The 489,017-nt window shown below is 36.7% G+C and overlaps 20 protein-coding genes, 1 long non-coding RNA gene and 1 other non-coding gene across 37 annotated transcripts; 15 read left to right on the top strand and 7 right to left on the bottom strand.

Moving 5' to 3' along the window:
- Positions 1–8,042: 8,042 nt before the first annotated feature.
- Positions 8,043–19,087, top strand: LOC117989816 (probable methylmalonate-semialdehyde/malonate-semialdehyde dehydrogenase [acylating], mitochondrial). The gene is made up of 10 exons (XM_034977228.2): positions 8,043–8,258; positions 9,013–9,149; positions 11,353–11,463; positions 12,143–12,249; positions 13,126–13,239; positions 13,587–13,753; positions 14,283–14,403; positions 15,032–15,181; positions 16,732–16,872; positions 17,038–19,087. The coding sequence occupies exons 1-10, from the start codon at positions 8,223–8,225 to the stop codon at positions 17,520–17,522; spliced, it is 1,569 nt and encodes a 522-aa protein (XP_034833119.1). The 5' UTR covers positions 8,043–8,222; the 3' UTR covers positions 17,523–19,087.
- A 1,731-nt stretch (positions 19,088–20,818) lies between these two features.
- On the top strand, positions 20,819–27,777 carry DNaseII (deoxyribonuclease II). The gene is made up of 8 exons (XM_034976738.2): positions 20,819–21,177; positions 22,733–22,907; positions 23,393–23,498; positions 24,108–24,323; positions 25,255–25,480; positions 25,816–25,998; positions 26,195–26,357; positions 26,726–27,777. Exons 1-8 carry the CDS (start codon positions 21,056–21,058, stop codon positions 26,825–26,827), a joined length of 1,293 nt encoding a protein of 430 aa, XP_034832629.1. The 5' UTR covers positions 20,819–21,055; the 3' UTR covers positions 26,828–27,777.
- Positions 27,778–29,341: 1,564 nt separating this feature from the next.
- LOC117989388 (dehydrogenase/reductase SDR family member 9) lies at positions 29,342–75,525 on the bottom strand. 3 transcript variants are annotated; one of them, XM_069503910.1, is made up of 7 exons: positions 75,319–75,525; positions 62,460–62,503; positions 34,514–34,718; positions 33,255–33,480; positions 32,223–32,396; positions 31,462–31,690; positions 29,342–30,671 (listed from the first exon to the last, which is right to left on the bottom strand). In XM_069503910.1, exons 3-7 carry the CDS (start codon positions 34,682–34,684, stop codon positions 30,449–30,451), a joined length of 1,023 nt encoding a protein of 340 aa, XP_069360011.1. In that variant the 5' UTR covers positions 34,685–34,718; positions 62,460–62,503; positions 75,319–75,525; the 3' UTR covers positions 29,342–30,448. The 3 variants fall into 3 exon arrangements, with proteins under 3 accessions (XP_069360011.1, XP_034832634.1, XP_034832635.1); XM_034976743.2 differs by lacking the exon at positions 62,460–62,503; XM_034976744.2 differs by lacking the exons at positions 62,460–62,503; positions 75,319–75,525 and adding an exon at positions 42,212–42,262.
- TRNAG-CCC (transfer RNA glycine (anticodon CCC)) lies at positions 33,099–33,169 on the top strand. The gene has a single exon. It is a non-coding gene; the product is annotated as a tRNA-Gly (tRNA).
- On the top strand, positions 55,638–66,109 carry LOC138403425 (uncharacterized). Its single transcript, XR_011237697.1, has 3 exons — positions 55,638–55,776; positions 56,953–57,058; positions 66,009–66,109. It is a non-coding gene; the product is annotated as an uncharacterized lncRNA (long non-coding RNA).
- Positions 75,526–85,104: 9,579 nt separating the features above from the next.
- Positions 85,105–315,659, top strand: Hers (Histone gene-specific Epigenetic Repressor in late S phase). 5 transcript variants are annotated; one of them, XM_034976730.2, is made up of 12 exons: positions 85,105–85,483; positions 132,977–135,742; positions 136,522–136,621; positions 145,183–145,266; positions 305,829–305,932; positions 306,338–306,442; positions 306,962–307,052; positions 307,496–307,689; positions 307,779–309,860; positions 310,171–310,342; positions 310,487–310,655; positions 311,737–315,659. In XM_034976730.2, exons 2-12 carry the CDS (start codon positions 133,034–133,036, stop codon positions 311,936–311,938), a joined length of 6,012 nt encoding a protein of 2,003 aa, XP_034832621.1. In that variant the 5' UTR covers positions 85,105–85,483; positions 132,977–133,033; the 3' UTR covers positions 311,939–315,659. The 5 variants fall into 5 exon arrangements, with proteins under 5 accessions (XP_034832621.1, XP_069359993.1, XP_069359996.1 ...); XM_069503892.1 differs by lacking the exon at positions 85,105–85,483 and adding an exon at positions 86,384–86,513; XM_069503895.1 differs by lacking the exons at positions 85,105–85,483; positions 132,977–135,742; positions 136,522–136,621; positions 145,183–145,266 and adding exons at positions 240,065–240,220; positions 248,528–248,999; positions 258,177–258,230.
- On the top strand, positions 299,047–302,028 carry LOC117989391 (uncharacterized). Its single transcript, XM_034976745.2, has 3 exons — positions 299,047–299,208; positions 299,956–300,128; positions 301,090–302,028. Exons 1-3 carry the CDS (start codon positions 299,047–299,049, stop codon positions 301,967–301,969), a joined length of 1,215 nt encoding a protein of 404 aa, XP_034832636.2. The 3' UTR covers positions 301,970–302,028.
- A 1,128-nt stretch (positions 315,660–316,787) lies between the features above and the next one.
- Ykt6 (YKT6 v-SNARE) lies at positions 316,788–320,547 on the bottom strand. Its single transcript, XM_034976750.2, has 2 exons — positions 320,314–320,547; positions 316,788–320,239 (listed from the first exon to the last, which is right to left on the bottom strand). The coding sequence occupies exon 2, from the start codon at positions 320,214–320,216 to the stop codon at positions 319,620–319,622; it is 597 nt and encodes a 198-aa protein (XP_034832641.1). The 5' UTR covers positions 320,217–320,239; positions 320,314–320,547; the 3' UTR covers positions 316,788–319,619.
- A 303-nt stretch (positions 320,548–320,850) lies between these two features.
- On the top strand, positions 320,851–324,712 carry Taf8 (TBP-associated factor 8). Of its 2 annotated transcripts, XM_034976747.2 has the most exons (6): positions 320,862–321,359; positions 321,767–321,865; positions 322,426–322,613; positions 323,805–323,955; positions 324,127–324,261; positions 324,537–324,709. In XM_034976747.2, the coding sequence occupies exons 1-6, from the start codon at positions 321,212–321,214 to the stop codon at positions 324,647–324,649; spliced, it is 834 nt and encodes a 277-aa protein (XP_034832638.1). In that variant the 5' UTR covers positions 320,862–321,211; the 3' UTR covers positions 324,650–324,709. The 2 variants fall into 2 exon arrangements, with proteins under 2 accessions (XP_069359820.1, XP_034832638.1); XM_069503719.1 differs by lacking the exon at positions 321,767–321,865 and having other exon boundaries at positions 320,851–321,359; positions 324,537–324,712.
- A 1,249-nt stretch (positions 324,713–325,961) lies between these two features.
- Positions 325,962–328,590, bottom strand: Prosbeta4 (Proteasome beta4 subunit). The gene is made up of 4 exons (XM_034976749.2): positions 328,376–328,590; positions 328,099–328,292; positions 326,844–327,006; positions 325,962–326,182 (listed from the first exon to the last, which is right to left on the bottom strand). Exons 1-4 carry the CDS (start codon positions 328,479–328,481, stop codon positions 326,028–326,030), a joined length of 618 nt encoding a protein of 205 aa, XP_034832640.1. The 5' UTR covers positions 328,482–328,590; the 3' UTR covers positions 325,962–326,027.
- Positions 328,591–328,910: 320 nt separating this feature from the next.
- On the top strand, positions 328,911–332,058 carry LOC117989386 (mitochondrial tRNA-specific 2-thiouridylase 1). Of its 6 annotated transcripts, XM_034976740.2 has the most exons (7): positions 328,918–329,056; positions 329,139–329,230; positions 330,029–330,209; positions 330,291–330,379; positions 330,483–330,709; positions 331,361–331,528; positions 331,740–332,058. In XM_034976740.2, the coding sequence occupies exons 1-7, from the start codon at positions 328,923–328,925 to the stop codon at positions 332,037–332,039; spliced, it is 1,191 nt and encodes a 396-aa protein (XP_034832631.2). In that variant the 5' UTR covers positions 328,918–328,922; the 3' UTR covers positions 332,040–332,058. The 6 variants fall into 6 exon arrangements, with proteins under 6 accessions (XP_069359837.1, XP_034832630.1, XP_069359838.1 ...); XM_069503735.1 differs by having other exon boundaries at positions 328,917–329,056; positions 330,029–330,379; XM_069503736.1 differs by lacking the exon at positions 329,139–329,230 and having other exon boundaries at positions 328,911–329,138; positions 330,029–330,379.
- A 1,972-nt stretch (positions 332,059–334,030) lies between these two features.
- On the top strand, positions 334,031–353,375 carry drosha (ribonuclease 3 drosha). The gene is made up of 19 exons (XM_034976733.2): positions 334,031–335,139; positions 335,256–335,337; positions 336,132–336,339; positions 336,647–336,785; positions 337,071–337,226; positions 338,192–338,412; positions 339,220–339,350; positions 340,503–340,632; positions 341,157–341,337; positions 341,911–342,118; positions 344,941–345,181; positions 346,833–347,053; positions 348,054–348,185; positions 348,602–348,773; positions 349,607–349,788; positions 350,374–350,538; positions 351,361–351,521; positions 352,039–352,184; positions 352,888–353,375. Exons 1-19 carry the CDS (start codon positions 334,235–334,237, stop codon positions 353,313–353,315), a joined length of 4,209 nt encoding a protein of 1,402 aa, XP_034832624.1. The 5' UTR covers positions 334,031–334,234; the 3' UTR covers positions 353,316–353,375.
- A 2,299-nt stretch (positions 353,376–355,674) lies between these two features.
- LOC117989779 (uncharacterized) lies at positions 355,675–370,551 on the bottom strand. Its single transcript, XM_034977190.2, has 18 exons — positions 369,155–370,551; positions 368,490–368,731; positions 367,561–367,693; positions 366,718–366,848; positions 365,902–366,146; positions 365,212–365,328; positions 363,876–364,005; positions 363,294–363,352; positions 362,441–362,531; positions 362,084–362,156; positions 361,593–361,740; positions 360,847–361,014; positions 360,068–360,153; positions 358,500–358,653; positions 358,261–358,378; positions 357,666–357,782; positions 356,496–356,593; positions 355,675–355,822 (listed from the first exon to the last, which is right to left on the bottom strand). Exons 1-18 carry the CDS (start codon positions 369,368–369,370, stop codon positions 355,689–355,691), a joined length of 2,460 nt encoding a protein of 819 aa, XP_034833081.1. The 5' UTR covers positions 369,371–370,551; the 3' UTR covers positions 355,675–355,688.
- Positions 370,552–370,681: 130 nt separating this feature from the next.
- LOC117989387 (transmembrane protein 185B) lies at positions 370,682–379,678 on the bottom strand. 2 transcript variants are annotated; one of them, XM_034976741.2, is made up of 7 exons: positions 379,495–379,678; positions 379,238–379,414; positions 378,623–378,830; positions 377,122–377,257; positions 375,855–375,985; positions 375,018–375,141; positions 370,682–374,339 (listed from the first exon to the last, which is right to left on the bottom strand). In XM_034976741.2, the coding sequence occupies exons 1-7, from the start codon at positions 379,542–379,544 to the stop codon at positions 374,086–374,088; spliced, it is 1,080 nt and encodes a 359-aa protein (XP_034832632.1). In that variant the 5' UTR covers positions 379,545–379,678; the 3' UTR covers positions 370,682–374,085. The 2 variants fall into 2 exon arrangements, with proteins under 2 accessions (XP_034832632.1, XP_034832633.1); XM_034976742.2 differs by having other exon boundaries at positions 377,128–377,257.
- Positions 379,679–380,596: 918 nt separating this feature from the next.
- On the top strand, positions 380,597–382,473 carry APP-BP1 (Nedd8-activating enzyme E1 regulatory subunit APP-BP1). The gene has a single exon (XM_034976737.2). The coding sequence runs from the start codon at positions 380,837–380,839 to the stop codon at positions 382,445–382,447; it is 1,611 nt and encodes a 536-aa protein (XP_034832628.1). The 5' UTR covers positions 380,597–380,836; the 3' UTR covers positions 382,448–382,473.
- Positions 382,474–382,569: 96 nt separating this feature from the next.
- LOC117989392 (uncharacterized) lies at positions 382,570–384,670 on the bottom strand. The gene is made up of 2 exons (XM_034976746.2): positions 383,609–384,670; positions 382,570–383,020 (listed from the first exon to the last, which is right to left on the bottom strand). The coding sequence occupies exons 1-2, from the start codon at positions 384,326–384,328 to the stop codon at positions 382,856–382,858; spliced, it is 885 nt and encodes a 294-aa protein (XP_034832637.1). The 5' UTR covers positions 384,329–384,670; the 3' UTR covers positions 382,570–382,855.
- Positions 384,671–386,256: 1,586 nt separating this feature from the next.
- LOC117989383 (serine/threonine-protein kinase SIK3-like) lies at positions 386,257–450,924 on the top strand. The gene is made up of 9 exons (XM_034976735.2): positions 386,257–386,933; positions 412,551–412,667; positions 420,970–421,033; positions 427,355–427,470; positions 428,941–429,111; positions 432,018–432,141; positions 444,268–444,497; positions 445,686–445,861; positions 447,536–450,924. The coding sequence occupies exons 1-9, from the start codon at positions 386,808–386,810 to the stop codon at positions 449,982–449,984; spliced, it is 3,573 nt and encodes a 1,190-aa protein (XP_034832626.1). The 5' UTR covers positions 386,257–386,807; the 3' UTR covers positions 449,985–450,924.
- Positions 450,925–456,960: 6,036 nt separating this feature from the next.
- Positions 456,961–459,511, top strand: LOC117989778 (methylenetetrahydrofolate reductase (NADPH)). The gene is made up of 2 exons (XM_034977189.2): positions 456,961–457,486; positions 458,223–459,511. The coding sequence occupies exons 1-2, from the start codon at positions 457,153–457,155 to the stop codon at positions 458,720–458,722; spliced, it is 834 nt and encodes a 277-aa protein (XP_034833080.1). The 5' UTR covers positions 456,961–457,152; the 3' UTR covers positions 458,723–459,511.
- Positions 459,512–460,848: 1,337 nt separating this feature from the next.
- LOC117989378 (cytochrome c oxidase assembly factor 6 homolog) lies at positions 460,849–461,503 on the top strand. Of its 2 annotated transcripts, none has more exons than XM_034976728.2 (2): positions 460,849–460,978; positions 461,161–461,503. In XM_034976728.2, the coding sequence occupies exon 2, from the start codon at positions 461,177–461,179 to the stop codon at positions 461,423–461,425; it is 249 nt and encodes an 82-aa protein (XP_034832619.1). In that variant the 5' UTR covers positions 460,849–460,978; positions 461,161–461,176; the 3' UTR covers positions 461,426–461,503. The 2 variants fall into 2 exon arrangements, with proteins under 2 accessions (XP_034832619.1, XP_069359896.1); XM_069503795.1 differs by having other exon boundaries at positions 460,855–460,989; positions 461,169–461,503.
- A 2,983-nt stretch (positions 461,504–464,486) lies between these two features.
- LOC117989376 (uncharacterized) lies at positions 464,487–466,872 on the top strand. The gene is made up of 4 exons (XM_034976726.2): positions 464,487–464,634; positions 464,706–464,908; positions 464,988–465,226; positions 465,328–466,872. Exons 2-4 carry the CDS (start codon positions 464,828–464,830, stop codon positions 466,853–466,855), a joined length of 1,848 nt encoding a protein of 615 aa, XP_034832617.2. The 5' UTR covers positions 464,487–464,634; positions 464,706–464,827; the 3' UTR covers positions 466,856–466,872.
- Sbat (LSMD1 domain-containing protein Sbat) lies at positions 466,210–470,023 on the bottom strand. 2 transcript variants are annotated; one of them, XR_011237678.1, is made up of 4 exons: positions 469,831–470,023; positions 469,342–469,474; positions 468,063–468,866; positions 466,210–467,059 (listed from the first exon to the last, which is right to left on the bottom strand). XR_011237678.1 is itself a non-coding variant. In XM_069503794.1 (3 exons), the coding sequence occupies exons 1-3, from the start codon at positions 469,867–469,869 to the stop codon at positions 468,721–468,723; spliced, it is 318 nt and encodes a 105-aa protein (XP_069359895.1). In that variant the 5' UTR covers positions 469,870–470,023; the 3' UTR covers positions 466,210–468,720. The 2 variants fall into 2 exon arrangements, 1 of the variants encoding a protein (XP_069359895.1); XM_069503794.1 differs by having other exon boundaries at positions 466,210–468,866.
- A 926-nt stretch (positions 470,024–470,949) lies between these two features.
- On the top strand, positions 470,950–474,184 carry AlkB (alpha-ketoglutarate-dependent dioxygenase AlkB). Its single transcript, XM_034976845.2, has 3 exons — positions 470,950–471,574; positions 472,805–472,998; positions 473,801–474,184. Exons 1-3 carry the CDS (start codon positions 471,092–471,094, stop codon positions 474,171–474,173), a joined length of 1,050 nt encoding a protein of 349 aa, XP_034832736.2. The 5' UTR covers positions 470,950–471,091; the 3' UTR covers positions 474,174–474,184.
- The last annotated feature ends 14,833 nt before the right edge of the window (positions 474,185–489,017 follow it).

Here is a 489,017-nt window from a genome sequence, read left to right as displayed (position 1 = left end):
AGTGTTCCTTTATTTGGTTTAGGTGCCTACCACCAAAAAATATGAAATGTGAACATAATTTAAAAACTTTTCACTCTTAGGCTCTACGTACATTACGATTTCGAAAATAGGTTTAGTGTTTACATTTCACAGTAGAATGCTTCCTACCTGAACAAAGCGAACATCGGCATCTTAGTCTCCTAGGTAAACTCTCCGAAATATATCCTGTAGAATTCCGATAGCTAGGCAACCTTCAGGCGATATTGTTAGCTTGGGAGCTTAGAAATGACCAGCGCTTATATGGCAGCCAATGAGCGCGCAGATAGAACTTGAGCTTTTTATAGAGTTGGTATATAATATAAGAAGCTTATGCCCGCGACTTCGTCCGCGTGGTCTATACAAATTTCAAACCCCTATTTTAGCCCTGTTGGAGATTGGAGTTGAAATTTCAAAAATATTTCCTAGTAGATGTCGACGCCATAATAGCTATCTACATGCCAAATTTCAACCACATCCGTCCAGTAGTTTGATCTGTGCGTTGATAGATCCGTCAGTCAGTCAGTCAGTCAGTCATTTCCTTTTATAGCTATTACCTACCTATATTTAGATTCTATGTACAAGGCAACAAGGATGCAAAGATGATTATAAATAAATTCTGTAAATCAACATCGCAATTTAGTCCTCGTGTCACAGTACTCGGAAATATTTGTAGCCGTTCCTCATTTACGTATAAAGCACTAATTGGCTTGCTTAAAATACTCTCTGTTCCTTATTTGCATCTCTACGGTTGTTTTGATGTACTGTTACCTACTATCTACATGCCAAATTTCAACCACATCCGTCCAGTAGTTTGATCTGTGCGTTGATAGATCCGTCAGTCAGTCAGTCAGTCAGTCATTTCCTTTTATAGCTATTACCTACCTATATTTAGATTCTATGTACAAGGCAACAAGGATGCAAAGATGATTATAAATAAATTCTGTAAATCAACATCGCAATTTAGTCCTCGTGTCACAGTACTCGGAAATATTTGTAGCCGTTCCTCATTTACGTATAAAGCACTAATTGGCTTGCTTAAAATACTCTCTGTTCCTTATTTGCATCTCTACGGTTGTTTTGATGTACTGTTACCTACTATTTTTGGTCTTTCCTTAATAAATTATGTACATCTTTTATCTTGTACTTTCAGGGTGTGGTAAATGATCTTTATAAAGTATTTATCACATGCAATAATAGTTTGTTGATTTTTCTTCGGTATACGTAGACAGCCAGCACAAAGTTGAAAAATATAAGTACTTAGTACACGTATTAAGTAGCTATGAAAGTGAAACTCAAATAATGACAAGGACTATACACTACACTGTATAAGTGCTTGACTTAGTAGGTACTTGGTTTAGTTTTTGAGGATCTTACCATAATCGTTTTGCTTGATTAGATCATACAGTCATACTCATAGTCATAGAGTCATAAGTTTTGGAAATTTTATTTATATTCCATAACATAGTCTGAAATCTAAATTTTACTATCTTGGTATTTTTATTAATTTTATTTGAGCCTGCAAACGCGAAACACCAAAGGCTTTATATGCATGGGGCATGGGTTTAATAAAAACTGCCTTATCCCTTCGAGGTTAGTCCGCTTCCATCTTAGACTGCATCATCACGTATACCACCAGGTGAGATTGCAGTCAAGGGTTAACTTGTATTTGAATAAAAAAATGCATCATATTTTATTTTACGTAAACATAATGTACTGAGAATGTGTTAAGAATTACACTTTTAACGCTCTGCAATGTTAATTTAGCTTATCTGTACGCCGCATTGTTCCCAAGTTATATTTTCATTTCCTAAGCAATAATGTGCGCAGGTCTTAGCGCGGAAAAATGCGTCGCGTTCACTATAGTCGGGGTTTATTGTCGTTATTCTATTGTATGTGCGTTCGATAAACTTTGTTTAGAGCTAAATGAGCGATACCGTGGTCGTTGAACCTGCCTGAAATAGCGTTGCGTTCAGATTGTGCGTTGATAGCCCCCACAAATTGAGATCTCCTTGGATAAATGTGCATTATTAGTAAAAATTGCCCCAAGAATTCGCATATTATGTACGTACCTACCTAATTACACACTACTTATTAAGTAGAACATGGTAAATACCACCGTGAAATGAAACAAATTTAAAGAAATCAATAAAAATAACAGTTACCTTTATTCAAAAACAATAGGCGGCACCAAGAAGTATACTTATGGCATCGACTCCTTTTTTGAACATCTCCCTTTATTTGGTAAATATTGTTCGTCAGCCTTTAGAAAGAGATAGCGGTTTCGTAGAGCGTTGTCTCTATCGTTGAGACTGACAAAACATCAAATAGGTATGAGTGACAGAGACTACGGTATACAAAGCCGAAATCTCGTTCTTAAAGGTCGATGTACAATATGTCTTGCCGGCTACTGTAAGTATAGGACGCGACAAGTCGAGATGGCAATCGGGAAGGGAACAACAAGCACACCCGCACAGCCCCCGCGTTAACCTGGTGCGGGTGAGCGCAGGTGACGTGCGGGTGTGCGGCGCGTCCTCCCACCTCATACCCCGATTGCCATCTCAACCTGTCGCGGACTATACCTACGTACTTACATATTATTTATGTTATGTAGTTCATTTTAAAACATTTAGGAAAAACACAGTCACTTCAATTTATCTTTATAGATAGGTAATCTATCAAGACTTAATAGGCACACACTATCGAAACTGCCCGATTAACTTTGAATTTGAGCTGTTTTATTGACTTATGTTTAAACGTTAACCTACCTAATCAAACCTATGTCTTAGTTTTATTAGCTGTAGCTAATGATGTATCTGCTCATTTGGTAATTGAAAAATATTAAACTAAGTACTTGAAATTCAAATAAAATGCATAGGTTAGGTAGTTACAATAGATTGCTTCAAAACTACTTTATGATATAAACCCTTGCAACATTGACATTTTATATAGAGCAAGACCCCACTGGCGTTAGGACCTTCTTTATTCTCAGAGAAACAAAATGTGTAGGATAGACTTGTGTTAGTGTGTACTGTGTAGTGTGTAGTACTTATACATACTTAGTAGGTACTGTAAAATAAAATAAAATGAAATAAAAAATCTTTTTTATTCAAGTAAACTTTCACAAGTCCTTTCGAATCGTCGGATGCATCTACCACTGGTTCGGAATGCCTTTCCTATCGAGAAGAACCAGCAAGAAACTCGGCGGTTGCTCTTTTCAAATATTTGATATAAGAACAAGATTATGTCATGTATAAAAAAGTATTTGCGGTCCTGTGCGTTGTAAACGTGCTTAGAGAAATTTCGATTTCTGTATCGGACATCTTCACGTTGGCTCTGACGGGACCGAAATCGACCAACGTTGGTACGAGCGTTGGCACCAGCGTGTGGAACCGGCCTTATCGTAGGAAGGCCTCGCGAATTGCTTGATACGCTCTCTGATATCAACACAATGACAAAACGAAAGTATCCACTTACATAATGTAAAACTATGTAGGTATAATAAAAGTGTATACTTAGATGTTGTCTGCGTGTTAGTAAATTAGTTAGAAAAGTTAATAAATAATAATCATATTAAAAAAATAATGTTTAATTAGCCATACCTACTCTCGTTCAACTCTCCCTTCGTCCTCCAACTAAAAGTACCTAAAATTTTATGCTAGAGTAGTTATCCATACTATTCATACCACTCTACTCTGTGATCCCATACTTACTAAACTAATATTATAAATGCGAAAGTGTGTCTGTCTGTCTGCTAGCTTTTCACGCCTCATCCTTTCAAATTGATTTTGACGAAATTTAGTACAGAGATAGCTTGCATCCCGAGGAAGGACATATTCTACTTTTATCCCAGAAAATCAATCAGTTTCCACGGGATTTCTAAAAATCGCGGGTTTCATCTAGTAACTTATAATGGTACCTAGGTAGTAAAAATTACGTACAATACTTGCAAAAACCATACGTATAAATACAGTACGCGGCCGAAAGTAATGTACATCGACATATAGATAGCAGATTTGTAGAGCGTTGTCCCTGTCGTCGAGACCGGCAAAACGTCATATAGGTATGAGTGACAGAGACAACGCTCTACAAAGCCGAAATGACATTCTAAAGGCCGATGTACATTACTTTCGGCCGCGTACTGTACCTATATACATATACATAAATAGGTACTCATCCAAGACAATAACATGTATTTTCTAAAGTTGCGTCCACTGCGACCATCAGTCGGTAGGTACCTATATCTACTGAATTTATGAGATACTGTAATTACAGTAATAAAGAATATACATACAATACATATATATATTCATATATACTGACGAAAAGGCTTCATTGACTCCACTAAACGCGCAATTGAAGAATAATAATTGTTGAACATATTGTAAGAAAGTAGCATAAACAAAATATGCGTTTGTAATAATAATATTGTTGTAACATCGCTTTTTTTATTGAAAATACTTATTATTTCATGATTGCGTATCTACGTATTGTGTAATCATTTTAACGTAATGCATATGTAATGTAATAAGTTATAAGTAACGCATACCCACATCTATGCAGTTAAGTAACAGAAGACTGTCAAGAGACGATTACCTTCTTTTTAATACTTAGGGCATACTTAGGGCCAGTTGCATATCAGCTGATGATTAAAATTACGTAATGCTTAACGTTTAGCCTATTAGGTATCTTCGTCGTTATAAGCGAAAAGGATTGTACAAGTCAGGGTATGTTCACTTAGGCCCATGCCTCATGAAGATATTATGAACACTCACTTGTGCAGTGTGCAACTCACTTTGCTTTTTTTTGGTGGTCTAAGTTTATATGGTACCTAAGTCTTAACGTACCTTTAACCTCATACTTTGCATCTGGGCAGGGCAAGGCTCAAACGGAGAATCCGATAAGTCAACATGCCTTCGGGCCATTGGGATTTGAGTACCATTCAAATCCTTAGTCCGCGAGTCAAAGAACGGTGCCTAGATGTAGTTCTAATAGATTTTCGGATGTTTCCTAGGCCTCAGAAATAAATTACCTAGGTATAAAAATGTGAAAACGAAGCTGTGATAACTAAGTGGTTAGGATGCCCGAATTCTAATCGGAGGACGGGGATTCGATCCCGGGCACGCACCTCTAACTTTTCGGAGCTATGTGCGTTTTAATTAATTAAATATCACTTGCTATAACGGTGAATACTACGGTTCTCCATAATGTTCTCAAAGGTGTGTGAAGTCTACCAATCCGCAGATGGCCAGCGTGGTAGACTATAGCCAAAACCCTTCTCACTCTGAGAGGAGACCCGTGCTCTGTAGTGAGCCTATGATGGGTTGATGATGATGATGATGATGATGATGATGATAAAAATGACCGTGGTCGGCCGCCGTTTATTAATTAAATACAATCACGACATCGGAAAACCACTCCAGCCATTTTTCGGAGAATTTCGCTAAAATTTAAATTCACCATACATACAGTGCAAGTTTGTGTTTGTTCGTCATTCACCGCAGGGGCGTGCTGTGCATGACCGATAGCTCGGCCAATGACCTCCTTATCACAGACCTATACAGTATACACATATTTAATTATACATAGGTATAGGCACCTATGTAATCTGTACTTGGTCTGTGATTTTTCAGTGTATAATTTTATACTACGAATTGCGATTCCTACGTGACTGACCTAAAATAAACTGCGTGATGTCTTAATATCATCATTGCTGTATCCTGCACCATGACTCTTTCGTTCACGTACCTATGAAAGGATAGGGTTTTTCTTTTTGCGATTGAGTCGATTCTGCTCAGTGACGGAGATAGCGGCGCTGATCAACGTCATGTGGGTCGATTGCGAAAAAACTGCATCAATGATTATTACAATCTCAATTGTTGTGATTGGCTGAATTTATGGTATTTTTATTGCTACAATGCATTGTAGCCAATAACGAGCGAGCGTCATTGTCATTCTCAGCCGTTGTTTTATTGTAATCGAGCCACTGATCCGTTTATCCAGTATGGCAAAGGAAAGTCGAGGTCGCGAACGGCTGGAGTGACCGGTGGCAGCGACCCTGGAACGACGGCAACTTGCTCTTATAGCCAAGGTGGTCTCTGCGCTCGTTTGTCTAGCGGTTAGCATATTCGACTGCAGCTCACCAGGTCCTGTAGTCGATTCCCGGGTCGGGTCAAAATTGTAAGGTATTTATTTGGTTATTCTTTCAAGAAATTCTTAGTAGGCACCTACTAAGTGAATAATTTTCTAATAGATACCTAGTAAAATAAGATAAAGTAAGGTAGTTGATGGAAATAATTAGCCCGACTACCTAATTATGAAAGCAATTTGACAATGACATTCAAAATTTTTCTACTTTCCGGCGCTAATATTACGACTCTCTCCTTCACTTCTCGTTTTTCAGAAGAAAATCAACGATATCAAGGGTGGTTTGGCATCACGAAAATTGAAAAATATGTGGACTACGCCATGCCATAGCGCGTTTTATACAGACAAGTGGGCAAATACGTGGTATGGACTCATTACTCAGTCATAAAATTCTTCGTTGACTGAGCTTCTTTGTATAACATTAACAATGCGGCGGTGTACGCGTCGCAAGTCGCAACCCGCAACTATAGTCATAATAAACAAAAAAGGTCGAATCTCGCGTCCCGTGATATGGAGAGAATGTTTTATATGGTTTATTGGAGAAGGTCTGTAGAGTAGGCAATACCGACGTATGTTATAACTGATGGCCACAGTGGCCACAGACAGCGTAACCGTCCGCGCCACGTCTTTCCCGCTCGCTACTTCTGTCAAAACTGCAAAACAAATAACTAGGTACCTACTTAGCCATGTATATTGTTTAGGTACTTTTAAAAATACTTATACCAATTTTATTATATTATAGGTAGTACAATTACAGGCTGTCTAGAATCTCGCCATATGTGTAGGTAAAGATTCCCAGTCTAGCCGTTGTAAGCCAAACAAAATAAATTATTATAATCAGTAGGTACCTTTTAAGTAGTTAAAACTGTTTGATCAAGTGTTAGCCTTATCAATAGAGCGCACTGTTTAGAGTATAAACCGCCCTTTGTTGCATAACCCTGGCAATGGCAACCCTATACCGGATGTGTGCCGTTTAATATAATATCTAACATCGCGATGTCACTTAACACTCTTTGAGGGCGTAATTTGTATGATAAAATAAAAAAAAATTGAGGTATTAAGTATTCCGTGCATAAACCCCTTGACTAAGTAACTACCTACCTACTTTGTTAAACATTTACGCGCGATACTACGCGATTTTCAAAAAGGAGTGATACAAAGAATGTTAACTAAACCATGATTAAATTATTGCTTGGTGGAACTAGGCATAAATCTATTTTAATTTAGTCCGATCCTTAGGCGAAAAGAAGGTGGGAAAAGCTGTACCTACCTACCTACCTACCTATTATACCTAATGTGCTCAACCCTCTGCTGCTGCTCCTCATTTCCGTTATTACAATCACAATGCACAGGTGATTACTGATTATGGTGACTGATGAGTTTGATTAAACATTTTTAAAAATGAGATTATTATTATTAGACATCTATCATCTCAATTATTAGTTATTTGTGTTATTATTATTTTTTTTCAAAGTAATGATATAATGATGGCTGTTTAAAAGCCCTGAACCTAGAGCCGTAAGGTAGTCAAATAAAATAAAAAAATTTATGACGTTGACGTTGACACTTGACAGTGATGTGACAATGACAATCTCACAAGTCACCTGATTTTGCGCTGCGTTACATTACACGACGAATTTTTGAGACATCGTCCTTAAAATGTTTTTTTTTAAATTAAAGGTCCACTGCCACTGGGACGTCTAACCACATTATATTTAACAATATAGTCATGGAATATGTTTAAATATGTTTGTGTAACATATTCACGTTAATTTATTATAATGCGCGTTCGTTGTTTTGATTTTGATTCCGATGACGTTCCGTACCACGTAGATTGAAATTGTGATTTGTAAACGTCAAAAAGTAGGTACGCCGCTGTGTGACAATTTTTGAATTCAATTAAGTGGAATAATTTAATTTTATCAATTCAAGGTTATACCTACCACATTTGTATTTTAATCAGTCAGATTTGCTTGCCCCTCGGCCCTCAACCCAGCTACTTACCTACCTACCAGCGCCTGTGTTCATTGTGCTCATTTAGATTTTAAATAAATTCGGCGATGGCGTCGGCGATGCTGAAACTTTTTAAGTCAGAAGTAAGTGGTTTTTCGATCAATACTCAAAATAGGCTGATTTAGCAGACTTATTTGAAGCTCAAATTCAGAAAACCGCGTGGTTATTAAGCTCTATGTAACAATTCTTTCGTATCATTCAATTACCTATTCATATTACCTACTTACTTCTAATATCAATAAGTACAAAGAGTGTTTTACAATAGAGTTACAACTTGTTTTTCCCTAAACATAGCACTGCTGGGAATGTAAGACAAACATATACATCACTCAGGCAATTTGGTATTTAAACTGGCTACATTATTCATAGCTCACTCCACTATTTTGTGCGCAGTGGAATATTTGAGATGAGGTTTCATCATGACTCTATCAATAATTCACATAAGAATTTTGCGCAACACTTTTAAAAGAGGCTTAAATGGGGACAATATAAGTTATTGTAAGTTGCAAAAACTCATTAACATGATGAAGTTTTATGACGAAATCCTTCTATCATGTTAGTTAGTCAGTCTTGTGGATTCTGTGGTCTAGTGGGGTTATTTGCTAACTCAGTGTTCAACGATGAATGACAGCCACCAAGCTCATTTGTCATTTATTTTTAATCCATTGAAGGTTATGTACAAAAAATTATTCTTATATCACTCAGTGAAGCAGCAATGTAGAACCAACCAATGTCAAATGAGCTAGATAGCTATCATTCAGTGTTAGACCCTAAGTTAACGAATCTAAAAAACTGTAAATCTTACTGTAAATATGAGATTGCTATATTTTTTTTCAGTCTCACTTACTACTCCGTAGACACTACAGCAGCTCAGCCCCAACAACAAAATTATTTATTGATGGACAATTTCTAGAATCAAAAACAAATAACTGGATTGAGCTAACCAATCCTGCCACAAATGAAGTTATTGGAAGGTATAGTACTTATTCTTATTTCTAACATCCTTACTTATAAATGCGAAAGTGTGTCTGTCTGTCTGTTTGTCTGCTAACTTTTCATGGCCCAGCCTTTTAACTGATTTTTACGAAACTTGGTACGGAGATAGCTTGCATGCCAGAAAGGTACATAGGCTACTATTTATCCTGGAAAATCAAAGGCTCATCCATTTAACCGATTTTGATGAAATTTTGACAAAGAGCTAGCTTGCATCCCAGAAACAATAGGTATATAGACTACTTTTTATCCTAGAAAATCGACAAGTTCACCCAGGGTTTCTTAAAAGTGTTTGTGAGTGAAATTTAGTATTTGAAATAAATGTAGATTTATTAACTTTGCTTACTTGGAAAATGAAGTCTTGTTGGATAAGAAAGGTGATTAAATATGTATTGGATTTATAAAAGCCATTCTTTGATAGCCCAAAATATTATACAAATTAAACTTGGGCCCACAGAACGCTAAGTAAGGTATTTAGTAGGTAAGATAAATTGATTGTCTTTAATATGGTACCAGTATGTTACCATACATATTTGTACAAAATTGTACATAAATAATTCAAAAGAAAATATCTGTAGCATCAAAAGTAATTTAAATTAAACTGTATGGTAATGTAAATAAGTCTACTTTTATAATAACACACAATGATGCGTCACAGCTCATCACTGATCTCAGTACCAAGCAAGATTTTTCCAATCAATTTGAGAAAGTGAATAGCAATTACATTAACTCAAAGTACTAAGTAATATCAGCTTATAATATGTATTTGTTATGCATATTCCCACTTGACTGTGGATGGGGCTTAAGGCAAAAGGAGTGTGTATTAAATTATACTTAAGCTTAACTACTTGTGTCTACCATCCAAAGATGGTGGTACCACAATTAGCTAACAAACCAGTGTGGAAATATCTCTTATCAGATAGTCAACTATTTATACAATTTTATTATTTGCCTTCTAATTATCAAATGAGATGTGAATGTTTCTAAGATAATTTTGATATAGTTGCAATAAAACCATCTTTAATAACTATGATTTTATACTCTCCAACTCATGGTATCCTAAGCTTTATACTTAGTTTGAGGGAAAAGTGGATTATTAGTCAATCGATAGAAGGTAACTAATCCATACTAGTATTATAAATGCAAAACTGTCTGTCTTTCTATTACTTTTTCACAGCCCATTTGTGTAACCGATTTTACGAAATTATGTACAGAAATAACTTGCATCCTTGGGACGAATAGACTATTTTTACTCCTGGAAAATTAAAAAGTTCTCAAATTAAAAAAAAACTAAAATCCACACAGACTGTTGCGACCGTCATTTAATATTTATAAGTAACATTACTGTTTAGAATTAGTACCATAATTTTGTTATGTTACCTTTAGTAATAAATGGTTACAAGTATTATTTTTGAATTGAATTATTAATGATCTAGTATTACAATGCAATTCAAATAAAAGTTGCAACTATACCATTGGTAAGGTCAAGTAAACTCAATTATTAGAAATTCAAATGACCTTTTTGTGATTAAAATAACATGTTATGTCATGGTTTTCTTGTGATAGTGAAGTTACACAAACAAAATATGTGATATTATAATAATCTCGATAAAAATACGATTTAGCTTCTCTTATCAATGTTTGTCATATCGTATGATATGTTTTTTAATCCTCACCACACTGAAACAATAACAAAACAAAAATGATAAACAAGTTTTACTTTTTATGAAACATTTTATTTGGGAGTAAATTGCTCTAAATTATTTTCAATGACATTGTGATAACAAATAGATTATCTGGATATGTTTGTGGTGTGCTTCTTCTCAGACCGGGGCGCTTATGAAACCGTAACCTTCATTAACTTAGCTAGTTAAGAAAAATTACCTATATATATCTATCATTTTCGTTGCCTTAATACAATAAAAAATATCTAGATATTAAATTTATCAAAAGAACTTGAAAGTATATATATATTTTTTAAATAAAAATGGCGAGCAAACGAGCAGGCGGGGGGGCATCTCTGATGTTAAGTGATTACTATTTGATTAAAAAGTCTTTCAATAATATTTTTTAATCCCTGATCACTTAGCATATTATTTAAAATTGTATATTTTTTTATGAAGTACATGAATTTTAATGTAAACATCGCTCATAGAATTAATATTCAATTATTTATTATTGCAGAGTACCAGAAACAACACAAGCGGAACTGAATTCAGCCCTAGAAGCAGCGAAGAAGGCATATAAATCATGGAGCCAGAGTACTATTATGACGCGCCAACAGCTTATGTTCAAGTAAAATAACTTAATTTAATTTTGCTCTAGTGTAGTGTCAGTTTTTTCTTGAAAAGTGCTCTCAAAATACACAGTTACAGTTGGCAGTTGGCAATAAGAAAACAACCAGCACAGTCTGTGATTTATCAATCTACTTGGTACTACGAATAAATATGTACGGCATGGATGTCTATGTAGCCAATAAATGGACTTTGGCTTCCTAAGCAGGATAAAAGAACAGCTAGTCGATTATGGAAAAGATCAATCATTGCTACAATCTAATTTATTCTGATTGGTTTAATTTACAGTATTTTAGCTGTGTTAATGCCTTTTAGCCAATAGCGAAAGAGTATCGCCCTGTCAGGAGTGATTACGATCGTAAACACTAGGTGTCATTTTACTGTAATCGAGTCTCAGTACCTATTTGCAGGCCGCAAACGTATACTATCCACTGTTCTTCAGACTTCAAAGATCAGAGCTCTTTTTACCTGAAACCAATTGTATGTAATGTACCATTGATTACTTACACTAAATTATAGTATGCGATAGGTCAAGATGGCAATCAGGGAGGGAACACCCCGTATACCCTCATAGCCGCAGCGCTAACCCGGTGCGGGCGAGTGCCGGTGACGTGAGGGCGTGCGGGGCGTCTGCCCTCCTCATATCCTGATTGCGACCTCGACGAAAATTTTCATTTTAGGTTCGCTCGCCTGTTACGAGAAAATCAAAGCAGATTGGCAGCTAAAATAACAGAAGAACAGGGCAAAACGATAGCTGATGCTGAGGGAGATGTATTAAGAGGCATTCGTAAGTAAAAATAATGTTACTAAATACTAATACTTAGATACTAAATATGATGTTCGCGACCTTATCCACATGGATTTGGGTTTTTGAATATCCTGTAGGAACTCTTTGATTTTCGGGGTAAATAGTAGCATATACGTGTCTCCAGCGTGCTAGCTATCTCTGTAGCAAACGTCAAAATCGGATGAACAGATCGGCCCTGATTAGAACACTTTCGCATTTATAATATTAGTATGGATAGATGGTACCAAATATCTAGTATGCGCTGAATACGAGGCAAGTGGCGTTACAATAGCGGATTTGTCTTTTAAATATTGTGCAGCTTCTCGTAACTCTCCTTCACAGCATTTAAGAGTTTTCCATTGGGTCACGATTTGTACAATTGATTAATTCTGTTGCAATAAGTGCTATATGTGTTACGAAACTTACGTAAAAATGTTGATGATGATGATGATGATGTTGGTTGTGTTGCGATATAAGCATTCCTTACATCGCACTTTAGCTAATACATACCTACTTCTATTATTACCAACAGTTTCTTGATTCAAGATAGTCATCATCATCACTAACTCATCGCCGGCGCATTTCTCAGCATTGGTCTCCTCTCAGAATGTTTAGGCCATAGTCCAAAACTGGCGAAGTGTGGATTGGAAGACTTTACTCTGAGAGCTTCATGGAGAACTCGCTGGCTGGCAGGTTTTCTCACGTTGTTTTTCTTTGCCAAAGCCAGTAATATTTAATTACTTAATAAGCACATAACTCCGAAAAGTTTAGGCCGAAACTAGGACTCCTAAAATCGAAATAGGAGGCCGACGACGTCTTAATGACTATGCTATCACCACTTAATTTGGGATAATATTCCTGTCTATTTTCTTTCAGAATTGGTAGAACATTGCTGCAGTATCACTACGCTACAACTAGGAGACTACATCCAGAACATCGCTAAGGACATGGACACCCACAGCTACAAAGTCCCACTCGGAGTCGTAGCTGGTAAGGCGCAGATTAACTCGTAAATTAATTAGGTATGGCAGAACTATGCTAGCACATCTTTCCCTGCAATTTATGTTTATGACTAGACTAGCTGAATGCTCCAATATCATGCGGATAAAATTTCTAAAAACGTTTTGTTAGCGTCAGTCAGAAGCTATAGAGAAAAACAAGCAAAATCAGAAGTTACTTAGTTCCAGTGATTTAGGCTGTATAATTCAGTCAGTTTATCATTTTATAATGTATATTTTATAGTTTCGGTATATCCTCACGGCCTAGGGCTAGGCAATCCTCAGGAATGCCGCGAGCTCTTAGTAACAAGAATTACTCAAACCCTGTTATCATTTTAGGTGTGGCGGCATTCAACTTTCCAGTAATGATCCCTCTATGGATGTTCCCCCCGGCGCTTGTGACTGGCAACACTTACCTCATCAAACCCTCGGAGCAGGACCCCGGTGCCACGCTGATGATGATGGAGCTGCTCCAGGAGGCTGGTGCTCCGCCTGGTGTTGTCAATGTTAGTTTTTCTATCATCATCATCATCTTCAACCCATCGCCAGCCCATTACCATCGTTCATGTCTACAGACTATAGGTACAATATCCATACTAATATTATACATGAGAAAGTGTGTCTGTCTGTCTGTCTGCTAGCGTGTCACGTAGCCCAACCGTTCGACCGATTTTGACGAAATTTGGTACAGAGATACCTTGCATCCCGGGGAAAGACATAGGCTACTTTTTATCCTCGAAAATCAAAAAGATCCCACGGGAATTTTCAAAAACCTAAATCCACGCGAACAAAGTCGCGGGCATCATCTAGTTATCTAAAAATGCTTTCACATCTAGCAAACGTTTGCATGGCATGGAAACTGCTCCGATAAAAATTGGAAAATGGGTATCTCGTGTACCGATTGCTTTCCGATACGCTTCTTAACCAATCAGTCACGTTCATAATGGCTCATAATGGTTGTATGCTTGCTAAGCATTTACACAGTCGTGTCAGAGGTTGTCAAACGCTAGTCTAACATTTTTTCATGTCTTGAAGGTCGTCCACGGAACACACGACACGGTGAACTTCATCTGCGACAACCCTGACATCAAAGCGGTGTCCTTCGTCGGCGGAGACGCGGCTGGGAAACACATCTACACCAGGGCTTCCGCTGCAGGTAACATGAATAAACATTGTAACAAAATACCACTTTATTAAAACGTTAACTTAAACGGTATCATGGTATTGATTCTGAGCACACCTAAAAGAGATGAACAAAAATTGTATGGAGGCGTGCCCCAGAACGTACAGAGATGATATATTTGCCATTTAACAGTAGATATTATATTATGTCCATATATATTTTGTCCATCTCGTTTTAGAGTATTCGCATCCTCTTCTTACTAACGAAATATAGTAGACACAGTTTGACAGGTTTAAATTTAATTTAGAGCTGTCAAACCTCGTGACTTTAGCTGCCAGTCGCGACCCTATGGTTTAAATTTGAAGCGTACAGTAACATTTATAGTCTTTAAATGTAATATTCATGTTCCATCCTTTTTTAGCAATATTATAAAGAAAAAGATGAAGATACTCTAAATTTAGTTTAGACAATGACAAGAGAATCGGCGCCATTATGTCACTTGCAACGCTGCAATGCTCGTAGCTTTAGTTTACGTAATTACTAATTAATTATAATATTTGCCAATCAAACAGTGTACAATGGTACCCAATTTGAACAAATAATTTTAGTTTGAGTTTGAATGTATGAAAAGATCAATCCGAATATTATAATTTTTATTTAGGCAAGCGAGTACAAAGTAACATGGGCGCTAAAAACCACGGCGTGATAATGCCAGATGCGAACAAAGAACACACTCTGAACCAGCTAGCAGGCGCGGCCTTCGGAGCGGCCGGACAGAGGTGCATGGCGCTCAGTACTGCTGTATTTGTGGGTGAGTATTCTACCTGAGTGGGATATGAAAGCAACAACGTTGGCAAAAATCCCTATACAGATATGCAACTAGCGTGGCCCCCTCATTCCCTCTCGCTAAAGCAGAGGTACTTGCTTGTGAAATGTTATTCCAGAAGGAATAACATTTCACAAGCAAGTAAGTAGTAAGTAGCCGAAGTGAACGTAAAATAGAAATTTTACGTTCACTTCGGCTATTGTAGCCTAGTACCTATTCTGCAACCAACCATTGCACAATAACTTCAAAAACAAAAAACAAATCAATTACCTATTTCTTTAAAATACTCGAGTCAACATAACCTCACTTCACGTCGTTTGTCAAAATCTCACGTTCAAATACATCTTGACAAACAAAAAAAAGTGGCCACGGTGATAAGGACAAAAATAATCTTTTTGTCACGTTCTAATAAGAACTTAAATGCATTTAGCTATCTTGCTTTAACAATAAGAGTCACATAGGGGTACAGGTATTTATTCTGAGCTAGCGTGTAATAATGCCAGTTGCGAACAAATGACACACTCTGAACAAGCTAACAGGCGCAGCCTTCGCAGCGGCCGGTCAGAGGTGCATGGCGCTCAGTACTGCTGTATAATTATGTGAATGAGTATTCTACATAGTGCAGGGGACTTGAATGCGAAAGGACATAGGCGAAAACCCCAGGGGGTGATAATGACAGATAGGAAAAAACCTGCCAAACAGTAAAAAAATGTCTCACTCACACTAAACAGAATACTGTGTAAGATAAATCGAATGATTAACTCCGCTCTTTTCGATTCGTTTCTTATACACGACAAGCTTATTTTTCGCAATGGTGATCACGATCCTTAGTTATGACTCATGAAGGGTCAATCATGAGTTTGGAGTGACAAATCTGTCTTTGACAGTTCAGAGTGCTGCTATTCTTTTCCGCCAGAAACGTTGTGGATGTGTGTGGATGGCATTACTTTTAGCATTAATTTCAAATTGTAAGACAAAATATTCTTAGTTACAAGAAAATTGGTGATCTACACAATAGGCTAACTAGAAACAGAGACAAACTTGCAGCTCCTGCCTTCCGCCTCAGGAAAGTCCAGAAGTCATTTGTGGGTATGGGTATTACCTTTTATAATAAAATCCCGCAAACTATTTTGGACTTACCTTTGCACAAGTTTAAAAAATCTATTAAAAATATGCTCCTGAAAAAAGCATATTACACAATTGAAGATTATCTAAATAATAAAAGAGCGAGGATTTGACCTGCAGCTCGTTCCAGCAACGCACAAGACTGCAAATACTATTTTATACATGGCATAATCTTGTACCTATATCAAATATTTGAAAAGAGCAACCGCCGAGTTTCTTGCTGGTTCTTCTCGGCAGGAAAGGCATTCCGAACCAGTGGTAGATGCATCCGACTATTCGTAAGCACTTGTAAAAGTTTATACGAATAAAAAAGATTTTCATTTTCATTTCCATTTTCATTAGTAACCAGTTATTGTAGTTCTAGGTATACAACCGAATTAACACCAAAATCGTCTCAACATTTTTTTCAGGAGAGGCTAAAGACTGGATCCCAGACTTAGTACAGCGTGCTCAAGCTCTCAAAGTCAATGCGGGTCATGTACCCGGAACCGATGTTGGTCCAGTCATCTCTGTTAGAGCCAAGGAGAGGATTCTTAGGCTAGTCGAATCTGGTAAGAATCTTTAAAAATAATACGCGTCCCGAAAATTGATCAGGGTAGTCGATATATATTTTAAACATATCAATATCGATTTCGATATATCAGACAAATAATATGTGTTTCTGCAAAATAAAGGAATTGAATTGAATTTACCTAATATTAACGTTTATTTAACAGGTATCAAAGACGGTGCCAAAATTGTTCTCGATGGCCGAAATGTTAAGGTCCAAGGTTTCGAAAACGGTAACTTCGTCGGCCCCACAATACTCACCGATGTCAAACCAAACATGGCATGCTACAAAGAAGAAATTTTCGGCCCGGTGCTAGTTTGCTTATTTGTAGACACCTTGGACGATGCCATACAACTAATCAACTCGAATCCTTACGGCAACGGTACTGCTGTGTTCACAACCAATGGAGCAACTGCTAGGAAATTCGCATCAGAAATTGACGTAGGCCAGGTTGGGATTAATGTTCCTATCCCTGTCCCACTATCTATGTTCTCTTTCACGGGTACCCGAGGCAGCTTTTTGGGTACAAACCATTTCTGCGGGAAACAGGGAATCGATTTCTATACCGAATTGAAGACTGTCGTATCTTTTTGGAGGCAAAGCGATGTATCTCACACTAAAGCTGCTGTTTCTATGCCCACTCAACATTAAATAATTTGATATAGCAAACAATGTATATAATACGTGTTTATTTATTATTTCCAGTGCCATAACATATAAGTGAAAGTGTAATAGAGCATTTATATTTTTGTAATGATTTTTAAGAGGAGTCCCTCTCGAGCGTGAACAAACACAGTTAGATTAGATTTCTTATTCAAAGAAATTAGAAAACAAACATTTTGAGTCAATGTAAGAAAACTGCATAATATTTTGTAGGGAAATTGAGAAACCATAGACACAAATATTTTTAAAAGCATGTGTACATCATTGACTTTGTTTGGTTAGTATATTCTATTCAAATAATAATCAGACTGCGTTTGTATGGCATATGAAAGATCTATATTCTATACGTGTAAGTAACTTTGAAAACTTTTCATCTAATATTACCGTATATAAAAAAAAACTATGTAGTTGCGATTTAAATATCGAAACATATCCACTATGATACAGTTTTAATGAACAGGGGTGCCATATAATATTTTCTTACGTTTTTTCTTTATTATGTATTTTCTAAAAGTTATTTATTAAATTATGCTGTTATAAAGTATTTAAATGTTTATTGATATGTTAAAAATGTGTAACATTTTGCAGCCTATATAACCTAATATTTTAATCTATATCACGATGCACACCCTTTTATGGCGCTTTGTCCCTAGACTCTATTTCTGATGACTGAAGATTGATTGATTGACTCATTGGTAGGCGGAAGTAGCGGCCAATAGGGCCTACGCATAGTATAGTCAATCCGTAACAACACAACACAAAACCCTATTAAACGGTGCGCATCGCGTTAAGATACTATATTTCGTACAAAATGACTTTCACGCGCCATTTTAATTCTATGGGTCAACTGTCAAGTCAAAAGTATGGTTCACCTTTAAATTAGGGACTAAAATCGTACTTTTGACATGACACACACAAAGTTAAAATGGCGCGTGAAAAGTCATTTTTAGGATTCCGTACCTCAAAAGGAAAAACGGAACCCTTATAGGATCACTTTGTTGCCTGTCTGTCTGTCTGTCTGTCTGTCCGTCTGTCTGTCAAGAAACCTACAGGGTACTTCCCGTTGACCTAGAATCATGAAATTTGGCAGGTAGGTAGATCTTATAGCTGACATTTGGGAAAAAATCTGAAAACCGTGAAATTAGGGTTAGATCACACAAAAAAAATTAATTTGTGGTCATGAACTAATAATTAGTATTTTCAACTTTCGAAGTAAGTGACTATATCAAGTGGGGTATCATATGAAAGGTCTTCACCTGTACATTCTAAAACAGATTTATTTATTTTTATGCATCATAGTTTTTGAATTATCGTGCAAAATGTCGAAAAATACGACTGTAGTACGGAACCCTCATTGCGCGAGCCTGACTCGCACTTGGCTGGTTTTTTTTGCGCATTATACCTACTCGTGTTACATTGATTTTTAGATACCTACTATAATAATACGTTTTTTAATATCAATATTAAATGTCTTCCCAAAATTGTGATTTTAAAAAGCTTCTATATTTTATTACTTACTATTTTGTTGTTTTACAATAAATATCTTTATTAGATTTTGTGTTTTGTTTAAGAGCGCAAAACCAGCTTCTATTAATTTAATATTCATATACCTAACCAAAATAAAAACAAATGAAAAAATTATTATACCTATCTATAGATTAAATATTATTATTAACAAAATGTACTTAAATACAATGTAATTGTTATGATTTATGAATATAATTCTCTATCTCACTGATTGAAGAATATACATCGAAAGATAATAATCGGTATCTAGGTCATATTTCATTTAATTTACCAATAGGTGTTGTATGCGACTTGCAAGGCGCAGGATGAGGGGTGCAGTGCGCCGTGGTGGTGAGCTTCTAAAATCGCAGGATCCTGCTAAACCTAGCCTAGTCACCCTGGATGAATCACAGAACATTATTACTCCTACCGGAGGGATGAATCCATTAATGATTAAGAATCACTTATGATATATGAATCGATTATTAATAATCGATAGGTAATCGATTCGCACTGTCATCTCTGCCAAAGACTATATTATATGATATATATCACCATAATCTCTTCTCTATGTTTCACTAATGAATGACAAAAAACGTATGACAAATTATCAGTTCACCAAAAACTTTTGAAAAACTAATCAAATCACAAACGTCGTATACCGGCCGCAAACATAATATCATTTTACAAAAGATCATTTGACAAATATTCTATTCACAAATGTTTTACTTTGCAAATTTGCTGAATGTTAAAATATCATTTAAAAATTTATTATTTCACCAAATAATTTGTTTTTCAAATTCGCGATTTTACAAAATAATAGATGATAAATTTATTATTTGATAAAATAACTAATTAACAAAAAACACACAAAAAGTCTGTTTTGCATACATATGCAAACCCCTATGCAACGCAGCAATAATATCATGGGGCTCCTTTTTTCTGGGTGCGAAAAAAAGAAATAACCCACGAAGGGGATGGCGGGGTCTCAGATCCCGCCATCCTCTTCTAACCTAACCGTTCCGAGTCGGAGTGCCCCAAGTCCCGAGCTCGCTTCGCTCGCTCTTGATGGTGGGAGCGGGGGGGATGAGAGAGACCCCCCACCATAGTGGTGGTCTCTTCTCGTCGACCGGGGCCCGTCGACGGAGTAAAAAAAGAAATAACCCACGAAGGGGATGGCGGGGTCTTACAGACCCCGCCATCCCCTTCTAACCTAACCGTTCCAAGTCGGAGTGCCTCAAGTCCCGAGCTCGCTTCGCTCGCTCTTAATGGTGGGAGCGGGAGGGAGGTAAGAGACCCCCCACCATAGTGGTGGTCTCTTCTCGTCGACCGGGGCTCGTCGACGGAGCCCCGCGAAGAGACCCCCCGTGGAAAGAGACCCCCCAATATAGTAAACGGTCTCTTCCGTCGGCCCGGTCGACATATAAAAGATTTGGTGAATTCTTAAAGTATTTATCAAACAGTTCATTTTATCAAACAATTCATTTTATCAAAAAAAAAGTGCGATATGTTGTTTTACTAATTAACACGATTAAAGAAATCAATTGTTTGTCAAATGATATTTTATGAAATAACAATTTGTCTGGTAATTTGTTTTATCAAGTGAATTATTTGTAGAAGGAAACATAAGTTTTATAACGATCATAAAACGATTCATAATTTTGCCAAAATTTGTTTGGGAAATGAAACTTTGTCATTTGTTTTTTGTCAATTGATCGGTCACCCTTCTCTATCTCTGTGACTTCACTCGAAAATATTTAGCAGTGTTTACACTTTACAAACAAAACAAAAGAAAAACTCAATATTCAAAACAAAATTCGGGCCATGTCCATTGCTCATAGTTTTTAACAATTGTGATTTAACATTGTATTTAAAGAAAACAAATGACAATGTTGTGTAAACTTTTATAATTGTTTTGGAGCTCCAAATGTTCGAATGAACTGCATGACATCATAATTTATAAACAAAAGCAATCTGAGTTTCCTGTGCAACCTTGTACTTGGCTGGCCATAAGGATGGAGCAAGCACGTTTGTTGGGGTACTGCACTACAAAGTTTATAATTTGCGTGTTATTTTTTTCCTTTTGTTCATGTTTAACACCACAGTGCAGGAATGAAAAAGGTGAAGCCGTTGACTGGTAAGTATTTTACCTACCTGCTTTTAATTTTTTTTAATAACTTTTTAAATAATTAATAAATAAGTACCTAACTATAAACTATTTATAGTTAGGTAGGTAGATATTTTTTTAACTCTCAAATAATAATAACCCAGATCACAGCAATTGGTTTTAAGTTTTTAACCGATTTCAAAACAAGTGTAAATTAATTTTTTTAATATTAATTAGATAACTGAGATCCCTAGTCCCTACAGCGGGTGAGATAACAACTGATTATCCTCAAACGGTTGACAGATTCTCAAATATAGCTAAGAACCATCTCGGTTATAGGCTTTCGAATACAGGAAACCACGTTGAAATGGGTTAATCTATTTTGAGAGCTACGATGCCACAGAGGTTCTCTGCAATTACACGCTAAACTTATAACACCTTTTTATTTAAATATCAATTAGTCTTCAACTGCAATCTCACTTTGTGCTTATGATGTAGTCTAAGATGGAAGTAAGCTAACCTGGAATAGGTATGGTATAGTTTGTGACAGGTCGAGATGGCAATCGGGGTATGAGGCGGGGAGGGGGACACCCGCACGCCCGCGCTCGCCTGCACTGGGTTACCGCGGGAGCTGTGGAGGGCATCCCTACCCCGATTGCCATCTCAACCTGTTGCATACTATAGTTTTAGGTATGGCTTTGCCAGTAGGGTGGTAGCAGGCTCTAACAGCTGACTTAGAAGGCCAGACAGTGCTCACCAACGCACCAGGGCCATCCAAAAGTATCAAAACTACCTAATTGTCTAGAAACTATATATCATCTTAGTGTATTGTAATGTATTGGGTCATTAATGATTCATCGTTCATTATTGAACAAAGGTTTGAACCTATGTGGTTTTCCTTATTACACTTAATCTTTCTTTTATTTATTTGCTCTTTTATATTAATAAACTCTGCAATCTGCATGATGATACTTTAATACTAATTACATGTAGCATAAGCAATGAAAGTTCACACAATTTCAATTATAATTTGTAAAAACTAGGCTTAGCTGTACATATTATATCACAATAAGTTCATATGCTACAGAATATGCTGCATAAGAATTGACAAATTACCACAAATAAACATACATATTCTGGTATTTAAGTACCCAAAGTATTTTTGTTATACAGTAGATGATGTCCGCAACTTCGTTCGTATGGATTTAGACAATCAAAAATCTTGTGGGAACTCATTGATTTTCTGGGATAAAAAGTAGCCTATATCACTCTCCAAGTCTCAAACTATACAATTTGTTGCTCCATTGAGACGTGATTGAAGGACAAACCAATAAACAAACACACTTATAATAAATCGGTTAAACGGATGCACTGCTAAAAGCTATGAGACAAACAGACATATTTTCGCATCTATAACATTAGTAGGTATGGATATAGTTTGGGTCTTAAATTTTATTAAAAAGTTATGTAGGTATTATGATTGATGTAGCTTATTTCTTTAGTTAGTAAATATAACTAATCCTAGAAATATGAAATTTTGTAGAACAAATATTATGTATTCTTTGAACTTATTAAAATATTTTAGGTTCTATGTGTACAAGTTGCCCAGAGAAAGGAATCATTTAAACCCCCTTGTGAGAAGAGGAGTGGCATACATGCACCTCACTCCATCCAAGTTGAGAGGGGGTTGGATAATGTCAGATCTGGCGATAAGTGATCCTCGTTCTATGGTCGGGAGAACATTGGCACCATTGTATCAGGTAAAAGTAATTAAAGAACTTTATTACTTAATAACTATAATTTTATTTAATCGTACTAAGAATTAAAATAATGTACATCTTGAGGGTACTTAGTATAAAATAAAACCCTCTATCAGATACTTTAAAATCTTAATCTGTGCACGGCTCTCACGCGTGTGGATCCACCTTTAAAGTTCAAATATTACATTTAGATAAAATAAACAATGGAACCATTTTAAAACATTCTTAGGTAGTATTGAATAAATAAATATTATTATCAACTAGCTGATGCCCGCGACTTCGTACGCGTGGATTTAGATTTTTAAAAATCCCGTGGGAATTCTTTGATTTCCCTGGATATAAAGTAGCCTATGCCATTCTTCAGATCTTTAACTATACCCATGCAAAAAATCATGTCGATTCAAAAATAAAAAATCCACACTTCACTTTAGAAATTTAAAGGTATGCAATATAGGTACATACTTAAGAAGTTATTTTATTTTCAGGATAAAAATACAATATCTCTAGTGTACAATGACCAGCCTCCAGCAGCCGAACATCAACCAGATTTATTGCAGTCTGTTGCTGAAATGTACTCAAAAAGTAAAAAAGGTATCTATGCCTACTTTTACAGCATAGCCTAGTGATTAAGACGTTCTCCTTCTATTCTGGTGGTTAGGGGTTTGATCCCGGGCATACAGCTCCTTTTCGAAGTTATGTGCATTTGGAGCAATTAAATATCACTTGCTCTAAGGTGAAGGAAAACATCGTGAGGAAACCTGTACACCTGAGACTTATCCATAATGTTCTTAAGGATGTGTGAAGTCTGCCAATTCACACTTGCCCAGCGTGGCAGACTAATTACATAAAACTTGGTCACCCCTTCGCTGCTTCAGTGAGTTGATGGATTTCCTAAAATTTTTCTTGAAATATGCATCATTGCTTGTATATACAATTTATAAAGTATGTTGAAGTCCCAAGGTCTAGCACCTTGTTGCACAATCGGAATCGGCGACCTCCATCGGAAAGCGCAACGTTGGCAGACCCCCACTAGGTGGACAGACAACATCAAACGAGTCGCAAGGTACCGCTGGATTCAGGCGGCGCAAAACTGTGGCGTGTAGAAGTTTCTGCAAAAGACCTATGTCCAGGAGTGGACGTCTATGTTGTCGATGACATGACGAAGAATTTTAATAGTATGATTTCCCAATTTGATTTCAGGTCAAATGAAACAGGCAAGCATGAGAAGATTCAAGAAGTTCAAGCTTGGCGATAAGTACTACGACGACTACGATCTGGCAGAAATGTGTAAGATGCACTCCAAGTTTATGAAGACGAGGGTCGAGAGTGGGCACACGAAGGGCGTTATACTGGGGGACAAGTTTACCTCCTTGTGGCTAGTGCATTCTGTGCCGAGGTTTCCCCCAATACCGGACAGTAAGTATTGTGGTGGTCGCCACATGTTGACAATAGATGTCGCCTTCTCAGTTCTCACACTCATACGAAAGAATCATAGGTACATAAATCACGCTAGGTTTGTATTGCGGAAAGCAACTTACAACGATCTCACTAGATGGCACCACAGATATCTTCAATCTGTAATTGTTGTAGTTGTGGTGTCTTCTTACAGGCTCTATCAAGCTCAAGTCTTTACGGGCCTTGATTTCTTTCATCCCTTTTACTTACAATGAGCTGAAACAATCTGATATGAATAAAGAAAATGATGCCTGGATCACGCTAAGATTTAACCCCAGAAGCCTATAGATACAATGCTCGGACCAGCTGGGCCCCGGGCGTAACACCCGCTCAGAGGAAGATCCTACTGTTACAGTCAAGCTGGTAGTATCTTATCTATGGTCGAGCCTTCAATGCACATCGCGCCTGTAAAGAATCGCTTAGATTTTAATAAACCCGGGTTCGATTCCTGGCAGGGGTTTGGAATTTTATAATTTCTAAATTTTTGGCCTGGTCTGGTGAGAGGCTTCGGCCGTGACTAGTTACCACCCTACCGCCAAAGCCGTGCTGCCAAGCGATTAACGTTCCGGTATGATGCCGTGTAGAAACCAAAGGGGCATGGGTTTAATAAAAATACTGCCAAACCCCTTCCAGGTTAGCCCGCTTTCATCTTATACTGCATCATCACTTACCACCGGATCAGATTGCAGTCAATGGCTAACTTGTATCTGAAAAAATAAAAAAAATAAAAAATGTACCTATAGCAAGCTACTGGACCAGAAGTTCGAACTTGGCGATAAGTGAACGCAGTTATATAGCTGTGATGCTGATTTGAAAAAACCATAGCTAACGCAAACTTAAGAACGTGGCAGTTACGAAGTTCTGTATCAGTAATTTTGTCAATACTTTCCAGTACACGGTTTGAACGTGAGTTCATACAACTACCCAACAACTGGCACTAAGTACGGGCAAACATTCCTCTGCGTGTCCGTACAAACGTCCACGTTGAACCAGATCGCTACACAGCTGAAGTATAACGAGCCTAGGATCGTATACCATCATATACCGCAGGAGTTCGACGGTGAACTGCCCAATTTGGTGGACGTAGTGAAGAATAAAACGATAGATGCAGCGCCTTGGTAAGTATCACTGCTCTTCTTTATTATTACCACTTTATTTGTACCGCAGTTGTTTTGAAGGAGGATACAAAAGCCGGCCTTATCGCTAATTAGCGATCTCTACTAGGCAACCTTAAGAATAGGAGAATATGAGCAAAAAAGATTGCAGGTGGTGTGTAATATAATTAATTATAATATACATACAGTCAAATAACTGCTACATACTAATACATAAACCACTAATAAATATATTAAATAATATGTATAATACCAATATATTTATAAAATAAACATGAGTATATGAATATATACTCTATAATTTAGATTTTAAGGTATATATTTGATTAATATTTCAGGTACCACATAGAAAGTTTCGAATCATTGGTCGGTCGCAAGTTCCTCTCGTTTGCCAAAAGCGCTATGTTTAACGACGATTTGTACAGCGGACTGGTGGCGGAAGTCCTACAATCAGATTTGCTCGTCGAATCCTGGACCAACGGACCAGGGACCTTAGACTCGGAATGTTCCAGAAACTTTCAGTGAGTGGAAGTTAATTACTATAATACGGGTTATGTAGTTTTAGTTGGCAAATCTTGAACTGAACTTCTTAGGGTTATTAAACCTTCGGCTGCGACCAAAGGTTGTGGCAATAGCCGATTAATCGGCTTCGGCCAGAAATGGACCTTCGGTCGGACACTGATAAGTCAATCATTCAAATATGAAATCGATTTTCAGAGTGCGCAACATAGAAAGGCTAAAATTTCCAATAGCCAAGATGTCGTTTACATCCCACCACGACCATTCGAAGTGGACCGTGGCCGTCGCGCACAAGATGCACAACAGCCAAGACACGAAGGTCGCTGACTACTGGGTGTGCGTTGGAGACATCAATAGAGCAGTGAGTTTTACCACAAACACCATAGATATTATCGTAGCAATGTCCCGAAATTAATACAGTTTTTTATTTTCATACTTGCAACGCCCGATTTTTGCCTAGGATTGTTAGTTTTAAAGATACAGAAATTATGTTGTCATGATGTGACGAAAGGCGACCATACTATATATACCGGCGATTTAACAATTGACTAAGACAGTGCAATAACTTCATTTTCCCCAGCAAGAAACAGGGTGCGAGTTACGGGCGGGAGGAATTTACTCTTGTTTGTGTATCGAACAGCCAACTAGCATTGGAATTATTCACGTCCTTGCGAGTTCCTTATCGTTTTCTCGGCACAATATTTAATATATATTTTATGTTTATTCTAGTTACCACAGGAATCCCGCGGTGGAGGCACGGTGTGTACGTCTGGCCCGATACTGTGGGGTAACTTCGCGCATCTCATAGAATCCGTTCAGTCGTGTAACTGATTCAGTGCTTAGAGACAATTTTGGACGAACAACACTGTGATTTTTAGTATTACTAACTACTACTTTAAAAATGTTCTATATTTTCTAGGGTTCCGTACACGAAGGGACGCCAATGGGACCCTATTATTAAGCCTCCACTGTCCCTCCGCCCGTCCATCCGTCGGTTGTCTGTCAGCGGGCAATATCTCATAACCCGTAATAGGTAGAGTTGAAATTTACACAAAATGTGGTATCATATATGGCCGCTGCTGTAACAACAAATAATAAATTTTTCAAATGGTCACCATGAAAATTAAAAAAATTAATAATTATTTTCTTTTGCGATGATACGGAACCTTTCGTGTCCGGCTCGCACTTGATCGATTTTTTCTTACATACTGTTTAATGAATGGAAAAATTATCAATTGAGTGTAAATATTTAAGTAATTATTAAGTAAGTGCATAATGTATAGTGTAAATAGACATAAATAGTATGATGTAAATAAAATTACTGTCGGATATTTATCTACGTTGCCTTACCTTGATAGGCTTGTGAATATTTAATTAAATAAGTAAATCATTGCAATTAATTTTGTCGATATTAAAGTCATCATCATCATCATCATTAATTTGCTCAAGAATATAATGAAATAAGTATAGTTACGGTCTGATTTAATACGGCCTTATAAATTCTAAATTCATTCAAAATAAATTATTCTTATTCTCATTTTTACCCGACTGCGGGGAAGCCCAAAGGAGGGTTATTAATATTATGCTAATATGTAAGTATTTCTTGTGTATTTGTATGTACAATTAAAAAGATTGAGTTAAATAAATTTTATTAGATACAATTTAGCTATTTATTTTTATTTGTACACTTATCTTTTCTTACAATTTAACTCTGTACGAGTACCTACGCTTTATATACTTATACATAAACCATTTTCCGCTAAGTAAATTTTTTACTACTACTAGTAAGTAATATAATTTCATTTTTAAACTGTCCCCTCTGTGGCTCTTCCATTCTACGTGACATTGGCGAAGTGCATTGTGCTCGGTGTGGCACTACTGAAAGCCATAAAGCAAATTAAGAAGAAGAAGAATATAATTTCATAACATTTCTTATCGAACATAAGTTTTTCTATATTATGAGTATTGCATGTAAGTCGTTTCCTGATTTCTTTGCTATTCGATGCCAACGTTAAAGTGCCTTTATTCATGATAAGTGTAAAAAGAAATATTTTATTCTTAGTCTGCTTAAATTTCCTTCTGTTTGTACTTGGAAACGCAAGGATGGGGCTATATCAACTTACATTGTAGAGACAATGACAATTCCCCTGTTGAGTGGTAACTAGATATAAATATTTGTGCCTCACATGATACAGAACTGTATCATGTGAGGCATATAAAGGCGTACTAAACTTTTATTCCGGCGATTTTTCTGCTTGAGGCATTTTGGCTTTAATGCTCAAGTGGAATAAGCGCCATGATAACCAACCCTGGTCAAGTGATGTGACACAATTTACAAAAGAAAATTTTACTTTCCTTTCTATTTTTCTTTTAAACAAAGTGGTTTCTTCTTTCATTTCAAAGTCAGTTGCTAATACGTAAATGCGTAAAACACATCCTGAAGTAAATGAACAACGGCACTAGCTAAGATACTAATTAGTGACATAATTGCAATTCTTTGAATTGGTTTAAATTTTTGGCAAAATAGCTCCGGGCCCGGTTTCCACCTAAGCGGAGCGGACCGGAGATTGTTCAGTAGACTAATCAGATTTTATGTGATAGGCAGGATATGTGATTACCTAATTTTTAAGACCCCATGTAAATAATATACATGTACCTACCATATCTAAGCAAAATAAATTAATGATTATGATTATTATGATAATTTTTGCAAGTTATCTATTTAGAAGTTTGATTGCAGCCAAGAGCTAGTCTATAAATCTGATTGGTCGATTGAACACATCTCCCCGCTCCGCTTAAGTGGAAACCGGGGTTTAGTTACAATGTGATCGCAATTTTAATCATGATTACTAATCTAAATCTAAAAAGAAACGATACACGTTTCTTTTCTTTAGAACAATTTATTAATTTTAAAAACTTGTAGATAAAATCACTTTTGAATAAAATTCATCGTCGATAATTTTTTAAAAAATCCACCCCGAAGTTCGTTGTTTTGTACAGCATTACTTCTTAATGGCTATAACACTGAATCTATTTTAAATAGACTATTGAAACAACTTAAATCTTCTCTATACAAAAATGAATCGCAAAATGTGTTGCTCATCGCAAATCTCGAAAACAGCTGAACCGATTTCGCTAATTCTTTTTTCATAATATTCCTTGAAGTATGGATGGTTCTTACTCTAAAATTTTAAAAAAATCCTGAAAAAGAATCAACTGTTAGGCGGTACGAAGTTCGCCAGGGCAGCTAGTATTTTATATTATGTTTTTAAATTTTGTGGAGGTACATCTCTGGTTAGTATTTTCCGCGTGGAATTGTATTAGTCATGAAATAAAAGAAGCCAATAATATGAGAAATGTTTTATTAACACAAACATTATTTACACGAGTGTTTATATGGTTGATCATTAACTGCTAACATTAATGCCACCAACCGTTACAAACGCACAAGTTAATGAAACCTATAAACATGACTGATAAAATATGTCACTGGTGAAGGCACCCAAGATTCAACGAAGAAATGAGACAAATACCTACCCAGTAATTTCGAGCTCAGTTACAATATTCTTTTTTCCTTAAATTGTTACAGTCACAACAGACTGAGCTAATTGTTGAAAAATACTTAGTCACTAGTCGTACCGATTACTTACTTGGATCATTAGATTAATCTTTCTGTCGTTCATCAATATCTATGTCTATCAATGATTGTGCGATGTCTCATCTCTTCGCCTTATATCCTTCACTAACTTCCTAATAAACCAATGTATATAATTGGCACTGTGATTCGAGAACATTAAATCGATAGCTTAAAGCAAAAGTTGCCTGAAATGAAATCGTAATGTGATCACTCCATCACAATCGCCAAGTCGAACAGTACTGACTTTACAAATGACTTTGATCTAAACAAGTCAGTACTTACACAGAATTTGGCACATACATCTACTATCCCGTGCCTTCGATGAGGGATCAGCAGGTCGCGATACTAACCTTAAATAATAGAATATAGTTTAAAATACATAAACATTTATAATATAGCAATAAAACTTTTAAGCAAATGAAAATGTGCATAACTTAGTTATTTCAGTTAGGTAAGTGTTTAGGTGTCTCTTTGGATAAATATATTTTATAAATAAAATTATATTAAGATTTTCATCAGTGTGGCAGTTACAAATAAAGCATTTTGTCCGCTATATAATGTTACTTTTTCTTTCAACAGTTAAAAATAGAGACTATAGTTAATATCATTAAGTTCCGATTACGTACACGTATAAAAAATCAATATTGTCTTAAAATTAATAATAAATGTATTTACAGGATCTTAATATACTTTTAAATACCCAATAATAATTTGACTTGTCTTGAACACGTTGAAAATGGTTTTATCTAAACTGTGATTCAGAAAAATTTTCAACTTTAGCGATAGAGAATATTAAAAAAGTACCTAACCGAAAATTAATGTGCTCTCAAAGAGGGCATTCTCGTAAACCAAGAATCTTGCTTAATCTTCAAATAGTAGGAGTCTCTCGGCGAAGGTGACGTAAGGGCTTCCTCTAAGACCTTCAAAGCGCTCGTGGGCAACACCTTTGCACTGTATTCAGCTGCTTCTCCGGGCATGGTCACTGCGCATGTGGCTGTCGATGACGAGCTCACTTCTGAACTTGGGGTTTCTGGCCGACTGTAAGGAGATGACAACAATTATTAAAAACGAGTATGTACAGTCGCAGTTTATTTGATGACAATTGGCAATAATTATATCTATTTCTCTGTCCAACAGCAGTATATTTTTTATTACTTACTACCTGGATGTACACCTAGGTATCTGATATGAAGTTAGTCTTAACTCTTAAGCAGAAGTATTCCTAATGGTACGATTGTCGATTACACCTAACGAGTACAGTGGCGAGTCAGTGTCCTCGGCCGAGTGCTCGGTTGGTATAAACACTTACCTAGGAGTGTTCGGCGCAATTTTGAAATACGTATAAACGGCCACCACATCACTGTCTCGGCCGAGTGACATTTTACTATCTCGCTTCACTACTCGGTAGGTGTAATCGTACCATAAATAGGCCACAGCTGTTCTTTTAGCCATTGCTTAACCACCTGTGATATATTATTGTATCTACATGGTATGGTAATGGACGTGCGCAGCAGCCGCACTGACTTCGCTCTTCTCGTGGTCTGACATCTCAAACCTCATCTCCTCATCAAAAAAGTTTCGTTTAGCTTGAAATACCTGGACGGCTGGCTACGGTGTGAATCGCACGGGCGCGGGCAGGTCGTATATCTCTGCAGCAGACAGGTCCGACGCATTCAGCCATACCTACTCCTTGCGTGGCGCGCTACGGTCACGCCGCTCCCCACCTAACCTTTAACCACAGCCGCGTCTGCACTATCTTCGCTGTCAGCGTATTTCCTGGTAGATTCTCCACACGATGTTTCGTTTAGCAATAGGATGTATGAAATACCTGGACGGTTGGCTAGGCGGTGTGAGTTGCACGGGCGGTGCGTATATCTCTGCAGCAGACAGGTCCGGTGCATGCAGCAATACTACATGAAGTCTTCGCGCCCGCAGCGAGGCGCGCAACGCTCGCGCCGCTCCCCATGTCCCCCACCTGACCGCGGCCGCGCCTGCACTGCCTTCGCACTCCGCGTCTGGCCGGCTGAGGCTGTCGCATGCGGTATCTGATGTGAGTCCTGCATAGAAAGGAAGGAAGTAGATGTGCTTGCGCTTTACTTTATAATTTGATGAAGTGACACGGAAACCTAGTAGGCATATCTGTCTACTTCCTTGTCTATACCTAGTATATCTGTCTGTATGTGAAGGTACTTATTAGCACAAAATAGATGAGTACAGACTACAGTTATACAACGTAGATTACTACGTTGTATAATTACTGTAGTCTGTATCATCTATTAGTAGGAAAGGAGATAAGTAGCGGGAAAGAAGAAGTAAATATCCTAATGGTTAAAATGTCTCGCCCTACAATAGTTCTTTAATTTACATTTTTTTTTAAGAAATACCTACATCACGTTTCCGTGGGAACTCTTTCATTTATTGGGACAAAAACCTATGTCCGCTATCTCTGAATATGTAGCACCTCATACCTGTCTGGTTAAGAAAATGGACCGTGAAAAGGTCAATAATTTGATTCAATAAGTGAGTGTGCATACGTGGTACGGCTCGGGTGTTTCATTACGTGGTCAGACTGCCGCAACAAAATCTCACCAATGTAAAATAGTCGTCCAGCATAAGGATGGTCGGAGGCAGCCGCGGCCAGCATCGGCGAGAAGGATCGAGCGACTCGCAGCGCTCCGAGCACGTTGCTCTTAAGCGCGCTCTCCCAACAAGTTGCACCGCCGCGCCCGCTGCTCCCCGCAGTGTTGATGACTGCCCATACACCTGGGTCAATTCAAAATAATTTATAACCACTTAGGATCCTATAATAATAATAATTAGGTAGCTAGGTGAAATCGTACAAAACGTCAAGCCCAGGACATATCCGCCACCTATAAAAGTTCCTACTTAGGTGGATAAGTAAGAATCTGTTAACTATCAACTAGGTACCTATCAACCTAATGCCTCTAGCCTAGTGGTTATGACGTCCGCCTCCTAATCGGAGGTCGAGGGTTCGATCCGCACCTCTGTATCAATATCTATAAATCTAATAACTGTAAAATCTTGGAATCAAAATTATTTACTAGACTTAACTAAACTAATAATATTTATTTTGTGCTCTAATAGTAGAAAAATATATTTTTGTTTAATCCTCGATTTATATAATATGCATGTTGGTCAAGAAGAGTGGCTTCTAGGTACATGAGTCACAATTTTGTTCGTCGAGATAACTTATCGTGGTCCTAAAGTAGTCCCTTCGTGTTTATAATAATATGTACTAACTTGTACAGGGTTCGATAGATGGCACTAGGCATCACATATTAGGTATTCATTTTAAACACTAAGTGATACTCAAATTACACATTCGTTGATTTCGTTATTTTAATCGATTTTGTTGGTATTATTTATTCTACCTATATTTTTATAGGTAATTTTTTTAATTTATAGTTCTACTTAGTGTAGTTAAATTTTAGCTGATATCAGCAAGCACTGCTGGTGTAGTGGTATCATGCAAGATTCCCATTCTTGCGACCCGGGTTCGATTCCCGGGCAGTGCACTCTCGTTTTGTTTTCCATTTTTTTACAATTAAGACGTTTTTGTGATGATAATCACGATGACAGGAAGGAGGGAATTTTGTGTACCGTGTTCGCCAGCCGGTAAATGCTGTGCCGTCGCCCGCGCCGCTTCCTCCAACAAGTCTTCTCTGGCCACATCCAGTTCTAAGGTCGCCAGCCTCGGCGGCGGCTGGTCCTCAGGCGTGGCCGCCACGTGAGCCTGCAGCCAGGACTCTGCCAAACGTGCCCCCAAGCCTCCGGGACGACAGCCGGCTATTACACGCCATCCTTTACCGCTTAGGTAGGTTGCGATCTGTGAAAGAATAGAATAGAATTTATTTTATTCAAGTAGACTTATTAAGTACAAGTGGCTTTGAATCGTTAACTAGTTAAATTTAGCACTGGTTCGGAATGCCGTTCCTACCGAGAAGAACCAGTAAGAAACTCGGCGGTTGCTCTTTTCAAGTCATCAATTTACAATATTATTATACCATACTGTACAAGAAATTGCAGCCCCGTGCATTGCTGGAGCGAGTCAAATCCAAGCTTTCTTATCATTTACATAGTCTTCCACTGTATATATAGGTAACATGCTTTTTTAAAAGATATTGAGACTCCTGCTTTAGACTCATGATAGTCAAAATCAGTAGGTACCCTTATTTTAAAATGCGAAAGTGTGTTTGTTTGTTGGTTTATTGGTTTGTCCTTCAATCACGTCGCAGCGGAACAACGGATTGACGTGATTTTTTGCATGGGTACCTATAGTAAAAGACCTAGAGAGTGACATAGGCTACCTTTTATCCCGGAAAATGAAAGAGCTCCCACGGGATTTTCAAAACCCTAAATCCACACGGACGAAGTCGCGGGCATCAGCTATTCAGCTAGATATAAGACAAAATGTCCTCCCGACTGAATTTTGGATTCAATCTCTATAGAGATTAGCCACCTGCGCGGGAGATCTTATGTGCACAAGTCTATGCCCTCATTCTCATAGTCGGATGAGACGGAAATTCGACACGATCGGAGAAAGATTGGGCGCAGGACCGATGGATTTACGTGCTCTCCGAGGCACGTACTCGTAAATATGTTATTACTTGTACCTACTGACATACATCATCATCATCATCATTGTCGACCCATCGTGGGTTTACAACAGAGCAAGGATTTCCTCACGATGTTTTCCAACGCACATCTTTCTCATTCTGAGAAGAGATTTTATTATATCTAGTGCACGAGTGTGAATACAACACATATGCACCCTTTTTCTCTCATTTCCATAGTCACGGGTCGGCAATCCGACACGACGGGAGAGAGATCAAAAAAAGCAAAATAAATCAACGAAGTACCTGCAATCCGAGTGCGGAATCAACAGAGGTGACGAGCACAGTCTTCGCGCTTTCAACGGGCAGCACTTCGGCCACGCGTACCTTCCTCAGCAGGTACAACAACAGTGCGCCGACGATGGAGCACAGCGCCGCCAGCTGCAGCCCCAGGGACAACCACGTGAGAGGATCCATTGTCTTATAGCGAGTGCATTATTTGAACTATTATCTGAAACAAAAGAATAATGTCTATTAGAAGAGGTTTTGGTGGTACCTCAAAAGTTAAGAGTACAGGCTGTTAAGATTGTTCCACACATTTCCTGCGAAGGAACTGGGGAAGTCCGTTCGGGGCTGTTTAGGTCCCTCCACGGCTTCCATTGCACACCTTTAAGACGGTGATTTCATTGGTTCCGTTCCTTGGTTATTTTGGCTCTAGCCGTCTTGGCAATCCGACTTGGGACGAGGGCGCGTGGTAGAGCCTTCCTGTCCGGAGGACGAGCGTGCCACGGGGCGATGTAGGTGGTCGTGTGACGAGTGGACCGCTCGTGCTAACAGATTTGTTGTTAGCCATTGGACTCGTCTTTGTCCTCTACAGGTCTCTATGAATGGTAGACTTCCTTACGTACCTATCGAGGGCGTTCAAGATTGTTGTGGCATAAGCCACCCTTCCCTTTCCATTCGGATTAAATTCTATAACTATTGTTTTATTTGTTTGTCAATAGCTATATCCGTCGTCTGCGTTTAGTAAACAAAGCGCACAATAGCCGGCATAAATTCATAACCCTCGAGTATTGTAGACATTAGACAATGTCGTTCTCATGATCCATGCAAATGTATTCGCATTTCGCACCTAGACTCTGGCTCGCTTTTGTTCACAATAATTTAATACGTCTTAACATTTAATTTACATTTTTAATACACTGTAAATTAAGTTTTCAAGAGGATCCTCTATCAGTTGTACATTTTCATACTTACAACTGACGTTTATATTCCCGTAAATGCAGTCCAATTTTCATAATTTTTAGAAATGCTGTAGTTATAATGATGCTCGTACGTTTTACTTTTTGCGTCGCGTTTTGTCACCAGACAATAGTCTTTTAAGGTTTACCATTGTTGCTTCAAGTATTTTGTTTAATATTTAATGCAAACTTTCATTTAGGTATTCATGCATGTTCATGGTTCCAACTTCCATTGTACCTACCTAGGACCTACCTATGTACCTACGTATATAATCAAATCATAATTCAAAACCATATCTGTCTCATTATTTTTCGAAAACACATTACCCGTTGAATACTTGTATAAGTGCGCGTTGTAATATATAATAAAATAAATCTCTTTCTGTACCTGTTGTCAATAAAAAAAATCATACTATATAAATAAATATTAGTAAAACGCTTTACGCTGTAATCAATTAAATATCAAAGTGGCTTCGTAGCTTTTTCCTGTGATTTTGTACACGTAATTTTCAGCATAGGTGTAGGTCATTTAAATCGGATCATTATTTCCGGTGACAACAAACCAACCCAAACCGATAACAAACCCCACCCAAACTTACAAAGTTATATTGTTGTAGACGAAGATGAGAGCACAATAATCGGCCTCAAGGCAACTTCCAATTACTAAAACGCTAGTCGCTATAAATAATCAGTTTATAACAAACGAAGATGAAAGCACAATAATCGGCATCAAGGCAACTTCCAATTACTAAAACGCTAGTCGCTATAAATAATCAGTTTATAACAAACGAATATGAAAGCACAATAATCGGCCTCAAGGGAACTTCCAACCTACTAAAACGCTTGTCGCTATAAAAAATCAGTTTATAACAAACGAAGATGAAAGCACAATAATCGGCCTCAAGGCAACTTCCAATTACTAAAACGCTAGTCGCTATAAATAATCAGTTTATAACAAACGAAGATGAAAGCAAAATTTAATCGGCATGAAGGCAACTTAAAATTTACCACTTACGCTTGTTTTCTACAATAAATAATTGCGGTTGTTTTTATGAAAGTCCTTTCAGTATAAAAGAAATCGAGAGTTTACTCTGACTGACTGTTAGTTTTTGTTACGCACCGCTACCTATTATTCAGCCAACAGCGTGTCTAAACTCTAAAATAGTTTTTTCCACTGTTAAGGCTGATCCACACCTGCGCACGCGCAAGAACCGTGCACAAAACGGTCATCATAACATTATAATATGGGCGTGTTCACGAGTGATTTGCGAGCGGTTCGCTTGCATATTGTACAAAATCACGCGCGATCGCGTGCACGTCATGTTCGTGAGTTTTCGGAAGTGAGTACAACTGCAAACATATACCTACGAGTAGGCACCTACGCGTTAGCGAAATGCACGTGTCATGAAGACAGACGGACGGGTCGCAAGTTTTCACAAACAAAGAAAGAGAAGAATTAGCCCGGTCTATTACTATGAAATTGTTAGTTATTAGTTAAAAGATACCAAGTTACCAACCCTGTTACATTAAATTTCAATTACATCACAAATCACAAAGTTGCAAATGTATAATGTGGGAGTGGTTATGGTTGGTATGTTCAAACTACATATAAATGAGATTAGAAATAAGCAAGAAAAACTTGCTATATTAGTAATAATAACGTAGCTACAGATAGCCAGCGGCGAGTTTAGTAAGAGCACCATTTCAAACAGCCTATACCTAGTCCTTTTGCTTTCATGACTTGTTAATGAATGTGATCTGAGAATTAATGTGGTTTTTATTTTAACAGCTACTAGCATGTGGGTGCAATGTAACTCATTTTTGGCAAAGTGAGTAGGTATAGGTAGGTATTTTTTAAACGTAGCACCTAGGTATGATATTGTACATGTCTCACACTCGGCTTTACTCATGTGTTTAGTCGACGTTAGCCCGACTAGTTTCGAACCCATCCGGTTCTTTTTCACAGGGACTCAGTACGCGCACTCGTCGCGGTTGACTGTGGTTGAGGTATGACATTGTTAATTAACTTGCTTTTAGCAGGGTGCAACTATAACTATTTTAAGACCTTCAAAAGAAGAATTAAAAGGCCTTTTTCTAGACAGGTACGCTCTATCTTAGGCTGCGTCATCATCTATTATTAATTTGTATGTTATAGATCTATCAGTCTAGTGTATGCCTATTTAATTTTAACCGACTTAAAAGGGGGAGTTATACAATTTTGTGCAAAATATAATTAGAATTTAAATAGGTACGTTTCTCTTTATGATGCGATTACGCTAGAGCGTGTCCGCGAAATAAGCTCTAGTGAATTTAAGTATTTAATTATCATAATCCAAGAATCAAGATGAAGCAAATAAAAGCATAACGATGTGTTCTCTCTGCAACACTGGATGAAAACAAAACGATACATCGTTTGCAAGCGTTCGAGTTGTTAAAAATAGTTTTTTTTTCTTACATTAGATCCTAATCTGATGGACACAAGAGTTTTAACACCGTGGATTGTGAAGACTGGGAAGCGGAGACTGTGTGTGTGTGGGCTTTAATACTTTTGTTATATTAAGTAAATGTTATAAGAAAACTGTTACAATGAACATTCTCTTTGATGAACTAGGTATACAGATTAGAGATAGATTACATACGCGTCTGAGTACATAATGGTAGGGGAGCCTAAACTTTGTACTTACGAGTACATGATTAAGTATCTAATCTGTCTTAAACTGCTATTTAATCTGTAAATTATATCTCTTTTCTCGCTCTCTTTTCACTGGAACTGAAATAAAATGGACGTGTTTTAAAGCTGCTGTGATTTTAATTCATAAATCCTGGATAATCCTAACGCTGGAACGCCGTAAACCAGGAAACCAAGGTCGGTGAGTGCCCCTGAACCCGCAGAAGCTGAAGGCAGCCTGAAACGCTTGCAATCCTAAACAGACCCCAAGCGGGGATTTTGGGATTTACTCGAGCCTTTTTACCTTTTTTCTTTTTAGCACCTAATCTTCACAACCCAATAGGTCCTCAGCCCACGACGCTCGAGTAAATTCCTATTTAGCCTCTCGGGCTCCCCCACTATAAGTAATTCGTGTTTATAGTTCGTGAAATTTTAAATTTCAAAATTCTGTGAAGTAGATACAAAATATAAATATTTAATTTCGAAGTTGATTGAGATTATTAGTAAGACCACATGAGTAAAAGCATCAAAGTGGGCATGATATTACCTATAGATAGTCAGAAAGCATGAAATAGAAAATGGATTATTTATAGTGTAGGTGCTTATTCAAGTACTTATATAATACAAAAAACTGAGTTAAAATAGGAACCTATAGTCAACTTATTAACATAGCACCATCAATAACACGGGCGGGGCGGGCGTGTTGAACACAAAGGAAGGCAAGAAACTAATGATCATGATCGTTATCATTACGAAGATCGTCCGATAAAAACGTGAGAACGCTTTTATTGTTTATTGTTTTCTTGTCACCAAGACGAGGAAGTTCATGGTCAAAGTTTTGCTAATGTTTGAAGCTGTTTTTAATTTTTAAAGATGTGACTCATTTGCTGCAAGAAATAATTTGCGCATAATGAATATGTACCGATAACTAACTTATGCTCGCGACTTCGTCCGCGTAGACTACACAAATTTCAGACCCCTGTTTCACCCCCTTAGGCCTTAGGGGTTGAATTTTCGAAAATCCTTTCTTAGCGGATACCTACGTCATAATAGCTGTGTGATCCGTCCAGTAGTTTGAGCTGTGCGTTGATAGATCAGTCACTCAGTCAGTCAGTTAGTCACCTTTTCCTTTCATATATTTAGATTTTGAAGGGATGCTAGATAAGGTAGGTAGTAGGTTGGGTCTGCTTCGGCGGACATCCGCGTTCGAAGTAACGAAGAGTTGCCGGTCCCTTGTTTGTACTCCGTCGTCCGCGGTGGGATGGAACTTCGTGAGGTTTTTAGTCGGTAGGAGTCCGACATATTTAACTGTGCTCCCCCGTGGCAGGTGGTATCCATGATGGATATTCCTCACGAAAAAAGGTAGGTAAGTACAAGGATAAAATAAAACTCAAGTCTCAACAAAAATTGACAGTTTAGATGATATTTTTAGAAGCGTAGAGGTTACTGACCTACTATTACAAGAGTCAAATAAAAATCAGTATGAGTTATGATCTAAGTTATTACTTATCTACTTACTACATACCTACACGAAGGCAGTTGTAAGGTATCATCAAAATTCTAGCGCACCTATTAAAATAACGATGTATTGCACTGGCCTTGATTCAACGGAAGAAAACAGTTAGAACTGATGCAATTAAAGTCCATCCATCCGATGTTATGATAACTAATATTGCACGTGATTTAGTGTTGTATGAAACTATAATTAGACGTCCTACATTGTACGTGACAGATTGAAATGGCAATCGGGGAGGAAACGCCCCGCAAAACCGCACAGCCCCCGCGCTAACCCGGTGCGGGCGAGTGTGCGGGGCGTCCCACCGCCTCATACCCAGATTGCTATCTCGACCTGTCGCGGACTATAGGTAGGTAGCATACTAAGGTATCTACTTACAGTCGAAGTTTTGAGATATCATAATATGGGTTTTGCTGCGATTAAAAAAAAAGATAATATTTTCAGTTTAAAACTCACTTTTTAAATAACTATGTAAAGCACACAAGCAAAAAATTAGGGATTTTGGGAACAACGAGGTCCTTGCATATGCCAGCATATTTGCTAATAATTATATCATGTCAGTAAGTAGGTACCACACCTAAGTATGAATTCCTCCAGCTCGATATAAAATGCATCACAGTTATTTGTAAAGACTTCGTTAGAGCTAAAAAGCCGTAGAAGGTGAGCTGTTACAAAGGAGGTTAGAAGTTAGAACCTTGTTAGGTACTCTACAGATAGCTGCACCTATGTTACTTATACCTACTGCTGTATTAACGATCAAGTAAATTATTGTTCATGCAAAAAGCTGCTCATACAATATGAAATAGACTAAGAGCAAGTTTTCGATAAAATGGACTCTCGAGATAATATTCTAAGTTCTAATAGGTACGTATAAACTTTTGATGATACCCAACATATTTATTTTAAAACCTGTTGGCGCAGTTTTATTCCAGACATAAGTAAGTAACATAATGTTAAATTGTCAACTCCTCAAGTGGTGAAATTTTTTAAAGTGGTTCTCCTGATTTCCACGGACTGAAGAGTTCCAACGAAGCTCTACAAAATTGATAGAAATATCGTTTTAAGTTTTGTTTAGATGGATCCACAAACTGACGTTTAGCAAAAATATTATGAGAAAGATAGAATAAAATAAAGGTTGATTTACTGTGTACCTACCGGGAAAGAGATTGCAAAGAAAGGGAGTAAAAAATACCTAGTTTTAAAAATAAGCTATGTTAATAAACAATAAAAGATTTCATGACATTTTAGAAAATTGTACTTATAATTTAAGAATTAAAAAAATTTGTTTGTGGTGGTAGGTATTTGGAGCGACTTTCGGATTGTTCTTTCGAAGTAATTAAATCAAACCGTTTTTCTATTTCAAAAATCGTTGTAGGTATTTGTACTTTTCAAATTATGGGCTTCCAAAAGTTGCGAAATTTCCAATAAGGAGCCATAAAATAGGGCGCGTTTGGAACCCTTGTTATTATACTTTAGTTTTAAGTCGACGTAGTTAGTGTCACCATTAATATTAACATCAAAAAGTAAACAGTTTACCCAATTTTGAAAATATATACTTAATTTGAATTTATGATCACCGGTTCTTCTCCTATAACAGAATGCTGCGAAATGCAATGAGATATGTTCATATCCAATCTCAGTTCTCGTATCATTTTAGCTGACTAGTATACCTATACGCAGTGCCATGTTTCACAATCCTAATAACTTGTATGTATAGGTAGTCGCTAAAACCCTTTGGTATCTTGATCAAAAGGATTTAATATGAACCGGTTTATAACTTTATCATTCGATTCAATCCGATGATCTGAGAAATAAGATTTTTATATCATTGGTATAAGGTGTAATAAAGCTGTTAGGGTTTAAACCAGAAATCATGTGCGAGATGCAAAGGGAATGACGTGCGTGAAACAATAAGACCGCTTCTCGCTCATTGCTGAGGTTCGTGACCCTTTCCACCCCCTTTCCTGTTATTCAAATAAAGGTAGGAGTTTTCTTGGAATAGTAATGCCGTGGGGCGTGGGTTCCCAGATAGTTTTGCATATAACTCAGCTAACATGTGTCTCCTTCAAGCTACTTGAGACTGGCTTAGTGCATTGTGCTGATATGGCACAAGAAGCGAAATTTTGACTCATTATCAGATAATAAGTAGCTACCCAAAACCGGGCATATCGTGCACTCTGAAGCACGGACGAAATGAGAAGGTCGCATTCGGAACTCCAAAGTCGTTCACCCATCCAATTACCGATTTGGGCAAACGTTGCTTAACAATCGCAATGGATAAAATATGCGATGTCACAATTAGGCCACGTATTTCTCCTTCGTTTTCATAGCTCAGATTTTTTATTAGAGCTGGTGTAAAAGCTATGAAGGGATTCTATCTCTCCTGAAAGGCAGCCTGGACCCGTACAGAATATTATTATAGTACAGAACTACAGACAAATCCTATCATTCGCCAGAATTAATATAATACTTGAAACACGTATGTAATGATTAATAATAAAAATATCATCCCTAAATTAATCTGAGAAAATTTCCTAAACATAAAAACCTTTAAAGTCAAATACGAGTAGGTAACTTACGTTTAACTGGACGTCTGGCCACTGCACTACGAACTTTAGCACTAAGCAACGAGTCGCTAGGCAATAAACTGAGCTTTCAGAGGAAGCTGCTGTTAAAATTAGCAAGACCTGACGCATCTAGCTTTAGCTCTCGATTTGTTCCATTAATCTTGTTTTATTTTATGCTTTCCTGGTACTTTGGTTCAATATGAGATTGTTCATTATTTTTCTTATCCTACATGATACCTAGTATAATTAGAACTCATTGTGATACAAGGGCGGGAAGTAGGTTATTGCAAACAAGTTGACGTGTATAAGCCCGAGCCGTAGGTGAGGATTTACCTACCATTGTCACCAGTTTTTCACGACTATTTCAATACATTTGTGAGAAAACACAATAAACCTTTTTTACAGTCCCAAATAAAGGGATTTGTGTTTGAGGCAGGAGATTGATGAAATCAAATAACTAATAGATATAGGTAGGTGAGTCTGACTCGCACTAAGCCAGTTTTTAAGGTTCCGAACCTCAAAAGGAAAAACGGAACCCTTATAGGATCACTTTGTTGTCTGTCTGTCTGTCTGTTTGATTAAATTAGGCTTTAAATTAATTCAAAAACTTCAAAACAATCGCACTAGGGTAGTAGTCAGTAGATGACTTTCAAGACATGATGTTTACTAGCATTTTAAATGCATTTTCTGATTTTTTGTACTGAAAAATGTTTCAAAATAATAGTCTTAGCCCATAGCACCAGTTTCAACGTTCATGACGGTTGAGTGTGTTGTATGCCATAGACTCATGTGATAGGAGACTAATAAATAACCTTCCTTAAAATCGTAGAAGGTAATTGAATAGAGTATTGACGATTACAAACAATAATTCGTCTTGAATGAGCTATTATTAGTGGGTGTTGTTCATTGTATTATTGTATGATGTATTGTTTGGTAAATAGGCACCTAACTAACATACCTACGTCAAGAATATTCATCACAATAGTTTAGTTACACCTATCAGCGCCTAAACCTGGCAATACATAAATAGTAGATAAAATCTGTGACCTAAACATTTTTTATCCTTGTATTAAAGATTTAACTGAGTATTGTAATTATTAGCATAGAAAGACGTGGCCTAGTTGTGACAACGCATGCCAATCGATTGCGATTGTTAAACAACGTTGAGCCAAGTCGGTAACTGCATGGGTGTGCGACTTTGGCCTTTTTGTTTTATCTGTGCCGCAGACGGAGAGTGCGTTAATCAGTATTATCACTAACATAATTACTTTGATAATAATATTGTAAAAATCTAAGAGTCGAAATCTCGTTATCTTAGCCGAGTTGTAAGTAAGTATGCGGATTGCGGAAGGATCTGGGAACCAAGCTCCGCATTATTGTCCCAAGATAACTCCTATCATTAGGAATGTGATTCATGGAAAGAGGTCACGAATCATGACCCTCAGCAATGGGGAATATGACGCAGAGTGCAGACGCAATAGAACGATTATTATTATTGAACAATCTGATCAACATAAAATCGGTTAATCGATTAAGTAGATACCGCTTTAGATAGAAAGTTCTCTACCAACTAGCTTAATCCCGAAGGCTGAGCATACCCGTACATTGAACGGCATAGATATTATGATTATGACTTATGAGCAATACGTATCTAATAATTACGAGCAGATCCGACAGGCCGTGTTGGAGCGTTGCGAACCATTTCGCTGTGGACAAATTACCGTTGCTTAACTCGGTGTCCGTATACCGATATTGGATGTGTGGTCTAAAAACATGTAAATATTCAGACAGAACCGATTTTAGTTTTGGGCAAATCACACGCCGCAGGAACGAAAGCGCACAAAAGCTAATATCTAAGGACTTCATTTCAGGAGAGTAGAGAGCAAAAGGAAGCACGAGGAAGAAATGCAGCTCGATGGCCAGATCGAGTTTAACCGCGGTGTTTAAAGTGTACGTAATACGTTGGGTAAAGTGTACGATGGAAGAAAAAGACAAGCTTGTCTTGATGGTGATCACGATCATCATCTACCTACATAAGCGATAGTAAATATACAAATTCCATAGTATCCGGCAAGCAATTTGGCAATACGGTATTTTTCACCAAGCGAGAAAAAATCTGAAAATGTATTTAAACAAGATAGTAGGTACATATTAGCAATAAGCAATCGATTTTTTTTAATTTCAGTTTATAAATTCATTAATTCAGTTTCAGTTTATAAAAATCATTAATTAAAAAGATGGCGGGTAGCATTTGCGCGGCGTAATTTAAAATGCAAAATTTAAATGCATTTTTATTGCACTTATCGATCGAATAAATTTTTTGGTAGTTTATTATCACTTTAAGGGTCAAATTAACACACTTTTCAAAAAAGGGTTAAATACTTTGGCAAAGGAGGCGTGAAGAGATTTCTACCGCGCAGGAGCACGCGATTGGTTGATGATCAATCGTCCTTGTTTTCTTGGATGCGTCAATCTTCGTCCACCATAAAGCATGTTTATGCTCAAATTGCTTGCCTGGGACTGTACTTAGTGCGATGACAAAAGCATGTCTAGGAACCAAATACGGTTAATATTCTTTTTCAGTCACAGCTAAAAATACAAAGTAAGGACAGTACGCAGCAGAAAGTAATGTACGTCGACATTCAGAAGGAGATAGCAGATTTGTAGAGCGTTTGTCCCTGTCATTGAGATCGACAAAACGTCAATAGGTATGAGTGACAGAGACAACGCTCTACACAGCCGAAATGTCATTCTAAAGGCCGGTACATTACTTTCAGCCACTGCATGTATGTCTGAAAAAAAGGTGCCGCTAAACTCTTTTAATATGGGCCACAATCAGAGTTCGCTACCTGTCAGATATTGATATGCGTGAAGCGTGTTTCAGTGCCTGCCTACACACTAAACTGATACGGGTGCGTATTTATATTACGACATCAGCTGTCGCAGTTTGATTGATGTTTCAGTGCCTTAGAGTTATTTTTAACAGCTCATTGAAATCAATTACCTATTTTCACATAATCTAATAGTATTGAAATGTAGCAGAATCATGCTTTCTATCACTTGCTTTATCGATAAAGGATTTTTTATTTATTTACTCAGATACAAGTTAGCCCTTGACTGCATTCTCACCTGGTGGTAAGTAATGATGCAGTCTAAGATGGAAGCGAGCTAACCTCGAAAGGAAACCTTTTATTACCTAAACCCATGCTCTTTGGTTTCTACACGGCATCGTACCGGAACGCTAAATCGCTTGGCGGTACGGCTTTGCTGGTAGGGTGGTTACTAGCCACAGCCGAAGCCTCCCACCAGACCAGAAATTTAGAAATTATAAAATTCTACACCCCTGCCAGGAATCTAACCTGGGACCTACCACTAATAAGACCACAACCCTTACCACTATGCCAGGGAGGTTGTCTACGAAAATATCGTCGAGGAAAATATCGTGACGAAACCTGCATGTCTCAGTGTGCATGCTTAGGTAATGATCTCAAAAGTGTGTGAATCTACCAATCCGCACTTGGACAGCTAGGTCACTATGACCCTAAGCCCTAAACGGGTCTTCTCTCTGAACCCCCTCTCGGGTCTCTCTCCTTCAGAGATAGGCATAAGTATAACGTGTGTTTAAAAAGTTTTTGTGGTAAGCCAGTAACTGAGTTTTTCAATTTTCAATTTATTATGTGACAAATTTTTGGTGTTGTAAGCAACAACTATAAACAGCTAGAAGTATAATATAGCTATGATGCAATGGGTCTTCACTACAATCTGCATTGTCTGTTTGTTTGCACGTCCGCGTCGCGACTAACGAGTGAAAGTCGCGAAAGTTGTATCGGCGGAACGGAATGGACATAGGAAATAATCATTCGATTGTACGCCCTATTGTTATTGGATATCATCGTACTGAAAAGGACAAAATGATATTACTAGCTTATGCTCGCGACTTCGTCCGCGTGGACTACATAAATTCCAACCCCCTATTTTACTCCCTTAGGGGTTGAATTTTCAAAAATCTCTTCTTAGCGGATGCCTATGTCATAATAGCTATCTGCAATCTACATGCCACATTTCAGCCAGTTCCGTCCAATAGTTTCAGCTGTGCGTTGATAGATCAGTCAGTCAATCAGTCACGTTTCCCTTTCATATAGGTATTTAGATTTTTTGGCCGGGGTGGATAGACGAACACAATAATGTTTCCGAGTATACACTCTAGGGTGGCTGTTTTAGGGTAGATAATACACTGTGCGAAAACCGGTTGTAGATATATAAGTACTCAGATTAATTATTCTAAGTATATGTAATTTTCACGGTTTTTATGTGCATCAAATAACGTTGAATGTATTGCACCATAACGAATAGGTAGTAGTTAAAGCGAAGAGCAGATCATCGACCTTGTAAGGTAATTGTCCTCCGTGTGGGTGTAGCTTAAAGAATGGGAGGAAATGAGGCCGGCTATTGAATAGCGGCCACGCGTCTTGGTGCTTTCAATGCGAGCTGAGGTACCAAAGAGTTCCATACATATTAATCCTACCTACCAACCTTTCTCCACTGTATAGTTTGAAAAGTTTGATTAAAATAAAGATGAATAACTCTTCATTCATCTTTATACGAGCAATCTGATTGAAATCTGAGTCAACAAAGGATCTGTTCATACCTAGACCTACCTATGTATATTTTCAATCAAATCTTTGTTTATCAAATTCAAAGATATAAAATAATTTATTTAGGGATGATTAAGTGGCGCAACTTTAATATATTTTTCTTGGTTTATATTATTACCTATAATTATTCAGAGTAAGAAAGTAGATGTTTCAATCGTTTAACGTGCGTTTAACACTAATCTATATATATATCTATGATGATTTAGGTTCGATTCGAATAGAATTTTAATCGCTCATTGTACTTACTTACTAATAATGGTTTTCAAAAGTCTTTATCCTTCAATGATAATTTCACGCACTGCCGGTAGCCTTATCCACATCCTATAGGCAGGTAGAGCCTTCTAAGCATTTAATTTTATAGTGAAAAAATTTTTGCCCACGACTTTATCTTAGAGGAATCAAGATCTTTAGAAATCCCGCGGGAACTCTTTACTTGCCCGTTATGACAATGTCTTTCCTTGTGGCTATTATGAATTTTAGCACAGCTTTACGATAAGTAAGCTGTAAAGAAGCAGCAAACAAAAATACATTTCTGATCAATAAGCAATACCTAAGGATTCCCGTACCTATTTATATCTGTTCATAGTCTATGTCTGTGGTTCATGCTTTTCATTCTTTAGCAAGGCCTTAAAGGACTGTTATCCAGGGCCGTAAAAAAAATTAAAAAAATAAATTCTTTAGCAGGTAGTTACTCTACTATTTATAGCCGTAAAATACGTGTCGTAAAGAAAACGCACTCGCATTTATAAAGGGTAATCAGAGGCACGCTTTCTGAGCGTCAATCGCTATGGAGTCAAATACCATGTAATCTTCCATCGAATGGTCGTAACGACACAAGCGACAAGGGTAACCATGTCCGAATTCCGATTGTACATTTAAGTTAAGCTTTTGTCGTGTAGGTAGGAAAACTTTCTAGTGAACTTTTCTAGTGAATAGACAACCTACCAAACATTACACAGACAGACAGACAGGTATTTCGACAGAGTCAGTTATTTTACCATGAACCTTATTTTCTCAAAAAAATTGCATCTTCAAAAGTTTTGTAATACACTATCAAGCCTTACAGTTTTTAATAAGTACGTAGTCAAAAAATTATCTGTTCCCTGAAAAATATATACCTACCTATTTGGCAAAGAAGATAGAAGTCGGTAAGCAGCTATCATATTATAAACTTTCAGCTTTCAGCAATGGATTCTTGGGCTATATTCTGCTGTTAAGTTAACCCTACCTTTAAATATTCTGAGAATTTTTTTAATCGCGTCAAATATTTACTAGAATGGATTATGGAGAAATTTAACAGTCAATTAAACGCAGCGATTAAAACATGATAATTATTATAGTGAAAAAAAGAGTAGAAATCAACGGATTAACGTTCCGTGCCAGCAATTGTTAAGTACCTATTGTTACAATTTTTTTAATTAGGGCCTCACCCAACTGAAATCCCAACCAAAAGATTATGAAAACAGTCTGTAACGGTTTAATGACACTCCCACTTAAAAAAGGATCGCGACATTAACCGTTCCCGAAATATCTTCTGCTTGTAACAAAGTCCTGCAGGAAACATTAAAGAAACATTCCAGCTTTATTACCAGTTATTTGTGGCACTGCCTTCTGACACTCCCGAGTCCTATTTTTCCTTAAAAGCATTTGTAATAATAACCATTTTAGTATAATCTCGACTGTTTAACTAAGCTGTTGTACATTCTTATCGTAGTTAAAAATGACAGTTTTTATGCATACCTATATTTTTGATACACTGAGAATAAATCAATAAACCAAGGGCATTATCGGCTTGAATAACGTAAGGCAAAGATCGAAAAAAACACCAGGGTTATAATAAAAGTAGGTACTTGTAATAAAAGTGTTGGTATCAATAAACAGCAAAAGCTCTTAAAGAAATAGAGAGCTTAATATAATACATGTGGGAGTTCGTTCTAAGACTTCTAACATTCTGAGAAAATTGATAAAAAATAGGTCAAGGTGAAATTAACTCTATTAAGTAATATTTTCAATGTTCATGTGCATAGGTACGCATGTATGCATGTGCGTTTTTGTATTTCGCCATAACTTCTAAATGGCTACATAAGCATTTAATTTTCGTTGATCTTTGACTCACACTTGACAGGCTACCCGTTTTTATCACATTGCGATTGCCATCTGACCTCGGCATCCGGGAAAACGAGTAGCACAAGTTTAGGTACAATAATTTACATATAGACAATAATAATAATAGCGTAAGTTCAGATGTTTGTGATAGTAACTGTAGTAGAGAGCTTGTCATTTTATAGAACTAAGTAGTAAGTACTCAGTACCCAAGGCGAAAGGCCTGATCCAAGGATGACTTGTATTGAAAACATAAAAATCGGGAAATGTGATGGTCCTGATCGGAAAATGGGATGAGGAATCAGTTTTTATAGGAGTTTCAAGAACGCTAGTTTCAATCAAAAAAATAAAACGTAGGTAGGTATTGATTGACACACTATTGATCACGACGACGACGTACCTATGTTTTATTTCCTAACAAAGTGGACCTATTCTGAAAAAAGATTGACCAAAACGGCCAGCAGTTGTAGTTATCTACTACAATAGGCAATAGGAATAGTTATGTTAACTCCTACAACAGAATTTTTCATTCCTAAACACAATAACTCGTGTTACTAAACGGAATTCGTGATCAAGTCAGCTAAGTGCCGCTCCCATACATTCCAACGGCTCTGGCATACATTTTAAACTGAATGGATGTGTTCGCGCGTATGTAAGAAACCGAATTATTATTGCTTTTGCTTTATTTGGTTGAGCATCTGCAGGGAATGTGGAGGGCGCGAATGATTGGCAATAAATTGAATTATTGCTATAAGTATTCATTGTTCGTACTTATTACTTGGGTGTTAATTTACCTCGTTTTTTTTCTTTTTTTCCATCCAGTGGCGTACAATGTGTATACCAACTCTAGATGCAAAAAGTCTATCTTTTTCAATTGATTTTATCGTCTAAATACTTTTTTACTATTGTTGTGTTATACGAAAATAAAATAATGTGTCTACTATCAACTATGTATGTTAATATACAGTATACTCTTGGGGTGACAGTATAAAAAAAATAAACACAGGTATACCTAGTGATATAATATTGCATGCACTATACCTAGGTACTTATATCTTCACTTGTGATACACACTTATTTTTTTTGTTCGTGAAAAATGAAAATCAATTTTTGCACCTACATCTATAACATAAATTGTTAAACATAAGAAATAAAAAAATGTATCTGAAGTTTACTTACTCAAAAATTTATCTAAAACGATGATGACCAGATAAAATGTCTCTTGCCGTTCAAGTTTCTCAAAATGTTGGCGAAACACGTAATCAGCAATAGGCTAGTTGACACTTTTTTTAAGTAGGTCTTAAATGGTTAATATTTGTCCTATTAGATCAAAAAAATTAACACTATATTTTTTTGCGCCCTAAAAACCGTAAATCTTTAATTTAAATATATATTTTTCTTAGACAGGTGAAAACACTGTCGGCCATGTTTGGCCGATAGATTATCTGTGCTCTGACGTCATGCATTTGTAAACAACAGCATAACCTCCCAAAGTTTAATAAACATGACTTCTATACTAGTTTACATGAAAAATATAGTAATTATCGTTATTGTATCATCCGAGAATGTAAAAACGCATCGATAAAGACCACAGGAAAGTTGTGGATTAGAGTGCCCAGTGAAATAAATATACGTAACACGCGAAGACTTGCTTAAAGGGATCCTATATGACTAACGACTGCAACCCAAATTTATTTTTGCAAAGATCACTTTGTTGTAAGTCTTACTTAATAACTTATTCAATTTATAAAGAGAAAACGATAATTTTTTACGTTTACTATGAGTTTTTAGAAATATATAAAAACTAGCTTATGCTCGTGACTTCGCCCGCGTGGACTTCATAAATTTCAAACCCCCATTTAACCCACTCAGGGGTGGAATTTCAAAAAATCCTTTTCTAGTGGATACCTTCTCTTTACCTACAAAGAACACACCCACCAAATTTCATGTATCTAGGACCAGCTGTTTAGATGTTTAGGCTGTGCGTTGATATAATAAGTAGATAATTTAAAGTCCTGACAAACTTTTACGGACTTTAAATTTTATATATATGGATACTACGTTAGTCCACGCGTGACATAGGGATGACATTTCTTTGTTTACATGTTTAATGACGTCACATCATGGCTGACAGCGTTTTCTGCGTTTCAAATAAAAATAAAAATTGTATTTTTTTAAATTGGATTTATAATATATCCATCCTGCGTTTTTAATAATTGTTATTGATATATTTCGGTGTCTTAAGCAAAATACTATAATAAATAATCATTTATTGGACGAAATTAGATATGAGTCAAGTAGCCTATTACGACATAATTTAAATAAAGTTATGTTCAAAATAAGTTATCGTTCGATTTGCATACTTGAATCAAGTTCATGATTGGAAATTAACATAGCTTAAACCGTTGGTAATTTAATTTAGTTTCAACGTGTATTCAATTTGTCTTTCGTAGGGCTGACTTAATATTACGAGTTTTAATTAAAATGTACTTTTTTGAGGATTATGTTAATTTAGAGCTTTTTAAATTTACTGGAAAATATTGAGTGCTTACTTAGTTTATCTACCAGTTTCACCTGTTGATTACCAGGTTTTGGCCAAGTCGACGTATTGGAGTTTAAAATCGTAAGTAACTAGGTACCTATAGGGCTGATCTTAGTATGTGTAGCATCAAGCTAATCAAAAAAGTAAACATTATCGAAAACTTGATAAGAGTTGAAGGAAATCGATTGACACAGACGGCACAATGCCGTGGAGTGTGAAATTCCCTATTCGTTTTTCTTAAACGATAGACGTCTCAGGAAGACGACAATCGTTTGTGAGGGCGAGTAGGCTAGGTACGACAGTTATTAAAAATTCCGATGCAAAATTGTATCGAATACAAACACAGCTAAAACACACCGAAGGCTTGTAGGTGTTTTGTAAACAGCCTCAGTTACGTGTTCGTGTGACGCTTAGTAATGGTTAGAAAGTTTTATTTTTGTCACTGTGAAAGCGTTTGTCCGCGACACCGCCGCCACCCGCGCCGTGACGTCTGAGATTGATGAAGGAAACATATTATGTATGTATACCTATAGTCGGCGACAGGTTGAGATGTGAATCGGGGTATGAGGCGGGGAGACGCCCCGTACACCCGCACGTCACCTGCCCTCGCTCGCACCACGCAGCGCAGGAGCTGTGCGCTTGTGCGTGGCGTTCACTCCTCGATTGCCATCTAGACCTATCATGTATACTATACATATTATGTTGCTTTAAATTTTATCGTTATTTACTGTTTTCATGGTAAGGCAGCCTAGGAGATAGCGCTCGCAAGATCCTCATGAGGTGAAAAGTTTAGTACTGAAAATGCGAGCGAAATCAACGCTGTAAAAGGTGTTATTTTTGTTGATGTTACATACAATATATATTTTGCTGCTTTGGCGACTCATGCACTTTTGCTTGTCGTGATTTACCTTAATGGGCCTTTGAATGGGGGCGTCTAGAACGCGTTTATCAAACATGCCGCTGAAAATAGTAACAATACAAGATTTTTGTGAAGATTAGCTATATCATTAATTAGATAAGGTGCCTACCCAATGGAAAGAAATCATCAGTTTAGAAGAAAGCTAGCTATGAAGGCACTATTATAACGTTTGATGAAAACCCAGTCGTACTACCTGTTATACGTACGTATTATACAAGTATTATATAAGTGGCGTCCTCTTTTCTAAGCTTGATAATAATTTGTAAAACAGACTACTTATTATAAATCAAAATATCAAAATCAAAAACAGACTCACATTAATCTGTTGATAAAATGCTAAAACTTATTAAAATTTAGTTTCTAAATGCGTGAAATAGTTTGCGTTTTCGACACATCTTGTGCCATCAACTTCTTTTACACAAACCATCCAAGGTTGTGAACTATGTAGGTTAGATAAACGAATCTGGACATTGATTTAGTGTAAATGGCGAAATCTATTTAGTTCTCGTCCGTAAAAACGTTTATCAAGACAAGTTTCAGCGATTTGTGAAACGTGGAAAGAATTTCAGATCTTTCAGGAAGATTTTTATTAAATGGGTACTTATCTAGTAGTAGATTCAATCTTTCGTTGCACTGAATCGTAAATTACGCAAAATTAGCGGGAAAATAATGTACCTATTTGGTTAGTTTGTAAGTTTGTTTTTCTTTTATTTTTGTTGGAACCACCAAAAGAATCAGTTTTTCAATAAATAAAAATAAATAAATAGATCTCCTGCAACTTGTTAAAATTCTTAAGCAAATTAGGACCTCCTTTAATTAACTCCTCGAGTGTTAAGTCGATTCCATGTTTACTTAAATAAGCAGCTAAGCAATTCAGCGCGGAAATGCAACTAGCATTCTTGGTTTCTATTTGCATTCTACATGGACTTGATTGGTATAATAAAAACCCTACTTATTGCACGTTTGATTAAAGGAAGAGATTCTATATTGCTAATGTTCATTCTCATTTAAAATTGGAATTAATCCATATCCATACCACGTATACTAATATTATAAATGCTAAATACGTATGTCTGTCTGTGTGCTACGTTTTCCCATCCGTTTAACTAATTTTGAAGTTACAGGGATGGCCATCCCAGGGACCGCAACACAAGCTACTTTTTGTGCCGGAAAATCAAAGAGTTCCCACGGGATAGTTAAAAATCTAAATCCACGTGGATGAACTCGCAGCTATCTGCTATCATCTATTTGGTACAGAGATACTCGTAGCTTGCATTCTGAAGACGGATATATAGGCTATTTTTATCCCGAAAAATCAAATATTCCGACGGAATTTTAAAATACCTAAAAGGAAAAGCAAATATATAATTGTCAGAAAATTAGAATGCCTGCAAATATGTACCTATAAAAGGATTTCGATGTTATCTACCCAAATGCCGTGAATGTTAAGAAGGGAAAGCATAATTATTGCCATTTATAGCCTGTGGCCATAACTAATAATAGTAACTTATAAGTTGTTTTGGTAATCGAATGTAGGTCCCAGCTGCGATTACTCGTGCGTGCGTGCGTGGGTCGAGCGGCAACATAAAAGTAATAATATAACGGTTCTGTATTATTAAGCAAAGCCACCGTTACCTTTTACGAGGTCTATTGACCAAATAGAAAACAATGCTTACAAGAGAATAACATTAGTAATTAAACCTTTAATAATTGGGAAGCTGACGAACAAAGCGGTATAATAGTTATACGTCTTAATACACTTCTGAACAAAATACCCCAACGTTTATCCCAACGTTTTACCTTTCTTTACCCAACGTTTTACCCAACTAAAAATATCTAAATCTGAACATTTCCAAGCAAAACGGTCTAAAAGTTATACTGGAATTTAGTCTAAAGTTCGTAATTTCGGTAATCTAAATACAAACTTGAACTCATTTTCAAGTAAAACGGGCTAAAACTAGCTATGCTATTTAGTCCAAATTTCTATCAAAACGGCACAGTTGCCCTAAAGTTTCAAGAGTTTTTTACTCCTTCTGTAAAATTTTATTTCGTGCAATTACTTGCATCATTTGTTCGCCAGCTCCTCAATTTATCTCCAGCACTATCCAACTGACAATCTAAAGAGGATGGCGGAATCTGTGGAAAGCAAAGAAAAGAAAAGAGAAATAAGATGAAGATGTCCGAGCTAAGGGATGGCTATGGTAAATACAATTAAATCTCATTGAGAAAAGTCTGTACCTAACAGTCAGATTTAGAGTCAGAACAACGTCCACAATCAGGTTGGGGTGACATAGGAATGTGAAGGGTTTGGCCATAGTCCACCTCACTGGCCAATTGCGGATCGGCAGACTTTGCGCACCTTTGAGAACGTTATGGAGACCTCTCAGGTGTGAAGGTTTCGTCACGATGTTTTCCATCACTGTTGAAGTAAGTGATAGGTTAATTTGCTTATTAAATTAAAACACACATGATACCGAAAAGTTAGAAGTGCATGCCTGGGATCTAACCCCGAATCCCCCCAGGCCCGACAAGCAAGTGACGTCTCAATAAGCTAAGCTAAGCACCTAATATAAACTGTTGAAAGATTAAGTACAACATGTTTAGCGAGTTTTGAAATCATGTAATAATAAGTACGTTTGTGGTTGAAATGAAGCAGATGTAAATGACAGTCATTATCGTGTATCTGATTTCGATTTGCAAATATTTCGTGAGTCTACTTAATCATTGAGGAGTTATTACTGTACGAAACAATGGTAGCATAATAACATCGGTATGAAATAAGCCCGTGGGACGATCTACGTGCCATTACAATTAAGCGGAGTCAAGGTTACGACGACGCGAGCATTCAATGATTAATGATTAGCTTGCCACATACATGCACACACACACACACATATAAGTGGTGATAGCTTAGTGGTTAAGAGTTAAGACTTAAGATGATGACTATTCGGGGCGTCTAACTTTTCAGAGTTAAATATTATTGTTTTCTTTAGTGGTGCAGGAAAACAGCGTGAGGAACCTGCATGCAGAAGAGTTCTCTATAAATTTCTCAAAGGTGTGTCAATGATGAATGAATGAATACGGACACATGACGACGTAAATATTCACGGCTTTAGGTAGGTACTTAAAAATAATAGTATTACTTACCTGCCTATTTAATGCGTTAATTGCTGCGCTAGAATCATTTTAACTGTGCAAAGCAGTTAGTTGGGTACATGTTGGGCAGGTCGCTGACATTTTCTCGTTTGTTTGCATATTTTTATACACACAACAAATTAATATTTTGTAGTGCAATGTGGTAGTTGTGGTACCTACTTAGGCAGGTTTACCAAGTTATTAAAAACTATGATAATTACGAGTAAGTATATTTTTAATAAATTTAAATTTAGAATCACCTCAATATTTTATTGAAACATTTTACTGTACCTACGTACATTAATAATAACCACTAGATGGCACTAGAATAGTAGTAAATAGGTCAGAGACGTGATGTCTCTGGTATAGGTACCTACCTTAATACATAGACAATTATTATTCTGATCGGAAATCTTGATACTAATTATGCATCATTATTAAATTCAGTAGTTATCGATACGAGTTCATATCCGAATCCTATTTATAATATTATGTATTTTATATTTACGGTAGGATCGTTTCATCTCGATTACTCAACCAGTAACCTTAGATGGTCAATTAAAGTTGTTTAATCTAAATTAATTACGGAGATCGGATATCAATCGCCCGATGTCGAAACTACAGCTGTTGATCCGACGATCAATTATTCATTTAGGTACTCGGGATTAGTTTAATTGACAGAATTGGATAACTGTTGCCTGTTGGCTGGATAGTGTTGGAAATGTTGGATAGGATTACGATTAGGAGCAGTGAAGTAAAACTATTTATCTATTACTTAAACAAGTTTATCGGAAAATCTTTAGTGGTAGAATTACTATTCTTGAGAGCATCAGTTAGCTACAGACACTGATTTAAAATGTTAGGTATCCTAATAACCACCTAAATTATTAACCATCTAAATATTTCATCACAGCTAGTATCTATCTTTCTTTTCATTGCACTTCGCAGTGCGCATTGCTTTGCATAAAAAAAGTGAATGAATATAAATAGCAGTTGTTATTTTTACATTTGGAATGGCGTCAGTGTATTATAATTCGGTCAAGATTTATCTTGAAAGATGTAAGGTAGAATAAGAAACTGCGAAAAACGAAAGCAGCATTGCTTATTGATACCTACAAGAAACAGTTTTCTTTTACATACCTACTTGTAAAATACGAATAGAATCTACCGAATACAATGTTGACAAATAATTCACTTTGCCGCGACTTGTCACGCTATAAGTATACCAATTTAGTCGAAGTCTTTCATTTTGCGGCTAGGAAATTATAGTGTACTGTGCAGGTGCAATATTGTCTAGTCTTCCTGCAGTGTTATGCCATTCACCTACATTATGCGTTTGCATCTTGGTATGTTTGTTATGACTTTTTTATACACTTGTTTTATAAAAGTAACTCTGAAGATTTCAGGTTGGTTACGTCATAGAATGAATGATACCTACATAAAGACCAGACAAGTGCGTGTTGAACTCGCACGGAGAGGGTTCCGCACAATATTGAGAGAAATAGGTAATTACCAAGGTGAAACAGATTTATGTAGGGATATAAATCTATCTAGTTTTAACTCAGTCTTAAGTCTAAGCAAAGTTATAGTGCGCTCTATGGATCTTATAATATGAGATCACTGTCTCGTATATTATTTCTACTTAGTTGTGACAAATGGCATGACAGTATATCAAATACAAGTCAACTTAGCAACAGCTAATCGTGTAAAGTACATAAAGACTTTGATTTTAAGCAATAATTTTTAAAATATTAAGAACGCTTTGAGCAATAAAGTTTAAAATGGTTTGCTCGATCGTATGAGGAGCTGCAAGGTAATTGAAATGTAGTCAGTCAGTAAGTGGGCCAGCTTCAATCGGCGGACGTACAATGTTTACTAACAAATTGTTTTTCTTGTTCCATTGTGTTGTAGGAAATGGTTTTTTTCTGTGTTGTGAAATTTTCAAGACGCCACAACCGGTTTTGCATTCCTCTCATAACTCATAAGTATACTACGTATTGTACGATAAGTTGCAGGTCACAAAAAATCAAAATTGTTTGAATTATTGAAGATTGTTTCTACGTAGGCATAGGTCACGCAAAATTTCTGCAACTATCAAAAAATAATACTAACGTGGATGACAGATTATGTTGTGTATATATGATAATTTAATTATCAATAGGTATACCTATCAGAAGTGGGATTAGGATTTCTGACTTACCCTAAACAACATACTTAAATTATTTTAAAATTGAATTCAATAGCATTCCGACCTTCTCGTCAATTTTGTGCTTATGTACCATAAAATATAACAACATACCTATAAGTTATAGGCTATAACTATAAACTATGTAGGTATATTTTGTGCTTCTATCATAGTATTTTGACATTCCTTGGCTTAGGTGCAACGTAAACACGTTTAAGTATGATTTACTATTCACAAGGAGGCCGATCGCATACCTGTGAATCAAGAAGGTCACTATATATCAATTCATGAGACGGGAAATTGCCGGTGATTTGTCTGCGATACAAAACTCAATTACATACCACAAAATGAATAAAAATAAACGCTATTTTATTTCAATAAGGTTCAGTTTTTGATGTATGATTATAACAAAAGAGAAGCAGTTAGTTCAGACGAGCCATATAATATTATAATAGTTAAAGTTACTTTGAATCTAATACTGCTTACATAAGTGGTATTTTTTTGACAAGAAATCTCTTTGATAGTTAAGATTATTAGAGCAGATTTTTTTAAAGAATTACAATAAATGGTTCTGATTGATATAACATATTTTTTTAAGTTAATAATACTTTTTTAAAAGCATACCATTATAAACTTAAATTAGATGCACGCGCTTTATGGATTACAAAATTGAACATGAATTTATTTTGTAACAAAGTGATTATGCCTCAAAAATTAGCATATCTATTCACCCGATCTCTGCTGCGATCGGCATATGTGATCTAATGGAATATGTTGGTTAATTATGTTAATTGTAACACATTGCGTAGTTTACACTTCTCCGTTTCGTAATGGCTTCGTAATAGCTTCACTTGTGATTTATGGACCGTGGCCGGAATCAGCCGAATTTTGCGAGCATGAATTTAGTTCAAATTGAATCGAAATACCCATATAATCTCGTGTTGTTGACTCAATGAAACATGAGCTTTAACTTGGATTATGCATCTAACAGTGTAATAAATAATAATTCTCTTTATGGGAAAGTATCTCTCATCAAACATCAAATGGCAGACTATGGCCTAAGCCCTTCTCATTTTGACAGGAGATCCGTTTTCAGTAGTAAGCCGGCGATTGGATGATGATCAGATGTTAGTGATAATAACCGAGGTCAGCCCCTTAACGTGCTCTCTAAGGTGCGGAGGAATAAAAAGGTCAAATTTGGACACCCAAAGTCGGTAAAAAGTCACAATAGCAATAGGGCTACTTCTACAGGTACCTATTTATTCCGAGAGAGACAACAAAAGAGTCTATGACACTAACTATTCCTCATTATATACAAACCTCATTTATTATTTTATCATGTCATATGATTTATCAAACACGCTGTATACCTACCTCAAGGCTGTATTTTCACTTTTAGATTTGTTACGTTGCCATATGTTACTATAGTTTTAACTTTTAACACATTTTCAGTATACTGCGGTATTTAATAATAAATTGTGAAATCCGTTGTTGTGTATAATATAGTCTTGTTACGTATACATATATGATTTTTGTGGCAATCAAACTAACTGCATCCGCTGTTTCGTTTATAAAATAATAATTGAATTAGTTAGATATTTTTTAGACAATTACAGTTGTTAGGGTTCCGTGCCCGAAGGATGCCTACGGGCAGTGGCGTGCACAGGATTTCAAGCCAGGGTATGCATTTAGGTATGACCTTATTTTCCGGCAGGTTTTATTGAAAAATAAGCATTGATTTATTACAACGAGGGTAAGCAGTGCATTTATGCCTCTATCAGCTGCACGCCACTGCCTACGGGACCCTATTCCTCCACTCCGTCCGTCCGTCCGTCTGTCTGTCCGTCAGCTGTATCTCGTGAACCGTAATAGCTAGAGAGTTGAAAAAAAAATCAAAATGGCCGCCATGAAAATTAATTTTATTGTAACTACTATAGTGGCTTAAATTTTACTTTTTGGTACTTATTATTTAAGATATCATAGTAAAATTTGTCGTTCTTTCTAATATTTTACGGTATATATCTATTATTATACTGTATATAAAAATTATTTTATATTTTATTTTCAGTAACAGTAATAAAATTAATTTTTTTGAATTCTAGGTACGTGCTTTAACTATTTTAATAGATATCACCATAATTAGAGCACGTAGAGCTCACATTGGCCTAATTTTGTTTTACCTACTTACGCAATCTTTAAACTAAACTAATTCATTAATGCTGCCTATGGAAAAACATAGCAATGGATTTAGACCTGCGAGTTTTGACTAGCCACACTGGCGTCGATTCCAATGTCTATCTCTAAACTAAATTTCGAGACTCCTGTTGGAGTTTTTTAATACTGTTAAAATAGGACGGAAAATGCATTTTAGATTAAAAACTCTAAATAATGGGGCCGATTCTCTAGTACACAATCTCTAAACTAAACTAAATTAACAGGTCTAAGTCTAGTGCTTTCTTTTTCCGCAAGCAACATTATGAAAGGGATAGCAATAGATTTAGACGTGATATTTTAGTTTAGTTTAGAGATTGTGTACAAAGGAATTAGCCACAGTGTTGCTCTACAAATTTGAACTGACACCTAAAGTCACGAGGTTTGACAGTTCTAAATTAAATTAAGTTTGTATGTCCTTTTCTTATTACATTGGTAAGAAAAAGACGCGAATATACGCTAAAATTTAGTTGCCATCAGAGTCATTATGGCTAATTCCGTTGTACACAATCTCTAAACTAAAATGACACGTCTAAACCTATTGATATTTTGCTTGCGGAAAAGGATAGCACTACTTAGATGTAGACCTGTTAATTTAGTTTAGTTTAGAGATTGTGTACAAGAGAATCGGCCCCACTACTTACCACTATCCAGTTATCACAGCCAAGCTATTAACTATGGCCTAACTTCAAATTAACTTTTTATAAATGTTCCGTAGGAAAGGAAGTCCGAATAAAAACAAGAAGATCAATAAGGAAGATCTAACCACATAATAGATCAGCAGGCAAATACCAGCTGCTATCTATTATAGCGGTTTTTTACACTTACAAATACTATCGTTGGTAATCGATTACCTCTCGATTATTCAATACTTACTTTTAACGGTTTCGCAATCGATGACTGAATTAGGAAAATACTACATCTTATCACAATTCACATTATAAGTTTATTATTATAATGATAATCAATCAATTAATTAATATAGATAAGTAGTACCTAATTTTAAGGGCTCGTACCCGAAGGGTGCCATAAGGACTCTATTACTAAGCCTCCGTCGTCTGTCCGTCTGTCTATCAGTACGGTATCTAATAGATAGAGAGTTGAAATTTTCTACAGTAGGTATGTGTACTTATTTCTATTGTCGCTATAAAACCAAATAGATAAAACAATTTCAAATTGGGTGCCATGAAAATTTAAAAAAAAATCCTTGTACGGTACAATACTACGGTATAAAGTTATGAATATTCTAAATCTGGCGTACAAGAGTGGTCCCGGAAAAGTGGGTGCACAATTTCAATATCTAATTTTCATTGTCACATTGTTTTGGGTATGATGAAAAAATCCTAGGTGTGATATTCAATCCTAAGCTATTTTTAACACATTTCACGACTTCCTATATTTTTAAATATACTTAATATACTGTAACATATACCTGCCTATCTACGTTAGATGTAAAAAACATACCAATACTTATGATCATCGAAGCGAAAAGGACGGTCAAGGTGAAGGCCGAGATGACGCCAGCGCCAGGATTGTCTCATAGATTAGCTAATTAAAACGATACGAATAGAGATTATTTAGCCACTCCTAGGTGGATACGAAGCATAGTTACATTTATATCTGACTAGATATCTTCTTCTTCTAAATATATATAAGGAAAAGGTGATTGATCTATCAACGCACAGACTGGATCTGCCTGGATACCTATTATGGCGTAGGCATCTGCTAAGAAAGGAGGAAGAAAGAAGTTAAATAGGGGCTTGAAATTTGTGTAGTCCAAGCGGACGAAGTCGCGGACATAAGCTAGTAAAAAATAAAACTATTTATACTGATGACTAAATAATGTTTTGGTAGCCTTTGTATGAGAAAATTAGTCAAGTTTAAGATAAACATGCGTGTTGGTAAGGCCGTATTTATGTTTAGAATAATAGCGTAATTATATTTAATTTTAATCACGTCTTGGTCTCAAAAATAAATGTTAAGATATTTATCTATGTATTAGTGTCAGTAATATATAGATAAATATCTTAACATTTATTTGAATGGCCAAAAGTGATGGACATCGCCTTTAGAAGGAGATAGCAGATTTGTAAAGCACTGTCTCGGTCGTCGAGACCGACAAAACGTCATATGTATATGAGTGCCGCCAAAAAATCATTTATATCAACCTATTAGAATCTTCTCAGACCTGGGCGTATTTGGAACCCTCGTAGCTTTAGTTTTAAGTTTACGTAATTAATTATCACGACTACAAATTCAGCAAGTGACAATCAGAAAGTGAACATCAGTACCCAATTTGAAATGATTTGATTCTTTCATAATATCACTATTTTGTGATATTACTATTTAATGAGATGACAAAAGTAATTTTTTTTATTTATCCTGACCTTTTGTATTGAGTAACGATATATTCTAATGGTCAGCACACACCTACTTATTGCAAGCAAAGTACTTATCTCGTAATTTTTTTACATGCACATAAACCTTGTGACTATAGGTACAATTTGTACCTGCTGTCGTAATAGTAATAGGTGTGTCCCTCCAAGTGCTTGAACTGGAACAATAAAAAAACACTTAGGTATATTTCTTTTATTGCGACACAAACTATGTTTTATGTATTATTTTCGAAATAAAATTATAGATAAAAATAATAGAAGTATTTTTAATTCAATTAGTTTTTACCTACAAACCTATTGCGTACGGCAAGTTGCATGCATCGATTAAACAATAAAAACTGGAAAGTGTTGTCACAATAAATTTAAAAATACTAGTTTTGCTTCGCACGTAATTGCTCCTTTTTATAAGGATTAAAAACTTGCAATGTCTGACCAGTTTTTGTATTAGGCGTTAATAGTGATTAATTTTAAACTTCGATTAGCTTGACTGGAATTTCATAAATGCAGTGGATTAGTGGAGTATTCATATTAGTATTTCAATGGTTTAAAATACATAGTATGTACTGACAGCCGCAATCAGAGTCGCTTAATCGTTACTTAAGGCATTCCTTATCCATACTAATTAATGCCTTAAGTAACGATTAAGCGACTCTGAGGCTGAGATCTATAGAGCGCACTTTGACTTTGCTCAGTTTTAAGATTGAGTTAAAACGAGGCAGATTTATGTGAGAGATATAGCTCTGTCTCGTTTTAACTCTGTCTTAAGTCTAAAAGCTAAGTCAGATTGCGCTCTATATATCTCACCCTGAGTGCGGCAGTTAGTCTTTATTATATTCAGAAGTCAATTATGAGTCAATCTCATCTCATCTGCCATTGTTTACATTCTATTTGTACTGGATTCTTGTAGGTGTATCCTGTATGTGCAATAAATGCAGTTATTTGTATGATTTCATTGACTAAACTAATATAATATTTTGTACGTAGGACGCACACGATGATTTATGTATCGCAAAATTTCTTGTCATACTTTCTTGTAATGTATGTTATGGCTGGATGAAATACATAACACTTGCATTGCCTATATCTGCGAGTCAAGTGACCTGCTTGGCTGCTGAAATCAGTTTTCAATAAAAGTTATAGAACGCAATAGAAACTATTTAGTAATTTGGCTCTAAATAAATATATGCTTTGTATTTCAAACCATGAACAAAGTTACGTCTAAATAACAGAATTGAAAGTGTTCGGAAAAAAATCTTATCAATAGATACCTAGGATAAGAAAGATTGGTTGAGTGTTTTTTTACAAAAAAATAGAAACGTTACAATAATTCTCATTTCAATAATATCACGTTCTTATGCGGTTTGCTAGTTGCTACCTACTACCGTTCGATTGCTTGCCTTTTCAAGTTAGAACTCCAATTTTATCATTATCATCATCATCATCATCATCATCATCATCAACCGATAGACGTTCACTGCTGGACATAGGGACTTCCACAAGCTACGGTCTTGCGCCGCCGTCATCTAGCTGCTCCCTGCGACTCGTCTGATGTCGTCCGTCCACCTAGTCCAATTTTATACTACCTACTGTTTTATTTATTCTTACGTAGGCAATAAGTAATAACTAACACTTCTATAATAACAATTCTAAAAAAAAAAAAGCAAGCCATGTCAGCTATAAAAGGTCTCCGATCATCATGTCGGAGGACAAAAAAGCGGACATACAAAAAAAAACTTCTATAATGAATTTTGATTTCATAAAGCCAAATAAATTTGGTAGATGGGCACGAAATTATTACTTACCTTATCTTCTTAAGTTGCCCAACGTCCTGGGAAATCAAGGTTTATGTTGGATTTTCACCTACTAAAACCCCCTCTGCGGCCACCCTCAGTACATATTGGGAGGGTCCGAGATCCCTTACCAACACATCGGTGTCACTACTTACTCGTCTTCGAATTTAAAATGTACCTAATATTCGTTTGCGTTTTCAAACTTAAATATAAACAAGTTTATACTTAATTGCATTGTATTGAAAAGTTAGTACTAGGTTATGAATAAATTGTCCGCAAATGGCAGTTCCGCTGGGCAGGGAGCAGTCTAAGGCACGGACTGAGCGCGGCGGTAGGTACCACGCTACTCATTCGGTGGTACTGGATTAGCATTTGAACCACACATTGTAGTCACGTACTACCGGTTGTCGTCACGCTGTTCTTGTACAGATAATATAAGCACATAACCTCCATTCGTATTGGAAATTATAAACATTATTTACCCTTGAAATTGTGTTTCAAAATACGTTTTTGTTTTTAGCATATTGTGTTTTACATAACAATACCATAATATTATGTACCTATTTACGGACACCTAGATATCGTATTTACTCGTAAAATAGAAGGACAAACCCTAAACCACTCAATTAATTTCCTTGACAGTGGTCAGTGGCTCTAACAGTGATCTCACGAGGCGTTTATTGATAAAATAGCACTATAATAAATATGGGGAAGGATCTGTGGGGATACTCAGTGTCCAACACTGAATGATAGCCACCGAGCTCAATTGACATTTATTTTTAATGCATTGAAGGCTTTCTACGAAAAAATAATTGTTTCCATATCAATGAATGAAGCAGCAATCATGCAGCAATATATAAAACCAATCAATGTCAAGTGAGCTCGGTGGCCAGTGTGACACTGAGTTAGCAAATCAGTAGCCTGCAGCTCGATTGCGGTAGAATGACAGCTTCAAAGTCTCGATCGCAATCGCCTTTGATTGGTTAATGCTCGCTAACTATTGGCTACAAAGCATTGTTGCAACAAGAATACCATCAATTCAGCCAATCGCAACGTGTCTGTATATATTATATCATAGATTGTAAAGAGTGTAAAGTCGATAGTTTAAAATTAATTAACTAACAAATTATCCTCGGTTCAATACCTATAATTATAATTTATTTGTAATTATTTTTGTAATAGTTACGTCTTGTATTACTCAATAGTATGTTAACGAACGTTGGCCTTACTATAACAAATGATTGCATTTTATAAGATTACGAATATATAACATATAAAGTTTAAACTATTAATATATAAAACTTCTTTATTAAATATATTACAAATATATTTTAAGCGATGTATGCTTTATAAATTATAAAATACGTGCTATAAAGGCATGGAAGAGATTTGATTTTCTCGAGGCGCGAATGATGTTTCGTGTAATAAATAATCAATTTCCAAGCCACGTTTCCCAAGTAGATTTCCTTGCGTATTTCCGCCGTGCAGCAATAAAGACGTCGAAAATGGGTAACGAAACTCATATTTTATACCACTATTAGTACTAATTTATTATTTTCGTTTAATGCGTATAGTACGCGATAGGTCGAGATGGCAATCGGGTAGGGAACGCCCCGCACACACCCGCACAGCCCCCGCGCTAACCCGGTGCGGTTAAATAGTAAATGCTACTTCCAAATCGATGTTCTTTGTTTAGTAATGAGTTATTTTGTCTCACAACATAAAGCTGTTATTTTAATATCAAAGGATATCCTGTCATTGTTTGCGTACACAGTTTATATTTAGATTTTCATGCAATTGATGGTAAGTCACCAACTAATACATCTACACATAACTTTTTTTAAACTATAGTGAAATGTCATGTCTGTTGTAGAGCCGATGGCCGCTGGGGCACACGTGTTTTGGAGTGGCGACCATGTACCAACAAGCGCAGTGTGGGGACGGCATCCGACCCGCTGGACTGATGATCTTAGGAAGGTAGCGGGAAGTGGGTGGATGAGAAAGGCGGAGGACCGCGTGTATGGTAGCGCGCTCTCGGGAAGGCCTACGTCCAGCTGTGGAGGCAAACAGGCTAATTGATAGAAACAGGTAGGTATAGATACTACCTGCTATTCCAAACGGAATCGTAAAAACATGTAGCCCGTTAAAAAGGTTTAATTTATCATAAGAAGACTCCGGTCAAAACTGAACGGAATATGCTAGGGAGAAGAAGTATCAACTACTTCAACAAAGAATCAAACCTGTGACCTGGTTAAGCAATCACGAAACGCTGCGCAAGAGTGGTCGCCATTAGACGTAGATCACGGCATGTGAAATGAGCAACCGCATCATCCGCGAGAAACTATTAAGATGCACACGATAACGAAATATTATCAGGGTCAATTATTCTTTCCACGGTGGCTACTGGTTTACAAACTAATATAAAACTACGGTAGTGGTTACGCTTAGAGCTCTACATAAAATATGTAAATTAATGTTTGTTTGTTTGCAGGTAGGTACCTACCTACCTGCAAACAAACAAATCGTCTGCATATCGTCGGCCTCCTAGTCGGGACGTCCGTGGTTCGATCCCGGGGCCTCTAACTTTTCGGAGTTATGTGCGTTTTAAGCAATAAAGTATCACTTCCTTTACCGATAAAGGAAAACATCGCGAGGAAACCTGCATGCTTGAAAGTTCTTCATAATGTTCTCAAAGGTGCGTGAAATCTGCCAAACCGCACTTGGCCAGCTTGACATGACCAAATCCTTCTTTATTCTGACTGGAGACCCGCGCACAGTAATGAACCAGCGATGGGTTGATGATGATGTCTATAGATAAGTATATCTGTTTGTTGCATCCGCGCATCGTTCTTCCGTTTGAGTTGAAACTTTGTATAGTTGTTGTTGGAACTTGCGGGAAAATGTCTGACCATCAATGTACGTAGGTGGTTAATAAAAAGAGAAAACGTAGAGAGAGAAACTCGTACTTTCGCATTTAAAATGATAATAATAAAACAGGTACCTACACTCTACAGCTAGAGCGTAAACTTGTTTGAAAAAATATCTCTGAAGATAGATAATCCACACCGACGTTATTGTCGGATAAAAATAAGCGTTAAATCATTTTTGCACGGTCACAGCGAGAGCGATCGAGTAGAAAGAAAATAAAACAAGCAACATTCAATTCGACGCCGAATGTAAGCAATATCTGCCGGTAGTCGGTACGTTCACCCTTCAGTATTATGTGATCTGCAGACGTTATTATGGCTAGCAGTATTTTGGATGGATCGAAAACCTGTAAATTTTTATGGAAATTCTTAAAAAAAAAAAATTATAGGTGGTGGTAGGATATCTGATTACTAGGGCCAACTAGAGTTGCCACTAGCCAGCACGTTTTTAGTGTGTTTTTACTTTTTGGGGATGATGTAAAGCGGTATGTAGTAGATTAACCTGTCAGCAAATAAAATAGAAAGCGTATTTTAAATTCAACCGTAGAGTAGGTAGAGACCTAACCATTTACTTCACCCTCATATTATTTTTTTGGCTCGTATATTGAAATAAAATATAAATATTTCTATGGGCAATATAAAAATTTAACAAAATGGAACTGAAACACGGGAAAGCGCAGCGCTAGCAGATGCTCTGCAGTCTACTAGGTGGTCAAATCATCAATCAGGCAGCGCAAGACCAATGGCATGGGGAAGTCGCTCCAAGAGAGATGTTCAACTGTGGACCTCTATTAAATATATGTTGACGACGATGTAAATATACAGAACCATTTCGAAAATATTCTCGCTTGACCAAACTGCAAAAACTATATATGAGTTGCATAAGCTATTATAAAAATCGGCTAACAAAATAGGAAAACGGAAAGATGACATTACGCAACGTGCAACTAATGTTCTCAACATATCATTACGAAATTGTATGCGCTTCTTTTATTTTGACATTCACTTTTGCGGTGTCGTGGATGCAGTGCAAATAGATATAGATATAGATAATTAGATAGGCTACTTCTTCTTCTTCTTCTTCGCTCTGGGGTGGTTTTCGCACTTAAACGTTTCCGTCTGTTGTGCGTTAGATATAGGCTACATAAATAGCTATAAAAAAGTTCGCGCTTTCCTTATATAATATACCTACAAGTATTTTAGAGTTCCAACTATTGTGAGCGCTACCTACTCATAAGTCATAATAAAATAATTTCATTTAATTTCATTATTACAATAAATCATTGTAATAATGAAATGGGTGCGACTATAACTCATCTTCGAGCTGAGGATAACAAGTTAAGTGCAACGAGTAAGTTACGTCAATTGGTCCCTCGTTTTCAAGAAAATCTCCAGCTCCAAGGATTAACGAGAAAAATAGATGGATGGAAAGCCGGCAAGTATCATCAGTCATCAGTCATCACGTTCCAATAACCTGGATATACAGGGCTTGTCTGGCTCATACAGTGCTAAATGCTAATGATAAATCACAAAACTCTACGTCATAATAGCTATCTGCATGCCAAATTTCAGCACGATCCGTTCAGTAGTTTGAGCTGTGCGTTGATAGATCAGTCAGTCAGTCAGTAACCTTTTACTTTTATTTATATAGATTAATCAAATCACTGAGATTAAAGATCATAAATCCAATGATCTCATAATTTTAATGACGTACCTACACCTGTTTTATATAGATCCATGGTGAGAAAAATCTTTTCATTTTCATCTTTTGAATTCTTCACTGGGTAGATCAGAAAAGTAGTAGGTATATAACTGCGTGTTGTTATACAAACCGTGGAAGATTTGTGTGATTTTAAGAACCAATAAAATCTTTCTAATCCGGTATTTAACTCTAAAACGTGATTTGGTATCTAGTAGGTATCATCCTAATATGTAAATGTGAAAGGCATTCTCTGATTGGTTCTTTCTTTCTTGTTTTTCCACTTCATGTATTAGCATTTAAGTTATCTTGAACATTGTATAATTTACCATACCTCCTTTGCAAAAAATATCTTCCTGTATTGTGCATATTAGAAGTTAGAAGTACCTACCTAGACCTACTCAATCTAAATCGGATTCATGTAAAAAAAAATTAATAATCAAATAATTAATCACTTTAACTTTAGATTTAGTATTGAACGAGTGCGCTATTATTATTTAAAGGAGGTAGATGTATTTTAACATAACAGTTTCAAGTATAGCAACTCTAATTACTCGCACAATCTCGTTATAGTTGGTATTTGCATTATATATTTTAACCGCGTCGCAGCAGAAGTAAGCACACTACAAGGATGACATCACGGCCGGCGGTCTAGTTAGATCATCTCAGCTAATGAACTCTAGTCTCTAACGGTATTGAGGTTGACATACTTCGACGGCCTTATACATAAAAGTGCTCCTTCGTGCTAATGTGAACACTGAGTAGTACACAATAGTAGCTATAGGATCCTACTTCATTATTTAGAAGGATGCATTTAACAAATGTGTGTTTCAGATGTAGGTACCTAGAATTCACCTAGATTAAGTAGAATCGAGGCACTATAAGTACGGCTTCTTTCTATGCAAGTGCACTCAAACCTAACCACATGTTCTTGACACTGTGGACTACAAATTTCAAACTCTTATGTTACCCTTTTTTATCTCCTTAGGGGTTGAATTTTCCAAAATCCTTTCTTGGCTACGTCTTGACTACGTCATAATAGCTATCTGCATACCAAATTTCAATTCGATCCGTCAGTCAAACAGTCAGTCAGACAGTCTTTTCCTTTTATGTATTTAGAAGATAGAATGTAATGTATCTTTAGATCCAGAGGGTACATCAATTGAAAATATATTTTTCCTGAGTAACCTAATCAGGAGAAAAGTTGAAAACCGCTATTCAGAAGCGGATTGGTTTCTTAAAAATTTGCATTTCGAAAAGAAATTACTTATTAGGTAGGTATGCAATATCAAGACATGTGATACCCCTTTCGTGATAGCTTACGACTACACTCGCTAGCAGTCGTTCCGCATAACTTAATTGGAAACTGTTCTCCACGCGTATAGAAAACTAAACAAAGTTGTTTTACAACATTCGAACTGCTATATGAACGTTGAAACGTAAATTTTACAATTTTCAACACGCGCTATTTGTTACTTTTGAAGCATACAACTTTGGATTTGAAAATAAACTATGTACCTACTTAGATTCCAAGCAAATTATTACGAGATTTATTCAACAAAAAACTGAAATAAAGATTAAGGCATACCGCCTTTTTAATTTTATACCAACTGAAATTATCACGCAATCCGTTGTAATACTTGTTATTAATTCTCAAACATAATCAGTTACAGTAACAACAAAATATTCTACTGTTATTACGCTAACGCTATATTTTTTTAATTTTATAAAAAAATTGCTATTTGATGATTGTACTAAATCGATTGAAAAATATAACAAGGCAGTTAAAAAATTACTATCACAAAATACAATAATATGATTGGGGTAAATTATTATGATAAAGACGACCTCCCTGGCGCAGTGGTTAGCGCTGTGATCTTGTTAGTGGGAGGTCCTGGGTTTGAAATGAGGGGTTTGAAATTTTATAATTTCTAAATTTCTGGTCTGGTCTGGTGGGAAGCTTCGGCCGTGGCTAGTTACTACTCTACCGACAAAGCCGTGACGCCAAGCGATTTAGCGTTCCGGCACATGTCATGTAGAAACCAAAAGGGGTATGGCTTTAATAAAAACTACTATACCCCTTCCACGTTATTAGCCCGGTTCCATCTTAGATTTCATCATCAGTTACCACCAGGTGAAATTGCAGTCAAGGGCTAACCTGTATCTGAATAAAAAAAATGTATCTCGTTAGTTAATCAAAGTGACATAATCGTCGACCCCTTAGAATAACACTTACGTGTTATTATAAGGGGTCGACGAACGGAGCCGCAAGCAAAATTATAAAGAGGAAAGATTTGTCTACTTATTAGCACGCACTTTATTTACTAGTGACAGTTAATTCCATTATTTTACGTGACAGATCTTATATACCATTGCGGAAGTAATAAATTATGCAAATACTGCGATTTTTATTACACGTGAGATTTTAGAGCAACAAAATATTATATGGTCCAACCCCATTCTTCTCGATTTCACATCGTATATTTTGAAAACATATTTAAGTATCTTCAGATTTTTACACAGGTGTTTAATTAATCAACGTACTTACTAAACTTGATCATAGTATAGAGTATTTTATATATTATATGTATTTATATTTTTCATATATTATGTATATAATTATTTATGATCAGTATTATTATTGTATATAAGTTGATTTGGGTATTTATTATAACATATTTATGTAGTTTATTAGATTCTAGTACTGTAGTACTACTTCTTGACACGCCTTACTCACAACCTTGAATGTTTATCTATGATAATAATCAAAAGCCTTGCGACTGTGTCTTTTTTATTGCCTAACCTAGTTAGATAACCTTTGGATTACCACCATCACATTGCATTGTTATTTCATACTTTGTCGTACGCTATTTGTCGCCATCTTGTCGCGTAATATCCATCCATTTTGATAATATAGAATATTTACAATGTCCATTGTAATTCTTTTCTTATTGGCCCTTGTATTTTGTACTAACAAGTCTATATATACAATACACGTAAAATAATATTGCAAAATATATAAGTCAATGATTGCAAGTTTAGCTTAGTCCACGACGCTCTTTCAATAGAATTTTATTAAGTGTTCTTCACTGTACTAAAGTCAAATTTAATTACATCTAAATATATAAAAGGAAAAGTTGACTGACTAACTGATTGACTGACAAACTGACTGACTGATCTATCAACGCACAACTCAAACTACTGGACGGATCGGACTGTTTGGCATGCAGATAGCTATTATGACGTTAGCATCAGCTAAGAATGGATTTTTGAAAATTCAACCCATAAGGGGGTGAAATAGGGGTTTGAAATTTTTGTAGTCCACGCGAATGAAGTTGCGAGCATAAGCTAGTTAACAATAAAATAATGTAAAAATTTAATAACTCCCATTTTCAGAAACCTAAAGACCAAGAATAGGTAGAAAAGCTTTGTATAAATAAAACAAATAAAGAACTCAATTCAGTCGTTGGTTTGGTGCTGAGATAATCCGAGACAAACAGACAAAAATAGAATTACAAAAAAAAAGATAAATAAATATTATGATATTGTGGGCTAGAAAAGCAACAGCTACATTGAAACAAAACTCGAATGAAAATATATCTAAGTTTATAATATGAAAACCAGTAGTTTAGTGGGAAGATATGAATAAAACTACAACAATATTAGCAGGCATAGCGTGTACCTACTTCTTTACGTAAGTTTATATATTACATCTTTACTGATTGTTTGATACGATTTTATTTTATACACTGACCTCTATTGTGATTTTTTAGAAGTACTGAATATCTGTAATTTTTATTATACTCAATATCAATATCCGTAAAATTAAACGAAAACCACTATCATTGCATTTAGTGTTATTTTATTAAATTGTCAATAAAAACGAATCGAACACCATTTGTAGTAATGACAACGGATAGTTGATTGGTTCTGGTAATGACTTTTGCCATTAAAGTTATGAATGTTAAATTAAAGAATAACCACATTAACTCATAAAGTATAATAATACCTTTAATTAAAATAAAAAATTGTGTTTGATACGTAATACGTATGTCTAACGAGGTACCTGACAGTTACAAAAATATATTTGTAATTAATAATTAGATACTAGATATAACAATTGAGCTTTTAGTTTTTTGTGGAAATATATACTGAATAAATCTACTTAAAAGTTAAAATGTTATCAAAGAAATTGACTGACTGACATAATATTATCAATCTACAACTCAAACCAATTAATCAAGAAACCTGCAATTTTTCGATTGTAGATTCTATTCTATAAGAAAGAATTTTGATAAATGCAACAGGATCTTTTACAAAATCTGAACTCACGCGTTTTAGTCATTAACTGATCAGTGAAACTTCTATTAAAACCATATTAATCAAATCGAGTGATAAGTTATATTGAATAATAAATCGTCAGTTTTTGCGTAATAGTTCAATTTCTTCGAAGATGTCATATATAGTCACTATAAATTATAATTTATATCCCGTTTGCATGTTTGGAGCACATCTAGGCCGATCGTAGAGAAATCTCTTCTGCAAACAGATTTAATGTCCATGCAAATCCACGCGCGGAATGTGAGTGAAATTGTACCCACATTTTGTTTACGAATAGAAAATGAGGAATGTTTATAAGTCATCAATCCGAATTGTATATGGTTCTTTCGGTTAACGGTGATAATGATGAATAGTAAGTAAGTATTATCTTTATTATTATTGACAGAATTAACCTAGGTTTCTAGATGTCTTAAGTTCTTACCTGAGACATCTTAGAGAGGTCATCAAATGTACCTTCTATATTACATAACTTTCGATGCAATCATACTGATCGTAGTCGAACCAGGTTGCTAATAGCTGATTTTAAAGTATTGTTGTTTTAATAGCTGTAGACAATGTGATAGTATCAGCTATTAGCAATGATTGCGACAATTACAATGATTGCATCAAAGTTAGGTAATCTAGGTAGGTAGGTAATAGTATTTCGGGTCTCTATCAAAATAATTTATTATGTAGTATATAGAGTTGTTATCATTAGCTATTGTAAATTAAATATAAACAATAGGTACTCAATATTCAAATAAAATAAAAGTAAAAAATAAAATTGATAAAACTAGAGCTATAATTTAGGTAGCATAGTTATATGAAAACCAGTGTTTTCAATATTGTATCCGAAAAGACCGTTAATACCAAACAAAACTGCAGATCGGCTTTCAGTTGTGAAAATATACGTTGAAAGGAGTGAAAATAAAACGAAAAGTAGGCCAGTGTTGCGAATTTACGGATAGTTTGTAAACTAGTGTTGGAAACTGGGAAAAAAGTTGGCGGCATTTCTGCAATGAAACAAATATGGTACCTACCAAATTTTTGTAAAGTCGCTTTAAATATCTTATTAGTTCGATAAACCGGACGAGATGAATCCAAGATATTTTATGTTGTGTTAAAGATAATAATATATCCAATTGGGGATTATAAAATTAAACATTTCTTTAGTCAGTTGAAACCACGAAAAATTCATATGCATCTTTATGTAAATTGGAATTAACATAAAGATGCAATATGAATTTTTGTAAGAGGTCGCAGCCAGATGTGGAAATGCATCTGCCTTCAAGTGATTGACTAACACGCAGCAGTAACTTATTCGTATGCTAATTAGCACCTGTGGTAGGACGTGACAAAATTTGTTAATTTAGGAAGCAGTGAGTAGGTATGCGAAGTTGTGGCATTTGACGAGCCAAAAAGAAAAGGTTGATTTTAGTGTTGCCCAAATGCAAGAACAAGATGAGACGACACTCAGTCCTAACTGCAAGACGCAAGAGTCTCGCAGGCTTAGTCTTGTTTTTGCTCAAACCTTGCACGGTCAGTCTTGGTCTTGGTCTTGCTAAAATTAGGCGGTCTTGGTCTTGGTCTTGGTCTTGCAAAAATGCAAGAACAAGACCAAGACTGCAAGACCAAGACCGATTTTGGGCAACACTAGTTGATTTATTGGTTCATTGATATGTGAAATTAAAAAATCGCAGTTTGGAAAAAAATATATAAGTTTGATGACCTGTTTGCAAAATGTACTTAGTTTAAATTGAAATTTATTTCACATCTATGGAAAATGACTGAAAAATTATAAACCGCGGTCAAGAGAAGATTTAAGCAACCAGGATGAGCTATTATCATAGTATTAGAAAAGGTTGCTCTACTATGATTCGAGTAGAGCATCCCGATTTGAATACAAGAATATAATGTATGGTTGTTATTAATTTTAGTTTAGTAAGTATTTAGAGGTTAGTCTTTCTTCCTAGATAGAAATTAAAAGTTAGAAAATACTTCTAATGCAGCCAAATCTAACTAAAAGTTCATATGTTACAGAAATCAAAACTCTTATGAATGAAAGGTCAAAATAATAGATCATAAATCTTGGAACATATAATTTTGAATTAATGACAGCTATTAACTGTCGTCGTCACTAAATTGATCACCCTAATCACCAATTTAGTATGAAAACCAAAATGTTACTTAAATTAAAATCTCTATCACTAAGTAATCACCATTAAACTAATACGTACTTAATCAACAATCCCAGTGTCCAAATTAGTATCCAATTCAACGAAGCACTCAAATGTTATAACACTGCACACTTTTTGATAAAGCAATTCAGTTTAAAATATATTTTTCAACTGTTCGAAGTTGGCACTACCGCGAGATTTCAACGCGCCGCGAAGGCGTCCTAGCGATGAAAAGTCTGCTTTCCAACTGCCGACGACGGCAACTTCTTAAGTCGACGGAGCAATGTACATCGACTACCTTGCCAGGAATGCCGTGTTACAACCTCAGCAGTATTTTTTCTACATGGAAACAGGTTTCGATTACAGGGCAGAAAAAGACAAAAAACGCTGCCTATCAATTTTGCCATCTCGATTCCACGGGATTTTCGGCGCCGTGATCTTCTTAAGAGGCAACGTTCTTGTGCGATTTAAATGTAGCGTTTTGACTTGATAAAATAATAATAACTTGATTAAAGAAAATATGCCAATTTCCTAAAAAATAGATCCTTTCGGGGCTGTCTAGTCAATTATTTTATTAATCTCTTACGTACAATGAGTTTTATATTAATAAGTAATAATAGTTATTTGAGTAAAATGAATGGTATTCTGTGAAATTTCAGATGAAAAGAGCTAAATTCAGAAAGTAATAATCTTACTTCATTTAAGTAAATTTTAAAGTAGCTTTAATATAGAAAATTCAGTAGAGTCATCTTAAGTAACATATTGTATTAATATTTAAGTACCATAATTTGTTTAAGTTATTCTCTGAAGGGCTCTAAAGTAGGTATTTAATTTTTACAACAAAAAAATAAAATTCTAAAAAGTATCTGACGAAAGAATCTGCTAAATCTAAAGTCTAAATTCCTCTGCTTGTTTCTTTTTCAATCAGGAACCAAGCGTTTTCCTGTTAAGTCTCGAAGACAGTATTGTCAAGTTAGTTCACGGTATCGCCAACGACAACTTACTGTTAGGTCTACTTGCGACAAAAAGCAAGACCGGCACGAGTCAATAGAGTCTACAAAGATAAACTGAATATTCAGGTACTTACCTACTATAAAAGTTATAAATTGCAGCCTGAAATATTCTGAAATAATGTCAAAATATTATGATAATAACTTCACCACTGCACTTTACCACCACCGCCAAGGGTGATTCTTGCAGCCAAGCGCTAGTATATAAAATAAAAAAAAATCACGTCATAAGTAGATGCTCTAGTATAGAGAGTTAATTTAGTCTCAGAAAAAAATAGTCAGTACTTTTGTGCTAAGTATATTCAAAAAGTACAACATGCAATATTGGTTGGACGTCCCTTTCTAGATTAGTGTAATAAATATGAACAATTTATTTGTATGCTGTTTTGTGTCCAAAGTCAAGTTCTCTACGTGGTTTCTTTGATCTATTTCACCCATAATTTAGTTTACGAGGTAGTCTGGCAATCACGTTCCAAATTCTATTTTTGCACTTCTTTCCAAAAATACGACATCTCAATTCTCGACCCATGGCCTGAGCAAGACACTTGTCATAAATGAGAAGGGCTAAAGCAATAATCCACTATGCTGGTCAAGTGCGGATTAGTAGACTTCACACACCTTCACAGGTTTTCTCACGATGTTTTCCAACTCTTTACAATCTTCTTTGTTCTTCTTACTAAAAAGCGTAAAATGCAGAAAAAGCGGCCGAGCTTTTTGCGAACGCAGAAAAACGGCGTTTTGTCTGAGAACTTTGGCCTAATTAAACTCAAAGAATATTGCAGAATTTCTAATGACTCATTAATATGATTAATGGATTTTTTTCATATAGAGCTCAGTTATAACCACATGTGATGAATGATATGGCCGTTGTGTTCAGCGTTTGGCAGTTTAACAGCCTCAGACATTCCATATTATGTTGTACGTATATTATCATCAGTTTAAAAAACGTCTATCAATCTACATGGATAGATATGTGAAATACTCGTGAAAACCGTAAAATTTGTTTATGAAGATCTATTGTATTTATGTCATGCAAGAAACCACAGTAAATGGTCTTATAGTTTTTGATAAAAATGGCGGTAGACATTCAAGAATCCATACTTACATATTATATTAATCATACTTGTAAATAAAAAGTGTGCAAACTCAGACATCTCTGTCGGTCTGTGTGATATTAAGTCTGTCCATACCTATGTCTGCTACCTTTACCGCTGAACTGATTTTGACCGGCAAAAGATAACTTGCATCCTGGAGATGACTAAATATAGGATACCTAATTAGAGTTCCCACAGGATGTTTGAAATACTAAATCTACGTGGACACCAGCTAGTCAGCTAGTATAATATAAATCCAACTCTTTACCAAGTGGTTGCCTTAATTGTTATACCGTCTCCGACTGATTTATCAATGTAGTTTCCTCTGAATCACATTATAACCAATAAGATATCGAGCTGGGATTTTGATTCTAGGTATTTCTGGCGATAAGGCAACTGCTAAATGAAGAAAAGTTTTGGAAAAGTACAGGTTGGAAAATACAGAAAAATGAAAGTCTACTCCGCGCGGACGAAGTTACGTAATACGTCTTTAAAGTTAAATTAAAACAAAACGAAAATACTATGAATAGACAACTAGAAAAGTTCGATTGCATTTTGCGTTACTGCGTTAATACTGTAATAAATTGTTCATTTACTAAGTACTTCTTATTTCCAAAATCTTGTTAATTTTGTAACATCGTTAGAAGTAGTAGGTACCTACTCGAATAAGTAATTACCAAAATTAATTTGAAGGTGATTTAAATTACAATTATCTATTCAATTAATTACAAAATAGAAACTTTTTTAGAAACATGAAAACTACATTGGATCTTATTCTACCAAATCGCTTCAAATTGATCAATTTTTTTAATGTAGAGACTAGTTTTTAACGACTGTAATAAGTAATAACCAAGTAAGGTTGTTTACACTCTACATGCAGGGTCAATGGTACCTAATAGTTTTATAACTGTTAAAATTGGTTTAATGATTGTGCAGTAGGTACTATGAGAACACGGACATGATAATATTATTTGTATGTACCTAATATTTTACTATAATAATTTACAATTGTTTCCTAATTTACATCGACACGTTACAGCAGGAGACCCAGGAGTATAATCTGCCCTGCGTCTAGTATTTGTGGTCTACGGGAAAGCCTTCGACTCCATCGACACCTGTGCTGTACTGGATTCACTGCAGTGTTGTCAAGTGTTGTCGATTGGCATTGGATCCAAGTGTTGAGCTCTTTGTATGATGCCTCCACGATGACCATTCAGACCAATCCAACATCACCAAACACAGCCGATTCCTATTCGAAGGGGAGTAGGACAGGGAGATGTTATATCCCCGCTACTCTAGAACGATCTGCTGAAACGGGTACACTGACAGTTGGCCACAAGTTCAACGTCGCTCAGCGTGCTGTGTATGGAACGGGCTATGTTGGCGTGTCTCTAGAGCTAAGTACAACATCCATAGAAGAACCCAAGTAACCGAAATAGCTCAACGAATTAACTAACTGGCAGTCGGCACGTCATGTCTATCGCAGAACCAATGGCCGCTGGACCAGCCATGTTCTGGAGTGGAGACCTCGTACCATTAAGCGTAGTGTGGGACGACCTCTAACCTGCTGGGTTGAGGATCTTAACAATGTAGCAGGAAGCAGGTGGATGAAGAAGGCGATATACGAATACAAGATATCTATGTTCAGCTGTGGACATCTATCAGTTAAGACAATGATGGTGATGATCAACTGATGTTAGTGATAATAACTAGGGCAAACGGCTTGCGTCCTCTCCGAGGCACGGTGGTGACGAAAAGGCCAAATTCGTAGCTTCAAAATCGGTCATCCATCCAGTTACTGACTTGGGTCAACGTCAACCGACTGATACATGCAATAACAAGACCACACATCTCTCAACGTTCCAAATGAGTGAAATTCATAACTAATTTGTTTATAAAGCATGCGTAGCCCGCAAAGCCTTGGCATAAATAACGAATTATTAAGGTTGTATATAAAGTTAATTATTTCCTTTCACATTGAGTTTTCATGGTTTGAATAAAATCAAAATATAACATTAGGTATGTTGTATTTTGATTTTATTACTTAAATGAAAATAAATTAAATATTATTGCATCTTGATTCAATTGAAATCCATACTTAATATTATAAATGTGAAAGTGTGTCTGTCTGTCTGTCTCGTAGCTTTTGACGGCCCATCCGCTTAACCGATTGCAATGAAATTTCATCCCGGGGAAGGTCACAGGCTACTTTTGATCCAGGGAAATCAAAGACGTGCGAGTGTGTGTGTGTGTGTGTGTGTGTGAGTGTGTCCCCCCCCCTCTCATACCCCGATTGCCTACTCGACTATAGGTATGTCTCGGCGACCAGTGCGAGTAATCGCCCGTCAAACTCGCACACTGGCTCACAGCCCAGCGACAAGACCATCCCAACTTCACACTCACTTTTCACTCATTTCTATTTTTTTACTCGTTTTTTGCTAATCGTTGACGGTAGGACAGGTGCCTAAATCCAGTGATTATAAAAATGCTGAGGCTAATTCCGTTGTACACAATCTCTCTCTCTCTCTCCGGTCGTTCTTTCATTGCTGAAGATCGTGGTCCTGGCAAACTGTCCTCGAATTGATTATCTGTTTCCATCGGCTTCTGTTGGTTTGGTGGCCATTTTCACAATGTGATAAAATCCACACCTGCTGGACTTCTTTAGCTGGTTTGACCACTTAGTTGGTGGGCGGCCTCTCGCTCTTTTACCCTCAGTGTTGCCCGTCACTATGAGCTTTTCTAGCGGTCGTCCCCCCGCCGTATGATGTGGCCGAAATATGAGAGCAATCGTTGGTAACATATGGAGGAGAGTCGATCAGTGATTCCGAGTTGTGAAAGGATAGATACGTTTGTGCGCTTGGCAGTCCACGGAATCCGTAGCATCCGCCTCCAGCACCAAATTTCGAACGCATCTATTCTTTGCCTTTCTCTTGCTTTGATAGTCCATGTCTCTACTCCATACATAAAAATTGGGAAGATTAAGGCACGAACGAGACGGGTCTTGGTTTTGAGTGATATGCCACTGTTCTTCCAAATCCCAATTAATCCTGTCATGGCATTTTTCGCCATCGCAATGCGTCTCTCTACACTAAACTCTAAACTGAAATCTCTAAAACACAATCTCTAAACTACTCGTAAACTAAAATGGCACGTCTAAATCTATTGGTATCGCTTTCATAATTTTGCTTGCGGAAAAGGATAGCACTAAATTTAGGCCTGTTACAATATCTACACAACACACAATCTCTAAACGAAACTAAATAGTTTGGTTTAGAGATTGTGTACAAGAGAATCGGCCCCATTATTTAGTTATCATGCAGAAAGTTACATTTGATTTTCTACGCTTAAAATAAGATAAATTCAAAGCCGATAAAGTTCCATACAAAAGACATTCTTTCTACATACTTATCTATGTATTTTTATTTCGTACTGAAAATGTTGTTGTACACTTTGGTCTTTGTCTTAGTACTCTGCCAGCGGAGTTATCAAAGTGTCCCATTTATTATATTGATATAATATTATGTAAACAATATCGAAATAACGTTATTTCAATACAGTTACCGTTATATCGAATGCAAATAGCTCGGGTAGCAGCTGGGTGATAATGCGGCAAACGAAGCAAAACCACGGCAATGCGTCTGTGTCATAAGCTGTAAGCGTTTTATACCATAGCTTTATAAGGGTTAGAGTACCCGTGACTTCATCCGTGTGGATTTAGGTTTTTAAACAATAGATGGTCTATTCCTTCCTTGGGATGCAAGCTATTTCTTAAAACTTTCATCAAAAATTAATCCATACTACTTAATATTATAAATGCGAAAGTGTGTCTGTCTCTGTCTGCTAGCTTTTCACGCCTCATCCGTTTAACCGATTTTGATGAAATGTGGTACAGAGATAGCTTGCCGGGAAAGGACATAGGCTACTTTTCATCCCGGAAAGTCAGAGTTCCCACGGGATTTTGGATTTTTAAAAACCTAATTCAACGTGGAGAAGTCGCGGGCATTATCTAGTAATTAATATTTGTTACACGTTGACATAATATTTTGGGTACGTGAGATGAGATGCTGGGTTCAATAAATTTTGCACGCCATGCTTGACTGGATATGTGATTACCTAATTTTCAAGACCCCATGTGAATAATATACAATGTACGGTGTACCATATTCGAGCAAAATAAATGATTATGATTATGATTACGGACGGATCGTGTAAAACTAGCAGACAGTCAGACATACTTTTGCTTTTATATATCGTATTGTCGTATCCTAGTATATAATGACAAAGTTGCGTGGACCAACTGAGTATTCAGTTGCCCACAACACAAGGTGGTGTTGTGTATTGTTACATATTATGGTAATTTTTTATGCCTAGAAAAGAACAACTAATGAGTTTCATGTCTCAATGAAAAAAAAGTATTCAAAACAATATCAGATCAGAGGAAAAGTTAATGCGAAAACCTTTTATGCTTGGACCACAAAAATATACAATCTTTCGGAGACAAAACAGAGGCTTTCCATACCTAATTTGTCTCACCTAGTTGGTTTAACATACTAACCATAGTACGCCCCTGGTTGACATGGCAATCGGGGTATGAGGAGGATGCCCCGCACACCCGCACGTCACCCGCGCTATCCCGCACGGGACTGTGCCGGTTATCCCCACCCCGATTGCCACCTCGACCTGTCGCGGAATATATGTATAACTTTATTTATTGACTTTTAGCTCACTGTAGTGCAAGATATCGGCCTCATATTTGGGGCCTCTACCATGGTTATGTAGGGACCTTTAAAGCAATAAACATCACTTGCTTCAACGGTGACGGAAAACATCGTGAAAACATCATTTTATTCTTATAGAGATAGCGAGCAAACGAGCAGCCGGGTCACCGGTGATGTTAAGTGATTACCGCCGCCCATGAACATTTGCAGCACCAGAGAAACTGCCGATGAGTCCGGCCTTTCAGGAATTTGTTGATCCGCCCCTTGAATATAACCCCATGTAATCTAATCTAGTGTTCTCAAAGGTGTGTAAAGTTTGGCAATCCATACTTGGCCATGTTGAGGGGAGAACCGAATTAAGTTTTCACGATGCACTAGGTAGGCAAATAATTCAAAATAGACAATTCTTTCTTCATCACGGGCCATTAAAATCTTTAGGGTAGGCAGTGCTTTTATGCATATATGAAGTGCGCACTTCTGTTAAAAACACATTTCACGGTATGTGTATGTAATATGTAGATAGCTCTGGTTGTTAATGAAACCAGTGTATCTAATTTGGACGCCGCATACGAAGGCGAGCCTGAGTAACTGCACTAAACAGTTTTATTGCCCTATCACACTAGCGCACGCGAACGCAAGCGGTTATTAATTTGATACTCAGAAATAGCAACACATAGACATAAAATTAATCATCCATACTAATATTATAAATGCGAAAGTGTGACTGTCTGTCTTTCTGCTAGCCTTTCACGGCCTATCTGTTCAACCGATTTTGACAAAATTTAGTACAGAGATAGCTTGCATACCGAGTAGGTACACCAATACACAGACTACTTTTTATCCCGGAAAATTAAAGGGTTCCCACGGGATTTACAAAACCTAAATCCTCGCGGACGAAATCGCGGGCTTACTACTTACACTACTTTGTAGTGTTGTTAGCTCATGTATCTGACTTGACTAAACTGAAAGTCAGCCTCACAGGATATAAACTATGTGTAAAATCTAAGAATACAGTAATCCTTTAGGACTGATTACCTTGCTACTGAAACAGTGTTCTCGTCCATTCCTATCAGTTTCACTGAAAATACGTAGTTGAAAATATGTAGTTACATCCATACGGAGGTTTCTTTGGAGTCCTAAATAACACATTTATAATGCCGACGTTTACAAACGCGAGTGTCAAATAACTTTGTAAACGTGCGTAACTCATTTTTAACCGACTTCAAAAAAAGGAGGAGGTTCTCAATTCGTCGGGATCTTTTTTTTTTATTTTTTATTTTATTTTTTATGTATGTTCCCCGATTACTCGAAGACGCCTGGACCGATTTTGAAAATTCTTTTTTTGTTTGAAAGGGTATACTTCAAAGTTGGTCCCATTTAAATTTGGTGAAGATCTGATGAACATCTTCGAAGATAGATACTGGAACTCCTCAACGGATAAGAGTAAATTGCTCGCGATCAGTGTAATAGCTTAGTAAACAGTGGATTTTAACCAGTCATAGCATAATTCGTCGGTTTTTATTTTTTTTGTAATTTTTTTTAATATATTATATATAGTATGCAAGTAGGAGGAGAACTAGAGTAACCGACATAGCTCAACGGATTGCGAAGCTGAAGTGGCAATGGGCGGGGCACATAAGTTCATAAAACCGATAGATGTTGGGGTCCCAAAGTGCTGGAATGGTAACCTCGCACCGGAAGACGCAGCGTTGGAAGACCCCCACTAGGTGGACGGATGACATCAGACGAGTCGCAGGGAGCCGCTGGATTTAGCAAGACCTTGGTGTGTGGAAGTCCCTACAAGAGACCTATGTCCAGCAGTGGACGTCTATCGGTTGATGATGATGATGATGATGCAAGTAGGTACTAGCCTAGATGAAAGTCCTGCGGTCGATCGTACCTATTCATTTTGTGGAAACCTGCGCCATTCAGAGGTTATTTGAGACGTTATGCCACTCGTTGCCTACTAACCCGCAGTTATTGTGACTTGTGGTTTATTAGAAAACACATTGCTAGCATCGAGGTAGTTATTTTATTGCTAACGTTTAAATAAAATAAAAATATTGGCAACGTAATGCTAATCACGTTCTTTGCATTCTAGTACGGTGCTGCGTAGAAAAGGACTGCCCATAGCGCGTCTTCAACATCCATCAAGCACTGATTAATATTATGCGACGGAATAAAATATGTTTAGCTGCAAATTACAATCACTACCCCTATTATAAATGCGAAAGTGTGTTTGTATGTTTTTGTAAGTATGTTTGTATGTAGCTCAGTAGGTATGAAAGATCTTTTGTCTCTGTCTGAGATAGATAATTAAAAACTGTTAATAAAGTTATTGAACGAACGGAACGAACTTCACAAATGCCGCCAAAAGCACGGTACCAAAAGCTTATGTCATCAGATGTCAAGTTTCTTGTAAAGATGGAAGGCTCAAGACTTTATTAATTGTGAATTTATAATTTCGTAGTACCTAGTAAAGATATTGTGATTTTCAAATTGAATAAATAAGTTATTTTCTATTAGAAGTTTAGATGAAACATAAACAGGCAATTATCTTTGTTCAGAGGGAAGTTATCGTAGCGTACACTGAATATAATAGCCATAAAACCCATAGATTGCGTTAAATTGATAAAAATCTATTAAATCGCGTGTTACTGACGCGGGAGCCGTGATAATCTTGATAATACAATAAACAAAAAATAAATGAACTCCAGATTTCTATATTATATTATATTCACTAACTTTAACAGCGCTCTCTAACGAAAACGGCCCATATCACATCGGGCCTTACAGAACAATCATGTTCTGTGCAATTTCAATTTAAACTTATCAAAAGATTTCTAAATAAAATGTACAGGTTTACTATTTATAAACTAGAAATGTGCGTTTGAAGAATGAAACAGACATAATATTAGCTGTAAGTTCTGAAATGGTAGGCAAGTAAAGAGGCATTGTTGATTTGGTTCTCATGTCCACCGGTAGATGGACGGCTGCGCACTCGTGAAGTGAGATTCAATATGGCGGCGCCATTCGCCTCTGGAACAGGGCGGGGAGAACAGTCGTTGATTTGCCACTACGACATCTACGCGTATTTTTGACGAGACATTCGTCTTCGTGAATTGAACGCGGGTGATGTTGTGAAATAATCGTGTGTTTCTGTGTTAATTCATGCTGTTTGTGTTATTGTTTGTGCGAAATGGTGATCTAGTGGTGTGTAACGTGCAAGGACTTTAGGGTAACAATGTCTAGCAGTTGACATGTTTATCTGTGTCGTGTGTGAAGATTTTCCCTTCGCGTGAGGAGGTGTGGTGCGTTAGTGTGCGCGGTGCGGCTAGTGTGCGTGCCGCGGCCGTGGTTACGCGAGGATCCAATGATGGATTGCATTTCCTCGGATGTATAGGTAAAAATCACTAGCTGTACTTCCAACGAGAGTAATCATAATCACCCGCCCTGCCATGCACACAATAAGAATGGTTTCGGTCTCGTTTCAATGTGCTTTGTTTTAAAACGTAGCGGAGACTTTTGAATCGTAGCGCATGTACCTACATATTCTGGTGTAAGATGTATCCTTGAATCGATAGGGATAATGGAGCTTAGTTTGCGAAATATTCAGTATCTTTATACTTTTTGTATTCTCTTAAGAGCTAAGGAGGTCGAAGAGACCTTGAATCTATTGTTCTCTTTACAAATTGTTTTTCTTCACAAATAACTGCGAAGACGTGTAAGACGTTTAGACGTTCATCTTATAATTTAGTTTTTTGTTCGTTATCTCTTCAAGATTCCTATTGGAACAACCTAAACGATAACTGCCAGTTAAGTTGATGCTTACATAATTGAATATTAGAAAATAAAACAATCGTACAGAGCTTCTTATTAAAAGTGATTCAAACGCCATAAAGTCTTGCTTTCACAAATGAATCTTAATTCATTACATTCATGCAGAGTCGCGCCAGAATATGGTTCCCCTCGCTCTGTTCACTGCCTCTGGTTATCAGCTTACAAAATGACTAAAGCTGTCCCTCTCCAACAAACAGCTAATCTGTATATAACCGTCTCTTTTTGGCGCATATTGCGCGTTTTTCTTCTTTTACCGCGTCATATGCCAGTGTTAAACCATGAGCATAGTTTCGAGTGTTCGAAAAGTAAAGTCGATTCAATACCCTTTCATCGTCGCAAGTAGAGGCTGTTATCCCCGATGCGGGAATTTGACCTTAATTGATTGGAAGTTCTTTGTTTAAGGGTTCGGGAGGTAATACTAATAAGGGGTATGTTAAAGGCACTGCGCATCTAGACGGCGCAGTCAGACACTCGGTACCCGCCCGTGTCGCACGTGGCTTCCTTGTGGACGACTCGCCGTGTCTCTATTGTGTTGACAAGTGCGACAAATTACTGTATTATATTATTAATAGAAGTGATAATAAACGGAGATCGTAAGTTCCCACTTGCTCCATTTAATTATCATATTAATTACATTATTTCTGGATAGCTTATGCTTGTAACAACTAAATTGTTGGCAAAAACACGCCAAGGTACAAAAGAAAAAATGGTCCTTCGAATCTTTATATTTGTGGATGATGAATGCAAACGATTTTATGCATGAAATTCCTTAAATGATGAATTGAATAAAAAACCACTTGTTTTGACAAAAGTATAGTAGATGACGTAGCAAATTGCTAAAGTTGTCAAAACAAACCTATTCAATAGATTTGTTAATTATGATGATCTTGATTTTAATGTCTAGACTAGAACTGTGACAGTAAGAGTTGTTACTATTTCACTACAGAAAAACAAAATATTTAATGATATTCATCACAAGCATCATCACAGACGGACTGTTTTAATGCAATTATTATGATGCATAAGTAGATATGATTCCGTGGGTAATAGCTAATAACTAGCAGCTTTACGTGGGGCACGGTGAACTGACGATATGAAGAGGGTGGCGGAAAGCGGTTAACGGTTGAAGGTGGAAGAGGAGTGAGGACTGGGTGTGACAGAAATCTCAACGGATGCCCACCGTTGAGATTTCTGTCACACCCAGTCCTCACTCCTCTTCCACCTTCAACCGTTAACCGCTTTCCGCCACCCTCTTCATATCGTCAGTTCACCGTGCCCCACGTAAAGCTGCTAGTTATTAGCTATTACCCACGGAATCATATCTACTTATGCATCATAATAATTGCATTAAAACATCAATAATAATATCACTCTTCTAGACACTTGACTAGACACGATGTGAACGTTTACTGAATTATTTGATGTACATAAATAATAAGTGCATATGGATATGTATCACAAAATAGTACGATATCCAAGATACATAGTAGTCAAGAAATAAATTCTAAGATTCATCTTATTTCATTATCATCCATATTTATTCAATTTGAAATAACCAGTTTGGTATCATCATAGAATTTAGAGTGAATAATTTACAAAAGAAATATATGTCTACTTAGCTGGGTCAGTGTTTAGTTTATTCAATCAGCGCACTAATATATGATGCTTTTGCGAATTTCATTTACCAAGCCAGCATTTTAATATGTGTGCTTTACGCAACAACTTTGCTTGTTCAACAGTCAAGGTCGCAAAATCCTCAGTAAGATCATTCTATGCCATATAATGATGAAATCTATGGTTACAAGTATTTTCATCGTTTACATACAAGTATTATACTATGTAATACCTACTTAACTTTTGAGTTCTGCTCTTTTATTGTCTTGATGTTTTTATCGTCCAAATGAATCCCTTTATCTAATAAGTATCTTACTATTGTTTTGCTTTTATTTCTCTAGTTCATCATCCACCTTCAACATATTAATGTCTAAAATGATGTCAAGGCACTTACCACAATATAAATGTTAAATTTTAATAACAGTCAAATCTATATACTTAATTACTTACATAAGTTTTAAAAGCGTAATATCTACATATACCTAAGCAGAAGAGCTTTCATATAAATGTTGCGCAGTAGGTACATTACTCAAAGGACAATATAGCCAAAGTTAACTTAAACTTAGGGTAACTTGCTATTTCTACCATTTCCTTCAACATTCCATTGTCTACGCTGAGCTCTCCACTGTTAATAAGACCAGATATTAACCCGATACCTACCTGTTTACTAAAGCATTTTTCATTCAATAATTTTTTTAACACCTTGACATTCTCTCGTTGCATTCTGAAACAATTGTTTCGTTCTTATGTGAAATATCTAAGAAACATATTGAATTTTTTTCGTAAATGTTTTTCTATAGTAAAATAATGAGTAGGTGTGTACCTAACGGAATTATCATGATTTATATTTTCATTTTAACACTACACAGTTAGATTAAACTAATTCTTTTAATAAACAAAATTAGCTTAACGGTAAAGTTTTGAACTGAGATGGTTTAAGGAATGACTTACTTAGCAGCCTTTATTTAGCTGCCTTCTCAGATATAACAATATAATTGAGGTTGAAGACCAGACATCGTGGAACAGTATCAGTGTAGGAATTTTATCAATGCTGTATACATTATGGACATTTACCACTGCATTATTTTTTAATTTTTTATGATTATTTGCTGCACCAAATGAATTGAATGAGACATTATTCTTCTGACAAGTACTTAATTTTGTTCTGTTTAAAGTTATTATCCATTTAATTAAAAGAAAACTATAATTCCAACATTGGGTTAATTTCACCAATGCAATTGCTTTATGCCAGTATGATTGAAATAAATTAAGAATTTGTTAGAGTAAGCTGCTCTAAGTTCGCACAAATGTCGGATAAGTTTATCTCAGTTTGCAGCAGAGCTCAGGAATCCTAAAGCAATTCAGACACAGACAAACAACGGGCAGGAGATGAGTGTTTGATTTCCAAACAAATACTTGACCCTTCTCGGACGCCGCAAACCGAGGATTGGCTTGCGAACTCGCAAAATTGACATCCTAGTATTGTCACCGAAATCCTTTATCGTGCTCCAGACGTAAAGAAACAAATATAGGGTTATAAAAGAAAAGCTATTCTCGCTACAAAAGTCGAGATTTATTTGTCCGTTGGCCAAGAACAGTTTAATTAATTTGCTCCAACGCGCGTCCAGTAAAGTTTTGCATTTATCAATACGTTCATGCGTTGTCTCGCTTCCTTCGCTAAAATTGATATAAGTAAGCAGTCTCTCAGTTTTTTCACTAAACGGATCTCACCGGACACAGGTCTTTTTAATTTTTATATACTTACTTAATATTTCATGTGAATTGTGGAACTAGCTCCCGTTTCTACTAAACTATAGGATAACAAATTCCAGAATGTCAGCAACATATTAGCGGTTTCTCTTGTGCTACAAATGGTTATGGGATGGCGGTAATCATTTAACACTGGTGACACTAATCCTCAATTGCTTGCTTATAAAAGTTAAAGTAATAACTATATGTAATGAAAATTTAAAAGTATTTGAGTAGTTTGCTACCTATGCCATGATAATAGAATTTGCTAAGTAAACGATTTTATCGACTATTCTCGATTGCTTTCGACATTTTCAGAGTTACAAATGAGATTATAATCTCTTACCCGATATCATTTTTAAGCCGTTCTCTAGCTCGAATTCAATTAGGTAAGCTACCAATATTGTATTGAATAAAACTATCTTTTTACGCTTCTGTTATAAGTGGTAAAGAGCTTTTCAAAAGATTTTCATTGAAAGAAAATTCTGGTGCATTACTTAATTAAAAGTTAACATAAAGGTTAAATTAGTAATACCCATCTGAAATGTGCTTTTACGTTACTTAATTTTACAACATGTTTTGTATTCAGAAACATGCGCCAATTTATTTTATAATATGCGCGATGCGAAACAACTTACATAATAATGTGAATGAATCCAATAACTCCTATTCGGAGGATATATTATAATTACTTAGTCGATGATGAGAAAAAATATATACACGAACTTCATCATCGTGTGTATTTACATTTTTTTCTCATTAAACTAGAGCTAGATTAACTTCTATGAACTACCGTACAGTACTTAAGTACTTACTAGATATTCTCATAAATATGTAGTTACAGTCAACTGCTTCAACTGAGATATTCTTATCATTTTTATTGAAATAAGGAGGATTATTGCTAAAAGCCTACTATTAAATTTAATTAAATCTCCAGTTGAATTATTGCGTTAAGTCTTGATAACTTAATGAAGTTTGCTCAGTTGTAACTACAAGCTGGTAAATAGTAAATTAATATAGTTGTAACTGTAATAAGTTTTGTTTCTCGACCGACAGTAGTGAGACTTCATCGTGGAACTCTGACTTGCAACGTTTAACTCGCGAGAGTAAATTATTTAGACATTCACACTCATTTACAGAAGGAAATGGTTAAATGATGGTTTTTTACTGGATGATAACATTGTCATGGAATTTAAAGAATATAGACTAGTCTTGCGGCAAGATCTGTAAAACCACCGCATTATTATCCCAAGAAAACTTAATGGTACCATTATGTGATTAATGAAAAGGGGTCAAGAAACTCAGCCATGTGTAATACCTAATATCCTCTTTCTCGTCTTATCTGAGTATTTATTTACTTCGCTGGCTCAGTAATCCAAAGAGAATATTGACCTCTCAAACTAGAAGTTGCCATTCATGTCTGTCTTGCGCCGCTTTTTGCCAATCGGGTCTTCCGAGGAGTTGTAATCCCTTGGAGGAGGAGGAGTATTTCCTTTGTTAATCCAGTCAGCGATACTATATTATGGCATCTAAAAAGAGGTTTACTTACCTACTGGGCAATCCATGGATGCTCTTATCATAGCAGGATCCTCTTCCATTTTCTGATTTAGTTTCTTCAATTATATTGGGTTAGACCACTAGTTCTTGAATCTCCTCTTTCTTACTTTGAAATCATTTAGCTGTATCTATGTCACCATTTTGTAAACTACCTACTTATGCTTTAAAAGTTTATAAAATTTATTTGGCCTCTATCAAAAAATACCATATTATATTAATTAATATGGTGTCAGAAGTGGTAAGTAAGTTAATTCGGTCGCTCCCAAATTATAAAACGATTTAATCGCTTTGTTGGTAACAATGACCTCGTATTGGTAGCCTGTCAAATCTGGACTAATAGATAAGAAAAGCTTTATAAAGATGCCGCTACATTGCAATAAAAATTATAAACATACAGGTAAGTGTTATTTCAAGTAAATAATATTAATATAATCTTCGCCATAGCTCATATTTTATTTATTGTTGTTAAGGTAGCGTGAAGTACCAAGCAATCTACGTCCTAAGACCATCTTTTGCCCATTTTTCATTTGCACGGCGATTTGTACGCGAGTTAAGAGCGGGCAGAATAAGTTTTTCTTTAGCCATCGCATTAGGTATCGCTTGTGCTTGCTTTTGCAATAGGACCTTGTCTTTGCAAGCTTTCGTATTTTTGCAACAGAGATTGTTCTGCCTAAAAGTGTTGTAAGTAATTCTGTGTTAAGTCAAATTTATGTATTTCTTTAAGTATCTATTTTTTCTCTTACTGTAATACATATATGTATAATTTATCTATTTCTTCTTCAAGAATTGTCATCTGACAAGTAGTTTTTGCAATGTTTTTAATGTCCTTTTATTGTAACAATTTTATGTATTCTATTGAGTCATGTTCTCTGAGTTATGTAAATGACCTAGTTTCATTGAGTTAATTGGGTTCGATTTATTGGTCTTAACTCATAAGTAAGATCCTCGAGAACATTTATGAACTTTCTTTATCGAAGCTCGTTTAGCTTCCAAGTATAATATTGTTAACTTAGAATTAATAAACAGTTTTATTGGGTAATATAAGATTGCGATTTTGTCTAGCTTTGAAGAAAAATTCAAGCGGAGACTATTTTGATGGTAAGAATAGAGAATACTTACATATGATAAAAATCGGTCAAGTGCGAGTCGGACTCGCACACGAAGGGTTCTGTGCCATCTTACAAAAAATAATATTTTTTAAATTTTCATGGCGGCCCTTTTTTATTTGTTATTATAGCGGTAATAGAAATACAAATTCTGTGAAAATTTACACTCGCTAGGTAGAGAATTGAAATTTTCACGGTTACAGACGGACGGATGAACGGACGGACAGTGGAGTCTTAGTAATAAATCTTAGGTCCCGAAGGCACCCTTCGAGTACGTACAGCATTCTAAAAATATTCATTAATATAAAAGATAGCTTATTACTTATTACCTACTTATGTATCCTTCGTTAATAACCATTATCGTATGATTGTTAACGAAATTGTTATATTTAAACAGTTATTATTTGATATATAATCTGCCCGAGGCTAAAGATACATCATAATATATTTATGTGAAGTGAACCCGATTATAAGCGGCTTTCATTTAATCCCGACACGGAGGAAAGGACCGGACAATGTTTTGAATAACATTACGCTTCACTTTAAATCTTGATCTATATTATTTCATACATTAGTCGACTAAATATAATATTTCTGGTAGTGAAATGAAAATATGGTACTTTACTCCAATGTACAGTAATATAAGATAACAACTTAAAATTATACATGAAGAAAAATTGTACAGTGATAAACCTGTTTCTCCGGCCATTTTTAGGAAAAAGTTACCTAAGAATGAAATTAATTACAAGGGACTGCTAACATTTTAGTTCTCTTTATTTTGTTACCTCACTTTATTGTAATTATTATTGAGCTTCCTTATCATGTAAATAAGCTAGTAAGTATGTAAGATTTTAAACTAATAAATACACTAAGCGAAAATTTATAAGCATAGCTTCTTTAAATACATGTGAATAAAGTAAACCAGATTACAAGTGGCTTTCATTTTATCCTGATCCAGAGGAAAGGACTGAACGATGTCTACAAAACGTTCCGGTTCACTTTAGATCATTTTGATTCACATTACTTAATTACAATAAGCAAAACATTAATAAGCTTATAACTTCTGTGAATTAATATCAATCCAAGCCACGCGATGTTGGTATAAGTTTCGTAAATAAAGTGAACCCGATTACAAGTGGCTTTCATTTAAGCCTGATCCAGAGGAAAGAACCGAACGATGTCTAAATAACGTTCCGGTTCACTTTAGATCATTTTGATTCACATTACTTAATTACAATAAGCAAAACATTAATTAGCTTATAACTTCTGTGAATTAATATCAATCCAAGCCACGCGATGTTGGTATAAGTTTCGTAAATAAAGTGAACCCGATTACAAGTGGCTTTCATTTAAGCCTGATCCAGAGGAAAGAACCGAACGATGTCTAAATAACGTTCCGGTTCACTTTATTTAATCTTATTAATCCATATTGCTTAGTAACAATAAGCGAAAGATTAATAAGCTTATAACTTCTGTAAATTAATATCAATCCAAGACACGTGATGTTGGTATACGTTTTGTAAATAAAGTGAACCCGATTACAAGTGGCTTTCATTTAATCCTGATTCAGAGGAAAGGACCAAACGATGTCTAAAGAACGTTCCAGTTCACTTTAGTTATCTTTTCCACATCACTTAATTACAATAAGCGAAATATTACTAAGCTATAACTTCTGTAAATTAATTGTTTAATATCAATCCGAGACACGGAATGTTGGTGTATAGTTTCGTAAATGAAAAGAACCATATTACAAGTGGCTTTCAGTTAATCCTGATTCAGAGGAAAGGACCGAACGATGTCTAAATAACGTTCCGGTTCACTTTATTTCGTAAATCCACGTTCGCAAAGTGGTTTTGTTTTCTCGTGCGATAACAACTGCGTGTTTGGTCTATCTTGGCGCGACCCAACTTGTTAATGTTTTGTTATAAAGTTTAATGCTGTTTCCCCGAGCGTACTAGGAAATAAATGCGCAACGAAAAAGGAAGGTAAAGACGAGCTGTTACAGACCACGACGGTTCGTGCTTCACAAATTGTAGCGATTGTAGATAAGACTTCGTAAGTTTTGTCGTCGTAAATGGACTTTGTGTCAAATTGAATTATTTTATGACGGTGATTTCGATTCGAATATCAACGAAAACGAGAGGTAAACACAAGTGATGGTGTACACATAAAAGCTTTCTGATTTACAAGTTGTAGTGTTGTTGAATGTTGAGATAAAACAATTTTATTCGTAGATAAGCTTTGTAAGTGTTGATGATTGATGATGAAAATTATTTGAATAGAAAAATCTTATGGAGTTATTTATAAAAACTAATGTTTGTCTGTCTATCTGTTCGTTACATATGCGTTCGCGCATTGTTCGTCCGATTGAGATTCGAATCGATCCGTAGGGCGATTGTCTAAAACCTGCATCAATCATTATTACAATCTCAATTGTTCTGATTGGCTGAATTTGTGCGATTCTTGTTGCAACAATGCATTGTGGCCAATAGTGAGCGAGCATTAACCAATCTGGAGATGATTGCGATCGTGACATTGTAGCTGTCAAACAACCGCGGTAGGGCCACTGCCTCGACCACAACTGACAGTTGTTGTCGGGACTCGCGGAAAGGTTTCTGGTATAGTACTATCAACGTATAAAAGGTGGCGCGCAAGTCGCATCACAAGTCACAACGCATGCTGGGTACCTATTAGGTGCTATTAGCAAATGCTCCGGGTGAAAGATAAAAATGTTTTCTGAAGCAAGTAAAAATGTTACAATACAATATATTTCGAGTAGTGGGTTCAGTTTATTTTAAAATTTGGCAAAGCGAAATATAATGCTATTGCCCCAAGCGTACCTACCTACTCGGAAATAAATGCGCCACGAAAATGGAATGTAAGACAAAGTGCTGTAACTGACTGTTTTACAAATTGTTACGATTTCGTATAAAAGTTTTGTTTAGTCGTAAACAGGTTTACTCAGTATGAAAGTGACTTGTTATGAATAACTACACGCGTAGTCATAGTCATAGAATTGAAACTACCTTTACAAAATCGGCGGCTCGGTATAAATTAAAAGTTAAAAACATTAAAAAACACGACTGCTTTGCCAAAAAACTAACAACAAATTTAATTTTTTCGCATTTGAAAATGACGCCATAAAGCTATTGATATTGATTTTTTTTAGAAAATTTGTAACCAGTGTCAGTCGGGATGATGTAGGGATTCTAACAATATCCCATAATATATCCAAATCTTATTAGGCATTTAGAAGTTATGGTGGAATTAAAAAAATTACATAATATATGTACCCTGAAAACATTGCACTCCTTTTTTGGGCAATTTAGTAAAATATATTAATAAATCCGGAACTTTTTTTAATAAATGAGCACCTGACGTCATAATAAGTCAATGCCTGACGTATACTAAAATGAATCGGCAGTGGTAAAGCACCAGTCGTATCGTGCTGTGAAGTCTTTCTTATACTGCAGGTTTGTGGTACACTTCATAACGAGTATCTCTTATACGCTCAATTAACGAAACCAACCCACCCACAGGTAATAAAGTTCCTGCTTAATTCCTTTCAGCTATAAAAGATCTATTTTCGGTTAGGTTTGTATAATATGGTTATCGCAGAGGAATTTGGGGGAGGGGAAACTTGGTTTCAGTTTTAATACTGTACCTACCTCAACTAGCGGAGAGCCTAGTTGGTAATAAATTCTCAAAGAAAGAGGAATGTAAAGACAAAGTGCTGTTATAGATTACGTTGCTTCGTGCTTTACAAATTGAGGCGATTGTAGATAAAAGTTTTCTAGTCGTAAATTGGTTTCCTTGGAATAAATGGAATTATTTTTATGACTCTTATCTTCGTAACCATTAACTGCCCCTACCTATTCTGTCAGATCATCATACTCAAGGAGCCTTAAATTTTTAGGCAGTGGTCGAAGATTTACCTTTTGACTAAAGTCTAGGATTTATAAAATGTTTTTTCGCGACTTGTCATGTGTATTTTAAATATTCCATCGAAATTTATCACTTAATCGTAGGGGGTTTTTCGTATGATAATAATGTGCCTACTTCCAGTAGATTAAGGATTGGTCTCCGCTACGGCCGGAGCCCAGATCCTTCCGTATGATGCAGTCGAGCAAAACATCTCTTTCTCTACTCTAAGAACAATATATCTACAATCTACATGTCTAGATAACGCAAGTTTAAATAGTACAAATAACTGCAAATAGGTTTGTGCCAATAGGACGTGTTTCAATAGAAATGCTAACAATAAATTGTCGACGACGACGCGTCGCAATTGCCTGGGGGTGGGCGTTCATTGAAACGTCCAATGATATTTGTGGAAGTTATTTAAATATTAAAGCATTTCAAATTATTTTATTTGATCAACTAGGTAGCTTGCAACTCCACTGCTTTTATTTTTTTTAGTATAGGTATGCTATTTCAGACTTATAAGTAAACGTATTACGTAACTTTTCAAACATGTTCTACTAGAGTTAAAGGTCCTACTAACGTATCTTTGTAGTAAGTAGGTAGGTAACTTCTTTTATTTATTTATAATTTATTGCACACAGCACAAAGTAAACATTGAAAAAAAGATACGAAGATCTTAATCTAATAGCTGTAGCATGCAAAGGCGGCCTTATCGCTAAAGCGATCTCTTCGGTAACCTTTGACGAAAGGAATCACGAAAGCACGGGTTGGTGCGGCAGCCGAAAATGGCCCTAGGTATATTATATTATTATAAATTAGACTACATACACGGTACATACTAATAATACACAAATATATCTTGTTCCTAAACAAACTCTCCCACTGCCAAGGGTCACTGCTAGAGATGTGTTATAGAGATATACTTTCCTGTCAACGTTTAAATTTTATCTTTTACTATTATCTACCAAATCTACATCTATATCTACTAGCCAAATGGCAAATACAGAAACGCATCTAATCACGTAAGCTGTGAGAGTTTTTTACATTGTTGTAGTATCGAAAATGAGACTCCTACATAATAAGGACCATTGATGTTGGAATCTAAGCTGGACACTAAGCTTTGAGAAAAGTTTAGTAACCAACCATCTGTCATTTTATTTAAATTGATTGATTAATTGAAAAAACCGGCCACGTGTGAGTCAGACTCGCGCACCGAGCGTTCCGTTCTACAGACGTATTTTTTCGACATTTTGCACGATAAATTAAAAACTATTAAGTATCCATAAAAATAAATAAAAATCTATTTAAGAATGTGCAGGTAAAACCTTTTCATATGATACCCATTTGGTATAGTTATCTTATTTAAAAAATTGGAAATACTAATTATTTTTTCTTGAACACATTTTGTGAAGTAACCACAAATTCGCGGTTTCGGATTTTACCCTTTACTTGTGCTATAAAACCTACCTATCTGCTAAATTTCAAGATTCTAGGTCAACGAGAAGTACCCTATAGGTTTTCTTGACAGACACGACAGAGAGGTTACGGAACCCTAAAAATGCAATGCACTTAACTTGAAGATAGAGCGTTGAAGTATTTTCTTCCGAAATGTGCTGTTTTGCAAAAAAAAATCTAAATTGGACGTAGTTCATTGAGTTGTCATGTTACTGAAATACTTGAATAATTAACTAACTCCAAATGTTTTCAGGAATCGACTGCAAGTGGAATTTAGCTCCACTAAAAGTTACGAATTTGCGCTTGGACAAATTCCAACTTTAATAGGACTCGTAGAATTTAAAACTTTGCCAGACGTAGTAGTTCGAAGGTGTAATTTTTGTTTTGTCAACTGCTAATCGACAAATAGTATTCCTTTTTCGTAATTGTTTCACATTTTAGTACACATAGATACTATTATATAAAATATATATTAAAACAATATCATAATATCTAGTCTCTAGAGCTGCTAGTTATGGACTAGTATATTGAAAGTATATTTCATTTTAAAATTATATGAAAGAGTGCTTATCACCCAACTGCGGCGAAGCCCAAAAGGAGGGTTTATGTGTTTGACCTGCATCTATGGTAGGTATATATTATGTCCGTTGCTATGTCCGCTAACATAAACTACTTTTTATCCCGGAAAATCAAAGAGTTCCCACGGGATTGTTAACAACTTTAAATCCACCCGGGCCAAGGGCAGTCATGGGCTAGTATTGCACAAAAAACCCTTTGATCAGGTTATCAGATGGGTTATCGCCAGAAATCTCATATCTCTTATGGTACGATTACACCTACCGAGTAGTGAAGCGAGACAGTAAAATGTCACTCGGCCGAGACAGTGCTGTGGCTGAGAAATTGTGGCGAAATTGTTTATACCAACCGAGTACTCGACCGAGGACACTGACTCGCCACTGTACTCGTTAGGTGTAATCGTACCATTACCTAATTTAGTTCAAGGAGTTAATATCTAATATTAGTATTAGGTTTTCGTTAAATTGTCAGTTAAGCATCATCCAAACCTACGCGACCAAAGTGACTACAAAGCGGGAACGACAGTCGCGCGACGGTTGCCTCCCACGGTATTTAATGGCGTCATTACATACATGAACGTGACCACTACACCTGCACTGCACGTATAGCACACGAGCGTATAGAGTCGCGTCGTCTACGTTCCCGCATGGCGTGTTCATGGTGCGCAAATGTGGCCGCAGCTTTAATTTTAGTGAACTGAAACCTTTTAAACAAAATCTACAATGTAGAGCAATATATTTGCTAAACGTACTCGTGACGTAACATTTGTACATATATGTAGTTATTTTTGGTCATAACAAGTTCCACGCAAAAAAACAATTCTAACTTTTTTATTATTATTGAATGTGGAAACGTGTTGTTTGGTTTCATGTTGCCATGCCAGTTCTTTTGTGTCTGTAACTATTCTTTATTACAGTTCTCTAAATTGTTCTCACATTTCTGTTTTTCCATTAAAATGTACATTATTTATATCTGTTCAGTTAATCGTGTATTCGCAATAAGCTTTTCCGTGTAGTCTTAGGTACTTTCCTAAGCTAATCCTTTTTTTCTTATCGCTGGGAAATGCGTTTACGCAATCCCCCGAGGTTCCTTACCACACGTCTGAGGTGCACCAACGATGTGCACCTCCTCCCCCCGGGGATTCAACGGGCGACAACGCGATCCCGCGCACGTCGTCTACGTCCCACCCTTTGCCTCGTCCACTGTGCCCTCTGCTAGTCAGAGGGACACGCGGAGAAACCACCCCCTGCCAGGTCATTAGCCATAGCCAATAATATTCCCGAAGAAAAATTATTAGCTATGTTACCGGGATGCACCAGCCCGAATACTCCTCTTCCCCTCGGACGTATCCAAAAGGGACCAGGCACCCCTTCCTAAGCTAATGCTAAGCTAACTAGGCCTATTTCAAATTGAGTCACTATACTAACTAACTAGCTGATCCCCGCGGCTTCGCCCGCGTAGATTTAGGTTTTTAAAGATCCCGTATAGCCTATGTCACTCAGGAATAATGTAGCTTTCTACTGGTGAAAGAATTTTTAAAATCGGTTCAGTAGTTCTAAAGATTACCCCCTACAAACAAACTTAACGACATTACCTCTTTATATAATAAAATAAAAAATACAACGGGCCGTGCAGCAGAAATCGTAATATTTTAATTTCGCCATAACTTCAAAACCAAACGTCCAATTTTAATCATTCAAAGACCAAATATTATCTCCATAAACTGTTCTTAGTGATGAAATCATTTATTTTGATAAGGATTAATAGCATGAGTAAAATAAACGCGTTTAAATGTAGTCCAAAAAAAATTCAAGATTTTTAAATAAAAAAATGGTTGCTGTGCCTCACTCGACATAGATGGGTATAGTGTGTCGCGGACTTTTTTGTAGATATTTATAAGATCTACAATTAATTAGAACATTTTATGGTTCTATCTTTTATAGTTTAGGCAGCGTACGCAAAATAAGTAACTTTTCTGGTTGATTTTTTACACCTTGTGTCCGAAAAACCCAAATATCTTACGGAACCCTATTTTTTTCCAAAATAAAATATAGCCTATGTTACTCGTGGATAATGTAGCTTTCGAATGGTGAAAGAATTTTTAAAATCGGTCCAGTAGTTTTTGAGCCTATTCAGTACAAACAAACAAACAAACAAACAAACAAACAAAGTTTTCCTCTTTATAATATTAGTGTAGATTTGCAGTTACCCACTCAAACCCAGTATTAATAATTTAGCGATAATAGTACCTACTCTTATCAATATTAAAGTATCTTAAACAAATGATGACTATTTATTCACAAAAGTTTCTCTTTGTATTCGGCGGGAGGCATTTAGAATGTTATCACTGTATAAACGTTTCCTTTAAAAGAATAACAGGCTGTCTTTGGATTTTTCCATTCGATCTGCTTCATTAAGCTTCATTGTTTACAAAGATTTGGTCCATCGAGCATTGGTTTTACAATATGCAATTTTTATAGTTACTCTTGCGAATCACTTTTCGCTGTAGGTACAGAATTACTATAATTTATTTAGTAACGTTGAATAACAGAATAAAGTTATTATCATCATCATGAACAACCTATCGCCGGCCCACTACTGAGCAAGGCGATCCTCCTTCGCGATGCTTTCCTTCACCTCCGAAAAGATAGAGGTGCGTGACCGAGATCGAACTCCGATGTCCCGAATAGAAGGCAGACGTCTTACCCTCGAGCTATCACCTATATATATACCTATACCAATATGAGCTGAGGGTTGCCATCGAGGCGATTTTAATAAGCAAAAAAAGAAACTTTAGTAGGTAGGTATTTGAGCGGTGGGAAATTCACAAAATAAAACAATCATAATAGGCTACTTGACAATTTTTTTAAGTTGGTCTTAAATGGTTAATATTTGTCCTATTATATCAAAAAAATTAACACTATATTTTTTTGCGCCCTAAAAACCGTAAAACTTTAATTTAAAAAAATATTTTTCTTAGACAGGTGAAAACACTGTCGGCCATGTTTGGCCGATAGATTATCTGTGCTCTGACGTCATGCATTTGTAAACAACAGCATAACCCTGTGGTTATGCTGTTGTTTACAAATGCATGACGTCAGAGCACAGATAATCTAGGGTTATGCTGTTGTTTACAAATGCATGACGTCAGAGCACAGATAATCTATCGGCCAAACATGGCCGACAGTGTTTTCACCTGTCTAAGAAAAATATTTTTTTAAATTAAAGTTTTACGGTTTTTAGGGCGCAAAAAAATATAGTGTTAATTTTTTTGATATAATAGGACAAATATTAACCATTTAAGACCAACTTAAAAAAATTGTCAAGTAGCCTATTTGCTTCTAGATTTAATGTGCGCAAATCCTTAGCCAGGTTAAAGTTATTTCAAACTCGCAAATGAAGTTTCAAAAGTACATGTAAAATTCAGACCTACTCGCGGCAATTAATAAAAAGTTAATTTGAAAACTTGATAGTAGGTACACTCTCGACACGTTTTGTTCATCTAGACGCCTTTCAAGTTAAAATTTGCAAGATTGCTTGAATTTATGAGGTGTCATTAAAAAAAAGTTAGGTCGTCGGTCAAACTTGTGGTCAGGTATTATTTTTATCGATGTAAAAGCGGTATGTTCTATCGGCACCTGTCCGACCGTTGACAATTAGCTAGAATCGAAATGAGCTAAAAACTAGAAACGAGAATCGAGTGTGTAGTTGTGATAGTTTCATCGCTGGGCTATGAGCGGCGGCGGCGGCGGCGCGGCCGAGAACCTACCTAGTACCACCATTTCAATTTCTGCACGAACTGCGCGAGTGTTTTGACCGCCAAGAGAGCGTCGTTGAGCGAGTTTCTTGTCACTGCGACAAACTAGTGAGGAGAGTTCTCGCCGACAGTGTAGGTGTGTTACACAATCAGCGATCAAATTTAATTTAAAGTATTTATTTCTATTATTGACACGGAATCATACATCAATTGTACGTTTCTTGAGCGGGAAGATAGTCGATAGCTTCCCGCTTCCTCGTCACCGGTGGGACAACTGCCTAAGCTTGAAAGTTTCTCCGACAGTTTATTAAACATGCGCTTGGCACATCCTTACGATTTAAAAATTACGACTTTAACTGTTTATTTTAAAATGTATTATTGAAATTTACGTGATCAATAAAAAAAATTATTTACTTAAACTAAATACTAAACTCTTCTTACTAAAAATACTTTTAACACGTGATACGTTGCCTTGTTAGTTCAAAATATTTTAAAGTATTTATGCGTCACGAACTACCTAATTTAAGTGCTTAAAATAACATTTTCTAAAAAGAGAACCTATCAACCTAGTAGGTACTGTTTTAGGAAATATATTAGAAATATCTATACTAAGCAAATAAAAAATGCAATAGCGAAGCACATTATCACTTATGCTTAAATTTAGATCGGCAATTCTCAGGCAGTCATAGTTATGGCACACAGGACAAGGCAATGCAAAAGATACTATAATTATACGATCAACAGAGAGGAAGTCAGCGTTGAACAAACGGCTATAAATAACCCGGTTATAATGAGATCTCATTGGAGATAAAAGGAGATAAGCGACGAATAGACGAATATTTCCAGCTTCTGACAATCTCTTGCGGAGCTGCCATCATTATTTTATTAATCAATTTATTTACTATCAGGACCAATTTATTTTTATTGACATGTTTAAGTACTACCTATCAATACCTACTTTAGGTTATAATGAGATTTTATTAAAAACTAGCTGATGCCCGCGACTTCGTACGCGTGGATTTAGATTTTTAAAATTCCTGTGGGAACTCTTAAATTTTCCGGGATAAAAAGTAGCCTATGTCCTTTTCCGGGTTGCAAGCTACCTCTGTACTAAATTTCGTCAAAATCGGTTGAACGGTTGAGCCGTGAAAAGCTAGCAGACAGACAGACACATTTTCGCATTTATAATATTAGTATGGATGTGGATAAGCGATAGATAGGCGGATATTTACAGCTTCTGAAAATCTCTAACAGGGTTGCCACGCATCTCTAAGTGCCTTTTGAAAAGTACAATTTATTTACTACGTCATATCAGAATTTTCTTCGATATTAAAGTGAGTGAATAAAGTTAAATAAGTACCTTTTTGGGGTGGTACCCGAAGAGTGCCAACGGGACTCTATTACTAAGCCTCCGCTGTCCGTCCGTCCGTCTATTTGTCAGCGGGTTGATAGATATACGGTCATGAACTGTAATTATTAGTAGAGAGTTGAAATAATCTTGTACGATGGTACGGAACCCTTCGTGTGCGAGTCCAACACGCACTTGATAGGTTTTTTATTATATTAATCTTTACTTAAGTAATAGGTACTTGTCTACAAAAACTAAAATTTTAAACTAACTATTATTATCATTAGTTAAATCACATTAACCACTAATCTGTTCCTTAAAGACAACCCTAAGTTAACTTAAAGGTTTCAAGATGGTTTTCATCTAAATATTAAACGCCAATTTACGCTTAATCGCCCGTCGCGGTAATAGCAAAAACATCTTTCATCCTCCAGAGTTTTCCGATGACAGTTAATTAAATTATACGCTCAAAATAACTATAAGTAATTTTATCCTTCCTCGTGAAATGGACTTAAAAGCCTTTAGAGGAGTTGTTAGTAGGTACTTACTAAAGTTTAAGGCAAGAGTGAGTAGGCATCATCTAGGTAAGCGTGCTCCAGCCTAGACCTCATCATTGCTTTTTGTTAGACACTAGCTTATGCTCGCGACTTCGTCCGCGCGGACTACACAAATTTTAAACCCCTATTTCACTCTCTTAGGGGTTGAATTTTCAAAAATCTTTACTTAGCGGATGCCTACGTCATAATAGCTGCATGCCAAATTTCAGCCCAATCCGTCCAGTAGTTTAAGCTGTGCGTTGATAGATCTGTCAGTCAGTCAGTCGGTCACCTTTTCCTTTGATATATTTAGAAGATACCTAATTGTTATTGTTGTCAAGCGCACGCATATTATACCTATAAATCGCAACGCAATTCTTCAAACAAACTGTTCAACAAATTCGTTTGGTGTGCAATTGAGAGACCAGCAAGGTTTGTAGTTTTCTATAAAAGTTTCACTTCAATTCGAGTTTAGATTCTGTTGTAAGTATTTAGGACGGATCGTAAACTGCATAGACGAAATTACAAACTTCCTAAAAGTCAGGTCAGCGTTTTTCGTCTCGTCACGTAGCAAAAGGAAAATAGATTTTTTCAAACGGTTTCGCTTCATTTACTTACTTTTTATTTTTATTTTCTTGTGAATTAGGTAGCCAGTGACGATATTCCTAAAGATCAATAATTCCAGACATAATATATGTTGAGTAATCTAAATATATAAAAGGAAAAGGTGACTGACTGACTGACTGACTGACTGATCTATAAACGCACAGCTCTAACTACTGGACGGATCGGGCTGAAATTTGGCATGTAGATAGCTATTATGACGTAGGCATCCGCTAAGAAAGGATTTTTGAAAATTCAACCCCTAAGGGGGTAAAATAGGGGTTTGAAATTTTTGTAGTCCACGCGTACGAAGTCGCGAGCATAAGCTTGTCCTAATATAATAAGAAAATAAGACTAATATAATAAATGCGAAAGTGTGTCTGTCTGACTAGCTTTTCGCGGCCCAACAGTTTAACCAATTTTGATGAAATTTGGTCCATCCCGGGGAAGGACATAGGCTACTTTTTATCCCGGAAAATCAAAGAATTCCCACAAGATTTTTTAAAAACCTAAATCCACGCGGACGAATTCGCGGGCATTATCTAGTAAGTAGGTAATATATCATTTTGTAGAGCATAAACGAAAATATCATAATATTATGATATACAAAAAAAATAAAAATAGCCAGACTCAAAGAAAGTGTAGGTCTCCTCTGATGCTTGAGGTGCTTTTTGTAGGTTATGCATTTGTCATTTTGTGTATAAAGCGTTCTTGTTGAATGTCGAGTTTTCTCTAATACCATTTGTAATACACATAATCACACATATACTTAGGTATATAAAGCGGCAATAAATTTGTGCAGTTAATAGCGGCCAGGAGCTAGTCCGGCAACGCTTCGAAGTGACAAACGAGCTAGCGAGAGATTTGTTCGACTCAACAACTGAGAGTCACCATTATCTGTGCAGTGTGCTAAAGTAGTTTCCTGTGTGGACCGATATGAATTTTTTTGCTAATACGTTTCAAAATTGGATTAACAAAAGATGCCTAAATGCTTTCTTATTTTATTATTCTTCTTCAATTTTTTTTTACTTCATGTAAAAGGCTTCAATCGAGTGTTTTACTAATCATAATCATAATAATCATAATCATTTATTTATTTTGCTTAGATATGGTAGGTACATGTAAATTATTTACATGCGGTCTTAAAAGTTAGGTAATCAGTTACATATCCTGCCAAGCATGGCGTGCAAAATTATTTCTAAATTATCTTCATAAATTATTTAATTTTCACTTATAATACTACAAGAGCTTGCTGGAAATGCCAGATAATTTTGAAGCTCGTGTGGTATTCGGGGGATTATTTTTCCGTCCCAAATCTCGGCCAAAATCTCCAATTTTCACAATTGAATTCAACCTGTCAGTTTGACGTGTGGACTTCAACTACCAGAGAAAATTTTCAAAAAATTATCAGTATAATACCATGTAGGTTGTACCACGTGACGTCGAATGGTGCAATTCTATTGGTCGACATTTGGGTCGGAAAAATAATCATTAATATTGTTATGTCATCACTCATCATTTAAATGTTTTTAATAATTCAAATGTCTATTTCTATGCATGCATTATTTAAAATTTGTCATTAAAAAAATCATTAACACTATAATAAGTTTTATTTAGTAGAAAATTAAACAAATAACTTCTAAACTTCATGTAGAATTCTGCAATCGAGTGCATTATTATTTAGGTGGACAAAAATTTAGTCACGTAGGTACCTATAATAGCACTTAGTGACTCGGCATACGTATAGTTAAAGTGGCGATAAATTTCCGCATTATCTACATACAGTACGCGGCAGAAAATAATGTACATCGGCCTTTAGATGAATGGCTTTGTAGAGCGTTGTCTCTGTCATTCATACCTATATGACGTTTTTTCGGCCTCAACGACACAGACAACGCTCTACAAATCTGCTATAGTCTTCTAAAGGTCGATGTACATTACTTTCGGCCGCGTACTATAGTTAGTGGTCTAGAATAAATCTGGCAAATGTTTCTAAGATGATGGATCCGCAAAAAAATTCCTAGCTCGCTTTGGGTATGCGTTGGTAACTTAGCAATATATGCCGAGACCACAAATTATTTGAATTTTTTAAAATTTTAAGACTACCAAACTTTGCATACATGGTCGTATCATGGTCGTCTCAAATCACAAAGTATGTAGTTATTTTGCATATTTCGTGTAACTATACAAGCGCCAGCTCTGACAAACAATAAAGTTTATAGAACTGGTATTATAAAACTTGCCAACCGTTAATAGAGTGCTTTCAGATTGACTCGACGCTCGAACCTGCCTATAAAGTGGCGATAAATTCCCGCAGTTAATGTTGGCCGGGAGTTGGACCGACGAATGGCCCCGATGTGACAAAAGAGCTCTCGAGAGATTTGGCCGCTGGTTAAACAACCTTACTTTAGTAGAGTTTGGAGACAATTAAATTGGCGTTTGTCACTTGTGCCAAACTGTTTATATTTTTATATTTTTTATAATTTTTTAGTGTTTTACCTACCTACACTTCAAGGAAATTACTAATTTTTTTAAAAAAATACATATCAAAAATTGCGTAACCGGCAGGAATCGAAGCTGCTTCTTCTGGGTTTGCGCCCGATGCCTTGACCAATCGGTCACGGTCTCGCTTACTGCTAGTAACGTAATTGGTGATATGTATGTTAACTCAGTACTGAAGCGACTGTTTAATGCCATCTAGTAGCGACACTTTGCAGTTATCGAAACTACTTTCAAAGGCCTATATTAAAATGTAGCTCTTTGAACGAGAAATTACATTATTTGCTTTTTACTATATTTTTTTATAATTTTTTAGTGTTTTACCTACTTTAAGGAAATTACTAAATATTTTTTTTAAATACATATCAAAAATTGCGTAATCGGCAGTAATCGAGCCTGCATCTTCTGGGTTCGCGCCCGATGCCTTGATCATTCGGCCACGGTCTCGCTTACTGCCAGTAACAAACCTACTGCCAGTAAAAAAATTGTTTATATTTTTGTTAATTACTTGGTGCAGAGGCGGATTAAATGGCGAAAGCGCCCTAGGCAAGCATCTCATAGGCGCCCAGGCTTCAAAAGAACGAGGAATCGTCTCATTGCATATTTAGTTGTTGATGATCGAGTGAAGAACATCACGTCATGACACTTTGCTATATTAAATACGCACTTAGTTACTGACACTGGTGGAAAACTGATCACTTTATTTTCCTCATTACTTACTTAGAATATAAGGTTTCTGTTATGACATTACTACATATACCTACATTAATTAAGTACTATTTCCTCATACACTCTCGACTGGGATAAACTCCGTCAGTATTATTCAAAAGAGAAAGTGAGACCGGTAGTAATCGTTTACCAAGTGACAAAACGAGCTGTAGACATTCGCGTCATATTATATACGTCTAGAAAATGATACACTTCAAAAGTCTATTAAAAAATATCATCATTATGCTATATCTACCTACAGTACTCCTAAGCATAACACGTATTATAAAATCATCAACGCATTTATCTTTTCAACAGACAACGTGAGTTACATTCTGGTATAAGTCAGAACACCTTTTTGGTTGGTATATGGTTTAATTGGGTTACAACAGAATTACAAAAATGGTATATATTATAATTAAAGATAATGTAGTGTACGTCCGTTCGCGTCTATGATCGTACACGAAGGCGCCAATGTGTGCTTCTTCGGCAGGTAGCTCACGTTGCGCTGATGGGGCAGTCAGCCAGCGTAACACGTGTGTAAACAATATACATAAAAAATGTTGCTCAAAACAATAAAACAAACTAATCAATCTCTTGAAGTAGGTACCTAAACGGAATCGAAGTGACTCAGCACGTGTATAAAGTAGCGCTCAAATTACCCGGTTAATGGTTACCGAGAAAGGCAAACGTTTCCGAAGTGACAAACGATCCAGTGAGAGATTTGCTCGCTAACTTTAACGTCTTGAATAGTAAAAGTTCACACTTTGTTATCTGTAAAAGCTCTGTCGATCGCCAAATTCCCGACTTATTAAATTAATTCAGAAATAAAATAGAATATTACTGATTACCAGAAACCACTGACTGTTACTGATTTATTATATCAACTACTAGATGATGCCCGCGACTTCGTCCGCGTGAATTTAGGTTATTTAAAAATCCCATGGGAACTCTTTGATTTTCTCTCAAATCGGTTGAACGGATGAGCCGTGAAAAGCTAGCAGACAGACAGACAGACACACTTTCGCATTTATAATAATATTAGTATGGAAGTTGTTTGTATAGTTCACGCGGACGAAGTCGCGAGTATAAGCTAGTCCTTCTATATAATATAAGGTAATTAATGAAATCTGACTTCAAAATAATCCACATTGTGATGTGTAGGAAGAAGGCAGTTCTAATTTTAGGTAGCTCTGGTTGAAGGAGGAACATGCAAAAATTTAAATTTTAATAGAGTAAATAACCAACTATCCAATGGATAAGGTTGGATTTATCTTTCATATAGCATTTCGGTCCTCCTGCTTTTTGTTATATTATTTAAACAAAGGCTCAATAATTAGGTACGTAATCATTATAACTTTAACAAGTACCTAAATAAAGTATACTTAATGCCATAACTCAATAACGGGTAAAATTAATGCGTTTGCTTCATAAAGGATTGTTTAATGCGTAATGCGTTCATTGATTTATGACAGTGTAAATTACTATAACGACGATTGTATTTAAAAGGTATTTCACACTGAATTGTTAATTATTGTATTTTATTACTTCCATTAATCAAAATGATTATATCGTTACAATCCATTCCACCAAATATAATGACTGCGACATCAACAAGTTATTAATCTTTACTCGAAGCTTACTCTAGAAATACTTTTTGCGTTGGTTCCAATCGTCGCATACCTATAGTACGCGACAGGTCCAGATGGCAACTGGGGTATGAGGCGGGGGACGCCCCGCACACCCGCGCAGCCCCGCGCTAACCCAGTGCGGGCGAGCGCGGGTGACCTGTCACGAACTATAGGTATAGTACGCGACAGTTCGAGATGGCAATCGGGGTATGAGGCGGAGGGACGCCCCGCACACCCGCGCTATCCCGCACCAGAATGGCGCGAGGGCTGTGTGGGTATGCGGGGCATCTCCACCCCGATTGGCATCGTCTATCTGGAATAATGTACTTGCCTAACATTTCAAAATATTATGATGAAATCAAATACCTATGGCAATCGGAACAATAATAATTATTTATTTATGAACAGAAAAAAATTACAATATTGACATGCATTAATCTACGCGGTTCAACTCAACAACTGCAAATAATGCTACAGCTATTAGATTAAGATCCTTGTATGTTTTTTCAATGTTTACTTTGTGTTGTCTACACTATCTACACTAATATTATAAAGAGGAAAACTTTGTTTGTTTGTTTGTTTGTTTGTTTGTTTGTTTGTACTGAATAGGCTCAAAAACTACTGGACCGATTTTAAAAATTCTTTCACCATTCGAAAGCTACATTATCCACGAGTAACATAGGCTATATTTTATTTTGGAAAAAAATAGGGTTCCGTAAGATATTTGGGTTTTTCGGACACAAGGTGTAAAAAATCAACCAGAAAAGTTACTTATTTTGCGTACGCTGCCTAAACTATAAAAGATAGAACCATAAAATGTTCTAATTAATTGTAGATCTTATAAATATCTACAAAAAAGTCCGCGACACACTATACCCATCTATGTCGAGTGAGGCACAGCAACCATTTTTTTATTTAAAAATCTTGAATTTTTTTTGGACTACATTTAAACGCGTTTATTTTACTCATGCTATTAATCCTTATCAAAATAAATGATTTCATCACTAAGAACAGTTTATGGAGATAATATTTGGTCTTTGAATGATTAAAATTGGACGTTTGGTTTTGAAGTTATGGCGAAATTAAAATATTACGATTTCTGCTGCACGGCCCGTTGTATTATATAAATAGGTAATGTCGTTAAGTTTGTTTGTAGGGGGTAATCTTTAGAACTACTGAACCGATTTTAAAAATTCTTTCACCAGTAGTAAGCTACATTATTCCTGAGTGACATAGGCTATACGGGATCTTTAAAAACCTAAATCTACGCGGGCGAAGCCGCGGGGATCAGCTAGTGTGCAATAAAGTATAAATAAAATAAAAATAAAAAATTACTCGCAGAATTAAACTCGCATACTTGCAAAACGATACTTTAACAATCTTATTTGTCTTGGAATGACTTAATTTCACGGGCTTTGAATATTGGATTGCGATTTACATAATATGTAACTATTATCCGAGCTGACAGTTTCCAAGTAAGTAATAGGTAGTCTGTGATGCAGCTACTTAGTTATTATCTGCTATAACTTGCACCCGATACTTACTTAACAATTAAGTAACTTGTTAGAAAGCAAGGCAATTATGAAATCGTTAACTTTGCTAAAATTGTTATTAAGTAAGTTGTAGATCAACATTAACACTTAATCTAAATATATAAAAGGAAAAGGTGACTGACTGACTGAATGACTGATCTGTCAACGCACAGCTCAAACTACTGGACGGATCGGGCTGAAATTTTGCATGCAGATAGCTATTATGACGTAGCTAGGTATCCGCTAAGAAAGGATTTTTGAAAATTCAACCCCTAAGGGGGTGAAATAGGGGTTTGAAATTTGTGTAGTCCACGCGGACGAAGTCGCGAGCATATGCTAGTTATAGCAATTAAAACTCTAAACTCTTCATTGTCGTCATCAAACTAATAGACGTCCACTGCTGGACGTGGTATACTCGTGGATCTCTTGTAGGGACTCCCTCACGGCACAATCCTGCGCCGCCTGCATCCAACGGTACTCTGCGACTCGTTTGATGTTGTCGGTCTTTCCCTGCTGTCAGGTGCTGCTAATGTTGCGCTTTCCGCTTCAAGTTCGCCATTGCATCTTGGGACCCCAATGTCTATCGGTTTTTTGAACAATACACCCCACCCTCTGCTACTTCAGTTTCGCAAACCGTTGAACCATGTCGGATACTCTGGTTCTTTTACCGATCTCTTCATTTCTGATCCATCGTAAGTCTTTAGTATAATCGTAAACCTATTCTGTAACTGTTTTAATAAGGCTAGGGACAAATCTATCGGAAAATCACTGGCGCCCCATCTCGCGGGCAAAACTCCGAAAGGAATTTCCGGAATTGCGCTCGCGATTTTCACTACATTTTATCCCTGGTTGAGCTGTTAATTATGTAACATGAAAAAACAGAAAACCTATACAAATGTGGTGATTGACTTGCTTGTTACGATTGGCGAATCAAGTACAGTAATTTTGTATTTAAAAAATCAACAATAATTAGACTCCACATCCCAACAATTTCATGAAAGACTATTTAAATCCCAGGTTAAAAAAAGTTTAAGCTATGCATAGATAAGTTAGTAAGATAAGGTAATATTTTCAAAAGCTAGCGTATCCCATTAATGAAACTTGTTTTAAAGTGCAGATAGAGTAGTTCCGAAGTAATATTTCAAGTGCCAGCATATTGGTATGCCTAAACTTGCCCCAAGTACGGTACCTACTACCTAGTGCCCTGCCATCTGACGTCTGTGATCCGCTTACGAACTAATAACGTAAGATTTTATTGGTCCTTTCATCTTCTTGATCGACGATTAATAAAATTATTCTGGTGGAACTTAATTATGTTTTATGTTAATCGAAAGTAAATTGAAAGTTTTAATCTTTGTATACAAAAATGAATCGCTGAATCGTGACAGACACGATAGATAGCTTGCTTTTTTCCTTTTAAGGTACAGAACCCTAAACCACGATCCTAACCTAAACTATCGTCTGTATTGTGCAATATATACCTGCCAATCTATAATATTTTTTTTTAAAACCTAAATCGCAGTCTTTGGGTAGCGTTCGATTCGAAGAGTCCAAAACATGTGTATAAAATAATTTACACCTAACTACATAACCTTTAGACTACATTGTTGAAACAGGAAACATAATTCAAATGGGAAACATACTTCAAATACGCATAAATTTTAAACGCTTTAAGTTTTGTTAAACATACTTTTAACCTCGTCTTAATACTCTCGTTTGCATTGTGGCAAGGTCGCTCGTTGAGTGTTACATCATCTCTAAAAAGCTGTCAGAATTCTTCATAAGCCCCTGTCAACGTACCACCTTAAAAGGAGTGTGAGAACGTTGTGATATTATATAAGGAGTTTGTGTTACGTAACGTAATCGGCGGTAATGGTAGGCAAGATACAGAGACAGACGGTCAATAAATGTCACTATACATGGTTCCGATCTTGTTAGTCATTATTTTATCAATTTACCAACTACTAGGTAGCTACCAAAAACATCGCGTTTACATTTCCATGTTGCCAAATAACGCAATAGGAATTTCAATGACTATTTATCTAATTGACCCTTTGCCTTAAAATTGCATGATTATTATTCTACCAGGATAAAATATACCAGACTGACTGGTTGAGGACTTTAAATTTTGATAAATTCGACTAGGTAAATCAAAGCCGCCTTTGTATTCTACTTTCTTGGTGTACCTACCTAACAAATAAATATTTTAATAATAATATAGATAACGTTTACGTTTTACTAACAGTGTCTGCCGGAGGTGCCACTTACTTGCCTACGCATCCCATTCGAAGAGGTGAGTAAGGGATGATTTATGCCAGCACGTGGCGGGCGCGGGCCGGGCCACGTACGAGGCACGGATTTAAACATCACGAAAATTTAGTATGACGCAGTTTATGCTTTACCGTGTGACGTGCGTGTACGGACACGGCACGGTGAAGCAGAAACTGCTTCTTATGAAATGTTACATCGTACGTGGCACAGCACACGCCCACCGCGTGCTGGCATAAATCATCCCTTAGCTAAGTTTACGTCTCTTGTCGAAGAGGCGAGTTACAATAGATAGTTAAATTTATCATGGAGCTATAACCGTTTAAACAAACTATATAAACTATTGATTAATTAATAAATTAAAACCTTATCTAAACTTCAAGAATAGGTCACACCGAAACTTTGTAACAGCTTCTTTTTAGACAAACAGCGTCCTTAACTGGAGAGGAAGTTAAGAGTTACTGCATCGTCGATAAAGTTAGGGCAAGCTTCAATTTGTTAGCGAACAAAAGTTCGATACTGCCTTTTACAAAGTAAGTATCAGAATCAAGTACATAAAAAAGGATTCATAATATAACTTATGGTAAACCATAGTTTGTTCTGACAGAAATTAATATCCGTAACTTATATTGTTGACAATATCCGTAAAGTTGAACAAGTTGGATTTTCTTCGGAAACAAGTTAACTTTGATAGCGCTGAAGATTTCGAAGTATAGGGGTGCACCCATCATATTATTAAATCTCTCAACTAGTTCCGCAGTTAGAACATTTACGAGAACTAAAGTAAAAACTGAAGAGAATTAGATAAGGTACGTGTGGTAAAATCTTACAATATAAATGCCTAAGTTTGGACGTTCGCTACACCACAGTGACTGTTATATTATCCGCCCCCGAATAATTTTCATCATCATCAGCATCATCTATGTAGTTTTTAAGTAAATGATTTTTCTTTCTTTCTTTGAGTTTATACCTAATGATAGTTTATTTGATGACCTCCCGAGCGCAATGCTGAGCGCTTTAGAATTATTTGATTCCCGGATTTGAGTCTCAATTTGGCAATTTTTGATTTCTAAATTGGCTCTAGTGTGGCCTGGTTTATAGGCTTCAACCGTGGCTATAGTAACCACTCTATAGGTAAAGCCGTGTCGCCAAGCGATTGAGAGTTCTGGTACAATACATTGTACTAATATCGACTAATTTGCAGCTGTGGCAAGGCTCGTGCCCACCACGTGTTCGCATAAATCATCCCTATAACTCTGTCTTAAGACTGAGCAAAGTTAAACAAAGTACACTCTATAGATTTTAAGCCTTAGTAGGTGTATATTTCAAGTTTAACAATATCGTATCGGCACTGTTGGTATCAGTAACTGAGAAACACCACATCATCGGTAAAGTTAGGTGAGTTTGAATTTGTCCAGTAACATGTTAACTTTGATTGTGCTCAAGATTGTTAACTACAACTATTTCAGCTATTCGTGTTATATCAGAATTTGCAAATAGTTTGCCGGTTTGATTCGATAGTTGCTGAAATCAAATATATCTGCTTTTGATTCCTTAATACTGCTACACCACGGATTACAAATTACGAAATATAATTTATTAATTCATTTCTCTACGTTCACAAATCTTAGATTTAAATAATGTGATTGAATTGATTCGGAAGTTTGATTTAATAAAATTTTGTAGTCGTTATTCGATGTTGAAGATTTTTGCATAGCTTAATAAAATAGCCGATATGAGATACTTTAATTTCATATAATCTATTTACTTAGTTAGAGACATGATGGTCGCTATCTATGGGCCTCATAAGAAAGGTCAGAGTCAATCAGCGGGCGATGGAGAGAGCTATGCTTGGAGTTTCTCTACGCGATCAAATCAGAAATGAGGAGATCCGTAGGAGAACAAGAGTAACCAACATAGCTCAACGGGTTGCGAAGCTGAAGTGGTAATGGGCAGGGCACATAGTTCGTAAAACCGATAGATATTGGGGTCCCAAGGTGCTGGAATAGCAACCTCGCCAGGAAGACGCAGTGTAAGACCCCCCACTGGGTGGACGGACGACATTAGGTGAGTCGCAGGGAGCCGCTGGAATCAGGCAGCGCAAGACCGTGGCGTGTGGAAGTCCATACAAGAGACCTATGTCCAGCAGTGGACGTCTATCGGTTGATGATGATGAAGATGATGACGAATCTATTTACTTATTAAACTTTCAAGTCAAACATTTGTGGCCTTTACAATATGCAGCTCTAAGCGATCTAAACACATACGAAACCACCAACGAGTCGCTACAATACAACCGCAAGCTGCGGCTACCTAACATTTAAATATTTGTATCATCTTCTAAGTATGATTCTGCTACATTTCAATACTATTAGATTATGTGAAAATAGGTAGGTAATTGATTTCAATGAGCTGTTAAAAATAACTCTGGCACTGAAACATCAATCAAACTGCGACAGCTGATGTCGTAATATAAATACATACTCATGTTATTATAATACCTTTGTATGAGCATAGGTAATACTTTTGGCTACTATGTATAGTTACTAATGTTGTAAAGTAGCTAGTATTTCACCTACTATTCTATTACAATTTGAACGTTACTATTCTATTAGGTACAATTTGAACGTCCTTGATCTACTTACAAGCGAGATATCGTTTTTGTCCCCCACTATCTTATAAATAATATTATTTTTTACTTTGAAAATAATTAATTTTGAAAATTTGCCTAAAATATTTTCCGCCTGGTCTTTGATCGATGTCCAATTTTTTTTAATTCGATAACTCCTTGAACAGAGAATCCGTTGCTTCATTGCAGTTGAAGGCACAACTCAATGCAAGTAATCCCCTGTATGTAACAGGTCTAAGTTATCGCATGTTATCAACCTAACAATTTAGATAGGAGATGCTTGTGTCAACGGACAAAGTGAACCAATATTGTTCAGTGGCGGCCAAGCAATTAGCTTCGCAGCGTGAACATCCCCTCTAGCATGTACTACCGATACTATTTCTATGAGCATGTTATACGTAACTAAGATCATGTACCTACATACCGGTAGCAAACTCAATATGGTTAGCATTCCTATAATAGGTATGTGTTCCTTTTAGATATTAAAATATCTAAGATATTTTTTTTAAATCTTATTTGTCTTATGATTTAATTCTCAAAACGTACCTTACACCAAAAATATAGATTAGCTGCATCTCATTACCTAATTATTTACATACATAATTCATCAAATGAATTCATTTGTTGAATTCGTCGTTGTCGAAGGCACTAAAATTGTTTTCCTTTCCTTATGCTCTTGTACCCTAAATAGAGGATTTTTGGTAAGTTAATGAACTAAGAGAATAAACTACTTAAATACATCGATGGAATCTCACTTATCTCCATTATCTTCACCAACTCTCTTCAATTTAGGTAAGTACGCATCACTGGGTATCTTTTTATAAAGATTTCGAACGTTGAAAATTGGATCTAAGGGACCGAATTTTCCTCAATCCTCAACTTTCGTTCTCCCTAAAAGAACCTAAATTCCATTGTTAACTAATTGTATTGCACAGACAAGTCATCTCCATGCTAATGGCGGCCAATTCTCGTATAGCCGCAGTTAATTAGCCTCCTTTTTACCGAGGCCTTGGGAGGCGTTAAATGTTACGTTATTGAAAACAATTTGCGCTAAAAAATGTTCCGTACAGTAATGGGGCGAAATACAACGCCAGTAACGTAGATAGGTTTAACAACCAATATTCCTGCCCTTTATTGGATAAATTTTCAGTATCGTTAAAATATCAGCTCACAAAATACAAAGCCATTTAATGTATTAAAAGTTAAAACTGAATGCGGATAGTTAAATCATACTGTTGACGCTGATATTTAAAGCAAACAGAAAAATATGATATTAATTCTGGATTTATTCTTCGTGCCCCTTATATTAAACTAAAAGTTAACTTGGGATGATAATGCAATGGGCTGCCAGATAATAATCTCCGAACAAAACTTATTGATCTGTGGACTCCGTTGCAGAGCACAGCTATCCATGTACCTACCAACTTAGATCAATGCTGGACGAGCAACTCATGCACATGTATAATCTACATATTAACTAGTTCACATTTTTACTAGTTCAGTTCTTTATATGTATTTATTATATTTAACTATAAAATGCGCGCACATATTATTATGTATTCAACGGTTTGTACAATAGTCCAACAGCTTTATTGTATTTGTCTAATGTATTATAACTAGCCGATAATTTAATAGACCTAGATAATATCACAGGATATGCTACGATGCCAGTGCATCTTGATATAACATCCCAACAAGCATGTGTACACTGTACCTACTGACTATAGATATGGGTTCCGTGTCGAATGCCAGTTACCTAAACAGATTAAAGGTCATAAGCAGTGCCATCTTGTTTGTACACTGCTTCGTATTAGTTATCTTTATGTCCGGAACTTCGCTTCACTGTTGTTGTTAGATACTCAAAACAGTTTTTGTTGGTTACCAGAATATTTTCTGTTAACATAAATAATTACTCAAATATTTATATTATGTAATGAATATATTATTTTCATTTATTAAACTACACAAATCTTCGTTTGTTTTAAAGTTAGATAAGTTTTTAGAGTAGGTAATGCTTTAATTTAATGCTGTAAAGCTCGAAGATCCTAGATCTCTGAGCTTTACATGAATGAAAATGTTGACGCATACATTTGCGTCAGAGATAGTACGAGTAATAAATAATTTGCAAACTCAGAAACTATACACATTAAAAAATTTAACAAGCGAAAAATAACAACGCCGGAACCGGAAATTCAGAGGCGGTAATTTATCAAGTTGTAGATAAAACTATTCGCTCTTATTTTGAAAAGCGCCTGTTAACTTTGTCTGCGAAACGAATGGAAACACAAGGCATGCACAAATATTGTGTCCAGTGTAATTGAAATCTAACAAAAATAATCTATATAAAAGGAAAAGACTGACTGACTAATCTATCAACGCACAGCCCAAACTACTGGACGGATTTGGCTGAAATTTTGCATGCAGATAGCTATTATGATTTAGACATCCGCTTAGATAGGATTTTTGAAAATTCAACCCCTCCGGGGTAAAGCAGGGGTTTGAAATTTGCGTAGTCCACGCGGACGGGGGACGAAATCGCGAGCATAAGCTAGTTAGTACTATAATATTGTAAATTTTGACAGCAAAATTGTCTTGTTATAATTAATTATCTTCTCGTCACATTGTGAAAGTTGTGGTAGGTATATTTTAGATTGTTAGCTTTGCAGTTACCTACCTAATCATGTGGCTAAACATGACATCGAAAAGTGTGCAAAAACATCTGCCGACTGCCGTAGTAAAACTATAGTAACCGTAACCCAAAAACGAAACTTCCTTCCTTCTGTCTGTGTTTTTTTTGTTATTTCACTGTAATCGATTTTGTGGTGGTACAAATAAAGTGTATAATAATAATAAACTTTTGGAGATGACTAAAAATTAATCTACTATCAAACTATAAAGTTGAGCCATCTGATACTTACGTATTTAAAAGCAACCTTTAGCAGCTGCGGAGAAAGCTGGCGAAATTTAACATTCCCCGAATTCCGGCGGCTGTAATTTATTACGTTGTAGATAAAACAATTTGCTCTTCTTTTCAGAAAACCTCACATTTAACTTTACGCGAAGCTAATGAAAACTTGACTGCGTAAGTATTTCTTGATGGCTGAAGTTTTGTTCGTGTTTTAACGCCAGATTTAACTTCTATAATAAATACATTAGCAGAATCTACAACATCTACAAAAAGAAGAGCCCTAATAAGATACCTTGGTAAAATTATCTCCAAGATAAGATCTATTTTAGGAAATACCTAGACAAGTTATTGAATATAGACAGAAACATCTCCGCGAAGTTCCAAGATTAATAGAAAGAAAATATTGGTTTAGGATTGCTTTAGCTTCGGATTTCCTCAGTGTGATCGAATCTACACAATTACATTATAGAGAAGCTCTCTATTGTTACCTTTAGCAGACTCCTATTCAGTAAGTTTCTTCGTGCAGCATGCCTATTCAGTTTGCATCGTGAAGCCATCATTTCTATAATACTACATCTTTGTTAGAATATTATACTTAATGGCTCGTACTGTCCTACGTGGTAAGAAAAATAAATTGGGGTTTCTATAGAAAGAGCGAGCATCAATTTGATTTAAGGGTTGATGAAGGTGGGTGTGGTCCTGAAAGTTGAAACTCTAGTTAAAATTTCACAGCGCTGAAAAGATTTTTTTTCAGCGCAGTGAACGACCTGTATTATGTATGAGGGGCTGTAAGCAATCACTGGGTTGCATTGCCGTGATTAACAGCATCCTATACATTTCTATAGGCACTGTATAGGATATCGCGAGCGGTACTTTAGTGATTCGAGCTAAACCTACTAGACCTTCGTGTCGCTACGGCTTCCTACGGCTCCACTCGGCCTCATAGTCTCATTTCATTCAGGACCTCATTCGCAAGCTTCTGGCTTCGCGCTTTACAAAAACATTCTAGGGGTAGGACAGATAAGACTTCTAGTGATCAGATTTCGTTCTGGACCACATTAATTTTATACCTCTGTAAATACGCCATTCAGTACCTTGAAATTACAGATAAATGTAAAGTGCAAATAAACCTCTTTCCACTAAATATTACAGCATTATCATTACATATAGAATATAGCACGCATCGGCATAGGTAATAAAAAAACTATTTTTATTTTATTCTATTACTTCTTTAGATATAAATACTTGCCTAGATACGAGTAGCTGATTAGATAACTCACAGAGTTACTTTGAAGGTCGCAAGTACGTTGTAAGTAAGTAACAAAGCACGTCTGAACATGGGAAAAGCTGCCTTCGGTCGACAACATTCTTGCTCTAGTAAATAATCGAATTGATATTGAATGAAGTAAATTGAGTGTAATCATTTTTACGCTCTATCGCTATTATTTATCGTTGACAATATTAATCACGTATGAAACGACATTAATCAATAGATGAGATTGTGCTATTCACGATGTAATACGACCATTTAACAGAACAAAGACACTCCTTTTTTTATACAATGTTTGTTGTGATGATATCTTAACGCTTATTGGTCGATAAACTTATAAAAATATAAACCTATAATAACACCTTCTGGGCGGGCGCGCTCCACCTTAGGCTTTCATCATCTCATGTTTGATGTGATTGCACTCAAGCGCAAGCTTATATAGTTATTTAAAAAACCTATAACGGTTGATCAAAAGCATGCGGGGAATTCCCGCAGATGGAATAACGACTCGTGAAATTAGTCAGTCCAAGACTCGGTCAATATACAGCTTTCAAAGCTTGCCTATTGAACCCTGACTTAGTATTAGGTAGGTATGTTCCCCGAAAACTGGTCTATTTTTCTTTTTTCTTTCTGGGACGAGTACATCTTTTGTGCATCTTCTCACTCCAGCCATCGATGCTTGCTTCTGAGGCTAAGTAGACCGCCCAAGTTGCCCAGGGATTCCCGAAGCGAGGTTGGGGATCTCAGGTAATGCTCGCGTTGTTCTGCCATACTCGTCCACTCTAGCAGAACGTGCGTTGGTGTTTCAACTATCTCCATGTAGACCCTGCTCGGGGGACTATTATAAGTCCCCCACCTTCCTATGTTTACCTCTGTTGAGGTGGAGAAGTTTGGCGTTGATCCATGTTAGAGAAAGACTGGCTTGTCTGCAGTCAGTAGCATTTACCTACAGTAGGGAATCCTCTATGAGTGGCAATTCATGTAGCTAGGTTTTACACTGGAATTCATGGTCAAGATAAGGGCTTGTTTAGAGGACGATTTAAACGACATGTGTCATATTCAACCTATATGCATTGCATTAAGGCTGTTTATGATACAATGCCATCTGAAAGGGCATTGGCTTTGGGCATCTAAAGGGTTTGGATACGATAGGTTAGATAGGTTTAAGTTTTAGAAATCGGCACCTCGATCGCGTTCCCTATCAACTAAAATGAACCTTTTGATTTGTAATTCCAAATTCAAAATGATTATCGTTATTAAGGTTCAGCGCTTACGAATTGTGTGACCCTATCCATTTTCAGTCGAATGATTGATCTCGAAGGAAGGGACCAAACGGCGGAAATCGAAATTATCCTTTGACATTTGCTTTGTTCCCTAAACTTAAGACGTTCTAACAAATTAAACGAATAGGTCGTTACTTAATAATTAACCACTTATTAATAATTAATCAAGTACTTAACTAAATTACTTGCGGATTCGAAACTTTATAGTTAGCTATAGTAGCTTAGTTATGGAAGCGTTAAATTTTACTCTTTAGCGTCTTATCGATCTAAAATCGGAGCCATTATAATGTTCATGTCTGCAAAGTAAATGCGCATTTTGGCGGACAGTGTACATTGTGCCCAGTAGCACAGTTTTACGATATCGTATAACTTGTATTCAGTTTCACATTGATTGTATAAACCACGACTCATGCTCGTACCTACCCTTTAACTATATTTTGAATAAAAAGTGGTGTAATAAGCAACTCTGAATTCATGGAATATTATTATTTACATATAATCGAAATCGGTGAAAGTGTTTGAACAACACCTCATAATAAATGCGTAGACAGGTATCTAAGAAACTAGCACGGTAATAATAATAAACAATATATATAAATCGGCTACCTATCTATGCAAATAAATTTCCCTAGTTATATTGCCTCGTTATTTTATTGGATATCTTATTTCAATAGAAAAGAAAATAAGTAACGGAAAAAATAATTCTGTGAAGACCGATTAAGTTGCTAGGTAACAACTAAGCGCCTGAGGCGAGGCTTAATTGGAGTTAATTTATGCGACGCTTTTTACCAGGAATCTTTTTGTAGAAAAATAACAATATCTGCCATCACAAAGTAGTATTGTAGCAAGATTATAGCGTAAACAAAGCTACTAAGTTACTCTAGAGCTAGATTAATAATAATTTACTTGCTTTGAGTAGGACGAAGACATAGACGTAGATTAGTTATTGTTAAGAATTCGTACCTCAAAAGGAAAAAGGGACCCTAATAGGATCACTTCATTTTCTGTCTGTCTGTCTGTCGTGTCTATCAAGAAACCTAAAGGGTACTTCCCGTTGATCTAGAATTATGAAAGGCAGCTCGGTAGGTATAGCACACGTCAAGGGAAAAATCCGAAAACAGTGAATTTGTGGCTATATCACAAACAAATTAAAATGTGTTTTTGAACTGTTTAGTTTGAGAAAATGAATGTTAAGATTTTTAATTGAAAATGTGTTACTTTATAATAAAACTTATAGCTTGCAAATTATACTGTAATAATTACTCGCGTGGAATGATAACATTAAGATGGCTGCATTTCCGCCCTTTGCGCAAAAAATATCGATTATAAAATATGAAATCAATTTTTTTATTAATTATCTAATACTTCCTTTTACAATCCTGTTGTCCGTATGTATCGCCTGTACAATGATCTTTTCACAGCTAACCATAAAATTGACATTTTAATAATAACTTGAAATAAACATACTTATCAATATTTTGCATCTTCTCCACTTTAAGTATATTTTTCACAGTTAATTTTGTTTTGTATGCTAGTTAACTCATTTGTCTACCATTCAAATATTTATAACTATTTACTTAAACCACTTTAATATATTTTATAGTAATTGTCGATTTCTTTATTCTGTATTTTACAAATTGTATGTTGTTAGTTGTTTAGTGCATATAAGTATAACAATATTAAGTATTGTTGCGAACCTATGTTAAGGGTTACCGCTTAGATCTTAATCTATTGTTTTTGTATTTGGACCATTTATAGTTAAAACCTGTTTTGTGTGCCTTTATAATAAAATAAAATAAAATAATACCTATCTATCATGTAAAAATGTATAATAGCAATACATAACTACGTAGATATATGATAAAAATACACGTGTTTTGATTTATCTTCATTATATAATCTAAACAAGATGTTCGATACAATCGAGTTATAAGTTGAACGATCAGTCAAATAGTGTCCACTGTCCAGTGAAGCAATCGCTTCGGGACTCAATTGACACGTCGGGTCCGGATATGACGTCATAGCTATCACGATACGTGCACCGACAAACGTCACCGCTATTCAGGGTTACCGCTTTTTTATTGGAATCGGACCTAATATTATAAATGCAAAAGTGTGTTTGTCTGATACTGATAGATGTAATTTTTTGACCGAATTCCTATTGTTTTGTGATTTGCGACGTGATGGCGGAACAAACCAACAAATAAATACTAGCATTTTATAATTGAGTAGTGATCCCAAAACGTCAGAAATACTACTAAGCTTACTACTAGCCACTAGGTACTAAGTACTTATACTTATACGATACTTTTTATCACTGGATATTATACTATCAGTTGGTTCAATACTTTTGGAAACCCTATTTGATTCTGAATTCGGCAAAGCATAATATCTATGTGTGCTTTAAAAGTGTGCACTTCTTTTAATGCATGTGTGGTATTTTTACAGTAAGTTCAGTTTTCACGCTGTTCTATCCTTTATTGCTTGAATGTTAAAATCTGTTTTCGCGTTCATAATATTACATGAGTACATTCAGATTTTAAAGGAGTCTATTGTGTGTACTCGTGCCGTCCAACGCTTTCTATTGAAGCTATTGTTTTTTTTTACAATCGGCATGCCGCTGTAGTTTTTAATACTCAACGTATGTACCTACATAATAAAATCATACTAATTTTATACTTACTTAAATGCGAACCAAAGCCGGTCATTATTTCTTAGGCAGTATTTTTTTCCCAAAAACTGTTCAGAAAACCTCATAATGACTTTAAAAGACCTACCTATCTTATCATCACTCAAGAAGGTAAATCAAAATTTCTATTTCGACTCACGCTTTTTTATTTTTAGGAAGTAAGACCCTGAAAAATTATCTTTTTCAAAATTTAAATATGCGTCTGTATAGCAGTTCTAGTTCCAATCTAACACTTCGTCTTAGATTATTTTTGAAATAGAGTTGAGACACACGCATACCTACCTATAGTACGCGACAGCACGAGATGGTAATCGGGGTATGAGGCGGGAGGACGCCCCGCACATCCGTACCGGGTTAGCACGAATACGAGTATATCCATAATAGGCATATTTTCCCTACAAGAAGCTGCAGGCTATTGAACACAAAGTGGAATAAAATGTTACACTTTGTCTCGATAGCATGTCCAAATATAATAACTAAGTAACAATACAATACCTTTAAAAAGTTCCCAAACGTTGTACTGAACTTAATGTAGTGTGCATTCACATCACCCTTATGATCCCTGTTACTTACATGATCACCTCACGATATTTTAGTCCGTAAATACATGTGACACAAAATTCAAAGTCCTATAAAATAGAGAGAGGTACTCTGCACACGATATCTACTCATGTGATGTAACTCCCCTTTTTTATATAAGAGGACTCAAATTGTAAAGAGACGATCAGAATGAGAATAAAGCTTTAAACAAACTATACGCGTGACGGCTGCAGTGCGGCAGGTTGTAACATGATTCGTTTTTCGAAAAATACCATAAATTCAGCTAATAACAACAATCATTGGGATTGTAGCAATGATTGATCAATGCAGTTTTCACGTCATCAACCAGCTCATGTTCAGCTCAGCTCAACAAGGTCGGCGCGCATGAATGAGTGAGACTGGCCTAGCGCGCGTTGGCGCACGTGTATATACGCCATCAGCCAGTTACTTGTATTAGCTACAGCCTACAACTTCTAAGAGCTGCGTTGAAAACGCTGCCGTCTCGCGTCTTGTTTGACCTAGCCTTAGTACATAGATAAAATTGTAAAGGGACGACGATCAAAGTGGGAATGAATGGTGGACTAAATTACTTGCGCTTGCGACTTGTAATACTTGCACTTGATTTCTTTATACAGCCCTCATCGATTGACAGTTCCCGCTGCGCTTGGTTAATAATGCGTTAAAGGATCGCCCACAATGATTTCGAGTAATTTGGCAATTTTAAGGCTAGATACACTTGTGTGAATTACCTATGTGCTAAACTACCTTGTTACCTACTTAATTAATTTGATTAACGTTTTGTAATAACTGAACTTCTTGCAACTTGCTCATTTTAATGTTGTATGTGTATGATGTAACCACAAATTCACGGTTTTCAGATTTTTCCTCTATTTTCTGCTATAAGACCTATCTACCTGCCAAATTTCATGATTCTAGGTCAACGGGAAGTACCCTACCCTATAGTTTCTTGACAGACCAACAGACAGACAACAAAGTGATCCTGTAAGGGTTCCGTTTTTCCTTTTGAGGTACGGAACCCTAAAAACATAAAATATCAACGAAATGAACTACATGATTAGCCTTATTTATAAAGACTGAAAACATAAGAAAATAGAAAACAAACGTTGCGTCGCGTCATGAAAACAAAATCAAAGCAACAGTTTTTACTACTCATGTGGTTTAAAACATCGATATAGGTATTAAAAACATTAAATGTCAACGCTGCTGTACAGTTGAATGGAGAACGAAACTCGTATTTTCACCCCGATACCATCATTATTTATCGATGATTGTGTGAAATAAATAATATTACCCAGAAAGTGCAATAATTGCGCCATTCTGGGCGATCCGGCGATCCGGTTCATGTGAGCTAAGAGCTAGGCGTTTGATGCGTTTAGATATAATATTGCTGCCATAATAAAATAAGCTTAGATTGAACTAGAAAGTAGAAGAGCCAGAGTAACCGAGAGTTCAGCAAGTTGCAAAGGTGAAGTAGCAATGGGCGAGGCACATAGTTCTAAGGGCTGATAGCGGTTCGTGTTCCAATGATCTGTGACTTCACACCGCAAAGCATAGAGTTAGAAGACCCTTCAGTCACCACCAGGTAGACAAAGGACATCAAACTGGTCGCAGGGAGTTGGAAATAAACTAAAATTCCAAAATGCGTTAGTGACATAGAGTTTGGCTTCCGTTTTTACATCTTCACCATCATTAACCGTTATAAGTCCACTGCTGGGCATAGATTTCTTGTAGGGACTTCCATGTTGTACGCCACGGTCTTGCGCCGCCGGAATCCAGTGGCTCCCTGCGACTCGTTTTATGTCGTCTATCCACCTAGTGGGAGGTCTTCCAACGATGCACTTTCCGGTGTGAGATCACCATCTTGAGACTCCAACGTCAATTGAATTCGCTCATCTTCCGCGTGTTAAACATAGCATCAACACCATTGCCTCAACCCATCGCCAGCCCACTACTGAGGACGGGTCTCTTCTCATTTAAACGTATGAAATAGCGCAATCAATATGCTATACTGCCATGTTCGCACCACACATGTTTTACATACACTAACTCCTAACCTAGTGCTTTTATAACCGGTTGTACGAGCCGGTGGTTATTTAATTGCGTCGAATTCATTTGCCCAAGCTGGCCTTTGTTTGCCAATATTGGATTCCGGAAAAACACGCCATGTTTTTCCTATTCTTTCGTTTCCCCGAAATAATAAAAAGAGTATATTCCTGCAATATGTTTGCTTATATTTTATGTTTAGATAGCAAAATTTTGTACGTAATTATGAAAGCGCGAGTCGTAACGACAAAAACAATTCAAAACTTATTGGCATAGCGAATTTTCTGAGTAAAATTTGCATTATCTAATGGGTGATCTCCTAATTAGATAATGGAAACTGACTGGAGTGTCATATTTTACAGACATACCTACTAGATAATTGTATTTTTAATGTTATCCCTTTTGATAAAATAAATCTACGAAAATTGTAACATTTAGGTAGGTATTTCAGTTTGAAATTTTAGGTGTTTTCATAACTTTTATTCTTATCAAGATCGAGTCGCTTGTCGTCCTCTTACCTATTGGTCTATCGTTATGTCTAATAATTTATGCTAGTTACTTACTCGTAGAAAGAGATTGTTTATTTATTTATTCAATAATTAATTTAGCCATCGACTGCTATCTGCAGGATTACCTGGAAGGGGTGCTTTATTAATCCCAGATCCCTAAACTATGTCTACGCGGCAATGGAATACCTACGAAGTAAACTGTTACTAACAATACTCGACTCACATATCAAAGAGTTTTTTAAGCAAGAAAAGACCTCTAGTTAAGTAAAAAAAGAAACTGTATTGATCGCTCAGCAGCCCTGCCACAGTGTCACTTAATTACGCCATTTGGCTCACAATTACTTTACCGACTGAATCTAGTAAGGTTCTGTCGCTAAAGTAATTGTTAGACTAGTAGAATACTAGTAGTGTTTATAATACATTCGTTCATATTCTTTAATGTAGATGGTAATTCGTATTCTCTATAATATTAGATATAGGTAACAACTTGCTTAAATTCATTGCCGAGTTTCTTACTTAGTTATACTTATTACTTAGTCAACAGACCAGGCGTGCTTGGGACCCTTGTCGCTTTAGTTTTAAGTTACGTTTACTTATCAGCGAACACGCGTTTTATACGCAATGTAATATGAGCATAAGATATTTATCATAATAATATCATTGCCTTTTACTGCCATTCTGGACGGAATAGCACTACTATTAGAGCTATCAATTTAATTTTGAGATATATATACGACTAAATAATAAATTAACTTGCTGAAGGAAAACACCGTTAGGAAACCTGCATGCCTGAGAGTTCTCCATCAGACTTACCTACCTGCCAAATTTCATGATTCTAGATCAACGGGAAGTACCCTGTAGGTTTCTGGACAGACGGACAGACAGACAACAAAGTGATCCTTATAAGGGTTCCATTTTTCCTTTTGAGGTACGGAACCCTAAAAATAGTAAATAACAACGCGCTGTTCGCCAAAATGCATTCGCTACTACAAAAATTGGAAAGCAATATACAAGATTAGTCCACCCCGATCCAGGTCAACAGACATTTCGCCGGTACGAAATCGAATGTGAAATTGAAGTCCCCAGTTCCACAGAGAGCATTAACCTGTCACTCCGACTATCATCATAAACGTCCAATGATAAATGTCAGGCTGGAAACTCTAGGATTCTGTATCTTATTGTTTGTCATCACTTCCCAACGGCAACTTACTTAATATTCCGAGGAGTCCTAGGAAACTATCACTCTCGAAATATTGGGTTTAAAACGAAACTTTAAACTGAACTTCTTCTGAAAACTGACCTCAAAAGCACTGAAAATTATGTACCGAAGTACCCACTTCAACCAATCCTTACTAATATTATAAATGCGAAAGTGTGTCTGTCTGTCTGTTCGTCTGTCTGTCTGTCTGCTAGCTTTTCACGGGCCAACAGTTTAACCCATTTTGATGAAATTTGGTACAGAGTTCGTTTTTAACATCCCGGGGAAGGACATAGGCTACTTTTATCCCAGAAAATTAATGAGTTCCCACGGGATTTAAAAAATCTAAATCCACGGGGACGAAGTCGCGAGCATCAGCTATTTTACTATAAACCGATGAACTTTTAGGAAGCTGTTGGTGGCGATGCTAAATTCTATGATCTCCTTGAGTAGGTACCTATATCGCCAACATCAAGAGCTCCCCTCTGCTCCTCTTTTTGGTTCTGTGGCGGTTACCACAATAGAAACTAGATGGCGCTGTTCAATCGATGACGTAGTCCCGAACAAATGTACCACCGATAGTAATCGCACTAACGGAGTTTTCTGCAATCTGGACTATATATAGAAGTTTCAAGACATAACCGTCGTCGGCCCAGCTGGCGCTACCGAGCACAACCAACCGCTCGGTGGGAGATCTCCCCTTTGGTACGGTCGAGCCTGCACACCGCTCCCGTACATTGGTGACAACCGACGTGATCAAGAGTGGTCGCACACTACAACAGCCGACGTTGATACAAGAGTGATCGCACACTACAACAGCCGATGTCATCGAAGATCAACCGCACACCACCGCACTGCGCACACAACGTGATCTAGGGTGATCGCATACACCGCAACACCTTTGGATCACACACCGCAAGCCCGACGCCGACGTCTCCTCCAACTCCAAGTCTACAGCAACAGCAATCACACCGAGGCCTGTAAGACGGATGTAGCACAGCCTCGGGGCACAATGGCCCTGCACTCCATCACCAGCTACAAGCGTCCTGGTCCACCGCTTCTCTGGATGGTTAGCAGCCATTGCCCTTCACACGCCTTCACGCTACAACGCCACCTCTCTTCACTGCTTCACACTACGCGTTCGTCTCGGAGGGGAGTGATGTGGCGGTTACCACAATAGAAACTAGATGGCGCTGTTCAATCGATGACGTAGTCCCGAACAAATGTACCACCGATAGTAATCGCACTAACGGAGTTTTCTGCAATCTGGACTATAATATATAGAAGTTTCAAGACATAACCGTCGGCCCAGCTGGCGCTACCGAGCACAACCAACCGCTCGGTGGGAGATCTCCCCTTTGGTACGGTCGAGCCTGCACACCGCTCCCGTACAGTTCGATATCGACGTTTTGTCGCCGACTTCAAAAACTACCTACAATAGTAAATTGGTTTTAAGTAGGTACATATTTAAAAAAAATTAAGTGATAGTTTTCAGAGCTTTTAAAACAAAATGGGTTCACTTTTAAAAAAAATGTTTTATTTACAAATCGTACAGCATGAACCGGGAATTTTCTAAGAGAAAGAGATCTCAAGTGTTTTAATAACGATTGAATAAATAAAATTAAAATATTTACGGTGAGTACGTACTATGACTTATTAAACCAAGCCGACAAAGCTTATTTCTCAAAACAAATCATCCTTCTTTATCTCAACTCTCACCGCCAGCTTCATTTGATAGCTGTAGTGTAGGTGCTTCATCATCATCATCATCATGATCAACCCATCACCGGCTCACTACAGAGCGCGGGTCTCCTCTCAGAGTGAGAAGGGTTTTGGCCATAGTCTACCACGCTGGCCATGTGCGGATTGGTAGACTTCACACACCTTTGAGAACATTATGGAGAACTCTCAGGCATGCAGGTTTCCTCACGATGTTTTCCTTCACCGTTGAAGCAAGTGATATTTAATTAATTAAAACGCACATAATTCCGAAAAGTTAGAGGTGCGTGCCCAGGATCGAACCCCCGACCTCCGATTAGAAGGCGGACGTCCTAACCACTAGGCTAGGTGCTTATTATAATTTAATTTCTTTCAATAATAAATCTAAGCAAAGCAGTTTAGTCATCGTAGCTTGTAGTTGTCGCTTACTTATTATTTACACCCGACATAAGCTGAGCTCGCCGCTTGTTTATCTATTTCAAAGAAAAATACTCTTTCTACAAGTCTGGCTGGCTTGTTCAAAAGGCAATTTCACATTTTATATAATATACGTTATTGTTGATCTTATACCTAATTGTTTATGAAGTTGTAAAATGATATTTTCTTAAGTATGTACAGTACGCGACAGTTCGAAATGGCAATTGGGGTGGGCACGTCCCGCACACCCGCACAGCACCCGCGCTAATCCGGTGCGGGCTAGCGTGGGTGACGAGTGGGTGTGCGGGGCGTCCCCCCGCCTCATACCCCGATTGCCATCTCGACCTACCTAATCAAATAAATACATTTTTTACAAATGTATTTATTTGATTAGGTGGCAAATAATAGCAATCACTTCGTTTAGATGGAGCTAGTTGAGATTAGATCTTGATTTATGTTTTTTTTGTTTTAAGTACCTACTCGTACTTCTGCAAATAATATATTGTTTAATCATGAAGTCAGTGAGAAATGAGGATGTATGTGAGTTTCTTTATTCCACCACAGCTTCAAAATGCCTGAACAGATTTGATCTGTTGCTCCGTTGCAGTGTGAAAGGAGCACAGTTTATTATCCACACTAACATTATGTGTGTCTGTTTGTCTGTCTGCTAGCCTTTCACGGCCCATCCTTTCAACTGATTTTGACGAAATTTGGTACAGAGATAGCTTGGAAAACCGGGGAAGGACATAGACTACTTTTATCCCGGAAAACCAAAGCGTTCCCACGGGATTTTAAAAACCTAAATACACGCGGACGAAGTCGCGGGCATCATCTAGTTTATAACAATAACTATTTTGTACAGATTCATGAACACGTAAAAACGAAAAACATTTAAAGCGAGTCATTTGTAATTGTTGCCAACACAACAGGCAACAGCGTATTACTCATCTTCAAATCAAATTAACCAACACTTGTCACGATATCTCATTTATCAGATTTGCCCGCCAGAAGCCGAGCTCGTCTCTTAATTATATCACGACCGAGCACAAACCATCCTACTGTCTCACCGCTGGTTCCGCTCAAAACTAAAGGGCAATTCCATTTGTTCTATTGTACCATTGTTTGTTTTAGTACCTATCAAAAATTATTTTCTCTTTTTGGAGTATCTATCTTTATTCTTCAGTACCTATACAGTATACCTTGAATACCTTGATGTTTATTCGTGTATAGAAAATAGTGATATTGGGACTGAAACTAATCAGTACCCATATTATAAATGCATAAGTTTGTTTGTTTGTCCTTCAATCGTCGCAACGGAGCAACGGATCGTGGTGATTTTTTGCATGGGTATAGTTAAAGACCTGGAGAGTGACATGTACATATTTTTATCCCGGGAAATTAAAGAGTTCCCACGGGATTTTAAAAAATCTAAAAAAAATTAAAACTGTCAAACATAGTGGTTTTTGTAGAGTAGCACTAAAAGTTTTTAATTTAAAATTTATTTTCTTCCCTTTTCTAGCAATACATATATTATTAAAAAGAAAAAGTTGCAGATACCTTCATTTTTAGCTTAGTGAAAGACATTAGAATCGACGTCATTATTTAGCCACTTTTCATAGCTCTTCCTGTTGATTAATTGATAGGATGACCGTTAGTTAATACAGTTATTGGTCGACTTTATGATTTTCTGCCACCTCATTTTGAACCATTAAAATTGCGGCAATTTTTTTTTGTCTAGCCATGTTAATTGACTTATATTCCTCTTTCCTCTCCATTTAAGCGTCAAGCTTGTGCTAGGTACGACAACGGAAGCGCATCGGGCGAGGTTTGAACCGGCTACGTGTCGGTTTTCAGTCCACCCCTTTACCCGTTGAGCTATTAAGGCTCGGTATAGGTCGGGTATATCAGTTTACTCATGGTCATATGTTATACTCTTGATGACTCGACTAAACACTGGACATTTTTGAATCCACAAAGGCAACAATAGCATATTTCATCAGATTTGTCAGAAGCGGAATTATAATTGTATCACGACTGCGAACAAATCATTGTTCTTTTGCATCCACTCTGTTTCCGCTGATAACTAGTAGAACTTAATTGAATTCGTTCAGCTGTTTTCTTTTACAATAATAACTTTCTTTAGCTCCATTTCCCTCTGCTTAAAAAAAATCATTTTACGTCTCTGCTCGCTCTTCCTTTTGCATGCTCTAAAATATTTAAAGTTTAAACACATTTTCCTCTTATTAGGAATTGATTAAAAGGAATGCTGTTACGACTGAAGTATAAAATATTGACAATAATTCCAACTTTGATCAATTAAGCTTTGAGATTTCCTTTTACAACGTAAACGGCTTTGTTACAAATATTTACAGTTAACGTTACGGTAAGGTTGAATTAATTTGAATTAAACTTTAAGAGGCCTTTTTGAACCCTTAATCAATCATTGATTGAAATTTAAGGTATGTTTTCTTTCTGTGCGTCCTATTCTTCATTGCTGAGGGGCCTCTGCCTATTAAACACATAATGGTAGGGGTTTTTTTGGGATCATAATGCGGTGGGCTCCCAGATTTTGTACATATTTAAAAACGTAATTTTATACATACCCTCTTAAAAAATTGTTTGAAACTACGTGAACATTGTGACAGCATGTGAAATAATGTATATGCAGTAGTTGCAGCTCTAATTTATATAGCTTTTATCCGTTAAATATACATAAAATTTTTCTTTCCCGTAAACACACATACACATCAAAATTATTAAGCCAAGAAAAAACCAATAACGTTGTGAGCAATTTTGTTTATAGTTTGGAATATGTATTACCCTATTTCTATACTAAATAACTCGTGTTCATGTACGTGAAATGCACCGAAATAAACCGAAACCATTCGCTTTCCCACTTTATAAAGAAAAAAATATTGATGACTACCATAATTATTATGTCTTAAGACTATTTTTTTTTTGTTTCAGGATGTGAACATCAAGATCGGTCGATGAATAACAACTTTCATATGACCTCTGCAGACAATGCGGTCACAAGCTGCAAAACCTTTACCGAAGAAGGGAGCTTTAGGAAAGACGTCATTTAAAGCATCTAAACAAGTAAATAAAAGGGCAACTGCACCTAAAAAACTTAAAGCGTCTCCAAAATCTGTGTTAAAGAGTCCTAAAAAACTTTCTGGTGATAATGCAGCCACAGTTAAGAATGACGGAGACACTTCAGCCAAAGAACAAAACGACTCCGTATCAGAAGCAGCTAAAGTGGGATCTTCTAAGCCCAACACATCCAGAGAAAATTCTCCTTCAAAAAAATCCAAAAAGGAATCTAAGGAGACAAAAGATAAGGCTAAAACATCACCTAAAAAACTTGTTTCCAAAAGGCCAATTAAATTAATAAAGAAAAACAAATCTTTCCCTAAGTTAAAAGCTGACGATAAAGACAGTGATGAGACAAAGTACAAAATAAACCTAGAAGCAATTAAAAAAGGAACAGCTAAATCAAAATCAAAAAAAGGAAATGCAAGCCAAAAGAAAAAAGGAACTTCTTTGGGCTGTGAGGGCAACCAAATTAAATCGGAAGGTAGTCAAAACAAGAGTAACTCAGAAAAAGAGAGCAAAAATAATCTAAGCAATTTTAACAAAGGTGTAGAGGAAAAACCTTATTCACTAAATGAAACTAGAATTGATAAAAAGGATGAAAAAATTACAATAGAAAAGACAGAAATGAAGGTTTCCGAAACACCTACGCAAAATGTTACGGCTATAAACGTAATAATTAATAGTCAAACAGAATTACCTAAAGTTGAATTGGAACGACCGCCTAAGTTTTTTACGTCAAGCAGGTCACCAAGAACAGTCGATATAGATGTTAAATGCTGTAAAAACTCAAAAGGGAATTTAAGTGTGTCCGAAAGATTTCTTTCTATGAAATGTGAAAGTAAAACTGATGATAACAGCAAAGAAAAAAGTTCTTCGAATACTCTTATATCTCAAGGTCCTGATATAGACGTTTATACTTTTACAGAAAAAGTTGATTCCCCCAAAAGTATACTTTCTGATTTTAGAACTCCTATAAATAAGAATGTTGGTAGAGTGCGCCCAATAGCTAGGGTGAAAGGAACTGTCATAGACAAGAAAGCTGATCCGGAACGAAAAAAGTATTCTCCTCATAGGCCTATTGAAGAAGTCGTAAAACAGTTAAAAGCTAACAAACGTTCAGAGGAGGTAATTACAACTCAAACTACTATAAACTATGAATCTTCAGGTTTAGATTTTGGGATATTTGCTAGTGAAAAAGAGGCAGAAGAAAAACCACCAATAGTAAGTAAATCATACAAAATGGTAGCAAGAAAATCGAGCATAACAGGACAACCATTTAGTCCTATCAAATTCCCTGATCAAGAGGATTCTCCAAAAAAAGAATCAAAAGGTCAAGCTAAAATCAGTAACGTTAAGAAAAATTTATGCAAATCTAAAAAGCAACAGAAAAAAAGTTCTTTATCGGATGAAGATATAAATACCTCTACTTTCTCACTTAATACTAAAACTTTTCATTATTCTTCCTCTGAAGAAAGTGTGAGTGAATCAAATGATGATAACGACAGTAAAGAATCATCAGAATCAGATAACTTCAAAACTAAAAGAACGAAAAATAAAAAATACAAAAGAATTACTGATAGCGCAAAAAAATCTACTTCAAAGGAACTAAAAGAGCTTTCCAAAGATTCTTTAATTGATTTAAAAGATACTTCAGCGTTACTAGGAAATGAAAAGCCCAGCAAAAGGCGGCTTAAGTTATTATCAATGTGGTCAGGTCCTAAAAAACATAGGATGGCATCATTAAATGCCCTAGCAAAAGTACATTGTTTATATGAAAACGAAAGTAGAACTCATATGGAATTAGGTCTTATGAGGACAGTTGATCGACAAGTAATTCCAAGTACATCAAAAGTTAATTTGGCCCCAAAAAAGAAAGAAAACAAATCTAAAGATATTGAGAAACTTGAAAGTACATCAGAGTCGGAGTATGAAAATAAAAGGGAAAAGGAGAAAGATAGTTCCGACAGTTCTGATGATAGTATACCTCAAAGAACTTTACGTGGTGTTCCTGGAATCAGAAGTGCTGGAAAATACTGGGATCCAAAGTCTTCAACTTCTTCCAGCGAAGATAGTGAATTAGAGTTCAAAACTAAAAAGAGCACCCCAGATAAAAAGAAAACTACACCGAAATCTTCATCTACTTCAAATAAATCTGATTCTGAGAAGCCTCCAACAAAGATGAAGAAAACAGCTGGTGTTCCAGTTAAGAAAAAACGTAACAGAAATGAAGTAGTTATGGATCTCAAAGACATGGTTGTCCAAAAGAGAATGGCTAGTTTGAACGCTACAGCTATATTAGCTGCCAGCTACGAAAGGCGTTCTCCAAAGTCAAGTAAAGAAGACACTACTTCAGATTCATGTAGCGACGAATCTTTTTCTCAGAAGCCAAAAAACTTGTTAAGTTCCGGCGTAAAGTCGGAATCAAAAAACGAAGAGACTGAAAAGGAAAGTGATGATACCCAGACCGCCGATAAAAAGCAAAAAGTTGAGGTTATCGTAAATCAAGATACTGATGTTACAATAACCGGAGTGTACTCTACTCATCATCATGAAGGGTTCTGTACCGTATCGGGAATGCAATATCGCATCTCATCAACTAGCCATACTCAAACTACGGCGACGGCTAATTGCGAAAAGGTAAGATTATAATATTTAGATTGTTCTTTAACCTTTTTTTAAAATTATTTTATGACAAAATACCAATAATATCTATACTTATCAATTAGGTAGTATTTTTGAATCTATTTAATATCAAGTTGGCTAAAACAATAAATCGTATTGTGGTTGCGTATAATGAAGATGACACCGCAGGCGTTTCGAGTCTCATTAATACCCGGTAATGAAGTAAGTTCTACTTAACCACGCCTCGGGACCTTATTCGCACATTATCCTTTAACGCTTTACCGAACTCTCTCAAAATTTGCACACAAAATTAGACCTTATACTGGCGAATGTAGCATTACATTTACGACAGTGCGTTAAAATCTATTTATGTATGATAAGATTAACATTGACGATGTCCTCGGTAAATATTGATTATGTTGTTAATGTCAAGAAAGCTTATCCTTATAGCTAGTACAAAAAGGGGGCTATCTCCGCGTAGCCAGAAGGGCTAAGGGTATAGCCCCCTTTTTGTACTACTTATACTTTCGAATACCGATCACCCTTTTCCAGTAACTCAAAGGATCCTTTGCCGGCGTAATAATATGGCTTTATTGGGTGGAAACATTTAGGGCCTCTTCAATAAGTTGTCAACGTATCGATTTATCTAATCAGAATTAGGATAATAAAGGAAACTTCTTGACTTTTACAGTAGTTAAAAAAAAGTTGATAAGGTTTACCTTTTAAGTTTTCTTTCGAGTTTCATTTTTGCAGCGGAAAGATGAAATGTATCAACGTAATATGTCTTTTTTTAGGAGGCTTGCTCTAAAGAGGAAGCATCTCGTTACACCCCTCTATCTGCACTATCATCCATGCAGCCTCCTGCGGAACATGCGCATACACATCCTCATCCAGGTAACTATGATTCTTTTTTTGTTGTACAGATTATTATATTACTTTGAATTGCCCATAAACTCCATCATGTTTTTTTAACAGTTTTTCTCATATTTAAATCAAATCTAGCGGATGGTTGTTCAATTACTTAACATATGGAACTTCAAACACGAACTTCGTTCCTGTGATAAATGATATTACGTGAACTTTAATTTTTATGCTGCAGAAGTACTGGCCACCTAAATGTTCCTCCTAAAAGACCAGTCTTACCAAGTATATACTTTTCTTGAACTTTGGGTTCCAAGTCCTCAATTCTGATTCTGGTAACAAATTAAGCAAATTCGATTTAGGAATTGATATCGAGTATAAAAAATTGCTTTACTTAAAAGTGTTTATGTTAATTTGTTGTAGTTACAAAGCAAGTATTAAAAAGAAATAATAATATAACGTTCTATCCAATTCACAATTTATTCTCTCCATTGCAATATAGTTGTTTTGAATATTTGGGTGAGCCAAATTGCTGGTGTTGTTAATTGAATTGGTAAATTATATGACGTTTTTGCGGATAAAAATTTTAGTGATGCGGTAAACCTATACAGATAATGGTTGGCACGATGCCAGGCGTACAGATGTCAATGCAGAATCTTTGGTCCCGGGAGACAGTTCTCGAGAACATCACAACACCTATCAGCATTATTCTCTCATGTTTTCCTCTAATTCACCGCATAACGTCCTGACACTTGCTGCCAAGACGCGTCAATGGGTACTTACTTTTATAGCCCTTCGTTTCACGCCTTTTTATATCTGCAACCACTGCATCGATTTTTTTATCGACTACATATTATGTTCATGTGTAATAATTTATGATAAAGGGCCAAAACACACGTGATACTTTTAGCAACGGTGATAGGCGATTTGATCGCTTTTCTGAAAGATAGCTGCTACGATTGGACTGTTAACTCTATACCTATACATTTGATTCGTCACTTGCTATACATTTGAACGGCAGACGCAGCGATATAGCACGGTCATAGTTCACTCTGACATCAACACAACAACGCCAAAACGCGTTCCAGCATTGGAGCAATTGCTTAATCGATTGCGGATTGCGTATAACAAAACTATCGCGTGTGCTTCGACTCTAAATATTTATCCTTCTAGTATGCTGCGCTTAAATTACAGTAGAGGGTAACTTCTGCAATATCAGGCAATTTTTAATTTTATCATCTGTATTTTCATCGTACTAACTATTATTATATTTATTGTGCGCAATCCAAAAAGAGTCTTAGAATATTTTTTATTACCTATGAAAATAAATTACCGAGACCAATTAGTTAAAGTTTATACTCACTTTGCTCAGACTTAAAATAATACAGACTTTGTTGGACACGTAAATCTGTCCCGTTTTAGATAACCGTGACTTAAGTCTAAGCAAAGTACGCTCTCTACAGATCTCAGCCTAAACATCCTAAGATGTCTGTAATATACCGCAATTCACTTATTAGCTGCACGTAGAACCGGCTGGTAGTGGCAAGGCGCCAAGCTGCCTATACTCGTGATATTAAAGAGCCACTTATCTCCCGTAGCCACGTAGCCGCCGTCAACCTAAACTTCAAATCAGCACTATTGAAGCGGACTGATACAAAGCTTTTCTTTGCCATGATACGAGTATAAAAGAGCAAGATGTACAATCGTGCATCAAAGTGCCCCAAAAAAGAACATTATGCTTACATACTAGCACACTTTTTAGGGTTCCGTACCTCAAAAGAAAAAGGAACCCTTATAGGATCACTTTGTTGTCTGTCTGTCTGTCAAGAAACCTATATAGGGTACTCTTCGTTGATCTAGAATCATGAAATTTGGCAAGTAGGTAGATCTTATAGCCCACGTAAGGGTATAATTCGAAAACCGCCAATTTGTGGTTACATCACCATGAACAAATAATTAGTATTTTCAAAAGATTTTCAACTTTCAAAGTAAGATTAAAATACCAACAAGGGTTATAAAAGGGCTTCTTTTTCTTTACCTGTACATTCTAAAACAGATTTTAATTATTTTTATGCATAATAGTTTTTGATTTATCGTGCAAAATGTCTAAAAAATACGACGGTAGTACGGAACTTTCGGTGTGCGAGTCTGACTCGCACTTGTCTTGTTTTTTAGTGCGTATTCACATAGCGCGTGTGCATACATTTTACACAATTATTGATGTCCGAATCTTGGGCCTTTCAATCACACAAACATAAACTAGGTATTTAAAATTAAATAATAATATTTTTCTCAGAAGTTAATATAAATGCAAAAATATGTCACTAACTCTGAAATCTGTTTGCCTTTGTCTAATGTCTATATCCGCCTTTAGAATCTAAGCAACGTGGCCTATTTGTTATCTCGCCGAGAAAAACCATTCCAACGTTTTCCAGCTCAAACAAGCACAAAGCAACAAAATACTAGGAAAATGAAAACGCGAAGAGTGAAGTTGCTGAGTTAATCATGAAAGCCGAACGCTAAGCGACTCTGGGTTTTGTTTTGTTTCCGCCTTAGAACGCTAACACACTGGGATGCTATGGCGACGTCGCTGGCTGCGTATCCAAATTCGCAATTGAAATGTATGACAGTTAACTTGGCTACAGCGACGTTGTTGACGTTAATGACTTTATTGACGTTGCCAGTTTGGAAGCGTAGCCACGACCGACCGGGCCCTGGATACTGGAAACTCGTAGTCAACCCTGGCGACCTGGCGACGCGTAGCCAAGTCGCCATTATTTTGTGTACAAGTACCTAATTTACGGGTCCTTCACTCAGTGGCCAACTGATCGTCAGGACGGACGCCCGCGTGTTTGTGTTTGCTATTGTTGTGTTGTTGTGCTACTGATTTGGCAACCTCATTTGGCTACCTTAGATAGCCAGAGGTGGGGTTACGTAGCCAGCGACGTCGCCATGGCGTCCCAGTGTGTTAAGAGTTTAGGGATGAATGTATGACTGAAGTATGTGTAACTGTTATTATTTTGATTTGTTTTGCTCAGCTTTGGTATCAGTATCACGTCCGTGTTTACATTGGAAATTGGCTTAAAGCCGTGTGTTTGATCAAAATTATGTACTCGTATTATTCTCTAAGCTTTGTTCAAGATATCATTTTTATTTGTAATAGTACATTAAAGTCCAGGCCTGAAATAAAGCGATCACTGGCCGAGTATTATTGGAAGGCCGAGGCGAAGCCGACAACTTCTCAAGTTATTTTGAAAGGACGAGGCGCCAGCCGAGTCCTGGGAGAAAAGTGCTATACAAGTTTCGTAGCGATGCTAGTTGCTAAATATTGAGGGTGTAGCTTATAATGAGTACGCAATAGGTCGAGATGACGTCACCCGCGCTATCCCGCACCGGGTTAGTGCGGGGGCTGTACGTGTGCGTCCCCACCCCGATTGCCATCTCAAACTGTCACGCACTATAGAAATTTTAATAAACCTTCATGAAATAAGTTACTTACTTTTGTAGGTTTATTTGAGTGAGATCGCAATAACACAAGAACACAATCGAAATAACACAAGAACTTTCTATAAGGCGTTGTCCTAATACAACGCGATTACGCGTTATATAAGTATATCATTGCGCGAGTTAGCGAAGCGACCATCGTTGCGTCACATGGAACGAGAATACGCGATCATCGCGAAGCCAATAATTAGTACACCTATTCGAGTTCGTACGAGTAAAGTTCGCGCGAACTTGCGATGATCGCGTGATCGCGTTGTATTAGGACTACGCCTTTAGTCTCCAAAGTTTGCCAAAATTCGTTATAACCCACGTTCCGGAAATTAATATCTATTTCACGGTATACGCTCATTCATTACAAAAACTATCATAGTACACTTCAATTAAAACAAAACTCCCTTAATTAAGAAGCAGGACGGACGGCAACAAAAACACATACCGTCATTTTCACCCCTTGAACTCAGCGATATAAATGTTCCACTAGATAGGGCGCTTCATAGTAGCAACTTTTTACAACGAACATCGGAGTCCGCACTCCTGTCAATCGCAATCTGCTTTAGACGCTGTCCGTTTGTAAAAATTAAACTGGCGCTATAAGTCTAATTTATTATTCACTTGGGTCTTGGTCTGTTCTAACTTACCTACGTTCGTAGAAACGGACCGTGTCTTGCTGAGCTATAGAGCGCGCTTTGACTTTGCATAGACTTAATACGCTGTTAAAACAAGACAGCGTTATGTAGCTGGCATAAATCTGTCCCTTTTTAACTGAAATTTAAAGGTATGATTCCGAACCACGCTGTACGCAGCAGTGCTGCCGCAACAGTGCTGTCGCGGCACTACTGGTCCCCATACAATCTCTATAAGCTTATATGAGATTACATTCCGAGCTAGGCAGCAATGTTCCGCTACATCCAGCCTAAAGCACATTAGGATTGACAGGAGCGCGGACAACGATGTTCGTTGGAACAGGTTATTAGTTACAGTACGCGGCAGAAAATAATGTACATCGTACGACGATATTAGAGACAATGCTCTACAAATCCACTATCTCCTACTAAAGGTCGATGTACATTATTTTCTACCGCGTACTGTACTGTTGTTGGATGGAATTTGTGATAGTCTATACACGGCCTAAAGTTCTCTGACGTTTTTCTAGGAGCCGATGCTTTGGGCGGCTCTATGGACTCTCTGGTGACGTTTGATTTATGGCGATACTTGTAAAATATGTGTGAAGTTAAATAAATGTAAATTAATTGGTTTAATTTGAGTTTATCTGTAACACTGTGAAGTGCCGCATCTAGTAGAATATTAATATCGCTGCTTACACCCTTATAGAGGGTAAGCCCTCGGTCCCAGTCGTAATGATAATTATTATAACAAACATCTGGTGGTAATCGTTAACACCTTGCATGGAAGTTTAATCCGACTTCATGTGTTCGATGAGTGGTTCCGTCATTATTCATTATAGTAATAGGATATTATAGTATAGTAAATATATTAGGAGTACCGCAGGGTAGTGTACTAGGGCCATTACTTTTCCTTCTTTATATAAACGATCTCCCTGACGCTATAAAACACGAATGCATTCTTTTCGCAGACGATACTACCCTATTAATTAAATCTAAACAACGTCAAAATAGAAAGAGTGAAGTACAAAGTGCACTGATGGATGTGGTAGGCTGGCTTAATAGAAATAATCTAAAAGTAAATATATCTAAGACTAATATAATGCAATTTCAAACGTATAAAACTAAACCACAAAACCTTGATATAAAATTTAATGATGTGAGAATTGAAGAAGTAGATAACATCGTTTTTTTGGGAATTACTATGGACAAGTATTGTAATTGGAAGGCACATATTCAGAATTTATGCACAAAATTACATAAATATGTCTATGCTTTGCGTCGTATTCGACAAATAGTTTCGGTGGAAGCATCACTGTTAGCCTATCACGGATATGCCTCATCTTTGTTAAGATATGGAATAATACTCTGGGGAAATTCCACCAATGTACAAGAAGCTTTTAAAGCGCAAAAGTGTTGTATCAGGTCTATTTGTAATGCTGATTTTACTGACAGTTGTAAGCCTCTATTCAAAAAACTTAAAGTATTGCCACTCCCTTGTTTATATATTTATGAAATTTGCATCTTTGTTCGTAAATATCCCCAATATTTTAAACTGAAGACAGATATAAAACCTACGAGCAGACATAAAAATAAAATTTGTTTACCAGCTCAAAGATTGGCTTTATATACCAAGAATGTGTACTGTACGGCAATACGTATTTATAACCATTTACCGTCGCACAGCTATGGAATGAACCTCAGATCTTTTAGAAGTTATTTATTTAATTTTCTACTAAATAAAACTTATTATAATGTTAATGACTTTTTTAATGACAAATTTTAAATAATGCATGAATAGAAATAGACATTTGAATTATTAAAAACATTTACATGATGAGTATGAGTACACGATGACATTGCAATATTAATGAAATTAGATAATTTAGAAATAATTTTGCACGCCATGTTTGGCAGGATATGTAACTGATTACCTAACTTTTAAGACCCCATGTAAATAATATACATGTACCTACCATATCTGAGCAAAATAAATAAATGATTATGATTATGATTATTATTATGAGGAATGAATTTTCATCGTACGTATGTGTGTGTGTGTTTTGGGGTTCTGTAAAACAAGGAACCCTTAGATATAATTTCGTCCTGTCCATCTGTCTATTATCGCTACAGACACCATAGAACACTTAGTAGTCCTAACCAGATCTTAAAAGCTCTTAATAACTCTATTTCTTAGGTGCCGTCCTATTGTCATCGCTCGTGCGATGATGCGATGCGAATTCATCGTGCAATGAAATACAATATGAACGCATCGCATGATCGCGCGATCTTCAATAGGACATTCAGTAGAACACAGTTTGTTTGAACGCACGGGACGCGCGATCATTTTCGTCGGACGCACGCATCATCGCACGAGCGATGACAATAGGACGGCGCCTTATGTTATTACTAGCCGATTCCCGCGACTTCGTACGCGTGGATTTAGGTTTTTAAAAATTTCCCGGGATAAATTTAATCCTATGTCACTCTCCAGGTCTTTAAATATATAAAAAATAAATAAATAAAAATAAATAAATAAATAAAAAAGCCTTTATTGTCTAATACGTTAATTCCAATTATATCTCCTATTACAATAATTTATTTATTTTTACATCATTTTTGATCATAAATTCATCGTATTCGAAACAATATCAATTCATAAAAATATATCAGTTCATTCATCTTAAAATATATACCCATGTAATAAATCACGTCGATCCGTTGCTCCGTTGCGACATGATTGAAGGACAAACCAATAAACCAATAAACAGACAAACAAACACACTTTCGCATTTATAATATGGGTACCTACTCATCAAGCACGTTCCCCGTATTAAACTAGTATCTAACTAAACCCTACTCTCACTCAAAGCTTCTAATAGCTGATGATTCTAACAACTCTCTAAGCCCCGTCTAACTATGTGCATCGTTCGCAATAAACAGTTTATTTGAAAAAGGATGGAAAAGCTCTCTGTCGAGTTTCAAAGCTCGGCATGCGTTTCACAGGAAAGTTTATTGCTGTTTAGTAAATTGTTACGTAGAATTAGTTACAAAATGCATTTCTATGATCATTGTCATCTGCATCACGAGCGTTTTACATAAAAAATTTATTTCATTAATATAAGTACCTACGCGACAGTACGAGATGGCAATCGGGGTATCGGGTACCTGCATACCCGCACGTCGCCCGCGTTCGCCCGCATCGGGTTAAAAAATCTATACTAATAAAGAGGAAAGATTAATTGTTTGTTTGTTTGTAACTCTGAATTAAGTGAACCAATTTAATTAAATATTTCATAACTAGCTGGTGCCCGCGTTTTGAAAAATTCCGTGCAAGCAATACGCTTGCCAGGTGACAATCGTGACAAACATAATCGTGAGCGGATATTATATTATATTATATTATAGCGAATTAGCTTTTGGTACATTGTATAACATATTAATGTAACTCTACATAAACTAATAACGTTTGTTAAGTGAAATAATTTAGCAATTTTCCATTCGCTGGAAAATTGAAGAGAAAAATTAGCGTCTGTGTGTACCAAGCTTGTAAAACGCTATGCAAAATGCAAATGAAAAGGAGTTTCCTTGAACACCATGTAACTGACTCTTCAGAATAATTTAATAAGCCTTCCAGCGAAATACCTACGCTTCTGGAAAATTTCTGTTAGCAATGAACAATTTAATGGTTTTTTTAAAAATTAAAACGTAATATATTAACAGCGTAAATCGAAAGATATCGACTTGCTAATTTGAATCATCTTTCTTTCCCTGTGCGTCGTACTCATTCCTCACTGAGGGTCGTGACCCATATTAACTAACCGACTTCAAAAAAGGGGTTCTCAATTCGTCAGAAGCTTTGTTTTTTTAATCACATACTTATGTAGTTTTTTTGAGATAATAGTTCCCAGGTAATTCCGATTCAAATCAACTTAGAGAACGAAATTTCGGCCCTTGGGTTTTTACAGTTACCTATTATAACCTACCTATTAATACTTACGTATGATTATTTATCAGATGTTAGTGATCGCCCTTCATAATTAATGCTGTTATTTTCTAAGGAGGTACTACTAGGAGCCGAAATAGTCTTGCTAATTCAAAACCAAACGTTATGTACCTATAACTAGACAGTAAAAGTGGACATTTCCACTAATAGGATATTGACGAAAATTATAATAATTAATTTGAATTGTTATATATTCGGCTTTATATTTCACTAAGTGATGCCCGTGACTTCGTTCGCGTGGGGTGTGTTTAAAAAATCCCATGAGAACCATGGATTTTTACGGGATACAAATTTCCTCCATCCAGCTGTAGGTATACTTACCTAATAAGTATAAGTTGTCAAACTTTTTTCTGACCGTTATCTGTAGCATAGTGACACTGTCCTCTCCTCAGTAATCACTGCAATATGTCTATTTAGGATTATATTACTTGTGTGTAATTGATGTTTAATTTTTTTCTTAGTGCCGGAACTGGGAGGATTAGCTCGGCGAGCCGGTTGCTCGAGTGCATTCTCCGCGCCGTCGCCAGCAGCTCATCATGATCCAGGTCAGTTTTAAGCAGAACAGAGATAAGTATCTATAGTCCGCGACAGGTCGAGATGGCAGTCAGGGTATGAGGCGAGGGAACGCCAAGCACACCCGTATGTCACCCGCGCTCGCCCGCACTGGGTTAACGCGGGGGCTGTGCGGGTGTGCGAGGCATTTCCTCCCCGATCGCCATATCGACCTGTCGCGTATTATTGGTATTTTCAAATTAAAAGTGAATAAGACTTGTTCTAGGCTAGGGCGATTCACGTTGTACATTTACGTAAAGAAAAAGAAAAAAGCTCGAAAAAAATCAGTACGCTTCTCCTGCTATTTCACGTGGACCTGACACATACATAGGTTATAAGTAAACTATAAGTTATATTACAACATTTTCTGTAGGTACCTATATCAAAGGTTACCGCTAATACTATATGTATTTGCAAACAAATTTTTACCACTGTATTAATTAATGTTAATTGAAAGCGCAATATATTGTCTACTGCGTTGGACATTGTGTACAGAAGTGACAATCTACTAACAAAAGCTTCATTATGAGGCTGGCTTTTGGTTCAGTTACAATGAAATTAAATGTAGACCAATTTCATTAACCGAATGACACAATGTTCGCTCGTTATTACAATCTATTACGCTGGCTTTGACATTGAGCCCTGGATATTGAGCTGGGCGTTCATTAGCTTGTTAGCTAGTATCACTTTTCCGACTTTTTTTTAGCATCTGATACGGTTGGTTTCATTTTTTTTTACTGGTTTTACGGCTCTGGGTTCTAGCCCTTTTGAGCCTTCGGTTGGTTTCAGCAGCTTAGGTTTCCATAGAGACGACCAGTGGAGGCTCGGGCCTCCGAACAAAGGCACATTTAGAGCATTTCATAATAGCTGTCGTAGCTTGTTTAGCTTAGTTTATGGATGCTATAAAGTGACTGGAAGTAATAATTAATTGTTTTTTAAGTACACCATATTTAAATGCCTTTCATAATGCTTTCTGCAGAAAAGGTTAATGCCTACTAGATTTTGTTACACAATCTTTAAACTAAAACGACAGGTCTAAATCTAGTGCTGTTCTTTTCTGCACAGAGCATTGTGAAATAGATAACAATATATTTGGACCTGTCACTTAATTTTAGAGATTATGTGCAACAGAAATTAACCTCAGTGTTCACACAACCTAAACTATTAAGTATTCAGAATTCAGTAGGTACATAAAATTCTGAAATATAATTTCAGAAGTACAAATTCAGTCACTGCCAAAACAATTTCATAGTAAAAACATCATCAAGAAGTTGGTTGACCTCCTTTTGAGAAGAAATTGTTAATAATTCTCTTTCACAAATCAATTCAAAAACAAAGGCGGAGTTTGAAATATTCATGAAACTGCCTATTGTTGGATTGTTATTTTTAGAAGAACAAGGGACTAACACAATCTTGTTGACTTTATTCGTTCTTTCATTCAATTCCACTTTCGTAAACAATCCGGTGTCTTCATATTTTCTTAATCTGTAAGCAGTCGCTTGCCGCTAAATTCTTCAATTTATGATGATGTATGTCAACACGTGGCGGGCACGAGCCGTGCCACGTATGAGGTGCGGACAAGGCACGGATTCAAAACATCACGAACATGTGAAGCAGTTTATGATTCACCGAGCCATGTCCGTGCACGGACGCCACACATAAAATGTTCGTGTTGTTTTGAATCCGTACCTCGTCCGCGCCTCGTACGTGGCTTGGCCCGCGCCCGCCACGTGTTGGCATAAATCAACCCTTATATTGGGTATTACTGACTTAGGACTGGGCATTAGGCTCAATTTACATTGATAGGGAATCCAAGCGAATTTCTAAAATATTGCATGGCATATTGACTTATATCTCCACAGTGTAAAACACCAATTTTTACTGAAAAAGAAAATTCGCGTGAATTTGCGGGCATTTCCCCAAATTTTTCATTTGGGCAAGAAATTTGTGTTTTAGGTGGTGGAGATAAAAGTCAATATGCCATGTAATATTTTGTAAATTCGCTTGGATCCCTATCAATGTAAATTAGCCTTAGCTTTTCTAGTAGCCATAGCGTCTAAGAATAATATACTTACTCAAGTTTCTCTATACGGCAGCTTTGAAATGCTTAGATTCGGAACTTCCTGCTCAGAAGAAGCCGTAGAGAATTTCGTTGCATCTAAGCCTTCTTATAGAATAGGTATAGGTAATTTACTCAAGGTAAAGACTAAGGGCGCTCGAGCCGGTCAAAGCGCCTTGATTATGACGACTTCCCTAGCGCAGTTATCCTTTTCCTCTAGTCTGGTCTGGTGGGAAGCTATGGCCGTGGCTAGTTACCACCCTACTGGTAAAGCCGTACCGCCAAGTGATTTAGTGTGCCGGTCCGATGCCTGTAGAAATCAAAGGAGTATGGGTTTAATAAAACTGCCATACCCCTTCTAGGTTGTTTTGAATCCGTACCTCGTCCGCGCCTCGTACGTGGCTTGGCCCGCGCCCGCCACGTGTTGGCATAAATCAACCCTTATATTGGGTATTACTGACTTAGGACTGGGCATTAGGCTCAATTTACATTGATAGGGAATCCAAGCGAATTTCTAAAATATTGCATGGCATATTGACTTATATCTCCACAGTGTAAAACACCAATTTTTACTGAAAAAGAAAATTCGCGTGAATTTGCGGGCATTTCCCCAAATTTTTCATTTGGGCAAGAAATTTGTGTTTTAGGTGGTGGAGATAAAAGTCAATATGCCATGTAATATTTTGTAAATTCGCTTGGATCCCTATCAATGTAAATTAGCCTTAGCTTTTCTAGTAGCCATAGCGTCTAAGAATAATATACTTACTCAAGTTTCTCTATACGGCAGCTTTGAAATGCTTAGATTCGGAACTTCCTGCTCAGAAGAAGCCGTAGAGAATTTCGTTGCATCTAAGCCTTCTTATAGAATAGGTATAGGTAATTTACTCAAGGTAAAGACTAAGGGCGCTCGAGCCGGTCAAAGCGCCTTGATTATGACGACTTCCCTAGCGCAGTTATCCTTTTCCTCTAGTCTGGTCTGGTGGGAAGCTATGGCCGTGGCTAGTTACCACCCTACTGGTAAAGCCGTACCGCCAAGTGATTTAGTGTGCCGGTCCGATGCCTGTAGAAATCAAAGGAGTATGGGTTTAATAAAACTGCCATACCCCTTCTAGGTTAGCCCGCTACCATCTTAGACTGTATCATCACTTACCACCAGGTGAGATTGCAGCCATCGTTTCGAAAGCTTCAGCTGCTAATTAGTTAGCACTTCAGCTGCTACAGTCCAGCATTAGAAGTTCTTTCGATTACCTTCACCTTTCATCTGTGTAACGCTTTGTGTTTTAGTAAGAGTCTGCATTTTTGCAGCTGAAACAGACACATCTGTCTGTTTGTTTGTCTGTCTGCCTGTCTGTTACCTTTCACGTTTGATAAAATTCGGTACAGAGATAGTTTTCATTCCGTATTCTACTTATAGGCACTGCGTATTTAGGCTACTTTAAACCCAGAAAATCAAGGAGTTCCCACGGGATTTTTGAAAACCTAAATCCACGTGGATGAAGGTACGGGCATCATCTAGCAATACCTGTTTCCTAGCTTCAAATTACAGGCAGAGTTCAGTCAAGCTCGCATTCTCCGTGATATCTCTTTAGCTATGGTAGTCCGTAAGTTTCACAACTTCCACTCAGTTAAGTAATTAATTCTTTTGCCGATCTCTTTGAATAAATCACTTCACAGCCAACTTGGACATTTAAAAAGTTGTCTTTTAAATTTTAAATATCGTTTTCAACGTTCCGCGGTTTCTTTTTGTGTCCACTTTCGTATTCTGTTTGGTGTCAGATGGGCTTCACACTTGTGGTTGTGGTTGTTTGCTATAATTAAGTATGTAGGTATAGTCTGCGATAGGTCGAGATGGCAATGGGTGTGGGGACGCCCCGCACACTCGCGCAGCCACATGTACGACAAGCACTGTAGTTGGAAACAACACATTGAGGCTGTGTGTCAAAAGCTAAACAAATTTGTGTACGCCCTAAGGAGACTCCGTATGATAGTATCGAAAGAAGCCGCGGTGACTGCTTACCATGGTTACGTAGCGTCAGTTCTTTCATATGGACTGCCCGTCTGGGGTAATTCAGTAGACATTGAAAGAGCATTCAGGGCTCAAAAGAAGTGCATTCGGGCTATTTTAGGTGTTGGTCCTCTGGTAAGTTGCAGACCGTTGTTTAAAGACTTAAAGGTTTTGCCGCTACCGAGCATGTTTATTAAAGAAATATGCATTTTCGTCAAAAAGTACCCTCAGTATTTTAAGCGTAACAGCGAAATGAATAGAAGTAAAAGGTATCCTAATAAATTGTACGTACCGAGATGCAACATGGATATATTCAAAAGAAATGCCTTTTATAAGGCCATTATGGTATTTAATAAGCTACCGCAGTCAATACAAGCCATGCCGCTACAAATTTTTAAGGTCAAACTTAAGGACTGGCTTATGGAAAAATGTTTCTATAGTGTAAATGATTATATGTCCCATTAATGTAGATTTGACCTTAACTGTTTTGTTGCTGTTGTAGGATAATTATTTATATTTTATGATAACTAATTTATTTATTTTTTAATTATTATTGACATCGACATGCGTTTTTAATGTAATAGAACAATTTGCACACTAAGTTATTGGTTGAATGTGTTAGAACAAAATAGATTTAAGACCAAATTGTACCACATTCTAGCAAATAAACACTATTTCTATTTCTATTTCTATTTCTATTTCTATTGCCACAGGGATAGTGGCGTGCGGGTGTGCGGGGCGTCTCCCCACCTCATACCCCGATTGCCATCTCGACCTTAGCTTTAGAATTTTTCTCGAAAATACGTAGCATTTTCGAAAACAAAATCCCCAATATATGCTAGCAAATTCATGATGCAAAGCAGATTTACAAGTGCCAAAATAACCGTATAAATACGTAGTATTTTAGAAAGCACAATACCCAATATGTGCTAGCAAATTCATGATGCAAAGCAGATTTACAAGTGCCAATATAAGCGGTCTCTATTCGCATGTTTTTTCGGTGAAAATATTAGGTATTTGTCGGGGATAACACGGTTTATGCTATTTTCTCACGGACGCGGGGCGGGAAGCGTTCGCAAATAAATACTCCGGTATCAAATAAAACTAACTAAATTCACCACAATTTAACTTTATCGCCGTGTGTGGTTGGCGTTTTGATAACATCCGTTTTGTTTGTACTTTGTACTATTTAAAAATGTGTTAGGTGATAACTTTTAAGAGAACTCTCCTCAGTTCACGTTCACAAATGCTTTTTTTGGCAAACATAAAAAAGGTGCCTAGGTACTTGACTCTTTTTAATTTTTTGACGAAATCTTGTGAAGGTATCTAAAAAGTGAAAACAAGCTGACTCGCCTAGACTTTTCACGGGTGAGCTTAACTACTTTTTTGACTAGGTAAATGTAAAAATACACAGACACCGACTTCTATTGTACTTGAAAATATTATATAAAACGTCTGTACTTACTTACCTAATTATTTCCAATTCTGGTTTTAATACAGTCTATACTACTAGTTTTTTCCCGTAACTTCGTCCGCGTGGGTTTAGATATTTTTCAAAATCCATTTTTAGTTGGGGTCTACGTTACAAAGAGCAACCGCCAAGTTTCTTGCTGGTTCTTCTCGATAAGAAAGGCGTACCAAACTAGTATGTAGATTCAATGACGATTCAAAAGCACTTTCAAAAGTTTATGTGAATAAAAACTGAACCAACATGCAAAATATTAATTTTCTAGACCTAGCGAATTCAAGTCAGTCAGTCAGTTTCGCCCTGATATGAAGTATAGATTTAGAGATGGAGAATATAAGATGTGTATTTATTTAGGTATATTTTGATTTCCGAGTTCTGACGTCATGATTCGAATGCTTTAAGACTTCTCGGGTTTGTTTCCGATGGGATCAATTTGAGAAACATTGTTGTTTACCAATCATTCTGATGTTTATCAAATCACAAAATGGTTTTTCCAGTTCCATTCCCCTTCACAATTGTGAAACCTTATTAAGGTTAACGTCGTTTTTCCAAGGACAAAGTATTATTGCGTAAACAAGCTTCAGAGAATTTGAAGAACCCCAAACCTTATGTTTATACCATACATCATACATCCTAACTCCTGTATAATTCTTTACTTATTTTATTTATCGAACGAGCTTATGCCCGCAACTTCATCCACGCGGACTACATAAATTTCTAACCCCTATTTTACTTTTGATCTAAAATGAAAAAGTGTTTCAGGATTTTCGGAAATTCCACCCCATCACTGAATCCATACTATCCATACATCCATACTAATATTATAAATGCGAAAGACGGTCCAACAGTTTCACCGATTTTGATGAAACTTGGTACAGAGTTAGCTTACATCCCGGGGAAGGACGTTTTTATCCCGGAAAAACACGTGGAAGAAGTCGCGAGCATCATCTAGTATGGAACGTGAATTATACAGACATGTTGAAAAAAATTCCGCTTGTTTTTACTTGAAAACACAACGTTCAAATTCTAATTGAAAACATATTCAGTTTCAAACGATAGAGCAACTGTTATACGTTCGCACATATTGCTTTTCGATGGCGATTTGTTATTCCTAGCTTTATAAAATGCTTGCGCGAACTTTTCTCTAGTGGAAACACGACGGCAATATGAATTTAAAGTAGATATATCGACCTAAGTCACTACGTAAATAACACTTGCTTTTACTTGTGACTCTATACGTGTGGATGTGGAGTTTACTTCCACATTCTATAACTCTTTCGTCTAGCAGCAATTCTGAAGATTCGCAAATAAGTTTTAAATATATCAAATTGAAAAATGTAAAAAATAGATTTCCTATGATTTTTTTCCTATCACTACCTACTCATATTATAAATGCGAAAGTGTGTTTGCTTGTTGGTCTGTCCTTCAATCACGACACAACAGGGTAATAAATTGACGTGATGAACCCCAAGATATAGTTTAAATAAATTTAAGAGTATTACACGAAGAAAATTGGATGATTTTTATGCCTTGTAAGTTGTATTGCATGTCATTCAATCAGTAAAACTATACAGTTTTATGAGTTTACATAAAGGGATGATATTCAGCTGTAAAACTTGTAAAAGTCGGTCAAATCCACCCTTCTTAACACGCGCTTACATCGGTGAATTGGGAGACGTTACACGGAATCATTTACATAAGTACGATGTTCAACTATGTAATTCTTGACGCCATAAAGACTGAACGAGAATTTTCCCTTTCCCCGACAAAGTGCTCAATTGTATGACAATGTATGACGTTGTAACACTGCAGGATGGATTAAAGCGCAAAATATTTAGTAGCCCATCAAAAGCAAAGCGGTTCAAGTACCTATTAGGTTTTATTAGACTCATACGTATTATCAAACACGCCTACCGCAAGAACTCTCCTAGGCACAAGTGGCGCATTTTTAAGGTTCCGTAGTAAAACAAAGAGCTCTTATAGTTTCTTCCAGTCCACCTATCCGTCTGTCTGTATCTCACAGCCATTTAAAAAAACTGTAAGAGCTGTAAAATTGAAATTTAACCGTAGCTGCGTAACCACCTGTTGCCGTTACGCAGAAGCATATTAAACCACCGCACCGCGATTGCGGGAAACCTGCATCAATCATTAGTACAATCTGAATTGTTGTGATTGGCTGAATTTGTGCAATTCTTGTTGAACAATGCATTGTAGCCAATAGTGAGCGAGCGTCAACCAATCAGGGGTGATTGCGATCGTGACATTGTAGCTGTCATTCTCCCGCAATCGCGCACCAGCGGGGCGATTGTCGGGGCAAAAATCGCACAAATTCAGCCATTCAGAACAATTGAGATTGTAATAATGATTGATGCAGGTTTTACGATATCGACCTACAGGTATTTCCCAGCTTAGTTCTTTGATTGTAACTTACAGCTTAGAATCACTACCTACCCATATTATAAATGCGAAAGTGTGTGTTTTTTATTGGTTTCTGACATCGCAACTGAGCAATGGATCGACGTGATTTTTCGCATGGGTATAGTTTAAGACCTGAAGAGTGACATGGGCTACAGTTTGTCCCGGTACAACAAAGAGTTCCCATGGGATTTATAAAACCTAATTCCACGCGTACGAACTCGCGAGCATCAGCTAGTATTATATAATACATAGTAGTACTAGGTATAGCCTATACTTAGGTATAGGTACGAACTTACATGCAGACAAAACTAAAATAATGAATCAAGGTGCATTGGGCCATTAAAATACTCGTTTTTCCTTATGTATTGAACAGGCCCTTTTGTATCAAATGATTTCCAACTCTTAAGCTACTTTTGCTGTGATGTTAAATGCAGTGTATCAATTTGTATAGTCCTTATTTGAGGCTTAATATCCATGTTGGCTTAATAACCTTAGCCGTGGAACTTTGTTAACGCTTCGTTAAGCGCTCGCTTTTACTTATTTGTAAACATGCTAAAAGGGTTCTTACGGAGAACTTGGGTAGATTTTTGCATTGTTTTACCAGGGACTTCTTTTTTATTTTCCGTTTGTGCTTGGCCACGATCTAATCACGTTAATAAAATAGTCTAGCTTTTTCACTTGCATTGCGCCCTGACCTGAATCAATATTATTTATTCAAATCAAAAAATACTGGCAGTAAGATACAAGCTAATAGCGGTAACTAACTTTCGGGTTATGTGCATTTTAAGCCATCAAATTTTATTTCACTTGCTTGAATAATGAAGGAAAACAGGAGGATTTTCTACTAAAATTACGATAGAATATAATACTGCTACCAGTAGGTAGGTACTTTATGATAAACACAGAAATCTTTTTTCGTATGTTTTTCGTACTTACGATAAAAAAGCTTTTAGTTTAAAGAAGATTTTTTTTATTTTGAACTTATTCAAAAACGTGAATGAATTTGCGGGCAAGACCTATACGTTTTATAGATTAGTAAGTTATTTAATATTCGTTTAAGCAGCAGCTTCTCTCCCGTATATATCACGCATTTTAAAAGGTTTTAAATGTGATATCAGAAATGAGATTCACTTCAGAACAGGCCGTAGCGATCGCATTTCGTTGCGCTCCAATTTTATTACGGTTGTAAATTGTAAATATGCTTTAATACGGAAGATGAAAGTGTAATTTTGCATTAAATTAAAAGAGTATCAATTTAAAAGTCCCAAAGTGCCTGTTAATCTGTTCTCCAAATGTAAATATAAATAAACATTTTCATCGAATGCAAATCTTCCGAACATTTTCCACTAGCTGATCCGCTCGAGGATCGCTCGGATGGTATTTCTGAAAATCCTTTCTTAGCGGTGGTTTACGTAGTACTTACATAATCATAGGTATCCTTACGGTTAAAGTAATCCATACACATTGATAAGTCAGTAAGTTTATCATTTTAAAAAGAAAATTAGCTATAAAAAATACTATTGTTTTAAATAAATTCGTAGAAACAAACAACCGGACAGCAGCGCCTTCACATGATAATGAGACTCCCGAAAACCTTTTCATTTCCACGTTCAATGTGAAGCGATGAAAACAAGGAAGGAAAAATAAATAGTGGAGTCCAATTAACCGAGAAAAGGCGGTTTGCATAAACTGCTAGAGACAATTATTAGACAAAACGCGCATGTTTTGAGACGATCGGACTGTAATTAGTTGGAATTTATAGCCCACTACACTGCACTGGATTTCTAACATTACAAAAATATAATAAAAAGTTTTGATTTTTTTAAAAATATAATTTCAAAATACCTATTCATCGAGAACTCTATTTGAGTTCTCGATGAATAGGTATTTTAAAATTACCAAATTAACCAAATTTTTTTTAATCTACCACATAACGTGGAGTAATAAGAAAAGAACATAAGATCCTAAAATGTATTTGAAAACATCAACCAACATCAACCAATTAGGTATTGGTAACCTTTTAAAAAACGATATTCCTATATAAAAGCTTTTACGGAAGACCTTACGTAAAAGCGAGTTCGGGGCTTACCACATTGTCTATCCATAAGTTATTTTATTATATATAAGCTATATACTTAGCCACTATATTATTATAAAAACAGCGTGGTGGTCACACAATAAATAACTATTTCTACAAACTTGTTTAGCTATTTCAAACACCAGAACTCCGTGGTAGTTTGTAAACCGAGATCTCTCTGGTCTCTCTTGAATTAGCTGCATTAAATGTCGTAAGTAATAAATCCTTGAAAACGTTTTTAGTCGCGCTGCAAAGCGACGTTAAGGGTGTTTTGTTAGAGGATTTAACAACTACATTAACGTTAATGCTTTAATTAACGGTTTTCAAACTAAAATAAGAACGGATTTTTGTTACGAACGATAGCCGTTGTGAAATAAAGAGTTAGTGCTCTATTTTAAGGATTATTCAAATCATAGCCAATCATCCTAAGACCAACGGTATTTCTAGGATTTTAGCACAGACAAATTTTACCCCTATTATTGTCTTCGTCGAGTGTAGTCGATACTCGATAGAAGTCACCTCTAGACATAATATAATGAAAATCAAAGTTCCAGATTGTTTCTTTTCATTTCACTCTCCAAGGCCTCATTTGATGTCGATAGTGGAGTGTCGGTAGTAAATACTACCAACACTTCGCTTTCTGGTGCAGGAGCCCCATTATAGCACCAAAACCTCCTTCGGGTACTTCGTGTGACTTGTGTCTGGCGGGCCCATGGATTTCCACATCAACTTCGCAACTCGTTGCATGTGTCATGTCGGTTACTTTTTTTCAACCACGGACCGAGTTATTGTTGATTTGGTCACTTAACGACTAACGATACTCCAAACATGCCTTCTATGAGCCGATAATATAATATACCAATGTACCTAGCGAAGCTTACCTACTTAGAAAAGATTGTCAAAAATTCAATTTCAGCGCGGCAAAACCGAGGCGGATCAGCTAGTTGATACATAAATATCATACGAGGTAACAGTCCCACAATTTTGCTTTATCACCGTGTATGGCACTTTGCTATAGCTATAACTCTATCCACGTGAGTGCTCCATTTAGAAATGACGTAATCATGCATAATGCGCAGTGTTACAAACTCGGCGTTAAAGTTTATTTGTTGCTGCTTTCGGCGACATTGATTCTCATATAAATACATAGTTGATGTCCGCGTTTTTGGGTTTTCTAAAATCCGTGGTAAACTTTGTTTTCTCGGATTTAAAAAGAAAATTTTGCGCTAAAGTAGAGCCTCAATAGGTTAAGGAGCGGACAGAATTCCGAAAGGTTGGCGTGGCGGTTCAAAGTTCAAACCCCACCCGTTGCATTATTGTCGTATACAATCCTTTTTTTTCTCGTGAGGAAAATCCATCATGGATACCACCGGCCACGGGGGTGCACAGTGGTTAGGTCGGACTCCTACCCACCAAAAACCTCACGAAGTTCCACCCCACCGCTAACGACGGAGCACAAGGGACCAATAATGCCTCGTTACTCCGCCAGCGGATGTCCGCCACAGCAGACCCACCACTGGGGCACTACGTGTCCACAAATACCGTCAGAGGCATGCCGGAACCACAGCACGCCAACCAACCCGAGGACCACATTGTGAGCGACGGACCGCCCCTTGTCCATCATCCACAGATCCTCACGAGGGCTAGGGCTCGCGGGGAGGGCCATTCCTTCTCCACGTTCCCCATCCTCACCATCTCCCTCGCCCATCACCAAACTGGACAGGCGAGAGACCGGTGGGGCAGCCAGTGTTTGGATGGGTGATGCAACACTCATCACCAACCACCCACTACAGCCACACCCTCTGCTCCTGGGGCTATGCCCCATGGGTGTGTCTACTGCGCCCTCTGCCCACTCAGAGGGACGCGCGGACAACACCCCCTCCCTGCCAGGTCAATTAGCCATGGCTAACAATATCCCATGAAGAGAAATTGTTAACCATGTTACCAGGGTACACTGCACCGGCCCAAGCGCTGCTCTTCCCCCGGAAGGGACTCGCAACACTCAGGCACACGGGGAGGTTACCTGGCTGGTCGTATCCAACCCTAGCACAAGCTTTCAGTTAGTTGCAGGGGGAATATTCCCCATATTAATGATGATTAATATGGCTAATATTATTTTTCAAAAAAAGAAGAAAAAAGGAAAGTAATACTTACTTACCTAAATGTTCTGGGTTTTATTTTCACCAGCATTAGTTTAGTCGGTTCGATCGTTTGCGATAGCCTTTTGCGTCGGACAGATGGCCTATCAAGGATCCAAATATTTAAATATTGGCTTAGGATCCGAGATACCCGGTATGATAAGAAGCCGATGATACGAAAAAAGCCAATCGGGACGTCTACATCGATTAATAAATGCTATAAGTCTGTTTGAATTCATAAGCCTTATTTCTTGAAGACAGTAAAACTTTTATTTGGTTTTTTCTTTAATTTTTTTGTTTTGTATTGGGGTTATGTCGTTAGGTTAAGATTTTGTTAATTTGATTTTATGTATTAGATTATAATGGGGCTGACATGTATTTAAATATAAAAGCCCCTAAATAAATAAAGAAAAAAAAAACGATTAATAAAGCCGTTAGTGCTGAGCATAAAATATGTACGTATCAACTAATTACTGTGATCATCTGAAGACATGCGGATGCGGGTTGCGTGAATTTAATTATAAACATTTACTTAGTTTTCTGTTAGTACGTCTTTCAGACTTTTTCACTTTTCTTCCTTGTTAAATGTTTTTAGGGTTCCGTATCTCAAAAAGAAAAAGGAACCTTTATAGTATAAACAACTTAACCTCCAATCCGGGTTTATTAGTCTTGGGATGACCTTATGATGTTTCTTACCTTCTTATTACTGTATTACATAACAATACCTTGAGGTTACAGCCTCCATCATAATGAGGCAGGCCGGGATGGCTTTTTTCTTTTGTATCATTACAACAGGCCTCACACCAAGAGTTACTGTGTTCTTATCCGATCCATGCAGGTACATGACTGCTTCCAATCACAACTTGAAGGTTATGTGCACTTCTCCACCACAGATGCAGGCCAAAACCACTTGTTCATCTCACATTCGTCGACCTCATCGTCAAGTCGGGGTCACAGGGTCGTGGACATCATCAGAAAAGTTGTCAAAACATGAAAAAAATGGTAACAGTTGAATAATCTCGGAAATATTTCATTTAAGTGACACCAGTATCAAGTACATACCTACTTGATTATATCAGACCCCTGTATATAACCCAAATTTTGCACTAAAACCATTGATTGACCCATTGATGTAGATATGACCGTTGTTATTGTAAGATTATTATTTCTATTTTTAACTAAAGCACATGTACATATTTCTTTTTTTTAAATGATTGTTGAATGATTTAAATTAAGACTTGAATAAAATTATACTGTTAACATTACTTCCTAGATAGATAAAGTTAAGTAGATATTCATTCTAAATTTTCACATTTTATTATGCTATGATAATGTACTATAGGTAATAATTTGCACACTCAGTTATTGGTTGAATGTGTTAGATCAAAACAGATTTAAGACCAAATTGTACCACATTCTAGCAAATAAACTCTATTTTTTATATTTCTACACTAGCTCATGTATCAAGTACTTACCTACATAATAATCTAATTGTTTTCTTGATTCTACTTTAATAGGTGCCTATTTGGTTTAAAGTATTTCATATCACTTATTACCTTATTTCGATTTTAAAATACAAGGTGTTAGTACTACGGTGCGTTGCATCCAGTCTTGAAATTAAACTACTTATAACTTCATAGATCAAATCTTGGGCTAGGTATGTCCCTACATAATAATCCATTAAAGCGGTCAGAACAAAACTATAATCCCTTACTTTGAACTCTCAAATAAGTCATAATGCTGATATCTACTTACTATTAATAATTATAGCCTTCACTTACTCTGTTCTAAAAGTATCAATTGGTAATATTGTAACTTATCAAATACCTACTTAGGTATTTTGATGCAGTAATCTAACATTAGGCACTCTTAATATTCACCCATGCTTTAATGAACATCCACTGTAAGAAGGTAAGTACACAGATTCACCGTTTCAATACAACCTATGGATGCATTGGACCCATCGACCTACGTACTTCTGCTTGTTCCAGACAGTGCAAGGTGCTTTCCTCAAACCAATCTCTTGAGTAGTTGCGTTGGAGACAAGCCCTCCAACTCGATACAGGTCTACTCAAGTACTCCCAAAGTAATAGTGTAGCACCATTGCAGTTTGTATATATTTCATATTCACTTTGTTATTCGTTCAGGTAGGTTTCTTCATATAATTTCCGATATAAGTACCTAATAAATATGTTGCTATGCGTCTTGTACAGGCACTTTTAACATCTTCCAGGATAGACCCGCATTTTTGGGCATGAATCACATCCCACTTCTGATATAAACAACTTAACCTCCAATCCGGGTTTATTAGTCTTGGGATGACCCTAATATGAATCAAACGCAGTTCCGATGTCCACAGTCTTATATTCAGGTACACTTGTAACATCCACTTAGTTTATATCTAGCTTAATTAATCACCTAGTACTTATATCTCGCTTAATTACTTTTATATCGTCCATCTTTTTTCTCTCGCTCCGTCCGTCCGACGCCGCTACCACTGTCACACCTCCACTCACGGGTGACAGATGGCAGGTTTTCTGTGTTGCCTACAATAGGATCACTTTGTTGTCTGTCTGTCTGTCTGTCTGTCAAGAAACCTACAGGGTACTTCCCGTTAACTTAGAGTCATGAAATTTGGCAGGTAGGTAGGTCTTATAGCAAACATTAGGGGAAAAATCTGAAAACCGTGAATTTGTGGAATCTATTTGTTACAGAGGTAACTTGCATCCCGATATGAATATAGGTTACTTTTTCTACCGGAAAATCAAAGAGTTTCCACGGCATTTGTTTAAAAACGGATTTTGAAGAACGAAATCTACGCGGACGAAAGCGCCGGCAACGTCTAGTTGATCATAATTGTGAGATAATAATTTATTTCGTATATTTTTGCTATAAAGCATGTTTACAGTCCTAATAAAATTGGAGTGCAGCGAAATGGGATCGCGACGGCCTGTACAAGAGCAAATCTCATTTCTGACATCTCATTTAAAATGTTTAAGCGTGCGATTTCCACCGAATCGGTATGCAGTGAACACTACACTACAATAAATGTATGATTAAATTGTAGGTGTGTTCGTTTCATTTTCATACTGATAGTGTTAAACTTCTCCCTTATCATATTGAGAGGAGACCCGTGCTCTGTAGTGAGCAGGCTATGAGTTGAAAAATCGACAACTTTTGTCAAACGTCAAAACGATAGCTAAGTAAAGGGAGCTTGTATGAAATACATAGATGTGACGTCATACACATTTGACGTAATTTGACGTACTTTTTTAGTTAAATCGATAATTTAAAACGCCCAAAATCATGATGATGATGAATGTTGAAATCAGCGACAATTTTTTGAATGCATGAATGAACACGCTTATTGAAAACGACAGAACAAAAAGATAAGAAATTCAGCAGATACTTAATCGAGTAACTTACGCAAAAATACCTTTATTTCGTGAAAGTATACGATTTGACAGCCTTTTAGCTGTAAAGCGATCTATCCTAAGAGTCGACATCGCACTCTAGTCTGGTTGTAGGTACTTGTATTATGTGGAAGGAGCTGGGAGACCAAGTCCATCAAAAAAAAGCCTACCACTCCTGGTCACATAGGGCACATAGTTCGAAATGTTGATATAGGTTGGAGTCCCAAGGTGCTAAAATGGTGCCCTCGCAACGGAAAGCGTGACGTTGGAAGACCCTCCAACAGGTGAACAGACGACATCAAAAAAGTAGCAAGGTGCCGCTGTATTCGTTGAGACATTGATGTGTGGACTCCCTATGCCCAGCAGTGGACGTTTATCGGTTGACGACGACGATGATGATGATGACCATTATCGGAAGGAGTTACTACCCTCAGCATAGAAAAGACGATAAAAGAGAGAGAATATCTCCATCAAAGCCTACCAAGATATCTATAACACGATGGACAATTTACCGTTAATGAATAAATCGTAGCCCAAACCACCAATTTGCTTGCCCAGTGCCGAGCCGACCATGCCGGCTTTATTATTTCCCCACTTCATATTTCGGTTGTTTATTAATGATTTTGTAATTGGGCTGTCGCTTGCATTCGCATCCATCCGCTCGATTACTTCGCACGCCAAACATGCTGAATTAAAATGTAATTAAAAATACCGAGCACGCCTCGATACTTACTCTTTTTAACCCTCAACGCCATTTAAAAGGTAAACCATAGATTCACTCCCTCGTTGGTAGGTATACAATCTAGATTCTATTTCTATTTCATTCTATTAGCTATAGGTTAGGCTAAAAATTTACATTTAACTAAGTTATAATAATTAAATGCATAGCTCAACGGGCTACAAATCCGAAGTGGTACCTAATGGGCGAGGCCCATAGTTCGAAGAAGAGGGGGTCATAGGTAGTTAGGATCCCAAGGGACTGGAACGGCGATCTCGCACTGGAAAGCGTAGCGTTGCGCGTTGGCAGATCTTCCACTAGGACACTCCATGTGGAACTTTCTACAAAAGACCTATGCCCAGCAATGGACGTCTATCAGTTGATGACGACGATGACGAAACTACTAGAAATTCTCTGTAGCAGCCCGGAGTTAGGAAGTTTTTGTTTTACTCTACTACGCCTGATCTCTCTCCGGTCTTGCTGAATTGCCGTTCCATCAAACTATGAGAGCAAAGGAATAGAATAGAGAGCAACAGAGCACAAATGGTATATACATTACTTTCTGCCGCGAACTGTACCTACCCATTGGTCCAGGCGACAAAGTTTGAAACAAACGAAAATCAAACTTAATAAAACTATCTAGTACGAGTAGTAGTATCTAGTAGTAGTTATAGGTTCGAAACTAGTCGAGCTTACGTCGACTAAACACGTGAGTAAAGCCCCGGCTTTACTCATGCCGTGCCGTGAGATATTTATAATGGAAATCACTCACTATAGTTTAAACGCTAAATAAAAACTGTTTATAAAAATAAAAATAAAAAATTTCTTTGACAGAACAATACAATATTCATGTATTGTTCTGTGAAGAAAAGAAGTGAGTTAAAATAACTGCAATTATGTATTGAAATGAAGCGCATACACGAACTACAAGTGTAGTATAGGTAAGTCCCATTGAAGCGAAATCAAATCAATCCAGTTTTTGTGGATACTGGAGTCTCTGCAACTTCACTGAGTGATCATTAAAGCTTAATTAAACCAGTAAGTCTTTTACGAGTAGGAACGACGAACGTACCTACTCAACACAAACACGCTCGCTCAAAATAATACAGAACAATGTACCTATACTACGCAACAGGTCGAAATTGCGAATTTCAATCGGGGATGGAACGCCCCGCACACCCGAACAGGCCCCGCGCTAACCCGATGCGGGCGAGCGCGGGTGACGTGCGGATGTACGGGGCGTCGCCCCGCCTAATACCCCGACTGCCATCTCGACCTGTCGCGAACTATAAATAGAAAAGATAATAAATAGCAAGTGCGTTCAAAGTGTTGCATTCATTGATTGTGCCGTTAGTTAACCAAATAAAAAAAGTTATGAAAAACTATATAAGTTAGAGGGTGGCACTTTTCTTGTGAAAGGCATGTAGTGAAAAGTGAACTTTCACTTCATTTCACTCTTTTTTTCAATTTTTTTTCTATTACGTATTTCTTGTCGAGAAATAATTTATATGGTCTTGTTATACCTACCCCCTTTTGGGATTTCCCTTCATCGAAATTCACTAACTCAAACTAACTCCAACTTAGTCTGTTTCCACCTTAGACTGCATCGTCACTTACCACCAGGTGATATTGCAGTCAAGGGCGAACTTGTAACGGAATAAATAAAAAAAACACTGTATAATATATCAGTGGTATGAAACAATAATTGATATAAATAATTGGCTGATCTGACAAGCCCCAAATTATACCATTATCGTAACATTGGCCGTCAAAACGGAGGCGCTCCGGCCCTCTTGGGTCTTTTTATACGCCCTTTCCCCTCGCCCTGCCAATATATTGCCCCAATGACCCACTTAAGTATTTTGATAATCTCCTTTGTCCTTAAGGGTTATCTAATTCTTTTGGATGGGTTAAATTTATCGCAAATTATACTGTATATTTAACCAAATGTTACGAATAATAAGCCGTGAGACATGCTTTTTTATTTTTATTCAGATACAAGTTGCATACAAGTCAGCCATTGACTGCAATCTCACCTGGTGGTAAGTGATGATGCAGCCTAAGATGGAAGCGGGCTAACCTGGAAGGGGTATGGCAGTTTTTATTAAACCCACACCCCTTTGGTTTCCACGCGGCATCATACCTTTTACCGTTTCGTTACCAGAGTTCTCACGGACTCTTTGAAACTCTTTCCGGTATAAAAAATAACCCATCCAGGTAATCTCCATGTCTTAAACTATACCCATACAAAAAATCACGTAGATCCGTTGCTCCGTTGCGACGTGATTGAAGGACCAACTAACAAACCAACAAACAAACACACTTTCGCATTTATAATATGGGTAGTGATCCGAAAGCGTGTTTGTTTGTTGGTTAATTGGTTTGTTGGTTGGTCCTTCAATCACGTCGCAATGGAGCAACGGATCGACGTGATTTTTTGCATGGGTATAGTTAAAGACCTAGAGAGTAACATAGGCTACTTTTTAGTTCCTACGGGATTTTTAAAAACTTATATCCACGCGGACGCAGCTAGTACTATGTATATTACATAAAACACCGGCATCATCCGGATAGCCTCGGTTTTAAACTAACAACGGTTAGCAAACGTTTGTTAAAACCTAGAGCAATACAAAACTACATCAGTGTTACTGTTATGACATATTTTTGTGCTCTCCTGTATTTGCCTTGTCAGTACCTAGTTTTACAGTCTCTTTGAATAATGTTTTACGTGTTTTTATGTTCTACGAAAGTACCGTATCGGAGCGATAATAAAACCGCGTTTTAGGATCCCAACCTTGGACTTATGTAGAAGGTATACATATAGTATAGTAGGTGTATCTACGTACTAAAGCCGTGATAGACTAGTGGTTACGACATCCGCCTCCTATTTGGGAGGTCCGGGGCTCGATCCCGGGCACTCACCTTTTCGGAATTATGTGCGTTTTACGAAATTAAATATCAACATTGTGAGGAAACCTGCATGCCTGAGAGTTCTTCATAATGTTCTCAAAGGTGTGTGAAGTCTGTAAATCCGCACTTGGCCAGCGTGGTGGACTATGACCAAACCCTTAACCATACTGAGACCTGCTCCCTAAAGGTTCGTACGCACCTGAGCGGCGCGGCGCGGCGCTTCAGTCCGACTGCAGAACGCTTCACCTCAGGCCGCTCGACGGTGCCTACCGCACTACAACTTCAGTACGCGGCACCTCGCGTCACTTGCGCGTCACTTTTATACCCGTTCGCGTACGAGCAACAACGTCGCAAGATGAGCGACAGTGAAGAGGATTTGATTATTATTTCTTTGTTGTGCAGAAGAAGAACGAATTATCGAAGAGAAAAAACCGGCCAAGTGCGAGTCAGGCTCGCGCAATGAGGGTTCCGTACTACAGTCGTATGATTTCGATAATTCAAAAACTATGATGCATAAAAATAAATAAAAATCTGTTTTAGAATGTACAGGTGAAGACCTTTCATATGATACCCCACTTGGTATAGTCACTCACTTCGAAAGTTGAAAATACTAATTATTAGTTCATGACCACAATTTAATTTTTTTTGTGTGATCTAACCCTAAATTCACGGTTTTCAGATTTTTCCCCAAATGTCAGCTATAAGATCTACCTACCTGCCAAATTTCATGATTCTAGGTCAACGGGAAGTACCCTGTAGGTTTCTTGACAGACAGACGGACAGACAGACAGACAGACAGACAGACAGACAGACAGACAGACAGACAGACAGACAGACAGACAGACAGACAGACAACAAAGTGATCCTATAAGAGTTCCGTTTTTCCTTTTGAGGTACGGAACCCTAAAAAAGAAGAAGAAATGGATTGCTGACATACCAAAGTCACGCTATCAAGAAGGATATCACATTTTGTTTCCTCGCCTTCTTAATGACTCTGTACCATTTCACATTTACTTCAGAATGTCGAAGACAAAATTCTTTATGCTATTGCCTAATAGTTTTTGTGGAAATTACATTAGAAACAATAGGTATACCACACAGGTCGGTAATATAATCCTACAAGAAACCTATGTCCAGCAGTGGACATATCTATCGATTGATGATGATGATGATGATGATAGTTTTTATGGAAATTATAAAAAAATATTTATGCATATCCATACTTATATTATTATCAACGCAAAAGTGTATTTGTCTGTCTATCTACTAGCTTTTCACGGCTCAACAGCTTAACCGAATTTGATGAAATTTGGTACAAAGTTGAATTACATCCCGGGGAAGGACAGGCTACTTTTTATCCTGGAAAATGAAAGAATTTCCACAGGATTGTTAAAGGCCCATTTATATGAAGTTTGGACCAGAGGTAGCTTGCATTCCGGGAATTGACAGAGGTAGGCGACTTTTTATCCCGGAAAATCAAAGAGTTCACACGGGATTAAAAATCTAAAAAAAAATGCAACTAGATGATGCCTGCGACTTCGTCCGCGTGGATTTAGATTTTTCTATAGGTGAGCACATTTCCGGGAATTACCTACTAGTACCTATATACCTGAGGTAGATTATACCCTGTAGGATAAAAGTAGCCTATGTGTACCTACACATAGGCTAGTTTTATCCCGAAAATCAAAAAGTTTCCACGGGATTTTTAAAAAACCTACATCTACGCGAACGAAGTTGCGGGCATCAGCTAGTCCCTTAGGTTCTGTGGAAATTACATTAGAAAAAGCATTTTCGCAAAATGTCTTTGTTTTATGTGCAATAGAATATATAAAAAAGGCAGGTAAACACAGGTACATATTATATCTAAATACCTATATAAAAGAAAAAGGTGACTGACTGACTGATCTATCAACGCACAGCTCAAACTACTTGACGGATCGGGCTGAAATTTGGCATGCTGGCTAGCTAACTAGCTAATATGACGTAGACATCCGCTAAAAAGGGATTTATGATTTATACCCCTAAGGGGGTAAAATAGGGGTTCGAGATTTGTGTAGTCCACGCGGACGACGTCGCGGGCATAAGCTAGTATAATATAAACACAAGTACAACAATAGGTAGGCATATTTCCGAAACTATTAATTCTACCTAGATGAAGTAGGTAGGTATAATATGTACATAATATATTATAGTTATTTAATCAGGATTATTTTTACCATTGATGTTTTCTCATAACGCTCGGAGAGACATTTATACATTTAGACACTGGGAAGGGGGGAAGCCGACATCCTAGGGGTTGGGACCTTTGAGGATATACTTCTAAGAGCATGAGGAACACGTCATGTGTCAAAAATTAAACCTACGTTATTTATTTTGAGGTCTATCTTGCCGATTCTTGCCTGTACTTTAAATACCTAACAAGATGCGCGTGTATCTTATTCGAGCGACGTACGCATACTGAAGCGCCGCGCCGCGCCGCTGGGTATGTCGCACTAGCGTCACTGCACTGCGCGTCGCTTCGGTGCGCTTCAAAATATTCTCTCCAGCCGTGCCGCGCGGCAACGCGCGGTGAAGCGCCGCGCCGCGCCGCTCTAGTGCGATATGCGCCATACAAAATGATAGAAATGATATTTTGAAGCTCTGTGCCGCGACGTGAAGCTCACTGAAGCGCCGCGCCGCGCCGCTCAGGTGCGTACGAACCTTTAAGATGAACAAACGCATGTAATAAACATTCGGATATTTTTGGAAAAACATAGAAAAAAGCACCAAAATAAAATCACCGTGTCATTATTTCGGTTATTCAATTTGCCATTTTTCGTATAAGTTTGTTCGACTTAGTTGTGTTTGGAAATCAAATGGTGTTTTTATGTCATTTATCGCGTTAGTTATCGCTGTTGTGTTGTCAATACCGATTTTTAAGTGCGGAAACCAGCCCAGAGTGAAGAAAGATGAAAGAAAAAAGATCGATGTTTGCAAATATCGATATTCGTGCCTAAAGATAAACAAACCCATGTTATAACATTCGGATATTTTTGGAAAAACATAGAAAATAGCACCAAAATAAAATCACCGTGTCATTATATCGGTTATTCAATTTGCCATTTTTCGTATAAGTTTGTTCGACTTAATTGTGTTTGGAATTTGAATTTATCGCATAAGTTATCACTTATCGCTGTTGTGTTGTCAATATCGATGTTTTTCAAATATCGATATTCGTCACTAAAGATAAACAAACGCACGCGTCAACATTCAGATATTTTTGGAAAAATACATAGAAAATAGCACCAAAATAAAATCACCGAGTCGTTATTTCGGTGATTCAATTTGCCATTTTTCGTATAACGCACCTCGTATTCGTTCGACTACTTGGTCGTGTCAGAATAATGTTTTTACATAAGTATCGAGTAAGAGCGATCACTCATCCATCCGATCCGAATCCGTGAAAATACTGATATAAAAATATCTACGTCATATGTCATAACTCATAAGCAACTTCGGAACGTATTTTCATTTTTCAAGGACTCGGATCGGATGAGTGCGTTACCGCTGTTAGTGATCGCCTTAGAACTATTTAAGGGTGATCGCTGTTGTGTTATCAATATCGATGTTTTACAAATTTCGCTCGTCCCTAACGATAAACAAACGCTCGTAAAAATGTTCTGATATTTTTGGAAAAACATAGAGTATGAAACCAAAATAAAATCATCGTGTCGTTATTTCGGTGATTCAATTTGCCATTCCTAGTTTCGCCTTGGTCGTGCTGAGGTTAACAGTCTGTTTGAATAATGTTTTGCTAGTTTTATATTCTACGTGAGGACGGCTGTATCCAAGTGATGCTAAATCCGTATTTTAGGGCTATAACCTTTGACCCACATCTGACTTATTGCGAGGAAACTGAATTGTTTCATCCGGGTTTTGTGAGCGGGTTTTATTTTAATAAGATTTTCCTCCTACGAGTATAAATTAATGGTCAGTGATAGCATATTTTACTTCGCTGATTGGCATAAGCTGTAACATATTTTAGTTTCATTAGAATTTGGGTAAATGTCTATGCGATCGTTTGGATCCCTACGCACATATAATATAAGAAGTAGCTAAAGCAACTAGTTTGATTGGTCAGTTTAGACTGCGGAACTCACAACTCTGAACTCAGGATTTCAGACCGATGGCATTGAGATCGAGCCTATAAATGCTATAAACCAAGCCTGTTATCAAAATCTTTACAAGCCTCATTCTACATGGTCGCATATTTTGACATTAATCTAGATTGGCTATTTTCCGGTCATTCCGAATTCCTCCACTTTCTGGGGCGACCTCATTTTGTGATATAAAATTTAGTACGACGGTAACGCGTAAATACTTTTATGCCGACGGGACAATGACCCTTGAAGCTTGTAGATTCGATAAATGTCGCTCCGGAGCTTCAATTTTGTTCTTATTCGATTATTATTGAAATCGGAACACGATAAGGCCTTATTCGTTTTCTTTCTCATGTATATTTTGACAATCTTGAAGGGATTTCATTTTCTCAGTCGGCAGGTTTAATAAGCTATTTAACTAACCTATAGTACCTACTTCGGTCTCCGGTCGTGTAGGATTGCCGTCTTATCGGATATTCGCCATTTTGGCGCTGATAGCAGCAGTGAGCGTACTCAGAACTAAATGTTAGTAATGAGACATTTATCAACATAGTGTCAAAAACCCACAGAATTAAATAAGAATTATAACTTGCTAAATCCATGCAATAACCAACATTAGTTTTGACACAAAGTGTCAATATTAAGTCCCGGTACTTACGCTCGGTGCGGCACTTCGATTTGGCGCAAAAAATAACTGTCATTTTGTATGGCGTAAGAACAAGTTTTGGAAAGACGTATGTTTTTCAGCGTAGCTGTAGGCAGCATTTCAGCGAATCCATACTAATATTATAAATGCGAAAGTGTGTCTGTCTGTCTGTCTGTCTGTCCGCTAGCTTTTCACGGCCCAACCGTTCAACCGATTTTGATGAAATTTGGTACAGAGATAGCTTGCATCCCGGGGAGGACATACTTTTTATCCCGAAAAATTAAAGAGTTCCCACGGGATTTAAAAAAAACCTAAATCCACGCGGATGAAGTCGCGGGCATCATCTAGTTTTATATAAATCTACCCACTGTATCCACACAAATTGGCATAGAGACGTGAAAATACATTTTCCAATTAACCATGCCGACTTTGACCGTTTTGCTATCCGACAAAACCAAATATTCCGAGCCGGCTCCATGGCTCAATCCGACTGAAAGCCATCTGCTTTTTATTGTGCCACGATTTATTTTATCAAAAATATCCTGCTTGCAGTTCGTTAGCTTAACAAAGATTTATTGATATAAATATGCATCGAGATGACGAGATTTGTATTCATGAGAGAGCCAACTTCGTAAAGGTGTCAAAAACCGTAAACTTAAAGATACAAGAGATACTAATATTTTTTAAAGTAAGCATATATATGTTCCTTTATGATATAGATAATGAATAAGGCCGGATTTTTTGAGTCTCACGTGATTGAGAATAAAGAGGATTTATATTTTCGTTAAGCAAAGACGCGGGCGGTTGCTAGTTTACTTACAACAAGGATGTCAATAATCGTATAATAACTTATATAACTTATACCTATATATAATAAGTAATAAGTATACTTACCTTATTAATTTTAAGCTCATTGCCTCTAGTAATCTGGCAACTCTCTGTGAATATGTATGATTGATTTTATTTTATTTCATTTACAGGTAAGTCCTCGTTTGAGCTTTTAATCGTGTAAAGAAGACAGATTGGTAAGTAAAAGCTTTGCATTAAATTTTTTGTTTCAAAAATAGTATTGTGGACTTCGAAACGGTTAGGAACCTACAGCTTGTATAAAGCTTAGAAAATCATGTCTCACCTTCAACTATAAAATAATATTTTGAGAATTTTCTTCGTAGCGCTCTAAAGTCTAAACAGACGTAGTCTGTTTCAAAGATTTTTAAATAAAAAAATTTGAAACATTTTTAAACCTATACGCTTGCATGGTACAGAGATTTCTGTAAAACCACAGAATCAGAAATTAATTTCTAAAACGTGTCTACAAAAATTCATTGAATTTCATTGGTTAATATAGGAGAGAGAGAAATTCCTATTCAAATGAGAACCAAACAATATGTATGGAATGGATGGCTTTGTATGGAAAGCGCTGGGAGCTCGCTAGGGAATAGGGAACTTCTCTTAAAAGCCCACCACTTCAACCATTACAACTGAATGACTCAACAACTTTTTATTGATAAATGAATTGTTATCACAAAACTCGACCCTCGTTATTTAATTGACATACCGTTCACTGTCAACTAGGTGGCCCAGAATTAAACCAGATCGCGCGATAGCATCAGTCGAGGTTCAAATTGCGGTTAACAACTGTCAAAACGACAGAAGGACGTAACTCGGTAGGGCGATTGTTTAAAACCTGCTTCAATCATTATTACAATCTCAATTGTTTTGATTGGCTGAATTTGGGTGATTCTTGTTGCAACAATGCATTGTAGCCAATAGTGAGCGAGCGTTAACCAATCAGAGATGATAGCAATCGTGACATTGTAGCTATCATTCTCCCGTAATCGCGCAGCTCAGCTGTGTCAACAGAAGCGTGTAACTTGCAATACAACAAAAACGCTCGGAGCAAATTGCCACATATCCTTTATTTTTATTGCATTAACAGCCACTATTAAATATCGGGAGCTAATTTAGAGGTGTGCAATATTGCTACTTTTAACTCGTTTTCATTTGGTGTATTTATTATTTTTCTTCACTGTATTTCACAACCAATTTTTCACGGGAAGTGATTTTTCAATTTTCGTCCTTACTAACGTGTGCTATATTAGATCATTAATTAACTAAAAATTAAGTTCAAGATCAATAGCGCTGATGTTTCACAGGTGGTTTTTCACGGTATGTAAATTTGCTTTCATAACACGCAGCAAACGATTTTTTTAAAGGCTAGTGAACAGTTTACACCACACTTTTAGACCAAAGCACTAGATAAAAACTGAGACTGGTGTTTGCAATTTGCAGCCCAAATAGACCGTAGTATGTGCTAGGGCTGACAAAGATCATCGAACTTACACGATTTACCTATAGATTTTTAGAATTAAAAAAAATCAAATAGGAAATTATTAGGTGTTAGTCAATCTTTCATACAAAACATTTATACTAACATTCATACAAACCTATACATTTTACATAATATACATTTTTAGATTGTTTACTATATTAATTTAACTATATTATTTTTCCCTTTCTAACATGCAGCATGTTTGTGATCTCGCTCGCGCAATTTTTAGGGTCATAGATCGATGATTGTCGCGCGAAATTCAAACAATAAAGGGAATTCAATCAATATACGTAATAATTTTCAAACTTTGTGAGGTTTTACTTTTTTCACAAACTACAACGTACCTATCTAATACGTAGAGCAAGTGTTATTGAAAAGGCTTTTCACCTGATTTTTCGCATGCTACCTGTGAAATGATCCATCTCTAGCACCTATACTTTTATAAATGGGATTGCCATTGTAATCACCACTTGTAACATCGCTTAAACAGCACAAAATGGTTGAACGAGGTACCTCTGCCCCTTAATAAGGTCCCACTGATTTTATCACACGTTGAAGCAAATTATCTTTGTGGATGTCGTTGAAACGCTCGTAAAGGACCCGCAACGGTTGTATTAGGATAATATCAGTGATCTCGGTCATGCGAAACGACTTTTCAGATCCGAGACATCATCTGAAGGGGCTGCGGTGCAAACCAGCCCTAATTGTCTTAAAGTTGAGATGTTGAGATTGTATCGCGAAAATTCCTCCTGCAAGTAATTTATGTATAGTCCGCGACAGGTTGAGATAGCAATCGGGGTATGAGGCGGGGGGACACACCTGCACGTCACCCGCGCTCGCCCGCACGGGGCTGATGTGCGGTTGCGCGGGGCGTTCCCTCGCCGATTGCCATTTTAACCCATCGTGAATAAGTTATCGCCTCTTATTCCTCTTCTTCCACTCTCGGGTCATCCACCATCTCTTCTACGTGATCATCATGATGATGATTTGAAACAATTTTTTAAACCTCGATTGTGCTTTATTAAAAGTCTAGAATCTAGATACTTGTTCACTTAACCAGTACATTAATCGACGGTCGACGGTTCAAACCCCGCCCGTTGCACTATTGTCGTACCTACTGCCTACTCCTAGCACAAGCCTGACGTTTAGTTGGAGAGGAAAGGGGAATATTAGTCGTTTAACATGGCTAATATTCATTATAAAAAAACTTTTATCCGTTGAGGGGTTTCGCCTTTCATTTCCGAAGATGATGAATGTCTTGGAAAATGTAGCATATTCCAGTCTAATCTAATACCCATCCCATCCCATTTAAATGGGATGGGATGGGAATAATCTGGTGAAACTTCCAAATACAAAGAATTATCATTAATATCGGTGAAATTAAACAACAATCTGAATATAACAAGAGTAAAAGAGAGAGGTATTAGATTAGATATCATCATTCATCATCATTATCAACATCGCCAGCTCACTAAGTACTGAGCACAGGTATAATTACTCTCAGCATGACGAGACAGATTATCTTCTTCTATAAATATATAAAAGGAAAAGGTGACTGACTGACTGACTGATCTATCAACGCACAGCTCAAACTACTGGCCGGATCGGCATGCAGGTACTTAGCTATTATGACGTAAGTTTTTTGAAAATTCAACCCCTCTAAGGGGGTAAAATAGGGGTTTGAATTTGTGTAGTCCAGTAGTGCGAACGTAGTCGCGAGCATAAGCTAGTTACGTATATGTTTGCTCAAACAGGTGTATTGGTTCTAAGATTACCTACGTCATTAGAAATAATTTAGATGGAGCGCTATCGCCTGATGTATAAGGTTCTCTGTTCCATGGCTAACTCAATGGCATACTCTATAAAATATCGATACTAAAACTTTAATTACTAAACCAACATATAAAAATGGCACTCTATTTTGCTGGCAGGATATCGTCGGGCGTCGTATCCTTGACCCCGACCCCTGTGCCCTACTTGTGTACAAGCAAAGCCTTCTAAGGCTATTATCGTACTTCGGTTCTATTTACAGGCTTTCGTAGGTAAGTCCTTATAAGATTTAGGATAGTGTCGCCTATTCATGAGTCACATATATATTTTAATCAGGCTATTTAACATAAAGTTTTCGACAACCTGTCTAGCACAGTGGTGAGCGCTGTGGTCTTAAGTGGCCTCGGATTCGATTCCCGGAAGGGGTATTATGTTTGGGTATTTATAATTCCTAAAATATTTGGTCTGGTATGAGGCTTCGGCCGTGGCTAGTTACCAGTTGCCACCCTACCAACAAAGCCGCACCGCCAAGCAATTCGGTACAATGCCGCGTAGAAACCGACAAGGAGTTTGGGTTTAAAATAATTTTCAAGTGTGAGTTGAAAACTCACCAGATGAGATCGCAGTCAAGGGCTAACTTGTAACAGAATAAATAAGTAAATAAACCGGCCAAGTGCAAGTCGAACTCGCCTACCGAGGGTTCCGTACTCAGGTATTTTTTTCGACATTTTGCACTATAAAAATAAAAAAATATTATGCATTAAAAAATCTGTTTTAGAATTTACCTACAGTAAATGCTCTTTCATTTGATACCCCACTTGGTATTGTTGTTACTTTGAAAATTGAAAATACTAATTATTTGTTTATGAACACAATATTTTAATTTTTTCAGTCTACCAATCCGTACATGGCCAGCGTGGTAGACTGTAGCCAAAAAACCCTTCTCACACTGAGAGGAGACCCGTGCTCTGTAGTGAGCCGGTAATGGGTTGATCATGGATGTAACCACAAATTCATTTTCCCTTTACTTGTGGTTTAAGCCTACCTGCCAAAATTCATGATTGTAGGTCAACGGGAAGTACCCTATAGGTTTTCTTGAGGGGTTCGGTTGGCACCCTTCGGATACAGAGCCCTAAAAATGCTAAATTACTTGGCAGCGGCACGTGTCTTTGCCGGTAGGGTAGAAACTAATTACAACCGAAATCTCGCACAAAGCAACAGTTAAAGTAGGTCGAAATCTATGTCTCTTGCTTGAATTAAAACTGAAGGATAATCTCGTTATTACGGAAGTCCTTGTAAACAGAAATATGTATGTATCTCCTAGGGCAGGCCGCAGGCATCCCTGACCGCGTGCCCCACTTCGTTGTTTACAAAGCCTTGGTGCAAACTAGGAGCATAACGAAGGATATTATCAATTATAGGTTTTCCGGTAGATAATGTTCCAACTATAGCATATTTAGCCCCGACTATGGAAGGATATGAACAGATACGAACACAGTGGCCCTACCGCGGTTGTTTGACAGCTACAATGTCACGATCGCAATCATCTCTAATTGGTTAATGCTCGCTCACTATTGGCCACAATGCATTGTTGCTCATTGTTGCAACAAGAATCGCACAAATTCAGCCAATCAGAACAATTGAGATTGTAATAATGATTGATGCAGGTTTTAGACAATCGCCCCGCCGGAATACTGTTAATCAAGAAACTGAAGATCTTGATTTATTTCCGTAATTATATAATTATATATATATATATATATATATATATATATATATATATATATATATATATATATATATCTCTTATAACAGTTTCTCTGTTTTTAAGTTCACCAGTTCCATCATATTATCTAATGTTCATTTGTTTTCCATAAAACTGTTGTGAATATTCATATATATAATATAATAGTAGTATATAAGTACATAAGTAGAAGTTTAAACTAGAATAATATTACTTATTATCCCATAGACTACCTACATGGTAGTAGCTGGTAGCAATAAAGCTGCCATTATAATATAATGGTGCTTTATGGTAGGAAATAAAAACTGTTGTATCTATGGTGTTCCAAATTTCTTTAAAAATGTGTAGATAAGAAGTTTAAAAGCTACACGTTTTTAAAGATTTGTATGTAACTCATTAGCCCGTTCTCAATAACTACACTACACATTTTTACGGAAATTTGGCAAACCACAGACAGACAGATATTGGATTCTAGAACTGTTTGAGAACCAAACTACGTTTATCTGAAGCGCGCTACGAATAAACTCCTCTTAAAATTTTGTGTTAGATACAAAAATATGCACGTCACTAGGTACAACAAATTTAGTCGTGTTTGAAAATATCTTAGCATTATTAAATTGTATGTAGAAGGAAGTAATGGAGTTAGATTTGTTTACCTTACAAAGGTCTGCGTGGTCGGACCGTGGCGTGGGCGTAAGCGATGCGAATAGATAAATAGCGGAGTAAATATTAGACTTTAATTCTGTTAAAATAAGCACTAATATCGGGTAAAGGGGTTCAACATTTTATTATTATCATTGATAAGCGTATCGTATTACGGCGCGAATAGATTTATTTAAATAATTGTTATGTTAACTAAATTAATGCAGCTGAATCAAATACTCACACTCAAGCTGTAGGTAATAATTAAATTAGTGTATAATATTCTAATTTAACTTTTCATAAAAAGTTGCATAAGTACCTACCTAGTTTACTTTTCGAAAGCATCGATCATTTTTAGGGTTCCGTACCTCAAAAGGAAAAACGGAACCCTTATAGGATCACTTTGTTGTCTGTCTGTCAGTCAAGAAACCTACAGGGTACTTCCCGTCGACCTAGAATCATGAAATTTGGCAGGTAGGTAGGTCTTGTAGCAGACATTCGGGGAAAAATCTGAAAAACGTGAATTTGTGGTTATATCACACAAAAAAAATTTAAATGGTGGTCATGAACTAATAATTAGTATTTTTAATTTTCGAAGTAAGATAACTATATCAAGTAGGGTATCATAAAGGTCTTCACCTGTGCATTCTATAACAGATTTATATTTATTTTAATGTATCATAGTTTTTGAATTATCGTGCAAAATGTCGAAAAAATACGACTGTAATACGGAACCCATGTTACGCGAGCCCGACTCGCACTTGGCCGGTTTTTCTGTCTGCAGCTCGTGCACCTCTCGTAGTTATAAAGGAAGGCAGGGAAGGCTAAAGTTCTAACAAATCTCTTTTTGGTGGTGTTTAGAGATCTTCTTGCTAGGGTAAACTATTGGACCTATATTTAGGTACCTACCTAAGGTTTGCCTAGGATTTACAACAGTCTTACAAAGTACCTAACTGGCGTTTACCTAACGCTTTATAGTGGGTATAGGTAGGTATTCCAAAACATCTTTAACCTTAACAGAATCTCGATAAAATAAACCATTGTGCGCCGTAGAATTCCGTAACAAAGGATCTTAAAATATTTTATCGTCGTCAATCCGTTCAGCGCTCTAAGCGCTTCGTTCGCTGTAAGCTTATCGCCGCTGGAAAACGCTTCCCGCGTTTTGACCGCGCATGCGTCGTCCGTGTCATCCTTTGCGAGTGAATGGCGCGGCAGTCTCCATTGCGCACTGAACTGCGTAGCCACGCGAGAATCGCGATCGCAATCAAAACACGATGATTGCCAATTTGCCACCTGCACAAACAGTGGAAATGCAAGCATATACGCAGCGTGGCGTCAGCAGCCACGCGGCATCGTCGGCAAACGGTACCTACTACTGCTTGTTTTTGTTGTATGCAAGGCGTAGTATGTATGACGTAGTAAGTTCAGACATTGATGCGAATTATAGGTCTATCAACATTTGTTTACTTGTTGAATTACCGAGAACTCTACGAATAGTTCGCATGACTGAGCTGTGTAAGAGAAAACAAAATATTTTCATGAGGAGGCTTTATTTATACGCTTTTGCTTAGCCGTTTATCTAAATGTATAAAAGGAAAAGCTGACCGAACAGCCTAAACTACCGGACGGGTCGGGCTGAAGTTTGGCATATAACGTAGACATCCGCTAAGAAAGGATTTTTGAAAATTCAATACCCTAAAGGGGTAAAACAGGAGTTTGAAATTTTTGTAGTCTATGCGGACGAAGTCGTGAGCTTTAGCTGGTATTTTAAAGAAGGCTTTGTAACGTTTTTACTTGGCTGTCTAATATCTTTTACTACGCAATACGTTCATTCAATCAGGCTAATAACGTATTTGTCATAGAATAAGTTATTGACTACAGACAGTAGACACCATAAAAGGCCGGAAGAGGCCGTAAGGGACTAGAATTACTCATAGCCATCGATCTCATAGCGCTCTAGCGACTTGTTGCGTTCGTTCTACTCAAGCCGTGTTGTTTACAATGTGTGTTCTGTATACCAGCTAGGGTTGCTAGATATCTGAAATTTCCAGCACTGTTTCTTTGACTAGTAGGGCACGTCCAAGGGAATTCCAGACATTTCAGATTCTTCAAATTTATTCGGCCGCAGGACGATAAACTCAAAAACGACCTCACGTAAAGCGTGACAGTATGGCAGCGAATCGCCACGGCAACTGCGTGATGCCATCATCAGCACTACAGGACTTCACACACGCGTATATGCCTACGTGCAATCCATGCCCTTTGTAATATTATAAACTAGATGTTGCCCGCGACTTCGTCCGCGTGAATTTAGGTTTTTAAAAATCCCGTGGGAACTCTTCGTTTTTCCGGGATAAAAAGTAGCCTATGTCCGTCCCCGGGATGCAAGCTATCTCTGTACCAAATTTCGTCAAAATCTGTTAAACGGATGGGCCGTGAAAGGCTAGCAGACAGACAGAAAGACAGACAGACAGACACACTTTCGCATTTATAATATTAGTATGGAAGTATGGATTTGTTGTTTATAGCGGCAATAGAAATACACATTTCAACTCTCTACCTAGTACGGTTTTCGAGATACAGCCCGCTGACAGGCACACGGACGGACGGACGGATAGCGGAGGCTTAGTACCTATTACTAAGCCTCCGCTGTCCGTCCGTCCGTCCGTCCCGTTTTGCACCCTTCGGACACGGAACCCTAAAAATGTGTAGGCCGTACATTGTATTGAAACAGAAACGTGACATCGTTTCTCGAGTCGTCCTCAAAGTCGCAGGTTCAACGACAGGGATTTCAAGCTATTAGGATACCTACGTGTAGGTAATTGTCTAATTTGGGAACGCTTTGTTTCACTTTATGGCCCTGTCTCGAGCTAAAGGACAATTTTACATGACTTCCCACAAAAGGAGTAGGTATAATGTTTTTAAGTTTTTTAGGGTTTCGTACCTCAAAAGGAAAAACGGAACCCTTATAGGATCACTTTGTTGTCTGTCTGTATGTCGGTCTGTCAAGAAACCTACAGGGTACGTAAAAAATACGTTACCTAAAAAATTAATTTGTGGTCATGAACTATAATAATTAGTATTTTCAATTTTCTAAGTAAGATAACTATATCAATTGGGGTATCATATGAAAGGTCTTTACCTGTACATTCTAAAACAGATTTTTATTTATTTTTATGCATCATAGTTTTTGAATTATCGTGTAAAATGTCGAAAAAATACGACTGTAGTACGGAACCGTCATTGCGCGAGCCTGACTCGCACTTGGCCGGTTTTTTTAATGTTACTTGGTATCAATCACAGATTAATGCAATGTGTCGAATCAAGTCTTTCAAACCTAATAAATAAAATCTGGGAGGCATCTTATATCGAAACCGGTTGAAAGAGGAATTTCACGCGCTTTAATATCAGAGTTAACATTTTCATACAGTTCGGATTCTGACTTGATTAACTAAAGGGCCCATGCGTAGTACTCATTTCGTAGCAGACTGTGACGTTGCAACGGACGCCTGTAGGTCGTCGCGACCCAGCTGACCTTACGAAACGAATGTTAAGCGCCTTATTCACCATCCATCTTGCTGTACGTCCCGCCAAGGCCATGCACGATGCACGATGCAAAAAGACCGTAAATAGGCTTGCTGTACGTCGACTGTACTGACTGTATTTTTTCGACATTTTGCACGATAATTCAAAAACTATGATGCATAAAAATAAATAAAAATCTGTTTTAGAATGCACAGGTGAAGACCTTTCATATGATACCCCACTTGATATAGTTAATTAGTTATCTTACTTCGAAAATTGAAAATACTAATTATTAGTTCATGACCACAATTTTTTTTGTGTAATGTAACCACAAATTCACGGTTTTCAGATTTTTCCCCGAATGTCTGCTATAAGACTGATCTGCTAAGATCTGCTACCTACCTGCCAAATTTCATGATTCTAGGTCAACGGGAAGTACCCTGTAGGTTTCTTAACAGACCGACAGACAGACACAACAAAGTGATCCTATAAGGGTTCCGTTTTTCCTTTTGAGGTACGGAACCCTAAAAAAATAGATATGGAGAAACATGAATTTCCCAGTAGGTACTTCTTACACCACCACACTTCCGCACATAACTCCAAAAATTTGTGCGTGCCCGTGATTCCCGAATAGGAGGCGGACGTCTTAACCAGTGGCACTACTTATAATAATTTATTAGACATGACGTCATTGATTAGACACAATGAAAAAAGCACAATTTTCTTTGCAAACAGACCACGAATAGTATTGACCTATAAGTCTCGTAGGTGTCGACTGTCAACCCACACTTTTTTCGCTTTTATGACTAGTCTGAAACACCCACAAGAATTCTGAAAACAGAGGCCAATTATTAAATGTCATACGAAAATTCAAATTATTGTTACTACCCGTAGCCACTTGAAAGTAATCCTATTTCCAATTTTGTTTCAAAGTTGGCATGGTCACTTAATTACTCAGGTATACTGTATAAATTAATTCTATTTACCATCCTTTTACCTAATCTTAAGTAGGTAAGAATCTCAAAAAAAAGAACTTAATTTTTTTTTTAAAGCACGTAGGTGAAGCCTATACTGGCAGGCACCTGGCTGGCGTATACAACTATTTAGCTGAAGGAAACTAGTTTTATCCTTCATCCTGTAAACTTGTTGAAATTGAGATAATACCGGTTGCCACAGTCGATATTTGAATAACTTCATGAAAGAATGTCTCTGTGTATAATCAACACCTACCTATACCTACGCTTAAAATCGCGGTAAGTATTCGGAAACGCGGGACAGCCCCTTTCGTTTTCAGCGAACGGATTTCGCATTATAATATTTTGGGACGCGAACTCGAGTTGTAGTCTAATTTATCTCAATTAAGGTACACCGATTTTAAGATTAGCCTATAGTCTATAGAGCGCGCCGTTTTCTCCAAAAGTCTTTAATTATTTCGTTTTTAAATTCTGAATTATTCCCTTCCTTTTGTAATTCAGTTAATTTCAATGATCTGTGCAGGCAAATGGCGTAACGTTTTAAATTATTTAAATGAATTTGAATGACAAAACACTCGCATTTATTTAATTCAGTGAACAGTTCGGATAAATAGCAATAAATTCTGAATGACTAATATATGGAATGAAGTCACAAAATTATCCACTATTCAGTCATTGAATGATTGATTTTAAAACTTTTAATTCGTCCCAAAGGAAAATATTGATTGTTTTGGTGGCCTGGAAAACACAGACATATTACGTTTTATTACCTTAGATAATAATAATTAAGCTATGTAGGTATCCTTTTTGAAAGCTTTTTTCATATTATGTTTACAGAAGATAGCAATAATTTATAAAAACCGGCCAAATGCGAGTCAGGCTCGCGCAACGAGGGTTCCGTACAATAGTGGTATTGTTTCGACATTTAGCACGATAATTCAACTATGATGCATAAAAATAAATAAAAATCTGTTTTAGAATGCACAGGTGAAGCCCTTTCATATGATATCCCACTTGATATAGTTATCTTACTTCGAAAATTTAAAATACTAATTATTAGTTCAGGCCACAATTTAATTTTTATTGGTGTGATGTAGCCACAAATTCACGGTTTTCAGATTTTTCCCCAAATGTCAGCTATAAGACCTACCTACCAAATTTCATGATTCTAGTACGGGAAGTACCCTGTAGGTTTCTTGACAGACCGACAGACAGTCAACAAAGTGATCCTATAAGGGTTCCGTTTTTCCTTTTGAGGTACGGAACCCTAAAAACACATTAAAATAGAAAGGAATGGCTTCCAATGGGCTAGGAGTTAGGACCCAACTTGCTCTCGAAGGTGACTAGTTAGGACGCGAGAGTGAGGAATCTCCTGACATGAGTTCCTTCTTATGCTTGCAAGCGAAACCTTTAGAAAATGCCAGTTTGCGGTTTGTGACGATGCGTCAACGCATCGCAGTTTTGTATTTTGACCCTGCCCGTCCGCGCCTACGTTAATTTAGTTCATTGCGTGCACCGATCTACAATCATTATTACGTTGCATGGCTCCATTCGTGCTCGGTTTGCCAAGTGTATAGACGCTGCTTAACAATAAATTAATTGTTTTAAAACCCGTCAAAAACGACGCGTTCAACGCGGGGCGCCACTGAAGCACTAACATGTTACAAGTGCAAAATAATTGTTACAGTAACACAAAACAAAAGAAATGTACGGAAAAAACCCGCTGTTTTGGAAAATTTAGGCCACCAAGAGTGCTTTACGACACTCGTTGAATTACTCCACCGGATTGTTAGTCCATTTTGCGGCCATAAAAGTTTTTCAACGGGCGTTTTTGAATGTTTTCTCGCCTTCTTAACCCCAAGGGTAAACTCTGGAACTGTATTGGAAACCAGGAATCTGTATAACTTTGCTGTTTAAAAGTCTTTGATTGTGTTTCATATTTTTTTACTGTTTATTTTAACATAGATAGATAGATAGATAGAAATACTTTATTGCACACAAAAATATTACATAACTATTACAGAAACTTAAACTAAAAAAAAAAAAATGTATGCAAAGGCGGCCTTATTGCTCACAGCAATCTCTTCGAGGCAACCTTTGGTGAAAGGAGAAACTAGGTGTGTTGGATAGTACTTACACGCAATACAGAAAAATGAAGTAGTATAATATTATATAATATAATTTTTATTAACTTAACTTTAAATTAACATAGTATTTATTTTAATAATATTTTGTTACGCAATATCATTCAAGTATATTTAAAGCTAACGTTCTTAATTATTATGTCTGATGTATTTAGGTGTGTGTTAGATAAAAGATATAGAGAATCATCATCATCATCATCATCAACCGATAGACGTCCACTGCTGCACATAGATCTCTTGTAGGGACTTCCACACGCCACGATCATGCGCCGCCTGAATCCAGCGGCTCCCTGCGACTCGTCTGATGTCGTACGTCCACCTAGTGGGGGGTCTCCCAACACTGCTTCTTCCGGTACGAGGTCGCCATTCTAGCACCTTGGGACCCCAACGTCTATCAGTTTTACGAACTATGTGCCCTGCCCATTGCCACTTCAGCTTCGCAACCCGTTGAGCTATGTCGGTTACTCTAGTTCTCCTACGGATCTCCTCATTTTTGATTTGATCACGTAGAGAAACTCCAAGCATAGCTCTCTCTAAATAGAGAATGCCTGAATATTAATAAATTATATGACCTATGAAGTGTTTATAATTAGGTACCTAATTATGAAAACCTCGTTAAAGTAAGATATTAAAGTAAGATGCTACCTACATATATTTATTTTTACATCTGCTAGTGCGTTTTAAGAGTAAAGTTGATTTATTAATATTATACCTTACTTGTAGTCCACCGACTAAGTATGAAATTAATTAATATGTAATTAGGCTTACAACTCGTTGTTGTCTTGTGTGAGACTGGCTTATGTAGGGTGCTAAATGGAAATATATAAGTAGGTATTTACCTAATTGTAGATAACCTCAGTCAAAGTTTTAAAATAGGTAAACTTCTAACTTTAAAAGTAAAGCTGAAGCTGCAGAATTTGAACAAAGACTTAAGTACATAGCGACATCTATTCTAGTACCTAACTAGGGGTAGGTACTAACTAATAGGCACTAGATACAACTCTGCAAATTATAAAAAGCTTTACTAGGACTTAACACGCGCCCATAGTGAAAGATTTGTAAAATAAAAAATCGGTAATTTGTACCTAACAAATCATAACTCTCTAAAAGCATCTACGATTGCGAGATGTACAAACTGGTACACAGTTCGTACTATAGATACCTAGTAGTTCTCTCCTCTCACATAATATGAAGTGAAAGTGGCACGATTGTCGATTGACTTTTCTTTACGTCCACTGTAGGTATCACACGCGCGCACTATTTGGAATGAAACGACTAAATCTCTACTTTCTCCACAAAATGTTTGTTTTACAAGCGTTTTATTGGCGAATAGCGATGTATTGAAGGATGAGAAATTGACGCCAATAGAGCAAGCACCATTATAATAGTGTTAGATGGAATTGCTGATAGTTTAGACACGTCCTAACTCTGATAGTTTTCTAGGTGTCTGTGCTTGGGGGGCTTTAGAAACTCTCTGGTGATGTCGATATTTGTAAAATAATTAAGAAGTTAAATAAAATACTTATATTAAATCGTTTAGACTGCGTTTATCTTGAACAATAGGTTAGGTATTGGTTGGGTTAGGTATAATATCGATTTGACCTTTTGAGAACTGTTTGAACTTTGAACTCTTCTAAGTAGGATCTGCTACTTGCCTATCACCCATTCAGAAAGCAGTAACAATAAGAGTCTTGACATAGAGTCATAATTATTGGTTTAGGTATCTACATGAGATTTAGATTTACCTATTTTATTTGGAGGGACTCTAAAGCTGAAGAAGCAAGGTGAATATCACTGGCGCTGTACTTAGGTCGAAGTGTTTTTTTAGGGTTCCGTACCTCAAAAGGAAAAACGGAACCCTTATAGGACCACTTTGTTGTCTGTCTGTCTGTCTGTCAAGAAACCTACAGGGTACTTCCCGTTGACCTAGAATCATGAAATTTGGCAGGTAGGTAGATCTTATAGCAGACATTCGGGGAAAAATTTGAAAGCCTTGAATTTGTGGATAGATCACAGGAAAAAAACTAAATTGTGGTTATCAACTAATAGGTAATTAGTATTTTCAATTTTCGAAGTAAGATAACTAGGTATATCAAGTGGGGTATCATATGAAAGGTCTTCACCTGTGCATTCTAAAACAGATTTTTATTTATTTTTATGCATCATAGGTTTTGAATTATCGCGAAAAAGGTCGAAAAAATACGACTGTAGTACCTACGGAACCCTCTTTGAGCGAGCCTGACTCGCACTTGGCCGGTTTTTTTGCATGGATATAGTTAAAGACCTAGAGAAAGACATACTTACTAGGCTACTTTTTATCCCGGGAAATCTAAAGCTCTCACGGGATTTTAAGAAAAATGTGAAGTCCCAGTCGTCATTTAGTTGTCAATAAATACGCCGAATATGTATCTACCTAACTAGATACCTACCTATCCGATATTTTAGCAAAGCCCCAAAACGAAAATTATTTATTATTATCAACCAATCGCTTCACCCGGGCTTCACCCTAGAGACCAATTAGATGGCATAAAAAAGATAAAAATCTCAAAACGGATAGGTACAACAGTTAGTAATTATTAGGTATTATTTTGTTACATTTCAATATTTACCTAATGTATATAAGTAAACTAGCTTATTCTCGCGACTTCGTGGATTCACGTGTTTTAAAGATGCTGTTGGAATTTTTCAAAATTGGCCAAGTATAGTCCGCGACGGAGCGAGATGGCAACCGGGGTGATGGGGACGCCCCACACACCCGCACAGCCCCCGCGCTAACCTGGTGCGGGACAGCGCGGGTGACGTGCGGGTGTAAGGGACGTCCCCCCCGCCTCATATCCCGATTGGCTTCTCAACCTGAACATGTTGTTGGATATTGATAGATAAAATATATCACTATATATCAATATATTACAATAATTAACAGCAATATTCTTCGATTCTATGATTAATTAATAGGTAGGTAAGTACCTACTTCCGTAAATTCTAATGTAAAACCTAAATAAATAATAGAAATAAAAGATAGGTACCTACCTCTAAACTCAGCCTAAACTGTTAAAACAATCGCGCAATTTTTTTTTAAATCTATATTTTATTTGGGGCTCTTCTTCTAAAAAAAGAATGCCAGCCCCATCGTTCCCTAAAGTAGGTACCTACCTAACCGTACACATTCAACTTATTTTATAAAATACTAGCTTATGCCCGCGACTTCGTCCGCGTGGAGTACCTACCTAAACAAATTTTAAACTCCTATTTTACACCCTTAGGGTTGATCTTTAACAATGAGATTTTAACATATGAGCTCAATAAAATATGTCATACAGCTAATTGCAAAAATATTAACTACAAAATCTTCAAACTTCTAACTTCAAAACTGACAGACTTTCATACAAACTTCAAACCCCTATTTTACCCCTTTAGGGGTTGAATTTTGAAAAATCCTTTCTTAGCGGACGCCTACGTCATAATAGCTATCTGCATGCCGAATTTCAGCGCGATCCGTCCAGTAGTTTGAGCTTTTTTTTTTTTTTTTTTTTTTTAATAGATATAGCGAGCAAGCGAGCAGGCGGGTCACCTGATGTTAAGTGATTACCGCCGCCCATGAACATTTGCAGCACCAGAGGAGCCGCCGATGCGTTGCCGGCCTTTTAGGAATTTGTTGGTCCGCCCCTTGAATAACCCCATGTTATAATCTAGTGGGAACACCGCCGATGGGAGTTGGTTCCACAGTTTGCACGTGCGTGGAAAGAAGGATCTGGCGCAGCGGACGGTCGAAGTGCACCAGACACCCAGATGGTGAGGGTGAAATTCCTTACGGTGGCGCGCGGTGCGGTTGTAGAAAAAAGAGGGTGGAATGAGGTCAAAAAGCTCTTCAGAGCACTCCCCATTATACAGGCGATAGAACACGCATAGAGAGCTAACGTCTCTGCGGTGCTCCAGGCTTTCCAACGAGCCGGTTAGTTTGGGATCGTCCACAAGTCGAACAGCCCGCCTTTGGATCCGATCAAATGGAAGGAGTTGGTACTGGGGTGCTCCAGCCCAAAGGTGGGAGCAGTACTCCATGTGAGGGCGGACTTGCGCCTTATAGAGTAGGAGCCTATGCTCGGGCGCGAAGTACCGCTTTGCTCTGTTGAGCACCCCAAGCTTTTTGGAGGCTAATTTGGCCTTGCCTAATTTGAGCTGTGCGTTGATAGATCAGTCAGTCAGTCAGTCAGTCACCTTTTCCTTTTATATATATAGATAACCACTAGGTATCTTAATTATATTTATGAATTCAATCGTCTACTTAAATAATTGCAAATAATCTTTGATCTCATCGGAATTAAAAAGCTTAATAAAAAATACACGAAACACACGGGCGCCGATTGCGTGGTGGGCGGTGGACGTCATCTGCCCCCCTCCCGCTCCCCGCCGCGCCCCGCTCCGCCCACTAAAGCCTCTTGCACACCACTGATGAAGTTTTGCGACTTTTAGTCTGGCCCTTTAGAACTTTTTATCATACCTACTGTAATGCAAGATACGGATGAGGTACTTGGATGGGTAACATGTTACCCATCCAAGTACCTCACCTTATTAATCCAATCAATTAATTGACTTTCAAAAAGAATTGATCTAACTTTGACTTAAAATACTTAGATAAGTATATGTATGATATTACTAAAATACATACCTACCTTCTACAGTGTTTTGTGTACAAATGGGATTTAAGCATCACTTTTTTACTAACAATTTATGCTGTTACAAAAATGATTCTACCTGCTAATACCTATATCATCATAATTTATAACATAGTAAATCCTATTTCCTCTTAATAATAATTAAGTAAATAGAAAAGTGTGTTTGTTTGTTGGTTTATTTTTCAATATCGCCGCAACCACGCAACGCAATGGTTTGACGTGATATTTTGCTTGAATATGGAAAGTAATAGATACCTATCCTACGTCAGTTTCTACAGGTATCCAATTTTTATCCCGGAAAATGAAAGAATTTTCACACGATTAAATTGCACGCGAAAGAAGTCGTGGGCATCAATTAAGTAGTTATTGGTGCTGATTCTGAGCACACCTAAATTTTAGAGTATCTATTTGCATCCTCTTCTTACTAATGTAATAATATGAAAAGGACAGATATACAGTTTGACAGTTTTAAATTTAATTTAGAACTGTCAAAACCTCGTGACTTTAGCGAGCCTATTCTTTAAATTCGTAGCGTGCACTGAAATTTAGAGTCTTTAAATGTAAAATTCATGTTCCGTCCTTTTTTTGCAATATTAAAAAGGAAAAGATGCAAATACCTACTCTAAATTTAGTAGAGAAAGATAAGTGAATCGGCGCCATTTAATAATATAAAATACCAACATAATATTATCTACCTATAACCACAGAGTTATATAATAGTTGCTATAACGTGGTCTATTGTAGAATGAGATAAAAGTTATAGGCATCAGAGGAAGAAACCTAAAATATCAACTTCGTAATAATAATAATATTGTAGCTTCGTTCCATCGAGGAAAACTGCAATAGCTTCCGTACATCGATGTAAATGACAAGATATGCCAAAGCGAACAAAATTTTTGGAACCAAATAAATCAGCACCACCTCTTAGATACAAATGAACGACCTGTTTGAAATCCAGACGTCACTGAGGTTGCATTGGTGCTAAATAAACATTTTAGGACCAGTGAATCGGTGCCATTTTGCTTGTTCAATGGGCCTGTCCTTACGAAGTAATATATAAGTCAATGCTTCCGTATGATTCATTTATAGGATATTGCATTCAAATGCGCTATAAATATGATTTATCATTTTCCTAACACACTTTTGTTTGTTTTATCATATCTCTTCTTATTTTGTAGAGCACTGATTCAATGGTTCATAATATTTTATTCAGCGCAATGTTCTCTCATAAGTAGAATGTAAAAAAAATTGGATACCATTTTTCATTCGATATCGGTGTTGTAATAAAACAGAATATAGCTACATATACCTAATACTTAGTATAGATAATAACTTATGCTAGAGAAATTCATGTTTGGGCTCTGTAAGTAGATATGTACCTATATTATTTCTTTGTATTACGTGAGACGAATACTTAGTGATAACTGATAAAACCAAAGATTTACCAGCAACAAAGCAATCAAAGAATATTGATTATTAAAAAGAATATAATAATTAAGCGTCTCTGAGTGCGGCTGTAGCCTGTAAGTGTTTTAATCTCCGTGCATGACCCAAGTTTTTTGGCGTAGTAGGCACGATTATCTAAGAGAAGAAATGTAAAATTTTATAGAGAACAGGTTTTAGAGGTTAAAAGTACCTTCTTATTAAATTGATATATAATTGCCATTTATGGATTAAAACAAATATAGTTTGTTGGAAAACTTAATAATGAAAAGGGCAAACTTTGAAGCCGTTTAACCGGTTAGGTATATAAAGCTAGAGCAGCGGAATGAACACCGGATTTTCCCATTACGCGCAAACTCGGTCAATAAAGTTAGAAGATTTGTATTTTTGTATGTTTGTATTTTGTAACGAATAAACTTAAAAACTAATGGACCGATTTTTTTTTTAAAGAATATTAGCCATGTTAAATGACTAATATTCCCCTTTCCTCTCCAACTAAGCGTCAGGCTTGTACTAGGAGTAGGTACGACAATAGTGCAACGGGCGGGGTTTGAACCGTCGACCTTTCGGTTTTCAGTCCACTCCTTTACCGGTTGAGCTATTGAGGCTTCGCTTATTGAGGATTTCAAAAATTCGTTCACCATTAGAAAGCTACATTATTCCCGAGTGACATAGGCTATATTTTTTTCAATTCGAAATCCATACGAAAATAATTGTAATAAGCTACCCGTGCGAAGCCGGGGTGGGTCACTAGTCTACAATATAAAGAGAACCTATGTGCTCAACGTTCTTGACTTAAGTACGGGTTTGGACTGAGCATTGATGAATAAGTCATTGGGTAAGAAGATATAAACTACGAAAATATAATGTTGTAATTATTGATACATGAGGCCTTGTTACGCTCTTCTTTTTCTTAGAGCCCACTTCCCTGCTAGGTCGCTTCCACTTTACGCGATGTACCTACTACCTACTCCTATTGCATCCTCCCTTCGATTGCAGCCTTGCCTTGGGCCCATCTTGTGCCTATTTAGTGGCGATGGTTGATTAGTGGCCGAAATGAAAAATCATTCTATCTGTAGGTAACCTATCTACTTTACAATGTTGTTAGATAGGTATTTGTCATAGCAAAAATTGTATGGCTTTAAAAAATATAACTTGTTTGCTTTTTGAAACGAATTTTATGCTTGTTAACTTATCCACAGTTCACAAATCGATTGATTGTTATTTATTTATTTCTAATTTTGGGCGTAGTTTAGGCTGAACAAACAACTCTAGTAGATATCACAATCGGGATGTAGCATCGATACAAGGCCACATGAACTCTATTTCTAGCCCATTACCCCGATTCATTGTCGAGATGCTCTATCAATATCGATTATGTCAATAGTTCAACGGTAAAAAGGCGGACTTAAATCCAAGAGGCCCCTTTTCGTAGGCATTTCGCTTTGCAGTGGAATATTGACACAAACTTCACGATCGATCGGAAAGATAGGGGAAAACCAACGATATCTAATGGGAATAACTCAATAATATAGGTATTATATTATTCCCTACTATTTATTCGTATTTATCAAGTATCAAGGCTTTTTTTATAATATCTTGACGTACCTACGGTCGGCGCCGTGCCGCAGTGCATTCAACACAGGCGGTAAGTACATGGTCTAGCATGAATTAAGGCGGTGTCCTGCGTGAGCGACGAATACTACGCGACGCGACGCTGCGAACGCGACGAACGCGATCAACTCAACGGCATACCGTGCTTGCGGCCTATATTATGGCGGCGAGACGTAGACTGCCACATACCTACACATTACGTCGCGTCGTCGTGTCGCGTCGCGTCGCGTCGTATTCGTCGCTCACGCAGGACACCGCGTATGTAGGTACAACTTACATTGTCATATCTGAAATTCTTTTTAACGCGTCTCAGCTCCCGTCCATATTCGAGCCCAGTGTTAACATCAACCCTAATTGTTTTAAAAGCCTCGCATACAAAAAGATATGCTTGTATTATAAAACCCGTCACGAAAACTCATATAGTGTTTAACAAAGAAAAGCTAAATTTTAAACCGCGCGCCTCAAAGAACAATGGACAAAAAAAACGGTAAAAGTAAGCCCGAATCTCCAGTACCTACATCTCGAGAATCTAAACCGAAATGTCAAGTACACGACAAAGAACGTCGTCAAGTTGCCAAAAAGCTGAGCTCGCTAACGATACCTAGACTTTTAGGTTGGCCACACATTGCGACCGAGCATACAATTGCTTTAGTCAGGTATTAGTGTCCGACCAAAGGTCGATTTCTGACCGAAAACGGTCGGTTTAATGCCTATGGAATTCAATTTAAGGTTGGCTAAAAGTGAATAAAATAAATTAAGTTTATGCTGACTCCTGACTGTTGTTTTATTGAAGTTGAGCCCCCACGCGTCGTTTCCTTCACTGCACTCTCGTACGTTCATAACATTACAGTTCATTCAATTTCGGCGTTTGCTACAAACCTTCAGCTTCGGCCAAAACTTTGACTCATTTTGGTCGAAGCTAAATGTTTGGCTGAAGGCGTTTTTATGGCTAACGGTGGCTGAAGCCAAAGGTTCTGTCGGACCTAGTAGGTACTTGATTTTGTATTGCCCAAACAAGGAGATGACAAGTGCTTATGTCTACAAAATTGCTTTGTTTGTGCGCTAGTACCTAGTACGGTGGTTTTGGCTTCAGCAAAAAATTGATAATAGTGCAAGAATACAAACGAGAGTCGCCAATGTGGGGCCAGCCTTATGTAAATTTCGAGACTATAACGCGAATTTTGTACAATTTTAATTTTATTGCAATGTTAATTATAACCTCGACGACTCGTTTGCTTTGAATTTTGGCTGCATTTAAATTTTAAAACGTCACTATACATAAATTATGTATTTGTCGGTCTATTTCATAACTACAATCTACATACATTAACCTATTCGTACAATAATGCTATCAATGTACAAGGTCCAGTGGTAAAAGACGAGTAGGTACCTACATAATACGTTGCAAAAGGGTTTGAATTCAAATTTGACGACCTCCCTGGTGCAGTGGTTTATAATTGCTAAATTGTTTCTGGTCTAGTTTGGTGGGAGGTCTCAGCCGTGGCCATTTACCACCCTGCCGGCACAGCCGTGCTGCCAAGCATTTAGCATTCCAGTACGATACCGTGTAGAATCTGATAAGGGGTATGGGTTTGATGACAATATTATAATGTTAATAATTATCCAAGAACCGGGCAAGTGCGAGTCAGACTCGCGCACCGAAGGTTCCGTACTCGGGTATTTTTTTCGACATTTTGCACGATGAATCAAAAACTATTATGCATAAAAATTAATAAAAATCTGTTTTAGAATGTACAGGTAAACCCCGTTAATATAATACCCCACTTGGTATTCTTAGTTATCTTACTTTGAAAATTGAAAATACTAATTATAATAATGTTCATGAACACATTTTAATTTATTTTTGTGATGTAACCACATATTCACGGTTTTCGGATTTTTTACCTTTACTTGTGCTATAAGATGTACTTACCTGCAAACTTTCATGATTCTAGGAGAACGGGAAGTATACTAAGTATAGGTTTTCTTGACAGACACGACAGACGGACAGACAACAAAGACATCCTATAAGGGTTCCTTTTTGCTTTTGAGGTTCGGAACCATAAAAACATGGTTATCTCAATCTCTTATAAAAAATCGTATAAATAATATAGTCAACAAGATAAAATTGTAAGCAACTCTGTGACAAAGTGGTGACAACCCTATGTTCAAACAGTGTTATCTCTATGATTTACATTCAGTGTAGATTTATTTCACTTTTCGCACAGTGTGACAGCACCGACAGCGATTATGATTTTTAAAATTTTACTGTCGTGGTCATTTCTATTTGTTTTTTCTTAAATTTATTTTTATTGTAAGTACCACATATTTTGCACGCCATACATAAATGGCAAAATGTGAAAGGGACCATCTATGTATGTTTGTATGTACGATCATTTACTACTCACATTTAGCAAAATTAAATTATTTCATTTCATTTCATTTCATTTACAACGCTATCACGTCACACCGAAGAGCGCCGAGTCGCGGTGTCAGCGCGGATTTCACGGCAAGTGTGCAAACGGCCTTAGTTGTCCGACTGCATGTACGGAATTGCATTATTCATACGTTTCGTTCGTTCCCTAAACTCGAGATACGAAGCGATCGACAGATTTATACACCTTTATGGGGATAATGTTCATGTTCATTGATGGTACCTTTGTAATGAAGTAATTTGGTGAGGCCCCGATTCGAATAAAATCTACGTTGGTAAATCATGCAAGTTTTTTACTCACTTTTATGTGAGTTAATTGTGTTATATTTTTATAAAGTACCTACCTAAATATCAGCTTTTCGCTGACGCGAATTTGCTGAAAGCTGATATTTAAGTAATCGAAAATTACTATGCGAAAGTGTGTCTGTAATCTGTTTGTCTGCTACTTTTTCGCGGCCCATCCATTATAGGTACCGTTTTCAAGCGCCGTTATTAAAAGCGCTTTTTAGTTTAGCTATACGGTTTTAGCGTGCATCCCGGGAACGGACCTTTAGTCGAACGGGAACTTTTAATCCCGGAGAATCAAAAAATTCCCACGAGATTAAAAAAAAATCTAAATCCACGTAGACGACGTCAGGGGCATCATCTATGTAGGTATCTATTTAGTACCTACCTTTGGCACAGTTCACAACAGTTAGGGAACATCTAACAAATTACAAAACATCGAGACTTTGACGTCACCGTCGTAGCAGTTAGCCGTAATGTAGTCCAATTTTTCTATGATTTTACGTCAAAATAGCCTAACGTCATATCGTCATATCGTCGATTCAGGATCAAACTGAGGGTTCCCTCACTCTAATTCACTCTGCCTTTGGTAAATAGTTCCAACCTATAGGTACCTACTTAGGTACGTATATTATGAGTATGCTTTACATAATTTAAAGTTCTAACTTCTAAACTTAAACTACCTACGCTTTATTGAGGCATCATAAATTCTATTACCGAGCAGTCAAAGGATGGGAAAAGCTAATGAATTAGATAAAAGGCCATTGAATTCCAACTTAATTATTAATGACAATGTAATAAATACAAGTGACTGAGCTTTTAATTACTAACTCTTCCGCCGCGGCTGCTACTTTTTAATTCTTTAAACGTATTTATCTTCTAATTGATCAGCGGCTATCAGTTTTTAGGGTTCCGTACCTCAAAAGGAAAAACGGAACCCTTATAGGATCACTTTGTTGTCGGTCTGTCAAGAAACTTACAGGGTACTTCCCGATGTCTTAGAATCATGAAATTTGGCAGGTAGGTAGGTCTTATAGCAGACATAAGGGTAAAAGTCTGAAAACCGTGAATTGAGGGTTACATCACACAAAATTAAATTCTGGTCATGAACTAATATCAGTGCATTCAAAAAAACTAACGTTCCTCCCAGTGTTGGGTACAATACGCAGAGAAACTTTCAGCTTTTATAAAATAAGGAAGATCTGGCACGCGCTAGCTCTCTCTCTATTAGTGAGATAGTTTGACTAAAAATCTATTCTTGCCTAGCGAAATGTAATGATAGGCCAGTTACTCGTACTTAATTTAAAAGTTGTGTTGAAAATACAAATAGGTATTAAGCTGAAAATGCTGTCTACGGTCTAACCGGTTTTATTTACGTTTGTTTGACCTTGTGAGGCCGTCACGGAGACCATACGCATTTGAGACGACAAGACATGACAATAATTATTATCCTACTGCTTTTATTATAGTATTTTACAATAATATTATCTACTTAACTTAGATTCTTTTGAAGGAATAATAGACATGTTCAATCTTGACTAAGGCTGCCATTGAAGTGGAAGGAACGGAGTGAAGACGTGTGCTTCGACCAATCATTATTGAGAAGTGCCGGAAAAAAATTATCACGTCATTATAAAAAATAAACTACCTGACTGATTAAATAATTTTCCTCCCTGCCGTATTTCAGCAATATAGAGCAATGGATGCCAGATGAACATATTATGTAGGTACATACAATTTAACGAATTTCAGGCCATCCACTAACGCCCGAAATTGATAGATTTACTTATCTGCCTTAAAAGGAGTCAAAAATATATTTTATTTCTTAAGAAATAGCAACAAATTATCCTAGATTAATTATATTAATTCCGGCCGTACACCATTGAACTATGGATGGAGGCTATGGTATCACATTTTGAAGCTGCCCTAATCGTTTTTTTTTTTTATATAACATGAATCATAACGTGTCCCCCGAGCCAAAGCCTCGGCTTAGGATGTCACAATTAAAAGGTTGTTAATCCTACGCACATGAATAGAGCAAGAGAGGGGGAGGAGAAAGTGGGATCTCATATCCGTCGTTTTCATTCTAACTAAAAGCCTCAATAGCTCAACCGGTAAAGGAGTGGACTGAAAACCGAAAGGTCGACGGTTCAAACCCCGTCCGTTGCATTATTGTCGAACCTACTCCTAGCACAAGCCTGACGCTTAGTTGGAGAGGAAGGGGGAATATTAGTCATTTGACATGGCTAATATTCTTTAAAAAAAAAAATTATATCAGTCTAATGCTGTCTTCCGGTCATGATTTGTTCGCGATCATATTAATTTTTTGTGATGCCTTCTTTTATGAAGCGTGATTAATTAGTTTAGGACACATGATACCTATAACATGATGATATATATACCTTATCGTTACATAATAATAATCAATTGTTTAAAAAAAAATACTTTAACTAAAGTGGAAATAAAAATCTTCAACAATAATAATAATAAAATTATCTTCTATACCTATGTCAACTTATTAGGATTATATACTTATTATTCCACCTTTCTTGGTGGAAACGAAAAACGAAAAACTAAATGAAAATACAAAGATACGTTTATTTAATCATTTCCATTTGTTTGTTTCGGAACTCAGTGCACAACTAAATTAGATTCACTTAGTAGGAAATGAGCGGTACACTAAAACAACACTGAGCACATTAAGTATACACCACAACAACGTGCGTGCTTTTATGATCCCTATTTCATGAGGCATAAGAGTTGTTATGATCTGAAATATTTTTCCCCGTCGCCCATCATTCGGTTTATGGCCCTCACTGTATTGTCACAGGCCTTGCAATAACTCTTCTATATCTGAAGAAGATATCACAATAAAACATTATGAGGACTTATATCGTGTGGTAATAACCTCTACTTAATTATTATTATGTTTCAATTGTGCTTATAAGTTAAACTTTCGTACCAATAAGTAATTAGGTACGTACCTACTTAATTATTATTCAATGAACATTATTTTAGTAACTTAGCCTCGATAGCTCAACGGTTAAAGCACCGGACTGAAAACCGAAAGGTCGCCGGTTCAAATCCCACGCGTTGCACTATTGTCGTACCTACTCCTAGCACAAGCTTTACGCTTAATTGGAGGGGAAAGGGTAATATTAGTCAGCAATTAACTTGGCTAATACTCTTTAAAAAAAAAGTTTAGTTCTTTTTAGGGTTCCGTACTTCAAAAGGTAAAAAAGGAACTCTTATAGGATCACTAATTTGTTGTCTATCTGTCCGTCAGTCCGTCGTGTCTGTCAAGAAAACCTATAGGGTACTTCCCGTTGACCTAGAATCATGAAATTTACCACGTAGGTAGGTCTGATAGCACACTTAAGAGGAAAAATCCGAAAACCGTGAATTTGTGGTTACATCACAAAAAATGTGGTCATGAACAAATAATTAGTATTTTCAACTTTCAAAGTAAGATTACTATACCACGTGGATATCATGTGAAAGGGCTTTACATGTGCATTCTAAAACAGATTTTATTTATTTATATGTTTTTATGTTTTTAATTTATCGTACAAAATGTCGCAAAAATACGACTAGTACGGAACCCTCAGTGCGCGACTCTGGCTCACACTTGGCCGGTATTTTATCGAAGGTTTAGTTCTTTTTTTTAAACTATGTCACAGATTATATTTGAAATTATATTGACATGTAATTAGAATAATGTAACAGTTAAAGTCTAATAAAAAATTGGCTCCTGACTTTGCTCTTCAGTTTGCGGCCGGCAATAAACCTGTTAATAAGAGGGCCCCTAAAATGAATTGTCCACGTGGCCGCATGAAGATTTTATCACTGCAAAAGCATAATAAACAGCTCGAATAAAATATTCACCGCACAGAATCTTGTAATGTACAAACAGAGCGTGAGAACAACATAACAGTTGTTTCTCTACAATACTATCTATGCCAACCCTTCTGCTTCACACTGGAAAATGTGCCTTACCCCAAACTGATAGGATTCAAATGATAATAATAATGTATTATGCATTCGACCGGCGTCGTCTCATCACATCTCAATTAATACCGAATGACATTGTGCAATATGACGTTGATTGTTCTCCTTTAGTTAAGCGTAACAGTCACTGTCCAGTTGTGTCTTCGTCGTTACTATTAAACATTTATATTCTAAGCCTACATAATACACCTTAAACCTTACTTAATACTATACAGGTAAACATTTTAGACAGTGCCCAGATTTTGATATGTACCTACTTAGTACCTACATATCAAAACCTGGGCACGTATTTTTTATTTTTACAATTTACTCAAAAACACCAGTGTTTACGAAAGATAGTGTGGTAGGTATGTTGTGCGTGTCCAGGTATGGATTGTATAATCTCTGATTCAATCTCATATCTCTTGCAAGTAACAGGTCAGCTAACTAGACATGTCCACCATATAACATGTAGTTTAAGATAGTTATTACATTTTCATCGGATCACGAGCTGATGAAAACGCAGTTAACGTAAACGTAATATGATTATTACGATAAAATAATACAAACAAGTTACAAAAGTATGGAAAATTGAATGGAGGCAAATATATTATGACGTATATATTATGCGGTAGTATCGTCTCTGAAGGATTCTGAAAGAGTTTACCGTAAGTTTGCCAAATCACTTTGATAAGTCTAGAGTCCCAAGTTGGAGAATCTTGGCCAACTTTCTTGGATCTTTGCCGAAATTTTTCATCTCCACTAGTTAACGTAACGAATAGATTTATATTATGCATGTTTACTCAAACAATAATTAATTAATCTATATTTATAAAAGTTCGAAGAAGTCGTAATAGATTCGTACAATATTCAGTAATTTCTATACCGATACCGATTTGTAAAACATGCCAACAATTGCCGTATTGTGACATGTAGCTCCAATACGAGTTGTTGATGTTACATACCAATGATTATATAAAGACCTCAAAGATGAATTACATATTATATAAAACTTTTAAAAAATCAGAGATAATTGACTGAAAATTCAAGCTTTGTCACAAGATGCTCTACACAATGGGTTAAACGTTGTTTTTACAAACATTTTTGTTAACCATTTAAATAACGACTATCAAATTGTTTGTTTAAGGCGATATGCGTCCCAAAAAGTGGTGCTGAGACACGTTTCGGATGTTCAAAGAATAAAATTTTGGCGGCAAAAACTACAAATTTGATTATTTATTTTTTAATATTATAAAAATTAAAGATATTCTTTAGTGAGTTACGAGAGCCAAAACACGATTGGCACAATTTGTTTTGATACAAAAAAAATCGCGAAGCTTAACCAAAATACACATTTTGTACGACCATTAGGAGAAAAACCAGTTTTATTCGATTGATATAGAACCAATTTCTATAAAATTTCGTATAATTACGTTCAACATTTAATACAGAGGTTATGGTATTATTGTATGGTAACAGAGCACATAGAACTTTAAATATAACAATTTATAAAAAGCGTGCAACGCGCTCGGGCGGCCCAGACTCACTCACTCACTCAGAGGTAATCACTTAACATCAGGTGACCCGCCTGCTCGTTTGCTCGCTATATCTATTTAAAAAAAAAAAAAGACTAGTAGACTACCGCACCCGGTCGCCTGCAAGGCGTCTTAGAGAGCACCCGTGTACAACCTCATTCCCATTTCGCCTTAACATTGCAAGCGTGAAGCGACATAAAAATCCTCTACAACCGCATAGATAACTGTGCAATGGGACAGCTATGTAGAGATAAGCTTTATCTTATCAGTGATTCTTGTAATAACACAAAGGACGCCGGACCCTTTCAAGGATCATATCACGTACACCATGCATAGGGTTACATCACCATACACTGTAATAATTCTGTTGATAACAATATTTTATTTGACCATGATCTCACTTTCTGATAATCCAGAAACGCATAAAACAGCTTCTATTCGTTTTCTTTTTAACTTGGCTTGTTCTCGGTAACCAGGACAAACTTGTTTTAAACTGACAGTCTAAACATTTTAAGCATTGCATTTCTTTAACTGCCGGCTATCTAAAGTTCTAAGCTATAGTCAGATTTTTTGTTTGACCCTGATCTCTATTTCTGATAGTCTAGAAACTTCTAATCGTTTTCTTCCCTTCGCCATAGCTTGTTTTCAAAATTCTCGGTAACCAGTGTCAGCTTCTTCTGAACTGACAGTCTGAACATTTTAAGCATTTTATCTCAATCAAACTGCCGACTATATAAAGTTCAGCATTCTGATACGCTCTCGTGTTCAACGATGAATGATAGCCACCGAGCTCATTTGACATTGGTTGGTTGCGAGTGACGGGTGTGCAGGGCGTCTCCCCGCCTCATGCCTTGATTGCCATCTCGACCTGTCGCGTACTACTGTTGCAAGCAGATGGCGCTCCTTCACTCGTACGAAGAAATCAATCAGCAATCACTAGATACGACGACGACAGGGTCTTCTCCGGTTGGCCGAAGGCCAAGCGGGGGTACGGGCCTCGAGGCGTAGCCTCCTTACCCGGGCAAGGCGCGGGGTATTCAATTACCCCGGTGTTGGTCTTCTAGCCGGAATTTCACCGGCTAGGGCCCGCCATCTTGGCTTGGGGCCTCGTGGCTGGTTGTGTTCCCCGCGCTGAGGGCGATAGAGTCGCCGTCGCGCGTGCTAGATTAGCCTCAGAAAGTATAGAGACAATAGAGTCAGGAATCAACCTACTGAGAGTCTAAACCTTAGTTCGTTATCAATAAGCTAGGGCGTGGTTGTAGGTAGGAGACAAAATAAAAGATTGTATAAGGAAATAAACTGTTTCAGGGAAAAGTCCCTCCAAATCAAAGTTTATCTTTACCATTACTTATTGCTTTATCATTAAATAATTTATTATTTCTTTAAGAAAAATCTACCGCCAGTTCGAAAAAGCATATCTACCGAGAGAAAGAACTGGCAAGAAAAAACTCGGTGGTGTCTATTTTGAAATACCAATTACACATTTGAACAATACATAAAACAAAATATAAAGTACAACAACAGGAATAGAAAATCACAATCAAATAAACAGTATTTCGTACCTGTAGCTATTTCACAGCTTCTTCTTAAAAATAGGAAAATTAATGATTTCTACCGTCAAAGCAGAGCCATTTATAGGCTGGGATTAACTCCCACCCTCTGTATAAAAATATAGTGATACCATGTAAAGATTAAATTCAATAGAGTCAATAGAGTTTAAACTCTACTAAATTTATAAACTTTAAATACCACATTATACTCTATTTAAATCTACAATTACTTTATTTCTAAAATATAATAAAATCTTTATTATGTTTTGCCATGTAAGTACCATAGATTTGCCATTTATAATCTGTTAATTGTTCTATAACGTCTGTAGTATTTTTTCTATCATTTTGACGTGCCTCTGTTTACAAATAAAATGTTTATGGTTTAGAATTAATTCTTAAGCAAAATCTAAAGAGTTTAGTAGCAATTTCAAGAAATAAATAGCAACTCTAACCATATATCTTATACGGCCAAACTGACAATTGCTTCGTTCTCGAAGCAACAAAATAAAAACAAACAATTCGTAAAGTAAATAAAGTTGCTAAACAACATCAAAACATTTTTTTTCAAACAACATGTCTGTGGCTTCCAACAAAATTAAAAAAAAAAAAAAAACATTTTAAACATGTGTAAGACACACAAAATTACCACACTGTTCACTCTCAAAAATACAAGAAATATTTTTCTCGCCACAGCACATAAATGTTTCCAAACAAGATATCCTTTAACCCCATTGGTTTTAAACCAATATCAAAAAATATTTTTAACACCACTGGTATTAAAGCGATATTATAAAAATACTTTTCAACGCCGTTGGTTCCAACGTTTTAAAGTATCATCTACAAAATATCCTTCAACACCATTGGTTTTAAGGCAACATCGTAAACCATCATAAAATTGTCCCTTAACACCATTGGTTTTGATCCATATATCACTATACAATTTTTCCATTGATCGAACATTTGGTCAAAGTTTTAAATAAATTCCAATAAAATATAGAGATGAATATTAAACAAAGAAAAATTGCAACTGAACAAATTGTAAATTATCAGAATTTAAAATAATATGTTTCATAAAAAGAACCATCAAAATGAAAAAGTTACAAAAATATTAATATTTCAAAATAAGTTAAATCATAAGAACTTTTTTTTCAATTTCAAGTTAATAATTTTGCAAAAATAATAAAATACCATCGACTCTTACTCCTAAAGTACCAAAGTCAAAAACAAAGGGTAGGTATATAAAAAGTAATTATATGTAAGATATATCAAAACAAAACTAACTACTATGTTAGAAGAAGTAAAAATAATCAAAGAGTAAACTTATCTAATTATCGTTAGGTATTTACTTTCAAAAAAAATTTCTATTCAATCTCTTTTTGTCTATCTGCAATCAGTCCTTGGACTATACAAAAACATTTGTTGCTTCCCACATCCAATGATGTGCCAACAACCTTCCTTTTTAAATAAATACCAAAACATTTTTCCACAATAAAATATAAAAATCCAAAAAGATCGTAAATAAAAACATAAAGGTAGGTATCAAAAACTAAAATGTCAAAAAATACCACAAAAATAATTTACATTAAAAAGATCGTCAAAGAAGTAATCAATATCAAAAATAGTTAAACACTTCAAACATCAAAAACGTCAAAAAATCAAAAGTATTATTCAAACAAAACAACAAAATACGGCATTAAAAATATTAAACACAAGTGGGTAGTCAATAATCTCTAAATTCCAATATTCTAAATTTAAGTTTCAGGTTTAACCATAGTCCACCACGCTGGCCAAGTGTGGATTGGCAGCTCCATTACATCACATTACATAACGGTGGGTATATATAAAAAAACAATGACATCAAACAATCAGTAGCTACTAGACTTAGCGGCATAGCAACAGGATAAGACATCAGCAGCCTAACCTATCCTTATATAAAAACTACAAAAATAAACTCCAACAAAATTTCTTAATTATTGTAGGTAGGTATCACAAATCTTTCATCTCTACGTTTCGCGAGTGAGAACTCCGATGCAAAGTCAATAGCAAATTTACAAAAATGGCCACGCTAATCGCGTTTCTGATCAATGAATCATCAATATTTAACGAATGATGCAATATGTATTTCTGTATTGTTCTTAATTTGAAACAAAATTACAACAAAAAAAAAATTTTTTTTTCTTTTTTTTTTTGGTTCTTTTTTTCCTTCTTTTCTCTCTGTCATTATGTAACACATAAATAAATTATATACATCTATTCGGCCAACCTGAAAAGTACTTCGTTCTCGAAGTACTTACATAGGAAATGCCTCAAGAACATAACTAAAAAAAAAGTAAGATGACTCATCACTCGTAAAACAATATTCAATGATTCAATGTCAACATCACTATCATATAAATTACGAATATACGGCTAGACGTCAGACGTAAATTAAAATAGAACACAAATTAATCATCAGTAAATATTTACTGACAAACTTGCTTTAGTTTTTCACCGCTCGGTCAGTCTGACATTTAACCACATTTTATCGTATGATCATTTAATAAAAATTTCATACCAACTAACTACCTGCAAATTTTTAACATTAATTTACGTAATATCGATTTGTGTTACTAGCTGGGACATCATGCGATTAAACACCTTTTAAACATTAATCTGAGTCATTGAAACAGAACATCTATACTGAACACAAAATTACCCGCAAAAATTTTATTTATTTAGTACCCACATCTTTATTTCTATAATACAATTAGTTTTAAAACAAATAAAATGACGACAGGTACTATGAAACTGTGTTACTACATTACACAGAGTATTAATAGGTCCATGATTACGCAATAAAACTTTCTAAGGCCTACCTGCCTGAAAAATTGTCTTGCAAAAAAGTTTTAATTCACTTTCACTTTTTTTTTCATACCATATTTTCATATTAAGATTTCCAGATTTAGGGTATCTAATGTCCATTGTGGTACCTCTCGTGGACGTCAGTCATCACAACGCCTGTTGGAACATCTTTGATGGCTTTTCACAAAGCCATCCGAATTCGCCGGTATTTCTGAAACTTGTACAAACTGCATTAGAAAAGGCACAATTCAGCCATATCGTATCCCACTTCTGATGCTAGATTAGCCTCAGAAAGTATAGAGACAATAGAGTCAGGAATCAACCTACTGAGAGTCTAAACCTTAGTTCGTTATCAATAAGCTAGGGCGTGGTTGTAGGTAGGAGACAAAATAAAAGATTGTATAAGGAAATAAACTGTTTCAGGGAAAAGTCCCTCCAAATCAAAGTTTATCTTTACCATTACTTATTGCTTTATCATTAAATAATTTATTATTTCTTTAAGAAAAATCTACCGCCAGTTCGAAAAAGCATATCTACCGAGAGAAAGAACTGGCAAGAAAAAACTCGGTGGTGTCTATTTTGAAATACCAATTACACATTTGAACAATACATAAAACAAAATATAAAGTACAACAACAGGAATAGAAAATCACAATCAAATAAACAGTATTTCGTACCTGTAGCTATTTCACAGCTTCTTCTTAAAAATAGGAAAATTAATGATTTCTACCGTCAAAGCAGAGCCATTTATAGGCTGGGATTAACTCCCACCCTCTGTATAAAAATATAGTGATACCATGTAAAGATTAAATTCAATAGAGTCAATAGAGTTTAAACTCTACTAAATTTATAAACTTTAAATACCACATTATACTCTATTTAAATCTACAATTACTTTATTTCTAAAATATAATAAAATCTTTATTATGTTTTGCCATGTAAGTACCATAGATTTGCCATTTATAATCTGTTAATTGTTCTATAACGTCTGTAGTATTTTTTCTATCATTTTGACGTGCCTCTGTTTACAAATAAAATGTTTATGGTTTAGAATTAATTCTTAAGCAAAATCTAAAGAGTTTAGTAGCAATTTCAAGAAATAAATAGCAACTCTAACCATATATCTTATACGCGCGGGGGTGTTGTCTGGTCCGGTCGTGATCTCCGCGTTGCGGACGATAGGCTGGCCATCGCGCGCGGAGATAGTGTCAAATCCGGTGGGTCTCGCGTCGTCATCAGATACGAATCAAGCCTTGACTACTCACGTCGCTCTCACTAGATGGCAGCACGAGTACCATCCTCGGAAGTGAAAGTAGAACACGCAAATCTGAATCGCACTATCGGAGTTTTCTGCAATCTGCACTATATATAGAAGTTTCAAGACACAACCGTCGGCCCAGCTGGTGCTACCGAGCACAGACAACCGCTTAGTGGGAGATTTCCCTTAGAACGGTCGAGCCTACACACCGCCGCGCTCCCCACACAAATTAATGAAAGCCTTTACTTTTTGTTACTTCAGCTAGGATCTCTTAAATACTCCTGGATATAGCAAGCACCTTGAACACATGAGCAGATATAATCTTCTGCTGAATTTCAAGGTAACTGTAGTACCTATTCTTTTAAAAAACAAAAATTTCATTGATACAGTATTTTTACGCACGTACCTTTAATTCAATAAAGAGCAACGATTATAAAGATACAAACGGAACACATTATTAAACATAAAGTGAATTGAAGTGGTTAATAATTCCGAGCAACTGTTACAAATCACAAATCACCGACATTATGCGATTTCCAATATCAAATCACGTCAAAATAAACGTCTTCAATTTCAATCGTCTGTAAAGGACCACGGATGTGGGAGGGAAGGGGGAGACATAAAGCTGCAAACAAAACGTTAGGTGAAATGAGCGCGAGGGAATGTAGCCGGCTTTTATTATGGCGATTGCTCTGCGCGGATGCTTTTTAATTTACCTTTCTCCGTCTAATTAAAACTTGTGGCCACGTTTTTTGAAAACAACAACGGATTTAGCTTTATAGGTGCTTTGAATTCATCAAACAGCCAATCGCTTTCATCGAATTTTGTACGTTTTTTTAGGAGTTTGGATTCATTATTATCAATTTTTGCGCTTGTTATGCCTCTACTGCTTTTCTATTAAAGAGTCTTCCAGTTAAGTGATTAATTATAATTGGCAAAAATAGGCAAATAAAATCTCTGATGTTCATTTTTATAATGATCGAAAGTTGTTCTAAGTATTTTAAATTTTAAAACTAAATGTGTAATATTTTTAACACCTTTTTATTAAATCGCTTTTATATTTTTGTCCATCTAATTATTATATTGGAAACCTGTGTTGGAAACAAAAGACTTCACTATTATGTTACACTTAACTTCGTAGTCGAATTCAATGTCAAATCAAATTCGGATTATTAAAAGCTACCTCCATAAATACCTACTCATCAAAAAGTAACATTTTATATTAGCTATAAGTAGACTAGGTTTCTCTCTTTGTACCAATTCGGTATTTTAATCAGTAGAGTTTATTACGTACACTACTGAACAAAAGACAACGTTGGAACGTGAAAGTATGATCAGGAATCATCATGAAACTCACCCTTTCAATCATAGTCTTCCATTTTTGAAACTATGAATAATGGACGACGGCAATTGGGTCAATGCACGTCCCGTCGTCGGAAAATTCACTAGAATTGTTTTTTGTTATTTTCATTTTCATTTGTATTTGTTTGCGCTCACACAAATTAGGGGTTTAAAAGTTTATTCGTATTAAAAGTACAGTTGTAACCTCTCTTAATTATTTCATGATTATAATACCTACTTCATTACTCTTGGGTTTCCATTTTTATGATGCTAGGTTTAGGTAAACATGACTTTATTAAAGTCCTAAAAGAAAATTACTTACTGCCTACCCATATTCATTTATCTTTCCAGTCTTTCGAACCTACTCTACAAAGAAGGATGCTATTGAGCCACCTCGGTGCTTGTCTGTCAGTCAGCTTTGTGCTTACGAAGACCTGTGCTAAGTCTATTATGGAAAATTAAATTCCATACAACTGACTTTACCTTTTCTAGAATTACTTATTCTGATTGCATTTGTACATAAGCGCTTACGTACTACTACGTACTAAGTGTAAACAACAAAGTAATCGATCCTAATTATAAATGTTATTATAAATCCCATATATATATTTATGGAAAGATCATCGCCTTTTCAGCTGTTTTTTATTGAGATTACAGGGCTAATCACAAATCACGACATGACACGATCTAAACGACCTACTATACAAAGAGCACTCGATACTTTAATGTACTTGAGTATGATCTCATCACTTTCGCCGTCAAAGGGCGTATCCTGTACATTGTTGAACATTGTAGACGGACCGACAACTATTGTTCATCACAATGGCGGAATAACGAAACGTCTCGTTTGTCAAGCGTCGACTTTCTCTTTTAAATGTAATTGAGACTATAAAATGAGGAGTAAATCACGGACAACTGGTTTCGGCTCGTCACAGTGAACTAACTGTTGGTAGACGAATGTGTTACATAGGACAATACTTTTTGAGGAACATTATTTCATCATCATCATGATCAACCCTTCGCCGGCTCACTACAGAACACGGGTCTCCTCTCAGAGTGAGAAGTGTTTTGGCCATAGTCTACCACGCTGGTCATTTGCGGATTGGTAGATCATTATTTCAAACTTTGAAAATATCTTCAGAACGAATTCTATATTGATAGAGTTGGATGAGCAAGTGAACCGTGATTTATGATAGAGCATGATGCCCACAACTTCGTACGCGTGGATTTAGGTTTTTAAAAATCCCGTGGGAACTCTTTGATTTTCCGGGATAAAAAGTAGCCCATGATACTCCAGGTCTTTAACTATACGCATACAAAAAATCATGTTGATCCGTTGCTCCGTTGCAACGTGATTGAAGGAAAAACCAACAAACCAATAAACCAACAAACCAACAAACCAATAAACCAACAAACAAAGACACTTTCGCATTTATAATATTGGTAGGGATGCATCATCGTAGATGAGGAAGGAAGCCGATGCCATAGATGTATGATAGAAGTGTTACGTAGTGGAAAACGCTTACCGGCAAACGTAACGTAGAAGGACCTAACCCAGAACCATCCACTCTTGTTTTTAAGAGACCCAGACTGTAATTGGTAGGAAACAGTAAGCGGATTTTAATTTGGAATATATTTTTCAGGTTAAGGAATAATAATGCAGTGGCAGAGGCTCTTTCGTATCTAATTTAATAAAATCAAATAAGAAATAGAGATTCAACGGGTAGACTATAAACAACAAAAGATTTGAAGTTAACTTTCTAATAAACGTCGAGATACTCTTTATTTTAAGCACGTCCTAAATAACCTTAATTTTGCTCTTAGCCATTTTCTCGTTCCCGCTTACCCGACAATGAATTGCCTCGGTCAAGCTAGTAAAAGACTGAACTCATGTACAGGCAGCAGGTAAATGAATGCAGATTTAAATATAATTGAAACCTGCATTATACCTTGCCTAAAGGGACTCCTTTTTAGTTATAATATTATATTTTTTAAGGTTTTAGTTTTGGTTTAAATTATTAATTAATTAACTTTTAATTTGAATAACAATAAATAATTTTATAGATACAAAAAAAAATAGAAATATAATTGAAAGTGAGCATATCCATATCCATACGAATACATATTATAAATGCGAAAGTGTGTCTATTTGTCTATTTTCACGGCCCACCAGATCAACCGATTTTGATGAAATTTGGTACAGAATTAGCTTACATCCCGGGGACGTACATAGGCTAAAAGTGCGTTCCAGATGAAAAACCTGCCAAGTGCGAGTCAGACTCGCGCGCTGAGGATTCCGTATTTATATTTCGTATTTTTTCGACATTTTGCACAATAAATCAAAAACTATAATGCATAAAAATAAATAAAATCTGTTTTAGAACGTACAGGTAAAGAAAACCCTTTCATATGATACCCCACTTGGTATATTACCTAAATCTTCCCTTGAAAGTTGAAAACACGAATTATTTGATCGTGAAATTCACGGTTTTTAGATTTTTCCCCTTACGTGTGCTATAAGTCCTACCTACCTGCCGAATTTCATGATTCTAGGTCAACGGCAAGTACTCTATAGGTTTCTTGACAGACAGACAGAAAACAAAGTGATCCTATACATAAGGGTTCCGTTTTTCCTTTTTAGGCACGGAACCCTAAAAAATATTACAACAAATCCAGTTTCATTCGGTATGTAGACAATTTAAAAATTAAGGCAGCTTTCTATTTATAAAAGTTCACCCTTTAACCTTTTTCGCTGACATTTAATATTAAAAAAATATTAAAGCGATTTTCTTTCCTGAAACCAGTATACAAAATAAAATATGTTCCCACTAGCAGGTAGGTAATCTAGTTAAACGCTAAAATAATCTAGTTAAATTGCAAAAATCGCAAAAAGAAGAAAAATCAGATAAAATAATAAGAAATCAATCTACACTAATCTACACTAATATTATAAAGAGGAAAACTTTGTTTGTTTGTTTGTTTGTTTGTTTGTTTGTTTGTTTGTTTGTTTGTTTGTTTGTACTGAATAGGCTCAAAAACTACTGGACCGATTTTAAAAATTCTTTCACCATTCGAAAGCTACATTATCCACGAGTAACATAGGCTATATTTTATTTTGGAAAAAAATAGGGTTCCGTAAGATATTTGGGTTTTTCGGACACAATGTGTAAAAAATCAACCAGAAAAGTTACTTATTTTGCGTACGCTGCCTAAACTATAAAAGATAGAACCATAAAATGTTCTAATTAATTGTAGATCTTATAAATATCTACAAAAAAGTCCGCGACACACTATACCCATCTATGTCGAGTGAGGCACAGCAACCATTTTTTTATTTAAAAATCTTGAATTTTTTTTGGACTACATTTAAACGCGTTTATTTTACTCATGCTATTAATCCTTATCAAAATAAATGATTTCATTACTAAGAACAGTTTATGGAGATAATATTTGGTCTTTGAATGATTAAAATTGGACGTTTGGTTTTGAAGTTATGGCGAAATTAAAATATTACGATTTCTGCTGCACGGCCCGTTGTCTACACTAATATTATAAAGAGGAAAACTTTGTTTGTTTGTTTGTTTGTTTGTTTGTTTGTTTGTTTGTTTGTTTGTTTGTACTGAATAGGCTCAAAAACTACTGGACCGATTTTAAAAATTCTTTCACCATTCGAAAGCTACATTATCCACGAGTAACATAGGCTATATTTTATTTTGGAAAAAAATAGGGTTCCGTAAGATATTTGGGTTTTTCGGACACAAGGTGTAAAAAATCAACCAGAAAAGTTACTTATTTTGCGTACGCTGCCTAAACTATAAAAGATAGAACCATAAAATGTTCTAATTAATTGTAGATCTTATAAATATCTACAAAAAAGTCCGCGACACACTATACCCATCTATGTCGAGTGAGGCACAGCAACCATTTTTTTATTTAAAAATCTTGAATTTTTTTTGGACTACATTTAAACGCGTTTATTTTACTCATGCTATTAATCCTTATCAAAATAAATGATTTCATCACTAAGAACAGTTTATGGAGATAATATTTGGTCTTTGAATGATTAAAATTGGACGTTTGGTTTTGAAGTTATGGCGAAATTAAAATATTACGATTTCTGCTGCACGGCCCGTTGTATATTATATAAAGAGGTAATATTGTCGTTAAGTTTGTTTGTAGGGGGTAATCTTTAGAACTACTGAACCGATTTTAAAAATTCTTTCACCAGTAGAAAGCTACATTATTCCTGAGTGACATAGGCTATACGGGATCTTTAATATTATATAAAGAGGTAATGTCGTTAAGTTTGTTTGTAGGGGGTAATCTTTAGAACTACTGAACCGATTTTAAAAATTCTTTCACCAGTAGAAAGCTACATTATTCCTGAGTGACATAGGCTATACGGGATCTTTAAAAACCTAAATCTACGCGGGCGAAGCCGCGGGGATCAGCTAGTATTATATAAAGAGGTAATGTCGTTAAGTTTGTTTGTAGGGGGTAATCTTTAGAACTACTGAACCGATTTTAAAAATTCTTTCACCAGTAGAAAGCTACATTATTCCTGAGTGACATAGGCTATACGGGATCTTTAAAAACCTAAATCTACGCGGGCGAAGCCGCGGGGATCAGCTATATTATATAAAGAGGTAATGTCGTTAAGTTTGTTTGTAGGGGGTAATCTTTAGAACTACTGAACCGATTTTAAAAATTGTTTCACCAGTAGAAAGCTACATTATTCCTGAGTGACATAGGCTATACGGGATCTTTAAAAACCTAAATCTACGCGGGCGAAGCCGCGGGGATCAGCTAGTCAAAAATAAAACTAGTAAAATACTACACTTTAGTTAAAACATCACGCCCTCACGATATCAAAAGCTTTCCTTAATATAATATTTTAAAGGTACCTCCTAGTAACTAGCCATATTCTTTTTTGCGTTCGGTGCCACGGAAAGCCTATATAATTATCGGTCGGTATCTATAGCTATTCAAAGAGAAAGCGACCGCGTTTAACGTCCCGATCGGTTTCAATAAATAGTTCGCTTAAATATCAGCTCCCGAGTTACTTGGCTCGACACCGGCTTTGTCCTGTCTGTGCGGTCACGCGATCTGTACCACCGTTGATACGGTAGTTTATAAGCCTTCAAACAGACCAAATGTTATAAGGTAAATGTTGGTTAAATCTGAATCTGAATCTGGTTATTTATTACTTACCTACTTATCCTCATAATACCTCATTTCCCTTTAGTCAAAAAAAACATGATGTTTGTTCACTATACCGTCACACCCGATGGAAAGTGTCGAATAGCCTAAAAGGAAAGCATTTGCCTAGAGGATTCTTATTCAGTGTTCTGCACTCTTGCCTTAAATTCACCTAGATCATAATTTCTAGGAAACAGTAGAAGAAAAAGTAGGTATAAGCAATGATCCAGACTAATCAGATTTTAAGGATTAAGGAATGGTTCGGACTAATCATCCGGGTGGACCCATTATCCCAGAGGAATGATGACGCAAAGCGCTTTATACATTTGATGGAATGTGAACGACATACGGCCAGAGGGGTGGAAACTCACTCGTTGATTCATTCGATCACGACTTACCTGTATCCATTTACCACTGTACTGTTGTTTGCTGTTGTGTTCATGCAGAATGGACTATTAGTGTATCCCGCCATTTCGTCCGTGTGTAAAGTAGATAGATAGAATAGAAGATAGATAGAAATACTTTATTGCACACAAAACATGAAATAAACAAAACAAAAAACAAAGAAACTAAAAACTAAAACAAATTGTATGCAAAGGCGGCCTTATTGCCTAGGTATTTTCCCGATGGTACTAACATAAATTACCGTAGAAAAGGGTACTATTTCTGATTCAAAAATTAAAGATTTTGTACCAAATATGGCCCAGATTGGTTCAAACAATGTAAAACTATGATAAACAATAAGATAGTTAATGAGCTTTATAAGTTAAAACATTAGCGGAAGGGCAGCGTTTATCAAGAAAATATAATTTGCTTTATCAGTACTTAATAATATTGCCTGTGACCTCATCCGCGTGTATTTTGGTTCCTTAAAAATCCCGTGGGAACTTTTTCGGGATAAAAGTTAGTACTTGATCTCCGCGATTTAAGCCATCTCTATAGGTACCGAATAAATGATGCTTGCGACTTCGTCTACGTGAATTTAAGTTTTTAAAAATCTGGGAACCTTTTTATTTTCCGGGACAAAAAGTAGCGTACGTACTTCACCGGGGTGCAAGCTATCTTTGTACCAAATTTCGTCAAAATCATGAAAAGCTAGCAGACAGACTTACACACTTTCCCATTTATAATATTCGTATTTAATCCATACTTTCTTTTGTTTTATCATAAATATGGTCAAGCAATACATAGTTAGGTACGTTTTATCTCGATATTTTACACATTGAAGATCATTGCATTAACAAGTCTCTAGCAAAAACAGTTCAGACTTCAGTCTGCCCCTCTCTGCCCATAAAGGTTTGATTATTTAAATATGTTTACGAGAACATTAGACGGTTCGTACAATAAAGTTGGTGCATTAAAAGCGAGCGTTTATCAGAGTAGCGCATTCACACTCCGTAAATAGGATTAAAAACTAAACTAAACAAACTTGTTACAAAATGGCATCGTAAAATGTAACAACGAGAACTGCTCGCAAACGGCTTTTGATTTAAGTACTTTAAAAAATTTATCGGAGTACCTTTAACGGAACTGAATTCGTTTAAAATACCTCTCAGTGTATGACAGAGCCGTTTGTTTTTTTAAGCGGCTAAAAGGTTTATTTGTTTGATACTTTGTAACCTTTTTGTAGCATTGCAAGCTTGCAAAATGTAAGCTTGCGTTTTCTAAAAAGCTCTGCTTTTATAAAATTTGTGAATCGGCTGAATAATCGGTGATCACTACCAAATTGAGTTTCGATAAGGACATCTACGCCCAAAATTAATAAATTTTACATCGTTGTTATTATTTATAATTTTATGACAGTGATATATACCGAGTGTGATACCTACGAGAGACGCAGGTTCGAATCCTGCAGGTTCCGCAATTTTTCATAGGTATGTATTTAAATTATTTAGAAACGTTATTTGCAAAAAAAGACCATACCATTCTTGACAAACAACAACGCTGTTAAGTTACTCATCCATTACAGATAGATTGTTAATTAGACAACAAGAAATTAGATGATTGTCAAATCAAAACAAAATAATATGATAACAACCTTGAAAACAACGCAATCAAAAGTAATAAACACCTGTTTTTAATTACGTTCAAGAAATCTTACTATCTAGTGATAGATAGGTAGCTAGTAGCTACTGATATAGTTTAATTCTTCATAGGAATTTTAGAAACATTTTCTGCAAGGGAATTTAATGAGATAATAGGTACTCTAATCTACTTATAAATATTATTTCTATCTTGCCAATTAGTCTTGGTTACACCTTTCAATAAGCTCAAACAATAAGTTGAAAAAAAATTGACGTCGGTGCGAAAGCATTAAAAAGGCTGAGAATTAAATATTGATAGTTATGAAGAATTCCATTGATAAAATTGTTCACACGGAAGTGTGTTAAGTTTTCTATTACTTTAACTAGTGTAGTATCTAAATAGATTGTTAAATATTTTTACAAAAATGTATGTTAAATATTCTTCCGACATTTTGTTCAAATATCATCATATTTCAAAAAAATTACACAAACCAATATTAAACTATACCTATAAATCACTCTATCTATTGGTGAAAACCGCATTAAAATCCGTTGCGTAGTTTAAAAGATCTACGCGTTCATACATACATACAGACAGCGGGAAGCGACTTTATTTTATACTATATAGAGATAATAATAATTAAACACATTAAGACTGCTTAGATGGAATCCATTAATATGTATTACATAATAATAATATATGTTGTACAGTACGCGGCAGAAAGTAATGTACATCGACCTTTAGAAGGAGATCGCAGATTTGTAGAGGATTGTCTCTTTCGTTGAGACCGACAAAACGTCATATAGGTATGAGTGACAGAGACAACGCTTTACAAAGCCGAAATCTCATTCTAAAGACCGATGTACATTACTTTTTGCCGCGTACTGTGGACTAGGGTGCTGAGTGTCATTAGAGCTTACAGTTATAAAAGTATTTTGATGATTTAGTTTTTGTCATCCCTTTTTAGGAGATGAAAGGATTGTTTGTAAAAGAATCGGCATTAGTATTATTTTAGGCATGACGATCCCCCTATCCCCTTCAACTAAAGTAAGCGTTTATGTTGGTTTTATGGGTGCGATAATACTTTTCCAAGAGTTCGGGGAACTGTATAGCGTAGTGCTTTTTGAGTGATGATATACGAGTGATGAGAACAGGCTAACTTTTACTCGTGGTTATTGAAGTTTTGCTAGTATTTCGTCTCATTTTATACTTAAAAGTGCCAAATACCATCGCAAATTGCATTGCAACGTAATCACTATAATTATTGGGTCGAAATATCTATACAAATCTAAATAAATTGGGGAGCTGGTGAACAAAACGGTGTGACTACACTTCTGATTAAAATACTTTTTTTCATTGATCTGCCTATTTTTGGTCCGCTGAATCCAATTCTGTACCCATTTCTAAGAAAAACGACCGAAAACTGTTACTGAAAATAAGTCCAAAGTTCAAGATTTCGATCACTGAATAATACAAATTTGAACTCATTCCCTAGCAAAACGATTTAAAAATGTGCTCACATAGTCCAAATTTTGTGATACAAAACTGTACAATTACAGTAAAGTTTCTGCAACTTTCATTCAATTTTTTGCTCCCCTTGTAAAATTTTATTTCATGCATTGGGACCATTTGTCCGCCAGCTCCTCAATTGTTTTAACCCAACCCATATTATAAATCCATAACAATTTCATGCAGAGAGATGCAATGTCAAGTCAGAGTCAAAATCCAAAATAAAATAATAAAATATATACCTATAATACTAGTTGATGCCCGCGACTTCGTACGCGTGGATTTAGGTTTTTAAAAATCCCGTTGGAACTCTTTGATTTTCCGGGATAAAAAGTAGCCTATGTCACTCTCAAGGTCTTTAAACTATACCCATGCAAAAAATCACGTTAATCCGATGCTCAGTTGTGACGTGATTGAAGAACAAACCAACAAACAAACAAACACACTTTCACATTTATAATATGGGTATGGATGCTTTTTCTACGTGTATGTACCCACCTACTAAATTATAACAGTTTCTGAAGTTGCCTAAAGAAGGTCATCGCTGCAATACCACTGCAATGCAGTCTAGATAACACGAAGGCATCCATGATTTTTTTTATCGAAATCCGAATCAAACAGGCGAATATGCAAAAATCTCTGAGAATCCCACAGTTATTGCCAAACCCGGAACCAAATCAAACGTTGTAATAACACTATCCGCATTGAAAGTATTTCAGCGTAAAAACTCAATTCATTTTTTGTCGCCAATAATTTGGGAATCGGTCTTTATTAAAACCGATAGATGTCATTTTTTTATTCGTCGCATAAAGCCGTGTAGAAACGAATTTGTCACGGACTGATACTATTATGTATCAAGACATAATATTTTTGCAGTAAGTATAATAATAAACCAGCTATCACCCGCATAGGTATCAACATAATCTAAATATTATATAAAAGGAAAAGGTGAGTGACTGACTGACTGACCGATCTATCAACGCACAGCTCTAACTACTGGACGGATCGGGCTGAAATTTGGCATGCAGATAGCTATTATGACTATCAAGGTATCCGCTAAGAAAGGATTTTTGAAAATTCAACCCCTAAGGGGGTGAAAGAGGGGTTTGAAATTTGTGTAGTCCACGCGGACGAAGTCGCGAGCATAAGCTAGTATAAAATATACCTAATTGCTTCCGCCGTCTGTCCCAGCTGTACGCCTAGATCTTTTAAAATACGCAACCAATTTTAATGCGGTTTTCTGATTCATGAGTTAGCTTTATACGTATTTAAGTTTAATATTGTTTTGTGTTAATTTGTTTAAATATAATGATAATTATTCAAGATGTCGGAAGAAGTCAAGCCGACTGAGAGCTTTCATCGAAAATGCTCTGTCATTCTTTTGAATAAGGAACAGAATAGGCTACCTCACTGACACCACATTGAGTAAGTAGCATAGTTTTAAGATCTACGTTATGCAGAAAACCTACATGCGTTCAAGTTTCTAGACCCAGCTGTTCAACTGTACGTTATATTATATTATTTAATAGGTATAGAACGATTTAATGAATTTGTTGTAAATTATTAATGTTTGCACTAGGTACATAAAAGAACTTGGCCGCAATTACTACGTTAGTTAAAAGTTTTTGATCCGAAAGCGACAGCCCCCGAGCACTCGTTGAGAATCCGAACGAGTCTGAACGAGCAGCTGACTGCAGTCGGGGCTCGAGAGCGACTAGTATCCGTCTCTGTCAAGTAGACGCGCTGTTGGCCTTTAGTTGCGTTTACTTCTCAATGGGATTTGGCGGTTTAGTGCACATTTTTACATCAATTCTGATTTCTATGAGGCAAGTTATTTAATAACTAGACTTCGTCCGCGTGGATTTAGTTTTTTAAATTCCGTGGAAACTCTTTGATTTTCCGTGATAAAAAGTAGCCTATACCCGTCTCCAGGATTCAACCTATCTCTGTACCAAGCAGATGATTTCCGCGACTTTGTCTTGTGTATTTAGGTTTTTTAAGCATCCCGTGGGAAATCTTTGATTTTCCGGGACAAATAGTACTTATAATATTGACTTTAAAAAAATCTAAATGCCTGAATTCTAACGATACTCCATACATCCAAATTGGATGTATGCAGTATCGTTAGAATTTTTAAATCATCCCGAGTGACACTGGCTATAATCTTTCGAAAAAAATCAATACGGCGGCTGTATGACGCCATCTTCTAATGTGATTTTTTTTAGTTTCTTGTTAGTTTTTTGCTGAGCAGTCATGTTTATAATGTTTTAAATTACGATTTGTACTTGTAGGATAAAGGCTTATTCCCATATCTACTAAAAATAAAATATGTATAAAAGTTGAATGCAATTACGTTATTTGATATGAAAGCGACAGCCGTATACTCTCGAGTACTCGTTGAAACTTGAAAGTCCAAGCGAGTTTGAATGACCAACTGGCAACAGTCAAGAGCAACTACTGTCTGTGTCAAACAGAAGCGCACTTTGCTTTTAGTTTTATTACCCGACTAGCTTATGCTCGCGACTTCGTCCGCGTGGGCTACACAAATTTGAAACCCCTTTTTAACCCCCTTAGGGGTTGAATTTTCAAAAAATCTTTTCTTAGCAGATGCCTACTCCTCCTTGCTAACTCCTCAAATGCTGATGCTACAGGGGACCTAACCACCAAAACTGATGGGATTAAGAAACTGTCGGTTATAAATTGATATTGGCGACACCTACCAAGTAAAGACTTTATCGTTGAACTCGAGGACTCAACTCCTCAACCCTGATGCTGTCAGGAATTGCATTCCTAAATCGTGGTGATCCCACGAGATTTTTAAAGAATTATCCGTTTAAATGTTTTTTCGAAATTTGATACAGAGATACCCGTCGACCGGTCCCCGGGGACAGGCTACTACGGACTATTTGTCCTGGAAAATTAATGAGTTCCTACGGGATTTTTAAAAACCTAAATCCACGCGGGCAAAACTGCGAGCATCAACTAGTATATATAAATATAATAGATGATGTCCGTGACTTCATTGGATTTAGGCTTATAATAGTAGTAAAGTTTCTTATAAATAAATGTCCATAGGTAGGTAGTTAGTAAGAATGAATGAACGTAGTCGTTGTATCGCTGATATCGTGCCTGTCTTTTAATGGTTGAAACTTGAACGTCATTGTAACCTTTGACCTCTGCGATGAGATAAATAACCACATTCATGCCGCAAAAATTGTGTGCACGGAAAGTAAACTCTTATCACTTCTGAATAAACATACTCGTAATAACACAAAGTTACTTGCACTACGTTTACTGTCCATGTTTATTTAAAAAATATTATGAAGAGCTGCTTCAGCTATGAGGATAATGTCAAGCGACATATATTTAATGAAATAATATTTTATTTGTATTAAGTTTTGTAAGACAAACCTTGAATTCGTTTTTCAAGATCTGATTCAGGCTTTAGTATGAGATCATTTAATCTTACGACTTTTGAATTAGAGATATAAAAAGATAAATCGTTTAAGATCGAATTTCAATTGTAAGAAGTCGGTTAAAAAGAGCAGTTTGGCGGTTGAATCGATTTCAATCAACACGACCAAAGAAGGATACATACCTACAGCAAGTCTCGTACAAACGATACCGCGCTTTTTCGATCACAGCTCGAAAAACTTGTTCTGGAATTAAGGCGCTACAGTTGTTAAGAAAATCTACCGACAATCAAACATTCTTGGCATTAGTCAATATAAATAAATAATCTGTATTAAATATTAAATAAATCTGTGGCCGCGGTTGTTTGACAGCTACAATGTCACGATCGCAATCATCTCTGATTGGTTAATGCTCGCTCACTATTGGCTACAATGCATTGTTGCAATAAGAATCGCACAAATTCAACCAATCAGAACAATTGAGATTGTAATAATGATTGATGCAGGTTTTAGACAATCGCCCTACAGTACACAAATTTCAAACTCCTATTTTACCCCTGGGGTTGAATTTTCAGAAACCAGATGCGGACGTCTACGTCATAATAGCTATCTGCATATGAAACAGCCCGATCCGTCCAGTAGTTTGATATATCAGTTAGTCACTCAGTCAGGTTTTCCTTTTATCTTCAGACAACAGGTTTAAAAATTTAACATTACAAATCTGACCTCACTAACACTTGAATAATGTGTTAAAGCATTAGTGAGTCCATCTTACCTACTCGCAAACATATTCAGGATGCGGTTGGTACTTGAGCACAGCCTTGTCAGAAGGAATAATGACTTCTTCCGACGGCAAATAAGTCCGCTCTATTGCGCACATGCCTGACACAACAAATTCGCGGCAAGTCGAACAGCATCCCGAATCCATTTTTTATATTGCACCCATAATGCGTCTGTGACCTTTTCCGAATAATTTAGTAGAACCACAGGCTTCACGATAATGCCTCAAGCTCAAATAACTCAATAACTCAACGCTAAGGAAATTATTGATTCCTAAAATTGAAGGTGGTTGCCCAAGAGACTCATTTAATAGAAGAGAAACCCGAATAACAGTATTGTCTCAATACCTCGAGCGAAACAAAGATTTCTAATTGAAACGCTTTGCGAACTAGGTGCCCTGCCACTTTGGGCTTCAGGCTGGCAACTAAATTATGGCCTGGCATTTAAACAGTCGCAAAAGAATAAGTTATTTGGCAGCATGTAAAATATAGCACCTATAGATGGCATTCGCATTGAATATGAATTTTGGAATCCAACTATTTAGTCAGTTAAGAAAAATACGAGATATTTTAGGAGAAAATCTACAAAGAAAATGATATTTTTTCTACTATGGTCACGTGATCGTAAACGACTGTGATTGGCCGAGTGGTTGATGACGTCAAGTGTTTGTAAACAGTTGCGTGTATAGTGAACAACCAAAGTTTACCAACAGGTGACGTCAAAATAATGAGGCGCAATATTGGCAGGTAAGCGTTTTCGCAGGATATTTAAATAATATTTTTGTTTTCGTTTTTCTAGCACTATATGTAATGGAACGTAAAATAAACATTTTCTGTAGAGTCCTTAGCCATCAGTGATTAACGTAGAACAGTTTTTAAAAACCTGTCAAATACCCTATTCCGTCTAGCCATGCTCAAGATGCACTTCAAAAAACCGATTACCGGCCTTCAGTAATGGAGAGGCACATGAAGATGTTATCACTACTGTGTAGTGTAAATATGTCATATGGTGGTAAAAATAAACTATGATACGCACAGTATCGCCAGTCGCCACGTATCGCCGCTGACGCACCAAATACAGAAATTTTACAGCGTCCTTGAGATGTATGACGACTCACTGGTATTGACTATTGACGTAGAAGAGTTTTTATGCACGGTAGATTAAACACCCACGCCACGTGGCTTGCACATTTTTAATATAGGTATCCATACTATACTACTTAATCTATACTAATATTATAAATGTGAAAGTATGTCTGTCTATCTGTCTGTTAGCTTATCACCACTTCACGACCCATCCGTTTAACCAATTTTGACGAAAACAGAGATAGCTTGGAGACGAACATTGACTACTTTTTATCCCGTAAAATCATAAAGTTTACACAGGATCCACGCGGACAATGTTGCCGGCATCACCTAGTTTTTAACCGACTTCCAAAAAGGAGGTGGTTCTCAATTCGGACCGTTTCTCTTGACTTTTTTTTATGTATGTACATTGTACATCGATTTTTTCCAGGTTTCTGGACCGATTTGCAAAATTTTTTTATAAATCCAACTGACCCTCCTCAGCTTCGTTCGGGTGGAATTGCTAAAAATTCTTTTATACATACGTTCTACATTTTTAAAAAAACCTAGGTACATGCAAATTCTCAAGTTTTCCGTCTGAGAGGTTTCAGCTGTAGGTAGGTACATTGATATGTCAGTCAGTCACTTTAACATCTATATTATTACCTATTCTATTAGGTACTCCAAGGTAGATTTTGTTCTACTTTGGCGTGTACAAAGACAAGGACTTTTTCTTACCGACAAAGTTATTCAACCTAATATGATCTGTGGATATCTAGGAATAATATATAATACAGTGGTACGTATAACATACTAGACTACGTGTCAGACGGCACGTCGCCATATCAAGTGCAAATTACCTGCTACAATTAACATATTCAGGTTGTAGGTAAGACTACTTTACCTAAGTATCTGTTAAACTTTGTTGCTAAATTTTAATCTGAATTCGCTTTTTATCTTTCCTCCCTACCTCGAAAAGCACACTATCTACCATCTCCAGCTACCATCAGTCCCGGTTATTATCAATAATATTTACTTTTTTGATAAAGAGGCATTAAAGAGGAAAGATCTGTACGTTCGTAATTGATAAACTCTGAAACTACTGAACTGAACCGATTCTAATATTTCTTTCACCATAAGAAAGCTTCTTTATCCAGAAGTAACATATAGTACGCGACAGGTCGAGATGGCAATTGGTTTGGGGACGCCCCGCACACCCCCCGCGCTAATCCAGTGCGGGATAGCGCGGGTGACATGCGGATTGCGGGTGTTCAGGGCGTTCCCCCGCCTCATACTCCGATTGACATCTCGACCTGTCGCGTACTTATAGATAGCCTATGTTACTTCCTACCTATATCATGTGCATAGTATAGGTCGGTATATCAAATTTTAAGCCGAAGTGAAGCCGGGCCGATCAGCCAGTTATCAATATCATTGAACTTGAGTTAAAATCGTCACCTTAATCAAGTCGTATACAGGATTCGAGACCCCATCTCATCATCCCTAGAAAACCACACAATTGATGTTATAATTAATGGAAGAGGTCACGACCTGCAATAAGGATTACGATGCAGACAGAGTGAAAGGACGAAAGATGTATCAATCAGCAATGCTACAGTTTTTATTTATTTACAACTTTCTTAATGATAATTACATAATTCATCAAATAAGAACATATTGCATAATACATAGGTACACGAGATCGTATCCAACACAACAAAACCCAACATTAAAAGTATGCTTAGTATGAGATTTTTCATCACACAAAAATGGAAGGAATTTGAGAGTAGAAACACAATAACGTGAGAGAAAATGGACCTAAAGTTCCTTGATTTAAAGTGAAAAATACAGTACTACCGATTTTAGTTTCGCAACGTCTTCACTTGGACTGCTGTCTTTAGATGTATGGACAAACTTGAGCACTAAAACAAAGGCTTTACGGTCTATTTTACTTTTTAAGTGTTTTGACGCTCGAATTCGATCAACATTAGTGAGATATAAAATCTTATACTAAGCCTAGAGATAAGAAACACAAAATAACAAAGTAAATAATATGGTTATTTTAGGATAAGGTCAGGTTTGATATTTTACGGCCTTCTTCCTTGTCAAAAAACTGACAAGATTTAATTGATATTCGATTTGGTTCTTAGTATTTGACTACCGGTTTTTTATTACGGCTGTTTTGGTTTTTAATACGTAAGTAGGTATATTGTATTGTAGAAAACGGGTAGGTACACAGTTCATACCACAATTAATTTGGTGATTTTTATCTGCCAATATATAAATATTGGCAGATAATAATTTATCAGCCAGTGATTGCGATTCTTTTGTACGTTAACCTAAAGATAGACAGGCTAACACTAGGTATGTAATTGTGGTGGTAGCGACGGTGCGCGCACGCCTCGAAAGATTTTGTTTATAGTAAGAGTTCTATTGACTATATTTCCCTGATGTTCAAGTGGGCAACACCGTGGGTATTTTGTTGATTTAATAATTTATGTTCATAATAATAAATTCCACTTCAATGTCGTAAACAAAATCCTCTCTGATCTATGAATACAACGCTTACGAAATCTCGGAAGTCGGATCACCCATTGCCGAAAAGAAAATACCAGATAATTCTGTGTTTAGGAATAAATCTGTTTTCGTATTCTAACGAAAACAGATTTATTCCTAAACACAAAGCGTATCGGTTGCACTAACAAAATTACAAATGGATGCAACGATTTGTGAGCACGACAAAATGCGACATGGCTTCTACAAAAGACCCTGTTTCCTGCTGTGCTATCAGCCAATCTGATGTTCAATCTCTTTCGGTCGGGTTTCCGTGACAGGTAGCTGCGAGCATGCCGACAGGATTCCCAGGGAGTCCTGTGGATCGCCGGGAAATTCCAACAACAAACAAATGAACGCTTTACGCCGGCAATCTCCTTTGTGTTGTGTAATGTGACAGATTTTTTTCCTCTTTTCTTCGGTAATCATGACTAATTATATTGTTTTAAAATGTTTAGTGGGAATTTGATGTGTAATAATTAGTATTTGGCAATGCTATTTATAGTGAAGTAGGTATAACTTACAGAGTTAAAAATTAAAAGTTATCTGTTTCTAAGGAATTACAATAGTTACCTATTATGTACCTAGTTAATTATTCAGCTTAAAATTAAGTGACCTGTAGGTTCTATTATGTAGGTATTGTGACATTTCTGAGCTATTATCAGACTATTCACTCTTGACTTGTGTCTAAATAACCCAAAATTAATTTTGTTTTATTTCTTGTTACAGGTAAGGGGCGATATTTCTTCCAAATTTATCGAAGGTTCCAAGTAAGTTTAATTGGAAAAGTATATCAACTTTACAACCCTAGCCTTGAATAGCGTCAGAGATCTAACCACGGCTGCGAATACCCATTATTACGATATTATATCACATGAAAATTTTATCATCGTCACTGCTGGCTTTGAAAGCGTTCGGGAATCCGTTCGAGCTTTATAATGCTGCAAACGTGACGCTCGTTCCAAAACCCATCCCATAGAATTGTCCTAGGGCTGCGCATCGAGACCGTTTATATTATACGGAAGCGAAACCCCTTTATTGGTCTCAACAAGTACTTATGATCCCCTCTGAACGTTTAGCGAACCCTCCGAAATAAAAAAGTCTATGACAAGTAAGTAGGTATCCATTTGAAAAAGAGAATATAATAAATAAATAATAAATAAAATAATTTTATTTCAGGCAATGAAAATACAAGTTACAACACTTAACAATATACACACAATATGGAGCAGATTACATTAGATATTAGAATTGAATTGAATAACAATATAAATGTAAAAAAAAATGGAGCTAACAATTTAAAAATAAACTAATCTAAGTAAAGGTGTTATTATCGCAACGATGCAGGTTGGACCAATGTTCTGTGAAAGGATTACTAAGATCCTCTACAATAGCACATAAGATAGCGTTGGTACTGTATGTCAGTCTTTCCCAGTAGGAAGCCGTCCTCGCTCGGAGTATGGCGAGGAAGTCAGGGACCCTTGCAGCAGCAAACATAGCTTTAGCACTGCAGAAACGCGGGTGCTTCATTAGGATGCTGAATATGGTAAAATTTATCATTTTTCATATCAGTCTATCAATTTCGCAGTTAAAAACCAGCCAAGTGCGAGTCAGACTCGAGGGTTCCGTACTACAGTCATATTTTTCGACATTTTGCACGATAAATCAAAAACTATTATGCGTAAAAATAAATAGTAATCTGATTTAGAATTAACAGGCCCCTTTAATATGATACCCCACTTGGTATAGTAATCTTACTTTGGAAGTTAAAAATATCAATTATTTGTTCATGAACTCAATTTAATTTATTTTTTGTGATATAACCACAAATTCACAGTTTTCGTATTTTTCCTTACCCTACCTGCTACTATGAAATTAGTTCGTGATTCTAGGTCAACAGGAAGTACCTACTCTATAGATTTTCTTGACAGACACGGCAGACAGACGGACAGACAGGCAGACAGACAACAAATTGATCCTATAAGGGTTTAAGTAGAAATTCTTTACTTGCATAATGTATATTACAAAAGATGATAATTATTGTAAAACTACGTTGGTTTTAATTTATATCGTTATATAACAATAATTCTCTCGAATTCCAGTAAATAATTAGCCGTCCATTTTAGCAAATAAGTATGTTTTAGCAATGTAGAAGTAGAAGAAGGTAATATTACAATCCAGAGTCCAGACACGCTGCAACCCTCGCAATTAGCAAGGTTTTTTTTTATCCAGCAGCAGGACCAGAAGGATATGGTGCACTTGATAAAAGCGAGACTGCCGCCCGAAACCACAGCCTGCCTGACCCAGCTAACAATACATAGCACTAGTATTAATTACACAGACCTACGCACCCGCGACATGGCAATCGGGGTATGAGGCTGGTGGACGCCCCGCACACCCGCACGTCACCCGCGCTCGTCCACACCGGGTTAGCGCAGGCGGTGTGCAGGGCGTTCCCTCCCCGATTGCCATCTCGACCCGTCGCGTACTATACCTACCTCTACTCGACAAATTTTAAATCATATTTTGCTCTAGCGATAAAATTCCAGGAACTAATAGTGTGATTTTTAACAACAAGCATTTAGCAGGCATGCATGTGGCTTGCCTATCTAAACTAACAAGAAATAATTGTTTGTTATTCATGTATTACATACTCTAGAATTCTACGTACGCGCATTACAATGTTTTCATTAATTAAAAAGAGAAAACAATCATAGTACTGTTGTTCTGAAATTCACGATCAAATTCTACGAATACTACTTTGTTTTGTCAATCCTGATGAAATAATTCTTGGAATAATTGGCTTTGTTTATCTAAAATGGTTTTACTTACTTACTTGAGATTATAGTTAGGTGTCCTATTATTATAGGTGGGAAATATATTAATTCTATTCTTAAATATCGCATATCTATAATATAAAAATGAATCACCAAATGTGTTGCTCATCGCAAATCTCGAGAATCGCTGAACTGATTTCGCTAATTCTTTTTTTATAATATTCCTTGAAGTACGAGGATGGTTCTTACGGTGAAAAAAATTTAAAAAAAAATTAATCGACTGTTGGGCGGAACGAAGTTCGCCGGGGCAGCTAGTCAGATATAGATAGATATAAGTACATATCTGTACTTAATCATTAAATAATGAGTGAGTCAAGCGTAAGTTATACGAGTACAAATATTTTATCTTCGTCTATCTTCTATACATAAGCTTCTTCCTATAGGTAGCAGCAGGCCTCAGCTAATAGCTACTAATTAAGATCAAGTTTAATCTCTTAACCTTTTCCCAAACGCACTTATTGTTATTAATGGGTTGATTGTTATAAATTCCCAGAAATAAGTTGTCACGCGGCATTCCCAATAGACAACACCCACACCCCTATTCTAGCGAGTGAATGCTCGATTGTTGGTCCACTTTGTGGGCCACAATGAGGAATAAAAACACATTCCGCTTTGTTCGCTGGACCCGTTGCTGTGACTCACCAGACATATCAATCTACGCTGATCCCAATGTTTACATTAGGATATGATCACGTACTACCTACTAAGTAATTATTTTTGTGCTAATAAACAGGTAAGTACAATCTCTCGAAACTAAGATTAGGTCTGTACGCACCTAAGTTGCGCTGCGCGTCACTGCACGTCGCGGCACAGAGCGTCAAAATATTATTTCTATCACTTTGTATGGCGCATATCGCACTAGAGCGGCGCTGCACAGCGCTTCACCGCGCGTTGCCGCGCGTCGCGGCTGGGAGAATATTGTGAACGCAGCAAAGCGACGCGCGGTGCAGAAATATGTACAAAGAAAAACGGCAGTAGGTAACGCTTTTTGAATTTATGGTAAATGCGCAGTATTTAGGTAGGTATTCTTGAAAGTATGATTTTTAAATAGAGAAGCCCAAAAATAATCGTTACCCACATTATAAATGCGAAAGTGTATTTCTTTGTTTGTTGGTTTGCCCTTTAATCACGTCGCTAGGGAACAATGGATTGACGTGATTTGCACGGGTATAATTAAAGACCTTGAGAGTAACATAGGCTACTTTTTATCCCAGGAAATCACAAGAGTTCCCAGGGGATTTTTAAAAACCTAAATCCACGCGTGCGAAGTCCCGGGCATCAGCTCAGCTAGTAAGTAAATATTGCCAACGTTCAAAAATGCAACTATTAAACAGCTTACTCAAAGGATTTACTCGCAATTGAACCATAAACTTACAGCTTTCCTTTGTTTTACTAGATGATGCTTGCGATTTCGTCCGTGTAAGTATCGGTTTTTTTGAAAATCGATCTTTGTACCATTTAGATTACGCCCGCAACTTCTTCGGTGTGAACTTAGGATTTTGGTAAATCCCGTGGAAACTTTATTTTCCGGGACAAAAATTAGCTAAGGCCCCGTACCAAGCTATGTCTGTACCTACCCGTCAAAATCGGTTAACGAGTGGGCTGTGAAAAGAGACAGACCGACAGACTTTTGCATTTATAATACTACTACAGACTACAGATTTTACATTAGTCTCAAACATGAACCCATACTAGTATCATTAAAGTAAAAAATAACGAATATATTAACTTCATTTGAAGGAATCAAAAAGCGTAATGGTTGAGCGATTTCACAGTAACGGTCCGCGATCACCGTTAAACAGGTTTCTGCTATATCACACCAATGTTACCCGAGATACAATAGTACGTATATACCTGCTATATGTATAGTGTATACCCCATGCCCGAGGATTTGTACGGCTTCCGTATTAAAAAATTGCGTTTTAAACGAATTCACTTGTTCAATATATTAGCTACTTATTAGCTTCCGTCCATACTCCATACCTATTACTTTGGACCGAGTGTTAGTACTATTATATCTTCTGTGACCAAGTTTAGAACTTTTTATATGATTTCAGAGTGTCATGTACGGTTGAGTAACATACCTACATTTTGGAAATTGTAGAGATTGCTTTTCAAAATGGTAGACTGCTCTAATGTGGCCTTCATACAATCTTTAAAAAATAAAAAGATTTCTCCTGGCTGACTAATTGACTGACTGATCTATGAACGCACAGCCTAAACCGTTGGTATTACAAATTTAAATTATGATACAGGCACTCACTAAGAAAAAGAGGGTTAAAAAGACGAAAGTTTGTACGAAAATCCGTAATTTTTCAATGAAAATTGGTATATTTGGGTCATCGGTCAAAAATGAAGGATTACGTATTTCAGGATTTTTGGAAATTCCACCAACTTACGGATTATCAAAAAGTGTACTCGAGCGAAGCCGGGCTGGTCAGCTAGTTTCTGCACACTCATAAATTATAATACTATCACCATTCAATATTAGCTAATAAGGATTTGTCCAGATTCTAAAAACAAAGTGCGTGCAATGACCCACCCGTGTTTAACTTTAAAAGCTTTTTGAGAGCTTTTAAACGTAAAGAATTTTCAACACATAATATGTTATTAGCGCATCCTTCTTGACAAAACTTTGGAACTACACCATTTGCACAATATTTAGCGAGAAATTGAAATGCTTGTAGCTTGTAGGTACACGTATAGACCACTTACTAGTCACTACTCTAACCCGAATAGAGGTCACGCTCTAAATCTATTTTAGACACTCGTATAGACGCTTTATATGTATTTACGCTTTATAGGCACCCAGTCTCATTTTAGTACAATGTTCCTATTTCCTAGTTTCGACTCGTTAAGCAACATCAATCTATTAACTCCCTAATAAAGAAATCAATGTACCTACCTACCTATAGTTCACGCAAAACAAGTATAACTATGCGACAGGTCGAGATGGCAATCCGGGTATGAGGCGGGGAACGCCCCGCACATCCGCACGTCATCCGTGCTTTTGAGAACTCTCAGGCATGCAGGTTTGGCCACAATGTTTTCCTTCATCGATAAGGAAACTAATATTTAATTACTTAAAACTTTACTAAACTCCAAAAAGATAGAGGAGCGTACCTGGAACCGAACCTCCAACCTCACGAATAGGAGGCCGATTTCTTATAACCACTAGGTTATCACCGCTTTACTCATGGTTATTAATAAACAACTCCTTGCCTTGTAAACAAAGTCCGAAAGTGTCTTATATTAATAATTTATTCCGTATTTCAGAACTTCTTAAATAAGTATAAATATTAAATTCATTTTAATCCGTAACTTAGATTACCTGAGACCGCTGAGATTTCTCCGGCTTCCGAGTTTACAAATTGAAACTTCAACGTTCGTACTGATATCACTTTGCGTAATACCCAGCCCAGTCCGATCTTTGCGTTTACTTGATGAAATAAAGTTAAGTTAAGGGTGGGTCCACGCTGATCTTTTCGTCAATCACAATCACATTCATCGTATCAAGAACGCTCTTAAGGTTGCCCTATATATACATTATACAAGCGTATCACGCCTATTTATTATTTGTTGTTCTAGATCTAAAACTAAATAAATCGATGAAATAGTTTTTTTTTCCGGAAAACCACCTGATATTTATATTTCAGGGCCCTTGAGTGTCGGTAAATTTAATATGAAATTTTCTTTAATCTTTGAAAGTTTATTTATTAATTATTTTGTATGTAGTAAAATTATATTTATTTTGTAAGTTATGACTTATGAGTTATGTTATGACCCTAAAACATCTCAAACAACTTCAGCAGCTTCGTGCGTAAACAAACCATGAAAGACAATACAAAATTGCAAAACTAACTAGATAATAATTTCAAATGTCATTAGTTTGTTAAAAAGATTTATTAATTTGCAAAAAATTAACGTACCTACCTAGCTAGTACCAAAAGTTGATTCGTCCGATCATACAACCATCCGAGCATGTCACTGTAGCAATCTGTAGTATGGATGCTACAGATTTTTCTCCACATAAACATCTATACTTATCGATCACTTTTCACGATGCGCATAATTTATCCAGCACGCGGCAATGATCAGACTTCTATGTTTGGGCTGTAGATCAGCGAAAGTTTTGCGTCCAAACTACTATGACTGCAGCGAGGCTACGCGACGTATGGTTGACGAAAATATCAGATGTGGACCCACCCTTACAAATGAATAGCTTGGAAGCTTTCTGTGACATTTCGTTACATTTATATCTTTATTATTTGCCTAAAAATTAGTTTCAAAGTAGTATTATAAATCTACACCTCAAATACACAACACCGGATGTTAAAATATAATTCATATACTTACTAGTTATGCGAATATTCCAGTATCATAAACCTTGACGTTAGCGACGCTTCCTTGTCTCCTTTAGTACAGCGTCACATACCAGGCTTAATTGTTTGGCTTTATGTGATATTAATTATGATTACCTACATATTTGTAATTTATTACTGCCCCATATAAACTTGTTGGATTCAACAAAGAATTTATTGTTTTCTATTCTTTAAGTAATGAATGATAGATATAATAATATCATGTAGCTTACTTCTGTCACAATACTTATACTTATTAGTACCTAATGGACATTCAGATGCATGACTTGCAACACTTAATTATTTTTTTTATAGAACAAAATGCAATGTTATACTGCTAGCATACCCCCGACATGATACTCCATAGATATAAGTGAAGTGATTTAATTAGATATCTATAACTACTACCGAATTACCGGCCTCGGCAACGGGTTGACGTGATTTTTATATGGATAAAATTCTAGACCTGGAGATTGACATAGGCAACTTTTATCTCGGTAAAACAAAGAGTTTCCGCGAAATTATTTAACTTAAATCCATTCGGGCAAAGTCGTGGGCATCATCTACATAATACAAAATAAACAGCGTCATTAAGAAACCCTATTATGACTTCCAAAAGCTCAACGTATAATATATTTTGTCGTAATAGATAAGAGCAAGATAGGCTCTGACCTTAACCGCTCTTAAGTATTTTATCAGTGAACAGTAAACACGTCCGATAGCGATGCGCGCTAAGTGAAATCGGCTTTCACTATCAAAGTGAAGTGACAACGTATGATTACGCTGACAAATAGAGGTATTACCGAGTAATAATTGGTGATCAATGTCAAGGAGTATCTACGTGCAACGCACAAATGTCTTTTGAATTACGAGTATGTTTCGCATAAATTGTTACGTAGGTATGTAAACTTGCATGTCATTCTATGATCTCCAGGTTGAAATGGCAACCAGGGAGGGAATGCCCTGCATAACCGCACAGCTCACGCGCTAACCACGTGCGCGGGTGACGTGCGGGTGTGCGGGGTGTCCCCTAGCCTCATACCCTGATTGCCATCTCAACCATAAAATAATAGATGGGAAGAATGAACCACTAAAATACATCCCTAAATCCTGATAATCATCAGTCAGTTGGTTTTTCAAAATAGAACATAAGGTATGTATTACAAATTGGTGGCGACTGCCGGGAGGGTTAAGAAAAGCACATTGTTAGCTCGATAGTAGATCAAAATAATCCACTTTTGCTTTGTGCTTGGGGGTATTTAGGCAGGATAAATTATCTTTCTAGGATTAAATATACACGTTAACTTGTAATGATGAACGGTTAAACGGTAATAATAAAATATAATTATTATTAAAAATTAAGGTTGGTTTAGTTCATACTAAATTAATAATTATCACAATTTCATATTGTTTAAAACTAAATTGAATAAAAAACTTATATCGCAATCATACACATTTTAAGAGACAACACGACCATTCTGCAATTAAAGATCGTTTCAAATTATGAAATAACGTTGTCGGGGGTCCCAAAGATGGACAATAATTATGTCACAACAATTATAATTTATTGACATTCGAGCACGAAGCGCCGCCGCCTTGTTCGGACCCTTTTACACCCGAATGAAAATCAGCAGGCTTCTCTACAACAAAACATACCAAAGAATACGGAAGATTTCCGTTATTATCTTAATAAAGCAACGACTCCACATTGTCGTCTCTTTTTCTCCACCCAAGTGTCAACTTTGACAGTAAAGGACAGCCGTATTGTCGCAATGATAAAAGCATAAGGTGAAGTGACGTAGACAGGATGCGCGAGCGCAGCTGGCTGGAACTTTTGTGTTTTTTACTCTTGTCTTTTAAAAAATTGGTTTTGCGCGGCTTAGCTCAGAACGAGCCGTGCTTGTTTCCGTAATGGGGAACGGAAAATGTTAATGAGCGTTCGACAATACGTGTTGAATTATGTGCTCGCACTGACTCGGGACCATAATTTAAAAGAATTATGGTTTCGAACGCCGGCAATTAATTGTTTTAAACGTCTGTTATAATTATAACAATACATACACACATTAATTATTTAACTTAATTTCGGGAGACGATTACCTGTTTCCGTCGTTAATTAGGTATAATAATATTTTAAGTCATAGTAATTGGGAAACATTAACATATTATTACGCTCTGGTAATTTAACTTGATTATTTTTTTGCTGGTACTCATACTCGTACTATTTGCATAATACTGAAAAATATTAAATTAAGTAGTATTTAAATGTAAGCTTAACAAGTAGGTACCAAAATACTTTCAAAGTTATTATTTAACATGCGTGTTAAATGTGAATATACTACTAAACTTGTAAATTAAGTAAAGCGAATGACTTGAAGCTGATTAGAGTGCTCGCCAATGTAATTAACGCATTTTTTAAATTAAATCAGTTTTAATTTACTAACAACATCAATTCACAAAGATGTTCCGCCCACATGGTTTACTGTATAGACATTATATATGATTAGATTAGGTACCAGTACAGCTGATTGACGTCTTGGAACTTGGAACCTATTTTAATTTATTTTATTTGGAAACTAGCTTATGCCCGCGACTTCGTCCGCGTGGACTACACAAATTTCAAATCCCTATTAAAAATCTTTCCTTAGCGAATGTCTACGTCATAACAGTTAAGTATCTGCATACCAAATTTCAGCCCGAACCGTCCTGTAGTTTGATAGATCGATCCGTCGCAGTCAGTCAGTCAAGTCACCTTTTCCTTTTATATATTTAGACTATGGAGTTGGGATTCGGAATTTAAGTCGGTACATAATGAATTATTTTTGTATTAGAGAAACGTAGTTAATTCGTGTGATAAGTTCTATAAGAATCGGTTTAACAAAACTCTGTCACAAGATTTGAAACAAAAATACGAAAGTGAAGCTAAATAAAACTGTTCATAAAACCGGCTAAGTAATTGGATTCTTCTCATAGCAGACGCCTTTGATTTCCTGTAAGCAACTAGAGTCTATAAGTAACTGCGGAATTATGCGGCCGAGGCTGCTCGCAAGCTGCAGCGACGCTGGAACGCGTCATTAAGTTGACATTTAAGTATGTCTTTAACGCTTCAATCTCTACTGAATGAGTCATCATAAAGATAAGCCAATTACAAAATAAAATAAATAGAAATACAAATGGTAAGCGAGTTACCAAAAGGCATATATTTTCTTCAAACTAATAAAATATTACATCTAAATTAATATGACAACTTTTAAGTTAACAGATGTAGAATATAATAAATTGGAATCCAAAGTTCAATTATTACAATCTACATATGTACCTACTTTTTAGCTACAATACCTACAATATCAATTTACAAACGAATGCAGAAACCGGAGTTCAAATAATGTTGATTCTTGTTAAGTCAAATAACGACTGTTGTATTATCGTACAAAATACAAATAAAACTCATGTGTTCCTTCAGGATTGGTCCAGTAAAAGTGATCAAAAATTCCTTGAAGTGGCGCTAACTAAAATTTAAGTTTTAGTGAACATGAATGCTACACCAGATTTTCTCTAGAATATTTAAATTATTCAAAATTATTCTGTGAACTGCATGAACGGAAGCCATGGGTACCTACTTTACATTTTAACTTCGCTAACGCTAAATTAATCACAAATTTAATAGCTAAATTAATGAGATAGTTGTCAAAGTAAGATTACTCTCATTTAATAGAGCCAGTTTCAACAACTATTTAAAATCACTCCTCCACGTTTTAACTCTTAATGCTTTGGTAGACAGATATATTGTTATCTTCATAATTTATAGGTGATACACACAAACTATTCTAGTGACATACCAGAAATCGTCTTATGCTAGTTACAAGCTATCAGTGTCATATTATCATCGTCTACGTCAGGTGCAGAAATCCTTTGTGGGGTCGAATATGTATATATGTCTTTGATTCGCCTGATGCCACCAAATCTTGCTTCTAACGTACATACGTCAAGCGTGAGCCTATAATGGATAAAAACCAATGTCCTTTTTCTAATGGCTTATGGTATTGATTTCCTTCTTGAAGGGGGAAATTATGCGATCATTAAGACAGCTCGTGAGTATCCACTTTAGTAGAAACACCGCATTAATATTCAAATTTTACATATAAAATGAGATTCTAGTATGATATTATTTGAATTTTTAATATATTCAATGGGGGCTAGTTTGATCATAAACTAAATATTTTAACATCTATGCCTACCATATCAGCTTCTATCAATTATACCTACATTCTCACACTCTCCAGTCATAGTTAGAATAAACTCTATGAGGGCGGATTATGTACAATAAAATACCTTTATATTAATAATTATTATGATTTATATAGGATCGTTGCTTACTATACTTTTCAAATATCTAAACTAACTAGATGCGTATAATTCTACAACAACCGATTTTGTAGTGTAGAAATGCTGGTTTTGTCATAAGAATTACTAAAATAATTTACATTTGATTTAATATTACAGTTTTTAAGACAAAACTATACCAACTAATACATAATACCAATTTATGAGTGGAAATCTAAGCTAAGACACCTAAAAATATGCTTTCTAAACACGAACAAAAGCTACATTTGTTCTATGAAAAAATTGTCTCGCTGGAAAACAATAATTCTAAGCCGCAGGTAACAGCTAATAAAGCTTATGTACAAAAGTGAGTGATACTTTAAAAAAAGCTTGGATAAATATTGAAGTCAACCCTCAGTCGGCAGTCCTCACAGCAATAAATTTAATCGAGCTAGTTTAAAAAGCAATTATATTCCATCACCCGTCATCCCCATGCTCCCGCGCGACGTGGCTAGATAATAAAAACATTAATAACTAACTAACATGTCGTTCTTCTCATGACCAGATTGATTTTTTGCTTTGAACTTGCATCGTAGCATTTTAGAACAGCAACATTGTTTTGAATAATAAGTTACTAGCTTTTTTGAAACATGATTAGTTTCTCCGGCATAAGTCAAATGCAAGCTATCTCTGTAGGTACTTGATCTACATCAGTCGGAGCCGTGATAGTCTAACAGACAGGCAGATACACTTATATAATATACCCTAGTATCAAAGTAAAAATAATATTAATATGTTACGCAAAAAAAAGGAAAAAGCATAATTTTTAGCTAAAAATTGGTACGAATGTTGGGAACACCAATATTGACTAAAATATAATTTATATCCCGTAGTGTGAAATAAGCTTAAAAAAACATACAGTTTATATTAGCACTTAGGTAGACAGAAAAACCTTAACTACATAACGCATAAGTAAACAAGAAATCATAGAAATAGACGAACAAACCAAATAAATAGTAGCCCTTCATCACAACGTCGCCTTCGCAACGACTTTAACAGGGCTGGTTTAAAAAACCAATTAAATTCAATCAACCGTCATCCCCATCGCCGCGTGACGCCGCTCCTTGATAATGAAAACATTAATGGACCAGCATGTCATATTCTATTTAACAGACGAACCGATTTGGTTGGTGTCGACTGTCAACCACCAACTTTCACAATTTAGTTTGAGACACAAGTCTTCAATAATGAGTGCCACTACAGTCTACACCCGGTTCTAAGCCTTTCTCATCCAGACACTTCCAGAGATATTATTTTGTGATCTATAATGCGCTTACGCTTTTTTAGGGTTCCGTACCTCAAAAGGAAAAACGGAACCCTTATTGGATAACTTTGTTGTCTGTCTGTCTGTCTGTCTATCCGTCTGTCTGTCAAGAAACCTACAGGGTACTTCCCGTTGACCTAGAATCATGAAATTTGGCAGGTAGATAGATATTATAGCTGACATTTGGGGAAAAATCTGAAAACCGTGAATTTAGGGTTAGATCACACAAAAAAAAAATTGTGGTCATAAACTAATAATTAGTATTTTCAACTTTCGAAGTGAGTGACTATATCAATTGGGGTATCATATAAAAGGTCTTCACCTGTACATTCTAAAACAGATTTTTATTTATTTTTATGCATCAAAGTTTTTGAATTATAGTGCAAAATGACGAAAAAATACGACTGTAGTACGGAAGCCTCATTGCGCGAGCTTGACTCGCACTTGGCCGGTTTTTGATACAAAAGCCAGCCATCAGCTCTGTGATAAGCATGGCCCGCTCTCTACCACTTCTACCTGCTAATAGCTTGTGCTATGACTTCAGTTCACCTTTGCTCCCCTTCAGAACTTCTCATTTTTTTTTAGGAATATTCTTGACATTGTGTTCGCCATAGCTTGTTGAGCGACTTAAAATTATCGCATCAAATCGTTTTTTAGCCCACACGTTTCAGCGCCATAAGAGAAGCGAGAATGGGAAGGAAGGCACTATTACTAAGTTGGTATCATGTGATAAAACAATTTTAGGCCGCGGATACACTACACACTAAACACTCTTATAAGTACATTTACATTAGTAAAGTAATTACGGAAGCTACTTACAGTACTTACGTGAGTAAAACTTACAGGGGCCTTAGGACTTAGTCAGTCGGATAACCACCATTCTACTGACTATCCAACGTGGTCGGTTCGATCCATTTCGGATATCTCGACACAAAAAATCGTAAATTATGCGATCTATGGAACAGTTACTTGTAGATAGTAGATTGCAACCACTACAAGGAGTTACTGATAACACAAAACCTTCTATATAGCCTCTCAAACAATATGAGTATCTACGAAACACGAATCACATCTAGTATTTTCAGTGTTGCGCTACGTTAGTACTATTATACATATGTAAGTATATTGTATAGTCTGTGATTGCGCTATCTATTTTTTTTGTATTTTGTATGACTGGAATTACGGGGAATACCGATTGGTACCTGCTATTATCATCAGTATTAGCTATCAGACTTTCGCGCTAGTTTAGTAAAGATCTTAAATATTATCTCTACTTTTATTTAACTATTTATCATACAACAACAAAACGTTTATCACAAAATTTCATATCTCCAAATTGCTCTGTTCAAAAGATTGAACAGCCACCTATTGCATCTTTATTTAATGCTCATGATACTTACATACTACATACATACATATTACATAATACTTGTATAGAAAGCAGCGTGATTCGCTATTTGATGTCAAGCTTATTGGCCCAGTTTACCTTTTACCTTCGGAAGCTTTTCGGAAGACAAACATCTTTTTCATTGGCGCTTTTGACGAATTTAGGGCTAAGTTTGTTTTCCTGGACCGCTTGTGTTACTTATTATTATTATAAACAACGTTTGTTTTTTCGAAACAATAACTTAATTGACGCTTATTTCCTTTTTACGGTGTCCTTAGCGTTAAAATTTATGATCACGATTAAGTTTTCCTTCAAACAAACATGCCATGTGAAGTAATGCTCGTGGTTACCCAAATAAAAATAACTTTTTACAAGAACATCGTTAATGATCACAGAAGTCGGTAAATGTTGAACTTCAGATCTCTCATTATTTTTAAAGACTCTTATCAATATACCGCGCTGTCACTTTTTTTAGTTACAACCATGAATTTGTTATAAACTGGCCAAAATTGCTCCCTCGCACTGTTTTTATCTCAACGGCGCAGGCATTCTTTCTCATTAACTTCACTTAATTAAATTTTATTTGAACGACGATGTAGTAAGAAAAGTATTTTTGGTTTCGCAGGCTTAGATTTTCAATTAATTCTGCGTATCGGCTTTGTTGAGTAGGTAAGGGATATTCTAAAAAAAAACTAGCCTTTTACGTTGCGGCGTCGTCCACTGAGCTTGAACAAAGGTAAGCATACCAAATAAAATAAAAACCGGTCAAGTACGAGTCAGACTCGCGTACCGAGTGTTCCATAATCGGACATTTTTTTCGACATTTTGTACGACAAATCAAAAACTATTATGCATAAAAATAAATAAAAAACTGTTTCAGAATACACAGGTAAAGCCCTTTCATATGATATCCCACTTGGTAAGTATAATTATCTTACTTTGAAAATTGAAAATTGAAAATACTAATTACTGGTTATTTTGTGTGATGTAACCACAAATCCACGGTTCTCGGATTTATTCCTTTTTTGTGCTAAAAGACCTACCTACCTGCCAAATTTCATCATTCTAGGTCAACGGGAAGTACCCTATAGGTTTTCTTGACAGACACGACAGACGAACAACGAAATAATCCTCCTAAGGGTTCCTTTTTTCCTTTTGAGCGGAACTCTAATAAATGGACTATGAGAAGTATTTATCGAATTATATTGCAATTATAGTAGATTCCTGTGTCCACTTTGATTGACTTTGAGACGTTCTCCGCATTCTAACTTTTAGGTATACGATAATTTTCTGCTATGTTAGGATCGGCACGTTAGGAACGTCATTGAGTTTTATAAATTAATTGAAATAATGCTAACCTTTCGACCATATTAATAAAATGCCATAGAATATTTTCGCCAAAGAAAGCCATTGAATTGAACAAATATAGCAACATAGTTACATTGTATCTGTAATAATTAATATCTTACTCGTCTTCTTGCTTGTATGGTATTTAGTGTAATCGTAATCAAAGTCAATAGAAAAAGAAAGATATTTTTAAAATAAACTTTCAGTATCTAGCTTGTAAAAGTTTATTTGAATAAAAATTAAGTTTGTAAATGCCTTATTTACCGCGAAAAGCCTACAAAAAACTTGGCGGTTGCTCTTTTTGAAGATTCACATGTGTATAAATTGTTTACATTAGTTTTTTCGTAAGCTACATACGTTAGTAACACTTACAGATGTAATCGCGGCTTTATCTACTCAAAAAAGTCAGAGCTCGTAGCATTGAAAAATTTGATGTTTTCTTATTTAACATTTTACCTATCTATATATATAAAATTCAAAGTCCTGACTAACTGACTGACTGACTGACATAGATATCAACGCACAGCCTAAACCGCTGGTCCTAGAGACATGAAATTTGGAGGGTCTATTCTTTGTAAAGAGTAGGTATTCACTAAAAAAGGATTTTTCAAAATTCCACCCCTAAGTGGGTTAAATGGGGGATGGAAGTTTGTATGAAAGTCGGTCATTTTTCAAGTTATTTGGATGAAAATTGGTATTTGGATTTTCGGTTACAAATAAAGAAATACGTGTCTCAGGATTTTTGGAAAATTTGTCCATAAGGGTGGTTAAAAAAGGGATGAAAGTTTGTATGTGAAATCAACGCACAGCCTAAACCGCTGGTCCTAGAGACATGAAATTTGGAGGATCTATTATTTGTAAAGAGTAGGTATCCACTAAGAAAGGATTTTTCGAAATTCCACCCCTAAGTGGGTTAAATGGGGGATGGAAGTTACAAATACAAATACAAATACAAATTATTTATTTGCTGATTGTAGGTACATTTATAAGTTGTCAATTACAATTTTTGTTTCGAGCTACAATCTACCATACTATGGTGTGCAAATTTGAATAGGTACACAAATAGAATTATTAATAGGAATCCTTACTACAACAATAGGCAACACAACAATTATTTATTAATACAATAGCTCAAATATCTCATTATTAACATATTATTCATTAAAATTAATCAATTATTATTATTTTGCATTAAAAAAAAAAAAAAAAAGTTTAATATTAAGTAAGTCATAAAATTATTATAATCTAATTAATGGCAAAAGGGCAGTTTCAAGTATTTCTATTATGTCCGAATAAGTACGAAATGTACGTTTGTATGAAAGTCGGTCATTTTTCAAGTTATTTGGATGAAAATTGGTATTTGGGTTTTCGGTTACAAATGAAGAAATATTTGTCTCAGGATTTTTGAAAAATTTGTCCATAAGGGTGGTAAAATAGGGGATGAAAGTTTGTATGTGAAATCAAAGCACAGCCTAAACCGCTGGTCCGAGAGACATGAAATTTGGAGGGTCTATTCTTTGTAAAGAGTAAGTATTCAATAAGAAAGGATTTTTCGAAATTCCACCCCTAAGTGGGTTAAATGGGGGATGGAAGTTTGTATGAAAGTCGGTAATTTTTCAAGTTATTTGCATGAAAATTGGTATTTGGATTTTCGGTTACAAATGAAGAAATACGTGTTTCAGGATTTTTGGAAAATTTGCCCATAAGGGTGGTTAAATAGGGGATGAAAGATTGTATGGGAAAGTTTTAATTATCGATATTATTAACTTGAAATTTGCAAAATAGGTTTTTTCTTGAGGTTAGGTGTCAGCTAAGAAACGACTATGAGAAAATCCCCCCAACCCCCAAAAGGGTTGAAATGGGGGTTGGAAGGTTATATGTGTTATTCGGTGCTGTTTAGAGTGCGCGTCCTGATGTTATAATGTTTGTTTCTGAAAAAAAAATGCCATTTGTTTCCTGAAGGCCACGCGGGTAAAGCCGCGGGCAGAAGCTAGTTACTTATTGAAGTAAAAAAATCAATTTTAGTATTTATACAAAACAATATAGATCTACATACCTACCTAATATAGTAAATACTGTAACATAATAATATTATTATTTAAAGACGGACGAAACATTTTTGAACTTACTTACTTACCTAATAGGTAGGTATAATTTCAACACAATATCTCATCGTTACATTAGCAGATTTACATAATATTTGACATTTACAATTTACATGCATTGAAGTCCATTACCTACTTATGCAACAGCAACAAATAGGCAACTGCTATTTCTCAGCGCAAGCGCTAACGAAAGCTCGCGCGTCGCAATTCGCAAGCCCCAACAACACGCGCGAGTGTAAATTGCCTTCATGCATGTTTTCGTATTGCTCACATTAAAATGCACAGAAACGAGCTTACGGTCACACGGTTAGGCGCGCCTAATGAGAAAGTTTATCAAGCGATTATTGCGTAGTTCAGCGGGAAGCTCCGTCCGTCTCGTCCGCTAGAGGGGCTCCCGCCGCAGGTGTGCCCTCCTCCCCCACCACAGCGCTACGACGCAGCTTTCTTTAGTACACGCCACTTCACGCCAGTCGACTGTCAACCACGGAGGCGGGCGGTCGCACGCACGCTATATAAAAGCGCCGCGCCAACTGTCAACACGACGCACTATCTGCGCACCGCTTCCGTTCGCGAAATAACCTCAATCCAGCGCTCCTTCCCGAGTGTCGTGTTGTGCCAAAGTGGATTTATGAAACCTGTGCTTATTAAACCTTCATTACATGTAAATAAATGTCACATATAGCGGAATAGTGTCCGCAGCGCTGCTGATCGTGCAAAGAAATTGTGGATTGCCGTATTGTGCGAACTGCGAAACGGGTTCCGGTCGCTTCTATTGAAGCTACCGAATCTACATGTTAGGTTCTTATCAGATCAGCTACTACTAACTAATGACTCGGTGCTCGCCTTTGATGCGCAACCGATTCTCGTCGCATGCATCTATGATGGGCACCAATCGCCGCCTTTGTCAAATAAGCTTCAGGATACCGTAACTAATGCGGCTCTCTAATAATACCATCAACCTCATCTATGTTTACTTAATCCAAAAGATGCCTAAGATAAAATGTTATAGCCAATCATTAAAATTTTATGGAGGCTACAAGTATATCCACTGACCTATGTCCAATAATGTCACTCACAATATCAGTTATTTATAACATAACAGTAATAAAGCTATATTCAATTAAAGTTAAGCTATTTGCTAATGAGCTTATTAGAAAAGAAAATGTTATAATATTCAATAAAGCCAAAATAACTTTGATCTATGATAAAGTCCTTATAATAATTATACATTGAGGGCATTAACATCTACGGTGAACTCTTTGTCAACGCTATCAATTAGTGCCATCGGGGTGTCCCACTTGTACGAAAGTCATGCTGTTACGAAGAGGAAAACTTATAATAAGCTTATAGATCCAACTTTATTTATAGAACTGTTCATTTTTAGCTCAGAAGCTGAAAAAGAAAGACGTCATAGATGAGAAATACTACTTACTTCGATACCAATATAGGTATAGTGGCAATATTGATTTAAATGCAGTCGAACACAATGTCTTCATTAAAAAGAGTAATAAGACTTGTGAAACAATTGTAAAAGCACGACTAGGTAGGTATAAAGGTGTAATTAATTATCAACTGGTAGGTATAAGTTGGTGCGAAAAAATATATATTGCGCCGAATTATTTTTGTTCTTTAGATTATACTGAAAATTATTATCAGCCGATACCTACTTATGTTTGTGTGATATTAAGATACCGAATTTAAAATAAAATAAAATTAACTAGACTCAGCGTCCACACTTGCACTTGCACTAATAGGTATAACAGTTTAAAGAAGATACAAAAAAAATCAGACTATGATCTAACCACTACGAATAAATCATATGAAAACTAAATAAGATCGTAAAAAACGAAATATCAAAATGCCTATTTTAGAATTTCATTTTAGATTAAAACAATTATCCCTTAAAGTCCACTATAGCCAAATGAACCCTCATTACGACAGCGAAAATGGTTTGAGGCAATTAATTTAATTTGATACACGCCATGATAAATTAGAGCTTAATTACTTACTGACACTTGACTCTTAGATAAAGCCAACAAGAATGCCTTAACGTTAATTCAAAACAATGATATTTGTACAGGCATTAGAATTAAAAGTACAATATTTATTATAAGAAATTTTGCAAACTTGAAAGTGCTACTAACATTTAATATATCTAAATAAATCGTGCTCAAACTATTATTAGGTGGGTACACAGCAGAATATTTTTGTTTAACGTTGTGTGTAATACATACCTACTTAATTTAGAAATTAACGAAAATATGTAGAATTGTACCTACTTAATTCAAGACACATTCAGGTTGCATTTAAACTTTTGCCTTTGTAGTTCTTAAACTTTGCTTACTATAACATAACCGCTTTTACCTTTTGGTTAATCTTTTGTTTACCTTAATTTACATAAACATAACCACAGGTTCAGAAAGTTTGTCTTTGAACAACTTTATTGTAACAAGTCCAATATCTTGAACTTTTTAATAGAAATTGTGATAAGTAATGACTTAGATATCCCCTGATTACTTTTGACATTGCACTTAAAAATAGACCAGAGGTTTCAATGTTAACAAATAAACTGTTCAACTGTTTCAATGTTAAAAATAAATTAATTACACTAAAACTAAATGTTGAATTGTATTCCGAATAAAGTGAGAAGAAAATATAAATCCAATAATGTCCTAGGTTCTATTTTCCGCATAAAATGATTGTTTAAATTAGCGGTATATAGCGCGTGGTAGGCAGGCCGAGTGAAAGGCACTTTCTCTAGCCCTCCGGCCCTCCGCGATAACTCTATCGCAGATATTTACACTGTTCCAACAATATCACTTACACCGATTAAGTGTTTAACTGTTTGCTAGCAAGAAATAACAATCAACCAACTACTCGTAACTATAATTCTGTCAAATCATGATTTATTATTATTTAGGTCGCTTTGATTGATATTCAGTGCTACAGGTGGCCGGCAATTATTTTCATTAATATTTGCTCACTTCGACACTTTACATCGTGTTTCAGCTAAGTGATGTTCCCGTAATTACATTTAAGCGTTGAATTAATAACCAAATTCGAGGTAGCTTATTTATTTTGTCCATAAACTGGTAATAAACAAATTAACGAATTTAATATTGACATAACACTACCTCTCTGAATATTATGCTGTACTGAGTTTGATTGTTCTAATATTTAATTAGCATAGTTGGTAATAGAAGCATACCTATAAACAAAACATAACTATTACAATACTAAAACTATAAAATAGTATGATAAAATTGTTACATTTGTATTAGTCACTTTCTAATTACTTTTAACGAAGTTCTCCTTTGTATTCCCTGTTGCAGTTAAAACTAGTGGCATTGTACGTGTCTACAAGACAAATCGTATGACGAGTGAAATTTGCTTGATCGTTTGTTTATTTTTATACTTTTATAATTTAGTTCAGCTCAAACTCATACAGTTAATATTATAAATTTGAAAGTGTGTCTGTCTCTTTTCACGGTCCATCCTCTCCATCCATGCTATTTTGACATGTACACAGATAGCTTGCATCCCTAGAAAGACATTTTTATCTTGAAAATCAGAGTTCCTACGGGATTAAAAACCTAAATTCACGAGGACAAAATCACGGCGGGCATCAGCTAATAGATAATACTTACGCACAAAGAAATACGAGTATCAGATATCGCAAATATACTTAATAATAAGTTATTAGAATTAGACCAATTGTTGGTCCGTTACTTGGTCAAGATCGTGGCTTTTTTCACCACTCCTTTCTACTTCACGCTCGACGTTTGTAGGTCGACATAAATCGCATTGTTCGTCTTTGATTTATGTGTTTCTTAATAGCTTGCGTTATTTAACTATTCATCCTAATCTTACAAGCTTTCTAATACCTACTACTTCCACAACTTCAGTTTCAATAACATCTTAAACAATTTGAGCCAAATTAATTATGAACGTTCGATTAACTACCTACTTACTTATTTGTATGTTAGAGTAATTATATATATATTTCGCATGATTAAACGTAAGTGAACTTAAAGCTAAGCTTAGAGCTAGCGAGAAGTTAAGTGGACTTTACGCAAGCTTCGCTTATGTAAACAATTTGTGATTCTTGTGCAACCATATCATTTTTTTTTATTTTTTTTATATCTTATTAGAACGGCAGTGTCACTTAAACTAACTCTAGATGATTAATAATAAATTTAAATACAAATAAAGGTACACGAAAAAAGACACAAAATACAAAACGATAAAAGATCAAAGGATTTTGAATATGTCATGCTTTCGTTGACTGAACCTATAGCCAATACATGCGCCTCTTACTATTTTAATCGAGGTGTGATATATTATATAGCTTGTTACTTATAATTTTTATTCAATAAGTCAATGTTGCAAAAGAAATAAAATTTATTTATGTGCTGGGATTGAACTTTTTGCGCTACAGTGATTTTTACGTCCAAGAGCGTTGTGAGATTTGCTGTTGTCGCCAGCTTAATCATTATTTCTAGGTTAATGAAAAATATCTTACATCAAAATACAAAAACTATTTAACAACTGTTTATCGCAAAGAAAGTACGCATTATGTCAGGCAATGCGATATGGTTATCGATACTGATAAATTAAAACTGCGATAAGGCGATTCTCATACATTTAGCCTTTGATGTTTTATTTATGCATAGTCTCAATTATGTCACAGTAATTATTCAACTGCAGTTTGATACATCCAATGAAATTATACCATAGACATGTAACTTACGTTCTCATTACAAAGCGTACTTATAAAGTTCGTGCTCGGTGATGAGTGGGATAGAAGATACAAAACTTACAAGAGTAGGTAACGCTCTACAAATATGTGACTCAAGTGTCGTTGTTTTAAGTCTTCACTTTATATATACGTATGTAAAGTATCTACTTCTTCTACATATCTTCTAGGTACATAGCATGTATAAATTATCATCATTGGTAGAATCTGTTAATTCCACACTTATTTTGCGCTTATTATATTACGCGGTATGTGTGTACGGTGTACCTAAATGATATGATTGTGTTCGCTGGCAAAATCTGGTTTAAAGAAATCTTTCTGGAATAAGTTGCTTTAAATCGGACGATATTAAAGAACATTAATGTCGTGATACTTGTTAAACGAGATAGTTATACAGGTATCAATGTCCAACAAATGCATATTCTAATAGTTATGAAACAGTCCATCCTAACGCCATTATTATTCACTATCGGCTGCTATTCCGATCCAGTCTAGTCTTGGAGGAATCCGTTAAATTGGGTTACAGCCAACTTCGACCGCCAGCTATATTGAAGGGAGCCACTGCCCTTATAAACGATTGATAACATCTGCTTTGCCATGTTTGAATAGAACTAATCGAATGTAATTATGCAACTCATTGACTCTATATTCAAGGAAGGAAACAATAACATAATACCAATTATGATATAATTAAATGTTGATAAAAGCAACTGGGCGCACGCCAGCGTTATTTGCCAAAGGATTTTGAAGTTATTTATTTTAGAAGACCGTAACCGGACAGCGCTATAACTCAAGAACATTTAAAATTAATTACAAGTGCTTGCCGAAACTTTTTCCTATTTGAGAAAACCTATTGCTTATTTACTGCTACACCATATTTTCCACTCGTTCTATTACTGGGTGTCTGCCAAAAGTCGTTGCCAAATAATTGCATTCATCTAAACATTAGCTAACATACCCGGGCAGAATGTTAAAAATGAACCTGTGTGTATCACTCGCTGATAAATATTTGTTATACCGTAGAGACCTAATTCTTGTAGATACATCAAATCGCGAGTTTGGGACCTGTCCACTGTCCAGTGCTCGGTCACGCCGACTACGAATGAATATGTATTAGGATCATTTTGCACGGTCCGCTTGAATTTATCTTGATTTATCGTATTGTTCTTTCTATACTAGGGATAATTAAGGATCTGATTAATTACGAAACCTTTATTTATGTTCCGCTCATTGAATACTGATGCGTGTTTTATAATGTTGAATTAGTCTCGGTCGAGTCAAGTTGCGGGGCAGGTAGACGGCTCCACCCCGACTTGCCGAGGAGGGGACCGCTCTTCCGTCGTCACCAGCTGTCATAGCAGCTGCCTGCCTTTGATCGCACGTGCGGCTACACCTATTATTAATGCCTTTTTTTAATTTGGGAAGTGTTACGGAAGGTTTAGTGTAAAAGGAATTGTAGAACACCTTTATGACCAACGGATTTTTGCTGGTCGGTTCTACAACCATCTCGAGATTTTTTGTTAGTTTCAAAATTGGACCGTTATTTATCGTTGAAGGTATCTTGAGATTGCATTTATTGGAGAAAACTTTTACTTCTTGAACTTTCTGACGACCGCGCCCGCCGGCCTGAAAACTCGTATGCAAAATACGTTTATAGCAAATCCTTTCTTAGCTGATGGGTACATCATAATAGCTATCTGTATGCCAAATTTCAATCCGATCCATCCGATGCCGATGGTTTGAGCTGCACATTGATAGATCAGTCAATCAGCTTTTTCTTTTATATATAGATAATGAAATATGATTTTCCATGCAGCGATCCAACATGTTTCCTGCGGTACATACACGTGACACGTGTTTATGTGTCAATTCAAGGTTATTGCATATTGCGACGTTCGGCGCACATGAACACTCGCTAGGAAATATGATTTTTTGAGCAATCACATCCAACAAACAACCTGCGATACGGATCTGTACATATTAAACTTTTTAAACAAACATGCGTAATTAAGTAGGTAATTACTTATACAGGAAAGTTAGAACAGCAAATTTAAATTAAATTGTTATTATCCTTCACACCTAGGTATATAAGAGTAAGCTTTTCATATTTAGGTGCCTACTTGATTATCTTAAATAGGTACTTTGCATAATTAATTGTAGTTTTTAATAAGCAAAAGATGGTATCTTCTACTTACTAAGGAACCTACCTACTTTGTTAAATTACAATAAAAGTTGTTTCGTTTTTTTTTCTTAGTCTTAATAAAATAAGTATTTCTAACTAAATCTTAAATTAGACGGAAGTTAATGTTTATTCAATTAAAGCTGAGAGTTTGTCCTTTATACCAGCAAGAATTTCCAATGATAGATAACATTGTGAGTTATGCCTACCTAGTTATAAATAGTGTGAACTTAAAAAGGAAATTTACGATTCTAGTATATTTCAACGCGATCAACTATATCAATGATTCATGTTGTTTTTGTCCCCATTTGAGTGGCAGCGGTTTGAAAATGGATTATACAGTTTTTTCGCTCTGTTTATTAGAGAGTTAACAAAAAAGAGTTCACCTTTTAAAGCGGATATTGAATTGATCAAACAATTTGTTATTGTGACAAATTATACATGACACACCATGTGGTGTACTGTCGATACAGATAGGTACAAAAAAGTATTGGGAAAGCTAAATAAAAAAAAATGTGTTTAAATTTATTAAGGTTTTTCTGGTCTTTAATACTTAGTTACCTGTAATGATGCCTCTGAGTTACAATTATTTGAATCAAGTTTTATAACAAGTTCTATATTTCAACTTCAGTTGATGACATTCGTTTTTGAAGTGAAAACTTTAGGCGCAATGGGCGATTTTAGGAAAAACTTCAAGGTCGCGTCACCGACATGCTAATGCCAATAATGCTCGCAATGCCGATATATATAAAACCTATACTAATAATTATAATTTTGTATATAGGTATATTAATAATTATAATTTGCAAATTATGAAATTTTATTCCGACTTCCAAAAAGGAGGCGGTTCTCAATTCGGTCCGTTTTTTTTCGTTTTTTTTAATGTATTGATAGTTGATACTACAATTTTGAAAATTTTAAAACAAAAGCCTTAAAAAGAAAGGTTATTTCAGTTTTAAGTTTTGACTTCTGTCGGCAGTCCCCTCTGACTGCCATCTTTTTCCTTTACTTTGTAGTTATTTTCAAAGGAAACAATAGAGCATTGGTAACTCGAAACGCAAGTAGCACAACGTCATTACACCCTTTGGTTCGCGAGAGCCGCAATGCAGCGCCCTGACACTACACCGAGCTATTACCTACGATTAAAGTTTACGGTCACATTTAGAATCTAATAACTCATAAGCATATCGACTGTGAACTGTGAACTGGCCACTGGACACTGGTACCTACGCGCGTCTACCTAAATCCACGCGAATGAAGTCGCGTGGATTTAGGTTTTTAGAAATCCCGTGGGAACTCTTTGATTTTCCGGGGGGGAAAAAATAACCTATGTCAAATCTCCAAGTCTTTAACTATACCCATGCAAAAAATCAAGTCGATCCGTTGCTCCGTTGTGACGTTGTTGAAGGACAAACCAACAAAAACAAACAATCACACTTTAGCATTTATAATATGAGTTGTGATATAGAATGAAGGAATATAGTAACTTTGTTCCTTCTGGATACGGAAACAACTGTTATTTCCTTCAGCTAAATGGTGATTGTACACGCCTAGCAGTGTAGGTGAAGCCTCGGTAGTTTTACGTGATTTTCAATATTTTGGCCCAAGCTAGACAACTACGATATATTGATATATATAAGTGAAATCGTGAAAATTTTGAGATAGGACATGTTGCCAGTTCATAGTCCATATCTTATTATTTCGTGCGATTGTGAAATAGCTATTTTAATCTAAAAATCATATTTGCCGGCGTATGCATGATGCAATCTATTACAAGAACGAATTATTATGGATTCAGTTCACGTCGTGACATGCCATTTGTGTGTTAAAGGTCAATTTGTAGATAGGTAATAAAGATCGGTCTCCTAACGTAACGTAACGTTATTAAAAAATTTCGAATTTAACAAATGTCACAAACGAACCTTACAAACGAGATTGTAAAATCAAACTTATGTGACCTTAATAACTTCAACTGTAAATCTAATTAACCTTCACCCTTGATATTTCAGCTAATTGGATGTGTTCTTGTGTTCTAAGTGAGGCAGTTTGCATTCGGTAAACACAAATATAGTGCCTTTAGGGATTAAAGTGTGACCTTAGTGTGTCTGACGTAAGATCGCAACGGACTGCAGGCGCCGCCGAACACTGCTGTGATATCTTCTGTGATGTGCGTGTGAGCATACGGATATTTTTATATGTGATTTACCAGTGCCCAGTACAAACCGAGTACAAAAAAAATACGGATTTAGTATATTTATATTTACATTGGAACAATGAAAGAGGAGTGTAAGCTGTGCAGCGTGAACGGGTGGTGCGCTTCGCAAGGGACTACAGATTTTTCAATAAACTCACTGATGAGGCCGGCCGCACAGCATCCCGAGCAAATGGAGCCCAGGCACGACGCGGTGCTCCTCTCCGCCTATTTGTTCAAACTAGGTGATTATCCCTTGTATACGCTTCACGATTACTACTCCAACGTCGGTGAGTATCGTGCACTTACAAATAGAAATCGCACCCCAGATTAACATTCAACTAACTTGTTAGAGCAAACATTTTCTATTCCTATTAATTACGTACTCACTGCTTGTTGGTGTAGGTCATAATATATCATATACATATTATTAAGTTCCCTATACCTATTATAGTTCATACCAGCCAAATGTGGGCTTAAAGCAAATAGCTCTAAAATGGTGTTTTGAAAGGTTGTGAGATTTTAGATTAACAATATTAAGTTTATTTTACGTGTACCTAAAGGTGTCTTTTTATCCATACTATAAAATTATAAACGTGAAATGTCTGTCTATCTGTCATGAACGAATACGTTTTTAAAACCAAAACCAAAAAGTTTCCACGGTATTTTTATAGAACCTAAATCTACATTGAAGAAGTCGCGAGCATTATCTATTTTTTACAGAGATAGTTAGTATCCAAGAGATGGGTGTAGCTTCTTTTTAGAAATCTACGTGGCTGGCATCATCTATCGTCTATAGTATTCTATAGTTTCATGAATTATTTGCTGTTAGTAACAAATGGAACTAATCCTATATAGTTGCATGGAATTATTCGTAATAAATTAATATTTAAGTACTTAATTAGTTTTTGTAATTGGTAAACAAAATAGTTTAGATAAGCGCGTTGAAAGTAGTTGTTTGTGAATCATTCGCGTTGCGACATTAACGAGAATATTAAACAATTTAAAACCTTTTGTTAAACAAATGAAATTACTTATCCATACTAATATTATAAATGTGAAAGTGTGTCTGTCTGTCTGTCTGTTAGCTTTTCGTAACTTGGTACAGAGATAGCTTGCACCCCGGGGAAGGACATAGGCTACTTTTTTTACTTTTATCCCGGAAAATTAAAGAGTTCCCACGGGATTTTCAAAAACCTAGATCCACGCGGACGAAGTCGCGGGCATCATCTAGTTAATTATAAATCTCGCTAAGGCTAATTCCTTAATTCTCTACTTTGATCTTATCTTACATATTATTATTTTCATAGTTATACTGGTATCTTGAAGACAAAAATATTCTTGTAAAGCTCTTGTAATGTACAAACCAAAACAATAAGAAACACTCGTTGCAACTTGCATTTAACTACTAAGGTACTTTTGTAGTCGTCACTTTACCTATAGCTAAACCGCCAGGCTCCGTTCGAGTGGAATTTTTGACACGTACCTACCTACTTCTTTATTTTTGCCGAAAGCTCAAATGCCAATTTTTCATAGATATTATATAACTTGAAAAATTGTTGACATTCATACAAACCTTCATCCCATATTATTTTAAACTCCTGTGTCCTGGGTGCCTACGTCATAAAATGATCCTAAGTACTTTCAAAATTTAAAACCCCAGAGGTTTAGGCTGTGCGTTGATAGACAAGTCGTTTCATGATAGATAGATCTAGTGTTGCTGTAGTCTTCACACCCTGCTGATTCGCTCGTGATCCACTAAGTTAATAATATTTTAAAGATCCAATCTATAAATACATAGTAAGAGACTTGACTAGTTCCTCTTTCATTTGAATGTATCAGATAAGATTACCACCACACTTGGGTACTGCCTCGCAGCTATTTTTTTAACATAACGGTAATACTAAACAGGATTTCTTAGACAAACAGTAATTCTGTTTGTTTGAAGTGTTGTCGACCTCGCGTAGATCCGCGAACAAATCCGGAGTTAATACAACGTCAATATCGCTCTTATTATTATGTCTAGGTCTAGTCCAGTTGATTTGTAGCGTGTTAAATGAGAATACCTAACGTCCTTGACTTAAGATTGACCTTTACCTTAAAGTTAAACTAACTAGGTGTCATAAAAATTGAAAACGGTGGAATAAGACGCATCAGATTATAATATGTTTATAGGAATTTATTATTTGCATGTCCTGACGGATTTTGGTCTTGCAGCGGCAAGATCCCAAGAAATGCAGTATGCGCATTTTTAGTACTGCAAAATATACGCATCTGTAAATTTTTATTTAATTTATCATTTTTATTCAGATACAAGTTAACCCTTGACTTCAATCTCACCTCCTGGTGGTTAGTCTAAGATGGAAGCGGGCTAACCTGGAACGGGTACTAGATGCAACTGTTTCAGCTCTACGTTGATATTATGCTGGTCAGTCCGTTTCTCCTCTTATTATATAGAGATCACTACGCATTTTCAACTTTCGTGACGAATTTTTTATCTGATCGTTTAGGTATATTTACAATGATATAGTGGACTAAACACGACCTCGGTTTATGAAATGTTTTCTTTGAGAATGCGTAGATAACCAAACCAATGCCAACATCAAAAGAAAAACATCAATGAAATTCAAAGTTTGTTGAGTTTCCTTGATGATAATCATTTTATGTAGTAAATGAGCACTAAGATTTGATATACAGGAAGTTGTATTAAATAATACTACACTTGAGTTCCGCAGTCCGAAATAATTAACACTTCGTTTGTGGCTTAAGAACATCGACGCTTAAGACCAACGCATACGGACGAAGTGGAGTTAAGTCCACTTTTTTCATAACTACCTAAACTCTTTTACTCAGCACGTTGTTCTTAATTGGTATACTGAAAACAAAATACGGAGTTCGCACGATGCGGGCCACGTAGCCGCGATCAGCCACACTTTGTAATGTCAAAGTAAAGTTGTTAGGGAAGACGCCGCGCCTCAGCCCCGTCGGTGTGCGTTGCACTCCGTCTGATTGCGATGACTCTTACGGTTTTAAGGAACTTTAAGGTAATAAATAATAATATAAGGTTGCAAGTAAGAATATGAGTATCACCAACAACTTCAAGAGCTCCGATGTACCTTTTTAGTCGCGCGTTGTATGCCCAAACCTCTACAAGCTGTCTGCCAGCAATATTAATGCAATAGCCCAACATTAAATATGACAGTAATTTCGGTAGGGACCTAATTCAGTTAGATAATGTTGAGCAATGTACGGGTGTTTGAGAAATTTCACGATAGCATTTGATTTATTTGCTCAGGGGTGTTATAGAAGCTGTTATAATTTCGTAAGTTGGAGGTGCCGAAGCAGATCTCAATGATCTATTACACGACTTCTCAAATATGGAGTGTAATGTTTTAACGGCTTTTACTTTTTATGTATTTGAGTTTCTTTATTCTACCACTAGCTGTAGCTGATGCCCGTGACTTCATACGCGTAGATTTAGGTTCTTAAAAATCCCGTGGGAACTCTGATTTCCCGGGACTAAAGTAACCTATGTCTTTCCAGCTATTTTACCTAGTACCTATCCATGCGAAAACTCGCGTCGATCCGTTGCGCCGTGATTGAAGGACAAACCAACAAACAAAGACACTTTCGCATTTATAATATGGGTGCTAATTCTAAATGCCTGAAGAGATTTGGATACATCATACTTGTTGACACTGGCTACAGTTTTTTCGAAAATAATTCAATATGGCGGCTGTATAAATATTAGTTTGGCTAGACAAACTTTGATTTTTTGTAGATATTTAGCACAGAATTATTGTTTGGACATTTATACTATTTAACAAATTGTATATGAAATAATGTGTTCGCAGGATAACTTATCAGTAACAAGAGATTTCTGTTGGATTAGATTAGGGCCACGGACTGATGACGTGATACAGACTTACTAAGCGACAGTTAAAGTCTTGTTCAAACACAACGCTCGGCGGCATCGTGTCCAACGCAATGTTGTGACGCAAGGAACTGTATGAATGTTGTCACACTGCATCCGACACGGCAAGAGAATACAAGGTAGTGCTCGCCTTTTAGTTTAACAATGTTTCATACGATTCCTTGTGGTTCCTAAATCCCAAGTCTACGACAAATCATGCAAGCGTTCAATTGGGTATTTGCCTGTGCCAAAACAAATTATTACTCAGAGAGTATTAAATTGAGGGTCTTCCAAAATATGTAAAATCCACGCCCTTTGTTAGTTTTAAGTGTAATAACCATTTTACTAAAAAAAGCACGTCAAATGATTGTGACGTCACATTTCAATATTTCATAGTAGCTCGCATACTATTTAAGTGCGCGTTTTGACATTTGATAAAAAGTTACTGATTTGACTAGTTGTCAAATACCGAATTGGCGTTCAATGGAACCTATGACGTCCGTTCGCGCGTTTGACGTCACGCTTTGTCTCTATCCAGCTTTTATGTCGCGGAAAACACTTCAACTCACTACTTTCTGTCTCTACGATATAGATACTAAGTACGTTCTTAAATCGAGGAAAAATCGTTAAAATTTAACTGTATGTTTAAATTCACGATAAACCCAATCCCGTTTTCCTGTTCCGATAACAAGATCCGATGAGTCATCAGGGCTGTCCTGTGACGCATGCACAAGTACGTGGTGTAATATTGGTTAAATATAGCTCACTTTTGGATGGCTGGTTTTCCTTATAGGATTAAATTCCTAGATATACTTTATTTTTCCTTATTTTGCTTAAAAGATAAACAAATCGCAGAAATATTCGGGATTTTAGACCTTCCGGAGTTAGATTTTTCACTCGTCTCATGATTTCACTGTTAGTTCGCGATAACAAGGTCGTATGGACCGCGTATACCTGTTACGCATTTCAGCGGGAAGCTTCTTGTTTACCTTTTCTCCAAGATAAGGAAAAACGGACTATACCTAATCATTTTTAGTCTTTAATTAACCAGTTAGTGTAAACATAATTTTAAAATTATCCCTTAAAACTTTGTTAACCCTTGATTTAAAGCAGTAGGTATAAAAACGAAGATTTCGAATACGTATCAAAAAGTAAAAATACGTTTATAGAGTACGCGACAGGTCGAGGTGGCAATCGGGGAAGGAACGCTCAGCGCACCCCCACGATAACCCGGTGTGGACGAGCGCGGGTGATGTGTGGGTGTGCAGGGCGTCCCCTCGGCACATACCCCGATTGCCATCTCGGCCTGTCACGGACTATAGGTATACGTTAGTACTATTGTATATTCTGTGCTATAGGTAGAACTTAAAAAAAGTAGGTAGGTACCTACTACCTACTTACTAAACAAATAAACTAGAGGCACAAAATTCACAAAAATAATAGATTTCTCTCAGTAAATTTTATTATGTATTAAGTTAGGTTATTAAGTTTTATGTAGGAAATGGAACAAGTTTATGACTTTATTCAATTCTTAGGTCACGCTTCGGTGAATTTAGCTGCCTCCAAATATATTTTATATGGCAGGCCAAGCATTTAATATAATATAGCTGGGGTAATGGATAGACCTTTCACATCAGGTTAAATATTATGAGCCGGTGCCACGAGAACAATCTATTACTCTTACTAGTCGATATATTTTCACCCCCAAACAAAAGAGGTTTATTCTACGCCCTTTCGTGCCATTAATCTTTTACGTGAGGAGGAGGTGCGTAATCTATCTACCTTTATAGTATTATAGTACTAGTATCTTCCGATCTGCTACTACTGTACACAGTAGCCGGCAAGAAATATTGTACATGGACCTTTAGAATGAGATTTCGGCGTGTTGTAGAGAATTGTCTCTGTCACTCATCTTCTTCCAATTGTCCAATTAAAAATCCAATCCAATTGAAATTTTGCAGACAAGTGTAGTTTTGGCAATCAATGATTGGTATACCATGATCATTGAGTGTCTCTGATGATAGTAAAAGGAGGTAGGTACACGGAATTCTTTGTGATTTCTTTCTGAGAGTCAATTTGGAGTTTGGAATGGACTCATTTGCTTTGTTTTTATGAGCACCTTTCAAAAAATACAGCGAAAAGAGCTTGATGATGGTGATGGAAGGTGGGCACGCTGGAACTCCCTAATGGCAAATATGATAGGATAGTCTAGTCATGTTTGAACTTATACACCTATTTTGTTTTCAAGAGAAAGTTTTAGTCCTTTTACCCTTTTTGCTACTTAATTACATTAAAAAAGCTTTTACTTTAAAAAGTTTTTTCTTTCAACCTATTTACACATTAGATTCTAACTATACATAAATATTTACTTACAAACTTCCTTAAAAATAACAACACTTTGGTTTCCATCATTTCTAATGTAAGTACGCATATAAATATCCACCTAAAATCCACTTTTATTTGAAGAAATTGCTTATTCAAATCACGATTAGGTATTATAACATAAAAATATGCTGATAAGAGGAAATTGTGTTCGCGATAACGGCGTATCTCGTATCAAAGGAGATAAGAAAGCGAATATTATTGTTTTTTTCAAAATAGAACACTAAGCTGCCGATTTGCGTACATATGATAATGATTTTATCTTTTGTATTTAGTACACCTAATTACCTACTCAATTATTAACAATTCAGTACTTATATGCAACACAAGGTCAAATTAAAATTTCCTTTTTTTCGCATCTGTTTTTTATAAGCATTATATATTTACTATATTCTTCTTACAAGCTTCTTAATTTAATTTTTCATTTAAAAGTAAAAAAACCGACCAAGTGCGAGTCAGGCTCGCGCAATGAGGGTTCCGTACTACAGGCGTATTTTTTCGACATTTTGCACGATAATTCAAAAACTATGATGCATAAAAATAAATAAAAATCTGTTTTTGAATGTACAGATGAAAACCTTTCATATGATACCCCACTTGATATAGTTATCTCACTTCGAAAGTTGAAAATACTAATTATAAGTTCGTGACCACACTTTTTTTTTGTGTGATCTAACCCTAAATTCACGGTTTTCAGATTTTTCCCCAAATGTCAGCTATAAGATGTACCTACCTGCCAAATTTCACGATTCTAGGTCAACGGGAAGTATCCTGTAGGTTTCTTGACAGACGGACAGACAGACAATAAAGTGATCCTATAAGGGTTCCGTTTTTCCTTTTGAGGTACGGAACCCTAAAAACAACAACATTAAATTAAAACGAATATAAATAAAATTAAAACTAAAACCTCATCGAGCGGAGACCACTGCAGCGAGGCATTGTAGGTACCTACCTACCCATTGTACAATTATCATTTGCTGTAATAATATAATACTGATCACCAGTCACTAAATGATCTTAAGTTTTAAGAGACGTTTCAATATTCCCGTTATGTTGCATAAATGCTCAGTATAAATATGGCTTCAACTAATTTTGTAGTAGGTAAGTAATCTATCTACCCGAGTTACTTATGCATTACAAGCTTTATTTGTGGTCGTTGATGGACCCACTACCAAGGCACGGCGTTATTTTTGACTCTTATTTTATCACACTTACCTATAATATATTTCGTCAATTTATTACTCTAGTTATAGCTGCTTCTAGTTTTTCACAATAATTTATGTTTTAACATATCCTCTAAAATTTAAAATTTAAACGTAATTTGTAAAGAAAATAAATATTTTACCCGTAAGTACTACTTTGTCCAGTCATAAAGCTTTTCTCGCTAACATTAATTGTCTATTATTGTCTCTTTACTTCCACTAACCTTGTCGATTAAATACAGACTCTATTTTTATTTTCCGAGAGTGTATATTAAAAAGTGCGTACACGTACGGTACACTTGTACGGTATCCACGGAATGTTCTACCCCATCGACTGGAACTTGCTTCCAGACGTTTCCCGGTATTCAACGTCGTGTTTCTTTGCGATGTTCTCGAAATTTCTGCTAATTGATATGTTTACTGTTTATTAAATGCATGATTAATTACAATAATCTACTTATGAACGACTTTAAAATTATTATTTCAGTTACAAAAAATATATGTAAGTCCCTAGGTTACATTTTATGAGGCAAAATATCTAAGTAGACCTACGTACCTATAGTACACGACAGGTCGAGATGGCAATCGGTATAAGGCGGAGGGACGCCCCAAACATCCGCACGTCACCCGCGCCATCCCGCACAGGTTAGTGCGGGGGTTTTACGGGTGTGCGGGGCATCTCGACCTGTCGCGTACTAGGTATACCTACTGGCCAAAATAACAACATCCATACCAAAATTATAAATGCGAAAGTGTATCTGCCTGTCTGTTTGTCTATTTAGTACTTATCTTGTCGGTCTCTTACTTTATCACGGCTCAGCAACTACATCGATTTTGAGGAAATTTAGCACTTTTAGTATTTAGCACTAGCACAAGAGATAACTTGTATCCTAAGAGACTTTATAATACTTTTTATTCCGATACACGCGGACAAAGTCGCTGGTTCCAACTAGATAGGGTACTTTGAAGGGTACTTTGTAAGATTTTGAGACAGTAAACCGTGCAAATTGATTTACAATCGCGCAACTAAAATATTCATAAAATTGATTTTTTTGACAGATTTTTTATTATGTAAAATGTAAATATCAAAAGTTAAAACATAAAACAACTGCCTACCTAGTCAAAAAATACGTTATATGATGATAGGTAATACTTTTGTAGTTCGGTGTTTCAAAAATGTCTAAGTAGGTAAGTACCTATCTGATTCTCTTGAATATTTTCAACGTTTTGTTTGAATAAAAAACATACATGTAGTAGTATAAGTATACTATGTACCTCTACCTAGCTACCAGTAGTATTACGTAAGAGTTGACGTAGGTCGTAGATCAAAGACTATACTTACTACCTAACCTAACATAGTTAATTTAAAACAATCTACAAATTAATTACGATTAAAACTATTACTTTCTGAAATACTTATATTACTTTCTCAACTGTAAATATAATTCTTTGCGCGAAATTCCGCCACAATGACATATTAAGTAGGTATTAATAAAAACTAGCTTATGCTCGCGACTTCGTCCGCGTAGACTAACTCCTTAGGTGTGGAATTTTCAAAAATCCTTTCTTAGCGGATGCCTACGTCATAATAGCTATCTGCATGCCAAACTTCAGCCCGATCCGTCGAGTAGTTTGAGTATTAGAGTTGATATATCAGTCAGTCAGTCACCTTTTCCTTTTATAATATATTCAGATTAAAATTGTTATCTGCGAGACGCGACGCGCCGGAGAAGTGTTGAAAGTGAACTACTTTGTCTAGGAACAGCTACCTTGAAGCTACAATACAGACAGACAAGACAGTCTTGTGTCTGCGCTTCTTTGAGCCTGAATGCATAATGCGCAATTGTTTATCACATTGCCAAGTTTATTATGCAAATAGATTCTCTCAAATTTAAGTTTCAAATTTATTCATCGTTTGATACGTTGGTACTTTGTAAATATTTAGTTTGACAAGCTATTTTTTGTTGCAGGTAAGCCGGCGATATGCAGCTTATATGATCCTATGCTTCCCATGCCATCTTATGGTAAGTCAATGGCACTTAAAAAGTTTCCCAAGAAAGGATCCCTTTCTTTCTTTTTTGAGGGATATGCTATAGCTTTTACAATTTCCTAAAGCCGCGTCAACACCAACCATTTAATGTCGACTACATTTTTGTTTCATTGTACAGCCTCAGTGTTGACATCTTTCCGTAGAAAAATGTTCGATTACAGCAAACGAGGCAAATTACTTTAGTTGGACGTGGCTTTATGCACTAAAAAGTTAACCCGGAATGTGCAAATAACCTGACGATGTTATGAGATTTTTAGAAATACTTCTTCTAAATAAATTTCGAATTAAGTAGTAATTTATCGCCGTCGTCAGCACACTTTTCCAGTAAGATGCGTTGAAAACCAAAAAAATAAAATTTATTTATTTCATGTAGGACAACTTTACTATAGTGTCTCATGGTACGTCTGTGACTCTACCACCCACCGCGTCGGTTCCGGACTACAGATTCTATTGAGAAGTTTGTGGTGCTGAAGCTGAGTTTGTTGTGGGCTCTTCTTAGGCTGAAATCTATAGAGCGCACTTTGACTTTGCTCAGCCTTAAGACACTGATAAAAAAGCAAGCAAAGCAAGGCAAAAAGCAGCGTTTTATAGCTGGCATAAATCTGTCTCTTTTTAACAGTGTCTTAAGTCTGAGCAAAGTCAAAGTAGGTACGCTCTATAGATCTCAGCCTAAGACGCGTTTGGAACCCTCGTAGCTTTAGTTTTAAATTCCCATAATAATTATCACCACTATATCTTACAAATCCAACAACCGACCATCAAAAAGTGTAATTTATTACCTATTTTGTATAAATTATTTGACTTTTGACTTTTGAAGAGGCAACAAGAAAATCGGCAGTTGCTCATTTCAAATCAAATCTACAGTTATAATATTATTTATCAATGCAATAATAAATAATAAATAATAAATAAATTATTTATTGTAATTTAATATTGTATTATAATAGATACACTACACCATCTTGTGGGCAAATGAAAGCCTAGCCCTAGTAATATAGTAGATAATCTATGGCCTAGCCGATTGCTTTCACGCAATTTTGTCATTAAGTTCCTTAGGGCAAGTAATGCAAATACAACCTTCCTTCCTAGTTATTGAAAAAAATTTGTGCACCCAATGTGCCCAAATAGTACGTAAAAAAACATTCCCGCTTTAAAAAAGAATCGCCGAGTGGGAACGAATATAATCATATTAACCGTGTTTTCAGTCTTTGTCCAATTGAATCCAGTTCAGTAATCAAGTGGATAGGAGTGGGTCACGAGGTCGTTCCGTCCCGCTGCCCGCGCCCCCCCCCCCCCCCCCCCCCCCTCCTGTACCCCCATAGTACATTATTCACGAGTATACCCAGTACCCAGTACACACAAAAACAACTAATAAACATTTCACCCTTATAATGAACAGGCGGGTTTAAAGTGTGGGAACTTTTTTCTGGTTATGTACCTATTTACATTTGTGCTACAATATTTATGCGGGTGGAGTATGCCAACGGGCAACCAACCAGGCCAGCATTTATGTGTTATTATTTTCAAGCAATCGTAAAAGATATATCTACTAGTGATGCCCGCGACTTTGTCCGCGTGGATTTAAGTCTCTTTAACTCTTTGATTTTAACATATGTAATTTTTAAAAAGTGCGAGTCAGACTCGCGCACCGAGGGTTCCGTACCTACTCGGGTATTTTTTCCGAAATTTCGCATGATAAATCAAAAACTATTAGGCATAAAAATAAATAAAAATCTGTTTTAGAATGTACAAGTAAAGCCCTTTTACATGATACTCCACTTGGTAAACTTATCTTACTTTTAAAATTGGAAATAGATAAGTGCAAATTATTTGTTCATGAAACAATTTTGAATTTATATATTTTTTGTGATGTGACCACAAATTCACGGCTTTCGGATTTTTTCATTTACTTGTGCTATAAGCAGGTAGTGCTTGCCAAATTTCAATATTCTAGGTCAACAGGAAGTTCCCTATAGGTTTTCTTGACAGACACGACAGAAGGACAGACAAACAGACAATAAAGTAATCTTATAATGGTACCTTTTTCCTTTTGAGGTACGGTACCCTTAAAAGAGAACTATCTTTCTAATCCCGTAAACAGTAAATAAATCAATAATACGTATTTTGTAATGTTCATAATTATATGATTGTATATCTATATAATTTATCTTAATTTAAATTGAACTAATCATATTAAGGTGCCTTTCAAATAACACATGAGCATTAGGTAAGTCGACCTCCAAATGATGTATCAAGTTACATATAAGTTATCTTAATCAGTCAGTTAGGAGCCTTGTATTAATAAAGGTGCCGTTCCACTGCTGTGCAAACTGTGCACGAACATGCAGCACATTTTAGCTGTACCTATGATAGGTTCATTACTCAGGATACGTACGTACCTTCCACGGTACAATGACTTATACATATGTATATAAAAGTCATATAGATAGAAGTCATTGCACGGTTATGTCAATTATTGCCCAAAGGGCGGTTACGCACTCATCCGATATGAGTCCATGAAAATACGTTTCGAAGTAGTCATACAACTATTTGTATGGTAGCTTATGAATATATTTTTTATCCGTATTTTCATGGATTCGGATCGGATGAGTGCGTGATCGCTCTAACTGTTAACTAACACGTCAATTATAGAAAATTCTCACTATGCTCTGAAGCAAAGCCAAGCTTGAGCCAATGACCTTATCAAGTCTTCATGACTAGTCTGTTTGTTCGTCACCTTTATTTTTATGGTAAACAAAGTGAAAACACGTGCGTAGCGTGTCAGTGCTAAGTGGAACAGCACCTTAATGCTATTAAAGTGGTCCAAATAATCCCGCTTACTAATTGCTCGACTTCGGATCTTGGCGGCAATTAAATTTAGTCACTCCACTCGACTCTCGACTAGGGTTACCAGGTAAATGTTAAATCGGGACAAACCTTTCAAATATCTGTCACCAAATTGATTTTGTTCTGACTGATGTCTAACGGCGCTCGCGGCACTTTGCCAACAGACTTTCCTGAATTTTCGATGTCGCAGCTCAACAATTCCTCTCTCGTTCGCTTTCAAGTTTTGCTCAAAGGCCGACTTTTATGTACTTTTTATTAAATGTTCAGATAATAAAGTTTTTTCTCTTTTATTATAATATTAAATATTTGGAAGTGGAATTTAACAACAAGTAAACATAGGTACATACTCTACAGGTTATGTAATACTTATGTTCTTAAGACGTATACAGATAAAATTATCCTTCGAACGTTTAATGTCATTAATAAGTAATTGATGTCTCTTCCTATCATTGAAAAAATAAAACCAATAGCTCAAAGAAATAGGGGTTGAACTTAAATCTGAAATATCCTTGGTTCAAATTCCATGTGTTGGACTTCTGAATAGAATGTTTATATTTTATTACTAGCGACTACCCGCAGCTTCGTTTCCGTAGGAATTTCGAAAAATCTGGCCTTCTAGTCTAGATTATAAAAGAAATTTCTGTGCACAGTTTTCTTGGAGGCAACTTTTTGAACTTTGTTGTAAAAGCCTAATCATCAAGCGACGTTTTATCATTCAGCCGTAAGCTGATACAGCCGACGCGACGGAAAGTTCCGACCTCTACCCATTATTTGGAAACCGTACTTTCAACCCGATTGTAGAGTCCTTTATCGGACCCGAAGCACCGTTAGCTTTCCCACTATTCAATAAGGTCAAAGCTTTCCATAAATACCTTTGTCTGTTCGTTACATAACTTGTTATTTGTTTTAACATGCAAATTATCACAAAAATATTTTAATTTAAACATTCATTAGGTTGTTTAACTATGTATTGGATTTTTGTTGTTTTTCGTATTCGGAAATATTTCATGTCAAAGATTTATTTAACGGGATTTATTGCATTCATTTTATTTTTACTAAGAGTACAAACATTATTTTTGTAGAGCACTTTGGCATGTTCGGTATGAATGGTATATATTATGGTAATATCGATGATGGTAATAGTATCGAATAGTGCAAGGTAGTGGGCGGCCACCTCGGGGAAGGTTTCGGTCGGACTAATTGACGCCCACACCTTTTTGTTATTAGCCCGAATGAGTAATACGCGTTGGTGTTTCTTTGATCATTTCAACGTGTTACTGTCGTGTCTTTTAATTTTTGATGTGCTTGGAAATTGAGTTGTTCTTGTAGGACGTCATAATATAACAAGTCAAGGATATTTTAATATTCATATATACCTATGTTTATTTTTATGAAAGACTAGCTGATGCCCGCGACTTCGGCCGCGTGGTTTAGTTTTTAAAACCCGTAGGTATTCTTTGATTTTCCGGGATAAAAAGTAGTCACTCTCCAGATCTTTAACTATGTATATCAATGCAAAAAATCACGTCGATCGACGTAAGTGAGTTTGTTTGTTTGTTGGTTTGTTCTTCAATCGAAGGAACAAACAAACACACTTTCGCATTTATAATATGGGTAGTGATTGTTATCTAAACTTTATATTATAAAGAGTGGTGAGTTTAGATAGATCTCCTAATCATCAGATATTTAAAAAAATATTCGCTGATAGTTAGTTAGTTATCTTTCATAGATAGTTATACCTTTTTTAGGTACTGCACAGTTTCTTACGTAACTTCAGTTCAGTACGTAAACCCAAACGAAGTCGTGGGTAAAATCTAGTAAATATTATTAACTATATGTAGGAGTTTTATCGATAACTACCGAAAACAGAACGGATATCTACTCTTAATAAGAATGATGCGGTATCTTATCGCATGGATTTATATACCTACCTACTTACATTCAAAAATTGGCCTCGTTTGAGTTTGGGTCGTAGGTACCTATATGAACTAATTTATAATTTCACAGGCTTTTAGGTCAAAGTAACTGGAACAAACCAAAACAAAATACAATATAATAGTTAAACATAAATTGTTCAACTCCATATTATAATATCACCATTTACAACTTACAGCCGTAGGTACTCAGAGTCGCCAATCGTTCCTTAAGATAGAGTTAAAACGAGACAGATTTATGTGAGAGATATAGCTCTGTCTCGTTTTAACTAAACTTAAGTAACGATTAAATGACTCTGAGACGGCTGTTAGATATAAATCATCAGTTTAACTGACCATCACAATGGATTGTCTGTCGACTCGTAAATAAATGCTAGGTTCAACAATATGACAAGTTGTAAGCTTCCGTGATTCGGCTTCTCAGTTCTCTTCCTCATTACGTAGTCTATGATCTCACGGACCGTTTTATCTTTGCGCACATTATCATTATCAATATCCGCGGTCGATATAAAGTAAATACTGTTTAAGTTATGTAAATCGTGCTAATTTTTGCGAAGGTTGCGTAGACCTCGCGAAAAGCTGCGCCGCAGCGCCGCGCCGGCGCGGCCTCGTGTTTATCATTGGTTTGATATCTATGATATGCGCAGTAATTTTTGTGATGATAGTAATTTGTCACTCTTACTTTGACACCTCCTTGCGCACGCGTTCACATGTTGCGCTTCATCGAAATGGTTTTCAGTAGCGTAGGGAAACAAATGTGTTTTCAAGTAATATTATAGAATTAAAAGTCTTTAAGACAGTGTTAATTAATTTTAAAACATGTCGGGTAACCGTTGACATTTTATTAATCCATAATATTAATATAATGCTGTCCCTCCATCCTATAGTGCGCGCTATTATCTATATTATAGCCTGTGATTTGTAAACAATCTACCTATCACCTTTTTGAGAGATATTCTGTGAATGTGTCTAAATATTTTGTTCTCATGTCTTGGAAGAAACTTTACGCCCGTAAGTTATCTCTAAAATGTTTGATAATATTTATTTATCTTAAGTAGGTATCTCAAATGATTAATTTTGTACATTTTACACCTATAATTACATTTTTATAAAATTTTAATTAGAATAATGCACATCAGCACATAGTATTTTCGGTATTGTCCATACAAACAGTCACAAAAAGTCTTTTGTAAAAAGTAAAAACACATCGGCAACTATTAGGTGCACCAACTTTTGTTCTAAACTCTGAAACATAACGTTCATACAAAAAGTTGAGCAAACATTCTAAACCATAGCAGCCAAAATAACAAAGGTATATTTTAAGCTTCATACATAAATGTAGAATGCCAAAATTCATTAGTACTGGTAATGATAAGCGGGCGATTTTTTTTTCAGGAATTGAACATAAAACTTAAAAAACTTTAAGTTCCATTAGATACCTAACTACTCTGCAATCATTGTTACTTTTTGGCAAATTACTTAAATATTTAAGTAAAATTTTTTCATGAACCGTTTGACTACCTAAGAAGACAGACTTCTGAAATGTTTGTAGCGGTTGTAAACGCTAACCGTTTAGAGGACGTGCTATTTTTAGCGCCGAGCTAATAATAGAATGTTACAAATAATACGAGCCCAGTGATACTCGTTTTATTTTTGACGTGCTACAGATTATTGAGGGCTTATTTATCTACAGCCGAAATTAAATTAATCCTATCTGTAATCTGACGATATGTTAGGACTAACACTGGAATTCATAATTGCATAAAGGCTGAATACCTGCGATCCTATGTCAGTGGTTGAATATGACACAAAATGTCGTTTGCATCGTCCTCTAAAGAAGCCCTTATCTTGACTATGAATTCCGGCGTTAGCAACGTTGTTATTTAAATGTCGAAAATTGTATGGTATTTTTGTTAAATAACATTGTTGCGAAGTAACTTATCGACAGATTACCTACAGGTAGATTGATTTTTATTAATTTCTGCCGTGGGTATTATACATAAGAGTTCAACACAGTTGCGTGACCTAATAAAAATGTATCGAGTCTTTGTTGTATTAACTCAACAAGCGACGAAAGACGTACCAAGCGGTCAAAAGCACGTAACTTGTTCATAATAAACTTATACTTAATAAATCAAAGGGCGCCGCGTTTACAACGTGTGAACTTATTGCTGGGTTGTAAACAGTACGCTTTATTGTACCACTGGGGGCCATCTACAATTAGTTCTACTAAATCGCTTGCTTGCTTCTACATACATATAGGTACAATCATAAATGCTGCCTGTTGTTTTGGTAACGCTTACGAGAAGCGATGAGAAAGGGATCAGAGATATGACGTGAAATATTGTTACTTATTATTATTTGCAGTGTTGGTCGACCTTTCACGGTTATCGGTTAACTTCATACATCAAAGCTATTGTTTAGAGTATGATGTGGTTATTAGTTTGGCTATAATACCCGCCGGTATACTAAAGACGGACGTAAAAGCGATTGCATTTCCGTGTAGGTTTGTGTTAAAGTAGGTACATAATAGGAAAGATTATTTTAAAGTAATTTTGATACCGTACATTAATTACATCGAAACATAAATTTTAACATTATGCAATTTAATTTTAGACTAATTTTGGTATCTATGTACATCGGAAAATAAATGTTAACTAGTTAACAAAATAAATGTTATGACGGCTCAGGACTTCTTCTAGACATTTTGCAATGCACCCGGACAAACTTTATTATTTCTGCGGAAAAACATCCGTTTCGTATTGTTTCGTCAACAAAAGTCCGAATTTTGTGTATGTCCTTGCTCGATACCGCGGGCAGTTTAAACATAAACACAAAGCCCGACAACACCTATCAATAACGCAGCTCGGCGTTGTTTAAAATTCCTCGCTCGTCAGGGATTTGGCACTTCAACGCGAACTCTGAATTCATAAAACTTTTTATAGCCATCTTTGGGCGAATTTGACGTATGAGACGCTCACTGTCATGCCAGCAGATTGCGATAGCGGAAGAACAAACGAAGTGAAGTGAACCACTTTTAATGGCGGTCGGATATTGGAATTTAGGTCGGAAAACTTTTATCATTTTCTAAATTCTCAAAGCTCTTAAACGTTTTAAATACACATTGAAGGCAATTTGAGGTTTTAGTAAAGTCTGGGGTAAAGTTTCCTAACCACATTATTTTTCTGATAACCTATTGCTTCTATCAAATAAACTTATCTTGTGGTTCTGCCACTGCATATATTTTATTACTACTTATTGTATTATTAAAGCTAGTTAGCAATGAAAGATTTGCATACATTAAATGCAAAAAAGTTGTACCTATAATAGGTCCCATTATTATTCATGTGTTCTATAATATAATAGCGAAATATAAGATAATTCAAGAAATCTAGTTCAAGGTGTCAATCTTTGAGGCTATCGATCTAGCTATAATGTACTTATTTGGTTGGGTATTTTATAAAGAATAAACACTTAGATTTTTTGTAGTTAGGTAACACTTGCTTATATTTGAAAAACATTTTTTTAGCCACGTCATGACTAATATTCTCCTTTCCCCTTCAACTAAGCGTATAACTTGTGCTAGGAGTAGGTACCTACGACAAAATAGTGCAACGGGTGGGATTTGAACCGCCAAACTTTCGGAAATCAGTTTACTTCTTAACCGTTGAGCTATTAAGGCTCATACTATGTGTAAGTAGGTATGTCTATCATTGTTTTCACGGGTGAGCAAAAGTGAAATACGGAAATGATAATATCAACTATAATACATTCCTAATCAAATTACAATTGGATCTACACATAATATTATTATCAAACAAAATTCTAGCTCTAATAATAACAATTATGGCGCGATGATGGGGTATTAATTAATATTATTATCATTTAATAACATGCGTCAAATAGTAACATGCATCTCGGTCAGTTAACAAATAACTTTTGATCAAAGAACTTTATTAAAAATATTCCATTTGCATTAGAATATAATAATATATTTTCTAGAATATATATATTTTCAACACGACCAGTGTTAAAACAGTGTAAATTATGATTTCGTAACAGTGCGAAATCGCGGAAAAAGCTTTCTTTAAAGCAATTTTTAAAAGAAAACGGTACGCAAGAAACTCTGTCAACTTTAAAGCTCTTAAATTGCTTTTCTTTGATATTTAATATTGTAATATCCCAGGGAACTTAGATATAATTTTGACAGAGTTGGGCAGGCCCCGCTCCGTTAACACAGATAAACCCAACTGGGGCACCGGCCTCCGCAACTAATGCCTAATACCGCAGTAACTATGCGATGTTTTATTAAGCGAATATTACCGGTTTTTATAGCGCTAAATTTGCTGTTATTTTGCTTGTAGTTTTATTTGCTGTTTAATGTCATATAACCATATAACTAACATTTCTTGAAAACTTTATAATCTTAAAAAACGTGTTCCAGTTAAAACCAGAGCCACCGCTACACATCTGGAGAACCGAAACTCCACGCAGTCTTGAAGAAAGACGCAAAAATACGCATAAGGTCATCATAGAATAATTAAAAGACAGTCAATAAGGGGTGATTTATGCCAACACGTGGCAAGCACGACGAGTTCAAAACATCACGAACATTTTACATGAAGCAGTTCATGCTTCACCGTGTGGCGTCCGTGCACGGACGCTGAAGTATAAACTGCTTCATATAAAATGTTCGTGTTGTATTGGATCCGTGCCTTGCCCGCGCCTCGTACGTGGCACGTGGCTCGTGCCCCCCCAAGTATTGGTTATAAATCATCCCTTATTACCTTACTAGTTAGGTGTGCCGCATACAAGACTCTTGTCTGCCGCACGTGGCACTAGTGTTTTTGGAAAGCGCGAAGCCCGAGTGACGAAATGAGAGTCGCGGGCTACTGCTAGTATAATATCATACTGACTGTCTTTTAATTATTCTATGATGACCTTATAAAATGCGTCATTATATACCTTTGCGTAAATACGGCTGTACTCAGTCTTTCTTCGATCAACTAACATTTATAGCTTCCTAAAAGTAGTTTAAAAAGTACACGTGGCTTAAGCTTGATTAAAAATGTGATGAAAAAGTGCGTAATGTTTAATTAAGTGAAAAGTTACAAAGTTACAGCTATTAATGCCCCATAAAATAGCCCCATTTCGAAGTAGGTATGTAGTTTTTATTTTACGAAAGCCAAGTGTGGCATGTTTTAATTGTAATTGTGTGTAACTGAAGCCTATTTACCGGATCACTACAAAATTCTTTTTCTACTATTACACCCATAAAGTTTTAATTGGTGTTGCAAATCGCCGTTTTCAACTTGTACTTAATAAAACTTGAAGTCACTATTACCTCATTATTTGAAAAATAGAGTTACCTAAGTATTCTATTTTTTGTCATAATATTATGTTGCGCTATTTTTTCTTATCGCACAGTTTAAAAGTCCATCATCATGTCATCGAAATATAAGGTATACTAAAAAAAAATAAGTAGGTAGGTACTTAAAGTTATTGCTAAAATTTTCAAAACCAAGGATGTTTTCTGCTTCTTGTTTACTCAGTATTTGCGTGATCATGCTATTTTTAAATATACTTAATACTATTTGCGCAAATGTTCAATTAAGTAGAATTTATACACTTTAAAAAAAAACTTCAAAGGCGAAAATGATTCGTAGGTACTTTGTATTATGATATCGTTAGATAGAGATACCGGTAGAATACATAGTGTTACTTTTACCGCTATTAATAATGGTACTTAACTCTAACACATAACGTTATGGATGTATGGGTATCATTATTTTTTTTAACTTTAACTAATCAGTACTTTAGTAACGCTACGAAAATCATACCAGTAGTTCAGTCCCTAGTCAAAAGGCGATGCAGCGTCGATGACTACATACTACTGCCGTACTATATGTATGGCGATACTTTTACCCTGGTGGGCACTAGCCCACCAGGGTAAAAGTATCGCGTGTGTTTTGGCTTTAAATCAATGAGTACTGTGTAGGTATCAAGCCCGTTACCAACTGCGCATAATGAAGTGCAAACAGCACAATAGTTTATACCTACCAACGACCGCGATGAGTGAATATTAGCCTACTTTCACACTAGATCGTGACGTAGGTACGGAGAGCACATATTAGGTATTAATGTTATATTATTTCGTAGTACTTTGAAATTATACTAGGTACCTTGCTATTATGGAAATCAATATTTGGTCGTAATGTTATAACCAGCACGGTTGGAAAATATACTTAGTTCCTTTACCTGTCTATTTACAAGGTGTATTTTTCCAAATGACTGACGGTTGTGCATATTATTATTAGGTAAAATTAACAGTAATATCATAAATATCAAATAATATCATAAATAGCAAGTAATATCATAAATCTGATAAACATAATAATATGTTCATTAAGCACACTAAGCAAAATTAATTGAACCTTTGACTAGGTACTTAGTCAATGTTTTATTGAAAAGTAACACAATGGAGAACAGTATCAAAATAGAGAAATACTTTAATTTTATTCTGTTTTTTATAGAGAGTAGGTATAACTAGTTACAGGATAATCTAAAACAGAAAGAATTTTAAAACCATTAGATACGTACTTTTATGTAACTGAACAAAACATAAACTCAGAACGAACATAAACATGCCATAAAAACTCAACCATGCTTAACCAATGATCCTTAGGCACATCGCTTACAGGACTAAAGGCACCTAAAGGCACGGGCGCACTCTCAAAATATCACCCATAAAAAATGTTATCTTGGCATCTTGAAAGTATGCACTTCTCCCGTCCTCCTTCGCATTAAACCCTAAGCTCGGCCTCATAGTACATCACTCTAATATACACTCGGAAATATTCCAATGCGTTGTTATCTTCTCTGGCTGGGTATTCCTCCTCATTGACACGCGTCAAGGTGGAAGTGCGGCTGGGGCAGTATGCGGCGCGCCCCTTGCTTGTCTTCACTGCTATTATGTTCTTTTGTTTCGGAAAACGACATGTTTAACGAGTGAAACCGTCGCCACGCCTGAACTCTGCTACGAGTTACGAGTAACCTCACCCACGCCGCGATCGGGCCTCGAGTTTGTAGTGAGCGATGCACCTTATATGCAAATGAGGGGTTCCAACTTACAAGTGATATCAAATATCAATGATACGTAGGTATTATTCAGTAGGCAAATCAAACGTCTGCTTGTATTATAATGACTAATGTGGGACGCGACGGCGGCGCCCCAGAGCGTTGTTAGTCAGTAGAGGCGCGACTGTCCGGTGCCCGCGACTCGTATGTACATTGTGCTTGGCAAGTTTTGTCACGTTTATATTTAGAAGCTTAAATTAATATGAAGCTGGTCTTCACCCAATAGAAAAATTCAAGCCCATTTAAATTGATACTTTCGTAAACTATCCTACCTTTGATTTAAGTATTCAAATAGACTCAAACTACAATTAAGTTACCCAGTTCCTTAATAATTTTCATTTTTATTGATATACCTAGAATCCTTAGTAGGTATTGAAACTGTTTTAATAAAACTAATCGGTAGATGCTTTTTAGAGTTCCTTACCTCAAAAGGAAAAAAGAATCTACCTACAAATTTGAAATAGGGCGTAATCCCAAGACATTTTGTTATTGAAAAAAAAAGAGAGGAACAAAAATGCAGGTAACGAAAGTATACTAACCAATTCCTTATAAATCCATTTGCCGTATCGTGGTCGTAAAGGAGCGTCAATAATACTTTTCAGAAAGACTTTTGAAACGATCTCAATCCAGTTCTAAATCCATACATAACTCAGTTATTCATAGCTCAATCGTATAGCTCCGAAAATGCTTCCGTATTGCCAATATTTTTCCTTTTCCGAAAACGGTGGAAAATTCGAACAATTCGCAATGGTTTTCCGTTACAGCGTCGTCGCTACTTGGGATAATTTGGGTCAAATTTTAGGGTTCCTTAGCCTGTAAAATGGATAGTCAACTGTCAGTAGATACCTATTTAAAATTTGTTTTTGAGTTGCGGCTATTTTTCGTGGGATGTTGTGGCTAATTTTGTTGTACACAATCTTTAAACTGAACTAAAATGACGGTCTAAATACAATGTTATACCTTTAATAATTCTCTTTGCTTTTCAGCTTTTAGAAAGATTTTGTGTACAACAGTATTAGTCACAACAGTTTTAACCGGACAAACTAGAATGCTGTGTATACCTGTAATGTAACGTCTATAGGTTTTCCGAACTATGTGTCCTACCCAGCCACCCGTTCAGCTTCGCCACCCGTTGAGCTATGCCGGTTACTCTAGTTCTCCTCGGATCTCTTTATTTCTATATTTGATCACGTAGAGAAACTCCGAGCATAGCTCTCTCCTCGCCCGTTGAGTGATCCTGAGCTTTCTTACGAGCCCCATAGTTTGCGTCCATGTCTCGGATCCATATGTCATCACTGGCAACACGCACTGTTCGAAAACTTTGGTCTTCAAGCACTGAGGAATTTTGGACATGAAGACATCTCGAAACTTGAAAACTGGAATAGACAGTCATAGATTTGTAGTAGTAGGTAGGCTGTGCCTAAGTATGGATTGTAAATAAAGGAGGTGGGTGCAACATGAAAGCGTAGGCTTTCAGAGTTTAGTTTTCAGTAAAATATTTCACATTGAAGGTTACGAATATATCATAACAAATAGCTTAGCGTCTGTGTAAATCTGAAGGTGAACAATATTTTATGCTCGTTTTATGCCACTTCAAAAAATAGGCCATGAATCTTGGCGCATGATGTGTCGATTGAGCGATTATCGATTCGTGATTGTTTTTATGAATCACGTCTCGAAACGCTACTTGACTTAGAATGAGCGATACTTTGATTATTTTTTAACAAGGCTTGTACTAATATTGCTTTAAATTGTTTGAAAAATACACAACATTTTAAAAACTGCGCCAAATCGTATGTACAAACTAGCTGACCCTCCCCGGCTACGTTCGGACGGAATTAATTTTTGCGGAGAAATTGTTTTTCAAAATAAAAGTAGCCTAAGTTACTCCTTACAAAATCAGTTATCTAGGTACCAGTGAAAGTCCTGTCACAATCGGTCGAGACGTTTTGGAGACTAGCTGGAACAAACAGACAACCAAATATTTAAAAAACTTTTTTTTACAAGTACCATATATACTTTCATATCATTTAGTAAAAAGCTGTTATTTTGACATTACCAACAGACCCTTCAATTTAGAAGATAAAACTAACAAACAGACAGAAATACCGACAGACATACAGGCAATATACAGCATATAATTAGCCAGTAAAGCTTAATAAAAAACAGTTATTTCACTACAAGTTTATTTTTTTGAAAAAGTTAAAAGATGCTGTGATGATAGGTAACAGTTTAACAGGATTACAAATCCTCGTTTTAACTTCTATTAAAACCCAATAAAACGATAGTGACTGACATAGTTATAGGACAAGTTAGATAAATAAGTGACATAGTTAGAAACAGACATAGCATTTCTATAAATAAAGCAAAAAGACGCATTTCACGGAGTGACGAAGCAGCTAACTAGATTTACACTAACAGTTTTTATTGCCTCGATTCCTTTTTCGATTGGAACCTCCATGTCACTTATCTTCTCGTCACTGGTTAAACTAAATACACAAGTTTACTGCGTCAATATACTAAATATATAAATTGACTGACTACCTATAGAAGGGAAAGCCAGACATGTAAATCGGTCTGCGCGTCCTTTGCTAAGCTTACGGAAGAAAGAAATAGTAGAGGCCGGTAAAACTCAAAGCCAAAGCTTTTGAGACTATAAACACTCTCGGAGTCTCGGATGACCTTAGACATAATCGTATGCCCTTTTCAACAAAGAGAAACTTTTAGAAGTGTTGCTTTGTCCACAGATAAAATATCTCTACCAAATTAGGTCTATTCTTTTTCAGTATTCTTTCATTTAAGCCATGATAGTATCTTCACAAAGGGAAAGTTTCAGAAGTGTTGCTTTGACCACAGATAAAAGATCTCTACTAAATTAGTTCTATTATTTTTCAGTGTTCTTTCATTTAATTATTTATTTTTAGAAATCTAAGATGATTTATAACTTGTAAGAATCTACATTCAACACTAAATTAATTACATTACGATTAACCGTGAAATATTAGTTTGATAGATACAAAATCGATAACCGTGTTGGTAGTAACTTATCGGTCACGCCTCTCGCTCTGCATTTCTGTTTGTAAATTAACAGGTAGTATAGACCGTGGTATATTATTTCCAAGGGGCCAACCCTCGACGTTCAAGGTCATAGGGGTGCGCACAATCGGATCTGTTTTATTTATGTACGCCATTTTAAATTGCATCCATGTTCGTTGTACACTTACCGTGTGAAATTAGGCATCCATCCTTTTGCTTACATTGTTTCTAACTACCTACATACATGTAACAATGTTAGTGATTTATACTGATAACTGGTTTATATACTGCTTTTATAGCTTTTATAATATGAAGGAGTATCTCAGAATTTGTTATGGAAAGGAAAGGTGTAACACAATGTAACGTTTGCAATATTTAATTGTATGTTCTACTAACTATCTAGTTGATTGTTAAGAACGTTTAATTTGCCATTAAAGCAATTAAATAAACCCAATTTAATTAAACTCAAAGCAATTAAATGATGTAGATATTACCTATACGTTTTTTTCTATCTAAGTATTTTATTTATCAATTAGTCTTTAGTCAATAATCAGGTCTAGTATAGGATGTCTGTATTCGACTGATGGTAAAAAAATATTCAAAAAACTCTATTTAAAAAACCTTGAGTCGAATTCTAACTGCGAAACGCTTGAGGAAATAAAAGCAAAGAAAACTACTATCAAAGACAAATGCTTTTTCAATTACGTTTAAAGTTAGATGATAACTGATAATATTTAAAATCCAATTTCATTGCAGCGAGATTAGAGAAATTGGAAAATTAAAATTTTAGTAAAACTGGAGGGAGCATCGAGTGGAGCGCGCGTCACGTGTGCTTTCGGCTTCAAGATAAAGTGGCCAACTTTATTTCTTAGTTCTTACCAATAACAACGTTTATTTTTTCATTTCATATTCTACTAAGTGATTTGCCAGTTTTGTTTTTTGCCAAGTCGGGATTTTGGAACTTTTTGAGTGAAAAAAGTGGGATTCTTTCGTTGAAAGCAGGACATGTTAAAAAACGCATATATTCAGAAATTTTATTTTTTATTTGAATTTAAATTACGTTTACGTGACAATATATAGGAAAAATAGGCCATAGAAAAAAGGAATTTAAAAAATATATGATAATTTAAATCAGATTTACCCTATCGTTCAATAGTCGAGTCTTGTCTTGTCTTGATGTTTATAGACAGCACGCTGCACGCACGCGTTCGATTTATCCCCGAAAAGCGGGACTGAGCCAGTCCCGCGCGATGTCTGGCAACGCTGTACCTGCCCTGCAATTTTGCCCGCGTGGATTTACATTTAATAATTTAAGAATCCAATGGGAAGTCTCTGATTTTCCAGGATAAAAATGGTTACGAGTAAATCAATGATGTGCAGCAGCACATTGACTACTACGACTGAGAAACTAGTTGCTACAAGTTCTTCATATAGGAACCTCATGGTACTGATGCATTACTGTAAAATTGGCGTCACAAAAAATAGCTGCCCTTGAACTTACGCACAATAACTTACGAAGGTATCTTATATCTATTTACCTGTCACCTGTTATGCTTGGAGTTTCTCTACGTGATCAAATCAGAAATGAGGAGATCCGTAGGAGAACTAGAGTAACCGACATAGCTCAACGGGTTGCGAAGCTGAAGTGGCAATGGGCAGGGCACATAGTTCGTACAACCGATAGACGTTGGGGTCCCAAGGTGCTGGAATGGCGACCTCGCGCCGGATAACGCAGCGTTGGAAGACCCCCCACCAGGTGGACGGGCGACATCAGACGAGTCGCAGGGAGCCGTTGGATCCAGGCGGCGCAAGACCGTGGTGTGTGGAAGTCCCTACAAGAGACCTATGCCCAGCAGTGGACGTCTATTGGTTGATGATGATGATGATGATGACCTGTCACCACACCTACACATTTTTACAATGTTTGGTCAGTAAAAAGTAGATAGCTATGTAAAACAAAATCTCATCACAGGTTAATTTAACGTAAGAACTTTAGTTGTGCGATTAGACAGATAAATTCTGTAACTGTTCTCGAGATAAGGGTGTGCGAAAACGGGCCACTCACTAGCCATACGTCGTCTGCGACAAGTTGCGGATTGCACGTTTCGTACATATTGATATAACATGTGACTGGTTTTGACAACACACTGCTAGGCAAGCAGCAACCAATTGACCACTCGATGACGGCACAGTCAAACGCCATACCATCCCTTTCTTAGCGCAGCCACAGAACACTTAATAGCGCATCTTTAAGGTATAGAAGGATCACTCCGCAAAGACGTTTAAATAAATAGCTATTCTTGTTACGTCATAGTAAGGTGCGATTCAACTCGCAAAGCACCGCGGCCTAAAATTTAATAAATCTAAACCATCTGCACCACATAGTCGCGTGTGTTAGGTCGCAAGCCACGAGTGGCTATGGTAAGTGGACCCGTTTGTGGTAAGCCTAAATTAACAGCTATGAACAGAGCAAATTATAGCAGACACACGTTTGCGTTTTGTATCGACGGATAACTTTAAGTACAGGTACCTTTTCCCGTAACGGTCGATCTGTCGTTTATTGGTACGCTGATTTGTGATACATATTAAGTTTCATACGACCACATGCGTAAAACTTTTTATTTTATTAATTAACTAGCTGACGCCCGCTACTTCGTGCACGTGGAATTAGGTTTTTTAAAAATCCCGCGGGAACTCTTTGATTTTCCGGGATAAAAAGTAGCCTATGTCACTCTCCAGATCTTTATCTATTCCCATGCAAAAAATCATGTCAAAGCTTACAAAGATTGCATGTACGTATATCCTAATTGAAAAAAATATTTACTTAACTGATGCCACTCATCCTACTCAAATGAATATAAGAATAACTAATTATTATATTATTATACTCGTGCTTCTTTTCAAATATTAATCTATTAGTTACTTACCTATCTAAGTAATTTTTACTGTGACTATATACTACTAAAATCATTTATTTGCTACATTTCGTATAAATCCTTACTAATTTATTTAAATAAAATCAAGAAATAAACTATGCCTCGATAATCATTAAGTATCATAATTTTGTGTGCTCCTAAATATGCACATAATAATCTCTACGCGTACTTGAACATTAAACAAAGTCATTATTAAATTTATCTAAGGCAATCTGCCTTGACACTTAATAAATTAACGCTCTTGAAGAGCGATTAAAAATAATGATTAATAGTCACTTTCAAAATAGATGAGAGCGACTCTGAGATCTTGATATATTTAAATAGGACACAGGCGTATGTTTTGATTCAACAAGCTACTTTCAAGAACACGTTCACGAGGTTGTAGGTAATCGTTTTTGCATCGTATAAAATCGTAAGTCATACAAGCGCTTGACGAATGACGGCTTCCTCCGGAAGCGGTCTGTATCGGCCAAAGAAAATGTTTCCTCGAATGAAAATGCGAGCCTTGCGGTATGCAGCCCCATTCCTGCGTCGTTGGTTTAGTAGTTAGCATGTTCGACTGCGGATGACGATGTCCTAGGTTCGATTCCCGGTAGGGCCAAAATAGATATTAGGCTACTAGCCCGAAGAAAGGGATTTGGTGGTGTTCCACCCCCATACTTCGGAGAATACGTAAAGCCGTCGGTCGCATAATCTCTCTCCGGTTGTGTCGGAATGCCGTCCCATCGGACTATGAGTGTACTTATCTAAGAGAATTGAGAGTGTCAAGTGTTTGCGCACATACTTGTGAACTATAATAACGCAGAATGCTAATCTGTGAGAAGATTGGGCACCGCGCCGTGACCAAAATTCGATTGGGAGAATATTGTTTTTAATTGGAACTACATACCTACTTGTGGGGTAACATTTCTTGTGCAGAATGCTAATCTCTAAAAAGATTGGCCGTAGTAACCAAATTCAGTCGGGAGAATATTGTTTTTAATTGGAACTACATATCTACTTGTACACTGTAATATTTCTCGCGCAGAATGAATGACTTGAATATTGAATATTGTTTGAATTGAATTGAATATTGTTTTAAGTGGAACTTGCCCACACCCCAAATATTACGTTTCCTAATGAGCAAGGAAAATGAGCCTTTAGTATAAATATTCAAATAGGTGGCAAGGAAGACGGATGTCTTAATTACGGGAATTCCACATCTTATCTGCAGGAATCATCAGTTGCAGAAATCTCACTCAAGCGCATACCTGTCAAGATAAAAAAGCTCTATCGCTATAAGCTTTAACAACCAAGAGAAGCCAATTATTTTTATCTAAAGACAGATATACAAGACATTTTATAGAAGCTTTTCTAATGTATGCAGACTCCATCTTTCTATGGATCGTAGAGGGTAACGCACGCGAGAGCGAAAAAAACGCCGCAAAAAAAACTCAAACACTCGTGTCTAACTAATCTCGGGACGACGACCTCGCGAATACGATATTTGCATTCTAGGGTGCAAAAAAATAAACATGGATTCCCATTGAAAATGGCGCCAAATTGCGTCATTCATCGCGGAGATAAAATGATTAAGGACAGGCAAGTTTTATATGGAAAATAAGTTCGTTATTTTATTCTTAGATTATAGAGAAGATGCTAATGAAAAATGTTATTCAAATGAAACACGATTTTTATGTCTATTTCACGTTTCGCCTCGTATATTTTTTGTTAATAAGGCGGCAGCATTAGGCTAAAACTCGTTAATTAGCTAGCAAATACGAAATACCTGTGACTTAAAAAAACATGTTGGGAAATACATAAATAAAAGTGTATATAGTGTAAGTGTATGTAACAGTAATAATTATAGTTTAGTCTCGTCAATATAGTCAAAATTAAGAAACATGCCTCAACTGCTTTCTTCAGAATTGCCTAGATAGGTACATTACAGTCTTTTGGTTCTATCAAGCCTACTTATATTACAACAATTAATTCGTGTCTGTCCTGTTACACTGTTCTGTCTACACTGTTTAGTGTAGGCGTGCCAGTGCGTTTATGTTATTACACTTCAATTTTCATTTGAAAATATTTTAAATAAAAATATGCATATGCAGTTAAAATACTAAATAATAATAATAAATATCTACTAGTTTTCAAATTAAAATTAAATTGAATCCAAATCTACTGACCATCACTACCTATACTATATTATAAATATACGAAAGTGTGTATGTTTGTTGGTTTATTGGTTTGTCCTTTTATACGCCGCGACGGAGCAACGGATCGGCGTGATTTTTTGTATGGAAATATTTAAAGAACAAGAAAGTGACATGGGCCGAAAAATCGAAGAGGTCAGTGTTTTAAAAACTTAAATCCACGCGAACAAAGTTGCGAGCACCAGCTATGTAGTTAATAATATTAAAAACAAAAAGGTACGGTATGCATAATGATATGATAAGATTATAAATTAAACACGTTAATTATATAAATTTATATCATATTTATCGCACATTACTCTCACAATATACATAAGTATATTTACTTATTAAGGGGTTTCCATGAATAACATTAGCACAGCTCATTCAGCGCTATGTAAGCGAATCATTATTCCGATTACGTCATCTCAGGCCGTTGACTCCCAAAACCCGGTCTCTACTACGTTTCCTACACATTTCGACAGAGTTTTGTTTTCTTTGTGATTTTCATACCTACTAATTTAACTTTCAAGAAGAACCAAGAATTTCTTTGTCTCTGTTTTCAAACACATGACAGAAGCTGTTTTTTGTTTTAATTAATTGAGTACCTATGCGAACAAAATTATACAATTACTTTTCGCAAAAACAAACATTGTAATAGCGGTAATAGCCTAGTGGCCTATTCGGGGGAGCCGCGGATTCGATCCCGGGCACCTCTAACTTTTCGGAGTTCTGTATATTTTAAAAGGAAAGGAAACTAATGTGCAATTCTTTTTTTAAATTTCGATGTACCTTTTTCCAAACAAATACCTACTTATATCTATGTACTTAATTAACTCAACACTGTGTTTGAACTTCTTTATTACCTACACAAGAAAAGATAGGCATCTACCCCACTACTAGAACTCTAGAATTTTGAGTTCCGCCTTCGCTAATTGACCACGATGGTCAAATAAGCAACATATAAAACTAATAGGCCGGTTAGTTTTAACAGCAGGAATGCAGAAATCAGAACTCTAGAGTTCTGACCATTTTAAACGATCGACACGCACCGCCTATTAGAATAGGTACTGTTTACCTAAACTGTAGGAACAAAAATTATTAAAGCGCATATTTATGTACACATTATGTTTACTTCTCATACAGGACTATGTCAATAAAAAGTGTGGAATGTTCGGTTGGCAATTCGAGCAATTAATAAGTAACCACCTTGTATGGAATATTTAAGTGCCGGCAAAAATAATTACAATACCATAGCGTGGGGAAGCCGTTGAAACGTTTAACATAAATCCATGGTTTATAACTTGTACTAAAGTATGCCATGATGCCAAAGGTTTGTAAGGGTTATAATTGATAGTAAGGAAGAGTACACAAAGGATTATAATTAATTAGTTAAATAAGTAAAATACATAATAATAATTATTAAAAGGCTGACTTTATAAAATATCCAAGATTTTCGAGGTAGATTTTATTTAAAATCCCGCTCTATTTTTTACAATTAACTTTCGACACTGCATCACGACGATCAGTGTCAGAAACGCCCCCTTGTGTAATTGGATATAATCACTGAAATGACGTGTAACTGGCAGTTTGCTACTCTTTATCTTCTACAATATATTATTTGGTCTACAAATCCACAGAATTCGGATATTTATCATATTATTATATAAATAAAAAAACTATTACAACTACTAATCACGATCATAAAAACTTTGTTTTAAATATTTATTCATATACTCATATAAATAAATAAATTTAAAAATACGATATATAATAACGATAGTGTGGACCCACCTTAAGTTCAGTGTAACCACTTTGAAAGAAATCAATCGTAATGATTTTATACTCCGATGTTGGAACTAGTTATGGAAATTACATCTATAGGTAAATAAACGTATAATAATGCTATAAAATAACCATAAACTTAGCTCGAGCTTAGACAGGACAAATCTCTGAATCAAATGTAAAAACGCTAGATTTTCCTTTTAAGACGAAATGAAAATATTTCAAGAAAAAAAGGAGTGTAATGTTTTCAGGATCCATGTCGGTATGTATGTGTTTATTCCATCATAATTTCTAAATGCCTGAACAGATTTGAATGTATGGGGTATCGTTACAATCCTTACGTCATCCCGAGTCATAGCTACTAGCTATAATTTTTTTGAAAAATTTAATATGGCGGCTTTATGGCGCCCGAATTTTCAAATGTGAAATTTTTACTTTATAGTTCGTTTTTTGGCAGCGCAATCAATCAAACAAATTTTTTTTTAAAGATTTTAATTAGGTACGCTATGTTTATCAAAAAACTTCCACAAAGTCAATATAGACAAAATACGTTGTACACAGTCTGAAAGTCGGTGGCTAAAAGGGGACTGTGTAACAAGTGGTTATGCCACTTTAAGCGTTTCACGCTCGCCATGTTAACACGAGCTATAAATTAGACGTTATATAAATAAACTATTATAACCTTTCCCTTCCCCTCTTATTATAACACCCGTTTTCCCCGTGAATAAGCTTGCGTGGATCTATGTTGTTGAAACTCTACCTCGTTATAATATTAGTGTGCATGGGTATACCTAGTCTAACTCTTAAGACCTAGAAAGTACACTACACTACTTTTTACTACTTTTTATCCCGGAAAACCAAAGAGTTCCCACGGGATTTTTAAAACCCTAAATCCACGCGTACGAAGTCGCGGGCATCATCTAGTATAGTAAAGCGATAAAGTTTGTAAGTTTGAATGTAAGGGGTAATCTCCGGAGCTGATGATCCGATTTTGAAAATACTTTCACTGATAAGTAGATATATACCTACCAACATTATCCCCGAGTGCTATTTTTAGCAGCTCAGAAAAGTAACAAAAATGCACATCCGACCTTATGATATACTAGAGTCGAGATATATTTATTAATTAAGTATATCTGATATTTGACCTCCCTGGCGCAGTGGTGAGCGCTGTGGTCTTAATAGTGGGAGGTCCCGGGTTCGATTCCTGGCAGGGGTTTGGAATTTTATAATTTCTAAATTTCTGGTCTGGTCTGGTGGGAGGCTTCGGCCGTGGTAAGTTACCACCCTACCGGCAAAGCCGTGCCGCCAAGCGATTTAGCGTTCCGGTACGATGCCGTGTAGAAACCAAAGGGGTATGGGTTTAATAAAAACTGCCATACCCCTTCCAGGTTAGCCCGCTATCATCTTAGACTGCATCATCACTTACCACCAGGTGAGATTGCAGTCATGGGGCTAACTTGTATCTGAATAAAAAAAAATTAAAAAAATATCAGATAGGTAGGATACTTAATTAAAAAATATTTTTAAGAGGGTGCGTTTTGGGTATAATAATATATTATAGTAGCCAATGCTCCCAAACTCAGCCTGATTCTTCAGCAGCGTATACACAAAATAATTGACAGTCTAGACAGCGGTGCTTATGTTGCATTCGTTATCTAGCAACGCTTTGTTGTTTTCATTCACTATTCGTGATTAAAAGGAAAGAAGTTTCCATTCATACATCCACAACACAAGTGACGTGAAGAACGAGATTTTAGAACTCGTTCGTTGAGTTTCAAGGAGAGGCAAGTTAGACTAAGCTATCTTAGATATCTTAGATATAGAAAAAATCTAAAAACCTTCTATATGTGTATAAAACAAAACAAAATATTCCTACCTGTATGGAGTGTATCCGTTATAGACTTTGAAACCATCCACGATGTGCTCTGAACTTGTTTCGTTAGAAAGATAATAACGCGAAGATGGTTTTAGACCAATAAAATATACCTACCTGCATTAAGCAATTTTTTTTGTGTATTAGCACACGCCAGGTATCCGCAAGTATTAAATATTTCACACGTTAAAATCGACGCAATAATAAACTTAAGACAAGTATAATATATAGTAGTAACTAGTAAATACATATTATACCTACTGGCTGAAAAAACTTATCGCGTTATTATAGATCGGACAATATTTTATTATTACATTGCGTTAACAAAAACTTTAAAATCATAACAATAATTGAATTTGTAACATTTACTTAGGTGCCTTTATAAAAACAGAAGAGCCGAGATATAAAAAAAAGGGTTGAATTGGAAAATAGTCTTGCAACTATGTAGTAAATATTTTACTGTTCATTTAGACAGCAAGGTTGCTGTTTATGACTATTCACTGCGATGTTATTTTATTACTCACTGATTAGAGCAAGGATCTGCTGCTTTATATATAACTGTACAGTCCACTCAATTGTATCCTATTAACCATATATCTATTAAACTACTGCGTCGTTCATTTAATATCTGTTAGTTAGCATTGAGATAAATACCTATGGAGCAACGGACCTCATACATAGGCCCCAAAAATACTCCCGAAGACGTAGGCTTGGAACTTTAAGTTTAAACAGTTTTAAGTTAACATGCATTTAGCTTTTATTACTGTATTCACTGTACGAGATTGATCATTATGGGGAGTCTTTTGATTACACACGCACATTTTCCTCAAGCTCGCTCATGAAGGCGTAAACCAGCAGAAATTCTGCATAGAATATTTTCATTATGAAAGTGACCATTTTAAAAGCGATTGATTTGACAGCTTCTGAAGTTGCAGAGTAGTTAGTTCACGTGTAGTTCACTCTGGCATAGGTTGGTGTAAGTTGTGGAAACTGTCAAAGAGTCATATAATAAAAAAGTATGTAAGTAGTGTTCGACCAACCGATACGAAACGTTTTGCCCCTTCACTATAACGTTTGGCCCAACACCGCTAGGGCTCTAGTTTGATTCAAATTAGAGAAAAACTCCATTTGACCATCTTCCCCAAAGGCTTGCGAATTTTATCTTTTTATGGGACATTCAAAGAAGCACTACAAACAATAATTCCATAAGACGATGCGGGATTGTTACGAACTTTTTGCGAGGCTTCTGGGTTCTGACACTATTCTCTTCATTTCACGATACCAGAATCAAAAACATCCCAATCCACTGCAAAAATGCATTTCTAAAGCAGCAAAATATGTAGCAAACTGATTTGTACTACGTCATTTAATTACACAACATTAAAAAAATATACAAGTTCCATAAGACGATGCGGGATCGTTACGAACTTTTTGCGAGGCTTCTGGGTTCTGACACTACTCTCTTCATTTCACGATACCAGAATCAAACACATCCCAATCCACTGCAAAAATTGTGTTTACTACGTCATTTAATTACACAAAAAAATATAAGTTTTGTTTAATCCCACCTAATACTCTTGGTAGGCCAGCCAGCTTGAGTTGAGGCCATATTACGTGGCAAAGGACATCTTTCTATCTGTAAATGGTATTGATTCGTAATAATATTATATAAAATATTAAAGCCTAGGCATTTTTACCTTCAATTTAATGAATGAAGTAATCGATAATACCTACTTGAGCTAGTCATAATAATTACGATTACGAAAGCAATCTATAATGTTATGTAAATTTCTGTCTTAGGTACCTACTACCTGACTTTGTAGAAACGAATTACATCAGTGATTTAGCAATTTAGGTATTTTTCATATTAGGACTTGCTCTTTCAGGCGAATTCGCCCGCGTAAATTTTTGTGTTTTTTAATTTTTCATAATTTCTTTCTTAATCTTAATTTAATGCAAAATTCAAGCTTATAATTAATGCGATACTTTAAGTTATATAATGTGTATGTTATGGTATGGTTGGTCTGCCTAATACACCCTAATCTTGAGTTTTAATCTAGCCATTCCGTAGTTCCATGAGAACTTTTATAAGTCTTGTTTTCTTTATCATATTTTTAAGCTTTAAAGCTTGCATGTTCAAAGTTGTAAATGGTAGGTTCACAACATTACATTCACAACTTTCATGATTACAAGTATACCTAATTCTTTTCATCTAAACTACTACGAATACTTACATTTAGTTATTAGATTTTTTTAAATTGCTTAATTTAAATTTCAAACATCGTAATTTCTTTGTAAAAGTTTCAAAAATCGTTTCTAAGTAGTTGTGAATAATTAACTTAATAAAATGGTATATACCTAAAAAATATTATTTCTCACGATTACAACCCGGATAAAAAAAATGTTTGTAAAATTTTAATTGCGCATAATTTTTGAGAATAAATTAAATTTTATTATCATCTCTTTAATTTCAAACATCGTAATTTCTTTGTAAAAGTTTCAAAAATCGTTTCTAAGTAGTTGTGAATAATTAACTTAATAAAATGGTATATACCTAAAAAATATTATTTCTCACGATTACAACCCGGATAAAAAAAATGTTTGTAAAATTTAAATTGCGCATAATTTTTGAGAATAAATTAAATTTTATTATCATCTTATTCAGCAAGGAAATACTAAAATTTTGTTAATTCTACACGATCAAAATTTTGATGAAACATTTATATTTGACTTGTAATTAAATTAACATAATAATATTATACATGAACATGGTTATGTACTACAATATAAAATTTGTACCTACTTGTACCTAACCATATTATAGTGTTAAGGAAATCGCACACGGTTTCAATATCACAAACTGATACAAAACCAGGAGGTGTAAGAGACGCTAGTAACACAAAAAGCAATAACATTAGCGCATTTTTCAGTACCTACTGAAAATGCGAGTGACAGCAGTAGCATCATTGAACGCGTAGTTAAAAGGTCACGTAATCGCTGACCTCTGCTGACGTCATCAGCAGCATTCATTCGGCGCATCTGATGCGACCGCATCTTTCTGCTGACGTCACACGCATGTTCAGTATTGAAAAACGCGTTGCACGTCTTGCGGCTCTTAAGCCTCTTGCAAGTTGTCGCCTTGTATACGATCAGCTTTATTGATAAGCTACACAATACTCGAGCAAAGTTTGTGAGGTAATAAGAGAGAGTAGATAATACAATGGATTTTTACGATTGGTCACAGTATTATCCGCCGCGGTGGTCTGCACATTAAGTTACCACACGAACTACCGTTACGAATTTGCGTTTCGAAAAAGCCCGGACTGCGGTTATTTTCTCGAAAACATCGGTTGCGCCGCAGCTACCACTTTATTTCTAGTTATTGTGTTTAATTACGCTTAAATACAAATCAGTTCCACATTTTAAACAAGCTTTTACTTTAGAGGAGTTTATTCGTAGACCTCTCCAAACAAACGTAATTTGTAATTTTTATGATCTACAGCTACACTTCAAGGAATTACAATTATTTAGGAACGTAATTTGGTTCTCATTTGAATATATTAACCAACTAATTTTAAAGTTAGGTACATTTTTTACAGAAAGATAGGTATTTGTTTCTATAACGTACCTATATTTACACAATTTTATTGAGTTTGATTGATTCAAATGAAACCATACAATGTTTGTATGGAGAGCGATCTTCTCAAGTCATAGACAATGTATACATAGATAGGTCCTAATCCATACTAATATTATAAATGCGATAGTGTGTCTGTCTGTCTGTCTGTCTGACTGACTGCCTGCTAGCCTTTCACGGCCCATCTGTTCAACCGATTTTAACGAAATTTGGAACGGAGATAGCTTGCATCCCGCGGAAGGACATAGGCTACTTTTTATCCCGGAAAATCAAAGTAAAAAACTTAATCTACGCGGACGAAGTCACGGGCATCATCTAGTTACTAGATGATGATGACTTTATATTCTACTATTAGTAGAATATAAAAAGCACGCAGAGAGTTCTGTCTGTCTGCTAGCTTTTAACAGCTCATCCGTTTAACAGATTTTGACGAAATTTCGTAAAAAATTTCGTAGCTTGCTTTCTGTGGAAGGACATTGGCTACTTTACCCAGAAAATAAAAGAGTTACCAAGAGATTTTTGATAACCTAAATCCACGCAGATAAAGTTGCGGGTATCATCTAATTCCTAAAAAAGCTAAGTGAAATTCTCAGAGCATCGAGAGTGTGACAGTTCTAAACTTTATTCTCTCAAGTTAAACTAAGTAGCTGGAGTCTGTTTTTGGAGCTATTTATCATATCAAAACACGAGCGCCTGCTGCTCATGTCTAGGCAGATCTAGTTGTTGAAACTTTCTAAATAATGAAGCAACATTACCTACAGTTTGTGATAGACCATGCTGCTCAAACATACTCATTAAATGCGAAAGTGTGTCTGTCTGCTAGCCTTTCACGGCCCATCCGTTCAACCGATTTTGACGAAATTTGGTACAGATATAGCTTGCATACCGCGGAAGGGTAGTCCAATTGGTTTGATTGTCATAATCATTGATGTAGGAGGAATTCATTATTATTTGCTTAACCAATGTAGGTATGCCTTTGATTTACGCTCTTCCAATTTGTGTAACATAATATTCATCCTATTCATCTAATAGTTTATATAAAACTAGCTTATACTCGCTACTCCGTCCGCGTGGACTACATAAATTTCAAACCCCTATTTCACCCCCTTAGGGGTTGAATTTTCAGAAATCCTCTCTTAGCGGATGCCTACATCATAATAACTATCTGCATGCCAAATTTCAACCCGATCCGTCCAGTAGTTTGAGCTGTGCGTTGATAGATCAGTCAGTCAGTCACCTTTCCCTTTTATATATTTAGATACGTTGTACCTACTCGATAATTACGATATATATAGATTTCCTTGCAGTTAGCGGCGAGCCTAATTGCATACTTCGTGCTAATTGACCGGTTAGCTGTAACCGGTCTCCGTGCCTTCATTAACCGGTAACCGTCACATATTAACTGTTACAATATTATAAAATACCAAACAAAAAATACTGATTATATTATATTATAATATAATCTATACTATAAAAATGAATCACTAAATGTGTTGCTCATCGCAAATCTCGGGAACAGCTGAATCGATTTCGCTAATAAAATTCTTTTTTCATAATAACGAGGATGGTTCTTACGGAGAGAAAAATTTAAAAAATTCGAATCGACTGTTAGGCGGAACGAAGTTCGCCAAGGCAGCTAGTCTTTTATAATATAAAAGAATTCAAAATATTTATAGAAGTGGTAAAGAAATATCGCCGCGCACATGCACATACCTATTGTGTACTTAAAAATCAGTGTGCGTTATTGTAAAAACAGACGTATTATACTTCCATACTAATATTATAAATGCGAAAGTATGTCTGTCTGTCTGTCTGTCTGGTAGCTTTTCATGGTCCATCTGTTTAACCGATTTTGAGGAAATTTGGTACAGATATAGCTCGCATCCCGGGGAAGGAGACTACTTTTATCCCGGAAAATCAACGAGTTGCCACGGTATTTTTTAACACCTAATAATCCACCCGGACGAAGTCGCTGTCTTTATCTAGTAAATAAACAATAGGCATTATACATAAGTCATAAGCAATTAATTTTATTACTAACAAAATCGATGTAATATCTATACTTATAATCTGAAATAAAGATGATTATTATTATTATTATTAGGTTGTGTGAATAGCTAAAAATTGGTGGCACACACACGCACACACACTGAAATAAATCTTCATTAGCTTCGAAGATGAGGATTCCTATTTCCTATAATCCAAATTCGATTGAGGATCAACACGATAACGATTCCTTTTTAACCGACTTTCAAAAAGGAGGTGGTTCTCATTTCGGCCCGTTTTTTTACTTTGCAAATTGTAACAAGAGTACTATTCGAATGTCAAATTAAATGAAGAGCCAGGGTCTTATCTCGCTAGCAATGTAAAAAACACAGAGTAACAAGAGATGCCTATAAGCTTGCAGTCGTTAGACTGAGAGTCTAGACTGAAAGGCGACTAACTTAGCGCCTAAACATTTACGCACTTAATTCAAGAGTCTCTTTGCGCTTGACTTTATTTTATAGATACTTAAATAAATAAACTAGTAGACTGTGCTACTTTTAATATAATTGAAGGACAGAAAATTCTAAATTTCGTACATACTGTTAAAGATAAACTCAGTTTAAACGATTTAACTAATACACTTTTGTTTAACTTTTAGTGTATTTTACAAGTATGTAGGTATCGACATTATTAAACGTCACCAGAGAGTACATAGAATCGACCGAAGCATAGACACCTAGAAAACTATTAGAGAGGACGTATAGACTAACAACAAATCCATCTAACAATACCTACCTACAATATTGTAAGTTACAACCGACCGACATCCAAAAAGAAGAAGGTTCTGAATTCTGCGCGCAATTCTTTTGAATGCTAATTTACATTCGACTATTTCCTGCAACATTTCGCGAGACACAGTTACAGACAAACATTGTTCCCACAACAATAACCGAAATGTAGAGTTAAGGCACTCTTATGAACTAGTATAGTAAGAACCCTACGAACTTCTACTCGATGGGATGTTTTATGTTTTCAATCTCTACTGTTTTATTCCTGATGTGAGCCAAATTAAAGTCGGCAGTTTGGGATAAGTCCAGTTTGGTAAAAGTAGTCTCGGACCTGAATGCACTAAGTTTTCCAGGGCTTAAAGCAGACTGTTTTACTTTTTGCCAACAAAATCTCGAAAGTCGTTAATTTTTTTTAAATGAAGTATTTATTAGTTCGTTATGTGAAACACGTGTGTCTAAAATAAATTCATATAATCTTAACCACAAAGTGTACCACCTACAAAGTAAATAACACTAAGATCGCGTGCGATCCAAGAATAAACATCATATCTACTTACTTTACTTTTTACGACTTGAGTCAAGTGGCATTTTTAACTCGATTCCACCATTAAAATATTAAAAGAAGAAAACAAGGCGGTAAACTTAATTAATTAATTACTTAATTCAATGAAATTTGAATGAGCCAATTAATTTCAATTATAAATACTCTTTTGAAGATATTAAGGTCTGTTAGCTTCTTACAGTCTGTTCCCGCCATTTTACTTCGATATTATTATTATGTTTGGGCTTGACTATGCCACGATGTGAAGTAGGTTCGATTATTTTTATTGATCGATTGAAATTATGATCAAAATTTAAAAAAAAACTTGTCTTGACTGATCTAACAACGCACATCTTTCGAATCCTATCCTTCAGAGAAACTTCTCATTGAAAAGTTTTTATCAAGAACATAATACAGACTAGGAACAACGAGTAAAAAATCATTTGAGATATATAAATATTCTGCGTCTACGAGTGACCCAGTACTCGCCACTGGGACACAATAAAACATCGAGACCGATCCTGTAACTATACAGTAAACCGGTAAATAAATAAATGAGTGCAAAAAGCGGTTTCAAGAACCCCCCTTAAGGCATCGCAGCAGCTGCGATGCAGGCTCAAGGCGAACCGCCCGCTTCTTTTAGGCCATGTTTTGCAACTCAAATGCGGTTCTTTTTGCACTTTTTCCACACTGACTAGACTCCAGCAGCAATTCACTAGTGAAAATGTAGTCTGTTTTTATCTGCTTTTATATTTATGACTTGGAAAAAGCTAAGTTATTGCCAATGACCGTCAAGTGAACGAGTACATAACTTAAGTGTTGCCCATTAATTTGTACCATTGACATAATTAAGTGTGTAGTGAATCTTAATGATACAGTAATAGTTTGTGACTTGTGACGGTGTGCCGGGAAGATATGTACGACGTTTTAAATATTTAAGGTATTTATAGGTACAACTTTAGGCCATATAAACATTTAGGTATTGTTTATCCAGATTATCGAATATTAAGAGTTAGGTTATTATTAGTAAAAACTTCGCAGAACACCTTAATGCTCAAAACCCTGTATAACTTTTCAAGGACCGTGCATATTATCTTAAATATATAAAAGGAAAAGTAGCCCCAAAGAAAAAGAAGAAGAAGAAGAACGGTGAACCGTACTTTTGACATGACAGTTGACCCATAAAAATGGCGCGTGAAAAGTCATTTTTTACGGACTATGTCTTAAAGTTCTCTACAATGTTCTAAAAGGTGTGTAAAATATGAGTATACAATATAATATGAGTATGAGATACTACATCTAAATATTTTCATTGGTAGTCGCAGGCAATTCTTAAAGGATTTCCATGACGTAGGTATAAGCTGCGACTTGGTCTATAAATAGAAGAAGGAGCTAGGTTTACAGTTTAATTAACGCGAAGCTGCGAGTGAAAGCTAAGTACTTAAAAATATATTATTTTCGGGTATTTATTTTAAACAGATGCTTTTCAAACAAAATTTAAAAGCTTTTATTCATAGCCGCTATAAAAAGGTTTAAATATGAGAAGCCATCGACATCATCATCAACCCATCGCCGGCTCACTACAGAGCTCGGGTCTTCCTCTCAGTATAAGAAGGGTTTGGCCATAGTCTACCACGCTGGATTGGCAGACTTCACACATTTAAATTGCTTCAAACGCACATAACTCCGAAAAGTTAGAGGTGAGTGCCAGGGATCGAACCCCTGACCTCCCGAATAGGAGGCAGGGCTAGTGTAGAGGTATCAGGGGGAAAAACGTCATGCTTGTCAGTTATATAACACAAGTAGCATAATGCAGATAGCATGGAGCGGGTAGGTAGGTTATATTTTCATGTACGAAACCTAGCTTGCTGCTACGAGTATTGCAGTAGTAGGTACAACGTAAAGCTCCTCGTTTGTTCGCCCGCGCGTGTTCTACAATCTACAGACTACAAGTAACGGTACGCTAACGCCCCTGCAAGTAAATGAGAACTATGCATTGTAGTTCTTTTTATTTTTAACCGACTACGGCAAAACCAAAAGTATGTGAATTTGTATTTATGTGGGTTCCACCGTTGCAGCTAATCTACTGAGCCGATTTTAATGAATAAGATGTCAATCGATTCATTATTACAATCCAGGTGACACAGGCTACATTTTATACGAACAAAATCTATCATTATGTACACTGTACAGGTAAAGCCCTTTTATATGATACCCCACTTGGTACAGCAATCTTACTTTGAAAGTTGAAAATACTAATTATTTTTTCATGACCACATTTTAATTTGTGATGTAACTACAAATTCACGGTTTTCGGATTTTTCGTCTTAGTACGTGTGCTATAAGACTTCCCTGCCAAATTTCATGATTCCAGATCAACGGGAAGTACCCTATAGGTTTTTTGATAGATAGACAGACAGCGAAGTGATCTTATAAGGGTTCCTTTTTCCTTTTGAGGTACGGAACCCTAAAAACTGAACCATCAAACTGAATTCACGAAATTGTAATAATACAAATAACATGGGCTATAAAAGCAGGAAACTTTTATCAAATAATATGGGCAATCGGAAGTGTTGCCGACCGCAAATGTTTCTACCGCAAACGGTGAACGAACCATTATTACACTGAAACAATCGCTTCTCGACAATGAGTTCCCAGATTGGAATATCTTTATTCAATAAAATAATGTTATCATTAAAAAAACCGGCCAAGCGCGAGTCAGGCTCGCGCAATGAGGGTTTCCGTGCTACAGTCGTATTTTTTCGACATTTTGCAGGATAAATCAAAAACTATGATACATAAAAATAAATAACAATCTGTTTTGGAATATACAGTTGAAGACCTTTTATATGATACCCCACTTGATATAGTTATCTTACTTATAAAATTGAAAATACTAATTATTAGTTCATGACCACAATTTAATTTTTTTTGTGTGGTGTAAATTTCCACAAATTCACGGTTTTCAGATTTTTCCCCAAATGTCAGCTTTAAGATCTACCTACCTGCCAAATTTCATGATTCTAGGTCTACGGGAAGTACCCTGTAGGTTTCTTGACAGGCAGACGGACCGACAGACAGACAGACAGACAGACAGACAAACAGACAGACAGACAACAAAGTGATCCTATAAGGGTTCCGTTTTTCCTTTTGAGGTACGGAACCCTAAAAACCTAAGTGCGAGACGGAAGGGTTCATCGTCGTACAAGAAACCCTAAAGTTAGAGGTATGAAACCCTAAAAAAAATGTATAAGAATAATGAAGTGTATGTATGTAACCACAAATTTACGGTTTTTGGATTTCTTCCTTTACTTGTGCTATAAGACAATGCTAATTGCGTCATGATTCTTGGTCAACGAGAAGTACCCTATAGGTTTTGATTTCCTTGATAGCTTTTGACAGACACTACAGACAGACAGAAAGAAGTGATCCTATGAGGGTTCTTTTTTCTTTCTGTAACTTAAAAATACTAGGTGGTCAACTTAGGGTGTAAGGGTGTACAATTGACTTAAAAATAGATATTTACTCAATAAAGAAACTTTCTTATACATAAATAAGTAATTTATTAAGGTAATCATAGGTAGGTACCGTATGAAGTAGGCAATACATATATCCCAAAAGATTACCCTATGTTTGCAATCTAAAAAACTACTTAAAATTCTTCATCAAGGATATTCAAAGACATCTTTTGACGTTCACCAGAAAGTGGAGCAACTTTGCAGGTCACGCTTTAAACTCTTTCAATGAAAGCTCTGTGCCCCGGAGGACATTAATAAACGATTACCAACTTACAAGGAAACCAAGTATGACTCGTGAACTATAGAAGCCTACGCTCATATCCATTATAATTCAAACTCGATCTCGGCAGTTCTTACTTCGTACCCGTGCCCACGACTTCTTCCACGTGGATTTACATTTTGAAAAAATCTCGTAGGAATTTTTCGGGATAAAAGTAGCCTATACCTAGTCAGTTTTCGGGATGCAAGCTAACTCTCATAACTCTGTACCAATTACCAAACATAAAAATAGGTTTAACGGATGTGCTGTGAAAATCATGCAGACAGGTAAACTGACAAACTTTAGCATTTATGGATTTAGCCTAGGATCCCAGCCATAATACGATGAATACTGAACGACCCCTTAGGATCCCGTGGATGGAAAGGAATGAAAGGATGGAAACGTGTTTTGTGATCGATCTTATTTTTTATTTTTATGAGAGCTGTGGAATTGATACCTAAAGTCACAGATAAGCCTGTAGTTTATGTAGGGATTAGGTATGCCCCAGCAATTAAAAACTTTAAAATTCCGTTGATTTTTGATAATATTAACAAAAAGGGTTCTTTTTCATTAACACAATGCGATTTTTACTGTGCAGGAAAAGCATTAAACTTTTAAAACAGTTATTTTAACATAAATACTGTAAAACCATTCCAGCGAATGGGAGTACCGCATCCGGTCTATTTTCTTTAAACTGGAGGAATGTTAAATTTTATTGCTTACATTTTTGGCAAATTTTCTTGCTGTTTACTACCACCATTGTTGCACGAATATGTACCTTACCTACTTACAGAAAATTATTATGATACTACACTACTACAGTTGATCTCAGCTGGCTACAGTACGCGGCAGAAAATATTGTACATCGACCTTTAGAGAGAGACTAGCTTATGCTCGCGACTTCGTCTGCGTGGACTACATAAATTTCAACCCCCTATTTACGCCCTTAAGGGTTGAATTTAAAAAATCCCTTAGTGGACGCCTACGTCATAATAGCTATATGCACGCCAAACTTCAGCCCGATCCGTCAAGTAGTTTCAGCTGTGCATTGAGTCAGTCAGTCAGTCAGTCAGTCAGTCAGTCACCTTTTCCTTTTATATATTTAGATATAAGTTTTGTAGAGCGTTGTTTCTGTCGTTGAGACCGACAAAGCTTCACATAGGTATGAGTGACAGAGACAACGCTCTATACGAAGCCGAAACCTCTTCTAAAAGTCGATGTACAATATTTCTTGCCGGCTACATTTATATGTAGTACCTATGTATAATGTAATATGTACTTTGTTTTATTAGTATTTATTGCTAGCTAATTGCAGTTTTACGATATCTAATGGTCAGTATGCGTTGCAATGTCGATTCGCACGCCACTTTGTATGTTGTTGGTAACTTGCTGTCAGAAAAATTCACGTAAGAGCCAATAACTGGGTAACTACTCAATCGGATTATGATCCGATTGCGTTGTTATTGGGTTATGCGCAAACGCATAGGTAACGAACAGACAGATTAATTTCATTAGTTATATTATTACCTATAGGTATGAAAATAAAATATTTACTGCGTATTAAGTCATGGGAATTCTCACCACAGATATTTTCCTCTTTATTTTTTAAAGTGATGAAGTAGCATTAGCATAGCATTAAATAAGTTTATTTTTAACATATAAATTAAAATTCTTTGATTATTTTACTTTTTTAAGATGATACTGTATAATATCCGTAGGTACCTATTTACCTAAAAAATATAACTAAGTAAGTATGTACATACCTACTCATAACTCATTTAATTTTCTAAGTAATGTTAGGTTTTCGTGAAAATTAGCTGTCGACAAATTAGCAAGTGATAATAAAATTTTAAATCTTTAACGCTTGTAGTCAGGCTACGTTTAACTGTGTTTAAAATAAACCCTGATTAATGGCGCGTTTTTCACTTTTACAAACAAAGCAAGATAATTAGGGTTTTCTTATCTTTTGGTACCTACACGTACGTTCTTACATATTACGTAGCACTTTATGGATCGAGTAGGTATACCATACACACAGACGTGATTTCTACTCGGTGACTATACACCACGCATACGAATGTAACCTGTTGACATGTATTTGTATTTTTGTAGTATTTAATTTTATCAAAAGCACGTGGCCACAAACGTGGCCTCGTAACACACGTGTTCACTAATACACACCCATGGGCGGAGCTTTGCACTGCAAAATGCAAATGTTGTACACTCTTACAATGTTAACGAGGGTGCCTTTTTCTAGAGCTTTCTAAACATAGACACAACTGCATGTCGCTCGACAGTCGACGACGGTCGCGGTTCGTGGACCTCTGTCGATCTTGTTTTATTGCTAGCTGATGCCCGCGACTTTATCCGCATGCGTTAAGGTTTTTAAAAACCCGTGGAAATTTGATATTCCGGGATAAAAGAAGCCACCACACAATGTCACTCTCCAAGTATAAACTCTCTCACTCTGTCACTCTCCGTGCAAAAAATCACACCAATCCGTTGCTCCGTTGCGGCGTGATTGAAGGACAAACCAACAAACAAACACACTTTCGCATTTAAAATATTACAATATGACTCGCCACAGCTTCGCTCGAATGGAATTTTTGAAAATCGGTGGGGGTGATATTTTCAAAAATCCTGAAACACGCATTCCTTCATTTTTAACCTACAACCCAAATACCAACTTTCATAGAACATACCTATTACTTGAAAAATGACAGACTTTCATACAAACTCTCATCCCTTATTTACCCCCTTAGGGATGGAATTTCCAAAAGTTCTTACTTAGTGCCTGCGTGCGTGTGAAATTAACCTAGGTGCCTACTACCAAAATTTCTAATTTCTAATCCCAGTGGTTTAGGTAATGCATTGATAGATCAGTGAGTCTGTCAGTCAGGAGATCGTCAATTAATTATGCTAATGAAACGCTTATCGCGATTTGATTTAACATTATATCATCCGTGTGAAATCTTACTTACCAAGTTTTATTATTTACGAAATTCCACGATGCGCACAAAAAATATTAACATTCTGAACGAACTGATACAAGTCTAGATAGCTTTATCATAATACAGTATTAGTCATTTTTCGTTTTCGGTATTATTTTTCTTGTCATTTTATGATTTAATTTTAATTTTCTATGAAATCTAATACTGACCTACCTAGGTTAGGTATGCATTAATGACACTAAAAACCCGAAATAAAAAACTTACCTTGCCTATAAGTACCTACATGGTTCTTTTCCTTCTTTTTTCCTATTGAAAATGTTACACTGGATGACTAGAATGAAGTCCCTGGAGAATCATATAATATATTATTAAATTACCCATTGTAGCGTAGAAAGAGACAAAATTTGTCTATTTCTCTGTATTTTATTTGTATTATGAGTCGATGGAAATGGTCATCCAAAGTCATTTTATCACTCAAACTAGTTCTAGTATTTTATAATATTGTAAATTGATCACTTGAAAAGAGCAACCGCCGAGTTTCTTGCTGGGAAGAATCTCGGTAAGAACGGCATTCCGAACCAGTGGTAAATTAAACTAGCTGACGATTGTAAAGTTTACTTGAATAAAAATATATTCTAAGTATTCTATTCTATAGAGACCTCATTCAAAATTTAAGGATTTCTCCTTAAATTTTGAATAAGGTCTCTATAATTCTGAAGTTGAAAATATGTACACGGACTGATCGGGAAAATGCGGAAAACAGAAATGAGAAGTTCCACGCGCACAAAGTCGCGGGCAGTAGTTGATATAAAAATATTTTAGACGAGGAAGGTTATATCAACATAATCAACACAAACGCTACAGAACTGTTGCTATTGTTTGATGTGTTGGAGGTGAACATGTGGCATTGTTGTGTTTGCGCAGCGGCCGTGCGTCGTATCTAGCGGAGCGGACGCGGGACACCACATCCGCTCGAGTGTCTTTCATATTATTATTTTCTTGCAAGTTTTTGTAAACATTCCTATTGATTCACCATTTAATACTTTTAAAAGTAGGTACCTGTCATGTACATAACGTTACAGTTGGTTTAACATAATAAGTATGCAGTGGCGTGGACATGGTTTGAACTTGAAGCCTGCATGGATAGGTATTAGATATTGGGATAGGTATTGGGTAGCCATTAGTTAGATAGGTACCTACTATACCTAACCTATACTGTGCATAAGTATACTAAGCAGATCATTATGAAAAATAACCACTGAGGTGTTTCAACTAGGGTAAGCAGTGCTTTCACGCGATGATGATGATGATATGATAGGACATCGCCAACCTATTTGTGGGGAGCGGGGTTCGATCCCGGGCACGGCCTCTAGCTTCCCGGAGTTATGTCCGTTTTAAGCACGGAACAGAAAGAACAGTGGAAGTGCAATTCACCAAAATTACTATAGGAACCGCTGTCGCCAAACTCATACAAATATACCGATAGTCATATATTGCACTACAAAGAAACAAATCATTTGATTTGTCGTTTAAGTTTAGTCAAAACTAGCCTACGTCACAGATTTGGAAACAAACCCTGACGTTCTAGAAACTTAGCGTGACGTGCTTTAGCGGAAGAACGTATTTACGAGCTATAGTCACACTCACGTCACACTAGATTCAATTGTCCAATTAATTCCGCTACTTGACCATAGATGGCGGTATTCTAAGTGGTAGCAATTATAAACTTAATTACGTTAAACATATGGTGACAGGTTTCGGTTATACATTTGCGTGATCGGTCGATTTTTTTTCCTACTCAACTAAGGCCGCACCACGAAGCTCAATGAATCTATCGATATCGATAGATACTCTTTATTTTGTTCATTCGCAAAAATAAAATTAAAAAAGGTAATTATAAAATTGAATAAAAGTGCTGGTATGTATGCATGCCTTTTACAAGTATGCACAATAAATACTGCAACGTATGAAAATAGTTAAATTTTATTTATTGCCCTTGAAATAAAACATATTTGTTAAGAAACTGGCGTTTTGAAAGTCTTATTTTTAATTTTAATAAATGGTGTATGCGAACATTTATGTATATATTTTTCGACTATTGCCTTCATCAAATCGGTAACGTGATTAGACGCAGGAATCTCCGAATCACTTTGTCTTTTTGAAGAACCTGGAGTGACCACATTTATCATTTTGTGGCTGAAACCAAAATTAAATTTTGAGAATAAATCCGTACTAATATTATAAATGCGAAAGTGTGTCTGTCTGTCTGTCTGCTAGCTTTTCACGGCTCAACCGTTCAACCGTTTTTGATGAAATTTGGTACAGAGATAGCTTGCATCCCGGGAAAGGACATAGGCTACTTTTTATCGAACGAAGTCGCGGGCATCATCTAGTACCTATATAAAATGAATAGGAGAAAAATTAATTAGTGTGTTTATGAATTAAATTTGATATTTAGTCAGTCAATCTTCATACAAAAATATAACTAAGAGGTGTGTTGTTTTGTATTATAATATCAAGTATTTTCAATACTTACTGAAAGTTATAAAATAAAACAAGGTTACTTACTTGATTAAAAAACTTAACGATTTTCATTGATGGAAGCGCAGTAGGTTTCGTATATCTATACCTATCCTTTATTTGATATTATAAAATAGACTTCTAAAAAAATGTTCAGAGCATTTCATGCTTGATTTGGTTGGCATCCAATTAACTCTACCCGTTGCATCTATCCATTTCTCTTTGATGCTTGCATCTTTGGGAAACCTAAAAATATTTTAAATGAAGGTTAGAGGAACTACTGATGTCTATTTAGTGATCAATGCAACGTCTCACTCATTAATAAATTATAATTATTGCGTTACTATTTATTTATATCCTTGTATCGATATCAATCGATAAATTCAATATTCGACTTGGCCACATCACTACTTGAGTAGCGAACACGGAGCGAAGTACTTTCGGAATAGAATCAATCCAAAATAAACTTTATCTTAATTGTTTAAGGTTGATTTTGACTAACCGTTCTATTAAATATTAGTAAATTGAAATAAATTAAGATTTTATAGAAAACAATGAAAATCGTACTTACCGATGATACGAAACACCTCCATTTTTAAGATTTTTTCTCCTACTATCATTTTTACACTCCAAAACGGAACAGAAACATTGCTAGGGCAATATTAATTTGTCGCGAGACTACCAACTCCACGCGATGTTAGAACGCGACTGGGATCAGTTTTACGTAACTACGCTTAGAGCCTGTCCAGAAAGCGCGATTTGCGCGCGAGTCCACTCGCGCGTTTTGATTTCTATTGCGTCCAGATGCGGCGAAATAACTCGCGTTTCACGCGCGCATGTGATGGGACGGCTTTAAGTTATAAACATGGACTCGGATAAAGCGGTTGTGTTGTGGCTTGCATACCGTCGATGGAGACGTCGTAAACGAAGAGAAAGTCGACGATTTAACGTGCATCCCATTCTACGTGACAGAATGACGCATAGTATGTTTATAACTTTACTAGCTGATCCCCGCGGCTTCGCCCGCGTAGATTTAGGTTTTTAAAGATCCCGTATAGCCTATGTCACTCAGGAATAATGTAGCTTTCTACTGGTGAAAGAATTTTTAAAATCGGTTCAGTAGTTCTAAAGATTACCCCCTACAAACAAACTTAACGACATTACCTCTTTATATAATACAACGGGCCGTGCAGCAGAAATCGTAATATTTTAATTTCGCCATAACTTCAAAACCAAACGTCCAATTTTAATCATTCAAAGACCAAATATTATCTCCATAAACTGTTCTTAGTGATGAAATCATTTATTTTGATAAGGATTAATAGCATGAGTAAAATAAACGCGTTTAAATGTAGTCCAAAAAAAATTCAAGATTTTTAAATAAAAAAATGGTTGCTGTGCCTCACTCGACATAGATGGGTATAGTGTGTCGCGGACTTTTTTGTAGATATTTATAAGATCTACAATTAATTAGAACATTTTATGGTTCTATCTTTTATAGTTTAGGCAGCGTACGCAAAATAAGTAACTTTTCTGGTTGATTTTTTACACCTTGTGTCCGAAAAACCCAAATATCTTACGGAACCCTATTTTTTTCCAAAATAAAATATAGCCTATGTTACTCGTGGATAATGTAGCTTTCGAATGGTGAAAGAATTTTTAAAATCGGTCCAGTAGTTTTTGAGCCTATTCAGTACAACCAAACAAACAAACAAACAAACAAACAAACAAACAAACAAACAAACAAACAAAGTTTTCCTCTTTATAATATTAGTGTAGATACCCAAAACTCAGAGAATATAGTGAAAAGTTTTTCAACTACTTTCGGATGTCAGTAACATCGTTTGATGATTTACTAGAAATTATCAAAGAAGATTTGACTCCTTGTCAAAATTATGTGGTACGGGATACTGTTTCTGCAGAAGAAAAACTCGTGATTACTTTGAGGTAATATTTTTTATATCTTTAGTAAATTTTATAAACTAAGACCTAATTAACAAAAATAAAGAATTTGAACAAAATTAATAAAAATTAGGAATTAATGGAACTTTACGATAATTAAATTCAATATATAGGTAGGTACTTAATATTGAATTTAATTATCGTAAAGTTCCATTAATTCAGATTCATTGGAATCTTGTGTAGATGCCGGTGATGGGGTTTTGTAGCTAGACGACATTGGTGGTCGTGAAGCAGTACAATAACCTCGATTGTAAGTCGAAAAGGTTGCAGGTGGAAACGAAGATGTTGAAGGATCTGTTGCGGTATACCCTGTTTCTAGAAAATAATCTCTCTGTCCACGTTGAGTCATTCCTGTTTGGTAATGATATTGTGACGAAGGTTGGTAGTCGGAACGAGCAGCTGCAGGTTTAAGGCACAGTACTTGTTGAGCTTGAAGTACTTTCATTATTTCAATTTTTGTTTGAAGTCTGTGTTCCTCTGGTACTTTAAGAAGCTCTTTGTGTAAGGACAAACAAAATAGTTTGTCATCATCTGACTCCGTTTGGTTTGATGTCTGTGGCTGATTTCCAGATGCTAAATTTGTTTTTATGATGGAAATAAATTCTTCGTCGGCTGCATTTAGTTTTTTCTTCCTTTTTGCCTGACTACGTGGAGGTCTCATTACATCTTCCCCATCGCCCGAAAACTCCTGTTCTTCAACAGACGCGGTGTTGATGTTGCTCTCAGTTATTTTATTCCGTGTCGATCTTTCGAGGAACATCAAACGTTCAAAATAAATATATTTGGCTTTGCTGGAGGCTCCTGATCCAGACGGTGTGGTTTTCTTCTTCTTCATTTCTCTTACAAAGCTATCACGCAACCCTTTCCACTTCTTCTGCAATAAAGTACCTGTAAACAATAAAAAAATTGGAATAAAATAATAATTCTTATGTAACTTTTTTTTCAGATATTTGGCTACAGGATGTTATTTTGCGGACCTGCATTATGCCTACAGATTAGGAAAGTCTACAGTTATCGAAATAGTACAGAAAACCTGTTACGTCATATGGAACAAACTGCAAAATATAGTAATGAGAGAACCAACGAAAGCTGAATGGGAAGAAATTTCGAAACAATTTCAAAAATACACAAATTTTCCAAATTGCATCGGCGCCATTGACGGCAAGCATATCCGTATTATAAAACCTAACAATTCTGGATCTCTTTTTTATAACTATAAGAGTTATTTTTCAACTGTTTTGTTGGCCGTATGCGATGCAAATTATTGTTTTATTGCAGTGGACATAGGCGCGTATGGAAAAAGTAATGACTCCACAATTTTTAAAGACTCTATTTTATATAAAAAACTTGTCGAGAAAACTTTAAATATCCCAGATCCAAGGCCAATATCGCAAACAGATACAACCCCCTTACCTCATGTCATAGTAGGAGATGAGGCGTTTAGTCTGTCTGAAAATATAATGCGCCCTTATTGCGGTAAATCTCTAACAACCAAAAAAAGAATTTTCAACTATCGCTTATCCAGGGCCCGGCGCTACATTGAATGTTGCTTTGGCATCTTGGTAAATAAATGGAGAATATTTCATAGACCATTGAATGTGGACATCAAATTTGCAGAAAACATCATTAAGGCTTGTTGTGTTCTCCATAACTACGTAAGGTTAAGGGATGGCTACAGGTATGATCACACTCTCTACGAAACATCTCTGATTAATTTGAACACTGAGGCAGTGAGGCCTAATGCGAGATCATTAAATGTAAGAGATAGATTTGCTAATTATTTTGCTAACGAAGACAAACTCCCGTGGCAAGATAAAATGATATAGCTTATTACTGTAAAATCTATGCAAGGAATAATATTATTTAATAAAGTATTATTTACTTACCTAAAGTTTTTTTTTTCTCCTCGGAATCACCAGCTTCACAAAAAATTTCTACTATTTCTTCCCAGTTCCTACGTTTAATGATTCTATTAGAATAATCTGATGATTCCATATCCCATATAGCTACCCTTTTCTCAATTTCGTCGATAAAAAGTTCTGTGTCAAAGTTATCACGCTCCATTTTGAACCGAATACGTCCACTCGCCACGGACACGCGCGTAGTACTGGACGCAGCAATGGCGCCGGAGTATCTCGACTCGCGCGGCGCACGCGCGTTAACGCGCGAGTCGAGAGTCCCGCTCATTGCAAGCGTTTTACGCGCGTGTGAGGTAACGCGCGAGGGCATCTGGACGGGATGTATGTAGCTCTAGTATCTCGAAAACGCGCGAGTGCTTACGCGCGAGTGGACACGCGCGTAAATCGCGCTTTCTGGACAGGCTCTTAATTGTGGCACGCGTGCCACGCCTACTTAGCACTTCCACTGTTTTTTCTGTTCCGTGGTTTTAAGCAATTAAATATTAATGGTGAAGGATTTATCCATGATATTCTCAAAGGTGTATCTACCTACCAATCCGCACTTAGCCAGCGTGGTGGACTATGGCCAAAAGCGTCTCATTGAGTGAGAAAACCCGTGCTCAGTAGTGAACCGGCGATGGGTTGAAGATGATGAAGCAGTGATTTGATGTATCTATGACTTGCGCGCTATTTTAAGTACCTAGGTAGGTACTGATAAGTTAGTCGATCGATACATACAAATATTGGACTTTCTTATCTAAAAACAATACAGTTAATTCTACTAGTACATACACAATACACAATATACCTATCTACCTACTATTGAAGCCTCAACATCTCGGCGGGGGTGGATCTGAAATCTGAAAAGGTCATTCAAAAGGTCATGGTTCAAGTTGGACTATTATTGCACCCACTCTTAGCACAAACCACACGAGTTGTGGCACAAACTTTGCTAGTTTGAAACTGTGGTTGAAACACACCTAATCTATACTTTTAATATTAATTGTTTTAAATATTATGCGAAAATCTGTCTGTCTGTTTGCTTTTCACAGTCCATCCGTTTAACCAATTTTGACGAAATTTTGATGGTACAGTTGGTTAAGCTTGCATCCCAGCGATGGACATAGGTTGCTTTTGTCCCGGAAAATCAAAGAGTTCCCTCGGGATGTTAAAAGACAACCCGCGCCGATGAGCTAGCGGTACTATCGGTAACGGTACATTATCTGCCTGGTACAGTTAGATATACAGGGTGTAACCAGAACACTAGCAAAAATAAAGACAGGTGATAGTACTGATTACTGATATGACACCAACCATAGAGGTCAACGAACGTTGCGTAAGTAGGCCATTCGGAGTTAATGCTACGTCGTAGGTGGAGCATTGACCCCAGTTTTGAACGCTATACATTGCGGGTTTGAAAAATACTGAATCACTAAAACTACAAAATGAGGCAAATGGTTATTGGTATTGGATTCTGTTTAGATAGTATAACAATAAGGCTAAGTTTTTGCTAGCGTTCTGGTTACATCCTGTATATAGCTTGCATCCCGTAGACGGATATAGGCTACTTTTTATTCTGGAAAATCAAAGTGTTCCTACGAGACTTAAAAAAAACCGAAAGCGGGCATCTAGTAAAAAATAAACGCAACTTGATTAACTAATTTTACCAGTAGCTTAAAGAAAACGTTGAATAAACGGTAAAATCGCGGACATAATATCGTTTAATGTAGTTTCTCATAAATATTAAAGGTTTTCCTTGTTGCTTTTGCTCAATGAGACTATCAATGAAACGTTATTTGAATAGCTTGTAGGTATTATGAACAGTGACAAGGAAAACCAAACACTCGTAAGAAGTTTGTTGTCAGCTAACCACAAATCAAAGGAAATGTTTTATAGTTAAATCAGCTGAGCAAGGATGTTAAAAAACAAGTTTTATATAGGTACCTACCAAGGATTGGCCAATGGCCATGGTCCATTTTTATTTGTATTTATTTGACATCTATAGGTTCTAATCTCTATATATGTATATGAAAATAAATCGCTAAATGTGTTGCTCATCGCAAATCTCGAGAACAGCTGAACCGATTTCGCTAATTCTTTTTTTATAATATTCCTTGAAGTACGAGGGTAACCACCCTCTTACGGAGAGAAAAAATTAAAAAATTGCCTGAAAAAGAATCGACTGTTAGGCGGTACGAAGTTCGCCGGGGCAGCTAGAATTATATATAAAGGAAAGATTTGTTTGTTTGTAATCGATAAACTCTGAAACTAGTGATACGATTTTGATTTCTTTCACCATTAGAAAGCTACTTTATCCAGAAGTAACATATATGTATGTAGGATAACTATGGTGTTAGATAACTATACCAAGTGGGGTATCATATGAAGGGCTTTATTTGTCCATTCTAAGACAGATTTTTATTTATTTTTATGCATAATAGTTGTTGATTTTTCGTGCAAACTGCAAAATGTCGAAAAATACGACTGTAATACAGAACCCTCGGTGCGCGAGTCTGACTCGCACTTGGCCGGTTTTTTGTTTGTAAAGTGCTACTTTTTTTCATAATGTCTCGTTTTATTTTACATTTTGATTGCTTAGTATTATGTATTCAAATAAGAGGCAAACTACGTTTGTTTGAAGCGCGCTACCAATAAACCCTTTTTACATTCATTACAACATTCCTAGTATTTTTGTCTGTTTACTTTACCTTATTCATCTGAATTAGCATTTAATCCTCGCTAGTGTACTCGTATATAGGTATTTATGGTCTTATAGTGATTATTTCATAAAACGAGTGACTGTCGGCATATTATGCCGGGTCAATTAGCATGAATTAACGCTAGATACGCGGGGCTCGGCTATAAATTGCCCTATTGAATTGATCATGAATAGATAAAGGTAACGATAACATATTGAAATTGAATGGTGGACTTTAACGTTAATTGATTGATGTTTGCGAAAACAAATATTGTTTTAGACTTTACATTTATTTACGTTCATTCGTCCTATTTGTTGGTTATATGAATGGCTTGGTTCGCTTGGTTATAATGTTTCTTTATTCTTATGAGATCGTCAGATATTGATTGTTTCTTAAAATGTTCCATAAATCGTATCATCAACTAAATCAATTCATCTCTACTAAATATTATGTTTATTGTCAGATTAATTATTATGGTCTCCAGGTACAAATTGCAAGTCCCATACAAATAAATATATCTATGCCAGTATCTTCGGAACCTTGCCTAGAGGGACTCCTTTTAATAATATATTTTAGTTATAATATTATATTTTTTAAGGTTTTAGTTTTAGTTTAAATTATTAATTAATTAACTTTTAATTAGTAAAAAAATATATAGGTAGGTAGACATTTAATAAACGTAACGCGTTGACTACAAAGAGTTTACTAATTAGTTAATTTATTTACCGACGTCCTTACACTATGAATTTAGACGTGTTGAGATTTCACTGAATATAAATTAGGTGTTAGAACAAGCCTTTTTAGTTGGCCTAGTATTTAATCTAATCTAAATTGGCTTACCTATACCTCTGTCCCATGACAGGGCAAAGGCCTCCCTTCGATTTCTCCACAACTCCGTATTCTGTGCCTCTTCGGGCCACCTCATTGTCCTTCAATTGTGGCGGCTGCGCGGCGCCATTTTCAAATGTGAAAAGTTTTAGATTTTAATTCGTTTTTGGCAGGGCCCTCGTGTTTATTTTATTTTTTAAATTACGAATCGGTTGTCCTTTCTCGTTACCAATTTTAAGCTCGTGGTCTCTTCTTTTCAGGATACTATCAGCCCGCGGGTCCGCTGATAAAAGAGAGCAGCGCAGACGCAGAGCGAGCGTTAGCCAGATATCACCCGCCCCACTACCATGCCCCGCATCCACCTGTAAGTATTGCCTTTATTTCCAACTAGCTTATGCCCGCGACTTCGTCCGCGTGGACTACACAGATTTCGAACACCTATTTTACCCCTTCTATTTTTTTAAACTGACAGACTTTCATACAAATTTCAAACCCCTTATTTTTCTACTTAGGGGCTAATTTTTTTAAAAACCATGATACACGTTTTATATGTTGACGTGCGGGTGTGCGGGGCGTACCCCGTCTCCTACCCCGATTGCCATCTCAACCTGTCGCGGACTATACAACATGCACGCGAACCGCTCGCAATCGCTCGCGCACACGTGCACATGTTCTTATGATGCGCGTTGAGTGCACAGTTCGTGCGCCTGCGCAGGTGTGGATCCGCCTATTGAGTTTTCGAAGGACTAATAGAAGGCTATTTTTTCAGGTACTACAACAGTATGGACCATATTACCCAGCGGAGCTATGCTACGGGCGGTACTACAGGGCGCCTGGACCCTACCACATCCCGCCACCACAGCCCGAAGCACAGGTAACTGAGAGCCTCTACAGTCTACAATATTTGCTTTTAGCTCACATACAAGGCCTAGATCACATTATTCAGAATTGGTGGTAAATGAGCGCGACATAGTGTAACTTTTTAGTCGACTGCAGCAGAAGGAAGGTATAAATTAAAAAAAAGAAGAACCGGCCAACTGCGAGTCAGACTCGCGCACCGAGAATTCCGTACTCGGGTATTTTTTTCGACATTTTGATATGACATGATAAGTCAAAAACTATTAACTAAAATTTGTTTTAGAATGTACTTTCGGCTCGGACAAACGATCAGCATAATATAAAAACCGCTTCAGTACAAGGTGTGTGCAATGCGTTCGGCGAGCGGCCAATTTATAAACGCTGTTTGTGAATTGCGTGTATAACTAAGTATCCGTTGATGCTTCTATGAAAACCTCGAAAGTCGGACACACTCATTCGCCTAGTGCATTGGGCCTATTTTGTAGGATCTTTATCCAACAAACATATTTTTATGTTTCTATGAATGTTTTTTCAGATGGTAGGCGTAGGAAGCGAGCCGTACCCCCCTCAGTATTACGGCACGCCGCCATGTTACCAACATTCCCCACAAAGGATACCATATGTAGGTTAGTAAACTTTCTATACCATTATTTCCAAAATAAAGCTATATTATGCTTTTTAGGATTACGTACCTACCACATAGTGAAAAAAAAGTTAGTGCCCTACAAGTCTATGAAAGATGGGGAAATCATGGGTTGTGTATATTATCTACACAACGTTTTCAGTCACACCACTAATCATTTAGGTTTAGATTAGATTAGATTATTTATTTTTTGCAAAATTGTATGTACAATGTGACTAATTCCATTGTACACAATCTCTAAACTAAACTTAAATGTCACGCCTAAATCTATTGCTATCCCTTTCATAATGTTGGTTGCGGAAAAGGATGGCACTAGATTTAGACCCGTTAATTTAGTTTAGTTTAGAGATTGTGTACAAGAGAATCGGCCCCATTATAGGGTCAATATAGCTTAGATACTTTAAAATTTGCCTTTTACATCCTCAGAGTACCGAGGATGCCCGTGCCCACTAAACGCGTGTCCAAAAAACGTCCTTATTGGGCCCGCTACTGGTAAAGCCCCGACCGGTGGCGGCCCAGCGGACGTTCCCTCAGCTCTTGCGCCGCCCGGGGCCGCCTTCCGACCGAAGGTGCGGGCGTGCGCGCTCGACTCCGCCGCCGACAACCATGGCAGCGGCAAGGTGAGACTGAACACTGCTCGTCATTATTGTGTCTGTTAGTCACACATAGTACCACCATTCATACGCTTAATCATGTTTGTCTTTTACAGGATCCTCCATTAGAGCCGGAGCCGCCAGAACCACCGACGGCAGCGGATGCGCCGCATCCCTGCCCGCTGCCCGCCATCGGCGGCGCTTCTCCCAAGCGCGAAATGTATGACGTGCGCGAGAACCATCGCCTGACCGCTGATGTCCCTGGACCGACTGAAGCTCTGGGACCACCCTCGCCCGCACGTGGCGCCTGCGCCCCGCAGCCGACCCCATCCGCGCCGCGGCGGGCGCGCCTCGGCAAAGCCATGGCGAGGCGATCGCTAGCAGGCGATGACACCGGCCTACTGATGTCGACCCCGCAATTGACTGTTGGGAATCAAGACGCAGATGACGATGTTCTCGCTATTTCACCACCCGTTTGCGCTCCCATCGATCTCTCTTCGTCTGACGAAAGATCGACGCCTCTAGTTGATGTTAAAAAAGAAAACGAGGGCCCAACTTACGCTGCTGCTAGAAAAACTGACGCGCAAGCCCTCAGAGAACACAACTGCACGACAGCCGCTACTGACGCGTTGGACGCCACGGACGCTGCGAAGGCCGTCAAGCGAAGATATTCGAAACCAAAATTAGAAATAGAAATGAAAGACGTCCAACTTGAGGATGCCTGCAAAACTAACGGAATCGGAGAGCATGTCAAACTTCAAAAGCGGCGAAAAGTTTCCGGTGATCATACAAACGTACCTCGAATCGAGACTATAACTAAGGAACCCAAGAAAAAATTACCACATAAAAGATTACAAAAAGCATTTACCGGGCTCAAAAAAGCTCATAAAAGAAAATCTGATACAGTTCATACTGAACCAAAAACTAAAAAAAAAATAGTTGACAAAGCCATCAATGATGATCCACGACTTACAAATGTAGCAGCAGTGCCCGCTGATGATCTTTGTTTAAAACCCAAAACTAAAAGTGCTTTATTACTCGACAATCTCATTAAGAAAAACAGTATAGATAGGCCAGAGGTCAAAGGGTTTAAATCAGATACAAAGCTAAATCCAGCTGAACTTTTCTTATCTCCAAATGAAAATTGTACAAAGAAAACTCTAAATATAAATAATAACATAGTAGAAAATAATGTTCCTGTTAATGGTGTACAACCAAAGACCATTGCAGCTGTAAGTCAACATATAGAAAAGAAACTAGCTAATAAAAATGCATGCAAAATAGAAAAGGTTGAATCCAAGATCACACATAACCTCAAGTCAGTATTATCAAGTCCCACCGAAGCTTCAAATGTCAAAGAGGTCCACTATCATAAACCGTTAATGAACGGAGAAACAAATGTTGAAAAAAATAGTTTAAATATTTCTGTCGACGACGAGATTCTTAAAGTTATAGACGTTAAAGAAAAATGTGAACAAAAAGACATACGTGTAAGTGTTAATGAACATAGTGTCGATGCTATTAAACCTGTAAAAACAAACAAATCTTTAATAACTAAAACGTTATCAAATCAATTAGAAACGATTCCTCAGTCGCTTAGTACCGGAAAAGTTGATGAATCTCTAACAGTTTTGTCTAATGAGAGTAAAGTGACACACTCTGTAAAAGCCTGCGAAAAATTAGAAGATAATTTAGGTTTAGATAAACCATTACCAAAACGAAGCAAACTATACATAGACAAAACAAATGGGGACTTTAAGAGCAAGAACGTAGAAAATTTGGTTAAGTTGCTAACTTCAAAAAAACTAGCATCAAAAGCAACGGAATTACTGGCGCCCGTTGAACAAAAAAATGTAGAATGCAATAAAGATAAAGACATTACAACGAAGCGCTGTAAGTTGACGGGAGAGAAGGCAAGCGGGGAATGTAAAAGTAAAAATGTCGAAAAGGTGGTGAAATTGCTCGTTTCCAAAAAGACAGTCATTAAGACTGACGAAGCGTCGTTGGTTGTTGAAGACGCTTGTTCGTCGCCCGTTCCTAGCCTGAAGAAAACGCGACGAAGACGCAGCGGCGGTCGCCGCATACGACGCGTGGCGGCACCGCTCGCTCCGCCCGACCTGCAGCCGCGCGTGCAGCCCAAGTGGAGCAACGGCTGGAACTGGGACGGCGACCACTACATATCTAAAGTGTACCAAAATGTAGGTTTATTCCTAGTTCCTAGAGCCATAGGCACGGCCGACTAGTCGACCGGCAACTCAGTCGACGGTGATTGTTAGAATCTGTAATTTATATGGAAGTTGCCATGTCTATACGCACGAAGTCGCTGCAACTCCGTGCGCACGCATGGCAACTCCCATTTAAATTACAGATTCTAACGGTCGCCGTCGACGGACTTGCCGGGCGACTAGTCGACCATGCGTAATGAGTCTGGCAGTAACACATTAGCAGATCACAAATGGAACGAAATCGAAGGAGGTCCAAAAATAAGTGTTTCGTGGTTCATTTCAGAACGATTCGCGGCTAGACCGCACGGCGCGCTGCTGGCCGCGCATGACGCACGCGAGCGGCGACCGCGTGGCGCGCGGCGATTGCGTGCTGCTGCGCGCCTCGCTCAAGCCCACCAACGACGCGCAGCCCTACGTCGCGCGCATCGCCAGCCTGTGGGAGGACCCCGACAACGGTAACGCTTTGCTGCTTGATTTATTACTACACAAATTCATAATTCTCGAGGAACTATTTGGGCTTTTTCAGATCGCTAACTTTTAGTTATTACCTATCCGTAGATTTAGGAAGTAATCTAATCCCTCCCACCGCTCGATTCCAGGTGAAATGATGGTATCCCTGGTGTGGTACTACCGACCCGAGCACACGGAGCGCGGGCGCCAGGCGTCCGACGCGCCGGACGAGGTGTTCGCCTCGCGACACCGCGACGCTAACTCCGTCGCCTGCATCGAGGACAAGTGCTACGTGCTCACCTTCAACGAGTACTGCCGGTGAGTGTACTCCTCGGAGGCCTGGCTAGTGCTACCCTACAAGCCTAGTAGCGCCATTTTGAAATTATTTGCTACTAGATGATGCCCGCGACTTCGCCCGCGTGCATTTAGGTTTTTAAAAATACCGTGGGACCTATTGATTTTCCAGGACAAAAAGTAGCCTATCCATAGTAGCCCGGACCCGGGATGCAAGGTATCTCTGCACGCGATTTCGTAAAAACATTTGGGTAAACGGATGATTAAAAATCCAGTGGAATCAAATGCATTCCTTACAGCATCACGGTTGAGGAATTGGGTTCTCGAGTTCAACGATAAAGTCTTTAACTTGGTTTAACAACAGTTTCTAAATCCCATCAGTTTTGGTGTTCAGGTCACCTGCGGCATCAGGATTGAGGAGTTGGAATCCAATTTTATGGGTCAATGTCGGTTACAAATCTCGGGGATTTCGGTGTATATAGGTAGAAAAACACAACTCCTCCTTGTTTGAAAGTCGGTTAAAAAGTAGCCCATGTTACTCCTTGGTTAATTCTCTACTTGTCTGTGTAAGTTCCGTCAAAATAGGTTCAGCCGTTCCGAAAATTGGCTCGTTTTTAAAAAAAAACAGACAGACAGACAAAAATTTAAGGAACGTGTGATTCAGTTACGGTTCAGTTCAAATAACCATATGCGCTTAATTTGAGGTAGTTATTTCGAAATTACAGACAGACACTTCAATTTTATTTATTAGTTAACTAGCTTATGCTCGCGACTTCGTCCGCGTGGACTACACAAATTTCAAACCCCTATTTCACCCCCTTAGGGGTTGAATTTTCAAAAATCCTTTCTTAGCGGATGCCTACGTCATAATAGCTATCTGCATGCCAAAATTCAGCTCGATCCGTTCAGTAGTTTGAGCTGTGCATTGATAGATCAGTCAGTCAGTCAGTCACCTATTCCTTTCTAACCGACTTCAAAAAAAGGAGGAGGTTCTCAATAGGACTGTATGTTTTTTTAATATATTTAGATTAGTGTTAGTATTGGATTGAATTCTTTGAAATACCTACACACAATTTTTAATTTTACTTTTCTGTTCTCGGCACAGGTACAAGAAACGGCTAAAGGCCGCCGAAGAGGGCGTCACCATAGGGCCCTCCATAGTGCCGCCGCTGCCCGCCAGCGAGCTGACGTCCGCGCTGGCGCCCAACGACACCAAGCTACCGCCCGCAGTGTCGCCCGAGCTGGTGCTCTTCTGCCGCAAGATCTACGACTTCAGGTCCAAGAAGATACACGTGCCCAACAAATGAACTGGCTCCCGGAACGTTTGGATGTCGATTTTAAACGATAATGTCGGGCGCGATGGACCTCAACATTTTTGTATTTTTATCTACTTAGGATTCAACACCAAAGCTTGAAGATAAGTCTATCGTCAGCAGTACTTCCCGGAGGATAAGACTCCGACATGATTATGAGAAATGTATACTTTACATCGTAGTGTCTCGTCGAACCCTATATTAGTACAAAGCCCGATTCCAGTAGTTGAGTGTGGCCATTTTCTTTTTTGGATAATCGCCGATCTATCGTTCTGTTGCTTGTATTGTATTTTGTCGTAGTGATGTTTCTTGAATATTATATTGAGTTGCGGATTTTGTGACGGTTGTTGGTGATGATGAACTTTTAACAATGGATGCCTTTTTGTAAAATATAAGTAGTCGTAAGTGAATCATGAATGCATAATTTGTGAATAGCGATATGTTTATTTTTGCTTCGGGATTGATGACTAAGTGTTACGTATTCTCACTTCTGTAGAGGCATTGAGTTTGTGTGGTAGATGCTGACTTACCTTGTGTGTGGCGTCTCTCGGGGTGACTCGGTCTAACATTAAGTTTTGTTTGGCGAAACGGAAAAGGCATTTATACGATTAATATTAATTTTAGTTTACTGTTATATTGTTATCTACGTAGAGTCTATAATAAATTATTATTTTAAATACAACAATGCAAGTAAGCTATTATTGTATTGCGAATCAATTTTGTAATTCGCTTAGGTACAGTCTTGTAACATTATTATAAAATAGTAACAGAAAAAGCACAAGATATACTTACAAGTCATAGAAAGGGACTATCTTATTACTTAGTACCTTCAAAATTATTATACAAATTCGACATGACTTAAAAACTTTTAAACCATGTTTGTACGTAAATATACAATTTCTTTTTCATTTGGGAAGCATAGGTAGTATTCTACAATTGCTTTTTTGTACCTACCATTTCTAATTATGTACCAACACATCACGTAGGTATGTACCTATATCTTTTTTTTAATTTAAGGACCCCAGAAGTGCTTTCTGATAAAGAAACACAGGTAGGTATACTTTTCAAACATTATGTTGTATTGAACTACCTACTGAAAAATAAGTGCTAGGTAGGTAGTTTACCTATCGTCTCTGCATTTGAGGAATTGATTTTACTACTGTCATTTACACTTCAGTCAATTTTGAAAGTAATGTCTCCGATTTTCCTTTAAATTTTTGTCTATAAAGACTGATTTCGTAAGAGCGGAGCACACATTTTTTACAAAAATATATAGGTAAACTTCGAAAAATGTAACTTGCGAAGCGTTTTTGTTATTTATAGTGTCAGCCAATATTTTACACTTAAAAATAACAAGTGGGATCATTGTAACATATTTTTAAATGTAATATTAGAACATAGATGTAAACGAAAAAGTGTTGGACGGAAAGAGATATATTGTATGACTATTAATAGTGAAATCTCAGTATCATTAGATTTTATGTCTGAATACACAAACGCGAGCCATCTGATATGGGACGTAAAACGTACCAACCATTTTGAAAATCGCAAGATTCCGTGAAACACTTAGTAGTTTATTTATTTTACAATCGTATGAACTTATAATTTGCGTTATTTCTGTGTATTAGGCTCATGATTTTTATATATGGAGCAAAATTTAGATTATATTTATTAATGTTTCCTGTGTGAAATATTTTAAATGGCATTTACACTTAAATTCTGACCCCATAGTTCATCGTGCTGGACGTCTACCTATGGCCTAAACGTGTCTCAGGAAACCATGAATTAAGAGAGCAAGATGAATGAGCCATGAAGGCAAGATTTTACTGCATATAGTCCTTAATCTAAGGCCTATATGCATCTCAATAACTTTAATAGAATTCGATCGTTGAAATACTTTAGCGTTAAAATAAAATAATACCTTAACTACTCTGTTTTAAAACGAAGCGCTCCAAGCGGACACCTTGCGAATTTAAATCAATGATACCAATTAATTTTCTACTTTAAATAAAGAAACTTTAGGTTCATTTTGGTTTAAAGTTATTGTGTTTCGACGCTCAAACTTATAGGTGTAAAATCTTATGGCCTTCTGGAGGGTAGGTAGTTATTGATATTATGTACCTATTTTAAATAAAGTGAGTGCGTCTATCTGTCGCTCTGGCACGCTGACGCTCGAGCACTGTTGGAATAATATTGTTCTAGATTTAAAAAAAACAACAGATATTTCACGATAAAATTAGAATTTCACTGTCGCGTACCTACTTTACGTAATTTTGACCTTATGGAAATATTATGATACCTATCTACTTATAAATAGTAGGTTTTACAAAATCACAACACTGTGCTCGAGATTCGTTCCGGTTTATTTATCGTCAATACCTACCACGACACTGCAGTTTGTTTGTCCAGGGAGACGTCATTATGATTAACGACGCTTTATGGTACTGATTTTATAGTATACATAGGCTGAGATCTATAGAGCGCACTTTGACCTTGCTCAGACTTAAGATTGAGTTAAAACGAAACAGATTTATGTGAGAGATATACCTCTGTCTCGTTTTAACTCTGTCTTAAGTCTAAGCTAAGTCAAAGTGCCCTCTATAGATCTCACCCTTATAGTAGGTACAGTAGCTGGCAAGAAATGTTGTAAAGCCAAAATCTCATTCTAAAGGTCGATGTACAATATTTCTTGCCGGCTACTTTACATGATTGGAGTGGATGTCCAGCATAATAGAACTAGTGGATAAAGCCCTTTACGCTACCTTATGCAGCACTCTTTCTATTTCTTACAATGTATCTCTTGAACTGTTTCCGTTATAGGCTGTCTTTTTGACTTTGTTTCTCTATTACCCATATTATGTTGTACATAATGTTTATGTATTTTTAGTTGTAATTTCAATCGTACTATCCCAGTGAGATTTAATTGAAATCAATTTTAATCATGTTAATAACTATTTTATATTTTAGTTACATGCCCATTTTGGGGAATATTTTTTTGCATTTCTATCGCGTTTCTTAATCAATTCGATGATTTCTTTTTTTTTTTTTACAAAAGCATATGATTCTATGTAATTAATGTAGGTCAATACTACCTAGTGATCTACTATGAACTGTACTACTATGAAATGATTGTTACTGTTCTTTTTTGTGATACGATCTCACTGGTCTATTCCAAAGCTAAGTTTTCAATATTTTCTTATCTTATTCTTTGCTTGATGCCAAAAAATTAGCTGCAAATGTTCTATTATTCAATAATAATGTAATACCATTCTCTTTTCTATTTAGGTTATCCATGGCCTGGATTTATACTAATTAATAGTGCTTGAAACTAAACACATAAAAAATAAGCATCCTCATTAGCAACTCCTCAAGTATTTTCCACGTGAACTCCAAGGATATAGTTTACTCATTACTAGTTAATTAGAATTAATGAGTAAATTCCATAATAGTAATATTACTTACTATAAGTAAGCTCTCCCTTGCTTGTAGATGGAATGTTTTAAAGATGTTACCTGGACCTGCAATCGCAAATCTTCTTTTAGTCAATGATAATTTTTAGAATTAGGTTTTACTAATAAGAAAAATACCTTGTTTTTATTATTTATTTGTTTCAATGGAAATTATATAGGTATATTTTTATTATTGTAACCTACATAGTTACGTTGGCTGTAATTTAATATTGATGTAAAAGTAATATATGTATTTTTATTTCAAAGTTTTGTTTTATTTTCTTAACCTATTAGGTTACCTACCTACCTACCAATGTTAGCAACGATAGATATTTGCCTCATTTTTTAAAAATCAATTATGCAGATTTGTGAGAAATAAGCAATACCTAGGTATACTTGTACAATGTTTAAGGCAGTCTTGCTTTTTGGTTCACTGTAGTGAATAGAATAGATGGTCCCGAATTGGGCGTCAGTCTCTTCGGCAAAGCACAAGGCACAATGCGGGAGACTCAAAAATAGAGTGAAATAGAAAAGCAGAGAGAACTTTTTCTGCACTGAAAAAGACGATCCGCATCGTCGCTTTCGACACTAGGTACTATAATTAATTGTATCGAATCTAAGGGACCGGCTGGGTTGTCATAAGAGTAGTGCCTAAACTTACAGTCATCATCATGGTGATCAATCCATCGCCAGCCCACTACAGAGCACGGGTCTCCTCTCAGAATGAGAAGGGTTTAGGCCATAGTCTACCACGCTGGCAATGTGCGGATTGCCAGACTTCACACACATGCAGGTTTCCTCACGATGTTTTCCTTCACCGTTAAAGCAAGTGACATTAAATTAATTAAAACGCACATAGCTCCGAAAAGAGGTGCGTGCCCGGGATCGAACCCCCGACCTCCGAATAGAAGGCGGACGTCCTAACCACTAGGCTATCACAGCTTTTCACAGCAGCAAATTTACAGTACGCGGCTGAAAATATTGTACATAGACCTTTAGAAAGAGATAGCGGTTTCGTAGAGCGTTGTCTCTATCGTTGACCGACAAAACGTCACATAGGTATGAGTGACAGATACAACGCTCTACAAAGCCGAAATTCATGCTAAAGGTCGATGTGTAATATTTCTTGCCGGCTACTGTACCAACCTGAGATCTATAGAATACCCACTTTGACTTTGGTCGACAGATTTATATGAAGTAGATACGTAATCATGTATAATATCTCGTTTTAACCGTGTCCACTAGTAAGTACCGTGTACGCTCTTTAGATCTCAGCCTCAGTAAGTTCAGTACAGTAAAACATTTAAGATAAAGGGACTACTCTTATGAAAGCTGGAAATTGAAAGATGGGCTCAGTAGGTAAGTTGAAAGGTAAATAAACTACAACAAATAAATAAATATGTATACAAACATTTATTTAACATGCTTGACAGAATAAGTTTAGTCTCTTAACATTTTATACGTACATTACCATACATATTAATCCAGTATTTACTAACAATTATACTATTATAAATGTAAAAGAAACCGGCTTTACTCACGTATTTAGTAGACGTTAGTTTCAAATCCATCGGAGTCCTTAACCCTCGCCGCCGCGCCGCGGAATCTACCGCGACGCGTTCGCGAACTGAGTCCCTGTGAAAAAGGATCCCGGATGGGTTCGAAACTAGTCGGGCTAGCGTCGATTAAATACGTGAGAAAAGCCGGTTTCTTCTACATTCATAATGGAAATCACTCACGATAGTTTAAACGCTAAATCAATTTAAGCCAACTAGCAACACTAATAACAATATTGCTACATAGCTGTGCTACATAGGCTATTATATTCTCATTCGGCAGGTAGCTACCCCATACGATTTTGTGCACCCTTCTCTCATGTCAAGTGCCAACTACTGAAACAAACTTGGCACAATGCCAATAAAATATGTCATAGATGGCTAATTCTGATGTACAAAATCTTTTAAATAGGCAATGAGGCCGATTCTTTGGTACACCATTTCTAAACTAAACTAAATTAACAGGTCTAAATCTAGCGCTATCCTTTTCCGCAAGCAACATTATAAAAGGGATAGCAATAGATTTAGACGTGCCATTTTAGTTTAGTTTAGAGATTGTGTACAACAGAATTAGCCACAATGCTAAGTCTAATGCTATATCCTTTTCTGCAGGGAGCTCCATAAAAGGGATAGCAATATATCTAATATAACCTACCTAATATATTAGACCTGTCAGTTTAGTTTAGACTTTAGAGATTGCGTACAGTAGGTACAACAGAATTGGGTATTTTCCTACTTTTGAATTTGATAAATATTATTACTTTATTATAAACTAAAAAATCGGTTGGGTACAACCCGAGATACAGCTTCATAAGAGGTTCACGTGGTGGAAGCCTCGGGCGAAAGTACCTACGCATTTTTAGGGTTTTTCTTTAGTACGAGACACGAAAGTATTGAATGATTGAATTGAAGCGAATGAGAAATGCGATACATGTAGGTAACCGACATCGCTTAACGTGTTGCAAAGCTTATGTGGCACTGGGCCGTGTCGGTGGGATACCTAATTCGAAGAACTGATAGACGTTGGTTCTCAAGGTGGCGGCCTCGCAGCGGAAAGCGCAGCGTTAGCAGTAAGCAGGCCCCCCTAGGTGGATAAAAAAGCGCTGGATTCAGGTGGCGCAAGACCCTGGCATGTGGAAGTCCTTACAAGAGACATGTCCAGTAGTGGAATGCACAGTCTAACCATTATATCTAACTTGAATAGCATTGTCTGGTTATTCATAACATACAAAACTATACTACTTATACCTATTTGTGATGTTGTAATTTAAAATAATAGTTATACCAAAAGATAGGTAAGTAAAAAAATTACAATAAAAAAATTCAACATATTTGCTTGTAGGCTGGATGCCTATTGTAAAAGCTTTAAACTTTAAAGTATTACGTCCACCTACTCACAGATAAAAGATGACATAACAGACTGTGCAATAACCATTAGTTATTATCTTTACACATATAATACAGCCCAATGCTGGTTCTAGAAACATGAGATTTTGATTTTAGATGTAGATTTACTCTGCAACATAAACCCCCACAAAAAAGGGGTTTCAGAAATTTCACAACAGCAAAGCTGGGGCAGTTCAGCTCGTTTGATATAATAATACTATATTACTGTAGTCTACCTTCATATTGTTGTATTTTTGGGTATAATTAAATCTTACAATCATGTACAAAAAAAGATACACACAATACATGTCTGAGTTGATTATTAAATTTATAACTTCTGCCTCAATTTTACTTAATTATCAAAATTGTACATTTGAGTATAAGTCCCGCAAATTGATAATGCGCGTGGCCGGCATTTTAGTGACGTCAACACTAGGCTGAAGTTTCAAGCTGACAGTATATTTATTTTTTACCTTAATATAGGTCAAATGATGTCATTTCGATGTTAATAAGACATGGTTCCAGCGCAATAGCAATTGGCGGGACTTGTAACAATACTAACTTTCCAGGTACTGTACAATAGGAGGCAGTATTGCTTGGCAGCGGTCTCTACCAGGCAACCATGTTGCAGAGGATTAAATTTATTTCAAAGTCAAAGTCAAAGTCAAATGATTTATTCAAAATAGGTAATAAATTACTCTTATTGATTGTCTGGTATAGTGTTAGATTTGTAAGATATAGTGGTGATAATTATAATGCAAACTTAAAACTAAAGCTACGAGGGTTCCAAACGCGCCCAGGTCTGAGAAGAGCCCACAACAAACTCATTATTTTACCGTATATGATTACAATCACTATCCTCATTTATGAGAATTATATATCATATCTATGAGAATTATATTTCTCATTTTATTTTATATAAATCATAATTTAACTTTGTTCTAAAGAGCAAAAGCTTATCACACACTAGATAACATAGAATATTAATATCTCAAATTTGAATAAGTATAGACATCAACCATAAAATTGCTTTACCTACCATTTTTGACAACTACTTCCAGTAAATTAAAATTCTCTCCACATTCCAGTAAATAAAAAAAAAGTATCAAACTTTTATAAATATATGTAGGTCTTATGAGCAAAAATCGAACTTTACTTTTATGATGTGCAAACAACATTCAAACTAAGGTTGGTAAAGCAATTTTATGATTAATGTAACATGCTTTATATGTCATACTCACAATATTTCATATACAGCCCAGTCAGTTTTAACATTAGAATACCTCAGAAATTACAACAACTGTTGGTTTTGCGAGCCGTTTTATAAAATGCTTTACTGTGTGTGGAAAGACTGTCCGTCTTGGCAACTAAATCATCTAATTGTTCACCCCTATCTAATACTGCTTTAATAGTGTTATGTAATATAATCTTAGTCTCATCTAAGTCATCTTGTATCTTTGTCAAGGCATCTGCTTCACGAGGATTTTGGAATCTTGTCAAATATTCGGGTAAAACAGGGAAATCTATAGTAGCTTCATTAGCTGTTGCCCAACTGGTTGCGGGAACCTTTGCAGAGAATTCATCTAAGGTTTTCGTGATCAAAGTATGGGCAACTCTGTTAGGATATTCATGATCTGAAATAAGTACACCTGCCAAATTATCTGCTCTCACATATACCTGAAGCATGTACTCGCCCTCTTTGACAGACTGCCTGGACGCGGGCTGCGTCCTTTCAACAATAGTTTTGCTCACAAATGTCATGAATTCTTGCACAGATCCTTTCTGGAAGAAACTGAAGCTTTGCAAGTTATATGCTGCTTTTAGTACCGTAGCGCTGTTTACTCCTTTATAGAGGACTGCTAAAGCGTATACTCTTACCATCGTGCTAAATTCGGAATTCACACCTAAAACAAAAAAAAAATTAAAAACTCCTTTTATGCATATAGATTCAACTTGCGAGAGAAAAAATAAAACTTACGGTAGGTAGTGAGAATTCTTAGTTTATAAGAGTTCTAAGTGTCTCAGAACTCAACTTCCGACAACTTTTGGTTATTAACGTAATTCAAAAATATTTTAAGCTTTTTCTTCTAACTTCCTTTGGTTCACGAAATATATTAGTTCTTTTTTGTGTTTGTCGAGTTTTACAATCACTTTACAATATACCAGCCAGCAATTTATATAGGTACCTACCTATTACCTAATGACGTATCACTCATTGTCTGTCATCTGTCAGTGATGAGTGAACCTGCATGTCCTCAGCCCCATCGACATAGGAATAGTTGCAAATTCTTTGCTCAGCCCTCAGCAGTGAACATTGGTTTGCTTGTCAGTGGACGTGTCTATGGCATCTATAGGAAGTGGTTTAAAATAGGTAGGTGGTACTCGGTCTGAGCCACTGAGCACAGAATATATTATAATAGTACTAACGTGTCTGAGTTGGTCTGAGTATAATCATTCATCTAAGTTCAAAGCACTGAGATTTTTTGTGGTCGGTGGCACCACAGACTACAGTGGGTGGCACTCCAGATCAATGTTATTGGCTTTTATCTTTTATTTCTGGTCGGTGGTTGTTGGTCTGTGCTCCAGAGCAAAGTTGCGTGAAAGTTGACGAAAGAAATGATGAACAAAGTATTATTTTTATTAAAAAGAAACAGAAAATTGCGTGGAAAAGAAGTGAAAACAATAAGAATTATTACTTCGTACATCCCTGAGGGAAAATAATTTACTAGTAGTTTGTGTGAGGTGGGAGAACAACAAACCAAACAAATTGGTTTTCAGTAATTATACCTACTCTTTGAGCCAAACCGCGAACCAAACCAAATCTTTTCGGTTCTTAGTTCTTATCAAACCCAATTACATTAAACTCGTAGCTAACAATGAGCGAAAATACAGAGAAACTTGAAAGCTCTTGTGATGCACGACGAAGAATCCTGAACATAGCAGTATCAACAGTTCTCCTAGAAAGTGGCTTTGACTCTGCTGATAAAATGGCTTTAGAGACTCTGACAGAAGTTATTCAATGTTGTAAGTATTAGGAATGTAAGAACAAATTATAACCAATACACCGGACCCTTTCTCAATAATTTTCAGAGGAATTCCTATAAATGTAATAAGAATAATTGAAGTGATTTAACCAAAGAATAGTTTACTCCTCCTTTTATCTAAATATATACAAGGAAAAGGTGAATGACTGACTGACTGATCTATCAACGCACAGCTCAAGCTACTGGATGGATCAGGCTGAAATTTAGCATGCAGATAGCTATTGACATAGGCATCCGCTAAGAAAGGATTTTTGAAATTTCAACCCCTAAGGGGGTGAAATAGGAGTTTGAAAATTGTGTAGTCCACACAGACGAAGTCGCGAGCATAAGCTAGTAAAAGTTGTCAAGTGTTTCCTAATTAACTTTTTAGTAATGCATTATTTGTAGTTCTCACTGAAGTTGGAAATTCAGCCAAAAGCTATTGCGAGTTAACAGGCAGGACAGAACCAGTGCTTGGTGATGTTATGATGGCACTTATTAATATGGGTATGTATAAACAAGTTACAAGAATGAAATAGTGACACTAATTTATAAGGCATTGAGATGATGTGTCACTCACACAATAATTATCTCTTATTGAAAAAACCAGCCAAGTGTGAGTCAGGCTCGCCCAATGAGGGTTCCGTACTACAGTTGTATTTTTTGACAATTCAAAAACTATGATGCATAAAAATAAATAAAAATCTGTTTTAGAATGTACAGGTGAAGACCTTTCATATGATACCCCACTCGATATAGTCACTCACTTCAAAAGTTGAAAATACTAATTATTAGTTCATGACCACAATTTAATTTTTTTTGTGTGATCTAACCCTAAATTCACGTTTTTCAGATTTTTCCCCAAATGTCAGCTATAAGATCTACCTACCAGCCAAATTTCATGATTCTAGGTCAACGGGAAGTACCCTGTAGGTTTCTTGACAGACAGACAGACAACAAAGTGATCCTATAAGGGTTCCGTTTTTTCTTTTGAGGTACGGAACCTTAAAAACCAGATCTTTGTTACATTCCATCAGCCTGTATGATTATAATATCTTTGGTTACAGGTATAAGTGTGCAAGGTATTGAGCAGTATGCAGCCCGACCGAACAGGCATGTGATTCAACCTCCGCAACAGGCGTCCGTGCCGCGCACGCCGGCCATGCTGTCTGCCGGATCTAAAGCTAAGCCAGCTCCACACATACCGTTCCATTTACCACCACTGCCAGACCCACATGCTTATATTCGGACACCAGTAAGTCTATATTGTAAATGTAATACATAATAATTATTATTTCTATAAAACCGGCCAAGTGCGAGTCAGGCTCGCGCACCGAGGGTTCTGTAGTCTGTACTACAGTTGTATTTCTTTGACAATTTGCACGATTATTCAAAAACTTTGATGCATAAAAATAAATAAAAATCTGTAGAATGCACAGGTGAAGCCCTTTCATATAATACCCCACTTGATATAGTTATCTTACTTTGAAAATTTAAAATACTAACTATTAGGGCATGACCACAATTTAATTTTTTTTGTGTGATTATTATGTCTTATAAGACCTACCTCCCTGCCAAATTTCATGATTCTAGGTCAATGGGAAGTACCCTGTGGACAGACCGACAGACAGACAGACAAACACAGACAACAAAGTGATCCTATAAGGGTTCCGTTTTTCCATTTGAAGTACGGCACCCTAAAAAACATTAAACTGACTTTATAGTGGTGCTAATAACTTGATTTTAAATTTTAGTGGTAGTGTAGCTATTTTAAATTAGAAGGAGGTTATGTACTTTCCTGTAATTTTTTCCCATCATACAGAGTGTATAACTCAAGTAATGTTTGAGGGACAAAATATCTAAGTGGTAAATTGAAATTGTCTTCAAGGTTTTGTCCACACAGATAGGTATTTCAAACTATAAATATTGTGGAATGTTTTTGAGATGTTTATTACTCCTTCAAGCCACAATGACTTAACAGATTGCATAGATTGCATCAGAGTGCCACATGCGATATTTCGCCAGATTTGCCCATGGCTTGTCCAAGTCTACACTGTATTCCCTCTTAAGTGCTAAGTACTGGGTGTGACTATAAAACTTTTCATGTTTCACTTCATCCAATTTACCATGGGGAAATAATAGCGCCGATTCTGTTGTCTTTCTCTAACCTACTTTTAGAGCTGTTTCTCTTTTTAATATTGCTAAAAATAAAAAAAGGACGGAACATGAATTTTATATTTAAAGACTAAATTTTAGACCATGTTACAAATTTTAACAATAGGCTCGTGACTGGCAGCTAAAGTCACAAGGTTTGACAGCTCTAAATCAAATGTAGAACTGCCAAACTGTGTCTGTCCTTTTCATATTACATTAGCAAGAAGAGGATGGGAATTGGCTAAAATTTAGGTGTGATCAGAATCAGTACCAATTTTATATTATTTTGTAGACGCACAAACAACCAGTGACAGAATATGAAGCTATAAGAGAGAAAGCTGCCAGCCAAAAGAGAGACATAGAAAGGGCATTAACAAAGTTCCTTGCCAAGACAAGTGAAACACACAATCTCTTCAACACAGATGATAATCAAGTATACCCATGTAAGTTAATTGCACTACTTTAGAAATGCTAATGGTCTTCATAGTAATAAGCTTTTTGAGATACATTTCAATTTTCAATGCAAGTAATGTTATCAATACTGCTCCTAGAAGTATTATTATTGTTAATCTTGCTTGGTTTTTTTTTTGATGTTTTAACTCTTTTTCTTTCAGTAATAGCATGCAAGCCTACATTTCCACCTTACTTGTCATGTCTTCTGCCTACGGACCAAGTCTTTGACTTTGACGAGCTTGAGTACCACTTTCAAGTGGCTAACAGGACAGAAGACTTGCCAGCTGACAAGAAAGGTATAGTACTAATCATTTATATTGTTCCCAAAAATATATTAAAATTGCTGTCAATGTATAAAATTACTAGCTGACCTGCCTAAGTGTATCCACCGCACGTCTATGACCCGACCACCGTCATTCCGAACTCAGTCCAAAACAATCTCGTTTCTCGGTGACGTCCCGGTGACGGCGCGGCGGCAGTTTATTAACGCTCTTACGTAAATGTAAAAAAATGAATAAAAAGTATACCTATGCATTAATTTATAAGTTAATTATGTAATTTAAAATTTCAGATCAATCAGATAATGAGGCAGAGAATGGGGGTGACAATGAAAATAGCTCACAACCTGAAAATCAAGACATTCCGGCTGTATCTAGCCCTGAAAGAGTTAAAAGTGGAGGATGAAATACATAATAGAGTACATTACTCATTATATTAAGGAATATTATAGAATTTAATAAATTTTAATATTTTAATAACCATTTTTTATTGAATGGAATTTGTAACCAATGCCCCCTATGCCAGCCTATTTTTTTCGCAGTCTATGGTGCCAATAAATAAATTCAACAGCTGCTAGTACAAATGCTATTATAATGATATTGAACAGTCAACAATAAAATTCAGTCAAGAGCACGTCACGCACACCGCACACGAGGGGTTCCGTACAATTCTGTAAGATATAATTCTTTAATTTCCACTGTGACAATTTTGAAAAATTTCGCCATCTTGGTTTTTAGGGTTCCTACCTCGAAAAGGATATAAAAAAAAATTTAAGCTTCAACTTCATTAACCACAAAGGTTGTTGAAGTCGGTTTTTTTTTGAAAATTTTTTTTTAGCTCACCACTTGGATTTATTTCTATACTAGCTTTTGCTCGCGACTTCGTCCGCGTGGACTACAAAATTTCAAACCCCTATTTCACCCCCTTAGGAGTTGAATTTTCAAAAATCCTTTCTTAGCGGATGCCTACGTCATAATAGCTATCTGCATGCCAAATTTCAGCCCGATCCGTCCAGTAGTTTGAGCTGTGCGTTGATAGATCAGTCAGTCAGTCACCTTTTCCTTTTATATATATAGAGATTGGCATAAACTATATCTTATTATTCTATCATTCATATCTCCAATATTACTAATCAAGTTCGAGTTGGACTCGCACATGAAGGGTTTCGTAAACAGGTAGGTATAGTGCGCGACAGGTCGAGATGGCAATCGGGGTATAAGGCGGGGGGAACCTCGCACACCCGCACCGGGTTAGCGCAGGGACTGTGCGGGTGTACCCACCCCGATGGCTATCTCGACCGGTCGCGTACTATAGATACTTGGATCATACAAGAAATGCCTTTTTAATTATTTTTTGTGATGCAACCTCAAATTCTTTGGTTTGATTCCCTTGACAGGCAGACAGACAACAAAGTGATCCTATTACTTTAACTAAGGGTTTCTTTTGAGGTACAGAACCCTAAAAGTTTTAATTTTTGATTTTTATTATTATTATATGAACTTGATTTAAAGTAGATCCCTGGCTGTGGTCTAAGCCTGAGGTAGATAAAAAATTACAAGCTCAGGTGCAGAATTTGGCTGCATTATATTAATATTTTTTATAACAAAATAAACCTGCATGTAATATGTAACTTCTAACGCAAGTTTGTAACAAAAAATTTGAATTCAAATAAATTCTGATTATTATGGAGTATTATTTGAGAATTAAAACTACAGGATATGATTAAAAATCACACCTTTTTTATTATTATAACTTATACTTTAATACATTATACTTTAAAAAATCACTTCAAAGCTGCAGAGTTAATAACTGGCAGGGCTTTAATACCATCTCTGTTCACTACAGTCACTTGGAAGTTTGGCAGACTGATAAAAAGACGCCTGTGCACCTCTTGTACACACTTCTTCAGGATTTCATATGCTTCTTCTTCAGTAGCATCTACAAGGAAGATATCAGTTAATTATTTAAGTTAGCTCAACCGGTATGGGAGTGGACTGAAAACCGAAAGGTCGACGGTTCAAACTCCGCCCGTTGTACTATTGTCGTACCTACTCCTAGCACAAACCTGACGCTTAATTGGAGAGGAAAGGGGAATATTAGTCATTTAACATGGCTAATATTCTTTAAAAAAAAAAAATTAATCTCACTATACATTTTAAATAATTGTATAAATTTTAAGTTCTGTGAAGGGATCTTAATCAATGTTGAAACTATAGGCTCAATCCACTTGATGCGCGCCAAATTGAGCCCGAAATTGTGATTAAAATTTGTATGGCAATTCGATTCAGCACACTGCAGCACATCTGATACATGGAGCTAGTGGGGAATTATTGTGATTTAATTCAATTTCTAAAACAAAATTGGTAGGCCTCAGTAGTAAATGATCTTTATAACTTCTGTACTTACTGTATTAATGAAGGTTGTGACCATTTCCATAATCAAAAGTAATAATATTCCTATAGGCTTGCAAATCCTTCCACAAATAACAATAGAGTATGATTTTGACTCTTTACCTTTAATAATAATTATATTGTAATAGTATGTGATAATAACCTACTGAAGTGCGTTAAAATTAATCAATCAAAGTATTTGAGATAACCTTTCTTATGGTAGCGGTCCATAATGCTCATGCTGAGCATTCCACCAAAACCGTGGACTGCAAAGGGCACCTTCACACTAGACGCTAAGTAATCCATGAAGTAGAGTTCTGGCCCATTCTCTTTATCGTAACCAGCCATCAACAGGTTCACAAAATAAGGAGTCTGTAAAATAGGAAGCAGTGATAGCCTAATGATTACGGGTGAGATTTATAGAGCGCACTCTGACTTAACTTAGAATTAAGACAGAGTTAAAACGAGACAGAGCTATATCTCTCACATAAATCTGTCTCGTTTTAACTCAATCTTAAGTCTGAGCAAAGTCAAAGTGGGCTCTATAGATCTCAGCCTAAGACTTCAGCCTTTTATTCAGGTCATATGGGGTCATATGATGGGGATGTGGCGAAACAGAACGTCTGTAACGCCAATGACGTATGTCATGTTTTGGCGGCATTCGGCAAGTGACAGACGTCAATACTCAATACTGAGAATTCATGAATCGGTTTCGTTTTGCCACAATTATAATTGTTACTAGAATTAAGATAATTATGTAGCGTATTACATAATCTTGTTCGGTGATATGTGAACTATAATAATTGTCCGTACTTATGATCACTCGAATACATCTGATAAACTCTTTAAACAAGTGGGCGTTTTATATTCAACCAACGAACTAACCCATGCCCATAGGGACATATGGAGTTGTAGGCATACATCTCTAATTATGTTATGTGCATTATAAGCAATTAAATATCACTTACTTTAACTCTGAAGGAAAACATAGTGAGGAAACCCACAAGCCTGAGAGAGTTCTCCAGAAGGTGTGTGTTAACTTTCAATCTGCACTAAGCCAGCTTGATGGCCTAAATTGTGAAAGGATACCCCATGCTCAATAGTCAACCATCAATGGTTGAGATGATGAAAATAAGAATAATTTACTTTATCATGCCTTTTTTAAATTACACGACATGTTTACATAAATTATGCTCCACCTTTCAACTAAAGGTCATAACACGCAGCATCTTTTTCTGACAAGTAGCAATGATGAATTAGAACAGTACAACTATATCAGATATATGACAGACAGACAACAAAGTGATCCTATAAGGGTTCCGTTTTTCCTTTTGATGTACGGAACCCTAAAAACACTAAATCAAATTAGGTTCATTTGTTTAGGAGCTACGATGCCACAGACAGGTACACACGTCAAACTTATAACAACCCTCTTTTTGGGTTGGGGGTTAAAAATATACTTACACTACTTCTGAGGTATTCCGCGAGATTCCGCCTGGTAAAATTAGCAGCAGCAGAAGGCCCAAGCTCATAACCGTTCCGCATTTTATACAGTTGAATGTTCTTTGCGATGTATTCCGCAAATTGTGTCGTATCGCCGGAATCCCCAATAACACCCATCACCAACTTGTCCGATATTTTGTAGATCTTTTCCTCATCTGTAAAATATTTTGTAAGATATGAAAATATAGCTAATTTACAACAAGCTATCCAAGAGGACGTCAATAAAACAGATATTCACCGTCTTTCATCACCATAATACTATGGATATTTGTTTGATCCGCCGCTATCATAACAAAATCATTGCATTGTATTCCCAGCAGACATTGCAAATTAATATTCGACATATTTGTCTAGTATATTAACTTCAAAAATAAAAGTTTTGCCGCAACAATGACAATTCACAATACAAACCGAAATAACCTAAAAACCAAAAAATTAAAACTTGTCAAATCATTAAGATTGTGTTATGAGTCTGTGGTAGACAATTCGAGCCACAGACCACAACAGTTCAAACGCTAGAACCGTGGATAGAGTAATAAAGCTAGATAAAGGAACGTTTGCTTTCTCATTCACACTAAAAAGAGAGCACAGATAAAGTTACTAATGTGATAAACAGAGACGCAGCTAACCTATGTTTTGATAATATTTCTTTTGTTTTGTCCTTGATTCTTAATCTGAGGCTCCGACTATGGATCAACCACGGATCAATTCTGAGTATAACAATGTACCTACTCTGTGGATCAACTGTCAATGTCAATGTGGTTCCTTTATGTTATTGGTCTGTGATGTGGTCATTAATCATTTTCTTTTCGATTTTCTCTCAGGATTTCTGGAATTTTCAATCGGTTGGTTCAATGAAAAGTGAATCGGGAGTTCGTATACGAACTATTGTATTTTTATATGGAGCTGGATGTAAAAAGTACTCTGTGGTGCTAAATAGTGTAAGATAACTATGATTGAGAGCCTAAAGAACTAAATGTGTTTATTTTGTTTTAAATTAGGTACAGACTTGCCACTATGTTCAGAAAAGTAGCTATAGGTATATCAGGTGGTGTCGACAGTGCTGTTGCTGCACTGTTATTAAAAAAATCAAGTTAGTACAATATCAATAATTTATTCATGTTGTAGCGTAATAATTCTAGAGCTAGGTACTTCAGTTTATAGTTAGGCACCAGCGTTGCCAGTTTTTTTAATTGCCAAGTCGGGATTTTGGAACTTTTTGAGTGAAAAAAGCAGGATTCTTTCGTCGAAAGCGGAACATGTTAAAAAAACGCATTAATCAGAAGTTTCTATATAATAATCTTATCTACATTAGGTACGCTCTGGGCGGGCGGCCAGTCCACACTTCCCAACAAGAAAATAGTACTCCTAAAGATATCTTAAAGACAAACATCTTACAGATTTTTTTCTTGTTGGGCTTGTCTGTGCCACCCGCTCACGTTTCCTCAGCACGCTGCACGCACGGTCGAGTTATCCCCGAAAAGCGGGACTGAGCCTGTCCCGCGCGGGACATTTGATTTTGACTTGAAAAATCGGGACGTCTGGCAACGCTGTTAGGCACCTACCCATATACCCGGTAGGAGTGTTTTGTATTTTATTTATCTAAAATGTCTAAGGTACCTGTAGATATATTACCTACACTAGCTTATGCTCGCGACTTCGTCCGCGTGGACTACACAAATTTCGAACCCCTATTTTAAACCCTTACAGGTTGAATTTTCAAAAATCCTTTCTTATCGGATGCCTATGTCATAATAGCTATCTGCGCGCCAAATTTCAGCCCGTCCCGCCCGTCTGTCCAGTAGTTTTAGCTGTGGTTGATAGATCAGTCAGTCGGCTTTTCCTTTTATAATTATTATAGATTTAGATAAATGTAATGTTTTTGTTTTAGATTACCAAGTACAAGGAGTATTTATGAGAAACTGGGACAGTAACTATGAAGCTGGATTTTGTACAGATGAAAAAGATTTTGAAGATGCAACATTTGTTTGCCGTAAGCTTGATATTCCTTTACATAGAGTTCACTTCATTAAGGAATATTGGAATGATGTCTTCTCTGTGGTACTGAGGGAGTATGAGACTGGACTGACACCGAATCCTGACATACTGTGCAATAGATATATAAAATTTGATAGCTTTTTTGAACATTGCAGGAACAATTTAGCAGTTGATGCTATAGCAACTGGTCACTATGCTAACACATCTTTTGGACCATATTTGGAACAATACAATGATAATGAAGGTAATTTTTGAACAATATCTCAATTGATAGCAATAGTATTATTATTAAAAAGGAAGTTTTTTTTTAATAGACATTTGGAAGCTCTAATGTTATTTTTTTCCAGGTGCTAGGCTGCTACAACCTATAGACAAACATAAAGATCAAACTTTTTTCTTGTCACAAGTAAAACAATTTTCTCTAAGAAAATGCATGTTCCCTATTGCAAATTTATTGAAAAGTGAAGTAAGAGAAATAGCTAGAAAAGAAGGCCTTTTACAAGTTGCCAGCAAGAGAGATAGTACTGGAATATGTTTTATTGGAAAACGGAGATTTAAGAATTTTATTGAAGATGTAAGTAATTTGATAGCTACATAGAAAACCACACCTATTTTTACAAGTGGTGGTACTTCTGGACACACTCCTGGACATAGACCACTGTTGATAAATTATTAAATACTAGTCTGCGACTTCATCTGCGTGGATATAGGTTTTTAAAAATCCTGTGGGAACTCTTTGATTTTCCGGGATCAAAAGTAAAGTCTTTCCTTGAAATGCATGCTATCTCTACACCAAATTTCATCAAAATCGGTTAAACGGGTGAGCAGTGAAAAGCTAGCAGACAGACACATAGACAGACACACTTTCGCATTTATAATATTAGTATGGAAGTATGGATGTTATCTGCTCTTTGCACAAAATTTTAATGTTTAGAGAGTACAGGCAGCATAATGCATTTTATAATACAGGGCTCTGAAAGTATATTAGACACAAGACTAATTCTATTGTACACAATATCTAAAACCAGATTTAGTTTTGTTTAGAATGTGTGTAGAATGTCTAAATCAAATGCGATCCTTTTCTGCAGGAAGCATTATGAAAAGGATAGTAATTCATTTAGATGTGTCATTTTAGTTTAGAGATTGTGTAAAATAGAATTAGGTCTTGCACTTACAAAAGTTATTTGTATCAAAATTTATCTTGAATTTTTAATTTATTTTCCAGTTCATTCAAACTAGAGAAGGATTTTTCATTGACATAGACACAGGCCATGTAGTCGGGCAGCACAGTGGAATTCACAAATGGACAATTGGCCAGAGGTGCTGCCTAAGTAATTGGAAACATGCATATTTTGTATTTAAGAAAGACTTGAATACTAACAATATTTATGTGGTAAGTTTATTTAATGAAACTTTATTTTATTTATTGTGAAATTAAATAAGATACCTATCTGCAATATTTTAGAAAAATTTATTTGGCAACATAATGTAATTTTATTAAAACAGAAGTCTAAACACTAGTGTTATAAAATATTTGTTAGTCATGTGTAAATCAGACTAATCAGTAGGTTTATTTATAATAAAAATAATCTGTCATTTTCCAGGTACCTGGCACTCAGCATCCAGCTTTATGGAATAATCTTTGCATAACTGAAAAGCCCCATTGGATTTGTAAGGAACCTTCTGCCTTAACTGACAATGGAGTTTTACATTGTTCTTTCAGATTTCAACACACCAAGCCCTTGGTCCCGTGTAGAGTCGTAAAGAACTATGAAGGTTTAACTATTCTACTCCAAAATAATTTAAGGGCACTCACAGAGGGTCAGTTTGGTGTACTTTACATTGATACTGAATGTCTTGGAAGTGCAAAAATAAAGAATGTATGTCACAATTTAGTGCAATAAAATAAATAATTATTAGAAAATATAAGTGTTTTTTATTAAGTACATCTTTCTACAACTACTACAATTATTCAGAGATCTATGGGAGAATATCCTGAGTTTTTTAAAATTTATCTTACGGTGGGATACCAGTCCTTTAAGGCCTTTCTAAAAATACTAAATAGTATAAGTAATAATAATGCCAAAGACAGTGATATGATATCTACAAGACCTTAAAAGAAGAATTATTATTTTAGGTATAGTCACGGTATAGTCCATCCAAAATGACTCCTCCTCCTCACATTTTGACATGATCACACAAATTTGAAAGTTAAAATGGCGCGTGAACATAGTTAAATTTTACGCGTTATAGGTATATCCATAAATAGGTAATGAATTGTGAGATCCACTCGTCAACTGTGATATCAAATGTACGGTTCACCCTTACAGCGATCACGCACTCATCATCAGCATCAGCATCATGATCAACCTAACGCACAACAGACGGAAACGTTTAAGTGCGGAAACCAGCCCAGAGCGAAGAAAGAACCCATCGAGTCTCCTCTCAGCACTCATCCGATCCGAATCGAATCCGTGAAAAAAAAATATCTACTACAAAATATTTGTCATAAGTTATACCATACAAAATACCTAGTTCGTAAAACAAAAAGGCGTAGGTATTTTAACGGACTCAGATCGAGTGCGTGATCGATCGCTCTTAGGTTCACCTTTGAGGGCTTATTCCACCGAGCTGAAATAGGAAGTATAATCGCATTAAGCAAGCTAGGATGCTAGAAAGTATGCTAGCTAGCAAGAAAGTAACGTAGGTACTTACTTAATCATTAAGCATCATAACGCGCGTCTGCGACTGCGTGTGCGTGCACGTGTTACTTTATTTTATTTCGCAGGGAAAGCGGGAAGCAGGGGTTGGAAAATTAAATAAATTATTTAAGTATAGGGTTCCGTACTCGATTGATGCCAACGGGACCCTATTACTAAGCCTCAGCTGTCCGTCCGTCTGTCAGTGGGCTGTATCTCGTAAACTGTAATAGGCAGAGTGTTTAAATTTTTACAGAATGTGTCTACAAGAACAGTCAACAAATAATAAAATTATCAAAAAGGCTCCCGTGAAAATTAAAAAAATTATGGAATATAGTTAAGAATCTTCTTCTTCTTATTTTGCTTTGTGGCTTTCAGTACCTATGCTTTCAATTCAATGTACTCTGTGGCTTTCAGTAGTGCCACACCGAGCACAATGCACATAGAGTAAAGTAATACACTAATGCACTTGAATCTAAGCCTTTGTGTAGCCTTTGTTCACCAACAACGCCCCCCTGTCAGTGTCATTAAAGTGCCACGAGAGCTTGGTCGCACTGTATTATAGGTATGTTATTGGTCTGTGGTGATCCAACGATAACTTTGCTTTTTTTTACCGGCTCAAAAGGGCTAGAGCCAGAGCCGTAAAATCACTAAAAAAAATGCTTTTTTCTAATCGTGTCCGATCTTGATTAAATAAATACCTATCTTCTATGTTAATAACGTAGATAGAGTTATAAAGCTAGATAAAAGAACGTTTGCTTTCTCATTCACACTAAAAAGAGAGCAAAGATAAAGTTACTAATGTGATAAACAGAGACGCAGCTAACCTATTTTTTGTCCCTTATCGTCTGGTTTTTACAAGGAAGGAATACTACTTTAGTTGCAAAACAAACTTTGAGAATTCGTGGCGTCATTGTATTTCTCATTAGTTATTTACTTGTTTTCACATAAAAAACGTTTAATACAAATACTGTTGATCAGTTAATAGTTAATACAAATATTGACTACTAAACAATGGTAATAATTGTCGTGTTATTAATCTTTACGTCGTGCTATCGCTGTCTCATACGCGGTTACACAGTACTGTAATCTAGCTTTTTTACTCAATCTACGGTTAATAACTATACAACAGCAAAGAGAAGGCTCAAAAGGGCTAGAACCATCTAGAACCCAGAGCCGTTAAACCAGTTAAAAAAAAAACAGCAACGAGAATAAAAACCACTTTATAAATGTGTTTTAAAACCATTCTGGTCGGTGGTTTTAAAGTGGTTTTAAAATTTAAAAGAAATCGTGAAAGATTTTTATTTCTGTTCGGTGGTGAAAGAAAGATGATAATAATGTTTTGTAGGTATATCAAGTGTAAATTGTAATACCCTATGACAAGGTAAAGGAGCTGAAAAATGTCCATACCGCCTCTAGATTTCACCGTACCGCCGCCGCAGTTCAATGTGCCACCGCCGGGAAACCCTCCTGGTATTCCTGTATTAAACTCTACGCACACACATCAATTATATACTCATCCACCGCCGTTTATGCCCCCTGTTCATCCTGTAGACGTACCGCCGCCTCCACATGTAAATATATCGGCGCCGGTGAATATTCCCCCTCCTTCGCTGGCCTACCCACCGCCTGCTATCAATGTTCCTCTCTACCTTCCTCCGCCCACACCAACAAATTATTCCTATACAGAATTAAATCCTTATAAACTGGAAACTTCATCATCAGTATCTGACAATAGCTATACATTTCCAATGGCTGGCTCTAGTGGTTCAGAGTTTAGTTTTTATAACAAAGACATTAAAAGTGTTAAGGATTATGAAATTGACCAATATATCAAAAGTTGTAGCAGACGCTCAAGGGAATCTTCATCGTCAAGGTCTAGGTACTCTCCGAGTCGTGATAGGGATAGATATCATGACAGAGACAAATACGATAGAGACAGTAGGTACCGTAGATCAAGCCGGAGCCCGAGTAGTAGTTCGTACAGATACAGCCGCAGAGACAAAGAGGAGCAATACAGAAGGGAGAAATATGCTGAAAAGAGATATGAATATGAGCGGAGGAAACGTGAACATGATAAATTAAGAAGTCCTTCAAGTCGTAGAGATCATAGGAGTCACAGTCGCAGCTATGACAGTCATGAAGACAGGCTGAGATTTAGATCACCTGAGAGATACAGACATCATTCACGTCATAGGGAATCTCATTCATCTAGCCGTATGAGAGAGCTGTCACCGAGATCATCCCGAGATTCAGCACCTTCTAGACCTGTGAGTGATCGGGAAAAAATTTTGAATGATTTTAGGTAAGGAATTATTGGATCTCCAGCTAACTTGCCCCAGCTTCACACCGGGGGCTTTTAGTATTGTTTCAGTTTTTGTACTATTTTATACAATTATTTTGTTATTCTGATTCTTTTAGAAAGAACTATTGCAGAACTTCAGAAGACTTTATAAAAAAAATAGAGCAGTGGTCAAAGGAGCACAATTCTGATGAAGAGGAAGTAAGAGCTTTTAAATGTTTATGTTGTTTATATGTTACTAACATTAATAATAATTTAAAGGACTTCAGTTGCTCCAGTACAGTGGTTTTCATAAAATTAATTTCACAAGTAAGTAGGTATACTCTACTAAAGGGCAAATGTGTCTTCAAAAACTGTTTACTTTGGAATATTGTTGAAGATTCTTCTAGCTTTATAATTACTATTTACTACCATAGACCTATAATCTTGAGCTAAATTAAAAATGTGAATTGCCACAAAGCAAAATAAGAAGAAGAAAAATGGAAATCATTTACACAAAATTGTGTACATTATGTAAGTAATTACAAAACACAAAAAAAAACATGTACAATAAGTTATCTACATTATGTAGTGGAGTGAAAGTTTAAGTTACTTTGAACTTTAACTCCACTATTTTTAAACCTTTATACAAACACTAAGCTATAAGTTAAACTTGTGTATATAAGTCAAATTAATGGACCAATTTGACTGTAATTTCTTTTGATCCTGTTTAATTGAGATGGTTATTAGCTATAACTTATTATATACTGTACTAACTGCCCCGGCGAACTTTGTACCGCCTAACAGTCTATTCTTTTTCAGGATTTTTTAATTTTTCTCTCTGTAAGAACCATCCCCGTACTTCAAGGAATATTATAATAAAAGAATTAGCGAAATCGGTTCAGCTGTTCTCGAGATTTGCGATCAGCAACATATTTAGCGATTCATTTTTATATATAGAGATTAGCTATGACTATAAGCATGTATGTATTGAGCCTTAAAACCATTTTTTACAGAGCACAAAAATGTGGTACAGAAGTTCACCAGCAGAGCTTTATTACAAGGCTGTGGAAGGAGGCACAGGAGTGCAACAGACAAACAAATTGGGCAAAATCTGTGACAAGTTTTTCAAAACCCTCATTGAGAGAGGAAGAAAAGCCCGGCCAGCTGAGGATGAATTGCCCCCATTGAAACCACCAAAAGGAAAAATGTGTAGACGCAGAAGTAAGTTTAATCAGTACTTATAAACCAGCTAGTGAATAATAATTTGCTTATTTGATTTTATTATCGCCAAAACTTATAAACCACTAGCCACGACTTCATTCGCGTGGATTTAGGTTTTTAAAAATCCTGTGCGAACTCGTGATTTTCCGGGAGAAGCAAATTAAGGGCTAAAATCGTACTTTTGACATGACAGTTGACACAGAGCTAATATTGCGAGTGAGGTGTCAAAATGTATGAACTATACACACAAAGAAAACAATCAGGAATATGATGCAGAGAGAGTAAGTTTAGATATTTCTGTGTGCAGTGGAGGAGGAGAGCTCGTCGTCGTCGTCGGAAAGCGACGACAGTTTTGATGAGGACGGGCTGCAGGGCTACACGGACAGGATCATGCTGGAGCTGCAGAGGAAACAGAGCCACCCTCGGAGGCTGCACCCAGAATTATGGTAATACTAGCTGATGCAGTGACATATGTTAGAGACAGAAATTCAAGAGACTGAGTATTTTTTTGTGCTATAGTTTTCATTGTGTGGAGAGAATAAAGAAAATATCCATATTTCACTTATCAAAATAATTTTTAATATTTGTTTCAATATGTTCAATAATAATGTAATTTCCATGTAAATTCCCGCGATGCGGTGTGCATTGTCGTCGAATTATACGATGCGATGTCGCACTGCAAGTGTTGTGAGGGTCCTTAGGCTATCTTATAGTGCTATATAATACAATAGGTTCAACAACTGCGGCGAGATGAACGGCGGCCCGCTGTGCCGCTGCAGCGCGCGCGCGCGTCGACTCGGCATCCGGCACGGCGTGTACGCGGGCGAGCAGAACTTCCCCAAGTGTATCCCCACGCAGAGCAACATTGACAAGCTATACCATTACCGGTGAGCTTCACACCAGCCTGACTTTTAAGGCTGAGATCTATAAAGCGTACTTTGGTTTTCTAGGACTTGAGACAGGTTTAGATTAGCTCTTACAGCCACAACTCTATCTCCTTTTAACTTCTGCAACTGTAACGATGTCTGAGTATAGTCAAAGAACCTGATCGAACTTCGGTCGGTAGCCAATTACTAATACGCATGAAATATTATAGTGCACGCGGAGAGTACAAACAGAGTAACACTCTCTATTCCCTTACTCTCACAATGCGATGAGAAGGTAACTGTAAACCTATAGCTAATATCTGCGACTTTTACGCGGATGTACCTGCGCAGAAATGTTATTTTTGAATGGTGCGAAAATATCTCTGCCAATCATAGCGCGAGTCTATTCGCTATGTTTTGTATGCGCGAATTATGAGCGAGATAGCACTGGTCTCTGTTTTCTTTTGTTTCAAATCTTAACGTCAAGTAATAAGGTCTGTACAGTACGCGGCTGAAAGTAATGTACATCGACCTTTAGATGAAGATAACAGATTTTTAGAGCATTGTCTCTGTCGTTGAGCCTGACAAAATGTCATATAGGTATGAGTGACAGAGACAACGCTCTACGAAGGCGAAATGTCATTCTAAAGGCCGATGTACATTACTTTCTGCCACGTTCTGTGATTTTGCCGATGGGAATCTAAATATATAAAAGGAAAAGGTGACTGACTGACTGACTGACTGAATGACTGACTGACTGACTGATCTATCAACGCACAGCTGAAACTACTGGGCGGATTAAGGTGAGATTTGGCATGCAGATAGCTATTATGACATAGGCATCCGCTAAGAAAGGATTTTTGAAAATTCAACCAAGGGGTTGAAATAGAGGTTTGAAATTTGTGTAGTCCATGCAGTCGTGAGCATAAGCTAGTTAGGTATAAAAGTGGTAGTGCTATACCTACATATTGCTATATCTATTTCAGAATAACAGTATCGCCTCCAACAAACTTCCTGATCAAAGCGCCCACAATAATAGGTCACGACGAGCACGAGTTCCTATTCTCCGGGTTTTCAATGTTCTCACATTACAAGCTTGCGAAACTGCCTAAATGCAAAGTGATAAGGTTCAATATCGAGTACACGATATTGTACGTGGAGGAACCGCCGCCCCAGAACTTTACCGTGCAAGAGTTAGATTTGTTTGGTAAGTTATGTCGTACTAGCGGATACCCGGCGTGTGCTACTTACGCTAAAAACTCTAAAAACCATCTTCGCATTATTGCCTTTCTAATTAAACCGGTTTGGGCACATCGATTGGATGGTTTCAAAGTCTATAACAGACACAGGTAGAAACATTGTATGTGTTTTATATATTTAGACTAGCGGATACCCGGCGTGTGCTACTTTATAAAAACTCTAAAACCGCCTTCGCATTATTGCCTTTCTAATGAAACCGGTTTGGGGCACAGCGATTGGACGGTTTCAAACTCTATAATGGAAAAATATTTTTGTGTTTTATATATTTAGATAGATTGACTCGAATCTCTTGGTTGATTTTACGTAAAAAGAAGGGATTTATTTATAACTAGATGATGCCCGCGACTTCGTCCGCGTGAATTTAGGTTTCTAAAAATCCCGTGGGAACTCTTTGACTTTACGGAATAAAAAGTCTATGTCCTCCCCCGGGATGCAAGCTACCTCTGTACCAAATTTCGTCAAAATCGGTTGAACGGTTAAGCCGTGAAAAGCTAGCAGACAGTCAGACAGACAGACAGAAAGACACACTTTCGCATTTATAATATTAGTACGGATATTTCCATAATAATAATATGTTGCTGCCTGCCTTTTTGTTCTGTATTTCGTACACACGTCATATTTTATCATCAGGCTTGTATGAACATTTTGTGTGTAAATGATACCTTTAGACACAAAATAATTATGCCTTTAGGCACAAAATGATACCTTGGTATCCATTTACATTGATATGGCATTGAGGTTTGAAATATTTCAGAGGAATATCTATTCAAGGAGTTGTTAGAGCTCGTGGACTTGGATTTAGGCGTGGCCACAGACTCAGACTCGTGCTCACAATTCCACTTTATGCCGCGTTTTGTACGATTTCTTTCCGAAGGTGGATGTGAGGTAAATGAATGTTATGAAGTGATAATTTTCCCGTACTCGAAATTATAACTATAGCGGTACAATCGGAGAAAAGACTCGCCATATTTGGTCTATGGTGTCAACTGGTATGCCAAAAGTACGTATGTACGTTCACCGTAGGTAAACACTGACCCGTTATCTCATGGGCAGTAGGTATGAAACAACGAGCCTCAATAGCTCAACCGGTAAAGGAGTGGACTGAAAACCGAAAGGTCGACGGTTCAAACCCCGCCCTTTGCACTATTGTCGTACCTACTCCTAGCGCAAGCCTGACGTTTAGTTGGAGAGGAAAGGGGAATATTAGTCATTTAACTAGTGGCTTATATTCTTTAAAAAAAAAAAACTAAACCGTACTTTTGACATGACAGTTGACACAGGAACAAATACGGCGAGTCCTTTCTCAGATTTTACGTGTAGTAACTAGATGATGCCCGCGGCTTCGTCCGTTTAGGTTTCTGTTTTTAAAATATATTCAAAATATTTTTTGTTCTTCCAGGATAAAAAACTGGCCAAGTGCGAGTCAGGCTCGCACATTGAGGGTTCCGTACTACAGTCGTATTTTTTCGACATTTTGCACGATAATTCAAAAACTATGATGCATAAAAATAAATAAAAATCTGTTTTAGAATGCACAGGTGAAGCCCTTTCATATGATACCCCACCTAATATAGTTATCTTACTTCGAATATTGAAAATACTAATTATTAGTTCATGAACACAATTAATTTTTTTTTTTGTGTGATCTAACCCTAAATTCACGGTTTTCAAATTTTTCCCCTAAAGCCAGCTATAAGACCCACCTACCTGCCAAATTTCATGATTCTAGGTCAACGGGAAGTACCCTGTAGGTTTCTTGACAGACAGACAGACAGACAACAAAGTGATCCTATAAGGGTTCCGTTTTTCCTTTTGAGGTACAGAACCCTAAAAATAGCCTATATCCATCTGGGATTCAAGCTATTTCTGTAGTCCGTACCCATCAAAAGCTGTTAAACAGATAGGCTGTGAAAAGCTAGCAGACAGACAGACAGACAGACACCTTGCTTAATTATAATATTAGTATGTATTATAAAAATATGTATCATCTGTATTCCTTAAAAATATTCCTCTAAACGTTTCCTACGATTGTTTTAGGTTTTGTCAATGTGCGAGGTACTTAAGCATCTCATAAACGAGAGCGGTTACCTAATTCCACCAGAGATGTTAGAGGATTTCCACGAAATGGACCATTACAGCTGGCAGAAGTTTGTCGATAGGATCAAAGGTATACTTAAACAAATAAATAGAATAGAATAGAATATACTTGTACACGTCTGCCGACGTGTTCTGAAGTGGAGACCGCGTACCGGTAAGCGCAGTGTGGGACGACCTCCAGTCCGCTGGACCGATGACCTGAAGAAGGTGGTGGCGAGCGGATGGATGAGGAAGGTGGAGAACCGTGTTTGGTGGCGTGCTCTTGGAAAGGCCTATGTCCAGCAGTAGACGCAAACAGACTGATGGATATGATTGGATTGGAAATTTTACAAGTGCTTTTGTATCGTCAACTAGTTTAATTTAGCACTGGTTCTGAATGCCGTTCCTATCGAGAAGAACCAGCAAAAAACTCGGCGGTTGCTGATTTCAAGTGATCTATTTACAATATTATTATACCATACCTGTACAAGCAATTGCAGCCCCGTGCATTGCTGGAGATGAGATGTAAACTATCTTTGTACCTTTCGTCAAATTCGGTTGGATGGACAGACCGACACTGTTTCGCAATTATAATATTAGTATGGGTGTTTCTAGGAATGATAGTGACTTATCCGGGCAAGAAGCCGTCTTCGGTCCGCGTGGACCAGTTAGACCGAAGTCCTCCAACTAACAGCTCGGAGGATGAGAAGAACCCCAAGGAATTGAAGAATTTCTTTCCCGAAATCGTACATTTTGGTATCAGACCACCGCAACTGAGTTACGCTGGTAATCCTGAGTGAGTTCATTTTTTTATTTTTATTCACATACAAATTAGCGCTTGACTGCAAACTCACCTGGTAGTAAGTGATGAAGCAGTCTAAGATGGAAGCGGGCTAACCTTGAAGGGGTGTGGCGATTTTTATTAAATCTAGAGCCCCCTTTGGTTTCTGACACGGAGCCGCACCGGAACGCTATATCGCTTGGCGGCACAGCTTAGCCTGTAGGATGGTAACTAGCCACAGCTGAAGCCTCCCACCAGACCAGACCAGAGAAAATTTACAAATTATAAAATTAAAATTTACCCTGCCGGGAAATGAACCCGCAGCTCCTCACAGCGTTCACAGCGCTCACCATTGTGCCAGGGAGCCATTGTTAATCGAACGCACATCGAACTTTAGAATGAGATAACGGTTTTGTAGAGCGTTGTCTCTGTCGTTGAGACTAACAAAACATCACATAAGTATGAGTGACAGATTCACAGATACGACGCTGTACGTAGCGGAAGTCTCTTTCTAAAATTCGATTTTTCTGCCGGGTCTGTGCTTTACGCTACACGAAAAATACGGGTAATTTGGTCCCTTGTTCACAGATATCAAAAGGCTTGGCGCTTTTACGTAAAGTACCGTCACCTGATAGCCAACATGGCAAAGCCGACGTACAAGGAGCGTCAAAAGCTGGCGGCCAAAGAGGCGAAACTGCAGGAAATGAGGACACAGAGCAAAATGAAGAGGGACGTCACTGTTGCCATTTCTTCCGAAGGATTTCATACTACGGGTCTGATGTGTGACGTAGTGCAGGTACACGTAGTTCAATATTCACTAAAATACACAATGTTAGGGCCAAAAATTTTTTACAAAAAAATTAAAACCGACTTCGATACACAAACACTAAAAATTGAAAAATAATTTAATTTATTACCGAATATATTATGTATACAAGATTTAATATAGTTCCATAATAATACTTTTTGGTGCCGGTGCCAATTAGCTTTAGCTGCGCGAATCGTCTAGACTTCATATTTTTATGAGACTCCACAATCACCACACCACACCACAGCACCTCATTGGCACCGACCCCAAAAAATATTATTACGGAACTATATTAACTCTTGTATACATAATATATTCGGTAATAAATTAAATTATTTTTCAATTTTTAGTGTTTGTGTATCAAAGTCGGTTTTTATTTTTTTTGTAAATTTTTTTTATTTCACAATTTTTAGTGGCCCCATGGAATTATGCTATGACTGGTTAAAAATCTACTGTTTACTAAGCTATTACACTGATCGCGAGCAATTTACTCTTATCCGTTGAGGAGTTCCAGTATCTATCTTCGAAGATGTTCATCAGATCTTCACCAAATTGAAATGGGACCAACTTTGAACTATACCCTTTCAAACAAAAAAAGAATTTTCAAAATCGGTCCAGGCGTCTTTGAGTAATCGGGGAACATACATAAAAAAAAAAAAAAAAAAAAAAAAAAAAAAATTCCGACGAATTGAGAACCTCCTCCTTTTTTTGAAGTCGGTTAATAAAAACCGACTTCGATACACAAACACTAAAAATTGAAAAATAATTTAATTTATTACCGAATATATTATGTATACAAGATTTAATATAGTTCCATAATAATACTTTTTGGTGCCGGTGCCAATTAGCTTTAGCTGCGCGAATCGTCTAGACTTCATATTTTTATGAGACTCCACAATCACCACACCACACCACAGCACCTCATTGGCACCGACCCCAAAAAATATTATTATGGAACTATATTAACTCTTGTATACATAATATATTCGGTAATAAATTAAATTATTTTTCAATTTTTAGTGTTTGTGTATCAAAGTCGGTTTTTATTTTTTTTGTAAATTTTTTTTATTTCACAATTTTTAGTGGCCCCATGGAATTATGCTATGACTGGTTAAAAATCTACTGTTTACTAAGCTATTACACTGATCGCGAGCAATTTACTCTTATCCGTTGAGGAGTTCCAGTATCTATCTTCGAAGATGTTCATCAGATCTTCACCAAATTGAAATGGGACCAACTTTGAACTATACCCTTTCAAACAAAAAAAGAATTTTCAAAATCGGTCCAGGCGTCTTTGAGTAATCGGGGAACATACATTTGAGAACCTCCTCCTTTTTTTGAAGTCGGTTAATAAAAACCGACTTCGATACACAAACACTAAAAATTGAAAAATAATTTAATTTATTACCGAATATATTATGTATACAAGATTTAATATAGTTCCATAATAATACTTTTTGGTGCCGGTGCCAATTAGCTTTAGCTGCGCGAATCGTCTAGACTTCATATTTTTATGAGACTCCACAATCACCACACCACACCACAGCACCTCATTGGCACCGACCCCAAAAAATATTATTACGGAACTATATTAACTCTTGTATACATAATATATTCGGTAATAAATTAAATTATTTTTCAATTTTTAGTGTTTGTGTATCAAAGTCGGTTTTTATTTTTTTTGTAAATTTTTTTTATTTCACAATTTTTAGTGGCCCCATGGAATTATGCTATGACTGGTTAAAAATCTACTGTTTACTAAGCTATTACACTGATCGCGAGCAATTTACTCTTATCCGTTGAGGAGTTCCAGTATCTATCTTCGAAGATGTTCATCAGATCTTCACCAAATTGAAATGGGACCAACTTTGAACTATACCCTTTCAAACAAAAAAAGAATTTTCAAAATCGGTCCAGGCGTCTTTGAGTAATCGGGGAACATACATAAAAAAAAAAAAAAAAAAAAAAAAAAAAATTCCGACGAATTGAGAACCTCCTCCTTTTTTTGAAGTCGGTTAAAAATCAAAATTTTTTTTTAGCTTGATAAATAAATAAATAAAATAGCCTTTTTTCTCTGTTACAATAGTTATACATCTTGCTACTAACTAACCGTATTACTAATTTCTTATTTCCTATTATTTAATTATCCTATCCTACATATTTATTCTAAAAATTGCACCAGCAATTTACAGATCAGGTTGTCCTTTGGACATAGGCCTCCTCTAGACTTCTCCATTTTTCCCAATCTAGCGCCAATCCGCGCCAACCCGTTGGCAGGTCATCCTCCCATCTCTGTGGCCGTCGCCCTTTTTTTAGCTTAGCATACTGTAATTTGTACTGTACTGATCTCAACGATCCTAGTTAAAATTGATAAAAAGAAAAAACATATTAATTATTAACGTTACACTGTACAGAAGTCCATCAATGACATCACAAGGCGATGAACAATGAATATATTTAAATTTTATAACATAAAAATAAAGTAATTTCTGTGGGAAAATATTTTTAGCAGCATTTTAGTTATGTAAGCAATAGGCTGAGATAGTTTTTATAAAACAGCCCAGGACCCTATTATTGATAAATGATAATAAACGCAACTGATGGTTTAACATGCTCTCCGTAGCATGGATGCATGTGTAGGTAAAAGCAAAATTCGGACCACTAGGTATACATTTCTGTCTTGGGACAATGTTGTAAATTAGCCGAACTAGGGCAAACAACTAATATCTACTGTCGCATATACGCCAAATCAGCCTCCTTAATGATTCACGCAAAACCTGGCTCAAGAAAATCCCGTGATTCTTTTTCAGCACGCAATGTTAATACCAGTGCTAGTCCGTCACTTACGATTCCACAAATCTTTGGACAATTTGGAGAAAACTGTGGGCTACACGTTCAAACGGAGGTCCTTACTGCAAACTGCGTTGACTCACCCGTCGTACAGAGAGAACTTCGGCACCAATCCCGATCACGCTCGAAACAGTTTGACGAATTGTGGTATACGGCAGCCGGAGTATGGGGATAGGAGGATACATTACACTAGGAAGAAGGGTTAGTGAATCCTTTTATTTGTTTATTGCAACAATTCTTCTGGCAAATTTTGATCGCACATTAGGGACGAGTTGTACGTGCCACTGGTCATTATAACTTGTATCTCCGGCTACATTAACGGGAAACGCCGTTGATAAACGCGTTATAGCCACGACCTAACGCGATAATTTTACAACGGGATTCACATTGCCGATTGGCGTTAGACGATTTTAACCCTAATTCAATTGGCATTAGACGTTAACCTTAGACGTTAACCGTTCAAGTGTGGCCATTCACGTTTGAGTGATAGTTTTAACGTGTTGATTATCGGCGGAATTATCGCAATAATTATGGCGTTGTTTGGCATTGACGGCATGGGCAATTTGGGAATTTCTAATTTCTAAATTATCCTTGGTCTAGTCTTCTGCTTCTGCTGTGGCTAAGTTACCACCTGCAAAGCCATGCCGTCAATAGGATAGTTGACACTTTTTTTAAGTAGGTCTTAAATGGTTAATATTAGTCCTATTAGATCAAAAAAATTAACACTATATTTTTTTGCGCCCTTAAAACCGTAAAACTTTAATTTAAAAATAAATTTTTCTTAGACAGGTAAAAACACTGTCGGCCATGTTTGGCCGATAGATTATCTGTGCTCTGACGTCATGCATTTGTAAACAACAGCATAACCTCCCAAAGTTTAATAAACATGACTTCTATACTAGTTTACATGAAAAATATAGTAATTATCGTTATTGTATCATCCGAGAATGTAAAAACGCATCGATAAAGACCACAGGAAAGTTGTGGATTAGAGTGCCCAGTGAAATAAATATACGTAACACGCGAAGACTTGCTTAAAGGGATCCTATATGACTAACGACTGCAACCCAAATTAATTTTTGCAAAGATCACTTTGTTGTAAGTCTTACCTAATAACTTATTCAATTTATAAAGAGAAAACGATAATTTTTTACGTTTACTATGAGTTTTTAGAAATATATAAAAACTAGCTTATGCTCGTGACTTCGCCCGCGTGGACTTCATTTTCAAACCTCCATTTAACACACTCAGGAGTGGAATTTCAAAAATCCTTTCCTAGTGGATACCTTCTCTTTACCTACAGAGAACACACCCAACAAATTTCATGTATCTAGGACCAGCTGTTTAGATGTTTAGGCTGTGCGTTGATATATAAGTTAGTCAGTCAGGACTTTAAATTTTATATAATATATGGATACTACGTTAGTCCACGCGTGACATAGGGATGACATTTCTTTGTTTACATATTGAATGACGTCACATCATGGCTGACAGCGTTTTCTGCGTTTCAAATAAAAATAAAAACTGTATTTTTTTAAATTGGATTTATATATCCATCCTGCGTTTTTAATAATTGTTATTGATATATTTCGTTGTCTTAAGCAAAATACTATAATAAATAATCATTTATTGGACGAAATTAGATATGAGTCAAGTAGCCTATTGATTTAGCGTTCCGGTACGATGCCATGTAGAAACCGGATAGGGGTACGAATTTAATAAAACTGCTATGAATACTCCTTCAAAGTTAGCCCGCTTCGATCTTAGCTGCATCATCACTTACCGTCGGTGAGATCGAAGTATCAGCTAGCTTGTAATGGAATAAAAAAGGTCAAACATTTTTATATTTCAGGTATCGTAACACTAATAAAAATCATGTCCCGATTCGGTAAGGTGACGGAAACTGAGTCCGAGATCAAGCACAACGAGCGCTTAGAGTTCCTTGGCGACGCTGTAGTGGAGTTCATATCCTCCATACATCTGTTCCGCATGTTCCCGGGACTCGCGGAGGGAGGCTTGGCCACCTACCGAGCGTCCATCGTGCAGAACCAACACCTGGCGCAGTTGGCTAAGGTAACGACAGTACTTCATGTCATCCATAAAATAAAAATAAATGAATAAAAATCTTTTTTATTGGATTAAACTTTTACAAGTACTTTCGAATAGTCGGATGCATCTACCACACATACATCTGATAATACACTGAGCGCATTTTGAGGGTCTTGTCAATAAAGGGTCGAGCCTCAATAGCTCAAACGGTAAAGGAGTGGACTGAAAACCGAAAGGTCGACGGTTCAAACCCCGCCCGTTGTACTATTGTCGTACCTACTCCTAGCACAAGCTTGACGCTTAGTTGGAGAGGAAAGGGGAATATTAGTCATTTAACATGGCTATTTTAAGCACAATCAAAATTTGCTCTGATCTCCGCGCCGGTGTATCTAAATGGACCTCATTTCTATTTATAGTACGCGACAGTTTGAGATGCACAACCACACAGCCCCCGCGCTAACCCGGTACAGGATAGCGCGGGTGACATACGGGTGTGCGTGGCGTCCCCCGCCTCATACAACGATTGCCATTACGACCCGTCGCGTGCTATACTTATTAGCGGCTCAGAAGTGATCTGCGTGAATGGGTCAAATTAAGACACATTTCAAAAAAGGGTAAAATATCCTATTCTTCGCGCGTGGCGATGTATCGAGTGTAAGGGTGCTTTTCCACGAGAGATGTGCTATGTTATGTTGCTATGGATGCGTTTGAGATTCACCAATCATATTCATTGGTGCACATAGCATAGCACTGGTGGAAACGGATTCAACTTAGATATGTTTTTTATATGGAAGGATGCGTGCTATTGATGCGTGCTGTGGATGCGTGCTATGCAGAGCAGAGTACCTACAGTATGCCGCGCGGCGGCGCATCTTCCTCGCACCAGCTACATAGCTTAGTATTGGTGGAAACGGTCACATATTTTCGTAGCGTAGATTTCACATCTTCACAGCATAGCTGCATAGCACGTCTCTGGTGGAAAGGCACCCTTATGCATCTAGTTGCACATTCTGTTTGATTCCAGAACATAGGTCTGGAACAGTACATGCTGTGCGCGCACGGCTCGGACCTGTGCCGCGAGGTGGTGATGCGGCACGCGATGGCCAACTGCTTCGAGGCGCTCATGGGCGCGCTCTTCCTCGATGCTGGCCTAGAGGTATCCAATCACGTCGAGCTCACCAATTTGGCGGGATCTAAATTTCAAACGACTAACTTAACTTTTAAGTTTTAAATAACTACAGTATATTACTATTTAAGTACATAATTTTATTCATTATTTTTTGCATTTCACAAGTAAGTACATGAGATGAGTAAGTACATTATACATGAGACCCTGTATGGCAAAAATTAAAATAAAATTGTTACAATAAAATTCACTTCACTAATATTTATATATTATAATATATTAAAAAACATTTAAGTAGACTTGTACTAACCTTTTAAAAATGTGTATAAGTGAAATTTTTTATACCCTATCTTTTTTATGTCGACCCTGGAAATTGTAAAATGGAATGAAAAAAATACAAGTAACTAAACCATATCAAGCCAGTAGCAGTAGTTATTCTGTCACAGGTCACTGATAGAGTGTTCAGCCTTGCCTTGTGGCACGGTGAGCTAGAGCTGCTGGAGGTGTGGAGCAAAGACCGGCCGCACCCATTGCAGGACCAGGAGCCGTTCGGGGACAGGAAGTATATCAAGAACTTCGAGTTCTTGCAGAGATTGACTGAATTCGAGGAGTCTATTGGTAAGTCTCGTACATTTTATGTAACAAATTGAGGCAGCAAACACTAAGGTACTGAAAATGGTCCACAAAGACAGAGAACTCATGTCCACTATCATGCGAAGGAAGCTCGCTTTCTTTGGACATTTACAAAGAGGAGCCCAACTCTCATTCGCTATATTAGTTTTGGAATAAAGATTTAGGCAAAAGTAAAAGGGCTCCAGGTCGCCAAAGACGCAAATGGTTGGACTTGGACGATATAAGGCGGTGGACAGGGCTTAGTTACCCAAAGTTAAAAGAGGCGCCTTTAAATAGAAAAGCTTTTTGCATGATGACCTCCAAACTTCGTTTCGAAAAAGGCACGAGTGATAATGATATTTTGAAGCATGCTTGTAGGTGTCGTTTTACCCAACGCTGCATAAACACTGCGCTAGTAGCTATGTAGCTGTGCCTCTACGCGCGTGCGTGTCACACACACAAGCGTACTAAGTGCTTTTAAAATACAAACATATGAGCTTAGCTTATCTAGAGTTAACTTTTAATAACCTGTATAGATAGTTCAATCCACGAAGACGCGCCCCACTATTCTTCGTGAGGGTAAACTATGGGGTGCGGGGATTAATTTTTACCCAATTTATCTTCGTGTGTGTGTGTGTTCACATTGCTGTTCAGTGCATTACGAGAGAATTGACTCTTACAGTACATAGTACGCTTGCACTGCAAACGATTGGGACTAAGAGTGGGGCGCGTCATCATGGAATGAACTGCCTATAACAGTGGAGGATGCTTTACAGAAATTGGTTCTAAAGGGGTCAACGAGTAAACTACACACACATACAAAATAATGCTTTTTCTAGGTGTCCAATTCAAACACATCCGTCTACTAGCCCGAGCGTTCACCGACCGCTCGGTAGGGTTCACGCACCTAACGCTCGGCTCCAACCAGAGGCTGGAGTTCCTGGGCGACACGGTGCTGCAGCTGGTCGTGTCTGACCGACTGTATAGACACTTCCCCGACCATCACGAAGGACATTTATCCGTGAGTTTCATGTTCATCCAATATAGGGCTAAGAGCCAGTGTGTGCCAGACCTTCCTTATTTTATAAAAGCTGAAAGTTTCTCTGAGAATACACACGGGGACAACGCACGCACGCACGGGGGCGTGTTGGGGACAATAGTTCCCAATACTGGGAGAAACGTATGTTCGGATGTTTGTTTGAATCATGGTGGCTTTGGGAAATAAAAGGTAATACAATACAGGTGTCAAAAAATCTTACGTCAAAGTATAAAGTCTATTTATTTTATATTTTCTTCAGAATAGTATTTGAAATCATGTCATGCATTGCCAGACATTTAGTATGGTGGCAACCCCCTGCCAGATACCTTTTTAACCGACTTCCAAAAAGGAGGTGTTTCTCAATTCGGCCCGTTTTTTTTAAAGTTTAATATTTAATAAATTATTAACGTTTAAGGGTGCCCGGCGGCGACGCTTCATGCATTCAAAATGCCCACCATTTTGAACGTTTTTTTTGCTGGATAAATTTAATTTATTGCGCCGTTTCGGAAGCACCATAAAAAGTTTAAACTATTCTTCTATTATTTAATACTTATGATTTCCTTACAGCTGCTCCGCTCGTCGCTCGTGAACAACCGCACGCAGGCGATGGTGTGCGACGACCTGAACATGTCGGAGTACGCCATATACAACAACCCCAAAGCGAAGCCGACCACTAAGAAGCACAAGGCGGATTTGCTCGAAGCTTTCTTGGGCGCTTTGTATATTGACAAGGTGACGCGATAATCATGATGTTTGCCAATAGCTGCAGTTACTTTTGTATGACTAAGGCACGGCAGAGATTTTTTAAGCCATAGACTATAATTACATGAAGTTTAGTTGAGATTTCGATGATAATAATAGTAGGTACTAAAACAATGCCGCGGTAAGCTTATCGTGTAAGCATGTCGTGTCGGAACGCCTCTGCATTCTTTGGGGTGCCCGCGAACTGAGCGCGTCGTCATTAACTTGGACGGACGCCTTGGCATGCTTAAGGATACCGCGGTATAGTTAACGTCAATGTGCGCTTAAGGTTCGTACGCACCTAAGCGGCGCGGCGCGGCGCTTCAGTCCGACTGCAGAACGCGTCACCTCAGGCCGCTCGACGGTGCCTACCGCACTACAACTTCAGTACGCGGCACCTCGCGTCACTTGCGCGTCACTTTTATACCCGTTCGCGTACGAGCGCGAAGCGCCGTGCTGCGCCGCTGGGTATGTCGCACTAGCGTCACTGCACTGCGCGTCGCTTCGCTGCGCTTCAAAATATTCTCTCCAGCCGTGCCGCGCGGCAACGCGCGGTGAAGCGCTGTGCAGCGCCGCTCTAGTGCGATATGCGCCATACAAAATGATAGAAATGATATTTTGACGCTCTGTGCCGCGACGTGCAGCTCGCTGAAGCGCCGCGCCGCGCCGCTCAGGTGCGTACGAACCTTTACATGTAGGGTTGCCGAAGGATCCCTGCTGTGCCGCCGGCGGGCGCCGGGCCCATAGTGTTCATATTTTCCTTTAAAAAGAAATAAAATTATATTATATACTCAAACGCACGTTTTATTTCAGAACCTAGAATACTGCCAAGTGTTCTGCAACGCATGCCTGTTCCCGCGCCTGCAGGAGTTCATCATGAGCCAGGGCTGGAACGACCCCAAGTCGAAGCTGCAGCAGTGCTGCCTCACTCTGCGCTCTATGGAGGGAGGAGAGCCGGATATACCCGTGTACAAGTGAGTGTGCGACGCGTGCCTGTTGGCGCCTGCAGTTCATCATGAGCCAGGGCTGGAACGACCCCAACTCAAAGCTGCAGCAGTGCTCGCTGAGTTTTCTAGATGTAACACCCTCGCTACACTCGGGAGTTATTCTAGAATCCCTCGTTGCGCTTGGGATTTATCCCGGATCAATCAATCAATCAATCAATCAATCAATCAATCAATCAATCAATCAAATAATCAATCGATCAATCAATGATTTGATGGACTGTAAAAGGGCTTTCTAGGCTAGGAAGTCTGGCAAAGGAAAAGAAAGGAAAACTCATGTGTACACGACAATAGTCTTCGTTTCGCGTGTTGGTGAAAGGCAAATGCGGGAAGGAGAGATAGAGATGGGTTGAAAGGAGTGGTAGGGAGAACTGGCTATCAATAACTTTAATTCCTACCAATATATGCGCTGTCACAACTAGGTCACACGTCCCTTTATTCTTGATAACGATTTTGTGACTAACGCTGCAATGTTTGATGTACGCAGGGTGATAGAGTGCCTGGGCCCTACCAACACGCGCGTGTACACCGTGGGCGTGTACTTCCGCGGCGCGCGCCTCGCCGCCGCGCGCGGACACTCCATACAGGAGGCCGAGATGAATGCCGCCGAGGAGGCGCTCAGCTGCGCGCACGGTACGTCATGCGCCTGTCGTTACTTGCTATACTCCATCCACGGAAACAAGTTAGTATAGCGCTCTCACTCCCGTAACCCCATCCCACGTAACGTAACCCCATACAAATGCCAGATACGGAAATCTCAGTGGGCGTTAAACATTTTGAGACACCAACCAATCACAAAACATAATTTCAAAAAACATCCTAAATTCAATTTAAAAATATTTTCAAAAAGCATTCGAAATTTAATTTGATAGTTTTGTTTGTGATTGAATGGTAACACAAAATGGTTAACGCCCTCTGAGATTCTTGTCTCTATCATTTGTATGGGATTACGTAACAGAGAGTGCGGTATTATCGTTTCCGCGGACAGAGTATAGTGTCCATTGTTCGAGATTAAAACCTCCGGATATTATGCAAGATGGACAACCTCTTACATCGCAATGTGAGTAAATTTGCGTGTGAGGATTTTCGAAAAAGTTAAATAACTTTTTCGAAAATCCTCCGGGAACTCTTTGATTTTCCGAAATAAAAACCATGGTTTAGGCCATGGTCTGTCACGCTGGCCCAAAGCTGATTGGCAGACTTCACACACCTTTGAGAACGTGAAGAACTCTCAGGCATGCAGGTTTCCTCATGATGTTGTCCATATCCATACTCTATGTGAATGGGATATGGTGGATATGGTTAATAATCTGCCTAAAAAATATGTTATTTTCAGAATTATTCCCACAATTGGATCACCAAAAACGCGTGATAGCGAAGAGCATGCGCAAAAAGAAGAAGCGCCAACGAAACTTGCGCGACGCTCGAGACGGTCACACGCCATCGGCCAACGAAACCATCGCAGAGAAAGATGCCGACGAAAGCGTCCCCAAGGCGTATAGACCCGGAGCCAAGGAGCAGAGCTCAGACGAAAGTGTTCACGAGCCTTCGGACAATGAACAGGAGCAAAACCAAGAATCGAACTCTAACGATGATTCTGGGCGAGATAGTAGTAACTCGGATTCGGAATTGGACAAACATGAAAACGTGCAAGTGAGCAGTTTACTGAGCGACATGGAAAAACTGAAAGCAGAGCTGATCAAGAGGAACGAGTACGAGAAGTTGAAAGAGAAATGCCGAAAGTCCGATTCTGATGATGATTGAAATTTCAAACAAAGTCTTAAAAGCTTCTAACTAAATCTTAAAAACCGATAAGTGTGTGTAAGGTTCTGTAGTTGCTCATTACAATAGGGTATTTGACAGGTATTTAAAAACTGTTCTACGTTAATCACTGATGTCTAAGGACTCTATCATCATCATCAACCAATAGACGTCTACTGCTGGACATATGTCTCTTGTAGGGACTTCCACACGCCACGGTCTTGCGCCGCCTGGATCCAGCGGCCAACACCCGACCCAACGTCTATCAGTTGTACGAACTATGTGCCCTGCCCATTGTCACTTCAGCTTCGCAACCAGTTGAGCTATGTCGGTTACTCTAGTTCTCCTACGGATCTCCTCATTTCTGATTTGATCACGTAAAGAAGGACTCTATAGAAAATTTATATTTTACGTTCCATTACATATAGTGTAAAAAAAAACGGAAACAAAAACATTATTTAAATATCCCGATGGCACCTCTGAATACGTCATCGTGACGTCACCTGCTCATAAACTTTGGTTGTTGCCTACTGTTGAGACTACGAGTTTACAACAGTTTACATCATCAACCATTCGGCCAATCACAGTCGTTTACAATCACGTGACTAAAGTAGACAAAAGAAATCATTTTCTCTTAAAATATCCCATATTTTATTTCCATAATTAATATGTATATCCATGCGAAATTACCGCTGTCTAGTATAAAGGCTTAAGCTTTAGTGTTTCGCCAGTGTCACGTTAATGGAGAAGGCACGAAGGAGATTGTTCGGTGAGAGCTGTTGTACTTGATCATACTAGTTTTCGCTAAAACGAGACAGATTTCTGTCAGCGATATAACGCTGTCTTGTTTCAACAGTAGGTATGATGGTCTGAGCAAATTCATTATCTAGATTTCTACCTAAGAGTCTCAGCAAATCAGAGGCCGGACGCACATGGCGAAATTATAAAGGTTTCTTATTGACCACGGAACCCTAAAAATTAATAATTATAATCGAGTTTATGTATTAATGTAAAAAAATTAGGAACTTTTAAAATAATGTTCGTAATAATTGTATTGTAGTTACTACCAGTAGTGTTTAAGTGAATCGCTTCGGAAGCTATAATAAACTTAAGTTGCGATGAAAGAGTTTAAGAACCGTCTTTAATGAACAGAAACAAAATGAGAAAATATATTTATTACGACGATGACGCTGAAACAGCAAATATGCAAAACGTTTGAATTTAATGACGATTAGTCCCCAACTTTTTTATTATTAGTCTAATTGGTAATCACTTGCGGCAATAGTACATTGTGATACAAGGGTGGTAACTGGTAAGTATGTTATTACAAATAAGCTGACATTTGTATGCCCGAGCCCCAGACGAGGCATCGTCACGAGTTTGTAAAAAATAACCTTAAGGCTGCCTGTTCACTGGTGCGGAGCTGAGCTGTGCAAATATTAACCAATATTAACCAATAAAATTGCATAAAACTCCCGCTCTGCTTCAGTGGATAAGGATTTGCGGACTAGTTTTAAAACAACAAACATTTTAACGCGGTGCGGGACTAGCTCCGCGTATGGAAACACACAGTCCGCAACTCCGTTCCGAATTACTTTCTCGCTCCACTCCACGTCTATGGACAGAATCTACAGTATACGCAACCACGGCCCGCATCACTTTCTCGCTCCGCTCCAATACCTAGCTCCGCACCAGTGGACAGGCAGCCTTACGCCTGTGTATCATACGACGTTTTCCAATATAACGATTTGTATTTTACTTATGTAATTAATATTGACATTTTGAACATTTAAATCTAACTTTGTGATTTAATAATAATAAATGTTAGAGTTGACTTGGCTTGTTTCATAATTGGCCCAAAAACAAGTTTCCAATCTTAGAAATATTTAGAACTAGCTGGTCCGCCTGGATGACGGGATTACTGGCGTCGATTCTGAGGTTTTTCTCTAAACTATATTTAGAGTAAGTATCTGCATCTTTTTCTTTTTAATATCGATAAAAAGGACGGAAAATCAATTCTTTTATTTTATTTTATTGGTTTGCCAACAGATAATACACATACAAAATAAAAATTACAATGCACAGAGAGAAAAAAATTTAGAGTGTACATCCAAACAGACTAAATAGTGCTACTCTACAAATTGAAACACTATGCTCAAGTCCGGCACCTAAAGTCACCGAGGTTTGCCAGTTTTAAATTAAATAAAGTTTGTCTGTCCTTTCCTTATACATTGCATTGGTAAGAAACTGATTACTATGAAAAGTTGCGATCAAAATCAGTATAGGTCCCGTCTCGTAAAAAGCGCTGCCGTTTTCTGCTCTCCGACTGTATGCATAGACAGTGTAAAGAAAACCAGTGGAAAATGAAATATAGATTTATTGCGACAGAAGTAAGCAACAAAGTGTGAAGGCGGCGGGGCCCTTCAGCTTGCGGGCGCGCAGCGTGAGCCACTGCTTCTGGTTGGGCACGTACATCTCCGCAGGCATCATTTGCTCGGGGGTGCCGCTTTCTATAAACAGATACATCTTTATATATAAAAATGAATCGCTAAATGTGTTGCTGATTGCAAATCTCGAGAACAGCTGAACCGATTTCGCTAATTATTTTTTGTAATATTCCTGGAAGTACGAGCATGGTTCTTACGAAGAGAAAAATTGTCTGAAAAAGAATCGACTTGAGGCGGTACGAAGTTCGCCAGGGCAGCTAGTAATCTATATTTATAAAAGCGAAACACCACTCACTCGCTGAGTAATCACGAAATCTCAGGAACTATAAAGCTTGAAATTTGGAAGGTAGGTTTTTCTAGGACTACTAACAACTGTTGTTATTGTACTAACTAATGTTATTTTATTTTTAATATCGAATTTTATCAACAATGGTACAGTTCACGACAGTTAGAGAATTGCTAACCAAACGTCGAGGCTTCGACTTCACTGGCAGGCGTCAAAATATGGTTAGTACATTTGACGCAGGTAGCCCTAAAGTAGCCCTATTTTTCTTTGATTTTACATTACCACAGCCTAATATTTTGACATAACATCGTCGATTCAGGATCACACCACGAGTTCCCTCACTCCAGTTCACTCTGACGTTGGTGAGATGTAAAATCTCATACTAAGCACACTCTACAACAGGTGGTAGTGCGAGTCGCAACAAAGTAGGCACCAAAACAAGCATCTTACCATCTTTCCGAATCTTAGCGGACTGCATTGTGGACTCTTGCATAGATATAAGGTCACCGGGCGCGTGCAGCAACAGCCTTCCGACGCCTTCGCATCGTCTACGAAACATTTCATTTGTTTATTCATCATCATCATCATCTTGATCAACCCATCGCCGGCTCACTCAGAGCACGGTCAGAGCAGTGTCGTGGTAGGTATTGACGATAAATAAAGCGGAGCTAATCTCGAGCACAGTGTTGTGATTTTCTAATACCTACTATTTATAAGTAGATAGGTACCATAATATTTCCATAAGGTCAAAATTGTAGTTAGGTACATCATGATCAACCCATCGCCGGCCCACTACAGAGCACGGGTCTCCTCTCAGAGTGAGAAGGGTTTTGGCCATAGTCTACCACGCTGGCCATGTGCGGATTGGTAGACTTCACAAACCTTTGAGAACATTATGGAGAACTCTCAGGCATGCAGGTTTCCTCACGATGTTTTCCTTCACCGTTAAAGCAAGTGATATTTAATTAAAACGCACATAACTCCGAAAAGTTAGAGGTGCGTGCCCGGGATCAAACCCCCGACCTCCGATTTGTTTATTACAAACTTTTAAATGGCGGCCCAAAACGGTATGATATAAACTTGGCGCCCAATATCCATACTTCCATATTTATTTTAAAATTCGAAAATGTTTTTTCGGGCTTTTCACAGCCCACTCCTTTAACCTATTTTGATGAAATTTGGTACAGAGATAGCTTGCATCTTGGGGACGGATATAGCCTACTTTTTATTCCGGAATATCAGAGTTACCACGAGATTTTTAAAAGCCCATCGTTTATCCGATTTTGACGAAATTTGATACAGACATCTCAGGGACGAGCTACTTTTTATTTCCTTGGAATTTTAAAACACCTAAATATACGCGGAAGAGTTCGGGAGCAATTAGCTAGTTTTTTATACGTTTACGGTTTAGGGTTTAGGGGCCCTTCTCATAAAAATAATACGCGTCAAGCACGTAAATGCTTGAATCAAGTATCAAGCAGACATTGTAAACAGTCAAAATCAAGCAAATATTTACGTGCTTGACGTCAAGCCGCTTGACCGTGTCGGAAGCTCTTTAGTATGGATCAGAACAATACAAACATAAAAATAACAAAACACAGGAAAATAATACAAGATTACCTCAACACTTCGTTCTGCAATATGTGTTTCTTGGATGAAGCCGCTAGAGGTTTACAGCTGTTCAACCAAACTCGGACTTCATTGAAATCTGCTAATAACTGCACCGCGGCATCTTTTCTGTAGGAAAAATACAACTGTTTATGTAGCCAAGAATCAGGTCTATTTTATACCTAATTATTGGTTGTATTTGTCTATTTTATACCTAACTAGATGATGCCCGCGACTTGGTCTGCGTGAATTTAAGTTTTTAAAAATCCCGTGGGAACTCTTTGATTTTCCGGGACAAAAAGTAGCTTATGTCCTTCCCTGGGATGCAAGCAATATCTGTACTGTCGGATCGGTGTGGGGTACCTACGTACCAGCCCCTACAGTAGCAAGTCAAAATCGATTGAATAGATGGGCCGTGAAAGGCTAGCAGACAGACAGACAGACACACTTTCGCATTGATAATATTAGTATGGATTATTGGTATGTATCTGAAAAATTTGGGCACTGGCTGCAAATACGCAATATGCAATTTTCTTGTATACTTATAATCAATATCACTCACGATAGTTTAAACGCTAAAACAGTAATATTTTGCTCGTTAACTTACGTAAATTTAACTTTCGCCACGTAAATATGATGCAGCCACGACTCGCACATTATCCTTAGCACCATGTTCAGTGTTGTGATGTCGTTAGTCGCTCTTATCACAGGCAATAACATTTTATCTAAAATACAGAAATTAACAAAATGTTAAATAAAGTACAAGAATAATTTAAGTGCCAAGACAGACACACTTTTGAATTTATAATATTCAGTATGGATTAGTTTGTATAGATGAGTATTTACCTAGGAACTCGTGTACATATAAGGAGTGCGTGGCGTCGGGCGGCTGCGCCACGCGCCGCCACTCGGCGTTGCTCGGGAAGATCATCGTGAGCTGCGCCAGGCTGATGGTCGCGCACACCGACGACAGCACTGTCGTTATCTCGTCTGCCGCCTCCTATCGCGCCAAACAATACATCATCATCATCAACCGATAGACGTGCACTGCTTTACATAGGTCTCTTGTACAATTCCACACGCCACGGTCTTGCACCACCTGGATCCAGCGGCTCCCTGCGACTCGTTTGATGTCGCCTGACCACCTAGTCACTAACTATCATGGTCTTCATAAGAAAGTTCAGAGTCGCTCAGCGGGCGATGGAGAGAGCTATGCTTGGAGTTTCTCTACATGATCAAATCAAAAATAATACTGTAGCGTCGGTCATTTTGCTACTGTGTTACTTATAATGTGGGGCTTTCATACTACCGTCTTATATCTAGAAAGTGGTTAACTACAAAGGTTGTTTTAGGGTTATCGCCAGAAAACGTAAGAATTAAAAAAAAATAGGATTCTAGAAGATAACACGTAGGACCAAGGTTTTAAGTTTTTTTAGGGTTCCGTACCTCAAAAGGAAAAACGGAACCCTTATAGGATCACTTTGTTGTCCGTCTGTCTGTCTGTCAAGAAACCTACAGGGTACTTCCCGTTGACCTAGAATCATGAAATTTGGCAGGAAGGTGGGTCTTATAACTGGTATTAGGGGAATTTGTGGTTACATCACACAAAAAAAATTAATTTGTGGTCATAAACTAATAATTAGTGTTTTTACTTTCCAAGTAAGATAACTATATCAAGTGGGGTATCATATGAAAGGTCTTCACCTGTGCATTCTAAAACTGGTTTTCATTTATTTTTTTGCATCATAGTTTTTGAGTTATCATGCAAAATGTCGAAAAAATACGACTGAATTACGGAACCCTCGTAGTGCGAGCCTGACTCGCACTTGGCCGGTTTTTTAAATCTTACGTAATCATTGTTTTTTTGAAACATCAGTTTTTCAAAATCCACACGTCTTGGTGATACCTAGCTAAAAAACTACTTTTTGCAGTTAACCGGTTTTTAGACATAGGACTGCAGTATGCACACGAAGCACATTGAAACAAATATATTCGCCTACGTGGAAACTGAACGGTAAACGCTAACCTATCCGCCAACTTGTCCAGTGAAAGTGATATCTTTCAAGTTGTGACCTACCTCTAGGTACAATTTAAACTAGCTAATGGTACTGATTCTGAGCACAACCTAATTTTAGAGTATTCGCATCCTCTTCTTACTAATGTAATATGAAAGGACAGACGCAGTTTGACAGTTTTAAATTTAATTTTAAGATGGTAAAACTCGTGATTTTAGCGCAGGGCGCGAGCCTACTGTTTAAATTTGTAGCGTGCACTAAAATTTAGAGTCTTTAAATGTAAAGTTCATGCTCTGTCCCTTTTTAGCATTGTTAAAAGGAAAAGGATGCAGATACTCTAAATTTAGTTTAGAGAAAGACAACGGAATCGGTGCCACTGTCTTATTACTCGCTAGATACCTTTAGTTTCTGCATGTTGACTTTCACTTCTGATACCAACTTTTCTCTCATTTTAGCGCAAACGTTTTCGTGCACACCAACTTTACCTGTAAAAAATAACATTCATAAATATTTTATACTAGCTCATGCCCGCGACTTCATTCGCGTGGATTTACGTTTTTGAAAACACCGTGGAAACTCTTCAATTTTCCGGGATAAAAAGTCCAGGTCTTTGACTATACCCATGTAAAAAAACATGCCAATTTTTTGCTCCATTGCGCGTGATTAAAGAAAACCTACCTATTTTTTTCAAAAACATTTTTTTTATTCTTAACCAAATGAGGTAGGTTAGGTAAGGAATCAATTCCCCTCATTAGAATTGAATTGTCAAATGCATATACCACTGGTTTGGAATGCCTTGTCTACCGAGAACTAGCCAGAAACTCGGCGGTTGCTCTTTTCAAAGATTTGATACACAATATTATGCCCTGTATAAAAGCAATTGCAGTCCCGCGCATTGCTGGAGTTGGTACGCTATATAGAAATTACTATTTCTTTCATTCTGAGGAGACCCTGCATAATCCACCGGCGATGAATTGATTATAATAGAATAGAATAGCATAGAATAATATTTATTCGAGTTATCATATACATGGTGTAGGCAATATCGTCATGTACAGCAGTGCAACACCTCGAACAGCTAGGCCACTCAGCTTGTGTTGAGACCTCAGGCCCCTCAGACACAAACCTCTATGGCGAATATGATGATGATAGTGATTGCTGACTGGTATGGAGCTTACCAGATTCAAGAGTAGCAGTGTGATCAGCGAAACGCAAGTTGACGAGTTGTTCCAGGCACACTTGCATGTCGCTGTGAGCCACACGGAAAAAATTGTCCATGTCCCAAAGATTAGCTAGGCGACGCGTCTCCGCCAGGCACCACAGACGATATGTATGGATTGAATGATCTACGGAAATATTTCACACAACTATGACAAGTCCCTCTTCAGCTTCACCTTATTGTAGTAGCTTTTAGGGTTCCGTACCTCAAAAGAAAAAAGGAACCCTTATAGGATCACTGCGCTGTCTGTCTATCTGTCTGTCTGTCAAGACCCATCAAGGGAATCAAAACCTTTAAGTAATGGTACTTCCCTAGAATCATGAAATATGGCAGGTTCATGTACACAAGTAAATGGAAAAATCCGAAAACCGTGAATTTGTGGTTACATCACAAAAAAATTTAGATTAGAACTATTACAAAGCTGTTAAGCTACTCATTCCCATGCTTTCTTATCATTTAAATAATCCTTTACATTGTAATAGGATTTTTCAATAAGTTTATCTTTTATGAAAACTAAACTACTTGTGCTAAGACCTTAGCTACTTGCCAAATTTCATGATTCTAGGTCAACGGGAAGTACCCTTGTAAATTTTCCTGGCAGACAGACAACAAAGTGATCCTATAAGGGTTCCTTTTTCCTTTTGAGGTACGGAATCCTTAAAATCGGCCCTTAATTATATTGTTCATGAATATTTTCTAATTTACCTAATCGATGTAAAATTGGTATTTGTTCCACGATGGGCAAATCCTCCAACGGTGCCCCTAAGATGTAGTCCCACGTCACTTCGCAGTGGTTGTTCAGCGTGACCAGCTCTTGTAGCATCACTGCGAAGTTGGCTCCAGACTCTGTAGCCTACAACATTGAATACTAATCTCTAAAAATCTTTCAAGGACTGATTTTTCAACCTCCAAATAACTTTTATCTAAGGGGGAGCTTTTGACAGTTTTAATAGTAAAAATAAACCTATACTCAAAGTTCTGACCATTTTTTTAAACTATTTATTTCATGTAGCTCTACTTTTCAACTATTTTTTTAATGAAAATTACTTTTCAACTATTTATTTCTTGTAAATCAACTTTTCAAATATTTATTCATGTAGATCTACTTTTCAACTATTTATTTCATGTAAATCTACTTTTTAAGCGCTTATGAAACTTCAAGAATTATATTACAAGTTTTAATTTTAGTATCTTACCTCAGTAACGTTGACTGAAAGGTTTGAGTAATCTTTCAATGGCGTTGGCGTCAGATTTGTGGTTAATGTTGCCCTGTAGAAAATAATGAAATATTAATTACTCCTTTGTGGGAGACCCACTAACTGACTGACTCCATCCATTACGCACGGTCGACTAGTCATCCGGCAACTCAGCCGACGGCAGCGACAGAGACAATGCTCTACAAATCCGCTTTCTCTTTCTAAAGGTCGATGTACATTACTTCCTGCCGCGTACTGTACACTAGTTTTACTACGTAGTACTGTAGGTACTTAAGAAACTACCTAGTAAAACTTCGATAAGAATTTAAATAATAAAAATATTTGAAAGTTACCAACCCAAAATGCTTGTCCCACGACGTTGATGTGACGTGACATCCTAAAGCGTCGGCTAATATTCTCAGCGATGATAATACTAAGTCTGGAGTATCTGTAAGTGAAAACAAACCCAAATTTAAAGGCTAAAATAAAATCAACCTGAACCCCAATATCAGGTGATTTAACTATTCAGTTAAACGGCCAAAACTAATATTATAATCAATCTGGGTTGATTTTAATGTAACCCATAAATCTAACAGTGTACTTTTCAAACCAAGTCGGATAGATAATGGGTTAAAAAGTCTTTGGGAAGGCCAGCACAAAGTAGGTAACGTATTTCATTTTGACCTCAGCCAAACGATTCTTATTCTGTAAAAAAACACTACTGTGTTTGCCCGTGATCGGATTCGCTATGCACGCAATCGCGTGCATACGGATATGCGTCTCCTATTACAAACACGCACACACTAAGTTTAACTCCGTGGAGGTCCTGTGATGGTTCACACGTTGGCGCTAGGAGGCTCCCCTGGGCATTATAAGTAAATAAGTCCATAAGTTTTAAATAAGTATATAAATAGGCTAGCTACATGCATAATGCTATAACTGAGTAGGTTCCTGAGTGGAGCGGTGCGGGAGGGGTGTGATGACGTGACGCGAGTGCTCAGTGATTCGTCAACTTGTGACATCTATCACGCCTACCGCACAGCTCCACTATATCGCAGGAACCGCTATACCTTTAGTTAAGTTAAGCTAGTAGTAAGTACTAAGTACTAACATACAGAATATGGGTTGTATGCTTGAAATAAAAAAAAGCTATTTATGTTATTTACGCTTGCCTTAAGACTTTTTGCTAACTTAATAAAATTCTACTCACTGTTATCGTTGAAAGTGGAAAACAACCACTCGCGAAGATTTTGACTCGTGTTGGGTGACCTACAATAGAATTTATAATATGAACTAAATCTAATAAGGCCCACTTGCACAAGGACACTAAACTGATTTAGTTATTTTTAATACTGTCACTTTTTGCCAGCCGCATTAAGCTCTTGCCAAAAATTTACAGCATTACAAGAAACTTCTACAACCGCAACGTATGCCACCGCAATTTCCCTCCCACTACCTGGGCCTGGGTGTCTGGTGCACTTCGACCGTCCGTTGTGTCAGATCCTTTTTTCCACGCACATGTAAACTGTGGAATCAACTCCCTTCGGCGATGTTCCCATTGGATTACAACATGGGGTTATCCAAGGGGCGGACCAACAAATTCCTGAAATGCCGGCAACACACTGGCGGTTCCTCTGGTACTGCAAATGTTCATGTGAGGCGGTAATCACTTATCATCAGGTGACCCGCCGGCTCGTTTGCTCGCTATGTTTATTTAAAAAAAAACTGAATCAGTTTAACAGTCTAAGTAAGCCTTATGTGTTGTATAAACTAATTTAAAATAAAATCCCACCTTGTAGCTAATGGAAAAGAAGACCACCAAAGCACGATATGTTCAAGGCAGCTGCCGACGTCACCCCATAGTAAATTTTGATAGTATTCTGTCACTTTTTGCGCAGCTTTCTTGCTTGCTTGTACTCTACCTGCAAGAATTGTTTTCATAATTAAAAAGTGCTAATTAGTTCCGCCCTTTTCATAACGTTCCCTGCAGTCCAGCCTACAGATTTGTTAAATCATGTCTAACAAGGCACCAAGCTCATTTTACATTTATTTTTAAACCATTTTCTACAAACAATTTTATTTTAATATCATTCAATGAAGCAGCAATGTAGAACCAGTCAACGTCAAATGAGCTCGGTGGCTATCGTTCAGTAGTATACACAAAATCAGGGAATCCCCCCGCAGGAGGCCTACCGCTGTAGTTTGACAGCTACAGGGTGACAATCGCAATCACCTCTGATTGGCCGACACTCTTTCGCTATTGGCTTAAATGCATTCCGGCAGAAAAACACTATTTTGGTGCACTAGGGCTCCATTACGGTAAAATGACAAACAATAATCACAAAAAGAGATTGGAACGGAACGTAACCGTCAAGCTGACATGTCATAAAATCAGCTGCATAATCAATATATTTTTGAAAATTTATTGTACGTCCGTAAAAACATAAATAAGTTAAAGAAAAAAAGTGACTGTCATAATGTAAATACTAGAAATAAAAATAAACTTGTAATTCCCACCTCCAGGCTAAGTAAAGTTAGCAATTCATTTATTGGAAAATCTATAAGTTTTTATAATAAGCTTCCAGAAGACATATTGGAGATGTCTCTCAACAAGTTCAAAGTTTTCATAAAACGTAAACTAATTGAAAAATCCTATTACAATGTAAAGGATTATTTAAGTGATAAGCAAGCTTGGGAATGAGTTGCTTAACGGATTGTGATAGTTCTAATAAGTTTCAATAATTTTGTAAAGTGGTGATAATAAAAAGAATACCCGGCTGAGTTTGTTGTGGGCTCTTCTCAGACCTGGGCGCGTTTGGAACCCTCGTAGCTTTAGTTTTAAGTTTGCGTAATAATTATCACCACTATATCTTAGAAATCCAACATCTGACCATCAAAAAAAAGTTATTAATTACCTATTTTGAATAAATCATTTGACTTTGACTTTGACTTTGATTGTAGTAATGATCAATGCAGATAAAATTTAACTATCTAGATATAATATTATGTAGTTTTTGTACAGTTACTACAATTAACACTGGTGTGGGTATCGTGAGCACCATAACTATTAAACTTTTGGGAATATTCGAATAAGTATAATCCAACTATTTAAGATAACAATAATTTACCTGACTTCAGTTTCTTAACACCTTTTGGTCCCAATAATAAAGGAGATATATTTGCCACAGTATCTAGTAGAATCTCTATGTACATTTCTTCACTCTGTAGAATAGTATTGACATTTTCTGTGAAATACCAGACGACATAAATATTTTTAAACCAGTTTTAATTAGGAATAACTTTAGTTAATGAGGAAGCGTCTCCATAAAGTAACGCAGCGATATAAAAACATGAACAAAAACATTTTATATGGTATTAGGGTTACGGAAACCTAAAACCAACAAAAAGGAACCCTTATAAGATCACTTCGTTATCTGTCTGTCAAGACCCGTCAAAGGAATCAAAACCTATAAGGTACTTCACGTTAACTTAAAATCTTGTACCCCCTACCTATGTACATACAATTATGGTAGGGGTACTGAAACAGGTTCCAGGTTAGCCCGCTTCCATCTTAGACTGCATCATCACTTACCACCAGGTGAGATTGCAGTCAAGGGCTAACTTGTATTTTAATAACAAAAACTTAGCAATGCCATATCATAAGTAAAAGGAAAATCCGAAAACCGTGAAAACTTATAGTTACATCACAAAAAGTGTTCTTCAAATTGTTCTTAAAGTCTCTGTACGATGTTACGGAACCCTTGGTGAGCGAATCCGACTCGCACTTGACCGTTTTTTTTAATAATTTTTCTTCTTACCGTCGGTATTGAAAACGTCCAGGACACATTCATTGGTCAACAGAGAAGTATAAGGCACTTCTGAATCAGAAATCTGCGGGTTCAGTACTTCAGCAAGTTTCTTGTGCCCGTTCTTGGTCTCAATTAGACTTTGTGCTTGCTTCATTTTGGCTTTCTTGTTATCTATGAATGCTTGTCGACGCTTGTTCATGTTGATATTTCGGGATGTGGACGACGTCGGGGGGGTTATGTGTTTGGTCAAAGTGCTGAAATAGATTATCAGTACCCTTACTATTAATGCGAAAGTGTGTTTGTGTGTTGGTTTGTCCTTTAATCACGTCGCAACGGTGCAACGGATTGACGTGATTTTTTGCATGGGTATAGATAAAGACCTAGAGAGTGACATACTTTTTATGCCGGAAAATCAAAATTTTTCGGGATCTTTAAAAACCTAATACCACACGGACAAGCTATTAAAAAATAAATAAGTAACTTGTCTATTTCAGACTATGTTTCACATAAAAGTATGTGTAAAATGTCACAAGTCTCATCATGAACAAATATCAGAAATTCAACAGTATAAAGTTTCGATGAGAATTAAAACAAGTAAGAAATTATGAAGCTATGATAAAACTTCGTTGGCGTGGATTCAAAATTCAAATTTTTTTAAATGCCCTTCTCTAGGAAACTTTGAAATCGTTTGAGTAGTTAGTGTAAAGTAACAAACAAAAAGCTGCACTTTTGGGGTAACCAAACACAACACTCCATATATGGTTAGTATGCGTTAATTAGATGAATGGATAAATGCAAAAAAATGGATAAAAAAGCATGGCTTACTGGTATATTTCCAGACTATCAACCGAACCGGAGCTGGAGTCGACGTCATCACGGTGTTCGGGCTTATACATCATCACTAAGCAATTGATCAGTCGATGGCAGTTGATCTCCGTGCGGCTCTTGGCAAGTACCTACTTGAGGACAAAAATAATAAGCCCGATTGCCATCTCGACCTCTCGCGTACTATACGCGAGAGGTCGAGATGGCAATCGGGGTGGGGACGCCCCCCACACCCCCCACGCTAACCCGGTGCGGGATAGTGCAGGTGACGTGAGGGGCGTTCCCCCTGCCTGGTCCGAACGTGGTTGATTTCCTTCGGCCGAAGCCGAAGTTTTAAATAATCTTGAGAAATTTAGTTCGAAATTGGCTAAAAGTAAATAAAACAATGTTATTTAAAAAATATTATGCAGACTGTTGTCTTTTTGAACTCGTCATACTTATCACCTTTATTTCTAATAATACGTCTATTAACGTATATTTTACTTAAAAGCAGTTTTACAATCACAATCAGTTAATTTCGGCGCTACTTGGAAACTGTCGGCTTCGGCCGCCAAGACTCTGCCCCATTTTGGCCGAAGCCGTAGGTTTGGCCAAAGGTGGTTTTTTGGTTAAAACCGAAGTCGAAGATTCAGTCAGACACTAATGATTTTAAATAATATGGTTGGGGGTATCCGGTGTCTGCAAGAGAAAGAAGTGAAAACTGCTTGAATTTGCATTATTAGGATATCCAGTCTGACACAGTTTAGCTTTACCTGGCCGAATGAGACCCAACCTGCTCCAAGCCAACCCAGACTAATATAATAATAAAAGTAATAAAAATACACTTTGAAAAATCAACTTTACCTGTACCAGTTTAGTAAGTGTAAGGGATTTCGATTCGCTAATAGTGTTCGGATAGGTGTTACTGCAGATATTGAATTTTGCTCTGAACGTCTTGTTGCTTAGCCCGATCAAATTGTTATAAATTCCCACTAAGCTGAAAAAAAATCCAAAATATGTTAATTGCTATTGAAGCGAAACTTCTTAATCTTTGGAATGAAACGTGCTTCATTGGTTGTGTAGCGCATAATGTTGCTCAACAAAAGTGAGCGAGACAGAGTAACAAGAGATAAAAAATACTACAGGCCTGTTACAATTTCTAACTCTCTCATTTGCTCATATATGATTGATCGAGTAAGAGTATCAGATTCTATATAGATATAATCCGTAAAAGTTCAAATACTAAAACCTGACTACTTCACTAACTGCCGATAGATAGCGCTAGTAGTATTGATAAACCAGCGATATGGGTATCTACAGGATTTGTAATAAGTGCTTCAAAAGCGGTCCGTAAAATAAAAGCTATTTCAAATTAGACTTTAGGCTTATTGCTGTGTTGTTTTATTTTAGTAAAAATATTTTTGTTCTCATTATAAAAAACCTGGCCACTTGAACGATGTCATTTTGTTCGTCATCATCTACACCTACTATTCCATATCAATGTGATAAACGCCGAAATTTCGCCAGTTCAACTCGCACTTGTCCTGTTTTATAATAACTAGCTTATGCTCGCGACTCGTCCGCGTGGACTACACAAACTTTAAACCCCTATTTCACCCCCTTAGGGGTTGAATTTTCAAAAATCCTTTCTTAGCGGATGCCTACGTCATAATAGCTATCTGCATGCCAAATTTCAGCCCGATCGGTCCAGTAGTTTGAGCTGTGCGTTGATGGTTCAGACAGTCAGTCACCTTTTCCTTTTATATATATTTAGATTACTAAAAATATCTTACCTTAAGCAAGACTCGATCAGTTTCCTCGAATCTTCTCTATGGAGACACGCTGACAGTATAGTAATTATCAGATTGTATAGAGACTGCAGCATTATGAATCTTCTGCTACACAACATGTCGAAGGTGTGGTCGTGTTTGCTAACTACTAGTTCGTTTTCCTTTTTCAGTCTAGCTAATTTGGGGTTTAATTTGTAAAATGATTTAACTACTTTTGATAAATACTCTATAATTTGATCTAAAACCTGGAAAACCAAATATTATTAAAATTAATAAAATGAAAAAATATTCTCGTATGTGGAGGACGCTTGAAAGGTTCATATTTTCTTATAGGCATTTCCAGAATCTACTCATTGGAGAGCTTCTATTTGGTAAGATCTAACTTTAGATAGCATTTTTTTTTCTTTTTCTTGACGTGTTTTTGTCATATCAACCATATTGGATTCTTAATGACGTCGTAATAAAGCCTGAGGCGTACAGTACGCTATGACGAAGCCAATGGTACTTTATTTATCAAACCCTTCTGCAATTTAGCAATAAATCCATATTATGAGTTACCCGAAATACATTAAAAAAACGTACAAACATACACTCCCGTAGTCGAATAAAACTAGTAAGACCAATAATCACAAGTAAATTGGTTGAACTAAAAATAAGAAAAAAATTACCTGTATGCTGACCAGTTCCATAATATAGCTTCTATTTGATAAAGAATGAGTATAATTTTTGCCAACACAATCCTTCCATTTATTATTTGCCTCTAATAAAACTTTAGTTACTGCATAACAAACAATATCCATTTCCCTGCAATGCCTATAAAGTTCCTCTTCATCCGCAGTTTCTTCGCTTATCCATTTTTTACTTGTAATTTTAGCCGAAGACATGACGAAAAAAAAAACGTTTTGCTTTTCAGGCGAAAATAAAAAGTGTTTTAATTTTTTAAATAAACAAAAACGTTTTTGTTAGTTACGCTAACTGTTCGGCTTCATCGTGAAGACTGAGCTATGGTCGTATTTCGTAAAAAAAGATCGATTGTCAGCGACGTCGGTGCCAGGTTCAGTTCAGCTTACGAAGTTCGCGTCTAAGCTCTTGTAGGACAAGTTACAATTGCTATCGTTAAAGTTTTTATGGGTGTACAAGGCGTGTACACAACCTCGACCTTGAATGTAATTTGGATAATGAACTACAAAATTAATGGTCCCTTCATTGGTTCAAAGGAATATTACCTTTTAATAGAAACTAGAGATTGATTTTTATAAGCCTTTTGAAAGTCAAATACAAAAACTTTCTTAATCTAATTACCTACTTAGCATTTGGAATAACATACCGGCAGAAAACATTGTACCTCCACTATTAGAAAGAGATTTTAGCATCGTAGAGCGTTGCCTCTGTCACTCATAAGTATGTGACGTTTTGTCGGTCTCAACGACAGAGACAACGCTCTACAAAACCGCTATCTCTTTCTAAAGGCCGATGTACAATTTCCTGCCCGGTACTGTACATAGATATTTTTTTAAACTTGTTTCAAGGTATGCAGGATATATTGTTAGCGATCTTCAGTGTATTCAAATATTTATTAGATTCTTTTAAATATTGTGTATAAGTTATAACTTATTAAGTATATGATTCATAAATAATTTGAATATTAAAATAGTTATCCTACATATGTGCTTTATAATAAACAGATATATTATATAGGTATGTACGTATTTCTTTTGTATAAATTTAAATTTACTGGCGCACTAAATAGGCTTGGAGTCGCATTATGGAAAAGAGACAAGGTAAAATAGAGCTCTGTCCAAAGTTTTACAGATAATAACGAGTAGGTAGTGTATTCAAGGTAGACCCGAGGTGAATAGCGCAAAATTACGTAAGCAAGCAACTTAATTTCCCTAATAACCTAATGCTATATTAAACCTAATGTTATAATAAATAAATTTGAAATTCACGATAACATATGAAAAAAATTTTTTTTTAAATGAAATAAGTATCAACAAACTAATAGTACGTTAATAGTTTTAGTTGTAATGAAGACAATTTACTGAAAAATGTTAGTGATATATCTTTCAGTTGAGTTGAGCTTTACTACAAAATATGATACTTGTTATTATTCTATTAAAAAACATTACAATTAATATATATTGTTAGTATGCCGTTGGCGTTTTTCATAAGCTAAGAATTAAATAAAAACTTCATTGCAGTGAACAAGTATTTGTATATTCACGAACAATAAATAAATGATACCTACCTTTTTAACAAAAATAATATAATTTGCTAATCGTTCGTACAGTATTGCGGCGAAGCAACATTAGGAAGAATATATCACAGTAAACAATTTTTTGATATATACACTGTACCGATATGGGTACAGTAGCAAGAAATGTTGTACATCGAGATATCAAATGAGATTTCGGCTTTGTAGAGCGTTGTCTCTGTCACTTATACCTATGTGACATACAAAACCGCTATCTCTTTCTAAAGGTCGATGTACAATATTTTCTGCCGCGTACTGTACCTGTACCTACTGTACACTTTATTCACATCTACTGTTTTGTATAACAATAATTATATTGCAATTTTTAATAGCTACTTAACATATTATTAAAAAGTAAGCTCACAAAGTACAGTCAAGGTCTACTTAAAATCTACTATTTACTCATTTTTTAATTGATTATTTTTGCACAATGATATAATTAAATTTTGTGTAATAAAATTCATGCTTTTGACTGTACTTATGTATAGCATTAATAGTGTGGTGCTTAGCCAATGTAAAACTATGTATTGAAGAAGACAGAAGTATCATAATTTAGAAAATACAATCACATATGTTTTCTGGTGTTTAACGTAACATTTAAAAAATTAGATTAAAAAAGGTCATTTTAATCAATTAGGGCTATTTTACTATGGAAACAGTTTTTTTTTGTATGTAATGTCCCAATTTTTGCTATATCTTTTCGCGTTAGAAATAATATACATAAAAACAACGATTTCAATCAATTCGTAGGTCAATCGTCCGAAACATTGTTTCGTGGTTTTACTACAAGAGCTATTTAATTGGAGGCTCCAGTTTCAGGTCCATTTTTGTCTAAAAGCAACCTTTTTAAACATTTCACGTTTTTCAATGCAAAAAGTCGGTACAACCATTTTTGTAAATACAGTATTGTAACTTGTAAGTTGTAACACAGGCAGTGCCGTTGTTGTACTTTAAATTAGGGATTTGTGACTAATTAACTTTTTGTATAGGAGTCTCCATAAATCATGAACTATGTTTACAACAACTATGAAACGTCAAGACGAGTTCTACAATTGTTGAAACTGTACCTACCTAATTGATGATTTTTTTGCAATTAAACCATTTTTTGTTTAGCAAAAGAAAAGAACCATCAAGATAACTTTAGCATGACGCTGTAATAAAGCATTCGTGTTCTTTTGGAGTTGTATTCGTCTACTTGCATGAAATATTAGCGTTCTGTGAGCATGTGAGTTATGGATTACAGTTTGTCACGACATCCTAAATGGGTTGTTATCGTAAATATCGATTTGAGTGAGCCTTTACACTGTCGCTGATATGTTTACGCTTGACTGTGACCATTCATCGGTGAGCTGTAATACAGTTTCAGGCCAAGGACTTCAAATTTTCGGTATTTAATCACATATATTATTAGAATATTTTTTTTCATTTGAATGCTGCAATATCAATAGCCGAGAGGAGTTTAAATAGTATAGAACCATTGTAATTCGTATACGTAACGTACGTATGCAATACAATAAGTCAAAATAGCTTCCTAGACCATTATTTAAACGTATGGTACCTATACCTTCAGGTATCCCAAACTAAATAGACAGAGGAAAATAACATCTACAAAATCGTAAAACAAAAATAGCTACTACCTTACATTATTTACAGAAATCCGCAACTTTAAATAACTATTCTTCATATTATACATACATAGAGGTATTATAGAAAAATATTCGATCCCTATTTTTTCCTGCAATTTCATTTGTTCGCAACACAATTTGAGCGTAAAATGTAAACAAAATTTTAGTTCATTGCATTTGTTTCTTTTAATTTTAATGAACCTAGTATTTTTGGTCCATTGGTCTAAAGCAACAGTCGGCGACATGAAACTAAAATATAGTGACATCAGCGAAAGCCAGCCTACAGTGATTTATATGCAAAACCATTTTCATGTGATATTGATAATTAGGAACGTACAGAGTAATTTACAAATGGATGATGGTACCTAATCGATATTTAATCTAATGTCAAAAATCTCAAATCCCTTGCTTGATATATGAAATCAATAGTCTTGTTAAATTGTATGACCGTTTGCCATCTAAGTTTGACGAATAAAGGTTTGTTCAGCAATCGTAAGAAATTTTTATTTTTATTAATAAATCTCATATAAACTTATGATTTATAAAATGTTAAAGTAAATATTTTGTTTTTTAATTTTGGATACATATCTTCGATATTTTCATTTCGTCATCATGTGGTATTTGCCTGCTAAAAGGTTGCCGACCGCGCTGGTCTAAAACATTTAGGCTAACCATTTACATTTAACTTTTATAGGTCTTCATACAAACATCAAAAGATCTGCGAAGCATTTTCACATTAGCCAGCACTTGCCGAATGGGCCAGATGGTGAGCCTGTCAAATTAATTAATTCTCGACAAGAAGCGTCCAATAAGTTTAGACGTCACAAATGTGTTCGGTACGCCTGAAACATTGTCAAATAAACCAAACAAAATTTTTATACAAACAAAGATTTTGGACAAGATTAAAATACTCCCTAATATCCTGTAATATCTATATCACCAATACAAAAAAATTGCTTAGTACTAAACAATCTTGTGATGTAACGAATACCGATACTCAATATACATATGCTTTAGCGATAAGGCCGCCTTTGCATGCTACATCTATTAGAATAAGATCCTGTATTGTGTTTTTTCAATGTTTACTTTGTGTTGTGTGCAATAAAGTGTCAATAAATAAAATAAAATAAATACATACATATATTCGTTGAACAAAATAAAGGTAAGCATATCATATTATTTAATGATCACAATAAATGCCTAGTAGTAATATGCAAGATTAATTTATTCGTGTAATAATGTCGAAGTTTTCCTTCAATAAGACGCGTGATGTGCAAAAACTAATGAGCTGGCCTGAGATTCTGACAGCTAATACTTGTTGATTGTTTTTATAGTGTTTATTCTCTAAATAGACGAAAAACGACGAATGAAACTGCGTGACTGATGTGATCGCGGAGTAAAAAGAATTTTCGGAACTGCTCGAGCACTAGTCAAAGAAAACTCACTCGAAATATCCTAAGCAAACATAATTTCTTGGATTCCGATCAGAAGCTTCTCTAATAATCCGTATTTTTACATACCTATACGAATGCGAGCCGTGCACAAGCACTTTAACAGTATTCGTTTGTGAAACGCAAAATATTCGTTACATCACTGAGTAACAAACTTAACAAATTGTATTGCTCCATTACATAAAGAAGCTCGATATTTACAATGGACAAACATCTAACAAGTGAACACACGTTGCAGCACTTTTCACGCGTTTCAGGCGGGAAGATCATCAATCGGGCATGTCTATACTGGTCACAGGCACAACTGGCTTCAACGCTTCGTTTTTCTTCTGGTTTTTATGTTTTTTCTCTTTGACTTTTTTGTGAGTCTCATCTCTATACGGCTCTTGGTTCGGCGGGTCGGCCGGTGCAGCGTTGGTGCCGCGATTCACATTATTGTTGTACGCAATGTTTGCGTACTCTTGTAGAAGTGGGAACACGGACAGAAGGAACTGGCAAAAGTCTTTCCGTATTCCGAACCACCCTAAAATCCGGAATCGTATTTTCATAACGTAAACACGGAATGAATTATAAAACTTAGTAAATTGCGGCAGGGCATGTAAACTAGACAAGGTTCAGACCAGACCTATAGTCGAATTTTTAACTTAACAAAGCAAATATAAAGAAACTAAAAAAAGTTTTTTTTTAATAAAAAGGAGTAATAAAAACAGTGAAATACGATCAATGCCAAAGAAATTGTTGCAAATGTTAAAATTTGGTTTTTTCGTTAGTCCACAAAGCTGATTAAAATTATAATTGATTTGAGATAAAGCTACTACACGAAAATATCTGTTAAATAATAGACTAGAGTCTACTGGATGAGGATGTGGCATGCGTGATAAAAGGATACATTAACTTCAGCATAAAAATCTAACATAAAGCTTAACAAAACAAGATAACTTTAGTACTTTAGTCCGCGACAGGTTGATATGGGAATCGGGGTTTGAGACGCAGCATGCCCCGCACACCCGCACGTCACCCGTACTTGCCCACACCGGGTTAGCGCGGGGGCTGTGCGAGTGGGCGGGGTGTTCCCTCCCCAATTTCCATTTCTACCTGTCGCGTACTAAACTACTACTGGAGTTACGAAATATCTAGCCCATGGTCTTCACATTTGAAACTGATAGTACCTAATAGCCAATGAAATGTATGAGTCACTCACATTTGTTGCCGCCCTTGGAGCTAAAGGACATGATAATGAGCGTGGCATACGTCACGAATAGAGGGCTCACCACCACGATGTAGGTGAGCGACAAGCCATCGTCCAACTTATTCGTCAAGAGAACCTGGGGGATAAAACTATTATTATTATACTAAACTAGTGACTTCATTCACTTGGATTTAGGTTTTAAAATATCCTGTGCCAACTCTTTAATTGTCCGAAATAAAAAGTAGCCTGTGTCACTCTCCAGATCTATAACAGCTATGTGCGCGAAATGACATGGTAGTAATTGATGATTGATAAAGCAACGCGTTTCATCCATCTATTTAATTACATGCTGAAATTGAAGTGTCTAATAATAATTGAATAAAACAAGCATGGCCTGCCCACTGCCACTTCAATTTGCTGATGGTTTGGTGCAATGATCTTGATTCTCCTGCGGATCTCTTCATTGCGAATCCTATCTTTCAAAAAACTCCTAACAGCCCTCTGCATAGCTCGCTGAGCAACTTTAAATTGGTGGCTCAAGACCTTTGTCAATTTGTCCACGGTCCACTGTGAATTTGTTCATACAAAAGTATGCTTTCTTTAACTGTACTCTGACATGGTGTAAGGTGCATCATACTTATACCGTCGTTGTCGTTTGGTTCCGGTTATTATCACTAAGATTTCATAATGATAACTCGAGTCGAGTTATATGCAGGACTTATCTGCTCAGTTATAAATTACAATGCGAATTTATTGAGTAACATTGATTTTATATAAGGAAAGTATAAGATTGAGTCATATAAATCTTACAACCTAGATTGCGATTAGACATTACATACAAATACATACCTGAAAGACTAATATGGGTATGACCGTGAAAGTGTAAGCTAGGGCCGAGTTGAAACTTGTTCGCCGTTGCTGTATATTGACCTCCGGCGTTCGCAACAAAATACCCGCGAATATTATACTGTACAACACCCCTAAAATCATTCAATAAAAATCAGAAATACAAAAATACAGATATTCTACACTACTAAAATTCAAAGAAACAAAAACTCATACATTCAAGATACAAGTAAGAACCAAAACTTATTTTTGTAACAATAAAAATCCGCAATCGTTATTTTAAGAAAAAAAATGTTACTATTAATATGCCTATAATATTTTAAAAATACTTTTACTTCAATGTCACTTGAAAGCATAAAGCATGATGATTGATAAAATCTAAGATTGTTTTTAGTTTTAAAATAAAGTTAGGCAGTTGTCCCTCCGCCCCGCGCCGACGAGGAAGCTCGCTCAAGAAACGTAGAATTATTGATGTATGATGCCATGTCAATAAAAGAGATAAGTATGTTAAGACTGCATACTGGCACACTGCAGACGACAACTCTCTCTCCACTACTTTGTCGCATTGACGAGAGTTATCAACGAAAAGCTCGCTTAGCGACGCTCACTTGGCGGTCAAAACACTCGCGCAGCTTGCGCTGGGACAGCGACGCTCAGTTGGCGGTCAAAACACTCGCGCAGTTTGCACAGGGATTAATGATAAATTATTATTATTATTAACTAGATAATGCCCACGACTTCGTCCGCGTGGATTTAGGGTTTTAAAAATCCCGTGGGAGCTCTTTTCCGGGATAAAAAGTAGTCATGCTATGCTATGTCCTTCCCTAGGTTGCAAGCTACCTCTGTACCAAATTTCGTCAAAATCTGTTGAACAGTTGAGCCGTGAAAAGCTAGCAGACAGACAGACAGACACACTTTCGTATTTATAATATTAGTAAGGATGTATGACGGATGATTACTCACCCGTCGCATTCGCTGACTTGATCGTAACCCAGCGACAAAACTATCCCAACTACACACTCGCTTCTCGTTGCTGGCCAACTTGTTTCTAGTTTTTAGCTCAACTATAATTTCTCGCTAATCGTCGGCGGTTGGACAACTGCCTTATGTTAAAAGCCGGGTCTCCTGTGACTATATTTATAAAGACACAGGAGATGCAATGTTTTGCTAACATGTATTGCTGAACATGTTTTTTTGATTTTTAGTGCAGGAGGCCTGGCTTAATATGTGTAAACATACACAATAATAATGATAATAAAAGAATACATACACTCACCTACAAGGCTGAGGCACATGAGTATCCACAGAGGGACAAACACAACCTCCCACGACCAGTTTATAAACTCATCCATTTTTAGCGCCAAAAATATGAACTGCAGAATATTTACTGCACAGAATAATTCCAACTGAAAATGGTTTAAAACTTACATTATTATAATATACTAGCTAAGCGTCGATCGAGAAGGGTTTTGGGCCATAGTCTACCATGCTGGCCAAATATGGATTGCCATACTTGTACTTGACTTGTGATTTGTATACATGTTTTTATATATTACTAGCTGCCCTGGCGAACTTCGTTCCGCCTAACAGTCGATTCAAATTTTTAAAATTTTTCTCTCTGTAAGAACTATCCTCGTACTTCATGGAATATTATAAAAAAAGAATTAGCAAAATCAGTTCAGCTGTTCTCGAGATTTGCGATGACCAACACATTTAGTGATTCATATTTATATTATAGATTTAACTGTACATTGAATGTGCAACATCCACATAAGGTTAAGATAGTTTCAGGATGTGAAGATGCAAAATGAATACCTAATGTATTTTCCTGTCAAATAAAGAGTACTAAACACAGCACAACTATACAAATATTACATTCTCTTTTCCACAACATTAACATTATCAGAATTGGGTATTTGACTCCAATTTTTTTATTACTTTATTATAAACTAGAATAAAAATAATGACGTAAACTGAAGAAAACTAATTAAATCGATCAAATAACAAAAAAGTTATAAGCATTTAAATATTTCTGATTAGACAGAGATAGCGATACAGCAGTTTGACGTCACACCTACTAATGCCATAGCTTCGTGCGGTTTCATACAAATTTTCGTTTTGCGAGAAAGGGATAGAAGACCCTTCTACTCCAAAATTAAAATGCCTGTAACTTTGTAAATCTTTGTTGGATTTTAATATTTTTTTCAGTGTACGTCATTATTTTAATCCTAGTCTAAATATATAAAAAGAAAAGGTGACCGACTGGCTGACTGACTGATTGACATCACACAGCTCAAACTACTGGTCGGATCGGGCTGAAATTTGGCATGCAGAGAGCTATTATGACGTAGACATCCGCTAAAAAAGGATTTTTGAAATTTCAACTTCTAAGGGGGTGAAATAGGGGTTTGAAATTTGTGTAGTCCATGCGGACGAAGTGTCTAGCATAAGCTAGTTTATAATAAAGTAATAATATTTATCAAATTCAAAAGTAGGCAAATACCCAATTATTGCCGACTGATCTGATGATATCGATCACAGACAGACTTTTATTTATCTGGAGTTATAAATCTAAATATATAAAATGAAAAGCTGACTGACTGACTGATCTATCAACGCACAGCTCAAACTACTTGACGGTCTGTCTCAAATTTGGCATGCAGATATCTATTATGACATAGACATCCGCTAAGAAAGGATTTTTGAAAATTCTATCCGGAAATTTGTGTAGTCCACGCGGACGTCGTGGGCGTAAGCTAGTACATACTTACCTCATAACTTCTGTCATGTTTCACACACCATATACAGATTGCAATGGAGACTATGCTTATAAAGATAAGTGGTATGAAGACTAGTATCCAAACATGGCGGGCAGTCGTCAGCTGGTCACACACTAGCAGTTCAAACATTAGCAAGATTAAATGTATGGCAAGACTTATTAACATCGCCTTGTAGTGGATGTAGGCTTCACCTTCTAACCTGCAAAAATTACATTTGTGGAAAATACATTGAGAAAAAAATTACTACAATCATCGAAAACATATCATACCTACTCGGTTAAATACATATACCCAGAGGTATGGAATACTGGGTGCGCGAGTCTGACTCGTACTTGGCCAGTTTTTTGCAGTGTGTTGTCCTTACATAATAAATAATAATTAATCATTGTAACAAAATTTTACAATTGATAAAAATTGTATTTATCCGTTTAGTTCTTTCCTTTTAGCATCTTTCTTTCTTTTTTACGAAAGACACAAAAATGAAAGTGAAATGATATCTATATCCATGATCTGACCTAGATGAAGACATGCTCAATATTTTTATTACATTAGTTTGATTTAACACTAGAATGGAATTTTAAGTCCAAATAACTAATATGTACTAACCTGAAGTGAGGATACTGCCACCAAACATAAGTACCAACAGTAGCACCAAGTACAACTAGGAATTTCCAAATCCATATTGGCGTAAATACGGCCCAGTACGACCATGTTATGGTATTATCAAACTTTAAAGCCAACAAAGCTGTGAATACCAGCAAACATGTGTGAACTACGAATTTGCTGTCGAAATAAAACAAGATTATTAGTAAAAACATAATATTTTTCGATTAAATAGTAAGAATGTTTGCGTCTCCTCCTACCTAGGATTAAAATCCTGGAACAGTGTCTGTAAATTCATTTCCATACACATTCACTTGTATATTATTTGAATTATATGCTTTCATTTCACGATCGCTTCGGTGTCGAAAGTTGCTTTGCTTTTAAGCTTTATAATTCTTAGGAAATGAGGAAGGTGTTTTTGAAATATTATGTCAATCTCAATTTGTCGATGTCAATCACGTCAATATTATTGACAATCAAAGACAAGAGATGTCAAACCATAAACCATCGATCAGAAAAAAAGTGAAAACAAGTGATGTCAAATCCTTTACCGAATAAGATGTAGAAGTAAGATTTTACTTCTACTTCTTGAACTTTTAACAATATTTTAGTTATTTTAATTTAAATTTAATTTAATTTCTTTATGTCTTTATTTCTATTTTATTATAATGTATAATGTATAACTTGCTGGATTTATATCTGAAAATAAAGATTTATTATTATTATTATTTACTTTATGGTCAAACCATGGTCAAACCCAGATATTATTATAAGTTATAACTAATATGCAACTAGCGTGACCCCTTCAGTTCCTCTCGCTCAAGCAGAACTTTTGAAATGTTATTCCTTCTATTTTACGTTCGCTTCGGGAATCAAGGAGACTCAGCATCAAAATAATAATACCTCGTTAGAGCAAGCTAGGTGTATATGAAGAGTGATAAAGACATAATTTAGCTTTTTGTTTTATTGGACACGTTGTCGTTTGTGCCCAACAAACCTCTGTGATAGTAATTTACGTTTAGTATTAAAGGTATGTAGAAGCCATTTATGGTGGATTGCTGTGAGATCAGCTGTAAAAGTTGTAGCGAACGCAAGTTATGAAACATAACCTTTCATACGTTCTTTTGTTGTTTTGTCCCTTTCGGGTATGTATAGTGTATACCTACGTCTGACGAATCTCCTTGATTCTTATACCAAGTTGCACTTGTCTTTTTCGTCTGTGACTAGTCTAAAAAATAGAATCCAGAGCAGGAAACGGCAAACCCAGTTGAAAACAAATTGAATTGTCATATTGTTGTAGTTTGTGGTCTGTGTAGTGTGTCTGTGATTGTCAATGTCAAACACAAACATTCATTCATCCCTATTAATCTGTGTTCATAGCAATAGGTGCTGACTGCTGTGCATAGGTGATTCAAAGTTCAAACCAGTTCAAACATCCAAACTCCAAATCGTGCTTCAAATCCTAAGTTTTTGTAAGTTAAAATCTGGTCCAAAACCATTACGAAAAGAAGTAGAATAAATGATTTATAAATTAAAACCGCTTAAATAACGAAAGTAGTAACATAAGGTATAAGAATACGATATCAATTCTATGAGAGTAACATGGCTTCCCCATCACCAAAGTCACCCGAGCAAAGTGAAAAGAATAAACAGTATGACCGGCAACTGCGATTGTGGGGTGATCATGGGCAAGCTGCTTTAGAAAATGGTCATATATGTTTGATAAACGCCACTGCTCTTGGTACGGAAATATTAAAATCAATCGTTCTTCCTGGTGTAGGAGCTATCACTATCGTCGATCACAACATAGTCACTGAAGAAGACATTGGTAGTAATTTCTTTTTGGAGTGTTCCAGTAAAAGTTTAAATAGAGCTACCGAAAGTCTACGACTTCTGCTAGAGTTGAACCCTGCTGTGCTGGGTCATGCTGTGCAAGAACCAACTGAACAGATATTGCAAGAAAACCCTGACTTTTTCAAATCTTTTAGTGTTGTTATTGCCACATCTCTTGGAGAAAAAATTATACAAGATTTAGCCCAACACTTATGGGATATAAATGTTCCCTTGATATTATGTAGATCTGTTGGATTTCTGGGGTCCTTTCGGATACAAATAAAAGAACATGCAATTATTGAAACTCACCCTGAAAATGAGCAAATAGGCTTAAGGTTAGATGTGCCATTTTCTGCTCTTGTTGAATATTTAGATTCCTTTGATATTGAAGCTGTGGATTTAAAAGATCATGGTCACATTCCCTGGATTGTCATCTTATACAAAGCCGTTCAAAAGTGGCAACTTAGAAATCATAATAGATGGCCTATGAGTAGAAAAGAGAAAAATGAAATTAAAGAGATTATCCAAGAGTTCATCAGAAAAGATGAAAATGGTATACCTATAGAAGAAGAGAACTTTGAGGAAGCTCTCAGAGCTGTGAATACTGCTTTAGTTCCTACCTTTTTACCTGTAAAGATTCAAGAACTCTTGTATTGTAGTTCTGCTACTAATTTAACAAAGGACAGTTTACCATTTTGGATAATGTGTTCAGCATTAAGAAATTTCATTGAAGCTGAAGGAAAAGGCAAGTTACCGCTGAGAGGTGTGTTACCAGATATGACAGCTTCAACAGATCATTATGTTAAACTTCAAAGTATGTATCGCATGCAGGCTACCATGGAAGCAGAGATAGTATACAGGAAGGTGCAGGAAATAGTTGCACAGCTGCATTGCGAAAGTATTAGTGAAGCTGAAGTAAAATTATTTTGTAGACATTCACATGATTTGCATCTTATAAAAGGTTCTAATATTTCTATGGAATATCAATTAGGCAGTAATACTGTGGCATCTTACATTGCCAGATACTTAGAAGAGCCGGATGTGATGATGGTCCATTATATACTTTTAAGAGCAGCCGAAATGTTTCGCTCCGAGCATTGTCGAGCACCAGGAGAGTGGGAGCCGGAAGCAGATATAGCTAAGCTAAAAACTTGTGTTTCAAAACTGCTCACTGATATATCATGTTCACCTTTCCCTAAAGATGACCATATCCATGAGATGTGCAGATATGGTGGGGCAGAGATTCACAGTGTTTCAGCATTTTTAGGTGGTTGCATTGCCCATGAAGCAATAAAAATAGCAACTAAACAATACAATCCTGTTAATAACACATTTATATATGATGGAGCTTCAACAAATACTGCCACATTTACATTTTAAATGATAAATAAATATGAGTGAGCATTTATGACATTTTTATTTAAACCTGATTCTAATTTAGAAATATGAATTATCACAATAATTTAGATCTAAGCTTAGAAGGAAAATAAATGAACAATATAATAATTCTTCAAAGTTGTGTATTTCAGTTAGAATATTATTATTATATCATTTACGATATAAAAGAAATTGCAAAAAAACATTTATTAACAATTTTTAAAACATAAATTAGATAAAATAAAACATATCACATGTCTAAAAAATCAAACAATCTATACATTTGGCTAAAAATCCACATGGCAGGCTTATTAGGTTTTACCATAATAACAACAGGGTTATATACCTGTGATGAAAGTCATCATAGACATAACACAACATTGAGAATTTCCCATTTGTTACCTACATATTTCACCTTAGCCATAATTTCAATCGTAATGCATCTACTCCATTAAGATAGTATCGAAATAAGCGCTTATCTCTCACAAAACCCAAATTTTCATATAATTTTAGAGCAGGTTTATTTGTAATTTCCGTTTCTAATACAACTTCATCAGCATTATCATCCATCATTGCCTGGAAAAATAACACAGGAAATTTTGAAATTGTGGTAAAGTATTGTATTAAACATTTTTGTAATATTCAGAGTTCATAATTGAAAACATACTTTTTTTCACACCCATAACATCAATAAACGATGTTGAAATTTGTTGAGCATAGTTGCATTATAATACAGTCTCTCTATTGTGACCACACATTTTCTTTTGTTATATAGGTACAGTGCATAAACAGCATGAATTTACTTTGTATAAATTCAAAGTATCGTTTGCAACAGGTTGAGATTGCAATCGGGGTGGGGACACCCGGCGCGGGAGACGTGCGGGTGTGTGGGACGTCCCTCCGCCTCATACCCCGATTGCCAGCCTAACCTGTGCTATTCTATATACTCATACTGTTTATGGCATTCATTATAGAGTTAGTTACAGGGAGTTTACCCGTATAATATTATGTATTCAGAAAAGCCCTGTTTTTAAATATAAGGCAATAATTATTCATTCAGACTTCCAAAATACACTAATAATTTCAATTACTAGTTTAAAACTAAGGCTTTTGGTAATCAACTCAAGTACAGGCAATAAGTGTTTCTCATTGACATTAACTTACCTGTATTGCTTTCTGTACTAATTTAGAGCCAATCTTCCTTTTCCTATATTTCTCGTCAACGGCCAACATGGCAATGTATCCTCTTTTGACAACATTTCGATGCATATCTAACTTACATACAATGGCACCAATACATTTGCCTTCATGACTTGCCAAAAAGCAAAGTTTAGGCCAGTTATGAATAAAATATCTATATGTATAGATAGAGTAAGGTTCTGACAGATCCTTCTGTATGAGTCTCATAATTTCCGGCATTTGTAATTCAGATTCGTAAGACAAAATTTCTATTTCTTCTGTATGAACATTGGTAAGGGATGAGATCTCACGAATTTCTGTTTCGACATCTTCATTGTACCTGACCTTGCTCCTTTCAGAGAGGTTAGTGCTGTTATTCTCTCTGGTGGCCGCGACATCACTACACTGAACACTATTTACAATCATCGGCACTTCACTCGGAGCCGCGTCTTGTGATCTTGGTTCTGCATTTGAATCATTGACACTATCTTTAGAATGATCACTTGTACCATTAGTGAGGTTACTATTAAGTTTGTTAATATGAAGTGTGTTTACTAACGCTTCACTTAATTTGTCTTCATTCAATTTATTTATTTCCTTAGTAGTTTCCGGAGGATCTTTGGCCTTTTTACTTTTGTTTTTCGTGCTTGCACTTTTCTGATTGCACTTAATATTTTGCACATTTTCTTCAGAGAGTCGATTCATATTAATGTTATTCTATCTATCTTATGTACACTTTCACGATCATAAGCTCATAAAGAAATTTTACAAAAGCATCGTAGGATTAAACAAACATTTTCTTGTCAAAATCGTATGAGAGTATCACGGACATCTTGGTACAAAAGTATCTTCGATTCGATACAAAACACGATTTGACAGTACTAATCTATTTTAACTACCTATATATTTTATTTTATACAAAATTTAGTAATAATTTAAAACCAGACATACGAAAATATTTCAGATAGTACCTAATTGTGCTAATAATTATTTACGATGTACAATTTTAATCCCTCCACAATCACATTGCAAAATTGTGGATAGTGTTGCCAGGTTATAATCACAGACCAATAACATATGGTTATAATTAATTTTTTTTATAATCAAAACAAACTTTGACAATTCGTGGCGTAATTGTATTTCTCATTAGTTATTTACTTGTTTTCACATAAAAAACGTTTAATACAAAATAACATGGTTGATCGGTGAATACAAATATTGACAACTAAATACTGGTAATAATTGTCGTGTTATGCATCGTTACGTCGTGCTATCGCTATCTCATACGCGGTTACACAGTACTTACATCTACCTATTATTCTATCTACGTTCCTTTGTCTAGATTTTTTTTCTGTCTACGTTACCCTCATGCACTGCACCATAGACTATTCAATAAAACCATAAAGCAGCTTGTTGCTGGTTCCTATAAATTCAATAATCTGTGTAAAAATATATTCCACAGATTAAAGAGTTTTCGGACTTTTGGGGTTTGACTGTTTTCAGTTTCCCGCATTTTTTAAATTTAATGATATTTTGATTGAATAATTTATATTGAAGCTTCAAACGTTTGTAATGATTAATTTAGTTACTTACTTTTTACATATATAACTAAAGTGATCCGTTTGGATTCCCAATACAGCAAAACTTAATTTTAAAAAAACATTAGAGTTAAAACTTAAAATATGTAGGTACTCTACCTAACTGACGGAAAGGGTTGCGAGATTGTTAAAACTTATATTCTTTGGAAAGTAAAGATAAGTAGCAATAATATTCTTCTATTTATATGGTAATGGCTTTTTCTTTTGCTTTTTGGCTCTAAGTTGTACCTACTCTTATGTTAATTATTAATCTAAAGTTGTACTAGTAATGCTAAAGTAGCACAACAAAGTCTTTGCTTGTGCTTTGCTAGTTTATCATTTGTGGAATTCGAATACCTAGTTCGGTGGTGGCTCGAGAATCACGAATCACAATTATTCACGATCACAAAAACGAGATTGGCCAGTAAATATACAGCTTTTTAATACCCACCTATGAATCAAACAAATATACCTACATACATAGGTAAGTTTAAAAGTTGATAGTTAGGCTAGCTAGAAATATTTATCAAATAAGAAGCAAACTATATACTTTCATAGTTCATATTGTCCAGCACTACTATGTACCTACTTTATTCGTGTTTATTCTTGTAACTAGTCGTACCTATCTACCATTTTTGTGAAAGCTATATAAAGTGTAGTACATACCTAGTTACTTAGGTGGATGCGGGTGGATGTTAGGTGGGTATGTTATTTGATTCGAATAAATAACAGTCTCTCGGCACATATTTTGTGCTATCGGTACGTACCTACGTCCTACATACTTTGCAAATCGACCTGTGTAGGACCATATACCTATAATATAGGTACATATACCTACAATATAGGTACATATACCTACATATTATGTAGGTATAGGTACGCGGTACGAGTATAATATTCGTATTGAGCAGTGATATTGAGAATGCGTAGGTATTTCGATGAACATTATTACGCGTTGCTGACGTCACACAAAAGCAATATGGCCGCTAAAAGCGCGCGTGTCGCGTCGATGGTATTGGGCTATTCTATACGAGTACTCGACTCGAGTCTCCCTCACTCGACTTGAGAGACGAGAAGTCGATTAGAGGCCCGAGTTCAGTATCCGGTTGACAGCCGGTGAGGCGGCGGCGTCATGTTTCTCTAGCGTACGATACGCGCGCCGCCTCTGCGCGATTTTCTATCATTTGTAAATATATTTTGTACACAAATATATTACGGGCAGTACAAGCGTAAGAACCGCGTGCAAGTGACTGTTACCTGGATTTATAAACATTTAATAAGACTAGTAACTAGGTACCTATATACCGTAAATATTTAAGTACATCGAACTGTTGCAATACCTACTTTGATACAATTTTAATTGAGCACTAAATAAGTAACAATTTTACGTTGGTTTTAATAGCCAAATTGTAGTAGTAAGTTTGTTATGTCTATGTTTACGGTTAGTCAAATTTTTGTGTTTATGTCATACTTAAAGTGTTACGAGTTACGACTGACTAGTATTGAATGAATTATTAATATTAATAATACTAGTACGGATAACTACAATTTAAAGTTGGTGAGGTGAAAATTGAAATTGATCATCAAGTTTGATATCTAAATCAACAATGGCGGATCGTGAACGTCCTGCGAAAACCCCCATCAGGGTGGGTTTTTATGACATTGAAAGGACCATAGGCAAAGGGAATTTTGCCGTCGTAAAGTTAGCGCGACATCGAATAACGAAGACTGAGGTAAGAAAAAACAATTTATTATTTCTTGAGATAAAATTCTGATAAGAATCCGGCTCGAAGGACTAATTTGCCCAATGTTTGTCTGTACTAATTACTACCTACTTATTGCATCACTACCTTATACTTGATACTATGGCCTATGCTGTCAATAGGTATTATTTTTAAGTAACTAGGTATGTAGGTATAGAAAAATTGTAATTTAAAATCCCTTAAATAAAGCAAAATCAAAGCTTCACATAAAAATGTGTTAAAATATGTATAATGCGTTCAAATTAAGAATAGGACGGTATTTCCGCCATATTGAGACGTCTTAATTAGAAAAAAATATGTACCTACCCATATTTTATATATAATATTTTCAATATTTAGATAAGTAGGTAGGTACCTATATACTTATATTATGACGTAGAAAAAAATTATGTTTAGTCCGCGACAGGTCGAGATGGCAATCGGAATATGGGGCCTCATACCCCGATTGCCATTAACGGGGATCGGGTTAGTGCGGGGACTGTGCGGGTGTGCGGGGCGTTCACTCCCCGATCGCCATGACCTGTCGCTTAGGTACCTACTATACCAACTTACGGAAAGTATTTTCCATCCAAACCAATTCAAGGGACTGTTGACAGATAGAGGTCATTGACCATCTTATTCTTATTTTGAACACAATATTGTAGGTAACTATTCGTGAGTCGTGAAACTACCTTGTATAAGTTGCTTACCTAGGTCCTACCTCTAACCTTTAGAAATTTATGCAGCTCTGTGATGTCGAAATATTTGCGATTAACCCATTTTTAGGGTTCCGTAACCGAAGGAGGCCAACGTGACCGTCCGGATTGCCTACGAGTTACCACTATACCTAAATTTATCAGTACCAGGCAGGCGTCGGATAATGTGATCCAAGTACCCCAGAATCCTTTGGTAGCAAATCGTTGAAAGTCTATTGCTGTCTGCTAATATATACGAAGTTAAAGAATCAAATTATTTCTGCTTTTACGCTGGCCATACACCATCAAGTTTACTGATCGAGTTTGCAGCGGACTTGAAACGGCATCCAGTGTATGGCTAACAGTGTGCACGATGTCATGCACATTTGACGGTGTATGCCTATCTTTTCTTATTTCTTCTTTTATGTCCTAAATCACTTTAAATTTAAAAACTTTAAACACTTTATTTCATTTTATTTCATTTTATTTATCCATTTACTCGCCAACTTTATATATTCTATGCCACTGACCACCACCATGTACCACCTATATACCTCGAATAAACATTATTCTATTCTATTCTATTCTATTCTATTCTATCAGTTGACTTGACGCCGCCGTTTCAAGTCCGCTGCAAATTGACGGTAAACTTGATCGTGTATGGCCAGGGTTAGCGGTCCATGGTATTAAGCATCCTTCTCCAATACCACATCTCAAACGCATCAGTCTTTTTCCTCTCAGTCCTCTCACTCGGATCGTCCAAGCCTCAGAGCCATAAAGGAAGATTGAGATAGAATGAGCTTAGCGCGAGACTCTTTTTGGTTGTGTCAACGCTTATCATAAGGTTGATAGTGCGTTCGCGGCCTATTGTGAATATAACGACCCAAAGATTATCCATGGTCAACATAATATTGTGTATAAGATAATAAAGACTGTCAGAAAAAAACCGTTACACTCCGCAGAAGAAATATTGTGTTCCAATAACTAACAGGTTGTATTCGAGAATGTCCTGTTTTGCCAAATTCTAATGAATTTGCTTATCCCGCCTTTGGCTATTTGGATTCGCCTTTTAATGAGTAATGTTGTGTTCACTTCCTCCTCTGTCCGAAAGCAGAGATCCGAGGCATAGGTACAAACTCGCTGACAAACTCCAAATCTGAGAGTTCGCCAGTCCTATCGAGTTGACCATCCTTTCATTAGCACCACTTTTGTTTACTTATGTGGGTATTACATTTGTTTTCTTAAGTAATCATTAATGTGTCTCGACGTAGAATGAAGAACTAAAAAATCTAAAGCTGAGGAGTAAGGTGCATCGTCGTTTGAGCACAGATAAACCTATTTAATAAAAATGTCTTCGTGATCGTCTTTACTTTGCTAAACTATAGATAAAACTATTTAGCTTTTCCAAGCCGTTAATTTTTCAATCAATGTAATAAGTAGCGGTTTAGGTACTTAAATCTTACGTTTTATTTCATCTAAAGTAATAGCTACTACGATCTTTAGTTCCAGGTGGTTACACCTGCCATGACAGTTCATTTTTCATAACTGACAAAAAATCCGTTAATTAAATTAGGCAACAATTTCCTAATATCAGAAGGTTTATTTCGCAGCTGTTTTGTATTTTTACATTCTTTATTTGCCCAATTATATTTAACGATGCAATATACCTACTTAATGTCGGTGTTACGCAATACGAGTATATAATAATAGGTGTTATTACTTATAACACACAGGAACTAATTTAAGCATACTTATGATTTGTTTTAAACGAAACCTTGTTTATGTAAGCTATCGGTTTATCGTTTCCTGTTGCAATATTTGACCAGTTTTTGTACTTACTATCATTTAAGTTTTCAACCTTTGAGTCAGATTATCATTATTGTAAAGTAAAAATTAACATCTTCATCATATGACTATGTGAGACATGAATATTGTCTTACCGAATGTACGTTAGGTACCGATGGTTTGCAGTGTCTATTACTTTAACCACATAATCACAGATTAAACTACATTGAAATAATTGTTAGGGACATAAACAGAATCTTACGTGTATGAGATCGGAAAAATGGGCTAGTAGGTACCTACCAGCTGAGAAGCTGATCTCTTCTAGGTATAATTTTTTTCTCGTAATAAAGAAAAAAAATGAGGCTTCGTAAATCAAATAGCAATCTATAAAATGTTTGGATACCAAACAAGATCGGCGCCATAGCCATGTTTAGCCATATTTTACGTCTAACAATAAAATTATTATCAATTCGAACTGCGAGGAAGATGTATCTGTGCTGGTTTTGCGGTTTTAATGATCACCCGCATACCCTATCCCTATTACTCATATAGAAGTAGGTAAGTATTTGTATTTCCGTTACAAAGTCTCACGGTGTTTTATATAAAATGAATAGTGCATTTTTCTAGTGTGACTATTAGATAGACACATAATTTATTTAAGTAAGTATTTATTTAGTTCAGGCAACTAAGCCCATTAAATATAAACGTAAAATAACATGTATATAAATATAAAAGCCCTTAAAAAAAAAGAATAGGTAATAGGTCACATATGGGACCATTAATTTGTCAATTTGACCGTAGTTTGGCTGGGCAACATATTTATACTGATAAGTCTTGCATTTATATGACTGATTTGTTTCTAATAGGCATCTAATAGGTACGTAATTAATCCGTCACGTCACACGTGCACATTCCATACAATGGGGACACACGCGACATCGTGAACGAGACAGTATTGAGCATTCGGATCGGAAAATACGCTGAGCATGAAGTTAAAAATACGTTATCTGTTTATTGCATTATGCACGACCTGATAACCTTTATTGGATTTTTATTAACTAGAACTTAAATAGGACAGACTGGACAGAAGTAATGTAGTAAACAAGTTATACCTAGATAAAATCAATCTTATATGATTATTATTAGTACCTATCAGTTACTTACCATATGGCATACACTTGCCGATTTTCGGAAGAAGCTATTCATTTCATACTTTTGTTCAAAGCAGAGATATCGACCGTAGCGTAGGTTAGGAAGGTATATTATATCTACTAGAATTATTTTTGTCTTTTCATTCTTTAGAATAACTACATCACAACCCCTTAATAAATGTAAAAGTGTGTTTCATTGTTGGTTTGTCCTTCAATCACGTCGCAAAGGAGCAACGGATCGACGTGATTTTTACGCAGGTACAGTTTAAGACCTGGAAAAGTACATAGACTACTTTTATCACGGAAAATCTGAGTTCCCACGGGATTTTTAAAAACCTAAATCCTCGCGTACGAAGTCGCGGGCATCAACTAGTACTATTATAAAAGGTATTTTTTGATTACTAGATTATGCCCGCGACTTCGTCCGCGCTGATTCAAGTTTTTAAAAAATCCTCTGAAAAAAGAAACCCTTTAATTTTCCGGGATAAACAATAGTCTAAAGATATGCGTCACATGTATGCAATACAAGCCAACTCTGTACCAAATACCTACATGTTATCTGCAACTTCGTCCATCTGGATTAAGGATTTTTTTTTAAATCACGTGGGAGCTCTTTGAATTTCTGCGACAAAAAGTAGCCTATGCCCTCCCCGGGATGCATAAGCTGACTCTGTACCAAACGTCAAAATCGATAGGCCGTGAAAAGTTAACATACAGATATAGGTACTTCTTGCAATAATGCGAAATTTTTGCAAGAAGAATATAGATGCCTTCAGGAACTTTCTTCTGAACAAAGGTTTCTTCTTTCTATGATTACAGTTTTGAGTTATTTTGATTTGATTTAAAAAGTACCTACCGCGCGGATCATAATCAATTGTACTGTGATCTATTTATGTCACGCGTGTATTCGATAGCAGACAGTAGACACTAGACATGAGTTTACATTACTGCAAGAGTGCCTCGTCGAAGTAGGTCGTTGGCCGAATACCGTCGACGACGATGACTCACTGTGTTTGGAACGTCTACTTTCATTTACAATTTTGATTTAATTTCAATTAAGCAAATCAGTTACTATGTAAATGTAACGATGACGAATCGTTGAAAGTCACACGAGGACATGGCGTTGAATGAATGCATCGAAATAACGTAACCGTCCTCGCCTTCACTGAGCTGTCTGATGTTTGATGTGTTATTGTTATATTCTAGTAGACTTTTATTATTCGTCGCTGTAATATGTGTCTTTACTTACAGCTTTTGTATTAAGTTTATTTTTAAAATGGTTGTGACACAGACGGACTGGATGAAACTATAAAGGCTTCTTGTTTTACTAAGGAAGCCTCAAAAAACGTATCATGGAATATTATGTTCCTCTACCATAACAGCTTCAGAACATCTGCGAAATATTTCGAGGGTTATAAGTCTTAACTATCAATCAGCGGTTCAGCATAGTCAGCCGGCTGAGGTCGAATCGTTGCCGCGTCCCGAAATACCACGGCATCGACCTTGCCTTCGGATGCACGCACCGCGTTGTTTTTGTTATTTAACATTTTTCCGCGTGAACCATTAGTTTAACGCCAAGGTGATGGCCAGAAGCTCTTGTGCCACAGGTAACTGAATTGAAAGACGTAAGACTGATGGTGAAGAGTGATGACTTGTATGTAAGTTTTCTTCCACTTTTTATATAGGGTAGGTAGGTACCAAAATTAATTTTAATTAGGGTACCACTAATTATATATAATAGGTGACCTACCAATATTGCTGCAACATCCCGTTTCATAGGTCCTTAAAAAAGGGTTACCTGGAGATCACTTTTAGTGATAAGACTGCCTTTGCGCACTTTATTTTTCTTGTATGTAATGTTTGGGTGGTAATTAAGAATGTATATATCTATCTATCTATCTATCTATCTATAAGTAGCACAGTAAATATAAAACTTATACCTAAGTAAAGTCTGCTACGTGTTAAGTAGGTACGTAAGTGGTACAACCAATATGTATTTTAGATGTTGTACCATAAATATTTGTAGTGCTCTCCACGCTTCTTGTTCCAAGGAGAATGTCTAATGACATTTGATAAACAACTGCCATTACTTATATAGGTACCTACTTTCTTTTTCGTTACAAACGATTACTTGCATTGTTTTGTGAAACGTTTAAATGAGGAAAAGTAGTTATATCCACTCTCTTTGCAATGACGTTCTTAAGAAATAATGCTATATCTCGAGTAAAATGCTATGTTATTGTGTTAACAAAAAATGATTTTTGGTATTTTGGTACATTAACATTACAGAGTGAATATACACACGCATCCACTCGTCGTGATCGATGCTACTTTATCACGATCTGATAAAACGCGGCGCATATTGCGAAGTGATTTGTTACACCGATCCATATCTCACGCCATCCGCCGAGTTGAACTCACCAATAGGGATGATGACTACCAGTGAAATCAGCGACTTTTCATCAAATGTCAAAACGCTCGATAGTAAGGGAGTTTTACATAGATGTGACGAAATTTTACGTTCTTTTTAGGTAAATCGATAACTTAAGGTGGACGTGGCATTTACGAATTTTAGAAGACCCCTCTCTATTTGATGATTCCTAAGACATAATTTATTTTTGAAATAGGCATCATTCCCATTTGGTATTACCAGCGTTAAGAAAGTGAACATGAAGATGATGCGTGAGCGTGACGTATAATTGAAGCGAATATTTCGCCAGGAAATCGTTCAGTATGGCTCGCGCTCGGTTTACACTGGCGCGCTTGAAAAATGCTCGCTTGACGCAAATGCGTTATCTATTTTGGAGTTCTGCGTCAGAGTGTTATCTGTTCTCAGCAGTCTGGCGGTCACACTCATATCTTTAATCTCTTGTTTGACTGAAACTTGCACCTATATTTTTATCCCAAGTTTAAAATTTTGACGAACTCTCTGGAGTCCCTGATGGAGTGGGTGGGAGGTCCCATGTTCGATTCCTTTTAGGGGCTATTCAATTTGGGAATGTATATTTTCTAAGCGAGACCAATAATTAATCTATGTCTCGTTTCAACTGAAACTTAAGGCTGAGCTAAGTCAAAGTGCGCTCTATAGAATATAGATCTCGGCCTAAGTGTTCCGGTGCAGGTGCGATGCCGCGTAGAAACCGATATTTGGTTTGGTTATAATAAAACTGCTAAGTATACCTCTTCCATCAAATTAGCCCGCTTCCATCTTAAAGACTGCATCATCATTTACCAGCGGGTGAGATTGCAGTACAGGGCTAACTTGTAATGGAATAAAAATAAAATAAATCTACAGACACAATCAAATCCTTCGCCTTTGTAATATTCAAACTTTCTAAATAAAGCTTTATTAAACGTTGGGTCATTCAGCGTGCCAGATAACGTTTTTCACGAGATACGATTCAGCTACTTTTTCTTTCATTTAAGAAACAAAGGCTTTAACAGCCCATTCAAAAGTTTCCTACGTGACGACAGGCGGAAGCGGGGGTTTGATGCGTTTTTTTACAATATCTTGTTCAATTAACTTGTGCTCGTACCTGAAATTATTAAAGCTTATGCTTGTCTTTGTAGTTATTACGTTATTTTAGATAGTTTAAGAGTAACATGCTTAAAATCTTCTCTGCGATAATCTTAAGTATACTACTGAGATCTTGCCTGCGCGCGGCTCATAAGGAAATATAAAATTCTTGTTGTGTTGTTAATTACTGATGAATTATTTAGTGAACATGAAAAATAAATATAGTTTGAAATTATTAGTTTTGGAAGGAGAGAATGTTGGATGTTAGTCTAATACACATACCTAATTATAATAGATGATCAATATCATGTTCTACATGATATTATAATTAGTTATGTGTAATAATAGTAATTTATATCAGAGTTTGCATTGATTATTTAGTTTTCCTGACGGTCTGTGGTTTATTAATTAAGGATGCCTTAATATTCAGCTATTAGTAGGTACTACTTAGTTAAATTTAAAGTTGACAAAATGACGGTTATATCTATAATTCTTTCCAAATGTTATAATGTCAATATACCTAATATAAGATATCACTACATAAGTATATTATACCTAACAATACACGCTCACTTTTTAATTACCTACCAAAAAGTTTAAGGACGAATACAGGAAAGGTTAGATGTGCAATCGGATTTAATTTTAATTGAACAAAGGTATTTAAGTTTGTTTTGAAAATATGAATAAATGTGTGGATACTTACCTACACTGCGAATAGCAAAACGGCATGGCAACGTCACAGTATGTAGTTAAGCTAATAATATTTTGACTATATGTAATTATTACTTATTGCAATTTATGTATATGAATATTTTAGGAAGCTTGATTTAAATTATTTAAAGCGGAAATGTGATAGGTATCGAATTTTGATCAAGTAGGTTTTTTATGGTACCTGATTAAAAATTAGTGATGTACATGACAATTGTATTAATTTACACTGTTATTAAAGCTGCCTCGGCAAGTTACTTGGCTAACCTACTTAAATCACCTTTTTGTCGCATTATAATGACATTACGTTATTCTTGCAAAATGTAAAAAATACTGCGTAAACCTGTACTATACAAGTGCATGTTTTGTTTACGGTATGCACATGTAGGTAGGGTAGGTGCTACATAACTTTTTGCTGGCGACGAGAATGAATGTAAAACATTTTTTCAACACATTATGTAAAATTTATAAAGGAACGTTGCACCGACAGTATAAATTGAATCTAAGGGGGTGGCCGGATATCCTTGAAAAAGGTTTTCCGTGCCTACAACGAGGGGAGGGAGGCACTAGAACGGAGGGCACTATACGCTTTTCCAGCGTGGTCTCGTTCGACGTAGCTGAGTAAAGCACTTTAGACGCTATAACGTAGGTACATTCCCCATGTTTTTACACCAAACTTTTCGCGTTTAAACAAAAGTTTGTTTGAAAGCCATAAGAAAAAGAAGTTTGTTACTGGTTTTAAAACTTGGTTGTAACTCGTGTTTTATTTAGTGTCTGTTTCATAAGGTTTAAATCAGATGTCGATACGTAACGCTCGTAACGTTTGGAGAATTTCTGAAAATTCTTTCTAATAATAATTTTCAGAAATTGCAAGCGAAGCTGATGCGGGCCAGTTAATAACTATGTAATGCAATGCCTCCCTACCCACCAAGGCGTATTCTGAAATTCTGATGCAATGAAAATTCATGCTATTATAATTATTAATTCACGTCTCATCTGCTCAGCTTGTTACCCGGCGTCGGTCATAATTCATGTCTGACATGAAGTTATTTAAAAACCTAGCCCTATATTACATTTTTAGGTAGACGAAAAGCATACATGGCTAAAAATACCATTTTGTTATTTCTACGCCTGCAGTTGTTATTGCGTAGGTTTTATTATCGGATAAATAATAAAATAGAGAAAAATTTAACCATATGAGTTTTTACTTTTATTATATTATGTTAAAAACTTATTTTTCTGTATTATTTTCAGTAGGTATAGAGCAACGAGTCTACTTTATGAATTATGAACTGTAAGTTAATGTTATTACTTACTTATTATTACTTTTATTAGGTACCTAACTTTTGATACTCAATATTATAGCACAGATTATAGTGTACTTAATAGAAAAAATGTACTTAAGTAATAACCTGCTTATTGAATATTCAATCTATGTACGTTTGTAGTTGTATCTATTTCGACAGATCCCGATTCCCAACATTTATACGTACCCTACATACGAGTACCTAAACATAAAACATGTATCTACAATCTACATATCTATTAAACTTGTACCTATTCTTCACCTAATGTTTCCTTGACCGATTGTTGGTAGATACTGTAGAGTCCTACTTTCAAGTATAATTTGTAGAGGGCAGAAAGGAAAGTAGAAAATGTATATGCCCCTACATATCTACCTTCTTATAAGTATAGACATCAATTATACAAAATCGTTAATTAAAAACCCGTTTCAAAGCTCAGCCTCGTCGTTCTTTAAAAAGGAAAAGAAAAGCTCTAGCTGTAGCAATGCTGTAGCGGTATCTACTACGTTGAGTAATCTTTCATATTACAATGATGAAAAATACTACGTGCAGCGTAATCTCAAGTAAAGCAGTGGGGGAGAGGGTGAGGCTGTCCATCTCTGTCACTCCCACGCTTTCCCGTTTCCTCGGTTCTATTGATCGCCGTCTGGACTTGTTGATCACACTGAATTTGGACTAGTAAAAACTTATTTCCGCAACGACAGTTGCTATTTCTAGTTAATTAAGCAATTTCAACTGTTGGATTAATTAATTGCTACTTTTGAGTGATGAAAATCTGTCTTTAGAAAGCTACTGCGCAGTGCTTGTATTGCATTGTACTCATTCACGTCTACGAGCTAGGGGCCTGTGACACGCGGACAGACATACAGACAGCAGAGTGAAATTATAGGGCTCCTTTTTTATCTTGGGGTACGGAACCCTAAAAAAGGGCAGGGAATGTTTGTCATAAGGATGATTTATGCTAACACGTGACGGGCACGAGCCGTGCCACGTACGATGCGCAGATTCAAAACATCACGAACATTTTATATCATGAAGCAGTTTACGCTTCACCGTGTGGCATCCATTTACGGACACGGCATGGTGAAGCATAAACTGCTTCATATATAAAACGTTCGTGATGTTTTGAATCCGTGCCTCGTCTGCGCCTCGTACGTGGCACGCCTCGTGCCCGCCACGCGTTAGCATAAATCATCCCTTAATCAATTCGTTTTCAGATGTGGTCAATACTCATACATTTAATTGACTCTTTGACCAACTGATAAGTACCTACAATAAATAGGCAATTTCTGACAAGGTCACTGAATGATGCGCTCTGATTACTAAGAGATTTCGCCATCCTCACATAAACGTTATTAAAGTTTTTCGAGGATAGCTGCTATACTTTCGTAATTAAAATACACATATTTTTTAAGGTTTTGAACAATAACAAAAAAAATCTTTAAAAAAGTTGTACTTAGCACTAGTAGTATTAATATACCTACGAATCAAGATATATATAGGTATCATACATCTTTAATAATTAATGTGTGATCAACTGATCACTGATCATGCTCAAACACATGATACAGATATTTACTTATTAAATAATATTGCGCAATATCGTAAGTTCGGGGTTTGAAATCACATTCCAGTTGTTGTGTACCTATTCTTATATTTAATTTAATACAGATAGATAACAAGAGGTCGTCGAAATGTTTCGATGACGTTCGAGTATTAATAAACATCAATATCTGTCATTAACAAAGGCACTGACGTCAAAGGAGATTTATGTCTTATAAAAAGTGCTCATCTGTAACCGCAGGTAGGTAAGTACGTCAATACTTTGTATTAGAGCTTATCAATTATCATCGCGTTATGAGATAAGAATTGACGCAAATGTCTGTCACCTTATATTGTTAGATATCTATCATCACTTATTCGCCCATTTACTTAAATGGCTATAAGGAATTCATTCAACGACTTTGGACAGCGGCGATTGCTTTCATATACATTTTTTAAAACAATATGAAGTATTTTCGGAACGTTTGTTTCACTTGTCAGGTCCTGTGAAATAGGACCACGTTGGTTGAAATGCAATGCAAAATATAAAAACAACGCGACATCAGGACGGTACTGTTCTGCATTGTGCATTGCTTTTCGACGTGAATTCGATGAACGCATAGGATGAACGTTTTACGTTTTCTCTGGGAGGGCGGGCCGTTCAAAAGAAATCATCCGACTAAAATGATGTTCTGTCATCATCTTCGTACGGTAACATTATAGCCTGAAAGATCCATAAGGCAACAACACAAAAAAATGCGCTTCAATGAATAATAATTATAAATCAATATTAGATGATGCATCGTCGTCCGTGGTAACTATTTGATTTTCCGGCATAAAAAATAGTCTATGCCCGTCTCTAATGTTGGTCGATCTGTAACTCTGCGAAACTTGACCCAAAGTCTGTAGACACGGACTAGAGAAGTAAGTCTGTAGACTTGCCGTGCGCCCCGATCACACGCCCCGATATAGCCCCATCCGATGTTTTCTTATAGGTACTTAACTATAATTAAATACATATTATTATAATCTATACTATATACTATAATAATATACTATATACTATTACTATAATAGTGAAATTTGTAAGTTTGTTTGTAGGGGGTAATCTCTGGAACTACTGAACCGATTTTGAAAAGTTCACCAGTAGAAAGCTACATTGTTCCTGCCTGAGTGACATAGGCTATATTTTATTTTCAAAAAATTAGAGATCCTTTTGAAAATAGTTATAAACTACCTGTGCGAAGCCGGTGCGAGTCGCTAGTATCTAGTATCCAATAAGCAGGTTATTACTAATAAAAGTATAAGTAAGTATTATAACATTAATTTATAGTTCATATTTATATTGTTGATAAATACTAATTAATTGTGACTACAAAAGATAATAGCAATGGATAAAAGCACTTTTTAGAACTGAGATACATAAAATAGCTTTTACTACTTTTACAGTCAGACATTCTGGGGAGGTTATCATCATAATGGGTGAAGGTCCGTCTGGAGGTTCAGTAACTTTGATAGGTACCTGATATACTGAAGCTAATGACAGAATCTTCTTTAATTTAATTTCCAAAATCTACCTTGTAGCTACGCAAAGAAATCTTTGTTCTATAGAACTATGATATTTTTTTACAAAAATAATACCTTTTTTAATTTTTAACGTCACTCATCTTCTTCATTTATCATGTTACATTGAAGGTAGTTCGAAGATAAATAACAAAGCCTGAGGAGCTTAACGATAATCTTATGTCAGAGTGTCAAAGTGTCAAGCAGGTACGTGTAGATATCGTATATATATTAATGTTATGTAAAGCACTGGAGGTAGGTACGACATTTTTTATCAGATAATGTACTGGCACTAAAGTACTGGGATGACATAAAATTATGTATTATTGTCGGTAAAAATACCTTATAAAGAACCGAATATTGTCAAAACCATTAAACTGAGAAGAATGCGATGGGCAGAACATGTGCAACGCATGGACGATATAAGAACCCCGAAAAAGTTGTTGGACAGCAAACCAGCCAGGAGGCCGTAGAGGCTGAGGAAGACCTAGAGGTCGGTGGATTGACGGAATAGAGAAGGACATCAGGGTTTTGGTGGTTCGGAGTTGGAAGGAAGCATCTGACCGGCTCCAACGGAGAAGTTTGCTTGACCAAGCCAAAGCTCATCCAGCTGGGCTGTAGTGCTTTTCTGATGACGATGATGAAAAATACGTTTAGGTAATTATAGGTACTTCATTGCCTGAACGTTTTTACTAAGATTTCAAGTGTTAATTAAAAGTAGCGTAATTAGTTAGGTATTTGTTAATTTGCAACTGGTTCGCTGGCTGTACGTGACAGTGAATACGGCACTCCAGTTAATAGCTTTGATGCTAAGCTGTATAAATCATACTGTCAAAGCGAGTGCGGTGAATTATGACATAATGGCGATGCATTTTGTCATACATTGCACATAGTTGTGACTTGTGATATAGTTAGATAGATAAGAGAACGAAATTTAGCGCAGGCTCCACGCTAAAAGAGAGCTAAGAGTCAGTCAGTCAAAAATGGCTTTCCATATTCTCTTTTCTATTCTGGAAATCCGCACTTGGGCAACGTGGTAGACATGACCAAACCCATCTCATTCTGAGAGGATCAGGAGATCCGTACTGTGTCAGTAGTGGGCCGGGTGATATAGTTAGGATACCTAGATAAGAGAACGAAATTTAGCAGGGGCTCCACTCTTAAAGTGATATAGTTAGATCACCTAGATAAGAGAACGAAATAGCATATGTTCCACGCTAAAAGAGAGCTAAGAGGAATATCAGTCAGTCGAAAATGGCTGTCGATATTCACCTTTCCTAATCTAACAATCCGTCCTTGGGCAGCGTGGGAGACACGGCCAAACCCTGCTCATTCTGAGAGGAAACCCGTGCCGTGTCGGTAATGAGCCAGCGATAGATTGATGATAAATGATGAATGAATGAATTCTCTTTTAACTCTCGTGATTTAGCGATCGCAACCGAAGTGGAAGCCAGCGCAACCAAGAGACACGCGCTCTTTAGATCTGTAGTATCGATAATAAAGATGATAGGTATAGGTGGATAGCTAATAGGTATTTTTATTTAGGAATAGTTCCCTCTTCGCCATTTGACACTTCTGCATCCTAGGGTTTAATCCGGCTTAGGTATTTGCGCCAGGGACAGCAACCTAAGTCTGTCTACCAGCCGGCGATATGTACAAAAAAGGCGGTATTTACCTACTTAGCTATCTCTTCTTCACTTTTGTCTTACTCATCAGCGAGAAAGAACAGTAGTTATACGCCGTAACATATTTTATTTTATGTTGCACTACGTATAATAATATGTTATATTAATATGTTATATTAATTATATTATATCGTTACACCTTACGCAGTTAGAAACTTAGTACCAGCATTTCCGTCACTATAATTTACTGGTTGTTTGAATTATTTGACATTAAAACAAATGGTCTAGTTATAAATTAATAGACCTTTAATAATGGGGCCGATTCTCTTGTACACAATTTCTAAACTAAACTAAATTAACATGTCTAAATCTAGTGCTATCCTTTTCCGCAAGCAACATTATGAAAGAGATAGCAATAGATTTAGACGTGCCATTTTAGTTTAGTTTAGAGATTGTGTACAACGGAATTAGCCACATTACTTACATTTAAATTTTTAACACTTCCGTGTTTCAAAATGTTAATAGTACTTATTTGTAATGTTGTACATACATACATTATAATTTTATATTATGTTCGTTGTACAAGATTAAAAATAAGAATGCAAAAAAACCGCACAATATGCAAATTAACTCGGCAGACCATTCCTAAACATGTATAATAGGTACCTAACTGTCAATCCAAAGGAATAATAAGATTAAAGAATTTGTATATTATATAAGTAGATAGGTCAGGTAGGTAGGTATCTTTTTTAAATTACTTCTGAGGTCACAGGGGTTACTCCGAAAAGCAAAAAGCACGTACACGTCCATACGTCCATATTCTACCTATAAATTGATACAATAGGTATGTTAGGTGTATTAACTTAAGACATAGAAAGATCAATGAACACGAGTAATATGTTGATTTGTCGAGCTTAAAACAAAAGAGCAACATCGTTATGTGATTTAAGTAGGTATGTTATATACGTCTGCCAGCAAAATATAAGGGCAAGGACATGTCAAAGACCCATTGCGAATGAGTTTACTCACCCTACTCTGTGTACACAGCACTATTGACACTAGAGAGAGTCTGCCAGCCTTCCTACCAATCTACCCGCAATGTACAAAGTGAGAAATGTATTGAGAATGGTCCAAAGTTTTAAACAAAAAGCTACCCATAATTAAGTAAATAGAGAAAGATCTACGTTACCGAAATCGATATCTAAACAAAGATGAGATATATCGTGTCCTTTTATTATGTAAATAAATTGAATAAGTAAGGATTATGGAAATATTTTTTCTTTTTTAAACCTGACATACTACTTAACCTTTTTGTTTATCAATTTTATATTTATATTTTATACTAGATGATGCCCGTAACTTCGTCCGCGTGGATTTGTTTTTTAAAAATCCTGTGGGAACTCTTTGATTTTCCGGGATAAAAAGTAGTCTATGTCCTTACCTGGTAACCTATCTCTGTACCAAATAAAAAATCGGTTATACTGTTGGGCTGTGAAAGGCTAGCAGACAGACAGACAGATGGACAGACGAACAGGCAGACAGACACACTTTCGCATTTATAATATATTAGCATGGAAGTATGGATTACTATAGATTTTCGAAGAAGTAAGACGATTTTAACTTTTTCGAAGTAAGTAAAACTATACAACATAACTACAAGTAAGCAAAATTTTAGTAAGAAGTTCAATTAAAAGTGAAGCTTTGAACCGTTTAAGAATAACTTTCTTTTCGCTCAATTTTTTTTTTAAAGCTAGCCTTCGTTTCGTTTTAAGAAGTTATTTAAAAACAAAACGAAGGCTAGTTTTACGCTTATAGAGAACAGACGATGTAGTGCCCCAATTTAATAGATAGGGTCGAGTTTTGTTGAACTTATAACATTAGCTATTATACCGGTCAATACCCTATGACTAAATCACAGCGTAGCGTGTAGAGTTTTAGACCGTTCTATGGGTACTTGGGTACTCATTGAAGTCTTTTAGATCTATAACGGAGCTTGCATTTAACCATGACTCATTGTACTTTCTTGCTTCTACCCAAAATAATGAACGTTAGATTAAAATGAGGTTGTCGCCACATGTGACTTTCCACACTGTGGCTCGAAAATTTCCGTGCTTTTTAATCACGAAACCAGCATAAACTCATTATTTTTCGATGTTATTTCAAAAGTTCTTTCTAACTTTCGCCATTACATTACTATTTTTAGAAGTACATAATATTTCCTAAATTGATGTGACACTTCTGCATCCAGATACTTAGCTGCTGCTTCTAATTTGGTTATTTAAATACCAATGTTATAGTTACTAGATAGAATATTATAAATAAGGTCTATTACAGAAGACAATGGTGTGCTATGTTGTTTTCTATCAAATAACGCAGAGTCGATTAGAAGAACTCTCAAATCTGAATAATACTGATGCATTTGTTCATTATATTTTGGTAAAACCCATAATGTAATGCAACTGGGTAATAACCTTAATAGCCTATTTAATAGATTCATAGTTAACTTGGGATTTTGGAATTGAATTTAAATGTACCTACCTTACTACTATCTATATTTACTACTATCTTATTAATATACTATATTTAAATCGAAAACCTAGTCTCTCCTAGAGTAGCGCCGTAAAAATTTATCCGTCATGATCATAGTCACTACCCATATTATAAATGCGAAAGTGTGTTTGTTTGTTGGTTTGTCCTTCAATCACGTCGCAACGGAGCAACGAATCGACGTGATTTTTGCATGGGTATAGACATAGTTTAAGACCTGGAGGGTGACATAGGCTACTTTTCATCCCGGAAAATCAAAGAGTTCCCACGGAATTTTTAAAAATTCAGCTAGTATTATTATACTTTAATTTTGACTAATATTACGAACTATCAGATGCGATTAAATAATAATGAATCTGATAATACTGCGTCATGCCATGACGTGGTTAGTAGTTGCCTACTGTAATTTATATGATTGTAAATATAATTAATAGAAATAATATTTAAATGTTTACGTAAATGTAAATATTATTGAAATATGATAACATAACATATATCCCGCTTGACATTGACCATGTAATACCTACCTATATTTTATTAGGTAGGTATAATCATATGGCTAAAATTATAAATAACTAGCTGACACGGGCCGGCTTATTCGCTCGGGTGGAGTTTAGACAATTGAGGGGGAGGTTGAATTAAATTTTTCTCTCCGTAAGAAGACTAAGAACCATCCTCGTACTTCAAGGAATAATATAAAAAAAGAATTAGCGAAATCGGTTCAGCGGTTCTCGAGATTTGCGATTAGCAACACATTTAGTGATTCATTTTCATATTATAATAAATTATTTATTGCTCAAAAACATAGGTACAATTATACATACTTACTTATACATACTTATAACTGATAATATTAATTCATTTTTGGCATGAGTTGGTCAAAATCTAAACTAACATCAAATGAAATAATTTACGATACAATAACTTCCTACAGACTAAACTCTAAAGACGCTACTAATTTACTTTTCAGTAAATAATAATTTATTACTTATTATTCTTATAACTTATCATTTCATTGAAAATCTTGTTAATCTTTTTATGTCTTGTCATTGTATTGATTGCAAAGGCAACAAATCTTTTAACATGTTTCTTTCTTCTACTTCTAATTATCTTAGACTTGATGACAAACGTATCAAATTTTTAGGAAGTACTTACTACTCTATTGATACCTACTTACTAGACTTTTCTGCCTGCTAGCTATTATTTAAGGGCCTATACTTCTGAATCTGTTTAAGTAATAAAATAAATAAATACTAATATTATAAATGCGAAAGTGTGGCTGTCTGTCTGTGTGCTAGCCTCTCACAGCCTATCAGTTCAACCGATTTTGACGAAACTTGGTACAGGGATAGCTTGCATCCCGGGGAAGGACATAGCATATGAGTACTCGTGTGGACATAGGCTACTTTTTATCGGTATCGGTGCAGAGCCCTAAACCACAAGTCCTAAACAGTACCTATTGTATGTTTGTCTGTCTGTCTGTGCAAGCTTCACGCTGAAATCACTGCACGGATTTGAAATTTAATTAGGTACAGTTTATTACTTACCGCAATATAAAATACTTGAATTTTTTCTCTACATCCGAGTCACACTCATCGTGCCAACTTTATTTTATCGCGTGAGTTCGTACGAACACGCGTTCCATTAGTTCACCATCCCTACACTAGGCGGTTCAATAACTTTAGGTTATTGACCCACTGACAGGTGACGTGCATTTATAAAAAATAATAGGTAGGTATCAAGGTAGGTATGGTCTGTAACTCATGTACAGAGTTGGTATGGACCAAATGAGAAATAAACAGACTTGGTATATTGTACCCATTACCTAATCTTCATTATCATACTATCGGCAAAGCCGTGCCGCCAAGCGATTTAGCGTTTCGGAACGAGGCAGTGTAGAAACCAAAGGAGATAATGATATTATGGGTTTAAGCAAAACTGTCATACTCCTTGCAGGTTAGCCCGCTTCCATCTTAGACTGCATAATCATTTACCATCCAGCTGAGATCGCAGTCAAAGACTAACTTGTTACATGTATCTGAATAAAAAAAAACCGTTATAGTTAGTAGGTATATAATTATCTAGGTATGTATAAACTCTATAAAAGTCATCTTTATTCTTCACAAGCTGATGCCCGTGCGGTGACTTTGTCCGAATGGATTTAAGTTTTGCCGTGGGAAATCTTTCTTCCAGCATAAAATATCGGCGGCTAGGTATGTCGTGGCTAGGATGCGAACTACCTCTGTATCTTCGTCAAAATCGGCTGCCGTGAAAAGATAACAAACAGACTTTCGTATTTATAATAGGTACTACTAGATGACACCCGCTACTCTGTTTGAGTGGATTCAGATTTTTTTAAAAATCCCGTGAGAACTCTTTGATTTTATTGCATATTCTTATTTCTTACTCAATATAATATAGTTGTATTAAGTATAATTATAAAAAAAATATAAATTATGAATAAGAAATATTCAATATTTCATGAAAAAAAAACGGAATTATTTAGGTTTCTCCGCCTGAAAAATGTTCACTCATGTGAATTGGCAGAGAAATCATACTTCGCATTGTCAGCTAAATGCTCTTTATTACGATTCATGCCTTTGTTCGTGGTATTTTAGCGGAATATGTGATAATTTTTTTTTTTTTTTTTTTTTTTTTTTTTTTTTTTTTTTTTTTTTTTTTTTTTTTTTTTTAATACAATAAAACTTAAAGCTAGCCTTATCTAATTACTATATAAATCATGACCGCGTGGAATGGGTGGTAATTGGGTTAATGGTTATGTGATAATTGGGTTGTAATATATCTCAGTCTGGGTAGGTAGGTACTTTTCAAACAACAAAATACCTCGGTACAGTGCGCGACAGGTTGAGATGGGAATCGGGCTGGGAACCCGCACAGTCCTCGCGCTAACCCGGTGCGGGCGAGCGCGGGTGACGTGCAGGGCGTCCCCCCTCCTCATATATCCCGATTGCCATCTCGACCTTTTGCTTAGGTAGGTACCTATTAAGAGTTAGTTACTAATTTAAAAAAAACTGGAATAGGTCCACAAAAAAATCATATATTTATGTATTTTGTAGCTATTACATAGGTAAGTAGTGTAAGTACTATGTTGATCATCATCATCATCAACCACTCATCAACCCATCGCCGGCTCACTATTGAGCATGGGTTTCCGCTTAGAATGAAAACGCTGACCACGCTGGCAAAGTGCAGTTTCGTTGGCACACTTCATACACCTTTGAGACTATGAATTTTAAAATAAAATAATCAAGAAAATAAGTTTTTTTTAAGTTTTTATCGTAGATTTGTACGGTTCCTAAGTTACATTTCTTGCTCTTTCTGTTATGCAATTAAATAATGATTATTAGGTAATTTGCTTTCGTAACAGTTGGCCTATGTAGGCGATAAGAAAACTAATTACCTCTCTAGGTAGGTATATTAGTAATGCGAAATAATTACTTTTAGCGTTCCAGTACGAATTCCAGTAGAAATCTCGGAGATTTTGGTGTACATAGATAGAAAAACATAACTCCTTTTTTGTGAAAGTTGGTTAAAAAGTAGCCAATGTTCCTCCTTGGTTAATAGAGTAGTAGAGAATTTTGTCCCGTCAAAATGAATTCAGCCGTTCCGAAGATTAGCGCATTCAAACAGACAGACTAGAATAGAATAGACATTATTTCGAAATTACAGACAGACACTTCAATTTTATTTATTAGTATAGATATAGACTCACCTACTATAGGTACGTGTTATGGGGCTTTACGGCTGCCGTACCTAATCTAATCTTACTTATCTCCGATATCATCATATTGTTTTAGAATGTTGTTTGAAATAAAATACTAGATGCCGTGTAGAAACCAAAGTGGGTTTATTAAAAACTGCCATACATGTACCCCTTCCAGGTTAGCCCGCTTCCATCTTGGACTGCATCGTCACTTACCACCAGGTGAGATCGCAGTCAAGGACTAACTTGTATTGCTTGTATCTGAATAAATAAATTAAAAGATGATATTATGATGCCCGCGATGATTTGGAACAAATGTATAGAATTATTGAATGGCGATTTCAGCGATTTCATATTCTACTAGTCTGCGACCTAACATTTTCCTGTTAGGTGCGATACCTATTTATAAACAGGTTCTGCTTCTGACCCAGATTTGACGGGATTTTAAGATTGCGCCATTGCGATTTGAAGTCCTCAACTATTCTGAGCAGTAAATGATGAACTTATGTAGGTTCGTAGGCGACGAGCAACCACATCACACAATCGGCTGCTTTTCAAGCAAGATCCCCATCGATCGAAGAAATACTTACTAATGACATCGCCATCGGCAGAACAGCACATCTAGCTCAGGCTTTGAGTCTTGGGGCTAAAATGAATGCCATAACAAGATAAGATCACTACCCATATTACTAATGCGAAAGTGTGTTTGTTTATTGGTTTGTTGGTTTGTCCTTCAATCACGTCGTAAGGGAGCATGAGCATGGATCAACGTGATTTTTTGTATGGGTATAATTTAAGACCTGGAGGCTCCTTTTTATCCCGGAAAATCCCACGCGGATGAACTCGCGGGCATCATCTAGTAAGATAACAATGCTAAATATTGTGCTCAGTGTGGCACTACTGATAGCCACAAAATTAAATAAGAAGAAGTAAAACATACGAGATATTATTTTAGATTGTTACGGCTATACTCATGCATTTAGTCGACGTAAGCCAGACTAGTTTCGAATCCATCCGGGGTCCTGTTTCACAGGGACTCAGATCGCTGCGCATCGCGGTTGCCTCGCTCACGATACGTCATATCATATAAACGATTTTGAAGGATACTGAGTACCTGTGAAAAAGGACCCCGGAAGGGTTCGAAACTAGTCGGGCTTACGTCGACTAAATGCATGAGTATAGCTGTAACAATCTATACTTATAATGGAAATCCCTACGATAGTTTAAACGCTAAAATATCAAGATATTCTAATTATGCATGCATAATACTATAGTCATTTCTAATTCATCTATCAAAATCTATTTCTACGCCCACTAAGCCCGCGTCATCTGCTCTCTGCAGTCTCCGGTAAACCATTTGCGAATGCGAGAGTTTTTAAATAAACATTGCCGATTTGAAAATAGCCATCATATTGGAAAACAGAGATGTTCAGGAGCGATGTGCCGGTCAGCCGACATTGACCTGCTTGCGCTGATACTATCATTACGCACGTATCTTTACGTCACTAAGGCCTTTGCCGCTATCATATTTTTCGTAATTTTTTTCAAATCTTATGATGGATTTTTCGATTACTTCTACTAAACCGATCCTTATGCAATTTCGCACCAGACCTTCAAGGATTAAACACCATCATCATAATAATATTATTTTACACTTCTTCAAGCTTCAACTCCTCAATCCTGATGCTGCAGAGGTTCTGTCCAGTTTGTGAAGTAAAATATTGTGTAAAAAATACAAACTTTGTGATTGAGCTTTTAACTCCTCATTCCTAATATTTGCAAGGTAATACATTTTTCTATTATATATTTTATAAATTGATATATTTGTGTACAGAATAAAACTTTGTCTTAAAAATCTGGTTAGCAATATAGGCCATGTCAATCCAGCCTCTAAAATAATTATGTTTCTTACCTTAATAAAATAATAAAACGTCTTCCGATTCATCTCATCTCATTATTTCTTTGACTGATTGTACTTACTTAAAAAAACTGTATCTATATGAATATAATTTAGCGGGTCGCAAATACCGCTTCAATATTTTTATTTTTGTAAGGGAAAAGCTTAATTTTATCAGAATTCAGAAGGGCTTCACTTCAATAATTATTGAGCTAATTATAAGAAAAAACGTGGGCAATCGATCGTAGGAGGTACCTAGGTACTAATTGGTAAATGTTGATATTATGGTAAATAAATAGGCAGAATTAATAAGATTAAGATTAAAACATAATAGAGCTAGAAAATAACGCGGAGAATCAATCGTAGCAGGTAGGTGCCTAATAAATAATCGGTGAATGTTGATATTATGGTAGGTACAGAAATAAATAGGCAAGAAGAAGAATGAAGATGAAGATTAAAATCTTTGAAGATGAAGATTAAAATATAATCAATTTTTCTAAATCCTTTTTAGTGCGGGTCCACATTATAGTATAAAACCGGCATGAAAGATTTCTTGACCTCTGAAGGACTCAGCCGGCAGCCGTTTCAAAGGTTCTTTGTTCCTTTTATAATACGTCATATAGGTAGGTATAGATAGATTACTGTTATCATTATCAATTTAAAAATTGTGTCAAGTTGAAAACGATAAGACAAGAAGAGGCATTGGAAAATAAATTTATTTTCATTTACCTACTTACCTAATATTAATACTCTTTCTTGTCGGTCTGTTTGTTTGTATATAAGTATAGTACGATACCAATTTTACAATCGATTTTAATTTTGTTAATTTTGATAAAGGCTCGTGCACATTAGGGCGGGGCGCGCTGCAACGCACTGCCTTGCAGAAATCCTCCTGCATCATTTTCGTACATTTTGTGTGAACTATCGCTCAATTCTAGAGGCGGGTTGCACTGTGTTGCAGTGCAACGCACTGCTGTGCTGGGGCGGTTTGCTCGCCAGGCGTATTTTTCGCGCTGTTATTCGTTGCGATGCGTCATGCGACCCACCTCAGTGGAAGGCACAGTTGACAAGGCCTGGATCGAGGACTCTTTCAGAATGCTTGCTCATGAATCGCTCAAAGTCGTTTCGAAGACTCAAAATACTTATCTAAATAAGTTATATAAATTAACTTATATAAATATATTAATATACTTACGTCATAAAACTCATAAATAACTACTAAATATTTTTTTTGACCTTGCGAGAAAAGCATGTGAATAAAGCTTTTCCAGCTTTCATGATTCCATTAAATACGAAGTTCTTCCCTTCAAACAGAGGATTTAATAAATAGGTGCTCCTCTTTGACGGAACTCTCCATTGCACTGGACTGGATACTCGATGTCAACGGCTGTCAATTGCGTCGCGTCGCGGCCCGATGCGACGCGATTCCAAAGTCCCCTATGCACTAGGCAGCCTGGCTACGACATCGCCCATTGATTTCGAAACCACAGCCTATGCAATAGGACGTGAATTGCATAGATCGTATTGGCTGCCTAGTACATGGGGATTCTAAACAATTTTGCAATGCGATGCGCTGCGGCCAGCTGCGACTGTATTGTGAAATCATCCAAATCTTTTCATTCACAAATGGTTAGTTGAATTAGCCGCACAGGTAGGTATCGCCGCACATCTGCAAATTGAATAGGTATCACACTGGAACAGAGTTTTTTGTTTTAATTAGACACTAATTAGATTATCAGAACCTCTGAATTTTAAATTCTAAGTGATACATCATACAATACATACGCAGGCAGAAATCAGAATTAACGACATCATTCTTATTTCTTAATTTTATTTTTATACTCACTAGTGTATTTTTATGCAAATCGCTGTAAAGTATGAACGTTATGATAAATCAGGTAGGTAGGTACCTGCTTAATAACTTCGTAAAAAAAATTGCGTTCTGAGCAAAGACATTTAATCACTTTAATATTAAACATACCGTATTTACTGTGCGTTCTGGGTAGTGGATATCTAGTACCTGCTTAATACATAGGTATAGTACGCGACAGGTCGAGATGACAATCGGGGCATAAGGCAGGGGTACGCCCCGCACACCCGCACATCACCCGCGCTCGCTCGCACCGGGTTAGCGCGGAGGCCGTGCGGGGTGTCTCCACCTCCATTGCCATCTCGACTACTAAGCACATTATGTGCTTTTCAATGATCAAGGTATAACCTATAAATAAAACATTTTACTATTGAAAATAACTTTCTCTTCTATACATATAGAGCCTTTTATTGAGTCGACGAGAGGTCGGCCCAATCACGTCAATTGGCTCAATCCGAGCGAGTGACGCCCGACTCCGACTGACGTCAGCTCCTCTGTGTCTGTATGGAAACAGCAAATCACCCAATAATTGTTTTGTTCCGTTAAAAAATGTAATACAGCTACTTAATACATAATATTATTATACATAATATATGTTTCCATTTTGTGTCCATAAAGTTGGTATCATTGATCTTGTAAATCTAGCTTTTCTCGTGTTACAAAAATCTAACATAAAACTGTTAAGTATTGACTTCAATTATTGTATAGATGACCGTAATAATATTTTTGGTAGGGATCGGGTAGGACACTGAATGCGAGTGATTTGATAACCGTTGAGGTCGTTCATCAGAGCAATATTGCAAGTTTTGTAACAATAGGTATGCTTAGAATAGAAAACAAAAAGCTAAGCTTCTTAGCTAAGGAGCAAAGTAAGCTTTTCTTATAAGCAACATTCGGAATAGAAAAGTTTCCAAATACATACCATTACTAGATGATCTCCAAGGATCATATTAGTACATTTAAATAAAATAATCATCTCAAATTTTTAATTTTTTGTTCTATGGCCGCGATAGCATAGGTATCTTATCTGTCTACATTATTAATTTATTAGGTCTATCTAACTTAGTTTGCCAATCAGAAAAGGAAACTTATCATTGCAATAGCTACTTTTATTATCTACTAAAAAAACAAAATTTTAACTTATATACATATCTACCTATTTTATAAAATATAAATCATGAAGTAATTTATTGTTGGTGTAGGTAATAGAATTTATTTATGGTGATAAATCGCTGAGGTATTTATTTAAATTTTATTTAAGCACCACTGTTTTATTTTAATGTAATAAAGACAATGTAAGAAGATACCTAGTTGTATTTCATTTAAAACTGCAATTTTTGTTTCCATCAATTGGTCGGGTATTTCCTGAAGAATTGGACGACATGGTGATCTAATCAATGTAAAAACCCTTCTACTATTTCAAAAGGGTCGCGAGATCGTGACACGAATCTTCGAATTACTTTATTTCTCAAGGAAATAAAGTAATTCGAAGATTCGTGTATTGTGATTTAAATAACGTTTAGGTTTAGGCACCATTTGATGCTTTCAGGTTTCAGTCGCTTTTTTACAATCGATCTTTTTGAGTAAAGTGGAATACAATATCTAATTTCTCAGTTTGTCTACTTCATAAATATTTTTATGTGTATTTTATATAACCGTATTCTTTTCTTATTGTTACAGGTAGCAATTAAGATAATAGATAAATCACAATTAGATGCCAGCAATCTTCAAAAAGTCTACAGAGAAGTGGATATCATGAAGAGGCTGGACCATCCTCATATTATTAAGCTTTATCAGGTAAGAATTTTTGTAATCGTAATTCTTATAGAAGTTGTTCTAGAAGTTAGAAGTCACTTATAACCTAATACCTTCAAAGCAAATGTGAATAGGCATATTTTAGGCAAGCGCGCTCTAAGCGCAAAAAGCAGTGATGAGGTCTACCTTATCATTGCTTTTTGAGCACGATTGTCGTCAAGCGCAAGCTTATCAGGTAATAAAAAAGTCAGTACCAAACACAACCCTTGGGTTTTAAATTAGTGCCTGAAAATTGGTACCTAACTCTTGGATTTGAATATTTTTTTTTTTGTAAGTATGATTCTGTTGGTGGTTCAATAGAATAAAATAAAATAAACTTGTATTAAACGGGGTGTCCCCGGTATCGCCAACACTTCGATTGCGTTGGCAATACAATAATGTAAAAAGTTACCTAAGTTCGTTAGTACATAATAGTTCAATGCCTAGATTTTGATTCCCACATACCTACACGAAAGATAAAACGTCAAGTACCTATTAACGAAGTTATTGAATATATCATTTTCTAAACTGATTCAACTTGTAATATATCATATTGTAAATAATAATCTAAGACTTCATGCTCAAGAAGTAAAATCAGCGTGTATGTAATTATCAGTAATATACACGAAGAAGTCTTATTAAACGCTACAGCCCTGATATAGTAATAATTGGCCGATTTTGTAAGTTTAAAGGTATTTTATCTGCGGATAAATTATGGAATGATTACCTAGTCGTGCAAGCGTTTTTTAATTCTATTTATTATTCTTACACTGTTAATGGAATACAGATCCCACTAAAGTTTTAAGTATTTACAACGAACCACATGGTAGATACTCGTTATACATCCTAATTATTACCTTCCAAGCCTAGCTTCGGTGCTTCGGTTGTAAGATTTTTTGCTCATTTAATTCCAGTTCATCCGTTCTTTAGTCAACTATGTAGTTCTATGAATAAATTTATCACTTGTTTGCTATACAGTATTTCAAGTAAGTATGTACCTACAATGTACCTATTTTATTTCTGACTCTGCTTATTTTGCGTTTCTAATATTGCAAATTTTATTGTTTGACTCTCAGTCAGTTTGGTCCATAAATAATTACCGTTCTCTTAAGGAAAAGTTGCTCAACCGAAATATTCTTGAATTTTCCTTATAGCTCTTGATTAATTTAAATGATCATTTCTTAATAAAGGAACTCACACATACCTACAGGCTTACAATCGTAACAGTTTAAGAATGGCTTTGTCTTCGTATTTCCGTTTCACCTCTAACAATTATTGTAACAACTAATTATGTACCTACCTACCTACATTCAGCAAATAAATAAGTGATTTGGTTAAAGGTTTTAGTGATGTGTCACAGAAAATGAAAGTAGAAGGTATACTTATGTTTGTATATAATCTTTTCACCTGTATGGACTATGGATAGCAATTCATCGAATTGACTAGCTTTCGGCTCATAATAAAACTGACTCTCTCTCTCTCATAATATACGATCGCTCCATGTTTAGAACTTATCTAATCTTTAGCTCATCAAAATGATTAGCTCTGCTAATAAGTTTAGCAAGGCAAATGTAGCAAAGGTTCCATATTCACATACATGCTTCGTATAGATATATGTCCATGGAATAGATGTGTCAACTGTAACTTTACTAGTCGCAACGTATCCTTGCCCTCATGAAAAGGCAGCATTAGATCTAGCTCAAAGTTAAAAAAAAAAAAGTATGCAAATATGTATAATGGAACAGTTGTGTTCACCGTTCACAGTAGCACTAGCCACTTACCGTGCGCTCAAACAACCGCGTCGTTATACTGTTTAATGGTTAAAGTAAGTAAATGTCACATGACATCGCTCATGTCACGTTAACCCCGTTGATAGACCGTAAAATTGCTTTGCCATTTAGAGCATTAAGCATTATTTGCAATTTTGCATAACTGCTTTCTAACACCGTATGATTTAACTTCCTTTTTACATGACTGCCCAAAAAAAGGAGTGTAATGTGTTCAGGATGAATGTATGTGAATTTCTTTATTCCACTTCCACACACACATTACTTCTAAATTCTTAACCATATTTGGACTTTGGGTTACCGTTCGAATCCTTACATCATCTCGAATGACACTTGGCTATAATTTTTTTGATAAAATCAATACTGCGGCTGTATGTATGTCGCCATTTTAAATTGTGAAAATGTTTTTTTAGTTAGTTTTTCGTAAATGTGAATGTTGAATGGAGCATTTGAAGGTTTTAAATTCTATTGAGCTCTGGGACAATTGTAATAGTTCCGTGTATACGTACTTCTCGGAACTATTACAATTTTTTTAGAAGAGTAATGTCCCTAAAATCCAGAACATGGCAACAAATTTCTTACCAAGAAGTATTCCATATAATAATGACACCATACAATGAACTAATGATATAACATGAAGCGGAACTCGATTGTGCAAAATGCTTATTCACACTTGCCTTGGAAGTACGTTACCTAAATTGGTAATTATCAGGAAGTGCAGACAATAGATCGGTAAATGCACAGTATCACATACTTGATACTCCACATACGGTACATAAGTTTTACAAAAAAGGAAACGAATGATTAGGTAGAACAAGCAAATGTGATGAATAATAGAACTACGAGTATGACATAACAAACAGGCATGTGATTTCATATGGAACTCAAAAAATCTCATACATAGTTAGGTATTGGTACTCTCATCTAGGTAGGTCATTGACAGCAGTATATCTATTTAACCCTACCAAACCACGGCAATTGTTATTCGTAGATTTAACCAAAGATAAAGATATATTGTTAACTAGTCTACAAATTAAAAAAAACACCGCACGGAAACATTCGCGAGATAGCTTATTCAAAATATTATGAAGATGTTTATGAATTAATATATATCCAGATATATTTTATTATGCTACTGGAACCTCAATAGAATAGAATAGAATGTTTTTTTATTCATGTAAACTTTTTACAAGTGTTTATGAATAGTCAGGTAGTTTTAATTTACAATTATGTGGTGTGGTGTGTGGTATTAAAATTCAGTTGCATAATTAATTTAGTTAACCTACGGTTGTTAAATAATGTTTGTAAAAATTCGATATAAATAAATTCCACCATGTAATCGTTTAACACTTTATCTGTAGCCTGTATAGGTAAATTTACTCGCAAACAAATATTATGATAAGTGGATGACCATGCAGACAATGACATGACAGCTCATGTAGGCATGCTGGGTATGTACCTACCTGCATACCATGTACATTGTACATCACCGTATTATTTACTGTTTTTACCATGGCACTTAGGTTAGTACAGATGTTATAACGTTTATATCCGCTTCATTGTTATCAACTTGCTGTGCGGAAGGATCTGAAAGCCCACTGCACTATCATCCCAAGAAAACCCCTACCTTATGTGATTAATGTAAAGTGATAACTACTTTCAGCAACGATAAATACAACGCTGAGAAAGGCATCAGATTATAACCCTTCTATTTACATAAAGGACTCAAATTCACATGGATCTATTATATATCTTTAGGGATTTATCTTGCACTTCACTAACAAACATTACTAGGTAAACCCCTCGTAAGCTAAATGGACAATTCAGAGTGTATTTTGGGAAAACAAGGATATTTTGTCGCATTCATCAAGTTTGTGGGCATCCAGATTTACCAAAATCACGGAATTAAATGAATATTTTGTAGAGTAACAACGTGCACCATTTAAAATATCTTACTTTTCTCAGATATATTAAGTTGTTACATTCCGTTATCTTTCGGTTACGCTTTGCGATAACGTGATTGATGAATTATTGACGATTAGCACGTCAAGTTTTTTATTGAACCCGAGAGGCACTCGCTAGAGTATAATAGCGAAGCACTAAACCATAAAATGTTACAACTTGGTAAATATCTATGTAGGTACTAGTAGGTCAATACGGCTTATTATTCATTAGCTGATCCGTCCGGGCTTCGCTCGGGTGGAATTTAGAAAATCAGTCCTGAAACACGTATGAATCACGTCATTTGTAACCGGCAACCCAAATACCAATTTTCATGGAAATAACTTGATGACAGACTTTCATACAAACTTTAATCCCCCTATTTAACCCCATTGGGAGTAGAATTTTAAAAAACCGTAAAATACATATTTTTGTTTTTAACCGAAATTGTCGATGTAACTTTAAAAATGACGGACTTTCATCTTCCATCTTCTTCTTCTTCCATCCCATATTTAACACCCAGGTTGATTGAACTATCAAAAATCCTTTCTTAGTGGGTGCCTATGTTATAAAAGGAACTTACTGTCAAAATTTAATGTTTCTAACACCAGCGGAGGCTGTGCGTTGATAGATCATCGATCAGTCTGTCGGTCAGGCCAAGTCTTTTTATGTACCTACATATCATCATCATCATCATCATCATCATCATCAACCAATAGACGTCCACTGCTGGACATAGGTCTCTCGTAGGGACTTCTACCCGCCACGGTCTTGCGCCGCCTGGATCCAGCGGCTCCCTGCGACTCGTCTGATGTCGTCCGTCCACCTAGTGGGGGTCTTCCAACACTGCGTCTTCCGGTGCGAGGTCGCCATTCTAGCACCTTGGGACCCCAACGTCTATCGGTTGTACGAACTATGTGCCCTGCCCATTGCCATTTCAGCTTCGCAACCCGTTGAGCTATGTCGGTTACTCTAGTTCTCCTACGGATCTCCTCATTTCTGATTTGATCACGTAAAGAAACTCCAAGCATAGCTCTCTCCATCGCCCGCTGAGTGACTCTGAGCTTTCTTATGAGGCCCATAGTTAGCGACCATGTCTCGGATCCATATGTCATCACTGGCAACACGCACTGTTCGAAGACTTTGGTCTTCAAGCACCTACATATAGAAGATGTATGTCACCGTAAAATAGCCACACTGTACAAGGATTATGGAACGCATAAGCAGCATACCACATTACATCCAAAAATAGGTCACATGCTGTTACGCTAGCGATTCCTGCAATTGGAACAATGGCATGCATAATACGGTTTTGTAATGAACGTGAATGAATTGAACGTTATTAAGGATCTTGAATGGCGACTAGTTTACAAACATTTTCATCATTGAGACTAAATGATTCATAATAGCAAGTGAAAAAAAAAATTTACGCTAGGGGATGTTGTAATGACAAAATGTCAATATCAAAGGAACTCTACAGTGTGACAAGGCTCTTTTGGCACTTGAATGACATTGACAGGGGGGCGCTGTTGGAGAACAAAGGTTTAGGCTATTCAAACAAGAACAAAGGAGACACTTGACAGCAACGTTAGTTCCGATTTTTGCCACGCGCCAAAGAGAGCCTTGTCGCAATTCATGTGTTTTGATTGTGTTTTGTAATAATTGATCACTCATGGAATTTTTGGTGCACTAAAGTTTTATCAACGTGTTACGTGGCTACGCATTTTGCCTCTTGATTTGATGCGTATTTACAATTACTTACCATATCAAATACCTATAGGGTACGTAACTTCTACAAATAAGGATTATAAAATATAATATTTTTACTACAATCCGGAACTTTTGTTATCAGAGCGTTTCAAAACATTTCAGTGACGTAACGCATTATACAATACTTAACCAGTAATAGCAGAAGGCGATTGTTTATAGTAAAACTGTTATATTATTACGATTGACTAATATGTTTCAATTTTTTTTAAAGAGCTGAGATCCTTTCTGGTTCTTTTCGGTAGAAAGAACCAGTGCTTGACTCATTTGAATTTTTTTTAAGATCATTCGTAAAAGTCGACTTAATATAAGTTAACTTACATGAATTATAAGAACGTTGACTCATATGAATAAAAATAGTTTCTAATCTATGTAGAACTCTCCGATGTATGATAGAATCATAATAAGTTTAAATGGTTTTCCATTACACTATCTAATAAAAAATACCCTAAAAAACTGGAATCTAAACTGTTTTATTTTAAGGAATTGGAAGGAAAGATTTAAGTCGATGCGAAATTACTACAGAGCAGCTAAAGTTTCCCTGCTAAGCAAGGAGTGATTTAGGCTTCTTTTTATGCCGGCAAGGCAAATGGATCCTACGCGATTTTCAAAACCTAAACCTACGCCAAACGTTTAATATACCTACTTAATAAAAGCCATAGAGCAAAATAAGAAGAAGTACATATATACCTACTTATACCTAATTTAAAAAATAAGAAAGATTTGTTTGTTTGTTTATAATCGACAAACTTTGAAACTATTATACGGATTTGAATAATTATTTCAACATTAAAACGCTACTAGGTAATAGGTATATACAGAAGTAACATAGGGTATAAATTACATACGTACCGCGGACGAAGTCAGGGAAAACAACTATTTCCTAATACAACGTGTGGCACCTGACAAAACCTGAAATAATAAAAACATCTGAATAAAAACGTTCTGTTACTGTGTAGGTAAATGTGGGAACAAAATAGTTGTGATGTGGGTTTACAATTTACATATATTCGTATTTCGCCGATACCATGAAAAGACTGATACAGTGAGTCAACAGATATTTTTAGATGTTTTTAATTTTACGCGGCGCCTGTAGTTCACGGACGCGGCCTAGAAGATGTAGTACGAATTGACAAACACATTTATAATTCGTAACTTTTTACCAACTGTTACTGAAATGATCATGGATTTTTCACATTGTAAGCTCAAGCAGATTAAATTTACAATTACAATGACAAAATTGAATAACTGGGTATTTGACTACATGAAAAATAAATTATTTCTCAGTAATTATTAAATAGAGGGGGTCTTCCAAAATACGTAAAATCCACGGCCATTGTTGGTTTTAAGTGTAATAACCATTTTTAATTATCGTAATAAAAGCACGTCAAATGATAGTGACGTCACACACCGGTATTTCATAGCATCTCGCATAGGTACTAAGCGCGCGTTTTGACGTTTGATAAAAAGTTACTGATTTGACTAGCTGCTGTCAAATACCGTATTGCCGAGTTTCTTGCCGCCCACCGGCTTCTTCTTCGTCTTCTTCTTCTCCCGGACCGGCGCAGGTAGCATAAGAGATACTAGTTGGGACATATTAAATGTTTTGCTTATTGATTTCTTACTTAGGGTTAGGTACTGTACCTAAATTGGCTAGTCTTATCGAATTACTGTACACATGCCCGTGTGGAATGGTGCCAAGAATACTGGCTGGATTTCCACGTTGGACAGCCAGGCTGACCCTTTGCACAACAAAATGTGCCAGCCCTTCTGAAATAATGTAAGAAAATTTGGAAATAAGGCAATCATAAAGCGAAAATATAAATCCTCTAAATTTAAAGTCTCTAACAAGTTACAGTACAATGCAATCTTTTAAATTTAAAGTAGGTATCTAATTAGTTAAAAGTTAGCAAAAATCTTCTAAATTCCCTGTCCCGTATGATTTTTTTTAAATCTGGCCTTATTGCTTGTCTCCACTACTCCTTGTCAATCTCTGTGTGAAATTTCTACTTTCTAGGTCTTAGGGTTTGGGATGGGCGTAGATATCTCAATCAGGACTTTTTTTAGATTGTTATCCTTTGTCCCCTTGTTGTCCCCTTTTCCAGGTGCCTATACATATATACAAAAAAATAATAATAACAGAATTGGCCGAAAAGACCTAATCTCTCCAAGGGAATTCCGCTGTTAACTCCCGATTTTTGATACAAAAAGCTTTCTCCTGGTTTTAATAATATATTACTAGAATTTTTTCCCGTTCTCGATAGCATCTGGGCCAAAGCCATCAAAGCACATTTCGCTGTCAGTTCCAAATTACTTTATAATTGGATCAAAATATGCCTGACCTATCCTTTGAGATAACTTTAAGAGGTTTCGCTTATCTTGTTCAAAGTTAACTAATTTGACTGTACAGAGGTGCCTATAAATAATTAAGCTTAGTTAGTAAAAATGTAAATACATCAATCCGTTTGTTGTTTATATAATACTAGCGACCCGCCCCGGCTTCGCACGGGTAGCTTATTATACTTATTTTCCGCAGGGATTTCTATTTAAAAAAAATAAAGTAACTATAGCCTATGTTAGTCAGAAATAATGTAGCTTTCTACTGGTGAAAAAAATTTCAAAATCGGTTCTTTAGTTCTAGAGATTACCCTCTACAAACAAACATATAAACATATAAACTTTACCTCTTTGTTATATTAGTATAGAGTATAGATATGTCTTTTGATCAGGGGTAGGATCTCCACATTTCCTCATTATTTTTGCTTCTAGTTTCGGTTCAAGTTTATTAATAACATCTCTATTCTTTACAGGTCATGGAAACGAAAAACATGATTTACATAGTATCAGAATACGCCAGTAAAGGAGAGATTTTTGGTAAGCAATTTTCATTTATAATTTCAGCTTTTTAATTTGTTTTGTTGTTAGTGTTTAGTAACGAATAAACTCAAAAACTACTGGGCCGTTTTCAAAAATTCTTTCACCATTAGAAAGTTACATTATTCCCGAGTGACTTAGAGATCCATACAAAAATTGTAATAAGCTACCCATGCGAAGCTGGGGCAGGTCGCTAGTTTTATTTATAATATGGTGGTACAACGGTTATGATACGCAGCACCACCCATTCACCTAATTGCAGATCGTGTAGGAGCTTCGTGGGTGTAATCCAAACAACAGTCAGCAGTCAGCACATACCTTTTACAGATAATATGTCATTTATTACTTGAAATTCGCTGTGTAATCGTATGTACATATAAAGATATACCCGTGGGTACAGCATGATTATAGCAAATTGATTCACCAATATAATATTTACTGTCGCAAAAGTTAGACAAAACAGACTTAAAAACCACCATGTAGATTTTCATGAAAAAGTATTGTTTAAGAATGGCAAAACGTCTTGGTATAAAGTTAAACTAGAAGTCTAATACAAAATGCAATATGTTACCAACAGCGAGTAACCTCGGCACCGAATAAGGACACCAAACGACGTAAGTTCTTTACCGCCTTTGCCGCTTTGTCTATGACGTAAGCAGGCATGGAATGACGTCACAGTCTGACGGGGTTGCAGCGACAGGGGGTGGAGAAGGTGGTCGCCACATACAATGAAACTTTCCGGAACATTCCGAGCAAGGAACAAATTGAAACTAGACTGAAGTGTCTAAGAGCATTGAAAAATTAATGCAACTGAAACTGGATGCACTTAAGTAGGTATTACAGCATAGGAAAAATCTTCCTGCTGCATGCAGAGTAAAATCCGAGATCTTTAAGAAAAAAAAAACAAAAAAGTACTTAATCTTAATTTTGTCTAGTGATGGATAGATAATAGATATAGTTCTCAATATTATGTTGTACTATGTAGACGCAAAAAAAATAAGCAAGGGAGAGTTTGTCAAAAGCATACGAGACGAAATCGTGAAGAACTACTTTTAAGTATCCAAGAAAGTAGGTACCGCGAAAAACGAAAATATTAGAAAAGTAAGGTACCATAACGAGCTTACATAACCCTATTTGAGAAAATACATACCTATCTACCTACGTAAAAACCAACACAACTTTAAATTGGTTTTCCGGGAAAATCCCTTGTTACATAGAGATAGATCTACTTTACTAGAGAAGCGATTTCGCTTAGTATGGAAAAGCCGAAACCCATCGCGAATATTCGTTCTTTGTGAGAATTTCATTTTCTTAATTTATAAAAGGAAAAGGTGACTGACTGACTGATCTATCAACTCACAGCTCAAACTAGTAGACGGATCGGGTTGAAATTTGGCATGCAGATAGCTATTACGAGTTACGACGTCGTAGGCATCCGCTAAGAAAGGATTTTTGAAAATTCAACCCCTAAGGGGGAGAAATAAGGGTTTGACATTTATGTAGTCCACGCGGACGAAGTCGCGAGCCTAAGTTAGTTTAAATTATTAATTAAATATCATGAAACCGTGATATGTAAATTAGTATTGCGTACAGCTGTCATAATTTGCCGACAGCATGAGATTTTATTCATTTGAGGATTTATGTTACGACCTTAGATTGTTAGTGTATACTGTACGTATGTATTTTACTTAACTATTCTTGCGAATGTACTAAAAGTAAAAGCACACATATAATGCGTGTACTTTACTTAGTTATAACGTGTAGTTCAATATTTTAGTAGGTATATAGGTCTTCGATTCAGAAAATGCTTGGTAAAAAATTCTTGTCTCAATATTAGACGATCACAATGAAGCAAAGGCGGGCTGAGCTGTATTGGATACATAAATGATTCAACTTAGAAGCTTGTATTAAATATAGTACTAACTACCTACTACAGAACTTTGAATAAGGCATTCTGAATTCTGTAGAAACTAGGTAGCTACCTTCTCAAATAAAGTGTAATATTATGTTTTGCATAGAACATAATCTATAAGTAGGTAGATAGCTTTTGCTTAAAATTATCACTATTTTATTTATTTTAAAGTAGGTATTATTTATTTTGACCTAAGTAGTTATTTTCTCAATAATCTTTTAATCATCAAAAGCGACATAATGTATAATCAGTACCCATATTATAAATGTGAAAGTGTGTTTGTTTGTTGGTTTATTTATTTGTTGGTTTGTCCTTCAATCACATGGCAACAGAGCAACGGATCGACGTGATTTTTTGCATGAGTATAGTTAAAGACCTGGAGAGTGACATAGGCTATACTTTTTATCCCAGGAAATCAAAGAGTTCCCACGGGATTTTTTAAATCTAAATCCACGCTTACGAAGTCGCGGGCATCAGTTAGTTATAGATATAAAAATCTGTAAGACCTAGGGTGCTACCACAGAACACTTCTTAGCTTATTCGGTATCTACTATAAGTACCTTTGTAATATGTACGAATTGTCAGTTTAAACGTAGCATGTTCATATTAGCTGTAACATAAAAATGCAACTCCTCAATATATCGAAGTAGGTTGCCTGCACATCGGATTGAAAGAGAGGTGATGCTAAATTATGTAGGTTAGGTAGTTAAGCAATAAGATTAAACAATAGTATGTAAGATTTCTTTATTGGTATTGTTAGCGCATAAGAAGAGTAGATCATAAGCCGGCTCTCAGTAAACATCTTCCACCGTTGCCGCATTTAATTATTACCATACGGCCACAACATATCTCACCTTACAGATAGGATGCATCGCCGGGATGCAAGCTATCTCTGTACCAAATTTCATTAAAATCGGTTGAACGGATGGGCCGTGAAAAGCTAGCGTACAGACAGACTATCGCATTTATAATATTAGTATGCATTTAGGCCTCCGTTGCCAACTTCAATAATTTCCGCTGCTACTTGCAAATATAGGCATAAGTAGATATGGTAGGTACTCGTATGTTGGTTTTCGGCAAATCTGAGGTTGGTTGTGTGAAATAGCTAGTTAGCTAGATATTTTTTAAAATTAACTTAATTAGTTAACCATTTCCTCATAATTACAAATTAGTAATGTACGGCAAATATTTACGCAACTCGAACTCATTGCGTTCTACTTGGCGATTGCAAAAATTGCACAAAATTACATTATCCGTTCACTAACATCTAAGTATATAAAATAGTAATTACTTAAGTATAAAATAACAATAGATGACTGTCACAAGTTAAATCAATTTGTTATTGCCTCGTCGGTTATCTTAATGGATTTTTAGGGTTCCGTACTCGAAGCGTTTGGGTCCAACGGGGACCCTATTCCTATTTCCTGCAGTCCGTCCGTCCATCTGCCTGTCAGCATGCTGTATCTCGTGAACCGTAATAGGTAGAAAGTTGAAATGTTCACAAAATGTGTCTACCGCTATCTACCTATAGCAATAAACAGGTACTTCCTCAATAACAATTTCAAAATGGACGCCATGGAAATTAAACAATAAATAAAAAGTGTTATTTCTTGTTCGATTGTACGAAATCCTTCGTATGCAAGTCTGACTCGCACTCTACCGATGTTTATCTTTCTCTTCGAAAGAATTCCAGAATTCCATGGACGGAAATTACAGTAGGTATTAAGAATGGAATTTTGTACCGTACGTACAAGACGGTGCGTTGCTAATGAATTATTATAGCTAGAACCTAGAGTTTAACACTATGATGAGTTATTAAGTATGAGTCTGTACTCGGTAGGTATGTCATAGGCAAAGTGATTCAGAATTAGGCAATGCATAGCTCAACGGGTTGCGAAGCTGAAGTGGCAATGGGCTAGGTAGTGTAGGTACATATGTAGTTCGAAAAACCGATAAACGTTGGGGTCCCAGGGTGCTCAAACGACATCAAACAAGTCGCAGGGAGCCGCTGGATTGGATTCAAGCGGCGAAAGACCGCGGCGTGTGGAAGTCCCTACAAGAGACTTATGTCCAGCTTTGGACGTCTATCCGATGATGTTATACCACAATTCCTCAAGACAATCAATCATCTTTGATCAGTAATGCTAAAAACTTATGGCCCTCTTGTGGCGCTGAAACATGAACACAATATGTACAAAGAGCCCAGTTTACAGGCACAAAGGCGCTCAGCACTTCAGCAGTCAACTTGCTATGGAAACAGCTATGCTAGGAACTTTTTTGGCAACTAAATAGTGATTTGTCTTATAAAATTCTAAATAAGCTACTTCATTCTGAATTCTCTGGATTCGCCAAACCAATGACTGAATTGGCTCTCAAGGGCCAAGGAGTGCCCCTTCAGTGGAAAAAATTGCATAGAACGAGTCGCAGAAAGCAGTATCAGAAAGAGTATGATAATCCTTACTAAAAACTTCTGAGTTGCAACATCTATCAGTAAGATAACATTAAATGGTAGGTACTTATAGCTATTTTTTAACATATTTTTTTACCAACCAGACCAAACTATCGAATGGAGAACTTTTAACATTTACGTAAGTATTTAAATTTTCTTTGTGTCATACCAGATGGGACTTGAAAATGTAAAATATAACCCCTTTTGAATGTTATTCAGCGCCTCGGCTATGCAAATTGATGAAACTCTCGAAATAGACCTCCTGTATATACGTAGTTAGGATCTATATTTGTGTGAAGAATATAATTATTGCTTGTCGTCAAATCATAGCGTCAAATCGAGCAGACTGTCTCATAAAATCATTTACCCGTGCACGGCTTTCTCGTTAAATATCTATAATATATTCATATGACGAAAATGTGTCAGTAAAATATAATTATTATAAAACCACTGAAACTTGCGTCATTAAGTAGGTAAGTAGATTAAAAAAATCCTATAATTATGTAGAAAAATGCAAGGATGATAATTTAGTAAAGATAGGTTGCTCTGAGTAACAGTTTAGTCGCTTTTACGTTACGTATTTAATTTGGCGAAGCATATTTGGTTAAAACTCACTTACTACTCACTACTTATTTTGCTGGTTTGGATTACATTGATATTGCCTCCCTTTTGTTAGCGTCTACATTTCCACAACACAAGGTGTCTAAGTTCTGAGTGAAGGAAGCGAATGAATAATTTACTCGTACACCTGCGCCGGCTGATGTCATTCGGAATGAAATCGGGAATTGGGATAAAGATAACGCCCAAAACCTGCTCAGTAAACACCTACCAAATTCCATTGACCTTATGTTTACGGTTCGGTCTTGCCAACAAAAAAATATAACTCTAAAATATTAAACCTATAATTTAATAGACTTTATAAATTAATAATTACTTCTAAGTTATATCTAGGTAAATTTAGCATAGAGAGAAAAAACATTAAAAACTTAACTATGTTAATGCAATGATGAAGTGATAAATGGAAATGATACCAAAGACCGTTAAACTTTTAAAAAAATTACTCTGTATCTGAAATAAAATATGTATAGGAGATAAATTTAACTTTAAAAAAATGTTAATCATGACTGGTTAAATTAGAACACTCAACACGGGTACCTACAAAGGGCTTTGAATTTGAAGGGCCAAAAAAAACCACAAAGATCACCAGTACCAACTAAGTATAATGTGTTTCGTAAATATTTATTTACTTACATTTCGTCGCGCGCTTTTCGACTCAGAAAAAGCGGTTTATCCGATTAGGTTGGTTAGATATAATTCGATTCAATATTTTGAGATCTGTGTTTATGACATGATTTACGCTTCTGCGAGCACTGTGTCGAGGGTCACTCGTGCCTGAATTGTATTATTTCTCTACATTTACATCAGAACTAGGCACGAGTGTGGCACTTTCTAGCATCAGGCACTGCCCGATTCAGGCACTAGCTTTGTATACGTACAGATAGATCCTAACCCGAAAATCCAGTGGTGTGCCGATTACCGTGCATTGCAAACCTATTTTAAAGATTTTTAGGGATACGAGAAGGGCAGTGCGAATTATTGATTATCAAACCATTGTATCTAAATGTTATGTGCGTTTTAAGCAATTAAATATCAGTTTCTTTAACGGCTAAAGAAATAGAGAGGAAACCTGCATGTCTGAGAGTCCTCCTTAATGTTCTTAAAGGTGACGTGGTGAAGGTGGTGAAGGTGGAGGGACAGTGTAGTGGACTTGTGCTCAGTAGTGGACCGGTTATGGGTTGATCATGATGATGATGATCTACTTAAATGTGAAAAAATTCAACACCTAAGAAATTTACTATGCAGTTGAAATTAATCATTGAAATATTATATCACTGAACTCAATCGATTAAAATATTATTGTTTGACGTTGGTTGCTAAACGACATTTCCTTTTGTTTCAGATTATATCGCTAGGTACGGCCGGATGGCGGAGCAGGCGGCTCGCCGAAAGTTCTGGCAAATCCTATCCGCCGTTGAATATTGTCACGAAAGGCGGATTGTACATAGAGACCTTAAGGTTTGTATAGAACATATCATATACCATCTGTTACGTAGATACCATAGCAAAATGTGTTTGCGTTATACTAGAGCATATTTTTGTATCCCGCTAAGATCCCGCATATAAACTTGACATTTTGACAGATTTCCAATACAAACCTGTCAATACGTAAAATAGGTACCCGCTATACTCGTCGATTGAACAGACTGGCAATTGCAAATTGGCAAGTTAAACATTTTTTTAGTAAAATGTGCAAGCGGCGCACAATGAATTTTTCACTACTGAAAATGCGAATGCAATATTCAGCCGCATTGGGCGCGCCGCTGAAACGTTAATGACGCCAACAGCTGACGTGGCCTCTGCTGACGCGCGATGCGGCGGAGTTTTCCTTCTGACGTCTTTGGCATTTTCCATAGATAAGTATATCTACTGAAAAATGAGCCTCTAGCAGCTGCGTCCCATGATACCTATTGTAACTGCGTTTTATCATTGATGCACTAACCCACAATGTAAAACGGAAAATGGGAATCAAAGCTTAATATCATCATCATCATCAACCCATCGCCGGCTCACTATAGTGCGGGTCTCCTCTCAGAATAAAAGGGTTTGGAATAATTGTTTAAATCGCACATAACTGCGAAAAGTTAGAGGTGCGTCATGCGTGCCCGGGATCGATCATGTCATGGGAGTCATGGGTGCCCATCACTGCTTCAAAAATAAGTCTATGTATATCCTAAGACAAAAGTCTTCGATCAGTGCGTCCTACCAGTAATGAGACACATAACAGTGAGGCTAGGCCACAAACTACAAGTCGCTCAGCCAGCTATGGAAAGAGCTATCTATGCTCTAGATTTCTTTAGGAATAAAGTTCGAAACGATGTGATTCGCCAAAGAACTAAACGGCGTGTTATTATTCTAAGGAACCAAACATTTTCTAAACTTTTATACATAATAATTTAATTGGTATGTACATATTAAAATAGCTATAAATATTCACAATATATTCTTACGGGTGTGTCCTATTAGGAGTAACAAGACCGAATATCGATGTGACGAAGGAAGCCAATAGCTGTCCCCGATTACGTCGGGACGAGGAATTCAATGAACACATAAGATTTGGATACCCACTTATTTAGATACGGATTATTCAAAAGCTGATAGAAATCTTTAACAATGAGAAGCGTTTGGGTACCTATAATGATAATTTTATGAGCATTATTTCATGACAATAAGAGTGGATTAATACTAAACTTTTATAAACCAACCGCGCCCGTACTTTATGGGCTTCTTCGAAATAATTCTGAGTTCTGTTGACAACCGACGGCAGTTCGACTTGTACACGATGTAGCGTGAATTAATCCTAAATTAAGATAACTTATCGAACATCTTAACAGAAGTAGGTGTTATTAGCGGTTCGTATAATATCGAATCAGAGCACGTGTGTGGGAATTTGGCGAAGTGTTAAACCGATGAACTTTTCCCATTTAGGCGGAGAACTTGTTACTGGACGCGAACATGAATATCAAAATCGCAGACTTCGGGTTTAGCAACTACTACGCGACGGGGGAGCTCCTCGCCACGTGGTGCGGGTCGCCGCCCTACGCCGCGCCCGAAGTCTTCGAGGGGAAGCGGTACACCGGCCCTGAAATTGACATATGGGTACGTTATTGCTCCTATTTTAAATGTTGTAAAGAAGCAGGCGTTACTTTGCAGAAGTCCATGATATATATACAAGGAACCAAAAGCTTAATTTGCTGAAATAAATCTGTATGATGTGCAACATGCAGCATGCGATATGCATCGGTGCAATATGCAAGATCTACATCTGTGGATGCTCCGGTATCGGGGCGAACGTGCATCGAGTGTGTTTTGAGGGATTTGTGTGGTGCTGCATGCAGGTGGCGGTGCGTATTGCTTGCTTGGTGGCGGGCTTTTTCTGCATATTAAGCAGTGGTGGGGCGGCGGAAGATTTGTTTGTTTCAGCGGATTATAGCAAATTAAGCTTTTGATTCTTTGCTCCTCTTTTGTCAAAGATTTGAAAGACCCGCCTCGACCCTGCAAAGCACAATGCCCTATTCACCATTGTACCTCTACACGTACTTATATCACGAAGGTTGTGCATGTCTTCTGTGTATACTATACGAGTCATGTACGTGACGTAAGACCTTCTAATAAAAAGACGGCGTCGTTTTCTATGTTACACACGTTTGTTTTTGTTATAGGGAGCCTAGATGCTTTGACGTCAACATTTCATTTAGCTACTTATATTTAAAACTATGAAAGATACAAAATCATAATAATAATAAGGCTAAGGACGTCGTAGCAAATTTTAATACATCCTATAGTGAAAAAGTTATTTTTAAACAGTAAATTACTGAGTATGATGGACGGTTTGACGCAGGTTTACATAATTTTTATTTTGAAGAATTTTTAATTCACATTTAAGGAGATCCTTCTGCAAAGCAAAATAACATCTTTTTTGTCTTAGGTTTATTGCCATAAAAATAAAACAATAAAATAAGTAGGTAGGTATGTACCTACACAAATTATGTACTTGGGCAAAATGAAAATCATTCTTCCAGCACATTCAATTACTGTAAGAGAGAGCACGCACTGCGGTGCGGCGAGTTGCGGTGCGTTTTAAAATCCGTAAAGTTTAATTTAAATCTATTAAATTCCGGTGCGGAATTAATTCCGCAGTACGCACCCTTCTATGTAGTTCTATAGTTCACAGATTTTGCGAAAAAAAACCGTACGGAAATTTACTGTGGTGCGCGCTAGCCCTTACATCTTGCTTGAGATTTTTCGATGTATGTAAATTCTCGCAGCTTGCTGGTAATGAGTTGGCTTAATTTCTTTCAAAATAATTTATGCCCTTTAAACATTGCCGGAGAGCTGAGAGAACGAAATTCTTATGTAATAAGAAATAAAGTACAGAAATTAACGAGGTTAGTCTGTACCTATACGGTTAACGAGACTTCTGTATTTTTTTCTGAAGAAAAACCTGAACCTTTCAGTTTTATTACATAGATAGGATTATTACAATATAACATTATTTTACTAGTTTTATGTAACTAGTTTAATAAATTAAATGGTTTAAATGAGTATAACGGGACTAATCGCTATTGCAGTGTTGAAGACCCCCCACTAGGTGGACGGACGACATCAGACGAGTCGCAGGGAGCCGCTGGATCTAGGTGGCGCAAGACCGTGGCGTGTGGAAGTCCCTACAAGTGACCTATGTTGAGCAGTGGACGTCTATTGGTTGATGATGATGATGATGATGATGAATCGCTAACTGTGGGTGTGGACAATAAGGCACATCAAAAAAATATCAAAAGGATTCAACGTTATTTTTAACTTTTAAAGTAAATTATAGGTAAAGTAGAAACTTTCTAAATAAATATCTTTACAAAAAATCTCTTGATATAAGCCCCGCAAATTGGCCGCCATTTTCGTGACGTCAGCATTAGACTGAAGTTTTGAGCTGATGGTATATTTTTATTTCAGCTGACGTCAAAATAACGTCATTTCGATGTTAATGAGACACGGTTTCAGCGCAATAGCAATTTGCGGGACCTATAAATACGTATATAAGTAGGTAACTAGGTTCCTATAGTATAGTAACCTGGTAAGTAGGTAGGTACTAATCATACAGATGCACAAGTATCTGCCAGGTGTATGGTTCGTATTTAGCCTTATCTAAAATTCTGTATCCTTTCACGGCATTGAAGGTTTTCACGGTGAGTTTCCCTTGCAAGTTGCATAGCCAGGGGGTTGTATTCTAAGCTGTACCTGTAGGTATAACTTCAAGCTGCAGCACCTTACCTTTCCTTTGGAATGATACCGTTGTAACTTGTAATGTATCTATTCCTACAAGATCAATAAGTCGTAAGTGCTTGTGCTCAATAAATCGTAATTGCTTTATAAAAACTTAGTTCAAAGAAAACAGGCCAAGTAAAAAATATAATCTTCCCAAAATACTGCACTTAGCATGGACGTTTAAATAAATAGCGAATCTTGGTACGAAGCAATAAAGTGCAATTCAGCTCCCATAGCGCTGCGGCCTAGAATTATTTAATACCTACTGCCTCTCTTTCTATCAAACTCAATGTACTCTATTATGCTCTCTCTATAGAGATCTCAGCCTTAGTGTTCATGATATTTTCATCTCGGTTGGTTACCGAAGTTATGCAATTAACAAAATATGAGGTTGTCTAGTGTACAGCCTTTTGCAGCTGCTTGCAGTCTAATGTAAAAATCTATAAGATTTTACGTTGTGTTGGTTGGTCGCCACCAGTCGCCACACGTTGACACTAGATGACGTCTCTCACACGACAATCACGCGAACGAATACGAACCACTCATTATGAAGCCTGAATCACGCTAAAGAAATGTTAAACCCAGAAGCCTATTATATACACAAGTTCCAAGATATAAGAGTTGGATCAGCTGGGACCGAGCATGACACCTCGGAGGAAGATCTTCCTGTTGTTACAGCCGAGCCCAGAACACAGCTCCCGTACAACGTCTTTAGAGGTTTTCACGGCATGTTTTTCTTTCAGAGCCTGGGGGTTGTGTTGTACGTGCTAGTGTGTGGCGCCCTGCCCTTCGACGGCTCTACTCTGCAGTCGCTGAGGGACCGGGTGCTGTCGGGCAGGTTTAGGATACCCTATTTTATGAGCGAAGGTAAGCTTAGATTGTTTTAATGAGGTTTCTTCAACTGTTATTTGAAAATAACTATCATTTAAGAATGATGATCGCGAGTTAAAGAAGTACTTACATAGAGTTTACTAGTTATTAAAAGCACGCAATCATTCTCGTGTAATCATTATGTCCATTGACAAAAATATTAATATTCAAATGGGTACGCATCGCTACAATTATTACCTATATATATACCTATATTATTATTTTATTAACTTACATAATACGCGCAGGTTTATCGCGTCATTTATTTTATTTATATAAAAAATCAATTGTTTTCACACATAATTATTTTGTAATGTTATGTTGACTGTTGTTGTTGTATGTTGTTATGAAAACATTTAACATTACCTACGTCTTCAACTGAATTTTTATGGTTTTATTTTATTTGTAACTTTTATATAAGTACTTAATCTATAAAGATACTGTACAGCTACTTATACCAAAAAAACCTACCCATTTATTTATTTTAGTGTTGTAGTTAGGTAAGGTAAGCTACCTAGGTACAACACTAAAATGGATTTGGAATTTTATAATTTCTAAATTTCTGGTCTGGTCTGGTGGGAGGCTTCGGCCGTGGCTAGTGCCCACCCTACCGGCAAAACCGTGCCACCAAGCGATTTAGCGCTCCGGTACGATGCCAAGTAGCATGATACCAAAGGGGCATGGGTTTATTAAAAACTGCTATACCCCTTCCAGGTTAGCCCGTTTCCAACTTAGACTGCATCGTCACTTACTACCAGGTGATATTGCAGTGAATGGCTAACTTTTATCTGAATAAAAAAAACAAGACACGGCTAGTGTGTCAAAGCCAAGTTCTAATAAGATGTACTTTACCTATAGATACTCCTCTAGGTACAATTGTACATTGTATTATCCTAGGACGCTAGTAGGTTGAGTGGCTAAAGTCATAGGTAAGACTAAGAACTCTTCGATTAGCACTATGCACGAAACGCCTGCGGTATGCTAACAAATACGTCAGGAAACTTTAATTAGTAAAACGTGTACTGGTATAATGTATTGCAAAGTGTTTTATGCCTCTTCCTCGGACGTCTATTTGTGCTAACAATCAAGAAGCAAACCACTGAAAGTAATTTCACCCTCACAACGTGGTGCCGTCCACTTCGACCACCCGTTGTGGCAGATCTCTTTTCCATGCACTTGCGAATTGTGAAACCAACCCTCTTCGACGGTTCCCACAATATTTCAACATGCGTTTATTCAACTGGAGGATCGATTAATTCCTGAATAGCCGGTGACGCATTGGCGGTTCCTCTGGCTCTGGCGCTGCAAGTGTTCAGCGACGGTAAAACTTAGCATCAGGTGGCCCGCCTGCTCGTTTGCTCACTATTTATATAAAAAGAACCTACCATTTGCTCTGTATTTACATAAAAAATTGTTTTCGGTAATCGAGCGATCTAGTTAGGTACCACGCCTGACGAAGATTAGAATAATTTCCACATGGTTTAGGCCATAGTGTACCACGCGGACCAAGTGTGGATTAATGGAATCTATCCTATCTACGTGTACTTTAATATGAGTTCTAAACATAAATAATTGAAAAGTTGTTCATAAAACTAAATTATACGATGATACTTCATTCATCCATATCATTTTAGTTAACGGAAAATGTATGGACGCGATCCTCTTAAAAAGTTTTCAAATGAAAGCTTTTATGGAACTTTTTTGTAAAACTTTTCATAAAAAGCTTTTAGCTTACCTATTTATTATAGTTATACGTAAACTTAGAAAAACTCACTTAATATTAGGATCGTCTGAGTGTGACCTTTAGAAAGGGTATGGTTGAATAAACGCATTTAGATTGAAATTTGTTGGTTCAGTCAAATCTTTCGCTTCACAACTTTGGCTACCTAATTGAATGGCCCCTTTTTTACAATTACAAATACCAGTTCGACCTTTTGCACGACTACAATTCATATGTATTTTTCATGAGAGGAGTTTTTCATACGTGTCTGTTTCACTGATTTCCAAAAACATTCATTTCTGAATATAGGTATGCCAACGGTATAGGTTGGTACAACGGTACCAACGGAACGGTTTCGCTTTCAGAACTAATAAGTAGATGTTTCTCATATCTTTTTTTTACATTTCTGATACCTTTTGGTAATAATGTGAAGCTGTTTGCTTACGGCACCGCTGCGCGATGCCGGAATTCTACATTTGTCGCATAATAACGATATAAATTGTTCCGAAAATGAAACCATCGGTATATTCAGAAATTAGCATATTCATTATCATAACATAACTAATAACAATGTGCTAAATCACGCCAAGGTACTCGAAGACAAAGAAGTATAGTAGTACATTTCAACGGTGATGTGCTAAAGTATTTCATAATCATTTTCAAGCTTAGGCAAGCAATATACTTAATAGTCGAGTTATTTTGTGTAATCATATCGTTTTACGTGTTTTATACATGTAGCAAAAGCTATAAAATATTCCTTACTCAGGCTGCTTTAGAAATTATTTTTGTACAGAATTGAACATTGAGATCGACATTGCGTAGGCAGATACTAAAACGAAATTCGTGTTTCTTTTCGAATGCGTCACAAAATAATAATAACAATTGAATGAAGCCGAAGTTGATAGGTAGGTGGTACCTATACAACAAAATCAATACAACGCTCTAGTAACGAAAATAGGATAAAATTCTCGATGCCATTTCCTCTAGATATTTTGAAGATAGATACAAAAATGCTTCGGACTTACTATAAATTGTTCGATAAGATATTGTTGAACGCTATACACATGAAAATGATTTGAAAACTCGAAAGTGGGTCTGAAAATTCCTATTAGGCTGGGCCACAGCTTTAGCTGTGCCCACATTAGCTACTAACGTCTAGTTTATTTAATAGCTATAATCTAGTCTAGGCTGTTGTATTCTGTCTAAAGTCTAGGCTCCTAGCCTATTTAGTAGCCATATTAGAGTCGTACTTTGTGTCAGAGCGTCGACGGTAACTATGGGTAAAATGCTTCCATTCGTACGCCCAAATTCCCCCGAGCATCTTGATTAAATCCTGCTAAAAATCAGCAGCTTAGCTGCTGAAAAGAAGCGCTCCCGTAGTATAGCCTAAAAACTTGTAAGATGAGAGATCCATATTATAAATGCGAAAGTGTTTTTGTTTGTTGGTTTATCCTTCAATCATGCCGCAACGGAGCAATGGATCGGTGTGGTTTTTGCATCGATATAGTTGAAGATCTGAATAGTGACAGGCTTCTTTTATCCCAAAAAATCAAAGAGTTTCCACGGGCTTTTGAAAACTTATACTTACGCTGATGAGGTTGCGGGCATCAGCTAGTGAAAAACATATGTATGCCAACTTATAACAAGTCAAGACTTCGTCAGTTCACGACAGTTAGGGACCTTCTAGCAAAACGTTGAAGCTTCGACGTCACTGGCAGGCGTCTAATGTTAGTACATTTGACGCAGGTAGCCCTATTTTTCATTGATTTACCACAGGTTTGGTCTTATGTAGTTACTAGCTACTCAGTAAAATGAAAGTGTTACCTGTCAAATTAGTCTCAGACTAGACATCGGAATACTACTACCATCGAAGTTGTTCCGAAATAAAACAGATACGGGTAATATCGCAGTTGGATCTTATCACTATCACTTAGGTTGGGAAGGAACTCCGGCAAATACTCGTAAAAGTCGGCTCGATCCTCGATCGAGATTGGATCACAATAAATAAAGTTAGTGTCATAAATGTTTAACCTGCCCCTGCTATAACTGACATATATTAATTTTATTTTCAAATCGATCTTGAAATCGTGTCTGAGATTAGAAAATATATACCGTAGGCACCCGTAGCAGAGATAATATATTACAAGTAATTTACTTGTTAATATACGAGTATTATCTCTGCCCGTAGGTAGTACGTAGTAGGTACCTAAGTATATTTATGTTAATTATGATTGACATAAATATCATTACCTTATTTTCAGTCACTCTAGTCAGGGGGGGTAAGGGGGTGCGCTAACATCTTAGCACCCCAAATGTCAACCTCACCTGCACGTGGTGCCCCCTGCGAATCAGCGGACGAGGATATGACGATCGAAGAATGGCGGGATAATCATTCCATATGGCTTGGCTTTAAATAACACAGACCAGAGACGGGCAGCAGCGTCACTGGTGCGAAATAGCCTACAGCCCTGCGCTGACCAACCCGCCTGCCCAGCGTGGTCAGTATGGGCACTACTTCTAATGAGTAGCGCCAATTTGGCGCGCTCTTGGAAAGGCCTATGTCCAGCAGTGGACGCAAACAGGCTGATGGATTGGATTGGGATTGACTCTAGTCTTAAGTAACAAAATTATTAGATTAATTATAATATTATCTATTGATTAGCTACAACTTATATTTAGGGTTCCGTACCTCAAAAGTACTTACCGTACCGTACCTAAACGTTGATTACAGCTATTGCAAGTGTCATGGAAGCTTCCTGTTCCATTAATATACCTACTGTAGATAAAAAATGATGAAATTAAATCGATAATTAGGTAGTTAAGTAGCACCTAACTATTTGATGAAGTACATACTTGCGTCATCGCCTTGTTCAATCATGCATCCCACAGACCGAGCTCATAAACATTACCTTTTCATAAACTTGGAATAATTATCTGCGAAACAGACCATAAATTTTTTTAAGAACCTACTAGTTACCGCTCGCGGCTTTTCTGCCGTGAATGTTTCGAAAAATCCGGCCTTATTCATTGTCTTATATCTATACTAATATTATAAAGAGGTAATGTCGTTAAGTTTGTTTGTAGGGGGTAATCTTTGGAACTACTGAACCGATTTTAAAAATTCTTTCACCAGTAGAAAGCTACATTATTCCTGAGTGACATAGGCTATACGGGATCTTTAAAATCGCGGGTGAAGCCGCGGGGATCAGCTAGTCTGAAATATAAAGGGAACCTCAGCACACAATTTTAACTTTGTAGGTCCAAGCAAGGTTTTGTACTGGCCGCTGGGTGTTGTCAGTTTCTATTTAGACCTGTCTATAAATAAATTGCTCGTCAATTCATCGGCGTGAAATTTAGGTTTTATTTTAAAATCCTAAAACTACTGTAGGCAATCTGTTTTTCCAGGAAAGCCTTGCATAGTCCTCTTGCTTGCGAAAGTCCAAAAGATATGGACAAAAGGACAGACAGACCAATAGACAGAAATTAAAACAAACGGGTGTTTGTGTTTCGGCGTGTAATTAAATGAACCAACTACTTACTACTCATAAAAAATTGGAACATGATGGAAAATTTGACGATGATTTGAAATGCTAGGCTAGGCATTGTTTACCTACCTGCCTGTACCTACCGCTGCAGTGTTTGAGCTAAATTAGCCGTCGTTCATTCAATAAACACCTGACTTGCTGACGCTCGCGCCAGAAATAGTGTTTGACGCCTTCTACGTCGGTATTCAACGTTGAACATTGGTTTGACGCAAGGAATGGTACTTCAAACGTATAACATTGTAGGTAAGGAGCCAATTGCGAAAATTGATTTTCACGGACATTATAGAAATACCTACTTTATTATCATTGAAATATGTAGTACTTATGTACTAACGGGTACATTGTACAAAAATTCATTACACAAAAACAAAAATACAGATTATTTTGCTAACTTACTACTTACTACAAATTGGTTTATGGGAACTTTAGGTACTATACCTACCTAGACTTTTATATTTTGCAGACTTGTGGAGTATAGAATAGAATACAATTAGTTTTATTTTGTCTCTCATTTCAGCTCATATAGGTAATATGCGAGGCGGGAGCCCCTCTGATAAATAATTACATTGAATTTCTAATTCAATATTCGGTTTGGCGTCAAATTTCTACACCAAAAACCAAAATTTTAGGTTTGTACAGTACGCGGTACAGTTAGAAAATACAATGTACAGTGTTATATCTTGTACGGTGGTACAGAACCCTTCGTGCGCAACTCCGACTCGCAGTTGACCGGTTTTTTTTATAGATTAAGCTTATTTCTAGTTTCATGGATTTCATACTTTACGGTCTGCAATAATTATCTCATGCAAAATCTTATCTGATTCACTTATGTATATAGTAAGTAGCATTAGGTACCTATTTTATTTACATGCCCGTATTTAAGTCTTTGTTTTTAGCTACATTTATTGTTAAAACTTTCAACTAACAGCTACGGTCACAAAACTGGGAATAAGTAAACATATTTTTGATATTCCCCAGCGGCGGCAACTGAAGAGATATCTAGGCACTATTTTATTCATGAGGTTACAGCATTTACTGGCCTCCAGAGTGCTTGCCTTGAACGACTGATATTGGAAGTATGTAGTTATGTACCTACTGAGTCTGCAATAGAGGACCTTACGGGATACGTGACTTGAAATTTAAAACGGTTATTTTGCACAAAATATAATACTTACATTGTTCTTTTTTATTATTATGGAAAATATTGTAGAAATTCACTCAGGTGTTTACATAGTATTATTTTAATACAAGCTTTGCATGCCATAGAGTCCATGGAAGTTGGAATACATTGCCAATATTGAATATAGTAACTATCTGGCAATTTTTTTGAATCGGATCATATTTTAGTTCAGGCAACAGCAAATTAAAAATTCAAAACAAACTACACTCTCTGAAATAAAAAATACTTACCACTGTTCTTTTATATCTACGTCCGTTGCGACTGTAACTCCACAGCAGATTTACTTTTATACGAAAGCATGAAAAGTCCTCTTTTAATTTGGCCTTTTTCATTCGAAGTTAACGAAGGGATTACTCATTTCAAGTACCTACTCGGAGACTTCATTTTCATTCAATTCTTACAATTCTTTTGATTTTAAAAGAAATGAATTAATTCCATTAACTTTTAAGAGGTTATGTAAGTAATGAGAGGAGTAAAAAAGGGTAGAGCAGAATATCCAGTAGAGCCTTGAATGTGGTTGGAATCTTTATCTCCTGAGGATTGTTTGGAAGTGGCCAGAATGCGGTATGCGGTGGGTTTGTGCGGATATAAATTACAGTAGGTACGCGGCCGCAGAGACAGATTATCCCGCCTAGGGGCGCGAGGTTACAAAGGGGCGCGTGCAATCATGTAGAGTTCCATTGGCCTACCTAATTATCCCTACTAAGTAATATTATCTTGGAGTGACCGAAACTGCCTCTTCTTTAATATAACAAAGTGTCATGACGTGATGTTCTTCACTCGTTCACATTAATATTATACCTAATCACTAACAACCAGCTATGCAATTAGACGATTCCTCGTTCTTTTGAAATAAGTTAGTAATAATTAATTATGGCTGTTAGAGGGGCGCCTATGAGATGCTTGGCTAGGCTGCTCTCGACATTTAATCCGCCTCTGCGCGGCAGAAAATACATCAACCTTTAGTAAGAGATAGCGGTTTCTTAGACCGTTGTTTCTGTGGTAGAGACCGACAAAACGTCACATTTGTATGAATGACAGAGACAACGCTCTACAAAGCCGAAATCTTATTCTTAAGGTTGATATTGCCGGCTACTGTAAGTGGCTGGGTCTTTATCCCCTTAAAAACATCGATGCCTTAAAATAATAAGTTGAAAAGGCCGCCTTTGCACCCTGCACATTTGTCTTTCTTTTTGTTTTTATGTATAAGAAATGTTTGTGGGTTTTATTATAAAATAAATAAATCTTTATATGACCTGCTTTTTTCGCGTGAAAATAATTCCGTTCTTAACAGAGTCAATCCAGGAGGCCGCCCGATCAGGTTGCGCCTCGGGTTTCAGAAAGTTAACATCCGCCACTGCTTTTGGCATTTCAAACTTTCTAATGAGCTTTTTAACTCTATTCCGACAAATAAGTTAATCTATGTCATAACTTTTGTTTTCACAAGGATGTACCTACGCGCCTGGAAATTTTACCGAGAATATGAAAAGTTAGAAGTTTCGATAACTTTATTATTTGAAAGAACCTTTAGTAGACTTAAAAAGTTGAATTCCAAGGAATTCTTGTAGTTACTAATTTCACGAAACTTTATCTCTGAATGAATGCTTCCTATTAGGCATTTCTGTTCTAAAAGTTTGTTTGGGTATTAAAATTATCATAAAAAGAAAATATAGTTTAACATTGGAATGAGAAAACTGGTGTTAAGTCTATGTTCCGCCAGTGAAGCAATAAACACGCGATGTTCTTGATAACTGCTCGGGTACAAAAGTGCCTAATGGCGTGGTTTTGTACCAATTAAGCGTAATATTACACTGATTTAATATTTACGTGCACAAGTAAAACGAAATTATGAATAACTACATCGGGTTATCTACTCGTAGAAGACTCGGGACGGATCTCATTCAAATGCTGATTGCTGACAGGCAAGGCAAGCTGACACTTTCCGCAACATATTTGCTGCAATTTGTGAATAACATTATTAACATTGTTGTATAATCAATTGTGAATAACTTTGCCATTTGCATCACGAAGGTAACTAACTAAGCTTTCAAAATATTATTTCTTGTAGTGCTTTAAGTATAGGGCACATTATTTACTAAACAAAAGTCGTAGGTTAGTGGAAGTAGAATCAGTTGTTTACTTTCACTTATTATTTGTACAATTAATTTGTTTATACGACATGTGCGTCATAAATGACGCGTTTACATGTATTTTATGGCTAAAGATTAGTTGCTGGCAAGCACCAGCGACCGCCGCCGGTGACAGAAGGTCGGCGGCGCGGCGGCGTCGCGCTCCGGATCGTAAAACTGCACCAAGTTCATGGAACAACATGGCTAGTGGCTACTGGCGCCCACTGATTTTCCACACTTTTATTAAATAATACCGCACATTTTTCAAATGATTGCGTCAATGGGCAGGGATAGCACACGATATCTGCGTCTGAGCGATATTAATAGAATCTACTTGCGAAAACTTGACTAGTCATCTGTTTTATTTTAGAAGTACCCACTAAGCAAGTAAATAAAATAGAACGAAAATACTCCAGGCTGATACGCAGCGTCAGGCGTGTTTTGTTTGCTCAGAGTGCAGGATTCGGACGCGCAGTCTATTTCGGAATGCTCTAAAGTCTAAAACAAAACGTATAAGTATTTATAATCGGATTCGTCACTTGCATCGTAGCTATGTTTTGTTTGAGCTAAGTAAAGAGATCGCCGCGAATGAAATATTTACATAAGATTATTTTCGGTGGGCATGGGATTTATTTATGCCTCGACGGGCGTCATTCCCTTTCAGCATGTGAAAGCAATTTACCGATATTATAGTTGGAATGACGCATTTGAATATTTTCTGAATGACAATCCCGGAGGACGGAGACGCTCTCTGCAAAATATTTTTATGAAAAAAAAATACACCTAAAGTAATATTTGAGACGCTAATATTGTGACGCCAAGTTTCAGTAGGAGCCTACCTACTTTATGCCTACTCTATAAAAAAACTAATCGTTAATTCAGTAGGATTACGAGAACCACACTCCTGTAAGTAGTTATCTACCTGATTCCCTGATTCACCCACATGCATATAGCAAATAATATGACATCATCGTACAAGTACACAAGTAAGTACTTAGTATACGAAGGATTCCTAAGCTGATTTATTCACTGCTTCAAAAGTTCAAGTCGACTACGACGGTCTAAAAATGGTTCACCATTGTTCATCGTTGATTTATTTGTGCAAGAAAGTTTTGATGTATTGTTATAGATGGTTATTGAACATGTCTTGCTATTTTAGCGAGTAGAGCATAGCTTATGATTTTTAGGATTCCTTTTTTTAAGTGTCGTTATTTCCGGTATGTTTTTTAGTCAGCCATGTTTCCTTTTCCTTTCCAACTTCGACTTTTGCTTTAACGTGCTTTCGACCACCACCACCACGTGGTGTTTTTCGAACTACCCTCCATTTCTTTCTTGCACTTTCGGCTATTTTTGCGGTGTTGATTGGTATTATCGCAGCAGTGTGTAACTACATGACCATCCTAATACAAAATGTACTGAAAACAGATATCGCAATAACGCATGCGATATTATCGACCGATAATAACGCGGCTGTGTGGGGGAGCCTAAATATCGCCACGGTGTTATACCTACTAGCAGATTCGCCTCGACGCGGTCGCAAGTGCGAGTTTAACTATTTCGAAAACTAAATGTGAATTTGTTATAGGTAGGTGTGAGTTAACTTAATGTTAATGTTTGGCCGGAAATGCATTTATTTTATTGTTAAACAAACAGGTAATTTTTTCATTGCGAATTTTTTATTAATTGTTATGGCCAGCACCGTCTCCGTTCGGTCTAATGCTTCATTAATAATAGTTCTGTAGGTATTATAAACTCAAGGACCTTTTTGGTTTTACTCATTCCGTCATAAATTATATGACCGGTGAACACCTAAAGGGCTTCCCGTTGACGTAGGTAAAAGTTGATTTTTCACGTACGACACCACTTTTTTCAGAGTTTCCTCATAGAATGGTATTCCGATTAGCTTTTGGCTGTGTTACTTGTTCTCCATGATTAGCTTGTACGCATTAGACTAACGCACTCAGCCAACGTGTACAGGACCACTTGGAGTGCATGCATAGAGGCTACAATTCTGACCGGCTAGGCTTGCTGACTTACAAAGAATTTCAAAAAAACATCCAAGAATCTTGGCATAATGCTGAAACGGCGTTTACATTAATAGGGGTTAATTTAAGTGGCTGCAGAACTGCTAATTTGACAAGCCTGCATGAACAATCGCATTTGTAAGCATGCTTGTTAACGGTCCTTAAGTACGCGACAGGTTGAGATGATAATAATATTGGGGTGTGAGGCGGGGGACGTCCCGCACATCCGCACGTCACCCGCGCTAACCCGCACCGGGTTAACGCGGAGGGTGTGCTGGACTTCCCCACCCCGATTGCCATCTCGACCTGTTGCTTACTATAGTTAGGTAAGCCACTCGCAGACTTCTCGAATTTAGAGGTGGCGTGGGTAGGTACAATAATATGTAAGATATTTTAATAATCCTACACTTTTACGATTTTATTTGTGATTAGAGCCTAGCTATCTTACTATTCTTAAACTATATTGAGGCTACAAGTTTATGGGTATAATAATAGTTTAGAATAATAATACAATCACTTGGTTAAAGACGAGATTGTAATTTGTTGGTCTACAGTTTAGAACACAGCAGTTTAAACAGTAGGATGAAGAAATCAAATAATAATGTTCACCAGCCGTTATACTTGGTAGGCATAATTTTTAGCACAAACGCCAATTTTCACGGTTCGATAGCTCTGGGCGTCATTTCCGTCCAACGACGACGTCCTCTGACCTTTTCAATGGGGCCAAAACGCTACCTCGCTTGTATGACGTCAAATTGAGTTAGGCACATTCGTCGGTGGCTCGCACAAACGCCTAAATATTGGATCAACTCACGAAAAGCGTGGGAGACGACTTCGTTGTAGGTATAATAATATGATACATGTCCTATTGAATGGTAATATGAAACTTATTTATTGTATTGTGAAAGTTATCTATCATATAAAGTATAAGATAGACAGTTTCGTGTTTCGTGTAGAATTTAGAAAGTTCCAAGCCTAGCAGATTCGAAACTTATCGTTGGTGGTCAACAGTAAAAGTTTCGTGCCTCGTGCCAGTTTTCACCAGTGATCCTTTTGTAAATAACATTAGGTCCAGTTCAAACAGATGTACGTGGCATGTGGGGGCGTGGAGTGTGGTAACATCGCCTACATGCATCATATTGCAATCTTTGAGGAGATATTAAATACTTTTGCACTCCTTGAATTATTATGTACTTACTTACGGTACTATATATATATATAAAAGGAAAATCTGACTGACTGACTGATTTATCAACGTACAGCTCAAACTACTGGATCTACATATATCATCCACACTGAGTGTTTTCACTGTTTGTTTCGCTTTCAAGCCAAACAAACCACCAGTGAAACCACAAATTTCGATAAAAAGTAAGGAAATAAACGAGGAACATAAGAACGCGGAAATCATCGTTATATTCTATAGGTAGGTACTAAAAAAATTTAAAAACCTAAACGTGCCTACCAAAAATTTGTAGTGAACGCCGAATGATTTGTTTTAAGTAATTACTTTCTTTATCCTTTCCAGACTGCGAGTCTTTAATCCGCAAGATGCTAGTCCTAGAACCAATGAAGCGGTATACGATAGACCAGATCAAGAAGCACCGATGGATGTCGGTGGAGCCCTACACGGCGCCGGCAGTGGCCGCCGATCCGATGCGGAGCCCTGCGCACGTCACGCACCACACCCAGGAGCCGAATGAGCAGGTGCTACGGTTGATGCAGAGCTTGGGGATCGACCCAGTCAAAACCAAAGAAGTGAGTATTCAAATTCAAAACAGACTTATGCTGAAATCTATAGAGCACACTTAGAATTTGCTCAGACTTAAGAATGGTTAAAACGAGATAGACTTATATCTCAGCATAAGTTCGTCTCGTTTCAACTTTGTAACGAGAGTACATTCTATAGATTTCACTCTTAGACGCCGGCAGGGTTGCAAGGAGTTTCGCTTGCATCCGCTGACTTTCACAATCTATAGGAGGCTGCACATGATATTCCAAGCCAGGGGTCGCAAGTATTTTTCCTGACAAATTGAAGTATTCTGAGAAATTAAGATGAAATTTGCCATCTCTACATACTGCCGGCGTCCATGTCGAGTACTTAGATTTTTTTTAAATCAGTACTTCGGCGATATGTTTCATATTTTCTGTAAACTAGACACTACTTCGAAATCTACACAACATTTCGTTACCAAACTCTTTACATTTGTCTGATATTCACATTATCAGATTTGTAACGACGACTTGTTAACTTGGGGGTTAAGACGAATCCAAAAATAAGTCATTAATCGAAACATAAGTAGCTTGGGAGATTATAAGGGAACCAATAAACATACAAACATACATAGGTACCTAACTGTTCTGTGGTCCAGGGACAACCCTCCACCCCACCAACCTCTCGGTTATATGGGATTCACGGGTGGGTGTCCGCTCGGCACTTGCTCTTGGCGTTTTCCCGGGGCGCCTCCTTGGGTCTCTACAAATTATGTTATCTCTCCTCCTTGTTCCTTATGCTCACTCTCCCCCTTGGGGGCTAGATGTCACTAGCACAGATGAGATCCCTGCTGCTGCTCCTCCGTGGTTCCGGCCTGGCACCTCTACGCTCCGAGCTGCTTTACCTCTTGTGCCAATGGTGCGCGAATTCCAGTAGCCGTGTCTGTTCTGTGGTCCGTTATAAAATATTAAGCTGTAGAATATTTTCGGGAACTGGGAAGGTCTCTTTTTTCTATCTTATTCATCAATTTCAGGCCACCAAAAGCGAAACATTATAACATACATACGTACCTACTTTAACTGAATTTACCTAAAGATGGCGGGAAATATGTCATTAGATACAAGCATTGATTCCCAGTACACAAATGACGAAATACATACTTAGATACTCCCATTAGCATACACGGCTCCAGCTCTCCTGGGGTATCACAGCACAATTTGTTTCACCACCAGAGTCTTCGCTCGAACAGTTACGACCACCATGCGGCGATCTACCTGTTGCTGCTGGAGCGACTTCGAGCGCGCGCGGCTGGCGGCGACTGCCGTAGGCCGACGCGCCGGGCCTCCTCCGCTGCCGACCCGGCGCTGGCTAGGGAGGCGCACGACGCGAGGCGAGAACATCACAATAGGTGAGCTTCTTAATTCTTATCGTTTCTCTTCAATACATTCCAAGTAGCTTCCGTTATAGGTAGAGTAGGTTCTCCTGACAGAAAGGCCACAACGGCCAATCTATACCTAAACTGGGATTAGCTAACCACGTAGGAGATATAACGTAAAGTGGGTGCACCTAGGAGAACTCTTTATTCCTTCTCTTTTATAATCCGATCTGGTAAAAGCGTAAGACCACGTTATTACAAGGCACAGAGGTGTAACATTCACCGATATTCTAACTCGGAACCAGATACCAGCTTGACAGAAAAATACAAGAACTCAGCCCGGCGGGCCGACCTTGGCTTGAGCCAGGATTTAATTTTTTTTTTTTTTTTTTTAATAGATATAGCGAGCAAGCGAGCAGGCGGGTCACCTGATGTTAAGTGATTACCGCCGCCCATGAACATTTGCAGCACCAGAGGAGCCGCCGATGCGTTGCCGGCCTTTTAGGAATTTGTTGGTCCGCCCCTTGAATAACCCCATGTTATAATCTAGTGGGAACACCGCCGATGGGAGTTGGTTCCACAGTTTGCACGTGCGTGGAAAGAAGGATCTGGCGCAGCGGACGGTCGAAGTGCACCAGACACCCAGATGGTGAGGGTGAAATTCCTTACGGTGGCGCGCGGTGCGGTTGTAGAAAAAAGAGGGTGGAATGAGGTCAAAAAGCTCTTCAGAGCACTCCCATTATACAGGCGATAGAACACGCATAGAGAGCTAACGTCTCTGCGGTGCTCCAGGCTTTCCAACGAGGCGGTTAGTTTGGGATCGTCCACAAGTCGAACAGCCCGCCTTTGGATCCGATCAAATGGAAGGAGTTGGTACTGGGGTGCTCCAGCCCAAAGGTGGGAGCAGTACTCCATGTGAGGGCGGACTTGCGCCTTATAGAGTAGGAGCCTATGCTCGGGCGCGAAGTACCGCTTTGCTCTGTTGAGCACCCCAAGCTTTTTGGAGGCTAATTTGGCCTTGCTTTCCAAATGATCGCGGAATTGAACCTCGCTCGAAATGTGGACTCCAAGGATCCCAATGCTGTTGGAAGGTGTGAGGGGAGTGCTCTGAAAGAGAAGAGGCAGTGTAAAAGGGGACTTCTTGGCGGAAAACGCGCAAACCTGTGTTTTAGTTGGGTTAAATTGCACTAGGTTTTGTGCGCCCCATTCTGACACTTTACCTAGGCAGGTTTCTATGTCAGACACAAGTTTGGCTCTACACTCCTCCAGCACTGCGCGAGAAAGCTGTGTATGTCCTTTGTACAGGGCATCACCCGTACTGTCATCCGCATAGCAATGGATGTTGTTGTGATGCAACATGTCATTGATATGCAGGATGAACAGTGTGGGCGATAGCACCGAGCCCTGAGGGACGCCAGCATTGATGGGTTTGAGTTCCGAGCAAAAACCGTCGACAGCGACCTTGATGCTGCGACCGTCAAGGAAACTGGCGACCCAATTACACAGCTTCACTGGTAGTCCGTAAGATGGTAGATGATCCGCAGATGATGATTTTTAGTGAGATTAAAATGACATCTCCGAAAGTTTAGGTAGTCAGAATTTGAAATGTCGTTGATCACTGGACGTAAAACGATTAGAAGTTAAAAGTTAAAATGCTTTTGATCGCCCCAAAGCGCCCACTTTAATAGTCGACTCTTCGCATTACAGGTTACTGCATTCGGGCGAACAATCGAGAGATTACACCAGACCTGGCGCGGCACCCGCTGCTCCGGCCGACTCGTCGTCAGCGGAGACGCAGCGGCTGCTGTCGCTCGCGGGTGTGAACATGACCGAGCAAAGGCTTCTGCAGCGAAGCTCTGACCCCTCGGACACGCACCGCAGCTTCCTGGTGGCGAATCTGGACGCCGCGCGCAGCCACGAGCTAGAGTCCACGCGGCTGTTGTCCATGCGCAGCATCGACGTCGCGCAGTCCGCCCAGCGGCTGGGCGCCAAGCCCAGCGACGCGCCCCCACACCGCCTGCTCGCCTCCACGTACGAGCAGCAACAGAACATCCTCAAACAGTCCAGCGAGGACTGCCGCCGGCTCCTGCAGCAGTCCACCACAGTGGGGCCAGAAACTAACAAACCCAACGCTGAAAGCACGAGACTGCTAACCTCATCCAGCTTCGATTCAAAATGTGCTATCGACGGAGGCCGCAGCGCGTCAGCGGCGGACCACTGCGCGATAGCAAACTTTCTTCAAAATTCTGCCTCAGCGACTAACTTTAACGTCGAGACGATCAAACTGCCCAGTTCCACTACATTCACGATGTGTTCCGAAGCGGCAAAACTTATGAATACGTTACAACAATCGCCGCTACCTTTAAAGGGTACGTTAAATCTTAGCACTAGTCCGATACCCTCTCAATTCACAGACACGAAACTGAGTAGTGTTTTAGAACAGCCGAAGCCGCTCGAATCTACTAGATTAGTCTCCCAGGCTCAGCAGCAAGATCTCAGTCGACTGCAAACCAGTACGCCGCCGTTCAAGGATTACATGAATCACCTTCCGAGCTATTCGTATCTACAAAACACTGCCCTACCGCCCGCATCCTCCGACGCCAATTATTCCACAACGTCAACATCTAACGATTTATTTCCGAGTACGCTTTACAGACCTGATAGTAAATTTTCATTGAATAGATATAGCACCTGTCAAACGTACGCTCCAGTGCTTCCCAATAATACAACCGAGCCGACAAAATTTCAACAGCAGTATTCGTCGTCGACCGACGAAGGATGTGAAACCGATATGGAAGACGTTGCGAATATGCCCAGCGGAGTACAAAACAGGTTAAGTTCATATGCGAGTTCTAGTTCCAGTAGTGGAGTAGTCACTTTTTTTAACAACAAAAGCCTCAGTCAAAACCTCAGTTGCGATTCATCGCAGAGCAATTTTTCAACGTTCGAAAGTATAGACTACCAGCTGTCGGATTGCTCGAACGAGCTGGCCAGCAGTCTGCCGAGTTGCACGTCCAACGAAGATAAGCTAGCGTATGAAAACAATTCCCTCGTTAACACTAGTCCGATGCATCCTTGCGTTTATATCTCTTCGTACAACAATAAGGGGCCCGGCACCGGATTTATCGCGCGACATAATCCTATTAACTATCAGTCCGCCAACAAAAACTGCCAGCGGTCCATAACGCGGAGTCCCGTCGATTTCCGCGAGGGGCGCCGCGCCAGCGACGGCCTCGTGGCGCAGCAAGTGGCGCAAGCCAACGACTCGCAGAAGAATACTCTAGCCTTCAATAGCCAAAGGTTAAACGAAAACTGTAAAGCGAAAGGCGTTTTAGAACTTCACCTCGTTCAAAAAGAAGCGCAACAGTTGAAAACTCAGTACCAGTCCTCGCTGCCGGCGGAGGAGATGACGCAGAGACAAATTCAGCACAACCAGTTCGCAGCTAGCTACACTCCACACTATTTAGATACAAAAAATCCTACACCTAAGAGAATAAGTCTCCCCGAAAGCTTCAATTACTCGAGCACTTCTCCGCCGATGCCGGCGAGTCCTAAGATGGTCGCTGCTCTTCAGGATCCTTTGGAACTGGCGCACGGAGCGTCTCTGTCCCAAGTCAGCAAGCCGCCCCTCCAGCAGCAGTTAATGCAGCACAGACTGTTCCAGCAGAAGCGACAACTGCTGCAGAAACAGATGACTCCGCCCAACCTGCCCGCGCACGATATGGGGCCCCTGCACAGCCTGCAAGTCGGCCTCAGCCGGAGGCAGATGCTTCGGCAACAGAGTTACAAGATAGCACAGCAACAGCAAATCCTGCCGCCCTTGCCGCTGACGGAGTCCGAGAATAGGGACTTGCTCGCGTTCCAAGCGATAGTCGAAGACCCGAATCGGATGAAAGACAAAAGCGAGGAGAGCGAGGAGGAGGCGAAATTCACGTATCAAGGTTCAATGGACATCAGTATACACCAGGACAGATTAGGGAACGAGAACTGGTCCAACTTGCCGTCCAGCCTGCAGAGTGCCTGCCAGATCTCCGAGCTGAGCCGGCGCGAGGCGCGCGAGGGCGAGGCGGAGGGCGCGCCGCTGTGGCCGAGCCAGTGGGGTGCTGCGCTGTTCCAGCCGCAGGCCTGCTTCCAGGTATTCCAACAGATCAACTAGTAGATCTCCACGTAGGAGTAGTCGTAGCTGGTAGTGGCGATTGTTGCACGCGTTATGTAGCCCGCTCCACGACACGTACACTTTTTCCCATAGCCTCGAACGATATGAATGCAGCTAATACTTTTCACGATATTGATAGACTCACCGAGCCCTATTTTACAGACCACACCGCAATAAATTCTCGTTACAATAAATGGTAAATTGTTGCGTGGAATGGACTCGGAGGGCGAGCGATATTGTAGTCGTATTCGTTTATATTTACGCAAAAGACTCTGATGTTGAAAATTGAAAGGCATGAAATGAACAGTAGAATGCATGACAATAACTAGTGCTTTAAAATAAAATAGCTCATGAATCAAGAGCTTATCGATATTATTATATCAAATACATAATCGCCGTATTTACATAAACTTGTAAAATTTAGATCACAGTTTTAGATAAATATTGGAATTGTATCCGGTAATAATACCTATTGGTATTTAATTTGTATTCAATTTTAACGTTCATTCCTGTTGGTTAAGTTAATACTGATGTATTTATAGAACTCTCTTTATGTTTGACCAATTCCTATACTTTAACTTGCCAAACATTGTATTATATTAAAATAATGTATAATATTAATTAATTGCATTTTAAAATGTACTGCAAGCATCACTAGAAAATGTTCCTACATATTTATTCATAATCAGCCCCAACGGTATCTAGATAAATAGATAATATTTTCGAATATGTGCTTTTAAGTGACTATTTATGATTACTATATTGTAAGCATAGTTACCTTAATCGTTCGGAAATTAGTTGTCTTATGTGAGTCTGTATTATACAGGTTTTTATTATTATTTGCTAACTAAGTATAATGTAATATTCTATGTAAGATGTGATAGCTTTACTTAGAAGCAAGTTTTATTTAAAAATATAAGTAAATGTAAAATTTATAATAGTTCCTTGTTTTATTTTATCACCTTTTAATTTTTGGCTTTTTAGTAGATTACACGGATGCATGTACATAGAAAAAGTAATTTTAGAATATGAGCCTAAGCGTTGAAAAACCTAAGTACGTGTAGTTGGCGACAGGTCGCGTCGACAATCGGTGTGAGAACACCCCGCAAACCTGCACAGTCCCCGCGCTAACCCGGTGAGCGAGGCGTCCCCTGCTTCGTACCCCGATTGCTATGTCGACCTGTCGCGAACTATACCTAGTTACTTGATAAAGTGTGAAACTATCTGATTGAAATCTACAGAAAAGCACAAATCTAAAAAATCTAGTCTTCTCTATTGAAAGAACTCAACTTTAGTTAAGACATTTATTTTTGACCCTAACATCCCCATTTGCTAGCGCAACCGCTTGACAACCATTTGCGCAACCGCACTCGAGCCCCAGATCAAATAAGATTTTAACATTGAGATCAAACAAGATTTCCTACGAACAAATAAGATTTCCTACGATCAAATAAGATTTCCCACGATCTTGACCGCAGAGCCACAGTTCACTATGGCAGGGCGGTCAAGATCGTAGGAGATTTTACCTACCTAGTCTACCTAATAAACTAAACTAACTAGGACTGTTCATCTTGCCCATTTCAGTCTAGCTGGCAAGGTCACAGTCTACCGCCGACCACCAACATGCTGCCGTTGAGCGAAAGCCCTATCCTCGAGTTGACGGAACAAATGGAGTCCATATAAGCAATTGAGCACGCAACTTTACAACCGTTCAAATAAACCTGGGATGAGATAAAAACGTTAACAGCATAATTACATACGTCAGAGTGAACTAGAGTGAGGGAACTCTCGGTTTGATCCTGAATCGAGGATACGTCAAATATTAGGCTATGGGTGACGTGAAATCACGAATGTATACCTGCATCTTAATTTTCTTAAGTTTGATGTAACCACGCGTGAAATCGATTCATCGGCTACCTAGCATCAAATGTAGGAACATTTGATGCCTGCCAGTGACGTCAGTTCTCGACGTTTTGTTTCAAGTTCCTTAACTGTCGTGAACTGTGCCTACGCTATGCGCATTACGCATCCTCCAACCTACCTACCACATATTATGTTAAAGGCCATAACAATATTTTGCATAATGTCAATAGGTGTTAATAATGTTAATTTTAACCTCTCTGGCGCAGTGGTCATATAAATGGGCGACCCCGGGTTCGATTTCCGGCAGGAATTTATCATTTCTAAATTGTCTGTGGTCTGGGCTGGTGGAAGGCTACGGCCGTGACTAGTTGCAGTACGCAGAAGAAAATAATGTCCATCGACCTTTAGAATGAGATTTCTACTTTGTAGAGTGTTGACACGTTGTATTTGTTGTGTTACACGTTTTTTACCTGTTATCTCCCAAACCCATAAAACAAAACAAAATCCAAACAAACGTTCCTCCCAGTGTTGGGGACAATACGCAGAGAAACTTTCAGCTTTTATAAAATAGGTAAGGAAGTTCTGGCACGCGCTGGCTCTTAGGCCATCATATTATTAGAGGTATTTTATTTCTAATAAAATTGTAGGTAACATAGCCTAAACTAACTTAGTCATAATTTTAATTGGTCATCCATCTATATCATTATATATATATGTGTATTGGTCATCATATTATACCTAATTAATTTAATTTTTGAAATTAGATTTCATGTTTAAGCATTTTCCATTTATTAAGCATCGCATTTAAAACAATTCGGGTAATAACGAATGTAATATGTAGGTAATGATACCTAATAATACATTTATTTATTAATTTATAAATGCGTTATTAATTTACCCGGACTCAGGGTCGTAGCCAGGGAGGGAATAATATAAAATATGTAGGTATATTCAAGTAAAATAATTTGTTTCTTACACCACTACCTATGCATTATTATAAATGCGAAAGTGTGTTTGTTTGGCTACTTTTAATTCCGGAAAATAAAGAGTCCCCACGAGATTTTTAAAAACCTAAATCCACGCTGATCCAGTCACGGTTATCAGCTAGTTGATTATATAAATCACAAGCTAATGCACTTCACCCGCTGGAATTCGACTTGTGCGCCCCTTTATTGCTACTTACTATGTCAAAAAACCTACGTGCAATTGCCGACAAAAACTCTACAAAGTTTCAAATCGGATGAACGATGTGTGAACGCATATATCGAACGAACAAACAAACATTAATTTATATACTTAATATGTCTGGATAATTAAGTACGGATTTATGCCATGTCGCGGTATTATTATTATTTGGTGCGTGTTAACATATGACTTTTAATTCATAACATTCCAAGAAATTTGTAACTAGGTATAGAAAACGTATTATTGTGAATTCGCCAATAGATTCCTAAAAAAATGTTAAAATGATATCTAATAGTGATAAGCAATGTGACAATATGATAATAGGTTAAAATGTTACGCATAATATAGGTACCTACTTAATCGAAATACTGTTCATTTAAATCTATGAAATTGCGATAGTGACAATGAACTTGGTAGTTAGTTAAGTAGGTATAATGTTTTTAGAAACGTTTTAATTTCAGATAAAAGTAGATAAGTATGCCTGTCCAAATTATAATAGGTAAGCAAAATCTATGTAGTAAGTAGGTAGGTAGGTACTTGTCCCTTTTTTGACTCTTGAGTATCTCAGTTCACTTATAAAAATAGATAGGGAATAGGTAGGTACCTAAGTTACAAACTTTTCGTAAAAATTTTAATATGGCTGTACCTACAAATTACTGACATGTATAAACCTACTACCTATCGCAAATCAATAAATCTTTGTTAACACGGACTTTATCTTGGTTCTTTATCGTAATGTTAATTTCATTTTCGTCATTGTAATATCATAGATATATAAGTATTATTACGTTCAAAGTTAGGTTTCAATAATGAATAAAGTATCAAGTTGGTACCTACCTACAAAACTAGTAGTCTCTATCGCAAATAGATTGTCCCTGTATATAAACTTTCTTCGTAATAAATATTATATTATTTTGTAAAACAAGACTGAATTCAGTGTCAATTCAGCTCAATGGCAACGGCAATTTCTTTTTCTATTAACAGGAACTTTATTATTCAGTTAAACTATGAAATATAAAAAGGAAAATTTGTTATTCGAAAGGCCGTCGGTTTAATTAATTGAAAATATTTTTTTAATGAAGAGTTTTTACGTATTCTTATTTAAGTGGGTTCCCTAAAACGTTGCCATTTACCCCCATTATGTAATCGAACATATCAAATTTGCTTAAGCGTTATTGTATTAAGGTAATGTTAAATAACCAACATCAAATGCGAAATATTAAGTTAATCTGCATTTACCTATTTCACAAAATGTAAAGTAGTCCTAATTTTATAGTTTCTTCGCATCAACTAGCTCCAATTCTTATAATTAATAATATTTTAGAAGTAAGTACCTAACCCAAGTTTTCGATAATCGGACCTTTACCTATATTTACAGAAGTATAAGTAGGTGCGTAACAGTCTCTAATACTGCAGATCCGATACCTACCATAGTCGAAAATTTGCTCTTAATCAAGTGGAGGAGATTAATGTCTCCGTTTGAGCAGGTATTTATTTTACGGACAACTTTTAAAGGATTCACCAAAACACAAAAAGTTTAAATAACTTTGGTTTAGAAAAGTAAATAGTTTTGTTAGTAGCTATAATTCATGACCTTAATGGTGTACGAAGCTTTATCGAACATAAACAATAACTTACATACGTAAGAGAATGTAACAATTTAGTAGATTTTTAAAATTATTATTACTTATTTAGGCAAACGTAGTTTAGGTGTTTGGAAGCTTTTACACGAATAGAAATATTGCCACTGTATTATATTCCGTCATTATTAAAAATAATCTTCATGTTAATCGCGTTTATTTATAGCTATTATTATATACATAGATCTGTAGTTAATTTTATATAATATATATCTCAGGATAAAAGCCTTATCACACTCTGCTTCCGAAACATCTACAAGTCTTCGATTTAGCGTTATTTATATCTATATGACGGATGGAAGGCTGACTGTGTTGCATAATATGTTTCAGTAAATTATATTATTATTACACCACAACGTATTCAAGAGTACCTACTGAGGTTAAATATTTTAAAGAAGGTTTGGGGCAGTTTTTTTTTAATTTGATTGGTAAAATACTACAAAGTAATGTGAAAATATAATATTTTTCAATTTGCAACAGGTACCCATTTTTTAAATTCCATGAACTTTTCTGTACCTAAACCTTCTTTTTTATTAATGCCGTGTCTAACGCCGCCGTTTTGGTTGTGATACTGCCATGAACGACTAATATATTTGTATTTGTAACAATTTAAATAACTATAGAAATTTCAAAACTACAATAATTCACAATCTTGTCTTTTATTTTAAGAACTACCTTTTCAAGTTACCAGAGAAAAAACCACGAACCCACCCAAGAATTACTACTAGCGACGACCCTGATGATTTTGATTAGAGGGCTTATTTTGTCTATTATGCACACTGATTATGCATAATGTAGGTAGGGTAGGTAGGTATAGTAAGCGACAGGTCGAGATAGCAATCGAGGTAGGGACGCCCCGCACACCCTCTACAGCCCCCGCACTAATCCGGTGGGCGACAGCGCAGGTTGGCACGGGTGACATGCGAGTGTACGGAGAGTCCCCCTGCCTCATACCCCGATTGCCATCTCGACCTATCGCGCATATGCGAGGTTGACTAGCAAGAACTTCTTGCAAGTTATTCCGCAAGTACTTGCAGAACTGTTTACACTACGAGAAATATTGTACACTAGCTGATTCCTGCGACTTCGTCCGCGTGGATTTACGTTTTTTAAAATCCCGCGGGAACTCTTTGATTTTTCGGGATTGTTGTCGTTGCTTGGTACCTACAATATGAATTCACTATGAACACTTCCTGAATCTTGATAACTCAGGCGGGCAGTAACCCTGCAGCATCAGGATTAAGGAGTTGAATCCAGAATTTTTTATGTGACCACGACGTAAACTTTTTTTGTTGATTTAAAAAAAAATGCAAATCGGTCCAGAAACCTCGAAAAAATCGATGTAGAAAAAAGAACCACCTCCTTTTTGACAGTCGGTTAAAAACCGATGACCTTGAAATATTTACGGAACAATCTTTAAAATATCCCCTTTCTAACAAAAATAGAATGAATGAAATCGGACTACGCGTTAATGAATTACAACTCAGTATACATTTTAACTTTCGTCCCCTCTCCTACGGGAACCATGCTGAATTTCGGGATAAAAAGTATCCTATATTCTTCCTCATAGTATGACCTCAAATCGTACCAAGTTTCATTGGAATCCATTCAGTAGTTTCAGCGTGATGCGCGGCCGTGATACAGACAGACAGACAGACAAAAATGAAAAAAAAATACAGTTTTGGGTTCAGTATCGATTATAGCATATATATAGTGCAATCGAAAAAAAAAATTCAAAATATCTTCAATGTACAGAATTTGACCTGTTACAGTTTTATTATAAGTATATATATATATATATATATATTGATGATGATGTACATACATTTGTGACTTTCGGCAAATCCAGCAAGTTACAAAACTTGCGGAAGTGAGCTTGAGGTGATTGTTTACACGGTAGAAATAGCTTGCGGAAGTCAACTTCTGCAAGTTTTGTTGTTAATCTAAACCCCACTATACTATACCTATATAACACAGAGTAGTAAACGTCTGTGCTATATAATATGTAGACTAGCTTATGCTCACGACACCAATTTTAAACCCCTATTTCACCCCCTTATGGGTTGAATTATCAAAAATCCTTTCTTAATGGGTGCCTACGCCATAATAGCTATCTGCATGCCAAATTTCAGCCCGATCCGTCCAGTAGTTCGAGCTGTGCTTTGATAGATCGGTCAGCCAGTCAGTCAATCACCTACTTACCTATACCTACCTACTTTAGAAAATAAGGTACGATGTATATAAAATTATAAGTACCTAACTCTTTAAAAATTAATTAAGTAGGTAGGTACCTAAGTATTTTATCAGTAGACCATAGTTACAAGTAATATTATCACCTCCTTATCGACATTCGAACATTGTAAAACAAAACAAACAGTAGGTAGGAAGATTAATCAAACGCTTAATATAACCTCGTTAAGTAACGAATAGGCACTTACATAAACTTAGTCACGAAATCGTATTTGTGAATTATAATAATAATGCCGGGAAGAATAACTGAAATAATAAACAAAGAAGGAAATATGTTTTCGTATTCGTTCGAAGTAACGCCTGATATCTTGCCTGATATAAAGGATTTTGAATTGGAAAATTTGGATTTGGAACCGGAATTCTTTTCTGTAACATGGCACGCACAAGTGCACGAGTGTACAAGTTTTGAAATAGCACCCCTAAAACTAGCAAAATATTTAAGGTACAAAGGCAAAATTGTGTTATTGCATATTTCGTGCTGTAATATGAGAAAGAATTACTTGGATGATTTGTTGGTGCTGCTAAAGGATATAGGAATTTGTAATTTATTTATAATTCTAGGAGGTTAGTAAGTACTTTTTGTATTTTTGGAATGTTGTATTTTGTATCTTAGGATCGTCTGCGTGCCACGCTAGTGGTGGCGATCGTAGGAGTTCCCGAGGCAGAGGACGCCCAGTCGGTGGTCGAGTGGTCAGGCGAAGCGATGATGTGTGTAGTGTAGGGTCCGTTGTCCGCGCCGCGCGCGCACACGCGCGCGCAAGTATTCGCACAGCGCGCGAGTGTACAGAGTACCAAAGAGAATATAATCACTAGGTACGTTTTGCGGACGTCTGACGTCACGGTGGGCGTCTTGGGATATAGTGTATTATCTATGGTCACCTAAGGTCTTGAGGCCGCGATGAATGACAGTATTCCAGTATTCCTCACGTAATGTACCTCTGCGCTCCCATGATCATTTTCCGAGCAAATAATAATTAGTTTACTAAATCACATCAAGATGGCGCTGTCCGTACTTGCAAATTAATCCTGGTATAAGTCCCGCAAATTGCTATTGCGCTGGAACCATGCCTCATTAAAATCGAAATGACGTCATTTTGACGTCAGCCGAAATAAGTATATACCATCAGCTCTTCGAAACTTCAGTCTGATGCTGACGTCACTAAAATGGCGGCCACGTGCATTAGCAATATGCGGGACTTATACAATGGTGCGGAATTAGCCTTCGTGTGCGAGTACGACTCGCACTTGACCGGTTTTTACGTTAAATACTTAGTACATGACATTTACATACAATTTACAGAAAAATTTGATTCCTTTAATTCGGATTTCGGAAGCAGCCAAGACATGATAATTCACATACGACGAAGCACCGGAAATTATTTTTGCATCTGTGTCGCTGGTTTTCCCGAACGAGAAGGAAATATTTTGCAACTAAAAGAAAAAGTCAAGTGTGGAGTTGATTTTATATTAATTCAGGCATTCTTCGAGTTCAAAGCATTTCAAAAATTTGTTATGGATTGTAAGGAAGCTGATATAAATGTCCCTATAATTCCTGGAATATTTCCGTTTGAAACTGAAAATGAATTGCAAGGTTTTATGAAACTGTGCAGAGTTCACGACCAGGAAAATATTGTGATAAAGAAATTGAGCAATCTATCTGGAACTGAAATAGTCACAGAATTAGTTAACGAAATTACCCAGCAACTTCAAATAAAGCATTTACATTTCTTTACTTTAAACAAAATGCAAAGAACTACCAATTTAATAAGGAATATAGGTAATAAAAGGAATATAAATTAAAAAATAGTTTGTCGGTACCACTACCTACCTATAAGTCTGCGAAGGTCGAGATGGCAATCGGGATATGAGGTGAGGGGACGCCCTGCACACCCGCACCTCGTCCGCGGTCGCCCGCACCGGGTTAGCGCGGGGGCTATGCGGGGTGTTCCCTCCCCGATTGACAGCGCGACCTGTCGCGTACTGTACCTAATCGTTTTTATTCTGTACTTTTGTCTACCTATCAGTCCTATCACATCTATCCTCTCATAGCTAGGTGTTTAAGTTGGTAAAGCCTACACATGTAGGTTAGAAAAGCAGCAATATGAGATTATACCTAGTTAAAGTAGCCCAGCACGAAACAATAGCTACCTACCTATTATGTACATACCTACACCTTCCAGGTTACCCCGCTAACCGCTTCCATCTTAGACTGCATCATCACTTACCACAAGATGCAGTCATGGGCTAACTTGTATCTGAATTAAAAAAAGTAGAGTACCTACCTATGGACTAGAAAAATATATAAGGTAGGTACCTATACCACAGAATATAATAATAGCAGAGACATAATAATAGTACTAACATACTTAGTCTGTACAAAACGTAGACTGAGTAAAAAAGCTAGACTAAAGTACTGTGTAACCGCGTCTGAGATAGCGATAGCACGACGACGTAACGATGAATAACACGACAATTACCATTGTTTAATAGTCAATATTTGTATTAACCGATCAACAATATTTGTATTAAACGTATTTATGTGAAAACAAGTAAATATAACTAATGAGAAATACAATGACGCCACGAATTCTCAGTTTGTTTTGCAACTAAAGTTGTAGTCCCTGAAATAAATTGGTTACACGATTTAAGGGACAAAAAATAGGTTAGCTGCTTCTCTGTTTATCACATTAGTAACTTTATCTGTGCTCTCTTTTTAGTGCGAATGAGAAAGCAAACGTTCCTGCATCTACCTTTATTACTCTATCTATGGATTCCTTGTACGATTCACTCACCCGTTTTGACCTCTTGCTCTAATTTGAGTTGTGGTTAGTGATGAGTAATATTTGCTTGGAAGTACAGTGCCACAAGCATAGAGATAGTATCATTTTATTCATCCAACGCGACAAGGATCTTTTGGCGCGTGGCCAAAATGACAAACGCCGCCATCTTGTGAAGTGTCAGCTGTTCCCATAAATGTGGTGCTGCCAAGTAAAAAATCTGATATTCACTGTTTTTTTTAATGTTAGAGCCATTCCATATAGGTACATAATAATTAGGTATCACCATATATCCAGGTAATAATAGATACATCATAAATGTGTCTGCATGTTATAGCTAACTATATTTAGCACTATATAAAATATAGTATTTGTGCAGGTAAACATGATAAGTTGAAAGTCCATGGTCTATAAATAACTAGTTTTTATTATTCTTTCTCGATTTGGAAACAGGGACGGCTTTCCCATGGAATTAAAATTAGATAAAACTTAACTCGAAAGATTTTCGACATTTTCATTTTCAATATTATTCCGTAAGATTGAGATTTTATTTGCTTGCAGCTTTTGTTCTACAACTACGCCCACCTGTCAATGTCATTCAGGTGCCAAAAGTATTAGAAGTGCTGTGGACGCGCTCGATAGCAACATTATTTTATTAAACATTCGTACTCCTAAGTCCTATCCGAATGGTCAGAAGGCGGAGAATAGCAAATCATAAACATTAACCTTTTTTAGTACTTGTACTCACGAATGTATTTCATCCAAGCATGTAACTATCTCTATGATGTAACTACTTACTAACTCTATGGATCTCAGACTAAGAATAAGGAGACTTGTCAAACTCGTATACCCGAAAGGGACAAAACAACAAAAGAAATAATACTTACGTATGAAAGATTATGTTTCATAATTTGCGTTCGCTACAACTTTTACACAGCAATGCAACATAAATGGCTCCTATACACCTTCAATGTGTTTATGTCTCTATCACTCTTCAGAGCTTTTATATACACTTAGCTAGCTCTAACAAGTTATTATTATTTTAATGCCAAATCTACCTTGATTCTTAATCTAGCTATGGATAAAAGTGTCAAGATTCAAGACAGATTATTCGTCTGTGATTGATATCTTTTTTTCTGCGGTTGCTTCTAGACATTTGTCAAATACGAAATATCCGTCCTACAATTTTCTGCGAGGTTATATTTTGCTCTCAAGATAAAAAATCGCTAATTTCATTATCTAAATCGAAAGCTTCATCAAGATTTGATCTTTGAAACAAGTGAGTGTAAAGTCTAATTAATATTTATCCCGAAGCATTTAGGAAACGCTAGTTTCATGGATTTTATTGATTTCCATTCAAACCATTTTAAAGCTGCTAAAACCCTTAACAATCATCAATTATTATACTTATTATCAAAAAAAGGATGGGTTAAACTACATGTTTGGTACTTTCCGTTTTAGGTACATAGGCTCAAAGATGTCATTTCCTGATAAACAACAACGAAAGATTTGTTGGGATTCTAGAGACCGTTACTGGGAATGTTTAGACGATCAAAGTATAAAAGACAATTCGCTAAAGCCTAAAGTATGCGCGGAGCTTAGGAGAATATTTGAAAAGTCGTGCCCCCCCAAATGGGTGACCCATTTCGATAGGAAGCGAGACTATGAAATATTTAAACAAAAAATGCAAAAAGAGGGTTTTGACCCTATTAAAGACAGTAAATAATTACTCTAAGTAATTTATTTAATTGTGATTGTAAATATAGTTTATTTATTTAGTGAAGTAAATTGTTTTTATTTCGAATTGGCTTTTATTTGTATCTCTCATTTCTATAGATTATCTTATGACTGCCTTAGGAATGTTAAAATTTTGCTATACAAAGGTATTAAGTATGTAAATATTTACTGACAATATTTTAAAACATATTTAAGTTTAATACATAACTATCATTATTTACAGACCACAGTAAACATGGAACTATTGGAAAATGTCATTTTAAAACTCAATGTGCATACTAAAGAAATAAGATCAGAAGACTTACAGGTAAAAAAATCTGTTATCTATTTAGTAGGTTATATTGGTCTGTTTCAATAATCCAATCATTTTTATTTTCTTTTGTAAAATACAATATTTTAGAAGCAACTAGCTTATGCTCGCGACTTCGTCCGCGTGGACTACAAAATTTCAAAACCCTATTTCACCCCCTTAGGAGTTGAATTTTCTAAAATCCTTTCTTAGCGGATGCCTACGTCATAATAGCTATCTGCATGCCAAATTTCAGCCCGATCCGTCGAGTAGTTTGAGCTGTGCGTTGATGGATCAGTCAGTCAGTCAGTCATTCAGTCAGTCAGTCAGTCAGTCAGTCACCTTTTCCTTTTATATAGAAGCAATTACTTATTACTAAATATATACTCATTTTGTATACTCTTTCATTCTGCATAGCACTGCTATATTGTAGAAATAAAATTAATAATAGACTAGATAGTTATGTAATATTATCTTTTAATTGCAGGATATAATGCTGATTGTCAAAAAAACTAACAATTTGACTGAGCGATTTGAAGAAATCTATTCAGAAATTTTAGCAAAACTGTGGAATCATTTGACCCATGAACTCCCAGCATTTGACAATCAATTGCTTTGTTGTACTTGTTTCTATTCAGTGCTAAGTAATTCGCAAAGGCAAGAGTTTTATGTGGAAAAAGCTTTACAAATTATAAATGATGAAATTATGTCAAAAAGAGTAAAGAGTGTCAAGAGAAATAATACATCTGTAGCAGTATCATTATGTTATGGCATGTTTCAGTCTTCATATCTTATCCAAGAAAGAGATAAGCCTCTACAAGAATTAGAAAGTCTTTTAAAATCAACTTTTGATCTGATGATGCTAATGGCAAATGAATACTCGCAATACACATTTATAGTTTTTAAAATTATGACTGCATTTAAAAAAGTTATTGACACTCCGTGCCAAGAACATTTATTCAACAGAGAAAGGATAATAAAACTATTAAATTTAATTAATCACAACTGGGAAAATCCCATAACAGGAGTGAGAAATTTAAACAGAATTTTATTTCAAATGCTGTTACTGCTACTTAATAATGATATGTATGAAAAAGTATTGAATGAAATTAATAGCTTTTACTGGAACAAGGCTAAATTTCTAATGCTTACAGAGATTATTGAACATAGTAATGGTAATGTTGAAGAACTAGTTTTGAAGAACCAATGGATTCATGGTTTAACAAAGAGTTTAAATAATCCAGGGCTTGTTTCAGCTGGGGCTGATATGTATTATGCAATACTGAAAAAACTAATTTCTGAAAATAGTTGGACAAAACTGTTTCTAACTGATATTATAAAAATATTAACTGGATTATCGTTTAAAGCAATTGAAAACTTCAGTAACTATTGGTGTTTAACAACATTTAAAATATTTCCAATATTGGCACAGATTCTTTTAAATGAGCTTCAAAATATTGAGGAGACTGAGCTGAAACTTTATAGCTGTATATCTGTTCTTAAACAAGCTAATAAACTTGGATTGGTTGAAAAGATATGGTCAGTAACTGCATACACTGATGAAGAAAATATGGTGCTTAGTAGTCTAGAACATTGTGATGCAAACATAAGGATGTTAGCATTTGAAATTATTTGTGTATCTCAAAAAAAGAGTTTGCCAACAGAAATTGAATTCCAACAAATTTTGAAATTCCTACAGAATAATGTTAACTCAGACAATACTGTATTAAGATTGAGTATTTTAAACAGCTTATCTAATTTCTTCATAACTTTGCATACTTCTTTTTTGAATTATTATAAAAACGACACTAACGAGGAAGAGCATATTAATTTGCAAGACTTTTGTAAAAAATTGCAAATATTTGTCATTGAATCTTTAAATCTTAATGGAAATTATCAACGGAAAATAACAACTGTCAGAATTATTCACTTAATTTTAAAACATTTTAATGAAGTACCAAAAAGAAAGCAGAAACAAACTAGAGAAGTGAACTATTCTTTAATTGGTTATTTGAAAGAAAATGGTCATTGGTTACTGAATTCAAGGGATTATATTATGAAACTTATAAGTTTATTGAAAGATCCTGCAACTGATGTGCATGACTGTATTTTCCAATCGTTGTTAGAATTTTATTTACCAGATATAAGTGATACAATGACAATGAACCATTTAATAGAAGAAAGTCTGACATGCATAAAAAGTAAATTTTTCTTTGAAATCAGTTGTGGATTAAATATATTTAGACTTATTATTAACACAATAATAATAAAAAAGCAAGTCGCAGCAAGATTTAAAAATATTGAAGACCTTTTTTATTTTGCCTATAATGAAATAATTACAGAATATAACGCCAAAATAGATGTTGTGGAGTCAATTGCAAGAGGGAAACAATTGCATTCATTTTTGAGTTTATTGTACATCATTTTTGACGCTAATATTAAAAATTCTTATCAAATGGTGCTACCAGCTCAAACTATATTCACATTACTAAATATTTTAAAAGATATTGCTAATCAATTTGCTTGGGAAGAAGAAACAAATACTAGCTCAGACTTTTCTAAAATGAATGATATGGTGTTGTCCATAATTAAAAAAAATTCTAGCTTCAATGAAAATACATATTATGATCAAACAAAAATTTCAGGTTTATATCAAATTGTCCTAAATTGTTTGTGGCTGAATGTAAAGGTATTTTTTTGTCTAAAGATTCTAACAGGATTTTTAAAATTTTAATTTCCTTAATTTGTTACTTTTGATTGATTTAAGGCATCTTGTGAATTAGCTGCAATAATAATTCAACAGAACAAAGAAAATGTTAAACTTTGTGAAGAAAGTTTAAATATTATTGCACATGTTCTTGAAACATCAAGGCATAAAGGTGCAATAGAAGCAGCTGGTGCTGCACTAGGTAAAAATCGTATACTATTATTGTGTGTGCACTTTTTCCAAAATAATGTCTAAATGGATTATTTCTAACAGGTCAAGGTATTCGATATTTAACGTCGTCGTCGTCGTCGTCAGGAATTGAACCTGAAGCTTCGAAGTTGCCCTTGTCGTTATTGCAAAGAAAATTGAATGAACTTCTTCATGAAATAACTAAGATGTCCTCTGTTACTAGACGAGGTGCTGGTCTATCTATAATGGTACACAGAATAGTTAGCAACGATGCCAAAAAAGGCAAAGTAAGTTAATGTTTTTTTGTTTAACATCATTGACAGAAATGGCAGAGCATACAAACTGAGCACCTAATATTTTTTTCAGCCCTTGTTCCATTATTTTATGAAAACAATACTAAACACTTGCAGTATTTCACAAGAGACTTATGATAAGCATCTGGAAGATTGTGTGACTGATGAAAAGGATTTGCCAAAAGCAATTTATATACACTTCCTAACCAGAATTGTTACTGATAGTAGTTTGGCATCTGACATCATGTATTATTCTGCAGAATTAGCTGAACTTGCATTTGGTAATCTTACAAATTCACACTGGCAAATAAGGTACTAATCTATTAAACAGTTATAGTGCACCTACTATATACCTAATTCATTGATTTGGTAGTCAACAATTCTTGTAATTAAATTACTTGTGTCAATTCCAGAAATGCAGCTCTGCAATTGTATGGGGCTTTGGTTCCAAAACTAATAGGACAAAAGAAGCCATCTGGGACAGATGACGAAATAATATCATCGGTGGCTTGTGACGAATTCAGAACTCATTCTATTAAATTATGGGATTCTATACTCAAACAAATAAAAAATGATGTTTATCAAGATATAATTCAAGGACATTCCAATTTGGTACCAATATTGAATATGTTGGCGAATATTGCTCGACGGTACAACTTTTCATATGATTTAGATGAACAGATGGATTCTGATTTTAATTTATTACCAAATATATTTGCTCTATTGGGGAGTCCAATTTATACTGTAAGACGATTGACATCCAAATTAATTTTAAATATCTATTCATTTGAAATAATACTGAATGCTATCACAAAAGTGACAATTACTTCAGAAAATCACCTGCATGGTATCCTTTTGGTAATCGGGAATTGTTATAAAGTTTATTCAGATGTGGAATTATATAAAAATCAACTTGATGGTATTAGAAATGAATATCGTAGAATTCTGATGAGGAGGCAACTCTCTTCTGTATGCCAATGGAGATTAGATAAATTATTTACAGAAGAAATACCAGAAGTAACTATAGATATGATCGAACATATTTTAACACAAGGAACAATCAAACGGCATGAACCTGGAGCCTTCCTATGGATAAATCAGCAAATGAAACGATGTTTAGAAAATATGTCTTGGAACATTCTACCTGAGGTTATGTCATTACTACTAAATACTCATGATTTCGAAATGTACTGTGAAATTATTGTTCAGAGAATAAAAAGTTGTAGAATGATACCTGAAAAGATCCTTGAAGATGTCAGTAAAGTTTTGTTATCTCCTAATTCAAAGACCAAATGTTCTGTGTTATGGAAAACACTTTATTTTATATCTCATAGAATACATTTTAACATGCGCATATCTGGTTGTTACTTACAAGAACATTTCAGTAGCGAAGTTTCTTATAAGCTGAGATACATGATTCCATTTGCTACAAGGCTCTTTGCGGTACAGGCAGACAATGAAAATTTATTAGTGTTTTCAAGAAAAATATTTTTGTTGTGTAACCCTGAAAATAATGATATTGATATGAGATATATAGCAGCATTAGCTAACAATGAACTTGCATTCACATTCACAAAACTTTCGGATGTTGTTAAAATCAATGCAATTAAATCAGCTATTTTACTTCTACAAGATGAAGAAGAGGATATTAGAAATTGGAGTGCTACATTTTACAAGAAAGTAGCTAATCAAAATGAACAGAAACACCCATTTATTTGTTTAAATGAAATATTGAAACAAGAATTTTTGTTTGCACAATTAAATGAACCTGAATTAAGTATTCAAAATATTTGTAAAGATTTGTTACATTTCATTGATTCTGTTGGTACACATAATTGTGATGAATTGAATCCTTTTGCTAATGACTCAAAAAATATCTATCTTGAAGTTAATGTGTTAAGACAGTTATTAAATAATAATTTGAGCAAACTAGCTAAATAAAATTTATGTGGCATGTCTGAGTTCTTATTATTTTTACTTAACGAAAAACAGGAAGAAGCCCTCAAGTATGTGTATTTTTGTGAAAACACTGCATACATTTTTACAGGGTAATCTTTTAGATTTCCCACACGAAATGCTTTGCGTCATCATTCCTTATATTATGCATGGCTAGGGTTTTGAATACCCCTCTAAGATCAGTGTTTCCTACCAATAGGCTACTTGACTCATATCTAATTTAGTCCAATAAATGATTATTTATTATAGTATTTTGCTTAAGACAACGAAATATATGAATAACAATTATTAAAAACGCAGGATGGATATATAAATCCAATTTAAAAAAACACAGTTTTTATTTTTATTTGAAACGCAGAAAACGCTGTCAGCCATGATGTGACGTCATTAAATATGTAAACAAAGAAATGTCATCCCTATGTCACGCGTGGACTAACGTAGTATCCACATATATAAAATTTCAAGTCCTGACTAACTTATATATCGACGCACAGCCTAAACATCTAAACAGCTGGTCCTAGATACATGAAATTTGGTGGGTGTGTTCTTTGTAGGTAAAGAGAAGGTATCCACTAGGAAAGGATTTTTTGAAATTCCACCCCAGTGGGTTAAATGGGGGTTTGAAATTTATGAAGTCCACGCGGGCGAAGTCACGAGCATAAGCTAGTTTTTATATTTCTAAAAACTCATAGTAAACGTAAAAATTATCGTTTTCTCTTTATAAATTGAATAAGTTATTAAGTAAGACTTACAACAAAGTGATCTTTGCAAAAATAAATTTGGGTTGCAGTCGTTAGTGATTTAGGATCTCTTTAAGCAAGTCTTCGCGTGTTACGTATATTTATTTCACTGGGCACTCTAATCCACAACTTTCCTGTGGTCTTTATCGATGCGTGTTTACATTCTCGGATGATACAATAACGATAATTACTATATTTTTCATGTAAACTAGTATGGAAGTAATGTTTATTAAACTTTGGGAGGTTATGCTGTTGTTTACAAATGCATGACGTCAGAGCACAGATAATCTATCGGCCAAACATGGCCGACAGTGTTTTCACCTGTCTAAGAAAAATATATTTTTGAATTAAAGTTTTACGGTTTTTAGGGCGCAAAAAAATATAGTGTTAATTTTTTTGATCTAATAGGACAAATATTAACCATTTAAGACCTACTTAAAAAAAGTGTCAACTAGCCTATTCTAATCTTGGTATCTTTAAAACAAGAGTTCCCATCAGGTGTGATTGTGGTTGACCACATGTTTGAATATGTGCCTATACTTACTGAATAAAAAAGGTGATTCCATTTTTAGGGTTCTGTACCTCAAAAGGAAAAACGGAATCCTTATAGGATCACTTTGTTGTCTGTCTGTCAAGAAACCTACAGGGTACTTCCCGTTGACCTAGAATCATAAAATTTGGCAGGTAGGTAGATCTTATAGCTGACATTTGGGGAAAAATCTGAAAACCGTGAATTTAGGGTTAGATCACACAAAAAAATTAAATTGTGGTCATGAACTAATAATTAGTATTTTCAACTTTCGAAGTGAGTGACTATATCAAGTGGGGGTATCATATGAAAGGTCTTCACCTGTACATTCTAAAACAGGTTTTTATTTATTTTTATGCATCATAGTTTTTGAATTATCATGCAAAATGTCGAAAAAATACGACTGTAGTACGTAACCCTCATTGCGCGAGCCTGACTCGCACTTGGCCGGTTTTTATTGATTGGGCCAAATTCTTTGGTTTTTAAAAATCTTATTAAAGGTGATAAAACATATATTTACAAAGTAATGAAACATGACTTAGAGTAAATTAGAGTTAATATTTAGACTATTTGAGTTTATGTCATTCATCATAATAATACTTTGGTAGTGGTGTTGTATCATCTAATTGTATGGACACTATGTGCCGTCCTGGTACCATGACTAGCCCTAAAACTCTTGGCTCTTCTGTTTCACCTTCATTACCCTTGAGATACTCCGAACAGGCACCTGAAATCATAAGATTCAATTTAAAATCAAACTTTTACAATTATTCAACTATCAATCACTAAAACTATCACAGGGGCTGTGCAGGTGTGCGTGGCGATTCCTCCCCAATTGCAATCACGACCTGTCTTATACTATATGATCTACTTAGGTAAATTATTAAAGAATGCACAGAAAAAGCAGATCATCATCAACCCATCACCAGAATGAGAAGGGCTTAGGCCATAGTCTACTATGTGCGTCAAGTGCAGAATGGCAGATTTCACATACTTTTGAGAACATTATGGAGAACTTTCAGGTATGCAGGTTCCCTCATGAGGTTTTTCTTCACTGTTAAAGCAAGATGTATTATTTTAATTGCTCAAAATATACATTACTCTGAAAAGTTACAGATTGAAGACTGGATTGAAACCTGGACCCCCAGAATAGAAAAATGACATCTGAACCACTAGACTATCATTGCTCTAAGTATACTTACCTAATATAACATTGGCATCACGATCAGTACACAAAAATATTCCTATGAGCACTCTCCCATCAGTCATTTCTATTCTAAAATTCATATTCAACCATTTCCGTAGCTTTGCTTTGCCATCTAATTCTTCAAATGTCTGAAAGACAATAAAAAATATATTGCCATTAAATATTTAGTTTTACACATATTTAATAGATTTAATAATTTGTTTAAACTTGAGCTACACTGAGGTCTGAGGACATCCTTAACTGGTTGCAGATATCACATAGCAGTTGTATATCCATGTAAACAGGCTATCAGTATGTATCAGATCCTGACCAAAAGTGAGAGCAACATGGCGAAGAAGAATATGATAGACAGGATTATGTAGGTACTAGCATTGTAAATAATGAAGGTTTTCATTTTGGTCCTTAATTCAGCATATAACACTTTTTAATAAGTGCCTTATCGCCCTAGATTTATTCTTGCATTTATAGGAAATTGGTAACTTACTCTTATGTCCTCCACAGGTTTTACAGCTGATTCACTCATTGTCGTAAATATAAAATATTTTGATTTATTTAATAGTATAGAAACATAAAGTTACATTATTTTGTTAAATACTTACTGATCAGAATTTATTTGATTTTTATTTTATTATGACATAATATGATATACATCCTAGCATCCTACCACAGAGTACATCACAGAGTACTTTTTACATATGGAGTACATTGAATGTCCTACTCTATGATTATGACCGATGACGTCACACGACAGCAGGCAGTGACATTGGTCTGTGGTCTGTGGTGACATGTGGACGTGGTACAATTCAAGGGCTGTATTTGTCTACACTAATATTATAAAGAGGAAAACTTTGTTTGTTTGTTTGTTTGTTTGTTTGTTTGTTTGTTTGTTTGTTTGTTTGTACTGAATAGGCTCAAAAACTACTGGACCGATTTTAAAAATTCTTTCACCATTCGAAAGCTACATTATCCACGAGTAACATAGGCTATTTTTTATTTTGGAAAAAAATAGGGTTCCGTAAGATATTTGGGTTTTTCGGACACAAGGTGTAAAAAATCAACCAGAAAAGTTACTTATTTTGCGTACGCTGCCTAAACTATAAAAGATAGAACCATAAAATGTTCTAATTAATTGTAGATCTTATAAATATCTACAAAAAAGTCCGCGACACACTATACCCATCTATGTCGAGTGAGGCACAGCAACCATTTTTTTATTTAAAAATCTTGAATTTTTTTTGGACTACATTTAAACGCGTTTATTTTACTCATGCTATTAATCCTTATCAAAATAAATGATTTCATCACTAAGAACAGTTTATGGAGATAATATTTGGTCTTTGAATGATTAAAATTGGACGTTTGGTTTTGAAGTTATGGCGAAATTAAAATATTACGATTTCTGCTGCACGGCCCGTTGTATTATATAAAGAGGTAATAATGTCGTTAAGTTTGTTTGTAGGGGGTAATCTTTAGAACTACTGAACCGATTTTAAAAATTCTTTCACCAGTAGAAAGCTACATTATTCCTGAGTGACATAGGCTATACGGGATCTTTAAAAACCTAAATCTACGCGGGCGAAGCCGCGGGGATCAGCTATGTTTTATAAAAATTTTACAAACTAGGTATTGATTTTATCACAGGTTTTTATTTTTAAATAAATTATATATAATGTTTAAATCTCAAGCAACAGCTGTTGAAGCTGTTGAGATTTCAATGTGATTTGAATTTTGAAAATCATGGCACCATGGAAAAGGCAAGGGAAAATGCTAATAATTATTTACCTCAGGAGTACGAAAACATTTTTATGAAAAGTTTTAAGTATTACAAATCAAAAAGGCCTCTACCTTCTCTCGAACAAGTTCTAAATTATGAACATTGTGATAAATCACTAAAGACATCCACAGTCCAGTGTTGTCATAAAGACAACAAAGATCTAAGAGCAAGTAGTTTGGGTTTACAGGATTCTAATAACTGGAAGATTCTTGAGTTTGAAAAGCATCCAGGTTTGTTATTAATAAAAGATCCATTTACAAGCGTGGGACAAAATTTTTGGATTAAAAGATGCTTAGAAGATTATCCAAGAAAGCCCAATAAAACTAATATTGATGTAGAAAGACATATCGAGGATTGGTGGAGGGAATGTTTCAAAGGTAACGAATGTGATAAGGACCTACAGAAAAAGTTACGTTGGACTACATTGGGGTATCACCACAATTGGGATTCAAAAGTAAAAGTTTACTATATTTTCGGCAGTGTATAGGAGGCCACAAGTGATTGTTTAGTAAAAAGAATGATCCCGCACTAATGAAGATTTTTGCTTTTTAAATTTGTTCCTCAACACAACTGATAAGGTTAAATTTTTAATGAAAGTGTCTTGTAAGCCAGTGGTCATTTAATAAAAAGTAATATCCTGCCACTAGTGGTCAGTTAAGAAATAATAGTATTATATCGCAAGTTATTAGCTTTTAACCAACTACTGACTGTTTACTAAATAGGCTATGCCAAAAGACTCTTCTGGACCTTTGTTCACTATAGATGATGTTGCCACGCTTCACTTGCCACGCTTGCTTCATTGATATTGCACCTCCTTCGTGAGTGCTTTTTGCTGTCTATAAAATACTCTATTCACTTAACATCAGGTGACCCACCTGCTCGTTTGCTCGCTATATCTATTAAAAAAAAAAAACAAAAAACTTATAAGACAGACAAGACTATGTGGAGTTGGAGTGATCAGATTTCATTCTGGGCTGCTTGGTTAGGAGGTACTTTGGGTATCAAAAGCTTATTAATTGACATTTCCTTCAAAAACTGAATCATAGGAGTTTACAAAAAAAAAAAAATTATAACTTCACTAATGGCAGGATAATAATATTCTTTTTAATTAATTATTTTGTGGCCATCTAGACCACTTATTATATTTTTCAAAATATATTATCTTCCATACTAGATTATAATTTTTTATGGTTTTTATTACTTATTTTCATTTAAATACTATTCAGCAACTTTGATCCAAGTCAGTTAGCACCCAAGATTCAGCTTGATCCAGGAGGATCATCTAGGGGTGCCAGCCACAGGTAACCTCCCAGTGTGCCTGGGTGCTGCTGGTCCCTTTTGGATATGTCCGAAAGGAAGAGCAGTATTCAGGTTGGCGTGCCCCAGTAACATGGCTAATAATTTCTCTTCTGGATATTGTTGGCTATGGCTAATGACCTGGAAGGGGGAGGTTTCTCTGCGTGTCCCTCTGACTAGCAGAGGGCACAGTGGATGTACTATCAGGCAAATGGCAACTCAAAGACAAAATACTAGATGCTCAAGTATCGATTTAAAAAAATAATATTAGCCATGTTAACTGACTAATAACCCCTCACGCCTTTCCCCACCAATTTCGAATTTCAGTCTGCTTCTTTAACTGTATGTTATATCATTTTGTCATTTTATTCAAATAAATCTTTTATAGGTGTATAGTGAAGATAATAAAACAGATTTTCCCACTGAGTTAGCAGAGCTGTGTGATGTTATTGCACATCACCTTGGCTTTGAAGGCTTTAGAGCAGAGGCGGCCATTGTCAACTACTACCATATGGGCTCCACACTTTCTGCACATACTGATCACTCAGAGGTCAACTTGGAAGCTCCTCTATTTTCCTTTAGGTATATTATAACTTTTTCTTTTCTCACATCTATGTGGATTTAAATTTTATAAACATTTAGTTGAAATTCCTCACAATCCTTTCTAAGTGGGGTCAATGCTATAGACAAAACCTCCATGCAGAATATCAAGTTTCTAAACCCAGCTATATGTATATTGAACTGTATATTGATATGTCAGTTAGTTAGTTTCTTTTTTTATATATTACTAGACTAGATGATGCCCGCGACTACTTCCGTGTGGATTTAATTTTTTTTTAAATCCTGTGGGAACTCTTTAATTTTCCGTAATAAAACGTAGCCTATGTCCCTACCCGGGATGTAAGCTACCTCTACCAAATTTCATCAAAATCGGTTAAGAAATTCGTATGGTCTAGCTGTAAATATTACTTATCCAGCTTTAAAAGAGATAATTGGCAACTTTCGCTTATCGGTACTTACGGTCTCCTTACTCATAGTGTTGTCTCAGTCTCTCATACCTGTGTGACGCTTTGTCACTGACTCCTCAGTTTAAACAACAGAGATGACCGCGCTTTACGAAGCCAAAGCTGCCGATTATATCTAAGGCTGGATGAGTAATATATACTGAGGAGTACTAACTTCTATACCACTGTGTTTCATAGGACATCAAATACTGATATCACTTATCTAAAATTTAAGCGTGAACATAGAGATTAGAGATCAATAAATTTTTTAATGGAACTTATAAATACACAAATACTCAATAGATAGAACTAAAAATCTATCTTTCTAGGATTTATGTACATTGTTAAACATTATTAAACTATTAATTTTATCATTCCAGTTTTGGCCAATCTGCAATATTTCTAATAGGAGGTCGTGACAAGTCAACCGAACCCTCAGCTATACTTCTCAACAGCGGGGACATAGTTGTTATGTCCAAAGAGGTCAGACTATGCTACCATGCAGTTCCCAAAATATTACCAGCATCCACACAACCATGGAAGAAACAAGAATTAATAAGTATTAAAAAGAAAGGGGCTAAATTTAAGTTCATTGATGAAGAAAAACTTATATTAGAAATGGAAAGAAATATTGACAATAAAGAAGAGAGTAAGTTTATTAGTTATGTCGAGGAATCTAGGATTAACATCAATGTAAGACAGGTGTTAAAAGAAAATCAGAAAAGTTTATTGGATTGTAAGAGTAATACATGAAATGATTACAATACTTAGTTTCATTTTACGGTGAGGATTACATCATTGATCGCTGCTGGGGTTAAGAACTCTTGACGTAATGGCTGACTTGTTATCACTGAAATTGAAAAATAGATGTTAGTTATTGAGAAGCTGGTGAACAAAAAGTTGTTAGTAAGTATAGTGCCCGGCAAACAACTTGGGCCTGCAGCAGCGTAGTGGGAGAAAGATGGCGAATCCGGGAAGTGATAGTCGACATATCAACCAATCGCGTGCACTCGCGCCAACTGATCAACCAATCGCGTACACCCGCCATTCGCCAGCCAATCGCATGAATACTCAAGCTGTTTGCCGGGCACTATACCTACAGTGCGACAAGGCTATCTTGGCGCGTGGCGCCAATCGGAACTAACGTTGCCGTCAAGTGTCCTCTTTGTTCTTGTTTGAATATTCAAGCCTTTGTTCTCCAACAGCGCCCTTCTGTCAATGTCATTGAAGTGCCAAGAGAGCCTTGTCGTACTGTACTCACTAGCTCGTAGCAAAATTACCATTTTCCACGCAGATTTCAAAGGGCAAAGGGATTCTTTCCGAGCGAGTGAGATGAAAATAGTAGAAACTTTACTCTAAAGAGAGTTTGTTTAGTAGTACAAACATTTTGATCAAAACCACGAAATTAGGAGGAATTTTTAGTTGCATCATGCTAAAACCACTCTGCCAAATACATGATGTCCGCGAATTCGTTCACGTGGACTTAGGTTTTAAAAGTCCCATGGGAACACTTTGATTATGCGGGACCAAAAGTTCTATGTCTTTCCCCAGGATGTTAACTATCTCTGTAGGTACCAAACGCACTTAAGCTGCGCTGCGCGGCGCGACGCGCGGTGCGTCAAATATAGTTTCAATGGGAATGTATGGAGCAAAGCAAACTTGAGCTACGCTGCGCGACGCGGTGCGACAAATATAGTTTGTAGGAGTTTGTATGGAGCAAGGCGCTGCTGCGTCGCGCAGCGTAAGTCCGTTTTTAACCGACTTCCAAAAAGGAGGTGGTTCTCAATTAAGCCCGTTTTTTTTATTGTACACAAGTTGATAACGGCATAGTGCGAGCGAGAGAGAGATACGAGTAGATAAGAGACGCACTACGCAGGCCTACAGTATGCGGCAGAAAATAATGTACATCGACCTTCAAAAGGAGATTGCAGATTTGTAGAGCATTGTCTCTGTCGTTGAGACCGACATAACGTCATTATAGGTATGAGTGACAGAGACAACGCCCTACAAAGCCAAACATTACTTTCTGCCGCATTCATTACTATTACAGAAACTTAAACTAAAAAAATTATTGTATGCAAAGGCGGCCTTATTGCTCACAGCAATCTCTTCCAGGCAACCTTTGGTGAAAGGAGAAACTAGGTGTGTTGGATAGTACTTACACGCAATACAGAAAAATGAAGTAGTATAATATTATCTAATATAATTAACTATTTCAGTAATACATACATAACTATCATACATATACATAACTATTATAAATATTAATATTTATATACAAAATCCATAATAGAAATATATATATATATATATATATATATATATAACTACATACCTACATATATTATTATAATAGCCATACATATTATACCTATGATCGAATAAATTAACTATTATGGCATCGATAAGTATAGTTCTTCTATCATATACTGTAAAAGATTTCCCGTAGAATTTTGTGCAGTTACGTGGGGTTTGGAGTTTGTTATCTGTGGATGAGTGCAACTTCCTGTCGCGATCGGCAGCACCAAGAAAAATGAAGCGATCCGAAAATGAACGAGAGAGCCGCGGGAGGAACGCATTTCATTGAGGTGCACAGATAATTCGACCGTGTTAAATTTACCTTTTCCTTTAGATTTAATGATAAATTCATGGGTGCTTGTCTGATGGTCGCAAAGACCCCAAAAACATTTCACATAGCTTTCCGAATAACATTCATAGTCGTCTTTCGGCTTAAAGTTAGCTAAACGTCGCACTGCCGGTTTAAAACAATCGCATCGAAATTTCATTTTCTGAACGTATTTTTATGTTTTTTCTTACAGGGATTTTATGTGAATTTATTTACCAAAAATTTTAAGTCCATGATATTTCAACGATTTCAACGAGATTTCAACATTTCAATGATTTTGACTTGGATGAATTTGATGTCAGATGTCATCAGTTAAATATTTTTCTTTAAGGTATGATTCCTTTATTAAAGGTATGATTAAGATATTATTGAAGGTAAAGGAATCATACCTTTATTGGCAGCTTTTACGGAACTAAAACTAAAAAGACATATGTCAGCTATACAGTTTCTGGCCTCTAACAGGCTTACGGCGGTTACGCACTCATCCGATCCGTGTCAGAGTTCTTTTTGTTTTGTATGTTAGGTTATGACTTATCTTATAGAAATTTTTTATATCCGTATTTTCACGGATTCGGATCGTATGAGTGCGTGATCGCTGTTAGTCCGCCATTGATGAGATATTATGAACTCGTACGAGTACCTTTTACGTATTCAGTTCAGTCATAGCTGATTCATACGATATTGAATCCAGCTCTTTCAATCTGCAGCGAACAGACGACAAAGCGGCACTGTGTCCCCATTTGCTCAATAGAAATGCCATTTAGCGATTCAGTTCGAAAAAGATCATACCCTTTATTCTGAAGTCTAATCATTTCATATCGTTTCTCTTGTGAACACAATTCGAGTACTTTCTAGGGTTCCGTACCCGAAGAGTAAAACGGAGCCCTATTAATGTCACTGCAGTCCGCCAGTCTGCGTATCATGGATCCTTAGCTGGCAGATGGAATGAGTTACAAATCTGTGGTGTTTGGTGAAAAACGTTGACCCAATGAAATGAGGCTATCAGTGTGAATCGACTATATCATCATTTACCCATCGTATCGCCAGCTCATTAGGTATTAAGTTTGGGTCTTCTCTCAGAATGAGAAGGGTTTAGGCCATAGTCCATCACGCTGGCCATGTACGGATTGGCGGACTCCACACACCTTTGAGAACATCATGGAGAGCTCTCATACAGCAGGTTTCCTCACGATGCTTTCCTTCACCGACGAGTGATATTTTTAATTGCTTAAAAGTTGTTATTTGTCAAAAATAGTATGGTATTTTTGACAAAAATTACTTATCTACTCATTATACAAATAGGTATATTGAATATTGGAACCAGCGTAATCCATCACCGCAATAAACCTACCTACTGAAAATTGACTCTACATTGGAGATAGATAAATACCTGATGAGTAGCTAGGTACCAATGCACTTGTTATTGTACCTAAGTAATATAATCGTATGGGGTCTATCAAATGAATTATTACCGGATTGATTTTCTCAAGTAAGATCTATCCGCACCAACCGGTAGGTATTATATTGCAATGGATATCCTTTCAAAGGCTTTTATAGTACTTATCCACTCATAATACGATCATTGACACATTACCTTTGTATGTAAAATGAGCCGTGAGACATTTAGTCGGGCGGGCAAAAAGCAATGGCGTCTGCCCCTTTATTGACATTAAATAGCCGATATAAATTCCGTTGGCGGATTACGAAATTTATTGGCTTCAAAATTAAAGGAGACCGATTTCAATGGCGACTGCTGACAGCCTTCCTTTATATATAAACTGGAAAGGGAAAAAAGCATTACTAAAAACGCGAGCGAAACCTTTTGCTTTTAACGAAGGCTCTGCCTGCCTAGCTTGATTACCAAAGGCAATGCAACAGTTGAGAATTTAATATGAAGTACGTATATAAATAGGTACAGTAAGCGACAGGTCGAGATGTCAATCGGGGTGGGGGCGCCGGACGCCCCGCACACCCACACAGCCCCGCGCTAACCCGGTACGGGAAAGTGCGGGTGACGTGCGGGTGTGTGGGGCGTCATCTTGTCATCTTGCCAGTTCGAGAGTGAGAAGAATTTACGCCACAGTCTGCCATGCTGGCCCAATGTGGATTGTCAGACTTCACATACCTCTAAGAACATGAAGAGTTCTCAGGCATGCAGGTTTCCTCACGATGTTTTCCTCCACTGATAAACTAAGTGATATTTAATTGTTTTTAAAAACGCATATAACTCCGAAAAATTACAGGTGCGTGCCCGGGATCGAACCCCCAACCTCCCGAAAAGAAAGCGGACGTCTTAACCACTAGGCTACCATCGCTATCACTAGATTTTAGGAGAACTTATAATTCTTTTCAATCACACGGTTTGAGGGGGTAGTAGGTACTTTGCAGATCGTGTGGTCGTAGGTAGGTTCGAATCCTACCCGTTGAGGTTGGAGGGAAAGTGGTACATTTTAGCAACGTTTAACATATCTTATGTTCTTTGTATAAAGTCTGATTTGGGCCCCATTGATCCTACAAAAACAAAAGTTCGAGTGAAGCGAGCGCATAATTTTTTTCCAGAAACGATGCTAATAGTCATAATAAAAGCGAAATAAAGATAGGAAATCAGCCGGATTCTGAATAATACAGTTATTGAAAGGAACATGATTTATTGTACGTTTTATAAAACAGATAGTTACATTCGAAGAAGAGAATAATCGCAAGCGAAGTGAGCGTTAAATTTTTTGTTCAAGAAACGTACCTTAGGTACTTCATACCCCCGAATATTTCAGCTAGAGACGATTTATGATAATCGTAACATCCATATTCTACTACATCAGAAGCGTTGCACACAAATGGTGCTAATCTGCGATGACGCTTAGAGGGTAATTTGAATATGTAATTATGTTTACGGCCTGACCATAAAGTAGGGATCATAACGTTTCTATCATTAATGAGATTATACGTACATCATCACCTGGCTTAAGTCCTGGGTATAAAGTGCGACGCAGAATATAGCAGCCGTAGCAGCGCGCAGCGTGGCAAAACGTAACAGAGGGCCCCCGTTATAGTTTAATAGCTACTTTGTTAACCGACTTTAAAAAAAGGAGGAGGTTCTCAATTCGACTGTATGTTTTTTTAATTTTTTTTTGTATGTTTGTTACGCGATTACGCCGTCAATTATGAACCGATTTTGATGATTCTTTTTTTGTTTTGTAGGGCATACTTTAGAGGTGGTCCCATTTTAATTTAGTAAATATCTGATGAATATCAAATCAATGGATAAGAGTAAATTGCTCGCGATCGGTGTAATAGCTTTGTAAACAGTAGGGTTTTAACCAGGCGTAGCATATTTTTAACCGACTTCAAAAAAGGAGGAGGTTCTCAATTGAAATGTATGCTTTTTGTATGTTTGTTACGTTACGCGGTTTCTCATTGCCATCTCAACCTGTCCGACTTTTCTCTAATTCTACATTCACCTCTTTTTTTTAAACAAATGGCGCAGGCCGCTGGGTCAGCGATTAGGTCAGGCATTTAAAACCCCCGGAGGAGTTTTTATACAGACGTCCTTGTCCAATTAGACGGCGGCTCCATCAATCACGGTATTGACGGGAGCCGTTTAAAAAAGTTAAACGGGAATTTGGGAAAACTCTAATTTATTGAGAGTTGAGACTCTCCTAACCTACAATACTTAACGGACTGAGATATATTTTTAGGGTTCCGTGGGGTCAAAAGGAAAAACGGAACCCTTATAGGATCACTTCGTTGTCTGTCTGTTTGTCAGAAATTCACAGGTTTTGATTTTTTTTTCTTAAGTTGTGCTATAAAACCAACCTACCTGTCAAATTTTATGATTCTAGATCAACGGGAAATACCTACCCTATAGGTTACCCAGACACGAAAGGCGGATAGAGGGAAAGACTAATATCTTACAAATCCAACATCTGACCATCAAAAAGAGTAATTTATTAGGTACCTATTTTGAATAAATCATTTGACTTTGATTTTGACGGACTCTCGAAACTCCTAAAACTGCTCCAAATATAGATATTTGGACCGTTTCCTATTAAAACAAATATAGATATTTGTTTAAATCGGAAACATTAACTTATAGTACGCGACAAATCGAGATAGCAATCGGGAAATGAAGGAGGAGGACCCGCACTTTTTTAAATTATTAATAATGATAGTGTAATATTACGTTTAGTAATCATCACAGATCTAATAGATAACCAACTAGCGTGCCACTGTATAGTCCCTCTTGCTGAAACAGAGGTATTTATAGGTACTTGTGAAATGTTATTCCTTCTTTTTTACGTTCGCTTCGGCTATTGTAACCTAGTACCTATACCTACTGCAACCCAACTACTGTACAATAACTTTAAAAAGAAAAATTGTATTCAATTTTCAAAACAAATCAATTAGTCAACATCTTCACGTTGTTTGAAAAATATTTTTAGAGACTTTTAGAGATTTGAATATGTAGGTAATAGGTAGGTACGTACTTATCTGTGTATAGTACGCGACAGGTCGAGATGGCAATCGGGGAGGGAACGCCCCGCACACCCGCACAGGCCCTGCGATACCCAAATGCGGGCGGACGCGGGTGTGCGAGGCGTCCCTCCGCCTCAAACCCCGATTGCCATCTCAACCTGTCACGAACTTATAGGTAGATACTAGATATGTAAATGTATATTAAACTGTTCAAAACTTGCATTTCTTCCTGAACTTGTACACAGACTCAATAAAAAACCTCTTAAACATTTTTTCACTTGTTTTAGTTACTCTTTTTAGCCAATTAAACATGAGAGAGGCGCACTTTTTCGACTAAAATACAGGGTGTATACTCGTAAATTCGGAGGTTCAATTGATTTACCTAGTCTAGGCTTAGCAATTATATCTAGGTTCACCGCAACCTGCCGTGCGCTGCCACAACACTTCACAGCGGAAATTTTTAATTGGGACCAATTTTCCTAGTATTTGAGATAAGCTTAGTGAATAATAAAATCTACGTAGTAGGTATGTAGATACACTCTATGTGTAATGTGTGCCACTCTCAGTGTATTTGTAAAATGCTTTGTAAACTAACTTTTTATATCGGTTAGCGGATGCTGTCGCAAAGTTTAAATGAAATCTGATTATTTTTTTGTAATTACAACGCAATGTCCAAATTATACGATACGACAACCGAACTCCTAAAATATATTAAGAATACTTAGTACACATTGGCCCAATGCACTCGACGTACTTCTACAAGTCGTGAGACTTTTACAATCTACAGGTCCCACTAGGAGTACCTACTTGCGGTGTGCGCCTAACCACAGAATATACCTATAATAATACTTCGGCTTGTCGATTTTTATGGGCTTTCATACAAACATTAAAAGGACAAACAGTGCATTCACACTTTACACATTGACCGGTACTTGCCGAACGCATTGGGCAATGTGTACAGGAGTCGTTCGTTGTTTTTGGAACGGAACCCTCAGTTGCCGAGACTGACTTGCACTTGGCTGGTTTTTGTGTGTGTTGATATCGTTATTCGTTGCCGATATTGATACTGATATCGGATCGGATTATGTAACGTTATAAGATCGAAGTCAGTGCCATCAAGCGTGTAATGGATTTTCCAAGTATTCGTAACGTGAAAACTTCCGACCGCCTTTACTGTCTCCAACAATGTGTTAATCGATGTTTTAACGAAATTCCTGGTTTATTTAAGGTTTAATTAAATAGCAAATATATTAAAACTCCAGATAGACAAAACTCTACAGTTGTATAGTACGCGTCAGGTCGAGATGGCAATCGGGGAGGGAACGCCCCGTACCTACACCGCACAGCCCCTGCGCTAACCCGGTGCGGGCGAGCCTTGTTGACGTGCGGGTGTGCGGGGCGTCCGCGTCCCCCCGCCCCATACGCCACCTCAACCTGTCGAGGACTATATTTTAAAAATTGTAGTGTCATACTTGTACCTACTACCTACTTAGCTTTTTCGTAACCTATATTTCCAGTTGAAATGAAATGAAATGATTTATTTGTTTTAAAAGGTCTTTTTAAAATTGTGCCAGGGACCCTGAAGTAAGTTTGCAAAACCTGTATCTCAGGGTCCCAAAAAAATAAATGAAATTGGGCTGAGTACAGTGAAATTATTTACAAAGATGATGCATCTTAAATGTTTTAAAATTTAAACATGCCAAAAATACCTGAAAAGTTCTAGTAAAATCGTTCTTCATCATAAAGGCACGGATGTTAAGTAAAAAAGACTGTTCACTGAAATGAAGCCATTTCCTCGTCATATCCGGGTGATTATTATCGTATTTGCTTAGGAGCGAATTAACATTACCTAGCCATAATAATCAAGGTTTTTATATTACCAATGTACCTACTTCAATTAATGCACATTACAAGCAAGACCCTCACGAGTCGCGAGAGGTGTAGGTACGCAACGCAATTTTCTGTACCTACTGAAAATGCGTGTGATGTCAGGAACAAGATTCGGGCGCAACGAGCGCATTTCCGAAATGCTGAACGCCACGTACACAATCACGTTGCGCGATCAATAAAATGATCCAGCAGATCGAACCGTTAATGTTACGCACTCATCCGATCCGAATCGGTGAAAATACGGATATAAAAACTCGAACCGAGTTCAGATATTGCTTAAGCACTAGTCTGATCTCTGATCCAAATCCAGGCTATTCAGTGGACATCTTTAACATATCTACGTGATGCGTCCGAGGCACACCGAGGTATTCTCACGGATTAACGGAGAGAAATCGGAAGACGGAATTCAGATCTAGTGCGTTAAGGGACCATACAAATAGTTCTATGAGTCTATGACTATTTCGGAACGTATTTTCACGGATTCGGATCGGATGAGTGCGTAACCGCTCTCATTATTAACCTTACACGGTCAATCTGGATGTGATATTGATCGTGAATCGTGATCTAAGTAGATTGACTGTACCTACCTATGGGTCGCCAATAACGCCAGGAGACTTGAGGGGGTGGCTTTTATCTTTTCTTACGAAATCTCGCACTTTTACCACGGTGATGTTATCATACAGTATTGTAACTCGGCCGTATCTTTGAAATAAATACCTACAGCAGCGCGGTACGTAAACATGCGATAGGGCTGCCCGCCTTTCCAGGTAATTTAAAAAAACTTATCTCTTAATGCGTTAATGAAGAATCCATGCAACCAAAAACAGCACAATATTTACTCGTCATACTAAATATGTACTTGAACATATTTTAGTGGAAAAATCGCGCGGTTATTAAAAAACAAAACACCATCCGTTCGTCACTGCGGCACAGTCGCGATCACATCCCGAAATCGAGGCACGTAGGTATAGCTCGCGTTTCGTCCGTTTGTATGAAGTTGGAATACTGTATGATAATATTAACGTGCTTTTACTGCGCGCCCGATTCTATTGACGTCACTTGTTTGTCAGTAGGTACTGGAAAAGGCCCCTGTAGCGGTTGAGGCGGCCCTTGAGCTTCCTGTGAAACTAACAGATTTCTTTTATCATAATGTCGGAATCTCCCGCGTTCCTATTCACTCTAAAACGCGAAAGCTTGTTATTTTATTACCAAGGGTAGAGCACATATTTAATAGCTCCACTGAATTATGTTCAGTCTGCTCCTAATGTAAGTATATTTTCACTGTATATAATTACAAGCTCGGCGTAACACGGTTAGGTGGGTTCGGAACGCCTTACATGAATATGGAGAATCGCGGTTGTCGCTCAATGTTAATATGCATGAACTACTAACTTACTAATTCACTATACAACTATGGCGCCATGGGAATTCACTTACAGTGCCGCCAGCCGCGCTCTTTAAGCATCATCCAAATCTGCGTGACCAGAGCGACTACGACCACAGTCACAGAACGGTGAGAAACCGCGAACCTCAAGGAAGGCCGACAACCAAAAAAACTACTCGCACGAAACGGTTTTGCTCAACGTTTCTGATACGAACCGCTGCTTATAACATAAATACCTTCAAAATTCATTCCGCGTTCATAAAGCGCAGGTGTGGCCGTAGATTTACTAGACAGTGAAATATTCTATCTATAACACTGAAACAATGCGCGCTTTGTCGATTGCGATGAAATGAAAGCCTTCGAATGAATGGCGATTCTCGTAGCGAGTATTGAAAAAGCTTCGCATTGATTTTTTGTGTTTAAAATATCACGACAATAATATATGACAGCTTTTAGGAGCAGAAGCTACCTTCATATAATATGTAAGCAAAGTACTTTTTGTAGATAGTATAGATTTAAGTTCTTGAAAGTCCTGTGGGAACCTTTAAGTATTTCCGTGATAAAAAGTAGCTTACGCCTACATCTCTATCCGGCTCCTTAACTATACCTTGGCATAACATCCACATGAAAGTTGATCCGTTGATGCTCCGTTATGCTTACTTCCTACGGTGCCTGATTTTGGCCGCGCAAAAAGCTCGGACGACGACGACGTATCTGGTCTGCACTGCCACTGACGATAATTTTCTCATCCGTCGGTGCGGGCTAGTAAGCGTCCGTACGGTATTGCTGTATGAAAGAAGGACAAGGCGAATACTCCTTTGCTGGCCAAACTCCAAAGTCTCGATCACCGCTGCACGGTCGCCGGCTTATCGGTGTTCTATAGGATATATTTCAAAGAGTGTGCTCAGGAACTATTCGATCAGATGTCGGGCGAGTTTCCACCCTCATGTCGTCGACATTCCATCTACACGTACGAAACGTTTTGCGTCATAATTCCTCATACGCATGGTTAAGGTTTGAACTACTCTTTCACGATCTGTGTTTCCTACCAATTACAAACCGGGTATCTTTAAAACAAGAGTTAATAGGTATCTTCTATAGATAAACGCGTCCCACCTTAGGCCTCATCATCACTTTCCATCAGGAATGATTGTGGTCAAGCGTTTGGCTGCGTTTGTCTATAATGAAGAAAAAAAAACTAACAAAAAAAAACTCAAATCAGAGCGAAAGTGTGTTTGTTTGTTGGTTTGTTGGTTTATTGGTTTGTTGGTTTTTCCTTCAATCACGTCGCAACGGAGCAACAGATTGACGTAATTTTTGCATGGGTATAGTCAAAGATCTGGAGAGTGACATAGACTACTTTTTATCCCGGAAAACCAACCGTTTTCACGGGATTGTTAAGAACCTAAATTCACGCGGACGAAGTCGCGGGCGTCAGCTAGTAAGTTATAAAATTAGAATCATTTTGTCTTGTCATGTCCTAACTACTTAAGACATGAATAGGCAGACAGAATGGTATGCAAATGAAAAGGCCAGCTCTTGAAGAAGTAGTCAAAAGGTAAAATAATTTAAAACAAAGTTTTGCATTAGCGTAACTTTATCCTCCTAAGTTTCTTTGGTGTTTGTTATTTAAAGTAGGTATTCCGCTGAGGATTTATCGTTTTTGCAATGGCCTTGAGTAATATTTTTTCCCGAGGCGCTGGGAATCGCAGGGAGCTGTCAGCAGCGCCAGCGGCAGCTGTCACGAAGTTTAAATGAAATCTGGGCTATACTTGGGCTATGTCTGTGTAATTACAAACAGCTCGGCGTCATAAGGTCGGCGTCGCGCGTCGGCGCCATCAAGCGTGTAATGGACTTTTCAAGTATTCGTAACTTGAAAAGTTTCACTTCAGCCAACTCAAACGTCACCGGCAATGTGCTTAGCGATGTTTTAACTACTTCATTCTTCCGCAATTGCAGGTTAAATTAGTTTATGCATTTATGAATGGCTGATTTATTTTTGCGCGCAGAATTAGCCTGGCTCTCAATAAGCGCGGAAATGCAATTAATGTTATCAATTTGAAGTTTCACTCCAGCCGACTCGAACGTCACCGACAATGTGCTTAACGATGTTTTTAACTACTTAATTCATTCGCAATTGCAGGTTTAACTATTTTATGCAATAAAAATATGCTAGAAATAGCCTGGCTCTCAATAAACGCGGAAATGCAGTTAATGTGCAACTTGAAAGTTTCACTTCAGCCGACTTAAACGTCACCGACAATGTGCTTAGTGATATTTTTAACAAGGTACCTACTTCATTCTTTCGCAATTGCAGGTTAAATTATTTTACTAAGGACTGGTTTATTTTGTGCAGAGAATTATAAGCGCCGGAAGGCAGTCAAAGGGCAATCAATATTATGGACTTGAAGTTTCACTTCAGTCGACTCGAACGTCACTGATTTTAACTACTTCATTCTTCCGCAGCATACAGTAACACTTGAATACTGCTTGAATACTAAATACAAATCTAAGATATCAAAAGGCGGTGGCCTAAAAAAGGAAGAGCTGAAGATCGGTTGCATCTTGTTAATATAGAAAAAAATCTGTGACAAAACCGAATGAATGTCCTTGTTTTTAGCGAAGCTATCGAAATTACTGAAATATGAACACAAATACGAAAAGGTGGAATAAGGAAAAGATTCTGACAAAATGAGAACCTACCTCATTTTTTGGAATCGGTTAAAAAAGGAAGTCTCATATCGATTGCATCTGTTATAGAAAAAAGTCTATGATTAAACCGAGCAACGAGTGTATCTACTTGTTTTTTTGCGATGCTATAAAAAATCATTCCTCTGTTATTAAGAAGCGCTCAAAGAACACAATTGCAGCGATAACGAAATGAGAGGGATCGGGGGATCTTTGTGCAATCAGCGCGATTTATTCCCGGCGACGCGACGTGCCCGGACATTCCTTGACCAGTAATTGTGATGACAGAATCGTAAGCTCTGTTAATACGTGCCGAAAATAGGAAATTTTTCAACTTAGAATTGCTGCACTCTCACTTAACAACTAATTAAACGTACCCTAACGGGACTCTATTAGTAAGCCTCTGCTGCCCGTTCTCTGTCCGTCCGTCTATATGTCAGCGGGCTGGATCTTGTGAACTGTAATAGCACGTAATAGGTATATTTAGTTGAAATTTTCATAGAAATGTGTATTTCTATTGCCGCTACGCTATAACAACAAGCATTTTTTTTAAAGGCCGGTGCGCTGCGGTGTGGTGCGATGCGATGTGGTGTGGTGTGATGTGGTGCGCTGCGGTGTGGTGCGGTGCGCTGCGTCATGGTGTGGTGCGCTGCGGTAGGTACGGATACGGTACGGTCCAACTACAGTGTGGTGCGGTGCGCTATGGTGTGGTGCGGTGCGGTGCGGTGCCCTACGGTGAGCTGCGGTTTTCTGGAACAAAAACGTTGTCTATGACCGTTTCGGGATGCAAACTATCTCTGCACCCAGCGATATTCCGAGATGCTTACATCGATGGCTGTGTCTGTACCGTCAAAATCGGTTATACAGATGGGCCGTAAAAAGCTAGCAGACGGACAGACACACTTTCGCATTTACAATTAATTATGGATATTTTTATTAAAATATGATTTCTTACTTAATTTTTATTTTATTTCATGCCGAGATTAAACCCCTAATTTTTTAAATGAAAGTTGAAAAATAGAAACGTGAATTATGGTGACAGCAAAAGAGGGAATGGCGCTTAATTCTTCATTCGCAAGTATCAATAAATTAGAGTTCTCCCAAATCGCCAGTTAACTTTTTAAATACCCTCCCGTCAATACTGTGATTGATGGAGCCGCCTTCTAATTGGACAAGGGTATCTGTATAAAAACTCTTTCGGGAATATAAATGAGAGACCTATTTCACCGAACCAGTGAAATTTCAAGGATTTCAATTTAATATAGATTAATACTCGCTCTCACTCTAACATACCTATCTATAACTAGAGTAATACGTTATACCTACTTAGTTACATACGGTGGATAAACTTTCTTTTATAATACTAGCTCGTGCCAGTCACTTCATCCGCGTGGGTTTAGGTGTTTAAAATCCCACGGGAACTCATATTTTTGTGTGATGTTTTGTTTCGGATTGACTATGCTACGTACCTAGGCCCTACTGGCCGCTACAGCGTCACCGCGGGGAGGGAACTCTTTGATTTTTTGGGATGAAAGTAGCCTATGTCACTCCCCAGGTCTTTAAAAATATCCATGCAAAAAATCACGACGATCCGTTGCTCCGTTGCGACGTGATTAAAGGACAAACCAATAAACCAACAAAAACACACTTTTGCATTAATAATAATTATAATATTAATGCAAAATTACCTATTGATGTATTTAGTGATAAATAAATGATAAATTCTTAGATTAAGGATTGGTCTCCGCAGACTCGGCTACGCTCAGCGGAGACCAATCCTTAATCTAAAGATAGATTATTTATAATATACGCCCAAATCAAAGCACATAATTAATTGTATTCATTAATCACTTAATAGTCCGTGGCCATATCGAGGTGCAGTTGATTGATCTGATTTCTCTCAAGTATGTATAGATAACCATCCTATGCCTATATGGTTTCATTAATTTTGTCAATCCAATAGGGTTGTCTCCAAGCATCCTTTGTGGTCGGCTTGCAAACAATCCCTACAACGTTATTGCACGGCTATGTGTCTAGAAATTTCAAGATTAATATATACAGGGCGACTATTAATAGCTTCTATGATCATTTAATTATAGACCTTGTGTCTGGATCGAGAAGATACGAAATAGACTGTTTGACTAGATGCATTATTATGTGTAGGTAAGCTTTTGTGTACTAGGGAAACTGTTCCATGCTTTAAACTTGGTTAATATATGTGAGGATGTGCACAAATAATTCTTCATATTATTATGTATCTAAGGGATAGTAGTTGTAGATACTGAAAACCAAATGGAAAAATAAAATTGATCTTCATCATTAATTTGTTGATAGAGAGACATTATTGCCTACTAGACAAACATTATAACGTTTTTATTCAAGAGGAATATGTCGATCAAAATATTTCAATCATTTGGCATTGTAAATGCCTATACCCACTCAATTTGTTTTGGTAAGTAATGTACGCATCAATCTACGTAGCGTAGGTACCTGAGAGTTCTATAATATAATGTCCCTAAAGGTTTGGGAAGTTTGC

The sequence above is a fragment of the Maniola hyperantus genome, chromosome 16, assembly GCF_902806685.2.
Source record: "Maniola hyperantus chromosome 16, iAphHyp1.2, whole genome shotgun sequence".
NCBI lineage: Eukaryota > Metazoa > Arthropoda > Insecta > Lepidoptera > Nymphalidae > Maniola > Maniola hyperantus.
The sequence above is the reverse complement of the archived record's forward strand: the minus strand, read 5'-3'. Positions and strand labels throughout refer to the sequence as shown.

Coding starts and splice junctions, on each gene's coding strand:
- LOC117989392 (XM_034976746.2), bottom strand. CDS start 384,328: ATGAATCGACTCTCTGAAGAAAATGTGCAAAATATTAAGTGCAATCAG. Junction 383,021..383,608: donor TAGTACAGAAAGCAATACAG/GTAAGTTAATGT, acceptor TTATTTTTCCAG/GCAATGATGGATGATAATGC.
- Hers (XM_034976730.2), top strand. CDS start 133,034: ATGCGGTCACAAGCTGCAAAACCTTTACCGAAGAAGGGAGCTTTAGGA. Junction 136,622..145,182: donor GCATACACATCCTCATCCAG/GTAACTATGATT, acceptor TTTTTTTCTTAG/TGCCGGAACTGGGAGGATTA. Junction 310,656..311,736: donor ACCTTCAACGAGTACTGCCG/GTGAGTGTACTC, acceptor TTCTCGGCACAG/GTACAAGAAACGGCTAAAGG.
- Sbat (XM_069503794.1), bottom strand. CDS start 469,869: ATGAGTGAATCAGCTGTAAAACCTGTGGAGGACATAAGA. Junction 469,475..469,830: donor AACCTGTGGAGGACATAAGA/GTAAGTTACCAA, acceptor ATTGTCTTTCAG/ACATTTGAAGAATTAGATGG. Junction 468,867..469,341: donor TGATGCCAATGTTATATTAG/GTAAGTATACTT, acceptor TTATGATTTCAG/GTGCCTGTTCGGAGTATCTC.
- AlkB (XM_034976845.2), top strand. CDS start 471,092: ATGGAAAAGGCAAGGGAAAATGCTAATAATTATTTACCTCAGGAGTAC. Junction 471,575..472,804: donor ACCACAATTGGGATTCAAAA/GTAAAAGTTTAC, acceptor AATCTTTTATAG/GTGTATAGTGAAGATAATAA. Junction 472,999..473,800: donor GCTCCTCTATTTTCCTTTAG/GTATATTATAAC, acceptor TTATCATTCCAG/TTTTGGCCAATCTGCAATAT.
- LOC117989387 (XM_034976741.2), bottom strand. CDS start 379,544: ATGTGTATGGAAATGAATTTACAGACACTGTTCCAGGATTTTAATCCT. Junction 377,258..378,622: donor AACATGACAGAAGTTATGAG/GTAAGTATGTAC, acceptor AACCATTTTCAG/TTGGAATTATTCTGTGCAGT. Junction 375,986..377,121: donor CCTCAGCCTTGTAGGTGAGT/GTATGTATTCTT, acceptor GAATGATTTTAG/GGGTGTTGTACAGTATAATA.
- LOC117989391 (XM_034976745.2), top strand. CDS start 299,047: ATGGACTCGGATAAAGCGGTTGTGTTGTGGCTTGCATACCGTCGATGG. Junction 299,209..299,955: donor ATCCCCGCGGCTTCGCCCGC/GTAGATTTAGGT, acceptor TTATAATATTAG/TGTAGATACCCAAAACTCAG. Junction 300,129..301,089: donor AAACTCGTGATTACTTTGAG/GTAATATTTTTT, acceptor CTTTTTTTTCAG/ATATTTGGCTACAGGATGTT.
- LOC117989376 (XM_034976726.2), top strand. CDS start 464,828: ATGTCCTCTGTTACTAGACGAGGTGCTGGTCTATCTATAATGGTACAC. Junction 464,909..464,987: donor ACGATGCCAAAAAAGGCAAA/GTAAGTTAATGT, acceptor TATTTTTTTCAG/CCCTTGTTCCATTATTTTAT. Junction 465,227..465,327: donor AATTCACACTGGCAAATAAG/GTACTAATCTAT, acceptor TGTCAATTCCAG/AAATGCAGCTCTGCAATTGT.
- Taf8 (XM_034976747.2), top strand. CDS start 321,212: ATGAGCGAAAATACAGAGAAACTTGAAAGCTCTTGTGATGCACGACGA. Junction 321,360..321,766: donor GACAGAAGTTATTCAATGTT/GTAAGTATTAGG, acceptor CATTATTTGTAG/TTCTCACTGAAGTTGGAAAT. Junction 321,866..322,425: donor GATGGCACTTATTAATATGG/GTATGTATAAAC, acceptor CTTTGGTTACAG/GTATAAGTGTGCAAGGTATT.
- LOC117989816 (XM_034977228.2), top strand. CDS start 8,223: ATGGCGTCGGCGATGCTGAAACTTTTTAAGTCAGAA. Junction 15,182..16,731: donor CAGTACTGCTGTATTTGTGG/GTGAGTATTCTA, acceptor CATTTTTTTCAG/GAGAGGCTAAAGACTGGATC. Junction 16,873..17,037: donor TCTTAGGCTAGTCGAATCTG/GTAAGAATCTTT, acceptor TTTATTTAACAG/GTATCAAAGACGGTGCCAAA.
- Prosbeta4 (XM_034976749.2), bottom strand. CDS start 328,481: ATGTCGAATATTAATTTGCAATGTCTGCTGGGAATACAATGCAATGAT. Junction 328,293..328,375: donor TATTATGGTGATGAAAGACG/GTGAATATCTGT, acceptor AATATTTTACAG/ATGAGGAAAAGATCTACAAA. Junction 327,007..328,098: donor CGGAATACCTCAGAAGTAGT/GTAAGTATATTT, acceptor CCTATTTTACAG/ACTCCTTATTTTGTGAACCT.
- LOC117989383 (XM_034976735.2), top strand. CDS start 386,808: ATGGCGGATCGTGAACGTCCTGCGAAAACCCCCATCAGGGTGGGTTTT. Junction 412,668..420,969: donor ATATTATTAAGCTTTATCAG/GTAAGAATTTTT, acceptor TATTCTTTACAG/GTCATGGAAACGAAAAACAT. Junction 444,498..445,685: donor ACCCAGTCAAAACCAAAGAA/GTGAGTATTCAA, acceptor TTTCACCACCAG/AGTCTTCGCTCGAACAGTTA.
- LOC117989778 (XM_034977189.2), top strand. CDS start 457,153: ATGCCGGGAAGAATAACTGAAATAATAAACAAAGAAGGAAATATGTTT. Junction 457,487..458,222: donor TTTATTTATAATTCTAGGAG/GTTAGTAAGTAC, acceptor TACAATTTACAG/AAAAATTTGATTCCTTTAAT.
- drosha (XM_034976733.2), top strand. CDS start 334,235: ATGTCCATACCGCCTCTAGATTTCACCGTACCGCCGCCGCAGTTCAAT. Junction 340,633..341,156: donor GTTTGTCGATAGGATCAAAG/GTATACTTAAAC, acceptor GGGTGTTTCTAG/GAATGATAGTGACTTATCCG. Junction 349,789..350,373: donor ATCACGAAGGACATTTATCC/GTGAGTTTCATG, acceptor ATTTCCTTACAG/CTGCTCCGCTCGTCGCTCGT.
- Ykt6 (XM_034976750.2), bottom strand. CDS start 320,216: ATGGTAAGAGTATACGCTTTAGCAGTCCTCTATAAAGGAGTAAACAGC.
- LOC117989386 (XM_069503735.1), top strand. CDS start 328,923: ATGTGGTCATTAATCATTTTCTTTTCGATTTTCTCTCAGGATTTCTGG. Junction 330,710..331,360: donor TTAAGAATTTTATTGAAGAT/GTAAGTAATTTG, acceptor TTTATTTTCCAG/TTCATTCAAACTAGAGAAGG. Junction 331,529..331,739: donor ATACTAACAATATTTATGTG/GTAAGTTTATTT, acceptor GTCATTTTCCAG/GTACCTGGCACTCAGCATCC.
- LOC117989388 (XM_069503910.1), bottom strand. CDS start 34,684: ATGGATCCTCTCACGTGGTTGTCCCTGGGGCTGCAGCTGGCGGCGCTG. Junction 33,481..34,513: donor ATTCCGCACTCGGATTGCAG/GTACTTCGTTGA, acceptor ATTCTTTCACAG/ATCGCAACCTACCTAAGCGG. Junction 31,691..32,222: donor TGGACGACTATTTTACATTG/GTGAGATTTTGT, acceptor CTTTCTATGCAG/GACTCACATCAGATACCGCA.
- DNaseII (XM_034976738.2), top strand. CDS start 21,056: ATGGAGCAAGCACGTTTGTTGGGGTACTGCACTACAAAGTTTATAATT. Junction 22,908..23,392: donor CATTGGCACCATTGTATCAG/GTAAAAGTAATT, acceptor TTTTATTTTCAG/GATAAAAATACAATATCTCT. Junction 23,499..24,107: donor GTACTCAAAAAGTAAAAAAG/GTATCTATGCCT, acceptor ATTTGATTTCAG/GTCAAATGAAACAGGCAAGC.
- LOC117989378 (XM_034976728.2), top strand. CDS start 461,177: ATGTCATTTCCTGATAAACAACAACGAAAGATTTGTTGGGATTCTAGA.
- APP-BP1 (XM_034976737.2), top strand. CDS start 380,837: ATGGCTTCCCCATCACCAAAGTCACCCGAGCAAAGTGAAAAGAATAAA.
- LOC117989779 (XM_034977190.2), bottom strand. CDS start 369,370: ATGTCTTCGGCTAAAATTACAAGTAAAAAATGGATAAGCGAAGAAACT. Junction 360,154..360,846: donor CACTGCTACTCTTGAATCTG/GTAAGCTCCATA, acceptor TATTTTTTACAG/GTAAAGTTGGTGTGCACGAA. Junction 358,654..360,067: donor TCAACATGCAGAAACTAAAG/GTATCTAGCGAG, acceptor TTGGCGCGATAG/GAGGCGGCAGACGAGATAAC.